At 43.2% G+C, this 576,716-nt stretch overlaps 7 protein-coding genes and 1 long non-coding RNA gene across 16 annotated transcripts in view; 4 read left to right on the forward strand and 4 right to left on the reverse strand.

The window, feature by feature from the left end:
- Positions 1 to 3,582: 3,582 nt before the first annotated feature.
- Positions 3,583 to 73,644, reverse strand: ITPKB (inositol-trisphosphate 3-kinase B). Its single transcript, XM_075147263.1, has 8 exons — positions 73,520 to 73,644; positions 70,969 to 72,058; positions 19,923 to 20,022; positions 19,108 to 19,321; positions 15,934 to 16,138; positions 10,460 to 10,561; positions 8,813 to 8,884; positions 3,583 to 6,123 (listed from the first exon to the last, which is right to left on the reverse strand). The coding sequence occupies exons 2-8, from the start codon at positions 71,893 to 71,895 to the stop codon at positions 5,908 to 5,910; spliced, it is 1,836 nt and encodes a 611-aa protein (XP_075003364.1). The 5' UTR covers positions 71,896 to 72,058; positions 73,520 to 73,644; the 3' UTR covers positions 3,583 to 5,907.
- Positions 73,645 to 100,896: 27,252 nt separating this feature from the next.
- Positions 100,897 to 119,936, forward strand: PSEN2 (presenilin 2). Of its 6 annotated transcripts, XM_075147274.1 has the most exons (14): positions 100,927 to 101,001; positions 101,640 to 101,710; positions 101,799 to 101,958; positions 103,068 to 103,110; positions 106,580 to 106,775; positions 107,460 to 107,689; positions 108,659 to 108,800; positions 109,688 to 109,755; positions 110,568 to 110,788; positions 111,639 to 111,737; positions 113,536 to 113,613; positions 115,241 to 115,360; positions 115,696 to 115,814; positions 117,395 to 119,936. In XM_075147274.1, exons 5-14 carry the CDS (start codon positions 106,632 to 106,634, stop codon positions 117,548 to 117,550), a joined length of 1,377 nt encoding a protein of 458 aa, XP_075003375.1. In that variant the 5' UTR covers positions 100,927 to 101,001; positions 101,640 to 101,710; positions 101,799 to 101,958; positions 103,068 to 103,110; positions 106,580 to 106,631; the 3' UTR covers positions 117,551 to 119,936. The 6 variants fall into 6 exon arrangements, with proteins under 6 accessions (XP_075003371.1, XP_075003376.1, XP_075003375.1 ...); XM_075147272.1 differs by lacking the exon at positions 103,068 to 103,110; XM_075147273.1 differs by lacking the exons at positions 100,927 to 101,001; positions 103,068 to 103,110 and adding an exon at positions 101,148 to 101,262.
- Positions 119,937 to 120,195: 259 nt separating this feature from the next.
- LOC142080958 (uncharacterized) lies at positions 120,196 to 132,297 on the reverse strand. The gene is made up of 4 exons (XR_012673182.1): positions 132,206 to 132,297; positions 131,475 to 131,557; positions 121,882 to 121,946; positions 120,196 to 120,715 (listed from the first exon to the last, which is right to left on the reverse strand). It is a non-coding gene; the product is annotated as an uncharacterized LOC142080958 (long non-coding RNA).
- A 135-nt stretch (positions 132,298 to 132,432) lies between these two features.
- Positions 132,433 to 183,252, forward strand: COQ8A (coenzyme Q8A). 4 transcript variants are annotated; one of them, XM_075147266.1, is made up of 16 exons: positions 132,459 to 132,542; positions 144,829 to 144,911; positions 145,904 to 146,098; positions 148,482 to 148,892; positions 150,134 to 150,200; positions 159,518 to 159,592; positions 168,568 to 168,690; positions 171,974 to 172,059; positions 173,752 to 173,892; positions 175,111 to 175,192; positions 176,603 to 176,696; positions 177,523 to 177,664; positions 179,534 to 179,641; positions 180,408 to 180,473; positions 181,249 to 181,335; positions 181,853 to 183,252. In XM_075147266.1, the coding sequence occupies exons 3-16, from the start codon at positions 145,922 to 145,924 to the stop codon at positions 182,144 to 182,146; spliced, it is 1,953 nt and encodes a 650-aa protein (XP_075003367.1). In that variant the 5' UTR covers positions 132,459 to 132,542; positions 144,829 to 144,911; positions 145,904 to 145,921; the 3' UTR covers positions 182,147 to 183,252. The 4 variants fall into 4 exon arrangements, with proteins under 4 accessions (XP_075003366.1, XP_075003367.1, XP_075003370.1 ...); XM_075147265.1 differs by lacking the exon at positions 144,829 to 144,911 and having other exon boundaries at positions 132,433 to 132,542; XM_075147269.1 differs by lacking the exon at positions 144,829 to 144,911 and having other exon boundaries at positions 132,459 to 132,593.
- A 2,877-nt stretch (positions 183,253 to 186,129) lies between these two features.
- On the reverse strand, positions 186,130 to 378,316 carry CDC42BPA (CDC42 binding protein kinase alpha). The gene is made up of 40 exons (XM_075147264.1): positions 377,865 to 378,316; positions 376,869 to 377,093; positions 316,761 to 316,852; positions 310,414 to 310,497; positions 305,776 to 305,871; positions 300,862 to 301,010; positions 269,288 to 269,381; positions 268,371 to 268,571; positions 267,531 to 267,779; positions 264,390 to 264,469; positions 263,147 to 263,313; positions 262,567 to 262,689; positions 257,247 to 257,380; positions 255,381 to 255,623; positions 255,015 to 255,125; positions 249,180 to 249,427; positions 244,152 to 244,257; positions 242,276 to 242,400; positions 235,064 to 235,169; positions 234,298 to 234,446; positions 232,944 to 233,035; positions 230,158 to 230,234; positions 221,196 to 221,315; positions 220,438 to 220,518; positions 218,178 to 218,283; positions 217,289 to 217,425; positions 216,479 to 216,618; positions 215,523 to 215,604; positions 214,125 to 214,341; positions 213,322 to 213,384; positions 211,803 to 212,396; positions 209,786 to 209,883; positions 208,079 to 208,163; positions 206,427 to 206,550; positions 205,001 to 205,122; positions 198,819 to 198,889; positions 198,493 to 198,678; positions 193,402 to 193,519; positions 192,264 to 192,421; positions 186,130 to 191,066 (listed from the first exon to the last, which is right to left on the reverse strand). Exons 2-40 carry the CDS (start codon positions 377,062 to 377,064, stop codon positions 190,935 to 190,937), a joined length of 5,556 nt encoding a protein of 1,851 aa, XP_075003365.1. The 5' UTR covers positions 377,065 to 377,093; positions 377,865 to 378,316; the 3' UTR covers positions 186,130 to 190,934.
- Positions 378,317 to 439,271: 60,955 nt separating this feature from the next.
- On the forward strand, positions 439,272 to 495,051 carry XDH (xanthine dehydrogenase). The gene is made up of 36 exons (XM_075147276.1): positions 439,272 to 439,401; positions 446,274 to 446,331; positions 448,719 to 448,815; positions 450,057 to 450,165; positions 451,268 to 451,394; positions 452,225 to 452,286; positions 455,452 to 455,520; positions 455,962 to 456,048; positions 457,348 to 457,489; positions 458,277 to 458,369; positions 459,168 to 459,319; positions 460,269 to 460,362; positions 461,363 to 461,472; positions 465,276 to 465,460; positions 465,988 to 466,162; positions 466,624 to 466,713; positions 467,367 to 467,536; positions 470,080 to 470,203; positions 470,616 to 470,735; positions 472,292 to 472,388; positions 474,372 to 474,496; positions 475,237 to 475,370; positions 476,830 to 476,917; positions 477,539 to 477,625; positions 479,047 to 479,238; positions 479,733 to 479,878; positions 480,475 to 480,556; positions 481,140 to 481,235; positions 481,965 to 482,093; positions 483,087 to 483,161; positions 484,219 to 484,271; positions 485,431 to 485,545; positions 486,210 to 486,275; positions 488,033 to 488,221; positions 489,504 to 489,671; positions 491,675 to 495,051. Exons 1-36 carry the CDS (start codon positions 439,348 to 439,350, stop codon positions 491,723 to 491,725), a joined length of 4,011 nt encoding a protein of 1,336 aa, XP_075003377.1. The 5' UTR covers positions 439,272 to 439,347; the 3' UTR covers positions 491,726 to 495,051.
- Positions 495,052 to 522,609: 27,558 nt separating this feature from the next.
- EHD3 (EH domain containing 3) lies at positions 522,610 to 553,615 on the reverse strand. Its single transcript, XM_075147278.1, has 6 exons — positions 553,034 to 553,615; positions 545,870 to 546,046; positions 540,786 to 540,883; positions 527,416 to 527,828; positions 526,199 to 526,363; positions 522,610 to 524,647 (listed from the first exon to the last, which is right to left on the reverse strand). Exons 1-6 carry the CDS (start codon positions 553,258 to 553,260, stop codon positions 524,120 to 524,122), a joined length of 1,608 nt encoding a protein of 535 aa, XP_075003379.1. The 5' UTR covers positions 553,261 to 553,615; the 3' UTR covers positions 522,610 to 524,119.
- Positions 553,616 to 562,526: 8,911 nt separating this feature from the next.
- CAPN14 (calpain 14) overlaps positions 562,527 to 576,716 on the forward strand; it is a 22,095-nt gene continuing 7,905 nt past the window's right edge. The window contains exons 1-11 of the mRNA XM_075148167.1: positions 562,527 to 562,757; positions 565,216 to 565,285; positions 566,247 to 566,365; positions 566,975 to 567,111; positions 568,250 to 568,424; positions 569,153 to 569,218; positions 570,610 to 570,695; positions 571,944 to 572,018; positions 572,685 to 572,848; positions 573,529 to 573,704; positions 576,420 to 576,625. Coding sequence (XP_075004268.1) covers positions 562,527 to 562,757; positions 565,216 to 565,285; positions 566,247 to 566,365; positions 566,975 to 567,111; positions 568,250 to 568,424; positions 569,153 to 569,218; positions 570,610 to 570,695; positions 571,944 to 572,018; positions 572,685 to 572,848; positions 573,529 to 573,704; positions 576,420 to 576,625 — 1,505 coding nt within the window. The remainder of the gene's footprint in view (positions 562,758 to 565,215; positions 565,286 to 566,246; positions 566,366 to 566,974; positions 567,112 to 568,249; positions 568,425 to 569,152; positions 569,219 to 570,609; positions 570,696 to 571,943; positions 572,019 to 572,684; positions 572,849 to 573,528; positions 573,705 to 576,419; positions 576,626 to 576,716) is intronic.

Here is a 576,716-nt window from a genome sequence, read left to right on the forward strand (position 1 = left end):
TGCTCAAAGCCCCATCCAACCTGGCCTTGAACACTTCCAGGGATGGGGCATCCACAGCTTCTCTGGGCAACCTCTTCCAGTGCCTCACCACCCTCAGAGGGAAGCATTTCTTCCTTACAGATAATATAAATCTATGTAAATATAGAGCCATTACGCTTTGTCCTATCACTACATGTCCTTGTAAAAAGTCCCTCTCCAGCTTTCTTGTAGGCCCCCTTCAGGTACCGGAAGGCTGCTATAAGGTCTCCCTGGAGCCTTCTCATCTCCAGGTTGAACGAACCCAACTCTCTCAGCCTGTCTTCATAGGAGAGGTGCTCCAGCTCTCTGATCATCGTCGTGGTCCTCCTCTGGACTTGCTCCAACAGGTCCGTGTCCTCTTATGTTGGGGGCCCCAGAGCTGGACACAGTACTCCAGGTGCGGTCTCAGGAGAGTGGAGTAGAGGGGGACAATCACCTCCCTTGACCTGCTGGTCACGCTTCTTTTGATGCAGCCCAGGATATGGTTGGCTTTCTGGGCTGCGAGCGCACATCGCTGAGTCATGTTGAGCTTCTCATCAACCAACACCTCCAAGTCCTTCTCCTCAGGGCTGCCCATTCTCTGCCCAGCCTGTATTTGTGCTTGGGATTGCCCTGACCTATGTGCAGGACCTTGCACTTGGTCTTGTTGAACTTCATCAGGTTCGCATAGGCCCACTTCTCAAGCCTGTCAAGGTCCCTCTGGCATCCCTTCCCCCGGCGTGTCAACCACACCACACAGCTTGGTGTCAAAGTTGCTGAGGGTGCGCTCAATCCCACTGTCCGTGTCACCAAGAAAGATGTTAAACAGCGCCAGTCCCAATACCGACCCCTGAGGAATGCCACTCATCACTGGTCTCCACTTGGACATTGAGCCGTTGACCACAACTCTTTGAGTGCCACCATCCAGCCAATTCCTCATCCACTGAGTGGTCCATCTGTCAAATCCATGTCTCTCCAATTTAAAGAGAAGGATGTTGTGCGGGACAGTATCAAATGCTTTGCACAAGTCCAGGTAGATTACATCAGTTGCTCTTCCCTTATCCACCAACGCTGTGTTGTAGAAGGCCACCAAATTTGTCAGGCATGATTTGCCCTTAGTGAAGCCATGTTGGCTGTCTTGAATCACCTCCTTATTTTCCATGTGCCTTAGCGTAGTTTCCAGGAGGATCTGCTTCATGATCTTGCCGGGCACAGAGGTGAGACTGACTGGCCTGTGGTCCCCTGGGGCTTCCTTTTTTCCCTTTTTAAAAATGGGGGTTATGTTTCCCCTTTTCCAGTCAGTGGGAACTTCACCGGCCTGCCACAACTTCTCAAATATGATGGATGGTGGCTTGTCAACTTCATCCGCCAGTTCTCTCAGGACCCACGGATGGATCTCATCAGGTCCTGTGGACTTGTGCACCTTCAGTTTCCTTAGATGGTCTTGAACCTGATCTTCTCCTACAGTGGGCGGCTCGTCATTCTCCCAGTCCCTGCTTTTGCCTTCTGCGAACTGGGTGGTGAGGCTTGAGCACTTGCCAGTGAAGACTGAGGCAAAAAAGTCATTGAGTACCTCAGCCTTCTCCATATCCCGGGTAACCAGGTCTTCCGCTTCCTTCCAGAGAGGGCCCACGTTTTCCCTAGTCTTCCTTTTATCCCTGACGTACCTATAGAAGGTTTTCTTGTTGCCCTTGATGTCCCTGGCCAGATTTAATTCTATCAGGGCTTTAAATCTCTTAACCTGATCCCTGGCTGCTCGGACAATTTCTCTGTATTCCTCCCAGGCTACCTGTCCTTGCTTCCACCCTCTGTAGGCTTCCTTTTTGTGTTTGAGTGTGTCCAGGAGCTCCTTGTTCATCCATGCGGGCCTCCTGGCATTTTTGCCTGACTTCCTCTTTGTTGGGATGCATCGCTCCTGAGCTTGGAGAAGGTGATCCTTGAATATTAACCAGCTTTCTTGGGCCCCTCTTCCCCCCAGGGCTTTATCCCATGGTACTCTACCACGCAGATCCCTGAAGAGGCCAAAGTCTGCTCTCCTCAAGTCCAGGGTAGTGAGCTTGCTGTGCGCCCTCCTCGGTGCCCTAAGGATCTTGAACTTCACCATTTCATGGTCACTGCAGTCAAGGCTGTCCCTGAGCTTCACATTCCCCGCCAGCTTCTCCTTGTTGGGGAGAACAAGGTCCAGCACAGCACCTCTCTTCATTGGCTCCCCTATCACTTGGGGAAGGAAGTTGTCATTGATGCATTCCAGGAACCTCCTGGATTGCTTATGCCTTGCCATGTTGTCCCTCCAACAGATATCGGGGTGGCTGAAGTCCCCCATGAGGGCCAGGATTGTGAACGTGAGGCTGCTCCTATCTGTCTATAGAGGGCCTCATCCACTCGGTCTTCCTGGTCGGGTGGCCTGTAGCAGACCCCCACCATAGTCACCTGTCCCTGCCCTCCCTTTAATCCTGACCCATAAGCTCTCGGTCGGTTCCTCATCCATCCCCAGGCAGAGCTCCATGCACTCCAGCTGGTCGTTGACATAGAGGGTGACACCCCCTCCTCATCTCCCCTGCCTGTTCTTCCTAAAGAGCCTGTATCCTTCCATTCCAACACTCCAGCCATAGGAGCCATCCCACCACGTCTCCGTGATGCCAATAAGATCATAGCCATATAATAAAATAATAACGATAAATAATATTCGTACCGGTAATACTACCAGTTCTTTCTCATAGCAAGAGGTTTCTAGTCTTTAAGTGAAGTCCACACTGGGCTTCTCTTGCAGTTTGTTTTAGAGTTGCCGTGGCGAGCAGCAGAGATGCTGCAGGGACCGGTCCCCAGGCCGGGCTGCTCCTGGGGGTCCGGGCACGGGGTGTTAAATCTGACTTTCCTTACGGGCAGCCCACCTGCCCCCCTCGGCCACGTCTGTCCCAGGACAGGCTCCTGCTGTCCTGTGCTTGCACAACCAGGAGGGACTGGAGCCGCCTTCAGGCTCCACAACCTGATCTCTCCTTCAGTGCAAAACCAATCCAGGTTTTCGTGGCCTTTGGTCCCAAGCGCTCCCTACGGCGCTGCCCGCGGTGCGGCTGCGAGGGCGAGGAGCCGGGGAAGCGCGTGGCTGCACCAGGCAGCTCTAACGCCCCTGGGTGCTTTGATATCCTTGAGAGCAGAAATGGCGGGGTGGCACTCAGAAACCACTCAGCGGGAGCCGCAACGTAGCGCTAGTGAAAAACAGAAAGACCGAAATAATTCCTGGTGTGGAGCTGCCTTTGGTGGGCTTCCCTGCAGAAGAGGGGTGGAGAAACTCAGGTCTCTCCCGGGGGTGCCCCTCACCCAGCCCGGAGCCCCCCAACGCCCCAGCTCTGCTCTCACCCTGCCCTGCCCTCTGCAAAGCCAGTTCCCGTTTGTCAGGATCTGTCCCCGGCGCAGGGTCCTTCCCTACTCTGGCTTTTATGCAGCACTGCTCCCAGCGTGTGCTGGGGTAACCGAAGCTGGAGCCTGATCCCCCCAAAATCTTCATGGACGCGAAAGCCGGCTCCTGGGTTGTTCCCAGGCTGCCGCAAGCTGCGCGGGGCAGACATGGACCATACACCAGGCAAATGCTTCCCATATGCCTTTATTTGCAAAGTTACAGGATTTCTTTACAGGCACTGTGCGTTGGTGTTTCAGACTGGTTCAGGTTTTTCTCTGTATTACCAATGACCGAGAGGGCAGGTGGGAGCGGGGAAAATCCCTCATAGCAACCATTCCAGCCTCCAGAAAGGCATAAGACATCTGAGAGGAACAATCTGCTTCTTCTGAAGCCACGAAGCGAGGAATCTGGTTTATAAACAGGCTTAAAAAATAATATACATATATAAGAGCAGCTTGAAGCTAAAGTACAGCGATAACTGGTACATACGTATGCATATCTGTTCACACCCTTTCTCCAAAGCTGGAAAAGGCATGGTTTAAAAACTAAAACACAGTTTTAAAAAAAAAAAGGATTCCATGCATTAAGTTTTAGTGTTTTGTGCAATTAAAATGGGATGAAAATAAATATAACTTAAAAAAACCCAACCTTTTCCATGACACTAATGGAACAGAGGCAAGTCTATAAGGCACTTCCACATGGGCTATTCTAGAAAGCCTGGCAAAGAGCTAAAACAGTGCAACCATTTACAATGGCATCAGATGAGCTAAAGACATCTGTCTGGTGAGATATGAACCGAGAAAAACCTTAGGAGGCTTCAATCCTCGGGAAAGAGGCTGGGGCATGGCTGCAGACGGCTCAATGGCCAACTCCTCCTCCTTATTGCTGCCAGGAGAAGACCTCCCCCACCGAGGACGCTGGACCCACCGAATGATGGCAGAGGGGCTCTGAAGCACCGCTCGTGGGCAGTGAGATGAGACGGCAGGTTTGGGGATGGAGCGGGTGAGGGATTTGCAGCTGTCGAGCTCCTGCACCACCTCCAGCGCTGCACGCTCCTTCTGTCCTCAAGGCGAGGGACTCCCCGGCTTGCCCTCCAGCCTCCCCTCCCCACCGTCCTCTTGATCGCTGACCTTTAGTGAGCCAGCTCTGCCGCAAGCAAGCTGCTGAGTTCAAATGTTCCAGGAAGTTAAAAAATAGCCTCCGCCCTAAATAGGGAACTGGGTGTTTTCGCAGGAGCGGGAGCGCAGAGGCCGTACATGCAGCCCGAGCAGGCGGGGAAGCCAGCGCCGAAGAGCAGCGGCAGAGTCAGCCAGCTCTGCGAGAAAAAAGGGAAGGCACGGGGATGCCTGACCTCAACTCTGCTTCGCCAAAGATGACTAACCTGGCCACCTCGAGAGCTGCTTTGCTGCTGTAACCCTTCACCGCCGCTGATAAAAATTACAGAGATGCTCCAGGTGGGAGAGTCGCCCTGGGCCAGGTGCAAGCATGGGTGGCACTACCCCTGCATGTGCTCGGCTGCTGCCGAAAAAGACTGATCAACCCGGATGGCTACTTTAGGTCTCATCATAGTCCCTTATAAGCTATTTTTCTCTCCCCTAGCCCTGCCCAAAGTCTTTATTCCCCGTGGAGGGCTGGAGACCCCAGCTAAGGAGGGTTGGAGACCCCAGCTAAGGAGGGCTGGAGACCCCAGCTAAGGAGGGCTGGAAGCAGCTCCTAGCAGGGGAGCTGGGTCTCTAGAGAGGAGCTCGAAGTGTTACCCACCATGCCAGTGCACTCAGCGTGGGGCACGTGGGTGGGAAGCACCTGGCCACGGTAAATACCTGTGCCTGACCACGTGGCCCCACAGCAGGAGGGAAACCCTCACCCTCCAGTGCCACCTGAAAATAACTGAGCAACCTCTACGGGATGTCTTGAACGCAAAGAAAAACCCAAATCTGCCCTTCTAGCATCTCTTAAGGACTCGGCACAGCCAGGTCCCTAGGCTGAAAGATGCTGGCAAAGACAACTAAAGGGCTCCCACCCCAGTATCCTTTGCTGTCTCCAGGCCTTGCTCACGCACCCTGGCTGCCAGAGGGTCCTAGGCACGGCCACTGAGTGTTTTCGGGATGAAGCTACCGATCGCAGCGCAGGGGGAGGCTCCTTCCTCTGCCAGCCCTCTTAAAGGCCCTCTTAAAATCAGGCTGCGCAAGAGACAAAAGCGTGATAGGCAAAGCACACGCCTGCCTAAGCAACCCCTCCGGGCTGCTCCCGGCCGGCACGGCCGCATGCTCCCACCGCATCTGCGAAGCCAAGGTTTCAAGTTCAGCTTTTGTTCTGGCAGGTTAGCTCTCTATTTACACGGAGAGGGAAAAAAAACCCCAAGACAACCTAAAAAACCACAACAAAAACACATTAAATAGGGAGAGTATAGCTTTCAAACGGGAAGGGCGAGGGCTGGAAAGTGTCTTGTAGTGCAGTTCAGAAGAGTCAGTCGGGGGCAGGTTGGGGGTAGTGGCAGAGTTGGACGCGCGGCTTTAATGCAAGTCTTCGCTCTGGGACAACTCTGTCAGGATCTGAATGAGGTTGTCCAGCCCCCAGAGGTAGCCGTCCTCCCTGTTCCCTTCCACCCAGGGCACGTTGTGCTGGAGAACTTGTCCCTCCGGCAGCGGGGTGGTTTTCCCAAAGTCAATCATCCAGACTTTGGCCTGTTCCTTCTTGTCGTGAATGAAGAGGAGGGAGCTCCCGATTACCTGCGGGGAGGAAAGCGAGTCAGTGGTGCTCCTATTGCTCCTTCTCAGCCAGCTTTGGGGCTTTCAGACACCTTATCTCAGGCTGCATTTGCAAGGGATGATGCTGAGATTTTGCATGAGCAAAAGCAAGCTCTGTGTGTTGCTGGCTGTGTTTGCACATGCAAATCGGGTATTCAGACAAGCTGATTTACTCATACAAATCCCAGCTCTTGGCAGGAGAGGATCAGAAAAACATGGGCATGAAAGATAGAGATGTCATTTTGGAAACTGAGTCAAGGTGCCTGGGGAAGGAATGAGATGAATTGTCTCAGCCTTCAGAGGGGGATTTTTTCCAAGGACAGTTCTTTGTGACCAGCTCGTGCTATTCACGCTCACCAGCCCTGCAGACATCACCACAGGGATGGGTACGCTCCAAGTACAAGTTACTTGCAATGTGCTGTCTCCTGCCTGAAACCCAGATTCCCCCTAGAATATCCTCCTGGCTTTCACAACGCTCTGGGAATGCAAGTTACAGAGGTGCATGTATATGAATTTCCTTTTCCATGAGTTCACTCAGCTGCATCTGCTTTGAAGGGCTCTTTCATATCCTGATCGGCCTTTGGGAAAATCCTGCAACAAGTATTGGCCCGGGGAAGCCCATGGGTGCATTTGGGAAGGTGAAGCACATCGCCTGTGACAGCAGAAGTCTCAAAGCCTGTCACAGCGGGACGAGACCCCACGAGCCCAATGCTCACCACCCACGGAGCAGAGAGATGCTCAGCAGGTGGGTGCCTCCAGCTCAGCCCCCTGGCCCATCCCGGCTCGCAGTCCCAGCCAGGCTGCCGCCCAGCAGCAGCTCCGCTGTGGCTTCCCAACACTTAGGGAACACGTATCGGTGTCAGGCCATTCACCATCGTGCTCTTCTGCTGAATCTGTTCCTCCAGTCAGAAGATTTTAGCAGGCAGTACTACAGAAAAGCACCAACGGGTGTGCTTCAGAGCTGTCCCAAATGAAGATTGCTTTCCAAATTATAGCCGATGTGCATGAATTGGTGGATTACAAATTCGCTTGCCCTTGTATCACAAATAGGGACCTTGGTGACCAGAGCGCAACGGCTGTTAGCAGACAGGACGCAGTGTGCTGAGAGCCAGGAGCGCCCCATAAGCTGTGCAGATACGTGGAGGAGCGCAGCTCTAGGGGCATCCAGCTGCTGTCAGCCCCCCAAAACAGCAGCACTGAATGTTACCGGGGACTCCCATGTCCGTGCTATCAGCAGGGTTTAGTTTGAGGTTTGCCTTTAGACGAGCGTTTTGAACGGGAAGCATGTACTGTTTGCAAAAGCTATTATGAATTTACATTTCTGAGGAGACTTCCTCCTCCAGCACATTGGGAAAACGTCCAAGGTCCAGAGATATCTATTATTTCCCAGAAATGCTTATCTTTAGCTTTTCTCCTTCTAAGCTCTTATAGCCCTCTCTTGGCCAGATCACAGCATTTTAACTTTCAGGAAAAGCCTTTTGCTGACATTCTTCGCTCGCCTGTCCTAGGTCGCCGAATTCTCCTGCAGCTCCTCGGAGGAGCCCTGCCCAGCGAGGGCCCCGTGGAGGGGGTGCTTCACCTCAAAGTGGGACGGAAAGTCAAAGCTGCTGCTTTTTAACTTTTAAGGAGTGGAAACTCCTTTCAAAACCTCCTTGAAAGGCTGTTTTGTTTCTGTGTTTTCGAACAAAACCCTGGCACTTGGTTTCAGGGAGCATTTTGTTTCCCGTGCTCAACTGACCTGAAACCTCGGTTTTGAGATTTCCCTTCCAATCGCCTTACAGGCGCTGCCGTAGGAGGCACGGCCCCATCTGCCTCCGGCTCCCGGCAGGATTCTCCGTGTGCGGCCAGGGCCGAGGTGGCTCACGCAGCTCCGGCTGAGGGACAGCGGGCTCTTGGAGCTGTGGCTCCTACTCCCTGTGAGTCAAGGGTTCCTATAGGGCTCTTTTGCCCATAGACAACACGTGCCAAGGACATGCGCGCTCATGTTTTGTTAAGTAGATGCAATAGCAAATACTCTTTGCCAATGCTAAATCAATAAAATGATGTAATTAAATTATGGAGTATTCCAATTCCTGTTGAAAAGGCCAAAAAATGTAGCGCTTCCTCTTTGTTTTCCCACCAGAACTGAATTTTCACTGTAGAAAATGTTGATTTCGTGGACACTCGTTCCTGGAGGAAAATCCTTCCAAGGGAAGAGTCCTTACCGTGGTGCCCCAACCAGCCCAGCAAAGGCAGTTTTGGGATATCTGCAATTTATGGCTACGCTGAAGCCTTGTTTGATCACATGGAGCAACTGGCAGCCAAATGATACCTGATCCGCATTCAGACAGGCATTTTTGTCCAGAAAACCCCTATACTTTTACACTAAGGATTTTTCCCAGTCATATAAACCCGTAAGCAGCCCAAATTCCTCCTAGATCACTTTTGATCTCTATGAACATTGGTTTTCAGTAGATTTGAGCACATGTCAGATGCATGAACATTATATCAGTCATCAGCTGTACTTCCACATAAGTATTAGATAAACAGGGGTATGAAAATATGGATATAAGAATAAATTCAAGATTGTAGAAATTTACAGCCTCTGACTTTGACTTCTTTTCTCTCCTTGGACAAGCTCAGATTAAACCATTTGCATTTCCAGGCAGATCTATCTAAACACGAGTATTACCTCATGGCACTTGAAGAACGGGGATGTCTCCAGGGTAGCGCGGATGCCCTTCAACCGGTTAAGGTAACTGTTCTGGAATTACAAAAAAAAACAAACCAAAACAAAACCCAAGCTGTCAGCACTGCGGGAAGCCCACATAAAAACTGCTGCATGGGGCAGACTGGGAAGTCACCCCTCCCAGCATCCTCTCCCTGATACCGTGTTTGCATGGAGAGATGCCGGGGGTGTCCCTCAGCCACCCTGCGCTAAGCATCCTCCCATGGACCTGTGCCCTGTGAGGGTGTCCCCTCTTTTTTTGGATCCACTTATCCTTTTGGCCTCTACGGCATTCTGTGAGCTCCTGTGGCTTCCAAAACTTAGTGAGAGCATTTGCTTTTGCTGAAACGGTGCTTTCTGCAGACTTTCCCCTCTGCATCCAAGGTGCTCCCGAGGAGGGAACAGCTAATTCAGCAGCCGCTGCTGCGTGTGCACAGCCAGGCTGCTTTTTTCTCTCACCTGCGCTCTTTTTAATAGGTCAACTCTTCACCTCATCTGTCATTTTATCACTCAGTCAGTCAAGCATCGTGAGACACTTCTGTAACTCCGTATCAGCACTTCTGCAAAGTTGGTACCATAGGTGGAAGGGCTTTTCACACTAGTCAACACCCAGTCACTACAACACTCAACACACGTGCCTGTTCGAGCATCCCTGCAAATTGCTGGAAGGCACTAAATGTTCTCAGGGGGCCCCTTTGACAATTTGATTTTGAGGTTTAGATAGAAGGACTAAGCACAGGAACATGCACAGCAGGTATCTGGGCACTGCAATACACCTAAATGTTCACACTGGCTGCGTGGGGAGATGTGGGGGTCGCTGTATTGCAATGGTTTGGCCAAGGAGCCCCATCCAGAGCCAGGGCATGATGGTGTGAGTGTGCCCCAAGCTCCTTGGGGATAAAATGCAGCCAGGCAACTTCTTTTTCAGGTCCAGGAATAATCCCTGGGTAACTCTTGTCAAAGCGAACATGCCGGTTTGAAGGAGGCAGTGCCAAGGGCCACTCCAGCTGGAGCCTTGCGTTTGTAGGCTTTATATAGCACAGCTTAAAATGGGAGCGCTTTGTCAAATAGGATATTTGACACAGTCAGTGTAAATTGTTTACAGCTACATCTCTTATTCTCCTGGCAACATAGAGAAACTTGGGAAATGCCAACCGCGACTTGCCCATGCGAAGGGAACCTGGCGCAGGCAGGGGGATGCCACCCATCCTGCAAGACCGAGGGCAGGACAGCCCGCTCTGCCAGGGTGGGAGCCCCCGCCATCGCATACTCAGGTAAAGAGCGGGTTCAGAGGCTGCCGTCAGCCACAGGGACGAGGCAGCAGAGCATGGCTGTGCCTCCACAGTGGGTTTTGGGGCCGACCCTTGAGCATCCTCAGCAGACTTGGACCCAGCTCAAGCAGTCCTGCTGCAGCAAACATGTCCCCTCCCAGCCCTCCACTGCTCTCCCCTCACCCCTGCGCCAGGATGGCGTTTCTCTTTGCCATTTTTCATGCTTTTTTAAGAGAGGTTGCTCGGGCTGCAGCCCCTCAGGGCAGGGAGCTGACGAGCCGAGGCCAGCCTCCGCAGGAGAAGCCCTCTCCAAGCAGCCCCCCCAGCATCCCCCACTCACCAAAACGTTGCGGTTTCCTCTGGTGAACTCCCTGAAGGCCTCTGTGACTTGTTCCTTTGTCCGTGTCTTCTTGAAGTCCCGATTCACAGTGCCATCCTCTTTCTTGAAAAGAAGGGAGAGCAGTGAGCAGGATGGGGAGGGAGGGAGCCGGGGCAGGACCGGAGTTTCAGCAGCCATGCATGTCCCTGAGTGGGATGCGACCAGCCTTTCCGGCAGCTGAAGGACCTGTCTATGGAGGAGGGGGGAGCAGAGGCAGCAGCTCTCTGCCTTGCACATTCCAAATCATCCCACAGCTCTGCCGCATTGCCCCCTAATGCAAATGGCAAGTCTCCACCACCACACGCTTGCCGAGGTCAGTGGCAATGTGGACAAGCTACCTCTCATGGACCTGGTGCTCGCTGCCAACAGAGGCTGAAGACCACCCGTTTCTGGCCACACTGTGCCCAAATGGCTTCCCACTGCTGCTGTGGCTGAGCACAGGCGCTGACACCAGCCTCGGGCTGCACCCCTGCTTGGGGAGGAAAGCAGAGCATGACCATGGCAGGTCAAAACTGAGTGTGGATGGAGACAACATCTCAGGAGCAGGCACAAAAACCCCTCCACGCAAAGTCCTCCATGAACCACTGCAGCAAGGAGATGAAGGCAAGGAGCAAGCCCTATGGCTGTCTTGCCTCATTAGTCCTTTGATAGTCCACGGATAGCAAACCCTCAAAGGCAGCAGCCCAGCACCAAGATGCAGTGAGCAGCCTTGTGCTCTCCTCCGCCTCTTCCCCAGAGGCACATCCGCGCTTGGCCCACCGCAGGGACGGCACGCAACCCTCACCCAGAGGCTCCTGGCCAAACCTCTGGGCAGCTTTGTAGGTCGCTCCCCGTTTCCCCGGTCCTGCTGGGGCTCCAATATTTAGATCAGCACGTTTCATTGTGCGGAGCGGCCACGGGTCGGGCAGGCAGAGCTCGCTTCCTGGATACAGGGGCTATTTTAAACCACACGTGCTTGTGCTCACAGCTCCGCTTGCAGAGCTCCATCCCACCGCTCCAGTCAGCTCGTTTGCACACAATAGAGTGAAGGGACAGAGGCCAAAAAGACATCCCGTGGGCTGGGGAAGATGAAGTAAGAATGAAGAAGCAGAGCAGAGGCTGGGGAAGGAAGACAGCACAACAAATCACCTGCCCTGGAGATTTATGTGCCCTGGCTGGACTTTGAGACCCTTCCAGGGAAGTGCCCCGGGATGGGGCCCTGTGCGTCCCCGAGGGCTGGCCATGGGCATGGTGGACAGTCCAGCCTGGGGGAAGGCCGAGTGCCCAGGCTGCAGAGAGCTGGGCAAGGTGAGCCCAGCACCAAACGTGCACACCTGACGTGCAGTTTGGGATGAATCACACAGCACACTTCCAACTTCCAGCTAGCATTTTGTGCAAGTGTTAACCAAGGCGATTACGAAAGCAACGTGTGAAAGGTCTTAGTCTCCAGGAAAAGCTTTGTTTGCATGGGGTGCAACCGATGCACCCAGCTTCAAATCACCCTGGACCCAACCTGACCACCTCTCGCCCCTGCACCGGTGCTGCCACAGAGTATAAAAGCAAGGCTAACAGCTGGCAGAGCCTGCACCAGCAAAGGCCAGGGACCACCGTCTCGCTGGAGACCTCCTTGCTGTAGCAGCCATCCTGCCGATGGACCAAGCAGAGCCGGGCCCTCTGCTTTCGGCTGTGTCTCACAAGGCATCAGGCTGCAGGAGTGCAGGCAGGTGGCCTCGCTGAGGATGCTCTGGTGGCATGTGCGTGACGTATAGGGGAAGGGCGCTACGCTGCTATATGTCCGTCACGTGAGCCCTGACGTGGCAGTTCAGAAATCAACACACCCTCTCCCTGGGGGATGATAGATATCAATTTGGAGAAGTGCCACAGCACTAATTCCACATGTAAAGAGCACAACTTTCCACAAAGCATCCAAGAAAGGAGATGGGCTTCTAAGGGCTCCTAAAAATAAATGAAAACCACAGATGGCCTTTCAGATAAAGCAATCTAGGCTTCAGGAAAGCCAAACAGCCTATCCGTAATGCTGCTCCCACAATTACCCCCCTCCCGCGGTTTCCTTGTCCACCCAGAAGCTGCTGCCATGGGGCTGACAACGGCCATGACATTTACAGGTGTCCGAGCCTCGAGGGGGCTGCCTTCCACACAGCAGAAGTGTGAGGGGGGCTGATAAGGGCTATCGCAACCTCCGCCCCACCAGCTATTCCAGTTTGCGCTGGCGTCACTGGGGCAGGCTTCGGGTCCGCCAGTTCCCCCTCTGGCACTGTGTCTGGCCTCAGATGGGGCTCAAGAGCCGCCTGTCTTGGGAAAGTCAGGTGAGGGTTTTCAGGGCTGGTTCTGGGACCCCACAAATGTCCCAGCACCAGGGAATACCGTCCCACCGAGACCTTGCTGCAGGCAATGGTGAGTGACTCTCAGACCAGAGCAGGCACTCGGGAGCGAAACTTCTTGCAATGAGCTCCAGTAAGCTCCAACTAGGTCACCAGGGATCGCTTGTATTACTTTTAGCAGGGTAATTTTATTAATAGCTACTGTTTCTAAGAGTTCAAGCTACTCCAGAAAGTTAGATGAGTGTCCTTATCTCCTTTTGCAGAGGAAAATTTCCATTTTAAAGAACCACCGGATCCTCGAGGCCACCTGGGAAAGCAAGAGCTCAGCCAGGAAAGGGTCCCCCATCCTCATTCCCAACCCTGAGCTGCCTGTTCACCTCACCTGCCCGCGCTGTCCCGAAGGCTACTGCTGCTCCCCTCCCTACCCTGTGCCCCCTTCCAGCCCACACACCCAGGGCCAAATCCTGCCCTTCCCTTGCACAGCAAGGTGCTCTCCTCTACCAGCCTCCGGCCACGAGCGAGGGGCAGGGCAGATTCACCCCTGCTGTTCCCAGGGAAGCATCCTCAGCAGGAAAGAAAACATGGGAAGACTTGTCATTAAATAATATTTTCCTGAAATTTCCTCAGAGGGCTCAGTAGCAGCTCAGGGCACCGAATGCGCTTTCCCTAATGTGGAGACTCGACCCCAGGAATAGGGCAAATACAGCGATAGGGCACAGCACGACCAGCTCTACAGCCCTGCTGGAAAAAAAGCCAGCCGGGAACCAGCGTGAACTGTTAATGCTTTAGCTTAGGGGAAAATAATCCAGAAGCTGAGGGATTTAGGGAGAATTACAGTAATTAGAGCCTTGATCAAATTAGTCAGCCCCTAGCAGCAGCAGCAGGATTACTCCTGGAGGCCAGCACTCCTAAACATTTTTCAATTAAAGGGCTGCCTCAACTCTTTGAAAAAAATCCACTGCTCACGTCGTGCAGCAGCTCACTTTAGGTGGGCTAAAACAGGGGTGCAACCCTCACCACTCCTTTATGGCTTTTATTTCCCTCTGCAGTGCTTTTTGGCCCGTGTGGGAATACGATTTGAGTTTTTTTTACATTTTTCATTTCAAGCGGTTCACATATGACCTGCTTTTGCCGTGAAGCCTCCTAAACGTCCCCAGATCACGGGCTGAGAAGCACTGCTGGAGGCCAAGGATATATTGTGTTGGCCTATAAATAGACAGATATTCCTGATTATAGCAAGAAAGCAGGGAGAAGAAACAGTGCATGGGAGCTTTGGTCCCAACTGGCCCACTCCTTTCTTTATACAGCCTCAGTTTTATAATAAGCACCAGCAAAACAACAGCAATAGGAATGCAAAACAGCAGCAATGGGAACTAGGCAAAGGGTTGTCCTGAGCCGGAGCAGCTCACAGCGTGCTTGCGGACGCCCACGGCAGAAAAGGGTTTTTGGGAGAGCTGGGGAGATCAGGGAAGAGCCGCAGGAGCGGGCAAGTGCCCTGACCCAGAAAGCTGGTGTGGGGGAACACGACCGGCAGCATCCCAGGCAGGGGCATGGGACGGGCAGGGGTGCTTCACGTTGCTTGCCACAAAACTCTTGAAGGGATTCAGCCCAAGGGCTGCTCCTTGGGTTTCTGAGAGTGGTTGAGTTAGAGATAAATGCACTGTCCTCTGCTGGCCATGAAACAGTTGAATGAAGAAGGTGCCCTCCTGCCTGTGTGCAACATGCTCTGCTGGGCTTCCCACAGCCCAGGGACTTTGTCCCGCACAGCAGGACGGACAAGTCCCTTCCCACCAGCGGTTTGGTATGTGGGTCATCAGAAGTAGCATCTCTGAGTGACCCGCTCCTGCTGATTGCCTTTTAAAGCTGTGGTCTAACATCTGCATTTGTTTGCTGTTTGACCGGTGAGGTGAAGGGGAACACTACTGGGAAAGTCTACAAGATCTGGTGTAAAGGCTTTTTCCAGGGAATGGCTTCATTTGTTTAAATTCTATCATTTCGACACCGCTACCTCCAGTCAGGAGAGGTGCAGGAGTTTAAGGCCACAGAGACCCAGACGGGCATTCTGGGAGAATTCCGCCTGACTCAGAGAGGAGAAAAACGATCTGTGATCAAGAGAAACTCCTCCAACCAAGATACATGTAGAAATGGAGCCATTGTTTCCGCTAAGAGCGAGCGGCTGCCCTGAGCTACTGCCTGGGCCCCCAGCAGTGCCCCAAGCCTGAATTACTGCAGGCACGACTTGACTGAGCTCCCTTCGGCTGCCAAGCCAATGCCATGCCAAGGCACGCGATGAAATCCTTAGCTTAAGCGCTATATTACCTTTAATTCATGTTGGCCAGCTATCAAACGGTATATGCCATTGCTAACGTTCACGCAAGTCTTCTATCACTAATACAACTGCTCTGCGGTTACACACCTCACCCTGTTCAAGTGCCACCCTGGACATCTGTCTCACCACAAAGTCTTCTTGCCAGGAGAAAAACTCCTGGGCTGGCTCATCTAACGGGGACACAAAAGCATCCCAGCAGGTATCTCCAGAAACCTGAGCGTGAGGTCTGAGCAAGCGCGGTCAGCAGGTTACACATGCGTGCAGGTGCCAGCAGAAAGTGCTGCTGCTTGTGTTCGCCCCATTTCATAGGGCTCAGTTGCTGAATTTTTCCAGCTAGGGATGTAAATACAGCCGCCTCACCGACTGCAGCTAAACTCACAGCTGCAACCACAGATCGGCACACGTTCAAGCTGGGATTTAGATTAATGGCCGAGCCTAGCGGTACACCAGTATCAAAAGCAAACAACTAACTTGAGTCTTCAAGTTGGAGGACGGCACTTTGCATTTCACAGTCGGGGAAATCAACCAAGCAGCTGATATAATGAGATTATGGCTAAACCTGTCCTCTTGCATTGATGCCCTGCGCTCAGCTGCGCTCTCAGCAGAGCAGCGCTGCCCCGGACCAGGTGCCTGACGAGGGTGGCTTGGCTGCAGGGACCGGGGATGTCCTGATGTGACACAGTCTTGCCACCAGCCTGCTGTGTGTGTGCCTCTGTGAGTGAGTTTGGTCACCGACCGCTCCCAGCAGCTGTTCCCCCTGCTCTGCACACCTGGAGCAGCCTCACCTTTATCCCCTCGATCCTGAAGCCCAGCGTGGCAGTCGAGCTGATGGTCTCCCTCCACTGCATGTAGCGGGGCTTGGTTACTGCCCGCAGCACGTTCTCCTCCTCGGTGGGGGCGTCGGGGTCCACTTCGATCATCTTCTGGTACATGTCCTTCCTCAGGCTCGGCTTCTTCCGGGCCTTTATCAGCTCCTCCTCCAAGTACGTCCTACAAGGAGGGAGCAGGGGATATTAGCAGGGCCATAGGGCCACCGCACGAGGTGCCACATACCCACAGACATGCCCCAGAAATCAGGCCTATCCAGGACAGCTGATCCCTATGGAGTAGGGCAGCATAGGAAATAATGGAGCAAGTCTCATTGCAGGTGAATTGATCCTGATTTAATTAGTGCCCCCATCATCAACACCTGATATCTTTTCAGTTCATCAAGGAACCTCAACCAGTTTGGCAATAACAAGGGGGGTTATTTCTCACAGGTGCCCCCTGCTGCCACCCCTTGGTCCTGGGGGCCTCTCCCCTGACCCTCAGCAAACCTGGGCAGCGACCTAGCGGCTCTCACAAACTAAACATGGCTTTCAAGATGTGAAACTGCCCACATGCTCTGGGACCCGGCTGAGCTGAAGGCAAGAGGGAGGTTGCCGAGCCCCAGCCCTCGGCGTTAGCGGCTGCTCCCTCTGAGGTTTGGCCGATGTGGGCGGCTGTTGCCAAAGCTGCTCCCGTGCCTCTCCCGCGCTTTCCCGTCCCCTCACCCTGTGCACCGCGAGGGTGTTTTCACACAGTGTGGTTTTGCTGATGATGATTTTGCCCAGTATAGTCTGTTTTAAATGGACTATCTAGTAAAAGCTTCCTGTACAGGACGGCGCAGAGAAGGGATGCAGCCTTGGCCAGGTGCTTACCATCACCCCTGGGACCACGGCATGCCACTGGGGTGGGGGAATGGGGGAACGAGGGTGTAGAGGAGCGTGCAAAGACCTTGGTTTTATTTATCCTTCAGAGGAGCACCACTCTGTGCCAGAGCACGCCAGTGAGAACTTCTGCACTCTGGCATGCAGAAAATCATCATCCACAAACCAATACTTCCTGCAGCAGTAATAAACCACTACGTATCTCCTCTTGCGGCTCCCAAACCTGCCCCAGCTCAGCCCGGCAAGCGCCCAGGCTCTCTCCAAACAACTCGCCACACTGGGTGAGATGTCCCAGCAAAATGACACAGGAATGACCCTATCTGTCATCTCCTTCCCCCCAAATCCAAACTGCTCTACACCTCCCACTAGCCATGCCCAGCTCTGCAGAGGGGCTCTGCCTTCTCCCCATGTCCCTTGTGCCAAAATCCCAGCACTGAGCATGCGGTTCACCTCATGCACGAGGAGGATGCTAGGCAGGCTACGTGGGATGGTGTTCTTGTGTTTCCCACAGGCTTAGCAAGGCAAACTGGTGTCTTTTCTCAGGGCAGGCACACGATCACTGAGCAGACATCCCCAGGGCATCAGCCCCTTTGAAAAACACTGCAGATAAAAGCGATGAAAGGCTTCACCTGAGATCACCAAACCCATGATTTTTGGGCAGATGGAATAAAATAGCAGAATAAAGCAGCCGCGTGCTCAGAAGTGCTGTTCATGCCACTCAGAAAGCTAGATTTCCTTTTGATGAGAATGACAGATCGTCTGTGTCTGCGGTTTGGTCCCCCCACACTGCTTCAGGCTTGAACCATCGCCAGGGCTTAAGAAAGACAAAGTTTTGTCTAGGGGCGACTGGAGGAGGCTGCTGCATCCCAAAGCCACATTAGCAGGAAAAACCCAAACCTGTATCTGCCTGCCAGCAAGCTGCTGGCTCAGAGGACAGGTTTTATAGCCCTGAGGTTTAATTTATCTGCTAGAGCCTCTCCTGCCCGGCCGCGGGGATGCCCCACTCCCCAGCATTAGCCCAATTCACCCTCCTACAGCACCATCTCATTTAACAATGATGATGCCCAGCACATTTGCCTGCTTGCCGCTCTGCCTGTCTTAGTTCCGAAAACGCAGGTGCACAAATCACCCAACCTGTGATTTGTGCGCGGGAGGCTTTCCTCCTCCCAGACACAGCCGCCGGAGCACCCGGGCAGCATGACCAGCAGGTCTTCTTCTGGTGGCTGTCATCCCTGGGTCCAGAGTGGGTCCCGTCTCCTTCCCGCAGCAGCATGGTGAGTGCCAGCCAGGGCCACGTGGCTGCGCCGGGGCCCCCTGCCCTTCTCTCCACCCCTCCGGTGGAAAGTATTCCTCGCCTCTTCCCTGCTGACAGCCCGACACGCCAGTTCAAGTTTCACATCGGGAGTTCAGGAGGGGAAAAAAAAGATTCCTCCCTCCCACAGAAACCATCAGCTTTTCCAGTAGCGCAAGCGTCTCCACCACATCTGGGCTGTGCCTTAGCCAGCGAGGGGGGTCTCAACCCAACCCTGCCGCCAGCCTGCCGCAGACGCAGAGCCGAGCGGTGGCCCGAGGCTGCTCCAAAACTGGCAGCCGCCTGGGGCTGTGCTCACATTTGCTCTGGGACACCCTCGTCAGCTGTGGTGTTGCTGCTGGCCAAGCGGCTGCAGCCGGGGATCTTGGCGTATCTCTAGATGGTTCTCAAGGAGGACACGGGTAATGTTGCTCATCTGTCAGGAAATGTTTCAAGAACTTTGCATGAAAGGCACTAAACTACTTAGCACACACATTTTATCCCTCAAGTGTGCATGGGAACAAAGGGTGAGCAGAGGGAAAGTTTCTTGCTCACTGAAGCTGTGCCATTCAAGTGTCTTTATTTCACCCCTCTGGCACCTTGGGCTGGATCTCCCACATCTTTTGTTCCCTGCCCCTTGATTGTGTCCTCCTGCAGCAGAGAGAGGCAGGTTGCCATCCTCCTAAAAGCTACTGTGCCATTCTGGTGTACCCAAACCCGGAGTGCTGTCCCCTCCGCTGCACCAAACCACTTTCCCAGTGCACGGGACAGTCCACAAGCAGAGAAGGAAAGAGCCTGGTGTGTCCTTCCCCTACCCAGGCTTCCCCATGGCTCTCTCCTCACACTGTTGGCTTAGCTTTTCCTGAAGACAGCTGAGCCTGGTGTTCTCACTGGTGTGTTTCAGAAGGTTTTACCCAGGAGATGCATTTGCTTTGAGTATCCCATCTTAAAACTCAAACAACGTCCCCAAAGCCACTCACCTGACCCCCATTTTGCAGTCCATAACGCAGGGGGAGTCAAATTCAGCCAGCAGATCTTCCATCTGGTTGTATCGCTCCCCATCCTTCACAACATCGCCGTGGTAGGCAGGAACATAGGGCTTCAGGACATCGTTCATCAGGCGGTCGAGGCAGCGCTGCTCCGATTCACAGTGCTTCTTCAGTATCCTGCCGTTGGCCGCTGCCTTGAAACTACCTGAGGGTGACAACGTGGCACTTGTTTTGGATGGGGGATGATGCTGTGCCTTCCCAAAAGAAGGGCAGCCCAACACCTTGGAAGCATGTCCGTTTACACCTGCACCCGAAAGAGTCCCTGCAGGCTGGGACTTATAAGCTCGGGCTGCCAGATTCACGTGTAGTGACAGAGGTTTATGACCGGCAATGTCACACCTTAAACAGGGCAGAGACCTGCCCTGCAGCACCCAACACATTTGCTTCACGGTAGGTTCACACCCTTGTCTCTAGGCTCTGGGGCATCTTTGTGCTGGGCAGCATCACCTGCTTTGCTGTGGATCAGCAAGGGGACTTGGGTCTCACCCAAAGGACTCAGCTTTCTGCTGCTTGAGAAAAAAGCGGCAGGAATACCTGCTGGCCGTGGGAGACTGAAGGCACAGAGCACTGCACCTTCACGTCACCCTCCCCAGCATTTAGGTAAGTCACCCTCCTGGGCTAGAGACGTGGGAGCTGAAATCTGTGACATTCAAGCAGCAGTCAGAAGCAATTCTGGCCAACAAAGCCCATTAACCTGAGATAACGAAGAGCCTTTCCACTGCTCTGCCCCTGCCCATGCTCCGTACCTGCGTGTCCCGCTAGCTGAATCCAAGGGTACTTCTTCTTGAAAGACATCACAAATGGGGACCAGTGCACCATATTCTTGATCTTCCGCCATGATTTGCTCTAAGGGAAAAAAAAATCATGAAGGTGAATGCAATGTTTGAAGCTTTTACTGTCTGTAAAGTCACTTCAGGCAGCACGCAGCTGTTTTGGACAGGGGAGGAGGCACCGGAGCCAGCGCAGGATGGAAGCAAACAGAGAATCTGCTCTTTTCCCATTGCCCTGTGCCAAGCCGGAGCCGCTGGACCTCGACTCTACATTCAAAAATCACGAGTAACTTCACTAAAGTGGATGGCGTTACAGTGTTGTTCCAGTTGGCTGCTTCTGCCGCAGAGGGCTCAGCCATCCGCATTACCTTGTCTCCGCTCCCTGCATCCCTCTGCAGAAGCAGCAGGGACATTAACCCATCCTTGGGTACCGCATTAGATCACGGCAGACGGAGCGGGGAAGGCAGCCCAGGATTTCTACCCCACCACAAAACTCAACTCCAGCTCCCGCGGGGAAGAAGGGACGCTCGCACAAACGCGCATGGGCTCACCGCCTGGCTTTTGTTCCCCGCTGAAAAGCAGCTGCTTTGTCCATTAAGCTGGCAACCCGCGTGCGGCTGATCCGCCTGCTTTGGCCCATCCGTAACTACGTTTTAGAGAACAATTCCCTTCTGACATGTTGTGTTTCTCGCCAGATAGATTGCACAAAACTATTTACATGACTGTAACGAGGGCTGCATCGGACATACGAAAGCCTCCTTCGAAGGCTCTTTCCTGCGAGAGTTTTTCCCTGGATTGTTCTGGGGAACATGGTGCCAGTAAAAGGCAGGGGGACGACCTCTTATCTCGGCCCCAGAAGGCGACGGCGCAAACAAATCAGGCGAACAATATACAACGGTGACAATGGAAAAATGCCTTCTTGCAGGAGCTGGGACAAACAGACGGCATAGTCCTGGCTGCTCCGAGCTACTGGGTTCAGTCGGAAGCCCACAGATAAATTATCCTCATTTGCTCCGCTCTGAAGGCATGGGAGGGAGCCTTCCAGAAAGCCCAAGTAATCTCTTCCTCGTGTTTGGAGAACCGGCCCTTGTTCCAGCAACGCTTCGCAGACAGGCAGGGAAGAGCCAGCAGCCCCGACTTGCAGTTTGGATGCTTGTCGGGGGTGAACTCACGGCACAGGAATCCATGCTGGGAACTGCTGACATGTTTAAATGGCGAGGAAGAAGCCAGACAAAGGTGTTAGTGTCTAAAGCATGGAAATTACATCGGGTTCCCCCGCACCGTGCACCAGCCCCGCCGGGGAGCAGGGACGCATCGCATGGAGATGCAGGGGCTGCCTGCACGGTGGGGACCGGGGGTGGGAGAGGGGAAGAAGAAAGGTCCTTCCCCACCTCCCAGCTTGGGAGGAGCAGGGTGGCCCTTCCCTGGATGACTGCCCGTGGCCGGGAGCGTCCCGGCGCGCCCTGGCACCGGTACAGCAGCGCAGGAGTTTGGCAAGCAGCTGCCCAAGCGCGGGGTGACACCGGGCATCCCCTTCGCCCAGGTTCCTCTGCGCTGCTGCTCTGCCGCCCGGCTTGCTTGCTTTGGCAGCAGGGTCGGGCAGTTCCCTACCTGACATGAGGATGAATGTTTTTATTTCCAAACGGAGTGCCAGAACTTGTGTGCTTTAGCTGTTCTTTGTTCTCCTTTTGGCAGAAAGCGGGAGGGAAGGGGGGGGGGGTGTCCCCTCCTTTTGTTTTTAAAATAGTAACATCGAGTCCTGGCTGATGTCATGAAAAAAAGGGGCAAGAAGAAGTCTCCGAGGGAGTTTGGACTCCAGACGAGTGTGACCCACCTCCTCTAAAACAAGGAGAAGGAGTCCCCCCCTCACCGCACAGCATCGTAAGTCACTCAGTCCCAGGAAACACGCCAAGGCAACGCGCCTTCCCAAGCCAAGATTTTGTTTTTTCAGTGGTTAGAGCTTTATAGCTAAAACCTTGAGGCACTTCAAAGCGCAGGCAGAATGAAGGCAAGCAGCCCCTGGAGCAGGGCAAGCCATCCCGGCTTCCCCCTGCCGGTGCTTTCCCAGGAGCGATGCGCTCCGCTCCGGCACTGCTCCCAGCGCAGGGTAATGGCCCCCGAGTCCCCCGGGGAGAAAAAACACCACAAAAACCTATCTGCCGAGCGGAACGAGACAGAAAGCCGGTCACTGAGCACACTTGCATAGGTCGCAAGTCCCCATCCCTTTACACTGGTGGGAAATGTTTTCATCCAGACGCCACCAAGTTTCACACACACACCTTTGGCCAGGCATTTCCCACCCAAGTTTTAAGGACACGTATAAGGACGTGTTTTATGGAGAGGCTTCAGGCTGCTTCGCCCATCTGAAGCCACTCCTGGCTTGCGGGAAATAGGCTGCGAGGCAAGGCGTCGCCGCCCTGGGGGTCACCGGCAATTCTGCTTCACGAGGGCTGTTCCCCCCCGGCTTCACGGGGGCAACTGCGTGGGCACTTGCAGGAGAGAGGAGGGACTGGTTCCTCTGCAATTCCTTCAGGAGCTGTCGGATTTTTGTTTTACACCTGAGCCCCCTCCCAGTGTTATGAGGGAAAGTTCGCTTCATCAAAAGGAAGCTCTCCCGTGCCCCCAGCCCGTCGCACGTTACTGCCCAGCGTGCACAGCTTGTTTTAGCAGAGCAGCCTGCTGGGACCAATTTTTTGGGGGGGAGTACGTATCTATACAAAATATCCAGTTGCTCTGCCGTGGGAGTGCTCGAAAGGCGGTGAGTTTTGCAAGGGGCAGCTCCCCTAGTAAACCAGCAGCTGCCCGACTTCATCTGTCCGCTCTCTGGGGCTGCCGACCCACTGCAGAGGAGAGATGGAGGCTGGACCATGGAGGAACAATCCTGGCCAATGCCCCCAGCGATTCTGCCACCCCCTTTGTCTGAAGATAAATTCTCCCCAGATAAGGAGATGCTCTAAAAGTTCACCCTTCATACTTTCCCTACAGCTTCAAGAGAGATGTTACGTGGCTGTGAACCAGCGGCACGGTCCTTCACAGCCACTGGGGATGGCTGAGAGCTCCCAGCAAGAGGTCTGTATTTATTTGAATGCTGGCATGGGTTCAGACAGAGGTGAACATCTCAAAGCCGACGGCTTGGGATCCCAGTCGTGCCAACCCCCGTGTCGGGCTCCTGCGGCTGGCCATGGAAAATCAGAGCCATGAGGTTCACGCCACTCCAGTTTGACCCCACGGCCACGTGCAGGAAGCAGCCCCTCTGCGCTCGGCGGGCTGCTGCCTCCCGCCCTGCCTGGCGCTATTAAAATACAAAGGGAGTATTAAAGCTATTTACAGTAAAGAAATCTTCTTTAACCCGGCCTGTCGGGAAGCATAAGGGCATCGCCTCCAGGCTCTTCTGTAACTTTCGGTTTACATTTCAAGGAGTTATTCGTGCGTAGGTCCAGGAGCACAGGCGCAGCTGTACGTATGTGGAGGAGTTACCTGCAATAACTGCCCTGACTCAGATTTTTCACCATACTGGAAAAAATAGCTTTGCAGGTGGCGTTACCAAGTGCTGCTCGTGAAGGGCAGATACGTGCTCTTCTCGTCTGCCTGCAAGGAAGCGAGCACGCAGGTCGTCATGCCGAAAGCTGAGCACGCTTCCAACTCTTGTGCATGATCAAAGCCTGCGCCTGCTTGTGGCACCCTGGCACCCCACTCTCCCCCAAATCCAGCTCTGCGGTTGCTTTCCCTCCCAGAAAACTCCCGAGGCTGTGTTGACCGACTGCGCTTTTGCACACACAGCAACGGCATGTAGCCTGTATAAGCAGGGAATATGCACGAGGTGTCTGGTGCAATCTGACACTTTTTATTTAAAACCTGTTTCAGCATCAGCAAATGCTGACTGATTAGCTGTTAGGTAGCAAATTATTTAGTGACTCTGGAAATATATTTAGCGAGGAGCAGCACCGTTTTCCCCAATCATCTGTCACATGGAAATGAAGCTGAGCAACTGTCAGAACCAACTCTAAAAATGAACTTTCAAGGGTTTCTGCAGCCCTCTGCTCTCCTACAGCTGCCCGCTAGCTTGCTTTCGCTCGCTGCAGAGCGCGGTGCCCCGAGCTGGGGGTGGGATAGCGGCCAGAGGAATTAAGCCCTCCCGGCGAGCACCCACAATTGGTCAGTGGGAGAGGAGTGCTGGGAAAACAATTTTATCTGCTGCGTGTTTAACTTTACTTATCTGAAGCTTAAAGCAAACTAGGCTTTCCCCATCTGTCAATAGAGCTTCATATGGAAAGAACAACATAGGAGAATTTAGTGCCAACCCAGAAGGTCAGAGGATATACTGTGTTTAATTAGATTAAACAAAAAGTGACTGATGAGCTCAGTGCTCGCTGTACATTTTCCCTAATTCCTTTAATGTCTGCTTGAAGGAGACGTGCCTTTCTGGGACTGCCTGTTGCCTCCCTTTCCCAGTGTGGATGCTGGTGGAATTTGACTGATGTTACTCCCCGTGCATGGAGCCAGCCGGGTGCTCTTCCCTTTCCATGCGTTGAGCCAGAGAGATAGGCAATAACTGATTTAATTTGCTGAAATTATGGTTTCCTATGGTTTTACGGGACCAAACGTTCCTGGAAATAGCAGGAGCTGGACCTGTATTTCAGCACTTTTTATTAACTAGAACATGAACCGTTAGAGGCAAGATTACGCAGCTGGGGCAGGGGATGGGAAAGAGTGGGAGCAGCGTTAATTTAATGATTTTTCCCACTTCTGGAAAGAACTTTAGCCCCTTTCTCCCAGGAAGATCCCAAAATAGCCTAGGGTCAGAAGAGATGGAGAAAAACTGTGAGGAGACAGTGGTGGCACCAATGCCCACCACTTCCCCTGGCTTCAGTGGAGCTGCTGCAGCCCAGGGGCTTGCAAGAGTGAGACCTTGGCTTTCCCTCCGCTTTGGAGAAAGCCCCGCTCCCGCGGCACACTAACATCCAACCACCCCCGGCGTTCCTTGCAGAACTGAAACACCCGGGTGGCCAGGCAGCCCCCCCGGCACATTCCTGGCTGCCCACCCCTCACCAAGCGCAGCGGCTCAGGAGAGGCACCGCGCCAGCCTTGCCCCATGCCCAGCACCCTTGCTCGCTCCTTGGATGACTCCCCAAACACCCTCCCGTGGGGCTAGCGTGGGTGGGAGGCACGGCAGCCCTCTCCGCTCTTCGCTTTCACTTCCAGCTCTTCCAAAAGGAGAAGTGCAGCCGCGGTGCTGCGTGCCGGGGGCCCCCGCGGGAAGGGGCTTTCGGCACAGCTCAGGACTCCGACATGTTTCACTCACAAGTAGGAGGGTCGGCGAGTCGCTCCTCGTGTCCGGAGCCTTGCTGGTTTAAAAAACAACACGGCGAGCAGCTGAGAAGGGCAGACTTTGTGCCGGAGAGCCCTCTGCTTTAATAACTAAGTAAGTGGGGGGAGCGTTTGCCCACAGAGTTCACTCCGTGTCAGCCTGCTCGGCGGCCACGCACACGCAGCCAAGGAAAAAGAGGCCATTTAGTTTTCCATGTTTAAAAGAATGAATGTGTTTTCTTTTGGTCTTTAAAAAGTAGTTAAGGTTTCCCTAGTGATGATTGTTTCCCTTGACTGGGAAAAACCTTGTCACCCCAGCCGCGGCGAGGAGGCCAGCTTTGTTCATTGTGCTGGGCGCTGGGCGCGGAGGGCAGCGGGGCAGAGCTGGCAGGTACCGCGGGATGCCTCCTCCTGCGCGTCCTGGCACCCGGGCCACCAAAATGCAGGATCCCGGCCGAAAACCCTCCCGTGACTTGCTCTGGAGAGCTGGGGCTATGCTCTGCTCGGATTTGCCATCTCTCAGCCCCTCAAACCTCTCCGTCCGTCCAGGCAGCAATGGAAAGAGCCCAGTGACCGCTCCAGCGTGCACCGGGCTGTGACCGCTGCCCCTGATGCTGGCAGCAAGTGACAGCCCATGTTTTACACCGTTTTCCTCCTATGCAAACTCCCCTCATCCTTGCCAACACATTTGCTTCTGTACTGCACAACGGCGAAACAGCCTTGTTTTGGCCAGAGGAGCTGCTTGCAATGGGAGGGCTTTGGGCCAGTGGGCATTTCTCAGTTTAGTCACACAAGGCATTTAATAAAAATTTCAGCAGCTCCCCAAAACCTGGCAGAGGCAATGCCTGTCAGGCTCCCGTGGCAGTTGAACAACGATAAAGCGAGGCCCAAGAACAGATTTAACCCAAGTTAATAAAAGGGAATATAGTTTGATGACTGAAAGGTACTTCTGGGTGCCTAGCAATTCTAGTCCAAACCCACAAGCCCCATTAAATAAATTATTTTGATGGCTGGGGCATAGTAGCTTCTGCTGGGGCATAGTACCTTCTGCTTCTTTCGAAGGTCTCCATCTCACTTAGAGAGAGAAAAAATCCTAATACATGCATTATTTCCTTTACTTCAGATGCTTTGTTTTTCAGAATAGTCTCATTTTAGCCAGCAAGGATTTTGCCTCTCACAGGAGAGAAGCCACTCCCATCTGGCTTTGTGAGGAATGCTCTTTTCTCCAGTGGGACCAGGGAGCGGTCCCACCAAGACGAAAGATCTGGGGTAGAGGGTCATAGGGATAAAGCTACTGCCTTCTCTGCCGTCTGCAAGAGATCAGCGTGTGCGATAGAGGAGCTGCCGTAAAAACGCCCGAAAGCCAGGAACATCTGCTGGGATCATCAAAAAAATATTCCAGTGTATTGGAAAAAAACCAGGAGCTTGTTGCAGGCTCCCTCTTCCTGCTTGTGATGGAGGTGAGGAGAATTAGAAGCAGCAAAGGCAGATGGGTGAGCAGCAGTCCTTCGGTTTGACCTCCCCTATCACAATGGAAGGAAACGGAGCGGCTGTGGGAGCCGGCTGCACAGAAGCCACCCATCGCATATACGGACATTTGCAACCTCCTCACCCACAAAGCGCAAGCAGGGCGCAGCAGCAGCGTGGGATCCATGTCAGCCACGCTTAGGGTCAGTCGCCACAGAGAGGAGAGGCAGTGTTAGACCTCTCTGTCCAATTTGGCCGAGGAAAGAAGCTGAAAAAGCCTAAGTGAGAGCGAAGGCAAAGCCTGCGTTGGAGCTTAGAGTAACTGAGCCTCAAAGCTATGGTCGTCTCCACGAGGCATTTCCTCCTGATGGAAAGCCTTTACTTCAGTAAAGCTGAAAACCTCCTAATGCAGATCAGCCGTAACTGACTTTCCCGTAAAGCTGGTTGAACTATTAATTGCCAGCATTAGACATGTTCAGTCTACTTTCCTGAGTGGGAACTGATCCAGATCTCTGGAAATGTATTTGTTACTCATTAAGTATACGCAAATAAGGTTTGTTAAGCAATTTTCAGCTTGGAGAGGGTAAGTGAATAATTCAGAAACAGCTAATCACTTTTGGTGGACGACTACTTATGCCATACAGTGCTTCTTCCTCAGCAAGCAGCTAGCTTTTAAAAGCCAGCAGATTATAAAAATGCTTGCTGGTAGCCAAAAGCGGGCCTCGGTGACTGGATTTGCGAGAAGAGTCCCGAAGCGCCGCAGCCCATCTGTGCAACACGCTGGTGCACAGAGCTGTAGGCAGCCAGATCAGGCGTCCAGCTGAGAAACGTGATGTGCTGTCCAAAGATCTGACCTCCTATCAGGGAATTTGTCATCGGCTTTGATGGAAACTGCTCTGTTTCCATCTGGAGACTTGAGTTTGATCCCTTTCCCAGTTCCAGAGTATTCACCACTGTCTTCCTGGTTCAGAATGTCATTTCTGCTCATCGGCTCCTCTAGCAGCGCAGCAGAAGTTGGGGACGTTGGCTCCTGAGCCTGTGCTGGCTCTGGCGCTTCCCACTCTCATGTTGCCAGTGGGGAAGGACCCCCCCAGCCTTTCCAACCCTGCCACTGTAAATCCTCAACTGCTGCTAGCTTCCACCTGCCCTCCAAGACCAAAAGACATGCCCTTCTCGACACCATACAACTCCATCAGTCTCTGGTCGCTTGATTTGAAGTCCAGCTCAGCAACCTAAAAGCCAGAGCTGCACTTTAGGATATGGAAGAGGTTCAGCTCTGAAAAGTCACAACAGAGGGTCCCGGTGGGCAGTGGTTTGGTAGGGTACAGCCTTCTTGCAAGAAACAATCTTAACGCAAGGCGCTGAGGTGTGCTCTTACACGTCGGGGAGGTGGGACGGGAGCTGTAGGCTTTGCCAGGTCCTCCTGAGGGATGTCCTGGACCCCTGGGTCCTTTGGGAAGGGGGGGTCCCTGGCACAGGGCATGTTGGGAAGCAACACAGGTGCTTAGACCAGCAGGAGATGTTAAAGTCCCAGTTATTTCCAATCTGGCAATCTGGCTTATTTAGACTGGTAGATAGAGTTACTCACAGGGCGGCCTGCCGAACACCCTCTCCTACAACTTGAAGGCAAGTTTTTAGGGATTTAAACCAGGAGGCTACATTTACAGTCTGCTTAGAGGTATTTTGGGTCAGAGACACCAAACGCAGAAGTAACATCAATGAGTGGAACAAAGCAGCTGCTAATACTTGCTTTTTCAGTCTTGATTTCTTCCTGTCTGCTTCTGGAGGTGACCCAGAAGGGCTTGGGACTGGACTGGTCTGCTCTCTGACATGGGCCACGAGGTGAGCTGCAATGCCCAGAGCTCATACCCACAAAGAAGGAGATTGTAGACGGATTTCCTCCCAGCTCAATGCCCACACCAGGCACACACTGTGGTGTGATGCTACATCGCTCATCCGTGCAGCCTGATGTACTACCAGGCAGGGTGGACATGGGCCAGACAGCGCAGCCACTGACTTCCAGTGCTGTTGTAGCCACCTGAAGTATTTCCTCCGGCATCAACACGGAGGGCATTGGTACGGACACTGTAAATATAACAACCTAGGTCCATAAGCATTGATAATGCACAAGCAAGGTTATGCAAAACCAAGTCACGCAATGTTAGTGAAGCAATCTGCAGGAGAAGCTGGATGAGAAAGGTCTGGCTTGAGCTTTCCTGTGGCTGAAACCCCCAGCAGCTCGCGCTGGTCTTGGACGCAGAAAACATTTCCATCACTGTTCCCTCTCCCTGCCCGCTCACGGAGCTAGCTCGCTGCTCTTACGCTATTCAACCATAACTGAACTTCACTTTGTGGAATATGTGAGTGAGAAATGCATCTCTCTTCCATGAGCAAGTGAAATGTTCAGATGCGTTTTAAGTGCCTTCGGCTGGAGTGGGAAGGCAGAGAAAGAAGGGAAGAAAAAAAGGGCCAGGCAATGGCTGTGGTAATTTGTTTAGAATAAAAAATTTTTAAAATTAGTCACAAGCCCTGAACATACCCACATTTGCTGGGTATATGAAGTGTAAAAAGCTGATTTAGAAGAGCAGTTAGAAGTTTCATAAACATGACTAAACCCTAAAGCTGAATGTTCAACAGGCGTGACCTTTTAATTCCCCTTTAAATCAGTTTAGCACTTTCATTTGTGTTTGGAGTCCCTCATGTTTGGATAGCACTTTGATGGTTTAAAGTACTATTTAGAGTTTTATTGTCTCTCCTGCTTCAGAGCTGGGACCACAAATCCTTTGCTAAGTGGCTGGAGGAGTTTCTGCTTGCACAGGAGCTGCTGGGAGCACCAGCCTGCCTGAGCCGCAGCTCCCCGGCACCCCCAACACGCCGCCGTGGGATGAGCCCCTTTTCTTAGGCAGCTCCTAAATATAATCAGCAACCAGGAGAAACTCCTCCAGGAGCCGAAATGCAGTTTGATACTCCTTGGTTTCAGATCCTTACAGAAGGAGCATGTTAGAAAGAGAAAGATGGTGGCTTTGGGAAACCCAAGGCATTGCAAGCAGCCAGGATGCCGCAGGCGTGTGCCGGGGCAGCACACACCTCCCATGCCATGCAGCACCCTCCCCGCAGCTGCAGACCTGCTGTGTATGCACCGTCCAGTGCCCAAAGCATCTCCCTGGGTGATTACGCACAGCGGCCAAGGGGCCTCTCTTGAGCAGGAGGCCTGGCTCTGCATCCCACAGGCTCCGCTCTTAAAACAGCACCGACCCCAAGTGCTATTAAAAGAAAGTGGTCTAGACCTGAAGGCAGAGACAGGCACTGTGCACCCGCGGACCGGTCCCCCCTTCTGCTGCAAGGCGATGCGCAGGCAAGGGCAGTGCAGGTCAGCTTTCACAGCTCTCTGCACCCATTATGCCCAGCCCTGGGGCTTGTGGGCACACACAGGGCTTCTCTCCACCAGAATGAGACAGACGTAAGTTCGTTTGCCATGGATAGTTTCTGAGCCCACCTCGTGGGCCCTCCGGAGACAAGGGCTTTGTCCTCTACCAACTTTCCAGCTACACTGCCCCGAACGGGTACGGGAAGCACAAACCTTGCACTTTAGGAGAAGCTGCTCACAAGGACTCCTTCCTCGCCGGACACATCAACCAGAGGCTGTGCCAGAGCCAGGGGCTCCCAGGAGCACAGCAAGGCCAAGCCAATTACAGGGCTTCAAACACCTTCAAACACAGAGCATCTGACACGCTCAGCCGCTCGTTCCCGATTCCCCACACAGCAGCGTCAGGCTGCGAACAGGGAGTGTATCCCCATTGACTTCAGCCAGGCTACCCCGTTCCCCGTCCGGGCGGATCCAGACCCTGCTGCGCCCACGCTCTTCCAGGCAGGGTGCTCGTCACCGCCGCACCCGGGAGCAGGCTCACCCAGCCTGGCCAGGACAGCGGGTGGCACAAGCAGAGCGAGAGCACCGGCTGTGCGCGGTCGTTGCACCGTGCGGGTACGAGTGACCTTGGAGAACAGGACGGAGGGAGGAATTCATGTTAACAGCACGCTTCAGCTGCCCCCCGGCCCGTTGCAGCAGAAAGTCTGACAGCAAGCAGACCTCAGCACAGCAGCAGCAGTAATTTTATCCTCGGCTTCATTTTCAGCGTTAAAGCCCTCTGCACGCCCCTTAGCCATTTTAGTTATGAGTCACCGAAAAATGCCAGCTTTAGCAACGCGGCTCGACTTCTGCAGGGCTGGGTACATACCTCTGTCGCCAAAGCCAACGTCCTGCCACGTCTGCCTGGTGCGAGAGCATCCGAGGAGTGTGCCGGTGCCGGCTGGGCAGCCCTGTGCCGGGGAAAGGCCAGCGGGGTGGTGGGGGAAGAAGCCGTCACGGTATCAGGCGAGGAGGTTTCTTGCTAGCGATGCGCCATGGGGGTTTCCTATGCTGCTTCTTTTACTCTGCCTTTGAAGCTTGCGTGCAGAGCCGGCAAGCCCCACTGCACCCCGGCACACCCCTGAGCCCTCGGGGAAAGGGATGGGATCCTCGGAGACACAGAGAGGGTTACCCAACCCTACATCCCGGTGCGGCACGCGGGGTTGGATTTTCCAACCCAACCATGCACTGACACGCAGGGGTGGGGCAGGGGAAGAAAGAGAAGGTTCCAGCTGTTAACTCCTAAGAAATTGAGGAAAAACGTGCTGCTCCTATATACATGATGCCGATCAACAGAGGAGTCTCCCGTGAGCTGGTGCATGCGATGCCGCAGCGGTGCCAGCTGGGGGGATGCCGGGTTTTTGGTGGAAAGAGGAACGCAGGGGCTGGCAAGGGAATTTGCTGCTTTGGTGCATGTTTACAGCCTTCCGCGGGGTGCCGGGGAGGAAGCGGTTTCTCTAAACCAAAGGGGAAACGCTCGTCTGAAACAGGAAAATGGAACTTTCTTTTGAGCATTAATAATGGAAAATCGCCTCTGCAATGGCTGTCTGTTGAATCCCTGGGCGTGCAGCGGGGAGAGGATGCTCAAGGAGAAACACCCTGTCCCACTGTCGGCTCGCTTGGGACCCCAGGTAACCCCGGGGGGCTGATGCTGGCATAGGCGCATGGGGGAAGATGCTGCAGTTTTGGGGAGGGATCCACTCGGCGACTCTGCCGTTGCCCCGGCCGAGCAGATCCCCCCCCAAAACCCCAGCATCCCCCTCCCCGGATGCGGGAAGAGAGGGTCTGCGTACCACAGCGATGCTGGCAACACACCGGATGCACACAGCATCACCCAAGGGTGACCCGGGCAATTCAGGTTCATCATTTAAAAAGAGAAATCCCATTCCTTCTATTTCTTTTTTTTTTTTTAAGTGAAATTGTTTCTAAACTAAATATTTCTCTTGAAGGAGGCTATTTTTAAGGTGAGCGGCATGACATGGTGTTTATGGACATAGCTCCAGCGCCAGCCCCCAGGTACTGATTTAGCAAGCAGCGGCTTCTTGCTGATGAGCTGCAAATGACTGCGGCATCCTTTAAAGAAGTAGAGATCACGGGTTTCGTATTCAAATCCAGATAGCCTTTCTCAGAACAGCACTGTTATGGTTGAAGAGGATGCTCAAGCCATTTTCTGGTCCAAAAAAGGACAAGAAGATGAAAGGTAGTTATATCTAGCCATATAATCGCGAGGGCACTGGCGGAAGCGATACAATGAACCCATTATAAACATGGGTGTAGCAAAGCCAGAGTTTAGCTCATTGTGTCTTAGCGTTTCTAAATATATTTTGTCTTGGGGGAAGAGCAACGGAGAAGAGAAATGAATGTAGGGAAGACACCCGGTTCTCTGAACGACCGGGGTTTCGGCAAGGCGCAAGCCCACAATCTCTGAGGCTGCGTCTGTGGGCAGCAGCTGGTTGCTGAAGTCCTCCTGCTACAGGTGACTATGTTTAGCTCCTCTTAGAGGGTGAGGGAAGCAGAAGAGGAGGTAGAAAAACTTAGTCATCTTCTCCCCTCAGACATTTTGCTGTTCATTTACTTCAGCAGCACATGAAGCACTTAGTCACTTGGTCTCCGACAGGCTTTTTCTAATTTTATTTTTCCAAATCAAAATAAGAAGAGAAAAAAGAGGTTTCTTCCCAAATAAGCAACTAGTGGAGGAGGCTGGGGGGAGTGAGCAGCGAGTGGCCAGGACTTCACCCCATGGCTCAGCCGGCTGTGGCAGACACCCAGGAGAGCGTTTGCAGGGTGCAGGAGGAGAGAGGGCAGGCGCAGCCGCTTCCTCTCGCTCTTGCTCAGCGACAGCTCGATGAGCCACTTCAGCAAGCCAAGGTGCAAAGCATCCTCCGCTGCCTCCGGAGCTGAGATCTGCTTCATGCCCCCCTACAGGCAGTTGGTACCTGCCCTTGCAGTAAAATCATTTGCAGTATTGTAACACACCGCTCACGCTCCAAGTGTTTTCCTGCAGCAAGGCAAGGGGAACCTTGCCACCTAAACCACACGTCCAGCTTGGATGTCCTCCATTCTCCAACCCAGAAATACCAACTTCGGAGCAGCAATTCCTTTGGGGATGATTTTAATCAGCCAGCAACCATAGCTCTCGCATTAAAGGAGTCCTTAAGGTTAGAAACATTTTGCCAAAACTGGCTTGCTCCAACAGTGCCATAGGAAAACTCAGGACAGCCCTTCCAGACTCCTCTCGCCCTCGGGAGCGCAGAGGGCCCTTGGCGCTGTCCCTTCCTCCAGCAAGTGCTCGCCCTTCGCCTGCGAAATGCAGGCACCAGCACAGGCACCTGCACCGAGATGCACACTGGTGCCAAGACGCTGCCTCAAGAGGGAGAGCATGAACGACAGCAAGAAACAAAAAGTCTCTGAACGCAAGCGCAATCGAGAGCCGGGCATTTGGTTTCTCTCCTCCGCACAGCATCTCGAAGGGTCTGAGGACAGGAAGGCAATCCCCGAAACCCAGCTTCTTCCCCCATCAGAGAGCAAACCCGCTGGCGTGGCGGTAACCCAGTGCATTTTACAGCTGACTCGGGATGGGCCTTTTGGAGGGCTCAGAAGGCACCCAGATGGCTCACGGCTTCCTGCTGCTTCAGTTTTACTACAAAGCAACATAAATAGGTCTTCATTCTTTGTTGACGTTTGGTGCCGTACAGCAAAACATGCATTGTTAACCTAAAAATAGGAAACCCTGTGGCAGCTTTGAAGAAATTCAGCGTTTTTCCTGTACTGATACAAACGCAGCGGCTGAGTGCCAGATGCCTCTGTCCTGCTTTGAAGACCGATGAAATTCTTTGCAACACTCATAAATTACTGCTTTGTTAGCACCCGGCAAGCTCCAGCGACACCAGCAAACCCTGGTATTTCCTTCTTCTCCCTCGTAAGGGAGGGGGGATGCTTAATGCTACATTTCATCCCTGCGCAGAGACGGACAGCCCCGCGCGCCTATCGCCGAGCCGAGCGCAGGCGGAGGTTGCTAAGACACCCGCTGACGCACAGCCGGGCCCCACTTCTATATTTTTCCATTACATGGTGTTGAAGCTTGCAGAGCAGGAGGTAGCTTTCTTGAGCGAGCTATCGAGAGATCAGCGAGAGACGGCAGGATTCTGCAGGGCATGCTGTGCGCTACTCACACTATGTTTAAACGAAGGAGTGCACGACGGAGCCAGAAATCTGTCTTGTGCAGAATAAACGTGCGCATGTTTTCAGATCTGGCTTGAAAAAAGGGCACACCTACTACTACACTTCTCAGAGTGCAAGTATAGCAAAGCCGAGGTCCCAAGCATAATGAGGTGTGGGTGGAAAACCAAAAATTCCTGGTGGCTTTCCCTGGGGAGCACAGCGGTGACTCCTGGGGGAGGATGCGCTGGCACAGCCCTCACTCCAAAGTGTTACATGCGGTACCTGGACGTGCTGGGACCAGGGCAATGGGGCTGCACCAGCACGGGCACCGCTGCCAGTCCCTTTACTGGGGTCCCACCTGCAGGGATGCCCACCCCACCGCTGTGCCATCGCCACCACTGCAGTTTAATGGGGCTCAGCCAGCCCTGTGCACGCTTGGGGCAGACCTCTGCCTTGCAGCACAGACAGAGAGCAGCAAGCAGAGCCTAACTAGCCACAGCCTGAGCAGAAACATGACCCCATCCAAGAGCAGCCCCTTACCATAAGGTCTCTCCCAGTTCCATGCTTTGGTGGCTCTAGGGGTCAGGTCTCTCCAGGAGCTGTTCATCATAGTTCATGGACTGATTTTAACCCACCCCCAGCACCGAGGCTCGTCTCCCACTGTCGGGTGCCAGCAACCACGGGGATGGTCCCTCAAGCAGCAGCTCAGGGCAGCAGCTGCCCAGCTTCTGCAGAAAGCCAGCACTATGTGACACCTCTGGTCATGGCTTATCTATCTCCCACAGCAGCTCGAAGTTGCAGGCCAGACTCGTGAGCTATTAAAAGCCACCAGACACAGCAATTTACACAGTTTTTAACCTACCCAGAACCTCAGAGATGGGCAACTGGGGATCATCAAGCCAGTTTTTGGGCATACCCATTCCAAGTACAACTCAAACATTTTGGAGGATGGAGGATGCTCCCTAGAAGTCCAGCTAACTGTTGCACTGTTTCACACGTCTCTTCACGGTGTAACTTCATCGTGACAATTCAGGATTAACATTTTAGGGTTAGTGTTTCCTCTTCGGTTCAGTTATCGCACTATGTTCGCAATCCTATTTGTGCCTCCCTGGCGTAGGCAGAAATAGAAATCTCAGCATCTCATTCCCATGCAGGGATCTCCTGCCCTGCAGCGTTAATTCCCCCACCACTTTGGGGTACTGTGCAAGTACCGGGAGGCTGCAGATGCTATCACAAAGCCACCCCGCTTAGCAGCATGCTGGCTCGCAGCGTGGCAATCCTGTCCTCGGAGTCAGGGACCAGCAGAGAGGCGTAAAACTAAAGTAATTAGTTCAGTGGTACTGAATCACAGCTTAGGAAACCTCCCCTTCCTGAAGGAAAACAAGAAAAGGAAACTTCCGAGCTCTTGAGTTGCTCCTGTTGTTGGTTAGGAATGGAAGGAAGCTACAGAAAGGCAGTTTCACCTATGGGATGATCTCTAGAAGTTCCCCATATCTCCCTTGGAGATTTCCTACCTGGAAAACAAGTCCAGCTCTGTATAGAAAAGTGCTGAGACCTTCACAGTCTCAGACAGAATAGTACCAAGATCAACCAGAAATCACAAGTTATGTTTCAGTACTTCAGCTTGGAGTCAGTTGCTTTTCGGTGACTTTGCCGAGCTCCACTGCCTGGCTGGCTAGCACTGTTCGGAGCCACTGTTTGGCCTGTGGAGGATAAGACCTCATTTTTTTCACTGCAAACAAAGTCACAACTACGTGCAATAGCATATGGCTGCTGGGGCCTCTCAGAGATGTAATGTTAGAGGCTCCCCGGCCTTACAAGGAGAAGGAGAGATTTGCAGAAAATAAGCCATACTGCTTTGCAAATGTACTGTCCCTGTCGCATGGCAAGCTACTAATAAAACCGATATTTGCATTTTTTGCATAAGACCATTTTGGATTCACTGTTCCTTCACCTGCACAAACGCCAAAACTCTCTGCACGAAAAACAAGTCAGGAAGCTACTGATGAGAAAGTGGCATTCCTGGCGCTACAGCTACAGGAATTACCGAAAAGGCTTCATGTGCTCCCTCTTAGAGTACGCAAAGCTCTTCAAACCGTGACCACCACAAGACATCTGAGTCCCAGTGACAGCACCGTCAGTGGAGGAGGCTCACACCTCCGTGCCGATGCTGCACTGGCGCTTCCTGGCTAGGATGCGTGGCTAACTAGGGACACGTCTCCAGGCCACCGCCAGGGAGAAGGAATCATTTCTCCTGAGCCAGCACCTCTGAGATGGCTGAGCAAAACCTCTGCCCGCGCTCTTCCTGCGCACGGCTCCTGCGCCAAGAGCTTAATGGCCACCCCGGGGTTAGCTACCAACCACACACCGACACTCGCAGAGCTCTGCACAGGAGCTATGCAAATATCTTCTCTGTTCCTAATCACAAATGTAATTGCCTATGCAAAGATGGTGCACCTAGCTAGGGACTGCCTGGCCCGTTGCCGCAGCCCGCTCACCCCTGCGTCACGGGAAGGCAGGGACCCTCAGCACCCACCAGTGCCACCAGCCTCAGCTGAAGCTCCGGCTCACGAGGGCAGATGCAGACCTAAGTCTGTGAGTGTTGTTGCCCAGGCAGTGGTACGATGGACACAGCAGCAGAACCAAAAATCCTCAAATAAAAGTATTTAATCTTGGCCAATACATGGCTATGGAAACAGCAGCACTGGCCCATCCCTCTCACATGGTCGTGGGGGGACATGGCACAAGCAGATGGAAGGTGTCCTATTTTATTTAGCTTATAAACAACTGTAAGCTTTTTAGGGCGTTACATTCAGTCATCCTGGAATGGAAAAGTTTATATGCTGGAAAGAGTGTCTTGCTAATGAACTAAGGTAGTTTTAATAGCTAGGGTGTTAGAGGTACTAACAAAAAACCTGTTGATGAGGTGATTGTTTGTGACACCCGCTGACGTGCCAGACAAGAACAAAGTACTCACAAGTCAGCGACTATCACATCCTAGAGAGTGGCTAGATTTGGGGGGGTGGAAGGGGGGATTGTGGTTTTCTTAGAGACATGTAGTTAAAAAAAGGGTCATTGAAAGCATCTGGAAAAATGACAGCTACAGCAAGCAGCTAACAGAGTCTCATTTGGAAGATGCAGGTCCCTTTAAAGGGTTGTTAATTTGAGTTCAAGCAGCTTCAAAGGAAAGGAGCAGAAAGACTCGCAGAACCGAGGATCTGGACAAAATCAGGAGGGAAGCTGCAGCCGTGTTTCAGCTGCACAGCAGCCAGCGGTGGGATTTGGGATTAGCAGCAGAGCTCACCACGTGGGCTCTCGGTTTCAAGCAGAAAGCTTGAGATGTGGGGGGGACAGCTAATGCACACGTGAGGCACGCTCCTTCGCTCCACAGCACTGTCACTTCCTTAGCTCGGGAAGAGGACCATATAAAAAGTTACCTACTCCAAAGGACTGGTCTTGGGAGCTGGATTTAGCGAGCCAGTCCCGGGTCTTGTCGAGTCTCCCGGTCCCATTGGAAAACATGAAAAAAAAACCCTCTTTTCAGACAAGCCTGCCCTTTATACGCCGGAGATCCCGTTAAGGTCGCACGGGGCCCTTCACGGCTCCTGTGCTGCGCTTGGGCCGCGACGGGAGGGCTGCGATGCGGGGGAAGCACGCTGCCGCAGCGGGCACAGGAGAGCAGCCCACACACTGAAAGCATGGGATAAATTCGCCCCTGGATGAGTTTCCCTTTGCAGAGCCCTGTTTGAACCACTTTCAGGAGCTGTGTTACGTGTCTGCAATTCTTAAAGCACCAAGGTGCATTGTTTGGCTGTGATTTAACCTTGTAATAGTTTCACCCCACGTAAATGAAAGCCATAGGGGCAACTTGTGCCTTTCAGCCCTGCGAGAGAGCAGCCACACCAGTCAAGCATCCCATGCTCAGGAGCCATTAACACCGAACAAGGAGAAGGAGGACAGAAAAAAATGGAATAAAAAACTTGAACTGGAAGTGTGTCCCAAAGCTCAGGGTTTAAGGGATGGCTTTGCCCTTTGGGTAGCTGCAGACAACGGTAGCATGCAGCAAACGCATGCAGCAATCTCAGCTGCATGCAGTGTTTGCATGAGTTGATACCAGAGCTGTAATTATGGAAATTAAAATGGCATTTCAAAACCAAGCAGGGGCCCACCGTACACTGTGCTGCGTCCTCTGTGTATACATGGCCAAAGATATTTCCCTCCCTGACCCATTCCTATCCTGCACACACAGCACTTGCTTCTCCCCCTCTCAATTTCTGCTGGAGGGACGCCGGAGACTCACTCAGCACCTCGCTGAGGCCATCTCTCGCAACTGAGAGAGCCAAGAAAGAGCCAGGCACTTGCTGCATCCCCACACTAGAGCCCCGTGCCCTGTACCAGCCCCGTGCGGCCGGGATGCGATGCCGGCGGTGTGCCCGGCAGCCAGCTCTGACCCTGGTCCACCAACAGCCAGAATTCACTGTACTATCACTTTGGCACACTCCTTCCTTCCTTGGCAAGACAGGCCAGAACTAAACTTTTCCATTGAGACGGGTAAACAAAGACTTTGCTTTTTCCCCTGTAACAAAGTTTAGCCCAGGAAGTCACATGAGCACAGCTGCATCCAGCATGTATATCCAAAATGGCTCGAGCTGCTGGCGGCCTATGGATGTACAAAACCTGGTACAGGACAAAGCTCTGCCCTGGAAATGCACTTCCACCAGTGCGTGGAAGTACACCAGAAACATCCCGTCTTTCCGCATGAAGGCCAAATCTGACCCCTGGCTGACGCGGATTCCCCAGCACACACCACGTAGCAGGAAGGACACGCTGTCACTAAGACCGTCGGAGCCGACTGTGTGCCCTGGCTCTCCCCACCACTTCCTACAACCCCCAAATGCCTCCTCCTGAATTGCTGTCATGCATTCGCCCCGTGCACAAAAGTCACCTCAGCAGGACACTGAAACACGCGTACAGGCACAGTGCTGCTGGAGGAGTCTGGCCCCCACATCCAGCCTGCGTATGGAGGCTGGAAAAATCGCCCCGCAAAAGATCTGTGCTCCGGAGTACGGAGAAACAAGGAGCAGTTTGCCTTAGAGGCAGCAAAAACATAGGGATTTACTGATGGTCATTTTCTGCTATTAGAGCAATAAACCCATTCGACAGTCAGCCAAAATGCCAGAGAAAAAGAATGCGAGCTTAGGGAAAACAGGAAAAAAAAAGGTGTTATTGGACCAAAGTATTTTCCAGTGATGTTTAGAGGCAGTTCTGAGCCCAGCAGTGATCAGTCAGAAAATCTGCTACCTCTGAACTTGTGCAGGCTACCCCTGCAGCTATCGTGCTTCCCCTGGGCTTCCCCACCCTGCACAGAGCTTTGCAAGCTCCGAAACACTGGGAAATTAATCTGAAGCACTTGAAGAAGGTAGCAAATGCAGACTGTGCCCTTTCCCCTTCCCAGGGAGGAAGGCAGGGTAGGAGGTTCAAGGGTGGCAAGACAACAGCACAAGGTGCTGAGTCGGCAGTCTGCGGGGCTGGCGCTGTCCCGAGTCTGCATTTTGCTCGCTGAAAAATAATTTCCGTTGATGCCATTATTACTGCATCCCCACTGGTGTTCCTTCTCTTACCTCTCTTCCCTCTTTGCTAGGCTTTTCTGGATGTTTTCCAACGGAGGACATTGTCCCAGTAACCTCGGACCTACGCGTGGGGAAAATGCAATGTCAACTGGCCAGGTGAGCAGATCTGCGGTGGCTCTGCTTCTCCTAAACCAGGACCCTTGCTGCCGGCTGTGAAGGTGCCTCCAGCACGGGCTGCTGACAGCAGGCAGGATCCAACCCCTTGTGATCTTCTCACTGAGCAATGGGACATTTCCAGCCCCTATATTGGAGCTGCCCATGTACACGCAAAAAGCTCTGCCCCTATCTTATTCCTGGTAAAAGCGTAGACATGGAGGCGTTTTGCTGGAAAACCATTAATAATCCCATTTCCCGTGGATCTGGAGGCTGTTGCCTCAGCTGCATCCTCTGCTCTGGAGTCCCCTAACATGCCCTCATGTTGCAACACACCGCGGCTGCCTGGTGGGAGCTAACGACAGCCAACTCCGGCGTTCCCACTCGACGGCTCGCTCCCTACGGAAACGAGCTGTCAGGGCTGTGCGGCCGGGATGACAGCTTCCAGTTGTGCTGCACTCCGGGCGTGCAGCCCATTCCCAGTGGAGGGGCAGGATCTTCACACCAGGTACCTTCCCCAGGTCCAGCAGGCAAGCTCTTTTGTTCTGATCCCACCAGCCGATTTTGGCAGTGGAAAACGGAGCAGCTACCTCAGTAGGTCAGCGCTTGCTCTCAGTGACTGGGTAAGGCGAGTGGGCGTAGCTCAGGGCTATCAAACCGCTCCTTCACGCTAAGCATTCCCAGCTCGTGCTCAGAGATACGGAGGTCCCAGGCTGAAGCCCTGCCAGACCTGCGGAGCACTCGTATCACATGAAGGGCAATGGTCCCTCTCCCCGTGGGAGAGAGTGGCTTTCCAGGACCGGCAGTTGGCGCAGAGCTTTCCGAAACTGGGGGTATCCTGTCCCCAGCCTGGCAGCCAAACAACTGTGTGCTCCCTGTATACACCAGGCACCATCCCAGCCCTGCACAGGCTGTGCGTATGGCAGTCCTGGTTTCTAATACCCGTTCCTGCCTTGAGTAACCATTAAGCAGCGTACACAAGTTGTTCTCAGGCAGTCAGGCTACCTGGAAAACACCCCTCTAAAAAACCCAGGAACCAAACCTAAAGCAAGGAGCCCGCAGCGGACACGTGCTCCCAGCGCTGGGGCAGATCTCCCTGCTCGGGGCTGAGCAGAAACTCAATTGCAGAAGTGAGATTGAGAGGCAGGAGGAGGGCAGGAGCCCTGCTGCCCTGGCACTGCTGCCCGGAGCGTGAGATTGCCGTGGGGCGGGCAGCCTCGCTGGAGCAGGCGGCTCACCCCAGAGCTCATCTTGAAGAGGATGACACAAAAAGCTTTCGCAAGACACGTTCATGAAGAGTTTCTTGACGCGGGACTAGGTCGGACTACCACGATGCATCATCGCTTTCTGAATTCAAGGCCGGGCTGTGATGTGCACTCACATTCGTACTGCGGCAGGCTGGAAACTGAAAGCCACGGTGATGACCCAGCTGAGGGGAAAGGAGGAATCAGCCCGACGTGTCGCGATTTCCGCTCAGCCCTGTTGACTCCTGTAGTTACTGAAGTGGCACTGTTTGTTGATGTAACAGGGACTGACTCAGTGGGAACAAACCCCAAGGGAAAGGTCCTTCTGAAATATTTGTTCCTATTATTTACTCTGTGGTTTAATCAGACATCTCTGCACAAAAATCAGCAAGTACCTCCCCTCGCAATTTACTGAAAATGAGTTCACTGGCCCTGATTCATTTACAAAGAGCTTCTTAGGAACCAAAACGCTGCAGCAGAAGAAAGTGAGCCCTCATCTTTCGCATCGTGGGACTGTCACCACCTAAAGCACGTATTTTAAGTGCCTGAGCCTGAAAAAGCAAGTTAGTTTGTTTGGTTTTTTTTCCTGGGACATGCTTACTCCAGCTGCAGACGGCAAATGGGGAGACAGGAGAACAAACATTTTTCGCTACAGCTGCATGAAAAGTCAGGTGGTGATGAACTGCGTATCTACGCCACATGCATCATCAAGATTTACCATCAAACACAAAGCTCTGACAAGGAAATGACAAGATTTGGCTTCATCCTTCCAGTCTGATGCAAAGCTTCCTTTGAACTTTAAGCTTTTCTTTTCTCTGTTGAGCGTTAGCATCTGCTATTTCTATGGGATCCAGAGGAAACTTCGCAAGAGCAATCTAGCAGACAGCCATTTCGCACAACCACATTCTAAACTACGGGGCAACCATATTAAATTAAGCTCCTTTCAACACACACACAGAGAGAAGAAGAACAGGAAAGGCAGAGGCCCCAACACCTCAAGAGCTCTAGTTTGAGATTAATGTTTCACGTGAGCAACATTTTTTCAAAAAACAAGCAGTAGGTAGAAAGCCTAGCCCCTAGACTGGTTCAACTTTAAAAAAGCAATGCAAAACCACCCACCCTCAAATCGGTCATGAGCAAAAAGAAAGTCACTGGCTTGCTTAGAAAGCCCCCGTCTCCCCGTTCCCAACGTGCCCCCCAGCCAGTTATGGAACGCAGGCTTGCAGCGCCCGGGGTCTGGCAGCAAAGGATGTTTCCAAGGAAAGTGGTTCGGTTGACAGCTGAGCTATCAGCAGATAAATGCACAGAAAAGAAAGTTACGGCTTCCCAGAGAAGCAGCTCTTGAACGCCATTCCCACCTGAGGAGTTTTCCCTATTGCGCAGCTTCCTTGAGGTTTGCCTTAGATTTTTGATAAGGTATTGGGAGTTTACGTACTGAGGAATTGTCATCTGCGAGAAGAGCAACTACATGAGCATTAAAGCTTTTGTATCAGGTTTTTCAGAGGTACATAAGTGCTTCTCTCCACAGTTCATTACACACTGTTAGTAGCTTCAAAAGTTTATGAACCTATGCAGTGCCTTCATGCTGCTATGTTTGGCCATCAAGTGTCCACTGATCCTCTCTGGGCTGCGGGACACGAACAAGCGGGTACCTACAGAAACCCAAACCTCCACCCCAGCTCCTGGGTGTAGGGGAGGGCATGCAGTCGTGACTGCGAGCCAGCCGTGCGCGCTGCAGCCCACGTGGAAGGAGGCAATCCTGACTTGCCAGGCGGCTGCTGATCCCTGCCTCCTCCCTCTGCCCCCATTTTGCTCTGGCAGAGCAGCTTCACAGCCAAGACAGCTGCCACAGCCAGCCCAGAGACCCTGGACCTAAGGGACGGAGAGGTGCAACAGGGCCACACATCCAACGCAACCCCGAGGCAGATTTTCAATCTGTGTTTCTGGGTGGTGCCCCACAAGAAACTGGGAAGGCGTTGTAAAGTCGTTATAACCTGGCAAGCCTTATCCCTACCTGATCTCATTAATCAATCCCTCTCAGAGACAGGCAGTAATTTCCATGGTATGCTGCCAAACTCCTTCCTCCTCCGCTCTGCAAGCCATCCAGAGGTGCTTTACATACCACAGCACCTGCGCCCGGATCAACAGGCAGAGCATCTGCCTTCTGCTCTCCACAGTCATCCACCAGTAAATCCTGTATTTCACGCCCCACACACTCAGACTTGTAGGTCCAGGCAGTAAACTTTTCATTTTTAGCTTTGTTCGACCTTTCTGCATCATTTTCCCCCAAACGTGCCCATCAAAGCTGAGGCTCCTTGTGCAACAGGACACAGTGCTGCATCTCCAAAAAGAGCCCCCCCATTTCATGGGCTGTGGCAGCTGGGAGACATGCCATCCCTCCCAGCAGGTCACTCCTGTTTTCCTAGGAAACATGGCAAGCATTGATCCCTTTGTTTTCCTATTACCTCTGAAATGACTGCACTCAGTGTTTGTCAACCCTGGATCTCCCCGATGATGTGGGACGTCCCTTTCTCCACCCCCATGGGACAGTCACGCACCACCATCGAGGGCTACAGGTCTGCGGGCTCCGTCACCTCTGGAGCAGAGGGGAGGGCAGGGCGAACGCGGTCCTTCGCAGCGAGCGGCGGCATCGGCTCGCGAAAAGCGGCGGGGTGTTTCTGACAGGCTGTCCCGCAGGCGCGGACACCGAGCACTCGGGAGCTAAGAGCGGTGATCGAGATGAGGCGAATTTCCCTTGCCACTGCCGCCACTCCCGGGGAGGTGATGTGTGCCAAGCAGGCAGCGCACCCCCTCACAGCCACTTCTTTTGTACTGAGCTTCTTCCCCATCCGCTTAACCCCAAAAAGCCTCGCACTGGCAAAATAGCTTCTTGCAACATCGGGTCAGTGAATCTCGGCTGCCATTGAGAACAAAGATATCTTTGCAGCTCAAAGCCAGTAACACCTAAATTGCGGCGTGGTGGGGCTGTGGGATACCCTTCTGAGGATGCAAGTGGGTTAGGCAAAAAGAAAACCAAATCTGAAGTCTAATGGCAGCCCACAGAGACACCACAGCTCACGTTCAGAGACTGCACAAATATTCCCTTTTATGATGGATAGCCTTTTTATTATGAGAATAAGTCAAATCAAGTAAATGACTTTGCCTCCTTATTCATGACAGCATTCTCTACGTCTGCCTATAGCCACTAGCCCACAATTTGCCTGACACAAAACACTGCACTGCCACAGGAATGAGCATCCGCAAGTCCCACTCATTTCCAGGGAGCGCAGGCACTTGGCACCCCTGAAACCAGACCTCTGTCCTCCCGCATCGCCCTGCTCTGCGGCACTCCGGCACTTCATCCGCCCGAACCTCCTCTTTCTCCCATCTCTCTGCCACAGAGAACCAGCTGTGCCTCAACCTTTCCAAGTGCCTCTCACCCCCCCGTCCGCTCCGAAATCCTACCTGCGACAGGAATTCCCACAGCAGCTGCGGCAGCCCATCGTCACTGGCTCGCCTCGGGCCCCCCTGCATCGCAATCCTGCCAGGAAAGCTGCTCCCCTCGCCCGCTGGCAGCCCAAGACGCGACGAGCTCCGGGAGAAGCAGTGCCCCAAAAACTAGGTGCTCTCCTGCCTCATGTTTCGCTCCTCAGGCTCTGACGACAGGTCTCTGCTGTGCCCAGGAGGCTTTATAATTTGCAGGTGGCAATTCCTTAAGCAGTTTTCCCAGAGGTTTCCCGGATCTTCTGTGCAAGGCTATTGCCATAAATCAATTGGATTGCTTAGTCACCTCTGTTTGTCCAGCCAGTGCCAAGGCAGACCTGCTATTTCACAGCATGTACTGTACGAAGGAGCCAGTTCCTGTAAATTAGATGCACCACTGCAAACTGAATCGCGTATTGTTTTCTACATCGACTTGTTTTCTGCTGGACGGGAAGAAACATACTTTACAGTCATAAATAAAGCAAAGAACAAAAATGAGTTACCGAGTCATGTTAAAGGCTGCCTGACGGAGGGCCATGTGTGCCTGGGAGACTGCGGCGTAAGCCTAGAGAGGAGAGTGGAGAGGGGAGCTCTGAACCGTACCCCTACACTGATCAGGCAGGCCCTGGATACGCTCACTGAAGACAGCATTTTTCCCTCAGGGTTACTACACTGGAGCGTGGAGGGCTGAGACCCTTCAGGCAGCGTTTACGAGCATGAAGCACTGGCCAAATCAATAGCTGCTCCTCAGCGTCTCAAAATGGGCTACAAACCGGAGGCATCCAAAGTAAACGGGTGCTTAAGGAAACGCTGACCTCTCTGCCAAGCCTTCTTCATTTCTAAAATGGAGCGCACTTCAATTGCCCAACAGGGATGCCGTCAAGGATGCTCGGGACGTGATTATTCCCACACAGCTGTCAGCCCTGGAAGCGAGACGGTGTTCACCATCCATGGGGGGCTGCACCCCACAACTCCCAGCAAAGGGCTCCCACGCCGGCCCCAGACACTCGCCGCAGCCGCAAACGTGCACACAAACCTAAGTGCTGAGAGCCTGGTGGGTCTCGTTTAAACAAAAGTACAGAGAGGCCCAAATCAGCCGGGAGAAGATGCCGGGAAGTTCTACTTTCACCCCCCCTGTTCCTTGCTTCTCCCCAGGGGCTCCCAAAAAGCAGGACAGATTCTCCAGTGTTTGCAGTCATGGTGGGGCCATATCCACCTCCTCACTCATCTGGACTCACAGCTGGACAAAAAAATTATATCAAGCTCTTTTCTTTTGGAAAGGTTTGTATTTCGATTCTCCTTACCGTATTGATTATAAAATCTAACGTTTGGCTTGTGTGACGTATAAATAAGAAGCATTTAAAATCCTGGAAGCCTGTGGCAGAGGAGGAATAATCAGGAAAGCCTGTGTAGTAATGCTGCGATAGCGTTTAAGGTAAACAGGAATCGGGGCCTGTTTGTGGTACATCCTGTACAACAAAAAAAGATGAGATGATCTATTACCACAAAGACCTTATAGTATAAATGCGTAATATCTATTAAAATGTTCTGCATTTCAGAGGCAAAGAAATTGTCTGAATTCTGAGAGACAGAAGCCATCTCCGATGGCTGCAGGCAGAAGCCATTGACAAAAGCAATCCCCTTCCACTGAAGGACAGGAGTTTCATAAGGAGGTTGCAGAGCCCTCAGGAGCCTGCCCTGGAAATCAGCACTGCCAGCACCCCTCTGGATTTGGTGCCTGGATTTAATGGCATTGACTTGACGGGGAGAGAGGGCAATGAGAGTAATTAAGGAAGATTAGAGAAGGGAAGAGGACAGTCAGGACTAGCACAACGCTTGGGAAAAAATCCAAATCCAGGGAAGCAGTGCTAGATCCCTTGCTAGCAGCAGCCATACTCAACAGCCAAGACCTGACACATCTGCTCCCGGGGCAGGTTCCTTCTCCTCGGCATCACGGATGGGGCAGGGGCGCTGGGAGGGCGGTGTGCCCGACCCTTCTGGTGACGGCGCAGCAGGTGAAGCTGGGCTGGACCAGCTTCATGTTGTGGCTCATCTTAGCAGAGCCCCATCTCCAGCGCAGCTGCTGTGGGACCCCTGCGCCTGCCTACTCCCATCCCTAGCCGCCCACCGGCCAGGGCGCGGGGCTGTGTCTGATGCTTCCCCAGGGGTGACCGCTCCAACCAGCCCCTCCGTGAAAACAAGACCTCATCAGGTTGTAATCCCAGCATGGGAACAAAGCGTCCAGAGAGCCTAGATGGACAGCTCTTACTGATAACAGAGAAAGGCCAGGGCAGATGCTCACAGCGCGGGACGTCCCCTGCTAATGGAGGTACCGTAAGTCCCAGCCTGACAGCCTGAGCTCCCCCAGAAGGGTCCCTGTGACGGAGCATCCCTGTGCATCCAGCACGCCAGCCCCTCCAGGCCGCGGCGAGACATTAAGCAGAACTGGGTACCGGTCGGAAATGAAGTGACGATGCAGGACACACCGCCTAGCTCCGGGGTTTGTAAGGAACGCCACCCACGCCTCTGCGAGGCTGGTCCACAACTAGCCATCTTAACGAGCAGGCGTTCTGTGTCAGCTTTTGTTGGTGAGAGCCACAGAGGTGCTGTGGGTTGAAAGATTCACCAGCTCTTTCTCACTCCCCCTACCCCATAAACAAGCTTGTTTCTATTCTGACTTCAACTATTAGAGCAACTAGGGATGTTTGTCATTTCTGTGAAACTAAAAGCTAAAGCAACCTTCACACTGGACCAAATCCTGAAGTCCTTTTGCCTTTTTTTGTTTTTTTTAACTGTCCTTTTTTGGAAAAAACTTCACTTAAATTTCAGTGAGAGCTTTGCTTTCCAGTAAGGATGGAGGGAAAACTGAAAGAAGTTTTGGAATTAGGTCCACATGGTGTAAATACAACACAGGCACTGTTGATGCGTGGGTGGAAGCACTCACACCACAGAGCAGGAGCTGACAGGGGAGGACGTCCCTTCTGGTCGCTCGGATGCAAGAGCTCCTGTCCCCATCCACAGCCCGCACCACGGCACAAAGGACACGTAAATCCCTTCTGAAATCACGTTCTTCATCCCAAGACAAAAAGCTCACGTTTTTGGCTCTGAAGGTCCAAGCACTGGCAACAACGTGCATGTGCAGATGTGCTGCCCGTGTGTGCGTGTGTGCTGCGGCACGTGTGTGCCATACGTGTTGGGGAGCTATTCCTGCCACACGCTAGGCAGCTGAGTGGCGAGAGCAACACCACGCCAAGAAACACCGCTCATCTTCCGTAACAGAAGGTGAGGTTTCTGGGGTTTGTGTGTGTGTGCCTGGGTGCGTGCACTCACGCTCCTGCTCCTCCTCGAGTGATTTACAATTAACCTTGCAAGGGCTCTTCCACCTGCACGTTACTGCACCTCAGGCCAGCTGAAAGGGGCTGCAAGAGAAATGCAAATCTGAAGAGGAAACCCGTATGCCCCAGATTGAGGTTTGCAGAGAAAGATGTTTTTATTGGTGCTAACCTGCTCACCTTGGCAAGCTGCCACCAGAAGAAGGAAACATACTGCTTCTCTCTTCTTGCATGAGAGGTTAAGGACTCCCCTCAGCGCGAGGCAGTGTACATCTCTGCGGTCACACACCCCTGTAACATCTGCTTTTATGTCCGACTTCACCTGTCTGCTTCTTCAGCAGTTACTTTGGGGGGTGATCCTTGAAAGAGAAGACCCAGCACTAGCCAAATTATAGATTATTGTCATTCATAGAGCTAATCATCGCAAGGAGCTGTATAGACCCTTGACTGAAAGCGATGAAACTCCTGCAGGACTAGAAATGCTGCTACTCCCCCTGCACAGCCTGGGGCTGCCCCTCCCAGCAGCAAACAGCCAGGCATCGGAGACAACCTCTATTGTCTTGCTCTGGCTGTGTGCGGGCAGCGGAGCCTGATGGGATGCTGAAAAGATACAGTCCCACCGGCTGGAGAAGAAAATCCCAGTGCCCGAGGAGTGGGGAATTTCTGTGGAAATCTTGGCACAGAGAGAAACACCAGGACTGTCAGCTGGCAGGGTCAGAGAGCCCACCTGGGAGGAACACGTTTTGCTGGACCAAGGAAGCAAAAGACGACCGCTTGTCTGAACTCCGGGGTGTGCATCCCTTCCCACGGGGCCGCGCAGCCCAACGGCGTGCAACGCGTACCAGCATCCAACAGGGCTGCGGGGACTACCCAAATCAAGAGAAAAATAGTAAGGAACAACAGTGAACCACACAGGTCTCAGAAAGCAGGCGGTGCAGTCCCAGTAAAGCCTTCCCCTGGTAAATAATGACGCATGTCAGTCCCCAAGACTCCTTGGGGCTGCAAGCTGGCTGTGCCACCTGCTATCTCCAGCCCATCAGGTCCCTGTTCTGGTGCCGGTGCATCAGTTTCACTCTTCAAAATGTCTCCTGAGCCAACACGTACCCATCATCCAGCTGTACCTGCAAATCCTGCTTTTTCCAGGCCAGCCACATGAAGTGTGCAGGCCTGTGTATCGGAAGCTGGGGCACAGCTCCAGCACCTCAATTGCACAGCTCCCGTATGAGGGCATATGATGGACAAACTACTGCCTGCAAGCCCTGCTGATGTGCCTCACACCTATCCCATACAACGCTCTTATTCCAGTCCTGAGACGTTGCTGGCAGCCAGGTTCAACTGAACTGCTTTAAAGACTTCACAGCAATCTCTGGATCAGTTGGTGAAGCTCCAGCAGAGTTTCCCTCCTTACGCAGGGCAGGATTCAAGTCCCTGTGCTAAGAGGGCAACACACAGCCATGCACAAACCACCTGAGGGCCCAGGACTGGTGCTGCTCAGTCTCTGTGTGATACCCACATAGTATTCAGAAACCTGAGGGACCTTATGACTCTAAACACACTTTTAAAGGCTTTGCTGTCGCAGTGTTTGATGTAACTGCAGCAAGTACAGCAGCTCAAGAGCAGAACTAAATGGATTTAAAAGTTCAGACACATCTAAGAGGAGTGGTTGGACAGCCAGCCAACATGAACTTCCAAAGGGGATGGTCACCTGAGCCATCCTGCTGCACCGCTTCTGAAAGGAGTCCTGAGATCTCTTGGCCTCAGAAGGCACCGAGCGTGGCTGCTGCGTGGTTACCACGCGGGGTCCACAAGACCCCCAGAGCTCTTCTTGCTCCCTTACGACTCACCGCCTGGCCTCACCATGTCAGCCCAGCTGTGCTGCGCTCACTCTTTAGAAGCTGAATTATTCAATGACAGCCTCTGGATGCTGAAGAGCACACCTGGGCCAGGAGGGTGTGCGAGTATCAGCCCTGCCGAAATGTCAGGCTACCGGTTAGTCAGCTGCCATATGCATACAGAACTATTTTGATTTGAATATGCCATCCAGGAGTGAGGCAATATTCAGACAGCACACATATGATCTCTTCCAATTAAACTCTTCCTTAGATACAACCACAATTAAGTTTATGTATAATAATTACCGAGTCTACTTGACCCCTCCTTGCTTAAACAAATATAATCTAAAAACACCTACTGAAGAAAATGTACATTCTCCCCCTCCCTAGACAAAAAGCCCAGCTGCATACCTTAAAACAAATATCCTATTACCTTGTTTTTCCACGTTTCTCTTCATTTTCTGTTACGATAAAGCATCACAAGCAGCACGGCCCCTCTCACTGAAACTGCAGGAAAAGGGTGGGGCTTTCTAACGCAGCCCAAGCTGCACGTTATTTGTGTAACCGTTTGGTTTGAGACAGCGGCCAGATCCTCAGCTGGTGTAAACTGGAGAGCTGGGCTGCAGCTAAGGCAGCTCGGGGACTGCACACCAGTGGAAGACTTTGCACCCCAAGCCCATCGGTGCAGGATGCTCAGAGACGCCTCGCTGATAGCATCCTCCCAGGAGCAGCCACGCAGCATCGCTGCAAGCCCTGCACGGCATGTGCTGGCGCTCACACCAACTTTTTTGGGTCCTGCAGCGCCTGACACTGCCATAGGGCTAGTGCTAGTCTGTGTGATGCACCTGGGGCTCATCATTTGTGATGTTAGGTCTAACGAGTTACAAAATCTAAGGCTTTCACTTCTCAGGTGCTGTATTTAATAGAAAACTGGGCAAATGCTCTTACTTGGAGTTTCAGCTGTGAGAGCGGTACAGCCTATGTGGCCCAGGCTGGAACAAAAGTCATTCGGTGCATTTGCCCTCAGCCGTGTCCCTGTTTCACAGGACGATGAGGCAGCATGAACAGCTGCCTTCTCATTTGGACTAGAGCCTTTCACCACTGCAAAAAGCTGTGGGCTTTTGCCATGGGCCGCGTGGTGCCTCTGCAGCCCCCTCCCCATCGTCAGAGCACGGAGAGGAGCCTCAGCACAAGATGGCCCCGGCCCATCGGCCATGGAGGCTGTTGTGCAATGCCGCCCACGCAGCGCAGAAATCCCGTCCGGTTCCTTCCACATGATCAGCTTGTGGCTGCTGCTGAAATCCCACACGTGGCTGCGTATCTCAGCCTGCAAAGCTGGGAGCGGGTGGCTCGGGCGCTCCCCCAGCCCCTTCTCCCCTCGGCGCGGGTGGGCTCGGAGCATCCCGCGGCAGGGAGTTCCCCAGGGCGGCTCTGTGCAGAGCCGACAAGTAATTTCTTCTCCAAGTCTGTGTGCACATCCTTGCAATTTCATCATGCAAACTGTATGTCTTATGGCCGGACAGGGTAAGTAGAAAGGAAGGAATGGAAGAGTTTTCGCAATGATCTGAAATATTTCACTTGAAGCCCATTAGTTTGCAGGCTAAATAATCCCATGTATAAACTTTGTGTATCTCCTGACCTCAGTCGTCTTTACCAGGACCTTTTCACTTTCAGCCTGAGGGCTGACAGAGGAAGGCACGAAGTAATGTTTCACACAGGCTTCTAAACAAAATAATCTGGAAACTATTACAGTAATCAGAAACTGGCTTATTGGGTTTCTACTAATCCTCTCTGAACAGGTTTAAAGAATTCAGTGGGGTGATACCCTACAGCTCTTGTGAGACAATATGTTTCAACAGCTAACACGTATGTGGAAATCCAGGGCCGGCTGCCTCTGTGCTGCTCCTGCGAGCGCTGCCAGCAAGTGATCTCCAGATGGCCACTGGCCCTTAGAAGCCCCTGTCTTCTGAGACCCCAGCACGCAGAAGCAAATGAAAGCATAGAGAAGGGGGGAGGGAGCTCTTACAAAATTAATTGCACAAAAAGAAGGTTTTCTAATCCACCTGATGCCTGCGAATGAACTCCACATCTTGCTACTATTAGTTCTGACAAATATATGTCTTTTCTTGACTTGTGAGATTAAGAGCTTCCCTGGAAAATCATGCAGGGGGCATAAATATTGAGAATATGTGATTTGGGGATCCAAGCTTCTCTAAGTGCTTTTGCAGGCAGAGGAAATGCGCAGCATGAGAATGAGCAGCCTGCAGTAAAGGACTAAGTGAAAGAGGAGTCCAATTACCACTAATCAGACCCAAGCACTAAAAGCGTTTGCCCAACGTCACCCTCGCTAGATTAAAACTCCGTTCTCTTCCGTAGCGGAACCTGTTAAACAACCTCAGGTAGCACCAGAGGCTCACGACCTCCAGGAGCAACCTGCCACTTCTTGGTGCAGAGACACACTCACAGCTTTTCCTACAAATAACTGTGCGCCCCAGCTACAGTCAAACTGCGTGCATCCTCTCGTTGCCCATCCTTTGGGGGCATTTTCGGCCAAGGACATGCCTGTGCACGTTAATTGCACAGAGAGTTTTAAAGATGAGGCGAGGGACCTGCAGACCTAATTTTGGAGATCGGGACGAGCTCGGGGACTGGGATGGAGAAGAAGAGCAGGGCTGCAGAGAGCAGGCTGGGGCAGCCAGAGGACATCTCCAATGCAGACAGGCTCCAGCTCCGCGCCCTGCTCAGACCATCCACACCAGCCTAGCCCATGTGTGAGGGATCCCATGAAATAACTGCATGTGCCTCGGTTTCTCTTGGCATGTCCCATGGGTGTCCCTGTGGAGATGTGATGTTATTCTTTCCTAACCAGTTCTCTCACCGGGGAACAGAAATTGTCTCTCCTTCAGGACAGCCAGAGAGGTGGCACGGGGCAAACGGCACCATCAGGGACTGGGCACCTTTCTCCCCTGCCACGCTGGTGCCTCCTGGCACGAGTTAAAGCAAAGTAACCCCCACACCTCTGGGGGAGGCAGCCAGGAGCCCCGTGCCAGTGAAGGCAGCCTGCAGAGCTGAGCTAAAACCAGGCGAGGGTCTGGATTAACCCTGCAGCCCCTTCCGTAGTGAAGCAAAGAATGATGGGGTCAGCAGCAGCCCCCCCTGAAACTGCAGCACATCTCCCTGCTCTTCCTTGAGGCTCTTAGGAACAATTTACAATACAAACTGCAGACACCTGAGGAACTACAGCCCGCTCCAGCATCATGGCCCAATTTTTCAGGGTTTGAGGTGCACAGGACTTTTGCACAGAAGACATGAGACACGAACGTCCCAGCCAGGTACGTGCTGGTGTTCACATGTACACCTAATGTGCACAAGCCCTGCACCTGAGCGCACACCTCCAGCGTGCACATGCATGGAGGAGGCATGGATACACCCGGCCAGATAACGTGAGATCCTTTGTATTAATTTACTGTAACATTTTGTCCTCGGGACTGCAATTCACCTCACCTATTTTTAGACATGTTCAGTGTAGATGACTGCATCTATGTTAGTTAACTCCTTTTACAGCCACGGAGCTGCAGAGCCACAGCTCCTCTCGCGCTGTGCAGGCAGGTCACATACGCTGGGCTCTGCAGGGGCCTGTTTCTGCCCACAATGGGAAGCTGGCTCAGATCTAGCTATTTGCCACAAATCCCACCCCAGACATCATTAAGTGCTTTTAAAATCTTCTTTCCCCTGCCTTTCCACGTCAGCCTTCCACGATGCTTTTTCCCGCTACCTGCAACTTTTCACATGATTCTTCCCTTCAGTTTCCTCCTTTTCCAACCCCTGATCACTTCTGCACTCAGTTTCTCCCCGACTTCCCATTCCGCCTCCACCCCACAGCACACGTCTCTCCTCCCGCTCTGCCCCCGCCGTCGCCCACAAGCTGACACAGCAGTGGCTCCATCAACCTCCGCCCCCGTCCCTGCGGGACCCAGCTCTGCCCCAGCTCTGCCCCAGCTCTGCCCGCTCCCGCACTCTACCTCGGGGCACCCACTCACTTCCCCTCGCCCCCATGCCCGCCGCCGCCATGCCCCCACACCTGCACGGGGCTGTCCCCACACCTGCGCCGGGCCGGTCCCCGCGGCCGCCCCGGCCCCGCACCCACGCAGGCTCACCCCACGCAGCTGCACGCCGCCATCCCGGCTCTCCCCGGCCTCCTCTGGGCGCTGGTTTGCTCTGCGCAGAGGGGGAAGCCGCAAGGACGTGTGCGATTTACACGTGGCTAAAGCAGATTCCCAGATGGCTTCGCAGCTTCCCTTGTATTCTCTTTAGTCTTCCTGGCCTCCGCAGTCATTTCCCTTTTCCACCTGCCTTTCCCCTTCGCTCCCTTCCTGTCCGTCTTATCTCTTTCTCCTGGCCCTGCTCTCCCACGCCGCGCCGCTCCCTCCCCACAGCCGCCCCATCCCGCTCGCCACCGGCACCCGTGCAGTCCCTTGCTCTCCCCGCACTCACGGCATCGCCTCCACGTTGCAGCTTGAATCGGCCTTTGCCCGGCTGCAACGTGAGTGTCGCAAGCGGAGGACAGCTGAAAAGACAATCAGCGAAAAGCTGGGGAGCGTCTGCAGCTAAACTTGACAAAAGCCTGGAGAAAATACAGTCAGAAAAGAGTCGTGCTCTAGTTCCAGCTGGAGCATGTGACGGGATCGAAAACCCTTTGTATGCCTCTGTGAGAACAACTAATGGGAAAAAAGGAAATGGTGACATGATGAGACAGCAAAGACGCAAAATGTGGGACTAAGGGAGGAAAGAGAAAAAGGAAAAAAAGAAAACAGGAAAAAACAGGTAGATTCTTAGAGGCACTTCACGTGCTTTTTTAAAAGTTGCACTTCCTTTGAATTATCTGTGCTGGAGATATTTTCAACCCAGCTCCGCTTCCCTTGAAAGATTAATTTGGCATGCATTCAATTCTCGGATGAGCTTGCAAAACATGAAAGAAGCTGCAAGTGTCACTAAAATGTAGGACCAGCCTCAATTCTGAGATTGAGAGCTGTGCATCTCCTCCTCGACAGCAAAATGGTGTCTCTTATCCTCTCCCTCCCTCCTCACTTACCCTGACTTCCCCTTGCCCAACTCTCAATAAAAGCAAGTTTATTTTTCTTCTGAATGGCATGGTAGGCATTGCAAAATTAAGTAGGATCCTGTTCGTATTGAGAGATTAACTCATCTGGAATCCGATCCAAGGACACCAAGGGAAAGATTTCTGCTTCACCCCAGGGTGCACATCATGTACATCATCAAAAAGAAACGCTCTGTTTGCTTACAGGCACAGCAGTGGTAGACATAAGTCCCCTTGGCATGAACAACAGCCCTGATCTAGGAAGAGAAACTGCAGTAATTTCAAAATTGTTGGCTACACTTTCACAAAATGTACTCAAACCATTTTTTCCATTGATCTGACGACTCGGGTTACTCAAACAGCTCCTCAGCCTACTTCCTGTTCTGCTGGAGAGCTCAGCAGCCCCGCTAAGAAACAGAGAAAAAAAACCCAACAAATTCTAACTTTATTTGGAGGTCATCAGAAATAGCTCTGGTGGATGGTTCCTACTTTTGTTCCAAAAATGTATTTATAACTTTACTCCCATCGGAGGGCACGGCAATCTGGCCTGCCCTGCTCCCCGAGATGCCGGTTCAGCACGGTTGGTGAGCTGAGCCCGTGCACCACTGCCAACGTGGTCCTCAACTCTGAGCACAAGAGACCTGCTGTAGGAAGAGAGGGGAAATTCGGTCTTTGTGCCACATTTTGTTGCTGGTTCGCCTGTGCCGTGCTTTCCAAAGGATCCCTGACGGAGCCAGCTGTGGGTGGGATTTTGCAATGTGGGCAGCTCTCCATGGTCTAGCCATTTATATAAACAATGTACTAACCCAGCCCATCTGTGTTTCGTCTTATTCTTACTCTGGATCAGATTTATCCCTCGCGTAAGCCCACCAGCCTCAACGGAGCTACGACAGAGTCGATTTGGCCCGATCTCACTCCAGTCTTGCAACTGAAATGAAGCAACGTTCTAGAGCATCGATTCTTCTCCATAAAAACAAGAGGGAAGCGTAGTTCAAGGAGTCAGCGAGCTCTGTTCGCTGGCCCTGGTTCCTGCAGTAGCAAAAGAAGACAGCAAGGGACCAGCAGACAGCAGCAAATAAACACTTTCCAGTGAGATCAGCTGGAACTGCTGCTGCAAAATCAGCCACTGGAGTACACCTGGAGTCTCCCTCGCTTTTCCAAAAACCGCAGGATATTTTCGAGATTAGTGGTGAAATCTGTGGCTTTTCATTACCCAATATGAAAATTAATGTCTCTTAGGGGTTTAAAGGGATTAGCAGGTATTTTCCAAAGTATTTTATCTTTGAAGAATTTATTCCCAAAAATTCTAACGCTAGCTGTGCTGCTTTAGAGATTTTAAGCGCCATCACATTGTTAGTGTTTCCTGGGCCAAAGCTTGTTTCTCAAATCCCCACTCCGTTCAATAAACACTGACACCAAGCAATAACATTCAGTATGTGTGTTGTAACGTGTGTTATGTTACAGCTGGCCATGCTGTCTAAACTGACTTGCAATTTAATTCCCAAGCAAGTAACTTAATTGCATAGTATATGGAAAATGTTGCTGTTATGCAAGCCTCTGTTTTCTGACAATAGCCAGTGGAGCTGCTTTCCTCCCTTAATTTTGTATCTTGGAAATATTCTAATTCTGTTTGTTACGCCAACAGCAGTTTTTAGCTAGTTTTCCAAAGGCAGCTGCTCTCCAGAAGACCATCTGCATGTTGTATACAGTCTTCAAAGCTGCCCTCCTGGTGCGATTTCACTGAAGTTAACCCTGCAGATGGAGCACCTGAGAAAAGTGCGCAGCCCACAGATACACCCAATGTCCATGCCTTTGCTTTGGGGATTATTCCCTCTAAAAGTGTAATAGCTCTAAGGACAAGCTAAAAGGAAGAACATCCTTGCCTCCTTCCCCTTGGGGGAGCTAAGACACGTACCTATTAGCTGGAAAGGAGAAAAGTGAACACTGAAGCATCTTAATTCAAGAGGCAAACTGGAGAACATATCAGTGCATCCGATGAGAGTAAATTGAAATCCAAATACCCTTAGAGCCGCTAGAAAACACGTGGCGTCACTTCACACAGCACCTCTGCACCATTCCATGACAAGGTAGTTTAGGACGGTTCAACAATCCTGCTTGGTATTTTCCGAGCACTGTCAGAACCTAAGATTACTTGTCAAAAGACATGTACAACCTTCAATAGATCGTTGTCCAAATGCAATTGTTTAGTTGGAAAGACAAGATTTTTGCTAAAATCTTACAACCTGCACTGAAGTGTTGGCCAGCAAGCTCTGCCTCCCCACTTTAAGTTTAATAGTTAAGTCAGAGCTGTTTTCCCATCTCCTGGCAGTTGCTTGTGTCAAAGAACCCTGAATCAACTTTACCTGTAGAAAAAGTGATTATATCAAATAATCGACAGGGAAGCGGTGTGAGCCTCTGTGTGCAGTTTGTATGGTCCTTCGGTGACCGCTTGTATCTCTGTCCGCGCCCCTACCTCCAGATTTCGCCTGGGAGACGAGTTTGAATTTCGGCAGAGATGCGAGACTCGAACGCCACCTGCTATCCCAGGCCTCACAACTCCCGTACAAATAGGAAGGCAGATTTCGCTTTGGTTGTGTATGGGCTTTTTGTTTTGGCTGGGGCGGGGAGGGAGAGCTGCCATTCTCCATTTGTTACAGGAAGGCCGAATCGGCTTACATGCTCTGCCCTTCTGGCCTTTCTTTCCATTCAGCCCGTTTCTCGAGCGAGAGAAGCAGCTATTTCAATAGTCTGTTTGCCTGCTCTTGCAGTTTTTGCGTGAGCCCTGCCTTGTTCTCACAGTCCCCAGCTTTTGCAGTCAGGTGGCTGAGACTCCGAGCTTTCATTTTTAAAAAGAAAGTACATTTCTAGCCTTCTGGTTTGCAGAGGAGACTGAAAAATTGTCCCGAGTGCAAGTTAAAGGCATAGAAACCAGGAAAACAATCAAACAAACTCAGCACTTCCAAAAAAACCGCCAAAACATTTGCTGGTTTTTAAGGCAATCCTCATCGTTTTGGGAAGAACTTGGGTTGGCAGCATTTTAACAGTAAATGCATGGTCGAGAGAGCTGCAGAGCTGGTACAGGCACGCTGGCCTCAATTCCTCGTCCCGCTGCAGGCACTAATCACCCCCCACCGCGGGGGGACCCAGAGCCGCCGCAGCGAGCGGGCAGAGCCGTCCCAGCTCCCGCCTCTGCCAGGGCCAGCACAGGGAGCTCCTCCGCTCGGCCGCTGCCAGCCCCTCGCCTCCGCACGCCTCGGTGATAAAAATGTCCGTATCCTGTCCACACCATAAGATCCACCCTTCAGTAACGCTAAAATTACAGCGGGCCAGAAAAATGCTTACAAACCTTCCTACTGCAGGTAAAACCCAGGATCTTCCCACGAATGGAAAAGGTCTTTCCTACAGCCCCTGCTCAAGAGGGGCTGCTGCTAAAAAGTTTGCTGTCCCACACCGCAGCATCTTTTTTCTCCCTCTTTTGTGCCCGAACCCTCCCAAGGCACAGAGGGAAGGGGCTCAGAAGACAGTCAAGGTAAATCTCAGCAAAGGAGGATCTGCTCCAGACGCCAAGGGATGGACTTCAGCTGAGGAAACGGCACAGCATGTCCCAACCAGGCAGAAAACACAGCGGGGGACAGAAAACTCAACGACAGCTCATTGTATCGCAAAGGCGAGCGTTCCCTCCCCTCTGTCCGGGGAAACTCTGCGGCACGTTTTGGCTACGGCAAAGTAATTACTAGCTGTTTGCTCGTTTCCCTTTAATGAATCAGTTGAATGAGCCTAGTGTGAGTGTCGGGGGAGTGAAAGTCTGCCACTCAGCTGTCTGCAAACTCCGCTTCTCTGAAGATTTCTAGATCAGATTTCAGGGCCCCAGGAGTTTGGGTTATTTTTCTAAATCAGGTTCGACATTGCATCTTCCGGAGAAGCTGCCAGTTATCTACAAAACCTACAGCTCTTATTCATTCGATACCACAGGTTTCAGTTTGAATCACAGCGAAGTGTGGTTGACCTCAGATTAAACTAAAATACTTGCTCCATGGCATTAGACTTAAGCGTTGGCCAGCACGGGAGCTGGACGGAGCACGCATTTTTTTACATCAGAGCTCAACCAAAAAACTAGGGGAGAGGAGATGTGCAGGTTGGGCTGAACACAGCTGGAATCATGGGGCTGTGGAAGGAAAACTCCAAAATGTCTCATCTGGAGCCAAAGTAAAAGGAGGTGTTTCATTTCAGGTTATGTAAGTTCTAAAAAAGCTTTTCTCTTTTCTTCTTTCAATGTGTTTTAGCGGTGAGGTCAACTTTTAAGTGAAACATGCCATTCTGAATCAAATCTACATTTCAAATGCTTGCAAAACATAAACAAACCATTCCCAAAAAGAAACAGTTCATTCTGAAAGTGTCAAAATGACACGCATCGCTATTTTTAACATCCCTCCCTCTTCCCCCACCTCTGTATTTTTTTCTAGGCCAGAACTATTCAGAAAATGTGTTTGAATTTGTGAATCATTTTGACTCCCCCTCCCCCTTGACATTTGCTGGAAAATTTACTCTCTGCCAAAAAACCGTTCTTCCAGCTCCAGCCAGCTCCTACAATCTTCTGTCCTGCCAGGGTTTGTCTGGACGGGCTGGACGGGCCTTGGGGACACAGCACAGATGGTCCAGAGGAAGAGCGGCCCAGGAGGGCAAGCCCCAGCATCTCTCTGGGCAACGACGGGCTCTGTGGCACAGAGCAGCCCGACCCTCCACTGTGGCTGCCCTGAAAAAGCCCCCGCTCCTGAGAGCGAACGGGGAGTTGGGCTCCGACAGAAGCCACCATGCAGAGGGAGTTCCTCATCGGACTGTGGCTTCCAGATATTAGGGAAGTGTTTCGAGTTTTGGTTCTCTTGGAAAAATCTTGCATTCAACGCCAGGCCCCTGAAAGTTAAGAGGGTGTACCATGGGAGCTCAGAGCTGCCGCCTATCAAGTTTACGGAAATTTTGGCTTTGGCTCCAAGGCTTGCAATGCAATACAGAGGCTTGATTCTTTGCAGCCTGGCAATCCATAGGACAATTTATGCCTTTGCAATGAGAGCGTAAATGTTACCGCGCTCATTTGTGAGTGTTTTGCTCCTACCCTGAAACTTTTAGCAAGAGGGAAACTTGGATCTCTTTCTCTCAGTCCCCACATCCAATCTATCTGTAAGTCTTGCAGATCTATTCAGGATAACATCCCTAACAGAGTCTTGCCAACCTACCCACCCCACTAAAATTCACCTCCAGGGCTCATCACCTTGCATCTCAATTTCACATCTCAATAGCCTTTCCTCTGCCGGCTTGCTCTGCAAAGATTCACCAAACCCATTGCTGAAAGATAGCTTTTTGAATCTGTCATTTGGCCCCTCTGCAGCTCTCTCAGCCTCCCCACCTTGATTCCTTCTCTTGAGGTGCAAATCTAAGCTAACTTGGCTTTTCTTTCAAGGCTGTGATTTATTCTATTCCCATCACTTCTTATTTCAGTGCTGAAAGGTCAACTCCTGCGTATGCTCAAGCATGAGATCAGCTTATATTAAAGAGGCTCCTCTGAGCTTTCTCCCTTCTGGGAAGGGTTCCCATCCACAAGAACAAACCTGGGATATGGAACTGCCTTTAAGCTGCCCAAAAGCTCAAAGACCCAATATCAGAGCTGGTGGGGCTGTACAATACAGGGTCAGGCAAGAACAGACAAGGTGGCATCATGATAGCTCTGCATTTCCCTCTCATTACCTGCCCGGCGCCCGGTCAACGTTACAGTCACTTCCAACCACCTGGACTCTCACTCTGCCTTCCCTGGCTTGAAAAAGCCATTCCAGCAATGAAGGGTAACATGAGAAAACAGAGACCTGAGGACAGAGGCCAAGCCTTTTCTCCTTTTGATGAGAGGCTACTAATGGTGAAGGAGCTGAGCTGTATCCCTGGCTTCAGACCATTTGTTTTAACCTGCTGTGCAAGGGGGCTTCCACGGGAGCCGGATGACATTAGGTGCTCCCTCCTCCGAGAGAGCGTCTGCTTCAGTTCAGAGCTGCTTTTCCAAAAGTTCATCTTGAATGTATGAGCTTTACGCAGACTTTTTTTCAGCAGTGGTACATCTTGCTCAAAAACTGCGACACGCACTGTTTGTGTGTGAAGGTGGCAAGGTGACACCCGTCCAGGCAATTCTGTTGTCTTTGCAAAAAGATCAAGGTTAGTTCCCATTCTGCTAAAAGTACAGAAGGGAAATGCAGGATTTGTCAAGCAGAGAGAGATAAACTGGACTGGGAACATTTTATATACAAATTCCTAGGAGAACGTTAAAACAATGGAGCTGGGAGAGCACACTTGTCAGGGTTTTTTCAAACAATGGGTTTCACATATTCTTTTAAAATACAACAGTAATTCAGGTGGATAGAGGTAAGACACAGTTCTAAAATCTCTCTCCTTTGTTTCCTTTCTGGATGCCCTGGTCTCCACCCCAGTAAGACATTCCCACCACGAAACCCCAGGGTGAAGGGCTGTCAGCTCTAAGTAAATACAGCTCCGAGGAGATAATAATTAACACGTTCTTTCTGAAGCTGCTTGGCAATTGCATTTCTGAGTGTCTCCTACTTCTGTGACCACATGCCTTGCTTTCAAGGTGTACCTATTAACGGCAGCCCGAGACTGCCCTAAGCAGCAGGAATGGGGGTTGCTGCATGGGGGTGCAGCTGCGTGCAAGTCCCGGGCAGGAGCAGGATGAGGTGGTGGGACTCAGAGGTCAGCGCGGTGCCAGCAAGCGGTGCCCGGCTCTCCTCCTCCTCGTGTTGCCATGACAGGCACCTACCTGGGCAGCACGCTCTCGCTGCTGTCCCATGCTCCCATCTGCAACAGCACCCAGAGGTGGAGATACCACCCTGGGGCCTTTCACGGTCACTTTGTGTGGGTACCAAGGGCAGCATGAGGTACGATGTGATGCTGAACTGGCTTCAATGGAGCTAAGCTGATGCTATGCAGGCATAGATAAAAAAACCCTCCATTTCAGAGTTCAAAAAAATGTTTGAATCTGTGGGCACGGACTCATCTCTAATTATATCCCAAGCTCGGCCTTTTAAACTAGGTCTGTAGTCCTCAGTAAGGGCCACTTTGCAGTTGTTATTTGAGTTCCTTGCCAATCTGTTGTTGGATTTTCCACTTGACATTATTAAGGGATTAAGTTGTTTGTCTCATCATCTTTTATCTGTCCTGTTGAGTTTCCTGCAAACAGCCTTTAGCCAGACCAGAGAAGATAGGAGGAAAAAAAAACCCCGACACTTTCAAGATATAATCATGGTTCAGGATTTGTCGTTATTATTGTTTAAATTTATTACTTAGGATATGTAAACTTTGCTGACTCCTTTAATCTGGAATGTATTAAAGAAAGCATTAGGCATTACAACATGTCATTGGATTATACTGTCCTCATTCAGCTACAGCTGTGGAAGAAATATATAACAGGAGATCCTGAGGAGTTATACATTTTAGACTTAGATCATCAATTGCCATAGAGAAGATAAAAACAAATGTAGCTGAGCCTGGAAAGAATGTTGCTAAAATTGGAGAAACATTTAATGTGAGTAGCCTGGGGGTGCAATAACTTTGCCTGTAACTTAACAAAACCCACCCACATAAAACATACCAAGAGAGATTGCAGATTGGACTCTCTGATCTGCATTCTGCCAAAAAAGCAAACCTGACTTTTTTCCCCTTCCTACAGATGCAGGCTTGAATGGTCCCTGCAGAGCGTTAAATATATATTACCCGTAATAGCAACCATATTACATTTGGACACGTTGCTAATTCTCCCCCGGCTGTACCTTGCTGTACCTTGCTCGCAGTGGGAGGGTGCCCCTGGATATCTCACGGGGGCTTGCGGCTGCCGGCAGAGCAATTCCCACGGTCCAGGTGGTGAGGACTCACCTCCCCCTCGCCCCTGCCCCTCCTCGGCGCCCTGGTCGTCTCTCTTTTGAGGGGTACACACCGGCTCCCTCGACCATTGTATTTTTATTTAAGTACCCATTTAACGAAAATCTTTTGAAAGCATTTAGCTCAAGGGGATAAAAGCTATTCCTGTGCCTCTCCAAAACGCCTTGTCAAGGTACGGCTGCAATGAACACGGCTCAGGGCTGAGCGGAAGGCCAGGCTCCGCTCCTGCCCTTTTCCCAAGCTGCAGGGATCGGAGATTGCTTAGCGAGAAATGAGGAAAAAAACACCCAAACCTAAAACGCACCTTCCAAAAAGTCACCCTGCAGATCTTTCCATTTATAAAACTGCTGTCCCCAAAGGCTCTGAAGCACTCTACCTATCAACGGGCAAAACCCCCGTGGGGACCGCGTCTCTGCTTCATTAATTCAGTTTAACGCTGGATTTACCACAAGATGTAACTGGATACATGCAAAGGAGAGCGAGGCGAAAAATGATCAAGGACCAAATCTGCAGCATGCTCCTGCTGGCTTCAGCGGAGCTACAACAGCTTTTATCAGCATTTTATCTGACCCTAACAAAAGGAGCGAATTGTTTAGCAAAGGAAGAGGGTTCTTTGATTCTATCTTGCTGCAGACGAATTGCCCAAGCAAGGGCAAAGGGACAGGAAGCGAAGGGGGAGGAGGAGGAGGTGATGCCGAAGGTAGGTGCTGCCGTTGTTTAGCCCTCTGCTATCTTCCACTCGGTACCACGTTTCTGTCGGCCCCTTCTGCAAACGCTGACGGGGGGCAGAGGGTCGGGCCTGCTCCACAGCCATCCTACCAAGACGTTGTGCTGGTTGTTCCTGGTGTTGATATATTGGTCTTCATTCAGGCAAAGCCCAAAGCATTCAGGTTGAAGGGAGTTTTGTGACAGTGAAGTCTGCAGGCTGAGACCCCCCGCCCTGCTTCATACAGTCCAAGAGCCCTATTTTCCAAAACCCCAAGTACAAGACTTAAAGCCAAGGATGAAAGCCCCGAAGTCAAGGATGAATCCCTAGGCAAAACTCACATAAATTTCACGAGGTCCACACCATGGGAACTGCAGGTGCTGACCTCTGCAAATCAAATGCGTGAAGCAAACAGTGAAGAGACAATCTGATTCTGTCCTTTGAACCAAACTCATTAAAACGTCTGTCGGTATGTCATTCCAGAGCCCATATGTGTCTTTCAGGGAGACGAGGGATGCTTTACTATTACTTAAAACCGCAACAGTGCTGAATGCTAATGCAGTTCCTGTTGTGTAGTGCTGATCAGATAATACACTGTACTGCTTACAAGAAGCTGTAAGTGCTAAGCCCTTGTTGTTTTACCCCCTAGTTCTCCTTCCAAAAGCAATCCTTGTGTTTTGCCTAGCAATGAATCTTAGATCTGAAAGGAAGAATTGAATTCCTTCTACTAGGCTGTCTCTTTTTCCACGTCATTAATGAAAAGAACGTTCTTTACTATAAAAAACCCACTTCTTCCTTCTCATGGCTGAAATGTATGGTAACATTGAAATAAATACCGTGAGAGGGAAAAGGCTAACATGGGTCTTAGCAGCTTGCAGCGGCTTCAGACTCTGATATTGCCTATCTACGAGAAACTAAGGACAGAGAACGCCAGCACTCAGCAGTCAATGCAACCCGCGGCTGACTACGGCAGCGAGGATCTCCACAGGCACGCAGCCATGACAGCAGCTCTGTGGTGGTGAACTCCAGCCGTGCCTGGGAAAGAAGAAGCTGCAATCTACGTTTTCCAAAAGCTTCCACCAATTCTGAGCGCATTTGTTGCGCCTACACCCTGACTGAAACTTGCAGCTGGAGACCCTGAGCTTCTGAACATACCCACGCCAACTCATGCCGAAAGGCACTGCTGGGTGATCATCCCTGTTACAGAGCAAATCACACATTTTGCTGCCTAAACACTGATTTAAAAGCCAAATCAGAGGCACTTGCTTTTGAAGCTGGTAGACCTCAGACTGGAGGAGCTTCCTGAACTACTTGCAGCCGTTGTGCAGGCTATGCGTGACCTGGCTTTTTATGTAATAAGAATGAAATTCGGATAAATTTTATAGAAGACATTCATGAGTACTTTAGGAACAGATTCCTCTGTCTTAAGCAGACCCCTGGGCTAGTAGTCCTCAAGATCCCATCAGAGTCAACAGGGAAGAAAGGGACCTTCGGAGACTTATACCGGGGAGATATCCAATAAGGCTGAGCAAGATGAGTTCCAGAAAAGGGCCATTTCGAGTGACCCAGCAAGCGTGGAAGCCCACATTCCCTGAAAAGTCATATTCGAGAACAGGGATTACGCTGCTAAGTTACTCAGTGATTTGAAAATGTTAACATTTAGTTTTCACCGTCTGTTAAATATTAACATACCTTTCTTAGAAAGTTTGGCTGGGCTTCATTGGAAGAAAGCAGGTCAAATTTACTGCACAAATTTACCTACTGGTATAAACAAAAATAATCTCTAACAATTACAGAAGACTAATCTCAGCTGAAGCGACATTTAACATCGTACACAGATGCCATTACTTCTCTAGTGAGTTAGAGCAGACTTACATGTAAAGAAAACATTAGCTCAGCACTGGCTTTCAGTCATCGCATGGCATGCGAGAGCTTAGTGCTGTGCTAATATTTTCTTCACATGCAAATCTGTCCTAACACATTATAGAAATAATATGGAAAACATGAGGCAGGTGCTGACTACGGTTTGATTGTTTTTTGTCATTGCAAGGCTCTAAAAAGGTAAAGACAAAACTGTAAAGTTTCCGCTGATCCAGGAACGTCACACTGCGGACATTCAGCTTAACACCCGAAGGGTCCAACCAGCCAAGCTCCTGGCATCCTGCGGTTCCCATCAGAAGGGGAGGAAACCTAGCTGTTTCCAGAGCCGGGGACCCTAAGGATCATGACCCTAATGTTTGTTCTTCCTGCACCTCGGAAATGCTTTGGGCTTTTTTCCACTTTTTATGAATGCTTTCAGTGTGAAATTGTTTGAGAAACAAAATATGCAAGAGACAGCAGCTGTGCTAGCAAGTAAGCCCCTCTATGAAAAGGATCTGCTACGTGCCATGTAATTCCTGGGCTGTCAATCATGGAGAATCTGAGCAGAGAAGAAACCCTTCCCAATGAGCTTAAAAGTGCTGATGAAAATGGACTTGAAATAGCACCGTTCGTCTCCCATTGGGTTATGGCAGCATCTTCACTTAGCCTCCGTGGGTGGGAGCCCATCAAAAAGCTGCTTTTTCCCTGAGAAGGCCACGAGTAGGTAGAAGGTAAGCTGCGAATAGAGAGTGGTGCTTTGTGAACTCCCTGGAGTGCACAGCCTCTATCTACAACGAGCCTGAAGCTCTGCCCAGCCCGCCGGGCACCGGGGGTTCCTGATCTCGTCCCGGCAGACAAAACACGCCGTGCTGTCAGGTCTGCTGAGCGTGGTGCTCTGAGAGCGGAAACACAGAGGTGTCCACCTCATTCTCCTCTTCCTCCTAGTCTTCCCACAGCAGGGCTGAAGGAGGCTCCATCCTTTGGCAGCTTGTTCGGCGTGCTAAGCACCTTCCCTGGGCAATGATACACATTGCTAGAGTAACAGTCGCTCTTCAGAGCAAGCAAGCAGGGCCCTAATATGCTAGACATTATATTGATACTAAATTGGTGATACCACTCACAAGCTCGTAAGCTTAGGAGCTTTTAAGACAAACATGGTGGGAGGAAGGAGTAAAATACATAAACACAGTCAGCATAAAGATATACATTCACGGGGCTTGCATGCATTACCATAGCCATGTGGTCGTGGTTTCTGTTACACGGAGACTTCCTGATCACAGTGACAGCTAGGGAAGGGAATGAAAGCGTATTTAATTTGATTGATTTTTATAGGAACAAATCAGGAGTACTGTTGTCAGCTTATGCCTTGGAACATCTCAAAGAGTAATAAGCAAGGGTCCCACAGGCCCTTGGCTGACACTAACCCTATCTAAACTTGGCTCCTTTCAGAAATGCGTTACAGCCATTGTGAGTCAAACAAATAAATCAATTAAAAAATCGCCTGTCAGCAGCAATGCCATTAGCTTTTTCCAAAAGCTCTTGCCATTTTGCACAGGTTAATGGAAGTCTCTTATTCCGAGCAAGCTGCTCTGCCTGTTGAAAGGAGCAGAGGTTTCACAATGTACCGAGAGTCGCTTGATTACTGTTCTGCTGAATGTCCTTCTGTTTCCACAGCGGCTGTGGGAAAGCCAGGAAGAGGAACACTGCAGTGTCTTGCACTGTTTTTCCAGGAGAGTGGTTTTTTTCCCCTTGACATGTCATTTTTCTATAGTACATACTTGCACAATTTCTGCCTTTCCCCCCACTCGTCTGTTGCTTTGTCTCTAGTTGCCGAGGAATTGACAAACTAGGGGATTTAGGTCAATGACGACGACTCCCTGTAATGACCAGCACTGGAATATCTTTCGCTTAAGGGGCGCAGCCACCTTCCAAGACTGGGGCCAAGCCTCCTGCTGCTGAGTACACCTTGGTCTGTCTATCAGCTCTCCCTTGCGAAGAGCAAACAGGGTCCCCCAGGAACAGCAAAACTCATAGACTCATATTTTCTCATCGAAGTCAACAGGAGTCACAGCTAGAATGGGGCTTATTTTGGGTGTGAAATCCCCCTTAGGAGCTGGGCCACCATCTCGGGCTACCTGTGCCACTCGGAGCCTGGGACAGGGAGCACCTTCTCACTCCCCTACACACCCAACCTGCGATCAGCCAGGAGGGGAGAAATCCTCCCTCAGCACGAGACACACCGTGACGGAGACAGGCGCCTTCCAACAGCCGCTGCGTCCCCCTGGCTTGGGCGGTGGGTGTGCGGAGGCACCCGCTCCTTCCCCAAACTGCCTGCATCGCTGTCGCAGGGGGCGTGCAGCGAGCGCTGCCCCGCGGCGTTGTCAAACCGCAGTGTCCCCATCCCAACATGCTGCCTGGACAGGCCGTCCCTCCCACACAGCCTGAGAAGTGTAATCGCTCAAGTGTCTTTGAAACCTTGCAAGCATCAATAAACAAGCGTGGGGTTTCTCCGGCAGCAGCCCACAGTCGAGGGAAAGCCACAGCTGCTAAAGCCCTTACGTGGAGGTTTACTCAGCCCTTAAGTGGACTTGCAATTAGACAGCAATTAGCCAAATTGCTTTTACTGTCACTGCACTTCAGAAGTCTGCTATAATCATGGCAGGGTCACTGTATCCCAGTGCTGCACAGCCCACTGGGCACCAGAGCACCCCAGGGACAGGCAACGTACCGAGTAAACTTTTTCAATAAACAAAGGCAGAGCCCGTATCAGCCACCAAGCTGCTCCAGGTCACAGTGTCCAAAAAAGTGGCCACGCTCCCTCCCTCCCTTTCACTAGGCAACGTCGTTTTCTTACTGGCCAATTTGTGGGCCCGATGGCAAATGAAGTTTCCTACCTGAAGCACAAATGGAGGACGAGTCCGTGCCAGCCGGAGGGATCTGCCCGTTTCCCGGGGACGCCAGGAGGAACTACAATAGACAGCCGGACATCCCTAACAGATTTGCTAAGCCAGACAACCTCCAGAAAGGAAGGGCAGAAACAAGCCTGCTGTTTATCAAATCTGTAAACATGCTATGTGAGATGTGCGGCGCAGACCGTATCTGCAGCAAGAACTGCTTTCCTGTCGCTCGTCATTACCTCTCCTCCAGGTACAACAGCCCTCCCCTGCGCCAGCAGCACCCGCTGCAGACAGGCAGGGCTCTGCCTGCCCAGCGTTTACCTACTCAACTCAGAGGCACGATGTTGGTTTCTGTCGGCCGAGGTCTCCCAGGATTTATTTTGACGGAAAAGCACGAGTTGCGGAGAGAGCTTCTCACACATTCTCCCTCATTACACAACTCATTTCCAGACTGTGTGCGTTGTTAAAAGGAAATAGTGAGTTCATGAAAACAAATGAGTGTGCAACCTGAGACTGTTTCAGTAGCTGCCTTCTGCTGTCATTATGGATTTAAAAGATGTTGCCAACTGGTACACAAAGTTGGGTGTTATTTATATGAATCAGCTTTGAATTACTGGGCATTTGCGCACGATCCTGCTGAGAAATTGACTATAACCTGCCAAAGCCAGTGATCAGCCCTGCACGGGACCTGTGGAGTCCAGCGGAAAGTATCACTGTAAATTAGCCCAGTCGCTCCTGCTGAGACGACTCCAGCACCGAAACACAAAATCAAGTGCACCTCCTCAGGCTGCCTGACACATTTTGGACCAGATCTTCATCTCGTTTAGCTTAGAGTAGTCCCACTGAGCCCAGCAGAGTTACTCTGATCTTAGACCTGATCTGAGCTCACTCTGATCCAGGCCTTTTGGCGATACAAACGAGCCGTGCCTGCTCACTGCCGAGCCACCGGCCTGGCTGAGCTCGCTGGAGGCCACGGGAGGCTGCGCAGAGTCAGCTTGAGGCTCCAGGAAGCTTTCCACAAGAGCATCAGGCATGATTTTGCCCATCAGCAAACTGTTTTCAGCAGCAAATCAGTGGGATCTGGCACTAGGAACAGTCATTAGTATGGAGAACAGAGCCGAGATTTCTACAGCTCATGTACAAAAAACCAGCAGAATTTAATCAGCAGAGGGATTGTAGCAGCTCCCAAAGGGAGCAAGCTGATTCATCAGTCGAGAGCCCCAAAATACAAAACTGTCTGCAAACACAATGAGCCACAGACTCGTAACTTCATCAACTGTGTTTTTACTCAACTGCTTCTCCATCCTGAGCAGAACTGAGCCTGAGTTCTTGGAACAGAACGAAACAAGTAGAAAAGCAAAGATATTTATTTCAGCCTGCTGACTGTTTTACAAACCACTGTCTGTCAGTTCTTCATGAGTTTGATACCTTCGCTTTACTTAGATGTTTCCCTGCACCGGTCTTCCTCGTGTCATTGAGCTTAGCAAGAGTTTCACTATCATGTGCCTACGAAAAGTTAAACATATCGAACCACATCACTGGAACTTGATGGGCCTTTATCAAACTCTTTAAAACTAAGGAGCCACTGGGTTGCCCCGCATTTTTCAGGGTTTGTCAGTGTGAGGCTCCAGTGCTGAGCTCAAATCAATGTAATGTCTTACTGCCAGAGGATGGGAGAGCCCACGTGCTGGTCGGAGAACCTCGTGATGGGCACCCTGCACTGGGGAAAAGTGTTTCAAAGCCCTCTGGATAAACGGTGTGACAGCTCAGAGCAAAGCACGCTCTGTGTGGAGCATTCAGACATGGAACGAACTCCCCAAGTGACGCAAGAAATCCCACGAGTGTCTGCCTTTGGAGAGCGCCTCAAAGTCCTCCTCTCCGAGGAGACCTTTCTGCTCTAAGGGTAGTACACTGACGCTTTCTCTTGCCTGAAGCCTCCCAACCAGCCCCACCACAAACAAAGATCCAGAAACAAATTAACTTAATAGAAATATCTAATAAAAATATGCTTACCTAAAATATAAGATACCCCACAAGCAAAAAGTTTTATTCAAAAGGGGAATTACCAGAAATTCTAGAGATTTTTGCTTCCATGTGAAAGGCGCACAGACACTATGTGATGGGCATCAGTATAGATTTTAACAGACAGTTGGCCCACACAGTTTCGACTCCAAGGAGGAAATAAATTCTCCCGTAGGCTCATGTAAATCATGGGAAACCTCCAGCACCCAGGGAAGCTGTGCTGAGGAAAAGCTCGTAACCACATGTCAGCAGAAGGCTGCAGTCCGTGGGTGCAGGTTAAGCACGCCAGCGGGCAGCTTGCAGCGCCAGGGAAGCTCTGCAGAGACCTCCACAGTGGGACGGGTACCACTGCTCTCTCCTGTGAGCAGGGGATTTTCAGACTAGGAACAGGGATAAGCTTTTCATGTGAGGGAAAGCAAGCACCGCCGAGCAAATGGAAAGTTTCTCTGCAGACCTCTGCTGTGACAGACCTCTGCCCTCCCGCTGCAGCTCTGCCTCGGAGGGGGGATGCTGCCAGCCCTCACCCCACTTCCCCGGGGCTGGTGCAAGACTCACCACTCGGGGCTTCTGCTGGTCCAGGGTCTGCAGGAAGGCCGGTGTCTGGTCCATGGTGCGCTCGGGGTCGCTGGAGATGTCCTCCTCGGACTCCTCCCAGGATGAGGAGAAGCCAGTGGAAGAGGCTGAGGACGACGACAGCTTCCGGACGGGCAGGCTGCCGGGGGGCACGGCGCCTGCCTCCTCCTCCGGGCCCCCCAGGTCCGTGACGATGACGGCGGGAATGCTCCCACCGACGGCTGGGCACTGGCCCTCAAGTCCTGCGGGGGCCACCACCACCTCACCTCGCCATGGTCCAGGTCCTGACGGCTCCAGGGGGCTGCTGCCCTCTGCTAGCCCCACAGCTGGGACCACCATCACCACTGGCCTCCCCGAGGGCTCTGCAGTGCTCGGCCAGACCTGCACCCCGCCAAGATCAGGGGCCTCACTTTCTCCGTAGGCTCGTGGCCGGGGTCCAGTTCCAAGTCCCACCATCGGCGCCGTGGGGCTGGCAGGCCGGGGCCGGGGCGAGGATGGCCGTGGGCTCCGCGGCGGCTGGGTGGCGGAGCTGTGCGCCTGGATATGTGCCTCGAAGAGCCCCACTTTCTGGTTCACCTGGACATTGTGCAGCTCCCGCTGAAGTGGCCGAGCTGTGGGGGGTCCTGGCTGCTCCTCTTCGCCCCGGCTGCCCCGCCGACCCCCAGGGCTGCCCAGCTGCTGCAGGGCCTCCTCGAGCGGCGGGAAGAGGAAAGCAGGGCCACGGCGCGGGGAGCGGGGCGGCCTGGGGGCTGGGCTGAAGACGGGGAGTGGGCGGCAGCTCCCGGGTGTCTCCGGGCCCCTGGGCAGCACTTGTCTGGGAGGAGGCGGCGTCTTGCTCCCGCCGCTTGTCACCTCACTGTTGCTATTCATCATCACCAAGCTATTGAGTGCATAGCAGTACACGGCCATAGTAGTCAGCCGGGGCGCACAGAGGGGCCGCTGCCACTGCCGCCTCGGCGCTCAGGCTCCGCGGGGCTGCCGAGGGTCTCTCCACGCCAGGACCAGCAGCATCGCTGGGAGGCAGCAGGGGAGCTGGGCTGGCCCCGGCCCGCAGCTCCATAAAAAGGGACGGCTGGAGAGAGAGAGAGAGAGAAGCGGTGAGAGTAGCTCTGCGCCCCCCCTAAGCTTACCCTCCAGCTGTGCACACAGCTGGCTGGACTCTTCCCTTCCTGTGTGCCCCCTCCAGTCCCTGCACAGACCTGCATGCATCCCCAGTGTGCCACCCCTGGGGACACGGCCCAGCCTGGTCATCAGAATGGTCTGAGCCAAGAGGAAATCAGGTTTCGGGCTGTTTCCCCTCTTTCCTGCCCTCCCTGCCCCCTCTCCAGGTTGCCTGTTGACGCAGCCGCAGCAGCGGTGTCCGAGAAGACACGTAGTCAGCAGCCATTCCCGCAACAGAATTAGGGAGTTATGGTCAACTGGTGTGAGCTGAAAGTTGGCAGCTTTCAAGTTTTGGCCCCAAAAGCTGACATTTTCTGAAGGAAGGGAAAAACTCCAAACAGCTCAAATTTGTCACCTTCCGGTTTGTCACCTATGACCGAGATCAAGCCTCAGGCATGGATTTCTGTACAATGATACAGGTGAAGGCACCCTGCTTGCACAGTTTTGTATGGTATGGGACCACATCTCCACTAGTCCCCTAACTTACCACGTGCAACAACATGGCTTCGCACATCTTCACGCGTGCCCTGTCTAATGTGCCTCCCCTGTGCACGTCTGCCTTCTGGGCCATTGACCGCTGCAACCACCTCCAAGTCACAGCCTGGATCCCACGTACGGACATGTGTCGTGGTGTTTGCCCTGTTGTGTGTGTGAGCGTGTACGTGTGTGAGAGACTCTGCTTTTGCAGGTGGCTCCCTGTGCCTCTCTGTACTTCAGTATGCCTTTCTTCACATCCGTTTGCTCCACGTGCCACTGGAGTTGCAATGCCCATCCCATACTGGGGCATGGGAACCCATGAGATCTACACAACATGCTGCCTACATGAGTGTGTGGGCTTGTTTACGCATACGTGTGCTAACTCTGGCTATAGGTGTACATGTCTTTGGCAGCACTGGTGTGCAATGCTGTCAGTGGTACCCCCGAGCGTCCCTGTGAGGCTCCTGGCAGGTAAATGCCCACAGGTCTAAGCGCAGTCCCCAGTGACTGGGTGACCAAAAGGCTCCCCATCCCTCCAGGCACTGCTTGGAGGCAGTGTGAGGCTCACCAGAGTCCAGGGGGCGCGGGCACCCCCTTTTTGCAGGGATCCCCGGCACTGCCACGCTCCCAGCACTCTGGCTCGGGTGTGAAAACGAGCACCGGCACAAGGTGCTCGGTCAGATTTTGGGTGCGGGACAGCCTGCTTGGGGCCAGGGCAGGGTGCGGGACAACCCGCTCGGCCCCGGGACAGCACCCTGCCGGCCTCCACCTCGCCCCTTCCTCCCCGCGGGGCCCGGCCGGCACCGCGCACCGCCCGCGGCGGCCCCCGGCGCGGCTGCTCGGCGGGTACCCTGGCGCAGGGGGCAGCCGCGTCCCCCCACCCGCCGCCGCTTACCTGGGAGCAGGATCCGCGCCCGCGCTCAGTGCGCGCTGCCCGGCAGCGCCCGCCGGCGCCGGCGGCCGCAGGGCGCTGCAGAAACCATCTCCGCGGGCGCGGTGCACGGCCGGGAGTCCCGCTCTCTCCGCGGATTCAAACGGCTTTCCTCGCTCCGCGGGGGGACCGGGGGGCGCCGGGCTCTCCCCCTCCGCGCTTCGGCGGCGGAGGCTGCGCGGGCGCGGGCGGCTCCGCGCTCCGGCCAGGTCCGCGCCGCGGTCCCGGCGCCCGCTCCCGGTGTGGCTGGAAAGGCGGAGAGAAGAGGAGGAGAGGGAGAGGAGCGGCGAGGAGGAGGAGGAGGAGAGCGGAGGGAGGGGGTAGGAGAGCAGGAAGGAAGTTGTGAGCCTGTCTGGGGTTGAACTCAGCGGAACAAGTTTCTTTTTTTTTTTTGCTCGCTCGGCGCTGCTCGGCTGGAGGGAAACACTGAAAAAAAAAAGTTTCCATTGTTAACTGAGAAAAAAAAACACCCGCCACCGCCGCGTTTTGGCCGCTGTGGGTTAAAGATACACGAGCCATTTTCCACCCCGGCCGGAGCGTGCGGTGCAGGTCCCGCGGGGGCCCGGCGCCCCCGGCCCGCCCCGCGCCCAGCCGGGCACCGCCGGCAAAGCCCGCGGGCACCCGGGTCGGAGGGACAACCACATGCCGTCCTCCCTACGCCTGCTGGCCTTCGTATTCCTCCGCTGGGTACAGCGGTCAAGGCAAAACGTGGTGCCTGCACCCCCAGGAACGCGGAGCTTAAAGGCCACCCACGTCCCCACGCACCCAGCTCGAAGGCACGGACTAGCCCAGCCGTTTCGCGCAGCATCCCTTTTCCCCCCGGCACTGCGGCTCGGTCCTTTTCAGCACGATGGTCATCCACACCAGACCAAAGTTGGTGCAAAGCCCGCCCTGCCGGGCTGCGTGGCTTCGGGTGAGCGTGTCCTATGTGGGGAGGTGGCCCCCAGACGCCAAACGTGAGGGCTGTAAACTGTGACGGGCACGTCCACTCGCTGCGGCACTGCCCCGGGTTTAGGCAGGGCTGCAGGTAACCTGTCCAGGACAACGTCTGTCCTTTCTGATCCAGGGTAGGCCACAGACAGCACTTTCTCAGCTCCTGCTGCCCCCAGGCACGGGTCCCGCTTGGCAGAGGGAGCAGGCTCTTGGCTGTGATACAGCGTGATTTCTGTATCAAGATAACTCATTGGAAATAGTTGTCTGTATGTCAGCACTTCAGGAGAGCAGGCTCTGCGATTCGCTCTCAAAGTAGTAGTCAAGGTCAAACCCAGATGGCGGTTTTGGGGTTGGTCTGGACTGGCCAAGGGAAAAAAAAGGGAAAAAAAAAAAGAACAGCAATTTGTCTCTGCTAGGATTTCACAGCTAGGAATTTCCCCCTAGAGAGGGAAATTGATGTCACAGCGGATCAGCTTTTTGTAATTAAGGCATAACCTCTAGAGCGTAAACAGGGGCAGAGAGGTCTCCGAATCTGCAGAAGGCGTGGATTGCCAATCCCACAGCAGACAGACAGAGACACCCAAAATGAGCTTATGTTTGTTTTTCCAGTAAGAGAAATGCTATTTTGAATTCAGTGCAGGAAAAGAGATTTTTAGACTCTTTCCACTGCAATCGGTTTCCTTAGTGTCTGTGCTTGGTCAGGAACCGGTCTTTCATGAAATAAAGTGTGTGATCAATCTTTCTCAGAAAAGTGACCCCGCTGAGTATAATGGCACTATTCATGGGCAAAAGCTTCCCCCTGTCTGCAAATATCTGGAGATTCTGGTCATCTGTGGCTCCCGTGCCCTCATGTCTGCATACACACATCAAAAAGTAGGAACTTTTGAAAGAAATAATAAATCCAGGAATACATGCAGATAAACAGGTATCTTCTCTTTTTAAAACAGCTGCACTATGCTATGCTAATAGCATCTGCATGTACTTGCAAGCACTACTGCATATCCATGCATGTTTTGACTGTTCTTTGGGGTTTAAGAGTATTTACACAAGGGTGCTTAAAGCCCTTTCTTAAAGTCGCACAAATTCAAGCACCATCAGATATTCATCCTATCAGAACAGGACAAAGAAGCGGCGAATTCACTATGGCACGTTTACTGATACAAAACTCCCTAAGGGACACCTGGCCTTAAAACATGGCAGCATTTTTGTCATGTAACAGAAATATGTGACATCCAGAGCTAGAGCTCTTTGTGGGCATTATATACAATGAAAAGCTTTTATTTATGAAGGAAGCGGCTAATAAAAGTGGAAAGAGGGAAAAAAAGTCTAGGGATAAATCCCTTTTCAGAATGGGTACATACAGAAGGGAAATAATTGTTTCCAGATTGGAGCCAGGCAGCAGTCCACATTGTATAGTGAAGAAAGAGCAGACAGCTTTCAGCACACTTGTTTCCAATCAAGTGGAAACCGAGCGTCTGAGGTTAGCCTAAATGGAAAGCACAGACTGAAACAGGTTGCTAGTCCAATCCAGGGACAAGGATGGAAGCACGAAGGGAGACAAGTTTTTTCATAGACAGATGCATGTCTCCAGGCACCTGCACCACTATAGTTGCTTGATGCTGCCGAGGAGCCCTCTCCATGGCTTCGGCACTGTTGCGTTAGGTGCTGTACAAACCAAACAAAAAGATGGTCCCGCTCCAACTTGCTTGCAATCTCAGCGTACATTCTTCAAGTAAAAGTCCAATGTTGGGTCTTAAAAGATCTTGCTTCTGCTTAAGCCATGTTCTTCATTTGAATTTACACTTCCTTCTTCCAAAGAAACTCATTGCAGTGCTTGAGGATACTGAAGCAGGCTGGGTTGATCCGGCCAACTTTTGTGTGGGCAACTTGTCCTTATTCAAGAGAGTGGAGCCATTAAAATGAACAGGATCTTCCACTTAGGAAGGTCATATATCCACTGCAGGATCTATTTAGTCCTGAAATAATGTGAGGACAGACACTTACAGAAGGGCATGGAGTGTCCTAACTGCGTAACATCTCCGACTGACACACTGGCTATAAGCGTTTGGGGAAAGAAATATCACAGCTGTCAAAGTTAATGGCCTCCCAGCACCTCTGCGTACTTGAAGGGAGACACGTTAATTATCATGTCTTATTTAAAAATAGTTGTCTCAAACGTGCTCGCTGTGCCCCAAGAGCAGCGTGTATGGCTCAGCTGGGCTACGGCTGCTGCACCCCCGGGCCCGGGGCTGCTGAGCGCTGCGGGGTGGTGGCTGTTTGTATGGGCAGCAGGACGGGCCCTGCCATGTGTGCATGCGTGGGGGGAAGAGGGGGTTTGGTTGCTGGTGGGAGCAGTGGTTCTTGCAGCAGGAGCCCCACTGGAGCCGGATGAGAGAGCCGGTGGGGCAGGAGGAAGATCAGCTGCGCAGGAAGCGAATGCTGGATAGGAAAAGCGGACGGTACAGCCAAGGCTGTTTTACTCCTTTCAGCCTCTGCCGTGACCCTAGCTAATGTTTTGCTTTGACTGTTGCTAAAGCCTGCTCCTGGGCACAGCCCTCCAGGGCTAGGGGAGCCCTGGCAGACCAGTACGGTACTGGTGACCCTCGCACGCACAGGCGGGACTGTCCTTTGCTAATTTATACACACTCTTCCTCTGGAGTCGAGGTCCTGGTCCGCATGTCAAGGGTTGCCATGCTGAGCCCTTGGATAGTATCTAAAAGGTTGCCAGAGCATGAGGATGAAGATGGTGACCCTGGCCTCTGGCACAATGATGCTCACATCATTGCGAGGGCCTGAGGCTTGGCAGTAGACTCCCCAAAACTGAGATGTGTTGCAAGTCTCAGCACTTTCCATTCTGAGTGCATGGTATATTCCTTCCCCTGACCTGCTTTCCTTAGGGACAACCCAGAGAGATATGTACTGATTTGATGTAGAACCCCTTCCCCAATCCAAACCACAATAACAAGCAAAAACAAAAAAAACCAAAACACCTTACTGAAACAAGGTCCTGTACTGCAGAAATACCTCCTTCCATGGAGAGAGTTGCATGATAGTTATTGGTCATCCTATTCACTTAAATTCTTGGAGGCACTCAATTAATATGACATGAGCATTATAAAAGCTAGAACAGGACAGAATGGACCACAATCTACTTATTATCAATCCAATTGTAAAAACAAAACAGAAATAATCATAACAATTTAATCATAAAAAAACTATGATCCTAAAGTACCCTCCTCCTTCCATTCTTCCTTTATTATAAGATTCATTTTTAAAATTATTACTCTCTGTCATGTTTTGGACTGGTTGGACAAGACAGCCTTCACTGTGTTTCAAAGATGAGTTGTCCAAACTGTCACTGTTCATCCAGTCCACCACCAGAAGGACCGTCAGCATCCTTGCAGTGGAAGTCAGTATTTTACGGCATTTCCTCACCAGTGACTTGAATCTTACAATAATGTAAAATACAGAAACAAATGGATAAGCGCAGATTAATTCTACAGTCAGCAGACTTACTTTATGTTTATGCCAGTGTGATGGAGAATAAATCCAGCTAATATTCTACAAGAAAAAGAACGACAGAAGACTCAAGAGGAAACACAACACTGAATTATGTGCTGAGAATTGTCTATGTTCAGCCGGTGACTCTCACAGGCACGGCACACTTCTGCTCTGGCTGGGCTGGCAGGGGAAACGGAGGCCTGAGAAAAGGGCTCTGGATGTTTGTCTTGCACCAGTCCTTTTGCATTGCTTCAGTGGTAAAACAGGTCAGAAAGACACTGTTTTTTCCAGCTCTCAGCGACCTCTGAGCTGGGTTATCTGGTCATTTGCTCCCCTTCTGCTATCCCACGGGAACACATATAATGGCAGAATTAAGCAGTGACTGGTTAATATTTTTTGTGCCAGCCCCTGTTCAGGGAGCAAGAACACAAGGCTCTGCAGAGACACCTGTAGCAAGTCAATGTAATTTAGGGCAGTCTGTGCACTGCACCCACGTCTGCCTGAGCTCATACATCCACCTAAAGCACAAAGGAACCAGTTTTGTCCTCTGGGAGCCTCCTCCACACATTCCTGCCTGCACCTCACCCCGTGCTGCACCAAGTCATACGGCTCGGCGCAGCCAAGAAAGCCAGCCAAAGATCTCGGCGGTCTGTTCCTAGCTCTGCCCCTGCTGCGCTGTGGGGTGTTAGCAATGTGGCTTATTGCCTCTCCGCCTTGCTTCGCCCGCCTGTGAAACAGGCAGTATGTACTAAGACGTCCTGTGTCTCCCGGGGTGTTTGTGGCTGTGACCTGCCTGAAGTTTCATATGCACTTGGGGTCCTTGGAGGAAGGGATGCATACATCCTATACGTCGATGCACAGCACACATATGCAGAGCATTAGTGCTGGACTGAGAACATCAGTTTGGCTCACAGGCTCCAGGTTTTGCAGCAGGACTTTGGAGAACTGTCACAGAGCTCAAGAGATTAAAATGTGTGTACGGAAAATATCACACATAGCTAAGTACTCTGACAAGGAATTATATACACACACGATAGGCAAGAAAGTTTAGGAACCCTACAACAAGATGTTACATTTCTTCTTGATGCAATGCATATATGCCAATGGTACCTTTGTTTTTGCTTCAGCTAGTAAACTCCCCAAGATGAAGATGTGAAGGTCTGATGTGAATGCCCACTGGTTTTATGTCTGGATATGCCCAGCAGTTTCAGTGCCACTCTTCCTGCTTTTTCCTGGTGCCAGAGAAGAGCCCAGCTCTGCAGTTGGTGTGTGCCGTAGCTGTGGTCCCCTGCGCTGCAGCAGGGCTTTACATTGGCGTGTTGGCCCACGGTTGCTCTTTGCTGATAATAAGAATATAAACACATGTGCGTGTTTGGGGAGTCACCCATGATTCAGCGTTAATGTTTCCTTTTTTTGCACAGACCGAACTAGAGGCACTAGGAGCACATGAAATATGTATTGTTGAGTTTTACTGAGGTTCAGTAAAAATTATAAAGGGAAATCCTTCCCTGTTGGACCCTGAGGCTACTAAAAGTTGTACCTATGTCTGTGGTTGAGGGGATAAACCAATTAGAATTCAAATAGTGCTTCATTGTGTGAAGAGGTTTTTCCTATTCATGGGTCACAGTTATTCCACTAGACTGTGACCACATAACCATAATTGGGCAGCTTTGCATTTGTTTGAGATAGCCACGATCACAGCAGGAAAAAGACAAGCTATTTTTTAAGTGTGCAGTGTGTCCCATAGACTGTTTTGGGTTTGGTAGTATACGACGGGGATATTCAATCTCCAGTGAGATTCCACTGCACCTTTTAGGGATGACATGAATGTGGAATCACAAGAAATGCTGTCCAAGTTTCCACTCTGCAATGAGTGATATCTGTGTTTTGAAAAACTGGAAGAGAAAGGGCACTGAAGAGGACATGATTAATAATTTTAAAGCCAATACTGGGCTGTGGGCATTTAATTTAAAAGAAAGCATGTTGGCTCTCTCCAAGAATCTATTTTTGCCTGTGGTATAATAATATATTTTAAGGATTTACCATAATGTTTCTATGATGGACAGATGTTTACCTTTGTCTGTTCCTATGTCTGTGAAAGGTAAAAAGCTGAGCTTTGAATGAGTGCAGCACAGTTTAATAAACTGGCAGATCTAGGTTGATTCTTCATAATTTTGAATAGCTAAAGCAATAGAGCTATGAAAATATTCCTAAATGATGTTGCCAGACAACGGTGTATTATCTGTGCTGTTTTCTGTATGTAGCCCTGTTCATTGCCACGCAACAAATTGCAAAGGTCAGCAGACCCTGACCCTGAAAAGCAGCTGTATTATAGCAGTCACTGGAAAACAGCAATCCTTGCGCATAAAATTGTTTCAAGCAAGAACATCTTTCCCAAACAGACTGAGATCCGCACACTGGACCATGCTTTTCCTCTGAAGAACTAGAGGTAAGTAAAGCCCTTATGGAAAGAACAGCATACATGCCCACCTAGGAAAATTTTCAGCCCTATCACAAGTTTCTATACATACATACATGCATGCCCAGGCATAATAAGGGTGCATTTTAATAGTACCAAGAGCAGCTTCTCCATCGCCAACGAGTACTAGTCAGAGCCTTCGCCTCCCTGCTGCCCCCTGCCCTTGCTCTGAGACGTCCACTCTTGGAGCTGTGAGCTGCGCTCTGAACGGCCTCCCCAGGTCTGGATTTGAGCAGCAATTTCAGCAACGCAGCATAGTTTTCCCTGCTGTGCTCCCACCTCCTCCGGCTGGTGTGCCCAGGACAAGGCTCCCTCTTGTGCTGCCCTTCCTCCTCCCCCAAGTGTTTCCAGGTTGCTCCTGAATCAGCAGTTATTTATCCCTGAGAGGGCACTTGTCTAGAAAGACTTTTAAGCTACCACTGCAGACTACAGAGTTGACATTTCCCACTCTACTACCATGGGCTCTCTAACCCTGGGCAAGTTCCTATGACTGGAGTTTTCACCTCTGTGTAACTAAATTGAAGCATTTAAACCCACATTTAGGTGCCTGAGTAAAAGGCAGATTTCAAGAGCTGGGACAGTCCCTCACCTTGCCATTAAGTTTGCCACTCTTCACAACTCTCTGTGCTCCAAGGAAGGGGCTTCCCATCCTCCTTTTCTTTTGGAAAAGGTGAAAGATATTTCATGGTCTGGCAGGTACTAACAGCTGCTTGAAATCAGATCTCTAAAAAGCCATTATAGCTGGGGAAGGTGAAGATCTGGCCCAGAGAGGAGACATTAACCATCCATTTCCAAGCTTGCTGAATGAGAGCTGATGAGCTAGACTGCAGCTCTAATGGGTTCCTAAATGTTATGTATTTGCTCCCTGCTTCCTGCTGGATGGGGACGGATACCACAAAGTTCCAGCTGGCTGCTCTCTTTTTCCCAGGGGAATTCACCTAATTGCCTAAGTAACTTAATGAGATGCAAAAGTGAGGGCAGAAGAGAGGTGTGGAGCCTGCAGGTCCTCAGCAGAACCCCTGTGTTTACTTCCCACTCGTTCTTCAATCTTTTTCCATCCTTTGCTCTCCTCCTTTCTGGATACACCTATAGAGACCTGTAGCTCTCCTTGTCTGAACCAGATTCTCCCATGACCCCCGTCAGCAGCGTTCAGGACCGGGTTACTAGGACTTCAGGCTGGCCTGAGGCAGGCAGAGCTGGCAGAAGGTGGTGCCGCAGAGGGGCCTGGCAAAGAGGCTCAGCTGCTCCCTGGTGGGGAGCTCTCAGGTTTCCCTCCATCTGGGCCTTCACACACTCACGCTCCTGCCACTCTGCCCACAGGCTTCTGCTGTTTGAGAAGAGCAGGACTTGTCGGTGAGGGGGACAGAGAGACGCCTGCCCGGGCAAAAAGAGCACAGAGGAGGGAGAACCAGGAGAGTTGGTGAGGCTCTGCTGGCCCCAATGCCAGGTGGGCTGCTTTGCCCTCAGAGACTGTGGCTTCTTGAGGCTGGCAGAGATGTTGCCTCTTCACCCCTTGTGAACACAGCCTGCACCCCCTGCTGAAGGCACTGGAAAAACTGGCAGCCACTGTGGTCTTCTCTCCACCGAGAACAGACTGCAACTGTTTTTCTTCAGGGCTGTTTTATGAGGAGAGTCAGAGGGCACCCGGACAGAGCGCTAAGGATTAACTTTACAAGTGTGTCTCCCTTTGACAAAATGTTTGAGGTTTGCCAGTTCCCTTACGTTCTCTCCCGCTGGCTGAGGACAGCCTTGTCCTGAATAGGAGAACGGGAACGGAGCAAGAGCTCAGCCATCTGACACGTTCCTGTCTTCTGGCTCAGAGAGAGGGAGATTAATAAAAGCTGCCAGAGAAATGCCTTGGAATGACCCTTTCTGATAGCAGAGACAGTATCCTGGAAACACCCATCATTTGTTGGCAGAGATACTCGCTTCATTCCTTAGCTACACAACCAAATTTCTTTAACTCTCCACAGGCCATTTTTGGACTGGATTGCAAGTGTGTTTTATGTAAAAAAAAAAAAAAAACAAACAAACAGAAAACCAACCACTTTGTTTTCTTCTGTTTTACATTTCTGACATTTCCTAAAAGGGACCAGTGTTGAAACAATGAAATATTTTGTCTTTTTTACAGCCCTATCTATCATTAAGGGACAGTATGCTTAACATCTCTTCTTCCCTGTGAAGGTGATGGATGGGGCTGAACAAGACTTACAGGATCCAGTAAGTGAGGTGACATTTGCGTCATCAGGGAATCACCTACCATTTTTATTGTTTCAAAAAGAGAAGTGGAGGAAGAATGGAGCAGGCTGAGATTTATTACAGTTGGTGGAACAGACTTTAAAGTTAGACAAATGGAAATTTGGATTCTTTGCAGGAACAGACCCTATGTGAGGCTGTCGAGTTAGGCAGGACCCTGTTCTTGGAGGGAACATCGCATGAACATACTCAGATTTGAAACCTCCAAGAAAGACTGTTGGAGGCTGCCTTAGCAATCAAAAAAGTGGTAGCAATCAAGAAAGTGGTGCATCAGTGATGAACCAAAGAATGGAGTTCATCAGAGCTGTCCTGCTCAGCAAGCTGGGCTCAGTTCTCCCCTGGATGTCATCCCATTCAAGTTGCTGGAGAGACACTGGAAGGGACTTCAGAATAACAGGGGAAACTCTAGTCTTCTACAAATCAGCTTCCATTTTACTGCAGCAGGGTTTCCTTTGCACACTTAAGACCACTGGAGACTAGGAGATGAACTCTAACAACTAATAAAATGCCAGCCATCAGATTTACTGTCTAAAGAATGATCTCACCTGCAGAGTTTTTTAAGTGGCATCTTATGCTTCCCAACCCCTGACTCGAAAGCCCTGAAGTACCTGCACTGTCACATTCCCAGCCTCTTTCCTTTCCCAGGGAAATTGACCTGGATGGGAAGTGAGAAGTATAACAGGTTTTGTGAACTCTTAGGAATACTTCTGAAAGTTGAGATAAGGAGAATAAGAGAGCCAAAATGCCCATGTTACTGGAAGTGGTAAGTGCCCTGGGAAGCCTCCCCAAAGTTCTTGAGACCCATGCCAGGGACTCTTTCACTGCTCAGCCTCACTGAAATTCCTAAATTGTCAGTGGTTTTATTTTCCCTCCAGTCCATTTTCTCACCTCCTCTCCATCAAGCTGATGGCCAGTTCTGTGCATGGGGAAACCTGTAGTAATTCTGTGGAAGCCAAAAGACTGAATCATATAGGAGTGCAATCAGGCCGTGAGGATTTAGTAATGGATCTGACAGGGACAGAGAGAACCAGGGGTTGGGGCTGTTCTAAAATAAATTATTTAATTTGACCAAACACTTGATAAATTCTTGCCTCCTACTTCCTTTCTGAACGCAGTGATTTGTCCCAGTAGTTAGATTCACACTCTTCCATGTCCAAAACAATTTCTTTCACTTGATTAATCAGCGGCTGGAAGCAAGTGATGTCATGGACTCTGACATTAGATTGCCATCAAATACGACATTTCTCTTTTTTTTTTTTTTAACTAAACAACTGCAGTGATGGCTTTGCTGGCTGGTGGCCAGCTGAGTCTCTGCACAGAAATGTAACACTCCTTGCCTCTGTTTTCCCATATTCCCCAGCTTGCTTGGTCTTTGATGGAAAAATTAACCTCCATGGCAAGACTCTGAGTAGTTGCAGTGTATCCAAGAAAAACATACTGCAAGGACCAGAGGAGTCCTTACAGCCCTGACAAACAAGGGGTTCATCCCTTTTCCCTCAGAGGAAAAGTAGTGCCGGGGCAGCTTCAGTGTCCCAAGGTGATCGGACAAACAGATTTTCGTTTCAGACGAAAGGTGGATGAAGTAGGTTAGAGCTTGTCAATATGAACAAGCATTACAGTTGCATTTACATGGAAACAAAATGTGTCTCAGCTTTTGGCCACTTTGGAAAAAGAAGGATGACAATCTTTGCAGAAACGGTGCAGGACACTTTACTGTTGATGAAATTTGCTTGGCGGTTGTTAACAGATGATGTCTCCCACGTTTACCAGGAATGGGTAATGCCTGAAGTTAATATTGCACTTCATTTTCTGTTAAAAACCTGATTCATAACTCTCATCTTTTTCTCTGTCAAAACTATGCTCTCCCATTCTTAATGATTCTCAGAGGTTTCTTTTGCAAGTTTGGGGTGAATCGGAGGCATTTGCCTGGTACAGTAAGTTGTAAAAGGGGAAGGTGGGGCCTTGCATTCTCTAAAAACTACGTTTTTTTGTCAAGTTCTGTCTCCAACAATGTATCCATTTAAAAAGCCCACATCTGTTCTCAATGATAAATGCTGTCTTTGAGAAGGTAGTCTTAATGGGTTGGTTTTGGAATAACTCTGATGGTTTATTTTCCATTTTAATTTTCAAACATTTCGAAGTGTATATATAACACCTTGAGCATCAATGTAGATGAGTTTTGGTTGATTTTGTTTCATCGAGACATTAGCTGTATTGCAGGCAAATGGATTTAGAATTGATATTACAGCTCTCAATTTTCCAAATCATTACAGAAGGATGAGATTACAGTCAAATATTTTCTGTGAATACGCTTAAGCATTTACACTTATGGAAACGTTTTCATAAGTAAATGCAAAATTATTGTAGCAATTCTGAGTATCAGCAGGGTTTGAAAGCCTTTAATTAATTTTGATTACATTTGAAATAATCATAATCATTTGAGAATAATAAACCAGATCAGTCCCAGGGAAGATTCCCATAAAGTGGATTACATCACTTGAAATAACTTTCGGCTTTTTCTCTGGCATTTAGATAATCCATGAAAAATCCCCAAAAAGCTAACAGCTGTAGCAGGAAACACAAATTATAGTCTGCATATGTTACCCAGTTACATTCAAAGAAAAATACATACCGATTCAAATGGGCTATGGACCAGGTCTTATACTGTACTCCTAAATTAGAAATTCAGCTGTCTCTGGGATAGGAACTGGTCAAGTTCTCTCTTTCAGAATTCAGTTCAAAAGCCCTTCAAGCACTGTCTCCAAGGAAGTACTTTTTTCCACATTTCCTATTTTCACTTGTACTATTCAAAAATTGAAAGCAAGGATTTACATACAAGGGACTACCTAATCTACTGAATTCAAATCAGTTTCCACTGGGTAGATACATTTTTTCCATCAATATTTAAGGTATGCATACCGGACAGCCTTTCTTTTTAACAAGCTGGTGCGATGTAAACAGGATGAATGAATAGGTAACTCTCTGCAGCTACAAGTGGAAGAGCTCCGAGCATTGGCAGTGGTAAAGCCAGTCCCCCCCACAGCACAAGTCAGAAAACGGAGGGCAACAGCAGCGACAGTGCGATGCCCAAGGCAATGCAGGGAAGCAGTAGCAGAGAGAGCAATAAGGGCTCTCTTGCCCACCGGCCCACGCCAGAACCACCCTTGGGTCTCGGGACTGCACTGACAGCCGTGGTTCTGTATTTAGAGAGAGGGATGGAGCTAATTAGCTAGTAATAGCTAGAGCCTTTTTCCTCATGCCTGTTTTCATGTGGTCACGTTTGCATGATGAACTTCAGTAAAGCCAACACACCAGGTATGTTACTTGTACTAGTTCCTGCAAGTAGCTGTTACTTCGACACAGTTATTGTATTAGCTCTTGTAGTAGCTGTTACAAGCTTGTCTGCAGCTGTCTCTGCTTGACTTGGCCCAGCCCACATGGACAGCCCTTGTTTTCCATCGTATCCTCTCCCTGCAGGTGAATAGCAAAGTCTACCTTCAGTGGTGCTCAGGCAGCTCAAGGAGACCCTCTCGCTCTGCCCAAACTCCCAGCTTTTATTAGCTGTGCTCATACTATTCCAGTGCTTCTCGGGCTCACGCTTATTGTCCTCATGTTTATTGTCCTCACACTTCTGCCAGTGTTTCATAAAACTCCTAGGGCCAGATCCAAATGCTGAAGGGAATCACTGACTCCTACAGGCACTCAATCAAATCTTTCCTTTACTGAAAAACATGCAGTCCTGCAGAGAGGGTTGAATTCAAAAGCTTAGTAGAGCATCATTGGTTTTGCTGGTTTGGTTTCTGAAGGGTAAATATCAAATAAAAGCATAGGAAGCCAATCCAAGAAAGGGCTGGGATGCATACCTCCTGTTTATTTCATTTGCAAAATGTACTTAGGTAGTGTTTTACTTACAGTTTATCCCATGGAGCAGCCACTGAGACACTGTGGAAAGCTGAGAGCATCACCTCAGTACATGGACAGCCCATTACAGAAGCAGGGCTACTGAAACCACAGAGCATGGGTTATTCTACAGAAGAAATGGGGAGGCACTGGGAACAGACTTCTGTTTTCTTTTAGCAGCACTGCTCACCTGGAGAACCCACAGGTAAATAAAGGAGGCAGGAAGGAGCTAGTCAGGGCGCTGTATGGAGAAAGGGAAGCCATGCCTAGAGGAGGAGCAGCCCCACAAGCACAGCAGTCGGGCAATGGCTGCAGCCCCAGCCCTGCTGATCAAAACTCTTTGCCCAGGCGGTGAAGCAGGAGCAACACCATAAGAACAAAGAGGGTACAGACATTTCTACATGGGTGAGAGGTGCCCAACTGAAAAACTTCAGGTTTGGGGCATTGCTACTCCTAACACTGCAGCCTTCCCTCTTCCTCCTGGGGGACCAACTCCCAAAGGCAACTGGACGCAGCGCTGGCCTTTCAGGACTTACAAAATGCAAATACAGTTTTATTTACTTCCTGACCCTTGGCTCAAAACATCTGCAGCTCTATAAATGGAAAGCAACCACTGCTATTTAGCAGCTTCTTCTGTCCCCGCTTCATTTTGCCAGGAGATGGAGGCCATGCTGTGATGTGACCGTGACGTGCCACAGGTGTTGTGGTGACATTTGAGAACTTTCAGTTGGGCTCCCCAGGCAGCTGGCACCATTGCTCTTCATCTTGCATCTTGTCTAGCAGGACGAAGCCTGGCTGGTCAAGTAAACGGCTACAGCTTGGAAATTTTAGTCAAACTGAGAAAAAAAATTGAAAATGGAGCCGCCTTCTTCAGAAACATCTTGAGTTTCTGTTCTGGACGAGACAGTTGAGTCAGCATTCTCAACTTCTCCTGTCCCTCCAGTATGTGATAGAAGAGCCACTGATGATACTCCTTTTGCACCTCTACTAGAAGAAAAAGCTGATCAAGTTTTGCCTGATGAACCCTGGGCCATGAGCGTAGGTGCTAATTTTTTGGAGGAGAGTCTGGCAAAGCTTTTCATCCCCCTTCTTCCTGAAGAAACTCTGGAAAATTGTTGGAAGCAATTGGTTTCAGTCAATTTGGTGGGGTGATGCTGGAAACTGTGTAGTGGTTGCTGAAAGATTCTTCAAAAAGGAAGTACTGGGAAGGAGAGAATCTCTGCAAATTTTTTAAACCAACTCCATGAAAACGTTCATTTGTCAGTTTAATCTTCATGGATTCAGCAAAATGGAAGGGGATTCTCCAGTATCTGCCTCATCTGATGAACTTCAGGCACTAGCAGCAGCAGGTTCTACTTTGGCAAGGTACGTCAGTCCCTCTGCACGTCAAGTAACTCTCAGGATATTCTGGTGGGATAGATTTACGTTCATATGCAGTAAGCCTTTACAAGGAGGACATGAGGATGGTAGTGAATGTCCTGATTTTGTCTCTCCGGTCGTTCTCAGTAATTCTTGACACAGTATTTCTGAGGAGCAGAAATGCTGAAAAAATAGGTTTTGGTTATTTCCAGTTACTCTGAGCCCAGGAAACAGAAAGATAGTCTCATCATATTGTGCTTTTTTTGTACTTGCTCTGTATCTTGCCCTACCAAAAATTTAAATTTTCTTGTGGCATCTGCTGAATGCTGACAAGATACATGTCAGCATCATATGATTACCTACACATCCATTCCACATTGAAGTGGCTGAAAACCATTGATATTTGCATTTCTACATCAATTTTTATGCTTTGGAAAATTCTACACTTCTTTGCTCCCAAATTACAAAAACACAAGGGGGGGTTATGACTCAACAGAACTGTATTGTAACATTTTATTCAGCCTCAACTTTAGTTTTAAAACGCCCCTAAGAGGCCTTTTTAATATCCATCTTTGTCTTTTTTGAATCAAATGCTTAGTTATCGTAGCTTTGTCTTTTTCGGTCTGGAAATAATGGCAACTAACTCCTCTCCTTTGCATTTTTTAGTTACTCTTCTATTATAACCCCTATTTCAAGAGAGATTATCCCCACCTTCTATGAACCTCTAAGCAAAGTGCTGGTGTAAAAACCACAGCACCAGCTGCATTCTCACTGGACCTGGATTTGAAGGAAGGCCACCTGAGAAGCCCAGACATTCAGCCTGCGGTAGAAGCTGCTTCTGCAGAGGAGAATGATCCCTTTGCATCAGCTCCACAGGAGGAGACCCAGATATCTGCACCCAGCAACTCCACACCTACTGAGCCACATGCTGAAGCAACAACACAGATCGGAAGTGCCCGTACATCCCTATCACCACAACTCTGCAGCCACACCCTGGTTGATGTCCAGGATGCAGCTTCTGCTCCATCTGATACTTCACCATACCCTGTTCTACCTCCCATAACAAACAGTCCTTTTACACTAGGGCTGGGGATTCCTGCCTTTCCATTTGGGCATCCATATCCAGCAGCTAGCCTGCTTCCCTTCTGGGACCCATGGCTTTCAACGTCCACACTGGCAGCAGCCGCCACTGTTGCTATGCCAAGGCCAAGGCCACCTCCCAGCCAAGCTCCAGCATACCCTCATTGCCCTACTTGCACCCGCCATCCAAAGAGGGCAGCTGCAGGCAACGGGGTTGGACCCCAACACTAGAGACAGCACAGATGCTAGGTACCAAGCGAATAGAGTGTCATAGAGCTAGAAATAGACTACTATAGAAATAAATAATAATAAAGTGTTTGTGTTCTCAATAATAAATCTTTTCCAGTTGTCTTGTCCTGTCTCTACAGTGTCACAGTTACTGTCTCTACACCCCAGGGGGGTTGTCTGCAGGGAGATGAGCTGGTTTGCTGCAGCCCAGGGAAGACAAATGCTCCAGGCACTAGTGGTGCTCTCAGCAAAACCCAGCAAAAGGGCAGCACGTGGCTAATCCAGTAGCTGCACCAGCACCAAGGGCCTCTCACACAAAACCAATCATTCATGGGTCTTGGTGAGTCAATGCGCCTTTCTCCCCTCAGGTCAGACTAGGGGAGAGGGGCTGCAGGGGCTGCAGGGAACAGACTTGGGGTTCTCCTGCCCATCCCACATTACATCTAGGTATAACGACAGCATTGCAGCTGGCAAAGTTGCACAGCTGGCCTACAGGAGTCACACACTGTCTCCATCTTGAGTGGATATGCTTTTATAGTACACTGGAAATGACACAGTAGAGCCCAGCGCTCAGTGACTACTGGATGCTCAGCACTGGCATCGATCGGTGACCCTGGGATTCACAAGAATGAGTACTGTCAGTAAGCAACTCCCTTTCCCTTCCTTCCCTCCCTCCGCCCCCTTCCCTCCCTCCCTCCCTCCCTCCCTCCCTTCCTTCCTCCTTTCCTTCCTCCCTCCTTTCCTTCCCTCCTTCCTTCTTTCCTCCCTCCCTCCCTTCGCTCTCTCCTTCCCTCTCTTCCTTCCTTCCTTCCTTCCTTCCCTCCCTCCTTCCTTTCTTCCTTCCTTCCTTCCTTCCTTCCCTCCTTCCCTCCCTCTCCTTTTGAAGAACAGCTCATATTATGGTTTATCGCCATATAACATCGCTGACCATCAGGACACCTTCGGAAACCAAGGAAAACAGAGACCCTGTGACAAAACTCAAGCCTCCAATGGCTTCAAAGGCAGTCAGCACTCGGCAGCATGAGCACCACAGTGAGCTCAGTATCTGGCAGGACAGACCCTGAGTTACGATGACAAGGAGAGGTGGAAGCACAGAAGAACATTAGAAAAAGATGAAGAAAGATGCATTACTTTCTGGGATGAGATGGGCAACGTAACCATGTAGGTATTTGTTTAGAGCTCCATCTTGCAATATGATCCCTATTCAGAAGTCTGATGTGTTTTATCAGGACTTCTGGCACAAATTGGACTGCAGATCTCGAAAAAAGTTTTGGTTTTGAAGGAGGCAGAGTTAAAGGGTTTTGGATTATCCACTCTTTGTTCCATCTGCTGTTCTTTCTTTCGCTTTTTAGCTCTTCTTTCTCCTTTGGTGGCGATTGGTCAGCTCATGTGGTGTTTAGAGTCAATTTTACAATTTGCAGACACTAATGGAGGTGTTTGGGTTCATTGCTGTGTATGTTCAAGTAGCTATTCTTTATGATTCAGTTTTTCTTCCATGAGTCAACTTATGCTTGTTTCAGACTTCACGAGAAATAGTTTACAGCAAAAAGCCTCCCAACACTATAAGCTAAAATTTAGATCAAAGTATTTGGTACATCCTTTGAGCATAAGTTTTATTTCATATTTCTTTATAATAAAGAAAGCGTAAGTCCTTCTAGAAAAGTCCCTAGGAGGCTGGTATCATTTGTATGCTTTTTCCACTCTCTTATAGATTTCAATAAAAGATTATATCCTATTTATAGGAGTATTTATTGGATAGTTCAAATAAACCAACAAAGAACAATAAGAGATGTTGACAATTGGCCTCTTTCAGCACGTGCTTAGAATGATTAACCGTCCATCAAATTTGCACTATAGTTTGGCTGAACCAAACATTACGTTAATGTTGTTAACATCGAAAGGAACTATTTCAGCATGTCAGAAATGTATTGGCTTTACAACAAGATCAAAGCACAAGAAAAACAGATCACAACATCTGGCAAGGTTCCTCCCTTTGACTAAATCTGGTGGATGTAGAACAGCTTTGAGAAGACGCTTCTGTGAGAAATGGGAGATGTGGATCAGATCCTCTCGGGTGGAGAGGATATTCAGATCTGGGTTTCATACTGCCTACACGAGTGCTTGCATTTGCAGAAGAGGTGGCCACTATCATCAGCAATTTTATAATGTTAGTGTGCTATTTAACTTTTTTCCACTATAAGTATTTTAAGAAGGAAAGATTTCATTTTAGGTTGAATAAAGTACAACCACAACTCAGGGCAACCTTTTACAGTTTTTCTTGTGAATGCAAATAAAACCCAGATATCTTTACTATGGATCAGTTCAAACGGATTTCAGCCCAACTCTGATTTATTTGGCTCAGCCACCAAACTGAAAATTTACTCAAATGACCTTAAGGGTCAGAACCTCATTGACATAAGTGAAAAACACATGTATATAATAAGCAGAGGTCTCTCTGTCCAAGAGTTTTCTCCCTAAGGAACAAGTCAGGCCTTGGAAAGGTTCCTATCTCTGTATTGTATGAACATTTAGGAAGTTTGTGCAGGAACTGGGAAGCCAGCCTGGACTACCAGTACCCTAAATCAGTGCCCAAGCCACAAGCTCTTCTCTCCTTGCTGCTCAAATCTCCCACTTCCTTTCTGCAGCAAAACTACTCTGGTTCTAGTGGTTAAAGGCTCTCCTCACTATCAGAAGGGCTAGCTTCCTTATCCCCTTAGTGTGCACAAGGTAGCTATTCGGAGACCATTAGACACATTAGCTCAGCACTGAGATTAGAATCAAACAGAGGTTCTGTGTTCAGATACAACCTTTACAGTGCGAACAAGTTCATCTTTTCAAGGTCTAGGAAAACTCATCTACCATCACCTGCTGAGTGCATCTGCTGTGGCATTGACTGTTTTAATCACAAATCGGGATCTGAAGGCTAGACTTGATTCAGCATTCACAAGGAATCTTCCCTGAATAAGCAGAGTAGGCTTTGAGCTTATAAAAAGTGTCACACAGGCCTTCTGAGACAAGAAATTACTTTAAGAGGTGAAATGATTTAAGATAGCTGCACTGGGTGGAAGAATGAAATGAATCTGATGTTGTTATGGAACCTCCTGTATAAATGTTGAAATAAACAGAAGTGTGAAAAGCTCTGAGAAAGACACGGGAGACAGAAATGCAGTTTAGGGAGGAAAGCAGAGGTGGGTGAGAAATGATCTAAGTGTTGGCATTGTGTGCAGTACAGTGGGCACTGCTCATCTTCATTAACAACACAGCACTTTGCTACCCCATCCCTGGAGGAGGTGCCTCAAGGCACTTCTCACTCAGGGTAATTATCATCTTTCCCATGCAGACAGAAAAACTAAGGCAGGGAGGGGTAAAGACCAACATTTTCAAAACTGGCCAGTGATTTTTGGTGTCTCTGTTTCTGCGTGTCTAAAAGGAACCCAGTCTGGACTGAGCCATGACTTTCATGAGGTTTCGTGAACCTCATGACTTTCATGAAGTGCAGAATATTGTCTTCTCAGCATGTATACAAATGAGGCCCAAAGTGTCTCAACTGCAGCATTTGAAATGAGTACATGGGAAATGTTGGTCTCTTATATACTACTCTTGCTCATACAGGAAGCCACCACCATTACTGTTTCCTTATCTAAACTACAGTGAAGGCATCTTTCTTCTTTTTAAACAATATATCGGATTTTGAAATTACTTATCACAGCTTTTGTATTCGCATTTGTATATAAGCTGTAAGTCGTCCACAAATAACATGGAGGTATCTGTGGAGTTGCATTTGCTTTTTCCTGACATTTGTATGAGTAAACTCATCTAACTTGATAGGAAAACTGCATCTTCCCTACATGTCATGAAGAACTGTAAATTTTTCTTTTGGATATGGGTATTGCAGCTTTTCTGACAGCACTACACCCACCCTCCGTCTTGCCGAGTTTTATGCTGCCTTCAGTGACAGCACAGATGCTGGAATTGAACTGCTTGGTGACTGTCAGGCAATGTGTCCACAGGGCAGCGGTATTCTTTTACCAAGGATTTCAAGCACGGAGAAGCTCCTGAGTGAACCAAGCAGAAACCAAGCAGAAACCAAGCAGATTGCCTGTCTCAGGTCTAGATTTTCACAGAGCTGCTTTGCAGACAGCCAATGTCAGGGAATTCAGACTGCATCACTGAGCACTGACCCAAATTCTGGTGCAACACCTCCCTTTGCTCAGGTGCTCACATCGGCTCTGTCACAGTATATTGTCTTTTCTGCTATTTTCCCCTCCTTCTTATATTAGGACCACACTGTTTCTATTTGTGCAAATATCTAGTTCCTCATGTGGATTTAGGAAAAAGCAAATATACCTCCACAGATACCACAGACATTTTGGAAAACCTGTAGCTTGTATTCAAATGAATGTCTGTGATTTTTATTTATTTGCAGTGTCCTCTCCTCTGTAATTATCTATTGGGTAATGACTTTCTGCCAGGCTAACTTCACCTTGACAACGTCAGATCTATGTGTTGTTCTGTTTTACTTCTCTTTCCTTGACTATTGTATATTGTTATGTGAGCTGTTAAATAGCTGCTGTACTTCAATCTAGCCCTGGCTGAAATGATCTCCAGACTCTACCTGGGCTGTGGGAGACAAATACAGACTCAAAGGGATAGAGCTCATCCACCACCAACAGTCAACTCTGGCCCGTCTGTGAGAGTTGCAGTATGACTGTGTTTCATGAAGACCGTTTTTGACCAAGGATGAGTGTCACCCATAATGCCTGCAAAGTTTTGCTGCTCTGGAAACACTGCTCTGAAAACCATTATATGAAAACATGTGTGAGATGTATGGGAACACCAAGGTGATTTGGGTGAAATATGGCAATGGAATGGAAAAAGGCAAGCTTATCTGTGTTTATGAAAAATTACAGTTGAGGAGTATGATTCATTAGCAAAGTGCAAGACCTTGCAGAATTTAAAAATAATTAACTTCTGAAGTTCTTCTTGAAGCAATTGATGCTTGCCAGATGGGGAAGAGAGGAGGGAAGTTATAAAGAAGAAGATGAGGAGGTACTAGTTACTGTTATTTCCTTAATCTGAGATCTATGCTTGAACCTCCCTGCTACATAAAAGAAATCTTTTGGTTTTTTTTCTTCAATTTACTTACAGTTTCATTGTACAAGAGGAAAAATAAAGCCTCAAGGTTTTGAAAAGCCACAGTGGTTTAACTGTGGATTTGCCTTAAAACTGCTTTGTTTGATCAGTAGAAAATTCCTGTATGAACTCTCTTATTTCATTGATCTTAAAATGTAATAAACTCTTCAGTTACTGCATAAGTGAAAATCAAACTGGCTTGAACCAGTTTAACTAAGCTGGTTCAAAACCTAATTTAAGGCTTGATTAAATGGTGTTAATGCAAAGTTAAATAAACTAAATGCCAGTAAAGGCTATTTTAGGAATGGCCGCTCCTGATGAAGGGGAAGGGGTTTAAAACAAACTTATTTAATTTACTTTAAAAGTTAGTAAGATAAACTATTCTAAGTGCTTCTGTGCAGAGAGGCTTGCAGAAATACGACAATGGATTCTTTGGAAAACTGCTGCTTAACATGAGTACATGAGTGAAGTTCAGAAACAGAAAGCGATTAAGCCTTCCTTTTTTTTTTTTAACAAAAATCAAAATAGGACACTTTGCACCTTACCCTTCAGAGGAGTGAAAAATATATCTTTGCCTACATTCTCTCAGATTGCTTGCCATTGCTGCTACAGTTGTAGCTCCAGCAATGGGAACACTGGTCATGATACAACTGTGCCAGCAGAGACAAGCCGGGCTGAATCCGAGTGCCTGAACAGCGTGGTGGCATCCAGCAAACAACGCGGCTTCGAAACAATTGCTCTGGTAGTGTCAGGAATTTTGCAACACAAGACATTTCACAGATAAATTCTCCACAGAGGGCTGTAGCAGCACCTAATGTATTTTGCAGGAATCTGATTACAATAAACCCCCCTCAAAGGATTATCACACAGTGTAACCGAGTTGAGACTGCAGATTATCTGTATCAAACAGCTAATCCAGCTACCAAGGAGATGTCCGTGCATAGAAGGCCTCTGCCCCCTAGTGTGCAGAGTAAGACTCTCTTCTACAGGTTGTGGAGCGGGGAACCTCCTTGAAACACAGCCGGGGAAGGACTTCTTTTAATATTAACGTATAATTGACATTCCTTACCCACGTCCTCCCCACGATGACTACCAGCAGAGGGCCCAAGTAAATTATACAGGTTCATCTGCATAATTATGGGGAATGTCTTGTTTTGTCTGACATGTGCATTTTAAAAAGATGTTAGACATGCATTTTCCTTTTTCCCAGGACTGATCTCATTTCACTTAACGTCGTTATTGATTTATCATTGACTTCAGGCAGAGCAGAGCAGAACAGTGTTAACTCACAGTTTTCCAAGTCACATGAACAGGTCTGCTGACTTCTCAGAGCCTGGGATTGTCTGAAGGATTTGTCTCAAGATCTGGAAAGCCAAAGAGATACCAACAACTTTAAAGGCATAATAATGCTTTTCAGGTTGGTGCATTTGTCTCCTAAAGAGATATTTGGTTCTTTAGCAAAACTGTACAAAACATGTACATAAGAAGGCAGGAGAAACTGTCTGAATGAGACAGTGCTCCAGAGGGCACCATGGCAGCAGGAGCTTTGCTCCTGCTCCTGCTCCTAGACAGGCATAGGGCACTCCCATTGGAGCAGTCCTGCTCCTGCTTGATGGGCCTGCAAAGGACCTGTGCTTAGAAGCAAGACTTTGGTGGTATTGCATTGATTTGGATACATCACTGTTTGCTTTCTGACTGCACAGTTAACCAGATGTGATTCCTGTTCCCCTCCCACCACCTTGGCCTTGTCTGCTTGATTCGGGTCTCATGTTTAGCTCATTTCTACACACATTAGAAAGCAGTCATCTACACAGCTTCTGTGGTGCTATACACCCTGGAATGAATGGACCATGAGATGATCTCAGGTCTACGCAATGCCATGGGAGACACGTACTGAATGAACATTCACGGCATAACTGGTTAGTATCCCCTTGCGATAGAGATGTGTTTCCAAGAATCAGACCAATAGTCTACAGTCTAGGGGACTTTGGATCCGTATTTTATCTCTGTTTTAGGCAGAAGGATATACCATGCTCTTTGGTACTGGAGTGTAAGTCTAAACTGTCTCTTGGATTTGAGGCTTCATGGATACGCCAATGTGGGATCTTTAAAAATCAACACAGAAGCGTGACACAAATATATGATACCAATCCACAGGTCATTATGATACCAATATGTATGATACCAATAGGTATATGATACCAATCTCAGGTCATTACATGGCTGCATGCTAAGTAATTTTATGAATGAGCAGATCTCCTTCAGTTACGAGAAAAATGTTTACTTTGGTATTCAGTAATGACCTTTCCTTGAGGGACTGCAGATTTACAGAGTGAAATAAACTGAGCAAGACACTTGGAAAGTACTGTCTATTCTAGCATAAAACCTCAGATACGCTGGGCCTGACACTATTCATATCTTCTGTGTAAGCATAAGAGCTTTTAATGTTATTTTTACAAATGGTGTTGTGCCTGTTCCCATTCGAAAGCCAAGGGAGCATCTCAGTGTTTGAATTTGTGTCAGTAGTCCTATTTCTGGGTATTATTTATACCTTCTGAAATAAAACAGTCCTTGGATATATTTGGAGGATTGTAACAGTTTATGACCAAAAACTCCCTGAGATCTCCTACTGTAAATGTCTAAGTACTAAAATGGAACACATTAGGGCAATCCCACAGAATGTCCCTATGTTCTTCAGAACCACCACTAGCCTGGCGACAATTGCTTCTGGCGAGAGACACTGATCTCCCGAGTCAAAAAGCTGTGATGCGGCTTGTCACATGATTTTCCTAGGAACTGGCATACTTTATATTATCTGTGAGAGATCCTACAAGGAAATGACTTCACAGATCTGTTTAAAGGACAGAAAAAAAGCAGAAATATTTTTGATGGTCATATGAATACAGTGCGGGGCTTTGCTCAAAGAGTCTTTTAACTTGCTCTCAGGTCAGATGCTTCTCATGTGATGCAGCTAGGAAAAAACCATGTGAAGGGACATTCTGACTGAAAGCTATGTGGTAGTAGCTCTCAAGGAAGGAGAGACTGAAACAACTCTTTGTCTTCCTATTACCCACTTTAGGGTACAGAAGAGGGACACTGAGTTAAGCTAGATTTTTGCCTCCAAAAACTACAAAGGGAGACAGGCAGAATATGCATTCTCAGAAAGACGTCTGGGTTTCACATACCCATAGCCCCAGTACCGTCAGTTTTTGCGCTTTCATGAAGGTTGCAGTACATGTAATTTTTCCGAAAACCCTTTGTTAGGTTGCAGAAGACTCGTCCAACAGGGTGAGAGCAAAAGGAAGGATCCCGTGAGAATGTGGAAAGAAGCAAGGAATTTGTTTGTCCCTAAACTCCAGGCCAGAGACCTGACTAGACGCCTGTGTAATTCATGTTTATTTTCTCTTCTCCCAGAGCCCTTTATACTCAAGAGCAGCATTTTTAAGAGAGAAAAAAAGCTGCAAGTTTAGCTGCTAAAGCTGCTGAGAAAGGCCAACTGGGCTTGTAAAACCAGTTCCCATCCCTTCAGCCCCTAGAAGAAGGAGACAAAGCCCACCCAGCAGTTAAGGAAGAAGGCTGTTAGTAAGGATGGGAGAAAGCCTGACTCTCTCATCTCTGTTGTCTTGCAGCCTGATTATGAGCATGGCTTTTAGTAAACCTTTAGGTATTTACAGCCTCTGAAATCCACATGGCTATGCTGAATGGGGTATCTGCTACCCACTGTTTAATCAAAGAGAGCTTGCTTCCTAAGAGGCTGCCCAACTCAGGTGAACATCCACATGCCTTCATTTCAGGGGGCTTGGGACTGCATGGAAGGCTCAGCTTTCATTTGAAAAAGGTAGTGGGGAAAAAACTCCACTTCTCTCTCTGTGAAAATTGAGGGGAAAAATAGCATAACAGGTGTTAGCAATAAAAATTTCCTGAGAGATTAAAAAAGCAGAAGGCAAATGAAAACCACTCAGTATTACTATTTAAAATGTCAGGATTTGGAGGAAAAGGGGAACCTGCATCAGAATTCTGGGGCACGTGGCCTTGAGAATACAACCAAATTATTTGCAAGTCCTGGGCATCTACCGAGATAAAGGTAAACACAGATGTACCGCTGACTGGAACTGGCCAGAGGAAGGGCAGTAAAATGAACCTAGAATTCAGAAAAACAGCATAAAAAGGGAAGGGGAAGAGGGGGCAAGAAAAAGCATTAATTACCAAAGATTGCTGTGTCCATTCTGTGGCAGAATCGGAGTGAGATGAGAGAGAAAAGACTAAGGGAGACACTGATGAGGTGTTAGTGAAAAATGAAGAAAGTTTACCCGTAAGAAAACGCATTTGCTCCTAACTCAGCAAATCACTCTATATGGATGAAATCTGCAGACAGCTCCAGTGACTTTAATGGGCCTAAGATCAACTTACCTATTGCCTGCACGGATTTATGGCAGGCCAGGAGTTTCACTGGAACGTGCTTGTTGCTGGCTCAGTGATGCCTCTGGGCAGGCTCAGATGGACTGGCCAGCTGCCAGCGAGGTGAAGAGCAGCGCAGTTCAGACTGTCAATGCTTTGGCTTTGAAGACGTAAAATGTTTTAAACCAGCTAAATATTTTTACTATTATCCCAAATTTGCATCAGATATGTAAGCTCCACATAAAAGTAAAGGGGTATAAAACTACTGTCAATTGTGGAAAATCTGAGCGTCAAAATCTTTTCTTCTCCTAATATTAAACAAACTTGATGCAGCTGAGCGTACAATGTGCGAAGGATTCAATTCATCAGAGAAATTCCCATTTAAAAAAAACTCCAGCTGGATCAAGTGCCCAGTGAAAAGGAACTCAGTGAAAAACAGCTCAGCACGAAGACCAAGGATAGACACAGCCTTTGAGAGAAACCTGTTACAAAGAGCTCTGATACTCTGCTACTGAAGAATGCAGCCAAGCACACAGTTTATCAATTTTCCTAAACTGACTTTACCTTGGCAAAGGACAGCTGGTCATGCTTTGATAGGCAGCTCTCTGGGGCTCTGAAGAATTTTACATGTAACTTATTTCTGTGTGCAAAGTGGCTCAAAGTAAGGATTACAAGTATAAGGAAGGTGTATCACTTGTGACCAATATTGTACAGGAAATTCAGGGAAAAGAACGTAATGGCCAACATAGATTTGGAATACGCAAAAAATTCCATTTTGTCCAATCATATATAGTGGGGCAGTTCAGTTATTGTACCTCATGTATCCTTCATTGCCATCTTCCTCTTCATTCTTTTTGTATGCAAGATCATCATGGACGGCACAAAGCAAAGAGGAAGGTGAAGCTCTGCTGCAAATACTCCCTGTCTGTGTCTGAGGTTCCTCCTAAGCAACAACAGCAGTGGAGGGAATTTACCATGATTCTAGTTTGTGTCTCTGGCCCCACAGATATTGAGCAAGTGCTACAGAGCTGCCAGAATCTTAATTTCACTTAACTGTTGCTTGATAAAACAATGGGAACAACAGAGGCACAGGAGTGGTTTGAACGCTGATTGAAAAACAGTTTCATCTGTCTACAGGATTATCTTGCATACTGTCATGCTAATTTTTTTTTTTAAATTTTAAACAAAAAGGCTTATACTCTGAAAATACAAACTTCTCGGACCCATAGCAAATAATGTGAAAATGTTTGTAATTTTCTTTTATTAATCCCTCTGATCTACAAACTTAGCAGAGGTCAGACACAACTCCAGAAGAACCATTCTTCGGCCATTTCCTCTGGTTTCTCTATTTACTCCTCCATGCTTCCCCCTTATCTTTTTATTTCAATCAGAATCTGCACAGTCGCATAGCTTTCCTATTTACTGAAGGCCGTTAATAAGCATTTAAATGCCTCAAAAACGCCAGTGGCTCAGTTAGCTACAGGGTCTGTAAAAACCTAAGTTATGGGTGTAAAGCCAGGCATTTTCAAGCAATTCACCTGAAATTGCCGTTCACCGGCATTACAATTTCACACGTCCAGCTGTGAGGAGGCAGTCATTAAGCCTGAGGGGAAGCTGACGGTGCTTTACCAGGCAGCTCACTCCTATTACCTACACACTTCGTGTCTCCACAGAGCCACTTCTCGCAGTGCCTGGCCACTTAACGGCAGCCGGGAGGAGAGGGCCCCGGCCGAGCTGAGCCATCGGTTTCCCTCGCTACCGCCGAGGAGAGAAGCGCTGATATCAGCGTCCGGTTGCGGGAGCCACGGCTCCTTACTGGGCGCTGCCGCTCCCCGCCAGCAGGCCCACCTACCCCCCAGTCCAGCCGCGGCCCCCAGTGACCCCTCGCAGCCGAGGACACCCCAGCACCGCCCACAACCGCCCCACTATGGCGGCGCACCCACTGGCCGCCGCCTCACGGCCGCAGGGAGAGGGCGCGAAGAGTCGCCTGCCTATTGGCCATCCGTTTTCCCACCCTTCTTTCCCATTGGAGGAGAGTGGCTAGTGGGTGGGGGCACTCGCCGAGCGACAGCCGCTGCGGCGAATCGGCGGGCGCGCTCGTCCCACCGGCCAGCGTTGGGGGCCAGAGTGCGCCGGAGCCAATGGGAGCGGAGAGGAGCCCGTGCCGTGCCGGGAGCAGGTAAACAGCGGCGGCTGCTCGGGGGGCCCCGGCGGGGTCGGCCGCGGGGCCTGGCCCCGCCGGGCCGCCGCGGGCTCCGGCTGCCCTCTCGCCGGGGCGGGGCGGCGCCTGAGGGCCGGCCGGCGTTCGCGCGGGGGCTCGGGGTCGCCGCGCTGCTGGAGCCGTGCGAGGCCCCTCCTCTCCACGCCAGGGCCCGGCACAGAGGTTGGGGGGAAGGAGGTCCGGCAGCCTTGCTGGCTCCTTCTGGTGAAAGTTATGTGTGTGCGTGTGTATACACATGTATGTATATTTTTATATATGTGCATGTTATAGATATGTGTATATATAAAATATATATTTTTATATATGTGTTTGTGTATATATATGTGTAAAATACAACAATATATGTATATATATTTCTCCTGGGCGGTGGCATTCCTGCCCGCAGTCCAGGGTTTCGTTTGGAAGCGCTGCCGGCACACCTGGAATGGCAGCCAGATTTTTAGGCATTAGAAAGGGGAGCTGGGGAAAACGCCTGCATGGGTGCAAGGTCTCCTTCTGGCCTCCCGCGCAGCCTCTGCCTGGCAGGGTTTTTCTGTCGTTTTCGGTTTTTTTTTTTTTTTTCTTTAGAGTGTTTGTTGTCTCCTTCTCTCCGCCAGCCGCTGCGTGCGTGGCCGGGCTGGCCATGCGCTTGGACGGACACGGAAGCTGACCCGGCCCCGCAGCCCCGGTGCGTACGCTGTGCCTGCCGGCGGCTGGGGGGGAGCGGGGGCACCTGGGGCTCCATGTCCTCATGGCTGGCTGTCCCGGGTGCTCAGGTAGGACATGGGAACCCAGCCCCAACACAGGTGTCCTTGGGTGTCCCCGGTGAGTCGCCTCCAGCACCTGCTGGGTCAGATGCCCCCGGCAGTGTTAGGACCAATGCGAGTAGCTGCTCCTGCGCGCGAAGTCTGACCCAGGCTTCGAGGTTTTACTGGTGTAAGTGGGTCTGCGGGGCTGTGGCGCCTTTATGCTGTGACGAGAAGCTGGCTGCTAGTGTATTTGGGCTTAATGCTGGCAAAATAATCCTGATGCTCTTGGGGAGGGTCTGATTTCACCTCTGCCGGCAAAATAACCCTTTGGGGCTATGTGGTGCCTTTCTTGTGGGGCAAAAGAAAGTAGTACTAGTTCAGCTATGTTGGTGTGCCCTGAGAAAGAGAGAGAGGGCTACAAATCTGTACAACTTCCCGTAGTATCTCATGTGGTGTTATTTTTGCATTCTGGGGCTGAAAGTGAATGGCATTTGCAAGTTCTTTTCTGACCACTGAGACGGTGTGTTCCAAGGCCCCTGCCATTTTAGCAGCATGCACGTTCTAGCTTTATTTATTGGCAAGAACCTGGAAATCTTTCCTTCTAATTTTGGCCCCACCACTTAGGATTTCTTCAAAGTTTTTTCCTCTTCTTTGTATTTACCAACAGCAGTGATTACTACAGCTGAAACTTAGGAGAACATCAGGCTGTCAGCATCAGCCCAAAGCTTTCCCTTGATCTAAATATAGCAAAGGAAAACTACTTCTCTTCATCTAATTGCCATTGAAGAGAACAATACATATAAGCAGGAATTTTAACTCTCAAGTGGATTATTAACTATTCTGCCAGCCTATAGCAGCTGTTTTGTGCTGTATATTGTACTGGTATTATTTGTGATGGTTGAAATGCAAAGCAAAGGACTGAGGTTTGTTTGCAGCACAGTGATGTTGCAGCATGAAATTAAAAGGCAAACCGAGGCTAGATCCTAATGTTAGTGTGAATTGGCCCAGTTTCATCAAAATCCATAAAGCTGATTTATTGCAGTTGAGGAAAGAGGTCCCTTGCACGAAGGACATCTGGAACGAGAGAAATGGTGTCTCCGTCAGGCTTCACGAGACTGCTATAAAGCAGGAGTCATTGTATTCCCACTTCAGCTGCCCCATTATAAGAAGTACTTATTACTGACCTAGTTTTTGTCCCCTTTTATTTTTGCTATACGGTTTTGAGAGTTTGGTCTTTTGGCTCTTAAACATCGTATGATTTTTGAGTGGGACCTAATGGTTTGAATCCATCCACAGAGGAAAAGAGCAAAACCTTGCCTGATACCCTGCAACCTACTGGGTCAGTTTGATGATGGTCTGGCACGTGTTGTTAATCATCTTCGTTTACTCTATTTGGTAGACCATGCTCTGTAGCTTTCTGTGAATATAGATACAGCTTGCATTTCCACCCCACCCCGAAAGCTCCTCCTGTTGCTGTAGCCAGAAAGGAAGCATGCTTGTCTCAGCCCTCCATGCTTTCCTTTCCTGAACTGTCCCTGCCCCTTTTCAGCTCAACCTAGGAAAACACAGTCAGTATGCAACAATATATTTGGTGTCATGCGCACGAGGAGGAAAGAAGGTTCCCATGCTTTCCATTATGGGATACACAGCGTCCTTGGGAGGCAGAAATCATCTCTGCAAGGCCCCTTCCCTTAGTTTAACCAGTGAAATGATATCAGAAAACAGTGTGGCTTTGTAACACCCTTCTCTTGGTTGCCTGGTGCTCTGTGGCTCCCTTTCTGTTTGGCAAGCAAACCCCAGGGCAGAGGCTTTCTCTTCTTTCGCTCTGCTCAGCCCAAAGGGTGCTGTCGTGCTGGGTAGGTGGGTGTGAGAGTGACCAGGGTGGTCCTTCGTCCCCTGAAAGACACACTGCTTAAACCAAAGCTCTCTCTGGCAGGCAGCACAGCATTGGTGCCAGTTCAAAATGCAGCTCTGATGAATAAATAGGGGCATTAGACAAACTCGCTGCTGGGTCTGTGGTGGGGCAGAGGGGGAGGGCCCGTGTTCCTGCCTCTGCAAACCGTATGTCAAAGACCCCTGCTTGGCTAAGAGCCTTGCTACCATAGGTGTTGCAGACCTGAGGTGAGGGTGGGCTGGTTGTCTGGGAGTGAGCAGGGGGCTTGCCACTGTAAGGCTCAACCCTACTGGAAGGGGGATGGCCCAGTGCTCCCTTTTGCTCCCATGGGCACTGGCACTGGGGCTGCTCGCATAGCCAGCCGGGGAGCCGGTCCTGCTGGAACCTGGCTCTGTGAGAGCAAAGGAAAACAAGTGCCCATTGTCTTTTCAAAAGAGCTAGACAGCTGATGACCACCTGGTGTTGGCACCAGAGAGACTGAGGGTGGTGGGACAACCCCTTTGGCAGGACCACATATTTAGGTCAGTTTAAGGCAGCTGTGAGTACAGCATCTGAGGATTTGTTGAGGGCTGGTTGCCACAGGAGCTCCTGTAAAATTCCAGATGTGTTGGGGTCTGTTTGTGTCAGCCCTCACTGAAACCAAAGCCTTGTAAACAAGGGACAGTAAAGCTGTGTTCAGGCCTGAGTCTGCCGGCTGACCAGAAGTATTGTTGCATCTTTGCATTTGTCCCTATCTTTGTTGAGGGAGAATAACAGAAAATGTCCAGCTTAAAAACAGTTGTATTACAACATAAGATTCTTTTTCCATGTAATCGTAGAGGTTAGTAATTAGTACTGTGTTTCTGCTATTGGTTTAACTCCTCCCGTCGCACAATTAGGGTGTTGAAAGTAGGCTAATTGGCCGTCCCTTCTAAATCCTCTGCAGAATTGCTCTCTTCATATAGCAAAAATTGTGTTGCAGTTTCTTAAATAGTGGGAGAAAAAGTTCTTTAATATTTTCATTGGGCTGTTAAAACCTAATATTGGTCTCGAACTATCAGAGAGTAGATCTTTATTTCTTCCCTGGTCTCTGACATGGGCAGAAGGTTTTGAGAGTTATTTAAATTCTGTGGGTCACAGATCTGATGGCATGCATAACTTAACCTGTTCACAGATCCAGAAGTATGTCATGATCGAATGACTTCATGTACCCAACTTCTTTAAAGAAGGCCTAAATCCTATAACTGAACCAGAATCTAGGCTCTCAATTATAAATTATGAGCCCCCACATACTCAGTTGGAAGAGCGTGTTAAGCACCCCAAGTGGAGATTTCGGGCTCTGTAAGAAATAACCAGACAAATGCAGGTCGCAGGCATCTCACTCAGTAAGAACACAGTATTACTGTGAAGCTGACAGGCCTGGCTCGAGGGCTACCCCTTTGCTTCCCCTAACCGTACCACTTTTATCACTAAAACAGGAACAAAATTATATGCAAAGGCTTGAAAAGAAGGCAGGGGAGGAGCAGATGTCTGAAAACTGTTTCACTTGGGCAGACTGAGTTGACATTCTGAAACTTCTTGAAAGTGCCAGATGTGTTGAGGAGGTTGTGAAAGAAAGGGGAATCTCCTACTCCTCCCTCTTTTCTTCCTCCAAAGTGAATTTCAATTTCTTTAGTGAGAAGCAAGAATATCTCACAGATCTTCAAAGTATCCACTCTGACCTCTCAAGTTGGCTGATAGACAGCATAGTGTACTGGTTGGACTGTGAATGTGATTCAGATATAAGTGACTGCGTCCAAGTCACTTGGCTTCTTCAGCTTCCTCTTCTGAGTTGGATATATTTCCTGAGACACACAGACTTCTTGCAAGATACTTGGATAAAATACTGCAGAGGAGAGGAGGTGTCCTTGTAGATATTATAGCTTAACAGTGCATTAGAGGTCTGGTTTTGCTTACGGACAGGTGGTTGAGAATCAAAAGGTGACTGAATTACCCTTATTTACTCCAGTTGCTTTGTTAAGCTGACTTAATAAAGGTTAAAAGGAATTTTCCTACCACTTGCCTTTAGAGCTTCCTGAAATCCTGGCTTTAAGGCTGTTCTGCAGTATCCAGGGCTGTGCACCTCTTCTCTCTGGTGTCTAGAAGGAAGAGCTGTTCCTCTCCTCTCTGCACTGTGCCACCGCTTTGCTTGTTTTTCTGCACAGTAGTAGGTGGAAAGAGGCCAAACGTTTCTAGCCCCGCTTTTATACTCCAAGTTGTTGCCCATCCAAGTGGTTTTGCTTTTAATCACAAGGCAACATAAGGGGAGGAAAAAAAAGTGGCTCACCTAAGCAGACAGGTCTTCTCCCTTCTATACAAATCTCTCCTTGTCCACAGGCAAAGAGAAGAACTGCTTATGAAATTCATCTGGTTAATAAACAGTCACAACAGAGAAGACGGCGTGTAACTCCTGCTTAGTGGCGTACGTAAAGCTGAGGCTCCAGGTTACTAAGAAACTTCTGCTACCTGCCGATGCTTGCAGGAGTGTTGTGTAAGAGCCGAGCTCTCTTAGCTTTCTAGCGGGCAGCCAACATTTGAGGTGAAGCTTTGTTTGGCCCGTGCAAAAGACACACTAAGCACTGAGAAACCTCTTTGTGAAAGTCAAGGTGTGCTAATGGGAGGGGGAAAATAGAGGCAGCAACTGTGAAAGTTGTGGCAAAGGAAAAGTATTAAATTGCTTCAGTACTGCATTTTGCTGTTTTCCCTGACTGCAAAAGTCACCATGACTTTAACATGCCTGGGGTGACAGCAGGCTAAATCAGCTGTTAGAAGGAGATGGAGTTCCATAGCGTGCTGTAGCCTCCCTGCTGAAATTGTGTCTCCTTTTCAGCCTTCCAGTTGTTTGCACTGCGGTGTTCACTGTTTCTCATTCCTTCTGCTCTGCTTGTCCCCTTAGCCTTGAATAGTGCTTGGCCGTGCTCCTCCTGAGTGCTCCCTGGAAAGCGATAATGATCACATTCATGAACAACTCGGACAGTGAGGAGGAGCCCTGCAATGAAAGAACATCCCTGATGTCTGCAGAGAGCCCTCCAGTACCCTCCTACCAGGATGGCCTGCCAGCCTCAGAAGCAGGGGAACCGCAGGCACATCGGGTAGGTGTGCGCCCTTCCCGGGGAGTGAAGAGATGGGGTATGATGATAGATGTAGTCCTGCTACCCCTCAATCCGTCCCAGGAGACTGGCTTGTAGGATTGGCTTTGGCCAGTGTTGTTTCTGTGGTGTCACTCTCAGCCAGCAGCAGCAGTGCCTGTTCCTATTTCTTCCACTGTCACTTTCCTCCCCTTTTTATTTCCATATATAGTCCTCCCTTTTCCTTCCTTTTGGTAAAGATATAGGCTTTTAATCAGGACCTGATGCACGTATGACTCTTGCAGGATATCCTTTTCAGCCTTCTTGTTTTGCCAGGAACCCTTTGTCTGGTCAAATGCAGCAAATGTTTGAACAGAATCTAGTCCTGCTGCCAGCAAAGCAAGCACAACATTGCTGTGGGAGGAGGAACTGATCAAGCTTATGCCACCTCAGATGACATTTTTTCTATCTCAGTTCTGTGCATCTTGCCCTTCATGTGCATGTGTCCATCTATATATTTGGACTTGAAGAGGCCCTTAGATATTAATGGTTTTGGTTTAAAAACTCCATTGCAGCCTGTTTCTAATGGAATTTCTAATTGTATTGTTCAGTTGGTACCTTCCTATTAGGAACAAGTTGAAATATGATGGAATGAAGCTTTGAAAACTAAGAAAAGAAAGTCATATATTTGCTAATATTTCTTTTCAGAAGAGGCGAACAGGTAGCAGCCGTAGCCCTAACAATATTGCTGATGGGGATATGTCTGACTCGGGTGTTCCAGTGAGAGAAAGCACCTTGGAAAATGAAGAGGAGGAACTGACTCTGAAATATGGAGCAAAGCATGTAATCATGCTCTTTGTGCCTGTCACCCTTTGTATGATTGTTGTCGTCGCCACCATAAAGTCAGTGCGCTTCTATACGGAGAAAAACGGGCAGCTGTAAGTGGGGCCTTCAAAACAGCCTCTGAGTACATGGGATCCCTAGCTTTACACATATGTTCCACGCACACACAGAGTGCTTCCTTGGCAGGTTGGGAGAACCTTTACACAGCTAAAGGTGGCTGTGTAAACATACAAAGATCTTACTAAAGTATGCCATGTTCATCTGTGTAAGTCTTTCCATACCTGCATTATACTGATTCGTTAGCACTGTCATTAGGGCACCTTAAGCGAAGCCTGTGAGCAGCGTAATAATGAATTTGCTTCGTACTGCAGCATAAAAGGCCCAGGCTGAACTTCTAGTCTGTTCACCCACTAGCTGGCAGCAATCAGGGAATAGCATGTTCATTTGGATGAGTGTCTCATTTCCTGATGACATTTCTGGTTCCTAAAGACTCATGGTGTGGATAAGTAATTCCATCCAGCTCTTGCTGACTGTGCCTGAGAACACTCCTGGGGCTCTAACTGCGTTTCACATGGCGGGTGGAGAAACGGGGACTCTGGTCCCTTGAACTGAACCAAAGGAAACAAAATGGAGGGGGGTGCAGGGTGATGAGAAGGGACAAAAGGGTCCAAGACTCTCCTACCAAGTGTGGAAAGAAAGAGTCCCCTGCCCTTTCAGGACAGCACCTTATTTCAGTTATCATGGAGAGGGTCCAGAGCATGCAGTAAAAATTCATGGTCTGGAGAGAAGTTACTAAAATTAAGTCATTTATACTCCAGGTCTTTTTGTTTAGAGCTCTGCCAGCCACAGCATCTCTGTAGGAATGTGATTTTGATAGAGACCACTAATCTTTAGTTGATAATTAACTGGAGCCCAGCCCCTTCAGAGGCTACATCTCATGTTTGCTGTCCTTGGCACTCATACCTCCCTTTCTTTCCCACACACGGAGAAGTCTGGTTTTATCTTGGGGCAGTTAGTTAGAATAGAATAGATGTACTTTATATGGCTTTTGCTTTATACTGCAGGATCTACACCCCTTTCAGTGAGGATACCCCATCTGTGGGCCAGCGTCTCTTGAACTCCGTGTTGAACACCATCATAATGATCAGTGTTATCGTTGTAATGACCGTGTTCCTAGTTCTACTCTATAAATATCGCTGCTACAAGGTAAAGCATTCATGCCACAGCCTTTTCCACCTATATGCTGTGAACTTGAGTTCAAGTGGGGCTTGCGTTCAGTGAAAAATACAGGCACTGCACTGGCTAGTCCACATGTTAGTCTTAGCAAGAATCATGTTGTACAAAAGCCTTTGTCAGCGGTGGTAGAGCTGTGCCCCCGAATATGCTTTGCTGTTATTTTGTCACTAATGGTAGGCTCTTAAAAACAAGGCCTGCTACTTTGTGTTAGTCAGGTCTGAGTCTTCTCCATCTGATCAAAAAGTTTTGTACTTTGTACTTATGGACTAAGTTGTACCATTTACTGTGAATGCCTTCTCTTAAGAAGTTTCAGACAAGCTTTATGGGAACTGGTATTCTTCCTGCCTGTGGAGGCTCTGGTGGAAGGGGACAAGGCTTGGAGGGAAAGGCACATTCAGGTTTTGTGGTGCCCAGGGAGTTGTTATATGTGCTACCAGCCCAGCATTTGAGCACTGGCCACTGCTGCTTTTTAAACTTGGCCCTGAGATGGATTTATTGTACAGCCTTGGGCAAACCTCTCCTCCTAGCAGAGAGAATGTGCTTACCTGTCTGAGCTAGGAGCCAGTATGGATACCCATGGAAATGGATAGGAAAGAGACTCAAAAAACCGAACCAAACCAACAAAAACAAACACCAAGAGATAGAATATAAAATGTGAGAGTTTGGAAAACTGGGAGCAACTGGCTGTCCCTCCTCCCTCACTGGCAGTGGGGAAGGCAGAGTCTTTGGAAACTGGAGGAGGGGTGAAGGAGGAGACTGTTGGACAATAGGAAGCTCTGTCAACAGCGCATGCAGCACTGTGATCTGTGTGAGGGGTAACAGCCCCTTCAATCGCTGTCTCTTCTTGTCCTTGATAGTTCATCCATGGCTGGCTCATCCTGTCGTCTTTGATGCTGCTCTTCCTCTTTACCTACATATATCTTGGGTAAGTGGGAATGGTGCAGGTAATCTGGCATTTCGGGGCTCCTTCACCTCTTTGCAGAAAATCCCCAACTTGAACAAGGAAAGGAATGCCTTCTTCAAATGGAGGTTTAAAAATTGTTAGAATGAGATAGCTTTCTTTTTTAAAAACTAGAGAATGAGGTCTTTCATAGGCAATACTGATTTTACAGGGCCTACTCTACAAAAATCACCGGGAGGTGATACCATGAGCATGAAATGAATGGGCTGAACCTTGTGGTAACAGAGGCCCTGAATTATGTATTGAGAAGCAAGTGGAAAGGAACTTTGTGTGCCGAGTTGGTTCTCTGATTTGTCTTGCCTTTTTCTCAGACTACGTTGTTTCAAGCTCATTCCCTTAGCTCCCAGCTCAGGTAGAACCAAGCTTTTAAATTGCTGGTGACACTTGCTAAAGCTTTTAATCTTTAACTGTGAGCATCATGCATCTGATGGGATGACTCTTACATGACTTCTTCGCTGCAGGCGGTCATGTAGCTGCAGGCCTATGTTCAGTTAAGACTTGAAATCCTGCCTGCTCAAACCCTTGGAATCACGGTTGACCTCAGGACTAAGGCACTGTGGTGCTTGTCTGCGCACACAGCACGTCCATCTCCTGCAGGAGGAACAGAGAGCTAAGAGCAGCAATTGGCCGCAAGGCAGGTTCCCCCTTCATGATGAGAGCTGCTTCTATCCTGCTTCCTCCTGGTGGAGTAGGAGGCTTGTTGAACTACAGCTAGTAGGATGCTTTGCTTGTCAGTTGCTTTTATTGCTTAGCTAAATTTTCTTGTTGTATTCCAGTGAAGTATTGAAGACATACAACGTGGCCATGGATTACCCCACTTTGTTCTTAGTCATCTGGAATTTTGGAGCTGTTGGAATGATTTGTATACACTGGAAAGGTCCCTTGCAGCTCCAGCAAGCATATCTCATTATGATCAGTGCTCTCATGGCACTGGTTTTCATTAAATATCTACCTGAGTGGTCAGCATGGGTGATTCTAGGTGCAATCTCCATCTATGGTAAGTCTGAGTTGTGACTCTCAAGGTGTGGCTCATGGAGAGGTTACTCTGAGGCAATCTCAGGACCATGTCTGTCATTCAGAAAACAACTTTATGGTGCTAACAGCTTTAGAAAGAGGCAGATGGGCAACTAAGTTGACTCCCTGGCTTGTCTCTTGATAACTTGTTCACGTAAGTACTGTAGCCCTACCATGTCTTTCGAAGTGGAACACCAAGTCAGGGAAGTACTGAACCACATCTGACTGCATGGTAGGGGTGGTTGGATTTTTATCAGTAGCAACCTGATAGTCTTGCAGGTTTTGTTTACGGTTATCAAGAGATCATGCATTTTGGTATGAGTTAAAAGTTTCAAGGGAACCTGCAGAACAAGAGGCAGCCGGGAGGTAACATTCACATTGGTGAGGAGCTCTGATGGAGTAGAGAGGTAGGCAAAGAGGAACTGGACCAAAGGCCTTCATTGATGTGAAACACAAGAGTCGGTGGACGTAGCTACGGATTGTGGAACGTGAACAAAGTACACCCAGTCCTCCTCTAATTAAATTTAACACCTTGATGTAATGCTGTCATCTATTTTCAAAAAAATAATGTGGTATTCTCAAGAGGCTTTTTATAGGATTAGCACAATGAAAACTCTTATTATTACATTAAGTGTGGGTGATGGTATTTTAAGTGAACAACATCTTCAAGGACTAGAACAGCTAGAGTTATACAAAGTGGCAGAAGCTGCCATTCAGGAGATCATGCAGTTAATATCGATAGATGTAATTTTGAGGGGAGAATAGCTTTTTAAAGAATGTAAAATATGCATGATAGTTTGAGACGAGATTGTCTGGTCCTTCTCTCTTTGCAGATCTGATGGCTGTTCTCTGTCCCAAGGGGCCACTGAGAATGCTGGTAGAAACTGCACAGGAGAGAAATGAGCCCATTTTTCCTGCATTAATTTACTCCTGTGAGTAAGATTAGAATGTTAATGTTTTTAACCAAATTAAACTCGCAACCTATTTCTGTGTCAAACCAGAGAGCACTATTTTAGTTACTTCCTTGCCCTAATACTGGTGCACATTTATGCTCTGGAACAGACCATTTGTAGGCGGCCTTGTTTATCAGTTACAATGGTGCTAACTCTAATTACCCAAAGCGAGACCACATTTGCCTTGTGAAGCTGAAATGTTTCAAAAGTAGATTTATCGTTTCATGAATACAGTGCGGAACATGCCCCTTTGTTCTGCATACAAAAACCTGTGTTAGATGGACAGTAGTGTTTGCAAAGTTCTGTGATTAGGTGATGCTCACTCAATACACTTATTCCCTGTGCATACGCTTTATAGACACACTTTAAATGTGTGATGAGGTTCCATTCTTCCTGCAGCCCCCCCCTTGCTCTGTGCACTGTACAGATGACCGTGCTTAGAATATATTTGCTTTATTGTTCATTGTATGGCTGCTCACTTTGTAACGTGCTCTATTCAAGTACTGCTCTGCAAATGAAATCAGTTGTCTCTTCCCTGGCTTTCTTGGGCTGTTTAACTATGATAGTGTCCAGTGTCCTTATCCACACAGGTATATATGTGCTTAAGATTAAGATAGTTGGAAGGCAGGTGACCTCAACACTCACGGGACCTGGACTCAAGTTCTTCATGGAGCTCAGTGACTTTTTCATTACATCGTTTGTAAGATGAATGGGTATTTCCAAATATTGGGTGCTAAGCTGAGGATGCCTACAACATGATTGATCTTTTTTTTCAAGTATTTAATGTTATATAAATGCTTTTATATGTTCCAAACAGAGCTTCTGTTGACTTCAGCTGACCTCCCTTTTACTGGAGATTCTGTTATACCGACCCGAGACAATCTAGATGAAGTCTCTCACATGTTTTAGTTAACAAGAGTTTCTCTAAAGGAGAATGCAATTCAACAAATAATAAATACTGAACAAAAAGTTCTTGTGCAGAACGTCAGTGTCTCCATTGCAAGACACATTCTGTGGCTCTCTCTAGATGCAAAAACATCACCTTGGCTGAGCTTGTAGTGGAAAAGCAGGCACTGTGTTTGCCTTGGCTTATTTTCTTTATTTAGCTTCTATAAAAACAGGAAGACCGATGCACACTTAAATAAACAGCTGATTTGAGTTCCATTCCAGTGATTTCAGAATGGTTTGTATTCCCTTTTAATTTAGGGATCCATCTCAAGAATAAACCCCCAAACATCCTTCAGTTGTTCTTGGAACCAAAACAGAACTAGCCAATATTTTGACAGGAAAGAACCAAAACAAACAGGCAGAGAGAAAACTGGCACTCTGACAGCTCCTGCATATCCCTTGATTGTGTGCTTTACCTTTAGCAGAACATGAGGAGTAAGCTGTGTAAGTTAACCTCTGGTTACTTTTTGTACTACCATCATTTCCTGGGCAATTGTTTTCTTTGAAGAGACAAGTCAGAAGCCAGGAAGAAAACAAAGAAGATGAGAACCCTAGTTCTGGATTTTTGCTTTCATTAGCTTCCAGAGAAGACTACACTGACTCTTAGCTATTTGTGCTCTGGGACTTTCTTAAAAACTGAATGGATGCACTGCCTTAATTTTCTCCCACTCTGCCACCTTAGTGCCTAGGAAACCAACTAAGAGTGAGTGTTTTAAAAGCATTTACAGGGACAACAGTTTATATTTTTAGGGACAGCTAAGTACTTACCTCTTCTGAGCTATAGTGACTGATGTTTTATGCAGCTGATTACTTTCTGTCTTTCTTTTAGCTGCTATGATGTGGACAGTTGGAATGGCAAAGCCAGACACAGCAGCAAGAGGACCAAGTCAGCAGACGTGGGATACAGGTTTGCTCGCGTGTCACTCTTCTATACAGAGCACTGTCTTATGGAAATAATGTGTGTGTTTGAGACTGCAAGTAAGTGTAAGCCCCTGAACCCTGACGGATACTTTTTTTTTTCAGCGTTGTTACATCAGTTGCAGAACTCGGTGATGTTCTGAAACCTGCTGTTTGGACTGGCAGCAAAGATGACCAGACGATGTAGGAAGCTCCAGTATTCAGGCTGCCTTTATTTAAAAAACAAACAAACAAAAAACCAAACAAAAGTGTTGTCCAACAACACTTCAGGTGTATGTCAAAGCTGAAAGCGAGCTAGTGGGGGTTTATATTTTCACTAGCTGGGGATGGTGAATTACAACATAGGCTCATAAATATAATGCCAATGAGCTGGTCAACTTAGTGCATTGCAGTGTGTTGCATTCAGGCCACTGCCACGGAACAGACATGCTTTCACCTAGCTGTAAGTGCAATATGGCTTACCCTGCCAAAAAAAATGAACGTCGCTACATTTACCCTTGGGTAAAGGCTTATGTTTGGGCAGTTACCCAACAGTAGCTGATGTGTTCCAAGTTTACATTCTTGCTGGTCCTGTGGTAATTTTTGTGCCTTTGCTTTTATCTTCTTGAAATGCAAGTTAAACTGCAGTTCTGAAGGTGATTGGATAAAATCTTGTGGTGTTGGGAGGACTTCCCATCCGGTCCTGTTGCATTTCAGAGATGACAGTACCTTTTTTATGTTAAAGCAATAAATATATGCTAAGGCTTGATAATTGAACGTGCTGCTTATTTTAGGATAAAGCAGCTGACATACTAACAAACCACAGGGACACAATCCTGCTTTGAAACTGGGCACAGAGCAGGAGGAAACTACATGCTGAGGCATACAGAATGCCACTGTGGAAGCTCTGTGTTTCCCAGATCACAGTCTGCTCACATCTGCAGCGGCAGCATCCCGTCAGACTGACGTGGACTGGAAAGTTTGTATGAGTGCTTCTGAAAAATAGGAACTGTCAGATAGAGTACTATATCACAGACTGGCTGCTTCCAAAAGCACTACCCAGGGCTCTGTTAGATGTGTTTAACAGGACAAAAAAAAAATTAAATCTGTGAACAATGAAATGTGTCCACTTACTACATGTGAACACCCAACCCCAATGTCAATGTGATTCAGGGCAGAACTTTTCTCATAAATGGCAGTCCTCTTAGTCATCCATTTTTGTCATACTACCAGTTAAGAATACCTGAGCACCTCCACCCCAAAGATATAACAATGTGGGAGTGCATATTAAGTTTACTTGGTTTTACTTGTCATTCTAGCCTGTGCAGAGCATTGCTTAGTTCTGTGTATGTACTCACTTGTTAAAGCCATTGAACTCCTGGGTAGCTGCCAAAGAAGCTGTGAACATGTACCCTTCCGACTGTTTCAAATAATAACACACGTTTTCCTCAAAGCCACTAAATGTCTCTACTTTACTGGTCCTGATGATCACACCTCCGAGAAACAAAGGGCTTACGCATTCCAGAGAAGCTTCACAGAAGTGTGGATTTCATGCATCAAAGCAAGTTATAAATATAGCTGCCTTTTGTGTTTCTTTTTTTTGTCCACTCTTCTTGGCCTATTTTTATGGAACCAAGCTGAGGATGGGAGAGAGAACCACAGGAGCCCTTCACACGCAGACTCTCAGATGCCGGAGACGAGGAGTCCTATTCCAACCCGCCCCATCACTTCTTTTGAGGAGCTCGAGGAGGAGGAAAGTAAGGGAAGCTTCATAACTTGTTTTCAGTGTAGTCGGAGTCAGCGCCTGACATTTTTACTTACTGTGGTTAACACTCTGTTACCCAGTTTGGTCTAATCGCAGTTAATTTGAAGAGTTGTGACTTGTTGAGCAACAAAGATCTTGAGTCTGACTGTATTACTTCTTGCTTCTGCAGTATCTGTTCTGGGATTATAGTTCCAGTGACATCTCTTGGCTATGCAGACAATTTAAGCAGGAACCTTCACCTGCTCCCCAGGGAACAAGAATTGTTCAGGAGGAGGCAGAACAGGAGGAGCAGAAGTAACACTTACTTTCTTTTTCCACTTCTCTCAGGGGGTGTGAAGCTGGGCCTTGGAGACTTCATATTTTACAGTGTGCTTGTTGGGAAAGCAGCTGCCACAGCTAGTGGAGACTGGAATACTACGCTGGCCTGCTTTGTAGCCATTCTCATAGTAAGTGAGCAAGCTTTTAAAAACTCGGTTACAGCCTGTTTAGCACAGCAGTGTTGCCAGAAGTACCAGCAGCTGGGCACTGCTAAATCTCTGCAGGTAACATGCTGGGTGTTTAGGAGAAACCACCAGTGGATTTCCCAGCCCAGTGCTCTTTCTATAAAGACAGGCTTTAAACAGCCGCTGGGAGAAGCTGAATGATATGGGCTGGGAGGGAGGACCCCTTGGAGCAGAGCCAAGTGTGGAGATGGTGGGGGTGAAACAGCCCCAGGGAAAATGGTTACAGCTGAACTGTTAGTGTATTTGCTTCAGTGTTAAAGATTGGGGACTTCCGCCAGCCACAAGAGTCAATATTATGAGTATTGATTGGCAAGTGTAGTTGAAAAGGTTAACTCCCTTTTGCTAAGGAGAACGGCTAAAAAGGAGGATGAAGACCTATCTTGTTCTTGTGTTCACGCTGGAAAAAACAGGAAGGAAGGAGACTTAAAACCATGGAAATTGTCAGTAAAAGCAGATGACAATCATACTGTAACTGCTAAAGGACGTGGTCCTGCCAGGTCTAATGACCACACACTGTTCCTAATTACTAGGAACTTGCTGTTTACAGCAGCATCCTCATGGAAGAGATCCCAAAGATAGTGCAAGACAGTGACTTTCACTTGTGAAGATCATGGATCAAAAACCATGAGAACTAGAAATGAGCTAACTTAAATAAAGTGTGTTGAGAGTAGCTTTCCTACCTCACACGTCAGAGAAACCTATAGGATCACCTAGCTCCATATCCTGGGGTCCAGCACAGGGCCCCTTCGCTGGGGGGAATGCTCTGTCTTGTCTGTCCATGAGGCCAAATGCCCCATTCTGTTTCTTTTATGGTGCTGTTAAAATTTTCAGAGCCTAGTGTCTCTGAAGTTTTGTCATCACGGAGGAAGAAAAAAAGGGCTCAGATGAGAGAATGCTAAATGTACTTAGCCATACTGTCTACCCAAAATGTACAAAAGCTTTCACGCATGCTCAGAAAACCAGATCTTGGCCTGCTATCCAGATAAAACCAGAATTCACCTACCATAGTAAGCAATCCAGTCAAAAGAACAGCAGTGGATATTTTGTTTTGGTTTTTTTGTTCTTTTTTTACCCCAAGAGACCTTGAAAACCAGGAAGGTGTTAGACGTACCTGCTGCTGTGTATTAGTCCTCCAGTGAAACTCCTTATCTGTGCAGTTCACTAGGATTTAAGTGCTTTTATCTGCTGGATCAGTACTTCATACGTAATGGCGTAGAACAAAATGTAAAATAATCTGTAAGTAAATTAACCTCTCGGGGTCAGCTGTATGTCAGCACTAGCTGTTTATACCACTTTCTCAGCAGAGAGCTGCGCTCAAGATTGCTGAAGGAAATATCTGGCCAGCTTGTGTGAAAGGTGAAGGTGTGGGCAAATGTACCTCATGCCACTGGTAGCTCCGGCAGGCTTCAATTGCTGTACAGTGTATATAGCTTATTATTTGTATATTAGTTTGTTGATGACAGATACGTTTCTGGGCTTCTTACTATATCTCCTTGTGTTTTTTATTCTCTTCTCTCTGGCAGGGTTTATGCTTAACTCTTTTATTACTGGCTGTTTTTAAGAAAGCACTGCCTGCTCTTCCCATCTCCATCACCTTCGGCTTGGTCTTTTACTTCTCGACGGACAACCTTGTGCGACCGTTCATGGACACCCTGGCCTCCCACCAGCTGTATATTTAGAAGAAGTGGGAGTTAGAGGATTCTTTTTAAAGCTTTGCTGTGAAGTATGGTACACTGTTTGGAATAAGTCATAAAGTTTTACACTTAGTGCCATATATTTGTAACACTAACTGTGACATGATGTGTACTAAAAATCTAATGGTTACATGTTGAACTGAGATTTTTCACAGGACTCTTGGACTCCAGTGAAAAGTCTGGCTCACTGCTGATGTCAGAGCATTACTTTTACGTCATTTGATGTGCACACTGGCTGTTGTGAGCACAGAAACCTGTACGTAGCATGAGACACTGGAGAGGTGAAGGGTTTGATCTGTGCTTCCAGAAGCTGAAGTGTTTTAGCCCTGGAATTGCAGTCAAGTTTAACTGTACTCTAGAATTGCTAATGCTTCACACTTTCAAAATGTGTAAACATGCGGTGCAAGTAAGTTGTACTTGTAATCAGAAAAACATAGTAGTCAGCATGCACAGAAGAGAGCAGTGCGTTACACCTGCTCGTGAATGTTGCAGAAGTGAGACTGAACTTCATAAGCTGGCCTCTGTGCACACAACTTCTGTAGAAATTGCCCCGAATGCCTATTTATTCTGACCTCAGTGAGACACAGTGAGCCGTGACAGATCTAGGCAGGATGTCACTGGTGGGACATTTAGGCATCAGGCTTCTGGTTCCGAGTGCATCCACTGCTGCAGCTAACAAGTGAAGGCAGGGCTGCCCCTTCCAACGCATCGGATCCTCAGCGTGGAAGACAGATACTGTCTCCTCCCAGCATTTTATCTTTTTGGAAGTCTTCTTCTAGGTCCATACTACAATCCTCAAATTACCATAAGGTGGAAATTACTGCACAACTCCAGTAAATCAGTTGACCTGTAACAACTTGTGTGTATTTCTGGTCTCATTTCTGTGCATTGTTGTAACCACTCCAAAGGAGGATTTACCTTTCCTTTATGAAGAGGTCCTCTTACAATGATTGAGACTTAATTTACCTAGTTTTTGGTACTGTTTAAAGATTATTTTTTTTAATTACAAATTTTAAAATAGCTATTTAATGTCAAAGGGACTCTTTTGGAAATACCCTGTCATAGTTTGTATCAAAATATGGGGATGCAAACTTTAATCTGCTGTTACATTACTCTACTTAATCATCATTAATGCTAGGAATATTTACACAGCCTCAAGTGAGTTCATTGGAAAAAAAAAAAAAATCACAGTGCTTGTTGCCAGTAAAAAATACAGGTCTGACTGAACCTTACTGTTTTCTCCACCTTTTAAAATCATTTTATTTCTACTCTGAGAGTCAGTTTTTTAGAAATAGCCAAGTTCTGTGATTTTTTTTCTTTTCTTTTTACTTGAGTGTCTGTTACGCAAACAAGCTCTGTTTTCTTTGACAGCTGATCAATGTCAGTGTTTCAAAATGTAACATTATGCAAGGTTTTGTGAATCATGCAATGTCATTGAGAGATGCAGAATTTAACCTCTGAAAATACTTTTTAGATAAGGCTTTGAACTACGCATTTTTAAGGTAGTGCTTTTTCCAATAGACTTGTTCAAGCTAATCTACTTTGATATTTAACAAGAACATCACACAGGTGATTCAAACAAATTTTTAAAAAGTGTGTAAGAGTTTTTACGAGTTGTGTGTGTCTCAGTTTGGACAAGTAAGTAATTCTTGCTCTTTGTTTAGTTTTCTGTCCTCATTTCTTACATTTGCAAGGTTTGGACTTAACAGCTGCGGAGTTAATTATTACTAAAAGGTATTTCCTTTGGAAACCTAAATCACTAGAGATCTGTCTGCTGATTTTTAAGGTTTATGTGAGAGTTGTTTTTTCTTTTTGTTTTTTTTTGTTTGTTTGGGTTTTTGTTGTTGTTGTTGGTTTTTTTTTAAACTAAAAGAGATATGGGGCCAAATCAGAATACAATCACTTGCAAACATGATTTTACTTTTTGCATTGCATAGTGTAGACAGGATGTGAAATACTTATATGTACTAAAAGAAAAATCCTGCTTGGCTTAACAGGGTTGTAGCATATTGTTAGAAACAATTTATTTCTAAGAAAGCAGAGTTGATATTTGAAGGAAACTGGAGGGGTACCTTCAAATATTGAAGGATCACTATTGGAGCTGGTGGTTTTCTGCAGATTTGTGCTTGCCAAAGATTGGCCTTCCACTGAGCAATTCTGCATAACTTATAAGAATTGTAATTTAAAAGGTAACAACAGATTCTGTCAGTGCAACAAAATGTATTGTCCTGGTAAGTGATAGGAGTATATCATGTATATACTGGAGTGGTTTTAATTGTGTAAAAGTTCATATGTATTTACTACAAATATATATATTCACTGTGTGTGTTTATGTGTGTATATACACACATACACACAAGTTTTAAAACGATATTGAGTGATTTCTCATCTCATTTGCCATTTTCACCTGTGCTTAAAGTGAAGTTTTGTTTGTGATGTTACCATTGTGCAGCGTGGCCTAAGATGTGAAAATGGAGAGGGCAGGATTTACTCTACTCCCTAGTTGGCTTCTACATGAGATACCGACTCAGTGACCTGGCAACTTGAATGAGCAAAGCATGTTCATTCACTGTTTTCAACTTGCTGCATGCTCTGCTGAACTGCAGTCTCTTTCACCCTGAAGAAATCCTAATACTCCCACTGATGCGCATCCCTGAAAAAGCACAGCTGTCAGGTAGGCTGGGGTGATACCTGTCTTGATGCAGGTGTCACTCAACAGCCTGAAGTCCTCTAGGAGGTGCCATGTGTTGGCATTTTCCTACATGATCCCTGTCGCACCCACTCTTCCTCTCCGGTCTAAAATGAGCATCTAATTGCATCTAGTCTCAAATGTGGCTTGGGCATCCACCAATCTCTAACATGTGAGACTGAAGCTAAGTCCACGAACAAAAATGTATTGGTAAGCCTGCCTAATACAAACACAAGCTTTTCATTGGTGGGAGGTATGTGGCCTCCTTGAAGCATTTAGTGCCTTTGTTAGAAGCATGTGCAATTCAACCAGTTTGGCATTGTTACCTTCTGACCATGCAGTTGCTGCTTGTGCTTATGGCTGTGTTTCCTCTTGCCGCTTCATTGTTGCTTTTGGTTTCGATCGCTTCGGGGTGGTTTTGTTTAAGGTGTCTACTGTGCATCAAAGACTGGAGATGCATTCTGCCCGCAGAGAGTACACACGAAGCAGCACAGTCATAAAGAAAGTACAAGAAACAGGACACTCCTTGTAGAACCATGCAGTGCTTCCACAGCAGCTCCCATCGGATACTCAAGGTCTCATTCATAAAACCTGACTTCAGGCTCTTACGGGAGCTCCCTCAGAAAGGAGTCAACCTGTGCTAGAAATGTCATCTCCTTCTGGTTCACAGAGAGAAAAGGACACATTTGCAATATGAGGTGTCTCAGCAAGAGCTTTATAAACACTGCTGAAGCTGGGCCAATGAGTGTTAGTAAATACAGCAAGGTCACAGCACATGTCTACCACAGTCAGGAAAAGGAGCAGTGGTCTGCTCTCTCATACCTTCTTTGCACCAGTTGCTAGTGAAGTCTCCTCCATGGGGCAATTGGATGAAGTTAAATGGACCATCTCTCTGAGTAAATGGCACTCGCTTACAGAACTCTGGTGAAGAATAGCTCAAGGCCCACTGTCCTTGCAAAACGAAGTATTTGGAGGTCTCCCTGCTACTCCCAAACCAGTAAATTTCCCTGCTTTCTTCTTCTCTTCCTAGGTACTTCCAGTTAATCACACAGTGTGTTTGCCTTCCTCTTCCTTGTAACTCAAATTGTGTTTTGGTTTAAATTGAATATATAGTTATTTTTCTTTATTGTTTCCCTCAGTCCCCGGTCTCCCTGTTTCTGCATTAGAGACGCTCCTTGGCAGCCACGGGAGGGCAGTAAGTCTATATGGAAGAAGTACCAGCCATTTTAAAGTACTCTGCTGTGTGCCCCTTGTTTTTCAGCGAGGCTGAAGGCGTTGGAGTCTCCCTCATGGCAGGGAGAAAGCAGGCACCCCGCACCGCAGCACAGCTGCAGTTTTGGCACGGCAAAGGAGAGGCTTTGAGTGAGAGTGAGCTCATACTGTACCAGAATCCATTTTAAACCAGCTGGTTTCAATGTGATGCCATGTTCAGCACTGCAGCTCTGGGTGAGGTGCTGCTGTTACATTGCACACTCCATTTTGTTTGGGGCTCCCCCTATTTTTTTTTAAAAGCATTCAGCCCTAGTTTCAGTCCTGCAAACCCCAAGCATAAGTCAGGAGCTTCTCCAGACATCGCTAAATTAGATTTTCTTCTGAGCATCTTCAAGAAGCAAAGGAATAATTATACTTACTGCTTTGTCATTCTTCCTCTCGCTTGCAGTCTCCTGTTCCGTCCCAGCAGGTCTTGCTAATCTGGGGGGAAGGAAAAAAAGCACACTGCTGTCGTTCCAGCTCTCAGCACTGGGGAATCTAGGGTCTAGCTAGATCATGTTGTCTGTGCCATCAGGAGGACCAGGGGCTATCTAGTTTTCTTGAACTCAGTTGCTTTATAAGAAAGCAGCCTGGACAAATGTGGTATCTTTGCCAGAACTTCTCCTACCACACTATTCATATGCCCCCTAACACACTGTTGCATCCCTCGTTGAATTTATCCTTGCTTCCCCTGCCCCCAGTAAGGTAAAGTGACGTGAGCTGTTCCCATTCTACAAATGGGAACCAGAGCAAGAGTAAGAGAGTAAATGCTGGGTTTAAGCTTGGTTACAAAAGAAAGATCTGCCCGCATCAGATCAGGGCATCAAACATGATCACACAAGTCACCATCCTTCCTTTTACATCTTCCTTTTGCTGCAGGTTTGCTGTCACCTATCTTTTTCCACTCTAAATTCAAGACATTTGCCCTGGGCACTCAAGGAGTTAAGTAAATACGAACTGTTATCTTCTCCTTCGTGCGACACATTTGTTTGACAGGTGCCCAAGAGCACAATTTGGGAGGTGACAGTGCTCAGCACTATTTATGGCTCAGTATTAAAAAGATATAAATAAATAGAGACTTTGAAGTGGAACTAGCTAAACTCCTTGATATAGAAACCTGAGACAGGTACAGGGCCAAGTAGTTGGAATGGAAGTTTTCCAAAACTGCGAACTGTTCGAGTCCTATCAAATGCAGCCTGAACTAAGTGACGGCTCCCAAGGCCAACTCAGGTTAGGTCTGTGCAGAAATAAACAGTGTGAAGCCTGGCACTCCCGAACTGCCTTGTAGGGCCTGAAGAATCAGAAGGGGGCGGAGTAGGAAAAGCATTAGGCCTATTTTCTCCTACATCATTGGGAGACCTTGCTCACCCCAGTATAAAATGTGAGTAACTCCACAGCTAGCTTGCATTTAAGCAGAGTAGGAACAATGTAAAAAGGGTGTGAGAGCAAGTGTGGAAAACTGATCCAACCTTTTAACTTACGCCATGCCATCCTCAATCTTTACAAAGCTAAATATAAGCAATTACAGTTCTCCCTGACTTGGTAGAGCTGCATCTATTTATGAAAGAACCTGAGTCTTCCTTCAAAACTGGTGTAAGGCAAGCAAGATCTCTGGAGCTGAAGGTAGGCATTCAGGATTATTTTTAAAGCTACCTATCCACAGCTTTGATATACCAACAGTCAGTAGCAATAAAATGCCAGTAGCGTTAACAATTATTCCAACAGGAACTTCTTACCCCATCATCATGCCAGACAACATATGCCCTCTCCAAATATGGCCTTTGTAATATTCCGGGAAGTTCAAATTTGAGCTATTTTTGTTCTCCAAATATTGTGCTAAAAGTTAGTCTTCCAGCACTGTTATGTGCAGTTTCCAAGAGGCATGAAAACCGTTTGACTTTATTCTTTAATAAGGAAAAAAAAAAGAAAACTGATTTCTGTCCCTATGTGATTTGGGTGGGCAAGCTAAGAACTGAAATGGCAAACACACTGAATGATTTCAGACAACTCATCATGCTGCCAATTCAAACTCTGGGTTGTGCAGAAAACTAACGGGGAATAGAAATCCAGCAAATGCATTTGGCTCTAGAGGCTGTGGCCGGTCAGCCTAGAGAAGAATACAAAGTTAGAAAAACCAAAACAGAACTGAGGCATGGCTTAGATTTACAAAAGAGGAGTGGGGTGCTGCCTGTTATGGCAGTGCAGCTATAGCTTTAAAGACTTAAATAGGATGGGAAAATGAGGCTAACAGGGGACATAAAGCAATACCAAAGGCACTTAGCATGTAAAGTGTTAGGTCACCTTCCTTGCTACCACTGCATGTGTGTGCATGCTTTTCAGTGCCATCGTGGAATAGGAGTGCTGCTGCAGAGAACAGGGAGAACATCCATCTTCCAGGGAAGGAACCATGTTTCCTGTGCTTTGAAAGCAGGCCACCAGTTAAACTGAAGCGACAGTTGTCAAAGTCCATGGAGTGGATGGCACAGGATGTAGTCACTGCCCAGGCTTCATCATCAGATACCGTATCTAGTGGAATTGGTGTAGGAAAGGGACATCTCTGTGCTCCCACCTTGGGCTCCTCCAGGCTAGAAATCTTCTCGGAAGCGTCTGGGAGTTGATGGGAGAGTGAACCTGCACTGCTGGTTCTTGGCACCGCTGTGCCTGAAGGCGAGCTCTTTTCCCTGTGCACAGCTACAGAGCATGTTGAAATTACTCTGCTCTGCTTCCACTGAGGCTTTCCAAGCACTTCTTTAGGAGTCAGGCTTCAACAGCACAACAGAGCAGAAGAATGCCATTAGCCCTATTTTACAGACAGGAGTTGAATAATTTGCTCAGGGTCAAATAAAGGGCTTAACCTGGATGTCTGGACCATCTCTTGATCAGTCATTCCTTCCAAAGGCTTGTATTAACTGCTGGCGTCTCCCTCTTAGCTGCACTCAGATACATGTCAGTTGGAATATTCTGCTGCCAATCGATCTCCGTCTTCAGGTATGCAGACACAGATGTAGGTAGATGCTAGAGGTCAGATTACGCATCCTTCTTAACTAACCTCAGGAATTGGATCGATAGTCACAGCAAAGCAGAAAAAGGGTCAGTCAGCATCCAAAGGTAGCAATGATTCTGCTTTCCCCCTAGACTGACTGCTAGAAGTAAATTGAGACTATCTGCGAATCACCTTCAGGCAAGTGGATGGAGCTTATGAGTTTGTCCGTTTGCCACACAGGCACTCGGAAAAAACCCACAGCTTTCCCTGTCTCACTCCCACACCTTGCTGCGTGTTGGAACAGTGAAGCAAGACGCCAGGAAGCCAGAACAAGGACCGGCTCTCAGGGCAGTGAAAGAAAACACGTTGTCTTGGGGACGATTCCAGGCTGAGGCAAAGTGGCTCACTGCTCTCCAGCTATGTGACACATGGCAATGCCGTGCCAAAAGCTGAGGGCAATGGCTGAGTTTGGCAACACACTTTACCAGTAGCCGGCAGAGCAATCTCTGATGACTAGTGTTAATTCTTAGTTCCAGTAAAGTGTTCAGAAATAGCCCTGTTTCTCCCATATTCTCTGGCTCCAGCTTGCCTTCCCGTTTAGCACAACTCTGTGCAAACTGTTCCAGATAACCCTTCTGTCCATCGTAAAAGGCTCTTTAGAGTGGCTAAATGCAGGCAAAGGACTGGCTTCTGTTTGCCTAGCTTCAAAATTAATTTGCCATGTTTACCCAGGGGGTGAACGGCTTCGCTAGTTATCATCTGTAAAGTGAATCCTGGCTGGAAGCTACAAAGAACCGAGCCTTTCTGCTATGCCTGTGCAGGATCGATTGAGGTACATGTAATCAATCAAGTGGCAAGAGGAGAGGGCAAAGCACTCACCAAACTATGCAAGCAAATGCAATTTACAATGAGCAGAAACAACTGATCTGTCTAGCCTAGAGATAAAGAAGAATTACAAACTGAATAATGTTTAACCGAGTCTCACAGATTTGGGGAGAAACAGAAATTCTTGAGGCATACAGCTACTAATCACGCTGCTGCACACTTTTCAACTTCATCTCATCCAAAAATGGCTTTGCTTGATACCTGTAAAAAGCACTGTTGTGCAACAGAATTTGAACAGGCAAGCATGATATTGTGAATGTTTTACCACATTAATTGCTTAGGTGGCAGGGACAAGGTGCCTGTCCTTGTCCTGCACTGTCCCACACGCTACCCAAAGACAAGGACTGCTATCACTTTCTTCTATTTAGTGCTTCTATCTGCAGCCTCCCCACCTGGCCCTGTCCTTCTCTCGAGGTACTCCACCCCCATGGGCTTGTCTCCAATTTTACCAAGCACCCAGTACCCGCTTGGCACCCATGTGGCAAAGTTTGGAGGGAGCGGTGGGTGACATGAGCCGCAGCCAAGCGTGGCGTGGTGGCGTATGCGTGCTGTGCTGCACAACTTTTTATGGCAATCCTCTGTCAGTGATGAACATGTTTGTAGCTTGGGCTTGTTGTGGCTTGTTACCACCTCATCCAGAGAATAACACCTAGTTTTGTTTTCTTTCATAACCTAAAGAGAGAAAAAAATCCATGTACCTATATGTAAATTTCCAGTTTGTGATAACATGTTTGCAATGCTTCTTTTCCCCCAATGGGAGAGAAAACCATGTTTTCCAGCCTGCTGAGCACGTGTGTGTGTGGAGGGCAGGGGCAAACCCTGGTGAAAAATAATGAGGCCGTGATCTGCCTCACATCCCTGAGAAGAGCAATCCAGGCGGGTACCCTCTGAAATGCCTTAAGAGTAGACTTGCTACTTTTTCCCCAAATAATTATTAGAGATAACCCCAGCATTGGTGGGCCTGTGCCCACCTCCTATTAAGAGTTCAGTACTGTATGGTTAATGCCCTGGAGCTATATAGCATGAGCCACAAATACCCTGTCAAGAGCCACTGCAGTCTGTTCTGGATAGATAATAGCAGGAGACAAGAAATGCTCGAGTCTTAAGCTTTGCTACCAACGTTGGCCTCCTAGGCCTGTGTTGGTCTCTTCCCTGCAGACTCATGGAGATAATAAATCACCTCCATGGTTTGACGCCCTTCACCTTTCCTTCCCCAAAGCGGCCCCTCTCTGGGTGACACAGAATGGGTGAACGGTCCGAGCAGGGGCACGGAGAGGCAAAAGGTAGCTTTCTCAGCGAGGCCAAAACTAGGTGGCAAAGGGAAGGTTTTTGTGTCTTCTTCCCCCTCCTTTTTTTCAACTAGGGGACAAGGCAGCCCTTCAGCAGTCCTCCCCCCTCCACAGAACATGATGGCCACCCCTGCCCACCTCCTTCCAGCCAGGGGGCTCGGGGCCCTCCAGCAGCCCTGCTGGTGTTCCCTGCCCTCTCCAGCTGTGCGGAGCAAGGCTGCTCGCTGAGAGCCCCCAGAAGGAAAATGGGAGGGGAACCGTGAAATACCCATCCTGCTTCCTGCACTGTGTCTTCCTCTTGGACAGAAAACATTTGTCTCAAGAACTGACACGCTGGCTCCTTCTGACAGCACTAAATCATCTTAAAAATAAAGTGCTCACTGACTAAATGAAATTGAGCCTTGTCTCCTCCCCTTTGCAGCGAGGGGAGAGAGAAAGAGAGGAGAAGTGCAAAGAATGCCTGAGTGCTTTGGGATGAAAATACATAGTTCAGGAATCAGAGAAGTCCTAAGTGTTACAAAAATAGCTCATCATTTGGACTATGATGATACTGGACGTGCATCTACCACTGACTGAGTCAGAGAGATCTCATTTCTTTACAAGGCTGTTGCTCTCATTCTTGGCCATAAAGCCATGTAAATAACATATGGTACAAACAGCGTCACTGAAACCTGCCAAAGTTTTGAAATACCTACAAGTTAACTACTAAAACCAAGCCACCTGTCCAGTGACTTCTCCTTGAGCTGTTCCAGTTCATCATCCCTTTATTATTATAATATGTTGATGGAACACCATAAATCTACGTAGACAGATAAGACATTCCTCCTGCCCTGAAGAAATTACCCTCTAAAGAACACGAGTGAACACAAGGCAAAATTCCTCAAGAGGTAGTTTATCTGAGCCTCAGTGGTTGCTGGAAGAACAGAGGGAAGCATTTCCAGAGCAGCTTTTGCTTTGTGGTTAGCTGTGTGAACACGGGAGAAGGATGGTGACGTATATTTTATTGTGGTTGGAGAAACAGCTTGGGCCTGTCCTATGCAAGAGGATTTCTGAGTGTTCTCTGAATAGCCTGGATACTTGTCAACCTAATGACATGACCAATAGCTGCTTAATTGAGACTCCATTAACTCTTTTTTTCTGCAGGTTAGTTGTCTGCCTACTAATTTCCTGTTGCAATGGAGCTCTTCTTACTGCAGGGCCCAAAGATCCTTCCAGGCTCTGGTTCTCTAACTTTTTGTGTTTGTAGAAGTTTAGCCACTCTGGCCCGTTCCTCTCCGCGTGCCTCTCTGGGAACTTGGCTCACTTTGTACGAGGCTTTAAAGAAGCCAGCTTTCACCGGGTTCTTCAGAGCAGCCAGCAGCAGAATTGCCAGAGCTTTTCTTGGGTGTTCCCTGGCACCCAGTAAGCGGCGAGCTGCTAGGTGGTGAGCAAACAGCCGCCTCTCAGAAAACAGCAAACATGAGGAGGAAAGCAACCCCACCCAAAGGCTGACAGCGACCCTGCTGGAAGTCACAGTCAAAGAGCCCTGGACTCGCTCTTCCCGCTGCCCTTCTTGCTGCTTCTACCCCAGACCCGCAGCTGTTTATGCACCTCATGAAATTGCATCATTAAGCCTTTCTTTATATAAGTATCAACAGGCAATACGAGGTGAAGATATGATGGCATGGCTAAAGTATCAAGATATGATGGCATGGCTAAAGTATCTGCTACAGAGTCAGGACTTCAGCTGCTACATCAAGCTTTCCCACACATCTTGGGTAAGGTACCGACCTCTCTCTGACTTGCAAAATCAGGATATTTGGAGAATTAAATAATCTTCAACAAACCATTTTAACATCGGTAGAGAGAAGGCTCTGGGGAAGTGTGACTCATTATTAGTTATAATTTAAATTTATTATAATTTCCATTATATTTATATATTATATATATTATGAGGATAGATATATCATTATATCTATCTGTACTGTCATTTATATTATTGTAATCAAATTTATCATACTTTTATTATAATTTAATAAAAGATTGATTTATATAATCCTCATAGGTGTAAGATTCTTGCCAGAAATGCTCACGTTTCTGGATAAGGCAGCAAGTATGTTGAAATTTGACTGAATATAACACTACTGAACAAGATGTGAGAAGCAAATGACAGTTATAGTGCCAAAGGTGTGTTGTGGCTGATTTCTTAATAATGTTCACCTCTTATTCTTATAGGTAATCAAGAGACTCCTCAAAATCTAGGAACTTGCTTTTTCACAGGACTGCTCTGGCTTGCTCTGTAAATTCAGATCTGCATTGCACAGATCTGCAAAAGAAGGCAGGCATATAGCACAAAAATTACATGAGATTTAGACACTGAAGTAAAAACTTTTAACCTGCAACAACCTCATTCTGCTGTCACATGATACCGGAGGCACTAAGGCATCAATGGATGCCAAAGTTTAGGTTCTTACATAGAAGTTTCCTAAGTTTCTTCCCTCTGTCCCGCTCGGAAGGGCTTTATCTGGCAAGTGTTTGCGTAGCACATTTAGCAGATCAGCTCCTGCACAAACTCTGACAGTTGATTCAAAGCATGGATGAAGCAGGTGTCACCGCTGTTTTACCTACAATCCTTTGGTGGAGGGCACAAAACCAGAATGGGGTGGCCAGGGCTGATCCCCACAGGATTCACATCCACATCTCCTGCCCCTGAACAAGGCACAGTTTGCACAAGGCCAGACTGTAAATTGGTCTGGGATTTAGAAGGGATGGAGGAGTGCTCCATTCTCATTTCCTCTTGCTGAGCTTTCCCGTCGTGTAGAGCATAACAATAAATAATAAGAATATGAATAACGGTGGAGAGAGGAGAAGGCAAGAGCATGCATAACGGTTAGGGTCCCGATGTGAGGGTGGAGTGCTGCAAGTCTTCACAAGCAGAGCAGGAACCTGAATTTGGACCTCCCAAAGCCCATGGGAACTGCCAACCATGAGGCTCTTACATAAACCACTGACAGCCTTTCTGAAGAAAAGGATGACTCCCTGGTCTATTTTTGAAGTACAGCACTCTGCCCCTTCTTTTTTCCAGGGTTCAGGGCTGTAAATCTCATAATTGGTAGCACTAAACCAATGCCAAATATTGACAGTATTTTTTCTCTTTTACCATTTTTCTCCAGTTTACAGGGAGATCTTGCACGGCTTCTGCCGTGGAACAATTCTCCCAGTGCTTTACATACACCATGTTCAACTTTTTATTTAGGATTGTGGACACAGTTAGGCAACCATTCCCACAAAAGTTAACCTCTGGATTCTGGATTGTGAGGCCTGGGTGTCCTGCCCCTATTCCCCTCAAGCATAGAAAGAGCTAGCCTTGCACTCAAGTTCAAGGGGTCCGTTAAGGCTGCAGAAAGCCTGGCAACAGAAGGTGTGATGCAAATTGAACAGCAGCGGCAGAAATACCCAATGGTTTACCACGTGGGAATAAAGGGAACCAGCCAGGCCTGTCTTTGAAAGATGGGGAGAGCTATATCCTGTGCTTGTTCTGCCTACATCTCAAACTATGACAGCGTGCTCATGCAGAAACCCATGCAGTTCTCCGTGCTCAGCACAGTGAGTAAGACATATTTCACAATTAATGCCGAGCTGACACAAGCAAAGTGATGTTACACAGAAACTTAGAACTGACATCCAAATTCAGTACAGGAGTAGATAAAAGAGTGTCCTTAGAAAAGACATCTGAAACATACGTCTGTTGAGGGTAAAGATGATCTTTCCTTTAGAAAAAATAGTATGGAATTAATCACAAGTAGAACAGTTAATTCGTATGCATTTCTGCAAGTGTCAGTATTGAAATTAAGAAAACTAGGCATTTTTCTGACAAAACTTTTCAAGGCTGGTATCTTATTGCAGTCATGTTTTTGCATCATCTAACACATCCAATCTCCATCCCATTCTCAAACATGAAAGTGTCATGGTTGGCCTTTCCATTTCAGATATATTGTGTCTACGCACAGCCTGTGTGTAGAGCAATTAAGTCAATAATGTGTCTTCCCCAGGGATTTTTTTTTTAATCTTTCAAGTTCAAATCTAGCCTTTCTACTACTGACTGAGGCTTGCTTCCAATCCAGATAATATCTGGGTGATGAGGTTTGCTAAATTTATTTGTAGCTGTCTGTTCAGTGCCTAGCAGAGACCTCCTCATGGCTTACCTGGGAAGCTGAGTGGGGCTTGGGTGGGAAGCGTATCTTTTTATTTAAAAAAAAAGACATGAAGGAATATATGTAATATTTGAACAATATTTTGTGTGTTCATAAATACCAGCCAAACAACCTTTGGTATGAGCAGCTGGAGATAAGGGATATAATTAACCCCCTCTACAGAGGGGGGAAGTTTGGCACTAGCAGGCTGGCAGTAATATTCACCAATGGGCTGTGCAGAGTTAAACCCCTATACACACTTAGAGCAGACCATTTATCCAGTTTCCTTTTTCACAAATCCACAGCACCCGCAACTCCTACTAGCTTTGATATAGGTCCTTCAGCGTGGATTTAAGTGTTCAATTCAAGCCTCTAGTTAGTTGAAAAGGTTGGCCAAAGCAAGCAATTGACAATGCTGAAATTAAAGCTCGGGGCTGTTTGTTGGTCACTCCTGTAAGTTATGCTATGACTAGAGGAGAATTATGAATCTTGTTTGTTTTAAGAAGAAATGAACTATTTAATCTCCAAACCTCATCCAAATATACTGCTGCGCTGCCATGCAGCCATGTGGCAAATGCACCATAAGGAATGTATTGTTATTTTTCAGACAGGAAAGTTGCTGACAGAGATAGGCGCTTACCAGAACATCCAGAAAAGCTCAGAGCTAGCTGTTACTATTAGCCCCTTGCAGCATCTGTGAGACACCACATAGCTGTAATCAACCTGTAGGAAACAACACGCTATTTTTACTTCCAACACGTATATGAGGGTGCAATTTCCAACACATGCGTGAGCAGCATCAACCGCAATTTTAAGCCAACGCTTTGAAAAATCACACTGGCATCCACGTATAAAGGTTTCTCGGACACGGAGCACCACAAAATGGAGTTGCTCCCTTCGCTTAGCATTCGCTTGCAGCCTGCTAGGCATAGGGCTCCTGTGCATCTCTTCGTATACACTAACGTCCCCGGAGGGCCGGCGGGACTGCCTGAGCCCCCCATCCCCCGGGCCCTCCTCAGGCGCGGGGTACGAGCGCTGCCTGCCCGCGTCCTTTCCCGCCGAGGGACCAACCTCCCCCGCCGGGTCCGAGGCCGCCCGGCCAGCCGGGACCGCGCCCAGACACCGCTACCTCTGACTGACACCCCCAACCCCGGGCCGGTCCCCATTCATTACAGGAGCCCCCCGGCCCGCAGGGGGCCGCCCGCGGCTTTCAGGAGGTGGCAGTGGCGGGGCTGCCGGGCGCCCCTGCGATGCCGGCGGGTCCCCGAGCGCCGCCCGCCCGGCCTCCCCGCCCGCAGCACACGCACCTCACGCCTCGCCTCGCCTCACCGCCCCCCGCCCCGCCCGCCCAACGGCCGCCGCCGCACGGACCTCACGGGCCTCACGTCCCCCTGCAGCCGCCACGCGCGCCGCTCCGGCCCCCTCCCCGCCCCACATCGGCCGGCGCCCCGCCCGAGCCCTCCTGCCATTGGCGGGGACGCGGGGCGCACGGGCTCGGCACACTCCTCGGCAGCTGTTGCGCCGCGGTACGGGGCGGGGTTCGCGGAGGAGCCAATGGGAGCGCCGCGGGGGCGGGGCGCGAGGCCGGGCTTCGGCTGGGGGCGGCCGGGGCGGTAAACAAGCGCGCGGGCCCGGGCGGCGGGCGTGGAGCGGAGCGGAGGAACGACGGTGGCGGCTGGGCTGTGCCGGTCTGGGCGCGCAGGCCGGGGTACGGCCGCAGCGGCGGAGGGGAAGGGGCTGCGGGGCACCCGGTAGTGCGGTGCGGGAAGGGAAGGGAAGTGGGCGGGCGGGCGGTGGTGGTGGTGGCGGCGGCGGCGCTGCCGTGGGGAGGACGCCGGTGCACGGCGCGGAGAGGGGGCGCGGCCGCCGCCCGGCCCCTCAGCGCGGGGGTCGCTCCGCCGGGGCGCCGGTCCCCGGCGGCGGGACGTGTGCGGGGTCCGGCGTGCAATGGCGGCGGTGTGCCAGCGGCTGCCCGAGCCCCGCGGGGCTGGCCCCGGCCAGAAGCCAGTCGGTGCCGCGGCCTTCTCCGTGTCCTTGCCGGGGCCGTGAATGGGGGGGGCCGCGCCGCCCGGAGCCGTCGCCGCGGGCGGTGAGCAGCGGGGCCGCGCCGACGTGCCGCCGGGACAGGCCTGGCGGGGCCGGGAGCCGGTCAGGAGGGCCTTCGGCTGCCCTGGCGACTGACCGAGCGGTACGGGGTGCGCTCGGGCGCTTGTAACTGTGCCCGGTTGCCCAGCGCCGGTGGTGCGCCATCCAGGCCTTGTGCAGCGGCCGGGTCTGGCCGCGCTGCGGCCGCCTGCTGCAGCCTGCCCGCTCGGGCTGACAACGGGGACCCGCCTGTGTCCCTCCTCCTGTGCCGCAGGGGGGCCCCGCGCCTGGCAGCCCGTCCTTCGGGAGGGGATGGCGGCTCTCTGCTCAGCCGAGCAGGTGCGCAGGGAATTCTGTATATTCAGCCTAAAATTGGTTAGGACGAAGGGTGGAATCTACTTTTCCGCTCTGCAGGGTGTACGTCTTGCCAGGGACATCGGAGGAGAAAACGCAGAGGCTCGTCCCGTGCTGTGTGCGGGCTCCCCAGGCTGCACCGGGTTAGAGCCGTGCTCCTCTCTCTCGTGGGGACCGTTCTGTGCGTCTGGTTGAAGATGGACGTAAAATACATCTGTTGGCTGTTTAGAGCTTGCTTGTAGCTAAAATGGGGGGAAAGAAGCTGTGAGGCCCTTCTTTGGTAAGGCGCCCAAGGAAATAATCTTACTTTTCCCAAGCTAATAGGCTTGTAGAGTCTCTGTAATGAAGTGAACAGGAATTAATGGGGAGGTACTTAGTTTTAAACAGGCACTGAACAAACTACCTATAAATAACTACAGATATAAAACTTCGGCTTCTATAATGTTGCTTTACTGACCATCGTAATTTCTGCAGAACGGTAGTTGTTATGAAATAACACTATTTCTGATACCCTGGTGTACTCATGTCCCACCCAGCAGGAATGTAGGTGGGGAACTTCTCTGCATTTCTGCCATGCAATGAAAATCCAAACTTTTTGTTCAGCTTTATGAAGAAGTTGGAAAGCTGCTCTTAATAGAAATGCAGCAGACTCTTTTACTTAGTGTTTAGGTAAAAAAATGTGAGAGGATATAAAAGATTCTTCTTTCAATAACCTAAAGTATTGTTTTTCTAAAAAGAATTAACCTAAGGACTTCTAAACTTTATTTCCTGAGTTGCTTGTCTTTAAATCAGATTGCTTCACTGAACTGTGGTGTATTCTTTGAGCATATGCAAAATAATTCTTAGCACCGGGTGCAGAAGGGTACTGGTCAAAGTCAGCAGTAGCTCAGGAGCAACTTCTGAAAGGATTCAGAAGTTGCTCCGAGTTAAAGGCTGAAAGCAAGTCAGCATTTAAACAGAATTTTCTGGCATTTCTCTGCCATGTAATAAGAACTTCTTTTCCTTCTGGTGATATATGAAAGATTTAGCTGCAGTTCATGTGCTCACCAGTCTGCTTTGCTCTTAGACCAGGAGACTTTTTTCTGTATTTTGTAAATGCATTTTCTTTGCTGTGCTTAGCCATGACCTTGGTAACCTTGAATAAGATATGCTTAGAATAAACAGTTGTATGTTATCCAGTCTTACTTAAGAGGGGAGGAAAAATAGGTGACCTGCTGTGCTTTGACAGTGTCTCCCTTTTAAAAATAAAGTGGTGTGATAAGTAGAAGAAAAGGTCAGAAGATGTGGAGAATTCTCTTACGTGTTTACTGTCTGAGTGTTGATCACCTTGTTTTGTTGATGACAAGGAGAATTCTGTGCTATGCAATGCAGCTTGGTTATTTCATTTGTGATATTTAGAGCAGGTTAATAATAGCTCATATTGCATCCATGCAGCAAGAACAGAACTTTTTTTGGCTTTTAGTCCTCTAGTAGTCCTTTTACAGGCAAGTGGTGGTCTGTTGTTTCACGCCCTGTTTCTCAGGCTGTATTATTTTTCTAGAAACTGAGAGGGATGAGAGACAGCAGCTGAGTTCCTGCTTTTTAATTTCCCTCACGTTAAACTGGTTGGTTGGTTACAGAGCTTTTTTTTGTAGGTAAAGATTGATTTGTTTTGCTTGTGTGTGTGGGTTTTTTTTAATTGTTTTTATCAAGGATGCTAGGGATGGCGTGTGTCTCGTGGTCGTATCTTGTGTGTCAGATATAGCTTGCTTGGTCTAGCTGGCTTGTTGAACACATCTCAGGACTCAGCTTGATGCATGAATAAGCATTGATCTTATTCCTTAAATCTGTCTGTACCGATGGGTGAACAGTCCAGCTTAGGATGGAGGTAGTGAGTCTGAAGCAGTATTTGGGTATCCTGTCTCCTGTGTGTATGTAGGTCTCCTGGTTTTCTCCCTCTAAAACGGTTTAAGAAAGGAGTCTGGAAGAGAAGGCTTTTTGGCTTACTGAGCTGTGTATTCTGGGATGGAGCATCTCTAGGGGAAGAGTAGCTTCTCTCTCAACTTGTTTTATAAAAGTGCTTAAAGTGCTGCCTGTTCTGTGAGTGCGTGCTTTCCTTCAGTACCTGAAGAAGAAAATAAGTTATTCGCATACAGAGCCAAAATGCAAGCTAACAGTAAAACACAGTAGTTTGAGGGAGGGGGTTCAGTCAGTGTCAGCATTCCCACCCAGCAGTGGAAGCTCATTTTATTGACACGTGCCTATCTTTAGATTCGAAGATGCTCCCAATTTTTTAGATGCCACTTGTTTTTAGATGTTTTTAGATTTTTTAGATGCTACTTGCAATGCTACAGGCTTGGGGAAGAGTGACTGAAAAGCTTCCCGGAGGAAAAGGACCTGGGGGTGCTGGTTGACAGCCGGCTGAACATGAGCCGGCAGTGTGCCCAGGTGGCCAAGAAGGCCAACGGCATCCTGGCCTGTATCGGAAATAGTGTGGCCAGCAGGAGGAGGGAGGTGATCGTGCCCCTGTACTCAGCACTGGTGAGGCCCCACCTCGAATCCTGTGTTCAGTTTTGGGCCCCTCACTACAAGAAGGACATGGAGGTGCTGGAGCGTGTCCAGAGGAGGGCAACGAAGCTGGTGAAGGGCCTGGAGCACAAGTCTTATGAGGAGCGGCTGAGGGAACTGGGGTTGTTTAGCCTGGAGAAGAGGAGGCTGAGGGGAGACCTCATCGCGCTCTACAACTACCTGAAGGGAGGTTGTAGCGAGGTGGGGGTTGGTCTCTTCTGCCAAGTAACAAGCGATAGGACGAGATGAAATGGCCTCAAGCTGCGCCAAGGGAGGTTTAGATTGGACATTAGGAGAAATTTCTTTACTGCAAGAGTGGTCAAGCCTTGGAACAGGCTGCCCAGGGAAGTGGTTGAGTCACCATCCCTGGAAATATTTAAAAGACGTGTAGATGAGGCGCTTAGGGACATGGTGTAGTGGGCATGGTGGTGTTGGGTTGACGGTTGGACTCGATGATCTTAGAGGTCTTTTCCAACCTTAATGATTCTATGATTTTGTTCCCCCCCTTTTCTTCCTACCCTCCTCACCCCCCTTACAGTAGATGGCAAAATTAAACCAATCTGAGCTGGTGACAAAGACCAAGAAATAATAGGATACGCAAGTTTTGCCCTTTCTTTGCACAGTTGTGTTTCTGCACTTTATTTTAATTGCTTTTGTGTTTTGTCAGTCAGTAGAGGTGTAGAGCTAAATGAAGCATGTTAAATTTCCAGTTATTCAGTATCTGAAGTGTTCTATGTGCTTCTCGCAGCATAGGAAATAACACTAGTTGCTCTGAAAAATGTAGCTGTCAATCCATGGAGTTGGCTTCTAGAAACTTTGCAAATTCATATGTCTGCTTAAACAAGTCTGCACACATATATAGAGTTAAAACATAGGTGGTGGGTTTTTTTCTGGAAACTGCATAAGGCTATGTCTTTTTCTTAAAGACTATGTAGATTCTGTATGTAGAGTCACCATGAAAGATGATCTGCTTGTGCTCTAGGTGGTCCTAGAGCTGTTTTGTGTTGTGCAGTCGTAGCTTCCACTGACAAAGTTCTCTTACTGTGATTGTTTTGCCTCTGCGGTTTGTCCCGGTTTTCTGTGTAGATTGGATCTTTATGTAGTCCCTTTCATTGCTATTCATGTCTGCTTTTTAACCAGTTGCACACCTTGGTTTTTCTGGATATGTTGAACAAATGTACTATAAAAGGGCTTGACGTAATATTCTGAAATGTCACAGTTCTGCTGCTGTCTGAATTGTGCTGTTTGGGAGTATTAAATCCTCGTAATAGTTTGATACGGTCAAAGTGCTCATCAAGAGAATAAGCAGGACTAGGAAAGAGATGGAAGGGAGAATGACTGGGCGGTAAGCTGCAAGTGGATCGAGTGTTTCTTTTAGAAAACTCTTCTAAAATCGGTAAGCTTAGAATTTTATGTTGCATAGCAAAGCTTTGTGGAGCGTGGTCAATCAGAAGTCACTTTGGGATTTTCAAAGGCACCTATATAAGTTGCTTAAAACTTTGGCTCTTCTAGTTTGGAAAAGCAATATGTTTATTCTATGTTATATAAAATATGATTTCATAAAATCTGTACAGAGACAGCATAAATAATGTAGATTACAGATTCTGTATCAGATATGAGAGCTTGCAGATTACTTTATTTACCCTAGTGTCAAAAATACTGATGTGTAGCGAGCAGGAACTGACACAAATAACTTGTCTGAGGACTGTGGCAGAGCTGTAATGCAGGAGCTGTAGGTTCTGATAGACCATGTTCCCCTTCAGCAGAGAGTTCAATTTATGTCTTCCTGAAGTAGTCTTTTTTGCCTGTGGTCCTCTTCTTGCATTCTATTTTTCCTCTTCCTACAGGGAGGTTTTGGCACAGTCAGAAAAAAGAAAGCTCCTACCGCTAGGACGCTGGTATGTAAGGGGGCTATGAATAGACTAGGATGTGTTGTAAGTTACTAAATTTGAACTTAACCCTAGCTTCCAGGGCAAAGTTGAAAGTCATCTATATAGACATGTACGCCTTGCAGGATCAATAGTGGGATGCTGTGGTGTTTGACCTGCTGTTCACAGTGATAACAGAAGGGTTATGCTCACCATGTGGAGCAGAGGATTTGAATATGCCACCTGGAGAGACATGCATGGGGTACCTCTTACTGACTTTGTAATGTAGTGACTTAAGACATAGCGTGCATGGTTCTGTCCTGGTGTACAAAAAGGATAATAAGCAAAATATCTTCTTACACCTGAGGAAGACAGATGTACAGTACAGTTACAGGGTGTGTCTAGTTTTCCAGAAGCTTATAATTAGAAAGGTTCGGACTAGAAACCGTTGCTGGTGTGGCATTTAATTATTTAGATATGACTGTTAACAATATACTGTTAAGATGGTCAGCAAACTGGCTATAAATCCTTGTTTCTTTTTGCTCTGGAGGGGTGGATATTTAAAGGACACTTAGGTATAGGCTGTGTGCTGTAAGGATCAGTGTACTCTGGAGAGAGCTGTGATTCTGTTCCCAACCCCATTGCTGACATGTGGTGTAACTTTGGGTAGATTACTTGTTCTCTTCCCTCTAAAGTAGAGAACTTTGATATCTGTCCCCTTTCTTTAGCTTTTTGAGATCTATGAGTGCAGAGTGATGTGTGTTTAAATGCAAGAGGAAGAGCTGCTATTTTTCTCAAGAATTTTGTCTTAAGTAATGGTGTATTTGAGTCAAAAGGAATCTGTACTTGTTTGCGAGGCATAGCTTTTTATCGGTTTCCAATTCCTAAATTGGACTCGGTGTGCTTTCAGAAAGTTAAAACTTCCAATAAAAACAATTACAACATAACACTGTATGCCAAAAAAAAATTAACTGCAAACTGATAACCTCCCTCATTTATACTTTGTATTCTAGTTCAGAGCTTGAGACCAGTGGGGAGCTCTGTTGGTTACCTGTGCAGAGCTTGATGCTGCGGAGCTGTGCATCAGACGGGGACTGACTCCGGGTGCCTCGTTCAGGGAGCTGAGCTGTAGTGGTCTCTTCTGCCCTAACCGGTGAAGTGACTCTGCGAGAGCGTAGAGCTGCTCTGCAGACCTGGGAGGAGATGTTTGTAATGTTTAGTTTTCGTTTGAAGCGCAATGTTTGGATTTGATCAGCGCAGAGCTTTAGTGTAACCTTTTTATAAATACCACTGGTTAGAGTTGTTCCATATGGATGTGGGGGATTTGTCTTTTAAAGTGATGCTGCATGCTAACACTGACAGAGGGATAACTTGGAACTAGTGAACTGTGCTTCGTGTAAGCTTGCCATAAAACCAAATAAAGGTGTAAATTCAGCTTGTAGTAGTCCTGTTTCTTAAGTATATGCTTCAAATATGGCATCTGCCTGAATCTCATATTAATCTGTGTGTTTTGTGGTCATGCTCCATTTTCATGTTAATAGTCTGTTGTCCTTGTTGCTGAATGAAAGACCCACATGCATAGGAAGTAACTTTAGTCACAGAATTTATCAGAATTATTCATGGCTTTTGAGCCGCATAGAGGATGCAGTGAAATGGCTTGTTCTAAGCACTGCCCGATGCATAAACAGAAGAAAACTCCTGGGTTTTCCTTGTCTTCTTTTGTTCTTCCTCCCTTTCTTCTTGGTAACATATATTATACCTAACATCCTATCTTTGTATTAATACAACTCTGGATTGGCCCAGTGGCCCAAATCTTTGTTGCCCAAATAGTACATTTTAAAGGCCTGCAAATGAGGTAAATGGAACATGTTTTGTCCCCCGACTGCAAATACTTATTTCCCAGGAGAAGGCACAGAATTAATTCTCAGGAGGGGGAAAGGCGAGTGAGCGGTAGCCTTAAAATCACAGCGATTGAGTTGGATCTACCTCAGTGTAATGGGAAATAACATGCGCCTGGGACAGAATTTATTAGTGTATTATGTCAAGGCGTATCAGCAGAGGAAGTGGCCTGTAATGAGGGAACGCGCTCTCCCACTAGGATCTTAATTGTGAGTGAATTATTTCTAGATCCGTGGCCAGGGTAGAAAGAGGCTCTGTTAATTCCAGGCATGTGGGCTGTGACTACGCTTTTGCATGTCCCCAGACGTTGTCCAGAAAGAAGTAAATAGAGCTGTCAGTCCAGAGCATTCACTTTGCATTGATGTATCTGTGCCTAAAATAAAGCAGACTGTGCTTACTTTTAAAGTGTCCAAGCATTCTTTTCACTCTTATGTTGTGTGTGTCAAGCCATTTATGGGGAAAATTGTTCGTAGTGGGTTTTGAACTAGCTGTCATTCGCCAAAAATGACTGCGAAGCCTTCTGAATTTTGGTGGAAAGATGCATTTGTCTGCCAAGCAGCCCACTTTTATCGTGCGTGTACTGCTATTATAACTATTAGAGAGTAAACAAGTTCCGCCTGCCCTTCAAAGGTGTTTGTTTTAAATGGCATTGGCAAACAGCTTTGTGCAAGGGTAGTTTTAAAGCAGCTTTCAGAGACTTGATGAATTCTGTTTAAGGAGGCTTGAGTCAAAGTCATGGGGCAGGACTCAAATATAGGAGTCCTTAGTTCTGTGGTAGGTTGTAGGTCAGATCTTTAAAGGCATTTCTTTTGGAGCTGCAGTGTGTGGGAGATGTGGGGAGGGGGAAGAATGAAGGATAAGCAAGGTAGATCTTCAGTTCGATTTAAAGGATGATAGCAACTTTCTCCTTTAAAAATGCAGTTTGCTCTGTGTCCTGCATGGTTAAAATTTGGGTCAGCTGCAACCCAAGGAATCCAGCTAATGAAAGTATGTCTAGGCAGGGGCCTGGAGATCTGGTATCAAAGGAACTGGTGGGGAGGTGTGTGATGGAACTGAAAAAGGCCATGAGTGAAAGGATCACATGAAAGGGTTGGTATGGCAACACACGTAAAAAGAAATGGAAAAATCTGTAAAAGATCAGTTACAGAACAGCTTAATGAATAATACTTATTTTGAAGTTAGTCTACTGCTGATTTATGGCCACAGAACAAATGTGCTGAGTACCTGGTCATCTGTATCTTGTTTGTGGTGTTTATTATTTTTTATTTCATACTGTTGTCACACTCACTCTGATGGTGTGGGTGGCTATAACACTGACTCCAGGGTTATAGTCCTTGATTAGATACAACTAAGATAACAGTGATTGTGATAGTGGATAATAGGAAGGAGGAGGAGGCATAGAGACTGTTTCCTTTGGAAATGTGGTATTTAATTATCTGCCTTACTACCTGTCCAGCCTAATGTTTTTCATTTTTGTCTCATTTATTTAAAAGAAAAGTTGGAGATAAAGAAGGCAGTTAAAACTTCTGCAGACCTGAGAGGGGGAATATGGGCTACTGTAAAACTGCTGGGGTTTTGGTGGGGTTTTTTTTGGTTGGCGGTTTGTTTTTTTCAGTTGTGTGTTCTGTTTTTTTGTTTGTTTGTTTTTTTGGTGGTTTTTTTTTGTGTTTTGTTTTGTTTTTTAATTATTCAACAGTAGATGAGTGTTTTTCTTAGGTGGATAACAAACTGTTGATGGTAGAAGTAATTCCCTTACATTGAAAGAGGCTGCGTTGTCATGCACGGAAAACTTTCAGAAATATTTCTCGTATATTTCTGTATGATTAGAAGTCTCCTTGTGTTTAAACTTGGTCTGTCCTATATATATGTGTGTATACGCATGTGTATGTGTGTATATGAGTAAGGTTTTTGACTGTACAAGTGTCTGGGAAAAAAGCACGTGGAGTCAGAAGCTGGTGTGTGTGTCTGTAGGAGCACATGTCAACATGTGGAAAAGAAGGGGAATGAATGGAGGGATATGTTTTGAAAACAGCACAAATATGAGAATTTATCTGTTGCCTGTTGTGAGGTTTTGTGTTTCTGTTACTGGCCTCTGATGCGCTGAGTGTCTCGCTATACTTGCTTAAACCTTCAGTCCAGTAGTCTGGCGTGTTGAAGAAGGGAGGAGATGCGCTGCAGTTAGTCACTGGAGGACAGTGCCTTGTGAGGCAGGTGGTCGTTGCACATAGGAGCATCCCAGGCATTGATTTAGTTTTGTCTTTACAACAGGGTTTAAAATCTGGTGCAATGTCAGGAGATGGTTTGCCTGCCGATGTGGCGTCTAACTTATACAAGCCTCTCTACCTGCTGTGTGGACCTTGTCTGGTGCCTGAGGATGACTTGGCTCTAGCCTCCTCGTGCTAGAAGGTGTGGGTGTTTTCCAGAGATTCCTTCAACTGTGAGAAGTTTACTGAGCAAAAACTGTGACCCTGCCTATTCTTGGAAAATAGCTAATGATTGACATTTGTCAGCCCTCGTCAATCCAGGTTAGCAGGCACTCTGGCAGCTTGTGTAGACATGACTGACTTGTCCATACGCCATGCCGGCAGTGCCCTACTTTGTTAGTGCTAGATAATGAGTACTCAGAAGACAAGTCAAGTGTGATATAGACTTCATACACTTGGACCAGTTCTGTTTGAAACCACTCCTTAAATCTGTTTTAGATAGAGCTTGCTTACACTGTTTATTTATTGATTTAGTAGTGGTATGAATAGAACTTGCCGTAGGGGGAAAAAAAAAATCCCTTGCCTGCTGTCTGCAGTGGGTAATAACACAAATGTTATTGTTGGGGATAAGTTGCAGTCGTCTTGGAAGTGCGTGCTTCCTCTCTCTTTCAATTTTCATGTCTCTTCTTCATGCTTATTGCTTTTTCATTGAAGAAAAAAGGTAAAAAGGCAATTTTCCTAATTCTTGGTTATTTTTTATATGTAGTCTTTTCCCTTCTTGATTATCTAGCATGTATTTTCTTTCATGCTTTCCCCTTCTGGTTGTGATAACCTCATTAGTCTCTGCTTTCTGTGTCCTTCGCAGGATAGTTAACCAGTGTGTCCTGCTAAATGTAAGGTCCACAAAACTAGATAACCTGGGATTTTTTTCCACTTGAGGAAAATGCTTCCAGTGTCAGTTCAGTTCTCATTGCAGTTGTTAGCTCCCACCTTCATATTGCTTGATGATGGGTACAGACATTACCTGAATGTTTTCTTGCTCCTGATGCCTATTGCCAAAGGATTAATCATTGCAGTATAGTCATTTTTGTTTCCTCTGCTTTTTCCTGACTGTGCTTTGTTAAAGGTGTACAAAAGATGAGGAACTGGAAGGAGATGGCTTACAGACACAGTTCTGTTGCAGGAGTATGGTCTTGCTTCTGAAAATATGTTCCTCCTTCTCAACCTTTATCTGTTGGTGACTCTCCTTGGGTTTGACCTCTGAAGTCCTTATTGAGCCATGCCTTGCCTTTGGGTCTGTGAGCTACCTGCAGAGAACCTGAAAGATCATTGAAAACAGCCTGTCAGTTGCCTGTAGGCTTGTATTTCCTACGCAGAGGCCGGTGTTTCAGTAAGGTGCTAGGATAAATGGCCCGTTATAGTAGCCTGTCCTTTGGCAGCACTGCATAGGAGCATGTTGCTGATGCTTCTGAGCTAACAAACCACTTGCATGGTACCTGGGTGGTTATAACTGCTGTGCAGAGGAAAGCGGGGGTGACAGCATGGAAGTCAGAAGGATTTTGGTAGCAGTGTGCCCAGTGCTGTCTTTTATAGCCAAAGCTGTAAAGGGCAATTGGTCTCCTTTGCTTGTTGTTATATTTAGCAATGGAGGATTGAGCCCGCATTGTGCAATGTATGTTTTCCATTTGTGGTTGCATTAGCTTCCCTGAAATTTTGTTGGAAGATTTATTTTTTTTTTAAAATGCACATTTAGCCTATCAACTGTCACTTCAAGATAAGTCCTTCAGCTGGTTTTGGGTGAAAGGAGGATATGATTTTTAGTATCGTTGGTTAGAAAGAATCCATGTTAAATGTGGATGTTTTCGTGTGGGTTGTCCAAGTATACACCAATCTGTATTGCATTACCTTTTGTTGCCCTTCTTGGGAGGGCGGGAATGAACTTTTCACATTCAAGTTTTCCTACGCTTCTAATACTTGCGATTACAAAAGCACTTTATTCTTAGTAGTGGCAACTTTTGAATGGTCTCATTTCAGCTAGGACAGTACTGTGTTGTTGGCTGGTTTCTTTGCCTGACTCTGAATTGCAGGGACCTTCTGCAAATCCTTTGAGTGAGATCCATGTGGAAATTTCCAATGTGAAGATGTGGGGGGAAAAAAACACCTCCTGTTGACAGAACACATTTCCTTAGACGACAGGCAGCTTTCAAGTTTAAAAGTGCATTATACAACGTTAAAACCAACCCTAGTGATTAAACTCTGGAGAGATTCAGGAGTAACACTTCTTACAGGTCTGGAGCATGTGGATAGGTCTTGTAAAGATAACCACAGAATAATGACCTGGGTAGGCTTCATTTTTTATTTTTACAGCTAACCCATTAAGCCCCAATTCGTTGTGAACACTTGACTGTCCTTCTAACAACTGTACTTAAAGCATGTAACATATAATATGCAATTCCTGGCTACAGCGATTGTTCCTGATTTTGATCACTGATTAACAGTTGTTGAACAAATATTCCAGTAATTGGGGTTTACCTTGCATTTGCATAATAATGTGTTTCTGAAACTCAGCTGCAGTCCATGCATCTCCTGTGTGATTGCAGCAAAATTGTGTACTTACCCAGAAATTCAGCTATAGCAGTCCATACTTCTCCTGCATGACTGGTAGAGCAGACATGTTTGGGAGACAGGCTTTGTGTTTCCCAAGGAGGTAACTGGATCCAGTTGCTTGTGATCTGCAGCAGGGTGTAATGCCGTGTGTACTTTTGACTCAGGATCACTTGTACCACTTCAGTGTATTAATGTTTATAGTTGTAGTGCATATGTGGGTGTTGACAGGTTATCTTCTAAAAATGAATTGGTACCTGTGTACCTACCTAGGAAATAACTTAAATATGTGGCCTTAGACTCGTGCTCGGTACCTATCGCAGCCAGAACATTTTTTTTCTCCAAGTCATTACAGGAATGCTGTATGAGTAAGGTTGAACCTCAGTCAGCATCTTGTACCAACTGCATGCCTCTTTCTTCTGTGTCAGTAAAGGTGGGAGGACGTGCAACTGAGCCGCCCTGGAACTGTGACCCTGACTGTGCTTTAAAGATGTGGGAGATGAGTGAAATAAGCAGGTGAAAATCTCCCTTGCAAAATGGTTTTGGCACCCCAGCCACTCCTGATTTTCTTTTACGTGAACCACAGTGATGTAGGAGAGCCGGTGTCCTGACCTTGGTTCTAGGCTGAGATAAAGGAGTTAGTTGGACTCGATGATCTTGGAGGTCTTTTCCAACCTTAATGATTCTATGATTTTACGAGTCGGTGGAACTTGGTTCTTCTCAGACACACTCCGTCCTGCATCCTTCCTGTATGTGAAGACACTGAAATTGCACAGACTGTTATGAATCTGAGATGGAGTGCCTCTGGAACAGGAAGGGGGACTGGGTCAAAAATTTAACACAGTAGTGCAGTACTTTGCAAATGCTGTGGTAGGTGGGTGTTCTGAGCGTACTTAAGTTTCCAATTAAAAGTAGCAAGAGTGAGCTACAAGTTGGGGACTGAGCAGACTACTCTTGGAGGACAGACAAAGCTTACTGATTGGTGTGGGGGTGAAGAAATTTGGCTATGTAAAATAAGCTGGCATAGCTCCAGGGCAGGAATGGGATGTGACAGTTGTCAGTGCACTTCATGTGCTATCAGGCACTGAGAATATGTTCCAGGGCCTGATAATAATTAAAGGTCAAATGCTAATGCTTTTAATCCTTTCAAACATCTGGAAGGAATTAAGACCATCTTTGCAGTGTTACTGACATTTACCTGTCTTTGCTTCCCCTGGTCAATAGTAACTTGAATATTTGTGAGGAATCCTGGAATGTTATCCTAACTCATGAACAGTCATAAGGAGAGTTCTCGCTTTGCCTAGTAAGGTCCGCTAACTAGCTGTCATTCAAGCTGGCCTGTGTGCTGTCTGAGCTGCAAACAAGTTCCCATGGTGGCTGGTTGCCAAAGCGGAAGGAGATTGTCTGGGATATACTACTGGCTCTTAGGTGGCTTGAAACTGGTTGCAAACTTGTTCCTTGACCTCTTGCTTTTTTCTTCCCTCCCCCCTTTCTTTTTCATCTTTCAGCACGGAAAGACATCAGTCATGGCGGGTGATGTCATCATGGTCATGAGAGGCTTGACAAAGCTTAGTAAAGCAATCCTAGAAACCCAAGCAGGACAGCTTCAGCAGGTGCTCCTTGGGGGCGATGCAGTTACCATTGCAAGGACTCTCCAGGCCACTGCTGAAGAACAGTTCAGTTCTGCCTTGGGGAAAATGCAGGTAAGCAAAGCTCTTTGTGCACAGTTTAGTCTGATGTTTTGCTTTTCTCCAGGTACTTCGTGGGTTTGTGAGAGTGGCTAGGAATTTGCATCGTGAACTAGAACCTAGCTCTGAAATGCTGGATCGATAATATAGATGTTGCAATGCTCTGGGAATTCTCCAGGATTTCTGTGGTGTGCAGTAGGTGCTTGGACAGGAATGGGAGGGGAATGTGAATGCAGAGTATTTCTGTTTCTGTTACTGAGTGTTTAAGACATGCTTAAAATGAAAAGTGTGGCGTTCACCTCATCTTGTCAAAGATCAAGCTCTTGCTAAGATTGGCCAGCAGCTTTGTTATTTAAAGTGTCCTTTAATCTCCAGTCATTGATCTACCTCTCCTTTGACTAAGTGAACGAGCTCTTCTAGAGTGAATTGGATTTATCTCAGTGGTGCTTCCTTTCTTGACAGAATTGGTGCATGGGATGTTTTTTCAGAATGGCTCAGGGTCAGGTGTTTGCATGTTCATCACTTACAGCCCAGGCTGGATTTTCAGAACTGATTTTCAAATGAGGAATGTAAGGAAAGCCAAACTTTTTTTTTTTTAAGCAGCAGCTTTTGTTGCCAGACATGGGGATGGATTTATAAGAGCTTCACATTTGCTGTGTTGCCATCTCTTGAAAACATGGGGCTTGTCTGAGGAAAAGAACTTCTCTTAATGAAAAATGATCGTCCTTTATCATCCTTTGGAAGGACAGCATAGCTCAGATCATCATTTTTGAAGCAGAAACTAATGAGTGAGGTTTTGGTGTTTTTTTTAATGCAACGAGCTTAGACCATCATGGCAGTCTGTAGCTTCAGTCCTAGAATCTGGGCCTGTGTTTCCTTGGTTCTATTGAAGGTTGCAGTAGAAATACCCTAAGTGTGCTTGTTTGAGGATAGTGTGTCTTGCCTTTGTCCTCCTTTTGCATCCAAGAAGAGAGAGAGAGATGATGTTCTCTTGTTTCTGTGCACGTTTGCACAAGAGAGGCCCCACAAGCACACCTGCAGAACACTTGCCCTGCGTTCTGTGAGTGAGTTGCATGAGAAGCTGCTGCCAAAGCAGGGCTCGGTGAAAAACCCGTAGTGTGAAGCTACAACATTTTCTGTTTTGAAGAGAGGAAAGCTTTTATGTTAAGTGACTATATTTCAGTTCTCTAGATTTGTGGCAGGGTTTTGGCTGTCTGACATGCTTTTTAAAATTTAAGTATGGAAGTAGATAGGCCTTCTTGCTTGAAATCATCAGTCAGTGTTGTGGCCACAGTCCTCATGTGTAAACAGATTTCTCCTCTCCCCCCCCGCTGTGATGATGAGGTTCAGAATAGCATGAGACCTGCTGAATAACAGGAAAGACCATGTTCTGTTTTTTGCTGTAAGGAAGGGAAATGTAATTAGTGTTTAGGAAAAAGTCTAAAATATGCTGCCTGCTTGCCTGACCACAGCAGGATTTAAAATCGTGTTGATTGGCTGTAATAGTCATCAGTTCTTCCACGGTATTGCTGCTGCTGCGATGGGTAACTAGAATATGCCAAGTAACAAGTAAATAGAGGAGATAATGCTCTGCTACTGACTTTATATATTTGGTTTTTTTCTACATTGAAAAGTGGTGAGAAATATCTGGCCTTAGTGGGGCAGCTCTTGCAGGTCAGGACAGAACAGAAAAGACTGTCAGGAGAAGCTTGCCTTGAGTCTTCCTGTGCCTGATGCTGCTATCCTTGCTTCAAGCACAGAATTTTATTTGTTTGTTTTGGGATGACAACAAACCATGCCATAGTTTGTGGTTGAATAATGAAATGTGTTTTGCAGTTCATGATGTCATGGCCATGGAAGGCTGAGCTTACTTTGCCTATAAGTAGGTATCTGGTATTTCTTTGGGTAGCTTTGGACTTGAAACTGCTGACATTGCATGATTAGGGACAGGATGAGAGGAGGGAGCATGGTAGGGCTAAGAAATGAATATTACGAGGTTTAGCTTTTTGTTATCCCTCCTAAGTGTATCTTATGTGATATTGCAGTTCCCATCACTTGTTGTTTCTGAGCAGCGTATTGCTTCTAGTGAACTCCACAATTAGTGACCTTTCCTGGCAGTGTATGTAGAACAAGGTGTCTCCAGTTATGGGTATTTGAGAAGCTGTTAACAAATTTGTCCCATCAGTGGGGTTGAAAGACTGCCAGTGATCCCAGGTGTCCTCAGTGTCTCTTCCTTTTTCCTGTCTCTTACTGTGAATGTCTGCAGTGCCAGAGTCTCTACAAATTACTTACTATGGAGACATGACAGCCTAGCTGCATGCCTATCTCTGAGGACCACAGATGGGTAGGGAGTGGGTTTTAAGTTCTTTTCTTAAAGTATTTCTATTATTGTTCGCAGGAACTAGGAAAACAGCAGGAGAACTTAACTGATCTCAGTGAGGATTTTGGGAAAGACTATGACTTCTCAGCCCGAGAGCCATCAGATGCTCAAATGGACTTCTCCACTGCCCCCGGCAAGCCTCACGAACACAGCGGTGAAGGCCCTGCTTACTCTTACACTATGAATGGACCTTATAGAAGTGTTGGTGAGACTGGAGATTCTGGCATGGGTCAGAAGCCTTTCCCTCCCAAAATGGATGCAAGGTTATTTGGAGGCTTTAGGGACCCTGGAAATCCTTTTGCTGCTGCCTTTGGACAAAATAGGGCTTTTCACCAAGACCATTCCTCTGTTAGTGGATTAACAGCTGAAGATATTGATAAAGCCAGACAGGCCAAAACAGGTTCAGAGCAGAAACCCTACAAACAGATGGTATGTTATTTTTAAAATTAAGGATTCTCAGTACTATGGTTTCTAGACTGGGTTGTCCTTACTCACCTTCTCCTGTGTTTCTCTTGTTTCTTCCTCTTCTGCTGTTCCCTTTTGTGGAGGCAAAAGAGGGAAGTGTCAGTGCTCACTAACTCTGATCTCTGTGATATTTATTCTGTCAATAGCTTTTCAGGCTCTCCTTTCACACCTGCCCCCTCTATATTGGATATTCTGATGTGAGAAGATGTTTAAAAAGCATACATAGGGTTAGACTTCAGTTTTATATTAACAGGAGCTCTCCTTTCATTCACTAGACTATGAGGATTTGATGTATTTATTGATGCATGTTACAGTAATGAAGGGTCTGTATTTCATCCCAGTTTTTGGGGTGAAATGTTGAGCAGGTGAGGACAGCTGTAGGCTACAAAGGTTTGAAGACTGACCTAAAGAGTCTGTCTTCTCCTTGAAGGGCCCTTTTCCCTTTAGCTAGTTGTTTTTTTATGGCTGTGAAGAATGAATTGGACCTAAGCTCCTCTCGGTGAAGGCTGTGGCTTCCTGTACTGTGTCTTGCAGTCCTTCTAGAGGTGGAGGGAATGTTGCCCTGAGCATTAGTGGATTGGAGAGTAGCATAGCAGTTGTTGCTTTAGTGCTTCATGCCCTTGTGTGAGACAGCGCAGAAAGCCCACAGCAGAATTCATAGTGGAGATACTTGCCTTCTGCCTCCTTCCCCAAACCCAGTATCAGATGCTACTGTGGGTTCACTCACTCAGGATATTGCTTTGATGAAACTGTATGCTTTTGCTGCTCCAGCTGTTGTGCGTGGGGGAATTATCTACAATACTGTGAACCTGATAACCTTCCATGAGTTTTAATTCCATGTGTGCAAGGGAGTGTGGGTTGGCAATTACGCTGCTTCTCCAAGTTCAAAATATAAGGGTTGCTGAGGTGAAAGTGAAAATGGGGTTTTTAAACATGGTTGTCATCTCGTCTACCTTTCCCACCCTCTTGTCCACTCCTCCGCTTAGTGTGTGTTTCAGTTCATGGTGTGTCTGTTCTGCAGTGTGTTCACTTGAAACTCTCTCAACATATATAAGGCTCAGTGTTCAAGAAAAGCTTTCTGTAGCACAGAGTTGTTCAAGTGCTTTCAAAGTTGCACTCTGAATTTGCAGGTATCTGACCATATGCCCAGTTCATTTGTGGATTTCTTTTTGTTTTGTTTTCCTTTCCCCGTCTTTCTGCTGCAGCTCAGTGAGCGGGCCCGGGAGAGGAAGGTTCCTGTCACAAGGATCGGACGGCTCGCCAACTTTGGAGGTCAGTTTGCACACCCACATTTGCGAAGTCACTACGCTTGCACGTACTGATTAATGGCTGGCTATGATAGTGCTCCTGCTGAAGCATTAGTTGGTTCTATTTTCTAGTTAAGCTTGCTAATAGCAAAGTGCTTTCCGACAAACAGCTAGTTAGCTCAGAGCTTGATTTGGGCTTTTTCATTACAATTATGGATTTAGTCAGAAGGAAGTTATGCTTTGAATCCTGTCTTCTGTCACTCTTCTATCATATCTAACAGCTACTGTGATAGTATGGCAAAGAAAAAATCTCCCCACCTAAACAGACCTTTCAGACGCATTCAGCAAGCTACCTGTAAGCAAGAACTACAGAGTTGGCATGGGTTTTCATTTGTCTTAAGATGGCAGGCTGATATATTCCTGGAGCTTAGTTTTTGTATATCTGTTCTGAAATGGAAAAAAAAAGTCACTCAAGAGTGTAGGGCAAATGATTTGGGAGTCCATAGTAGAACTGCACATCTTCATGGTAACATGTATTGGGCTGTTGCTGTTCTAATGAGAGGGGGAGAGTGAGGTGCTGGTTGTTCTCCAGCCTATACAGATACCCTGGTCCTGCATATGTGATTTCACTTTATTGAGGAAACTCTCTTTCTAGTCATTACAGTATGCTGTTACTGTCAAGCATAGACAGCTGGAGCAGCTGTTGCTTTAAATAATTTTTTTTCCCGAACTTATCCTTGCTACTTCTCTGAACAGTGGTTAAATATAAAACATATCCTTTTGGTATTGATTTTTGGGGGTGGGGAGATGATAATAGTCAAGGTTTGATTTACTTGGCCATTGCTTATAAACCATTTTCTCCCAGGAAGGATGTAAAGTCTGAGCTGTAAGATCAAGCTAGCTGAAACCTATGTGAATTTTATTTGCAGAAGGGGACTTACTATATTAAAAAGCAGGTAAATATCTTCAGTAATATTAACAGATGGTGCTTATCTAATGTCTTATATCCAAAGTTGTCAAAGGACTTAACGTGTTCCTGAGAAAAAGGGAACTATCACAGTATTGCAGGTGGAAAAGATGATCACAGCTAGTCTTACTTAGCTAATTATTAGATGAGTAGTCTCTCTGTTGTTTTTTGGTTTTTTTTTTTTTTTGACTGTAGTGCTTTGAGATGATAGTAGCCTATCTAGGTTGTGAACAGTGTCTCCCAAGTAGCATGTTAGGTCCTTGTGGCTCTTGTGATTCTTTTCCACAAAATTTGACAGAGCACATGTGCAAAGTAGACACCCTTGTCTACAGATCCCAGAAGAAAGAAAAATAGCCTCTTGAATGTAATTCAGATCAACTCTTATATAAAAAAACAATTATTCGTCCTCTGTGTGTCTCTTTGTCAGAGTAGTATGCACACTAGGAGGAGTTGGGGGCAGGGACTGATTCTATGCAGTGCAGGAATTAACAGCAAGTGAATTTTGTGGTAACATAAGGTTTTAATGCTGGTCAGATCTCTTTAATGCTGTAGTTCATTGCAGGCGCTCTGGCTTCTCAGCATGCTTAGTGTTCCTTAAAGAGAAGCGGGATTCATGATCTGCTTTTTGGAGTAACAAGGCATCACTTTACAACTCACTTGACTTCTTTGTTTTTAAGCTCTAGTAGCATACGGGTCTCCGTGCTAATCTAGCCTTGATTTTTATGGAAGGTGTCACAGCACTTTTAACTGTCATCTTCTGAATTTATCTGTGGCTGCTTGCTGACAGCTGGTGGATGTGAAGTGGCATATGATCAAATTTGCTGTGAACTTTGAGTTCCAGCGCTGTTGCTGTACGCTCCAGCTCTTGGCACCCAAGGCTGTTGCATGAGGAAAGGCTGACTCATGCTTCAAGGGGAAATATAACTAACTACCTGTCTTCTCCTAACCTCAGGTTAAAAAACAAAACAAAAAACCCCCACCAAACCAAAACCACAAAGGGAGAGTAAGAAAGAGATTGTTTATAAGCAGCATCCCCAGTCATATCTCTGTGTGTCATCTATTTTTTTGGCTTTGCCCTTCCAGTTCTCTGTTTTGTGTGATTGAAATTGCTGGCAAGACAGAGCTCTTGCTTTTAGGCTGCTTTTGGGGGGACATTGTGTTGCAAAAACGGCATTCAGATTCTCCAGTCTCTGCAATCTCTTGTTAGCATTCATTGCTTATCTTTCCCTCTGAATTTTTCCTTGCAACAGCAAGGAGAAATAGTACTGTCAGTACACTGGCTAACAAACAACAGATGTGGCCTATAGGTAGTTTTTTTCCAGTTTAAGAAATACCTTGGTAATATTTTGGTAGGCTGGATATGCTTGAAGGAGGCTTCTGAGGGTGTGGTGAGTCTGAAGTAGTATGGGCAGCCCCACGTGGGAAGGACTACCTGTAAGGAACACTTCTTAACGCTCAGATCTTGATCCAGGCTGATACGAGCTTTTAAACAGCCTCTAGAACTGCATAGAAAGAGGGACTCCATTGGTAGTGAGGAGCAGCTCCTGCTTGCTATTTGCTCCAAGTTTAGAGTGTTTTTTCTGACCTGCACATGGCCTTGAGAGAGCCCGTGCAATTGTGAAACCCCATCACCTAATTCTAATGTGGCTTTTCCTGACTAGCTCTTATCTGATGAGAAATGTTCTTCTCAAATTGCATCTTTATGAAGCATTTTAAATGCTTAAACCAGGAAACATTAGCTGATGGCAAGAGCTGTGGTATACCATTCACTTTTACCTGTTTTTGGTTCTTCTGAAGTTGTTGGTGAGCTTTGGCTTACGATTGACTGTTTTCCTCCTAGATTGTGAGCAGGGGAAAGTAGTACTTGTGTGCCTCTCCTAGCTACCTGCTGTCCTCACTGGCAGTCCTTTCTGGGTATTATTCTCAGGAGTGATGCAAGAGGTAACGTGTACAATTTTTAAAAATGTCTGCAAGCTGAAGAGCGAGGCTGATTTAAGGGAGTCTCAGAGGGCAGAGGAGGCAGTTTCCAACTGAGGTGAGAATTGATTTTACTTTCCTCAGATCCAACCCAATTTAATGGTGGTTTTTTTTTTTTTAGAGAAGGCAAGATAAGCTTGAAGTAAACTAAGTGTTTCAAAGCTCAGTGGTAGGTGAGTTGGAAGTTCCCTGTGCCTGCACAGTGCGTGTTCTCTCTTGTGCACTTTCTCTTGTCTTGCCTTTTCAATGGAGGTCAGAAACAAGGTGTAGGATGATTTAATGAGTCTCCAGTTATGTTATTGAGTTTTGGGAGCACCTGCTGCAGCTGAGGGATGACGGTTAACAGCTGGAAGGAGCCCTTTTGCAGGGGATGTCACTGTTCACCTGTGGAATAGTAATGACCCAGCTCTGTCCTTGCTTCCTAGGACATTGAAATGATCAGAATTAAATAGGGGATAGCAGGGTTGGAGAGGGTGATTATTTCCTGCTCTACCAGCTGCCCTCTTCACATTGCCTTGAAAATAATTAAGGGCAGGAGGCTGCTGCATATGAGGGAGTGTAGCTTAGAGCAAGTAAGCTTTTCGTGGGCAATTTGTTTCTTGTGGGCTTCATTTGAAGACCCCAGGAAATCATTGTGGGAAATAAAATGGTTGAGGTGGATTCTTCCCCTACCACCTCCACAGCAGTCAAACTAGCATTTGACTCTGACTTTTCTTGGTAGGATAAACCCCACTTTTTTCTTTTTTTCCATATTAGAAGAATATCATTTCATACTTGGACGAGATGCAAGGATGTTGAGTAGGTCAAAAGCAGAGTTCATGTAACTATGCCTGGGGTTCAGATAGCTGAATTCCCATGCTGTTGGCATGATCCCATTCACGCTTGAATCATTCCTCCTCCTGTCTTTGCATGTTTTTTGTTGTCCCCCTAATGTTACAGGCAATGTTGATCTCTCAGCTGTGGTGTCAGGACACTCTGGTGGGTGATGGACAAATTAGTAACAGGAGGCAGAAATACTTGGACTGCAGAGTTTGCCTGGCTTGTCACCTCTTTTGGGAGCAAAGAACATTTTGCTGGGAAGATTGAAGATCATTTTCTCCAACGCTTACATGTAATGCTGAGCTAATGTTTCTCTGTAATCAGCACAAGATCCTCTACTGAATTTCTTTGTCCTTTATATGTATTTTTGTATGCTTCTTGCAGCAGCTGGAGTGACTGCTGGTAGCTGTATTTATAGTACTAAATATCATCCTTGATTTTTATTTGTGGGGTTTTTTTTATATTTTTCTTCACAGGATTGGAATTGGTAAAACAGATTTTTCTGCAGTTTTTTGTTCCATGCTTGTTTTGTAGCCTGATGGGTCATCAGTTCCACCCACACAGTTTTTGATCTTTTCTTTATTTCCATTCTCCCTTCCTTGCATCATTTGACTTTTCTAAACAGTTTCTGTCTCCCTTAATCATATTCCTGGTTTGTGAGTTTATTATTTTAATGATATAATAAGATCCTTTTGCAGTAAAAAGAAAATTCAGGAAGCTTGCAGTGCATTCTAGATCTAATGTGATTGTAGCAATTTTGGAAAAAAAAAAAGCACTAGCCTCTTGAGATAGGTTATTAAAGTATATACAGGACTGACAACTACAGGATTCAGATTGTCACGTGAGTGACAAGTGAATGTGGCTTTCTTCTGGTGAGCATTTAATGCTCAGAAAGCTAGTGGAAATCGATGCACAACTGTCCGCAGCTTGCAACGTGTTCTGTGTGGTGCTTGCAGTGTTGACGTGACTGAAACCAGGGCACAGGCTGCTCCAGGGGAGAGTCTCGCCCACCCCTGTGCTTAGCAGGCTGAGCAGAGTGATAACAGCCCATTCAGTCTCCTGTTTGTTTTGTTGTGTCAGTTGCTGAGCAAGAGGATTCTTCCTGAACAAAACTGATTCCAGATCATCTCTTGATGGGCTTGGTTTGAAGTGTAACGGGTGCTGGAGATGCCTGGAAAATGTCTGAAGAGTCACTCTGCTGGTATAACACCAAGTGGCATTTTCCAGGCCTGTAATAATCTGTCTGCATAAAGTGCAAAATGCAGGAGCGTGACTTTCTAGAGGTGCTTGAGGATGTTATTTTCCAAGGTGCTGAACCATGGCTGTTCAGTGATGCTGAAAATTATCCCAAAATGATTAATCTTGGAGGAAGTACTCATCTTGCAGACAAGGAAAATGAAGGGTGTCAGGAGTGACTTGTGCAAGGTCAGTAGACTGGTGCCCCAGAGGAAGAGAGTGCTTTTCTGCAGCTGTGCAGGTTCTTTGGAGGGATGACTTGTTCCTGGTAACAGGTGAACGGCTGGCAGCATGTGGTGGGTTGATGTGGGCTGGCAGGTAAGCCCCATGCAGCCGCTCACTTGGTCCTTCCACAGCAGGATGGAATAGAAAGAGCAAAAGCAAGAAAACTTGGGAGTTGAGATAAAGACAGTTTAATAGGTGAAGCAAAGCTCCATGTGCAAGCAAAGCAGCAAGAGGAATTCCTTCACTACTCCCTATCGGCAGGCAGATGTCCAGCCACTTCCTGGGAAGCAGGGCCTCAGCATCTTTTGCAGTTACTTGGGAAGGCAAACACCATAACCCCAAACGTCCCCCCCCTTCATCCTCCTTTCTCCAAGCTTTTACTGCTGAGCATGATGTTACATGGTATGGATATCCCTTTGATTGATTTGAATCAGCTGTCCTGGCTGTGTCCCCTCCCAGCCTCTTGCCCACCCCCAGCCTACTCACTGCAGGGGCAGAGTGGGAAAAAGAAAAAGCCTTGATGCTGTGCAAACACTGTCCAGCAACAGCTGAAACATTGGTGTGTTATCAACATTTGTGGTCACAAATCCAACACACAGCATGACACAGGCTGCTATGAAGAAAATTAACTCCTATCTCAGCCAGACCCAATACACAGGCATTATTTGTGTTCAAATAACACGAGCCTAGACCGCAGCCTTTCAGATGGGTGGGTGTGCAGAAGAGGTCTGGAAAACAAATTTGAGTGGCATTTCAGGAAATGAGTGGTGTGGCTTTGAGCCCTCCTGTCTAGTACTTGCTTTCTGAACCCTAGAGCGTTAGTCTGGTTTGTAAGATGACGAAAGGTGAAGTTTTCCACACTGGTTTTTGTTATGTGAGCTGTTTGTGCTCCAAATGCCACAGTGAATGACATTCAAGTTGGTAAAAGAGAAGGTAATACGTTCCTGAAGTTCAGGGTCAGAGTGATCCCTAGCACTGGTGTTAGTGGATGGAGTTAGAGCCATGAGGAATTTAGCCCATTATTTAATTCCCTAATTTCATAGTTCTTCTGATAATAACTTGGTAAGAACAAAGGTATGACGTGAGCAACTGAGACTTCTGAAAAGTGGCAGCTTTTTCTAAGCCCTGGACATTCAGGGAAAGGGCCAAGTTTTGGCGTTGCTTTGGTGAGAAATAAAACTTTGAATTGTCACCTGTTTCTTGGTGATAGAAGGTTACGTATACAGCTGACTTCAATTTTGCAGGCTTGATTGCTAAGAAGCAGCAGACACCCAAGGTGGACGTGATCCTGCATAGTCCCAAGAGTATTATCTACCCTTCTGCTACCATATGTAGAGCAGGGCTGCATATGCCCTGAGATGTTTCCAGGTAGTTATTGAACATTTGAGGTAGGAATGCTGCATTGCATTTTCATGTAATGCCCTGAGCTAAATATCCTGCTGTGCACTGTGATTGTAGTGTGAAGATGCTTGAAGCCTTTGTTTAAACTTCAGATCTTTAAACTTTAGCAGCTGTTTAACAGTGGACTTGCTTATGCCTGGTTTTAGTTTATTTGAAACCGTTGTTGACTAATGATTGGAGTTCATTTTCTAGCAAATTGGACAGAATGGAGCAGTAAGCAAATTCTAAGAGGAGCTATTATAACAGAAGCCCTTTTTCTAGCATAGTCTATAATATGGTTTAGTTCAGATGCTCAACTGTGTATGGCCGTGAGAGGGGAGGTGTGACACACACTTGTTTGGAGTCTGAACTTGCCTGCACTGATGTAAAACACAAGCTGCTTTGGAGCATGCTAGAACTTCTCCAACTTTACTCTGGAAGGCAGGGTAGAATCTGGTTCCTAGTCTTTCGTTTGCCTTTGAAGTGGTTTATATCTTAATGATGAAGAGAGATTAGAAACCTCCAGTATGTTCTATTTTAGGTACAGGCAGTAAGTCTCAGTAGTGAATGTAGAGCCTTTAGAAGGAGATGCAACGTATTTAATTCGGAACCAATTACTGCCAGCCCAGTTCAGCCTAGTTCTGATAATGACCAAGCTGATTTCTGATGGGGAGCATTGCTTTGGAGGTGGTGAAAGTGGGATCAAGGCCAACAGAAGTGCTCCGTGAGTGGTATTCAGTCTAGAAAATGACATTTTGTTGATGACATATCTGTCTTCGTTGGCTTCCTGTCTGACTCTCAGTACTTTCTGCTCCAAGTTACTGTCTCTCCTGTGGAATCTGTTTGGAGATGACTGTGTATCAGCATTTTAATAGATACTATTTATGCAAAGAGACTTTTCAAGAGCTTCTTTCCTGTGGAGTCTAGGGATATTTTTCTCATTTTATTCAGCTAATAAAATCTCTGAAATTCTGGTGCAAAAGACTTGCTCAGTGGTCATCAGAGGCGCTATTGAAGGATCTGCACAAGTTAGCTAGTAACAGCAGACTTCCTTAGGCTTAAATTTGGCATTTCAGTGCTGTACCTCTATAGGAAAAGCTGCAGAAAATACGGAAAACTTACAAAAAACCCCCCAAAATTATTTCAGGGTTTTTTAATCTAAGTATTATGCTGTTAAAATCATGGCATCCTGTGAAAGGTTATTTTTTCTGAATGTGGATTTCTGTATTGTGTCATATGTTCTTAAACATTCATGTGCAATGGAGGATGAAAGGTTGTCTAACAGCTGAATGGCATGGGAGCGGCCCTGGAAGCAGTCCTCGCGAAGGCCTTGTAATGTCACTGTGGCCTCCTGTGCCCCATGCTTCACTGTATGCTGGATTCTTTGACCCAGTGCACGTAGTCTGCAAGATTGCAAGATGGAGCTGTTTCTGAAGCAGACATACTGTGCAAGTTTGAAATTTTATTGGTAGAGGTGAGGTGGTAATTACCTGATGGGAGAGAGTAAAAACTCACTGTGCAAGATGAGGTTCAACTTGTTGTGCCCAGGCTTCCTCACCTGAGACTACAAAACGTGTGCACGCGTTTCCTCCTGCACACATGCACAAAATGCCACGTGCTGGTCAGCCATGCTTCCTTCGTTGTACTCGGCATCCCCTGGTTGTTTTACCTGGGAAGCTGTCCCGTAGTGCCTCAGGGAGGGCTTGGGGTGCTTGGAAAACATGCACACCCAGTACTGCTAGCAGTGTGGGAGTAAGGCATGGCGGGATGCACCATTGCTGAGGAGATGTGAAGGAGCACCAGCTGTTCTGGTTGCCCATGTCATTTATTGTCCAGAAAAATAAGTATTTTGAAATTGGGAAGGCAGTGAGACCTTTGGTAGCACGGATTACTGCATGATTAGATCTGTGTCTCATTTAATCTGCCGGTGGCTTTGGTCAGGTTAGTGGAGGCAGATAACGCTTCTTTTGTAGTTGCAGCTTAATCTGTGGCTGTGAGACAACACCCTAGAATTCACTGCTTGCAAGGGTGATAGTGCATGTGGAGTGTGGTGTTTGATCTCATGGTCTTACTGGTGCTGTGCGGGGTTACTCCCCAGCACAGCTCCTTGGAATTGCAGGTTACAATACTGCTTGTGTAAGGTGGGCCTCAGAAAAAACATGTTTCTGTTCATCATAGTCAACGAGCATGTGGAAGTCAGACAGCTAATGCACACGAATAAACCTGAATGCTTAGACAATAGGGTCACAGAGCCCTAAACTCTACTGGCAGTGGCTTCATCTAAATACAGTTTTGCTTGCCCCTACTGTGGTGGCATGGTGGGGGATGAGGGGGATTCTATTCTTTCCTGAGAATTGCACTTTGAGAACCACGTTTGTGAGATTTTTTTTTTTTTCTTCCCTTCTTCTAAACTCCGTGATTTGAGTCTACAGCAGGGCCTTAGCCAGAGCACAGAGCTCTGAGTAGCGCTTGTTGACATGCTTTATAAAAGACGGACATCCCAGACTGGCCTAGCCTATGGTACCTGGCTGGCATGCTGGGCTGAAGAAGTACAGGAGAAAACTGTTCTGTGTCAAACTTGAAGATGACTCCATTGCAAAAGCCAGGATGTTCTGATCAAGCTGTTTTGCCGCTGTGCATTTGACCGTGTGGCTTAAGGTTAATTACAAAAAATGCCTCTGTATGTGGCTCAGAAGGTTTTTTCATTCTGACTCTGTCTTTTTCTTCTTATTTTAAAGGACTAGCTGTTGGTCTTGGCATTGGGGCATTGGCAGAAGTTGCAAAGAAGAGTCTTAGACCTGAGGAACGCAATGGTAAGCCCTTTCTACATCCTCATTCTTTTTTTTTTTTTTCTCCTCCTTTTTTTTTTTCTTCTTTTTTTCCCTAGACACAGTTTACCTGCATTTGCAAGATTTTATTCTTTTGAAAGCTGGGATGGTGAGGCAGTCAGAATAACAGGAGGATGTGGGTAATTCTTTTATTTTTAACATAATCCTTCTCCACCTCCAAACTCTTCTCACATCTAAATACACCACAGCCTCACTACATAAACAGAGGTCAGAGGTATATGCAAGAGAATGAGTTTATGCCAGCACAATTTGTACAGCTTTCCCACAGCCACCCCTGAGTTTGAATACTATCCCTGTGCTCATTCTTGGATTGTCCTGGCCTAACAATTTGTTTTTTAAACTGTTCAGTGAAACCATGTAGTTCTATCAGTACAGAAACTGTAGATGTATGTATGTCTGAAAACTTTATTAGTGGTTGCAGTCTGTTTAAAATTTAAGGATGATCTGCCTAGGAGGAACTTGGAGGATGGCTGCTCTCTAAGAGAGACAAAAAGCTTTATGTACATGTTAAATGGCAATTATCTACTTCCAGTATCTATATTTTGCCGCCTTCTAAAGGATTCTCTTAACAGGTCAAAAGGCTGTGCTGTGCAAATTGAGCTGTTTTCTTCCCAGCTTGTTTGAAGTTGGAGGTAAAATGTTCCTAAGTTGTACCTGGCCATGTCATGGTGGCTTTCTTCTAAGCTTATGTGTTGGTAAAATATGGTGGTACCAAATGGTTGTGTGTGGCCGATTGTTTAGGGCATAGAAGGTACATGGTGTTCTTTCCTAGAAAACAGAGATTATTCTAAAGCTTATGGCTCCATTCACTTGTTTCTTATCTAGGAAAAGCTTTGGTAGGATACTGCAAAATGTGAAGTTCTTTGTTACAGTTACTGCAGGCCGTTTGGTCTTCAGATAGTCTGTCTGGTTTGGCTAGCATGTTTGTGTGTTTGGATTATTTCCAGTGACTGGAGGGAACTGATGAAAGGGCTAAGCACTTGCAGCTAGAAGTAAAAATGAAGTCAAATCGTTCCTGGTTCAGAAGCATTGCTTTGAGATAATGACAACTGCTGGGTCCTTGTAATTTTACTCTGTGGCCAGTTGTATTCTACTACAAGGCCAGTTTGTGTCTTCCCCCTGGTCGTCATGGGCTGGGGGGAAGGATGGAGACAGAGATAGCGTGAACCTCTATTCCAGGAGGTACTAGAGTGGCTGAAAATTGAAGAAATTTGGAGGGGGGAGAACCCTAAAAAAACCAACCAACCAAACAAAAAAACCCCAACCAAAAAACAACACCCCAGCAGATGAAACACATTCCCTGTGGTGGGGGGACAGGGGTAAGGCAGGGGTTGTGTCCACCCAGGACACTACTTGTTAATACTTGCATCTTTGTATTCCCTGTACAACTAGGCAATGCAGAGCAGCCCAGCAAAGAAAAAGGATCCTTGGCAAAGAGTTGTTGTTTCTCTCCGTGACCTGAGGTGTTTGAGGCTGGGTGGGTTTCTTTGCTTTGATTTAAAAGCATGCATTCAGGCAAACATGGCCCATCCTCTAGAGAATCCTTGAAGGCTTTTGCTTTCAGTGCTTGTAATGTTTGACAGGTTGTTCATACCTGTTGGAAATTGATGATTTGCTTTGCTTCTGACAGAGGAGGAATTGCACAACTGTTGGTATTTCTCTGCTTGCCAGATTATTTTCTAATTGGGCACACCCCAAAGTGAAAACATGAGCTTGCAAAGCTCATGAAATTTGAGGGAATAACATGAGCTTTGTTTCTCTTCCTTGCAGCATAGGAAAGGATTTTTTTTTTTTCTTTAGAGAGCAACAGACACTTTTTCCTTGCAATAAAGCAACTGCACCTTTTTATTTCTTGCTAGGGAAGCTATTATTTTCCCATGTAACTATAACTTGGTGCCAGAAGTCTGCTCTACAGGCTGAGTCATGCTTTGGGAACAGCAATTTTCTTGAACAAACCTTGATTAAAGAATAAGGCAATGAGAACTGCTGACTTCAATGCTAGACAAGGGAGTTAGCAAATAACCTGGCTTTTATTTTTAGCTGTCTTGCTTTTGTTCTTGCTTCCCCTCTTGCTGCCATGTCTGCTTAGATAAGAGCTTGGAGCAGTGGTTACACTGTAAAGGAGAAGGGTAGTGGGACCGAGAATGGGCCAAGAGCAGCAAGTATTGAGGTGAGGCAGATCATAGAATCATTAAGGTTGGAAAAGACCTCTAAGATCATCGAGTCCAACCGTCAACCCAACACCACCATGCCCACTAAACCATGTCCCTAAGGGCCTCATCTACACGTCTTTTAAATACTTCCAGGGATGGTGACTCCACCACTTCCCTGGGCAGCCTGTTCCAAGGCCTGACCACTCTTGCAGTAAAGAAATTTCTCCTAATGTCCAGTCTAAACCTCCCTTGGCGCAACTTGAGGCCATTTTCCTCTCGTCCTATTGCTGGTTACTTGGCAGAAGAGACCAACCCCCACCTCGCTACAGCCTCCTTTCAGGTAGTTGTAGAGCGCGATGAGGTCTCCCCTCAGCCTCCTCTTCTCCAGACTAAACAACCCCAGTTCCCTCAGCCGCTCCTCACAAGACTTGTGCTCCAGGCCCTTCACCAGCTTCGTTGCCCTCCTCTGGACACGCTCCAGCACCTCCATGTCCTTCTTGTAGTGAGGGGCCCAAAACTGAACACAGTATTCGAGGTGCGGCCTCACCAGTGCCGAGTACAGGGGCACGATCACCTCCCTGCTCCTGCTGGCCACACTATTTCTGATACAGGCCAGGATGCCGTTGGCCTTCTTGGCCACCTGAGCACACTGCCGGCTCATGTTCAGCCGGCTGTCAACCAGCACCCCCAGGTCCTTTTCCTCTGGGCAGCTTTCCAGCCACTCTTCCCCAAGCCTGTAGCGTTGCCTGGGGTTGTTGTGGCCGAAGTGCAGGACCCGGCACTTGGCCTTGTTGAACCTCATACAGTTGGCCTCGGCCCATCGATCCAGCCTGTCCAGGTCCCTCTGCAGAGCCTTCCTACCCTCCAGCAGATCAACACTCCCGCCCAACTTGGTGTCGTCTGCAAACTTACTGAGGGAGCACTCGATCCCCTCGTCCAGATCATTGATAAAGATATTGAACAGGACCAGCCCCAGTACTGAGCCCTGGGGAACACCGCTCGTGACCAGCCGCCAACTGGATTTAACTCCATTGACCACAACTCTCTGGGCTCGGCCGTCCAGCCAGTTTTTTACCCAGCGAAGAGTGCACCTGTCTAGGCCGTGAGCCGCCAGCTTCTCTAGGAGAATGCTGTGGGAGACAGTGTCAAAGGCCTTACTGAAGTCCAGGTAGACCACATCCACTGCCCTTCCTCATCCACTAGGCGGGTCATCTGGTCATAGAAGGAGATCAGGTTGGTCAAGCAGGACCTGCCTTCCATGAACCCGTGCTGGCTGGGCCTGATCCCCTGGTTGTCCCGGACATGGCTCGTGAGCACCCTCAAAACGAACCGCTCCATGATCTTCCCCGGCACTGAGGTCAGGCTGACCGGCCTGTAGTTCCCTGGATCCTCCTTCCGGCCCTTCTTATAGATGGGCGTCACATTGGCGAGCCTCCAGTCGTCCGGGACCTCCCCAGTTAACCAGGACTGCTGGTAAATGATGGAGAGAGGCTTGGCAAGCTCCTCCGCCAGCTCCCTCAGCACCCTCGGGTGGATCCCACCTGGCCCCATAGACTTGTGAGTGTCCAGGTGGCGTAGCAAGTTGTTAACTGCTTCCTCTTGGATTATGGGGGGTTTATCCTGCTTGCCGTCCATGTCTTCCAGCTCAGGGGGCTGAGTATCCTGAGGATAACTGCTCTGACTATTAAAGACTGAGGCAAAGAAGGCGTAAGTACCTCAGCCTTATCCTCGTCCTTGGTGGCAACATTCCTCCCCCACATCCACTGAAGGATGGAGAAAAGACTATGTAAAAGACTGTTTCAGCCCTCATACTCTCTTGGAGCTTCTCAGGCCTAGGACTCAGGAAAGTCTCCAGGTGACCCAGCTACAGCCTCTAGCTAGTGTCCTTGGATGTGTTTTCCACAGGATTTCACAGTGGTGGGTAAGGCTCCATGGATGAGAACTCCTTCCATGGGCCCTGCTCCTGCAGAAATGCATGGCAGAGGATGTGTACACAGTTTTGAGTCCAAGATCCCATTTTCTTACTGCTCTTCTGGCAGTACCAGCCTTAGCTGTTCTTGGGGGAAATTTCTTGACATAGGTACCTCTACATTTCTTTAAAAATGCCTATGCACCCCTTTCATGATTTCAGTTCGAGGCATTTGTGTCCAAGTTTTCTGGCTACCAGCACCATAAGCTCAGGCTAAGACTTGTCTCTGTTGAGAATGACATATCGTCCTGTACTCTGGAAGCTGGTAGAGGATGTCTTTTCTCTCCCCGCTGCTGCAATATTAATAGTAACTTCTTGGCACTTCAAACTTAAACAAGTGGGATGTGTATATGCCCAAAGGCATGCCTAAGAATTTCATGCTTTCACTGGCATCCAGAAGTGATGGGAAAGAGCCTTCTCTTGGTTACCCTCCTCTTGTCCAGTCAGTACAAATGAAAGCATCTTCATGCCTTTAAAATGGATCTAGAAACACTGGTCCTTCAGTCACAAAACCACAAGCCAGAAACTCCTGAGCTGCAAGTGATCCTAGTAGCATGGCTTGTACTTCTTTCCATTGCTGTCATCAAATGGAGGGACCCCAAATGCCTACTCTCCTGCACGTTCTCTAGCAACTGTGCTAGTGCTCATCTATTTTTTTCCTGTGCAATTTCCCCATCCTTGTTTAGTAGCCACAGGGCCCTGCTCTTCTCTCTGCCTCGCATTGTCTCTGTTTCCATAAACAATTCACTTCTTAAGGGATTTATCCTAAAACAAAAGAGTCCGGTGCAAGAGTTTGTGAATTTTTCCCTTCTCCATCCCAGCCTGATGTCCTGGGCATAAATTCTTTCCACTGCCAAATTCCTGTGAGTAGGTCCAGGGGTTTCTTTGTGTTTTTTTTCTTTTTCTTTTTAAGGGCTTGAGGGCCTAATGCCGCCCTTTTTAGGTTCTTTAATAAGTGGTTTGGTTCATCTTATTTTTTTAAAAAGAGGATGGCTCTACTTGATTTCCAGTGGGAATTTTCTTGGTAGGCTGATGTAGCTAATTAAAAATAACCTCCTTGGTCACTGGTGACCTTGATGGCAGTCTCAGTATTTAGAGTGTGTATCTAAAGTGCAAGGCTGACACGGGGTGGGAGTGGGAGGGTAGGATACATTTCCAGGAATAAAAATGAAAGATAAATAGCTGCCATTACTAGTAAAGAGACTCTGGGTTCAAGGTCAACTTTGTAACTTATTAATGACCTGTACCAGGCCGTTCCACTAGACACTGTGCAAATGCCAGGCTGGGCAGAGCCCCAAAAGGCTGGCAGCTGGCCTAGGTTTGAATGTAGAGTTGTTTTCTTATGAAAAGGAATAATGCAATCTTGGGTTTTCAGTCCTAAGTGCTTAGGCTATGTTCTTGACTCTTCCCTTGCCCCCAAGTTTGTGTGGCGGATGGTTCTGAAAACAAATATACGCAAAGTCCAGTGGCTGGTTCTCCATTTGACAGTAGCAAAGGAGGTGGAAAAGCAGTGATACAGCTGTGAGATGCACACAGATTTGGAAGGGCTCACACCGATTCTGGATTTGGAAAGGAAGGCGTGGGTCAAGCACTCCTGAGGGCATCTGCCTGCTGCCTCTGCTGTGGAAGAGCTGACAGGTTCCAGGCACCGTGGCTGCAGGGGCCTTCATTTCCGAAGTCTCCTTGTTGCCACAGCTTGTTTAGATGTGACTTCTATTTGCCTTTTTTTCTTTCCCTGATGAAGTAGGTAAAAAAAACCCAACTTCGTGATCTTAAGATGGGGAGGAAATCGTTTGTAGCATCAAAAGGTACCTGCAGTCTTTGGGAAAAACATTAATGCTGAAAATTGCCATATTTTTTCATGAACTTGTGCTGGATTTTATCCCCACTTCCTTTCCACCTAGTCTTGGAAGCCTATGTCCGTTTTTTCTCTGTTTTTTCCTCTTCACTTGCCATTTACATAATCCCGCTTTTGACTCTCGCTTTCAAGTCACCTTCTTGTTCATGCCCACTTTTAGCAAAGTACATAAACAAGCAACGGCTGATCACGTGCTGTTGGGCTGCCTGGTGATCAGATAGTGCCCCTGTGGCTTGACTTCAGTGAGAAGCACACCAGGAGAAGAGGATGGGGAGTGCCTGTGTTTGGCTCTTTCTCTGATAAGAGTCTCTTAAAATTGTCAGGGTTCATTGCCTTCTGGAGGTGACTTTAATCATTAACTAACTCCTTTATCCTGCTGCAGACTCAAAGGAGGGTGTTTGTGTGTGCAGGTGGTGTGAAGGAGGGTAAGGTTTTGACTCGGTAGTTTCCCTAGCTCCCGTGTGTCTGTATGTCAGAGCTCATACAAGGGTTCATTTGCCTCATCATTGCTAAGGAGACAGAATTTTCCTGGTGGGACAGTGGAGAGCCAGAGCTCTGTTAGATGGCTCCAAGCATGCCACTTTCCAGAGCCAGCTTTTCAAGTGGGCAAAGCCACATCCTTTTTCCCTAGGCAGCTTTACCTATTCAGCCTCTCAGACTCCATACATTCAAGATCCAGAGCAAAATGTGCTCTGAGGATTGCTGTGTGTGATGCAAATGGTGACTTCTGGGCCCCTCCTGCTTCTCTGCATCTTGCTCTCAAGAGCAGGGTAGTTGTCCTGTGTACTCCCTCCTAGTGTTTTTCTTCCTCTCTCCTTTTCATGTACATTCTTTACTTGGCACAGGGATTTGGACAGATAGATGATGTCCCACGATGTCCCACATGCAGTGCCATCTTGCCGCTCTCCCACAAAACAGGTAAAGGAAAGGAGGGCTGAAAGACAGGGAAAGGTAGTACTTGGCATCCTCTGTGCACTGCCGGTGGAAAGTTCAGTGGCATCACTTCTCTAGGGAAAGCTTTGTAAGCAAGCCAGCTGCTTGCTGGGGCTGAAGGGTGTCTGTCAGATCAGTAACATGCTTAGTGCCTCACGAAGGTTGTACCAAGTTGTGTGAGCCACCAGAGTTTAGAGAGCAGCTACTTCAGTCTGACTCTTGGTTCTTTCTCCTGTCCCCTGGCCAGTCTGAGCTCCCTCTGTATACCTTCCTGAGAGCTAGCTGGAGATGGAGAGGATCTCTTGCTGTTGTAGGCACTACATGACACACCAGTAACTTCCGTCTGCCTGATATCTTCAGGGCTGTCGCAGCTGCCATGCCTTTTTGGGCCCTGCTTGTTGTATATGTGGGCTTCAGCTGTTCTGTCCTTTCTACCCTTTCCTCTGAGGTGTTGGAAAAAAAAATCACAGATGTTGCCCCAAGATCAGCATACCAGCTGTGGGCCCTGCAGCCTGGCTGTAAGACCTGACCTTCTTCCTGCTTGGCATCAGCAGGAGCTGAGCTGCAGCCCCAAGAGAAGTGGTTGACGGGTGCCTGCCTGCCCCTTGTGTCCCTGCTCTACTGGGCAGCGCCTGGAGAAAGAGTTTTGGGTTGCTTCTCCCAAAGGGACGACTAAATTGAGTCAGAGTCTCCTTCCCTCCTCCTTCCTTCTTCCTTTAAAAAAAAAAAAAAGTGAAGCGGAAGTGCTGCTTACGCTACATAAAAACCACATTGCGTACTTAGGGCCAGGGCACTGGTGTGTAGATGGCTGCAGTGATTACTTAGTGAGCCTGTCAGACATCAGGCTTTACCCTTTCTGGGGGACAGGAATGTCTGTGTTTGAGTATGTGTATTTTGGGCCTTGTTCTGTGCAAGCTGATGCTTGCATGACTGTTGATAGAGTAAGGACAGAAGGGTTTGGCCTCCTCTCTGCACGGCCTCTACGTGCAGTCAGAACAAGTGACTAACTACATTGAGATGTTCTTCTGTCTAAAGGCAGCGTCTTTCTCGGTAGCAAACTGCCCCTAAGAACATGGCGAGGAATGGCATGCATGGGTAAGGATGTAAAAGGGAAAAGGGTTGGCAATCTTGACAACAGGAATTAATTTCCCTCCCAGCACAAACGTCCAAGAAGAGCGTGGTATCACAGATGAGAGCTTCTGCTGGGCTTCCCCTGTGAGGATTATCCTCCAGCCTCCCTGGATTTGACTAGCTTGACTAACCTCATCCCAGATTTACAATCTGCTGCTTTTTCAAAATGCAGCCATGGTGTTTTGGGGTTATGGTGTTGGGGAGTTTGTTTTGCCTGTGTATCAGGAGACAGTAAATTTCAGTTTGATTAGAAAAGAATGTTATTGTGGACTTGGAGATGTGGAAGTTGTGTCTGCTCTCTACAGATGCCTAGTGCACACTCGGGATGTGCAATTGCACAGCAATATGTTTATGTATGAATCTATGTGTTTTGGGCAAGAGTTATTGGGTATGAGAAAGGAGGTTTGGTGCTGGTGTGAATCCCTGCTCCCACCCTAAGAAGTGCCAGCGCATTCTCAGTCTATCCCAGTGTGCTGTCAAAGCTTTTGACGGTTCCTCCTTGCTGTGGCTCAGCCCTACTGCTCTTCGGAGGCTATGCTGCAGCCTATGGCATGGGACTTGGGAGACCTTTACATAGTGTTTTAGGCTGAGCTAGCTGACACAGTGAGTTCAAGCACCAACATCTGCCCAGGATCCTGGACGGTTTGCGTAGCCTCCATGAATGTCTGTGCTGCTGTGACTTGCTGCTGTTGGCCCTCAAGCCAGCAATATCAAAGTCAGCACAAGACACGTGTGTCCAAGTGCAGTCCATGCCCCTGGGTTGCAGTGAAGGCACTGAGTGTAGTCCTAGTTTGATTTCTCTGGGGAAGGACAAATCTGTTGAAAATGGGCTAACACAATGGATTGAGCTTACCGAGGTAAGGGTGCTCTTCATCCATACACTTTCTCTTCTCAGGAAAGAAAGCGGTGATGGATTCCAGCCCATTCCTGTCAGAGGCCAATGCAGAAAGAATCGTGAGAACCTTGTGCAAGGTCCGGGGAGCGGCACTGAAGCTGGGACAGATGTTAAGCATTCAGGGTAAGTGGTAGCATAGGTCCTCAGCTATCCTCCTTAGCAGTGCTGCCAGGTAGGGCAATTGATTTCTTGTGATGCACAGTCAGCTGTCTGGAATCAGCGTCAAGTGAATGTGGAGGGACTAGACAAGTGGCTTTCTCATGTGAGAGCAGTGATGGAGATATGCTTGATTCAGTTCAGTCTAATCCCAGGGTGAAATAACTGGATGTGTGCATTATATACCACCACTTTCCCAATGCCCCTGTGTGGCAGGCGCACAAGTAAAATTGGTTGAAAATAAGGTGATGCTCTCTGTGAATTTTAATGCCTGTATTGAAAGCAACTGTTGAGAAGCAGAGCTATATCACACTCTGTACACAGGTATCCCGCCAGAAAGGAGGAGTATGATGACAAGAACATGATCCTGTTCTTTGTTCATCGAAAGTGGTCAAGGTTATATCCACAGCCCTCTCCCATTACAGCATGTTTATGGTTTATATGCTTTGTTGGCAGAGAAGCTTTGCTGGAAAGGCCAGTACAGCTGATAATCTTATCAGGTAATAATCTTATCAGGTATAAAACACTTGTTTTCATCTTGAGGAGACTTCAAACTGGTACTTAGTCCATTGGGCTCTGAAGTCAGTGATCACAGGTGAAGGCATGAGTGACATCAGTGTCTGCGCTGAACTGTTAGGTTACTCCTGGAAGATAGCAGATGTGCTGAATTCAAACCTTATCTGGACCTGTCCGCTTTGCCTTCCTGCCCAACTTGATAGGGAAGGAAAGAACCAGACAAAAATAGCTGTTACACTTGTCTGGAAATACCTTTCAAGATGTTACTGAAACTGAGTCAGTGTCTGAGTGTTTGAAGTACTCAGCTTGCTTGGCTTGTGCTTCTACTTGAATTTTTGTAGGTATAGACTGATGAGGCTGGATCTAGTATTGTATTAAATAACTTGGGCTAGCCAATAAAGCAAGACCAGCTCCCTGTTCCAGAGAGTCCTGATTGTGGCATTCCATCGTTCTCCATTTGCTAATGACTTGTTTTAGGTGCATGCCAGGCTGATGGCAACATGAACAAAGCTAAGTGGGAGGCAGCAGCTGCTATATCGAAGGCTGCCACCTATATGCTGTTTTCTCACCCTCTAAGAACGGCCAGGTTCACAGTGCAGATCCAGGAGGAGCTCCTGTGCTCCTGGCTTTCTGTGGCCAGTGCCTCTGGTATGTGGGGTGAATGAGCCATGCCTGGAAATCAGCTCTGAAGTTAATTTGTCTACCGTAGGTGGGGATTAATTTAAAATTCTTAAGACACTATTGAGTTGCACCTGATGTGTGCCCAGAGCCTGGTCAGAGCTGCCTGAGGCTTGGATGTGAGTGAAGAGGGAATAGCTGTGAAAGGCCAGCTCTGAGGAGCAGAAATGCTCTGGATTTTTGTCACTTGCCGGCTGTCTCCTAATGTTACTGAGCTCTGGCAGGAGTGTCAAACACTTGCCGATTGACTTCACTTGGGTGTCAAGAGCATACAGGCCTTTAGCAACCTCGGTGGCGCTGCCCTGCCCTCATTTGACTCTTGTGACGAGTGCGTGTAGTGCTGCCATGCCTGGCGAGAACATAGGCCCCTGGTAACCTTGCTGAGGGATAGCTGTGGTGAAACAGGTTAGACACTTCCAATGGTGCGGAGCATCAGGTTCTTGAGCTGGCTGTTTGGGCAGGAGGGGCTTCACAGAGTTCCTGCCACTTCATGGGCCTCTCTGTGGCCTGGTGAGTTTCAATTGGCTTCTTCTTTCAACAGGGATGTGTGCTAATTGAGCACAGGGGCTCTGTGTTGCCTTGTCCGGGTGCAGCTGAGCACCTGTGAGCTAAACCACCCAGAAGTTACAAAGCAGTGTCCTTAAAAAGCAGTGTCCTGATGTCTGCTTCTGGGAGGTAGTGGGTTTGTTAGGGACTCACATCCCTGAAGGTCAGGCACAGAAAGGATGCCAAGGGCCCAAAATCATCCTGTATACTGGTGCGTGTGCTCTGGAAGATGCTGGAAAGGCAGCTGCATTTGCCAGTTGAGAGTGCTCTGCCTTGACTCTTGCTTCGTGTTTCATTCCGGTAAGGCCTCATCAGTTTACCACAAAGACGTATAACCTTGTTCAGCAGCATGTTGTAAGCCTCGTTTGTGTCAGAGTTGCCTCCGCAGCATGACTGATTTTTAACGTTGCTGCTGAGTTTCTGTACAGTCCATCTGGACTGGCAGGTTTCTTGGCTATTTGATGTTGTGCATGATGAACAAAGCAGTGGTGGTCAAGCAGCCCCAGTTAAGAATGCCCTCTCAGGCTAAACGTTGAAATAACTTTGTGAGTTTTTTTGAACGTCAGCAATAACCAAAACAACAGAAGTTGATCTTAATTGCCTGTGGCAGACCCTGATACCTTGATACAAATGGTTTCTAGGAGCAGGAGTCATTTTTAGTGAGGTCCATTCTTGTTCTGCACAGTCATCCTAGGAGGTGCAGGTTATCATGTTACAACATGATGGCTAATACTTTCACATACCCCTGAGAATAGTTTTTATAATGTTCAGAGGCTTGGCAGTGATACACCATCGATGATAGAGCAGGAGTTTCTTTCGGTGTTTGGAATGCACACGCAAATGCAATGTCTAGCCTTCTTGCACGGTTATAACGTCACAACAGGAGTTTTACTCACTGTTCCTGCAAAGCCTGTTAATCTCTGACTTGCAGTGACAGAATGGGAGCTCCTGTTGATTCCACAGTGGGGTTTTGTTAGTACTTTTAAATGCTGCTCATGGCTTCGGTGGTAATTTTTAAACAACGCTGAGTGTTAATGCCATGTCTCTGCATTTTTCTTGCTATTCCTTTCCACCCCTCTTCCCAGGACAGTGCTCTTAAGGTAGCTGTTTGTTTCTTGGTGCGTGGGATAGACTTACAGTTGCACGTGCATCTGTAAATGCAGAGGAATGATAGATTTTTATTTGAATGTCACAAGTGCATGTGCAGGTTGAGTTCTCAAGATAAAGGGTGGTAGCCTGGACTTTTTTCCAGTGTTGGGAGAGCAACAGATAAATCTAATTCCTCCATAAGCCTTTATGAAATGAAAAGTTTCGCAGAACTGATGGCTTTTCTCTGGGCTGTTGCAGAAGCATACTTCTGGGTATGGAGAGTTTCTGAACTAGAATTATTTCCAAAACCTTCACTGGGGTGTGCTTGGGGGCAGGATAACCTGGTGCACGATTCTTTGTGTGCTGAAGAACTGGAGAATGCAGTGCCTGCACTGACTGCCGTGTGCTTTTCCCTTGGCAGATGATGCCTTCATCAACCCCCATCTCCAGAGGATTTTTGAGCGTGTACGTCAGAGCGCCGACTTCATGCCGATAAAGCAGATGATGGTGAGAAATACTCCTTCCTGCTTAGGGGAGGAGGGACAATAACAGAATTGTGGTGGTTTAACCCCAGTTGGCAACTAAGCACCACACAGCTGCTCACTCACCCCTCCCATGGGATGGGGGAGAGAATTCGAAGAGTAAAAGTAAGAAAACTCATGGGTTGAGATAAGAACAGTTTAATACTTGAAATAAAATAATAAGAAGAAATTGTAATGAAAAGTAAAACAATGAGAGAGAGAGAGGAACAAAACCCAAGAAAAACAAGTGATGCAACCGCTCACCACCCACTTATTGATGCTCAGCCAGTCCCCGAGCAGCACTTGCTGCCCACCCCCCCGGCCAACTCCCCTCAGTTTATATACTGAGCAGGACGTCGTATGGTATATAATATCCCTTTAGCCAGTTTAGGTCAGCTGTCCTGGCTATGCTCCCTTCCAGCTTCTTGTGCACCTCCTTGCTGGCAGAGCATGGGAAGCTGAAAAGTCCTTGACTTCGTGTAAACACTACTTAGCAACAACTAAAACATCAGTGCGTTATCACATTATTCTCATCCTAAATCCAAAACACAGCACTATACCAGCTCCTAGGAAGAAAATTAACTCTATCCCAGCCGAAACAAGACAAAAATAAATGTCACCTGTGACATACCCCAGTAGGGGAGGTGGATGGGGATTTTTAAGAGCATTCTTTCAACAAATGTTGCATATTTTCAATTGTGGGTAACATCTGATTCCTTATCTCAATTATGTGCTGCCTTTTCTCTGGAAAGCATTGAAGCTTAGCTTTAGACAGAGGGAAAAACATGGGCTTTTTTATATCCCGAGACTATGCGGATGGAACAGGATGTTGCAAACAAATATGATTATAGGGTCTTGTTGAATGTAGCCTCCTCTTCTGTTTCCCCTCTCTCGTCTTTCTCATGGATGTTAAGCCAGTGTCTAGAAGTGTCTACATCCCATTTTAGAAACAGACTTACAAGTCTTAGTCTGATGGAAAATTAACAGCAACTTTGTCCTTACTTTTTTGGTTAAATGTAACCCACCATCGAGAAGAGCCAGAGTGAAGCAAACTAAGTTTGCTTTCTCCTGTGTACATGTTCTCGCTTTGTCTCTACTTCCCTCTGTAAATTAAGATGTGAAGGGTGATGCAAAAGGAATTGCTGGCACTACTTATCTTCTGAAAGACACTGAGCAGAACCAGAACTTAAATATGGCAGTCTGGCAATGTAGCAAAAAAGCTGTTAAAGCAGGCTGTGGTTTTAATTGTCAATATTGCTTTAAAGAGAGTCACTCTTGCATGCCTGGATTGCTTCTGTTCAGCTTGGCAGCATGACGAAAGGAGAAATATCCACTTCTTTGCTCACTTTCTGGAAGATAACAAGTGGCACCAAAAAGGGGACTTTTGTATTGCTAAGGCAGCAGTGTTTGTGCTCAAGATCTGTGTCCTTTAGGCCAGAGCAACAGAGCCTCACACAGATCTGATCAGCATCTGTTTAGTGCTGGGGGAGCACTGCTGGCTGCACCACTCCTTGCAATGGTGTGCAATGATGAGGAAGGGAGGACAATCTAGAAAGCAGGGTATAGGTGCTCAGAACTACTATACGCTGTGTGAGTTGACTTAGAGGAACATGATTTCCAATAGCAAAAATCTTAAATCTTTGCTTCCCATACCCTGATGCTTTCTTTTTATTTGTAGAAAACTCTGAACAACGATCTTGGCCCCAACTGGAGGGATAAACTGGAGTCCTTTGAAGAACGCCCCTTTGCTGCTGCTTCAATTGGTCAGGTTCACCTGGCACGTTTGAAAAACGGGAAGGAAGTTGCCATGAAAATCCAGGTGGGCTTTACAGACCAGCCTTGTCTCTTGTCTGTCCCCCATAGAAGGGCAGGGGAACTGCATAGTATGTTTACTGCTGGACAAATAAGAAACATTTTAATGCAAGTGAAAATTTGGGTCCAGCAAGCAGAAGGGAGGGACAGAAAAGGTTCCGCAGCTTGAGCCAGTCTCTGACTCCAGATGAGCAGGAGAGGTCTCATAGGTGTATCACTGCAGCGTGGGGATAATGGTGGTGAGGGACTGCTTGTACTTTTACAAGTGTGTGCAAGGGTCCTACCTACTCCATAGGTCAGTCTCCTCTCTGGTATGTGCATATGCCACATGCCCCTTTCAGGCCACAGCCCAAAGGTTAAAGAAGTTTTAAGTGACAAGCAGGCACTGACTTGAGCAGTGACAGTCTGATGATGCAGGAGGGTATTCACCAATTCACATTAAAGCTGTCAGCAACTTGAAGCAGGGATTTCTAACAGAATTGAGTTATGGAGCTGAAACCCCTTGTAGAACACAGCTTATAATCCAAAGGAGTGAGATCCCTTGCTGACTGAGCAGGGTCCAAGGCAAAGTTGGTCATCTGGTTGGTGTTTTTTTGTAAAGTGGGGAGACTTTAGAAACAGTATGGGTGGGTACTGGTGTCTTCTCAAGCCACTTGTGTCCAAAGTACTCTCTGAAGTTAGGCCGAGGTAAAAGCAACGGAAGGTTAACCCTGTGGTATCAATGCACGTTCTGCTCCAGCAGTGTAGGCTGGTCCCCTTCTTGACAGGCAAGGTGAGAAAGAACAGAAGGAGACACCTTTGTCAGGACTAGTCTGGGGTCTCACTGCTTGCCCTGCTGCTGTGGATGAAACACTCAGGGGCTGTCAGTGGCACGTGCTTTCAGCTGTGGTAGGGAAATGACCAGCTGCCAGCTCTGTTGCGAGATTCGTGTGTCCGAGAACCTTTCACGTGTTGGAAGAGTCCCTGTCAGAGGACCTGAACAGGCCATTCTGGTTGCAAGGAGCTGCATCTTAGCCTGTCTCTCTGTTCCCCATTTTAGATGCTGGGCTTTAAATAAGCTTTTAGAGGAGGGGTGTGTGGCTCAGGTATGCCCTGGTTCATTGCCAGGCTGTAGGTGGCTGTGTTGTGGGGGTCAGTGGGTGTTGAGCTGGAAGGCGTTTTTATCTTACTCTGTACAACTGGGTCATCTAGTCTCAACACTGCCCTCTCCCATTCTGTCCTGCAGTACCCTGGAGTCGCCCAGAGCATCAACAGTGATGTTAACAACCTGATGACTGTCCTGAGCATGAGCAATATTCTCCCTGAAGGTAAAAAGACCCTTAGCAGGCCCTGTGTTCCCGCTGGCGCGTGTTGAGTTCTGCCAACCCCTTTCAAGAAGCACATTGCATGCTTCTCTCCGTAGACTGGAGGGAGAAAACAGCCTCAAGGAAACAGTGAAAAGGACTTAAGAATTGATAAGTCTGCCCAGGAGCAGATCTCCTGCAGAAAGCAGGAGAGGTAGTGGATGTGGGCAGTGGGTGCAGGGCCAACTTGGGGAGCCATGCTCTGCTCCCCTCTCCTGCTGCAGAGCTGCCACTGCCTTTGCTGGGCAGGTGCCTGCTCCAATGTCCATTCAGTGGGGTGGTAAGTGCACCTGTGTTGGTTTTTCCGGGCCATGTATATGCATGCGCCTGCCAGAGTAAGGTGCACTTGTCTCTGTGTGCTCTTTATAGTGAAGGACCCATAGGGACTCTTGGCAAAGTATAACGTGTCTGGGTATACTCACTTTTGAGGGCTTTCTAGGCATGAAGTGTGGGCAGTGTTCAGGTTTAGGTAGTCTTGCTTTGTCCCTGTTATTTTCTGGTACCTCTGGCAGAACTCATTCTTCTCCATGTTTCCTGTAGCCCTCTATGCCTGCCATTCTGTGCTCTTCCCAGTCGTTCTCTGTTCTTCCCAGTCAGAGTTGTGGAGAGGTGGAGAACTGTCAGACTTGGAGCTTGCTCAGTGTCCCAGCACACGGATAAGTCCCTTTTTCCACAGGGAATGCAGGACTTACTACTCCTTTTTTCCAAATACCTGCCTGCAGCAGCTGTAAATCTTAGTGGGACTGTACAAATACTGCTTTAAAATCAGGCTGGGTGCTGACAAAACCTGGGGCTGTTCTCTGTGGTGGCTGAGCAGGATCCTGCAGAGGCTGCTGCACTCCCAGCCGTGCCTGGCCCAAGTAGTGGATTGGTTTTGCAGCTCCAAGACTGAGAAGATGTGACTTGGCAGCTCAGGCCCTGGCTATGTGCTGCTGCAGTTCACTGTCTTAGTCATGCTGACTGTTTCTGCCTAGCAGTGCCTGCTCCCAGTTGTAGGCAGGTATGGTTTGGAGCCTTTTTTGCTGCTTTTGCCCAGGCTAGCGTTTGTGTGCTTCTACTCCTTGGTGTGTGTCTCTGCACAGCCATGCCAATACCAGGAACAGACAGTGTGGGTTGTGAGGTGGGAGCTGGGGGAGGAGGACAGAGCCCTGCTGTATGAGAACGGTGTGGGTGTACCTTGCTTTAGGAGCGGCTGTGTAGCCTTGGCCTGGGATTACCTGCAGAACCTGTATCTAGTTGGAAATACACTTTGGCTTTTTGCGGCCTCTTATGCTCTTCAGCTCAAAGTTGCTCCTCAGCTGCAGCTCTGGAAAGCTTAGCCTGAGGGGCTCCTTTTTTCTACGCCTACTCTCTTCTCTGCTGTTTGACTTGCAGGTTTGTTCCCTGAGCATTTGATTGAAGTCCTGAGCAGAGAGTTGGCCCTGGAGTGTGACTACGAGAGAGAAGCTGCCTGCGCAAGGAAATTCCAGTATGTTCACACCATTGCGTTCAACCCCTCCCATCTCTTTATGTGTGTGTGAAACGGAGGAGAGGTTGCTTAACTTCAGGGACAGTGGGGAGATGAATGCCATGCCTTGGGATGTAGCACAGGGGAAGGGTGTGTTTGTGGCCTGAGCTGTCCCCTAGAATTACCACCTTGTCTCAGCCAGGCATATTTTCAGTCAGCTGAAACGTAGTAACATGTCCTACCTCCTGTGAAGGTACTGCAGTAACTCTTCAGGCCAGGTTGCAGTGCTGTTCTGTGCACTCTTCTGTCAGCCTGTTAGGAGCTTCTCCCATCATTTAATCTAGGAGGTTTTTCAGTTCTCTTACAGCAATTAACACCACCAGCACTGCCTGCTCCCTTGGCTTGCTGTGGCAGTGGGGTCCACATCGTTTTTACATGAAGGCTGGATGAGGGAGAGCTGCCAGAGGCTGGATGCCTCTCCTGTCCCTCTGCAGAACTGCCCCTGTGGCATTGCTCCCCTTGGAAAAGGCCTGTTTCTTCCATGTGTGTAGTGTGGCCCTGAAGCAAAGTGGGGCGAGCAAAAGAGCCCAGTGCCCCTTGAGGTAACAGCCTGGAGCCCTCCTAATATCCCTGCTCTGCTCTCACCGCAGGAGCCAGCAGCAGCTGTAAGTCACTGGCGTGGTTTCTGGTGACTTGATCCCTACTGTAACTGCTGAGAAAAAGGTCTCCCGGCAGCCTCAGCCAGGGTGTGGGGAGGGGTTGCGTGAAGGGGCTTGTGTGCTGTTGTGGAGGGGCCCAGCTGCTCTCAGGGCTCCTAAGCTTTTCTTCTCCTTTCTCTATCCCCTAGGGAGCTGCTGAAAGACCACCCCTTCTTTTACATCCCAAGAGTAGTGGATGAGCTGTGCAGCAAGCATGTCCTGACCACGGAGCTGGTGTCTGGCTTCCCCTTGGATCAAGGTGTAGGGCTGAGCCAGGAGATTCGAAATGAGGTACTGTGAGGTGGTCTTCCTTCTCCCCTCGCTCAGAGCAGCGTGCTCAGCCTGCCTGGTGACTGGTAGATCAGGGGATGCTTTGTGGAAGGGCAAACCCTGAGCAGCGCATAGCAGGGCTGGAGTTGGGAACTGTCTGGAGCCCCTCAGAAGATTTCTGTGTAAGGAATTTGGCAGTGATGTTGGAGTCTTCTCAGGCTGGTCTAGGCCTTGCAGGTGCCAGCATTCAGCAGAGAGGGGTTGGAGGGGTGAGTTGCAAGGGCAGCTGAAGGGGAGGTAGCCTAGCTGTGTAACTCCTAGGTGCCCTGTTTCTCTCTCAGATGACCTTAAGATTGGGAGGGATTGTCAGCTAGGGGAGAGGGGTTTTGTTTTGCAGCTGTTCTTCTGAGCAGGAGTGCAGAATCATCTCCTGCCCTTGTGCAAGCGTTTGGGTGTCATCCCCTCCTTGTGGGACTGACCTGGGCTGCACAGGGCTGCTGGAAAAGTACCTCTCGGTAAACAGGAGGGGGGATGTGGGGATGGGTAGGCGGCGGTGCTGAATATAGCAAGGGATTGGAGTGCTGTGGTGGGACAAGCAGCTGCTCTAGAAGCAGAAATAACTGTCCTGGTATTTGGGTGTTTTTTTTTTTCCTTGGTGTGAGCTGTCAGCTGTTAGCAGGTCACTGGAGAAGAGGGCAGAATATGTTCCTCTAGATAAACAGATCTCAGCACCATATGGGACCTGAAGCTATGCCAGGGCTGGCTGCCTGTGACCCCTGAGCTGTCTGTTCTTAGGGCTTGTCCCCTCCAATGAGCTGCTGTATCATCGGGGCTGCTTTTAAAAGGCTGTGAGGTGGGGTGTTGCTGCGGGAGCAACCCTTATTTCCTATAAGCGACTGGCCTGGCTGACCCACAGCCTTCTGACCCAAATGGCAGTGTCCTGTAGCAAGGTCTGGCTTGCATTTGGTGCTCTCCTCCCTCCCTCTTGGATCTGATGTTTCACTCGCAGAAGCTGAAGAGGGGCAGAATGAGGCTGGCAGTTTTACTGCAGAACAGGCTCCAGCTTAAATACCCTCACAGAAAAGCTCTGCTGTAGCACGTAATTCAGCAGTGGGTCCTTCAGGGACTGCTACTCTTGCTTCCCCCAGGCCTGTCAGTCCCAAGGTCTGGGTCTGCTGGGTCAGTGCTGAGCCCAGCAGAAGACTTGGCTGAGGACTACATGGTGGGTATGTGTATCTAGTGAAGACCCCTTTCAGAAATGGTTTGGACCTAGCTCTGTATGTTGTTTGGCAGCTTTACAGAGACTCTCCTCTTTAGCTTCTTTGGGCCTTTAACTTAAAATGCTCTGGAACAGCATCTCATTTCCCCTGAGTTGCATTGGCTTCATTTTGGCCAGGATCCTGCAGGACTTTCCACCTGCGTAGGCTGTAATGCTCCGCTAGCCTCCCCCACCTCTGCTTCTGGATCCCTCTTTGCACTGTGAAGATGTTCCTTTGCTCTCAAAGCAACAACCAAGTGCATAGTCAAAGCTGGGAAGGTAAAAGGCAGGACCAGGACACAAGCAACACGTTGGACAACCCCTTAGCTGCCAGATACAGGGTAGCAGCCTCTCTGGAGGCACATCCAGGGGCTGATATGAACTACAGCTCAGGCTGATGTAAAAGTTGCATGGCATCTGTGCTGTCTGCTAAGGATGTCCCATGGCAGGTTTGGGCTGGGAGTTGCTGCAGAGGCGCTCTCTCACCTCGTCAGGAGTTTTGCAGCATGGAACAGATAGTACCTGCCAGTGTGGTGACATGTTCCCTGTTTGCTAGTGCCTGCTGTAAATTACGTGTGTGAGTAGGGCTTGCTGCCCTCCTGACTTGCTTCTTTCTCTCCTTGCTTTTCAAGATCTGTCACAACATCCTGGTCCTGTGTCTGCGGGAGCTGTTTGAGTTCAGGTACATGCAGACTGACCCAAACTGGTCAAACTTCTTCTATGACCCGCAGTTGCACAAGGTAAGTCCAAGCAGCCGCTGTTCTGCCTGTACAAGAGCTGGTTTTCACCAGCTTTTGATTATTCCCCACTCCCAGAATTTAACGAGCCCTTACTGAGATCCTCTCAGATACCTGTCCTTGAGCCTTGGGCAGGTAGGACAGCTGAAACCTGTCCCTCTGCCACTTGTCCTCACGTGGCCTGGGTGGGAGAGCAGGGCTCCTGTAATCCTGGCTGGCTGCCTATCTTTGGCCTTGGATCCAGTCACAGCTACTTCCTTAGCCTAAGGGTCTGTTTTGAAGCTGGTCAGTGGAAGCTGCAGCTGGCAGTGCTCTACCAGAGCACTCTTGACTCTTTAGTTCAATGCTCTTGTCTTGTGCTGTGCTGAAGGTAAGGGTGCCTGGGGAAGCAATTGCCGATGTCCTGCTTGTTGGTTTGGCTGCTTGCTTGTGCCCTGCAGGTCAGATGGAATTGCTTGTTCATCCCTGAGGTCTGTGTTGGGACGTGCTGGGAAAAGGTTCTGTGCTGCTCTGTCCTCACACAGAAAGCCTGAGTGGAGTTACCAGCTGAGCAGGTGTGACAGTGTGAGCACAGGCCATACCTCCTCTGCCATGTACTAGTGCAACTGTTTGTGCTGCTGTAGGAAATGAAGGAGTTAGGGGGAAGCTGAGCTGCAGTGGAAAGGCTCTCCAGCCAGCTGAGCTTCCTGAAGACATGGGGAGTCGTCTTAAGGTCTGGCTTTACTTGACTGGTTGACACTGTAATACAGATGGGTTTGTCCATTTCCAGGTAGCCCTGCTGGACTTCGGAGCAACTCGAGGGTTTGATGAGAAGTTCACAGATGTCTACATAGAGGTGAGGACTTGCACTGTGTCCTAGAGTGCTGCACTGGGGGTCTTAGAGAATTTGTGAAATTCTGCTTATCTATTAGCTGTATCACTTTGTACTTGAATCCAGTCTGGGTGTGGAGGGAAGCAGGGCTGGAGGCAAGAGAGAGATCTCTGTTCCTGTTTCATCCCTTACCATAGCCTTCTGCATGTCTGCTGCAAGCCTCTGGCTATCTGAGTTTGGATGTTAAAATTGCATGACAGAAGTGGAGAACTGTAATGTTGCTTATTGGGAGACTCGGGCAGCAGAGCCTATCAGAGCACTCAGAATTCAGTGATTTTTATATGAGGGTATGCAGGAATTGCTTGTCCTGTTCGCTGTCTCTTCCTGTGATTTCTAGCTTGCTTACAGACTTACAAATTTATGTGAAGTCATTATGTGCTTCCTTTGTGATCACCATGTTCTGCACTTGATAAATTGAGCTGCCAGGGGCCAACAGATGTCACCTAAAGCTTCTCACAGTTGGCTCTGCTGTTTTGTTGGGGGAGGGGCTGATTGATTAGTGAAGCTTTTTTGATGGTCCCTTACATTCTCTGGGCTATGTGCAGCCCTACTGGGAAGAGCTTTGGAGAGCCAGCAGCTGTATCTTTTGCCAGTAGCTCTTGAACTGGCCAACATGCAGACCCCTGAAGATGAGGGCAGAGGCAAGGAAGCGAGCGGGCAGGTTGTGTACCTGTAGTCCTGTACTCAAAACATTTTTCAGTCATCCCCTAGCTCTCCTGAAAGTGTTCCTCCTATTCAGGTAATCAAGGCAGCTGCTGACATGGACAGAGAGAGAGTACTGAAGAAGTCCATTGAAATGAAATTCCTCACTGGCTATGAAGTCAAGGTATGGAGCAGAAGGGTCTGCTTTTAGTGGTGGCTCGTGATAAATTTGTTGTGGGTCTCTGGACTTCCCCAGATTTCTTGATTGGTAAAAGCCAATGTCAGTCTGAAAGCCCTGTTGATAAGGATGAGGGAGGAGGGCAAAAAAGGGGGTTGGCTTTTGTTCTCTCAAAAGAACTTTGTTTTCTCAAAAGAGCCGCTTCTTGGGAGCGGGAGCAGTAACGATGATACAGCTAGCCCCAAAACCACTGTCCTTCCTTCTGTCCCCCAGCAAGACCCTGCAGGTGGTGATGACTGCTGAAATTTCATGACTGGGCAGATGGCCTTCTGGAAGGTTTAGTTGTTTGAAACTGTATTAACCAAATGTTCATCAGTCTTGCTGGGGGCTGGAGGTGACCTTTGTTGTCGGTATAGCTAGGTATTTTCCTGAGCTGCTGCTGTTAGCGCTAGCATTTCTCCTTTTCCTCCCTGGTGGTTAAAATGGCTAGTGATGTTATTTATGACTCTTTCCTTTTGGGCAGGAAATGGAAGATGCCCACTTAAATGCTGTCCTCATCTTGGGAGAGGCTTTTGCGTCTGAGGAACCTTTTGATTTTGGCAGCCAAAGCACCACTGAAAAGATCCATGGTTTAATCCCAGTCATGCTGAAGCATCGGCTTGTCCCTCCGCCAGAGGAGACCTACTCTCTTCATCGGAAGATGGGGGGTTCTTTCCTTATCTGCACCAAACTGAAGGCCAAAATTCCCTGCAAAAACATGTTCCAGGAGGCATATAGCAAATATTGGAGCAGTAGGGGCAAGAAGCCAGAGGAGTAGTGTGAATGAACTAACATGTCTTGTTCTGAGGGCACAGTTCATCTGAGCCTTGCAGAGAGCGTTCTAGCCTCCCATGCGTTGCACCCCAGCTCTCCATCCTCTTGAGATGCAGCAGCCTGTGCCCTGGAAGCCAAGTGTGCGTTTCACAAGGACAAAGCTGTTCTTTCATGCCGTGTCTGTCCTACACTGATGCCAGTACAGTCCGCAGCTTGCAGGAAACTATCTTCTTCAGCACGTCTGTACTGTTTCAAGGTACCAGCCAACTACCTTGAATGCATTTTTAACATTGTGATGGTGGCTGCATATTGATTGGGTTTTGTAACAAGTAGGGGAAGGATGACAAGAGCAGAATTTAATATTGAAACCTGTTTGTAATTCCCCAAAAATCATTTTTTAAAAACCTTCCCTCTTTCATGCTAAGGTGGAATTCAAGTAGTTTTCATACTGTGAATTATAGAATGAAATACCAAGGTGTACCCTACCACAGACACGTTCAGCACCCCCTCCCTCCCCCCCATTTTTGTAAGTCAAATGGTGGCAGTCTAAGAACCCTCCTGGATTTTACTGACACTGATTCAATGCAAGGGGGGTGTGTGTGTACATAGGATGAAGTTTTATGCTTTCTGCCTCTTTTTGGCTTGCAAGCTAAACATAGGAAGTATTTTAAAAATCTGAGAATTGAGTGTCAATCTTTTAAACACACATGTACACTCACACAACCCATCTCAGTTCTGGGAGTCAAACATGTAATCAGCAGAGCTATATCTGAGCACAAATAGTGGGATTCTTCACTGTCTGATAGGTATCAGCTTTCCTGAGGGCGAATTAGATAAGCTACAACTCTGACACCAATTGCTTGCTGGACTCCTAACCAAGAACCTAGTCTGTCTCTCTGTTTCCCTGTAATGCAGATCTTACGGCAAGGCAGACAAACATGTAATGTCTCGTGAGCATTTCAAGCTTTTGCTGAAATGTCCCACGTTTAAAACCAGATGCAGAGTTTTAAACTATTGGAGTCAAGCTAGGAAATTTACTTCCTTAGATTTTTGTACAAAGCCTGTACCTGTACAACTTCCTGATTTCAATAAAAAAGTGCTTGTGCGGTGGGCCTTCTGCCTGCAGTTTTTTCATCTTCTGGTGGAGTAATGAACAGTCAAGTGAACCATGTCCTGTTCTGTGGGATAAACAGGAGTTGAGCAGAAGGAGAAGCTTCCAAGTCTCCTCTTGTTGCAGTTGTTTGCTCAAAGAATTGCTACTACCCTTGTAAAGCCATCTATCTATGGCCTGTTTATTCCTTCATCTTCCCATTGCAGCTGTGTCACTAGTGCTAACAGTGATGGTGACAAGTTTACCAGGAGCCAGACGGACATCAGCCATTGGTCTGGCCATGAAAATCCCTGGTAATTGACTTGTTTTCTTGTTTTCCTTTGTTTGAATCACTCTGTTACCAGTCTCCTGGACACAGGTCTTTTTGCCTTTCCTCTACGTGTGAAGAAAGAGTGGCTGTTGGAGTTCATGCTGACCTGGTGCTAGTAAGGCAGATGTCCTTATCTGGCAAGTGCCAGATACTTAGCAGCAGCTCAGCTGGTCCTACTCAGTTAACACAGCCCAGGAATGCAGAGGTTGTATGATCTTAAACTTCAGTACATAAGAAATCCTGACTACTGACACTTCCAGAGGTAAAGAACAGGTAAGCGAATAAATGGCCTCTCTCAGGAGGGACCTTTGAAAAATAGGAGAACAGGTTATTGTATGACCTTTATTCCCAGATCCTAAACATATAAACTGCTTCATTTAAGACTTGGTTGAGAAAGATCCAGTACTGTTTAATTCAACTAAAAGTACTCGTCAGGTTATTCCTAACCCTTTGAGAAGAGTGAACTCTGCTGTTCAGTGAAGTAATAGTTTTGCATTAAACTGTTTAACTTTGCACACTGATAGAGGAACCTTTCCTTGTTGTTTTGGGTCCTGATAGACATTGTTTAGTTTTTTTTCTTTTGGATCTAGACCTTGCAGCTGTAAAAACAGTGGAATTGTTTGAGATGTTAAATGCTTATGTTAAAGGTTAAAAAGCAAAGTATAAAAAGCTGACAAGGAAATAGGATTAGGTGAGCTTCAGAGCAAAATTTCTGAAACTGAAGATTCAGAGCCAGTATGTTCAGAGAACTTGCAAAGAAGGCAAAGTAACTTGAAGAGTTCACTTTCCCAGTAAGCACAACTAGGTGAGATTGGTATGCACTTGTTCATGTGACCACAGATCTTTTGTATACCGTGCTGGGGAGTGATTGTTTAACTCTCAGCAAACATTTCCCTTCCCTTGAGAGAGAGCGTGTTTAAAAATAATATCAAGCTGAACAATGGAGGAGTTTTCCATTTGCCTGAAGGGTAGCAACTAGCAGAAGGTAAGATGTTTATTAGGAGAGCTAATTAGAGCTCTCAGTCCCTAATTCTCCTGGCCTTCTGTGTATGTTCTAAAAGCGTTAATAATTCCTGTAGATTTATCCAGAGAGATTTGTGACATGAGGAACTGCATGTCAGTGTAACAGCTGTGGAGAAAAGGTGAGCCAGAAAGACACTGCTCTGGCTTCAAGTCAAAGTAGTCATGGCTTTTTACAGTGAGCAAGAACACTTGAACACTGCTGCTTGCTCTGTACCAGCCAGTGCATTTGCTTGAACTACACATGTAGGTGAAAGATATGAACATTTCTCAGAAGCTTGCTGCAGCAAAGTTCTAGAAGGATCCTCTTGCAGAAAACTGTTTGACAGGGCAAGCGGGAGGTTAAATCTGAAGACAGGGCTTTTTCCATCTAAAGAATCAAGATTCAGGCTACATGTGGTAGCAGTGATTTTTCCTCCCTTCTTTAGTCAGTCTGGCTGCTGCATCAAAACAGAAAATGAATGCTGAGGAGCAGAACAGGACGCTTAACATGCAGTTCACTTTCTGCTTTTCTAATGTCCAAATCCCTTGACAATAGAAGGCCCATTTCACAAGACCTTCACAGTTGTGGTGGTGCAACTGGAACCCTGGGAAATCAAAAATACAGCACTGATTGTAAAAGTCAGAGCACAGGAAACAGATGATATTTCACAGAGCTACAGCAGCTAGGAGAGACCTGCAGTGGCCTAAATGGGATGAGCCCACAGGCTTAAATCCACCTAAGCTAGAGGCGGGGGGCTGAGAAAGTAATAATTTTGACTGAAGGAGAGGCACAGGATCAGAAGTTTCTGTGGCGTAAGGTAGCCTGTGGCCATGTAAGAAGTGGGAAGCATGCTGACTGTTCCTGGAGGGGACTGCTGGTGGTCTTTGGTAATGGGAGAATGCTCAGGCTGGCACCTGCTGGCGACACAGGATCAGTAACAGGATAGTCCTCTATTCCTGCTGCGGGTTGAGGGGGTGATTGAAGCATGGAATCGAAGCTAGGACTTTTACCAACAGGGTAATGAATGAAGAGGAAGATGTCCCAACAGACAGACTCTGGTATGGAGAAAATCCCAGGCTGACTTGTGAGGAGCTGGTGGATGATGTGAAAGGGTCAGGGCACATGCAAACTTCACAGGTATTTTGAGATGCATGAAAGTCAGTTCGATGCTGGTAGCTCAGAAATAAGAAAGAACCCAGCCTCTAAGGCTGAAACATTTGATGTGTAACTAAATGAAGAGGAACATCAGAAACAATGACTACAAATACTGACACAGAAATATTGACCTAAGGAAAAGGTCAGGAAATCTGTAGCTGGTGAAGTTCAATATACCAAAGTATAAGGTGGCTTGACTTTGAATTTTCAAAAAGGTCCTAGTAATTTTTTCTGAAAGCTGTTAGAACTAAATTGATTTTCTCATATACCCCTCTTCTTCCCACTGTGTACTTGTACAGATGTGTTACAACATGTTGATTTTATCTTCAAGAACACCATTATTCCCCTTTCCATTTCCTCCTCAAAGCGTAACATGGGGAGGTAGGAAAAAAAGACAAAACATCTGCATTTCTAACAGTTCCCTGTTTTATTGCAGTACATCAAAGTAGGTTAATATTAAGTGTGTTACCAACATAAAATATTGGTGGTAAGTCATTTTTACATTGTTGACTTTTCCACCTTAAATATTTCTGTGCAAAAGAATCTACATCATTGTTCTGTAGCAGAGAATCTCTTACAATGTCCCCTAAAACATTGAGGGCATTAAACAAAATAGTGAGAAGAGGCAAAAAGCAGAATCTTTCCCCCACACGCACACTTGTCAGCTTTTATACTCTAAAACAAAAAAAGTGATTACATCTATGCCATGCAAAACTGTACAATAATATTACAATGAAAAACCTAAAAAACATATTTTAAAAATAAATGATATGAAACTGTCATACATAAAAAGGCAGGTATAATTGCTCTGAAATACCAACACTGGTTTGTTTGTGGATTTCTTCCCTGTGGATGAGACTTTCTTAAATGCAGAATGAAAATAGGTTGTACTGAGCTGCAGCTAGAATGAAAGACAAAGTAGAGTTGGAATTTAGACTGGAAAGCCTGCAGCAGAGTGGTTTCTGGGGCTGTTTATCAAATACAGTGTGAACACAATGCACGCAGAAGGGTGCAGTTTGTGTTAGTGCAGAAAGTTGTCCCATTTCCTCCATGGAACTGACTCCTATTAACAAAAAAAAACCACAGCAGAAGCTACTATGTGCCACTTTGATTCTCAGACTAATGCTCAGGAGGTGTGGGTACTTGTACTGCAATAAATTTTATCCTTAATGTACTCATTTAAAATTAAACAGTGTGCATAAAATGGAAAAAAAAACCTTCTTCCACCCAAGAGCATGTTTGTCCTGTCATTCAGAGTCTGGCCATGCAAGACGATATGGTGTCAGAATCTGTTTCTGTGTTAATACTCCAACTGTTTTGTTCTGAAAGGCTGACACACTCTGTGAACCAGTTAGATGCGGTTAAACTACCTTTCTATAAATACACTATGCTTTTTGGTATGACAAGACCCTTAACTTCCCTCTGCGGTATACCTGAGAATAACACACCTGGCTTGTAATTTTGTCAGAATTAAATCAAAGAGATAACATTCCTGACTCAGTTTTGAAACTTGTTAAAATGGGCAAAATGCACCTTCCTAACCAGCCACAGCAACTGAGAGGAAAAGAAGCAACTACTTTGCCACAGCCTCAGGAGTGTTTTTTTGAAACCACCAGCTGTCTTCTACAGATCAAAGGCAATAGAGAAGAGTACTATAACCCTGCTTTTGGGTTTATGAAATGTGGAAGGAAGCCACATACTGTGTGCGCACACGTGCAGGGGAAAACTATTTACCAAACCTTTTTCATTCTATAACCTGGAATCCTTAGTAGCTGCCTGAATCTGTTCAGATCCTTTGTTGCCATCAAAAGAGAGGGAAAAAAGCAAAAAAACCAAACAACCCATGTGTTTAAGCAGTGTCAAAAATGCAAACACCTTCAGTCTCAGCCAAAAGGAAAAAATCAGCTCGATACATACTGTGTACAGAGAACATATGCTACAGTCAAAAATTCAATGGGAGATTTTAAGCTCCCTGAACAAAATGCAGCCCTCTAACTGTGAAGTTGAAGCAATGCTACAGTGCAAAGTAGCAAACATCAAACCTTAAGAGACAACTGTCTTCGAGATACCAGTCAAGAGTCTTACAGTTCAAATGACCAAGTTACTTTTCCTAGCCCGATGAGTATTTATAAAGCTCAGCTACAGTATGCATATGTTTTCAGTGTTCATACCAACAAAAAAAGATGAGTGTGGTTTAAAATTGAGTGTATAATCAAATGGTCCCCAAATATATAAAACTATTCAAGTCCTAGGACAATTTTTCTCTTTTCAAATAAGTGATGTGGTCATTTGCTTTTCAACTGAGAGAACAGTTGCTGTTTCTCTTTTGAACAGATGTGTATAAAAATGCACAGTACCAAACTAATGATTAAATATAGTAATCCTAAAGGAGACTGCCAAGACTTAGAAACTGTGGTGTACAAACAGTGTAGGCCTGTGGAGCTCTCATCCTCTAGAGCTTAGTTTTGTAACACAGCAGACCTACGCTCTGCCTGAAAATGTCAGGTTTTGATATCAATAAATTGCAGGCACCTGGTATTAATAGATTGCAGGCACCGTAATGGAGTAAACATAGGGGTTTACTTGATTTAATTGTTTGCTGTGTCATGGCTCTTTGGGTTCCATTTTCAGATAGAGCATTAGCTCAACTGCAAAAAAAAAAAGCACGAAAAAGATCCTGTGACCCTCTCTCAGGGGGACTGTCACGCAGGCTGCTCTGTCTTAAATGACTGCTGTTTAAATGCCTTCTCTCAACATCAAAATAAGATTAATGTTTAAATACAACATACAGTAAATACAAAACTAAGTCTGCAAAGGCTTTGAAAAGTGTGTGGACATGCTTCACCAAAAGGAGGGAATTGTGGGGAAAAAGCAGTGGCTATACTTGAAGCAATATGCAGCCTTTAAAAGAAGCTGATGTGGAATTTTAATAATGCCAATAACGCCCTGCCTATCTGTCCCTCAGAAAGACTGAAAACTATTCTGGGAGGAATTAATTTCAAGTGCTTAGCTGTTCGCTAAAGCTTTTAATATTAAATGCCAGGCTTGCAAAAGTAGTAGCTTTGAAGTGAAAACAAACACAACCAGCTTGCTACTCTGAAAAACCCAAACAGGAGAGAGACAGGCTTTTGATATGATGGTTTATAAAAAATTTCTTGAATTCCTGTCCCAAAATAACATTGAATGAGCTTAAACTTGGACAAGCCTCTTGATTCAGAATGAAAGAGAAATCTTAGCTAGGAGACCCAGCATGATTAAATGGATTAAACGATCTGTGTCTCACTCCCTATTTCACATTTAGATCATACCTGGAAATTACTGTACATGGTTTGAACTTACCTATAACTTCCATTAGGGAAGACAGAAACTGGAAAACTCCAAACGTCTCTGTGTGGGTGAAACACTATATACTGCTGACTGCAAGAATATGGAATGGTTTAATAAGAGCCATAATGAGTTTCCGAAACCCACAAAAACCAGTATTCTAAATACAAAAAGCCCTTGTATGTTTGAGTATGGTCATAGTATAAAGCCAGCAACAATACTACTGAGAAGAGGCTCATTTGAACACACTCCCAAATGAAAAACCATCTGCCTTGCTAAGTAAAGAGAAGAGACATCTTCCTCTTACCATCCATTTGTACATCAGTCTCTCACTTTATTCTGTTGACTGCATGACCAGCTTCAGCTTTTTATTTATTTTTGCAACTTCAGTGGGCTCTGTCTTCTACCACAATACTTTCTGCCCTCCAAGCTGACCTGCTATTGGAACCAAACAGCAGGTGAGCACACAGAAACAACTGCAAATTGCACAAACCCACAGCACGGATGGGGAGGGAGAGGAAAACCAACCTTGCCAGCGCGGCAGTTGTGGGTGACTAGGCATCTTCTACTACCACAGTGTGAACAGTGTGAGGTCAGTCTTCAAGGTTCTTCGTTGCTACAGTGACAGCATAGCCAGCCACGGCTAGCTTCGGGCTAAGGGCACTCATTTGGCTGATGTGTATTAGCAACTAGTATTTGGTAACAACAGTAACGGTTTTCTGGTTAGGGATGGTCAGGGAGATGTGGAAGACTGCTCCCTTCCGAGTTACACCTGCACAAAGGCTGACCCAGGGAAACAGTTTTCCTGCTGAATCCTGCTGCAATGAACTCCCTTGCTGCCTTAAGGACCTCTACTGTAGCATGCTGTAAGGTTCCTCAGCTGCGCAGCTAGCACACAAGAAACCAGGGCAGCCACCTGGCTGACTGGTGCCCTTGGTTGTCGGGGCAGGGGGTTGCTTTCCAATTGCTGTCATTTTTGCAAAGGATGGGGATTAACATGAAAGTAGGAATTATAGCTTTAGTTATGCTACCGCCAGAAGTAAAGAAATGTTGTGAAAGCACTGCAGGGACCTCTCCCGCCAGTGCAGCGAGTGCTACGCAAAAGGAATATGTCCTGCGAAAGGTTTTAGGCCAGGCCTCCAAGTCTGTATATTACCGAGCATGAAAACAGGGACAACACAAATCTTAAATTAAAGGCTCTCTTAAATAAGCATCCATCTTCTGCTGCATACACAATGCTTTTTTTTCTTTGAATATATACATACGTATTTTACTCTAACATCTGTGTATTTATTTAAACTCTGTACTGTAGTAAAATATGCATCATTTTAATCAATAAGGATTTGCTGGCGACAATCAGATTGACATTCAAACGTGGTGGCTGAAAGCTTTTATGTGCCTCTGACATACTGATCATTCCCCACGTAGGGGAGGGGGTCTGTGCTACTTTTGTACAGTACAATGAGCTATTGTAATGGAAAAAAAAATCCCTCTGAATTTTCTCTTGTTGATACTGGTCTGGTCTACTTATGCTACTTTTTGGGAAGTGGAAGGGGGGTGGGATAAATATGTCTTTTAAAGCAGCTGTAACCACAAAAATTAAACCAATACTAATACAAATCTACAGCATCTGATATTTACCAACACCCTAGCTTTGCTTGTTTGCTGCTGTCAAATCTGGGGAAGGGAGGGTGAGGCAGTGCCAAACGGTGCTGAAGACGACCAGCTTTTACCTTCCTCTGTACCCCACTCCCAGATCACTTTCAGACAGGGAATGGGGAGGGTTAGGATGATGAAGGTGAGAACTGGAATAAGTGAAGGGGACAGCCATGGGGACAGCCATGGGGACAGCAAGCTGCTGTGATGTCAAATCTGAATGCTGAAGCAGTTCATGAGTCCCAACTCACGTGGTCAGAGCTCTCCAGGGAGAGGCTCTTGGTCTTGTGAGGAGAAACCGGGCTGGGAGGGCTGCTGAGGTTGGAGCTGTTCGATGCAGTAGAGTGTCTCGGAGAGTCAGAGTCCTGCAGCCCACAGACACAGAAGAACACCAGTAAGTAACAGGATAGCAAGTTTGAGAGTGACTGAGGGTGTCTGAGCAACAGGTGACTGGATTCAAAGGCCACCACATCTTTTGCTTGTGTCCAAAAAAAACGAGGAAATTCTTTTGCTCAGAATTTCCCGGTCCAGGGAGACTTAAGAGTAAGCGGTCAGATAACTCTGCTTTCAGCAGGCATAACTGACACTGACATAAGGACACAGCACCTGTGGGATTCTTGCAGTCTGCATGTTGCCAAGGGCCTTTTGGTCAGCAGAGTGTGCAACTTCAGGTTGCTTGTGAAGCTACAATGGCTCCTGCCTTTTCACAGATTATGATCTGAGATGCTCTTGCACTAAACTGAGAAATCTTTGTGGTATGGGCTTCATCACAGCTACCTCTTCTGTGTCACTCCCAGGATATTAATTCAAAGCATCCTATCAAGTTACTCCAGCTGGATCTTCCAGAGTACAGCAGAATGCAACTATGTCTGAGCTTGAGTTTGGGTTGATAGTTGCCTTCCAGCTTCAAATGGAAAGATATATTCAGTACCACAAAAAGCCTGTGTGATCTCTAACTTTCTCACTGGGCTGGGGAAGTTTTACTGGCCAACTTCACATTGAACCCTCTCATGTAAAACTTTCTTGTTTGGAGGGACTGAGTTGAGCACTGGGCAGGATTGCAGTGCTATCATAATGATTGTCTTGTTCTGCCCAGAATATGAATTATTAAATCCAGTTTCTGCTCTAAATGAAATTATTATATAATAATTCTTAAATTACCTTGTTAACTTCAGGCACTCTTGAGTACAAAATGTCTCCCATGAAATGGTTGCTAAAATAGCTTAAGAGTCTTTGCAAATAAAGGGCAGAAGGAATATCACCACTTCAAGCTGTGACAGATCACTATCAAGCTGTTACTCTACTGGGCCAGTATTTTTGGGAGCCTCGCTGCCCACGTATCTCCAGGTAAGGAGCGCAGAGAGCGTTTTCTGCATGTTAAATACCAGGACCAGAGTTGACACAGTTTGACCAAAGTCTTTTGTCAGGATAGCTTGAAATACAGGAAATCCAAGTCTTCGTTGTCAAGGACTCCCAAACTTGTAGCCAAACCCATGACAGAATTTAACCTCCTCATCTTTATCAACACACTTAAATTTTCTCCTCTTTCTCCTATCACTCACCTCTCGCTCATAGTCCCTTGTTGGTGCATCACTGCCTTGGTCCAGGCCACCAGAGGATATGGAACCATCTGAGGGCGATGCCATAGGCTGACGCTTTGCTCCGTAGCTACCTCCTGAGAATTCCCTCCGCAAAGCACTGCCATTTTGTGCAGACGATCCTAAAATGGGCGGAGGAATTAAACTGTGTTACAGATACCCACTCAAGGTACTAGAAATTTGTTAGCGGTTTCTCTGGTTAGCTCTGCTTTTCTCCAGCATGTCCCAAGATGCTCAGCTCATGGCTTGCAGGCTGTGGGGGCTTTTATCTCATCTGCTGCCAGCTGCAGCTTTTCCTAGGGATCCTTTGGTCCCTCCCTTGGCACATCAGCATTAGCACACTTTACCCAGCACAGACACCGTCACGATGTTCCCGACAAAACCAGCAGTTGTAGAAACTGCTGTGGTGGCAGCCTCGTTCCAGTGGCCTCTTTCCCAGGGAGTAGGTGGGTTGTACCAGCAGGTACAGACTACAGCAGACACACATGCTTTCTGCAAGCAGCTGGCAGTGTGCAACAAATGCAGCATGTGCCACAGGAAAGGAAAAAACCTAGAGAAGTCTTGCCTCTATTTTCACATGGTCCATTTGCCTGGTCTCAGCACAGGTCACTGAGATGACTCTGGCACACAAAGGCAGCATGGCAGCACTAGAAGAGGCGTTTCCAATGCAATGTGACTCTTCCATGCCAGCAGCAAGTTTTCTATTGCTTTCTCTTTGCACTAGCAGCAAGAGAGGCATCAAGAGCTCTACACAGTTCAGCAACGAAGCTAATAACCACGGAGCTTGTGAACAACTTGCCCCTGATTTAAAACACTTCAGCAGCAGCAAAGTAGTCCCAAGGGTAAGAATGTAGTTTCAATTCTAATGTCAGTTTTAAAAATTTGACAAATTACAAATGTGGGACTGTCAAAAGTGCTAGCTGCTTATTCATGTGCTCCTTTGAAAGCAAGATTAAAGTACTGTGCTTGCCCTCAATGGGAATACAGTTAGCGATCACTTCTGAAAATCCTGTCTAGTAGTGGTATGGATAGAAGCAAATGCAGGTAGCCGTTTCCCTAAAATAGTTGTACATCCCAAATCAACACAGTTCTGTTTGCTTACGTGCTGCTAACCCGCTGCTTGCGCTCATCGATCGTCCTGGTTCTGTGCGGGATTTTGTGATCGATGGGATACTGACAGAGCCACTGAATACAGTCCGACTTTCCTGAGGCCGAAGATTCTGCAATGCGGACACACATAACGACATGTTTACTTATTGACTGCTGGCTCAACTTGGATGTTATGAAGGAAGGCCCCAAAATACATTAAAACCCCAACCTTACCAGAGCTGAATTATCTGGGCAGCAAGTCAGCAAAATTTGCAAAATAATATTCTGCAGTTTAGGGCAGAGACTGGAAGCACACGCAACGCGATAGTGAAGTGCTGAATTACATGGACCTATGCAGACAACTGAAAGAGTATGTCTAATAATTCAAGAATTTCCTTGAAAGGATGGTTTGCAAGCCTAATTAAGCTGCTATAGATACATTCAAGTTATATCACATAATGCATTCTTTCTGAACACAAGCTTCCAAGGATCTTATTAAAATTTCTCTCTTTGATGCCATCATTTGTGCCATGCATGTGTAACTTTATACAATAACCATGTTAATCCCTAATGCCTGCAGAGTTATGAACACATAGTGGATCAATCTGTATTTCAATTACTTATGTAATTCCAAAGGTATTAACAGCATTACTCCAGACCTACACCAGTTGAGCCAAAGTGAGAATCAGCCTCCTGTTTTCAGCCTGTTCAAAGAGGATGACCACAGCAGATGCCACTGTTTTTCTATGTATTTTGATCATTGCTCCTGTTCTGCATCCTGAGAGTTCCAGTGTGATTTTCTAAATTGGTAAGTTACTGGACTGAAGTGGTCCTTTACTGAGGGAAGAGATAAACCACAATTTCTCTACTTGATAAGGTAGTTCCTTAAACATAAGTTGTCTTTAAAAGAAGGGAAAAGAGTACTTTGAAGTGAGTTCTGGGAGATTTTATTTCTGCTTCTGTTAACTTACCGCTGACCTTAGAGGAAAAGGCTTCTCAGCTTACTTAGCCCATCTCTCTGCATATGAGCTGGCTTCTTAGCCCAGAGGGACTTTCTAATGCCCATGCATATAATTTCATCTCTGGCTAAATATGAGACTTCATCCTGCTCCTAACACGATTTGCACTATTAAGTCATTAGCATTAACTAGAATTAGGTTTAGGGAACCTTTACAGATGCAGAATGTGAAAAGAACTGCAGGTAGCTCTGAGCATTACTTTATTTACACTTTACAAAACACCCCCTGCAATCACTGTTAATTTCTTCCTGTTTATATTTAATTATTTCCCCATCCTCACTCTGAGATAAAGTAGCCACACAGAAAACAACAGTTCCAATTGCAATGTCTTTTTAAGCTAGGATGTTATAGAAATTTCAGACCAGAACAAAGATTCCACCCCCCATAACAGTATTCTCAGAGACCTTCAGGTACTACCCATTTCTCCATCTGTATTTTAAAATGGATAATTAAATAGAGGCTTTGTAATGAACAGATTTTATACAGTTCAGACTTTATCAGGTAATTGTTACCAACCTGCTGTCAATCCAGTCTTATAATGATCCTTAGAGTTATTGCTATAACAGACCCCTTTGGTCTTACAGTCAACCCTTTGCTCATTCTCCCAGTGGGCTAGAAATGGCTGATTTTTAACATGCAACAAACAACAAAGAATTAAAATCTCTCCTCCTGTTCCCAGATGTCTCTCAAACACCAACAAAAGAGAATTAGAGACCTTACAAATGAAAAACCCTGTTTAATTCTCGTCTCATCCATTGCTGCACTATTCTCAATGAGGATATATACCCGAAGGCTTAAAAAAGTCTCTTAAATCATTTGTGGGATCATACTGCTGTCTCTTTTTTACCTCCCCCCCCCCTTTTTTTTAATTGTGAACAACCAACCTGCTTTGTAGTACAAAATACTAAATTTCTGCTCCTGTGTCCTTCCCCACGCAACAAATAATCTGAGTTACAGATAAGAGCATGAGCATCCTGGCTATACATAAACAATGGAGGCTCCCCTGATAATACACAAAGGAACTAATGGGCTAAAGGAATAAGTTACTGCTGTGTTTTGAGAAAGAAAGGAAAGCCAAGTGCGGCACCATGCAAACGGGTGCATTGAGGTTAGTACACTGGAGTTGCAAGGAAGGTCTTTTGTACTGGTATAAACCTACAATGGTTCATTTTGCAAAGAGAACAATTATGTTTAATAAGGCAATTAACCTCCTTAACAGTGACTGAGCAGACAACATCCAGGCATCAGGGGAAGGAGGGAACAGGTGGGTACGTGAGAAAGACTCATTTATTTTAATAGTGTATTCTAATGATGATTATTTTTCATGACCTCAGTTTGCAAAGTCCATGTAATTCCTCGTAGAAAGTTTCTCCACAAAGAAAATCTTTCATTGTTCTTTGTTCTAAAAATAAAATAAGCACATGCCAGAGACCCTGGCATTTTGGACCAAAACCCCTGGAAGTGATATGCACATGATGCAGAAAGGGGATTCAAAGAAAAATAAACGGTGGTTATTAGCAGTAGTTATAAAGCAGCAAAATGCAGCAAGTTAAAAACAAAGGAAAAAAAAAAAAGAAACCTGAGCTTGCTTTACTTACAGAGACAAAAACCCCTCATTTAGAGCAACAATTCAAATCCTAGCAGGAAAATTCATCTCCACTGCTGAACGAAATGGAGAAAGGTGAGAGAAGAGAAAAAAAATCAGCAGCAGAGAAGCTGCTTGCTGAGCAAAGTTAATCACTGTGAAATAGGGTGAAAGACCCCAATTAGTTCAGTGCATCCCATTCCCAGCCAGCTGGAGCTGCTGTGGAGCTGTGGGTTATGTATGTGCAATCGCTGCTACGCTCGCGGCTCTGCAGTGTTACCGAGCCTCAGCTCTCGCACCCACACTAACTGCTCCCGCGCTGCCTTCTCAGGCAGTCGGGCGAGAACATACATATAAGGTCTAACTAAACCGTTACAACACCCACAGGAAATTGTTTGCCTATGTTTCCCTGTTCATCATGCGGCTTGTTGTTGTTTTGGGATTTTTGTTTTTCGACAGTTTTTAAATAGTGTTCTGTTCATTACATCATAAACCCGAGCTTTTAATTCTTCCATGAAATAATATGACATAATCTAAAATCCTACTTTAACGGGTCATTTTTCAACTCCTCTATGGATTCCATGCTGTTCTGGTTTCAATATCCCATCCGTACCTGGCACCACGGTCCCCTAGAGGGAGTGCCACCCTTCTTACATTGAAATCTCCAAACACAAAGGGGGGATGGACAGACATGAAACCAAAACTCACAGCCTTGCTTTCCATACAGCTTACAGCATCTCTGCCCTCACGCCACAAAGGAGACAAATGCTTTTCTTCATACAAGACTAAACCTCTACCGCTCTAAGGAGCTAACAGGAACAAGATCTCGACACTCCAGGTTGCCCACTCCACTTTTTTTCTCTCCAATTTATGCTAGTAGACTGCAACGTTAGGATGAAGGATGCTCCTAAAGCAAAAATTAAGAGTTATTGTCTGAAACACCAGGGGTCATTCCTTACTGATCCCAGGGAGATTACTCATATGAAAAAGGGAAGGTAGAGGGTGGATCACAGTCTGGCGATACATCACTGCATATTAAACACAGAAAATCTTATAGTACAGTTGGATTAAAAAAACCCTGTTAAAACTAGAACTGAAATACAGCTTCAGCAACCCTCTGAGAAACAAATTTCAATTTGGCTTAACAATATTTTTCTTTTGCATTTCAATAGAGCATTCCTCTTGCGTATTTGCATCTCTCCTCCTACCAGAAAAGCCAGGATGAATGCAGACTGTCATCACAGGGCACGTTTTCCAAAATGCTACAACTTAATTTTTGAATATTAATGGTTGCAACAATTGGACTTCACAACAGTGACACATGACCATGCACGTGACCAGTCAAAGCTTAGCTGTGCAAATTTGTTTTGGAGCCATATGGAAGAGATTAATTTTCCTTCTGCATTTTTAAATTCTTTCTAGCGTTATATGCAGGTATGTATCTGAAAACCTTCCCAGTGATAGGGATCTAGAACAGCAACAAAAGGCACTCAAAGCAGCCTGGCGGTGAAGGTTTGCCATGCGTGTCTGAAGGGTGTCCAAAGGCCACAGAAACCAACAGCAGTGTTTCCATTACAGCAATGGGCATGGCTCAGACCCATACAAACCCTGAGCAACCAACCATCATCACATATATCTACCTCACAGATTATTCCTGATTTATCTGCAAATCTGTCCCAAGCAGAACCGCAGGCCACAGCACGGTACACAATTACGACGCACAGCATGTACTTGTGTGTCTGTTTTAGTACGGCTTGTATTTCTGTGGGACCTAGCGACCCCCATGTAGTCAGACCAGGATGCACAATACAAGAAAAAAAGAAAAGACCACTTCCATCCCCCCGATTTACATTCTGACTGGAAGGATATCTACAGAACAGTACCTTACCTCAGCCTCTGCTTAAAACTTAAGAGGATCTACATCAGCAAGTTGCCATTATCTTTAATTTTTGATCTTGCTTGTACATGTTCTAACTTCACTTATTTACTTTAACCCAGAAACTGTCGGAGGCACAACCTGTGTCTGTTTCTCTCTCAATCTATGTACAGTACTGTGAAAGAATTCTTGCACTCCACATGATTTCATCATAAACAAATGGTTTGAAACACAGACAGATCCAGAACCTTCTCCTAATCCAACCTGATACACAGCATCCTGCCACTGACTGCCGGAGGATGCACACCGTGGAACAGAGAACTTATCATTCAAAATTCCCACATCCTTCCTAGTGATTAAAAACGCTATTCTCATAGCAAAACAGTCAGCCCAGTTGTTATACACCTTTTTTTTTTTTTTAAAAAGCCATGAAGTATCTGTTTCTTGGCATGTCAGAGCTGTGGAAAGACCACAGCTGACAGCAGAAAAGAAATCAGCTGGGACAGAAGGAAGTTAAGGGGTGAAGGAAACAGCTTACAAGGGTTTTTCTCCCATGTTAATAGCCAGGCAAAAGGAAAACCACACAGTGTTAGTAGAGTGAACACCTGACTCAGCTGTTCATACCCTCAGAGTCATAAAGTCTGGAGTACCGAGGACAGAGCGTGGAGGCGGGGAAAATGCAGGGTTTATGGAATCGTAAGAGAGGAATTTTTCGGCTGAATTAACAGTCATGTGGTAGATGTGCTCAAAGTTGCTCGGAGAGGAGATCAGACGGGAGTGATGATGAGGGAATTGATAAGGGGAACGCTGCTATCAAAGACAACAGAGAGAGAAAGCAATGAAGGATGGTTGTACAGGTTACATCGGCAACAGCAGTCTGCAAGAGCAGTCAAACACTGAAGGACAGCCAGACAGCAACCCTGCTCGCCCGTCAACACACAGGTTCTTACATTGTCACCCCCAGTCCTCTGAGCACCTTCCTTACATGGTGTCATACGGGCCTGCCACCCTTGCAGGGTTGCTAAAACATTAAAAACAAATAAAACTTTTAACTCATTGGGAATCGATTCTATTTATTATTATTTGATATTTCAAAGAGCACCACAGTTGTAAAAGGTGCTTTACAGACAGTTGAGAAGCATCAGTTCCCTGCCTTGAGGAGCTTACAATCTAAAATAGACATAACACAAACAAAGGAAGGTGAACACAGGTGAGGTGGTGTGGGGAGAAGAAAAGATGAGAATACACAACAATTAAAGATCATAAGAGATTTCCTTCTGGTATTCATGCATTTTAGCGATTCCATTAAAATTAAGTATCACCTGTACAACAAACACAGTATTTCTAACGGGAGGGAACAGTGTTTTGACAGGATAGGGACACAGGTCAGGTGGGAAGGTGAACTGGTTAGTGTCAAGACAACTGGGACACTTTACTCTGCTGTAGACAGAAGACACAAGGCCTATGTCCTTCTGCACACTCACTTAATCCTCACAGCGCTTTAGTGATGAAGAGACTTCGCACTGCCGTCTCCGCGCTGCAGAAGACTAGGCCCTTAGCAGATAAGGCGAAAAAGTATTGAGAAATTCAAATGTTTTTAATAGGTCAACTGAGCAATGTGCTCCCAAAGTGTGACGTAAAGAAAGAGAGGGGAGAAATAATCCTGCAAATTAAACAGAAACAATTTCTAATTCATCTCTACAGAATGTGCTGACCCAAGTGCTCCTGTAATTTAAAATCATCTAAATCCAGATTTACTGGAAGAAGGTTTCAAGGCTCCGTCTCCTTCCCTGTGCTATCTGTACATGTTCAGCAGGTCAGCCTGCAAGGGGATGGTTTGCCCAATGGCCACCAGCAGATCAGAAAGCCTTTTCTAATTTCTAACTTCTAATTTTCTCTTCCCCTTGTCCAACTGATTTCATCACCTTAAAACAAACAGATCTGAGTAACATTAGAAATGTCAGGACTTAAAAAAATAAAATATGGTAAAAATACAGCTTACCCCTCCGCTAAACCTAAGGCACTACTTTTTGTATGTGGAACGTATTAAAGTCTGGAAGAACATTAAGTCACATCCCAATACATATTATCAAATGTTATTGTTACTGTTCTCTTCATTTCAGCTGGTAAAATCCAACTTTTTTTTTTTTTAAAACACATGGTTATTATGAGGCTTTGCATGTTAACCAAAACATCAATTACCACATTATGGCATATAAGACATAATATAAGTTAAATTATTAGTAAGTTTAGCAGCATCTAAATATCAGTACAAGAAGCCACCATTCCAAGAATGGTCCAGGAAAGCAGACTTTGCTGAGTTATCTGCTCACAACAGAGAACTGGCAGCAAAGCCAGCTACGTTCCTAAAAGCCAATACAGGAGAAAAGGGAGTGTCTTAAATCACAAGCTAAAAAGCAGAGGGTAGGCCAGCTGCAACCATGAAAATATTTAGCCAGCATTCATGAATGTGAGAAAGCCATGATATGGCAACATTTTTAAAACGATCCTCCATGGAACTTTCTCCATGGACTCCAGCATTAGATGCATGCATAGGGTTCCCACTTTCTTTAAAGAGTACCACATATGGATAAGTACTCATTTACTCTGAAAGTTTCTCATTTGAAACAAGCAAAGCTTCACACATCATCTAGAATGGAGGTATAATGGCTCATGTATAATGAGGTCAAACTGAAGCATAATGTTCAAATATAATGGCAGTCAAGACTAGCTTTTGTATGTGAAATACTTAGGCATGCAGAATACGAAAGCAAAATCAATCCTGTACATCTGATGTACACAGAGAGGTGGTCTGTGCTGCAGTAAGTGCAGTTCCAGATTTCAGATCTTCACTACAAAGGAGCATCCACGATAAAGTGGCTTCAAGGGACAAGAGGGCAGAAGGGAGGCCAGACTGTACGGCCAGTTAATTGGTGACAGGCTGCTAGGGAAGAAAAACATGTAAATAAATAAGTTCGGGGATATACTAACAGGAATGATTCTAAATTGTACAAAACAAGACAATGACCCAGATCTAGTATCCACATCAATAAAATACAAATATATACCAATTACGGCTCTGTTAATAGCAAACAAGAACTTCTGGTTTCTGTTGTGTTGTAGCCCACAAACTTGCTTGTCAAAGCCAGACCCCTAAATAGCTGCTCGCCATGAAGAAAGGAAGGATGCAAATTTACAATTGCCTGATAACCTCTAATTTTTCTCTCTTAAATCTGATCTCACTCTGAGCCTTGGGCATGTTTATTTCTGCCCAAACATAGGGCTATGCTGAGGTCAAGGGTGTCCATTCATGGAGAGAACAACATGGGACTAGGTTAATAGACTGCAATTTGCTATGAACATATCTCACTATTCATGTCATGTGCCTATTGCATACCAAGACCTTGGAAACAATGCACAGAGAAAGCACCTTTCCCCCTTGTGTGGCTGCATCAGCAAGGGCAATCACATGCAGACAGATATGTTGCACATATGTAGGCATTTGTTTTGTATACAACATATCAAATAGCCTGAAAAAGTTTAAAACATTCCATTTATCCAATTTTCATTTTGGACATTTACAATACAAATTAAACTCTCTGAAGTTGGTCTTTTAAAAGACATCATTAAGAACAGTAGTGGGCAGAGAGCAAGCAAGCTCCTGTTGGCTCTGCATCCACCAGGCAGTTACGCCATGGGTTAGGGCAGCATAGGTGTATGTCCCCTCCTGCCCACCGACATATCACAGCCCAGCCACGCAATGGCCATCGCTACCAGTTCTAATCCTGTGCTTCGTTCAATTTTTGGCATTTCCCCTGAAAAAGGCAGCAGAGGCAGGTTAGTGGGACTGCAGAGGTAAGTTTTGATTGGATTCACATTGCATATATAAAGTGAATATGTATATATTCATAAATAAATATAAATATAAACACATACATATATATAAAAATTGTCATTTGCTTTATAAAGTTCATCCATGGATGCTAGATAAAAGCTAGGCTGAGCTGGCTATTTAGTTTGTGACAATCTCATCCAACACAGAGATTAAAATATCTACTCTCTATTAAAACCTATTTATTACTAAGGACCCTTCTGCCTACATAGCACCATACTCGCTTCAGTGAAAGGTCATGCTGGATGAACAAATTTGTATCAGTAGATCCAGCCAAATTTGAAATTGCTCAAATAAGTTGGAAGAAACTGCAAATAAAAAGGCCCACTCCATTCTTTCATACACTTTCTGCGTTCCAGTATCTCATAAAAAAAGAAGCTGTATCTCATAAAAAAAGAAGCTATATCACCTAAAATAGTTGGATGAAGAGAGTGTGAGAAAACTATTAGCCTTGCACTACTTGTTCCCCCTAGTGGCAGCCCTCCTTAAATGCAAAAATGTATTTTATCATCCACTTTCATAAACAGAAACCGGCAAAGTAAAATGCTGCAATCTTTCCCACAGTTCTTTAAAAATAAATACTTTTTCCTCTGAAACACACTAATCTATTTAAAAATACAAAGAAGATGTTCCAGCTGCAAAATCATCACACATACTAAGAAGCACACAAAAAAAAGCGCTATTCACCTTTTTGGAACAAAGTATGAATCTAGTGAAATAATTCTACGTCTTTGTAAAGAAACCACCACACAAATGAACTGTACACAGGGTTGGATGAGTGTTCTTTACCTTGTGTACTGATTCTCTAGGAAATGTCCTCTATATCCATCCTCTCTTTTAATTCTAAATTTATGTTTCAAATAAAACATTAGACTCAATACATAACATCATATGCATGCACAACTCCTTTTCTTCTATTTTTGTGCCTGAGAAACAAAGTAGGTAGTTTGGAACAGACTAAATGACAACTTAGTCCAACCAAATACCTTACAGGAAGCTGTTGGAAAAGAAAAAGCTGCCTGGACTGTAGTGGCTCTTGACAAAACATTTATTTCCTAATCTCAAGTTACACGTTCAAACTCACACACTTTCAAGTCCCATGACTGATGCAATTCTGTATCCATTAAGTTAGGAATACAAATACAATATGACATTGCAAGGAGCTGCTGGAAAAATACACGTCAAATTTGCTTTATCTGCAGTGGTATCTCCCAGCATTAAGACTGATAGCTACTTCCAAAAAGGAGTTTTTAATAGTAACTTTAAAAAGAAGCTGCAGCAGTGGGACAAGTGCTGAAGTCAATTCTATATTGTACACATTTTCTAGTGTCTTCTCATCACCTTTAAGTGTGGAAAGTGACTCATGAATTTCTTTCAAAACATCATATTGATTAGTAAGAAGCAAAGTACCAGTCCTAACTTCAAATATGACCTTTGAGCTAATACAAGGCTTGTGCAATTAGAATGAATTCAAAGCTAAAAGCCATTTAGAAATGACATAGCTGAAGAAATATTAATCCATGTAAGTCTAGAAAATTACCTTCTGTAGATAAAGTCATTCCTCATTTTATACTTGCCAGATTTGGAGCTTGATTAAGAGTCCTTGCAGCTTTTGATTCCTATGAACTTTAAACTACCAATGGTTGTGAAACGGGATGTCTTTTGCTCTACCTTTAGCAGTAGCAGATTATTTTCTGTGCTTGAGAAGAGCCAGAAATATTTTAAAGAACCCACTAGAAATGGAAAAGTGAATAAAGGTTCTGATCTACATCCTGCCCTGAAGCAAATAATCATTCTTTTGTAACATTAGACATATGTATACTCACATCCAGGTAAGATAAATACTACCTGCCAACTTCCCTTGGATTTGTCATATGTTTTCTAGAAGCAGCTCCTTCATTATTTATTCATTTATAAACATACATACACACACACACACAATGTTGTTTTTTGCTCTATTGCACTGAATATATTTGTTATTGAGAGGTTTCTCAGAGTGTTGCTAGTACGAGATTTAAAGTACCTTTCCTTGCATATTCTCATCTAAGGAAAACACAGTGCCAGGGCTCAGAAAACACAGAAGGGCTCATGTACAATGTGCAGACTTTACGGTAAAGCGTAACATAAAAGTACCATTTCCCGCAAAAGTGAAGTTAAATGAGTATCTGGAGACTAGAGGTTATGCTCCTAAGCTCCTAAACTAGTGCAATTGCATGGCCCACACTATTTTCCAGTCTTATTGTTGTTTCCTTTGGGCTTTTCAGCATCTGAAAATCCCAATTTCAGCATCTACTTCCTGCTTTCTGCACAAACTCCAAGTAATAATGATGATCATTTTAGACAGCACTTCTGTATTAATGCCTATGTCTTATGGTGGTACTCATATAATCTGTTTGATATCGTACCATCTGATCTTTCTTACAGTGCTAATTAGCATCTTCTGAATCACATCTGTGTCATCGTGGATGAGTTTAGAAAACAATACGGAATACACAAACAAGATGCTCAAGGTAGCTTGAAGCAAGCAGTATGATGCTGTCCTATGAACAAAATATTAATTGGTCATCAAAAATTTCAGTAACTTCCAGGTGAGTATTTCCTACATAAGGTTTCGTGCAAACGAACATGTGTGTGTGCTATTACATTTTCTTTTTCCATTTTTCAACTTAAAAGGTTAGTTTTTATGTAAGAAGTTCTGTTTCATTGAGACTAGTTAATTTCGAAAGAAAATGAAAAATAGCACCTTTGGAAAGAAATTTGGGCACTACACACTGTTGAATTGCTACAGTTCCACTGTCTGAGGAAAAGAGGCTGTAAAGAGAGAGGCTAAGTTGGAGCTAAAGATGGGAAGAGAAGAAAGGAATTGAACTTACAGTAATACAGTTCACAGAGAAAGGAATTCCTCTCTCCATTTCCACAAAGAACACAGGCCCAAATCCTCTTAATTTTGCCCTTTCATATGGGTCATAAAAATTATCATCAACACTGAGAGGCCAACCTGCCTTAAAACCCGGGAGGCATTAGCCACTCTTCCTCCTACCCTCAATGCTTAAGTGTCATCCTCTTTGTTTAAATTTTATCACATAGAGCAGAGCATGTTTAGCTCCATTTCCCTAGTTACACTGCTCCTGATATGAAATACATCAACATTCTGAATACACATTTAAAATTGTACTTGTCTTTCTCTCACTTATTTGCAGCCTCTGTTGCAGTCAGTCACTCTCACGTGTACTTCTGTACTTACCATTGGAAGGTCTTTGAGAATCTGTATACCATCTCCAGGACCCATATGTGCTATGTGGTTAAAATTAGTTGGGTTAGAAATTAATTTATTTCTCATTTCCGGATCACGTAGCATCTCTCTGGAAGAGAAAATACTTTGTTTAGATATTTCATTTGAGGTGAGGATGGACATTTATGAAACAAGTACAGCTTTGATTATCAGCTACTTTTAAATGGAAATTAACTATTTAATCATGTTAACAGTGATAAACCCTTGCTATCAGCACTGGCATGGACAAGCTTCCAGCTTGAAGAGAGGGCAAGGGGCCAGAACAAAAGAATGCGGTTTGCAGGCTAACAGCCCATGCCCAGTAGTTACTAATATTCAAAGAACATACAAACACTATGAGCTGATAAAAAGCTCTGTAAGATGAGTAAAAGCATAACTCATTTGTGATGTATTACAAAGTGGAGATGAAAATGAAGTACAAATATGAAAATAGAATTAAAATAATACTGCAGTACCTTTCTCAGTCTGTGGTCAGAATTAAAAGCTCTTCAAAATGGCAAGGATGCATTTCAGAACTCAGAATAAATAAAATTTTAAAACACCAAACTGCGATCAGCTCAGAAATGCAAGGACAAGAACTGGAATTTTATCTCCACTGTACACAGCTGTTACTTTTCTTAGAGCCAAAAAGGAAGGAAAGCTGGGAGCCAACCATCGGTGGAAGACGTTGGAAGTTAGAAAACTGAAATACTCAGTTCTTGGAGTGTAGCTTAGCACAGGAGCAGGTCATCTTTAGTGAGTGATAGTAAATGGTCAGTAACATCCTCTGTGAACACTGTGAGTAGTGCAGACCTATTTTTATTGCCATTTAGGAAAGTATTTGTGACCTGTTAAAGACTTGTATTAGAAACACATCCTGAAGTCCTATGTCCTCTGAAGAGGTGAGTTTTCTGAGATTTATAGAATGTTTATGTAGTTAAATCTATAAATCAAAAAAGCAGATGCCTTGGAATACTGCTGAGAGTAGAATTGCCTTCAGAAAGAAAAGCAGAACCAGAGTCTGGAAGTAAGTAATCCATATGCATAGTTAGCAATGTAATCTTCTTTTGCAAAGTGTTTATTACAGATCTTTATATATACAGTATATGTGCACGCCTATGTACCTATATACAGTATGTGGAGACATGCATTCCAAATTACAGCTGTTTCACATAATTAATTTGAACTAATGAATACTTGTGTATCCAGTGCATATCCATATCCAAACTGGTATTAACACAAATTAAACATTGAGGATTAAGGCGGTAGTGAAGAGACAGAAACATCTGAATGGGCACTCCAGAAAGCAACAAATGAAGTACTACATTGGCATCACTCACTGTCCTTCAGGGCCTACAGGCATGTACAGAAGACAAGTACATGTTGAATACCGACCTCCTCTGCTGCATCCTCTCCTCCTCTGGTACTCTGAATGAATAGCGGCGCTTGTTGTTGATGTTTCGAACCATTTGCTTCCGGCTGTTATCTGATGTCTCAGGAACTACCAGTTCATCACCCTCTGAAATCAATATAAATATGATGATCCACTGGGACAATTCATTAGGTATTCACGGAATTTGAATTCAAAGACATTTTTTCCCTCTGCTCTTGCTAGTGTTGGACACCACCCATTTCCCATCAAACCTGAACAAATGCTCCTTGGTTCATGGATTTTCTTGGTCACTATCTACTCTGTTATATAGCAACAGACTTAATCCTTCTTCACACACAAGCTGCCACAACTGTGTTCTCAAAATACCACTGATTAATTCTTTCAAACAAAACATTTAGATGGGCAGGAAAGGATCTCAGTCCTCTACCTCAAACTTTCTTTGGCAGTTCTCACTGAAAATCACTAGAGCAGTCTTGTTCTGCCAATCGTCTGGAAACTCAATGTAAAATTCTTTTTCATTCATTCCCTGCTCCAGAGAGACCACTCCTTTTGAAATGTTTGAACACTGATGTATTTTGGTGCAACTGTGGGAAAAGGGAAGATTTTTTCCACATGTGTATGTCTGGCCAAGGCGTCTTTAATAAAGACATGAAATATATAGTGGTGATAATCATGCAATAGGAGCGTTACTTTGAATGAACACTGCAACTGCTCTGTCTTGTTTTATATATATGGAGACTGAAGTTACACTTAACAAGCTTGAACATATCCAACACCTACTGCTCACTGCCAAAACAGTTTTTGTATGGAACTGAAATCTCTTCTTTCCTTAAGATTAACTGGAGATTTCATGAAGTGTGGGATCTACTAGGTAAGTAGCTTCAGGAAAAAAACTTCCACCATATCGCTCCTCTCTACCACTGTCATTCCTTTTGTACTAATTTGCTAGCAATTTAAATAAACACTGAAAGATTGCCAACAGCAGTATATGTTTTCTAGAGTGCTTATTTCCACTATTTGCAGAATAGTTGTTAAAAAAAAAGATAGCTTTTGGTTGTTAAAACAAAGCATATCCCCTCTCCACCTAAGAGGTTAAAAAAAAAGTTAAGGAAATTACTCAGGAGCATGCTTATGAAATGGGCTCTAAAAAGAAAAAAAAAGTCAAAAAGACTCATAACAAAAATAGAATTCCGAAGCTAAAACTTTGGTACACAATCCTATGTAGCCTTAATAACAAGTTATGAATACATAATATTATATTACTTTCTGATCCTTGGGAAAGGTTTGTTTAGGTTAAGTATAATATTAATTTTAATATAGTACTGCCGAGATCACTATTAAAGCCTTTAATTGTGCAGGCGTTTTTAGATAGTGTTCTGGCAGGTGATCCCAGATTTGGAGGGAGTGTCTAGTCATTCTATTTTCTATTTCCAGTCTTCACTGAATATTCAAAAGGGAAAAAAATGTTCAGAGTAGCTGCCTAGCAGACATGATTGCAATCACTGTGGAATCTATAAGCTTTCGCTTTCTCCCAAGTTAACAAGCACCCATACGTTTGAGAGATCACTTTCTACAATGCACAGATCCAGGCCAAAGAATAACGCACTTTCTAAACAAAAATTTGCATGACGAAAATTGGCTTCTCTTTACTTACCTGCCATTTTGTTTTTGAAATATATTAATCTAACTGTCTCCAGGCCTAAAAGGTTTAGTGATCCTTCTGTATTCAAGGGTCGTACCTGAAAAAGAAAAATCAGTCCTTGTCATAGTAATAACTCACATCTATAGAGTGCATCTTATTCTGAAAGCTCCAAGGTGCATTATAAACTATGAAAGGAGCACTGTTATAAGGCCAACCAGGGAGCAGAACACCGTAACTGGCCAGAGCAAACCCGCTCCACAGAAGAACTGCAGGCTGGAGGGAGCAGTGTCTCCTACCTCCAGTAACACATGCCTGCTCGCAAGAATAACAATTGTGAGTCATTAAAGCCACGAAACAGGGTTAAAAACAGTTTTAGATTTTTAAACTTCTGTTTGGAGAGCAAGTACAGAGGGAGTTGCCTAAAATTCCACTTAAAGACATAGGCTTAACACCATTCCTCCCAGCATTTAAATAAATAGTTCTGTTAGAAGTCTATTTCATATAAGAATTCAATTTTGTCTATTAAATGCACAAAGCAATAAGCTGTGCTTTTATTTTGTGTTAGTATCATGTCACAATTACGCTTTGCAACTTGATAAGAGTTGCTAAATGTGGTTTTGCTATAACCTACTGGTATTTGTGATTTCCAACTTCAAAATGAAAGAAGCATTCTACTCTTCGAGTCTGCAAATTGTGTTAGAAACAAACTCCTCATAATGAATTGCCATTTTTTAGTCTCCTAGATGTAGCAATTCTTGTTTGTTAAACGGGCAGTCTTGAGCCAAATATTAATCAAAGTACTAAATCACATTCTGCTGTGTAGGAAAAAAAATGCTCCAACTGCTTAATAACTCAAAGTTTGGACATCAGAAAGAGTAGAGGAAATTTCCTCTAAAAGGCCAGATTCTTCTTCCCTCCTTAAGATGGTTAATAGCTGAGCACCTTGATCTTTGCATTATTTATCCTTACAGCACTGCCATAATATCCGGGTCTGCATCTGACATGTGGGAAATTGATATGCAGAGAGACTGAATAACTAACACAAGACCACAAGGACAATTTCTTGTAGTTTCATGCCACTGGAATGCCAGTTAAAGGAATTATGTTGACACTAATACAAAGTTGAAGTCAGTCTAAACTATGGGAAAAAAAACGCTTTTCTTTTTTCTTTCCAAATACAGCTGAGCAAACACCTCCTAAATACCAAGGAAGTGTCAGTTTTCAACAACTTCTTCCCTTTAATAAGTGATCCAAACCTGACATCATCCTGGTGTTTTCATATTTGTACTGGTTGAACCAAAATGTTCTAACCTTATCTATCTACAATGTTCTCAAGCAGCAGAAGATAGATTTTTGAAGGTCTGTTTAATTATCCACCTGTTTAACATCCACCATCTTCTGGCAATAACATAGATGCAATCAGTCCCAATGAAGCCACATGCAATTAACACAAAGAAGCTGCTCTCTACAATAGTATCAGTAAGTCTAACATACGCTCCAGATTGACCACTCCTCTAAAATACTGAAACTACATTGCAAAATACATTTCATATCTTGTACTTCGAACAAAAAGCACTGATTTGTTTGCAGTAGCTCTTCTTTAGGTGCAATTGTTTTTAAACAAGTGGTTTTAATGTGCTTAAAAAAGCCGGTATGACTGTAGCAAAGCAATACTGACTCTAGACATATTATTTAACTGATACTGAAACAGCAAGTTACCTTTTTGAGCGGAATAGTCTGAATCCACTCCATGGAGTTCACATCGAAGATATCAATTGCATTTTCACTGTATACAGAGAGGTATGGTGCATTGTAACCTGAGAGGTAAGGATTAGGTATAGTGTCATGTCAGGGCTATGACATGTCATGTCATAGACAGGCTCAAAACATAAAATTTCTTATGGTTTAACCATATTTATTACAAAAAAACCCACCCCACAATCCAACAACAATCTTTACAAAATGTGTTTTAACCCAAAAATTACCAAGAAATTTATTCTGAAGGCAAACCATCACCAAAAAACCTAAAACCTCCATGACTTTTCTTCTAACTTTGCAGAACCAAACTACTTTTTGAACTACAAGGGATTACAGTTTACTCTGCCAAACACTGATGTGGTTCAAAGTTTTTTTTCTTCTAAAAGCCCTATTTTTAAGAGCTTGTATTTTGTAAATGATGTGGTAGGAAAATATATTGTTGTTATTTAATAACTGTCATTTGAATGAACTGAACTCTTAGTCTTTGGACTTTGTACTAAACGAACATAAGTTGGAACTAAGCACCATGACACAGTCACAAAAATCTTCATGTTTCCTTCTAGCTTTAATTCTCTTTTCTTATTTTCTGGATTGTAAAGAGAATTCTTGTGCTACTCATCTGGCACATTTCCCCAGGATGAAATTTGTTCCACTGGGACCACTTCTAAAGGAGAAGTCAGGATTTCCATGTCGGCCACAAGACTGCCATGGTCTGCCAAGACTAACAAGAGCATCCAATTTGTGTTTAAATGTAACAGTTTTTGCTATAAAATATACCTCCATTCTGAATTGGAATAACATCAAGTCACTTCATTTAAGGCAATCAAATAACTTTCAAATATCAATGACCAGTATAGATGAACGGCATGTGAAAATACCTGTTTTTCAATCTATCACAAAATCTTTTATTTTGATTCATTCATTCTCTGAGTCCATTGTAATAATCACACTCTTGCTTGAAAACCAGAAGTGACATACAGCCTGTAAAAGTTGCTCCTTCCACATTCCACATTCAAACAAGGTGAAACATTCCTCTCCTCTGCAGTGTGACAGGCAGACTATTTTAAAAATCAACATAAGACTGGGCTCATTCACAGATACTCTGAGGGCAAATTTGGCTAATCTTTATCTGCATTCAGAAAGACATTAAAAAGAAGAAGATGGGCATTGCAGACTTTTTTTCCCCCTCCAACTGTCACAAAGATAAAGCCCCAGCTTTGAAAAAACGCGCAATAAATGTTTAACACAGTTCTTGCTGGAAACCGCAATCTTGAAAAAGTATTTTTCCCTTAAGGTTATGAAATATATTCTCTATACTGCCTGCCATACATTGTATTTTGGAAGGGAAGTGGGAGACAGAGGGGGAAAAAATTAAAAAATGATTTTTTAAAAAAGCAAAGAGAGGAGATGAATGAGAAGAGTGTCAGCAAAAACTGCCGAGGAAGAGAGAATGAAGGAGTAAGGAAAGAAAAGAAAAAAAAACCTATTAAGTAGGAATAAACACCGTTAGAGAAAAACAAGTCAAACTACCAGATCCTGATGACTCTGAACATCAAGAAAGCTTGAATCACAATGCTGAGCCAAAGTACAATCAGATTTTAAGACTTTAAATAACAACGGTCCAGTATCAGTGGTAGCGAATGCATAAAGATCCCATTAGCCTCTGTAGCACCTGAGGCTTTTGGCTGTTTTAGAGATCAGGCCATGTGTTTAGAAATTGGACATCAGAGTTGGAAATCCTGACCCTTGATTCCTCTTTGTGCTACAGCAACATAGGTCAGTGACAGGGTTGTCAAAACTCGCATAAATGAGATCAGGATTAAACCCTCTGACTAGATTAAAAATGCTGACAGAAGCTGAGAGCGTTCATTTATCTGTCAGGTAATTACCCTTGAACTTCACTTCCCGTGGATAGTAATACAAGCAGTGATCACTTCAATGTATAATAGCAAGTACACTGACACACACGGCAACTTACAGCAAGAAGATGGAGTTGCGGGCCACATCAATTCTTGTTGTCTGGATCGTCGGCCCTGGCAGTCAACGTAAACCCCTACGCTGCTAAAACACAGCAGGTATTCTTTATTTGAGATTTCGACTGCACAGATGGCATCAGTTGGCTGCTGTGAGATAAATGATAGTGTGTGGTCATCTGGATGGAGCAGACTGTACGGGCTGCCTTCTCCGTGAAGAGGGTATTTTAAGAAACCTGACTGGTAGCCCACACAAAGACGGTCACTGAAGACTGACATCCACTGGACATTCCCCTGGACTTGGATCTCCTTGATCTTTTTGTGACGTGTCTTACTTTGATTTAGTTCATAACAGAGGACCTGCCTTTTCATAGCTACACACAGGCATGTAAGAGCTCCGTGGCGCACATGTCCAGAAACTATTGACTGACAGCCTTTTGTCTCTGCCAGCTTATAAAACTCAGTCTCCCTTCCATCCAGGGCAGCCATAGGGAAAAGTCGCACATGACGGTTTCGTCCTGAGATTACTGCAATGAGCTGTTCATTTGGGATAAGCTCAATCTGATGAACCTTCTTATTGTCACCAACACGGATAATCTCTAAAAAAAAGGCAAAACAAAACAAAACCCACCAAATCTAAGTAAATAATGTTGAAGTGTGAATTGATTATAACATATGTATTTGTAAAGATAAACTATGAAGGAAACCCAAAAAATCCCCTTGATTGCTTCCCTGCAATGTTAAAAAGTACAGAAACAAAACTTTTATTTTAGTAATACCAGATGTGGCAATGCTGGATAGACCTTTGGTTTTTCCTCATCAGAAAAAGGGAGGAGCAGATCCGATGCAATAACAACCGCTGTATTATCTCACTTCATTTCAAAAACAGTTTATAACCACAAAACTACTGAATAAAGTTTCAAAGAACTGAAACACACAATTAAACATGTTACTTGTTGAATTAGCTTGGGCATCTGTCATTACACCTCTTTACAATACTAGAACATAAGTTTTCATTTCCAGTACCAAGGAGTAGGTTACAGAAAGTATCAAGCCAGGCTCCTTACTGAGGTGCACAGCTGGAGAGGAGGATACAATAGTCACAGATTGAAATAAGGGAGGTTCCTAATGCATATACAAAGAAAATGTTTTATTGTGAGAATAATTTGCAACAGGCAGCCCAGAGAGATTGTGGAACCTCCGTCCTTGGGGATTTTCAAGACCCGACTGGATAAAATCCTGAGCAACCCGGTCTGAATTCAGTATTGAGCCTGCTTCAAACAAGGGAAGAAAACCTTCAACTGCATTCCAGGTGCTGGATCTTTGTTACTGGAAAGGATACCCAAAACAGAAAGCACACAGAACAGCTTCTTGATTATCAGCTCTCACATGGGGTTGTCCAGCTGATAACGTAGTAAATCAAGAAAAACAACACCAGAGGATATCGAAAGAGAAAAAAGGTTACAAAGTCACTTTCTGATTATTTAATATTAGGGAAATTATTACCAGTTCCTAATCTCTTACCGTCTTTGGTGACATGCACAACGAATAACCCTTCTTCATTCCCCAGAGCTATTCTTTCATGGTCTATGATATTAAGAAAAAAAAAAAGGTTATTTCTCTTTGGAAATACTTCTTCAACAATAGTGATAATTCTGATTAACAGAGACAGTTTTTTAATATTTTGAAATAAACAAACATAAAGCCAAACCCAACACATCCATGTAACAAAAAACCATTGTTAACCTTCCAATCTTTCAAATTTTTGGAAAAAAAGTCTTTTCCCATTTCTCCTGTTAGTCGATGTAACAGCAAGAAACATAACAAACCATTCAGAGCACTTAAGTGTACTACTGACTTTGAAATAACGATAATATCCTATTTAAATAATTTAAATAATCAGAGTTTAACATAGTTTACGCCGTAGCATTTAAAATGACTAAATTCATACTCTGCTTTTATGTTTTCTCTCTGGTCCCACAAGCAGATTTTGTAGTCAGTGATTTACGTCTATTCTATAGTGCTAATTTTGCCCAGTTAAGGAATTATGTTTACAGAATAACAAAAGAGTAATGTCCAATTCTCAGTCAAAATTATTCATAATTATGAATACATGTGAATAGGGGAATACTCTTAAATACCTGACAAAAGTACTGGGTAGTAAATTGCACTTCTCTCTTAAACCCATACACATTTCCATATGGGATAAAACAACTACATATTACTCTCCATTCAGTAGATAACGCCATTTAACACGTCTTTTGCAAAAAAAGCATGCTTTTAGCATACCCATTTTTCTTAGAGCTTTCTTCTTATTCGTTTCATACCTATGATTGCTGCTGACTGTGTTGTTTTGATGAGGGGTAAGGTGCTGTCATAAGCTTCTTTGGGAACATAGACTGAGCGGTCTTTGAGTTTGTTCTTCTTCAAGATCCTATGCAATTCATTCAGCACTCCTACCCACTTGCTTTTTTCATTCTCACCGTCTGCTAGAATCAGGATTGAACACTTATTACTGGATGCAGAGAGCTGGGAAGCTGTAACCTGGAAAATTTTAAAATATATATTTTAAGTCATAAGCGATAAAAAATGTCATCATGATAATGTTTACAAGGGTATCAGATGCCTGTAAGTGCCCTTTTAATTAGCTGTCTGAGCTAAGAATGCAAAAATCTAGCCTTAGTTAACAGAAAGCACTTGTATCTCAATCAAGAACCCACAGCAGAAAAACCTGTAGATGTGAACAACTCAGCAAACAACTCAGAGAAAACTTTGGCTTTATTCTAAATGCATTTGTATTTATTCTATAATTTGGAAATGTCTGCCCTAAATAAGCTAGTCAATTGTTTTTCACAGCAATTTTATAATGAAAAGCATTTCTTACAAAGTATTCTGTATTTTTTTTAAGGCCAATAGTTTTCATTAATAATTTAATGCGATAGGAATGGTCTTTATGGAAGAATGATCTGTGATCCTTTTCATGTATTTGGTACAGCTACTATAGACAAAAATGAAAGCCCCTTTTGTAGGTTTATCTCCTCTCAGCATGCAGAGTGATGATCAGTCTAAAAGCCGGAAAAACAAGGAGTGAAATACAATGGTATAGTAAAAAAATGATAGGGGAATTAGTAAGACACCAAAGATACTTCACTGAGGACAAAGCTTCAATAGAATATCTAGTAAAAATAAGAATAATATCAGAAAAAGCTAATGATGGCAAAATCCTGATACCAAATAATAGACATAAATTTTGATGAGCATTTTACACTAGATTTCTATACTGACTACCTGATGAATGGGAGTTTTCAGAGATCCAGTGCATATATACAAAGAAAATACATAAAATAAAGGCTTCAGGAAAAACACAACAAATTGAGAAGCAGCAGGCAACTGTAGGAAGTGAAAATGTAGAAGATCATGAAGAACAGAATAATTCCAAATGACTAACAGGAGGCTGAGAAAAGTACGTCCTATTGTGAAGGTTAAAAAAATAAAACCCACATAAAGGGGAGATGAGAGCTTGTCTAAATGTACCAGTGCTATTTTTAACCACGAAAATGATATATGTACAGATCCTTATGCATTGCTGCTGCTGCCATGGATACCACATGGCCAGAACTTGCAAAGGAAATAAAATACTAGCAAGCCGTCAGTGAATGCGCACTGTACATCATACTGTGAAACCCTGTACTTCTGGGTTACTAGGTTCAAGATGTAATACTCACCCTAAAGATACAGGGGATATCTTTTCGATTTGCATGGATGACATCTGAGGCCAAGACAGAACTCACTGAGAATTCTTCATCCCTTATGGAGACCACAAACATAATTGGAAAAGAGTTAAAGAGTAAAATCTGTATGTTTGTTTTTTCCTTATATTTCCATACTACCAATAACCTTGTTTTGTGAAGGACACAAGACGACAGTACTGAGACCTAATTTTAAAAATTATCTTTTCCTCTTTATCTGCAGATGAAACTCACAAATGCAGTGTTGCATAATTAATTCCTGGTAAATGTTGATGGAGATAAATCTATTCAGAGTATCTGGTTTTTGTCTGTTTAAATTAAAGCCTTTTTGAAAAAAAATAAAAATAATCAGACTTAAAGAATAAGCCTGGACCAAGAACACCTCTCCAACTCTTTCATAAAAATCCAAACTCACTAGAAGCTATAAGCTCTCTGAGACTTCCTGGATAAACTAACCTAGTTCAGAGATGAGCTTTACTTAGTTGGTATGTTAAATGTTCTCAACCTTCAGTGAAGTTGGTAGTATTTCAGTAATACTGAAGACAGTGGGAACAAACTATTTAGCCCTTCTGAATCAGAAATTGTATTAGCTTTATGCTATAACAAAGTTTTATCCGTCTTTCAAAACTCTATTCAACCCCAAAAGGATGTATTTTTCTTCTTTATTCATTCCAGATCTTCTACACAGCTGAACAGATGCATTTTGGCACATGATGTAGTAATGGAAGTTTAAATTGCCACATATGAACACACAAGTGTAGTTCAGGCTAACTGCAAATACTGCTTTTTTCTGGAAAATTAAAGGCGCTCAACATGGATTACAGTGTTTCATAAAAGCTCTGGAGATTGCTTACTGATTTCAGAAAAAGGAAAAGCATAAAAAAACCTCCCAGTGCCTCTGAAAAGCTCCCACTCAGCACCGAACAGCTTACCTCATGTCTATGACCTGACTCACTATCACGCTGGGCTGGGATGCTTTTCCTTCTGCTACATCATACAGGAAGAGTTTAAAATCACAGATCACTGCCAGCGCTCTCTGCCAACCTTTCTTTACACCAGCTGGTTTTGGTACCTTTAGCAAAACAAATTCTGATCAACTCTCTGTAAGTTTGCATGCAATCAAAAATCAAACACACAGTACAAAAATCAATTCTCTCATCTGGGCTGACAGGCTTTTAATCAGTGATAACGTTAAGCAACATAAGCAATAGCACAGGTGCAGTAAGAGCATCAAACACAGCCACACAGACACCACAACATATTATTTAAAAAATTCATAGCAGAACAGATTGTTTCTTCTTATTTCACAAACTCATTCAAAGCTATAATAACAAATACAGAAAAAGAAACCCATCTCTAGTTCGTCAACAGGAATATGGCCAAAATTATGTCAAGTAATTTTTTTAGTATTTATGTAGAAGTATCCGCACCAATGAACCTAGACAGTATTAACACCAACAAAAAGACTCAAAAACTCACAGACCCTGGAAGATGATCTGATCTCTAGAGATGGACTATTCAAGGCCAACTCAAAGCACAATGGCCGACAGAGATGGAGAGAGAATTACTGTTGAAAATGCTAAGAGTTGCTTTGTGAAAATTTAGGTCTTAGTTTCCAAACCGTTACCGTAAGGTATAATTGAATCCATCTGCCCCCTGATGCCCCAGTTAGAGTTTAATTCCAGCTCTGGAAAACAACAGATTTAATATAAGTGCCCCAAATGCAGCTATCTGATACTTACTCGGACATGTCCTTCATAAGCTGTTCCTATGCCTTTCTGTGGATCTATTCCCAAAGGTCCCTTAGTCTGTTCGGGAGGGATTGGACATACTGCAGGAGCCTTGTCTGCACAGGTCACGTGGCAAGAGAATCCACATACTTGTGAGAAGGAGAAGGAACAAAAAGATTTGATGGTTATTTCTTGCGCAATTCAAAAGCTATGATAATGACGATGACATTCATAAAGGAATCCTCTCTTTTTTTGACCAACAGCTGAATAGTTTCACTGAACTTCGCTACAGCGAGACAGAAATGTAAGTCTGCGCACAGCAGCAATTCATGCTTTTATCTGCTCTAAATTCTGATTTTCTCATTTTCAGAGAAAATCTCATTTCAACACAGCCTGGTTTCATCCAGGTAAGAAAGAGCCTAATCAGAAGCTCATACTGAGATAATCTCTAAGACTTCCTGTAGGCCCAACTCTACCAGTAAACAAAAAGCTGGAAGCTCCTCTAAATAATGAGTGTCGTTCTGTGTACAAACGTACAAACCTAGAATAAATTAGTCCTGGAAAGAAGCAAAATTGGTACTGAATGGCAAAGGTGTCTTACATTTTGACCTGAGTCAGAAGCAAAGCTGGACTGACTGTGGCCCCTTATTGCTATTTTAAGTAAACTGAACTAAGATCATCTACCACCAACTGGAATAAGTATGTTCCCAGATAACTAGGTAATCTGTTACATAAGATGTTCAAAGTGTTTGGCTTCTATTGTTAAAAGACTGAAGCATGAGAATACATTCTGTTATTCAAAATATAAACAGAAGACTCCTGCATTATCACACCACATTTACTGTGCAATTTGCATCTATAAGAACTTCAGTTCACATTTCCTGCTTTCGCAAGTGCTTACCTTCACAAGTACAGCCCTGTCGTATTAACCCGACCATCAGAGACGTGCACTGATTGCATTTTGTTGGTGTATTAAATGATTTCACTACAAACTGGTGGGCTTTAGGCTGCAAATCAAGCAGACAAGGATGGTTAATACCTGTAACACTTCTGAAGAACAGTTATTTTTTTCACAGACATAAGCGTGCACAGGTGCATTTAAAAAGGTAGCTTATTTGTGTTTGCTGAAATGAGATCTAAGCTCCTAACACATGGGCTGAAAAAAATTCCTCATCATTATTGATAATTTATTGATTATGATTATTGATAATTTAAACCATTTCTGTAAATGAAACCATGGAAACTGGACCTTGTCTCAGAATACGAGTTTGCCTCCATTGCAGATAGGAAAGTTGCCAAAATTATTCCATTACATTCTAGAAGTTGAATGTGTGTATGTTTGTGCTTGGTGGGCACCTGGCGGCCAGCCAAGGTCAACCCACCACAGTATTTTTTAAGCTGCAAATTCAATGCTCCTCTGTAAGAAGTGTTGCCTTAGTTCAAAGAAAAATATCAGGCTTTTTCAAAATTCTAATTTTTATGCCAGAAAGCATGACAGAGTTCAGTTTTATGGTGTCAGGCACAGGCAATTTCAGAACACCCAATTTAAAAGCAAGAGTATAGATGAAGTTGATTTTGAAAGAGCTTATCTTCTTGCTAGTTCTTGGGAACACAGACTAGATGAGTAAGTGTTTTAATTCTCTCTCTCCCCTCAAGGATGGCAGTGCTGATGCTATGATATCAAGGCTAAATGACTACATAATGTGATAGCATGATTCATAAAAGGCCTTAGATAAAATCCAGGAAGCTGCTTTGGTTTTCTAAAAAACCTCCCAGAAAAGTAACAACTGGTAGGTGGAGAAAGGGTACAGCATAGGGTGTACGCAAAAGCTGTCCAAACAACCTGGATAATGTATGTGATCTGAAGTAAGACAATTTTGCAGACTACTTTAATGAGTAGGTATATTAAAATTGTACTCACTTTCCTGTTTTTCACAGCATAAGATATCACAGCTAAAGGCTCAAACTTCATCCATATTTAATGACAGTTTTACAGTTACAATGGAAGCTTTCTGTCTACAGATGGATGTCTTGTTTTGAAACTTGCAGGGAAACAATACTTAGCTTTAAAAACTGATGCAATCATAAAGTAAGAAGGTTCTTTAGGGAACATAATAAATTAGAAAGCCAATCATTCATTACTAAGAAAAATATTTGCAAAAATGAAATGATGTGCACAGTAAAATCTCTTTCACATGATTCCAAGTGCACTTACAGTATTTTAATTGATCTACTAAGATGTTGCCAAGAGAACACTGACTGCTCAAACTTTTCAGCTTTCCTTTATACAGATGAAGTCTTTTGCTATTTTGCAATTTATCAAAGCAGAGAAACAGATCTATTAGAAAGACTTACTTACTTCATGGATTAGTTGCAGAAAAACTGTCATTTTTTAAAATATATAGAAGATTCCTAAACCATCGAGGCACTTCTGAAACTTTTATGAGAAAACTTTTCCTTTAATAGCTTGTATCTTGTTCCTCATTTGCTTGAATAGACACAATTCACTGTGAATTAGCATACACTGATGGCTTATTTGGCCAACAGCAAAATAATTTCAACAACTGACGTAAAATCAGTATTTATGCAAGTAAAAAGCCAGAAGGCAGAAAAACTGGAATTCCTTCTCCCAGCCCAGTGCTGCAATGCTGGCTGTAGTGCTCACTCTACATTGCTTATAAAAAATGCAAATCTACGTTTTCATTTTAGACTTACTCTTTGCCTTTTCTCAAAAATAAGCATCTAATTAGCACACAGATGTGCTAATCCGACAGCGGCCCACAGTGACATCAGTTTTATTGTATACAGAGGATAGAGGCAGGTTGGTCAGACACATGTCAGAAAACAGTCTCTTTCTAGGAAGTCTTTTTTCCTTTCTTCATGTTCTGGTTCATTTATCTCTTTCTAATGCCCAAACTACTGTTTTTCCTATAATCAAATGCCTGTGTGCTGCTACAGTGGAATGCCTAGTACAACTTGTCACACTACATAATGTAAGAATGAAGGGTTTTAAATTTTAGAAAGCAACCAGCTTGCATATAAATAACCTTTCTAGGCAGTTCTGGTAAGATTACTGTGATAAACAGTTCTCCTGAAGCTGTTGCCCAGGAGTGATATTTTCCCCCGTACTATGTAAAAAGTGCGAACGCTTGACTGAATACCTTTGGTGCAGAGAGTCCCGATCCAATATATGCTGTCCTCATGGTTGGTGTGTGAATTGAACGGGGAGGATGATCTGTAACCTGAACATAGTTCCCAAAGGATCAATAAGACATGCTATCAAAGATAGCTTGAATAAAGTAAAAAGACTACAACATCCCACCCACCCCATCCCCAAACATACAGGCAGTGAAACCAAACTGATTAACACAGGAAAGGACTCAGAAAACCAAATCTTATTTCTCAGTAAAATTATGTGTAAGATTCATCTTGTAAATGTCAAAAATAACTTTCAAACATTTGACTGAATCTTTTCTAATGTACAATAATCAGAGTGTTAAATTTTTTAACAGGGAAAGGGAACATTATTATAGTTGCAAAGCCTGGCTAATATTTCGTATTGACAAGACTTTCAGGAGAACACCAAAGCGTGTTCTTACAAACTACAGTATAACATTAACTTTGTGCCAACATTTCTTAAATATTCATGACTGAGGCATATGTTATGAAAAGAGACTGTATCTAATAATCGATTCAACATAGTTCCCATCCCTAATCAATTAGCCATATGTGAAAGGAAATGCAACATTCCTCAAAATACAATTCACCACCAGTGAAGAAGGCTTTTACAAGGTTCTAAACAGTCTCGCTGCAGAGGAGTGAGCTTCATTCTAAACAAAAGGATTTGCAATAACAATTTTTTTATGAGTGAAACTGTTACTCCTTAAAAAAAGACAAAAATTTGTCAACACTGAAGTACCTCGATTGGTTCAATCTCACTAGCTGTAGAAGGAGACCTTGACCTTGAATGGAGATGAGACTTGCTATCTTCATCCCGTGATGGAGTATTAGACAATGTAAAATTCTCAACTGAATCAATCTAGGAGAACAATTCAAGAGAAAAAAAACAACCGAAAAAATAAATCAAAGACCTCATTAAAAAAGAATTCTCAACTCTTACCAAAATAAGATATGGGAGCGGTAGAATTCCTAAAAGAGAACTGAGAGGATAAAAATTCAGTTTTAAGCAACTTCCTAATTAAAGTACAAAAATGCAATGAAAATTATTGAATATGAACACGCCAAGGCTTCTGCTGAGAGGTGAGCACATGCATAAGAGCTGCTAGTTCAGGGGCCTAATAAACACTTGAAGAGACTTGTAATTCAGCATCTTAGAAGGGTGAGTATTTTCTAAACACTACTGCGTTTTGTCCACTGGTAGTAGAGATTTGTTAGAAGTGAATTCCCATATAGCCCATGTAAATCACTGCAAACATATTCAGGAAAAAATAAGGAGAAAAGGCAGAGCAAACAACGAATTTCCTGAGGTTAGTGTTAATTATATTCGCAGAGAATTGAGGGTTTTTTTGTACGCCATTTGAACTACAAACACCTCCTTACCAGGAACACAGTTTCTTCAGGGCAGTATTTTCCTAGTCCTTCATACACAATGAAACTAAGCCCAACACAGAACTACACTGAACAACAAAGCACATAGGTACAACCAGGTATCTTGGAAAACAAGTCATCTTTTGTCAGTGCAACTGAAAAATCAGAGAATGCAAGATTCTTCTTTGAAAACAAGACATCTCCATATCAAAGTTTTCTATGTAAACTTATATTTTTTTAAAAAAGTTATAGTGAGATGAGGATGCTTTTCTCCACTAATAATAAAACTAAAAGCTGGAGGCCTACAGAAGGCTTCACTGCATGTCTGGCTTTTCTGGAGCAATGCTAGCATCAGTTCCCCATTGCTAAGGATTTGGCTAGCTTGCACACAACCTAAAATATGCAGCAACGTTTACAGAAAGCATTGGAACATTCCAGTGTTTTTTATCTCATTTGCCATTGACATCATACGAAGAATTCTGCAAACTTTACTGCTTTTTGGGAATAAAATACACTGCCAAGACAATCTTATACATGCATATACAGTCCTGTTCTCCAGAAACTCAGTCATGGTAGCGAACAGGTGCAGTTGCTGTTTTTCCTTTTTCTTTCTTTCTTTTTTTTTTTTTTTTAAAAATAGTAGTGAGTTAAGTTTGATGGCTTCTAGTTTTGTCATAGCCTTCAAAAAAAAAATTATCTGGTGGAGAATGCTCATAATGCTTATCAGCTTAATCAACTTAGGCATATTAAGGTGCCTGCAAGTATTTCTTTAATGAAAACGGGAAATTCTCACACAGGGATACACCTGTTTTCTACACATCGATCATGTGTTTCAAGCATTGAGGCAAAAATTAGCAGTAAAGCAAACATTTTGTGCTCAGATTTATCAGAAGCAAATAATAATTGGAAGCTTTATCCAGTATTAGAAACATTGATGCCTTTAAGTAGTAAATCCCCAGACATGTAACATTGTTTCAATTATTTTAAACTTTTTTTATTGAGTCTAAACGTGATAATTTGGAGTCCAGTCAAAGACTGTTTAACCTCGAACAATCCTACTTTCTTCTTAAAAGTGTTATTAAAAATTAAGCCCAATGAGTAACTACAGGTGAATTTTTCATAGCAAGACATTCCTTTTCTTCTGCGAGTTAAACTCAGAGATCTAATCTATCATTTCTTAAATGTTTCCAGATACTCTAAAGGCTTTCCCTTTCAAAGTAGCATCTGCATACCAAAGAATTTTCATGGTATCTCTTAAAAAATTTAGTACAAGCATGATATGAATGATGGAACTTTTCTGGAATGTGCTACAAAGCCTTTGTGGTTGAAGACAACTGCTGAACCAGTAACAAATGTATTTTTACTTTACTTACGAACATAAAAAGCCTGCAAAACACACAGAACCTGATCTACCATTACAGAATTTGAAGGGAATTTAACCACCACCTTTACTGCAGAAACAGGGCCTTAAGCTGTATTGCTGCAGTAATCTCCAGGTTCCTTGCTTTAATGAGAAGAACTAAGTACAAAAGCAACCTGACTCAACTACGGCCAAAAGCTTACGTGGACCATATTAACACCATTAAAATTAGTTTTAAACTAATCCACTGGATTATCAAAAACATATTTCAATACTTCCTACCAAATTGTAATCTTCCACAGGACTGTGCTTAGTTGTCTACATGGTGTGACCTGTGTAGGTTTGAGCCAAAGCTGGCCTGTGTATACACATCTTGTGGAGAGATGAACTTCTGAATTGGAGCCACAGCCAACAAAAACAAGCAGTTACTGTAAGCTTGCCTGAGACACTGAGTGGTGTGCTTTGAACTGCATAGGTAAGGTCATTAGTAGAACTGTTGAGCATTATCGCTTACGTATTGAATATTCAATATAAATGCTTTGTATGCTTTCCTATTCCTATCATCATCGTATGCGTGTAAAAGAAACAAAAGTGGCAGTATGAGTTTAAAATGGACACAGCATACCTGGTACGAATTCAGTCTGACAAAGCTTTGAACACCGTGTTTAAAAATCCACCTTGATTTTTGAAACACCATAGAGCTTTCCAGCTTAACAGACTACAACACATCCAACTGTTTTCCTTGTATGAATTTTTCCTGCCCTCCTTGATGCTCCAATTTACTCAGTTCTCCACTTCCCATTTATTTATCTCTGTACTGTGATATTTTCTATCACTTCCTATGACACGCCTCCCAAATGCCAAACTTCTACCTTCTATAGGCAATTCCCATAACTAAACACATGCCCTCTGCTAAGGGCAAGGAAAGAAACAGGCCCTCATTTGAGATTTGCTCATCTTCCCAACCTGCATCTACCTGATCGATCAGCTTTCACAAAGAACTTTCATATTGAAATGAGAAAGTACCCAAAGCATCTTCTCCAGTTACGGTGATATTCTGCTCATAGGATTACCAAATGAAATACTCCAAAAGCTTTTAGCCCACAGCTGTAAAACAACAAAAAGCACAGCAGCAGCAGCAGCAAACGGTAGCAGCAGCACAAGACATGCAGTGAGGTAAATACACAATCCATACGTTAAACAAAGGCATGTACATAACAGGCAAAAAATAAAGGGCCACATAGAGTAAGACAGCCTCTTACACGTCTGCCTTTGTTAGCTGGAATACAGGAAGGAGAGCGCTTTAACAAAGAAAGGAGGAGAATATGTTACAAAACCAAACAGTGACACATATTATCACAGTGACACATATATCAGAATTCGTCGCTCTATATCTCCAGAGGTAGTGTTTAGACACACACAAACATGTTCATTTTTACAAGTATTTTGAAAACAAGATATTCTGGGGCAACAAGAGGGAAGAAACATCAAAAAAAAGGAACAGTTATTTTAAAGTCTGTAGTTTTATGCTGGACCATAGCAGTGAAACTGCAGGCTACGTTACACTAATAACTTGTAGTTAGCATCTCTGTACTTTGAACAAGATGAATAAAGCAATCTCTTGGAGGCGCAATGTGTCCAACTTAAAGTATCATTAAGAACCAGAATTATTCTAAACTTAATTATTAATGTGCAGGTAGAGCCAGGGCTCTCACCACACACTACTATGGCTTATTCTGTTTAATAATGAGAATTTAGAGCATGATTTATTCTGTGGTTATTTACAAAGTTCAGATTTGTTTACTCTAACCAAAGCCCATGGGGACTGCATGTGAGGACAGATTGCAGGAGGATTTAAGATATCTATTTTTAACTCGTAATGTGTTGATAACAGGGGAAAAATAATATTTTCTACCAAGTGGAGAAAATAATTTTGTCAAGGGAAAATGGGATTCCATTTTATTGTTATTAAATAATCAAAAATTCATCTTTAAATAAAACAAGTTGATTGCTTCTAGTACCTAATGAGATACACAAAGATCCACCTGGCAAAAAAACAGAACCCAACACTTCCATTATCAGACACTTCTAGTGAACACAGGAGACTTAACACCTAGACGACATTACTGAGAGACAGCCTGCAACACACAGGAGAAACAGCGGCAAAATATAGAAATTAGTGTATTAGAGCCACTGGGAGTGACTTCCCTCCCCACCAAAATCAGAAACCAGGGACAGCAAAACCCATTCCTACTCCCTTTTGCACCCTCCCATGTGCACAGGAGATGCAAGGATCATTTCTGAACGCGTGGGCTTTCACAGCTATGAGGATTTAGGCACCGGTTCTGCCAACCTGACCGAGTATCTTTTCAAGGAGGGACAGCTGGAACCAACAATGACTGCTACTCATCCGAATAGTGAGCTACCGCTTTTCTTGCTCAGCATCTGCAGGCTACAGAGGCAGCGGGATATCTATTTTTACTTCTCTCCAGTAGAAAATGCAAAACTATTGCTTTCTTCATTGAAAAAATTAGCATTAACTCCAATCATTAACAGAATGCTATAAACAATTATGTAATTTGGATGGCAGACACACAAGACATACCCACCCTAGTAAACTCCAAATGTAATCAGTGGGCCAAACTCAGTGCTGCTTACACATCTATATGTTAAATAGACTTCAGAGATCTTGCAAAGAACTTCTATGTAACTGCAACTGCATATTATTTTACACTCCCTCTGTCATTTCTTAAGGAAGCACAGAGGCTGAAGAAACGATAAGGGCCATTAGTAATATTTACTTTGGGTGCTTGATTACAGTAGAGGCTTTCCTGAAACCCATGCAATATTGCAGCACTGCATGAGTCTGACCTGAGGACTTCTAATTCTTCCTTGGTCTTAATATAAAGAACCCTCACACTTCTCAGGTTTGACTGAGCACAGACTAATTCTTCTTGAGATGCTGCAAGAAACACTGCCCTTCAAGGTAACTACTGTCAAAAAGAGATATTGGAAAGGGAAGGGAGGTCACATTCAGTGGGGAGGGATTTTTAATACCCTTATTTTCATTTAAGTCTGCCTACTACATTGATATTGTAGCAACTCAATGAGCTAAAACATAAATAACCATTCATTTCAATAATTCAGAAGCTATATATTATGAATTTCTCTATGAATGAATCAAGTAATTGTCCAATAAATGTGTCCTGGTTTCAGCTAGGATAGAGTTAATTTTCTTCCTAGTAGCTGGCATGGTGCTGTATTTTGGATTTAGTAAGAGAATAACGTTGGTAACACACTGATGTTCTAGTTGTTGCTAAGAAGTGCTTATGCTAAATCAAGGACTTTTCAGCTTCCCATGCTCTACCAGGTGCACAAGAAGCTGGGAGGGAGGATAGCCAGGACAGCTAAACCAACTGGCCAAAGGATATTCCATACCATATGACGTCATGCTCAATATATAAACTGGGGGGAGTTGGCCGGGGGGGCAGCAATCGCTGTGCAGGGACTGGCTGGGCACTGGTCAGCAGGTGGTGAGCAATTGCATTGTGCATCACTTGTTTTGTATATTCTTTTATCATTGTTATTATTATTATTTTCTCTTCCTTTGTTGTCCTATTAAACTCTCTTTACCTCAACCCACAGGTTTTAATTTTTTTTCCAATTCTCTACCCCAGCCCACTGCGTGAGCGAGCAGCTGTGTGGTACTTAGTTAAGGACTGGGGTTAAACCACGACAAAACGAAAGATGCAGAACTGACTTTAAGCACAACTTAATTATACCACCTTTCACCTAACACAGTCATCAGCTTTATTTCTCTTTCTAATAAAGACAGGTAGCTCAACAAGTCTTGTATTTGTCTGCAAGGTACTCTTTGCATCTTTGAACAGTTAACTCTCTTCTTTTGCAGTTTTGCCAGATGAGAAAGAATTCTGCCCTGGTGTTAGAGACATTAGGCCCAGTCCAGTCTAGTCCAGAAATGTACCCTTGCCCAATGCAACTGAAGAAAAAAATGCTCCTGTTGGCCTCAGATTGAAGATGTAACAGGGAAAGTTTGATTCGGCGTGTAGCAAGTCATCCACATGCAACAATCTACACATTAATACCTGGCGTTTTACGTAAAACTAAAAGATGGGCATCTGAAAAGATTTGATCTGGGTGCACCAATCAAGAAGAATGTCTCAAAGGACGTACACCCACAGTTGAAAATTCTTCACTTGCATAGATTAAAAAATGTGATTTTGTCAAAATGCTTGTGAAAAAAATATGCTGCCTTCTTTAAAAAAAAAAAACAACCAACAATAAATACAGAATAAAGTACTGATGTCCTTCAAAACCAACTAGATAGCAACCAGGAAAACTTTCTTGTCCTAAGTTTCTCTTTGCAAAACAGAACATTATCAGCTACTCTGCCACATATGCACTTCAAATCCCTTTTAACAGGTTTTAGGAGAGAGTATGAGATATTTTTAAAGGTAACTTTCTATGAAAGAACCTGCTGATACAAACTAAGTGTTCCTAATACTCAGGCAACATAGAGAACACTTCTTTAATCCAGATAAAGGATATAAATGTTACTCCTTTATTGTAGATTTAACATGACAGGAAACTGTACTCTCATTTTTTTTAATGTAAGAAAATTCCAAGAAAATTCCAAAATATCAGCAAGACAAAGTTTTCTATACGCTATACAAAAATGTGGGCAAGTACCTTCTACTACAGTACCACAGATGTACCTTCACATTTTGTCTAAGGTATATATACCTGATTTACAGAAAAAAAACATCTAGAAGAAAAGCATTCTTTCAGAGTTTGTCAAAAGAAATGCAATCAGTAGAACAGGCCTGTATACTATACCCTCTTTGTTACACTCTTCACAGCAGACATTTCTAGAATAAAATTAATTGTATCACATTTTAATGCAAATAAGATTATACTATTTTAAATACATATGTATAAATATGTGTGTATGTGTATACACATACATACAAGCACACACAGACGTACACACACGATATACCTACAGAGTTGTAATGGATGGGCCTCTACCACGGATGCACAGTATATACTTCAATTTTAAAAAGCTTATTATTATTTCCTTTCATGTGCCTACTACTTCAGTATGGAAGAAATATAATGCAGTCAATTTTCAGCTTTTAACTTAATTCCCTTAGTATGCAATTAACTAAGGTAAATATTGCAACACTGTCCTGACAGAAAACTAGCATCTCAAATGGCAATAAAAAATAGTAGGTTCATTTCAGTTATAATGAAAATTGCTTCTTACAATACAGGCTAAAAAAGAGACAACATTTTATTTGAGCAAACAGAAATTAACTGTATGCAAAGAAAACACTTTCACTGAAGTGATCAGAAAACTTCTGGAAACAACTAATGATAAAGTAATAATATGAAGCAATAGAACTAAATGAAATTAAGGTGCCAGTGATTTTGGAACCATTTTCCACAGGCCATATCAGCAGATAAGGCCCAAAGCAGCTTCTCCCCATTAGAAAAACTGTTTGCAGTTAAAAATTCTTCACCTGCACCTAAAGAAAAACATTTACTTTAAAATTGAACATCCATCTATATAAATAGGTGTAAGTATGCTATTATAGAAATATTCTGTTCTCCACTGCACTTGCAGATTTTTTAAGTTGACTGCATTAATGTTTGAATATTCCAAATCAATCAACTCATCTCTGTTATTGAGGGATTTACTGGTTTGAAAGTCAAAGACTTACGTCATCCATAAAATCAATCAATGAGGATGAAGAGGAGGAAAAGGAATCCTATTTTAATGAAAACAGCAGTAAAAAAAAAGAGAGAGAGAGAGAAAGAGAAAGAGATGGATGAAGAAAACTGTTCAGTATAAATAAAAGTGCAAAAATAAAGAACTGTAAATAATTAGTGCCAGTAACAGTTACCTCAGTAAGTTTTCATTAATTGCCTTTCATAGACAATTAATCAATAAACTACCTGTATAAAACCCAATGTTCTTCCAGCATTCACTCACTAAAATAATATTCCTACACTCCAACAGGAGTTTTATACTGAAAGTAACTTATAAGATAAATAATTAAAAAGCAAATTAAAAAATGGTATTAATTGTGAGGACTTCAAGAGAGAATAATGAATTAATGAATACACAATGAAAAGAAAGTAAATTTTGGAACATCAGTAACATAAGGGATTATGCTCTTTCATAGCTAAATGTGATGACCTTGTACACCCATCAGGAAAAAAAAAGGGGGCAAATTTTAGACCAATGTGTAACTGTAAAGGTGCTGCCTTGTCCCTTCTGAATTCAGTTTGACCAATATTTCACCCCAGCTGTTCTTTTAAAAGAAAAATGATGCATTGCTTACTGTTGATTAAAAAAAGAAGATATTAAATGTATAGTATCGTTTCAATTTTTTTCTTCCAGGTTTTCTACCTACACTGGTCTTTTGTCTGAAAGTGACAAAGGAATTAAACAGATTTTTTTTTTAAGTATATAGGATCTGTGGAGAGGAGATGAATAGTAGTTATCTGGATTTTACAGATTGTGTAAAATGAAATGAACATGAAAACAACCTAATAAATATACAGTACCAATGACTTCATGGAATACATTCAAGAATTATTTACATATTTTCTCTCATTTTTACCAAACCAGTATCCACATTACTTAGCATTTTTCTGAATACAAAGAAAGGCCATTTGAACAACTATGCTTTTCATGTTCACTACAAAATCAGGAAAATTTCCGCATTCAAAGTTTGAGAGAGAATTCACTATGATCACTAGTGTTCCAGAGAAGACAGCCAGCACTGTAAATGACAAACAATTCTCACATAATATTATACACAAATATAAATGGGGCAATATGATTAAAATACAGTAGCAAACTCTCAGCAAATATGCATATAACCTGCACATAACAGCAGTAGTTCCACTGACCAACAGAAAGTTAGAATAGCTGTACACTTACTTCAAATTGATCCAGAGCAGAGGTAGGCGCATTCAAAAATGCCAAGAAAGAATTCTGTGAGTCTTGGTGCTTTACACCTAAAAAACAGCAGCAGGTTTTTAAGCTACAGAAAAATGACCTTTTCATGGAGGACCTTTGCCTTGCTGAATCAGGGTTTGAGTATCCACCTGAACCACCTACATTTTTTGAAATGAGTTGTCACATTTGGTCTGTTTTCCAGAGTAAAAGATTTTTTTAATAGACATACAGCCACTAAACAAGGAGCGTATGTTTAACTAACCTTTTCCAAGCTAGGATGTGTGAGCAGTGAATTCAACATGAAAACATACTGTATGTATGTGTCTATTATGCAGAAGGCACAGGTTTCTAATGTGCTTATGTCCATTTGCAACATGCACGGCATGACATACAGGCATACACACTAACGCAGCAGGTGTCATCCCTGCTCTAGTCACACGCTGGATAGCCTTCCGTGACAAGACAGCTTCAGCAAACAGTGAGGTTCCACAAAAACGTACGGAACAGGCTGTTTGAGGAACACACTGCATTTCCAAATAATACGAGTTCCTTGACTCATGCTCTATGCCTGTCTGCCACCTCTCACTTTTGAATGTCCAGGAGTAACACAATCCTGGGTAAAGCTTCAAATGTCTCTGTCATGCTACACCTTTTACAAGGTTTTCAGCCAGTAAGCAGAGCAGGAACGCTGCATCCTCTGGAGCCACAGAGGCTGCCACATCTTGACTGTTATTTTAACTTGCTTCAACTCTTTTTTTTTTTTCTTTCTTCTTTTCTTTGGGAAATAATTCAAGTTGCTGTGTGGGTGTTTATAAATCACAGATGTGTACAAACTCTAGCTTCCTGAACACTATAAATACATTTTATATCTATATATACACTTATTATGACCAGAGCCTGCAGGACCGTGTGCATCTCAAAAAATGATGCTATCAAAGGCCACTTATTTCTTTTAAAAAATGTCAGTGTCTTGCTCTAACTGCTCTAAATATAACCCACAGTGAACAAAGAAGTTACAAAGAACCCTTTCCTCTTCAAAATATAAATACACTGAAACCCCAATAAAAGAGTAAAAACAATTCTCAAATTACCTGCTATTTTATAGAATAATTTTCAGTAATCTTTTTCCCCACCCTCCTCAGTTTCTGGAACACATTTATAAAGAGCAAAGGATTCAAGTGCTAATCTAAGTAATCCCTTCCTAGATATCAGTTTCCACACACAGGAAGTTACTCTACCACTGTACATTGACTACATTTGAATCCTCTATACAGTTCATGATTCAAACTTCAATATATTTCTACTTCAATATATTTCTTCTTATAAGAGAAAACCAAGTCCAAAGATAATAAGGATTTTGGATTAAGGTGTATTTCTATCAAAATATTTGAATAGTTGCAGTAGAATCTTATTAATTTACTTCTGGCAAAAGGCATAATAACTAACTTTTCCTTGAACAGTACATTCGTCCTTTTTTTTTTTTTTTTTTTTTTAAGAAAAGAGTAAACGTTTATGTCTATTTTCACAAAAACAATAAGATTTTAAACACTGGAAAAAATACAGGGTAAAATAGTAATTATAAATTCTTAACAGATTGTTTGACGCAAAGGAAGATTTCAGAAGCCAAGTAACTACACATAATATTTAAGACAGTTCAAGGATCTATAAGTGAAAGCTAAACATGACAAAGCATTATTGTCTCCAGGGAGATGCTATCAAGAGTTCCCCTCCAAGCACTTGGAAAAAGCATAATCCTGGTATCAGTGCCAAGCATCAAGATGAACAAGTATCAATTCCCTAAGTCTTATTTGCTAATCAGCAACAATCATTTTTTAATGTTCTGTATAGGTTTGCATTATTTTTACCAGTCAACCGGCACTTGGAGGCCTATATATAGGAGATGAATGTTAACTACAATACATTATTGATTGACATGCGTCAGGTTGCAAAGGCTGAGCAATATTTGACATCCCTATGCAGCAATTGTTGTCAGGATTTTGAAACTCTGGAGTTCAAACAGTTCCCTACAGAAATTAGGTAATTCCATTTGGTCTGAAAAATCACTTCTTCCCATGGGACTCAGAAGATACAAATATCAGAGCTACTACGGGAACTGCAAAGAATCAGCCATTAATCATCTCTCAATGAAAATTTTTTTCATTTCAGAATTACCAAAAAGTCTCTTCTCCCAGCAACAATGCGAAGGACTGTTAGACAGATGCACTAGAAATCCCAGAACATGTTCTTAATACCACAGCAAAGCAAACATGACCACACTGCTCACTACGTGGTTACAAAGCCAATCAACAAAGTCATCCCAGAAACACATGAATGCTATGAATGCCCCTGCAGTTGTTTACTCTCTGCGTAGACAGGGCCAAAACATTCATAGATGAAGAACACTATGATCAGTATTGAAGTCTAAATACCTTCACCCATCATAAAGGGGAAAAAAATTATAAATATATCTATACTTCTAACAGTTTTTTGGCAGTAAATCACCATACACATGCCAAATAAAAATGCAGTTCCAACTCCAGTAATACCTTACTGGTCAAGTATACAACAAAACTGAAGCGTACTACAAGTATGTATTAGAAGTGCAAACGCAACTGCTGTGGGTACATCTTAACATGCAATTGTTGTGCTCAACATCTTGTATGCCAAAGTCTGTTGGTATCATATTTTAGTTGCAAGGTGACACTTAATTGATAAGATGTACCCACCAATGTGAAACATGTTATTTACTTGGATATCAGTTGCCATACCCTTTTCTGATCTAAGCTCTTCTGTCTCCTTTTTCAGCCTTTCAATATCTGTCAACAGTTCCATGTTCTTCTTCTCCGATTCTTGCAATTTACTTGAAAAGAATACAAGCAAAAAATCTACGTAAATACTGAGAACCCTTGATACAAGTCACTTTTTTTTGTCCATGTTTGCATGCTATTTAAAAATCAATGCCCAGCAAACTTCATGATGTCATCAAATGCCAGAATGAATTCAGAAATCTACTGGGACCCGTTTAGTACGGTATCTTAAAAAAAAAAACAGAACAAGCAATTAATTGCCCCTATTTACCCATTAAATAGGCTCGTGTTTCTAATTTGTAAGTAATTGTGTGAGCTTGTATCCTGTGAATGAGAAAAAAGACCACATGTATTTTTATGCTTAAAAATTGGGTGATTTTTTATTTGTTAATTCACGGTGCCTGTGATACTAATAGATTACGTTGAACTATTTTTCTTCTCAGTGAGTTGTTTCGGTGCTTTCCAATTCACAGCTGATAGGTAACACTACTACGCATTTCTACCACTCTTCTCATCCTGGCCTATCAAAGCAAACACTGGTTCTCCTGTTCTTAGAGGCTCTACAATTCTGCCTATCGACATGTTACCTGGCCTGAAAAACACCCAAGTCAGGCAGACAAGGTATTCCCACTTTATAGATAAGGTACTTGAATCTCAGCTCTGTCCAACTGCTTTCCTAAAGCTGCAGAACAAGTCAGTGCTCTGAGCTAGACTGAAGCTGGAGACCTAAAAATGGGATGTCTTCCTACCAATCCCCTGCTTCAGGCATTCACCCAACTCAGAATAAATTTTGTAATTTGGGGGGTGGGGTGGGAGGACTGGGGGAGAGGTCTGAGGAAGGAATAAAAGAATTCATAATCTTCCATAAGCGCATGTTATTGCTGTGCAAATCAGTATGCAATAATTGATTTTCATCAGCTAACCCAATGCATTCAATAGAATGGAAAAGAGTATGTTCTAAGATAAAACCCAAAATCTGCTTGCATTTGAACTTGTTATCACAACTAGGAGAGGTTATATTACTAAAGAGAAAGTGTCTCCTTTGAAAGTCTTCAAGATTTCAAATTTTCCCAGTTAAGTGTTCAGCTGCTTACACAATGAAGAGAGATATGGTCTTTTTTCATATTAAGATACAAGAATACAAGGTATATAAGGATATACCTTATATATAAGGTATATAAGATATAAGGATATAAGAAACTGGCATATCATTCATTATCAAATTTTGACAGACAAGATGATAGTTAAAATCATGATTTGATGACACTCCCTGGGAGGTATCAAAGTAAATTTCCATCAGAAAATTCAGTCTTACCACTCTGTAGAGATACAGGAAGCTTTGACTTTATTCAACTCATCTTGAATAGCCTGTTTGGCTCGGATTTCAGCATCAAGAGCAGACTGTAGTTCCAACCTTGCAGACATATCTAGTTTTGCAAAGCGGCGCATCTTCCAGGGCATGTCCTAGTAAAGAATAAAAAAGGGAGAAGAAAGAGTAAGAGAAAAGAAGGCAGGAAATGCGGAACGTAACTAACTTCAACAATTACGTTTCTCAGTCTATTATGTTCTTAACATAAGAATTCATTAATTCCAAAGTAATCTAAAATTTAAAAATTAAAAGAGTATTGTTATTAGTGTTATTATTTTTAAACTCAAGTACTAAACAGGCAAGATGAATGTCTTATGCTGTCATGATCTCAAAAGCACAGAGATTTTGTGAATTCAAGTTTTGATGTGCCTTAATTCAAATGACAGCTATGAAGGACATTGACATTTCAGAAGTGAAAGATTCTAAGGCTTTCATGACCGAAAGTGTAAATTTCCTTCAACAAATTCATGTATGAGTATAAAGTAGTTACTTGAACAATATAATAGATAAAGTCACATTATAAAGATATTGGTGTTTAATTAATTGATAAACAATAAATTTGCTACTCAGTTATTCAGAAGGGAAGCTCTAGGAAAGTCTAACTTTTGACTAACACAGGCTCTACAGACAGGTTATTACTGCAGCTGAAACTATCAAATTAGTGTTTTTTCAAACAAAAAAAAAAATCTGACATATGGAAGTAGAGTCTTACTGTAGCTCTTGCACCCAAACTGGAGTTCCTCAGGGCCTCTAGTTCTTCTGTCATTTTAGAGGCTAAGGCTTGAAGATAACCTCGAGCATCTTTTTCATCACTTACCCTAAACAATTACATTAGAAGAAAAAGGTGTTTTAACCAAAGAATCTAAAGAAAAAAACAAAAGTCCCTTCAACAAAATAGCAACCAGAAACAGAAAAAAGCAGAATACAAAACAAAAATCATAAAACATAAGGAAACAAAAAAAACCCACAATACAGAAAACCACACAGAACTAAGCTTTTGCTGCTTTGCAGAGTTCCATTAAACTATATGCATCACTAAGACAAGGAATAAAGATTGAAGAACTACATATTTAAGTAAGTAATATATGTCTCAGTATAAATGTCAGCTACCTGAAATTAAGACTGTGGGAAAGAAACATTTCAGGATTCAACCTATTTTTAGGGAGTAAATTAAGATAAAATTTATAACCAATAATTAGCAATTCAACCATCCATATAACATTGCAACTAGTGGTTGACTTTACTGTATCAATTGGCTATGAGAACTAGTAGTTAGAATCAAACAGTGATGTTATTTCAGAAATGCTAATTAAATAGGGAGAGTCTAATTCTAATGTTATTAAACAGCATAAACCAGAAAAGGTGCTCTCATTCCCTGAGATTTCTTTCTATTGAGACATGTTTTCTGGGTGTAAACTCATCAAGGAGGAGACGTGTCTGTTCTTCAGATTCTTTGATCATCAGTTACGAAGAAAAAAAACTTTCTGTGATTAATCACAGCAGAAGGTTCTTTTTTCACTTTGCCTCAGGTATTAACATAGAAAAGAAAGTTGCTAAAAAATTACCTCACTGAAACTAAGTAGCTTATGAAAAACCTAAAACAAACAAACAGAAAAAAAAAAAAGAAAAAGAAAAACCCCCACCATTTCCTTTCACCTTACATGCCTGGCTCTGAACCTACTCATCTTGCCCACAGAAGAACAAACTCAGTTCTGCAAAACCAGGGCATACCCAAATCTCTGAGCTGGTCTCAGAGACCAGCAGTCTAATACCACAGCTTGATCACAGTTAGATCTATCAACACTAACCACAGAAATGTTTAGGATGTGCTCTAAGTAACAATCCTCAAATAGTTTTAAATAACTTTTAGGAAAGTGGGAAAATATTTTTTCTACTTCATGGAAATTAACTTATCCTTGCTTCCTGATTGTTCCTTAATAACTGTAATCCTGAGTATGTTGGACTGGAGATGAGAGTTCTCCAGATGGTTGAATTTGTCTCTTAGTGACCTCTCTGCAGAAAGGGATCCCCCCTCCGTGACTACAAAGCAAGGCAAGTTTCTCTGGTTGATACTATGGGGTTCATACACACAGTGAATATGGAAAAGGTGCTACTTGCAAGCTTACCATTAATGAATAAAAATAATATAATGTTTCAACAAAGATTTATAGATAGTCACCAGGAGGCAAGAAAGACAGAGAGCACATACTTTGAACTGCCACGGGCAAGGGAGGAACAGAAGAGCTTTCACATAGCAGCCTTAGGGCAAGATCACAATGCAAAAGCTATGTGCTAAACATCTACAGGTTGCATTGACTTCTGGGTGTGCAGTTTAAGATTTATATAAAGAAGATTGCTTTAATACAGAGGAAGCTAATGCAAAAACAGTGACAGTTTGCCACAAAATTCCCACCCAGCATGAAAAAGTAAGCACTTAGTCATGCTTTGGGCTTTATCTTCTTTGTCTCCTGGCCAGAATTTAGTTCAAGAGGTGGGAGGAGCCTAGGAAAAAAAGAAAAACAAAACGCATGTCCTGACTCTATTAAAAGCCAGTGAGAGTTTTGATATTAATGAGTCAGTATTTTTCCCAATGTATACCAGAACTCAATGGAAGCAGCATGCCACCTTTTTTTACCCCATAAGATTCTGGATGAAACACATTTTGATGACCAGATACAGATAATCTTGGCCTATACAAACCACTTAGGGTAGAAGAGTGGGCAAAAGATGTGAGAAATAGCGTAAGATGTTCTTGGGGGAGGTAGGGGGTGGGGTGGGGGGCATAATGAAATGCATAGCAAAAAGAAAAGTGTGTAATTAGGAATAAAAAGAGTACGAGGTTCTTAAGGTGAGAAAGTAAGTTTTCCTAATGTAGATGGGAAAAGAAATTTAGAAATCGGTGTTTGATCTTCTCTATTTTTAATGACATGTAAACTCTTTGCACAAAAAAAGGGACAATGTCAGATTAAAAATAAAATTGAATTGGTGCCTTAATTTTTAAGTTCTCTAATTAAAGATGAAAAACTTTAAATGTCCAATTTCTTTGTCAATATTTATCATGCCATATAGATCCTTACTCATGGAAGGTGGGAAACACTTCAGTTATCTGGTTTATGATGCACAGAACCTTCAGGCTCTAAATTCTGAAAAGCTGCACATGCAATAACCTCAGAGAGATGTTCCACAGAACATGCAGAAATCTAGAAAATGAAAATATACCTATAAAGTCAATTTTTGCAAAAATCTATACTGAGTAAGATAGTAAATACAAGCAGTACAATTTAGAGCTGCGATACGGTTTTGTTGTCCACTAGATGGCAACATTCTCTCGATAATGAGATTGATTAAACGTGAACCCAAGAGTTCTTGCCTTTTTTTGATTTGTTACTGTTTTGCTGGTTTTTTTTTGCTTGGCTGGCTTTTTATTTAGAAGATAAAGCAAGAATGGTAAAGTTAATCTTATTAATGTTTTCCTCCTTGCCCCCCCTTCTTGCAGAGAGCCCTAACAAGCACAGCAGAAGACCTAAGGAAGAAAAGTTCTTTAGGTTCCACCAGAGTAATTTCTTTCTTTACTAAAAATCTAGATTAGATGAACTGGTTCTGTTTTCATATAGAACGTAAGCGCCCTTGCAAGCTTAGTTCGTTAACTATAAAGAACCTAGAACAGTGATAGAGTACAAATTGCTCTAAAATTTAATTTCACGTTTTAGTTGGAACCAAGATCATGACAACCTTCAAATAACCATTGACCAATATCTAGTATGTTATTTGTCAGGCTGCTAGGAACCTCAGACTCTCTGGGTCTCTCCATCTGGGATACTTTACAATACAAAATAGACCCAGAGGACTGGAGATTTTTTGCTGCACAGGAGTGATCTTGAAGCCCTGGGATCTTACGCCAAGCTGCATCTTACCTGTTTTAAAAACCCCAAGGAAGTCTGTGGGCCATGACTCCCATTTCTCCTGTACTTTCTCAATGCTTTTAAATTTCTGTCTTCATATCAATATGCTCAAAGCCTCCAATGTAATTATTTTCTTTTCCCCTGCTGTCTCCAACAAAACTTGTTTTTTAAAACTACTTCTCTAAAAATTTTCAACATTTCACTCTGCTCCCAAACCCTGACATTTCCCCCTCCCCTCCAGAATTTCTATTTTATAGATAATTAACCTCTGATTATTCTTACCTCAAACAATGCATCTCAGAATTTTTCGTATTTTTAGTTTCTTTACAGTTGAATTTGCCCAGGATTTTTGCTAAACCTTTTCCACAATTTGTGTGTGCTTTCTTCTGAGAGCAACCAGATTTCAAAGAAAAAAAACAACTTTGGGGCTTTTTTATATTTCATTTAATGCAGAAGTGTTTGGGTTTGGTTTTTTTGGGGGTTAGGGTTTTTGGTTTTTTTTTTTCCTTTGTTTGTTTGTTTGTTTGGCTGTTTTTTCTAATGAAATCAATAATTAAGATAAAATCAATCATAATACAGTTGATTGGGAAGATATCTAGTCAACAAGGAGAATATTAACTGAATCTTTAGTAAAAACAACAGTCACAGCTTCCGGCCAGCTGAACCTAAGCCTAACATCCACTCCATAGGTAAATCAGGTAGGATTCAGCTCATCCATATAAACATACGCAACAATACAGAATTCTTCATTTGAACTAGTTGTCTACACTTCCTTTTCAATCAGTGGGGAGAAAGAGAGACTTCTACAGTACCAGTCATGGGATTTATTTTAGTTATCTACCTTAGGACTTCTAAAACTATGTTACATGAATCCCTCCCAGAGAGACTAATAAGTTAAGATGCTTGCCAAGTACTCTGGGAATCACCACCAAGATTTCCATCGACCTTCTTTCTGCAGCAGAACAGAAATACTGTACCATGGCTATTTAAAAAATTCCTTTTTAAAGTGAATTAACCTCCTATGCAATGAATCTCCCACAGGAAAATTTATAGCTGACTATAAAAGCCTCAATATTTCTTGTCAAGGAATGATGAGTGATTTGGCAAATATAAACTTGTCAATATAATAGCTCCATTCCGGCTGAATGATCTGTGAGGGTCTATTGCTACCACATTAGAATTTGCAATGAAAGTTTGATTCAAGTGTTTATATTAAGATTTTGACTATATTTATGGTTTCTTGGGATAGTAATAGCAAAAATAAGAAGGCTTTTGTACATTTGCCCTAAACAAGATGCAAGAGAGCACAGTAAGAAAGAAGGGAAAGGCTAAAGGGAACATGATAGGCCATTAAAATTACTCACAAGTTATAAAATCTGAAAGAAATAATGATTTAGAAGGGCCCAAGGAGTCATAAAGAAAGTGACAATCTTAACCACCCAAAACCAGACTTGAATAGTGGGGCAGATTTCCTGAGAGAGATATCTGTTAGATGTCAAAGCACTCAAAGTAAGTAAAGGACTCCTTGGGCTTGTGTTACTTAAAACAAGGCTACAACAAATCCCTTGAACTACCACAGGCAGCTGAGCAAACTGTTTACAAAACTAATTAATTCCATCTTCTGCCTCCTATCCTTCATGAATCATGGTACAAAAAGAAGATGGTAGGCAAAACTCATTTTTAAGAAGTGGAAAGTATGCACCCGAAATACGTATTTTAAAGTAGTATTATGTGAAAAATCTGTTAGTTTTGAAGAGGGAGCTAACAAGCTCTACCCTACTTTGTTCGATCCAAGGCATTCTGTTGTCATACTGAAGAGGTGGACAGGTATGGATTTAAATTGCATGTTCTTCTGAGGAAAACATAGGCTTGTGACCGATTTAGTAAGATTAGTTTTCTTCAAAATTAGGTTGTTTTTTTTTTTTTTCTTTTAAAATGTTTATTATTATTATAGATGTCTAAATACTTCAAATAGCACCCCATGTTCCGCAGCAAAAATTCCCCAGAGAAGGACCTAGTGTCAGTATGCAGTGCTGAATTCTAAGGACAGCAGATGGACATGACCAGATTATCTGGGTAACACATGGAAAACCTAAACATAATAACAAAAAAATGTGACCCAAGATATGGCCTCACATAGCTGAAAAAAAATTAACGTAAGCAGAGAGAAGTATGGAGGGAAAATTGAGATGTGTACAGTGATTAAATACTGGAACCAAGCCAGATTTTTTTAATCTCCTTAATGTTTGCCCACGGTACTTCTGTTTTTTTTTTTTTCTTTTCACATAATTCTTTTATTTTTAGTTCGAAGTTTTTTAAAAGACACTATATTATCATAAGGGATCAGTAAAATGGTATCTTTCATTCAGAAAGTTAGTCATGCATGTTCCTGATCTTTTTTCATTAAGTATCTTTAGAGATAACAAAAAACTCAATCCCAAACCTCTTTCACCCCCCAGTGACATCTCTAATACGTGCAAGATGCTTTATCATATACCTGAGCGCATCAGTAGTACATCTTAAAATATTAAACACTCTCATAAATTGGAGAAGGGACATTCTTAATGGCTTTTGGGACATTTTTACATAGTGTTAAGTAAAACAATCCACAACTAATTCTGACTTGTCTTTTTCCAGAACTGCTAAGTTTTATGAGTGCTTTCACACGTAAATCTGAAAAACAGGGTTACCTTGGTGCATTAAGACAGAGAAGCATTACCTTAAAACAATATGGAATGTGAAATAATAGACTTGTCTCTCTTGTTACCTTTTTTCTGAATAAACATTTCTGATTGGCTAGAAATTATCTGTTCATTTAAACAACTTCTATGTTTTGGGTTTTTTTTTTTTATTTCTGTGACGCAGGCTGTCTACACTTACAGTTATGAGAGACAAGATTTAAAAGGAACACGCACAAAGTGGACCCTTTAGATTTTTTTAACCTCTGCTACAAATACAATGCCTTGAGACACTATGGACTTCATAACACAGATCGGCGTTACATAATTTTATGTAACAAACACTGTTTAAAACACTTCCAGAAACCCAGAGGACAGCCCTTCTTTCGTGTTACGTATTCACATGGCTATATTCAAAAACCAAACTTCTCTGTATTTGGACAACAAGATTATACAGACATTACAACAATAACAAACCAGGTTTCATTAAAACAAATGTTTCCCATTTTTGCTTTGACACAACAAATTAGTTTTTTTCACTAAAATGAGATGGGAAAAATGAGGGAAAAAAATAATCAAGTAGTAAACCAAAAAAAGATTAGTATATGATGATGAAATCTTCCCAGAAGTGAATGATCTGTAAAAAAAAAGTCTGGATGCAAACTGTTTTTGTAGATGCTAAACACTGCAATGGACCATAAAAGGGGAGGGGAAAGAAGCAGGCATGGAGACGAAAAATTAGATAAAACACCTAGGTAAAACAATCTTTTTCTCTTAACAGTTTCAACTGGGGTTTTTTTTTTCCTTAATTTTTTAGAACTGAATGGAAGACTTAGAAACATAACATCATTATTTAGCAAAAGTATTATTAGAAACATCACTTGACTGGCTTTGTGGTAGTCTCAAATGCCCTCCTTGTAAAAAAATCACATAAAAGTTGCACTGTATTTGTTTCATTCTGCCACATGCCAAGCAGATGAAGGAAATTAAAGCCGAGACACAAATACTCTCAGCCACTGCTTTTCCCAGGGTTGTTCCCTCTCGGAGGCGTGAGCTCAGCACATGACTCCTTCCAGCATTCTTCCAAAGCCACAAGTCACACCCAATGGCCATGATTCTTCTGCACTTAAAGTATTTGGTGAGACACTTTCGCTCTTAAGGAGGAACACAATTTTCTGGATTTGGATATTATTAAAATCTCAAGCAAAAATACAACAGAATCCCAGACGGGTGTGAGATTGCACCTAAGCAACTTGCAAGTGCCATGGACAAAGGCAAAAACTCAGTAACAGCCCTACCACATACTGAGGGGATTCTGCAATGACATTAGAGCAGAGTATTCACCATTGGATGATCTCAGTAATTTGGGCTTCCCAGTGGGCCACGGACTCCTTTTTATCAGCCAGGTCTCTCATCTCTTCTTCCAGTTGCCGATTATTCATACTCAGCCTCTCAAACATGGTGGTGAGCTGAATGAGAATTTAAACAACTTGTTAAAGTTGCTGTGACTCCACCTCTGTGCAGACTCAAAGCCATGTGTTCCCCTCTCCCACATCGTGCATCTGCTCTAAAAACTGGTACTACCCTTCACAATAAACACCATGTAACAATAAAAGCCAGAGTCTCTTCTCATGTATGACCTTAGTTGTACTGAAAGGCCATTTTTAAGGACTAGAACTACATTTTTACTCTAAGAAATTAATTAGTTTTGTGAGAATTAGTCTCCAAATACCTCTACAACTCTTAGAAGGTTTCTGCTGTGCACTATATAGGTGTGGAATGTTCTACATAGAAAAAACTACATTAAAAGAGCAAAGCAAGGGCATAAAAATTGTTGTAGCTTAGATAAAACTGCCAAACCTCTGTCTTGTTTAGTAACCATGGAGAATGAGAGGCTTAACAGATACAGGCGTGAGTCAGTCCTGAGATTCTCCAGGTGTCTCACATTCCCCTGTTTTTCATTGTACGTACTTGCAGACAGGGAAATTGAAATTAAATGCACATCTGTAAGTACAATATGTTATACCTAGCAATTAACCTCACTCACATTCACATAGCTGTCATTCATACATGCACATTCTGCAAGACAAACGCCACAGCTAAGCTGAATTGGTACTGGGAACTAAATCTTCATTACATTAAATAATTATTCAGAAAGACAAACTGGAATCAGAGATCGGATAGACTTTATAGGAAGGCCTGCTTAGGAGAATGAATCTCATATGAAAGGCTTCTTTTAGTACTGAAATATATTAACAAATCAAAATGATGAAAAAAATATCAGTTTTAAATCTATTCTGCTTTTTACTCCTGAGTACTCCACTCCATATTTATCATTTAAATGGGCTTATGATTTAAATATGCCTATTTATTAAATGTTATTTGACAAGAAAAAACCAAAGCTAACCAAATAAAAAAAAAAAAAGAAACAAAAAAGAGAAACCGAGCAGAAAAACTATCAAAGTGACTAGTCTCTTACTGTTCTTGGACTAAGCCTACTATATAGGCATATATAGTATGTGTCTTACACTGGTATGAAAATATACTTTAATTTGAACACTGCCAGGCAAACATGCTTACTTTGAAGAACACTGTACTTTCATCATATTTTTATAAAATTTAATGCATTACAAAAAGAACAGACAAGTTTAGCAAGACTTGGCCAATCCACAATGAACTTGAATAACCTGTCAAAATGAACAATAAAGAGATAATCTAAATGCGCGAAACAATTATTCCTTGTTCAACACACTTCAGTTAATATGCCTTATCATTTGTATTTTTTTAATATCTCAAAGTAACACTTAATCTCAATGGGTGGAAGGGGCCCTGCTGTTTGACAGTAATTGACATGCAAATATACTCTAAGTAATCACATCATTAAATATGTATTTTTATATTTGGGTCATACAATGAAATAATCTTTTTTTTTTTGGCTTAAGATATTGTCTAAAATTAATCTTACCAAACTGTAAAACCATCTAACTCAATTCCTACACAGAAATACACATACATGCATATATACATATGTGCACACATTCTCAAGTTCAGATACATGCAGATACTCTCTATTCAAATCAAATATTAATCATGACTTTTTTTAAATATTAATTTCTGCTATCAATTAAGAGTTAACAACAACCAATACAGTTCTATACTGTCCAATTTGTACATAGTATACAATAGTTGTAAACTCAGGACTCAATTAATCAGCACTTACCTTATCAAGTTCATTTGAAAGTTTTTTGTTTTCCTCTGTTAGCAGAATCTTTTCTCGTTCGTACTTCTGTTTGAACTCTGTTTCAAATTCCTCTCTTTCACTTTGGCTAAGAAATAAAATGAAGTAGAATTAGAAAGTTTCCTATTCTAAAAATCATCACACTATTCACTTAAATGCATAAAGATCAATGCACACACTAGCTGAAAGGAAAGTACGGCATTGGTAATATCACAGCCTACTAAAAATAAGCAAGTAATGTACTATACTACCATCCTAGGACTATAAGACAGTCTGTTGAATTTTATCATTAGACAATGATCTTTCCTTCAGTACGGAATTAATAGAGCTCCACTGAGCTAACATTTATCAATCCTTTTATACATATTTTATTCTTTAGACAAATCCTCCAAACATTGAACAGCTGTAATTCTGCAGACTGAAGTGTGTGTCAATATTCTAAGACACTCAGGGTAAATTCTCAGCTCACAAAAACATTATTTTAACTTAGACATTTCTATAATTCCAAGTTTCACACAGAATGACAGGCAAAAATGACCACATATGAAACCAGAACATACAGAAGCCTAAACCAGAGCACTTAGGCCTGGGTCTCTTATGAGAAAAGCTTATATGGGCTAGTCTTTGGACAATTTAGAACAGCCAGAGGACACATTCGAACTGTTAATTCAGGTACTGTATACTTACTATCAGCAAAAAGTGGATGGATAACCTATACACTCCTAATATCACCAGATTCTAGGGCAGGTTTGGACCATTCTTTCTGAGAAAGAGTTTCAAAGTAGCAGTTTCCCCCAACCCTTCCCTTCTCCTGTGGATGTCACTCAGTAGAGGAGAATCCCTGGTTGATTTTGCTTAACATCAACTTTGATCTTGCACAATGAATATGAGAACCTGAAAATAAATGAAGCTGCAGGTCCTCTGTTTGCCAAAAAACATGGTAATTGTTTTAGATGTATAATGCCCACCTCACATCCACTCTTTTGAGACTCACTACATTTGCATCTTGTATTCACCATTTCACCAATTATTCAGGTAACTGGCACAAGGTTCATCAGTAGGTTGATGGAACTATACTATAAATGCCACAGATACAGTAAATATCCATTCAGCAAATACCACTGTCCAGCCTTAAAAGGTTTGAAAAAGTGCCCAGTATAAAAGGTTAACTCTGTAAAAATAAAATCCAGGGGAAACATTATCCTGAGCATTGCAATTTTTCTTCTGGATACCTATCATAATTTTACATTGTGCAACGGAGAAATTACATCCTCGCCTCTTTTTCTGAGATGCAGAAATACAACTCCTCTGCCAAACTGAGAGAACACCCTTAAAAGATGAGAAGTGTCAGTGGTTACAGTGAACCCAGTTAAGAGTAATGCTGGTTTGAATTTCCTATTCCTAATTTGAAATTCATTTAGTGCTTCAACCACTCTTTGAAATCTAGTACAGCATGTTAGCCTCATCGTGAAATTCTATGTTGCTAGGCATCCTTTGAAACATAACACTACATCCTAGCAAAGTAACATACTATCGTTACTGTTTAAACGCCAAGTTCGAAATTCACCACCACTCCTTTTCTGTATCAACAGATTCCATGCATATGATGAGCAGTCTAGGGAAAAGGCAGGAAGAGATTAAAGCATTGGCTGTAAGGGGAATTAATAACAGGTCCTGCTTCTGTTTGCAAGGCATAAATTCAAAGCTAATTTCTCAGACAACAGACCAAACTAATTTTTAATTAATTTATTTCTTTTATTTAGCTTTTATGGTTTTATGGTTTTGTTTAGGGGTTTTTATTCTGTATTTGTCTAAAATTTGCTCTTTTAAGGCTTTAAGGCTCAAAGCAGCCATAAATGGTGGTGGATTAAGGAAGCTTTGGGCTGGTAAAAGAGCCCAACATATTTGTAGTTTTCTGTATTTTACGTTCTTTATTCAACTGGTGATTGTCACTAACCCAGTAAGTCAGACTGCTATAGTATAATACAGAAACAAAGAAGATAAATTTTAAACAGAGGAGAATGTGGGTATAATCTATCATACCCAAATACCAACTCAGCAAACCACAGAACCGTGACAGATTCCATAAGCATACCTTGGACAGCCAGGAAGATCAAAATAACACTTTTGCTTTGAAGCCTGGCATCCTCCTCTCCCATCAAGCTTTTTCTCTCATCTAAAATTTAGCTATGTATCTGCTCTTCAAGTTTAAGAAATCATACACGATCCAGCTTTCTTTTTATCAGTAAAATAACTGAAGCAAACCACATGCAAGCAATGTGAAATACAGCTTTATGGTATCACTTTGTCATTCCAGCTCTTTATTGCGGCTGTACAAAGTGGAGAAATATTTTATCTTACTGCTTTGAAACCAAGAAAAGTAGACCTGAAACAAACACCAGCCCCCAGGCTTCTTCATATCACACAATTTAAAAACAGCAAACGCTGTTTTATAAAGCGCTCTGCTTTATAAATCTGTCATTAAATGACAGGCTTAAAAGAAACTTCTACAAACATGATTTATTTTACAGAGTTTCTTGGACCTTCTTCTGAAATATTTCATAATGACAATTCTAAGAAATGGAATATCGTGCTACACAGATCACTGGCCTGATACTGTGTTCCTATGTTCCCAATTTTAATAACATGCCAGTTTATCAGACTTCAGCAAAGGTCAATCGTTTTGTACAGAAGGGTAGTTTCTCTCCCTTGAAGACTTATGCTGTTGAAATAGCAAAAGTAAGAAAGCTTAAATTTGAAGGAAACAAAGAAAAAAATACCTATTTTAAAAAATGAAACAGAAACCCCCAGCATGTAAGTTACATAAAAAAGTACACACAGATTTTGACCAAGCTCTTATTCACTCTATACTATAACCCTTACGAAGTAATGCAACCGCATCCTCCTATCAAAGCCTTTTTTTTTTAATATGCACTAAAGATTATTTTTAGACTACTAAAATTTTCTTCCCAGCTGCATACACACATTTCAACCGCACGCCCACCCCAAGCCTATTGTTAAAATAATTCCATTTATTTCAGCATAAAGCCTCCAGGTGCTTCCTTTTCAACACTTACATTGAACACCTCTGTACTGGCAGACTCACAAAAAGCTTTGCATGCCCGATTACAAAAGCTAAAACCAGTATCTGTAAGCAGAAACAAAAAAAATCCATGTTCTCTTAAGAAAAACTACCAAATACTGAGAATCGAGCAGAAACAGCAATTCTTCCATTCCTAACATTTAAGCTTCCTTTCTAAATCCCTCAACTACTACAGAAGTCAATCTGTAGCACACCTTGAACAGTGCACTTCTGCATTTCCGTGGAGTCCTAATAATTGCGTGAGATTCTGCAGATCTGTTTAACAAAACCCAGTTAAGATCAGGTCTCCATTAATCACTCATCATGTGGCTGGATACCTGACTTCGCATGATGCTGAAGCCCTTCCCATTAAGAAACAAATGTTGGATTCTGGTTATGTGACACACTTTCGTTCATGCTTTAAAATGTTCTCTTACACCAACACTTGAAATGCATACAGGTTACATCAGCACTCATTTTAGATCTGCATCCAGTTCTTTTTTTATTTATAGAGAGAAACTAGATTGAAAGAAGGTTTATGAACTAGCTAGCGTGAAGCAGATCAGCATTATTAGGCCATTTTTTATTTCACTAGATGGACATCTAGTTAGAACTTTTGCAGCTGTACATCATCAGAATTGTTCTGATAAAACTCCAAGGAGCTTTTGGTCTGGTCAGTGTTTGGATGCAAGATCTTTAGCAAAAGTTTAGCCTGCAGAAAGAGGTATTAATGATTCTTCATTGAATATTCCTCCTTCTGAGACACTAATGGACTGACACGGAATTAAAGGAGTATCATACTATCCCCTGTATATATTACAAGACAGCATAGCCTTTTGTGCATTTATAACTCATAGGTCAGCAAGACCATTAAGTTGTAGTACAATGAAAACACGCTGTTGATGCAAGTTTTACCTCTCAACCTAGAACAAAGCAGCAAACTACTGTGTTAATATGTCCAACCCGTGAATAGCTATATTCTAGGAAGAAACAGTTCACCCACTGCATTCTAGGCTGTATGATCTACTTCCTCTGCTGGAAACAATTTACCAGAGAAGCAGTGTTTCCACCTCTATTTGCATAAGCTTTTCTGAAAAATTCTCTATTTTATTTACTACTTATATTTAAGGACTCACTACAGTTTGGCTAAGCTTTCAGCAGGAACTTCTTCATGGTTTTTCTAATATGCCATCTTACTACAGCAGCAAAAAGAAGCATCTATGTTAGTGTCTATAAAACATTCTGAATTTTTTATGAATGAAAATGAACACATTCAATTTATGACTATTTCCATTACTACACTACCCAACAGAAAAACTTGTTTTTATTGATGAATGCCTCAAGGAACATTCTCAAGGCTAGTTATAAGCTCCACCATGTGGGAGAGAAAAAAACAGGCTTCTGACAAATTACTATGTCAGAAGAGATAAAGCAGCTTATGCCTACAGTAGTCTGATGACTGATGTTAACACTGGACGGAACCCAGCATGGATTAGCCTTAGTCCGCATTAAGTGACTGTTCCTGTGCTGGCAGAAATGTAAGCAATAGTTGATCTCTAACACATTCGTTTTGCATCAACAGACGAAAATATCAAACAGAAAAAAATGTCAAAAAACCTATTTTAAACTGCAACTTAAGCTTCAGGGGTTGACTTACCCCGAGCTGCAAGTCTGCAACTCAAGTTACATACCTTGGAATGGTCAGCCAGTGCAAGAATTTTGGTGCAAAATTAACTGTTTCAGTACAGGGTTGTGGATTTTTTTGTTCTGTTGTATTTTTAAAGGTGGCTATTTTCAACCCTGGCATTAGCTTAGCCAAAATGCACCTGTCTGCACTACAGTTAAGGAAGCGATAGTGTGTTTGGAAACATACTAGGAGACTTCAAAAGATATTTTGAGCTTAAAGGTAAATTCCATACAATACTCACTTTTCTCTTCTGGTTTTCTCTAACTTGTCTTTCAAAATCATGATCTCCTTCTTGAGGGCAAGCTGCTGGCTCTCTGCATCCCGTAGTTCTTTCTTCAGACTTTTTATTTCATTAGCATGCATTATTTCACGTTTAGATAGTTCCTCTTCATAGAAAACACTTTTCTTTTCCAGGTCTGCCTTTAATTTAGTGATCTCTTGCTGGTGTTCTATACTGCTTACCCCAGGTGAGCGACCAACCTGTTTTTGCTAAAATAAACAGCCCCAAGTTAGCGCTCAAGACTGCGGAAAATTATGCTTAATAACAACTCAATATTCATAAGTTTATGTTTAGAAAATATCCCATTACAGACTTGAGTTAAACACATCTATCTCAACTTTTTTGAAAATTTGTTAGAGCATAAACCTGAACTGTACTGTTTATCATTTTGTGATTTAAATGCAGTAATAGTTTTCAGGCCATTGAAAATTTGATCATCGCACTAAACACCTCTTGCCACATTCTGACGCCCCTTACACGCAGTCAGAAAGTGACAACACAAGATTTTTATGCTCCCATTCACATGGTTGACAGCAACAAGTTCAAGTGACTTTCAGGAATGGAGAATAAGGACTATGATATACAGTCAATATATTTTAAAGCACAAATAATTTGTGGAAAGCTATATTAAGACAAGCAGAGGCTTAACTGAAGGCTAAAATCTAGCTACAGAAACACTATATGGATTGCATCAACCAGGAGGGAAACCTGAGCTATTTTACTCAAACTGACCATTTACATCATAGTGGATTAATAGGAAAAACAAGCTTTAAACAATAAGAGTAATTACTTCATTTTTCGCAGCTGCATAGCTCTCTTAGTGAGGTCTTCTGGCATTTCAATAGTCTTTACACATTGCTTCAGGATACATACACATTTGCACCAAATGCTGCACTCACTAAACTCAATGTCCTGCCATAACATAGAGGAGTCAAGATCAGGTTCAAAATGAGATAGTGGCATGACATGCACTGAAATCCAAGTAAGGAAATACTTTTTAATGTAAACACATGTATAACTTGGTTTGGAATTTTTTCTATTTTTTTAAATATGTAATTAAAGGTAGTCTAAGGAAAGGCAATTACTTAGTAAAAACACTGTGTTTTGAGAAAGTGCAGGTACCTGGAAAACCTACTTCCTTACGGTGACTGTCTCACACCTTCAGGAGGATTGAAGATATTTTGTTAATTATACCTCCATTCTTACCACGAGATGTCATGGCAGAACATTCAGATGAGCTGAATTTCTACCACGACGAATTCTATGAGAAAGCTGGGCCTTGCTGTTAGTGTCAGCAGAACACTGCAAAACCCCCAAATGCATGAGCCAGATACGTGCTGCTACCGCATTGTTTTCTCTAACTCATCAAAACGACCATCTGTTTTATCTAAGAGTAAAATCCTGCCTTTAGAATGCAGAATGGTAAATTGGAGAAAGAAGATGCCATCCTAACAGGAGACAGTCTGGAGAAAGAAAGATTAAAAAAGAAAAAAAAGAAAGAAAGTACAGGAATTTTCTTTCACGCACAGGCACTTAACTACTGAACTTGTTTGTTACTGCCCAACATGCCGAATTACCTACACATATAGGGCAAGAGAGTACATAAAAAACTTAGGCTTTGCAACATTAGCTATCAGGTACGTAAGATGTTTTAATGGTATTTCATATTTTTTTCCACAATGAAAAGATACTATTAAGACCATAAGACAGATGGTGTGGTAAAAGAGAGAGCTGGATGCTACTGTACAGTGGCTTATAGAACTAGAGTAATATAGTAGACAGAGAATATATTTTGAATTGATGTAAGCACAAATTCCAAATAGATGTTTTCATACATGCCTGTTTCAAATGGACAAATGGTGCAACTGAGACATAATGCATCTCCTGGCACACAAATAGTTAGATGCCATAACTCTGCATTGGAAGTCTTCCCTCTCTCTCCCTCTCACGCACACACACAGACACGCACAAATCCCAAACAAAAAAATACTTCCACACAGCAGCTCTTTCATTAGGCAGTTATGAAGCTGAATAGTCCAAACTGACAGCAGTGTTGTAAATATTACTATATATGTATTGACATGTACATCACGTACTATGGTTACCATAATTGCAACATTAACAGACATCAAGTTTTGCACTTGAAGAATAAAGAATAACCACCATTAAATACTGCAATAATAGAGCAGGTGGCATGGGGAACTTACTATTTAAGTAATGTAATCCTAAATGAACGTACCATTAAAAATCTTGGAAGGCTTCTGGCTTGTCTTTAATGAGATTAGCCTTTTGTTACAAGTGCTATTTTGTATTGCTTCAAGGCTTGTATCTTGCCCTTTGCAGATGGTAATAGCTTGGTTAAGAATATGAAGAATCTTACTTCGGATTGTGATGCTAATAGCCCCAAGTTTTAGGGTATAAATATTTGCCAAATGCAACGTATTAAGATGCAATCTTCCTTATTACAATCCTATTAATTATCACTTATGTGGATTACTATATTATTCCTCTCAATTTAATAATTTGCTGTTGCTCAGGTAGGAAGGAAAGAGATGAGAATTTCATTTTCAATGTGCTACCTAAATATTTAACATGCAGAACTTAGTCTAAATTTGCTTGAAAATAAATTACAAAAGAATAAACAAACAAAAAAAATCAGCTGTACAAATTAGCACAAAACATTGCCTAGTTGGCCCACCTAATTCAATCCAGAAACAGAATTTTGGCTATCTGAATACACACCTAAGGCTTTATAACTAAGTTTACTGAAGTAAACAGCAAGCGTAAGATCTTCTAGCACAGCTATGAAATGCCCAAAAAACTAACAATAAATACGTCTGTCTACTGGTGAAGAATGGAAAGAGATTTGTAGGTATTATAATATTGCTCTGATGAAAATGAAAGCCCTCCACTTCTGTTGTTACATAGAGCTCTATTTTTCAATGTTAATGGAAGCTTGATCAGAATCAAATTCATTGCAAATGGTAACTGGTTTCTTTTGGAACCTTCCTCCAACATGTGGTCCAAGTCATTAACTTCTTCACTTACTCATACAGTGTGCTTTCACTACTCTTACCATTCCAGTATTGCATTCAGCTTCACTGTGAAGAACAATGTTGAGAGATGCCTTACACGGTCAGACCCGTATCTTCCCTAATGCAGTGGCTATGTGGGGACAGCACCCAAGCCTGCCTTTTTTATGAGTCCATTCCCCTTGAATACAACTGTTGGACTAAAGTATTAGAGGGTATCTCTCTGCACAGTCAGGGGACCTGGTGTTCCTCAAATTTGTCTAATTCCTTTATGAACGTGCTGATACTGTCACAACCACAAACTACTGTAGCAACAAGTTCCAGGAGCTCACTCCCCATTCTGTGAGGAAGTACTATATTAAATGCATGTCCTGTTTGCTTCATCGGTGCCCCTCTGTTGTAGTACTGTAGGGTTTGGTAAACAGCCATTTCCATTCACCTCATCCACTACCTTTGTGATTTTGTAAACCTTAAACATAATTTCCCCTCAGCTTCTTCCTGCCCAAATTTAAGAGTGACATCCAAATAGATGTTTTCATACATGACTGTTTCAAGTGAGACATAAGGCATCTCCTAGCACATAGACAGTTAGATGCTGTTTAACGCACCCCAGGATGCGATTTGCCCTCTTGGCTGCCAGGGCACACTGCTGACTCATATTGAGCCTCCTTTTTTTGAAAATCCAAATATATGACATCCACTCGATCTCCTTTATCCACACACTTACTGACAACTTCGCAGAACCCCAGCAGATGAGTGTTGCAGGACTTGGCTGGACAGAAGGCACACTGCCTCCTTCCCAATAGGCTCTGCTTCGTCCATGAGCTCACTGACCTTATTCTTTACTACAGCCTCTACCCCTTTCCTAAGGAAGTCACAGCCACTCCTCTGCAGTTCCCTGGATCTTCTGGATGGCAGAGCGTCTATAGTAAGACGGTGCACATCTGGGCCAGCAGTTCCCTTACTTCTCACCTGAGTTCCTTCAGAACCTCCTCGGCAAGGCCACCGCTCCGGGTGACTTCACATCTGACTCACCTGCCAGCTGTAACGCTTCCTGCACACCATCCTCAGACTGATCCAGCTCATCTGACCAACCTGCTGCAAAGAATGCACTCTGTCTGGCAACCTCCCCTGCTTCCGCAGTAAAGTCTGGCAAACCAAAAACTCATTGAGCATTTCTGCCACAGCCCTATCAACTCAGAGATTAACTTTTTCATCCCTGCCAACAAGTAGCCCCAGGAATTTCCTAAGGTGGCTTTCTGCTTTTGATTTAAAGAATTTCCCACAATCACTCTGAGCATCCTTTGCAAAGTGCTCTCTAAATTTTCTTTATTTAGCCCTCAACATCCTGTTTACACACACAAATAACCAGTCATTTATGGACTTTTCTGTTCTCCTCATTTGCACCAACCTTCCTTTTGTCCTTTCCTTAAATATTGACTCTTTCTCTATGATAGCCTCCTGAACTTAACTAAGGAGCCATGCAGAGCTTTTACTGAATGGATAATGCAGTATCACAACAACTACACGTGATACAAAGTGCGCTTACTGTACTGTGAAATATTACTAAGAAAGCTACAAGTCCCCTTTCCTCTTCTGATAAACTTGCCCTGTTGTTATAAATCAGCATATCGTTTATTCTCAATAGATCTCCAATAAATTCCTCTTGCCTCTTAAACTGTCATACAAACTCTTTGCTGATGGTGAAGATTCATGAAACCAGAAGAAACACATCTTAATTTTCAGATAATCTGAATTCATAGCAGCAGAAGCTTTATAAATCCAAATTTCATATTGAATGGATTTCCTTATTTTCATTTAACAAAGCAAGGCAAAATAGAAGAATGTTTGCAAAAAAACCCCAAATTTTCTGTGCAGTGACTTAATATTGACAAATGTCCCACAGAATTCTAATTAACACCCCCCCCCCCCCAATTATTCATGTAAATTAAGACCAGAATAGGCCTAATCTGACATTTTGCACAAAACGTTTAGAATTATCCTACTGGACAAAACATTGGGAACAGGATTTTGCTGTAAATGAACAGCAATCCTCATGTGGAAATGAAAAAACTTTCTCATTCAATTTTTGAGGAAGTCTAATTTCTTCAGAGCACTGTATAAAATGCTAAATCATAGAAAGAAGTAACAGTTAACATTCTTGGCTTACTTAAATTTCTGCTCCTACAAACACATACATGTGTGAGCAATCTCATTGATATAAACAAAACTCTTCATGCTCAATGCTGCTCTTGTGCAAAAATGTCTCAACTTCTGGCTGAGAGGCAGAATACACTAAAATTTTTCCTTAACAGTTACATTGGTTGACATCTATTCTGGAGTAAACCATCTTTCTTTTAACTTACATGCTGAGGAATAACACAGTACACAAAACACCTACACAGAAACCTGCATTGGCTGCAGGTTTATCTTCAAATACTCAACCATCCTACACTAAAAAAAAAAAAACCAAACATTTTTAACAGGTAAAGTTAAACAAAGTAACAATGGAAGCAATTTGGTAAGAAATCATCGAGTATTAAGAAATACTTCAGTGAGCAGTGAACACACTGGCCTGAAAAGTGCATTAGGCAAATGTTCATTTTTCTGGACAATAATGCAATGCATGCTTGCATAAATATTCAGCATCAACTGAAGTGATAAACTGACAATACCCTTTTGTCCTACATCTGAAAGCAATCAAACAGATCCAAGTCCTAGTTGAGTAGTAAGTTTGCAGGTGTTAATATCAAAACAGACTAACCTTTAGCCCTTCTACTTCGCTTTCCAACTGTTTAGAGTACTGTTCACTCCTCTCTCGCAATTTCCTGTCTTTGGATGCCTCAGCAGCTGCGGCTTCAGCTTGGACTTCCAGCTACAAAAGTACATACGTTTTTAATAGTAGGATTCTTATACTTTTTTTCAAAATCTATTGATGGTTTTCAATGTAAGAGATAAATCTTCAGCACTAAACTGGACACTTCAAATTCTTAGAAAACAAAATTGGTACTGTTTGAAACAACAATCAAAGAGTTAAAGATTTACAGATAACATAAAAAAATTACTTTGTCAGAAAACCTTACATATAACTACTATTTCATAGATTCTAAACAGTCTTCTCACCACTTACTTCTTTTTTAAGTCTCTCTGTTCTGCGTAACTCTTGCCTTAAACTTTCTACTTTTTGCATCACCACTTCCATTTCTTCCTCCTTATCTCGGAGCTGGCGGGCAAGCTTTTGTTTTTGAGAGTGCAAGTCTGTCAGCCGCTCGTTCATCTCTGAGAACTCCTGCATTGCCAATTTCCGCTGGCTGTGTGCATCTTTCAGCTCTTTGGCTTGGGATTTTAATCTGTCACTAGACTCTGCCAGTTCCTACAGTTTAAAAAAAGAATTAAGTAATAAACCTAGAAAGCTGCAAGGCCAATTCTGTCTTTGGATGCACATCTAACACCTTCTCCAGAGTGAATAGAAACTACATATTCATTTCTTTTCATGAATGCATCTACGATACAGATTGTACGTCTCTATAAATAAGGAAAGAGGCCAGGTTTTACACTACTAAAGTTAGTAAAACTGCATACATTTACTCCATTATTATAGGTTCAACACAAAGGCTTTCAAGCACTTGCATTAAAACATAAAAATACCTCGCTTTCTTAATTAAAAATGTCATTAGCATAGTTTTTCAAGAACTACTTAAATGAATAAAAAGAATAGTACTTATCTCTACTGCTAAATGATTAAAAAAAGGTTTTGCATTAATTGAATGGAAAACTCCACTCTATGAGAATTTCTACTTCAGTAGCTTTTGAAAACTGACCTGCAATGGCAAGTATGATTTCCATACACTGTACCATACTATCAAATATTACAGAAAGTTTCAGGCAACCAAACACTGTAGTGATGAACAGCAATATATGATAATTATTACTTTAAAAGAACCCACATGAAATAACACTGCTAGTGCTGTGATAACTCTACAGCACAATACCTTCAAAAAGCTTGCTGTGTCCTACATCTGTGCTACTACACTACGATTATGGGACCACAACAGTTTAAATGGTTTAATGATGTTCAGCCAAACTCGAGCAGAACAAAGAAGCAAGGAAAAGCGAGTCTGAGGATGAAAAGAAGAGCGGCAGGAAGAATTAATATTTGGCACTATTGACATCTATGCAAACTTAAAAGCATTTTCTAAGGTTGTTAAAAAGAGGTCCTAATCACTACAAGTTGTTTTAGAAGACAGATGGTCTTTCTGGGACAAACTGGCAGCTTTCAAGGTTTTAAGAGCCTTAAGGGTTAAAAGAAACAGTGTTAAATACCGCTGGCTCATTGAGTGTGGAGTCTAAAATACTGGGCCAATATAATCATGATGAGAAACAGTATTTCACACCTGATTACATTTTCAAGTTGATTTAACCATGAATACAAAAAAGAGCCATGAAAGACAGTATGTTACAAATAAGAAAACAAGGAATCGGGGAGACAGAGAAGATGACGTAAAACCCAGTATTCTTTAACTGTAGTTATTTCAAATTACTTTTCAATCTTCATATTTGGGCAATTTTTCACATCTTTCTTCTGGAAACACTTCTGTGACATAGCCCTAATATTGTATTCTTAACATTTTTTCCCTGCTACAGTCTCAGCAATACTTCAGATTAAATTAGTTGTCTGGAATAGTTCTTCTCTATTCTGTCTTCTCACCACTATCGTTATCACCTTAATCTGATGCTATAAAACCTTCTTTGGATCAATTTGGATCATGGAGTTGTTCACTACCTAGAAGCAGTCGCCTAGGACCACCCAGCAGTCATACATACAATGCGATAAATAATGTCCTTGTCTTCAAAAAAGAGGCAGAAAGCAAAATAGGTCACGCTACACATTTGTTGTTTGCTTATTAATTTTACACTTGAAAGTTATTTCAAGCAAAATGAACAGAAATAAAATAGTCTTTAGGGTTTAGAAGAGTTGCTGACAAAATGCTTTTACCTTATTAAGATCTTCCCTCTCTTGCTTCAGCGTTCTGACCTGTTTCTCGAAAGCCTTTATTTGTCTGGAAGCATCATCCAACTCCCGCCTCGCAGTGCTGGCCTCCTCAAGTTGCTGTTCTAGCTGACCAGAATCTAGAAAAAGCAGCACACTTCTGAACACGTTAAGGAAAAAATCATTATTCTAGAATAGCATAGTCTAGCTGCTTGAGGACCCTTCACTATTTCTTCTGGTTTCCGTTTAATCACAAAATAATGCCATTTTTATCGGTTTAGAAGAGAGAGTAGGTTGTTTCAACTGCCATTATCTGCTTTTAACACAACAGAATAAAAGGTCACAGCTTGCTGCAAAACAACTAGAAAATGATAACAACTTGTCTTTTCACATTATAATAATCATGCACTATACAAATTCTGTAATGTATGCTCTAACATGACCTATACATTTGACTTTTATGCACTGTGATGTAATATATAATGCATCTTTTATTATACTGTAACTATAAACAGTCTCCCTCCTCCCCCCAAATTCCCCCAGAAAGAAACAGTAAAAGTAGCGGGTCACTCAAGAGCTGGCAACTGTTCTCCTGTTGATACGCTTAAAATTAACTTCAGATGATTTTACTTATTTCTAGTGTGAAAACCACTTGTGTTTATGTGATCTGCTTTATTACTACTATAAATACAGGAAAACTATTACAGCCAGTTTCTTACCATCAGTTACACAGCGAAAGTACATTTCTAAGCCACAGCTAAATAATGTCATATCAATACGCTCAAGTGCTACAACATGAAAAGCTGAAATCCATAAAATATGACAACTGAAAATTTCTAGCTAGTGGGTGGTTTTTTTTCCCCTCCTAGTCCTTCACTTAAAAACACAAATTTAAAGCAAGATATATATATATATATGAAGGTAGGTTAATTCCAGGTTCTATGAAATCACTGGACATTTTGCCTTTGATTTCAGTTGTGGCAGGTCTTCAGACCATATGTATTTACCCACAGAACAGGAACCCATCTATACTCTTAATAAGAGCCTTTCACTACATTTTGATAAATGCAACCCTAAGAAACTGGCTCTTGGAGAAATCAAACATAAAACCGCATACATTTCTAAGAGCTGTAATTTCTGAAACACAAGAATTTTATAAGCAAATGATACCATTAGCTTATACCCAGACAAATAGTCACTATTGTTTTAATTCATTGACTCTTGTTTAAAAATTTAAAAGAATGCATTTAAATAAGAGGTGTAGCTCAAAGCCAGAAATTATTAACTGCCTCTCTTATGTAGTCTACTCTGAAGTCACCAGCAAAAAGAAAGTTTGTATATCGCTCTGCTGAGCCAAGATAAATCTCTCTTCTGTGCATGAACTACTTTGTTCCATAGCTCTGTTTTCTTCTTCCATCGCTGCCCTTTACATATTTGGCAATATGAAAGATTCCTCAAAGTTTTCTCCTATGTAACTTACCGAACAAAAATTATAACTTTGACCTCAAAAATTGAAAGCATATGCTAGCTTGTCATTTCCTGGAAAACTAGATAGACAAGAAGAACGTATTTTTCTAACGTCCCCCCCCAATGACTCCTGAATTTGACACAATTTCATGTTAATTTTTTATTACCTTTTTAAGCAGGTGTTTACTCTTACAGCTCCAGAAGAGGCAGTAAAACAGGTTAAAGAATATAACTAAAAGCTAGTTGTGACATATGTGTAGTCAATGGTAATTTTCCATCTAATCACCCTAGTTGTTGCTAACATTTTAGCTAATATATGCAAACACTCACTATAGGATGTTATTACGTTATGCTTAATTGCCCAAGAGATGAGCCCAAAGCATAAAGTTCAGCTCTGCACCTGAATTGAACCTTCTTTAAAGTTTATCAGATCTAGATTTGGAAATTTAGATATTTTAAAGGCCACCCAGAAAACTTGGAACCAGCTCCCCTAAATTTGGAAGCATTCAGACATGACCATTATTTTGTTTGTGCCTGTATTCAGTCATTAATTTAGTTTTAAAATCTATTTCACAAAAAAACCCCATAAAATCAAGCAAAATACAACATTCTCTTTTCCCAATTTTATCAAATTAGCTTGTATTAGTTACAACTCAAGGCACAAATGAGTGCCTTCTAATTAATGGCTGTATTGACCGGACCAGACAAGGCATTAAAGTACATACTGGGAAAGTTATGTGGTGACTGGGGATGGATTAGACAACTGTACATCTTCCTCATTTGATCACACTATTCACTTCCAACCCAAAAAACAAAAGCATGTACTGTATCAAGGAATAAATATACAAATATATATGTAGCATGAAGCAGAAAATTCTTAATGGATAATTAAGGGAAAACCTTCTCAATATTAACCGACTTCTTTTAAATGTGAAAAGGGATATCAGTTGTGTTGGGGAATGCTCCCACACCTTTTTTTTTCTTTTTTTTTCCCCCATTACCAAAGGAAGAGAGTAATACCTTCACCAATGAACTAAAATCTAAGTTGTAGCTCAATAGTCAAAATAAAATATAATTTAAAGCTGATCCTGACGCTTTTCTATGAAGGGCTGGTCCCATCCGAAAGCTGTTCTTGTAGATGTTGCTTTTCAGTGGTCCCAAAGAGCCAAAAACAGAGCTGAGGATTGCTGCAGAACAGAGGTTTCTGATCGTGTTGTCTTCTTCCTTGTTACAGCAGCAAGGGGGGAACATTTGGCTGGAGAGAAACTTCACAAAAACCTTTGACCTGACACAGTGCCAAAATGGCATCACTCAAACCAGAGTGATCCTCCCTGAGCTAGTTAAGCCATGCTGACATCCAAAAATAATGCTTATGGTACAACACAAAACTGCTGCATCATACCAGAGCAGCTGTCCAACTGTATATCTGTAACAGACTTTTTTCAGACTACACAATTTTAATAGCATATAATCTATGTGCTGCAGTCTGCAGTTCATACATAGCGTGCTTCTGCCCCATAACGTAGCAGCAGAGTCTAAACACACCAACTAAACTGTCTGGAAGTTAAGTTCAAGTTATGCTTTCTGTGGGTGTTGCTGCTGGCATTCCTGACACTTTCAGGAACTGAATGAAGTCTTTTCACAAATACAAACCAGAACAAATCTTTTTTGTAGTTTCCTCCAACTTTTCTCACTGGGTTTTTTCCCTTGCCACAGGTAAGATGTGGACATATAACAGAGATCCATCTACCACTACTGGTGTCTGATTTTTCTCACACATAAAATGCAGATATTTTCCTATTTAGATTGACAAAAGGAATCAGATTTGTCCTCCCCGTTTCTATGGTTCTACTCCTGATACCTAAAAGTCTCTATCAATCTTATTAATTTTCCTATATAAAAACCATCTTACTGTACTTCCTTTCTTTCTCTCTGAAGATGTCTCTGTTCTCAAGATCCTATTTTGAAGAAACCGCTATGGAGCAGGATAGGAGAAATCCTATGTTATGAATCACTACAGGAGAAAATTCCCTTTGACTTAATTCAGAGCGTCAAATCCAGAATACTGAATATTAGTATTAGTAGCTAGCCTTTAAAGTAGGCTGAAAAGATATTAGCTAAACAGACTGCAAATTGGTTCACTAACAGCTATATACAACATGGTGGTGCAATAGAAGCTCTCCCTCTGGAAGTTCTTAAAACGTGATTTGCCAGAATCTGGGAGAGTAAGGCTGGAAAAAGATGGATTTGGATATATCGAATTTCTTTGACTCTTTCCCTAAACGTCTCCAGTAGCCTCTGTAAAGACACAGGATACTGGGCTAAGTAGATCTTTGCTTTTTGACTAGTTTGGGAGTTCTAAAGAAAGGCAGTATGACATTAATTAAAGAAATTCAGCTCTTTATCTGCACAGATTTCAAAAACACTTTCCAAACTTAAAGGGCTGAGATACTTGATAGCCAAATTTTTAGTTATCATAAAATCTTCATGAACTCTCAGAAACAAAGGAATTAAATGGAAATGAAATAAATGTTCAGTTTTGTAAGAAATGATAGCTCATTGATAGCAGAGCTGAGAGGTGGTTCCCTCCCCCTCTCATCTCCCTTTTCTTGTATGCTCCTATTGCCCACCTTGTGCTGATTTATTAGATCATGAATTGATTAAATTCTCTATATGTAGATATTCTTTCCTTGTTTAATTGAGTGAATTAAACTCAAGAGAAAGTCCGGGGCATGCACAGAGAGAGGAAGAGCCACATAGCTGTGAGCAGGACCTGTTTTGAGGGCAGAGTTTTGTTTGATCAGTTCTGCTGCTCGTGGAACTGCAGCCTTATAGCCCATAGTGTCCTCTCTCATGGAAAACACCCTTCACTACTCCCTGCTACTTGGAAAACTCAGTATCACTGTAGTTTCATGCACACAGCCCACCTCCCAGATAACCCACACTTTTCTATAAGTACTGTTCCAAGAAAACAGGCAGAAAACCACATCTCCCGTTTGAATTAGCTTTTACTCCACATCCAGTTACAATGCACTAAGCAACAGCACACTATAAGCCTCTGTGGTTTCAAAGAAAATACAAAAATAATCAAAATTGTGGTCACATCTCACAAATTTGGCCCTTGCAAGGAAAATTCAACAGAAAATGAGATAATGAAAAATATCAATTGATGCTTAAATCATAACAGATCACCCTTCCATCAAATATTTTTAAGACTATTAAAACTGCTAGGCTAAAGTCTTCACCCCTCATGTTTACTCATGTAAACAAGAAACAACACCTTCCTTGCTTCGAGTTTACTACCTATGTACCTTCATACCAGAGTGCAGAGGTGTACAAAGCAAGGAATGCTAAGGTGTGCTACAGTGAGTATGACTGCTAAAAGGACTGCAGTGACTTTTGATACTGCCAAAAATAAGCAAACAAGTGCTCCATCTGCTCTTGCAGTACACATTGCAGGATGAAGGAAAAAGAAAAGGAGAAGAGAAAAAAAAAAACGGTAGTACTAAGGAAACTGGTCACGGTTTCACAGATTCTCAGGTAGTACCTGATTCACATCCATGTTAATTAGCAAGACCATAATTTAGAACTAATGGAACTTTACTACTAATAGTAATAGCAGAAGTCACTGAAATCTTCCTTCCTCCTTGCAACTGGAATTACTGAAGTACTGAATATTAAGTTGAATTTGTAGAAAATGTTGTGCTACCAATGAAGAGCGAAGGGTAAAATGAGAAGTAAAAATAGACTGGAAGACTCTTTTAGAAAGCAAAGTAAAACTAACATTACATTATGAGAAAAAAATCTTGTCAAAATATTGTTTCCTGTTACAGTTTTTACATTAATATTTATAACATACCTGTTACCTGTTTCTTCAACTTTTCAATTTCTTCTTTCAAACTTTTAATTTCTAAATCTTTGCTTGCTGTTATTGGGCCATCCACTGTTGAATACTGCAGAGCCTGGACTGTCTGGGTGGACTCTAGAAAAACATGGAAAAGCAAGGGACAAATTACACTTCTGACAACTGAGGAGGTCAAAAAGATATCACTGATAAATTAAGACATGCCAAAAAGCCTCTCCACTGAAGATTCTACAATTTATAATTTCCAACTACTAAGTGCCAATTTTTCAGTAATTGTCAGCTTGTCAAACTAAGTTCTTAGAGGTTTTAAGAATGAAATCGTTATGCCATAGTAACCATGGCACAGTGCGAACAAAGTTAGCATGTTATAAGAAGTTGCATACATAGGATATTACAGGCCTAAAGAGTAACAGAAGTTTAATTTGTCAACGGAAAAAATGAAGATAATTCTTTTCTGCTAGAAAGCATTCTAGGAGGTGTATTTTTTTTTTCCCACGGTATAAAACATACCTTACAAAGCTGCAAGCTAATCTAAGTCAAAAAGTGATTGAATGACCTTTTTTCATGACTATACCTTGCAGTTTCCTACTAAGTTCAAGTTTTTCCTGTTCTAGACGTCTTATTCTCCTCTCATAAGCTTCTGTGGCTAAACTATCCTCCAAAGTTCTTTGAATGCTGGCATCAAGATCCATGGAGGGTGGTCCAGCTGTCAGTCTTAGACAGCTGCGGTCTGAAAGCACACTGGGGGAAAAAAATTAAACAGTATTGAGTTTTACAACAGGCTGTGTTTAAAATAAATTTAAAAAAATTATATCAACCAATAAATAGTTGTTTAAATTGTTAATTACTATGTAATTTATTTATACAGTCAAATAATACCTTCTTAGTATGTGCTCATTAAAAATTGAATTCATTTTTACCTAGCATGACTGATCTCCTCAATGCATTTTTGTTACACAAAAGTGAATGAACTCCTGATTAAAAATTATCATTATGGACAGTCTACATTAGCCAGATAGCAAAAAGCAACAATCTAGATAGTTAGTAAGATTACAGTAACAGTTTCTTTTAAAATAGTTAATCAAGTTTCCCAAATACTTTAAAGACAACAATCACAACAAATGCTGTGAAATTATCACATGACAACTAGAGCAGGTACGTATCAGAAATGCTGTGGCCCTGATTCTGTGGATACTCATGTACGCATACTAGTGCTTATGCAAAAAATCCTTTTGAAGTCTACAGGACATGTCACATAACCAGCATTAAGCACATGTGTTTGCAAAAACATAGGCCTGGTTTTTCAATGGTTGTAAACGTTCTTTATGTATTTAATTTCATAAACGATCAAGGAGCATACATGGACTTCCTTGTTACTGTTCAATTTAGCAGTAGAGACGAACATGACAAATATTACATTAATACCAAGTATCAATAAGAGTAATTTTTTAAAAATTTCCATTCAGACTTACACGAGTGTCAAAGGACTAGTAATAAAACTGTTTTTAAAGTCTAATAAGCTAAGTTCTCTCTGGGTCCACATATCTGGTCTTAACTTTGTTATAGGCAGTTAACTTCACACATTGTCTGAAAACCACCCTTCTCAACAAAACTCCTCTGAACACAGGTGCTGACCTTCAAAATTCATGTAAATTTTACCTGCAGAGAGCTCATTCTTTTGGACAGACAGCATTTTAGATTATGGCCTAGTAATTTCCTCAATAAACCACATTCTTTGGTATCTGTTTGGTTTCAGAGACAGAAACTTAAGACATTATGTAACTATCCTACAGACAATTTTGGAACTCTTAACTTACCAGCTACTTGTATATGTGAAACCCACAAATGGTAAATGATGGCCAGAAAATGCAGTGTGTGATGGTGGAGGCATTGTTTCCTAGAAAAATAATAGGACAGTTGAGTAAGTAATATCCTACTGGACTTAAAAGAAAAATACTTTTGAGTTTAACCATATGTGAAGTGTTAGTGATAATATCATACAACTATATTTGTAGTCATCCTTATCTATAGCCCAAATATGAAACGGCATCACCTAAATCTATTTATAATAGTATGCAATATACAAAAATATAGCATGCTGGCATAAAAATGCTTTTCTAATTAAATAGGCTATCGTTGGAGGAAAGCAGAATATTACACATATTAGAAGCCAATTTATTCCTTCTTTTTTCCAAGAAACTCTTAGCACAGAGAGTATCACCTTTTATTCCTTCCTATACTCCTCTCTGCTATCTAGTCAGCAGGGCTTCCTGCCTGTAGATTTACCAACCCCACTTCTGAGCGGGCCATCTCTATTTGGAGAGAACAATAGTCAGACATTTACTAGAAAGAAGTAATACAATCCGGTTTTCTAATCCCATTAGTGCTTTTACCATTTCTTCCCTCATTGCTCCTTTTTCCTGCCAGACAAAGAACTACAAACCAAGACAAATCTTTGAGCTTCTCCTCAGGCTAAAATAACCCTGTTGCTATACTATTTGAACCATTATAAGTTCTAATATTCTTAAATATCCTGTTAAAAGTTTCCTGTTTAACCCCAAAATGCAAGGTTTATGTCACTATACTAGAGGTGACCTTAGGGAGTTTCTTTTGATGACAATTAAGATTATCACACTGAAAGTGCTAAAAGGTCCTAAATTTTAAGAAAAAGGGTAACATAAAGATTTTTTTCAAACAAAAAAAAAGGAAGAAAGGAACCAGTTGTACATTTTTACATGTAAAACTCAGCAGGAGAGAACAACCCTGTATTCAAAAGAAATCTAAAATTACCTTTTCAGTGGTGGCGTCAGCTATATTGCATCACAACCTTGACCTTTTAGCAGACAAAAATCTTCACATCAAAAAAGAGTTCCCAGAATAAAAAGCAACACCAATGACATGGCTAGATTATGTAAATACATCAAGTCTACATTGCTGGGCTCAATTATTACACATTATGGTTAGGAAAAGTAGAATTCTTTACTTCTCCTTCATATTTTATTTTCATAGTTCATAGATTCGAGTTTCAAAACCGTTTTTATGAATAACTTTAAAAAAGACCAAATGCATAATTCTGTGATTTTAACAGCCCATATGACAGTTTTCAGTTACCACACAGGTAACAATGTTGGTTCTAAAATATCCTATCTATTGATAACAATGTAGGATTCTGTAAAAGAATTTCTTTGCTGATTCTTTGGCAGAGATCAAAACACCTATTTCCTGCTACTTGTGTGAATTCAACTGTATTATCATACTGACAAAATTATAACTGAATCCACATCTATCATGCCTATCAGTAAGACTACTAAATCAAACATTTAAAAGCTCAAAACCTGCAGAAAGGTGCAAAAAGAAATGGTAAAAATATAACCTTAAATTAAACAAAACAAAAAACTACCTTCACATGTTTCAAATGAGGAAACTGAAAATGAAGCTCCAGAAATGAGTGTTCACCTCAAACAGTTCAATAGCATTGCTTTTCACCCCCAAAAGTCTAAAGCAAATTAAGAATCGGACTCTGTTTTCACATCTGAGTCCAATAACTCATCACAGGAGCATTCTTTCTTCACCTGCAGCTCCTTGCTTCTTTACAATGGGAAAATATTCACACCGCACAGGCACCTTTTGAGTGCCTCAGTTGCGAGATTACGCTCTAAAAAGGAAGACCCCTGGACTGGCCAACATTAGAATGTGTGAATAACCCCCAACAGCTATTTCAGCTTCACAAACATGGCATCACAGAGACTTGTTACACACAGCATCCATTCCTGCCACCCAACCCTGATAGCTGTTCCTGGACAAAATAATGTGCAAACAGATATCTGAAGACTGTATAAAAAAGTTTTAAGACAAAAATACTTCAGTTGTGAAGGCAGATGGGCAATACCAGATGCAAGTGAGGAAAAACTGAGGAAAAAATGAAAAAAATGCAAGATGTCCTATGCAGCTAGACTGACTTTCTTAATTTGCCTATATGAAAGGACTCTGAGACCTAATGCTCCATGCCACATATGTCCACCACTGGATTTCTTTCAGACAAAGTGTTTTCCGTGTTTTACTGTGCCATTGGAGGAAAGTGAATGCAAATAATGATCATCCTGCCTATATCAATTCATGTTGCCTATCGCTTATCTGCAGGTCCAGGAAGCTCAGTGGAATTGAGATGCACAGGCAGTTCAGAAAACAAAAGCAAAAATGGTGAAAATGCTTCACCTCACATGTAAACAGCAGGTTTCTGCATCTTTCAACAAACACACCAAAAAAAAAGTATTTCCAAGGAGACAACACAAGGCATTCCTCTGATGCTAAGACCTCTATCATCTGCCAATGTTCCTGTTCAAAAGCACAGTAACACTAAGGTTGTTAAATATCAATAGTTGCAAAGCTTTTTAAGCAAAGGCAAAATCATTTGTTTATTACTAAGATTGTTCCTGAAAAAATGGCTGTAATATTCCTCCTAAATTTCCCAAAACTCAACTCAAGTCAGAAAACAAGCTGGAAAAATTTTAGTGGGAATGAACTGAATGGAATATGAAAGATATGAGCAATTAGACTAGAGCACTACAGTAAAATGCATTATGCAAACTTAGTACGAGTCTCAACAGTGCTCTGCTAGAAATACTGTGTCTTGCAGACTATATACATGTAAATGTATTATTCTTTATAAGACTGGACACTAAGAACTTGTTACTGCAAACAACAGATGTATGTGTTAGTTAAACATGTATAAAGTTACAATGAATTTACAAAATTGAACTGAAGTTATCTTTACACATATATGTTTGGAGGACCAGCCTCCAAACTATGAATGTATTCCCCCTACAGTTCTTCAAAGCAGCACTTTACTGTTTATGCAGAACATAGTGAACACACTGAAATAAACTGCTATTTACATATATTTCGTTGTAAGGTATACTACAAAAGCAGGTTTGTCAAAATGTTAATTGTATACTTACAGAATTTTTTAAGCAATCATCATCCACATCAAAGTTCGATGTATCAGTGGGGCTGCTGACTTCTGGGATGTAAGGTGCCTCACAGTTTCTAATGTTGTCCCAATCAATCCCAGCAAAAAATGGATGGTTCTTAAAGTCTTCTATCCCATTTTGTCCAAGTCGATGCTCTCTGCTACAAATGAGCCTTCGGATGAGGTCCTTTGCACTTTCAGAGACATCTGTCACTTGAGCAGGAAACTGAAACCTCTCCTTAAAGATTAAAATAAGAGAAAATAAGTTTATTACCAAGAAAAAGTTGGAAAAATCACCCTTCTTAGTGGAAATTATTATGTAGAAAAAGAAATGTGCAAATACTCCAGTTCTTAAATATATGCAGTAAGGTTTCTAGGAAAAAGACTTCCCCAAAGGATAGAAACTACTGAAATTTTTTTGTCTCCTAGTTTTATTTCTTTATTTAAATTTCTGTCACACTGTTGAATTCTACAGCTACCTCCATGGGGAAGAATGTTTAAGAATCTTCTGCATAAGCCAACCAATGGATCCCGCCAGAAGAAAGTAATGCAAAAGGAGTGATGTAATGTAGCCAAGATTTACTTCACAGAGTGAACTAACAGCCATGTTTCCAAATCCAGATTTTTAGTTTTGAACTGCTTTATCCTAAAGCAAAGTCATCTGCAATCCATAACCATAAACTTACTATATGGAAACATTTTTTGTTCTACGTTTATGAACATTAACATAATTAGGACATAAAAACTCATTTTTAACTAAGCCTCAAAGTTACCCTATTACTTATTAAAAATTAGCTTACAGAGAGACAGAAAGAGAAAGTGCACTAACTTTGTGGTTCATTATTTTCCCATAGGTCTCCACCAAGGACTCAGCATAAAAGGGCGTTTCTCCATAAAGCATTTCATACATGCAAACGCCTAGGGACCACCAGTCACACTCGGGCCCATACTTCCCTTTTCCATCTTCCATGGCCTGCAAGATTTCTGGAGAGATGTAGTCTGGTGTTCCAACTGCCACTGAAGATTGGACCTGTGGAAGTTACATTTCCAGGACTAAAATCAACTTTCATCATTACAGACACTGTGCTGTTTGTGGCACTGTGCACATATATATAAATTTAGCCTAGTGTTCTCGTTATAACAGTAACAACTAAACACAACAAAAACGCTTCTAAATTAATGAAGAAATACCTAAGAAATTAAGGCACTACATTAATAGGCATCCTAATAACATACTTTTGCTCAACTCTTACAATTCTTAGGCTTAGAGTTGTTATTAAGTAATTATAGATTAGGTAATCACATATATTAACTCAAATACTTTGTAACACTGTGGCATATGATTAACACACTGGAATTACATTCTAGTCACACCTACTATATACTGTGCAAGTTTAAATATGCTACTAAAATATGATTATATAACTAATTGTATCTTATCCTTATACTAAAGCTTTCGTTTTCGATATAGAGCTCAGAGTCAAAACTGAGAGATTCATAGTTCATCAACAAATACCTACTCAGTACTGATAATGCAGCTAGCTTCTCTTTATTTATTATTTATTACACAGTGAATCTAAGCAAAGTGCAGTCATATTTTGAACCAAGGTTAGTTACATACCAACACCATTACAATTCCATTTTGTTTCACATAAGGCACCTTTTCTCTTTATTAGCACACATTTTAGCAGCTAGCAAAGGACTGAAGAAAAGGTGTTTAGGAATATATTATTCTTTCTAATTTACCGTTCCATCTTCCATCAGTTTCAGACAAGAACCAAAATCTGCTAATCGAATATGTCCGTTCATATCCATCAAAATGTTGTCTGGTTTAATATCCCTGCAAATAAAACACATTTCAGAATTAGTACAAAAATGTATTGCATAACATATAGTCTAAGCATTAAGTCTGCAACACCCTTCTCATTCAAAACCAGCAACAAATCAGTAGATAAAACACAATCACTCATCATATGATGAAATTTGCACCAAGGACATTTCATGACAGGGGCTGTGGATCAAATCATATAATGCCTGTTAATTTTAGTAAGAATTGTGTGGTCAAATTCCTCTCACCTCTCACAGGTAGATAGCAGAATCTTACTTGCCCTGAGCTTTTGTAAGTAAAACTTTTAAATCATCTAAAGAATTTTAGTGAAGAACTCTCAAGTGAAAGACACATGCTTATATTGGAGCTGTAAAACAATCTCTAAGTTCTACTATAGAACAAAGGTCAATGAAACCCTAAAATAATTAATGCATTTTTAAATTTAGTGTCCAACATTTTTCTCTTACGTACATCTCAGGTCACTATGTACATCTGTCATACTTCTGCTGAAATGACCAACAAAGCCATTGTACACACTGTGCAGCTCTGCTTGGCCAAATTCTGCAGCTGCCTCATTCAGGTCATGATATACATGGAAAAATCTTTCTAAGCAGCCAACATAATAAATACTCCTTATTTTGCAAATTTGACTCTTTTTTTTGATCTCATGTTTTACAGATCTCATGTTTTATCTAAGTATACTGAAATACAGATAAAGTATATGCCCCCAGTATGCAACTGCCTAGGACGAAAGCATGTGTGCTCTCTAAGTTACCAGAGGGGCATTTATTGTTCAACTTGCAAACTAGGTTCAAATGTTGAAATTCCTTTTCATTAAAGTACAGTTATTAGAAATATTCATTAAGCTACATTTTTTAAATATATGACATTATTACATTCTTACTCTAACCTCATCTACTATATTCAAAAGGTAAATTACGACTGTATGAATAAAGTACTACGAATACTTTCTCAGTGAACAGTCATTTATAAGACGTAAGATCAAATCCCCTAAAACAAACGAAAAAAACAAGTGAAGCCCTGACTTTGCTTCATTCCCTAACAACTTATAAATAAATGTCATCAATTGCTTTGCAGACAAATTTCAAAATATTCACAAGCTAAGATATTCACATTGCACGAGAGCAAGATTTTATTGGTTTTTTTGTGTTTTTTAATAAAAACTGAGTTATAAACAATGTTTACTGAGAATTTATAATGGCAAAAAAATCAGAACCACACCTTGAACAATATTATAGAAGCAATGGCATGGAGGTGTCGCACTATTATACACTCAGTATGGTAACAGTATGCTGTTTTGAAGCAAAGTACATTCTGAATTTGTGTTAGCCAAAGACAAGTAGGCAGTGGCCCACGCTGAAAACAAATTTTAGTTGCCTTCCAAACGTGCAGAAACATTTACAAAGTAAAAAGCAAACACCACTTAAGAAATCATACTTCCGCATCTCGCAACTGAGCATAAAGACAATTCTTTACAAAGTAAATCATAAAAATTAACCAAGTCCATTCACTAAATAACATTCTTCCACTTGATTTTTGCTGACACTGAATATGCCAAAGAATTGCAACCTCCAGACTGAGATAGTTTTATGTATTTTACATTCACCCACCAAAAACATTGCTTAAACATGTTCCTAAATAAAAACAAACACATGCTATGGAGACCTCTGGAATTGTAACCTCAGTTTAGAACACTTTGCAAAAACATGCACCTAAAAACCAAGTTCCTCTTAGAAGCTGGACCTAGTTCAAGCTAAACAAAAACATGAGTCACCCTTGAGGCTCCATTTATCCATGTTCTATCTTTTAATATATTCCCAAGAGAAATAATAATAATAATCATCATCATACCAACCTCCCTCATTCGATCTCACAAACCAGCAGAAAACATGAAAAATCTCACTCTGTTGTCAACACTGCAAAAACAAACGTGCAAACAACACTGAAAGCACTCAGAGGAACAAGTATTTCTTGCAAAGCGAAGTTTGTAAGGCTCAGTAATAACTTCATGAGAACAATTTTTATAGTTAAGGAAAAAAAGAGACCAACTTAATGCATACAAATTCTTTTCAGCTCTTGTAACAGAAGGTATGGGTTATGAACAACTGTTCTGAATTCAACTGAACTACGTTAATAAAAGACAGTTTGAAAGACAAGAATTGCTGGCACCTGCACAGCAGAGTAGGCTATAAGCAAAGGGAAAGGTAAGAAAATTATGAGCCCCAGAGGGGAACAATGGAAGGGGAGTAATTATTGCCGGTGTAACTGAAGAGTTCAAAGGTGGCGATTATGGGGAAAAATAATGTCATAAAACCCGCATCTCTGCTGAGCCTGCAATTGTTAAATTCCATTAGAATTAGAGTTTTGTTCCACGTTTTTGTTTTGAACGACATTTGATGACTCTCCTTTAGTGATTAAAACTGAGTCTTCTCCTGTTCTAAGCAGAACATGGTCTTCCCTCTTCACACCCACTCCACATTCCCTGGCTTATCCCAGTTTCTTCACTGTATGAACTTGTTCCCTCTTCCCACGCTTCCATCTCATCTGCAGTTTTATTCCTATCATCCTCTGCCTCCTAGACTCACCTCAAAAGTTGAGATGTCCAATCCTCCATGGCCTATCAACCCCAAATCTCCTCCCCTTTTATCTCCTTTGTTCACTCTCAATTTCTTCACTCCCAAGTCCTAGTCTCCCTGCATGTACACATTTAACTAATGTTTTTTCCTCCCATCTCAGTCCTCAGCAGTCAGTATTTCCCCACAGTCACTTCTCAGATTCCCTTCCCATTCCCACTGGCTTCCTATTCCTCTAATCCTTACTATCCTCTTTCCTCATGTCCAATTTTTGTTCTGTTGCACAGGAATCTTCTTTGGCATCAAAAGAGCGAGGACTATTAACAACAAAGAGCCTCCACACTGTCTCTAGTGACTATTTACCAACATCTCCCAAAACTGCAGGGCAAGTCCCTTCATTCTTACAGCTCTGAAACTGCAAACCTACAGCAGAAGGAAACTGAAGAGCATTTAGGGACCAAACTCTGCATATGGTTGTTTGAAACTCATATCAACTGGCATTTGGGGGGGAAATTATAACCTGAACATATCTAGGTGGGGGGCAGAAGAATGAAAATATATCCATGACTCAAGGAAGATTCTCTCTTGGATTTCAATGGTGCTTCCACATCCCAGAGCAGAAGAATTTCTCACAGGGCTTGTAAGAATTATTTTATTCATTTAAAATCTATATAGGAAAAGCATGCATGTTTCTTGATCTTGTTCCTGGAAAGAGATGACACTTACTGCTTCAGGCAGATACTAAGGAAGGAAAATTCCAGACCAAGTAGCTAAAATCTGGCAAAAGTAATGAGCAAATAATGAAGTTACATGGTTTAGTGAATAGACCACTGGGTTGAATCTCCGTAGATAAGAGTTACTGGGCGATTGTGGGCAAACCATTTCAGCATCACTCAACAATAACACTGGTGCTCAGTCAAGCAACTAGTATCATCTGGCTAGAAGGCTATAGAGCACTAATACTCTAATAACCCTATAATTAGTTCACGATAATAAAAGAAAAAGATCTGCTCACTTGAAATATGAAATAATAATTCAGTTTCAAGAAGCATAAGCATTCGGAAGCCATTTTATGAACCAGATTTATAGTGGGAACAAGTACTGAATTAGGGGAAGTGCTCTGACACCACTGTACCCTCTGGAGACCCTGAGTTCTACCAAGTCCCAGACAGTTCAGCCCTACTCTTGAGAGCAGCTTCTGTGGGAAGTCCAATGTGCAAAGGGTTTGGGTTGCCAGAGCTAGACCTGGTACAAATCAAGCTAGTACAAGTTCTTCAAATGTACTCCACAGTGAATTAAGGGGACACGGGTACGCAGCATACCCAAAGAAATACAAACCTTCCTTAAATCAACCTTTTTGTAGCATTGCCACCTGAGGATGTGAACTGAGCAAAGACTGCTGTTCTGCTTTTCTTTGAATGAGTGATATACCAGCACCAAAGGAGCTAGAAGTCTGGACCAAATAAACTTCTTTAAAAACAGGTATTTCCATTTAAACCATGACTCCAGCACAGAGTACAGGAGTGCCTTCTGTTTTTCTGAGCTGCATTGGCCTTGCCTGTAGGAGAAAATCAGCACTGCATAGCAGCTTGGATAAAGGGATGCTCTTTGTATTTGTTTTGCAGACTTTCATTATTTGCTTCTGTTCATCTGGAGAATGTTACAGGAATAAACAGTCTGTGTGATACTGGAAACATCACTTGCACAGAAAATGAGTGGGGAAGCTTATGAAAAAATTTTGAAAAATCTTTAATGAATCATTTTTCATAATGCTTCTTGGTTTAATTTGTGGAGCTGTTCTTCAGATTGGCATGTTTACCCAGATGACTTCACTCACCTCTCTTTAAAACAGTTTACTTTCTTAAGCCATAATTAAAACCCAAACATTTTACATACTAACTGTGTTAATATAAACAACATTTTGAAATGGCACTACAGCAGACATCTGGATTATTGCTATTCATTTTGATTTTTCTGTTAATGAGCCAGAGTAGAATTTCATTTGTTCAGTAAGACTCGAGAAAAAGTACTCCCTCTGAGACGTGCTAAATCCATAGCACATTCCAGCTGTAAAACAAACTAAAAAGAATTTTTAATACATGTGAATGTGTTTTTTTCCTGGATTCATTTCTGATACTAAACGAAACTTCAGGAATCGTGAGGTCTTGCATATTGAAATTTGGACTAGACAACCTCCTTACGTTCCTTCCAACTTGAATTATCTGATCATCTTATGGTTTCAAAGTACACCTAAGGTTCATCTATGTCATTCTTTGAATCATTGAATCAATGTTATTCACTTATTTGCAAGACCACATGGAGTTCCTCAGGTCTACAGCACAGGAAGCAGCAGATTCCAGAAGAATCTTAAGTTAATTTTGTTTCATGGGCAGCCTCATGGAGGCAGGGGACTAGACAAACAGAAAGGAAGATACATCAAAAACAGAGTGACATTTAATGCAAGAACTGTAACACAATGATTAAGCAGCAGTCGTGTCAGACATTACCAAAGATTATGCCAACGGACCAACTCACAGGCCCACATATTTAAGTTTACACAATAAAAACCCTTCTGGCATTGAAGAGTTCGTGACCAAGAGAAGGGATCCCTCTTCTTGGTAACTGTACAGTTATGACACAGAGTGTGCTCACTTTGGTTATTAATTTGTAGTGTATTTTTTCTTTTTTTCAAAACAAAAATGATCAGGCAGAAAGGGAGGAAAAGGTGAGTCCTTCTCTGTAACTAATATCAACAAAAGGTGGCCAGATGGTGCAAGGGGACACCTCTCAATATGTCCTCATTGGAATAAACATTTCAGATGGTAATGCACTGTCCTCATGTACACAGCTGAGCTCTTAAAAAAGCAGCAGAACTGGAATGACAATAAAGGGGCTGATGTGGTTCTAAATTCAACAACTGCAATGTGAGCTGAGCCTGAGAAAGAAAGGGACCTGTCTGAAATCAAAGGAGCAATTTGATAGCTGAGCTACCAGTTTATTTTAGCCCACTGGATAAGAAAGGGATAATTTGGAGAACAAATTTTTATTTCTAATGTTAATATTAGAAAAGCATGGAAATCAATTAATTTTCCTGAACAGGTCACATGCCCCAAGACATGCTGTTCTTGAATAGTAAAGAACAAAGGGAATAGCTTACATTAAATTATTTTTCAGTGAAATCTTCACATGAACAGTATTTTTTAATGCTACCAATGCAAATTAAAATACCAGCAGATGAGAAATATAAATTTGTTTCAGGTATAACTGCTGGCACAGAGAAACTGATCCAGACAACTTATTACTAATTGAGAATTTCACAGCACATTATTTTCTCATTATACATGCAAGAGCATTCCCCAAAAGTATAAATCAAACGGTTAAAAGCAGACATCAATGGTTATAATTATCCACTCTTACAACAAGAAATGTTATCCTTTGCCAAGTTACCTACTCTAAAAAAACATAACCAAAATCTTACTGCCAGAATGCCTGGACTTTTCATTCAAAGTTCCTTCAGAACACAGGATTATCCTTAGTCAGGACAGAAGTTTGGCAAACTGTTTATTTTACTCCCTTCTGTTGTTTCAGACAGACTTTTCTTCCACACTCCTTCTCACACAGAAATGCTACATCCATAATAAAAAAATGAAGACATTTGGTTTTGGCAGTGTTCCAATGAAAGGAGAAAATCTGGTGTCTGTGAAGTTTTTATTAAGCTATTCAGTGATGCCATATTGACAGCCCGCTTAAGATATGTCGAGTGAAACAGCTGGTGAACTTCGATCAAGAATGCTAGTCAATTGATGCATTTTTTTCAGTCAAACCTACAGGCATTAATGTCCAGGAGCTTATTTGTATTTTCCATTACACTGTACTGGGTTATATCAAAGTCAAAATTGCCATATTCTGCCAGCTAAAGTTTATCTGAATTCTAGTGAGGAAAAACTAGAAATAGGCTCCATCTGGCAGAAAGACCGATGTGCAATGAGCCAAATTAGATTTGGACAGTCGGCAGTTATTCTTTAGTAATCCCAATAAGATAGGCTGCACAAGATAGCAGCATGAGAAAACTGGAATATGTTGTACCTCATTAACTGCGCCTCTTATCAAGACTCTACGGTGCCTTCTCCTAAACAGACACTCCTCCGCTTTTGGGTGGAATCCAAAAGGCGCATATTTCAATTGAATTCAAAATCATTTAAATAACTTTGATCACAACCTTATTATTTACATAGCACCCAAACAGTTGCATCATGTTTGTATATTAAACAAAACCTGCTTCATATAAAGCTGACAAACTAAAGCTTGCAACTGAAAAATATGTAGTAGCCTTGCATATAGCCTTGAAGTCAATAGGAATAGGTAAAGACTAAACACTTCAGGATTTGAGCCTTAATAAGCAAAGCAACTACATGGAAAAAATAAATGTTATAAACAATCTTATTTTAAAATTACAATGAGGAGGTTCAACTTTTTTTTTTCTTAAACAGTGTCTTAATACTGCAAAACTCCCTTGTTTTCTCATTAACTCTTGATAATAAATCATTATGTATGTGTTGTTCCAGGAACACCCAGTAATTCACCTCTACTAAAAGAATCTCGCTACTCTCAGCAGCAGGAGATTCATCTAAATCTCATTAAAGTCAGTGGACAGACTCCCATCAATTACTAAGAAACATCAACCAAACCAAGATAATAAAGGTTCTAGATCTGTGATATAGCCATTATTTATTGATCGGTGTGTGCAATTTTATATTTATACTGTTACACATCCTAACCAAGTTTTATTCCTAGTAATATTACAAAACCAAATGAAAGACAACACAGAAATCAAGGTTTCATGTACTAAAAGCAGTACATGTGCTACATCACATACAGAATCAAGTATTGAATCCAAACTTACTTAGTTTCAGACTATACATTCTGTCAAAGTGTACTTTTTTAATCCCTAATGCAGCTTGAGAGAAATAACTTCTCTGTCCACTAAAAAGAAGGTAATCACATTCTTCTTCTACGACAAAGAACTTGCACCACAGACGTGAAGTATACAACGCAAAAAAGACTAAGGCGAATTGTTATCCACATTGAGCGTGGGCAACACAAGAAGTAATGAATTTAAATCCCAATGAAAGATACTTAGATGAGACATTAGAAAACACTTTTGTAATAACGACAGTAGGCCACTGGTACAAATTGTTTAGGGAAATTTCACCATCTCCATCACTGTATTTTTTTAAGGACTGGTTAGACAAACATCTGCCAAGAGTGGTTTAGCTATAGTTTGATCTTGCCTTGCAGCAGAAGAAAAGTATTAGCTGACCTCTCCAAGTCCTCTCCCAGTCCTTTTCTTTACAGTTCCATACTGCTCTTTAATTTCTGCCACTCAGACAAGTATTCTGGACACAACACAGTATTTACCTTATGGTATCCGATGTTCTTTATGAATTTCAAATGCTAATAAAGGAAATAATAACAAACAACAGGGAATAAGTACATCAGCCAACACATATATATCTTGAGTTTGTTCAGGCACTGGTATTCATTCCTGAACACTTGAACTGACTGCAGTTATTGGCTTATAAATATATGCTCCACCACATCATATTATAATGTCCTAGAATTAATTTACCTTAGAAAAATGTCCCCCTGTGGCCTTTGTGCATATGTATTTGCTTTCAAATAATGGCTCTCTCAAATATGATAACACTTCTAAAACAAGGATAATTATTTTTAAAAGCTACTTATATCCAATTTTTTTCCCTTCTTTTAAAAAAAATAAGTACAAGGAGTGATTTGAAAAATTCTTTTTGATAAGTGCTTGGCAGCTACATACTCCCTGTAGCTATTGTCTTTCATCTAAAATGCTAATCAACTGACAGAACCAGATATCTTATGGAGAAAACCCTCACATCCAGGCTAGTCCCCTCATGCAGTATTTTGAAGAGATGTCAGGGCAAAGTCACTTGTGATATCTAAGGATTATTTCTATTGTCTTGTCAGTTTTACAGTCTGAAACCAGGAACACACTGTGTCATTTTATAACCATTTTAAATTTAGTACCTTACAATGCTGATTTACAGATGTCATTTTAAACACCTACGAAATAAAAATAAAAGAGTTAGAATCATAGAATCATACAGGTTGGAAAAGACCTCTAAGATCATCGTGTCCAACCATCAACCCAACACACCATGCCCACTAAACCATGCCCCTAAGGGCCTCATCTACACGTCTTTTAAATACTTCCAGGGATGGTGACTCCACCACTTCCCTGGGCAGCCTGTTCCAAGGCCTGACCACTCTTGCAGTAAAGAAATTTCTCCTAATGTCCAGTCTAAACCTCCCTTGGCGCAACTTGAGGCCATTTCCTCCCGTCCTATCGCTGGTTACTTGGGAGAAGAGACCAACCCCCACCTCGCTACAGCCTCCTGTCAGGCAGTTGTAGAGCGCGATGAGGTCTCCCCTCAGCCTCCTCTTCTCCAGGCTAAACGACCCCAGTTCCCTCAGCCGCTCCTCATAAGGCTTGTGCTCCAGGCCCTTCACCAGCTTCATTGCCCTTCTCTGGACACGCTCCAGCACCTCCATGTCCTTCTTGTAGTGAGGGGTCCAAAACTGAACACAGTATTCGAGGTGCGGCCTCACTAGTGCTGAGTACAGGGGCACGATCACCTCCCTACTCCTGCTGGCCACACTATTCCTAATACAGGCCAGGATGCCGTTGGCCTTCTTGGCCACCTGAGCACACTGCCGGCTCATGTTCAGCCGGCTGTCAATCAGCACCCCCAGGTCCTTTTCCTCCAGGCAGCTTTCCAGCCACTCTTCCCCAAGCCTGTAGCGTTGCCTGGGGTTGTTGTGGCCGAAGTGCAGGACCCGGCATTAGTTGTAGACATTATCAGAAAGACAATTCCTTATGGCAAACAATCATGGACATATCGGAAAGTCTGATATCCAACACATCCTGAAATTGGTAAAAGTTGCAAAAAATAAAATAAAGGAAGTTAATTGAAATAGTCTGACTACCAAACATTGGAACCATCAAAAAACAAATGAAAAACCCAAAAAATAAACTGGCCTCTTACAGTAGAACAAGAATATAAAAGCTGGTAACTTTCCTCAGGGTTGTCTCATACCTGAGTTATTCACATTAGACCAAAAAACTTGTAGAGACTCAAATATAAAATTGGGCACACATAAAGAATTGAATATTTGAGTGTTTAATAATGCATTGATCTTGAACAGAATAGTACTGTTTAGTAAAAATTCATGCATAAAAACATGAGAGCCTTGTACTGTATTTCTTTTCAGGTAATTTTAATCGTTTCAGATAGCTATTTATGATGGTCTCTCAGGATGCAAAATATTGGAGGTACAAGCATTAAAGTTTTGAAGGATGTGCAAACAAAAGATGGGAGAAACAAAACAGGAATGTTTTTTATTTTTTTTAGAAACAAAAGCCAATTTGAAAAACAAGCATTTGGTTTGAGAAGTCCAAACATCAGCATAGGAAATCAGTAAAAATTGCTACTAACTGAATGCAATTTGTAAAACTCAAGAGGGAGACAATGCTCAGAAAATGAGGTAAATATTCTTACATGAAACAAGACAAGTTGTACCATAACTACAGAACAATACTCTAAAGGTGTGGAGGTACTATGCCATTCATTGATCAAAGTCAAACCAGAATTATGGTTAATTTGAAAGGACTACTCAAAATCCAACTGGACATGGCGCTTGGCAATCTGCTCTTATTGACCCGGCTCTGAGCAGGAGGGTTGGACTAGTTGATATCAAGAGGTCCCTTCCAACCTCAACCATCCTGTGATTCTGGAATTATGATTAGAGCTGCCTTTTCAATTTTCTTTCAATAATAACATTCTGGTTATATTGTATCAAAGCTCCCCAACTCTAATTCTGAAATGCAGTAACACCAAGATACTACCCATTCAGTTGTAGCAGCATATATACTTCTGAGTTCCTGTGGCTCAAGACAGAATGCGTCTTTAGCCTTAGTGTTAATAATGTGCCTGTTTTTGCACTGGAAATTGCAGTTCATAAAACAAAAATTGGCAAAGTCTCTCAACTCTACAAGGATATGACAAGTAAAATCACAAAATTGCCATGATCATTTCTTGACATTTAGTAGTAGTTAGGCTTACAAAATTTGGTAAAATGAAAAACTTCCTTTCCTGCTCTAAAGCCCAACGAATAGAAAGCCCCTATTTATCCCAAAACGCTTGGCAATCAAGGTTAGTCTTTGACGTTGCTGACACTGTTAAGATAATAAATGCTGACAAGATTGGCCTCAAGCCATTAGAGGAGTCGCCATCCACACCACTGCTCCTTCACACAGGTTTTTTCTGCGTAAGAAATCCTGGCTATCAGAGGAGACTCATCTCCTCATAAGAACGGCTTCAGCACACGAGTCTGCGGCTACGGCAGAGCACAGCGTACAAGTCTGCTCCTTGTGTCTCAGAAGCATGGTAACCACCATAGCTCTGTTGCCCCAAAGCAGCGTCTTTCTTTCACATACCAATTTCAAGAAGAGTTTACACTTACTGCCAGATAACGTTAAAGGATCAGCTAGCTGGTTTATTCTGTTGAAATATAACTTCATCATATAGTTTACCTCTCACATCAGGAGCCTCAGCTACAGTCACAGCTTCCCTTAATGTCTCTTGCTTTTCTTAACTGAGGACTCCATGCTCATCCTTACTCTCTAGTTAATCATACTGAAACTGACTGTACAACAATTTTGAACTTAACAAGCAAAGGAAGACAAGGATTTTTTTTTTTTCTTTTTTAAACCAACAGCAGCAAGGCAAGGTTTACAGTAAGACTTTTAGGTGGTAAAATATATATGGAATTTGCTGAAGATGCAAACTAGGCACTATTCTGGCCTGGACTATTTATCTGAACTTCATATTCCAGTGCACGGATTACTTTTCTCACTATATTTTCCTTAGCTAAATTGTTTGTTAATTTGCAGTAACTATATGGGTGCTTCTTTATTATTATGAAAGAATATTCTCAGGAATACACAGGCACTAGAACAGAGTACGTAAATATATGCAAAAGAAAAGGATTTATGTCAGGACTGTTTGCTTATTGATGGTTCTTCAGAACCCAACTACTTGCAGGCAGGAGGGTTCAAAACAGGTGTTTAAATTATACCTTTATATGACCAATTAACTGTGCCTACATTGAAAATACAACAATAACTTGAAATGAAGGAGCCTCTGGGAAAGAAGTGATGGCAGGGTGTGGATTGCTCCCCTAGCCAGCAGCCTACACTAGAGGGACCCTGAAGAAAAACAAACAGTTGAAAATGGACTGTGAACCAGAAGTTTTGCCACGGTGGGCTATGTACTATTTGTGAAGGAAGAGTTGGGAACCTTTAATTTACACAGCATTCAGAAAACAAAACAAAAAAAAATTATTTCATTTATCTACCTCCATCTGGTGTTCTTCTAATTTTCTAACAAGCTACGAATACATGCAGTGGAGGACCTGGCTGAGGGCACTCACTATTTTCGCCTCTCTAACCTGCCCAGCTGTCACAATGCTTTTTTTGGATCTGATCATTCTGCTTATAGTTTCACATTCCTCAACAGAAACTCCACACCAACAACATTCATCAGTGAAAACGGCCATTTGAGTCAACACTTGAGAGAATAATGGCCTTCAGTTTCAAGCCCAAAGTTGCATGAGTATTGAGAAACACCACTAAGTACGTGGCAGACAAATTTAACTATCATAGAAGTGTATTCAAGTATCTTGAACACAGTTTGCTCTTTTCTGTGGCAGTCTATTAGACGATACTTTAAAATACTTACTAAAAAACAAACTAATTTAAGCTGATGGTGGTAGAAACAAGTTTCATTGACCACCCAACTTTAAATACTAGGTTTATTCACTTAAGATTTCAATGTAATTACAACGAAATACCAAGCAGCTTGTTTGAACTCTGTGAACTCCAGTTGGCAGAGCTATTTCTGGGTTGCTGAACTGTACTCTTTTGTATCATTCTACACTCTTCCTCCAAAAGATAGGAATAAAAATATTATCATGACAATGTAAAAAAAAAAAAAAAAAAAAAGACTGTATATTTGCCATGTTTTGCTATGTCAACTTTATTGGAATTCCATTTTGGCTTCTAAGAACTTAAGTAAACAGATTAAGAACTCCACAACCACTACCCTGCAGCATATTCTAAAGATTAAAAAATTAAAGTCTGCTAAGTAAGGCTAATTCATGTCAAAGCTTTTAGATTTCTAATAGTATCATGAGTTACTGGCGGGTAAAGGAGTAGAAAAAGTAAGCTCCTTAAGACTGTTATGTCCATCTGTGAGTGCCATCTGTCAAAGAAATCCTGAGAGAAGAGGCTAAAGAGGAATCCAGAATATGCCCAGCTGTTGTACTGTAAATTACTACCTATACTAGAAAACTTTAACACATATTTCTAGGCAGATAACTGCTTTCTTTCCTTTTGATTCTCATTTTAGATATGCAATCTCTGCTCTCTGCATTTCAGTACAACCATACATAGTCTCTGAAACAGCTGATTGCATTGAATAATTCTGACAGTACATTAGACAACATAAACTGAGGACTTGATTGGTTTTGATGATGATAGTCAAAAAACCATTTTTCATATGCATTTTTTTTAAATGCACTGATGATACTAAGAGAGCAATTCACAGAAGAATGTTCACTCAGAAGCTGTCTGGACAATTTAACAAGTATTAATATATATTCTTATATATGTGTTTGTATGTGTATCTGTATAAGACACACATATTTTTTAATTATCAGCGATATTTATAAGTGCCCTGAGCTGAAGCAAGCTGTTAGTTGCAAATCACTAGAAAATTCTGGGACTGATGAAACAAACTAACCTGCTGGGTCCATACTGCATCCCACAGCAACTCTTCCCTAGTCCTTTTCTATTTTCCTCTGGGAATAAACACAGAGATATAAACACACCAAGAATTATGGGAGGTGAGGGAAAGGGAGGTATGTACAGAAATGAGTTCTGAGATCACTGGATGCTTTTCATTTTGCCAAAGGAAGGATATACAGTCTTAATATGAGGTTGATCTTATCCCTCTCCCATCCATGTACTCAATCAGCAATAAAAAATCATCATGAAGCTATAAAAATATATTAAAGGGGGGGAAAAAAAAACACACAGAAGAATGTAGAACATATTTTAAAGACACATAAAACACAAAGGAATAGAGAGCACGTTACAAAAATTTAAATAAATTGTTTCTTGTTCCTTAGTTATGTGGGAAACAGAACAAAGATAAGATGCAAAGGCTGCAAAGTAAACCCTGGAGGCTAAAAAAAATGGTTTACAATGAGAAGAAAACCAATGTCATCCCAAGAGAACAAATATATACATCAAATACTTGCCATAGCTGTTGCAAGCATGTGAAGAAGCACTGTTATATCCTATATACTTTACTGTTCTTCCCCCAGGCTAGTATGGCTTTAGATTTCACATGTTTTTTAAAAGACCTTCCTGCCCAGCAGGAAGAAGAATGTTTCAGAAAACAACACTACTATACAGCCATTTTAATGTGCTGCACAGATCCATTGCTTTCTTCTTCCTTCATCCTACAAAGGTTTACTCAGCACTTACACAGATACTTGTGATTCCTCTTTTTTTAATGGAAGTCAGTGTTGTTAAGAATATCTACGCCCCTCCAAAAAAAGGGGCGGGGGAGAGGGGGCTACTGAAGAACAACAGACAAAGCATGGCTTTTCCAAATATGTCTTCTACTTAGCTGTGTCCTAAATTAACAATATATAGGTTAAATGCTAATAGGAAAGAAGATTCCTTCCCAGTGAGTAAGTAAAAAGTAGAACAGCGGAGAGCAAAGAACCTACGACTCCTGAAATAATAAAACTAAATTTAGGATAATCTCTCTTGCTTCCCCTCAGCTTGATCATGTTCTTTACTGTACTGCAAATATGTCACTGTATTTATTACCTTTTGGTTATTTGCAAAAAATTAAATGCGCTAATGAATAACTGTGTTGAAGGAATTCTATACACAAGTTGTTAAAATACAACAGAAGATACTGCCATCAAATACAAGAAATGCAAACAGACTGATTTTTAGTGCAGAGAAAAAGAGAGAGCGAGCACGTGTGAAAGCACATTTATATATGTGCACAAGGGAAGAAAGAAAAACTGTATTTCCCTGGAAATTTAGATTATTTCATGTTAATATTCATTCCATGTCAACCGCATGAATAGCTGCTAGTTCAACCTGACCGATGTTGATACAGGCTGAATCAAAGCCTTGCTGGAGGCAGCAAGAAAAAGAATGAGTGCCTTACAGGAGTGTACACTTGCAAGGCTATATACTGAAAAGAAAGAAGGATTGAAAAGAAAGAAGGACAGATCAGAGGACCGTATTGTTTCCTGTGTGCTATTCTATAGCTAGATGAAGAATCATATCACGACCCTCCCATGAAATTCTCAATCAAGTCCTCCACAGGGAGAACAGCACACAAGGTGGAAGAACCCACCAGTAGAAGGAGCTGAAGAGGGACACAAATGGCTCTAAATCGATGAGGAAAACACAAATGAAGAAATGTACAAATCCTCCCACCTCTGTCATGATGTAATTTTTTTTTTCTTTTTCTTTACTTTATCACTCAGGACTCCAAAATAATTTTTAAAGGATGAAAAGTAAACATCGTGCCTAATTGCTCAGCTTCAGAGTCCTGACTGGGAAGGTAGCGCTTGCCTGCTGAAACACCTAATGCACTCCACCACAGCAGCCACACCTGGCACGTCAGTCTCGCCCGCACGACTGGCCTTCCCCAAACCTGAATACAAGAGAAGCTGGTAATGAATCTTTTGAGTCAGAAGTCCTACCCTGACAAGTAAAACAAGATACATTTTACATTATTATTTGGCATTAACTTTTCAGTTGTGTTACTGTTTAGTTGTGTACAGGTTTTTTTCTGACTGCGTCCAGGGGGATCACAAGGTAGGAATAGAAGACTCTCTAGAAATCACCTGTGCCCATCTGAAAAACAGTTTTACTACTTCTTGATTTTTTTTTCCTCTTATTTTGCTATTTTGAGACAGAAGGGTGCTTTCCCTTTTGACACTAAAATTATATTCAAAGTAACAGATTTCTGTCCTATATAATGAAGTTTTGGATTTTCATTTTAACTCCTTATACTCAGGGATTCTTCTACCCTGTCTACTTTTCAGGCTGCAGAGGATTTGGGTGAGACTTTTATAAGAGACTGAGGCTATGATCCTTCATCTGACCATCGGATACCAAGCAAGATGGGATACAGTTTGGGGATTTTTCCTCCTCAGAAAGACCATCTCCTTGACCCTTCTTTGTTGTACAGCACAAACATATGGAAGCAGAATGGAAAGGGCAGAAAACAGTGAACAGGAGGATGTGGCCCATGTGAGGATGTGCTTCAAGTTCCTAGCCAGATGGCCGATTATTTCAATAACAGTCAATTTTATTAATTTTTTTTTCTATTGTGCTTTTTCACATTCAGTGTTCATACAGAAGTCATTAACTGCAGAAGGGAGGAGTTTGTCAGAGAGAGAATTTTCGAGTCTTCAAAATGGTGAAAAGCAGCACCCTGTGCAGACAGCTGAAGGGGAAGGTGATAAGAGTCAGGTTGTATCGAGTTTGCTGAAGCACCCAGGTGAACCAGAAGCCTGCATCTCAGTGAAAGCTATGGAAAGCTATTCAAGCTCTGTCATTTTTAGATCCTATGACAGAATACAACAGAATTCATACTGAGAAGTTACAATGAGAAAACACATAGTAGGAAATGATGCAATTCATAGCACTGCTAATTTTTTTTAATTAGAGATTAAGACATGATTGATTTGATATGCCTAAATTACAAGTGTTTTATTAAAGACAGATTCAAATAAAGAACTGCAACTACTGAGGGAAAGCTGGGATTGAACTCACATTTTTAAAAGGAAGTCAGAGAATACTATCTTCAAACAACCAGTTATTTAGGAACACTCAAAAAACCAAAAAATGCCCCCGCCGCCCTCAGAAGTCACTCATGTATTCCCCCCCTTCTTGTTTCCCTCGCTCCCATGCTTGTTTTCCATGTAGTATCCTCCTCCTCCATTTAAATAGCTGGTCACTTGGAGGATCAAAGCTGCTATTTTCAGTCACTTAACCTATGGTTAATCTCATTGTTGCTTGCCTGTTTAAGTAGAATTAGTCGTCTACTGCGCATCTAATGGCTAACAAGGAGACTGACAGTAAGTCCTTGGCTACATGTAATGTTACAGAGGGGTATTTCAGAACTCACGTAATAAGCAGTTTTAGCTAGTTTTGATGCTTGTTTATTATAGAGTTGATTGATATTTGAACTTATGTGACTTGACTGATGTCTATATTAATCACTATTGTCTGGCTGAGACTCAAGCATTGCTTTCCTCTCACTGGAAACAAAACTGAAGAACAAATTCTTTAGAGCAGGAAACAGCAGTTCAAAACTTAAATTAGCAAACAGACCAGTTACACCTATAAATTATTTATTAACGTGACACATAAACAGAGTTAATAAAAAACTTTCCTTGGACACGTGTTATATCTGATCTGCTTAGGAAAAGTCTGAGTAAAAAACAAAGTAAAAATTTCACTCATTTCAAATTAAACATCCTGTAAGACTGTCCTCATTTTCAAAAGTGTGGAGTCAAAGATCATTCCTAATTGGTGCCTGTGCCTCAGCTCCAACCAGGATAGACTTTTCTGAACTCACCACCAGCCAAATGGCTTCCTGCAGGGTGTTTATTTTAAAAAATGCAAAAGTTTTTCCACAGTTCTTGACATTATCAACACCATTTCCAAAGTATTCTGAGAAAACAATGCTTCACAAGTAAGCAAAGTTACCTACATGGCTAACACTGTTTTTGTTTTCACAGATCTAAAGAAAAACGCCTATTGTGTTTTAAAACATCGGAAAGCAATGGACGGTGTTCAAATACTGAATTTTTAGTACTCAACTTGAGACAACCTGTTACAAATAGATAGACAACTCAATACTTGGTTCCTTTAATAAATAAAAACATTCCTTAAAATGTCTATGTAAATTACCTTCTTTATTCTTATGGATCTGGAGTTGAGGAGCATGCAAACTATGTAATAGTGGGAAAGTACTGTCTGACTTACTTTGCTTTAATGTAACAAATAAAACAAAAACCCAGCATTGAGACTTGAATGTCATAAACACATACTCACTGATATAAAATCATGGTTCAAAAGGATCAGTTAGACTAGAGGTTTACAAAAAAAGCCTCTGCCACTTCCCTGAAAATTGCATCTACTGATGCAATATTTTATTGACATAAAATCCTCCACTCTGGCATCAGGCAAATCAGCTGGCCTGCAAGCCCAGACTGGGCAAGTAACTCAGCTACCTGCTTCAAGATACACTTTTTATAAAATAAGTCACATGTGTCTCGCTAGATAAATTCTGAGTGTTTTGTGGCTTTTTTCCCTACAGTTCAGTTGTATTAGAATCTTAAAGACTTTGTTGCAAGACCCTAAAAAATTATAACGCTAAAAGACAACCATCGTTATTGACATTTTTTATAAAGTATGCAATACTGAAAGAAGATCAGTTATTTAGGAACAATAACAAGGATTTACCAGTTGAATTCTGTTTGAGCTAATCATGTTTCTCCTCTTAGCTAGACCAAATTTTCCCATTTTCTGTTATCTGTCTATGGTCAGCTTTCAAGCCTATTGAAGGGACCAGCTCTGACCTCCTGTGAAGTAGCACACAGCAGATAAGGTATTCAGAGTTCTTCTGCTTAATATATTATGCAAATGTAATTACAAATCTCAATAAGATTATTACTTTCAGCCAAGAATTCTCATTACCATAAAATACAAATGAAGTCGAAGCCTGCAGTATGAATCCCACACAAGCATGTGTATCTCAACTATTTCACACACTAGCTGCATTTTTACCATAAATGTACATTTGGTCTTCAGTAACTGCTGCACTGTGTTCAAGCAGACCAGATCGAGAATTTCAATCATAACAGAACACAAGAACTAAATCAGGATTGTGTCAAAATTTCTAACAGGATACCAGAAACATCTTCATCCCAGTTCAAGATACTCTGTTTTCACGTGGCAATAGGAATTTCCCAATTTTTCAGAACAACTTTACTATTTCATCACTCTCTCTAGAACAGAGGGATTAGAATATTTTTGATGCTGCTAATAATATTATAGACACATGTTAAATTGCATCAATCTGGTACTAGGGAATTGGGAAGTAATAATAGAGCCAAAACATGTTTGTGAAATGCTTATTGATCTGAGTCGCACAAGCACAGCCAAAACATCATACACTTTCTAACCCACAGAAATTAGTACCTGCAACAGGAAGACACACACTCGTGAGTGAAAATCTACGTTTTTTTACATGATATTCTCCAAAATATTTCAGCGTCTTAGAGGTTTCATGTTAGTTTCATCAAGACACTGTAAGATACGCACATTCAGTTAGTGTAAACTGGTAAACTGGGAGGAAGAAAGACACATTGAGACGGGCACAGTTTTGGCAGGCAGCAACATAGAAAGATTATAGCAACACATTTAAAAGGTAAGTAGGGAAATCAGCATGCTATTTTACATTCATGTAGATAATGGCATAGTATAGAGGTGACTAACTCATTTAAAAACTATGGGACAGAAATTTTGGGTGTTGGTATATTCATAGAAAAAGCAGGAAAATGACAGAACAAGCAAAACAGGATAACATAACTCTTATCTCCCCAGGGAAACTGCACTAAGCAGCTTCTATGTTCATGTTTCTAATGGAGCTGGCATAATTGACACATATTTTGACACATTTTTTTTTTTTTTAATATATCTTAGGCATGTTAAGGTCAGACATCATTGTTTATTAGAAATCAGTTTTCCTTAAATGGAATTAAGTCTGTGAGAAGGGCTGCAAAGGTCTAGTTTGAAGTCAGATACTACAATACACAAATGCTGCATTTCTTGCCCATGACATCCTCAGAACCCTTCTGATTTTTTGATAAGAGACAAGTTAATCCCACGTACGAGTGGGAGTCACGATGTTTTACATTTCAGCATTCACAACTCTCCTAAGCATCTGACTGTCAAAAGCAATCATAACATTAGTAATACAGAATCTCAGACAAGTATTTTCCAGGAACTATGGTTTAAAGCAACAAGGTAAGCAAAGACTGAATGAATGTTTATGAAAGAATTGCAACTTGACAATAATTTCTTTTTTGGCTACATTGGACAAAAGCCATCACTGTAAATCATGCTTTTGTTACTTAATTTCCTATACCTTCTCGGGTTTTATGTTCTTAAAAAGGAAAACCAGCTTTGAGAGGCAAGTGAATAGCAAGAGAATGTTATTTGGAGCTATTGCAATTAATTGGGCAGAAAACATCTAGACTATTTTAACATTACACAACTTTCACTTCCTCAAACATAATGCGTAATATTTAGAATTATGATGATGAATACCATGTTAGACCATGCAAACACTGGGAGCAAAATCTGAATTCCTTTGCATGCTAAGTCATCAGGATCAGGTAAGTTTTGTCACAGTATTATGAATTGACACAGAATCACATATGAAAATGTTTTAATAGATTTTTTTTTTTTCCAGATGAGTAACAGCGCCACAGAGAGAACAAATGCCAGGACTAGTAATGGTATTGGTAAGGAATTGGCTAAAAGAGAGATGACAATGGGTAGGTACAGAAAGAGAAAATAAAATCGGAGTAAGATTATTAGTGGAAATCCTCCAGGGTCAGTTTTGAAACTGATTTAACATTTTAGTTAATACCCTCGGCACAAAAATAAATGCATGCTAATAAAACCTGAGATATCACAAAGCTGGAAAGCAGCAGTAACAACAGGAAGACTGGAATATCAGACATACAGAAATGGCTAAACTGAAGACTATAACAACAGAAATCAGATTAAATTAACAGTGTAAAATGTAAATACCTGCCTAGTGATAGTAACAGCAGAAACTTCACCTATACACTAAGACCTTATCAACTGTAAATGACAGAGGAGAAGGAATGGGTACACCAAATAATTATAATATACCTGTACCCTTTCAGTGTGATGGGACCAAGGCTCTTGGTTTCTCTGGGAGAAATATCCTAGCAGAGAGAGAAAAATACTGCAGCTAGAACACAAATTCTTTCTAAAAATGTCATCTGGAATATTGTGTACAATCCTTGTCATCAACGCTTCAGAAAGTTGAAAGCTGTCTGCCAACTTTAAGAGCAAACGACAATGTTAGGAATGACCATACTCAAAATTGGCATGAAACACTACTTCAAAAGTTGTGATCTGTAAAAGAAATCCCTAAAATTTTACCTTACACACAAGAAACTTCAATCAGGCTGCCAAACATGTGCCAAAACCTAACTGTAGCTCCAATAGTATGAAACAGACCAAAATGAAGTAGTCATTGTGGTACAGAAATATAGTTCTTTTTCATCACTACTAAACTCTTTAGAATTAGACCCACATTTAAATAAAGAAACATTATCTTTTCCAATTCTTCTTTCTATTTTGCAACGCTTTCCCATCATCAAAACCAGTCTTTGAAATACAGCACATGTGGATTTCTTATCTTGCCTTATTTATTGCAGTCCCAAAACCCACCAGCCTTTTTGGAAGTATTCATAATCTAAATGTTCTTCTTACTCTCGGCTGTAGCTCGGCTGTTGTTACATCTACCCAGTCAGAGATAAAATTAACCTGGACTCAAACACTGTAGCTCTATTGCTCTGCTATAAAAAAGAAAATATGTCCATCACATGAAATTACACACTGTGTTTATTTTTCACTACACCTGTACTCCACTTTCTTCATATATTAAATGAGGATATGATTAGTTATCTTTGTATTCCCAGATAGAGCATGTAAAACTCCCATACACCTCAATGGGATGTCATCTGATGCCCAGTTGACTCTATTCACCACTGAGTTGTCAAGAATCATTATTAGACAATTTCAAGCTCTTGCCTTTTTGGTTTTTGAAAAGCTTCTCTGCTTATCATTGTGTCATCCGTGTGGCACTCTATAAAGTTACCTCTTGTCAGACACTAGGACAGCCCTTTACATGCTTAGCATGCAGCTGCAGACTGTAGAGAAATTTTGGTGTACCAGATTAGTCAGTATGGAAGTAGTTCTAGTAACAATTTATCTTTTGCTAAATAAAAATACTGCAGCATATACACAAGAAAGCATATTAAAATGAAGTGTGCTTGCATAAACATAACATACCAATACATTTATATGTAAAATTAGCATTAAATTAGTCTATGATATCTCTGGCATCTGAGGAGGATTGCAAGAATACGCTTTTTCTAGAAGATCACTGCACTAGAAATCAAAACTGCACTTCGTACAGGAATATTTTATAGCTTTCTAAAGCAACTCTTCAGAAAAAACAACAGCTCTATTTAATAGATAGGCCCCTATCATGTTCAAATCACAGGAAAAAGATAATAATTTGATGGAAAGAGTATGAAAACAATACATTATTCTTACAAACAGAAATGAAGGAAAAGAATAAAAATGTATCCTAAAGACTCTCATTGCATAAACCATTCAGAATGTGTTTGGGTTGGTTCAACCTAAGTTGAATAAAGTTGAATAAAGTAAGACAATCTTTATTCCAACCAAAAGCCAAGGAAACACGCAGGAATAAGCTAGACCATGTTTGAAGCATATGTCTACAGATCTACTAATCTGCCATGTAATAACAGAGATAAAACATAAATAGTTTGATGTATGCTTTGCTTTCATTGTTGTTAGGAAACAAACAAGCAAAACATACTGTCAAGCATGATCCATATACAATAAACACTGTAACATCTGCCTAAAACTCTTGACAGCAATAGACTGGGGAAGGAACTGTAGCCAGAGGCTATAAAGGAAGAAATGCATTTGATCTAAATGCATCCCAGTATCTCCAGTACCTGCAGTAGCTTGACAGAAAAACATGTCAGACCTTTAAAAATAATAAGAAAAAATAAAAAGTGCACTGTTTGCTCAAACACACTAAAATTACACTTATTAAGAATAAAGGACAGTATTACTGAAAAAGTCTTTGTATTCAAGTTGCATATGTAGTACACTTTTTTCTTTTAACATAGCATAAGGCACAATGCTTGCTTAAAAATCAAACAAATTAATAACTTTTTTTAGTATCTCAGACAGGAACTGAAGGCCTGAATTTCAGCCCTTAAACTTAAGCAGAATCCTAAAAGAGCTGTACCTGCGTAAAAGTAAATTCCTTTCTGTATTAAAAGTTCAATTTCCTATATGAGGAAGACACAACTTTGCTACCGTTATACCAGACGAGATTTTAGCCCCCCCGCCCCTTTTTTTTCTTCTCTTCTAGCCAGTATTTTCTCTTTTGTACCTTTCTAATGCCCTTTTCCTAGATTTTACACGCTATATCTGATTAAAAGTTACAGTGGCAGTAATATCACTGCTTCCTCCTGCACGAGGAAATGCTAAAGGCTGCCCCCCAATAGCTAATAAAGAAAAACTGAACAGCATAAACATCACAGCACCTGAGTCAATAAAGATTTTAATACAACTTTTCAGATAAAGCTCCACAAGGTCTTGCTTCCCTGACCCCAGCCACAAAGCCTTCCATAACTGAACGAAGCATGACCTTACACAAGCATCTGCTTTGTAAGCAGTATTCTAATTTGCAGGATGTTGGTTGACCTATTTTTTCTCATATAAGAAGTTAAAAATCTAGTAATATTTTGCTGTTATTAAAAAGGAACACGGGGTAGGCTCTTCTAACAATACAACAGCTCTTCTGGAAATGTAACAGGGAAATGCTTACTGTAGAACAGCTTCAATGCAGACAAGGTTATTTGGACTGATGCTTCCTTAATTGCCCTTTTAGGAATCACATTCTTGTGCTGATATCTTATTATAATTAAGATATCTTACAAGGATACCTTAATGTACTATGAAGAAAAGGAATTATTACATTTAGTGGCTGGGGCAACAGCAATTGAATTCAGAAATTCAAACCCCGAATTTCTACTTGTCAGATCTGGCAGTTCAGATAGTGAAGACATTCTCACCCCAAATCCGTCAAATACTCACTGGGGAGAATGTTCTAGAAAGAAACTAGGTGAAAGACAATGGTTTAAAACACTTCTTATAAGGTATTCAAGCATCTCAATGTTACGGTTTTATACTAACACTGCAGGAATATCAAACAATAAAGCCAAGTTATTATTGCTTATTTATGCAATGACAAATCTACATGACACTCAAATTCAGAAGATGATAATTAATTTGCCCTGTGCAGCTTCTAATCTAATGTAATCTAATGTAATCTAACAACATAAACCCAACTGTATTTCAAATAAAAAGAAAGAAGCAAAGGGCCCATAATCGTAAATAAAATAAAGGCATTCTAAGGAGGAACTTGAGGAGCACATAGGGTATTAATAAATGAAAATTTGAGACGCTATGAAAGGAGGCAGTTATGAAATAAATACTATGTTCACAAAAAGAGATAATGAAATGGTAAGTCCACTGAAGACAAACATGAGGCAGTTAGTCTCCTAATATAACAAAAAACTTGAGAATAATGAAGACTCCCATCACACAACTGCCATTCTCATTTCTGCCTGCATCGTTCTGAGCTTTATATACAAGAACAAAATCACTGAAAGTGTCAATTACCAACTCTATCCTCAGCCACCAAATAATAAGCTAATTACACCCTCAGAACCACAGTCACTAGGACTAAAAATTCAGAAATAAGGAAAATGTTTTTGTCCTACTTTCCTGCTGTTGATTTTGGATATCAAAGAAAGCAGTAGAAGAAAATATTTCCAGGTCTGAAATAATCAGAAAGAATGAGTGTAAAATTACAGCTTAACTCACAAAAAAATAGCTTACAAATGGGAATGTTTTGTCTTCAAAAGAAGTTCTGAAATTTTGAAAATACCTCCAACTTCATAAGACACTGAAACAGATCTCACATCAGAGCTATGACAGTTCTAACGTGGACTTTCTTTTCTGCAAACACCACAGAAGTGAAATGAATCTTTATGCTAAAGGCAGCAGTTATCTCCTGGAAAGTTCCATCACATTTAGCATCCACTGAGCCTTGCTACAAACATTATTACTCAGAAGACATGACCAGGGTTTTTTTATGTAAGACTTCTGGCATTAAGAATTTTCCCATTAAGTAGAAGGTTAAAAAGGATCCTTTTCAGTGAAACTTAATTTCTTGTCTCTCTCATTTTCACTTTTAGGAGGGTTGATATACTTCTGTTTTACGACAGTTCCAGTTCCACATCCAGTTCCTACCTAACCAGGATTACATACCATCTGACAGAGTGCTCACATCCATCTGCTTTCAAGGAACTGCACCCAGAAGACATACCAATCTACATAAAAAAGAAAAAATCTTCATCTATACATTCCTCCTTTTCCTATGAGTCTTCTTCCTAATAAAGGTGTAATTGTCTAGCTAAAGGACTGGTGGGGACCCACCAGAAAGAATGGAGGGGTATGCTCCTTGTCTTGCTGGCCTTCCTCAACTGACAATAATCAAGAATTTCCTTCCTTAGGAGGTAGGTATCAGACATGAAAGGGGAAGGGTTTATGTCTGAGGGTTTTATGGCTAACTACATTTAACATACCCCAGCTCTAACAGCTTCTTGTGTCCCTTTTTCTTTAAAATCATAGAGTTGAATAAATAGCCAGATATCTCAAGTACCACTCAGTGGATGTAGGGAAAAAATGGGCACAATGTGACGCACATAGATTTTATTGGAAAGACCAGCTTAAAGTGATTTCCTCCTATTCTCCTTCTTCATCAAACAGATTGGAGAATTGTCCCAGGTTAGTTAAAATGTAAAGTTACTTCTAACTTGGACTGATGTCCTCATTCAGTTCACTGCACAGCCTCACAAACCTTTGTTTCAGCAGAGCAGTAGGGAGGTTTGGAGCCTGGGTCTTGGGGAGAGAGGAACAATGGGAGAAAAAAGGCTGAAGGATACATTTGTAAAAGCACCTCTGCTGAAAGGACTACTCAAGGCTACTATCGCTTAAGGCACTGGAGTCAGGGTTTCTAAATTCCTTCTGCTCGACTAACACAGAATATAGGTCTATGCTAGCTCAGGCACCCATTACACAGCTTTCACTTAAATTAACACTTGCACTAGACACAATACCATAAGAAACCATTTGTCTTCTACATGAGAGCACAGCCAGTCTGATCCACTAGCTCTTGGCACTCCAAATATATATGGGTCTCCTATTTCAAAATACTTGTAGTTTGTCACAGGCTCCTTTGGAAATCCTACCAAAAAATTCTAGTCAAATAGCATTAACCTCCTACAGTCCTCACTGCAAATCAAATGCCACCCTGAGAGGGTACTATGGGAGCAGCTGCCAGCGTTTATAGCATATAGGGTCACAGGGCAAAATGAAAGCGCAGAGTCTGTAAAGATGACCTTTGTTTCCAGCCCTTCCTGAGTGGAAAAATGGAGAGGAAACACAGAGCCTAGACTCATGGAGCTCTCCTACCTCTGTAAAGGAATACCTTGTAAGGAAGCACTAGCTTACCAAATACTCACTAAAATAACTTTCTGTCCTGCAGTTTTCCATGTAAAACTAAACCATGCAACATTTCAAAGCAATATATTTTCAGTAGACTATCAAAATAATCTTATGTTATTTTTTCCTTATTTTTCTAGCCCTGTTTCCTTCACTCTCAGCACTTTGTAAGGACATCTTCATGTGTGCGTTCGACGTTATGTCTGTTGCAAAGTTTGGTAAACACTTAAAATATGTTGTTGCTTTCTTTCAAACCCACAATTACGGTTCACTTTACCAAAGGCCAGAGCACTTGGCTCATCCTTGTGCCAACTCAATTCAGACATACCGTGCAATGCAGCTAACTCCGTAGGATGTGCCTTCCACCCCCAAATTTTCCACTTAAGCAAATTAATGATCAGGAAAGATGGGATACACCCAGAAGACAGAAAACCACTTATTCAGCAAGTCAAAAATGGATATGCTGGCACTGAAACTTATAGTTGAAAGTGAAATGCATCCTACTAAGAATCCCAGATTTCAGTTGCCTGCTAACTACAGTAAATATTTCAGGCACGTCCCTAAGATGAGTTTTACTGAGAACAAATAGTACCTTCTTGTTAAAAGCAAAGAAGAGGCTGGCTTGACAGGGAATAGACAGTTCTTTTATCCCTCTAATGCATTTATTCCCTTATGTTCAATATTTCTCAGAAAGGATGTCACTTCCATAGAGAATTCTGCTGCTCTACATTTTAAGAACTCAAATGTTCCAGTGAAGCCCAACTTAAACTTCAGAAGTTGATAAAGAAAATGGAAAGAAGAAAAAAAATGCATCTGGTAGTTTAGAATGCTAAGATCCTTCAGACTAAAAGACAGCAGCAACTAGAAATCCAGAAACACACTAATCAAGCTAACTGTAATCTCGCATACCTTATGGAAGTAGGTGTGTTTATGCTTTGCATGCCTATCTTTTCACATGCAAAACATGACATCCGAAATGTATGTAACTTGAGAGCTTGCCCTGTAGTCTTAACTATCCTCCCATAAACTTAACCAAAATAATAATTAACATAGGTGTTTCATAATCCTTCCAAAATATTTTCTTAGTAAGAAGGTAAGTGAGGATTGTTTTACCATTCAATAGAAAAAGAAGACTGTTTAACGTGGGTGTGTGCCAATATATGAAAACTATTTTAAATGAATATTTTTGCAGTGGTCTGGAGGATCACGAGCCTAAACGTTTAACACTCCCTAGCTGCAAATTCCCTCTGCACTGAATCACTGTGCAACCCTGCACAGAACAAATAGATAGAGGAAAGAAAGTCAAGATGAAAATTACTTAACCACATTAACACTTCTGTACTATTCAAGAAGCTAGAATGTCCCAAATGAAATTTAGGACAGAGACAGACTTAGAAGCACCCTTAGTAAAGTAAGGGCTGTCTCGGAAAACAGCACGAAAGGCAGCAGCACAGACACACTGAAGGGGCACACAAAGCCACCAGTGGCACACTCACCATGCCTAGGACTAGTACGTGCCCAGAGGGTATCTTCTGCAAGGTTCGGAGGAAATTTCTTCCAGTGGCAACCAGGCCTTCTAAAGTCATTTTTACTTAAAAGGATTTAGACAAAACCAAGCATTTTACACCTCAATTTCCCCCTTACATAAAATAGAGAGAAAACCTGGCTCATCAATAAAATAATTAAGGAGTTAAAATCTCAGTTGTAGGAAAAACAAATTTTACATGTTTGAGGTAACGCAACATGCCTAATAAATAAAGTGTAGCTACCTAGGTTAAGCCGATTAGTTTTACTCCAGCCCACACCTGGATATTTGATAATGCATGCAAGTGTAAGCTTTTAACAGGTACCATGAGGAATTAAGTAACAACACAACTTTGAAACTGAAATTAATATTAATGCACGTAGAGGCTTTTTTCAGCCAAAAACCAAAAAAAGGTGCTACAAATCTATAAAAAACAAATTGATGCTGATTCTTAATAAACGTAAAATCTTACCCTGTATGACACCACAGTTTGCAGAAAACTGGCACAAGACAGTATTTAACCTTGGCCTACAAGCAAGCATCACTTCATTAGTACAAATTAGTAATCTAAGGTATCAGGGGTAAGTATAAGCTTTACACGAACTCGCAAGGAATTCGTGCATTTGTGAGAGATATACATACACACTTTCTTCCTCATTGTGAACACCTGCACATATACTTAACTTAGATGAAGTTTTCTTTCTAAAGCTAGTCTTGGAGCTATCAATGTTATTTGGTAATGCGAGCACTGGTGCATTTATAACAATAGCAAAAGCTAAGATACACATGAAAGAAAAGGCCGTTTTATTAACATTCTGAGCCATCATTTAACTATCAGCTAAAATACCACATGATTTGTTCACAGAAATTAATTGATCAGAAATTAAAAATTATCGAAGTTTTATGTTCTGATTGATGTTATCTCAAAAAAATTCTACCACATATTTATTTAAACTAAAAAGTAGATAAAAACAGGAAAAAAAATTAAGAATATCCTAAACACGGTAGTACTCGTTATTTTCAGCTAGCAACTTTTCTCCTTCTTCAGTTCAGTAGGTATCAGGAGACAGCTTTGAAAACATCATGCAATTTCTCTGCACAATTCTACTAATACCTAGGTTTTGATCTCCTTCACACTATAAATTCATCCCACAATGCTAGTGCAGAAATGGCATTCAAATTTGGAAATCCAAAACCTGAAACACAGTCGTAGCAATTTCATTTAAGTAATGCTGAGGTTGCTTGTACTTGATGTTTGAGAACCTTGGCCAATGTACTTTAGAAAAGAAAAGTGACTTGCTTTTGACGTTGGAGTGGTCTGCACACCAACTACCACTGCAATCAGTATCACTCCCAAACAAAACTGACAACAGAAAAGTGATTAACGATACAAAAGGATAAGAGGAGTGGCACACTGAGAATAAAAACAGAAATACAATTTTTAAAAGGTACAAAAAACATTCAGAGAAGAAGAAAATTATCATCAAAGTACAACACTATGTATGATGTATGCTTAATGTGAAAATCTACCCTGAAAGAACTGGGGCACTAAAAGGAAACAATCCAAAACAATCTGCTATCTCATTGTATGAAAAAACCCTGGAATGAAACATGCCTAAAGCATGATTTCTAGTTCACCAGCCACAACTCAGATCAAATCCTGATGCATATTGGCTATTCATCTGAAATACTGCTATTACAGCTGTTACATTATCCATCTTTTAGTAGTATTTTCCTCCTTCTCCTATGTCCTTTCCTGTGTGCAACACACTCCCAAAAAGGATGTGGCCACCACAATTAAACTTTCAGGAAAAGCGCATTAGTGGCATTTAAATGATGTGTTTTCTTTTCCTTTCTTTTGCTTTACCAGTTGCAAACATCCTAATAAAACTAACAGCGGAATGGTTCTCATTTCAAAGGCTGATCATTTAACATATACTCAAGTGCATTTTTAATCTTTGCAAAACATCTCCTTATAAACAGGCATTGTATTACAGCAGTATTAATGATAAAATGCCAAAATGGCATTTAGAACTTTATAACCATAGGAACCTCACTGGCAAAGCCACAAATCAAACAACAAAGGACTGGGAATGTATAGGGGCTTTTTTTTTGTTAAACATTCATAGTAATAAATATGCAAACATAATAATTAGCATGTTGTTTTGAACTGCAATGGTACTGCATTTTCTATCAAAATTTTACATCAACACCTATTTCATCTTGGGGACACTGACTATTTGACGATTGAAACATCACATCTGCTGCGTATTACGTACTAACAGTGCTGAATTACAAAGGTTTTGATCTGTTTGGAGGAAAAGGTAGAGATGGTGGGCATCTGTTCTTCTGGAAAGAGTTACTACCACATACGCAGACTTACTGGGTAAAATACAGCAGTTCATGCATAACATGAAGTACTCTCCACCTGGTAACAGGAGATAGCATCCACAAACACATTTTAAAAGTTAGATCCAAATTAAACTGAATACAAAAACTTTTCACATAAGGTCCTAAGTGAACAAGCAGTTTCTCAGAACTAACACAGTTGAAATCTTCAAAATTCAAGAAAACTGCTTAAGAAAAATACTCTGCTTGGGTCTTCCCACAAAGCACTATCACAAAGAGCTCTTTTTAGCAGCTAGACACAGTTCTTCAACAAAACTAGCAGACTTCAAAATATTCCAGAAGAACAATTTGCAGCTTAGCACCGCCACACCTTAAAGCACTCCTACCTACAGCTCTTTCATGAAAAGCCACAATCTCAAAGGAAATAAAACACAACCCAGTAACAAACCGAACCCAACCGCAATACACCTTTTGGACAAAAAAAAACCCTTTTCTGGAGCGAAGCAGCCAAGTGGGAACAGTAAAAGAAGGAATGGACAGTATAGACTCTCATTAAGGGCAACAGATGGACGTATCAAATGAGCTCATTCTGCCAACTTAATGATTCAGCTTAAACAATTGGAAGTTTTCTTCCTGATATCTGTTAAAGCAATGTATATGTATTGAGTGCATTTGAAAATTCTGTCTCTTGTAAGGTAATCTTTTGCTCTGCATACAAGAACTACCATGGAATTCAGTAGAGAATGATACATTAAAGAAAAGATGACGTTAGCTTTGTGGAAAAATCAGTCGTGATCTCCAAAAAAGCTAGACACAAATGACCTAATATTTTCCTTTCAACAGAATATGTAATTTTTGTATATACCAAGGTAAAGATAAGTACCACAATTTAAGTACTTCCACTTATTTAGCAAAATGCTCTCACTTCATTTGAAAGATAATTTCATTAAGTCCAAAAGAAAATGGTGAAAAAAATCTAAAGCAGACCACACAACGCTGTGTTTTTAACTTCCGTGTACATTGAACAAATTAATTAAGAAAAAGAATCTGACCCTTCAATAAATCTGTTCAAAGTTGATCATATTTCACAAACAGGTTTCCAGGTTTGCTTTTATAAATTACGGATCATTAACTTGGAAACATGCCAGTGTGCAAGATTCATCACATGCATTCAGATATTCATTCACGTCTCTGCCTGTATGGCACAAGGTTAGCAACAGTTCTCAATAATCACAGGATGTAGGCAGGTCAGTTCTATCGTGCTTACTATTACAGCAAATACTTGTTACTAGCTTAAACTCTTTAATGGGAATTATTTTCACTCCATCAAGTAATTCCCTATAATTCCAACAGGAATTTGGAGCTCAAATTACTCACCTGTGAACATAATGCAACTGATGAACTGAATCAATAGCTATCACCATTTCAGCCAAATAAAAACGAGCCATATCTTCAGGTAGTCTGTCCTCAAACTTGCTGAGCAATGTAAGCAGGTCTCCTCCAACATAGTAATCCATAACCAGGTACTATGGAGTGGGAACGATAAGAAAACACAGGGGGGGAAAAACAACTTATTGAGCGAATCAGAGACTAAAAACTAATTTAAGCATAAAAATTCATTTACTGCAAAAATTATTATGGCATTAAAAAAGCTAACCAAGATGCTTAGATGTTCTCAAAAAAAGTAGCTGGTTCAGTCTCATTTTAATATTTAACCTCCTTGAATATGTTTCATATTTATACCTCTCAAAATACAGTAAGCCTCATGACAAATAGTAACAGCTTCATCCACTGTCCCATCACTAAACATAAAATATTTAAATACTCTGGATTCCCTTATAAAAACAATACCCTTTGATAGAATGCAAAAGGAATAAAGGATTAAAGCACAGACCTATAAAAACGAAACCAATTGTGTTAACTTGGGATCTCATTTAATGGCTCTAATTTCCCAGGCTTCCCTTCCCCTTTTTTCCTACCATCTTCTTTTCCCGTAAAACAAATGATTTTGGAGAATAAAGTTTTTAGACTAACTCATATTCAGGCAAAGATTAAGAGACTTCCAGTGGCTCTCAGTACAATTCCAGATATTGTTGACATTGCACACAATACTGGATCTGCCAACGTACAGTGGCAGGTGTCACCTACTCTAATTGAACTGATAGGGAAAAATACACCTGATTTCTGATTTATTAATCAAACATAAAACCTGCTTGCCATTGAATCAGGTGCAAAGACTTTAAAGAGATCAGAACCTTTCTGCATTTTACTATATTATGACAGAACAAAATGCCACTTCCTTTAGAGACATGGTCAAAATGACTGGACAAAGTAAACTTAAGAAAAGTGGGAAATTCACAATTAATATCTTTTTATCTTAGTTTAGTTTATTTTAATTGTGGAACAGCAAGTGGAAGGGCAAATGGGAAGAAGAAAAAAAAAATCAAACTAATTATAATTAACAAACTAATTATAAACAATCTAATTTAACACCCACTGCTACGACATTACTTTCACTAGAATAGTTTCCCACTAAAGTATACACTATCTGAAAGCTTTTGCCTAGAGTTCCAACCTCTGCTTCCAGGAAGGCAGCATATAGTCACATTTCAAGCAGTGACTCTTCACAATAGTGGATAATGAATCACAAATAATAAAAAAAATGTTAAAAATGCAATAATGTATATCCCAATTTGATTCTTTAAAAGTTTGGTACAGCAACTTAAAGGGACTTTTTATAATTAGTTCTCCTCATTTGTTCAAGTCTTTCCCGCCTTCACAAAAAGAAGTTAAAATATGTGGAAAAAATTCTGCAAAATTATACCAGCTACAAGGAAGATGTGGGACAGGCAGAAATTTTATGCCTGTTTCTTTTCCCTCATACTTTCCATAACAATAAAGGTGATGAACAAAGATTTTAGCAATTTGATATAGAATAACCTGGGCATACTCATTGATTCCAAGTGCATGAAGAAAGTACAGAATGCATTTCCACAAAATTCTAAATGTGCTGACAACCAAAATTTCATCTGTTGCTTTGTGACATGAATAGTAAATTATGCTCACAAGCCTTACACAAGATAAATATCTTCTATTCAGTGGTGCTCCTACGCTTCCTCTGAAACAAGATCTACAGTATTAGCTTCTCATGTTTTACAGTTTTAGAAAATACATTAAGCCTTTAGAACTTAGTATAATTATTATTAACTGATACACTATATAGTGAGATCTGCAAGAGCTTAACTTACTGCTTTTAAAGTATATTGGAAAAAACCTCTTAAGATTCTTATAACTGATGTGGGATCTCTGCACTCGTTCTTCAGCATTTTTCAAAGCAGTGCAACTCAGTAACTGGATATACCAAAATAAAGGAATTTTGGCTCTTACAACACAGGATGCTGCACCTCCCATTTTGCAAGAGCAACATGCTAGCCCAACCACAAGGAAACCCTCAAGTCTTCAAATATGCCAACATTTAAACCGTAACTCACAGTATTAAGTCGTACACTTGAAGTTAAACACATGCATAGGAATCAAAGCTAAGTTTAACAACTAAATTTTCAATAAAACAATTCAATCAATGCATAGCGTCCCATCCAATGTCAAAGATCCATGTCCTTAAAAAAAGTTGTTGGTTTTTTTAAAAAAAGCTTTAAAAATACTTTCTAAATGCACACAATCATCCAGATCTATTCAAGTCTCAAATACTTCTCAAAACACTACTGTACAACAGCACCATCCTTCCAAGAGAAACAAAAAGCACAGATTTAAGGACATTAAATTCTAGTAACTAGTGGAAGTTTAACATGGGCATTTAATCCTAAATCACACACTCATTTAGATTGGAAGAAACTTCTTGAGATCATCTACTCCAACCTCATCTGCTCAAGTAGAGTCAGCTAGAGCAGGCTGATGAGGACTGTGTCCAGTTGGGTTTTCAGTATCTCTAAGGATGGAGACTCCACAACTCCCCAGGTAACATGTTCCAGTGTTTGACCACCCTCACATTAAAAAAGTGGTTTTTTGTGTTCAGATGAAATTCCACATGCTTCAGTTTGTGTCTATTGTCTCCTGTCCTATCACCAGGCACTACTGAGAGGAATCTGGCTCCTCTGTCTTCATTTCCTCCCATCAGGTATTTATACATATTGACGATAGCCCCCCCAACCCTTCACTTATCTGAGCTGAAGAATCCCAGCTCTCTCAGTCTCTCCTTACATGAAAGATGCTCCAGTACCTTAATCATCTTCCTGGCCTTGCACTGGACTTGCTCCAGTAGCTCCATCTCTCTTCTGCACTGGGGAGCCCAGAGCTGGACACAATACTTCAAATGCAGCTGCACTAAGGCTGAGCACAGAGGAAGGACCTCCACTAACCTGCTGGAAACACTTTTCCTTGCAGCCCAGAATACTCTTGGCCTTTTTTGCTGCGAGGGTGCATTGCTAGCTTATGGTCAGCTTGTTATCCACCGGGACCTCAAGCAAAGCTGCATTCCAGCCAGTTGGCTGCCAGCACGTACTGGGTTTTTTTTATTCCACCCCAGATGCAGGACATCGTATTTCCCTTTATTGAACTTCATGAGATTTCTCTCTGCCCAGTTCTCCAGTCTGTCGAGGTCCATCTGAATGACAGCACAGCCATCTGGCTTATCAGGCACTTCTCCCTGTTTTTTATCATCTGTGAACTTGCCAAGGGTGCACTCCATCCCATTCTCCAGGTCATTAATGAAGATGTCGGCCCCAATATTGAGCCCTGGGGTACACCACCATTGACTGGCCCCCAGCTAGACTTTGTGTCACTGATCACAATCCCCTGGTCCCAGTTAGTTCAGCCAGTTTTCAATCCACCTCACTATTGCTTATCTAATGCATACTTTGTCAGCTTGTCTATGATGATTACAGCAGACGGTGTCAAAGGCATTACTAAAGTCAAGGTAAACAACATCCACTGCTCAATCTGCAAAGATTTTTTTTTAAAGGCCACTTCTGTTATGTTTTATTTTAATAAAAAGCACATAGAGAACTAGTGATATTTTCCCACCAAAATGATGAAAAACAGTATTACTGATATTTTCCCCAGCAAAACTAGCTCCTGTTAGCAGACTACCAAAGATAAAAGAACAGAAGCTGCTATGTGCTTAATGAAAATAAGGAAACTGGCAAGATTAAAACAAATTCTAGCAGGCTGTTGCGGAATATATAATATTTTCTTTGAAATACTGTTAATAGTAAGATCAGAATTACATAAAACATGAGCTTATTTTTACTGTCCTCATTAACAAAGCATGAAGCTGGCTGGGACATATTTAAGCCAACAGTTAGATTCACAAATGCAGAGCCCTGTTTCTATATAAACTCCACCAAAATCCATGGATGTCCAAGTATCCGAGCTGACAGAACAGAAAGCAATATAATGGCGAAAAGCATTGCAATTCTGCAAGAATTCCATATATAGCATTCTTTTATTGGACACATTGGGGGCAAAAAAGATTATGACTGCATATTAGATTTTTAAGAAAACATTACAATTTACTAATGATACAGAAACCAAAGCACAGGGCAATAAAACCCAAATAAGCAAAATCTATCGATGTGTAGTTGTTTACTTTTTCAGACATAAATATTACCAAAACCGTATCACAATCAAAACATATTTTAAGTGGGAAAGATTTCACAGAAAATTGGCACTTTTTCCTCATACCAGCTTCTTTTTGCAAGTCTTTCAAAATACTTAAAAACTAAATAACATTAAATATTAAAGAGACACTTTAATCCACAATTACAGCTTCCAACTCTTATTTATGAACAGTTAGTGCCATTCTTCCATGCTGCAAGAACATTTTATTGCTTTATGACATCTTAGTGGGTTTAAGTCCTCAAAAAAGCAAAGACCAATCAAAATGAACTCTTTTTCAAAATAGGGCTAATCCCTATTTCCAGCTGTAAAACAGTAATCAGCAATGTTAATCACAAACATTAAAGTCAAATAGAAAATTTATATTACTAAATGCACTTTTATTTTTATAAATCCAATTAAACTGGAGTGACGAGTTATAAGAAAGAAGATGCAGATAGACCAAGGTTTATCAACAAATGCAAAGTTTAGAAAACAAAGCTGCATTCCTGAGATACTTACAGCAAAACTTTAAAAGTTTCTGACCACTCTCCACCCTTCAGAATCTTACGCACAAAATCACATAACCTCACATGGTCTGTACGGTCCAGAACACAAAATTAACAAATAAATAAACTATATTTCTGTCTCAAACCACACCATAAAAGCAACACTTACTAAATAGTTTTCATCCTGGAATGCATAATGTAATGTTGTGATCCACTGGTTATCTCCATTCACTAACACATCTCTCTCTTCTCGAAAACATGCTGTCTGAAGGAGAGAAAAATAATTATAGGCTTTAAGTAAAATATATAAAGAAACACATTTTGCAAGTTGACTATGTTTTAACATTGTATCTTGGGGAAAAAAATTCAAAACTGCCTCTCAGTCAAAAAGTCATTTATGACACTCTCCAAACGTGCCAAAATCTATGAAAAACTAGGTTATCAGAAAATTCCACGTTCTTTAAATTTAAACAGTTGTACTTCTCTATATTGTTAAGTGATGCAAAGAGCGAAATAAGCTGCTGCTTCCCATTGTCTCAAAATCCCAAGTCAAAATCTTATCTTTTTTGTACATACAGATGTGGAAATCAAGTATCAATAATGACAGAATAGCAATATAAGACTGAAGAAAACAATCAATAATGGCATTATATAACTACAATAGGAGTTAAAGAACTAGAATCTGGAGTCTTGTGTCATTGTTTTATCTCATCATGCTGTTAGGTTAGTTTTACACTTGAATTTTCACATAAGCAAGGTTCTTCTTTTCATTTGAAAGTTGCTGCCAATAAGCCCCATGTAGCCATAATTTGATAATCATTAACCAGTTGGGGTTTTCTCCACACTTTTTGTTCAGGAAATTAGGACAGAATTGAATATTGCTCTTGCCAGATATAAGCTATTGATAAGACATCCAGGACCACCTCCCCTCAATATACTGGAAAGAAACACAGGAGGCAAAAGGTGCCTTCATAGCAAGTGGAACAGAGGAGGAACAAGAACTGCCAAGAAATGCTAAGGAATACCTAAGAGAAGGAGGAGAACACAGGTTTGTATGAAACAACAGAAGATAAAATGCGAAGAAAATAACCAACTGGAAGGCAGCAAGGCACTTAATTCAATGGAGGTCTTGTAACCTGCCCCAAGAAGTGAATAAAATACCTCAGCAAAAGCAGCTTTGCAGAATGACAGAGGAAAATGACCAAACAGATGAGAAGCCAAGAAGAAACTATAGCAAAGAAATACAATAAACATTTTGAAGGGACTGAGTTCTGAAGTGAGTATCACAAGAAAACAAAAGATACTAAATAGCAAAACCAACATACAATTTTGTTCAGAAAAATGTCTAAAGGATAGTGTAAAAGAAAGAATAAAAATTTTTATGGGCTCTATTTAGAAAGCAGATGAAGAGTTAGAGAAAAACACAGATCATGACCTCTTCCAGCACACTCTGCTACTTCACCAAGATGTTTCATCGATTTGAACCATGCTCTGTCTCTTCCATCTTAGGAAACAGCTAAATTTAAAGGAAAATCAAGCCTTTTCTTTTTACTTTTCCAACTTCATTTCCAAAAACAATAGGCAAATACCAGAACTCTGACATGGTTATTGTTGGCTGTAAGATTTGGAGAGTGAAGAATGAAAAGCAAAATATCATTTTGGATTGAGCTATGCACAAGAATACATGCAGTAAAAACAAAGCAGAAAATAACTCCTCCAAGCAAATAAACCATACCAAGTCTTGTTTTGGTGAATAGTGAGTAAGAATAATGCAGAAGAAAAAGAAACATGGTATACTTTCATCATAGCACAATGCATGAGATAAATCAGTGACATTTGAGAAAATAATAAAACACACTTTAAACAAATACCCTCGAAGGTTACTAAATGAAAAATGGACTTGAGGGAGGAAGAAGGAGAAAAGATGATTTTCAGAGTGAAGAAAAGCCGTTCTATGCTTCAGCTTGATTTTTTTCCTTCCTTGTTTGTAAACTCTTGACACATTTCAGAGAGAGATACTATGAAGTCTTGTTTTCACAAGGATAAATGACATGTAGTTTCTCTATTTGTTACGACACAATTCACAGGATTAGTTACTACAGAGAGTTTATATAACTCCACTTGTTTTTGCCATGATTTAACAAAAGACCATGCGTTCCTTGAGTACTCTAGACACCCACCTCTGGGCAGCATGCCTAGAGCTGACAGCAACAACTATTACCACGGTATATCATAGCTGAGACAGTAACAGCCAAAGAGTCTAAGTGGCTCATGGGGTTTACATTAATTCATGGCAAAAAAAAAAAAGATGGTAGCAGTGGTTCTTGTAATTACTGAAACATAGCTCAATTAAGTTTTTTTTTAAATGAAGCCTTTTTTTGTGCCTTTCATTATTTCAACATTACACTTCATCTTCCCTAGGCACAGTCTCCTTGAATTGTTGGCAGAGACCTCCAGAGGTCATCTAATCCAACTCTCTGTCACAGCAAAGCCAGCTTAGTGCTTTGGTTACACCTATACTGTTATCATGGCCTTCAATCAGCAAAGAATTCAGGCTGCTCAGCTCTTTGGTGCTCATGTCCTTACAGCTCGGAGTTAGCACCTTCCGGGAGTGCTCACTGCTTCCATGCTGTATAATATTTGTCCTGGTCTCTCCTGAGCCTCATCTGGCACCACTGTGGCACACACGTAACTAAGTGATTGTCAACACTCACAGTAACAGGTCTGGGAGTGTAACAGCAAGCTGTCACACACTTTCAGGTACTCCTCCTATCAGTAATGTCCCCCGTTCTATATCACATCTCTGAGTTTTCAACAGTGGCAAGTATTTGGAAAACTTAATGATCTTTGTAATACAAAAGAGAACACTGACCTTGCAACCTGTATAATTTCACTGTAACAAAGTTTTTGCATACAATTACTCTCAGAGCTTGCAGTCATCAACCTTGATCTGGCAATCGCAAGCCTCTTTGAGTACATACTCCCTTTCTGTTTTTACAAATGACTCCCACTTCCCACAGAATTGATACAAGGATACATGAACAACTTATTTCTGCCGTTTATGTATACACCTACCTATATGCTTGTCTTGCATTTTTGGACTGTATGATTTTCCTGTGTATTTCAGTTAGTGCAGCACATGGCTAACAGAGCCAAAATGGGTCATTTTCCCTAGCAGTAGTAGCAAGTGAGATGTGTTCATCAATAAAAACGACAGGTTACAGTTGTTGAAGGTCATGCTTTGTAATGCATTTTCACTCCAGATGGTTCTCTTTCCACTGTATACCCATGGGTTACAAATACATGGAAAAACATCGCTGTAATTCTTTTTAGGCTAACGGTTCAGACTTTCAGAAATTCAGCGGGACCCATGGGAAGAGTATTTTTAATACCTTGCATAGAGAAAAATCTTTCAAACCTATTTATAACTGTATTTTAATGGAAAGAAATAGCTTTTAAACTGACTTTAAAAGGGTACATTTAAAAATAGAGTGGAACTTTATTTCTGGTCTTTTCTTTTTCACTGAAATAATAAAACTTACAGTAATGACATCTGTCTTGGAGAGAAATACCTCTTTGTATCGAGACTAATGCCAGATTGTTCAGTATCTGAATAATTTCTGGATAAAGGAGAAAACACATTGTGTACGCCTAACCACAATCTGCATGCCATTTATACTTCTTAATGTGACAACTTTTTCATTAAAAGAGACAGGATGTGCACAGATCAGAAATTGGCTTTAATTCATCTGGAAACTTTTTTTTTTAAAAGTGTGATGGTTTCCCATTGATCTCATTTCCTAACAAGATATAATTAAAGCATAAATGCGGAAATCAGAATAAACTTGGAAGCAATTGAACAGCAAGGCAGTCTGAGAGCAGCAAAGAGAAGTCTCAGATAAAACTGAAGTCAGAGATAATTCAATCAGACAAGTTGGAAGAGACACCAAGATAGTGCTTGCACTGTCCAAACTAAAGAAAACCCAATGGCCAAAGCAACTTTCTATGTGTAAAACACTAGTTATATGTTTATGAGTCTATTTTTTGGGCAGTTTATTTTTAGTATGCATAGACGAAGAATTTCAAAGCAATTTTAAAAGTTAGATACATGTTCTGTTTAAAATTAATACACAAGTCTTCAGGCGTAGACTGCACTTCATAAGTTTCTTTCCAAAGGAATCCAGGGAAATGTATCGAGGATTCTATGAAGAGTGGGGTTGTATAATGAAAGTAGGAACCCAAGGCAAAGCAGGGCTCGTGAAAAAGCTGTTCCGCCTTTTTCAGTACACAAAATGGACTCAAGCTTTAACGAGGAACTTTTCATCACGAATTTTTGCAGATGGACATTGTTACGAAACATGCACTCCAATTAATTTGAAACTTTTATCTTTCTGATTTTTCAGTCTGCAAATTGGACCTTGACTAAGTTTAACTACTGATAAAATAATAAGCTTGGTGAGTTCTAGCTCAGTAATTACCTTTCTCCATGGAAAATACTTGCTAAAGACTATTCCTAACTGGAATAAATGCATTAAAAGATTGCTTGTATAGTCAATAACTCTTGGGCAATTACAGAAAAGGTATAATGTCTAAAACATCCAACTCCATCTAAAGTCAAGATTCCATGCCATTTTAACCCTTCTGATGAACTGCTTTAAGCTTATTTTAATATTAATCTTCATATTGTCAGTAAGTAATGAAGCACATACTCAATCCCTCTATACACACAGAGTCTTATGGAAAGAGAATTAACAATTCAGCGGAGTAAGAGGGTGCATGATTATAGAAAACACTACTGTAATCTTACTTCAGCTCTCTTCAGCATCTCCCACTTATTAAGTATCTTCATGGCAAAAACCTTATCTGCATTCTTCAATTTTACTACTGCAACCTGAAAAAGATAAAGGAAAGATAAATAAGTTAAAACATGAAAACGCATATTGTTTTCATTTTTACGAAACCTTGCAATTTTGGAGGTTTTTTCTTCAGTATTCTGGACATTTAGCTTTACTATCCACACAATACTATACCATTGCCATCAAGAAAGAGTAACATCACAACAGTACAGGATATTTATTCTACAAACGTTCCAAGCTTATTTTAAGCTTTCATTATGTATCACACTTTCATCATGTATCATTTCTTCTAGGTGACTGTAGAAAAACAATGGTATTTCTCACCATCATGCTTCTTGCTCTATCATACTATCATGAAGCTATCACCAGCTGTATGCTTTATGCTCTTGGACTTCAGTCCTACACAATAATTTAAATTACAGAACCGCCAAGAAAAGACAACAGTATAGTAGTTTCTAAAACAAAAGAAACAGTATCTTTTAGGTTTCAGACACAAGTTAGACTGTAGGTTTGCCATAAAACAACTTCCACTCTCATTTCAAATAATGCACTAGACTTTCTTCAAAGATATTGTAAGGTATTACTTCACGTTTTTCCACCCGAAGTTCAATGAGCTCTTTATCATGTCTGTTGTCAATGGCAAGGAAACAGTGAAATCCACATTTTCTAGAGAAAGAAAATTTAGGAAACACAAGCCCGCCTCCCTCTCACTGCTTCTGAAACATTAGATACCATAGGCCTATGTAATAATATATTAACAAAGCCAACCGACACAGTCCTTTTCTGAGAATATTATGGTTTTGTTTAGCTATAATAAAAGCTAACACAGAATATTTTTAGGAAAGAGGGAGGGAAGACGTTTACACAAACATGTTTTCACAGTTCAGGCTTCCCTGGGTATGGAAAGCTAAGTGTCTTACCCAAAATGGCCATGAATCTGCCACAGACTCAGAGTTGCTGATCAGAACTAGACCAGACCACTACACTACCATCCCAATTATAGAAAAGTTCAACAATCAATACATTTCAACAACCATTCTCCAACTATCCCATTCTGCCTCTTCCCTTTCAAATAAATCTTAAGGCTTAAGGGATAAAAGTTTATTTTTGTGTGCATCTGGTTACAAACCGACATGCTGTCACACAGACTATCATCATCATCCTGCAGGCCAGTGACAAAAAAACACTAAGGTTGAATCCTACATTCCTTCCTCCTCTTTCATAACCAGTAAACAAGCTATGTGTGAAGACAGTGATAACAGAAAAGAAAATACAGGATCAGACAGTTTGAAGAAAGTGTCATGCAAACCTCTTTCAAGCATCTTCAAATGTGTCATCAGCTGCAGCAGCTTCATGAAAATGGCAAAAGCGCAGGTTGAAGGACTGCAATACTCAGATGTCTAAACTAAAGCATATCTAAAAGTGTACCTCTTGCTTAGCTATAGATTCATAGACGAAGCAGCGGTCACTTCCCATATATGCAGCAATGCATTATCAGCCCTGCTCTTGACACTGCTGCCTCCTGGGGTTGCGGGGGAGTGGGAGTGGAAGGGAGATTAAAAAAAAAGAAAGAAGACAGAAAGGTACTACATCTACTTAATTAAACTAGTTTATGAACTGAAATTTTTCAAGGTTACTTCATGCATAAAAATTGAGGTTCAAGTCTAGACTTGGGATCCCTCAAGGTACTTTCAGATTTGAAACACAAAAACAGATTGTTACTTTAGACTGTAATCTAATCTTAATTCATAAAGAATATCTACTCTTCTGTGCATGGTACCCCACGTCCGAGCATCACAATTTTCCTTAGGAGGGAAAGATGAATCCTCTGCAGTGATACATAACCCACAATGCGGATTTGAATCTTGAGTCTCCTTTTCCTTTACTAGCTAAAGCTAGCTTGAAACTCTGATAAGCCATATCTGTAGCAATTTCTAATGAGAAATGGCAGGAGGAGAAAGCCTTAACATTGAAACTAGTCAGCGTTCAAACTGTATCATGTCTTGGATGACAGGGACCCTCTCTGCATGACGCAGTCCGTGGTATGAAGCTACAATGTAATTCTGCCCTAAAGACCTTTAAGGGTTTTGCGACTGTTGTAGGGAAAAATTAAAAGTTTGGTCCTAGAGCTGACTAGACTGCTGCTGCTACTGCCCAGCGTGAAAAGTAAGTTTTTCCCCACCATTAACCGTCGTAGTATAGGCAGCCAGAGGCGTAAGATAATACATGTATTTCAAGTCCAACTCCAGGATTTCATTTCTTGCCTGTAGCGTGCTCAGTGAAAGGCTGTGTTATTCTGCAAAAGACTTGGTTATTGAAAGACATACGCTAATCGCACAGCTGCCTAAATCTGTAGTCTCCTATAAAACATTCACTTTGACACAACCAAAAGAGCTACAGCACTGCCTTCGGTTAACAGCTGGAGCGCGGGGCTTCAATGACAAGATCGAGGGCTTGGCACCTTCTGTGAATGTGTAACAATATTGAAGAGTGACTGAAGAACAAAAATAGACTCATGTTTACCAGCTGTGTTTACAATCAGTCAGAAGCAGCATTTTAGTCTGTGAGAGCCAATAATGTTATTCCATATCAATAACCACCACACACGCGCAAAAAAAAAGATCACAAACATCATCATTTTTCTGCAATCACAGCATCTTTTGGGGGGTGTCTCAGTGCTTTATGAAAGTAAATTCTAAAATGCTTATTTTGGGACTGTGAATTACACACACACACGGAGGTATATACTACGTATACAAAGGCCTAAATACACACAGAGTGCTGTTTTGATCTTCTTCCTTCTCCAACAAAGCTGTCAACACAGAAGAAAGGGTAATCACTCCTGTCTAGTTGTCCTGAAGTGTCTTCCTACTGGAATTTCTTAAAATTGGACTTCTAAAGATTGGGGTTTTTTTAAATTTATATTTTCCTGTGAGTAGACCAACAAAAAATGATTGGTATGTGCTGATGTAAACATCTTGGTTAGGTCAGATAGTTTTTTTCCCCCATTCTTCCAACAGTTTTCCATATTTCCCACAAACAGCACTACAGTCTGGCATGCTGTCAGACACCTTCTGCCCCAAACTTGGCTACTTGCCTCTAAGGTACATGTCTGCACACTTCCTTTGCTTAAAAAGCAACAGCCTTCTACAGAAAAAAGCTAAAACAGAAGCTATTCAAATTGAAATGAAAAAAAAAAAGAAAGAAAAAAGGAAGAAATTTTTTTCAGATTCAGCATTGGTTTTCTTGTGAAGAGTAGGCAGCCCTCCAGAAACAGGAAGAGAGGATGTTACTGTTCATAACTGGATGCCAAAATTTAGGAGTAACTAACTAGTTTGCAGAACCACAAAATTCATCATCTTTGAAATATCAACAACATAATGACATAATATTTGCTTGCATAAGCAAGCACTGAATTTTTTTTTTTTTTTTTAAGCAATAGCAGAATCAACTGAAAATTCTGGTATTAGCTAGAACCTTCAATAAGCTTTATAATGCTGAAAGACACTGCTAAGAGCTGTTGCCCAGTTACTTCACCTTTCCTAATAGCATTCTTCAACTCCCAAGTTTAAAGTCTTCTTGTTTAGAGTTGTTTGTTAAGTTTTTCAAATCACGCTGCCCAAAGCCAGCACAATGAAAAACTTGATGCCCACATTACTAATTTTACCAGGATAATTCTCCTCCTCCTCCAAGCAAAATATCTGTGTTTTCTAAAGACAGCACTGTCTTACATAAAATTTTAAATAAGTAAATGTATGCATGCAGAGGGAAGGGGCATGTCATTAATTTGACAAAAAGGAAGCATTCTCAGACTAGCAGCAAGGAGGGTACGGGGAAAAAGAAAACTAGGAACAATGAACTCTTACAGTTATAAGCAATAACTAGTTTAAACTACTTTTTGTCTACACCAAACTTGTAAAAACAAAAAGGGAAATATTTCTTGACTATGCAAATTGAAGAAATTGAGTAGCATAAAATCAAAATAAGAACAAGTCCGAGACTGTGCCAAAGAAAACTTGCACTAACTTTGTAGTCTACAGAATTTCAGAATTATGTTGATTCAGGAGACAAAAATTACTCCTCCCAGTAACCTAGAGCAACCTTGGTCTCATTTATAGTTTGCTGGAAAGAAAATACATTCTTCCAGATTTCTTAATCTGTCTCAGTAAACTACTGTAGTCTACTGAATCATACAAGTATTTTGCAATTTAATATTAATATAGTTTTTGGTGGCTTAAGTAGCAGTAAAATTTGGTGGTCCTTTTTTCAACCTTGCTCAGATATTAACTGGTTATTTTAAAGGAAAATTAGCAATTTCATACAGAACTTGTTTTCTTAGACAGATGTCCATGTAGGACTTGAAACTTCTCTTCTTTAAGCTAGTAAGAAAATTTAACATATATCCTTGCAAATATTTAGTAAGTCCTACTTTAAGAACACACAAACCCAAACATTTTCACTGAAAGAACTTCAGTTTTCCCCTTACTGAAGATTTTGACAATTAAGTAGAGTCATGCTATCTTTCTCAGATAAGAAATCAGAAAGAAACAAACACTGTTCCTAAAAGAGGAGAACTAACCGATTACACAGACTGTCCCCAGAAGAGGATGGGGAAAGTTACACTCTCACTATTCATGGGATGATTCACCACAAAGAAGCTTCCTGAGAAAGAACTAGATTTTTTGTGGTTTAGCTGCTGTGGAGTTTGATGCTGATTTAGTGGATAAAAACGACTTCTCTTAAAAACTGAATGCAAGGCCGGTTTCACATATGATTCTTCTGACAAGAAAGCACCCACATCAGTGATTTTTCTTACATCTTATACAATCTGTACATGAACTCAGCTGCAACTACTATGGCAGCACTGAGAAAAGGTAACGTTTTAAGCAGAAGCGTTTACATCAAACGGAGAATGCAACATTCTCTTTGTGGCAGAGGTTCAGACTAAAGATAAATTATCCATGAGTAACTTCAGCCTTCAGTCTCCTTTGCAAAGAAGAATTACTCCAGATGGAGCAAAACCAACCAAAAGTCGGTTGGATATCCAACCAAAAGTTTGGATAAAGTAGCTAATTAAATACTACTCCTTTATTGTTATTTTTACAGTTGCCCAATGATGATATTTGCATGTAGGCATCATCAGAGTATGTAGTGACAAACACTACAGTAAAAATTCCTGTTCCTTACATACTACCTGCAGAAGTCTATTCTTCCATAACCACAGATTAGTAAAGACTAATTTTCACACATGATGCAAACATGTAAGTAAACCTGAAACCAACTCTTCTCTGTCACATGTCATAGAGCCTCCAGAGATGCTCTCATACCAAAGAGAACTGAAAAAAAAATTTCCAGTTCCAAAAGCAATGAAAACATTGCTCAAAAAATCTTTTTCTTATACTTGGGGTTTCAGCTCACATGTATTTTCAGGCAGTACGGAGTACCTTCTGCAGAAGCTTTACATACTATCCCCATCTGTACTATATTTGGCTATGAAAAATTCAAGGCACTGTTATACATTAAGTTGCTCTTTCTACATACCTAGTGTCCTGCATGAAGAACAAAGCACATGCACCTAATATAATTAAGAAGGGGCAGAAAATGAACGTTTATTTATTCAAGTTTCCTCAACCTATGTAATCTGACATGCCTAATGTAAAACATAGTGATCAACAGCTGTGTTTGACAACTTCAAATAAGAGATGGCTTAATCAGAAGCAGCAAAAAAATGTATAGTTCGATAGCAGTAGGTGACAACTGAAAAAACCCTAACATTTACTAAACTCTTTAAAAGAAATACAGGAAAAATATTCAAACATTCATTAAAAATAGGAAACAAAGTGACAGGAATAGAGAGATTTCTCTGTGTTCTTAGAATGTCAATATCAATATTTGGCTATTTAAGTTGCTGAAAAATACTTTCAGACTATTTAGTTATTAGGATGATTAGAAATGGCTAGATCTTTATACCATCAGTAACTCACTGGCCTCCACCTGCTGACTAGAAAGAATTACAGTCAAGCAAATGATTTATCATCAGACAGTTGAAACATGGTCTTTTAATCCATGTGAACTTGCCTTCTCTCAAAATTTAAAAGACTTAAAAAGAGCTGTCAAAGAATGTATAAATCAAAATGTACTTGCATCAAACATTAGATGGGCCTACAATATCCATTATGCCTAAAAGATGTAAAACCCCTACATCAGTATATGATTAACTATTAACTGTCTCTCCTCAGTGCTGCAGATTTGCAAGAGCATATTCAAACCCTTCCTTCCACCTCCTTCACATACATACCTCCCCAAAGGCTCCTCGACCAATCACCTTCAGGATTTCAAAATCTTCTTTATGTAGTCGCATCTGTTTCACTTTAGATGTAAAAGGTTTGGCTGAAACAAAGGAAAATACCAATCATTAAAAAAAAAAAACCAACTCCCCACACCAAAAACAAACAAAACAAAAACCAAACAACAAAATAGATGTAATCAGAGCCCTGAAAACAACAGACCATTTTGCTTATATACACCTATATTCCCTAATGTAATATAATTAAGTTTAAAGCTGGAAATAATGACCAGTAAGAACTAAGCCAAAACTGCTGTGAGAGAAAGTTTATGAAGTAAGCCTGCTTTTTTAATTTTAAGGGGGGCTGGGGGGGGGGGGGGGGGGGGGGAGGGGGAGGAAGAAAAAAGAAAAAAAAGTCAAGCTGACTATATTTTTCTACAGTCTTTTGAGTTCATAGACCTCCACTGCATCTGTGCTACATGTTGTTAATCTGGTTGCAAAAGCGAAGTATAATACAATGAGGAGGTCACTTTGGACAATATTAATTTCTCTGCCAAACAGCAAAATAATATTGTATTCAATTAAAAATTAAAATGCTGATGTAATGATGACTGGAAGGGCAATATTGGCCTAGACAATGTATCATGCAGTATTTTTGGAGACCGCTTCTTCAAGATAGAGGACACTTAACAGTTAATTCTTGGCTTCTGGAAGCGAGAACAGTTGTACTCAAGACATTATTAACACATTCAATGGAAAAACCCCACATATATAAAGTTAAGCTTCATTTCCCTCTCCTTTTTTCCCTCTTTTATAATATCTTTGAAAGCAGTAAGCAAAATAAGGTATTGTACTCCAGCCAGGTAACCCCACTGTTCTTTGCAATGAAACGGTTTCAGGAAGACTGTTCCCCTCTTTCAGCCCCATTTAGCACTACAACTAACCAGTCCACGTTCATCAATACATGCTCTCTGCATGCACGCAAAACATCCAAGTTACTGATAACTCTACCTCAAAAAGCACATAACAAACTTTGGGGAAAAAAAGAAAACAAAAACCAACCCAACTTTAAATAATTAAGGAGGAAAAGGAGTTCTTTTAAAAATAATTATCTTAAAATCACCTTTAATACTTTACCCAAATGAAATCTATTACTAAACCAGAAGCTTCAGTAAATATGGTTCATAAAAACTGCTCATGAAAGAAGATTGTATAACCCAGTGTACACAGGACTAGAATGCATCTCAGAAGATGTAAGTTCAATTTCTGGCCCAAAGGCAGTCTTCCTCAATGATCCTAAACAAGTAACTTCAGACACTTCACTCACAGTTTCACATCTGTAAAACAGGGACAGTATTTTTGTAACAGACAAGGCATTGTCCATCACATACTTGGATCAAGAAACCAAAAAAAAGAACCCAATTTGGGTTCTCCTAGAATTCAGTATTTTGGCTTCCTAATGTTATGAACTAAAAAAACCCAAACCCTAATACTGATATATGTAATCCATCATACAATTTAGAATTTTGATATTAACACACACCCCTCCAAGGCACTACAAAATCCTTGTCCAAAAGCCTACTGCCTACTATTCAGCAAAGCAATTTTATAAACTGAGTCAAGACGCAAGCTACCTGTATTTCTAATACCCAAAAAAACCCACAAAACTTCTTTATCCCAGTCCTTAAATTAGCATCGCAAATCACATCTGAAAAATAACAATGCAAAAATGCAAGGTCTTATGTTTCTCCTGTTAAACAGTACAGCACACCTCCATTGATGTTAGTGGTACAATGGATGAAATCCTTTTAAAAAATCGCAGAGGTTGTAAAGTCTGAACTTAGTCAATTTTTCTAAAATTCCTCAGATGTCAGGAATCAATTCTCTACCAGGAGTTACAACTACAAGAACATCAGCTTATGCCTAAAAAAATTGTGGTTTAGGTCCAAATAGTAAAGATACAGCCATATGACACTGAGATTTTCACTTATTTTGGTGGTATTTTTACTTTAAATTTATAATAATTTTATTCAAAATATTTAATTATACAATTAAAATACAGATATACTTCTAAAATGTAATTTAAAAAGAAGTATTTTACTCAAGTGCCCAGAGATTCCCCAAACTTTCAATTAATCTTTTATATTTTAAAACAAAGGTCTTGCAATTGGAAAAATAAGTGACAACAAAAAGTACTGCCTTTCTGGGACAGCCTCAGCTGTATCGCACCAAGTGATTTAATACAAATATTAATACTACTGACGAATACTACTGAACAAATTAAAACAAGCCATTAAAGCCTTTTAACTTGAAAAACAACTGATTGAAAACAAACGCGTAGTTCTCGACTTGAACATTTTTTGACCATTATAGGCCTGGCTAGAGTACAAGGCAAAATATCTTGTTAACAAGCAACAGCATAGCTGTTTAAACCACAAAACTCTTCCTCACTTTATATTGTAAGGAAAGGCCTGTCATTCTTTAATTATTACATTTTTGAATCTTCCAGGGTTCCCATAGGGACACTGGAAAAATAAACATCATTATAACTACTTCAGTAAAATACAGCCGACAAAAATAGGTTTGGATTAGGTTAAATGATTTGTAGTATCAGTGTTAGTGGAAAAGTGTGTAAAACCTTCTCTTTAATTTTTTTATCACCTCTAGCAACAGACATGTCAACATAAAGCCAAGCAGTTCTATGAAGAAAGATACAATCCAAGAAAAGAAAGAAAAAAGAAAAAGAAAAAAAAAAAATTGCCCTAGGAATGTGCTCCAAATAGCTTGTTCTAAAAAAGGTCAATTTGCTTTATCATCAATGTTGTTTGTCTGCTGTGCAAACATCTGCTGTTCTTGCGGCAACAGCAATCTTAAGTACAGAAAACTTGGCCTGGCCAAGGCTTGGAAGGCATATCTTCAGACAGCCGTTTCATACATCCAGCGTTCCAGACTATGAGGTTAACAGGCAGACTTTTTGCAACTAGTTTGGCAATGTCAAATGAGCTGTTATGAAGACAGCAAACTGTAAGGTCAGGGAATGGTTTTCAAAATGCAATGTGCTCAAAGGGGTCCCTGCAATGCAGCTCTGTTAAAACACTCCCCTGTTTACATCCCCGTGCTCCTACACAGAATCATCATGAAATTAACAGAAAACACCACCCTCTTTTTCAGAAGAAGCTGCAGTTTCCTTGATCCTCGATATCAGTGACACAGCCTTTGCAGCTTTTTGAGAGCAAAAGGCGGTATGGGCATTTCCTTCGGTACTTCATTCAACCTACAGAAATACACAGAGGGATAGCTGATTTCTTCCACACAGTCGTCCCTTTTCAAGGTTGCTAGCCATGTGGGATACCGATTAGGGACCAGCCGTTTGCTGTGCCAAATCGAATTCTTCCTCCTCCAAACCAGAGGGTGAGTGTGGGCAGCATGTCCCCTGGCTCCTCCTGGATTTTCAACTCAGCAGGAACTGAACTTCATTATATAAAACTTTCAAATTTGCCAGTATGTTATTTATGGCCACAAGCTCAGAAGTCATACATAGAGTCTGTGGAGGAGGTTACTCTGAAAAATATCCTATGTTGCCATCAATCGCCATGGAGGAGATGGATAGATAAGACTTTACCCATAAAAACTGTTCTACAGAAACATTAGCCATCCCACCTAGCCAATGCTTCCAATCTCACCCTGCCTGGGAAAACTGCACCACCCCCCTCTCGGCAAGATTTCTTGCACTTACTCAATCAGTTACACATGGCAAGAAAAAACAATCTCCCAATTCATCCTTAGGGTAACCAATGTACTGAAGTAGTAAGCTAAGCTGTTTTTTCAAACAAGGTGAACCTTTCATGACTATTCCTTCAAGTTATTTAAGTCTCTGTGGGTCTTTCCCCACATTTTATGTTCTAGCCATTCATTCCATTTATGCTTACAATGCATTCAAACAATAAAAATCAGTAAAAGGAGAATTCGAGTGTTTGAAATTTAGATTTTTTTCCAGTTGAAATTTGACTAGAACTTCAACTGAAGTAACATGTTAAGCACATAGAAGAACAGTCAGCAGGACTCCAGCTGCCAAGTCAGGCATAGAGAGGAGCATATGTTCTACCCTTTGGCCCTGAAAAGGGAGGATTTTATTACAATTACAACTGTCCAGCAGAAGAGAGGCAAAACAATGGGTTCTGTAATAGTGATGTTGAGCTTCAACAGTCTATTGATTATATTTTTGGGGCAGAAGCAGTTACTAGCATTACTTACAGCATGTTTAATACCAGGCAGTTTAATTTTTAAACTCTTGGAGATAAAAGTCCATCTCCTGAAGAGCTGACGTAAGGAGGACAGCAACATGTTAATAACCCAATACAGTTTAGTACTGTGATTATACCCGTGATACCAAACAACATCAAAATAATAAAAACAGCAGTATTGGATGCTTTATTTGCAAAGTTAGTCTCATGCTCCCGCCGTGCTCTCTCTCCCTCCGGCTCCCAGTTTCTGTCTGGAGAGCTTGGGCAGGACTAGCCCTGAAATTCAGATTTTTCAGGGCTAATCCGCTGGCTGGGGGGGGGAAGAGTTAGTGGTGAGCTCCTTCCCCCTTGTTCACCTGCTAGTGCCCCTTTGCCTCCCCAGCAGAGCACTGCAGCGAACCAGAGCTGGGTTGAAATTAAACCCAAGTGAGATGAAGATCCTGTTGACTGTTTAAAGAAAGTGCTGCAGACTTGGAGCAGCAATTGAAAATGGGTCCCCAAAACTGATTTAAATAGAAAACAAAACAGAACAGGACAGTGTTTAGGAATTCCCCTTGGTGCCTCACTGATGCCATAGTTCCTTTTTGGACAAACAGGCTGTCTAACTCTGCTCGGATAGAAGACACTATCCTCGACTGGCAGGTCTCAGTAAGATACCCATTTCTTAATTCCCAAAGGAATTACAAAACGTGCTTCCTTAGTGATCCAGGTATCACACAGAAAATCCAGCCTTCTGCCCACTGCATTGTTCAATGTAAAATACCATGTCAAGCCAAAGATACAGAAATTAAAAGCTGTATCCACCAGAATTGTCAACAGCCATGGTGAAAGTTCATTATAAAGGAAATAGATTGGAAAAGAAAACCACCACCATGGGAAACTAGCTGCTTGCCATTTCAGACAAAGCCCCTTTTCCTTCACTAGTTAAAAATTATTATAAAAATACATACAGAGCTTTCCCATGCAAAGGAGAAAAACCACATAACCTAAGAGATTGTCACTTAACTGAACACCAGAAGGCTCTCTGATTCTTCCTAACACAGTCCTTGAATAAATAAAATTTTTTTTTTAAAAAAAGAACAAAGCAGAATAATATATTGATAGCTTTGTTTTTAAAAGCATTCTGCAGTTTTGAAATTTCTGCTAAATTCCTGGAAGGAATTTAACGAGTGTTTTTATTTTACAGGCTCAATCCAAACCCAAAGTATTTATTTTCCACTGGCTTTTATCAGCTGTGATTATGAAATGTGTAAATAGCATTTCTGAGGTAAGACAGACCATAACTGGAGGTTTCAAAAAACTCCAGAAAGGAGGTGTGGGAGAATACTCCTCCCAAACTAAACAGCATTTCTCAAAACAAAGGAGAAATAATTGACAATCAGCAAGGCAGAGCTGCTTAAAGCCTAATTCAGAGAGGAGACGGAAAAGAAATCTCCCCTCTCCACCCACCTAAGATTGGCAAAACAGCACAAGAAAGCTTTGTGGCAGCTTCTGCCAACTCTCTGGAGGAAAGCAGGGGCAAAACACTGTAGTCGACAGCGATAGCAGCTGAACCACAGAACATTAGTTAAGGCAATGTAAAAAATATAAGCCACAAATTCCCTTCTCAGTTTTAACAGTTAAGATTCAGTTTTCACTCCCTTGGAACATTTTTAAACATGTTTTTCCTAATGAACAGTTAAGTGCCAACATCTGTAAGTACAAGTTAAGAATCTGGCATTTTCCAAGAATGAGAAGCATGTCCACAAATTCCTGTACAATGGTATAGACAGACACAATATTCTGGATCCAATTCATCTTGGAAAAAAAAAGTAATCTGCTCTCATCTAGGTCAAGTGGAGATCATCCAGCCATCTTTGGCTACAGCTACCACAAAAGATTCTTCAACAGGAACTTTAAAATCAGAGAGAGAAATAAAATATCTTTCCCAAACATACAAGAGTAGTTCTGTTTTTTCCTTCCCCAGGCTCAGATGAAAAATAATCCCTGCATTCATGAAACACCCACTGCAGTTCTGGGCAACACTTCCATACCACATCAAGATATGACCATTATTTTTTTATATTACCATTCTTTCTCATCACAAGAATTTCAGTAAACCACCCTATGTTTAAATATTATTATACTAGCAGCAAAGTGAAATATTGAACTTTAATTCATCCTGCTGTGCATTGGAATTCTGATGCAATTCTTGTAGCATGGTCAGTAAAATCTTTACTATAGGACTCCTGTTCCACCTAGTAAAGAGGGTGGAAATGCTCTGGGAGCAAATCAAAAGCAGACAGGAAAAAATTTTGTGATTTTTAAAAAACCTGAAAGGCTAACAAAGGGGAAGGAGAAAGGTGGTCTTACGCTTATAAAGTGGAACGCTGCTGAGACCCCATCCCTCATGCTGTCAAGAATGCTGGAGACAAGTCAATTAAAAACACACTTCTGACAGTCAAGCTTAAACTTCGCATTCCTCAATATTTGACATGTAACTCAATAAGCTGGTCTTTGCCAAAAAATGCTGGATGTTTAAGCTGTAAATAAAATCAATCAGACCTGTGTTTAGAATTACTAAATGTTATGAAAAATCAAAATAAACCAGGCATCAAAAATGAATACTTTAAGTAAAATTCTTAGTCCCTCAATGCATTACTTTTTATTATGTAAAATAGAGATATCACCACCTAATCTGACTAAGCTCCTGAAAAATCCTAGTTTACTGTTTGTGAAAGATTATGTGTTGATGAATATCAGAGAAAAAATCATGTATTATGCAATAAACAAAGAGTATGCAACCACACAGCAAATTTCAACGGGGGGGTGGTGGTGGGGGGGGGAGATGAATGACTGCCTGTCAAGTAACAGCTCTCCACCCTAAAGAACAGGTATTTTGTGACCACAATGGAAGCCTGTAATATGTACTCTCTCAAGGTAGTTGTCGAGGCATCGTTAATTCTGTCACTTCCTTTGTTCTGCATTTATGGGTTTGCATCCTTAACTACAGAATTGTTCAATATATGTTTTATTTATAATCCAAATAATCCTCTCATTTAAAAAATAAAAATTAATCCTCTTTAGAAATTCTGCAATAATATAGAAGTGTTTTACCAGAAGAAACCTAGCGACTTTGGTCCACAGAACACAGGCATCTAGTACATGATCTCACTGACTAAAGGACCAGTGCTGCAGCTTTTTGCTTGGACCAGCCCTAGTGAAGCGCCCTGCTCAGTTTCCCAGTTATTTCACAGCACTTTAGGAATCTCCTGTTCCATTTCCGAAACTGGAGAAAGAAGAATTTTAAGGGATACTCAGACATCTGTCTAATATTGCAGCCTGCCTTATACTCCCTCTCTTGCCTCTCACAAATACATGATCCCGTTTCACCTGCTGTGACTCCTCATCCCAATGCTTTCCTTCTCCACTATTCAGTCGTAACCTCTCCCACAAGACTCGTCATCCAGTATCACTCTGCCCTGTCCCCACACAGCTTTGCCACTACACCTGATGGCTCCTGCCCACAGCTTCCTCAGTTTTCTCCACATCTGTATCTCGCCTGCTTCTTATATTGGTCTGCTCATGTCTGTTTCTCCTTACCTCCAGGCCCCCATCCCGTTGCCCTGCTGGTCACACAAGCCACCATCTAAGCAAAGTTCTGCTAGTTCTCTGATTTCTTACTTTTCCTTTAAAACTGTGGTCTACCCAGCTGGAGTCTCTCTTCCAAAGTCCCAGTCTTGGTGATGATGCCCTGCCACCATCCTTCCTCAAATTCCCTGATGCATACCCTTTCTCCTTTTACCACATCTTGAGTGCCTTTACTTTTCATTAAATTGCTACTAACAAACAAGGACTTGAGCTACACAACATCAGCCTGCCTTCCTTTTCCTTTAGAATTTTAATTAAAAGGAAACCTGTTTTTACAGTCATCTGTATAAAGCAAATATACTGAGGTCAGACATTTGATTTTTTGCTGATACTGAGAGTTTCATTACATCTTACGTGAGCAACTAACATTATTCATTTTCATTTTTGAGGGAAAAAAGCTGTAAAAGCTCTGTAAAACTGAAAGCACATTTAATCTCTTCTAATTAGTTAAAGGATATGCACTAAACCTTGTGAGAAGGGGGGTGAGCAGACTCTCCACAAACTCTCCTCCTCTAAAATGACTCGTTTGTGTAGCCATGTATTCTTAGCATATACTTACACTCAGAAGTTGTCAAAATGCACACCTGTCAAGTCTCACGCAGCACATGAATCATTTGAGTCCTGTCTCTCACTCCTCCATCATGGTGTTTTTACCCCCAAATTCACTGCAAATCATTGCAGACGCTTCCCAGCAAGCCTCACAGGCCTCAGAGCACAAGGCTAGTAATGCAGCCGAGCTCTAACAGCAGGCAAATTCTTCTGCAGGATATCGCAGGCAAGCACCCACCATATGAACTGACATACCATGTAACAGTACACTTTGTTTCCTCTTTAAAAGCATGGCATAACCCTGCTCATAAGCACTTCATATACAGCAGGTTTCACAGACACTATTGTTTATATTTGCATTGCAACAGATCTCAAAAGTCCCAGTCAGGACTGGAGAACTCTGGGTAGTAAACATTGCAGGAATGCACACAATTACACTCCTAATTCTGCCTTTACAGACAACATGTTTGAAATGAAAGATGTTATATGAAGTCCTGCATTAATGATGTATACCTGACATTAAATTGAAGTTCAAACATTAAAATAAAGTTCAAAATTCATAAAAGCAAGAATTACTTTGATATAACGTATGTCAAATGGAAATATTAAAAACTAGTAAGAACTTGATATCCTGAGAAGTAATTTTGCTAGGTTAAAATAATACGTTTTCCAGTCATATTTTTGATTTTCTTTAGAAGTAACCACTCATTGTCAATAGATATATTTTTAAAATAGCATTTGTGATCCAAATAAAGAAACAAGTGACTTCTGAACACTGCCTGCATTAGTTTTACACTGTCTGATATATCCTATGGGTTACTCTGAAATTAGTAAAAATAAGAAAATAGATCCTATTGCACTTCATTAATACATCACAGTAAAATTCTGCTTCTGAGTGTTAAGCCACTATAAGTGCAATGAAAAACAAAGATACACTACTGCAGTCTCTGCAACTGCTTTTTACTCAAATTTCAAGTTCCCAGGCACAAAAGAAGAAAACAAAACACCCTTCCTATGGCCAGAGAAATCTTTCCACCTCCACAGCTTAAGCTTCCACTCCACACACACCTCATACCATTTTAATGCCATCACCCTATATTATTTCTGCTGCAAGAACTGCAAACTACTCATTTGCTTGCTCCTTGTATTCAAGCTGGGCAATGCAATTGAACATGTTCTTCATTGTCTGTTTTTTTTTGCATTGACAAAATGATGAAAAGACAGGAATTCTAAAAAATGTGATGTTAAGTCATGTTTCAAGAACTCTTCTCAGTTTCACTACATTTTAGGAAATTATGACTACAACAATATTCCTTTATTAAACTAACAGCACTCCTTAAAGATCTTAAAAGATCTTAGAACTTCAGCACTCTTTCAGAGTTACCTTAAAGATAACATAATTAAAATTAAAAAAATAATTAATCATTTGAAAGTTCAGTGCCATTAGAATGTAAATTGCCTATAATAAACTTGATTTGGCCCACTTGAGAATAAAGACCATATCATAATGCTTAAGTACCTAACCGTGCACCAGATCCGGCACTCTATTTCTCAACTACAATCATCTTCACTTTCTTCCTGATTAAGTGATCACTGTAAAATAATGCTGATTAAGATATTTTTATTTTGACCGCATTTCACCTCATGGCAATTTTAATCATTCAATCTTCAGTACAGTTGAATCACTAAAATCTACTACTACTTCAAAAAAGATCAATGATCCCCATTAATATAAATAAAACTTTCAACAGAATCTTGACTTTGAATATGACAAACATATTTCCCAACACCTGTAACTACCCTACAGCATACATTTTCTGTAAGTAGTAAGTTCCCACATAAACGACATACATCTGTGCGCGTGTGTGCACACGCGTAAGAGATTCTTGCACCACAGCCCTTTTTGCTTTGATCCATAATAATTCTGCAACCCAGATCACCGATGGATCAAATTCTTTATGAAACCAAAGAGAAACTTTACATTATTTTTTATTCAGTTTCTCTGTTCAGTTTTTAGGCCCCCTTATGCTTATATTGCCTGAACATAAAAAGGTTTTTGAACCACCCTTTAAGGGCTTATTGTTTCAAATTAAGCCTTCAGAGTTCCTAATGAATCAAGTGAAGGGATTCGCCAAGCGGTACATCCAAACTGACTTTTGTGCTACTGAGCACATCATCTATTTCAGTATTTCCGTCGATGTCAAGTCAGAAATAAGAGAGACCTCAAAACCGCGAACTCTTGCATGCATGTATTTGCCGGGCTGAGCCTAAATTAAGAGTCTTTTGAATCTTATTCCCTATGGTAACACAGAGTTGTATTGCTCTAGGCCTGTTATGATAGGCCACACAGATTAAAGCATTTGTTTGTTACTACATTGATTAAAAGCAATTTTTCTACGACAATACAATAATTTTATAACAAGATACGATTATTTGGTTTTATTTATCAGCTTAAAGATAAAAAGAGGAGGCAGCAAGTGAAACTAGCATTCTTCCTGTAAACCAAGGATTAAGTGTTTCAGTTTCAAACTACAAACTAATCAAAGAGAAGAATTAGTATCAGTACAAACTGTTCTTAATCTTCAAATTCTAGACATTTTTACAAAATTTTGTATGTGTTTTTCCCCCAAATGTGGACAGGAGAGGTGGTATTGTATGCATCCGATGCACTGGAGAAGACATGTTTCGCAAGTTGTGATACTAAACGCATAAAATATTCACTGAGTTCTGAAAATTCTTTGAATGCTTTTGCCCAAGTTTTATCTCAAAAGTTTTGTTTACTAGAAACTTGAAAGGAAAAGCCATGGCAAGACATAGCACACACAAACAAGTTTGAGATAAGTAATGGGATAATAAGGAAGTTGGACACATTTTCAGAAGAGCACAGAACACAAATTCATTAATTTATACACAAACGCAGCAGTTTTCAGGGGAGAGAGTACTCATTTAGCTACCTCAATAAAGCCACCACACTTCAGAAGTAGGAACATACACAAATTTTAGTTAGTGCTTATAATTTTAAAATATTATCAATCTAGCTACTTCATATAAATATTTAAATGGAAACTGCACTCTAATAAAAATGGATTTCAGTTACAGGTAATAAAACATTTTGAAAATATAAGTCATAAGCTAAATGAATGCTAGGAATTCATGACTTTTCACTCTGGAATTAGTTTACAGAAGGTTTGTTCTACGAAAAAAGTACTTGTAGGGAGGTGAATTCACTCACTTTTCCAAACGGCACTTTGTTCCACAGATCACAAAAGAGCAAGTTAAGTAGTTCACAGTAAAATACAAGCAAACATAAACATTTCTTTTTAGTATGGATAATTTATGTTCCACATTATATGACTGAATCCATTTTGCTAATTATTTCATCATCTTTCCCTGTTCAGCAAGAGTCCCCAGTTCAAACACCTGGTCATGACACCTCTTCTTCCTCCAGACTTTAGTCTGTGTTCTTGAGTAACATATTAAATTAGTGCAAGCTTAACAACAATGTGAAAGATGGTCAAAACTTTCTGAAATCTGAATCCTACAAATTCTTAACACTTATCCATATGAAAACAGTACCAAAATGCTATTACTGAAAATTAAGATTAGTCATAATGAAGCATCAAATATGTGTTTGGAATTAGTTATATTTGAAGGTGTGGGTCATGAGTGTTCCCATCCATATAATTGCCCAACAGAGCTTGTTATTTTTAAACCATTCTTGACAAATGGGTCAAGTCCCAGGTCAAACACAGATTACTTCCATAATAACACACTCCCTAACTATTACGAAAAACATGAGAACTGTAACTTTTCCCCTCCCACACTCTGAACATTGTTTTTTTCTGATCTCAAATCCTTAGGAAAGTGTGGCAGCTCCTGCCCTTATTAACACCTATTTTTAGATTGTTACTCTATATTTACTCAAAACTTACCACAGAACATTCCTATTCGTTTTAGCTTGGCTTCACAGCATTGCTCATCAAAAAAAAACCACCAACCTTAATTTGTTGTTCTTTTTCAAATTCTCTAGTTATATCTTAGCAAATAAAACTGATTACCGAAACTAAATGTAATATTCTTAAGCCTATATTAGGTCAAACATATGGGAAAATTTAGCATTCATATGCAATACATGCAAGAATTCAAAATGCATTTCCCCCCAAGAACTCAGATTCAACTCATCCACTATTCATACCTTTTCATACCCATCTATACCTTGACAACTTTCTACTCTATACTGATACTTCATTCCACCCAAATCTTTCTCTATTTATCATAAAAATATAATATTCAACTGATTGTTTAAATATTGTCAGTTTATCTTAAAGTGCATTCAAAAAACATCTGTACAATAAGAAACACACACCTGGAAAACCTGAATTCAGTCCAGATATAGTAACTACTGTAAGCAACTTTAGCAATATTCATTCAGAGGAAACGGGCTGCTTATCTAACTGCCTAAAGGGAAAGGACTCTTTCATACAATAAGGTATTTTGAGATTACTTTCTTGCTATTTTTTCAAATAACGATGGCACATAAATTACAAATTTTACATACAGCAGCAAACGGAAGGCTGGTATTTACAATAGCCATTGTGTACATTTTTTACAGCTAATACATAAAAAGCAAACAATCCAGAAGGGCAGAATACAGTCCTTATAAAGAATTGTAACAGAGGAGGTATTCAGAAACATTTGGTTTTCATCCTTTAGATTTACAATTGCTCTCAGACAGACCTGGATTTATTTTTAAATTAATAATTTTGACTAAGCATCATCACCACCAACAAAACCTTTTACACTTAAATGTACTTGAATTACTGTCAGGAGAGCGACACAGAGATGAAGGAAGCAACACTCCCGCTATCACAGCGCATGTCTGAATCCAGGTCTCCTCATAACTTCTACCCATGACCTGAGTTGAACCAGACATGACTAAGCAGAAGATGTTTCAAAGACAATTCACTTTTTGCATGCTCCGCAAAAGTAAGTGGATGGCAGGAGAGACTTCTAAGCCCACGCAGCCTACAACAGCATCCCCTTGTTTCTTAATCCCAGCGAAACACCCTGGGAACCAGACGGAGGGGTGGGAGCAGACATCTTCCCATACAGGTGCTCTAATTGCAACAAAATCTTTAACTCAGGGACTCCAATCAACCACAAGGCACAATTAACAGGAAATCAAGCTTTATTAGTCCATTCTGCTCAAGAAACTACTTCTGGGGGTTTGTTGTTTTTCTGTTTTCTGAGTTTTTTTAATCAAGAGTCTGTGTCCAAACTCCTAGCGTAACCAGCAGATACAACTGCTTGAGGACTGATTACTCCCTCCAGCTCTTTTAGCAAACAGATTTATTTTTAAAAAATAAAAATTAAAAAAAAAAAAAAAAAGACTAGACAAATATTTTGTATAAAGTTTGGGCAACTCCAAGGGTAACAACTTATCTGATTTACTACTTCTTTTGACACACAAATATGGAAAAGATGATTAACAGGAAAGTGAGATCTCAATTTATGAAGCTGAGAAGCCTTTCTCTAGAAACCTGACATCCACAGAATATTTCTCCTAGGAAAATAATTTAACACACATTAATTCAGGAAATGACTGCAATGGGTTTTCAAGATGTCTTGGGCTCAAATCCTTAGAAGAATGCAAACACTTAACTTCTATTGAAATCAAGAGGACATCTGTGACTACATAACTCTGTCAACCCTGATGCAAACTGCCAACTTCAGACAAGACAGAATTACAGAGTTGTGAAATTTATTTGTGTACACAAGAGTTCATTACAAAAGATAGGAAAAGAAAGGACACTTCAGAGAATGAGAATTAAGTATTCATTCGTGTATTAGAAAGATGTCCAAGTCCATAAAAAGGGAGCAATGAATATACACAACCCTCAATTTCCTCACCCCTCATTTTGTTTGTATTTCATTGTAATTTTTATTTACTTACACAGAGGGCTAAACAAAACTTTAACGATAAGGAGCACCTTGATGAGACTTACCATCAGAAATGTTCAAAACATATATATTCTTGCTTTTAATTGCAATTGTTTCCTGATCTAATAAAACAGGTATTTATATACATTTAACTACAAAGGGCTCACCTTCCAATGATAATGCAATTTTAACTTTATAAATAAAATAGATCATATTTGAGAGAGTGAGTTTAGTGGTGTATGTTAACAATTACTACTTCTTCATATCCTGCTTCTATAAAGTTACTCTGAGGGCAGTTTAAAATCAAATTACTTTCCTACAGTTTCTTCGGAGTATTTCCAAGTAAATCTCTCATCATCTTTTCATCAAACATCAACTTACCCACCTAACTTACAATGAGTTGTTGGGATCTTTAATATCAAAATTCATCCAACATCAAACTTTCTCAGATTACTTACACAACCCTTCCAAAAAGTTCTTTCTACTGGAGTTAGTTACTGCATGTTCTCCTAGTCATTATGAGTTTTCCCTAGTTGGGATTTTTTTTTCCCCTGTGTTTTCTGCATAAGCCACAGTGCAGTGCCTCCCCTCTATGTACCAACCTACAAAGGACCAATATCCACTGCAGAGATAAATCTTACTGCTTGCTCCTTTATAAATTCCAAATAATGAACCACTCAGTACTACCTCAAGTGTCAAAGAATCTCTAGCTCGACACAACTGTTGATTTAAATCAACTTCTGCTGGGTGTGAGAAAGAATGGAAAGTGCATTTGTTTTAACCCAACATTAATACTTGATTTAATTTAATTCATGCTCAAAGATGGTAGCACCAATATTAATCACAGTCAAGTATACAAGCTGCACAGACAAACTTTTCAGCCATATTGTGTTAAAGTACTTCTTTACAAACCTCAGGATAAATGGATGCCTTCATCTTAAAATCCTTCTGAATCTCAAGACGAATTCAACTTGAACTCAAGAAACAGTGACTGTCAGTAACTTGGGCTGCTAGTCATCAAAAAAGACAACACTCGCTTTAGCTTTTCCTCACTGTTACCAGCTGGCAGTACAGCTTGCCTAGGCTCCATCTGTTAAGCTAAGAACCACTCACGCTGTAGTATTTTCCCCGTTTACGCTTATTTTAATACATTCTAGAACAAATGTGACTTAGTATTTGTGAAAGTTACTGGACTAATGATGAGTACTGGCTGTCTGAAATAAGGGCAGGGCAGGTTTCTCCACAATGTACTGACCAACGTGCCTTATCTGAGTAACTTTTCTACAGATAAAGGCATTTCAACTTTTTTGGCTCAATCAAATCACATATATCTCTGCTGATACTAATACAAAGATTAAATAAACAAGAAAATGCATTAGATACACTTCAATCAGCAAGACCTAATGAAATTTACTCCCAAGGGATCAAGGAAGTAGGCAAATTGATTTCTGATTCATTAGAGATTCTATTCAAGAACATACAGAGAATGAACACAGCTCCAGAAGATCCAAGATGGGCAAAAAAAGGAGTTTTCATTTTTGTAAAATCTAAATTCCACATCCACATCTACCTCCTGAAAAAAAATCTGTCCTGCAGCCTAAAAGCACAGTGGCAGAATTCAAGCTTGACATACGAGTGCCACTGCAGGAGATCAACAAGTTACTTAAATTAGCAGTCTGAATCACTAGGGGACTAAAAAATACACACTCTCCAGCTGAAAGCCAATCTATTAATTTCCAACCATGTATTGTAAAGAATAGTGGGTGGGCTGAACTTTGATTATAGTTAGCTGAAATCTCAGTAAGCAAACAGGCCGCTGCACTCAAAAGGAACTAACAGTGATAACAAAATTATGATATAGATCAGTGAAGGAGTTACAACAACCAAGCCTCATCTATCATTTCTCCATGACTGTCAAGAGACAATAGGGAATAGTCTGTGTTAACTGAGCTACCAAAAAATTTTATTTTTATATATATGGGGTGGGGGGGGGTGGGGGGGTGTACCCACACATATATGTATATTCCACTAAATGGAAATTTCCACAGGAAGGGCATGCATGTAGGTAATGCCGAGTTTCTTAGACCAACTTACTATCTCCAAACAAATCTCAATCAAAAGGACCACAAAGGGCCATGGGCACAAGAGAGTACCATAATGCCATTATGCTCAGGAGTGTCAAACAAAACTCTGCAATATATTAGAAGTGTAACAACGTTCACAGGGGGGAGCGATCAAAATAACAGTGGAGGCCCTTGTGCTACATCCAACTTTTGGAAGAAAATAGACAAATAACTCAGACTCCATCCTTTTGGCTGTAAAAGAACAACAGACATTCCCAAGTTTGAATGACTGTACAACTGGAAACAATCTTACTACATCTGAAAGAAATAATTTTAGTATCTACTCTTATCACCTTTTCTAGATTTAAAACAATGAGTCTGTAAGTCACCTGTTTTCTTGAAAGATTCTGAACTATTTTTGAAAATTTGATCCATTTAAATACCAAAGATTGCACAGATTTTAAAAAAATGTAAATATAATTGCCCAGACATCACATACAACCATTTCGTAATTACTAGCAGTAAGTTTTAATTCATTCCAAAAACTGACCAGTAAATTAGAGAATCCTAACTAGTAAATTAATCTAAACAAACTCACTGTACAAACAGAAAATCATATTCTTCTATGTGATGGCTAGAATCTATGAAGCTGTGTACATAAAGCCATTAGAGGAACAAGGACCACCTTTTCATGCATGAAGTCTCATATGTTCTACTCGAACTCAAAGAAAAAAGTACGCCATGGAAGGAACACTGTGAAAATTATCTTATGAACAATATCTTCTCAGAGACCATAAAAGGTTTTTTGGGTTTGTTTTGTTTTGTTTTTTTTTAAAGAACTAAACTGTATCTTCCATCTTCGAAACACTACGGTGGTTTGGAGCTTTAATAAAGCGTGAAAGAGATTTAAGGAAGCATTCATGACGGATTTCACCAGGATGCATCTGAGAGCATTACAGCATATAATCTGCATGATCCGTCATTTCTCCCACGACCTAAAGTCAGGTACAGAGGAGGAAAAATTACCGTGACTAACTGGGGTTATGCGGGTTTATAGTGTGATTTGTTTAGCTCTTTCCCCAATTCTTTCCTTATCAAATATAGGCAGTAGATAAAAATCTACTCTGTGTCCTGCTTCTGTGCCTCCAGGAAAAGGAAATTTTGCTTTGTTCTCCATTCCATAAGCCCTAAAATACACGTGACAGAGTAAACAAATTTTTGCCCCATGAGTAGTAATTTCTCTCACTGATCCAAGAAACAAACATTTTATACTTATTCAAAACAGCAAAGAACCCTTTATAGTTTTGCACAGGGGGAAAATAATTATTTCCTGACCAGTTTTATTTGAGAAATACTTCAAATACCATATATATGTGTGTACACACACACAAATTTCTTGTCAAGATTACAGGCCTGAATTTTACAAAAGCAGAGAGCAAGGCAGCAGCCAACATTCAGTTCGCACCCTGATATTCTCAACCCAATGCATGTAGTTCAGTGCAGCCTGTCCACAAATTTTAAACTGTCCTTTTGAGATCACATTTTGACTTATGAAAATAACACACTGGAATACATAAATGGATGAAAACATTTAAGCAAATAGATAACGGAGCAATTTTAATAGAAAAACCTGGATGTTTTGCATTTTAAAAAGACCTTACCACACCAAACAGCAAACGTATGTTGCAAGAGATATCTTACCTATTTCTGCCTCATTTGGGGGAGAGATCTTAAAATATACATATACTGTTGAGTAACAATAGAAATATATATTATTCTCCTGAAATAAAAAGTATATTCACCCAACTGAATTGTTCATTGGAACAAAATCACAAGATAAAAGCCAAAGATACCATAAATGGGAAGGAAAAACACTTTTTCCCCATTGCAAAAAGTAAGCCATCTCTGACAAGAAGCATGAGGTCTTGTTGAGTAGATTATGTAAAAAACCAGGATTTCTACTTGAAATCTTCTGATATAATACATATGCCAGTATAAACATTTCCTTTCTTTCATAAGACAAGAACATTCCTCTCCATTTTTGAAAACTAAATAGTTAAAGACACCATAAAAACAAGACAGCTGTTATTTAATCAATTATATTAGGGGACCGTTATTGACATGACTGGCCTTATTTCCTCCCAGAGGAAATAAGTAAGTCATCTAAAAGAAAATTTGATTTCTTCATTCCTTTTCTTTCTTCTTCCCTTCTAGTCAGTGGCTTCTGCTACTCTCTCCTTTTCAAAGTCACCTTTTTTTTCCATTTAAAAGTGAAAGAGTACCTGACAGGAAACATAACTATGCTAGATAGCAACCAAGGTGGCAACATCTGTGACCGCACTATTCTCCTGCCTTCCAGTCTTGCACAGGACTGCTGTTGCTATTTATATGATTGTGTGCACACATGGAGAGTAAACACAGCTTTCACATTCTGCTGTGTAAAAGCTTACAGCCACTTTCCTTACTTCTAGCTCAACTTCTTAAATAGCAGCATCTTCTTAATACAAATAATTAAAACAAAAGCAACTGCTACTTGTCACAACAACATTTGTTCTAATGATATGCATTTAAAAAACCACTAGTCTAAGATCAGTCTCAAATGAAACATGTATTAACGATTTCTAGTGGCTCTTTAAGCATATTACCAAACATTCAGGATAGACAATCCATCAATTAAGATTTTATTTATTTAAATCTTGATTTTTTTTTATATGATGTTTTAATCTGTAACTCATTGCAGGGATCACACAAGATAAACTTAGGCAAAATAATCAAGTATCAATTTAACCTTTAAAGATATAAAAGCAAATGATATATCCATTTATTTTTATTATATGTTGTCACTCTAAGAGATATAATATGTGAAGTTATGTACAAATATAAATAAAGTGCTACCAGTCCTGTTAGTACACTAGAGAAACATATAAATGCTTTTAGTATTGGCTGTAAACAAAAGTTACAAAAAGGTGAAGATGAAACACTGTATTTTCAATTACTTTTTTTAAAAATTAGTTTATCTCCTTTAATCTCAAAGAAAATTACACCTAAAATTCCCAAATTCATATGCTATAGATATTTTGCCTCAGCAAAACAATTCTCCCATAGCTCTCCCTGGCTATGACCTTGACACTAAGAAGCCCCTCTGCTACATGGTTGAAATAAAGCAAGTGCCACCTGTAAAATATTTTGCAAAAAATAGCCTTCACAGCACTAGCTCTATGAACAATTTTTTCCCCTTTCTCTCTCAAATTTTCAAACCAACCTTGACAACGGAGAGATTGCCCTTAAAAGAATACTTAGATATAATGTAAATCAGCTTTTCCCAGTCCTGCTTGTATGCAACACTATGGAGTAGCTTGAGACCAGAAAAAAGAAAGAAAAAGTCTCCACTAAGGAGTTAACTATTCTTCTATGAGAATGTGAAAAACAGCTTTGTCTGGTCTATTTAAATTCTGCTATTCTGACCTAGGGAAAAATTTAAATATAATACAAATAAAACATTTTCCTTGATCTAGAGGCAGCAAAAAGGCAATAGGCTTTTCTGCCCAGTGTCACTCTTAACTAAAGGTGGCAGAACTTCCATACAGCTTCAGAAGCAGCTCGTGCCATATCTTTTTCACTTCCTTTTATAAAATTAGTTTTCATCAAGTGAAATTTTATTTGGAAGAAATGTTGCATACTGTACAGTTCTCTAGAATAACCTTTTTTGCCCCAAAGGAAGTTGATGACAATCAACCCAGACTTCATAACTGTTGCAATAGTCATGCAAAATAATCATTTGCGAACACACAAAATATTACATGAGACAAAAATTGAAAAATAATCTTTAGCTAAGAAGTTCTTATCAGTCTAAGCTAGCTTACAACTCATACCTGCAAGAACACAACTACTTATGGCGAAGTTTTTCAGAACTCTACATATCCGAACAATCAAATGAGCACCAAATCACTGATACACATGGAGACACCATTAAGTTTGGTAAATAAACAAAATTACTAACTACTTAATAAAAATCATCAAGATCAGCTGGCTATTAGACTGTGCTATACTGATGAACCAGAACAAATGCATATACATACTTCTGCCCCATATTAGAGGATATCTGCCACAAAATTGCTATAGCAGTGTACAAACTAGAGCCCTCTATATTTGGATTTCCCACCACTGCACTACAGCATCAGACAAACCCTAGCCATGGAGGTACACTGTCATGCAAGAAAACCAAGGAACTGCTAGAAATTCAACTTGATGGTCTACATTGACCTCTCTGTATAATCCAGGCATTCAAAAGTCAGCATATAAATAAAAGAGAATTTAGCTTTCTGTACCCATGTGTCTAAACTAAGAGTCTGTCTACACTGCAGGCAATGACATAGTAATACATAAGGAAAACAGAGTACCAGAAGTGATCTAGCCATGGCAGCACAGAGCTGTTCCCCACCCTAACATTAGTAAGGATGTACTGCTAGGACAAATCTGGTAGCACAGGATCCTCTGTTTCGTATTGTAGCATAGATACGCTATTTTCTTCTGCCATGATCTCTTCTGCCTTTGTAGCTTTTTTCCCTGATTTTTAAAACTAGGCAGTTCCTCCACAAATCTCTGCACACTTCTCACTCTTACTTAATATAAGCGATTGACCACTGTGCAAACATAGCTTCATTTTGCCCCACTTCTATCCTCATATTATTTTCATTTGGCAATCATATTAGCTGGATTTGGACAAAAGAATTTAAACACTCATTTGTTAAAACAGCCTGATTGAGTTAGGAGAAATAGCTATTTACTTTTGTCAACAACAGGTCAGCCTGAGGCAAATGCAAAGTTTACCCAAACAGTTAACGTTTGCAATGTAACCTGCAAAAATACGATTTAGGGCTCCCTCTGAAAGCAGTAATTTGACCTTCTTACAGTGATCTGAAGTATATGTTTAGAACTGAGCCACATTTAAAAGGACTGGGGAAAAGCTCCTGTTATACCTCAAGACCACAGAAAACTCATTTTGAATACGGATACATCAAGGACTTAAACTACTCAAAAAGTTGCTCAAGATTGAAGTCCAAATGCTTTAACTATGTGTTTTTCGGGGTTTCTTAATTATAATGTGAATGGCCCCATGAAAGAACACTTCCAATAGGATGTTATTCCTTGGTTATTGTGAGGACTTCTCAGCTTCCTTCCTGCACTCTACAAGATTCATGATTAAAGTTGGGTGGTTGACCTGGAAAATTCTGCCTCATGTGATAAGACATTAAATTTCAAAAAAGACACAATAGCTAAGCACACAAGCCTTCTTTCAAAATAACACAAAGAACACAGAACTCTTTGAATAGGCTTTATTGCTGTATTAATAGTTGAAATGCAGAGCAGCCGAGGGAGCAAAGCTCTCTTTTCCTCATTTGAACTCACTCAACTGGCACAGGATCCCTTTCCCACTCTCCCAATCCCTTGGGTCCCTACAAATGAAGACCAAAACAGGACCCAGCTGTCTCAGCTTGTTGTTCAAGCCCATTCATTTACAGCTGGAAGGACGAATATTTCCTGGCAAAACTTTCCTCTGGGATATTTACTCATGTGAACAAAACACACAGACTGATCAGGTACATTCAGCCACAACAGAGTATTGGGCTTGTTAAATATACTACCTAAACTCTGAAGAAAGTGCTTGGGTAGATACAGCTTTAATTAAGCACTAGCAAATGAACTAACATAAAAGACATTAACAGAAAAGAAATCATAAAGATGTAGTTGTCCTGACCACCAATTAGGATGAGAGGATCTTTCTGCCAGTCAAAGGCCTGCAAGTCAGATTCTATAATCAACATATTGATTATAGATATTCCACTTGACTATGCTAAGGCTTGTGATTGCATGCGCAAGATCAACAGCTATTACAGAACATACACACACAAAGCAGTTGTGTTAAATTTGGGGATTTCAGTGAGAAATATTTCTTTGAACTTCAAAAATGTTGCCACTTCTATGTTTGCTAGCCTTTTGTCACAGAATTTAAAAACATCTACAATGGTCCAGAGCCACACATGCTCCAGAGTAAAGCTGTCAGAATGTCATCTCTGTTTGTCTGTGAATATACAAGAGAATATTATCCAAAACCACAAGCTAAGCAATAGCAACATTTGAAAAAAATATTTCCAACTACAGAGTAACTCCAGTTATTTGAGCCAAAATGAAGGGGGAAAATTCAGTCCTTACTGCTTTACGCCTATCTACAGACTGCTCTGAGTACTCGGAAACAGAGTCGGAGGCTCCTACAAACATTCTTCAATTTAGTTTTATTTTATTCATGAAAAAAATTCCTGAAGGAGAGAACAGACGGATACACAATTTCTTTTCCCTCTCTTCCTTCCATCAGCAGGTCAGATAAGTCTTCTAACTTACTAGTCTTTTACCTCCGGATTTTGAGCACTTTGGGGCCTGCAAAAATTCACAAGTAACTGAAACAAACACACGGATATCACAAACTTAAACGTTCTGTACAGAAGTCCACATTTCCAGTGGAAATTTTTTTTAAATCAGAAAGGTAGAAAGCTAGTGTTAGGGGATTCCAAATACTGTTTATATTACTCCTACAACTGAAACTTTTTCAAAACTCTGATCAGACACTCAATTTACTGTCATTACTTCAATATTTATGATATTAAAGCCCCTGTTAAAAGACATGGCTTTGCAAAAGACTACAGCTTTCCGCTGCACTCATTCAAATTTTAACCTCGTAATATGCTTTGTTAATGCATATTGATAACAATCGTAGCATAGCAGAAAACAATGCCAATTCTGAGAACAGCATAGTAAATATTTAGTAGAAAGTCTTCAGGGGTCAGAACCGATTCTCCTACGGAAGTTCGTAACAGACATCCACCAACTATCTTTCTGAAGTGCTCAGAATCATAAGAAAACCACCTCCTCCCCCTCCGCCCAAAAAAGAAAACACCCAAAAAAGCCAAACAGGTCAGGAAATCCAAATAATGACAGCAGTAAAAAACTTTCAGCCACAATTTTGTTTAAACTGTCTACAGCCTATTTATAATAATTGATACCAGACAAATCCTATAATTATGCTGTAACACACTACTACATACAACATTTTGTCCTAAAAATGAAAACAAACCAAGAACATTTGAAATGGGTATGTTCAGAAATATGTCCATTCCAGATGCACACTGACATTATAGCTCAATTATAGTTTAAAACATCATCTGTATTAACCAAAATGTCCCATGCTTTCTTTGTCTGTAGTATCCATTTTCCTTTATACTATCCTCTTTGAATACTGATTAGCTTCGTTAGCTTTTATGCTAATGAAGATATGTGAACAAATAAAAGCTGCACAACACAAGGAATCAAGCTCAGAAGATTCAGTTTTGCATTGATCTGCCAGTATTACTTTGCCAGCTCTAGTAAAGAGTAGTTACCTCTGCCAAAGAGTTGTTCCACACTTTCTCAGAAGATCACCAATACAGAACCCCATAACTCACAATTTGCACCGATTCCCATGCTGAAATCTCTCCTACTGCAATCTACTCTGTAATACAACTCTCCAATGTTCCTGGTATGATGCCTAAATGAGCTTCAAGGGATATGAGTTGTGCACAGTTGCCATATTATTTGCTTGCTTTACAAATATGATTTTTTAATAAACTGAGAAAAAATATGATTATTAATAAAGGAAAAGAAATCAGAACTGATTAAGCGCATTACATTTGGTACCTCATTTACATTACACTTAGTACCTCAACAACATACCCCTTTAAAAGGCCTCAGAATAATGTAATATTTGAAATAATAATTTATGTATGTATACACCCAGTAAGGAGCAAAAATGATTCATTAGCTCTGCAGCAGACAGAAAAAAAATCAAATTAGTTACACTGCTCTGAGTAAATAACAGCTGCAGTCTTTTAAGAAATGGTCAGCTGGTGTTAAAATTAGAGATGAACGCTGCTTCTGCAGACCATAAAGGGCATTACTCTTCAAAGGCTCCACACACGAGCCATTTGATCAACAGTGAAACAGATTTCAAGAAAGCAAAGCAGCTTTCATTTCAGTGGCAGCTCCTGTAAGACTCGACACATTCTTCTTGTTTACTGTTGAACAGCTCTTTTTAACCATCTCCCAGCTTTCATTTTTATCTGTAAAGTTGAAAAGGGTATGACGACAACTTGTTTACTACAACTGCAGAAGTGTTACTGCCCAGTTATATATCTAACAACGTAATTTCCCGTAAAATGTGTTAAATTACTCCAACCATGTTGTTATATCTTTAAAACATTTTAACAAGCCTTTAACAAATAGTTTCGTGAATGGCAGGACTTTCTTCTGCTGTCAATGAGGACCTTAATCTGTAGTCCACATATTACAGTTTCTTCTACGTTAACATACTGAACATGCCCACAACTGGATCCTCAGTTCTTTGACAAGGGCAGCAAAAGCTCATGAAAATCGTTCGCATTAGAAATTCAACTAACATCCATACTGTGTATTCTAGATAAGAAAGACATGAAGTTTAGCAACTAGGTCATACTCCATCATCAACACATCTGTTTTTAAGTCAGACAATAGTATGTATCCATGTTCCAACCATCTATCTGATCATGAAATCCAGTTATAACTGAATGGGCTATACAAGTTCATCTAGCGCTTGGCCCTTAAGATTTTATAGCTATAGCAGAAGTCTTAAGATTTCACTTGTTTAAAAATCTTTTATGTTTATAGTCATACATAAGGGAAGGCCTTTCAGTAAAATTTGGGATAGCCATAGAAAGTCATGTTTTAACTGAAAAGTCTGCTCTCTTGCAATTACTATTTTACATAACTAAATAACCCCAATATCTGGAGACAGCTGAATTTCTCTTAAGTTAGATCACACACAAATTAAGTAACACTAATACAGCACAGAACAAAACAGTCTTAATGTCAAATAAAGGGCCAAGGCACAAGAATGACGAGTTTCACTCGTTTCCTTCCCAAAATGCAGCACCTTTCCCACAAAGCAGAGGAACAAGAAAAAAAACTTATAAAAAAATGGCACAAGGCTATTAAACACAAAGGAACCATTCCCTGCCTCAGTTAAGTGCCTGAGCGGCAGTGCTATGCAAGAACAACCAGGAGAGGATCTTTTGATTATCCCTCACCACTCTTCCCAAGGCTGTTCTCCTGACCTCCAAAATTCGTACCTCAGCAATGCCAATGGGACAAACTACCTCCCACGAGAGCCAGCAGCACAGCTCATACTACCTTTACCTTTCTTGTAGCTATCATAGTACTTTAATAGGAACCCACATATAATCCACAGTTGCACTGGAGGAATCAAGGACTGAAACGGCACAACGTGATATTTTCAGTAGTTCTGGGTAACCACCACGTTACTATCCAGTGCAACAGCTTAGAGCTTCTTCTAGGAAGCAAAAAACTGCACAACTTCCAACCACCTTCAACTTGTATTTTAAACTCTGATTCAACTGATGATTGAAAGAAATCCTTCCTCCCCCTGCAAATATCAAACACAACTCATCTGCGACTGGAACATTTATATGGAGAGCTGACATGTTTTATTAGAGTAAAATCAAGTATAAAGTTTGTGTGATAACACATTTATTTGCAGACTAGACTGATACGAGCAAACAAAAACAAATAAAAGGCTATTCCTAGAGGAAAGAGGTCTCATTACCTTTGCCAACAAAGAGCTAGTGGAGGGGAAATGGAATCGTTCCAAAGTGAAGAACAAAAAGGAAAACTTACTTCAATATCTCCCTACACAAGGGCTTGGAAATGAATTATTTTTATAATAAGAAAAATGTTCAAATGTACGGAACAGTTGCAAGCCTTAAAATACTGTTATCTCAGACAAACTTAAATATGAAACAAGATAACATTATGTAGATTTGTCAACAGTTCACAAATACTACTCTTTTTACCTTCAAAGTAGTTAATATCTATTATAACTTAGTGTAGAAAACTGCCATACAAAACCCTATACTTTAAAATTTTTTAAATGGTCAAAACTTCAGTTAAGAATATTCTAAAATAACAGATTATAATATATTCTGAATGGTACACATATTTCTATCAATACATTATTTTATTTCAGGCAGTGACACTTTTTTTAAATGAAAAATTTCCAGTAGTTCTCAGTAACAAAAAATTATGTGTACATTACACATGTTTCCCCCCTAATGTCCCCCCCTTCCCTGTGATAGCTTTTTCATCTTACTTGGTGTGCACAGAGTCTGGAACATTAAAATACAAGTTCTGTTTTATATTGGTATTAAAATAATTCAATATAATTTCTGTCAAGCATGTGCATCTGTGTAAGAGCTTCTTTAATACTTACCTGTATACTGTTTTTCTACTAAATACTATGGCAACTTTATTTATTCGTTTTAAAATTCAGGCATTAAAATATGTATGTATTACAATATCAATGATGTATACCAAAAAGGAATTGACTTCACAATTAAAATGTCTGATCTACTATTTTTATGCATATGCAGAAAGGTAGACAACAAAAAACCCTAAGCACCCGGAACATCACAGGTTCATGTGTTCATTACCATCTGATAATGTCATTTTTTCCATAAAATATTATTCTGAGTTTAGTAACAGCCTGATTTTGAAAGCCTTCTGAAGTCAGAGTCTTTCCACATTTTCCAGTGGCCTTTACACCAGACATCAAAATAATAATAATAATAATAATAATAATAATAATAATAATAATAATAATAATAATAATAATAATAATAAATTTAAAAAACCTTAACATGCACAACATACTCAACAGCTAATCCGGTATTAAATCACAGAGACAATTATTTGATTCCTCCACATACTGAGCAGAGAACAATCTTAATCCTCCCTGGGAACTAAGAGTTTAAAACATTTCTGGAGGGTATCAGAAATTTATGGAACTGTGCCTTAAAATTCTAGCCAAGATCAAGTACCAAAGCATGCAGATTTTTTTTTTTAAATATACAAATATATATATATATGTATCTGTGTGTATGTTTGTGTCTATAGACACACCTACACACACATACATAAATGTATGACTATAGCATACATATAATTACATAGAATTATATGAATAATTGAATAAAATGAATTAAAATCAAATACAACCTACAGATTCTGCAGGTCCTAGTCATATGATTTCATTAAGAGCTGCGTGTTGCATAATCAGGTACAACTTTACGGCACAAGTTCTGGCTCTATATACAGATTTTCACCAGTTAGAAAGAATGTTTGCAGTATGAACATGTCCTTCACTTAATTGGTGAATCTGATTTTTTGTATTTAGTTTCCCAGGAATTTAATTTAAAAAAAAAAAAAAAAAAAAAAAGAAGAAAAAAAAGTATTAAAACATTACCACCACTAAATAGTGTCTAATATTGGGAACGTGCTTGGTTCAAAGTAATCTTACATACCCTACTCCTTACCATAATACAAATAGAAAATATTTACTCCTGGAAATTAAGATCCTGAAGCCTTAGTTGATGCTGGTAGATCAGCTGAAGCTATACTTTCAACAGAGTGAAATCCATTCACCTGAAGAAAGCAAGTGGCTTTCTCATTAAGAAGTAGAAATATACTAATTTCCTTACCAACCATATATAGCTTACTATGTATACTGTATAGCAGAGATTTACTAATTACTTGTGTCGCTGCATTCTACACCACCAACAGGCTTACCCTCAATGCTAAGCCAAGAAGGAAAATTATCTACTTTCTTCAAAAACACTTATTCATGCTGAATGCCTTAAAGCAAACTATCTCCAAAAAATTACTTAACATATTTGGTCACCTACTTTTTTAAGCTAATCACAAGAGAAAAATAAGCTTCTTTGAACAGAATGTTAGGCTACACGTAGTATTTACAGCAGCCAGGAATTAACTTTTATTGACAATCTTACACTTCTATAAATTGCTACTGTGCAAATGTTGCTGTCAGGAAAACTGCTCACACTGCTATAGTTTCACATTTTCCATGGGTATGCACTATAAAGAAGTACTTTTAAACTAGCATTATTTTCAAACTGAGGTGCTTGTACTACTTTAACTTGATCAGGGGTGTTAAGGTTCTATAATGCATGCATGAATAATCAAAGCCAAAGGCAATTTCTCAAACCTAGTTTGAAAAAGAAATTTTCTTTTATCTTTCACTATTGCACAAATGCAACACTCCCTTTGAATTTAGGATAAAACTTAGCTTAAAAACAAAAATGAAATGCTTCTCTAAAGCTAGAGAGGTATTGTAAGTCTTCAGCCCACTTAAGGCAGTATATAAAGATCACACGATGAACTGAAAATATAAAGGTGCATTTAACAGCTTTATTAACATATGAAGTCAACATGCCCTCAGTCTCTTGATCCAAAATATTTTGCTGTACTAAACACTCTCAAAACATTTTATCCTAAAAAGTGCTGCATAAAGTTTCTCTTGATTTTAGGTATCTCCTGTTTATGCTTTTTTCCCCTCTCAACTCAACTGTTACTTGAGTACAGACAGGAATAAATATTTATTTTCAGATTGTTTGGATGTAATCTTCAAAACACTCACTCACTCACTTAGTATATTGGAACAGATTAGTAAATCTGTTTTAGGAATTTATCACAAGTCTCATCCCATGTATAGTCAAGAACTCTTTGTTGTTTGTTCTGCCTGTTCTCCACGCCCACATCTACGGTTTATGAACATCTTCCACAACATTGCTACAGATACTCACTCTGTCTTTCCAAGGTACGATTTCTCTTCCCTCCACCAGAGTTTTCATCACTTTTACTTCTTCCATCCACTTTCACTCAACCTGCAATTCCTATGAGGAAAAAGGTGTTTCCTCTTTGACTACACATTAAGTGTTTTGACATAATCCAATTTTAGTTATATCTTTATTTCTGATATAAATGCAAGGAAAAGAAGTGCAACACTTCACATTTTCTCATCCTGCTATGGGTTCTTAAAGCTGTAAAATTTTGGAGTGGGTCACAGCAATGAAAAGGCATGGGAAATACAGTGTAGATAACAATTCTAGCTGCCCCAGGAGGCCATTTCAAGAGGACGGTATGGATTAGAAGGAAGTGTTCTTATATAACTTTTTCCTCACTACTTACTTAAATAACCTTGAAGGAGATGGGAAAGAAAGAGATTGGGAGGAGAGAAAGGTACTGTTCTGGAGTTTGGGTATTGCCCCCCAATACTTGTACAGTATTATTGCTTCTATATTTATGTACTGTGCATTAATAACTCCTTAGAGGAAAAAACAAAATAAAACAATAAATTGCTTCAGTTTAAGCACTGGGCCAGATGTCCAGCTGACATAAACGTATGCTAAGGTTTCATCCATTTCCAGGTCTCACACAGCTCATGCTCAGTGATCTCCCTTAAAGGTCACTGTCCTGGTTTCGGCTGGGATAGAGTTAATTTTCTTCTTAGTAGCTGGTATAGTGCTGTGTTTTGGATTTAGGATGAGAATAGTGTTGATAACACACTGATGTTTTAGTTGTTGCTGAGCAGTGCTTACACTAAGTCAAGGACTTTTCAGCTTCTCATGCTGCCCTGCCAGCGAGCAGGCTCGGGGTGCACAAGATGCTGCTAGGGGACATAGTCAGGACAGCTGAGCCCAACTGGCCAAAGGGATATTCCATACCATATGACATCATGCTGAACAAAAAAAACGGGGGAGTTGGCTGAGGGGGCGCAGCCACTGCTCAGGAACTGGCTGGGCATCAGTCAGCGAGTGGCAAGCAATTACATTGTGCATCACTTGTTTTGCATATTCTTTTATCATTATTATTATTTTCCCTTTCTTTTCTGTCCTGTTAAATTGCCTTTATCTCAACCCATGAGTTCTACCTTTTTTTCTGGTTCTCCCCCATCCCACTCGGAGGGAGTGAGCGAACGACTGTGTGGTGTTTAGCTGCGTGCTGGGTTAAACCACAACAGTCGCTATGGTCAGGGTGGAGTTTTTTTGCTGGGTTATGTTTAAGTCCTCATACGACCACACAGTATATTTTATGATTAAATTAGGATAGTCTTAAAACTTCTCTGATATACTTACACAAAGAGGAGCTAACTCTGCAAAGCTTTAAGCTATGCTGGATGACAGGAATTCATTTAGCTATTTTGTCACTTAGAACTGCATATAATCAAACATCAATTTCTGCATTTACCCACCCAACCTTTAGATTTTGCACAGATGACAGCATAAAAACATAGCTCAAGTAAGATGTTATGAAAACATCCCTACACTTTGCTGTGAAGCAAGTTCAAAGAAGAAATTTTCTCAAAAAACAAATCTAGACTACTCTTCTAGATAAATTTCATGGGCACTCTCTGATGACCCAAGCAGGCTAGCAGAGCCACCCACATTCCCACCTCTGGCCCAGACTTCTGAACCAGATCATCAGTCATCATAAATCCATTCGCAAACAGCATGCTTCTTCCTCAAATTTATTACTGATGACAACAAAAAATTATTACATCACAGAATGTTCTTGATGCTTCAAGCAGGGAAGGAAGTGAACTGAATTAGGTCCAGATTCTGCAAAGTCATTTTCAATCATCTTTCAACTACTTTTTTTAAATCCTACTGCTACTCGTTCCAAAAGACCACTTTCCACAAGTTATTCCAGACAATCTTCAGATATTATCAACTTTAGTTAATGTCCATTATTTCTGGGCTTTAAGCTTCATTTTAAGATCCGAAGAGAAATGTATTTAAGATACATATGCTTAGCTCAGCAGAGGAAGTGCACACTAATATTGTTAGTATCAGTTTGAATAAACAGATAATTTGTCATTCATGCTGGTACAGCACTTCCACCACATAAGTTTCTGAGGTCAACAGTTCTACCGATAATATTTCTGTTGGATCTACTGAACACTCTCTGTACTAGTCTCTAATAGAGAGAGAAAGAATTACTGGAACAGAATTTAAATAAAAAAGAAACAGAAATTCCTATTAAATCAACATTCCGCGAACTACTGTGCTTAGTATTGCTACCCCAATTTGTCTCTACCATTACTGCCTCCTTCCCTTCTTTTTTCAAGTCTCCATATAACTTCCCAGAGGGCACATGTCCTTAGGGGGCTTTGGAGGTATATTCTAACAACCCAAACTGAGGAACACTGCTATAGCTATCCACATCTTGCTCAACAGCTAGGGATCAATATCTACTCCTGCACTAGTTCAGGACATATGACAGTGACACAGAAGCATGGGTTCCTGGCCAGGCTCAGCAACCCTAGCACCATACAGCTCCAAGGCTGTACACATCCAGTGAGTACTCAGCCACAAGCAATACCAGATGGTTGTTGCCCAGAGCGCAAGAGTTAGGGACTACAAACTTCAAGGATATCGGTACTTTGGGGGCGTGCATTTCAGCACTTCCTGCCCCTTCTTCCCCACCCTGGTTGGTTTTCAAGCCATCTTCCCTTCTTGCCAGTAAGGCATGCCTCAGTTTGGAAACACTAGCAGCCTGCCTTCTTTAGCATTCTGGTCACCACAGTAATCCCCTTTCATAAGAGCTGTCAAGCCAGTGTAACACCACACACACTCTCTACAAGGCCAGGAGATACGTTCTTAAAACATTTTATCCTTCCTTTGCCCTTTTATCTTAGGGATACATTTATTTCCCAAATTTATAAATGAAAAAAGGCCTACGGTAACAGCACATGCAAGGAAGAAAGCAATTCCATTCTGATGAATTGTGTCTTTCCCTAGTTTTACTTAGCACGGTAATAAATTCCTTTAAATTACTTTAAAATGGAAAGGATAAAAAATCTGCAGCTGTATCTAAAAGCTCATCTTCCCATTCCTTCAGAAAATTTTTAAAAAGAGACTGACAACGCTATTACTGTGCCTCAAAAGTCACAGAAGAGCAGGTCCCAACCAAAAATTAAAATAATGAGAAACTTGCATACTGCTATATCCTGAAAGTAAGGGCTTCAAGACAAGATATAAACTGTTCTTGATAAAGAATGAGAGTGCAGACCTGTTTAAATCAATTTAAATGTGTTGTGTTCTCAGAAAGGAAGGTGTCACTCTCCTGCCATATCCTTTCTTTCTACAAGCACTAGGGCTTGTGTAGCTGAATCAGCTCACTGCTCCAGCTCAAGGAACAATGAGCAAGAAGTCCTACATGCCTCCATGCACCTCTTACCTTTCAAAACCTCCAAATGTAGCATGCACACACTGCATTTATTTTTTTCTTGGGGTGTGTTTGCATTTGACACTATTGGCTTTCGTTTTGTTTAAAGTGACCCACATTGCCAAGTTTTCATCCACAAATTCTCATCAGAAATACTTCTATTTACTTTTCGATCTTTTGTAAAAAAGATTCCCCATCTCAAAAACTGTTAGCCATTCTGTGTGTACATTGCAAAAAGCACCACCTTTTTAAAGTCAAGTACAACGCAGTCCTAAATCAAAGATAGTATTCTGCAAATACAAAATTATTACCAAAAGTAAGTAGAGAACAAAACTGGTTTCAGCCACAGGATTTCCTGTGGTTGTATCATTACTCTTCAGTCACATAATCAATTAAATGTGACTTCCTATGACAAAGTGGGAGGAAACCAAGAGGAACTTACTCATCTGTCAACCAGTATTACATGAAAAAAGTACAGCAAGTCTCAGTGATATCATAGACCACAAATAATCTACGAGTTTCTACAAAGAATGCTTAGATTTAGTGAAAGCAGAAAACCAAAGAGATTAGAAGAACAATTGCAGATGAGCAATGACTATGCATTAACACAGCAGTTGTGATTTATTTCTACCAAAACTAACTTTTGCAAGCCATGAGTTTCTACCAAAACTAACTTTTGCAAGTAACATAAGGCATCTTTCAGTTTAGGTGATTTGATAAATATACTTAAAATAAACAGAAATTACATAATCTGTACACTTGTAACCTGAAGATCTGATTTGATCTATACAAATAGTAAAATAATACTAACTAGTATCAAATTAGCAGCGTGCATAAATTAGCCATAAAAATATGCACTTTATGGATTCACTGAATAATCATGAAATCCCAGATTTCAAACTGAAGAAAAATCAAGACACATACATTGCAGGTATCTTTGCCCTGTTCTCAATTATTACATACGGTATAATGCAAATATATGAAGTGGGAGGGAGAAGAGGAGGAAACAAAGGGTATGGAAATGCTTTCCAGTAAGCATGTATATTAGTATACAAACTGCATAGGGCTGCAAATAGGTATCTAAAAAGACCAAAAGTTGAAGACACTGCAAGTAGCTACAAATATCTTAAACATGGCATAAAAGTGGCATTTACACAGATACACAACTGTTGCACTGCTTAGGCATGATTTTAACAAAAATCAATAAACAAGCACCTACTAGAAATGTCCTTGCATTGGCTCCTTCCATCTTCTCCATAAAACACACACTACTAGTCACCCAAATAAACATCAGCACCATAATTGTTGTAACAATATTCCTACTCTTGGACACACAGCACTTACTGTCTTTCAGAAACAAGTACCTTGAAATAAACAGCAAACAAGCCATACAAATGTCAAGCTATTTTGCATACAGTAAATGAAGAGTTAAAGAGAATTATGCATCTGCAAACCATGGAGTATAATCAGCCTATACAGTCCCATTCAATTTCACAGCTCATTACCTGGAATAGACAGTTAAAACCTGTACCAGATGGATTTTGTACAAGACAGCACTTCAAACTGTATTTAAAAATCCCCACTCAATTTCAACATGACATATGTGGTGTCTATGTATTGTCTTTTTTTTCTTAGCATGGAGACTATCTTTAGATTCATTTACTTTTTGCTGTATTAGTTTTCACACAGAGAAAACTTACTAGTACAGATACGTGTGGTTTTCAGATGACACATACTGACTACAGAAAAACGGTTAAGGGAAGATAACCATGATTTCTGGACAGGGATTTATTTATGTTAACTATGTAATGACAATACTTAAACATAACCTGCAGCATCACCCTTAACAACCATTCTTTTGAAAGAACATAAAACTTCTAATGCAAGGTATTTTGTCTAAACCAAGGCTAGATTACGTTGATCTAGTATGATGTCACAGTGCTCTGATCCACTAAAATTCTTTAACAGACTCCAAAAGAAGCCCTTATCCAGTTTTCCTTTGGCAAAAACCTTGATGGATACAATAAGGAACTTCATAAAACAAAAGGCAGAATGAAACTGCTGAAAATCCCTCACTGGCAACGGAATGTGCTGGATGATCTAATCCTAACAGGGTTTTGCCATTTCTAATTTCTGCAATTCAAGGAAAATGAAAAGGCTTTGTCAGGGATGAGCAAAATCACCATAGTGACCAAGAGGAAGCAAGAATTAAATATTAACTACCTACTGGTAAAGATTCTTTTATACACTTTAAGTAAAGAATGCATGCAAGACTTTGTGTCCTTTACTGGAATATAACTACCCTGCCAAACTCAAGTCCCTGAGAGGAATCCATATACTTATCCAAACTATTAAGTTCTCTTATCAACTTAGCATTCGATGGGATGTCATCTAGCTACCATGAAAAATCAGTTTTGTAAACTGAATTCTGCCAACTGGAGTACATACAGCCTTATCCAAAGTGAAATCAGTATGTAAAGAAAGACATGTCAGTGCCTTGGATCGACTTCCCTTTCTGCCCCCCTCCAAAATGTCTTCTTCCTGAGTTCTCTACTATAGTCATTTTCCTATTTATCTCAAACCTCAAATTTATCGTTTGCATTGTCTTTTTGGATCATCAAAAAGAGAAAGCATCTGGAAATTACTTATTTTTAATATACTTTCTGGATAATATCTAATAACTTAGTTATAATTACAATTGCACAGCTTATCTTAGCCCGAAGTCAAACAGCGGTATGAGCTTTGACCCAGATTCAGGAAAGCATGTGGTTAAGTACATCCTTACACAAAGCATTTCATGATGTGAAAAAAGGCAGCCACTGGTTAAGGCTCATTTACACCTTTCTTGAACAAATTTCTTTTCATTTATAACTCAGGACCTTTTCTTCCTCTTCTCGCTGACCACAAATCTAACCAATCCGGAAGAAAGTGATCTCTTCATTTTCTGTATTAACAGGATACAACAATATCTAAAGATGGCTTTGTGCCAGAAACTACATTGACAGCTGTTTCAGACCACGGCATAGCTAGCACATTTTCAATGCCTAGTGTTGACAGGGATTACTTAAAAACAACTGTACTAGAAGAAATTGTTCTGCAGGCTATTCCTCAGCAGGGTTTTCATGAACACAGTAGTTGTCAGAGCAAGTGCTAATTTGTATTTCAAAACAATGATTCCAGTAAATACAGCAAATTCTTTTTTATAATTCACAATTTCAGAATATTATTTATCTACTATTATTTATCTACTAAGACCAATAGTAGAAAGGTAATTCCAGCTTTCTGAGCACATGAATTTCACATCCATGGTAAAGTGAAGATTGATCACTAACTAGCGTACAAGACCACAAGCTTTTCACATCTATTTTTAGTAATTCCTCATTTAAAATAGATAAATTTTAAAAGTCAATTACTGAGCAGAGAAAGGGTTTTGTGGTTGTTGTTTTTTTATATTCTATGTACTTTGCTCCTAATCAAAAAAGATTGACTTCTACCACAGCCACTGCGAGCTAATTTTGCCTAATTTGTGGGCAAACCAGTAACCGAGTTCACATGCCAAAAATTGTCCCTAAAGGGATTTAAATACAAAACACACTTCACAGAAAAACAGGAAATGGTCTAGTAGTTACTTAACACCTGTCAGAGATATTCTTTGGTCTCAAATTGGTCAAATGAAAAGCTCCCTTATAGGTCTGAAAAATAGAAAGCTAATGAAAAATCCACAAATACAGTGCTAAATTTTAAGTTACTCCTGTACCATTAATACCCAGATGTAATTTTTTTTTCTTATCTAGTTACAGAGTCAGGAAAAAAGTCTGAGAAACATGGAAATGGTCTTAAAATTAGTATAGTTGCTTAACATTTCATCAGCTGTTGCTGTTTACCAGCAGGATATCGCGTAATGCAAAAGGGACATACCAGAGAATGAAAATGGCTCTGTATTTAATGACTGCTCAGATTCACAATAATCAGGTGCTGCTTGCGCTACACAGTTTCTCAAGACTATCAGTTATATTGCTTGACACATGACCAATGTGTAGCAAACGAGCCCTACCAACACCGACTCCACCATCAGCAGGAATCAGACAGGTGCATTTGAGAGCATAACTGGATATAAGAAGCCGATTCAAGTGTCGGTAGCTGGGGAAGCCTCATTCCCGGGACTGCTCTGTGGCTGCAGAAATGGAGACAACAGTGGTGGCAGCTCCTGACGCTCTGTGTTTGAACATGCAGGTGGACGATAGGCAATGTTTGGTGATTACCACCACTGGTTAAATTGCACCCGAAGAATGGTTGCTTACCTCCTCCGAGAAAAGGACAGAAAATGGACGGAAACGCACAACGGTCCAGACCCAACATAAAAACTTTGCACCATACGGATTTCAGTTCAGTGTGGGAAAGTGAAGCCCCTCACAGTCCTATAAGTTAACTTTCAAACTCTCTTGCTTCACAAGGTTGAAAGCAACACTGATAAACTTTAATCTTAATATATAATGACCTAAAGCCTGCAGATCCGACGTCGATTCCACAACAGGCAAGTAATTTTCAACTAGAATTGGAAAGCATCATATGGAAAAAAAAAAAAGAAACAAAAAGAATCTTTCATTTGTTTGAATTAAGAAGATAAATTTTTGTTATAATTCTACATCCAATTACAATTCTACAGTTTTGTTGCACGGTGGGATAGAAAACACGGCTGTGCAGCAACGCGGATAATTTAACATCATCCAATTTCAGCGCTAGTCGTCTTGACCTATACTCTTTTACCTGCCTAATTACAAATTTATGAAGGGATCACTAATCCAATGTAGCAAAAACAACTTCAACCCTGATTCTTGGCTACTTCTTTCCATTTCCACCTGTTAAGGTGCACTGGGTGCCCGTGGGGAAGTGTTGGGAGCGGGGGGCTGCGGGGCGGCCCCTGTGAGGAGAGGCCGGGGTGGCCCCGCGCCGGTCAGAGCCGGTTCTGGCCGGTCCCGCAGCAGCCCCGCCACAGGGCCCACCCAGCCCCTCAGCCAGGGTGGTGGCACCCCGGGGAAAACATGCTTCAGGAAGGGTGAAACACCACAAAGACAGAGAGGTGTGAGGAAAAAAGTGAGAGGAACGGTCCTGCAGAAAACGATGGGAGAAGGAGGAGGGGAGGAGGTGCTGCAGGCGTCGGAGCAGGGATTGCCCTGCAGACCCCGGTGGGTCCTTTCTAATCTATACAATAAATATAAGAAAACTGCTAAAATGGCTTTCCTATACTGCAAGGTAAAATATGCATCTATCACAACACGCAAAAACTATTTCTTAAGTCTAAAAGAAAGCCCAGCCATCTGATGTCTTTATTGGCCGGACTAGTGTTAGCTTTGATTTAGCAAATAAGGTCAGTGGGAAAGCACTTCAGTTTCCTTTACATTAGGCTCTTCAAATATAAAAATAACATGAAAACACCGTTTTCACTCTTTGGTCACTCATTTGATAGAACCTATCGATGCTGTGGGCCAGGCTTCCAAAACCAAAGACATCCATTAAGGTACTTAAAATGAACCCAAGTAAACCAAACCTCAAACATTTAATTACTTCCTACCTGGACCCCCACAATCAAAATCCACTTAGCTGCAATCCATTTATGGGAAGCTATATGCCTGTAGCATCCCATTCGAAATGCAAGAACAAATTCAGAAACAAAATTAAGCATGGTCATGCCTTCCTGAAAAGGAAAGCGCTCGGAGAAACATGGAGCATTTCGAGTTACGTTTCACCACTACAGAACAGCTTTTCTGAATTATATATAAATATAAATAATTATATATAAATATAAAAATAATACATATTTTTAATCTTTAACATCCTCCTTCAGCTTTTACCCCCAATTTAATTTCCAAAACTAAAATGAACCAGATTTTAATTCACAAAAATTCTTTACAATATTTTTTATTTTAAGCCTTCAGAAATACTAAACCAAAAAAACACACAAGAAAACCCAGCTGACAGTCTGCCTTGCAAAATAAAAAAGTTACACACCAAAATACTTAGACATTCATATAGCTCTAATTTTCTTTATATATTGCAGACTTTCTGTGTATGAAAACACGTATTTTGGTTTATTTCTATTTTTTTAAAATGTGTATAAATATATATTTTAAAAGTCTGTAATTCCTATTTTACCTGAATGGACAGCAGATCAGCAGCAGTTATTAAATAAACTCACACTTACTTTTTCACATTTTAACATTGGACCGTGCTTTGTTCTCACACAACTACCCATATATCTGTAAATGCCCACAAGATTTCTAAATAAAAAGTATTAGAAAATCAGTATGTACAACTGTTTCATTAAAAAGTGGCTACACGTAACAGAAAAGCCATTTATCTTTTGTTAGAGCAGCTAGAAAACAGAAATTTATCTCAAAAGCAATTAAAAACATTATTGAATTTACAAGCTTTGCATGATACCGCAGTCATATCTGAGCACACAGAGTGACTTTTTGTAAATATTATGAATTGGGCAATGACACAGTCTTTGCCTAAACTCAGAAGTTTTGTACAAGTCTATTAAAGTAACTGACTTTTGCATGTAGACATGGGAGCTGGAGTAAATTGCATCAAAAAACCACACACCTTCTCTTCTGTATCACATGCCAATTGAGCTGTTTCCATTATTTTACAAAAATTTCATTTGAGTTTGAAATAAACAAATTTCATAGGTGCTCCTTAAAACAACATTTTGCTTATAAAATATCAACACTGACATGATTAACGTATCACTTTGTTCAATTGCATGAGATCAACAGTGAAGATAGGACAAGCTGCAGCATCTCTTCTTTGGTGCTTACTTTAGGAGCAGTCAAAATGTGGATGAATAGCTCAGGTAGCTCTTTGGTAACACCAAAATACAATCACGAGGATTTTGCTTTAGTTCTTAAGAACAGAAATGTTCAACTTAAAGGATTATTTTCAGTACAAGCTTTACTGTTTCCCCACAAACAAAAATCACTTAAGAAGTTGACAATAGTTAAAAACATTGACTAGATCTGAATACATCAACAGATGATACAGACCGTCTTCTAAAAGAAATGTCAAGACATTTGAACCATTTTAGATCTCTTTTGGATTCTGTAACTGTGCCACTTCTCACATTTTCACCTGAAATGGTCTTGTAGCCCGAAAAAAAAAACAAAACCCACAACCAAAATATACATAGTTTAAATACCTTCACTCGAGGTGGTAAGCATGGGTGTATTTGAAGATTAAATCCTTCTCACAGAACTAAGCAGGCAGCAACACTGCACAACCCTTCATATAAACCTCTGATTAAAAGGCGAGTATTGTGCAGCTAAAAATAAATGAAACAGCCCTGGACAGCTCTGAAGTGCAATTTAGCCTTCCATATGCATAGAGTTTAGTTCCCCCATGAATACAGAGTACACAGGCCATGACCTGGCCTCTCACAGTGTTCTCTCTGAGCATCACTCACTGGAAACTCCAAAAGATTCACTTCAATTAGTTCTAAGAACCCTTTGTTCCCCTGAGACTATCAACAGAGAAGGGTATGACAGAGATCCAGATTAAATTATTAGTTTATGGCTTTCAATACTAAACATTATATTTCACATCAATTCTCCAAAGTGTATCACATACTTCAGCTAAGGAAGTCTCAAGACTCCCGAGAAGCACATATCAACTGTTGCCCACATTTTGCAACTAAAGAACAGAGAAATCAAGTATCAGGAATTTGATTAGAATCAAACACGAGGACTGATACTGCCATAAAACACTGCAGAAAATAAAATACAAGACTGTGCCAATTCTTTTCTCTTTTAGGTAAACTTGATATGGTAAACCTATACCATGAAAATTCACTCTTTAAAAGAATACCATTAAGAAGGTCCTGCAGACAATTTCCCCATACCCTGCAAATTTACTGTCAGGCTGAACAGAAGTATTGGTCTTCCAGGTTCTGGACTACTTCTATGGGAGTAGTCAGAAAATACTATCAGAAAAATCACATTAATTCGCCAGTAAAATCTGTCTTGAATTTCCCTAGCTAGATCTGCATCATTCTGCACAAATTAGCAAGGTTCAGCAACCTTTTTGCCTCCTATATAATTGCACCATTACCACCTGTATCTCTCCAGGTACAGCACTACCTCTACACTGAATACGGACAGGCTGCCAGGAACTCTATGGATTGAGTATCCAATACTGGTATTAATGTACTATCTTTTTAAGTATGCCTAAATGAAAGATTTAACCCAAAGAGAGCTCAAGCCTAGTGCAAAGTGCATGGTGCCCAACCTTCCAAGCTTAGGGTCTGAAAAAGATGACAGTAATGAATCGCCAGGGGCAAGGAAAACTTTAAAAGAGAGGCTGCTGATGAAATAGTAACATGGAAGCAGTTTAAAGCATAACCTGTATACTGTTCATTTCCTTTCTCCAAACAGCATGGAAGTAGCTGTATGGATGTAAGGATGAAGGATTTGGCCATTATTGAAGGTTTTCTCTCTGTTGCCTCTGTTGAAGGCTTTCTTCCTCTGTTCTGCACTCTGAATCTGAGCAAGAGTACCAGGGCTAGAAGTGTTCCTACCAAGGCAGAGAAGATAGGCTCAAGATGCCCACATTTCCATCAAACGGAAGGTTTTTCCTATACCAGATACGCAGCACAATGGCAGCAGTGCAGCTTTAAATATTCTTGTGCTTAACCGAGACAAGCTTGCTTTGTTTTTGTTCTGTAGCAGTGAGATTTTAAAAGAGGAAAGTACAAAAAGCAATACTTTCAATTTTGGAAAGACAATCGGTGTTATGCTGCTTCTTAATTTAAGGTTTGGAAAAGTATGTCCCTACTACAAAGCCTACCACTAGAGAAGGAAAACATAGTACTCTTTTCCCAAAAATGGTGAAGCAGAAGAGATACAGAATGTCCTTTATCTTTGGGCCTGGATGCTGTCTTCTAGCCACAAGTGACTGGAGCTGGAATTGAAACACTGGCTTCCTTCCCTACTGGCTAAGGCACTTACTTTAAACAGTGAAATATCTTGCAGCTGTAGCTTCCCTAGGATGACCCCTCCCTCAAATGAACAAGAAAAAAAAATACTTTGGACTATGGCTTTAGAGTTACCTTTGGGTGTTCAAAGATACAACAGCATCAACTGCAAAGTGTTGATAAGGCAAACTGACAGATGCAAAAGCTGAACTATGCTCTCCGAAAGGTTGAGAGAAGTACATGACAGAAAGCCTCTAATTTAGGCAGACAGGATTCCTCTCTGAAAGCCTTTAAATACAATTACATACTCTCACTGAATCTACAGGAATTTTAAACACGCCCTCTAAAATGCGCCTACTTCTCTAACACACAGACTATTTTATTTTAGGCACAGTACACCCTCTCCTTAGTTATCTACAAAACATAGTGACATTGAGACTAAGCCAAACGAAACTTGTCACCACTTCTTTTATAGAGATTTTTCCCTTTCCTCATCTATCAGTAGCTCCATCACACCTCATTTTAATTCAGAAAAATCCTACTCATCTCTTCCAAAACAGAAGTTGTTTTCAAAAATTATATAAGCTATGTTCAAAGAAACTGGCTGTTCTAATCAACAACAGCTGCAACAATAAAGTAGGTAGAATAAATATATTATAATTTCCATGCATGCCTTATAATGTGCAATTTGTAAAGTGAATACCCTGTTTAAAAAAAAAAAAAAAAAAACACACCACAAACAAAAGACAATTCATTGGAACAAAATTGTGACCAGACAAAGATGAGTCAAAGGGGAAAAAAAAAAAAAAACAAAACAAAACCAAGAATGGGCTAAGACATCAATGCTGAAGAAGATTAAAGTTTGGGATGGTGACAAACTAGAGGGCATGGACGTAAGAATGATGACAGTCTACGACCTTTTCAATGCTCAGATAAGATATATGTGGGTGGTTCCTGAAAAGAGTACATCTTATTTATTCTGCAGTAAGATTTGTTAATTCTCACAAGATTTTTTAAATGGACTCTTTACGGCAGGATTCTAAATACATTACCTTTCAAAATACTGTTCCAAGAGCCAGTGATATTATCACTTTTATGACAAAAGGAATCAGGACATAATAAATTAAGGGAAAAAGTAGTCATCCAATATTAACCAATAATTTTAGAATTCCAAATACGAACTTTTCAGAGCACGTAGCATCGTATAGAGCTTTACAGTTTAAAGCAGAGCTCCAACTGATTTCAGTGACAGCTGAGAGTTCTCAGTATCTCTTCTCATCAAACCACAGGAAGTCATCTAACTGATCCATGTGGTGATGAACACACAATTAGTGGCTACATACAGAATACGTGGTTAATATCCAGCATCACATAAAAAAAAACCCTCTGTAAGAGTCAGCAAGAGAATCAAATTCTCCACAGCATCATTCAATTCCCCCATAAAAAACATTTTCCTTTTCAGCAAACCACAACTTCATTCACTACATAACTGCTAAATTTGACAGTTTACTCCCCAACAAAATCTGAATTTCCAGAGCCCTACTGTCCTACAGGATACGCAAAACAGGTACTGGGCGGGGCAGGGAAAACACCACAGATAGGATGCACACAGATAGATTGTTAATACTGTAGGTTTGCGTTCATACAATTTTCATTATTTCTTTCGGTATTTCTATCATAGATACATATTAGCAACAAAACGAATTTTCAGAAATTTTTACTTAATTACTTAAATGATGTCAAAGCTTTCATGCAAAATCCATCTACATTCAGGATACAGCTACACAAAAATCACCTTCAAGTTTCTCCTAAACCCGGATTTCTACCAGTCCTCTGAAGTGGACATCCCCGGGCCTGACACCTGGCAGAGCCCCTGGAAGGTGCGTTGAACATCCCTCCCTCTCTTCTCTGCCACATGCTTAGAACAACACGTGTTCAGGGGCTCTGCAGAGACTGGCTGCCTGCAGCTCCTTCTTCCTGGCTTCCAATGCTTCATATTCTACGCTCAAATGCCCTCAAATAGAGAAAGGTATAGAAAGGAACACCATTAACCTGCAAAGCAATTCCCAGAAAGACTCCCCTTTGCAATTTGGAATGCATCTTACCTTCCCATTTGAGAATAAAGTACAACGTGGACTATTTTGGCTAAAGCTAGAAGTGATACTCACATTTCCTTCCTTTCAGACTAGAAGGAATTCCTTGACCTTTAATGCAAGACCAGAATTAGCTCAAGCTTTTACGCAGCCAAATTACTTCATAGATGCACAAAGAACACCATGTAAATTTCTTTGTAACACCAATGTTGCCCTTCTTTACTCCATTCTTACACTATTAGGATCTGGTGGTGTATTTCTGGAAAAGAGATAAATAAAAATCTCCTGACCACTCAACAAGGTACAGTTACACAATTCATCTTCTTCAACTTCTTAAGCTAGTCTTGCTGCTATCGTAGATACATTTTGCCCTACAATCAGTTCACTGCCCTCAGGTGTGCAGATGTCAAACTGTGCAGCTGAGCTGTAAATCTTTATGAAACTGAAACAGCAACCAAAAGGCTGGGCAAAAATGCTCAACATCCAGTGAGTGTGAAAGGATTCTACTTCCACAAGTGCTTTCAAAATATCAGTTGATATCAAGCAAAAAAGCAGTAACATATTCATTAACTAGCCCTTGCATTTCTAAATGACAGGTAGGACTGGCTCCTGGTCTTATTAGAGACTGCTTGAGATGAAGAAATTTGCCAGGCAGTGGGCACGCTCTCACATATAATACAAAATCCTCAAATTCAGGAGAAACAGCATCCCAGGCCAAACAGCTCAAGGGCAATCACTCCTACACTTGGAATAATTCTGAGAATTAGATAAGCAAGACTTGGTCCTACATTTCCTGTCATTGATTTGAAACCATTCAAAAGCAAGGTACTTATACTGCGGGAGGAGAGGCACATTTCGGTCACATCAAAATGCCAAGGTTTAAGAATGACTCATAACTCTTAGCAAACATGGAAGAATGGTTCTGAACCACCATCTGTATGTTCTGCACTTGTGCAGAGGCTAAGCAGAGGGCAGCGCCCTGAAGACAACCAGGACGCCAGTGTTCTGCAATACCACTGAAATGGTGATGGATCAAATTCTCTTTTCATGGTAAGGTTTCCTTCCTGAGCTATCAGGCTTGAAAGAAAAAGGAAAGAAAAATTATCACATTGACTTTTCTTGTGTTTGTCTTTCTCTTAACACTGTGAACATCATCAAAAAGAAAAATATTAATGGATTATTTAAAGCATTTAAGTTTTGAATCCTAACTACTCTTCTCAGCTAATAAGTCCCCAAAATGATGCACAGTATGCAGTTAATGAAATCACAAGAGGGAAACATGTCTCTTCTTTTCCAGTGCAACCGTCTGCAGTACATTTTTGAGGAATTAAATCGACACACAAGAAAAGTATTGTTGTGCTTGGTGCAGAAAGGTACCTTAAAACAAAGATTATTTTGACTGCGCTAACAAAGCCTAGGAGATTCCTGAGCACAGCAATACAGTCTCAGCTACCAGTTAAAGGCACACGAAGCAAGAGGGAAAAAAGCATTCAAAGAGGTGAGTAAAGGAATTGCTCTCCATTTAATCTGCAGCTCACATACTACACTACTGAGCTTACAAAATGGAAGGGACTTACTATATTAATATTATATATAAGAAAGCTTCCTCTGTTACATGGGATTGAGAAGAGAAGGGGGAAAGGACCCAAGAACCTCCAGGAGAACATGAAGTTCTTCTGTGCAAATTGGGATTTAGCTCAAGAAATCAGCAAGTAACTGGCTCTATACCCTTCCTTAATATAGCTCAGAGACACAGATACATTCAGCAGCAGAAAATACAAGTAATAAAAACATTCAGCAGGAGATGGGATAACTGCATTATTTACAAGCAGGAAAACCACAAATGAGCTATTGAGGCTCTCCAAAACAAATACTGATGCAGGATCTGGTTTTGCACTAGTTTGCACTTCATTCAGATGTTACTGTTCCATACCAAAGAAAAAAATTTTAAAACCCACTACTGTTCTGACTGCGTTTGATTTTACACCGGTGTGAATGACTATCCATTACTTCAGATGTCATGTGGTCAGACTGAAGTCTAATACTTCATTAATACTTTTTCTTCAAGAAAGAGCACTTTAAACAATCAAAACATTCATTAGAAGTTACTCTTTTCTCTATCCATCTGCTAATAAAGTCAAGACTGGACTACAACCCCAAATTCTACTCTCCACAGACTAGCAAGAAAACAAACTCATTTTAGTAAAGCCTATCACCTCAGAGCACAGATTAATTCATGACCTTCCACACCTGACTGCAAAAGAAAGAACAGGGGGAAAATTTCTAAAGTCTTACTGTGTTGAAACAAGAATGAGAACCCTAAATCACTGTCATTTTACAAATATTAAATGTGCAACAGTAGAGGAACAGCTATTGCTTCCTCACATCCAGAAAGTATGCACAAGGACTGGCTATGGCAGTAGGCCATGGAAGGCAAATTCCAACCCTCACCATACTTTCACTGAAGAACTCGGAGAAACTCAATACCTGCTCTCCAATTCCTCTATTCCAGGTATATCATAAATAACTACCTTGGGACACTTCAAGAACTTTTGCCATTTGAACCTGGCAGAGCAAAAAGACAAATTACAGCAATTTGTACAAAATGTTTCTGCACAAACAAAACACGAAGTAAAGGCAAATTATAATGAGACAGTGAAATCTCTCAGAAATATCCTTATTAAACAAATTCTCCCATAAATAAATTATGATAACTTCCGATGCAAAGCATTATGTATTACATAAATTACACTGTGCCTGGGAGGTAGTTGCTATCTGCGAAGTAATATCTCATGAATAGTTCTTGAATTTTTCTTTCGATTTAAAAAAGAAAAAATTCATCATTTTCATGACTAAGTTGCTGTAAAAACAGACTGACCAACCTCAGGGCACCCTACAGAACGTGTTCAGAAGTCCTTAAACACAAACCACCAAAACAAAATTAACTAAGAATGTAGAGCATCCATTCTTAATGGAAAGTTGAGTTTTACTTAGCAGAATTGCTTTAAAATCAATTCCTCACAGGGTGGTTCAGAGTGCAGTGGGAACAGGCAGGAAGCAGATACTCAGGAGGACCAGGCAGAAAAAAGGAGGGGGGGAGGGGCAGGGAGGAGGAATTTCCTGATCCACAGAAGTAACCATACTGTGAAATTGTCTACCTATACTGTCTTTTTTACCTCAACTGATGACTAAATACGAGGTTATAAGAGGACTTGCCTCAACCTTCAGTTAAAACTTTTTTGAGCGATACCTATGCACATACAGCTTTCCAGGAGATAATTTCCGGTGTTAGCTGGAGATTATAATCAAGAGTTTCTGGTTATCTCTCTTGTCATCATATTTAACTTCCTGAAAGCATACGAAGTTTTATGGGAAAAGTTTCTAGTGTAGCAATGTTATATACAAATTCCCTTTCTCCTCTCTGAATGAATTTTTCAGCCTAACAGTTACTTGCTCCAACATCACCACCAACAGTCTTCCCCAAAGTCCACTCAAGCTAAGCAAGCCCTACACACAGTAGGAGTCGATACAGACCCATCTCCTAAATTGTAAGTATGAGATGAGATTTAAATGTACACATGACACTTTTTTTGAGATACTTAGACACTCTGGGAAAACTTTTCTGAAATACCAGTGGCATGCATGTACTTCGTGGAGCTGCAGGAGAGAATTTGAAAGGTGAGGTACAAACTGCTGTATGAGTTAGAAGAAGTTTAATTTTTGTGGAGGTCCAAGTTGAACATACGTAAACAGTTGCTCAAAACACAATTCTGGCAAGCATCCACCTGACCACTGCAGAAAAGAGCACTTCCCTTTTGAGAAATAAAACAATTGCCACTGCTTGGAATTGTACAATGCTAAAGTTACAGGAGAGGGAGGAAAGAGGACATCACAGCAACAAGATCACAGAAACAAGATTCCAAGCTTTCTCGAGTAACGACACCAAGAAAAAGCATACGCAAATAGTACGCTGAAAATTTAAGCAAATAAATATAACACTTAGACACACAGAAGTTACAAACCACCCACACCTTCAGGAATTTCCACAGCAAACATTTCAAAAACCTTGAAAAAAAAATTTGGAAGGAACATACACATAAACCTGGATCCTAGAAACTCCTTTTCCACTGAAGTTTTGAATGGCCTTCAACAAATCACAGCTCTGCCTCCATTTCTTTGCAGAGGTATTTAAGATGCTAATAGCCACCCACTTTTCTCAAACAGATTTTCAAGGCAATATACACAAGTGCCCAGTATCGCTGTAAATTACTTTCTCGCCAGGAATCAGACTATTGAAAGACAAGAACATTTAGAACCCTCCCAACTTGGAAAGAAATACACATTTTTAAAGTATACTTCAAAAAATTAAAGCAAAATAAAGGAAATATTCTCTCTGGACATCTAGAAAAAGCTACAGTACTTGCCCTCTAGTTTTAAATACTTAACCAGTTAATGCCCTCAAGTAAGTGGCTTGGCTTTCTTTAAAAGCTCAGCAGCAAATATGAACTGCTTTAATATCGCACAGGAATCAGTGAATTAACTTCACGTTTATCTCCATTAAATGAGAGCAGAATTTGGCTTACAAATGCTTTCTTCTTCCTACCAGACAGACATCACAGTTTTGGCTCATGGCTCTAAGTCAACGCCTACCACTTAAAGTCTGTATAAGTTCAGCGTAAAAAAAAAAAAAAAAAAGTTTTCCTATACATATAATCTATATCTATGTATACACACAGTCTTCTAAATATGCCATGTGAGTTGATACTTAATGATTTTATACATACTCATCTTGATAGACAGTCCTCCTTCCTAAAGATCCACTAGTGAATCCTTCCCCATTGAGATGTCTTAACTTTCTGAAGTCCTGACACACCACCTATGGCTGGGAAACGTGCCTTTCATTGGAGAGCCTGTTCTTCTCTAAAAGAGAAGAAAGCAGCAGGGAAAAAAAGCACCTAAGTCCTCAAGTGCGAGGCACAGAACAATATGATATGAGACGGACACTAAGGCAGAGACAAAAAAGAGAATCTGGGTTTATTCATAGAGTCCTAGGTTGAAATTGTGGGGCTCAAAATGTCTGCAAATAGCACACTCACAGACTTCAAATATTTCTGTCTTAGAAAGGACATTCAAATATTTCTGTCTGAGAAAGGACATCAGGTATGACACAATGCAGAAGAGCAACATTGCTTTTATAAACACACACAAAGGACCCCAAACCCCTGTGATATGCGTTTATGCTTAACTCAACGTGCAGTTTGACATGCTTGACCTGGCTTCTCTTGAAGCTAACGAAAATTCTGCCACAAGCTTTTAGGGGGATGGTGGTGGGGGTGTTATTGAAAACAACGATCAGCATACCAAGAAGAAATCCTTGTAGCTTTGCCAAAGTTACTTCATTTACCATCTTCCATCTCCTGCAAGTTTCCTCTGCCGCTTTCCCATAGGAAATGGTTTTGTACCCCTGATGCTGGAACGGTGCTAAGAATGACCTTCGCACCCTGTCACTGTAAGAGCGTATGATTTCACATGCTGGGGCGGGGGGGTGGGCGGAATTCAGAAAGAACTGGAGAACATGTGCCTGAGAGAAACTGAAAATCTAAAGTAAAAGCAAAAACAAATGGTAGCCTAACATTAGCAAACGTGCCACGAAAATCTATCGGTCACACAGTTTTCTTTATTGCTTTAGAATCAGTGGGATAACATCAAAACTACTTTATTTTACTAAAGAAAATACTTGCCCCAAACAAGTGAATTAATTTGATCTAACCAGATCTGACAGTGACTTATTAGAGAAAATGGTTTCCTTAAACTGGAAAAGAAAAAAAGAAAAAGGAAACAAAAAAAAGAAAAGGAAATCCCCAAAAGATGGAACCCCTCTCTGAAGTGAAAGACACAACGCAAGAAACTGTTGTTCTTTTAGATATAGAATAACATTTGCTCAACTCCTAGGTTTTAAATGTAAAATATAATTTTGCTAAACATGAGCTAGTCATCACTAAGAATTGTCAGTTAACATTCTACTTCTTAATTAAGGCAGGTGGGGAAAAAAAAAATCACAAGATCACATGGAACAAAATTAGACAAGTTTTGAATAATCATGTACAGTTTGATGTCATTGAAAGGTTTTAGTGCCACAAATTCAGCATGTTTTAGAACTGAATGTATCGAGGCTTTAGAAACACGCAGCAACATATCATGTAGATTTTGGGGTGTTTAAAGCTTTAGTAATTATAACTATGATCATATACATGGTTAAATACATTTATTGACAACATAAACTACACAACAAAGATAAAGCAAAAATCCTTGAGACTGGATTGTTCCCTTATGAAGGAAACTTAATGGTGAAATTAAAGCAAATTTTTAAGTACTAATGTCAAGAATTTCTTGGAAGAGATTCCCTTCTATTGGTAGTGCCAAGGATCACAAGATGAAAGTAATATTGTCAATAAGTAATACTAATTCCATTAAATAATCTTCGTTTTGGAGAAAAGGAATGTAAAAATCCAAGAAGAGTGTAGCTAGACAGCAAATCAGCAACTCCTTGCTCCCACTGCACCCTTTTTTTTCCCCCAGACAGTTAAAGCGCTAGGCTAATACCAATAAGATCAGATGACATTTCTGCTAAGTTACCCAGGAAGAGACTTTTCAGGGGTTAACATGAGCTCAGGCAGCACATACTCAACGGCGTATTTGTACAGATATTCACTGAAGTAGCCAAGAAACTATGTCACTAGAAGCAACCGGTTTCCAGATCATCTTCTCTCAAGTCAGTGTGTTACTCGAGGATCAAGGTAACCAAGAAATACCAAGTTAACGAAGTAATACACACCAGCTGTGGTAATACGCATCATATACCATTTTCTCTTAGCAACCTTAACTCTCTTCAGTTTGCTTTTTGAGAGTCTGGATTATTATTAGTGGAGACATTAAGTCACTCCTTACTTTCAGAAGAATAGGTAACACACAAGAGTATAAAGAAAACAAGAAAGCCAGCCTACCAAATACTTAGATCCAGAAAAACCAATTTGCCTAAATTTATTTCAAGAGTTAAATTATGACTTTTGCAAAGATACACAAGTTTAGAAATACATCTTTTGTTAGTCAAAGGTGGTTGCTATCTATGAAGGTAAAAATAGTCAATATTGGGAGTGGAGTGACACAACAAAATAAAGCGTCTTAGGACAGAAACAGTACAGATAAACGATAAAGATTTTCTCTGCAAATTTCTATTTGCGTAGGAAGCGGCTTCTGTAATTTCCCTCTAACATATCAGATCACAGCAAAAACAAGTCTCTTTGTGTCAGTTCGTACCAAAATTATAAAAGGATCCTTTTAAATTATCACAAAATAGAATGACGTCAAGTGTTTTCTAAAAGTTGGGCGAAATAGAACAAAACTATTCCAAGTGTGCTAATATAAGAATCCTTGTCTTTCAATTAAAAAACATACAAGGAAAATTGTTTAAAGACACTGAGTAATACTATGCCAAATACCACAAAAGACACAAAAACACAAACACTTTCTTTTTCCAAGGAATTGCCATCATCAAAATCAGACAGCTATTTTGAAGACCCCTATTCATGATTAGAAATTTTCTCATTGCAAGAAGAGAAGTTTTGGTAACTGTTACAGAAACAAAAAGGCTTACTGAACTTCTACACCGAATATCTATCGGGAAAAAGCTGGTAACATCAAAATTTAGTTCAAAATTGTAGCTTCCTTGTATGTTAAAGGGAATCTGAGAGGCAGCCTCTAAACTTGGAGCACAGAAGCTACAGTAGGTGAAGCCACTGAAGTCTGGGCTGTCACAGTCCTAGCCCCCTCCTTTGTACAAACACCAGTACAATCTCTTCACACAACCGGATCAACAGATTTCAACATGTTTTTGCAGCGTTAGTTTTCACCTGGATTACGTCCCTCTGCCCACGTAAGCACCAGCAAAACAGAGATCAGTGGATGTAGCCAGCCTTAAGACACCATCAAGTCAGCTCCCACCCAAGATAAAACCAGCCAGTTACAATTAAAACACCAACTTCTGTCTCCTCCTCCTCTTGTTACTATGTGTCCTGCAAAACATTCAAACAACATAGTGCTTTATTTACAAAAGGCAGAGTGGTAAAGGTAAAAGAGCTTTAATGAGCAAGAGCAGGAAATACCGTGGGACTATGGTGTCCCTGCAGCGCGAATGACATTTTCTTAAATCACTTTGCAGCCGTGTAACAAAAGTTGTTGCCACCCTTCCTACCACTTCTTTATTTTAGTTAGGGATATGATAAAGCCATACTCTCACTTAAGTCTCTTCGTATTTAGACTACAGGAGTAAAACAGATCACAACTTCTTACTCACAGCCAGAACAAACAGCCCAAGGCCCCAGCTCTACCAGGGCTTACAAGGAATTATTCGTGTTAGTAAATCAATTGATACATACTGGATCTAGTAAGAAATATACAGGGTGTTTATGGAAAATGCTGTGTGGATGCACCTGTAGGTAAAATCTGTGTGTATTTCTCACACAGATGACGACATTGTTATCATTCTCCACACACAATCTCTATATTATGAACCTGACCAACAGAATTATGAAAGCTTGGGGATGGCTGGCGAGAAACAAAGAAAAAAAACCAATCCAAATCCAGAAACCAAGATTTTGGCCATGGGAAGATCGGACTGACACATGGATATCCTGACACATGGATATCCATATCGTATCAGAAAGACAAACTGAGACCTTGCTCAGATGAAAAGCAACAGAATGGAAGTGGGAAAGAAGAGAAGGAGGCCTCAGCTTAGAGAAGGTAAGTACGTTAAAGCTTTGCTTTGGAATAACGTTACCCGTGAAAAACACACAGGAAGGAAAGGAGGAAGAACTCGGAAATGGAGACCTGCGGGCCCTTCACCGCAGGTGATGACACCTCACAAGCAGGACAGTCTCACAAGCCTAAAATAAGGTAGGATTTTAAGATTAAAAGGATGAAACAAGGGCAACAGCGAGAGGGAATACTTAAGAAAAAAAAGAAAAAGGAAAATCACTTTACACAGAAAAACTGCTCATGTACCCTCCACTCTGAGAGCGAAGTACTTCCATGCTCCCGAGCTAAGACAACAGAGTCCTCCTGCAAGCCCAGACTTCTGAGACTGAAAAGAAACCGAGCAAAAGAGCAACAAAGTGTTGCTGGCCTAATCCCACAACGTTTGAAGGAAATGTAATTACTGTTATTAACATCTACGAATGCTTTTTCCCTCTCCTTTGGAATGCCACTCTAAACTCACCTAGTCTTTCTACAAAAAGAATTACCGTTCATTTCTACTAAATTGCTGAACAAAATATGTTTAAATGGTTGGGCTTTTTTCCTCAAAATGGCCTACAAAATACTGCAGTTCACAAAATCTACAAGCTCCAGATCAAAAACTTTTCAAAAGATGCAGCGAGAAGGTGCACTAAGAAGCTGATCCCTAAGAATAAAAGAAACCTACAATATCATGTAACAAAACTAAATCAAACTGGAAGTCTGGATACGGATAAGGAAGAATTATGAAACACAAAGTCTTAGAAGTCTGGATACACCTCATGTGGATTTTATCCATGGTGACCGCTAGTAAACCTAATTAGGCTGTATTACTAGAAATAAAGCAAACTGACCTGTCTGAATAGAAGATTTTTGCAGTTACTATTAAGCCAAATGTCATGTTTAAACTATTTGAAATAAAAATCTTGTAGTTAACAAAAGATTGCACATGACTGACCTAAATCACTTGCATTTTTTGAAGATTTTAGCCCATATTAGTGGCATTCCCAAGCTTAATGAGGATTTTAGAAAAATAATGTGTTGAGGTAAGTTAGACCAGAGTAGAACAAAATATTCTAGTTGTTCAGCCAGAAAAAGAAAATCAAATTAAACAAGTACAAATGCTTATGGAAGGAATGCCTGCTTTGCCAAAAGACAAAACTTAAGAGTCTAGGAGTCGGCCTTTTCTTTTAATTCTGTCTCAGCTATCCGCGGTACCATTTTTAGTCAGGTTTTTACAGCTTGGCAACAGGATCTAATTGCTTCTGGAAGTTTTCTATGCAAACGGGGAATGGAGATGGTAAATTTTTTGCAGTATAAAAGTAATTAGGGATGCTATGAATGGGTTAATATTTTGCAAAGACACATCCAAGATAACTTACAGTGTCCACTTTCAGAAAATAATATGGGAAAAACAATTTCCAAGGTAGTAGCCTGCATCCACTTTGTATCTGGAAATTCTGTATTTGCAATTTATTCGCAATAAAATTTCAAAACAACAATTACTTTTATTTGCTGCTGCTATTCAGAATTCAAGCATTGATCTATGCGCTTAAGATAGAGCTTCAAAAAGAAAGGTAGTTTCTCTCGATCTTTGTTAAAAAAAAAAAAAAATTAAACTATATTGGGCCAAATAAGCTCATTGTTCTTATAGCATAATATTCTTCTTTCAGTCAACTGTGAACAAATAATATGCTACAGGTTATAAAAGAGTACATCAGTAAAGTTCAGGAAAGAAGGGCCAAAAGACAAGGAAGGAGTTTAATCAGGTACACACACGCACAGCGTCATACGCTACACAGAGGTTAAGAATTCAAACACACCTTCAGCAGTACATTTTACAGTTATGATGGTCCCATAAATAAACTACTGGATTAACCCTTTAACATGAAATGTCTTAGTAACAGGGAATTTATTGTGTTGTCATGAGGTTTATAATGCCCACTGAGCAGACTAACTCATATAATTGTATTTCTCCATTTGTCCCCATTAGACCAAAGCATGCTAGGAATTTCTGTACAGAATAAAGGCATTCCTAAAATTCCTGAAAATTAAGTGTTAGCTTTCTAAGCAAGCCATACTCCTTTGCAATAAAAAGGACACTACTGCAGAAGTCAGTCAACATAAATACACATGCCCCAAAGCCTGTCAGGCAGCCTCTGAATACCTCCAAACGTCCCCAGCCCAAAAGAAGAAAACTAACCAAAAGGAACACCCTTACGAAACTTAATTTTAAGTAAAAATAAGTTTAAAAAAATTGGTGTACTGTAAATGTGTTAAGAAACAAATGTGTTACAATGGGTTAATGCCTCACTCTACTGGAAACTGGCTTTAACCCTAATACAAAACAAGTAGAATTAACTGGATGGTCTCACAGCTCATTTGATCACATCATAAGTGTTGATCAATCTACAGTAATTAGTTTCCTCTGTTCAAGACAAGAATCAAAACTGAAATAAATGTAGGAGAGGTCACAATTCAAAAGGTATAGAGGTTAAATACAGAGTTACCTAACAGCAAGGTCTTCACAGGCAACCATTCTACTTACTTTCCTGCAATTTATTTTTCTTTTCAAGTAATTTGGTATAAAACCGCATCTCTATAAAAGCTGTTTACACAGTATTCTGAAGCACGGAGATTTGAAGGTTGTTTCTATTTGTCAGCATTGAAGAACCTCCTTCTCTCACCCTAATCAATAAAAAGCATTTAATTGCTAGCTGCAAGTATGTAACAGAAACAACAGTTTACGTAAAAAAGCAGTAAAGTGTTACCATAAACAAAGACAGAAATTTATGTGTCAATAATGCCACAATGACTTCAACACAGATAGATCCCCGTACCTCCATATACCTCAGCTGCAGGCAATGAAACAACTCGTATTTAAAATTATATATATGCTTAAGCACATTAAGTGGCCTTGTCAAGCAGGATGCTCATTCCTTCCCAAAACAAATTTAATAACTGTTTTTGCTTATGTCAATCAGAACGAAGAGGTGTTCCCAGCTGTATGACTATAATAAGAAAAAAACAATTATAATTCCTAAAATTTTTTTTTAAAAAATGTATTTCTAATGGGTTGGTTAGTCCTAAGCGCCAAAGTCTACTCTCAAAAAAATAAGGAACACTTAAAGAAGTTGAGTGCTAACTCTTTTGCTGTGTCTCTGCTAAGAATAGGACCTAAATGAAGGATTTTTTTAACAGTCTGTTTTAAAAACAAAATATAAGCAACTCATAGCTGAAAATGCCCATGATTTCCTTCATGACCTACAAACAGATGAATAACACGGAAGAGATGCAGGAGTGTAGAGGCAAGATTCTGTTTTCTTTTGTTACTAATATTTAAAAACAAACCTAGCTCGAAAATGGGCACACCATTTCTTTTTAAGAAAAAACGCGAGAGAGACCACCAGAAAGAAAACACACACGGCCTCTCCACAATTCTGTTCTGAAAAAATGGTTTTATGATGACAGAACCATTTTTAATGGCCAGAAGAGATGCTGCACATCTGAATGACAGAAGTATGAGACCAATGATGACAGTCTAGTCTATGACCATATCAGCACTGCATAAACACCACAACATTTCAGTTCTACTAGAGATTAAATGAGAACAATTTAATCCATCTTCCAAAGGCTCCTTTAGTAGGGGAAAAAAAAAAAACCAACATAAAAACCACTAAAGGACAGTTTACATTTTTCCTACAAGAGAACAGATTCAATCAAGTCACTGACCTCACCATGCTTTTGGTAGTGCGCTCCATCTTCCCTCCCTTGTATCTCCACACATTTTTAAATTTATTCTAGTTTACTTTCAATGCATCCTAAATAACATTGTTCTAGTATCTTTTTAAAACCAATTCAAATCGGTGCCATTGTAAAGGAAGTGTTCCCAGAACAAAAACATCTCTAAAAGCTTCTTTCTATCACTATATTTTTCTTTCAAGTTCAGCTTATCAGCCTTCATTACCTCCCTCACAGTCTTGAGTCATTGTGGCAACTCATACACATGTAGAAAAGAAAAAGCAAAATGTTTGGAATTCTGAATAGCTTTCTCTGGTAAGCTCCAGTTGCTATAATTAGACAATCCCTTTTCTAAATCACAAATACAACTATCAATAGAGATAAAAATGAAAACTAGCATCAAATACATAAAACAAATCAAATCTAAATGTTTCATTTCCTTCTCGTCATCTCAAAATGCGCCCTGATTTAAGTCTCAGAACTCAAACACACTGGTTGTTTCCACAGTTGTCTTTACATATAAAATACCTATATAAAATAAACAACAAAATCAAATCGTCTCATTCACATGTCACAAAGTTAATAATGTATAAAAATAGGCAAAGTAATTATGTTTTTACTTTAAGCAAAAAAAAAAAAAAAATTTTAGAAGTAATGCAGATTCTAAATCACAAATTAACCTGACCTTTTAAACCAGTCTAACATCATTTCCAGCACCTCAAAACATCTGAAAACCTACAAAAATGTAAAACTCAACTTCACATTGCAGAGACCTTATTTTCTCCATTTGCTGAGTTAAACTTGTAACATCAATCCAAAACAAAAGATGAACAACCAGTTCAGGTGCTCATCTGTTTTACCCTGCTTAAGTTCTCAATAAATTATAGAACTAGGTAACAAGTTCATAAAATAGTCCTAAAAGGTCCAAGGACTAGAACATGAAGCTTCTTAGTTCCCCTAAATATAGCAGCAGTCACATGGCTATCACTAAGACCACATTAGCTTTTCTATGCTAGAATACTTCCTAACCCTTTCCCCCAAAAAAATTTAGATTGTGCTATAAATACTCAGTCTTACATGAAATACGGCATGTAACATCTCAGACCTAGAACAGCTTAAATAAAAATACACATCCACGTACACCCCCCACAAAAAAACCCACACCAAAAGCCCCACAAAACCAAACAGTAGCACCTCAAAACCACACCACTGAAAAGCAAGAAAAAAATTATTTGTTGTTGTGCAACAGGATTCTATGATCACCAAATAGCTATTTATTAGCCTTTTCTTAAAAATAACTATATAAATAAATCTTATTTACTACTAGAAAGAATAATTTTAAAATCAGTTTAAGCTTAAGATGATGAACAGTTGTCAGGAGTAAATTTGTATTTTGCGATTTATAAATGCACAAACATACCAGTTCACACTATTCCAAGACCAGTTCCAATAATTTCAGATTGCACTCCTCATAATAATAAAGCAAATTTGTGGATGCTTGGCGTAAACCTACAAAACATCTTTCCAAGACGGCAACCCACCGACATCCACCAGTAGATACATCACGCACCAAGTTTTATTTCACTGATGGGAAAAATAAATTAATACACGCTATTTTATATGGTACATTCAAAACTAAGAGTACTTCACATACAGCAGCTTTCAGAACTCCCTGGTGTATTTTCCCTACTGTTCAAATAGGAAAGCTGAAAAAAACTGAGCTGAAAGCACTTCAACATTGAGTCACTGACAGAGGCAGGGGCAGAGCCTACGATTTCTGGCTGCCAGCCTTCCGCTTCTGCCACTACTCGGCACGTCTCCGACTTTAAAACCACACCGAACCGCTTTCTAATCAACCACTTGCATTGTTTCCCCTTTTGGGGAGACAGATATGCGACGTCACCATTATATCAAAGAACAGGGTACCCTCAGTAACTTCACTGCACCCGAGCGCTGCAGGGTAGGCTACCTCGATAAGAACCTGATTTTGCCAGCCCCCTGATCTCAACAGAAATGCCAGAGACCGCTGGTTTCGCTAGGAGGGCTGGCTTTCAGAAGGGACAACTCATGTGAGTGTTTGCACGATAAAGACATCATTCACATAGACACTTCCAACGGCAGGTAGGAGAAACTGTTGCTCTTGCATTTCACCTCACAAACGCTCTTAGAAAAAACTCTCAGGGTAGAAGTCCGGGTAGCAGAGTCGGGAGCAGACGGACGACTCGGGCAACTCAGCCTTGAACATGGGAGGAACTGGTCTCATCTGAAGCTCAAGAGTCCTGCTAAGGCACAGTTGGAGCATGAGAGCGGAAAAGTAGCAGGAAAAACAGGCCAGCAAGAGACCTTATTCCAGCCTGTTCAAAACAAGTGTATTACTTCCATTAGCAGCCTGTAAAATTTATTACAGAAATCTTCGGGTACTGTCAGAGGCTTGGAATGATGCATTTATCCATCAAACTGCCACTGAATTCATCAGCACCCAATACGATGGGTCCTGAACACACCATTACTCTGATCACTGTGATACGGTTAACTTTTTGTATTATTATTATTTACAGGATATCAGCTGGCTAGATCCGCTGTAGACTACACTAAGTTCTTGCATGCAAAATACCCTTGGAGCCACCATATTTTCCCAGTCTTTCACAGCTTCTGTATGCCACAGTCACCGTTTTAGACTGAAGATTCTTCAGAAGTACTTTTAATTACTATTTCCTGCTTAGCTAGAATGCATTAATTATAGCCTGTTCCGCCAGATAATAAGAAAACAAAGACCAGTGCAATATGAACAGTACAAGAAACTTAATTACTGAGTCAGATGTCCTTTAGATGTCAGTATGACCACAGTGAGGAGCAGGAAAATAAAACACACACATATCAGCCTCAAGTTGTTAGATCAGTTATCAAAACAATGTCTTTCCTCAGTGACTTCATCATGAAGAGCTCAACCAGCTAATTAATCAAATGCCTGTTACGCATTTCGATAATGTGCTTTTTTTTTTAATAAAGGAGGCCTGCTGATGTATTTATTACAAAGCAAATGTGGTAAATCGTTCTGCATGTAAATGCAGAAGTGCAGCATGACTTTGAAGTTTGAAGGTCAGATACAATAACCGTTCTCATCAAGGTTCTTATGTCAGACTGCATCTTCTGTTTTGCATCCATGTTTAGGAGGAGGAAGAAAACAAATTAAAAAGAAAAACACAGAGACAACCAGTTCTGTGACAACTTAAGAAGAACTGGAACGCTATCATTCACCTGGTTTCATTTAAAAATCTGCAAATACCCCATCTCCCCAAAACGAAGAAAGAAAATGGAAACGGTGCTGGGGGGACACACAATTTCATTCTGCTTTTCAATTTTGTTTTCCTCGTCAGGAAAATCAATCTAATTAAGACAGCAATGATTTTATGTTAAAAAAGAGAATGTAATTTTCTCCATTTTCACAGACATTTCAAACCCCTATCGTTTAAGAGAGATGGAGAATTTTCTTGTTGATCAACACCTTTTATTTTAAAGCAGTATAGATTTGACTGCAGATACAAATCAAAGGATTGTGTACTGATCTTTTTTCCAGGCATCAAAGAATTTATCTCTCACCCTTCTATATTCCCAGCAACTTTAGGATACAAAACTCAACAGCTGGGCCTGAAGGCAAACAAATATGCCTCATGTACCAGAGTCTGATCCATGTCAAAAAAGAAAAAAAAAAAAATTAAAAATGTATGTTTTACATGCATACCTCAAAGACAAATAACCAATATGGATTTCTTTTTAGCACCACCACCATGTTTAAATACAGCAAAACTGATAACACTTCCCAGTAAAACACGGAGTTATAAACAATCCCCTCTTACACATAAATAACAGAGACATTATACAAAGCAGACAGGAACATGGACGGATGTACACAAAATAAACACATTCAAACTTACCCCACTCTAGATACTCAAGGATGTTCTTCTCTCTTCTCAGAGGAGAATTATTACATTCATCATAAAGGCAGATGAGTATATCCAGCAAGGTTTCCACACTGAAGCACTGCCCATTAGTCTGAGTTGGCCCATCCAAAATAAACTGCTCCAACTGCTTCAAACGCACTTCTCCAGACATGGTTGTTTCAGTTTGCATTGGGGTTTCTTTTTTAATGATTATTATTACTTTGCCAAAAAAACAACAACAAAAAAAATCTTTTGAGGGTTTTGTTGTTTAAAAAGGAGACAACAGTATTTTTAACAAGTGTCAAACTGTGGCGGTGCTTAATTTCCAGCCTACCTCAGTGTTCCCAGCCTGAAACTAAACCCTCGCGAGTTTCAGACACACGCATATAGTGTGTATATCTGAGTATGCATAATTTTTAAGCGAAGAAAAGGGTTATCCTAAAAAAAAAATTCTTTTAATATGCTTAATAAGGAGGAAGAAAAAATATATGGCCACTCCTGATGCTTTAATAATAATAATTGGACTCAAATTCAACCGAGACTGACTGACACCGATTTCACCGTGCGTGCACAGGCATACGCACTTATATATTTAAAAAGGTCGTCTCCTTCATTCAAAATGTAGATCATGCAACACGATCCTGAGAGGAGCCCCACCGCATCATTGAAGTCTAACAGCCCCCTTCGGCTCGCACCGGCGTTTCACTCCCCAGAACGGATGGGAAGGGAAAAATACATGTATTTATATATTTATATACACGAAAGGAAGGAGAAAACAGGGCGCACACCGGCGGGGAGGGAGGGGGCCGCGCAGCCCTGCCGCCGCCCCCGCCGCCGCCTCCCGGCCCCGGCCCCGGCCCGGCGGGCAGCGCCTCCGCGGCCACCGCGCCCGCCGTGGGGGTGGGGCGCAGGTCCCCCCGGCCGCCCCTCCTCAGGGCGCAGCCACGTCCTGCCCCGGGCAGCCTTTCCCTTCCTCCTCCTCCTCCTTACCGAGTCTCCTTTTAAGGCTTTTCAGTGATTCAAAAAAACTAAAGTCTTCATCGTCGCCCCCTTCTCCTCCGCTGCGCCAAGGGGCGGCGGGCGGGACGCGCGCCCCTACACACCGGCACCGCCGCGGGGCGGCTGGGAAGCGCTCCGAGCCCTGTCAAATCCTTCCCATGGCTGCTGCTGCGGCGACGGCGCCCTCCTTCTCCTTCTCCTCCTCCTCCGGGCGCGCGTCCTGGGGCGGAGGGAAAGCGCCGGCGTCCCCGCTCCGGCCGCACGCTGCGGGCCGGGAGGCCCCGGCGGCGGCTTCACTCCCGCCGGCGAGATGCTCTCCCGGCTTCGCCCCCCCGGGCAAAGGGCATCCTCCCGCGGTGCCTGTGTGTGGGGTGTGTGCGTGTGCGTGCGCGGGGCGGCAGGGAGGGGTAACGGCGGCGCCCTCCCTCCCTCCCCTCCGCTTCCGCGCCCTCCTCTCCCCCGCCGCTCCCTCCTTCCCTCCCTCCCTCCCGCGGTCACACGCAGCAGCAGCCGCCGCCGCCGCCGCCGAGCTCGCAGCAGCCCAACATGGCGGCCGCGGCGGGGGGGAGCCGCCGCCGAGCGCCGCCGCAGCGCGGGGAGCCGAGCCCGGGGCCGCCGCTACTGATGGGATTGAGGGGAGGAGGGGGATGCTGCAGCAGGGAATGCAGGGATACGGGCGGACCGAGGCGGAGGGGAGGAGAGGGAGAGAGAGAGAGGGCGGGAGAGGGGAGGCCGCTGCGCAACGCCCCGCGGGCTGCGGGCGCGCGGACGCCGGCGGGCTGGGCTGCTCCAAGGCGACCCTCCCGCCAGGCCGGGGGTCCCGCCGGGGCCTTCCCCCCTCGCCGAGGGGAGCCGCCGCCCCGCCTCAGCCGCCAGCCGCCGCCGTTCCCCCGCCGCGGGCCGCCCCCGGCCCGGTTCCCCTCAGCCACCCCCGCCGCCCTGGCGGCTCGTCTCCGCAGCAATTACGCTTTTCGTTAAAAAACAGTCTCATTAAGGCCGGCGGGCCGAAGGGCAGGGGAAGCAGTGCCCTGCCTGGAGTTTCATTTCCATGGCTGTCTCTGCCGAGCCTTTTAGCACCGAGCTCCAGGTGTGAACACAGACCCTGTCCGCCTCACACTTGGACGACTGAAAACGTGATGGAAAACGTGGTGGTTCATGGTGGTTGCATCCCTGCTTGTGTAGTGCCTTCCCTCCCCGAGGAGCCCGCTGTGCCACCCCGGCACGCGTGGGGGAAACAAGCTTGTTGGGCGCTGAGACGAGGCGGCCACCGGGGTGGAAAATGGCAGCCGCCTGGCAGCACGTGGTGGCAATTCTCTCAAAAGGGATGCGGTGGTGCGCTCAGCTACCGTGAGGGATTAAATGTCGCTTGTAAGTCAACCCATAACTTCAGTTCATCCTTCCTCAGAAGCCAGGTGAAAGGGGAGGAGGGCAGCGCGGCTCCCAAGGGTCACCAGCCATAGGTGAAGTTCAGCGTTCTCTGAAAGCCGGCTAAGTCCTGCATCTGCTGGAGATCCAGGGAGGGAAATGACTCAGGCATCTGCTTCCTCAGTTCAATAACCAACAGAAGACCCTCAGCTGGGTTTTGCCAGAACAAGCATCTATATAATACTTCTTTTTAAACTGGTCTTTTTACCAGCTGATATAAAATACCAATAGTCTTATATACCTATGAAGATGAAATACACCACGCAATTAAACGGAAGTCCCATATGTTTGCTCAGAGTCGCTCAACTATATATCAACTCACTGGTGCAAAGCTAGAAAGGACAGTGACGCCCGCCCCTGCGAGTGAAAAGGCAGAGCAGACGGGCTGTGGGGCTGGGAAGAGTCGGCTTTCTGTGGCTGAGCCTGGGAAGGGGATCCACCAGCTTGGGCAATGGCCTTTCAAAGGAAGAAACTCTCCTGCCAACTCTTGGCAAATGAAGAAACGTGCGGAGAATTTAATTCTAAAAGCTTTTTACGCAGAAACCCTCCAAGAAATATTGTTAGGAGCTGCTAAAAGTATAAGTGAGCTTGCGATGGGTAGAAGATAGGATTAAACTGAGAAGACAGGGACAAGGAAAGGGCTCCCTTCCCGTGCTGGGGTACACCCTTGGTATGACAAGAGCTCTGTGCAAGGATCTGGGGTGCTGCTGGTCCTCGTCTACTAAAGCTTTCGTTGAACAAGTTGCCACAGTGCCTCCGTGGTAGGAGCCCGCTCCGAAGCTGTGGCACACAGGCGGTTTTACAGTGAGAGTAAGGTATTTCCTGCTGGCTCTCTGCTGAACTTGTGGAAATCAGGATTGAAGCTGGGGGTGGGGGACGCCTGATGACGGCAATAAAAATAAATTGCGATTGCCGGGGTAGGTGGACCAGATCAGATAGCGCTTCCTATATGGGTTGGAGACACGTCAGCCAAGTTCATCCTGAACGTACATTAACCATTAATAGTGTTGTAGAGAGAAAAGGGAGAAGACAAAGAGTTAAAGGGATGTTAGCTCCTTGGACTTTGGCACCACTTGGTAGGAAGTGAAGTAAAGAACCACTGCCAGAGATATGATGGGTGTGGATATTTCACTTATTTACTTATGTTACTGCGTTTTTCTCAGCCAATAATAAAGTCTTTCCTTGTTTTAATTGCAGACCAAGCGTTTGCAAACAAGGAAGGATACCCAGCAAAGGCACTCACTTTCCCTATATTTCTGGTTTTAAAGCTGAAGCCTTGTTTCTGTCAGCACCACTTGACAGAAGTTGCACATCAAGCCAGTTCTTTTCAGCATGCTTTCAGCTCGAGTGAGGCTACGAGAGGCACATGACACATTTTTCTATTAAAACCGTGCTATGTAAGCTGCAGTTGAACACAAAAAGCGGGAATTATTTGTTCTCTGCTCATTTGTTAGCCTGTCCAAAAATATATACACGGTCCCCACGACAACTGGTGATACGCCCACTGGGCGGTAGTCAGCCGTCCTGTCACAGAAGCTGTGAGGAACAGGTAATACCAACAATGACTAGCGGCATTTTTATTTGCTGGGAATTATCTATGTACCAGATGAGTAATACCCCCATGGGATGGAAAAATATTTTCTGTTTTATAAGACAGACTGCAAGGGAGACTTTAGTCCAGAATATTTAGAAAACCAACAAAAGAACTTAGCGTAACACTCAGAAATTCCTTCACTCTTATATGTTCTGTCACTAAGACAGTGTCCTAAAAGTACACCCAAGTTGTGCAAACATACCCCAGTATCTTTCATAATTATCATGCATTTGTTTCACCCCATTCTTATTTTAATAATATCACAATAATATTTGCTTCTTATTGCTTAGCTTTACAAATGTTTATGGTATCTAGATAGTAACTAATGATAATAAGGAGTTTATATCTTACAATAAATTAAGCAAGCTGATAGCAACACAAAATAGTGGGGAATGAGGAGGATACAGTTGAAACAATATATATTAACAACGTGTATGTTAAGTGTTGCAATACTTACTGTTAGTATAATAAACAGCCTTTTCTCTCCAGGGACATGAGATTTGATTTGGGTGAAATATTGCAGATATTTGCTTTTGGCACACGAAGCAATTCACAAACTGAAGTCGTAGAGTCATAGAATCATTTAAGTTGAAAAAGACCCTTAAGATTATCAAGTCCAACTGTTAACCTAGCTCTACCAAGACCACCACTACACCATGTCCCTAAGCACCACATCTACACGTCTTCTAAATACCTCCAGGGATGGTGACTCAACCACTTCCCTGGGCAGCCTGTTCCAATGCTTGACAATCCTTTCGGTGAAGAAATTTTTCCTAATGTCCAATCTAAACCTCCCCTGGTGCAACTTGAGGCCATTTCCTCTTATCCTATCACTTGTTACTTGGGAAAAGAGACTGACACCCAAGTCGAGGGGGATCCCATACACTTCCCCTACAGATGAATAAACGCTTGCAACTGGTAGATCTGTTACATGCTTAGGGACAAGTACTCAAGAGTGGCCTTTTTATGTTGACAAAATTTTGCACCCAGGCTTTTCTGTTCTCCAGAACTTCACTTTGTAGACATACATTGTTTTTACTGATATAGCAGTTCATCACCTGAGGAAAATTTGGGCAGTACTCCATGCAAGAACAGCACCGGCACCCAATTTAGAGAACGTGTGTTTAGACATGTTGTCATGGTTTAATCCCAGCCGGCAACTAAGAACCACACAGCCACTCGCTCACTCCCCCCCCGGTGGGATGGAGAAGAGAATCGGAAGAGTAAAAGTGAGAAAACTCGTGGATTGAGATAAAGACAGTTTCATAGGTAAAGCAAAAGCCCCACACGCGAGCAAAGCAAAACAAGGAATTCATTCACTGCTTCCCATGGCAGGCAGGTGTTCAGCCATCTCCAGGAAAGCAGGGCTCCATCACGTGTAATGGTTACTTGGGAAGACAAACGCCATCACTCTGAACGTCCCCCCCTTCCTTCTTCTTCCCCCAGCTTTATATACTGAGCATGACGTCATATGGTATGGAATATCCCATTGGCCAGTTGGGTTAACTGTCCTGGCTGTGCTCCCTCCCAGCTTCTTGTGCACCTGGCAGAGCATGGGAAGCCGAAAAGTGCTTGACTATTAAGCACTACTTAGCAACAACTGAAAAATCAGTGTGTTATCAACATTATTCTCATACTAAATCTAAAACACAGCACTAGGAAGAAATTTAACCCTATCCCAGCCAAAACCAGGACACGTGTGATGGTACCATTTGGAAAGGGGTCCTACAGCTGTCGTCTGAAATATAGTAATAACTTAGGTTATTATAAGAGATTGCAGATAACCACAGACAGAGCACACGTTGGTTGCATTCTAGGATGACACTGAAGACTGACACTTCACTTGTGTGAAGTGAGCAGAACTTGTTCTGTTATCTGTAGCATTGTAGTTTCACATAAATCTTACTAGTGGGGCAAACTTAATCCCAGTGGACAGAGAGGTCTCTTCTCTGAAACTAATGACTATGGCAGAACTACATCGGTACCTATAATAATGCATTTAGTAACGTGCTTTAATGTTTTTGAAGACTTGTAAATCTATTATTCTTTTCCGCTCTGTCTTGCCAAGACCTATTTCTCGTGTGAGGTCTACAGAAAAGTCCAAGTACAAGCACTAAATGGTACCTGGCAAAATTGATGCTTATTATCTACCTAATCCCAAAACAAAGATCATAAATGTGTATGCATATATAGATATTGTAAATATGGAATTATCTTTCTCTTCCCTCATGCTTCTTTTATTGGTCTTTGGAGTCTTATTTATACTCTTAACGATTTTCTGTGAATGGCTGAACTGACTAATTTTACCTCAGAGACAAATTGCATCATACTGATCTCACTTCACTGGTTCTGTATCAGCCTCACTCCCCTGGTTTTGATCTTCATTTAAAACTAATGAGAACGTGGCCACCACCAGGATACAATTTTCTGTGAAGACATGAAGTGCTTTTGGCCCTGCTGAAGTGTCCAGGGGTGCTGTGCTTTGAATAGAAACAAGATAGCCTCTCTGTTTAAGGAAGAGGAGAGGAAGCAATGAAATTACATTTATAACTAAGTGAAATTGCTATTATTTTGAATCCTGCTTTTACGATGCAAGCTAGGAATTGACCAAAATCACGTCTCATGCTGGCCTCCAAACAGGACCCTGTTTGCACTCTGACAGTGCTGTTTCATCTCTCGATATGTTGTTTTTTCCTGTAAAAGTGGGACCAAGTCTGCCAAAGCTCCTAGGAATGCTGTAAAGCTTAATTAGCATCTGTGTAGCAATCTGAGATTCTTTTTACTTTCCTTTCTTAAGTAACATAAATCTAAGACTGTTCTTTTACTTTTCTTTTCTCTCTTGTTTTTGTAGTCTATAACGTCTGCAACTTTTCAAGCCTTTAGTCCCTCCATAGTCCAGTTCTCTCCTGTGGATTCCTCTATCTATGCTGAAGTTTTCTTCCACTGTCTCCTGAATCTGTTACCCATGTTATGCCACCTTCGAAAGTATCCTCAAGATACTTCAGTCCCTTAAATGAAGCTATTTAATGAGCTAGAACTCTTCCTCAGGTTAAGTGGCTTTTCAAACTGAAGAGTTCTCAGGAAGACCACGTATTTATTTGTGAAACTGGATGGATGCAAATTTCTGTCACCGCCACACAAGGCACAACAAGAAAATCCATTGATTCAAAAGAGAAGTGGATACATTTACATTATTTGGCTGTGCCTATACAAAACTAGTGTTGCTCATCTTACAACTGCAATAACTCGGCATGAGAGCTGCTTCTAAACCTACTGTCTTTGCCATGTTTCATAGTTTCTACTGGTCGTAATCAAGGCTTTTGATCTCTCTTCCTCTAAAACTAGTACCTCTTCTTCTGGTGAACACTCAATACTGTATTATGGATTTTTTTTAAAAAAGGGTGTACTTAGAGATGAATGCAGTAAGAACCTAACTGGGAAAGTGATTTAAAAAAAATGCAATGAGCTGTAACTGTCATACAAGTAACAATGATGGAAGAGACGAGGAATGAGGAAATTTGTGACTAAGAGATCTTTGATGGGGGAAGGAAACAGGATGAGGTGAGGAAAATGGGATAGAGTGGAGAGAGGCAGGGAGAGCGATAATTAATTTGGAGATCATATGGGAAGGAAGAGTGATTTAGAAAGGGGAAGGCAAGGGCAGGGAGTTTGGCAAGAGAGTGGGAGGGAAGCTTGTGAAGAGGGAGAGGGGAAAAAAAACCCTTATTTGTAAAAAACAGCAAATTCTGCAATTAGATGAAAACAGGCCCAGCAAGAAGCATGATCTGGAATGTGAGCGCAGGGTGGATTGAGCGGGATTAGCTTTACGTCAGAGAATGGCTCACAGTGCCCAGCGCGTTACAAAAGGGAGTGCCAGAGATCACACACTGATCTCCGTTTCCCCAAGGTTGTGGAGTTTTCAGATTACAAGTCTGACCAATTCAGTTTTTGTTTTAAAGTAGTATTTTGTTTTATTTGATATATTGAAAACAGCAGTGCCTCTATTTTGTGTGTTATTTATTTTTAACTTAAAAATTGCGAAACAGCAACAAGGCTCTAAAATATGTATTTCATTGGGAAGATGGATACGGACAATGATGACAGTTGCAATTCAGGCAGAAGTCAGTGTTTTAATCAGAGATAGGACACTTAATGTAAAGGGACACCTCCATCACAGTCTGCAGATTGAAATCACAATACTGTGGCTTATCAATAATTGGCATTTTCAGTTTGTTTGCTAAATTTTATTTAGATGGGGAGGCAGCAAGCCCCACCTCTCTCTTCATGGATTAAATTTGCGATCGGTCGTCAAATTTTAAGCAGGCAATGGTGCAGCTAACAATGACTAGAAACCAGCACCTTTATTATTTGCCAGTACTACATTCTGTGGATTGATTCCTTCTGCAGTGAAAACTAATAGAAAAATGAAGTGCTCTGTAAAGCTTTAGAGACTTGTGGAAAGCATTTGTTGTAAATGAAGACCTCTTGCCACTCAGCAGGTAACTTTAGGTCACCTCCCAAAGAGAAGAAAATCTTGAAGAGAAATGGGCAATGGAAGATGATTTCAAAATGTTATGTAGTGTTCAGTCCTGATCCCACTCAAGCCAATGCCAAAAAAGCCTCCTTGATCTCAGCAAGAACATAAGTGAACTCATAATTCCTTCTGAAACAAACATAACTGTTTGGACTCAGATTTATGAATGATGAGAGTGGTTTATGTCTTTGCACAATGTCAACCATTTTTCTTTGTAAACTGTCAGTGCACAAATTAAGACGATTTAATTATATGGAAAGGCTAGAAGTGTGATTCCAAGTATTTTCTGAGGTAGAGAAAGACAAATATTTGTACTAGTTTAATCAAAAGTGTGAACATAATGCTGGCTCGGATCCTCCTGTGTGGATAGCAAGGCCTGTGCACTGGAAATAATGGTACTGGTGGAAGGAGCTGCTGGCCAGTGGTACAGCTTCATTTTGTTAATAGTGCTCCCTTGGTGAAGGTAACCTTTCGTATAGAAGTGAGAGCAGATCTGCTAGCATGAGTGCTCCCTACCTGCATCAGCGCAAGAGAGCGAGGTTGGCAATGGATCACTATGTAATTGTTTAAAGCAACCCAGTTCACCTGAAGTAAGTTGGGGCTCACTTAGTCCTCCCAAGACATTGAAAGGAGAGAGAGTCTCCAGCAGATGGGCAAAGACAAGCATCAGAGACGGGGTTGGGGACAATAACCTCTCCTAATGGGGCGCACATGGGTCAGGACATTGCTCTACAGTCACAGGCATTTAGCTGGGGAGAACTAGAGAGTTAAGGTGAAATTTTCTTAAGGCCGGAGTGTTGCTATGGACTGCATTAATTCAACTCAATCAATCAAACTGAAGACAAGGACTAAAAATACTAATTAAAAGTAAATATTTCCAATCAGAGTAAGTTTTAACAACCCGTAACTTGAAAGTAATTTGGCTGATTTTCCTCAGTTTTTGCAAAAGTGACTAAAATACACCTGGCAAGCTTCAGACTCAAGCAGCTTTCCAAGCCAAAGCTATGATGAAGGGATGGAAATGGGGTGCTATAACGGAAGCTAGCTTCAGCCTTAACCACAGAGATGTTGCTGCCTCCTGTTAACATCCCCAAGCTATGCCAAAGCACACAGTAAGTGAATTAAAATCATCACATAAAATGGAATGTTTGTAAAACTTTAGTCAAGTAATGTATTTATCTGACATAGAAACATTAATCATAACACAGCTATATCTCAAACCTTTTCTTCCCCAGACATGGAGACCAGCACAGTTTGCCCAGAAGACTGACAAATTCTATGTGTGGTGCGTCAGGAGGAAGCAAGGTCCAGCTGCATTCATCACCTGGAGTCCAGCGTTTGCTGCGATCGATTTCTTGGCTCTCTCCTGAAGAGGAGGGTTTCATTTCAGAGGCTGTGAAAATTGGGTTTCCATGCAGGTAATGAAAAAAGATTTTTTGAAGATTTTATAAAGAAAAGATTCGTATTTTTACAACGAAGAGTGGTAGCCATACTTGTGCGTTCTCAAAAAAAGACATCAGCAGTTATTAGCTGTTCTTTTGGCTTTTCCAACAAAGTGAACATTTTCTTATTTGACCGAATAATGAGGAAAGTGGCTAGTGGATGTATAATTAGCTAATTATAGTGCTAGTGTAGAGACTAGCACAGCTCTACACGGCAGAATCGTACAGCCGCTAATCTCACTGTTATCTCCTACAGGAGGAGGAAATGAGCTGGGCCGCGGTCTCTGAACCTCATCCTCCCTCTGGCCGGGGACTCTGACAGACCCAGGGCGCAGAGCCTCAGGATGTTGAATTTATTGTTCCCGTTTGCTTCAGGGCCTTTCCTAAGACTTAAGTCCCTCGCCCTGCAGTAAAAGTGATAATAATAAAAAGGTCTATGATTCACAGTAAAGCACTGTATCTCAAGTTAAACAAGTACCTAAGTGCTCTGCTGAATTGGGGCCAAGGGTGGATTACTGAGAGAGCTGGGCAGTCTTCCCATCTCCAGCCAGTTCACCAAGTGGTCTCAGGCTAATCATGGCGTTGTTCTGGGGCTTAGTTTCCTGCACATGTTTATCGCAGGGTAATCTATTCTGACTGGTAAAGATAGAGAGATAACGAGGGAACATGAAAAAACTCTTCAGAACATCACAGAAGGGAAAAAGTGCTGTAGAGAAAACAGGCTTCTGCATTGGGTATATATTGCGTGTTACGTTCTCCTTATGATTTTTGTTTTGTCTCTGGAGTCTATTCAGTATTCGTGAAAAACATCGGGTAGCTTATTAGCAGAGTCCACTTGCACTTTAAATGGCAAGAGTGTAGTCCGAATCCCACAGAAACCAATGGAAGAAGATCCAGCGCTGCACGAAACCAGCAGCCCAGAACGGCTCAGGCTGTGTTGCCTTCAAGCAGCCTCATCATCCTCTCAGCACTGGCCTGCTGTAGGAGGTGAATCCAGCAGGTTTTGTCCAGGCTGTTGCCTTCCTGCCATACAGCAGCCTGAAAAATTAACTCAGACCCCTTTGCAATGGCTTATTAAAAGGGAACTGGAACAAAGCCTTTGGCAGCTTCTGCCTAGCCTGCGCTGGGAGAATTTCCTCTAATCAGATATGGGGCTTTTAAGGCTGTTTTGCATTTCTCTGACTCCTACCTGGCAGAAAGTGGCTAGAGAAAGGGCAGGAGTGTCACTGTGGACACCATTTTATGGATATGAGAGGGGCCTGGTTACCATGTAACAGTTTGCAAGAACAGACTTTTAACACTTTTTCTACTTGAAAATTTATATTACATTTTGCAAAGTTAAAGCAAAATAGCTTAGTGTATTGAATTGCAAGAGAGCTATCCTGAGTACATATGTTCACTCTATCTTTTGATACAGAGGAAGTTAGCATAAAAAATCTTTACTAAGAATAGATTGTGCCAGAATATTAGTTTTGTAGCATAACAAACAGACAGGAAAATATAAATATGCTAATCCATCCTATGCAAGATAAGAGCTGAGGTAAGGTACTCTCCTGATTAACAGCTGCTAGCTGATGTTGTAAGCACAATAGTGGAGATCTTTATACTACATTAGAGCATTGTTTGTGAGAGCAGAAAATGCCCATGTTACTTTTGTGGACTTTGAGCTACAGTTCTGAAAGAGAATACATTTTTTTCTTTATAATGAGCGGCCATATTTTGTTTATCCATAGATAAAGCAGCACTGTAGCATACTTCTATTTCTGTGACCTCCTCAAAACCTTTCTGCAGGCATTTCCTGATTCCTGAGTTCTGCAGATTTAGAATCAAGACTGAAGAGCAGTGAGCATCAGCGATATTTCCTTTTTCTATTGCACACTCACGAGTCAGTCCAGCAGGAATTAGCACAGACCAAAATAACTATTTTTGCTCAGGCTCCCCTTTCTGCAAGGATAGAATTCCCAAATTCTAATCTCGCCCCCAATTCCGGCTCACTTTCTGTGCGTACAAGGCGTGAGGTAGCTGGGGCCAACGTGCAGACAAAGGATTAGCACCCGTGGGGAATGAGCTGTTTTCAGCTCCCCCTGCATAACTGTGGATTTGAAGGCTTATTTCCTTACCTCTTTTGCGGTAAGTGAAGGGGAAAATCCAGTCGACCAATAAAAGAAATGGAAATACAGTCAATGGGAAGGGGTTGTGGAAAAGGGGTTTGTGGAAAGGGAGTTGTAACTAGGCTGTATCCCATGTGAGTAGCTTTCAAGGCCCACCATCCCATCTTTGCCGGGGATGCACAGGAGACAGCAAGTGGTACAAGCCCATTCTGGTCATTTCCAACCATGGGAAAGATCTCCTGAGCTGTTTGCCAGCTGATATGACAGACCATCTTTACCTGGCCCTAGGCTGCAGGCGAGCAGGCAAAGAATTGGGTAATTAGAAACTGGCCCTTGTCATCTCCTCCAGGGTATGATGTGTGGGAAGATCTTAATCCTGACAGACAGTGAGTCCAAGACAGGATTTGCCAGTCCTTAGCTGGAAACAAACTGTTTAGAGAAGACAATGCAGGGGCAAATCTTGTGACAGAAAGAGCAAATTCAAAAGGTAAGCGTGATATTTAAAACATAACAATTCAGTTGCAGAAAAAAACGCTACAATGCAGGCGGCGTCCACTAAATGCATTGTTCAGCTAGGATGGAGATCGGTCCTGGAGCTACTGAAAAAGGATGTGATTCATCCCTTACTGAAACTACACTAAAATTTCTCACGAAATGATAAAAAACATTAATACGTGCATTACATCAAAGTGTATACTCTGTTAACAATGTAAAGTCTGTTGCTTGGAGAGAGAGAATACATAGTGTGTAATTACAATACCACCGAAGAATACAGCTTATGTGTTTAGGTATGTCAGCTGTCCAGCTGCACTTAAGTATCTTTCAGCATATCCATTACATTTGCATACGATACATGTAAATTAATATGTCCTTAACTCATACCTATTTCTGCATGCATAGATGTAGTATGCATGTATACATGTATACATATATAGGTATGATATAAGCACATATTCATTCAGAGCATTTTAATATAGTTAAAACACGGTGCCAAAAATGTACACCATCTGTTTTCAATCAAAATAGCCTATTTCAGAGGAAGGGAGTGTTGTCTGGTGATCAGAGCAGGGGAACTAAAGAGTCAGGACTCATGGATTCCATTCCTGAATCTGCCAGGACTTGGCTGCATGGTTTTGACAAGGTCTGCGACTCCTGTGTACCCTGCTTTCCCCATTTGCAAAATGGGGCAGCATCTACTCATAGGATGTTGCAATGGAAAACATAATTAGTATGTGCTTGGAAAAATATGGAAGTTCTTGTTATATCATCATGGTATGTTTGAAGAGGGGAATTTAATTGAGAAATACAGTACAGGATTTGTTTCAGAAGACATACGTAGCAGCTGGGTGTGTAATTACAGCTATTTGTACACATGTGGGTAGCCTAATTTTTGAATGATAGCACCCTTAATAAAGTTAATGGGGAAAAAATGGTGCTCAACACTCTATGAACCCAGCCAATACTGTAAAATTTTTCACACTCTATTGAACAGGGTTTCCACGGTGACAGCCGTACACCAGTGGGTGAAATACGTGCTGTACCTAATTTTCATCCTGAAATAGGAAAATACAAGTGGGTATTGGGATTTTCTGGCAGGTTCCCTGCAGAGAAAGCCTAGCTCCACTGAAGACAATGACAATGCTCCTATTAACATAATCAGGACAAGATTTCACCCTATCCGCTTCTTTAGCTTCAGTGCGTCCCTTTCAGGAATACAGCAGGGACGGATCAGCCCATCCCGCTGTGCTTCCTCTTGGGCACGTTGGCCACGTGTGCACCGTGGCACACAGCAATGTGTCTTCCTGCGCATGGTGGGCTGCGCGGGGTGGCCCGACCTGCGTTTGGTGGGAGTGCTCCAGGTGTCGTAGTGGGCAGAACGGTAGGGGTGCTACATGCTCCTGGTCTCCTGCCATCCTCACATGCCAATTCCCAAACTCCTTTGGTTCCCTCGTAGTGCGCACATCTGTGGGGTGTTACGGCTGTGCCTTGCCTCTGGAGAGAGAGATCAGAGGTGCTTTCCATTGGGATGAGAAATACCATATAGCAAATTGCATAAATGCAGCAGCTGCGGAGTGTTGGAGAGGAAAAGAAACAGTGTTTGTACGTTGGGGTTTGCCTGGCTGCCAGTAGGAAAGTGGCAGTGAGAGAAATCATGTGTGCTGAATGCTGCTTATGTATTCTGCAAACTGAGGCATTCTAGTATGTGATAAATATTTGATCTAAGTATGAATGCATTTCAACATCTATGTCTTTGTCACCAAGAAAAATGGGCTGAGCTTGTTTGGTTTTCATGTTTTTGACAGCTGCTGTTCCCCAGGTTGCACCTCGTATCTCATTAGTGCACTGTTGCTTAAGTACAGCTTCAAAAGTACACTTAGGATCTTACAACGTACACACCTAAAATGAGCCAGTTGCTCATCCAAGTGGGCTGGTATGGTGACACATGTGATAAAGCAAGGAAAAGGCAAGGCAATATGGATCTGACGGCTATTAAGTGGATTTACAGGTTTGTCACTCAAAGAAATGCTTTTATGCAAATGAGTGAGGACAATATGCAATATAAGGTTACGTCGAAGAAACAAAACAGTTGATTCAAACACCAGTTTGTGAGAATTATATCTCCACATCTGAGATCTTAACAAAAGTTATCATCTTCTGTCTTTGTATGTGTAAACGTATCTGCTCTTTGGATCCCACCTGCTATATTTTAAAGAAAGGGTGTGTTCACATAGTGCCTAGGATATGCTTTGTAAATACAGCTTTCAAGCCTACGGAGAGCTTCCATCATACATATGACAGTTTCCATCATATATATGTACCATATTCATTTTTAACTGCCTTGAGTCAGAGCGTTGAAGATAACAAACTTGCTAACTAGGATAAACTTTTCTTCAGTTCTTGAACTTTTGTAAAATGAGATTCCTCTTTAAAGGAGGTATAATTACCAGCCAAACGAGACAACAGCTTCTAATGTCAGGCTATCGGTAACACAAAGAAGCAACTAGCGAGACTGAAGCAGGGAAGGAGGGTACGGCTCAGTGGGAGGGGACCAAGGATCTAAATCCTGCTTTCTGCTTATGATAATCTGTACCTGGAGGGGAGAGGAGAAGATGCACCTAGGAGATGCATCTCTTGTGTGCAGTAAATGAGAGCTGTTCATTCAATCGATTCCTGCAGTGAGCTCGTACAAATGCATCGGAGGCTCTTACGCACAGATTTACGTTTTGGGAAGAGAGAGGTTTTGCTGTTATGGTGCATTTGTTTTTCTGTCTCTCTACTGTGACTTCTAGCAGGGAGGCATGAAATCAGGGTGTATTGCCAAATGAGTGTCAGCCAGTTCTGGGGCTGGGGCCAAGAGGCAGCGATAGGGAGCTGGTGAAGATCGCTGCCTCTCAGCATGGAGGGCACTGGACTCCTGGGTCTGACCTTGAGCAGTCAGGAAGAGGATGAGGAGGCTGAGCCAGGCAACCCAGCTCCCTGCAGAGGCCACAGCCCCGGTGCAGAGCAGGGCTTGCTCTAGGTTGTCTTTAACAGTCACTTCCACCGAACCAGAGCAGACAGAGTCCGGCACAGCCGGAAGGTCTTGGAAGGTCTGCAGGGTTGCCTTGTTTTTGAGGACACTTGTCTGACCCAAATAGCCAGGGTTTCGCACGTTGCCAACAAATCATAAAAATGTTCAGTTTACCACCAGACTGAAAAAAAATTAAGAATCTGGAAGGCAATAAACCGCAGATTTTTTCCCCTGTAATCCCAAAGAGCATGACTTTTAAATTATGTATCACTCCCTAAACCCAAAAATTGTTCTGCAGTCTGTTGGTGATGGTGTTCCCGGGAATTTGTAACTGAAACATACTTTGTTCTGTTTTGTAATACCCTTCCACTATATTCAGGGATTATTTCTGACAGTGTCAAGAAAGGCCTCGTGACTTCAGTTCATGCAAACTCCTCCTCAGAAGAGGAGGAAAATTGACAAGAGAAAATTGCTGAAATTCTTTATTCACATAAGATAGATGCAGTTTCTCAATGACTTTTAACTACGGAAATCTGCAGGTGTTCCAAGCAGTAAGGCAGCATTACCGGCACTCGCATTGAGATGGATCACAAAAGGGGAGATGCTCTTTAATGTTTTATACACAAATACATCGCACTGGCCTTGCTGTTCTTAGGTGGATGCTACACGGTGCGATGGTCTGACATAACTAACAGCTGTTGTGTCAGCGTTTGGAACATGAAGTCATCACAATACACCACAACATTTTCTGCTCAGGGATTGAATTGAGCTAGTATGTACTGATCTTGTTTTCCAGTTTCTGCTGCTATTTGCACACATGAAGTGCAAAAGCAGAGCTTGAGGCAAGCAATGCCTGATGCTACAGCAAATCTTCAAAAGTAGCATGTGTGCCGCGTGTGATTTGAGTCTCATGTTGGGATCAATATCCAGCTTCTGCTTTTGCTTTGTTACAGTTCCTCAGTGTCTGGACTGTGGCGAGGAACATCTCAGGTGAGACAGAGGAGGGGAGACTCACTATGTCAGACATGAAACTTCTGCCATTATTACAAAGAAAATGGAACAATATGCAATGAGAGCGCCGGCGCACTCCAAACCACAGCCCTCCTAGACTTCTCCTTCTTCCAAGTCTGATGGGGATCCAGATGCAAAGGAACTTTTCCAAAAAAACAGACCTTGGCTCTCAGTGCTTCATGCTGCAGAGAATTATGCAGTTTCTGAAATTTTTCTTTGAGAACATTTGTTTTCCCGATGGTGTTACTTCATGGACTGTATTTACTTTTTCCATTTTGTTCATAGTTACCAGTGTGTCTATTTTCATAGTCATGCTCTAGAAACAGAAGTTCCTTTCCCTCTCTCCACTCTAATCCTTGTAACCCTCACCCAAGGTGGAGGCAGAAGCCAAAGCTTAACACCTAATTTGGATAATAACTCCTGCCCACCTTCTCCCTCCTCCCACTTCACTTGTCCCTTTATTAGATTAGCTATACAGAATGAAGTGCTAACGGGTGCTTTCTAACAGCTTTGAAAAACACCATAATGAAAGGAGCCAAGTAAGAAAACAGAATGTTTGGCGCCAGTAATGGAACACAAAACTTTTTACCTTCGTCCATGGATTTGAATCTAACCCAGCTCAGTAACAGCCCAAGTTGTTAACATGGCAGGGTTATGTGGTAGCCTGAAATAGTTCAAGTTCTTAGTCCATTTTGTCAGGTATGGGACGCAGAACCCTGGACTCCGTGCACGGTCTTGAACATAATCCAGCTCCGTTCTCACTGTCAGGGCAATGTGGTTGCCTGGGTAGAAATAGTCCATGCTGTTAGCCAGCTTTCTAGAAGAAAAGCTTCCCCATCAAAGAAACAGTCAGGTCAAGTAGCGCTGCCCCATCATGTTGGCCATTGTGGTGGTAGGGAATGGTGAGGAGTCGGTGGACTGTAAGAAGACAGTTCCATCTCTTAGAGGCACAGGAGCTATGCTGCGTCCAACACATGGGAGCATAGCAGCACCCCTGGAGTTAGTAAAGAAATGAGGACCTTTGTAGAAATGAACAGCACTTCCAGGAGATCCTGGCGTTTGAAAGCTAGCTCCCTTGATGCTTTTTCTGTGGAAGATACAAGTGGAATTTTTTTAAGACCCTTGTCTTCTCTAAAGAAGCTGGCTTTCAGAGACTGTGTTGGAGTTGTTACCCAATAGGCTGCTGTCTTCATATATGGCTAATGCATGCTGTGCAGCATATGTGTACCCTTTGGACAAAGCTTCTCTAGTGTGTCTTTGCATCTGGCTTGCTGGGAACTCCTGCAGAGATGCAGAGATTCAGGCATGTGCCTAGGCACAGAGGAGTCACAGGGCAGGGCAGAGAGGCAAGCCCAATTTTGCGTCGTGCTTTGGGCTCGTCAAAGTGGTCTGGGAGCCCTCCAGCCCAAACAACACTGGTGCTGAGGATGCTCAAGGTCTCACAAAAACAAGCTCCAAACCAATGTGAAACAGGTCTCAGGCTTGGCTTTCACAGTGTTAGGTTCACTTTATACTGTGTTTCCAGCAAGAACTATCTGTCAATAATAGATCTTTGTAATCTAAGGATGTTCCAGTTATGTGTCAGCTTTACACAGCTTTTCTTTTTCATATCCATCTTCATTGCCAACATAGCACAGGACTTCTCCAAAGAGTTTTGTTGGAGAAAGAGTGCATACCAGCATTTTTGCCCTATTGCGGCTACTTTATCTTTGGATAGAGCCAGGACCAAGGGAAGGAAAGGTTAAAATGACTTAACAGGTGCCTTTTAGCAGCCTTGGATGATATGCTTCTCTTTCAAGGAAGCAGCTGCATAAAGATGTTCCCGAACGTCCTGCATCCTGCACGAAGAGGCCTCGTCCCTTACAGACCGAACCTGAGTCTCCTGCAGATTCTGTGGTATCCCATGAAGTGTCTCTTTTCATGATGGGAGAGCCCTAGTAAAGTCTTTATTTTGGCCAGATTTGCCAAAACTTAATCTCTGTGAACGCTCTGTCCAGTTTGGTTGGAATTGTCTGCTGGCTAAAAAACTGACATCCAAGCAAGGCACCTAGTCTGATCTGATGTCCCTTACTCCCTTTACAATAGATGCTAAAACCAGGATGGGACTGTAGTTTTTTCTTCAAAAGGGCAGAACTTGCTTTCAGCTTCTTGCAGCATATAATGTATGTAGAGTGGCTCAGGAACAACGCCAATTAAACTAAATGTTTCCTCTACATAATGATCCATTCGCAACAGTAATTTATCAGTATTAACATTTAGAATTTATTTCCAGAACCAATATTTTAAAGTATGATTAATCTGCAACAAGATTAAAATAATTGCTTGTAACATTTTAACAAACTTTGCCAGGTGACAAGAAATTTGTGAATGTCAAATTACCGTCAGAGTTTCAAAATGCACTCACTTACTGTTTCTACAAGTGCAAAACAATCTTAAATAATAAATACAAAATGTCAGCGCTACCATCAATCAGCACAAAAATCATCTTTAAAAATGTCATTAGCTATGCCCTTAAACTTTTTCAGGAGATCTGGAAGCAGGGTTATTTGTCACATGTGGAGTCCACATTTGTGAAAAGATCTCACAATATTAGAACCCTAGAAAGTGAGTTTCTCTGTTGTATTTAAGGTTATGGCTCGCAGAGTTCAATCTTCCCTTATTCTGCAAACCCTTTTGACTTTTACACGTCGCTTTCCATCTTGCCTCGTGCACTGCATCCCTGAGCAAGTAGTTGTTATTCATGTCTCCCAAAGCAGGACGTTCACATTGGGCTGATTTGGAAACCATATTTAGAGCATATTATCCTAATGCTTTATCTATCAGCTTGCATGGGCAAGAAGAGGTTGAGACATTTTTCTCTATGAGTTCTTTGAAAGCACAAATCTTGCTGGTTCTGAATTCTTATTATCATTGGTGCAATTGTAGCTTTCAACCCTTATGCTATCAGTGAAGTGAGATTTTCCTTCCACCCTCTTGAGCTACACAGCAGATAAAAACCCAGTCCTTTCTACATCAAGCCCTTGTACTGTCGTATTCTTAGGACTAGGGGCAGAGGATCTAGGGTTGCAGATCTTCCATGGTCACCTCTGACTTCACTGAGTCAACATAATCCACAGTGTCTGCTGCTCTGTCTTGGGCAGAACTTTGATCAGCACATTTGCAGAGATAGCTGAATTTCAGTTTGACATCTTGCTGATCTCTGCTGGACTTCCAAAACAGGGTATGAGTCATGAACTATTCCCTGTAAGGTAAGCCTCACTGGTTTGCGAGCTATAAAGGAAGCCTGTGTTATTTTTAAAAGACAGAATTTTTCTTTCATTCCCTCCTCCCCTCCAGACACTCTCTCTGTTTATTTTTCATTCTGCCCCAAACCTTCTTTGTTTATATCCCACATTTTGGAAATTTCTTTCTTCTCCTTCATCTAACTGCTCTTTTATTCCACATGGTTTCTCTGAAGAGGCAAGCAAGATCTGGAAAGAATCAGACATTTACATTGATAATGTTCCAGCCGGATTAGCAAATGTTTGGAAAAGACCTCATGCTTTGGGCACCAACTTCTCTCTGATTGGGGTAAAACACTTTAATGACTGGGGTTATTGCTCGGTAGAGGCTTTTTTCCTTTACGGTATCTGGTGCTAGTTATTATCAAAGACAGATTGCTGGACTATGTGGACTGACACTGGGCTACTCCAGTCTGGCAATTCTCATCTCTCTATGAATGTGAATCCAGACACATTTCAGTCTAAGCTGGGTGTTCTTTTTGATGCATACAGGATAAATAATGAGTTATACTCAGTAAAATTAATTTGCCACAAGAAGAAACTGGTGACCTTTGTATCCATCAGCCCGTATACTTGCTGAACTGAATCCCCAGTTCCATTGGAAGAGAAGGAGCCACAGAGCTTTCCACATATTTTAAAATATATGTAATCGCAAGCAACAAAGACTTAGCAGAATGCTTCAGTCATCTGGGTTTAGACATAAGGCAAGGTTAAATTTAAAGCCCAGACAATACACTCGCAGCTAACTTTTTGACCTCATTCTATATGTGGGTTTTCTTCGTTGCAGAATCTGTGTCACGAGGCTGAGAATGCCAATACACTTTTTAGACGGGGAGTTGATCCCTTAGGCACTTATCTAGCTGAACTGGAATAATTGCTTCCTTTCCTCGTGTATTTCTTCAACGCATTTTTATATGTCATAGTCTTAGAGTTTCTGTTGACCAGAGCAGGAAGCCATACAGCAAGTTGCAGCCAGATTTCAGGGACAAAGCTGATTAACTCTGGCGAAGCTCTAATGCAGATCCCATCCCATTTAATTCCTTAGCTCGCCTCCGCACTGCGTGGTATTCCCTCCACAGACACAGTCCTACATTACCAAGTGACACAACACCACCAGCAGCCTCACATAAATCTTGCAGAGCTTGGGGCTGCCAGTTCATGCCGCACAGTTTTGAGGTGAAATTCCCATCTCGGTACAAGGGCTAAACAAATGTGACACGTGATGTTCAAGTCACTCAGAGCTCTGCAAAGCAATGAGGGCTCATGCTTTGCAAAAGGGAACTTACTGTGGGTGGTTTCTGTGACCTGCTGAAGTGCACTTACTTATTCTATTGCCTGGATAATGAATTAATAAGTTTTGTACTATCAGTTGTGTGCATGTGTATTTATGTTTGTAAGTACACACCTGTACCTACAAAAGTATGCTCCATTATATAAAATCATAGAATCATAGAATCATAGAATAGTTTGGATTGGAGGGGACCTTTAAAGGTCATCTAGTCCAACCCCCCTGCTGTGGGCAGGGACATCTTCAACTCAATCAGGTTGCTCAGAGCCCCGTCCAACCTGACCTTGAATGTTTCCAGGGATGGGGCATCTACCACCTCTCTGGGCAACCTGTTCCAGGGTTTCACCACCCTCATCGTAAAAAATTTCTTCCTTGTATCTAGTCAGGAGCATTCTAGTCAGAGCATATATCTAGTCAGAGCATCTGCTCTGATGACACCAGTTGGAATAAAATTGAACTGCTACAAAAGCAGAAATCACGGAGTTTCTACTGTTTTCAGGGATGATAATCTTTTTCCTGCAAAGAGGTTTATGGTGGCAGTGAGCTGCTAATACAGTAAGGAAGACAATGTAAAAGCAAAAAAACCCTCTGCTGACATCTCTACATCCATATCAGCTTAAATTAAATGAGAATTTAACTTTAAATTGTCAAAAGGTTATTAGGCCTGTGTTTAATAGAAAGACTGAGGTTTTAGTCTGATTTTGACAAGGTTCAGGTTAATACTGGCTAGCTGAATTCCACAGACATTGCCACACCTCTGGGAGCTGCATATTCACAGACAGAGAGAGACAGTTTGACCTCATCCAATTTATACATTTGATCTAATGCACTGGAGGTCATCTAAAAATAGAGATCTGGAGAGGAAGACGACTAATGCTCTTGAGCCACAGACGAACAAAAGCAGCTCTCCTTCTTCCAGTCTCTTTTCTCTGTCTGTACTAGGCTTCAGCTCAAACTTCCCTATGGTAAAAAAATTGCTTTTATCACAGATCCCCTCAGAATAGATAACTTCACGCTTAATAAGTCTAAAAGAAGATTTGTCAGCCCTTCATGAATAACCAGATGTTGGGAAAAGGATGGTGTGTCATTTCCCTGAACAAACATTCTTGGCATTTATGCATTTCCTCCCGTATCTCCTTAAAAAATGATTGTGTGTAAATTTAGTGCTGACAAAACTGAGGGCCTGGGAGAAAATGGATTACTCATTCATTTGGTAATTATAGTTGGTCAAGGCATGCAATTTCTGTTTTCTGGGAAATTTGACACTGAGATATTACTTTTCATTCTGATTCAGAATATTTAAAGCAAAAATATTACCATAAAGCAAAAAATCCAAGATAGCATTGTTTCAGACCCCTTTTTGTTTGAAAATTTCAAGGCTTAGTGTTCCTTCAACAATATTTTTAGTTTCCATTATATGATGAGACTACTGATGGAAACTTGCTTTTAAATCATCAAATGCCACTCCTACGTACTGGGCTAGAAAAGATAAGATGTTTCATTCAGTACTAAAGAGCATCTGGCAGTATTATTTTGAAAATGTGTTAAAATAGCATATTTGAGTTATCCTCAATCATATGCAATCCTTCAGTTATATGATAACGTGCCAGTAATAATGGTTCATTTACTCTAGCACAGCTACTGAAACTAAATAATGAAAAGAAAAAAGCTATTTTTGAGATAAAATTTTAAAAACTGCCAAAACACCACCACTTCCATTTCAACATTTCCCTGAAAGTCTTAAGCGTAATCAATACAACTTCACATGTAACAAAACAGTGGATAAAAAATACTTGTACAATTAGAAAATGTTACTTGAAATGTCTGTTTTGATAAAAAGGTCAGGCAGTCATTTATCTCTGTATTTCTAGAATTCTGTCCATGTCCAAACAGGTGTTTGGTGGTTTATGTAGGTTTATGTGTAACTGGTGTTCTCATTCGCAGACTTCCCACACAGTCATCTCCAAGGTTACTTCTTTCAGTATCAGTATTTTATTGATAATTTCCACAGAGAGATCAAACAATTAATTTACATGGATGGTGAAATACTAACCATCAAACTTCAGTAAATGAAAACCCAGTTTTCTCATTCTATACCTCGGGAATAGAACAAAGATATTAAAACATTGTCTACGATGAAAAAGATTTCTGTGATTCACCTATATTGCAAAATGATTGAACAAAATGACTCCCTTGGAACCAATGTACCATTACCCTCTTTCAAAATGGCACTCGTCTTCCTCTCTGGATTGTGAGTCTGGTTTGAAAAGGGTGCAGTGCAGCAAATCCTGTACAGCTCTGCAGATTTAGTAATGTACTAGCAGAACCATCAATCGTAAAGAGAATTACTTTCTCTTCACTGAAGCAGGCATAACATAGCGGCAGAAAGGAAAGAGAGCCAAGATTGCAACTGATAGGTATGGCTATTTTTTACGTGTGTGGGAATTTCTCTGCCATGTGATTTTGCACACTGCGTAACTTTAAAGTCATATGTCAGAGAGAACCCCTGCCCAGAGCAGTTCAATAATCCACAACTGCCTCTAATAACTGCTGTCAGAGAAGAAAAATAAAAGTTAATGGACCAAATTTTGTCTTCTGTTAAAAGTCAATACACTGGAGTTTCCACTGATGTAACCAAGGCTACTGTATCTTTGCCAGGGTTTAAGATGTTCTCATATATTTATATAACAAAATAAATTGATTTGAAACAACACACTAGAGCAGAGCATTGATCCTTCAACTGAAGCTGAATCAGCAATTCTGGTCTGCTGATTACATCTCAGAAATCCGTCGTGTCATTAAAACAGCGCCCTGCACTCGTGCAATGGACATGCTTGATGCGGTTCCATGGTTAGCAGGGGAGCGTGGCCATCCAGGTGCTGTCCTGATGCCATGTGGCACACTGGGCAGGGTGCTTACCATCCTTTGTGTATCATTTGTGCATCTTTGAAATAAGTTTTCTTATCTTGTAAGAGTACAATGATCTTTGGATGAGATATAATGTAATTGAATGAACTGCTAGAACTCTCTGTTGTTAGGAATATGCTGCCTAACACTGAGCTTTGGATTCTTTACTCAGCAATTGAACTGAGCCAAGCCAAAAGCACTGCTGAAATACCACATTCACATTGCTTTCTACTCTGCACTTAAAAAACCCTTTTTCTTCCATCCTCTTCCCATGCAGACACTTCTTCCATTGCTTGCCGGCAAACTCCCTTCATCAGTCTGCTGCCTGGGGACCCGCAATGATCTGTCCGTCCATGTGCAGTTTCCCAAACACTTCAGTAGTAGCTCTCACCATAAGTTTAAAGCGATGCTGCCCTCTCCTGTTCACTCTTGACCTGAAAGATCCGCTTCTAAGCAAAGCCTGCAGGACCAACCGTGCACCCGTTTGTGACCACCTCCAGCTAAATCGTAGCCAGAGGAAAGGGTCCGCGTTTTTCCTCTATTTTTATCAGTCTTTTAAGGTCTGCATAAAGAGTACACCATGGAAATGTTCTTGCAAATTCTACTTCTTGAAACGTTTCCCTTCCCAACATTCCTTCTCTCTCTCTTTTCCCATCCCGCCTTATATTCTTTGTTTACAGTTTATTTTCTTTTTTTTTTTTTTATCCATCTGCTTCTTACTAGTCTCTTCTTCCCTCTGAGAGCTTTCTAAACACACTCCTCCACCAGACCCAGCTAAAAGAACATGGGTGCTAATTGCAATAAACAGTTCATTAACAATCAGAGGAGACAGTCAGTCAAAGCCTGGTTCCATTATTCGGTCCCTGAGATAAGAGTTTGACACAATAATTGTGTTAGCTCAGACAGCTCCTCAGAAGAGCCCATCAAAGAGACAAATCCCGCTTCAGGGGAAAGGGCAAATGTATGACAGCATTGAGGTCTAGAAGAGACAAAATAACAATAATTTAGTTCTTCTATTGTTCTTGTTACCACCCCTCCTACTCAATAACTTAAAATATTCACACAGCTCTTTTTAGGAACAATGCCCCTCACCCCCATTCAAGCCGTTATTGAATGCATGTATAGTTCACTCATTCTGAAACCAAATTTTCCAAACCATGGGTTGTGGGGAAAATTCAAAAGGAGCACTGGAGGGCTAGAAAAAATCTTATTGTTAATGTAATTGTTTAAATTATGATTGATTTAATATCAAAAGAAAACAGATAATTTGATTTCTGTTGTTCTTTTTCTTCAGTTTTATGCTGACAGCATCTCATTTTTCCCAGGGTAAGGGCAATTGAGAAGTAGCTGTAAATACTGACTGCAAGCAGTTATACTAATCAGCCTTTAAATGCTGGCTGCAGCTCAGTCCTTCCACTACCAGGGAGAGAGTGTTCTGTGTGCTCCTCCTGTAATTACTGCCAATTCTCACTCCTCTGCCCTGGAGGAGCTGAACTGCTCCTGCCATGGAAAGGTAATTAGCAATTTCCTGCCTAGGGAGAGTCGAACGGAGACGGGTGAGCTCAAAAGCCTTAAATACCCACAGCACTAAATACCGTTTTACTTCTTGAATATCCACAGCACTAAACGCTGCTGGTTTAATCCTTGCCCAGGGTCTGTTTGTCACCGCCTCTCTGGCACTGAGCATTTCTAGAGAGGTGTTCTCCAGCCAGCCTCCTGATATCCTCAGATGGAGAACTTAGCGCTGCGAAGTGTTGAACGTCTCTGCACGAGAGCTGAGGAGTATCAGCTCACCAGGACGAGAGTGTCACTCCTGTGGAAGCACTGTAGAGCTGGAGCCTTAGTTAATGTGTCCTGATGTCTATGATCATGCCGTTTCCCTGGTAGCACATGCTGATTTGAACGAGGAGGATGGTGTTGTCTCTTATTGAGCTCTTTTGAGGAACGCAATCATCAATGTATTGTTCCTCTCCAACAGCTACTGGATTTTGTTCCTTTAAAACTGGGCAGGGACTGGTGTGTGTTTTGATAAAATTTCTTCAGAATATCCCTGTTTCCTTTTCCTCTGTGTTCACAAGTACCCCCAAAATCCCACACGCCTCTGCCTGTTTCACAAGGAACTCGGATTTGCTTCCTGAGCTATGCCCAGGCACATCTCAAAATCTCTTACCAACTAATCTTTCATTCACCTGGAGGCCATATAACAAGGCAGACTGCCTTGAGCATTCACTTTCATCCGCCAGCGTTGCTCTCAAGGTGTTCAGCAGTCTAACAGCATCCACTTCATTTGCAATCTTCATTCAAGGCGTGCCTGCAGGTCCTGTAACACGCTGTGACGGAAAAATTTTTGCTTACATCTGGAATCACTGTTCTTGGCATCTCGGATGGGGGTGAGGGGAAACCTTCATAAAGAGAAAAGGACAATGAAGCAAGATGTTAAGACAGCTAGTCGGTCAATGAGTCACAGCTACTAAACATTTGGCACCAGCCACAAAGCAGCTAAATGTAACCAGCTCTAAAAGGCCCACAGGATGTCTCTTGCTCATTCACTCACACACACAGACACACAGGCACAGACACACACACAGACTTTAGACAAGCAATTCCCCCCTCCGCATGCTCTTAAGACTAACTTTGTAAGCAGCTTGGGCATAGGGTTTAATTTCCACAGGAAAATTTATTTTGCTTTCCTTCAGCTGGTTTTCTAACACCCTGATGGGGATTTCTGATGGTGTCTTAGGGTCTGATTCGCAGCCTGCTGAACCCAGCGTGAGTCTCTCTTTGATGTTCAGTCAAGAGACCACAGATCAAGCCCTTAGCAATCAGTCTGGGCCACATGTCCTGATGGCTTACAAGGTAGATGCTGACAGTGTAAAACAATAGCAGAGGAGGCATAAAAGGGGACTGACTATCTGTGTCTGATGCTGTATGACGGCTTCTAATGTCAGTTGTGGCCTATAGGTACATCATATAGTCACTACTGACGTGGCAACAGCTTGGAAGGGGAGAAGATAAGAACTTGTATTTCCTGGAGAAGGAAGACAAGAGAGATGAGAGGGTGTTGAAAACGAATGGTCAGGAGGACCAAAGATCAGCACTTGTGAAGGAAAGTGAAGAGGAATGTGAGGAAGCTGCAAAGGAAAAAATGACTAGAAATGGAAACCAGGTTTTCCCAGCCACTCCCAGGCGTAAAATGCTAATAACAACAACAACAACAACAATTTTAAAAAAAAAAGAATACAGCATGGTGCATAAATAAAAACCAGGCTTCTAAAAATTCTTGCAGTGGTACTGTAATAATTATACGGTGTTGGTAGACACCTCCAACCGGAGCAAAAATGTTTCTATAAGCCCCAGATCACTTACTCAAATGGGGGAGTGCCCACTTGTGCCAGCTGTGAATTTGGTCTCTGGTTTTTGTAAAATTTCGGATCCTTTGAAGGGTCTTTTAAAGAGGAAGTTCCTCAGTCTCCTTTCTGTAAAATAAGAAAGTATCATCGAGGAATTATTATTTCAAAACTAGATGAATAATACACTATCTAATTCAAGTGTTCTTTATTGTGATCCTGAGAGCTTTTTGTTTGAAACGTGCTGCAGGTCGGAGAACAGGTTTTAAAAGTCTAAATCTATTCCAAAACAACCATGAATGGTTTTCTGGGAAGGAAAGATTATATATTACACTTGGTTCCTCTCCAAGATTTGTATGTCTTACATGAATACTCCTCTGTCTCCTTCTGTGGTGACATATCTGAGATCAATTATGCCAACAGTAAAGTCTGGAATTTTTATAGTCCAGCTCTTTACGAGCATTTTCATAGAAGAACTTATGAAGGCTGAGGCATAGGAAAAGTCCAATAATACTGGCCTGTTATCTTCATCATCTCCAGCCCTGTGTCTTTTCCTCTCTACCCTCTCCAAGTGAAAACACTGGCTCACGTAATACACATACTCCATTGTGGTGATTTAAATGGCCATCTGTATGTTTATCTGAGGCCTCCGTGAATGGGCAGCCTCATTAGTGCTTGTGTCATGGACGGATGGGCCAACACAAATTCTGTTTGTGTAAGATAAATTCTCCTCTCCTGCCTTTATCTCTTTTGTTAATTCCTTTTGCGCTCTCTCGTTTTTCTTTCCTCTCTGGGAGTTTATTCTTGCTAGAACTCACTTTCCTCATTTCTGAGGTTGGATCCCGACACCTTTACTTTCCTTTTACTCTGCACATGCTTGGGAGAAATCTATCTGAAAAGACATGCATTTTTAACCTGACTGTGGCTTTTCCTGCAGGAGTGGTATTACTGAAATTAGTGGGACTACTTGGAGAAAAAATTGTTATTCAGGATGAGAGAGGGCATTGGGAGTAGTTCCTAAGCAATAACCTTAAGCTGTGACTAAGGACCTGAAAGTTTTGGATGTTGCCCTTAGGTTTATTTACTTTTTGCAATAGTAAGAAGTGGTGAATCTGTTTTATTTGTCAATAATCAAGATCTGCTTCATGTCATCTCCCAAAACTACAGTGTCTGGATTATAAACAGGGAGGGAAGGCTTACGAATTATAAGCAAAATGTTTTCATTGGATTGATCTTCTTTCATTTGGCTTTAGATTTTGAAAAACTTGTTTACAGGCAGGATGCTGAATCTGTCATGCTTAGTCGCACTGAGTAGCACTTGAGTGCACAAATACTCCTACTGGGTGAACTAAGTATTTAATAAATTCTGAGAAGCAGCGTTGTGCTTCACTGGCTGGGAAACTGGGAAGTGGAGAGGTAATTGTATTAGTCAATATGAAGGGAGGTCACCATCAGTGTTTTAAATCAAGGCTTAGAGAGAGCAAACATTAGCCTTAATTCAGACAAGCGGTGGTTCAACTGCAGGTAGGGTTTTGTCTCTGCAAAGAAATTGCAAGAGTGGAATGTTGGGTTTCCAACATGATGTTGCAGAATTTTCTGTATGATATCTGCTGCATTTAGTTCACTGCCTATTCTCAGCGCTGTCTTCAACCTGAACGCCCTACTGGACCCTTTCTGGCTTACTCCTCAACATTAATATCAGCTTCAATGGGAATTTTGAATGCTGGTGAGGACATTAAAGAGATACATGAGTGATGGCTGAAAATCACTCAGGGTCAAATGATTACTTACTCCTAAGTACTTTTGAAAGCCATCTGCAGAAATTGAGATAACAGAATCCAGTTTTCTCTTTTATCAAAGAGCATGTTCAGGAAGGGTAATGGGGCTAAGGAGGGATACATTTGCTTTCAACAATAAGTAATTATCTATGACTGAATATACACATGCAGCACATATGTGGAAGGAGGCGCAAGTGTAACAGTCTTTTCCTAGGTAAAAATGCATTTGTAAAATTTAAAAAGGATTCCCCAGACTCACAGAAGGCATTGTACCCTATTGATAGCTTTTTACAACTGAACTTAGGTTTCAGTGTTCAGATTGCTTCAGCATAGCTATGGGAAAATATAGCCCTGGTCCTAGGAATAGGAAGGAATGTCTATTTTTCATCCTCATGTAATTGAAAACTGACTGAAAACAATTGGCAGGAATCTAAATATTCACATTTGGGCAGAGACCAAACATGGGAAATTTCAGGCCAAGGGAATTTTTTTGGGAAGATTATGAGGAAGTGCATAAGAATAGCTTTTTTTTTTTAAATCATAAGTGTTTTATTAGAGGTGACTCAATGTATAAATTGTCCAACCATTTTTTCTTAGTGCTTGTTCTTAAAATCCCGCGTTTATTACTTAGTATAAAAGTAACAGACAGTGTATCTTTAAATAGAAATCACATTCCTGTCAGCTTACCCAAAGCCCAAATATGGGACAGAGTGTCAGAGAAAAACACTAACGAGGGATTCAGGGACTTGACAACGGTACAGGCTCTGCTTCTGCCTGATAAACAACTTACCCTGACTTGTGCTCCCTGAACTTGTATCTCAGGACATAAAAGTAAGGGAGAAGTAACCCCTTGCTTGAGCAACAGCAGAGAGAGAGAAGTAAATCTAATGTAGGGTGAAGTGTAGGATATCTGGAAAGTGTAGGGCAACAAGGTATTAATATCCCATTTATTTTGGTATATTGCCACCTTGTGCTGAGGTTGATAAAGAGGCACATGGCTTCGCTTGCAGAAAGATTTGGCCATACGCTGTAAACTATTATAAATATTACATGGTGTAGCTGAGGAGCTTACACTCCAAATGTAATCTAGTGTGGTTCAAACATTGAAGAACCACTCCATAAAAATGGCACTTCTCTGTTCTGCACATCTGTTTCTTGCATGTATCTTAAGAGTCAGATCTGCTTAAATAACATTTAAATGAAGGTTTTACTGTGATTTTTTTTTAAGAAAAAAACATCTGTGAGCCCTGCAGAGCCAATTCGACTGTAGGAAAGGGAGCTTCCTCTTCTTCAGCGTGACTTTTAACTGCAAGATCATTTTTGCTTTCCTTCATTTCTCTCTGCGCGTGCAGTGAAGACGTAGAGTCAGGAGTATATGCCTTGCATTGTGCAGGACTGGAGAAAAGGGCAAAGGTTGCAGCTGGGATCCTGGAGGCTCGCGTGAGCTGGTCTGGGCCCAGTTTGTTTCAGAGTAGTCCTAAAGATCCTTCCTTCCCTACTAAAATCCTGCCATCTTCTGCTACTCAGCGGTGCCATAGACTATACCCTACATAGGACTGTCCCTCTGAGCATGTGCTGCTGGCAGGGAGAGCTTGCGTTACACCAGTGCCACCCTTGTGTTGACACTTCCTGCAGGGAGACGGCAGCAGCCCAGCTAGTGCAATGCTGGGGTCCTCCTGCAGTGATAAAGATTAAACTAAAAGCCTCCAGGGAAGCGTAGCGGTGCACTGGAGTGCCATCGGGACCCTGCGCCAACCTTCTCTTTGTTAGCAATCCCAGCTGGGCCCACCTCTCTTCTCCCCTACCTCTGGGGAATTCCTTCCTCACCTTCTTCCTTCCTCTCCCTTTGGGATTGGGATGCTTCCCGGCTTGCTCCGTTCTTGTTGAGGGGAGCCTTGGCTACTCCTGCTGGTGGGAGATACTGTCACACCCTTCAAAGTCCTCTAGCTGGAAACCAGCTGTTCGAGTGACTCCCAGTGACCTTCCTTTCCCTTCCCTCTCGGTGGCCTGTCTGTTTTTACCGAGAGGCTCACACCACAACCACCTTCCAATGTGCTGCTGCGATTTGAACTCTGGCAGCAGGAAAAAACTGACCATCCTGCGCCTGGTGGCTCACTGTGCTGAGCCACCACATCAGCTAGAGTCTAGCTCCTTATTACATCCAGATGCACAAACAGTTTGCCTGCCAAGAGTATGCTTGGTGCTTCATGAAACCCTATCACTGAAACGGATTAGTGTCGGGACTGCCAGGAGCAGCGTTCGGGAAACGCATCGGGAGGAAGGAAGCCTCTGTACGTATGGCACATCCACCTCGTGAGATGGGCTTGATTCTGAAAACTGTCTTTCTACTCAGAGGTAATTAAAAGCACAGAAGGAGTAAAACAAAGGAATACAGGAAGGTTTGCCAAGTGACCCCGGATTATAAATCCAAGCTCCACAAATCCATGCCCTCTCCGTAGTCTCACATCCAGGTCCCTTCATTTCTGTTCTTGGTGTGCTACTGCGCAACTCCTTTCGCTCTGGCTCCTCAGCTCTGGGCAGTTTCCTTCTCTGCTGGGGCAGTATGAGTCTTCTCCTGCAGCTCCCATTTTACAGTCCACGGTGCCTCCCACCCATGCATCCTTCTGTGCTTCTCACTTCACTGAGGAAGGCCTCATTCTTACCAAACCTTCATGCTTAGTGTTATCTGTTGTTATAGTTGCTGCTCAACTTAAAATTTAGAAAATGTTAATTGAATTTGCAGTGTTAACTACCTGAAGAAAAGACTTAATTGCACTTGTCTGAGCAAAACTGATAGGCATTTCAGCTTGGGGCTTAAAGACTTTGGGACAGAATCTGAGGTTATTTTCTGTTCCCCACATAAAAGGTAATTACTATCATTCGTGCAAAGCTTTGTACATATGTAGCCCCAGACTTTGTGTGTGTTTCACTGTGAAGAGAATCTGTGAAACAGAACCGTTATTTCTGAATTTGCTCATGCCTTTGTAGTGATTCAACCACCAAAGTTATTTGAAATCCAAGCCTGGATCCAGATTTTGCTTGCAAACGGATAATAGCAGAACCCAGAGTTCAGATGTGAATGTGACCAGTTTTCAGGATATTCAAAAAGGGAATCTGAATTTTGGAGATGAAAATTACTTCCATAATAGTTAAACCTAAAGCTTTCTAGGGACTAGTATGCTATGCAAGAGCTTCCTTCTTTAGCAAAATAAGCTGTTCCTTCTTACTCAAGGCAAATGATCTGTTTAAATCTGTAGGCTGAGTTCAGTCTGGTTTCTGGCCACAAGGGGACAGACAGTAACAGTCAAATAAGACGACACTGAGTTCTAGGTGGAATAAGTTCATCGAAGACAGTGCCACAGTATTAACTGTTTCTGGAAAGTCTATGAGAAAAGTGTATCCTAGTCAGTACAAATCAGATACAAAAATATATCTGCTGAAGTGGCACAGCAGAGATCAGAGAAATAAAGTACATATATATATTCCAGATGCAGCGTAGGAGAAAATGCTATAAATTTTTAAGTGTTTATAATTAAAAAATCTATTTTAAGTTAGGAGAGATTGAAGCAACATAGCAAGTGGCATAAGGTGCCTGCCAGGGGCTTTAGCCCTGTAAAATATTTGGAGGAGAAGGCATGAAAGGGAAGACTTGACAGATCATAGGTAAATAACGTGCTTTAGGGTTTCTTGTCTCATATTCATAGATTCAGGTCCATGCAGACTTAATGGCAGTCAGGTACTACCCTCTGGGCATAAACATTTTCTTTTTAACATTATCTCTTGTAGCACCGTTGCTTGCAGCACTGCGTCACGAGAAACAGTGGGCCTCTCCCTCAGCACTGCAGGACCAACGTCCCCATCACGCTGCCTGGCTGGCACCTCTGCAGGCAGAGATTCATCCAGCCTGAAATACAGGTGGTCACGTCAGGTCAGGGCTCAATCTCCTTCGTCAGTCGAACTGGGTTGTTTTGACCTCTGAATCGTTACTTGGTGCAGTCATAGGAAAACTCACTGAGGTAGCTGAATTCGGGGTGATTAAAAGCATTTGGGGATTTCCTCTCTTCCTTCTGAAGGTGATCACACAAAGACGGTCTTCAGTGCTTCCTGCATCAAAAATGTCCCTATAGATACTTCATTTAATTTTTAGTGACCTTTTCTTTGCATTTTTTTCGTGAAGTATCAGGCTCATTCACAGGGCTATTAATTAGTACCGAATTCAGTCATTTTGGATCATTTTGATTATTATTATCCTAAGGGTGGCATATGATCTAGTGCAGGAACTTGCTTTTAATTAGATCCTTGGAAAAAAAAAAGTGCTTAATAGAGGGAGAAGTCAGCTGTAAACTAAAGGGAATAAAAATTGACCTTTCTTGACAAACTGTCTGAATTTTCCTGGCTTTCTCATGTCTTCATGCTGTGAGTAATGCAAGGAATGCTGCAGGCAGAGTGTCTGCAGGCTCTGATATTAAAAATAAAAACTTTATACGAGCCAGTTGCAGTTTCCTCTGTCCACTTTTAGTTTGCTCATTCTCTTTTTTTTTTTCTCCTTGCAAGAAAGCAAATTCTGGAGATTGTTCCCACATGAAACACTCCCCCACATGGGTCTGTCAGTGCCGCCGAGTCACTGACATAACATCCCACTGCTCCTAAGAGATCCATGAACACTCACTGATATGCCTTTGCCAGGCTTCTCCTGTCTTATTAAAAAATATGGTTTCGTTTAACTCCTCACAGAGCAAGGGCTTGTCAGAGGAGAACTACAAAAGCCTGCAAAGCCCTTCCAGTTGACCAAGGGTGAATTTTTAAGCGTCTCCTGCCATCTTGTGGGATTGAGGAGAACATTCTCTTTGCTTATTCATACCTGAGATGTCAAAGCTTTCCTTGTGGCCCCACTGACTAGCGACCAAATGAGACACTGAGCATGGCAGTACACCCTCTTCTGCAGGAACCGTTTGGGGGGAACCTGCTGACTTTAATGGGACTGCCTCAAACCTCTCCCAGTATCCCTGTGGCCAGGCTGGCCAACTGTAGATTCGTTATCTAGTCATCGTTAGAGGAAGAGATCAAAGTGTGTGGGGACTTCTCTTGCTGTTGGTCATCTTGGGGGATGCCCATGGTGCCAGCTGAGGAAAATCTGCAACAGTATCGCCTCTGTATCAAGCAGAGTTGCCAAAGAGGCCGAGTAACTGAGTGTGGGGTTGGAAGCCAAGGACTCCTGTGTGCCATCCCAGCTAACCCCTGCTAACCCCAGCCATGGCTGTGTGGGTGGCCTCGGACAAGGCTCTGAGCACAGAGAAAGAAGCTAATAATTTCTGAGTGATAATCCCGTGTTTGTCCTTTCTTAAAACTTCCCACTGCAAAGAGCAACAGATTTGCTCTGTGTAAATAAAGCAAGAGCAACTGCCAGTACATGAACCACACTGTCTGACAGAGCTGGTTGGTTGTGCAATAATAGTTAGATCACCCAAGGTTCGAATACCAGGGGCTGACCCATGAATGCTCCCATGCTGTAACAGTGGGAGACTGAAAAAAGCCGATGTGGCTTGGTGTGACTCCTGAGTGAGCGGCAACAATATCTTCAATGTGACAAGTTTGTTTTCACACCCATACATACCATCAGCCAGCCTGTTGGCTTTTTTTTTTTTGGTCTCACTAGGTAAAGCCAGTTGAAATCAGTGTGCGTCTTTGTTTGCTTCGGGCTGCTTTGGTTGAGCTCTTTGCAGATTTTGGAATCACTTTGGGGTGATTGATTCTGCAACGTGAAAAATGCTTCTTTCATATTTTCAGCTTGTTCTTAAATTTGCTCTGTTTGAAACCACAGTGAGGCTGAAGAGACAGAGATTTCCTGAGGATGTTGGTGAGACCTCACCAGGAAGAGGCTGTCATGGCTTTAGCAGATCAGTACTAGGAGGAGTCAGGACTCTTCAAGCAGGTTTCATGGGTGCTCTCCAACAGTGGGGAAGCCATGAGGTCTGGCCTGCTGTTCCAGGCTTTGGAGGGGAATATTCTGGTGGACATAGATTTATCCATTCATTCTCCAGCCTTTTACCTTCCATGCCTGTTGTTCCCAGACATAATATCTTTAACTCTGTTAGTTCCTCTCTTGCTCTGTGTCCTTAACCTACATTCCTCCCTACCCTTAGCCCTTTGCTTGCCCTCCAATTCCCATTATTCGTCATGGACCTCAAAGAGTCCTCGAAGAGTCTTTGCCACCTCCATCCCAGGCTATGTTGCTCAGACACTTTTTCCCAATTTACTTCCCAGACTTTATTTCCCACGTTCTTGATTCGGGTCCTGCTGTAGAGTAAGAGACATTCCTTCCCCATACTGACTGAGTATCAGCAGGAGGGACAGACAAACTGCCTCCTTGCTTTCCCTTGCCCTTGCGCCACTCTGGCCCCGAGACGCTGCAAACAGGTAGCTAGCACACGGAAAACACAGAAAACTTAGTTCTGCCACATGTAGGCCTGGGCTGTGTGTTTATGAAGATGGCATATAAACATACAGTACAGTAACACAAAGGATCTGTGAGATTTAGACATGAACAGTTGCTCTGCGGGGGTGATGCATGCACAACCTCGGCACGCAGAGGAGTTGTGTGAATGCACGTTCGGGATGAAATTCCAGCCATTAGATGAAGCCATTAAACAACTGTACTGAAGATGAACGGACTGCTATCATTTGAAGGCTTTGTATTTTGTGCAAACGTGGGCAGATTTTCTGGGGAACGCTAGGTCTAGGTCAAATTTAAACTCCCTTCTTCACAGAAAATGCTTCTCTAGCTTTTCTCTGGTAAAAATAAAAAACAACACCCTCTGCCCCCCCGAAGAAAACAGCTGTCAACACTGTCATTTTTTAACATCAAAACCAACCCTTAGCCTTGTTCTTAGAAATGGATGGATAGTTTTGATTGAACATTGCCAAATAATGGGCTACTAAGGCTAATAGTTTTTCACCTAGTATGGAAAGTTGCAGCCCAGCAGGTTTGGCTGACAAATGCATAAGCAACTGAAACAGGGGCTCTGCAATGGGAAGCTCTAGGCAGGTTTAAAAATGAGGAGTTCTACTAACCTCGCTTATTCAAAAAAAAGTCTAACTCTCTCAGAGCACACATTCATTGCCCTGATGAAATAACTCTGTAACTCCTTTTCACCTAACCTAGATGAAATCTTTTCCTTTACCCAGGATTGCCAAACATTAGGACCTGCCTGTGGACTGGCTTATTTACAAATAGTCTGTATTAGATGGTGATATTAGCATGAAGTTTAGGGAAAATACACTGAGGGGCTAGTGTCACTCTCCTGCAGTAGCCAAAGATGTCTGTTCCTTATTGGAGTATCTCCCACTACAGGGGACTTGTGGCATATGTTGCCATGTTTTCACTCATGGAAGCTGACAGCAACTAGAAATAGTTATGAGTTGGGTGGTGCATAGGCAGTGTCTTTCTCTGAGCTTGATGTAAATTTAATCCTCACTTTTCTTACATTGCATATTGCCTGACAATGCCATCACTTTGTAGCTTTGGACAGCACAAGACATACTCTGGAATCAGTTTGGCAGCATCTGTCATTCTAATGACTTACCTCTCCTCTGCGCATATATATTGGGGGAGACTTAGGTGACATAAGTAATACTGAAAATAGTCCTAAAAGTTATGATGTCTCTGAGTGCAGCATAGGAGAGAATTGAAGTAAAAGGGAATCTAATCCCAAAGCTGCATGAATTCTCTGAATTCTATTAAGACTTTTATCACATAATTTGCTCTATGCTGAGAAACTGAAAAGCATCCCAGGAAAAAAAAAAATCACAGTATTTTAACAGATCAAGATAATTAATTGATTCCATGGGCCTAGATATATGCAGAACTCTTTCCTGTCACCTCATGGTAAGCAGTGGCTCGTCTTTTTGCTTCTTTTAGGAGAAGCTGCCAATGTGACATATTAAACTGTTGTAGCTTTGCAGAAAGAAATTCAAGCCTGAAATGTTTGCCTAATATAACGAAGACCTATGAATATGTTGATGGTATTGAATCTTTACAGAATAGATGCTAAAGGGTCAGTTATTTTTGTGGCAAGTCTTGAGCAAGAACCAGTTATAAGCGTAATGACTTAATTTTGCTTACATGCCTGTAACATAGGTGTTTTATGGACAATTTGATAACAAATGCATAGTTCAGTGATGGAGAGGCTTTGAACCGACATGCACACACTAAGGGAGAAAAAAAAGTCCTGATTTTAACTGTCATTGATTAAAATAAATGTTCTTTCACTTCCTTGGTTAGTTAGAAAATACCAAGGCTATCTCTGGAATGAATATGAAATATACAAGGCTTGTTGAGAAAGACAGGTAAGTGAAGGAAAGGAATTTTATCTATCAAGATCCCCTCACATGTTAATTAATAGCCTGTATGTGTATAAGGAAAAGATTCACAATAGTTCAGATGTGATGAGGGAAAGGTGTTTTGAGAATTTACCGATACATTGGTGCCAATACATTATACTTTTTTTTCCCTTTCATTTCTTCACCTGTATACCTTTTGTAAGTATTTGTCTCTATATTGTCTTTTTTGCATGTTACAAATAATACATTTGTTTGCAGTTTACATTAACCTGACTTGAATCTCGAGGTGGCTACCTAGTGGCAAAACATTTCCTTATACCAGAGCGCGGTGAAGCTATAAACTAGGTTACTGAGGCCTAAGTGTTAACAAACACCTTCTGTCCCCAAAGAGGCTGTGTGAGCTGGTTTGTGAGCTGGTGTCTTCAGCTCACTCGGGGATCAGAGAGAATCCCTGAATCCCAGCGTTCCTCTGGAATTTTCATGAGTTTGATGTGTAGAAACTGCCCTCTTACTCAGAAGGGCCCATCCAGTGATGTTGTTTGAAAAAAACAAAGAGATGATGATTTTGTAAATAGGAATGTTTCAAATGCATGAGCTTTGTAGCAGCCATACTGAAGAAAGTAAAAGATGTTTCACTGGACCCTATCAAATCTGAACTGGATCTGAAAATCAAACATGTACATTGCTTAACATTTTAGCACTGGAGGATAGCAACCAATAAAAACTGTCACCGTCTGTATCTCTGATTCATAAAGAGTGTTTAAAGGTTACTCCAAGGCTGGACAGGACATAGTCATTTCCCATTTTATAGCTCATTCTGCTATTACAGTCTAGTGAAGAAACTCTTACAGTTTCAAAAGTAGTAGGTCTGGGAAACTCTGATATTACTTACTCTGGACTTCACAGTTTTTTTAAGGAGACTTTTTTTGTGTGGTGGCAGATGAGGGCACATCTGTGATGCAGCACTATCGTGCTTGCTTCATCCAACCCCCAGTACCTGTATATCAGGCCCTGGGTTTGAACAGGATTCCAACTTCTAAAAACAATTCAGAAACACCAGGTGGAGAACATGTCAAGGCAAAACAGGGAAGACAGAGACGCGCACCAGTATTAAAATGGACAACTATAATAACATAACAGCTCCTAGGGCTGTGACGTGTAGGCAGTGTCTGCCAAATGTGGCATGGGCCAGGAGGTAAACCTCAGAAATGAAGTAACATTAAGGAGGAGGAAGGCAGGAGGCAAAAAGTGTTTCACATGTACTGACTGGGAGATGAGGGAACGAGGCCTCTGTGGTTAACAACTAGATGCAGACTCAGGTTTTGTTCTTCAGCTTGCCACAGATCTCTTGAGCAACCTTGGGAAAATAATTTAATTTCTTATACCTCATTTCCACACTCCTTGCCTGTCATGGCTACTTAAGTTTCAAGCATTTAGGGCTGGGTCTATGTACTTACAGAATGGAGGAGCTTATGACTTTATTGGAACTTACTGATGCCACTATGATATGAATAATGCATTGCAATGATGCACCGTCCTAATGACAGTTTACATAGGTTCCCTTCTTTCTGCAGGGAAGGGTTAATAACCTCTGTGGCAGTGATGGCTCTTTTCAACTACCGTACTTTGCCTAAAGCTGCTCACCCGGTTTATGACAGGAGTGCGGTATCTACCCAGAAGCTTGTAAGGTCAGATGAGTGCTTCCCAAATTAAGTGAGCTGTCAGGTGGAGAGGAGTAAATAACTCACTGGAAACATGTGTGTTTAAATGCAAGGTGTAGTGATGCGATTCTTCATAGGGGAAAATAGAGGACTGATAAATTTCTACCATAGGAGAAGTTTTTTCTTTGGCTACAACTCCCATCAGAATTCAGTGCCTCTTGGGGCTTATGGGGTAGTTGGGGTTTAATGCCTGCCCTTTCCCTGCCTCCCGATCCAGCACGCGCAATGACCGTCTTCACACGTCTTAGCATAGACATTTATTTCCTTTAACCCAAGGAGAAGGTAAGAAAGGATCAGAGATCCTTTTGCTGACCCTTTGACAGGGGGCTGCTGAGCAAGGACGAGGACAGCAGAGCATAACGAAGCAAGCGCTTTAGTGCGTGCCCGACTGAAAAACTGCTGGAATCGCAGCTGAGGCAAAATACTCATGTTGATATTAAAAATAAAAAATAGAAGAGAATGACAGGGAAAGAGGAGGCTAAATAAGGCTTTTTATTTTCAGTGGTACTCTGGGGCAGCACATGGGCCCTGCCGCAGGTGGGCTGTGACAAATTGAGTGCACCTGTATATAGTCAATAAATGCAGAGGAAAGGGAGAAAGAAGGTTGGCTGGGGGTTGGGTGCTGCTATGGTGGCTCCTCTGGTACCTCAGTGTTTTGGCGGGAAGAGCTGTGGCCCCTCCAGGGCGGGCGGTGCTGGGAGGACCCGCGAGTAACCTCAGTGGCGATGGCCCCTGCTGGCGGTCCGGGCAGCCGACAGCCCTGCGCTCAGGCTGTGCTCCGGCGTTTGCTTTCTGGCAGCCTCTTAAGCTCGTCGGCTGGTTGAGTCTGCGGGCGGCCATATGTCCTGGGTGTGTGTCTGACGGTCTCCTCCTGCTGGTGGGTAAGCAAAATGGCTGCCTAGAGTCCCCCTCCTGCGCTGGGGAGGCTTTTGATGTCTGATTGTGTCTGTGCATGAGTGTGAATGTCCTTGTCCTTTCTCATTTAAAAACAAACAAAACACTGCAGTATATTTTGGGTGGTGCACCAGTAGATCAGTGCTGACTCCTGCCTTGGGCTTGGTCCCCTGTGTTTTAGGGTGGAGGTAGGCCACTCAGTAGCACTATGGGCAATGTGTCCCCTCTCCAAGCAGGGCCGGAGTCTGTGGCTGTCGGTGCTGGGAGCAGAGTGAGGGTGACAGCCCTGCAGTCAAGGTGTGTGTCACCTGGAGCTCTGTAGCCCTCTGGAGCTGTCTGTGAGCATGGCTCCAAGGAGCCAGTTCAGTGGTTCCTACTGGCTTTTTCCCAATGTGAGCCACCTCCCTGCTGCTGGGATGAGGTGTGTCCATGGGCTCCTTCTCGGGAGTCCTCCCAGCTTGGGCTCCTGCTCATGATTAGGGGCTGGCCCTGCCAGTGGGGTCTGTGTATTCCCTCTGCCTAGAGCAGCCCCCTGTAAGGAGGTGGGTATCTCATGTCCCAGCCTTTCAGAGGTGTTGGGCAGAGCAGTGTGAGGTGGGATGTGCCCTCCCAGTACCCAGGGTGCAGGTCCTGAGGGCTTTCTGTCCTGCTGGCAGCCTGCTTGGTGTGAGCTCCCCATAAATGGAGTTCAGGTTCAAGTGCTTGACTCTACACAAAGGGGTCTGGGACAGATGAGGGAGACTGATGTGTTCTGTAACTCCAGAGCTGGCTGGTGCCCTGGTGTCCCTCAGCGAGTCGGGCCTGGGCTGCTGCGCCTGTGGCTTGAGCCCCCTGTAAGCAGGAGCAAAGCCTCTTCCTCTGTGGCTGGTTATGCCCTGCCCTGGATGCCCAGACTATTTGCCACAGCGCTGTCAGAAATTTGGCAGCCCTGGCTTCAGTCAAGACTGCTGGCCCCCTCCTGCCTGGTGGGCAAGCAGCTCTGTGGCAGCTGCTGGTGAGTGCAGGAAGTTTGGAAAAACAGGCATACTGGACCACAAAGATACTGACTTAGGCTAGCATATCAGGACTGATTTGCTAATGCAAGTTGATTTTTGCTGTCTGCAAAAAGCACTTCTGGATTCATTGAATTAATCTGTCTGCAGTGTAACTTTTCTGTTCTTAATCAGCATATGTTTTTCACTGCTATCAAAGGACAGTTAGAAGGTAGGTGCCTTCTTTAGGAGCTGAGAGTACAATAGGCTATTAGTTTCCCTTTGAAAAAGGGAACAACTGCAGTTGTACTGTCTGAATCAAAAGTTTCCATGAAAGATAAAAAGCCCAGTCTGCAACTTATAAAGATCATTAGTAAAGTTTTTCTTGATTTCTGCGGGAATAGAAGAGTGTCTGGGGGGATTAGCAGTATTGTAAAGAAGCAGATTGCTCAGTGAGTAAAGAGGAGCCCTGATAGTTATGCTCCTTTGTAAGGCTAGATGAAAAACTTTTTTAACCTTTGCTTGCTAAGTTCAGCCTACTTCTCCTGGGTTGGGGGAAACCTGCCTGATACATTGCACAGGCATAACTTCGGTGGATGCTCTGCAAAGCTCAGTATTGCTCATTAAAATCTGAGCTAGTGACTTTAATATTAATATCATACTCCAGCTGCCTATAGAAATGCAGTTATAAGATACATCTTTATGATAGGCTGGTGTGAGTAACAGTGCAAACAGATCCCCAAGGTTCAATATGTGTGCAGCTAGAGCAAAGCAGTTAGGAAATGAAATGGTTAGTTAAGAAAAATCCCCTATGCCTAATTGCTTCAAACTACATCCTACTGATAGACTGGTCCTGGAGGAAGTTACTTAGCAGGTCTTCTGACAATCTGCTCCGTTTTATTCTTTTTCTATATTCTTCTAGATCAAAGTAACCACTACTATTGCTACTAATTGTCTTCTAAAAACGCTGGCATGTCTGAGGAGCTGCATGTGCGTGAATGAATGGTTTACACCTTCACTGCAGATATTTTTTACATATTACCTGATCAGATTTCACTGTTAGAGACTCAGCTGGACTTACCTGCCTGGAAAAGTAGTGAGTGGGCTGAACTAATGTTGGGAAATATAAGGAACAACCTTTCTTGGCTGGCTTACTTAAAAAAAACCCAAACAGCAACAAGCCCACAACATGGTTAGCAATTCTGTTGTCTGACTTGCCTGAGCTTCTTAAACTGAAGCGGGCAAGAGGTGTCTGCAACAGCAGAGTATCCTGGAACTTCAGGACATGACTAAGATCTTTGATCTTAGATTTATGGGGCAAACCTACTATCTTAACAAGTTGAAAGGGTGACTTTTTAGGGCTAGTGGAGAGTGCAGTCTGTACACTCTACATATACATTCTTTGGGACAGCTAGCAAGAGTACCTGAAAGAGGTGTGACCAGTGTAGTGCAAATCCAAGGTATGATCTTGGTTTTGTGATATAGTCTGAAAAAAGGGCACAGTAGCTCCCTCTCCCTTGGCTCTGCTGATGCGGCAACATGTGGGGTAGAAACCAGACTGCCTCTGTTAGCTGCACACAGCAGTTTTTGTCAGGAAAGTTTTTCATGGAAGTGATCTGCTGATTTCCAGTGGCTAAAAAGCATTAGCACTGTCACTGCAGTGGGTACAGGCCGGGAAGTTCACTGCATCACGTAGATAAACATCAGAGATATGTCCTTGCCTTGGGCTTAGCTGAATGCTTAGTTCATGGCAAAAGTAACTTGGAATTCAGGAGAACTTGGGTTTGGAGGGAATTGGCAGGGTATTGCAAGTAGTCATCTTTGCAGGGGGTGCAACCTGCATAATCAACACGGGTGGGTGACAGACTGCAGCGAAGTGCTTTCCTGGTGTGCTATGGCTGGGAGGGCTGCGGGGTCTAGGTGCCTTAGGGGAGAAGACTCTAGGTCTGACACTTGAACTTGCAAGAAGGTGTGACTAGAAGATTGGAAAAGCTCTGCATGGTTTAATACATTTCCTTCATGAAACAACCAAAGGCAACCTGAACTAGGAAAATATTCAATATCAGTTTCAGCCTCTCTTGAAAGGCATTGTGTGGCTTTCCCCCCCCCCCGTTCCCCTGTCACTGACAGGAGAAACATATATAATGCTTTGCAAAAAAGGAAAGCATATGCATATTTCCCCAGACGTGGTTAAATTAAGTGTTGTAAGGAATACTGAACTATGGAGGGGCTAGATGATAGCACTGTTCCTAACAAACTCTTCCCCTGAAGGCATAAGATAGGGCAACCGTGACTGCTGTAACTGTAGGTAAAGTCACTTTGTGTCATCAGAATATGCTTTGTAGGCTCTCGCTGTGTTTGGACAAAATCTTGACCTTTGGGAGCATTTTTAAAAAGCTTCAGTTCCAGCATTTGCTATTTCTACCATTTGCCAAGAGGATTAATGACATGGGTGTTCCTGTCGTGAGTAATCCTTAAGCCAGTCGTGCGCTGTGGGAACAGTAAAATACTTGGTGAATGTTCCAAAGTGCATTGGCTCTGCTCAGGGTTGCGCCATTCACCCTAAGTGGGGAAGAGCCTGGAAAAGGTGTTGCAAGCTGCAACTGATAGGTCATCTAGACATTTGCTACACAAGGATGGATCAAGGTCATGGTAATTCTTCACATACTCATCTCAAAACAACAGGTTACTTAAATCAGTCAATGTTTGTTCTTTTGTGATTGCGATGGGAAAGCATACACACATCTATAAAAATGACCTCCTAACAGTGACGTTAGGCTTTCTGAGGTGTGTTTGTCTATTGGAGGCCATGGGAGTAATTTGCTTCTACTGTGGTTAAGCACAAGCGGAAGCTAGTCAGGTAGTAATGAGTGCTTTCAGGTGACTTATTAAAGAGTTAGTATCAATTATTTATTGCAAGTGATGGATTGGTAATCTAAAAAGATGTCATGATAATGGACATCTCATGACATTCTTTATTAATGGAAGTGGGGAAAAAGCATAACTAGTTTTTATTGCTTCAGTTTACTGTGGTCTCACCAAGTGGTTGTAAACACATCTTTGTAGGATATTTCATTATTTGAACTGGAAATAGACTGGACACCGTTACCTGTAAAATCATCATTATTGGCTACTTGTAATTGTCTTCATTATACCTAGGGAATCAAGTGTTATCTGTAGACTGCACTTCAGGCACAAAGTCTCATGGTACTAGTTCTAGAATAAACACAAGTGCCTTATTGATTATATCATTACCAGGATTAGCGAACTTTAGGGTGTTTAACTTGTTACAGCCATATGGAGAATGAATTCTGAGCCTAACTGCTAAGACCAAAGTTGTATTAATGGTCCAACCCAGCAGCATAAAGCTTTATGTAGAACTTCTGAATGTTAAAATTTAATCAAAATCTTAGTGTCTTGCTAATTGCATAATCTTGCTGATTTTATCAGCATTAAACTGAATACATAGGAAAACTCCATCATTGGTAACCATGGATATTAATCTAGAAGAAGCAGTAAGAATAAGTACACATGTCTTTCAGACAGTAGCAAACCTTTTCAGATTCTTAATTGGCATAAATCAATGAAGATCACTTTGGGTTGGATATGTTTCCTATTTAAAAGGAACAAACTTCAAGAGGCAGAATTGCTAAGGACTAGAGAAACAAAAGGTAAGATTTAACTGCAGTAGAGTCAGTGTAACTGTTAAGGGCTCTGGTTACCTTAGAGGAATTGATAAGATACCAACTAGGTAATAGTTAAAGTTAAATGTAAATTAAAGAGAAACATTAGCAGCTTAATTAAGCACAAGATACTGATTTTTACAAATGCTTTAGTTTTCACTTTATTCTATGTTTTGGCTTTGAACCAGAGCAAGTTAGCACTGGCCCATCAAGCTGCAGGAGAAATTTAATCAGCACCACTTTCCAACTATTATGCAAACAAATTGGCAAGGTAAAATGACAAATAAGGTTCCATGAAGCTTGTGCAATTGGTAGTCCCTGGAGCAATCTGCATAACTGCTCAGTTTCATGTCCCGTGGTGAAGGACACCAAGCTTTTGCCATTTTTTGATTGAATGGGCTTTTAACAGTCCAAAATTAAACTTTCAAAAGAGGTGTAAACACATCTGGAAGTGATCCTTACACATGATGGGAGTGTTTGAACTGATGTGTGGACTGGATTTGTCTCTGCAGGACAACTCTTCCTGGATGGCCGTGTTTATTTCAGGAGAGTATTCATTATGTCTCGAAAGCATGTGGGGTAGGGTGAGACGGGGGACTCGCTTTTGGGGACACGCAGATGGTTGTGCGTGCTGGATGCTCCTCTGAGGAGGGCTCTAAAAATGCTAGAGCAAATGAACTTACTAATAGGTGGGAAGGTAGAGCTGTAAACAAAAGCACTAGATGATCTTGGGTAACATCTGGACAATGTAATTATTGGGAGAGAGGAGGAATTTGCAGGCAAAAGGAGAGTGAAGTTCTAGCTATACTCAGTGACTTCTCCTGTGGTCTGTTGCTGGTTCAGCTGGGAGAGTCTGGTGGAAATTTCTGTGTATGTAGACCTGTGAATGCTATAGGTGGACCTGGAACACTCTTCTTCCCTGCCCACTCTGCCACAGAAGCAGGTGGGAGCTGGAAGTGAAATAATGGGAACTTTCTTAATTCAGCTTTGCAGTATTGCAGTTGCTGCTTTCTAATCATTTAAGAAGGAACCTTGATTTTTCTTATAGGAATCTAGAGTAAATGAAAATCAAACCCATCAGTATTGAGTGGAAAGCTGTAATATCAATTTCAACAAATTAATTTGAAGCAGTATTTTGAAGTAATAGAATTAGTTGGATGATGGTTTAGTCACTTAAAAAGAGCTTAGCCCAGACATTATAGAAATGGGAGTGTGGATTTGTTGTCTCTGTTCCTGTGCTACTACTAATTCACTATATGATCTAAGAGTTCCTCTTACGTGTCAGCTTTTCCTGTCTGTAAAACTGTGAATAACCACATTACAGGGTGTTGTGCAAATGTTAATTAATGTTCATTAGATTGTTTTACTTCTTGGTAACATAGCAACATAAAGTTATTACATGGAAAAATGATAGTACGTGGCCCAATACTAGCAATGTGCAAAAATGAATTAATATACCTGTTAAAGTTGGTAAAGCATAGATCCAATTAAATCAACCTTAAACATTGCGTAAAGTAGACTTAAAGGAATTCTGGTATTTCCTGCAGGCTATTCTCAAATCATTAATATGCACGCTGAAGATGTAAAATTTCAGATTTAAATTGTAACTTTAATTCCAAGTCTTTAATAATTGGCTTTGGGAGCTTAATGGGAAAGATATGGGATACATAGGGTCAAGTTTATAATTCTTCTGGGGAGAATTATAAAAACCTAAATAAAAATAACAATTGATGGTTTGTAGAAAAGAGTTTCTGAATATGGAGTTTTAGGATTTTTTAATAAGCAGTTCAGTTGACCAAAACTATCCTTTGTAGTGCTCTGATAAGATGCTTCCTCTGCGATGATACCATTCTACAACTTTGTACGGGTATAGCTTTGAAGTAACTGCTGTAGTTGGCTTATGTGCATCAGCAACATCTTGAGTGTAACACTATGAATAAATACATAGAAACATTTTCATTCTCTGTTATTTTGCTGTTCTTTTTGGCAACTTTTGTGCCCTATTATTTTTTCTTGCAAGGTTTTCTTTGGCAAAATGTCAATATTTTTGTATGTGCTCTTTCATCTGTAAAGTGTAATTTTTGGTCTATACCTGATAGGTAAATTGTGTTCCAGTCAGATGGTTTTAAGTTTACTGTTCATATTCTATTAATTTCAGAGCCACACTAGGAGGATAAAACGGGTTTATGTTGTGAATGGGATAGCTGCTTTGGTTTGCCAATTTATAAACAGTTCCTGGGTAATTATAAACACTTGTATAAACTTTCCAGAATGACATCATTGACAGTGTAGCATTGAGTCATTTAAGGCATCCTATAAAATGAATGAGTCAGAGCAGAAATCTTATTTGCTTTGTTTCTGGTATACTTTTTGAAGGATCAGTCTGTGGCACGTGTAGTATCCCATGTTTGACTTCACAGTTCCTCTGCCATATCTGTTTCCCAGCTAGGTTTTGTCATTGTGGGATTGCATAATTTACTTTGGAAGAGGAATGTGGTATTTCCAAATGTTAATTTCTCCTTGCATCTCCAGTTAGGCTCTGGACCATTTCTCACTCCATTCCAGTGGATGGTGAGGTGACCTGCTTTCAGTCCCCTGCTTTCCAGCAGCAACGTAGCTAGCTTGGTTCATTGAGACTCTAGCTCTCCGTCAATATTGGACTTGGGCCCTCCTGGCAATCCACATACTTCATGCACAGTCATTACAACAAAGTGTAGTTGCTTGTGGTGGGTTTGCCATGAGTCAAGCATAGCTTTAATTTCAGGATTCAGTCAATACTAATATTTGCTTGACTAGTAAATAGCTGGGCATTCTTTAATGTGCCTGAAGATTTTGGGTACAAAGTACTACTAATCAAGGAATGGGGCAGGTCCCGCCCCCTTGCTCTATCCTATTGTTCTGGTATCACTTAGATGGTTTAAACAAGGTCAGTGCCTTTCTATAGGTGCTGCTTTCTTCTTCAACAGGATGGGGCCCTTGTGTGAAGGAGCTGGAAATAGGTGTGGCAGACTAAATGATGCCCAAGTAGAGAGAGACAGAAGGCAGGTGTTCAAGAATTCTAGCAAGAAGAGATTGCTATGCTCTTTGGACTTCCACTGCGCTGGTTTAACTGATGCATCATGTGATATGGGATGGGACAAAACAGGGAGCTGTAACTGGCAAAGAAGTTCTTTACTAGAAGAAATTGTCTAGGGCTAGAGAAATCACAGCTAGGTCTAAATTGCTCCTCTCCAAGAATTGCATGCATATTGGAAAAGTTACTGAGGCTGGGCAAAGCAGGTATGGATGCTTCATTTCAGAGTCTCCTGTCTAGCGGAGCAGGGACCTCAGACACGGAGTTCATGAAGCCAAAGCTGTGTGAAAAGGAAGAAGCTTATTTAGGGTCTGCTGCTGTTTTATGCCTGAAAAGCTTGCTGTCATCAAGCTGTTTACTGCCAACAAATAGAGAAATAGTTTACTATGCTGGACTGCAGGCTTTTTTTTTTTAGGCTACTAAGAGGGTCTAGGGTGGCAAGGAAACAAAAGTTAACCATTGTTTGCTTGGCAGAGACCATCTGACTTCCTCAGGTGAGAAAGGACAGCAGATGCCTATTTTCTATCTCTCAAGGGGGGAAAACAAGGTACTATACTGTCTCTATCGCTGTTCCTGCTTCTGTCTTTGTCTCTGGAGCTCTTCACCTTGGTTCTGGTCCTGACTTGTTGGGAATGTAGTTCTGATACTTTTGTTAAAGGATGCCAGGTAAGAGGTACCACCCAAGGTGAAACATGCCAGTTGCCAAATGAGCTACAACAACTACTGGAGGTGGTGACTGAATTGCAAAAGTGGGAGTACATGGTTTTCATCTGCAGGACACTCAGCTGGAGGAAGCCAGTTGGCTTGATCCTGGAATGCACCAACACTGCTGCAAGGAGGAGAACCCACTGCTCCACACCAAGGAGCCAGACACTGACCATACCACTTGGCAGATGGTGGTCTTTTCTGCAACCAAGTCTCCTCTCCATTGAGGTCAGAAATAAGAAGGGAGATGCAGAGGAGCACTACATAGCCAAGGATGGAGGTCCACTGCCTTCACCCTCAAGGAAGCCAAGGGGGGTAATGATTCAGACTTTGCCCTAATGGGGCCTGGGATGTTATTCTGCTAGATGGACATAACTGTGGATTCTTCACCCTGATGATTGTGTTCTCAGCCAGTTTCCTGGGTTCCTAAGCTGCTTAGGAACAGGCTCAGAAAATTAGGGTGGAAGTGTTCAGGTAAATCTTCCAAGCTGAGCATAGAAGTCTTGATGGGGAATGCTTAGCTGTGTCAGAGAAGCTGACTGGGGGTATAACTTGTTGAGTTATGGGGAAAAGTACTGTGAAGGTGGCAACAGAAAGACTTTAACTGTTTGGGGAGAAAAGCACAGATACAAAGGAGGGTTTAAACCAGTTTTTCTGGATGCTGAAGATGAATAACCACAGGAGGAAAACAGTAAATTAATCAGAAGATGGGAAATGGGGAAGTGGTGAATAGATTAACATGGTACAGGTCTATGTTGCACTAAATGGAAGAGGCTGGTTATGCTTTCTTGGAATTAGGAAGTTATTGGGACTGAAGTTACCAGCTGGAGGAAAAAAGTGCAGAGTCCATCAAAATTCTGCATGTGTTAGGAGCACTTTTTTGTTCCAAAAGAGGGTGAAACTTATGGAATATGTACTTAGGTTTTATTTCTTCCATGGAGGAGGAACCAGCTGACGATAAAAGAACGGAAAGTAATTCTAATGAAACATTCACTGAAGGGAGCTCAGTGTCATAGGAACAGGAGGGAGAGAAAACAGCAGAATCAGATGTCTGGGTAAGATACTAAATGTATATATCTGATTAGCCAGATGTTGATACTCAAGTTTCTAAGTACATGTTATTTAAATGTGTTGATCAAAGACCTGCTTCTGCAGTCATCTTGTTTTTAGAACAATGTATACTTTCTGTCTGGCCAGAACAGACCTGAATGCCTGAGTTACACTTGCTCGCAATGTGTTTTTAGCTTATCTGGGCAGGTTCTAGCTTCTTTTAAACTGCCTTAAGGATCCCTGACAGTTTTCAAAAGGGGAAAGAAATTTCTGTTGAAGTGTGAATAATGAGATGCACCAGCAAAAAAAAAAAAGCCCCACCACACCTTAGTGAGCACAAGTTTTGAAAAAGCCAGATAGAAGACATTGCTTTTTTTTAGCATGGTCCTTATGAAACACAGCCCAGGAGAAGGAAATAAAATGAAACACATTCAAGCAATATATTAGGAAAGCTGTATGAAGGGAGCAGTAAGCCAGCCTTGTGTCAGTAAGTTGCAGAGCAGAAGTAGACAACTGAGTAGGAGTCAAATGTAAGGAAGGGAAATATGTCATCACCTTTCCAGACAAACAACCTGGATCAGAAAGGTAATCAACCCTCTCCTGACAGCATGCTTGGAACTTGAAGCAGCAGTGATCTGCTGAGGAGTGTGATTCTGCAGGCTAGCAAGTAGCAGACATGGTCTGGAGAGACTGAACCACGTGGCATGTGTCCTGAATCAACCTGGATTTTCAGGAATTCATGATAATCAGTGGAGATCCACAAGATTTAGGGATAGATATTGTAGTGGGATCCATTCAAGAAACTTCTCTAGGGGAATCACTGTCAAAGCATATTTATGATTATTCTGTTTGGAAACTTTGAAGGAACTTTTGAAGACACAGTTGTGGATGAATCAAAGATAAAGTAGATTCTGAGTAAAAACTCTCAGCTGAAAGGGCTAAGGGTCGTGGTCTTAAGGCAGTGATTATGGAGGAGTAAGACTAAAAGCTGAAGGAAATGAGGAATGACAAGAAGAAAACATTAAGATCCATCTGTTCCAGCCTTTTCTTTTTTGCACCTGGAAGTTCTGTGGAGCTGGATGGGAAACTCCAAATATCTAGTCATAATCATAGATGAGATCTTGGACTGTGACCCCTGCTGGACTTCGTATGTGGATGTATTTGTAAAGACAATCCTCTGTTGAACTTGAGTCCATTCAACTCTGAGTGCAAGACTGCCTGGCTCCAAGAGCCCTGCAAGATCAGTTTCCTTCTTGTGGAACTGCTTGGCCCAGGCTGAATGCCATGCTACCTGAGAGCTGGCAGAAGACTCTTAAAATACAAAATGACATCAGTGTTCTCTGACATCTCAGTGGAAAAAAGTTCTAGACCTCTTTTTACATCACAACTCACTTGGTACCTCTTCATCAGAGCATTGTCATATTTTCTGAGAATGTTGCCTGCTTGTGCTTTTCCAAGTGTGGGTTTTGCCCTATTAAAGACGGTGTCATCTGGAGTGACTTCTTCCCCTTGAGGAAAGGGAGTTCTGTAACTTGGCAACCAGCTTTTCGTTCTGATGACTCTCACTCTTGTAACTCAAAGATGCTTATTTAAAATAGTGTGTGAGAAGTGGGATAAACAGATCGGCAGTTTAATAATTCTGGAGTGTGCAGTGATCTTAAGACATCCTTGGAAAGGCTAGAATAAAAAATGCTGAACTTGGTCTTGATTTTTTTCATTGGGCGTCAGTGAAGAGGGTTATAAAGTCTCACCAAGCAATAGTGACAAGAGTTTGCCTTCTCCAGGCAAGAAAATGAATACTATCAATTCTATGATGATATTTAAATGATTGAATAGTATACATAACTGTAATTAGTCAGTCACAATTGTTTGGAAACTTTTTGCATTGTGAAGAACACTTGCAGAAGTTTGCATTATCAATACATCAAGAATGATTTGCTGGAATGATTTGTGAAGGCTTTTTATTTTTAAAAAACCTATGGCACAACTGTCATCTTCTTGCCAGAACATAAATTGAAAGGGGAAAAAAAGGAAAAAAAAAGTTACATGGAGTATTTATCCTGGTTTATCTTGATTGCCAGATTTCGGATCCCTTTCAGCTTTTACAATGGAATAAATAGAATAAACAACTATTTTTGTGTTGGTTTTTTTTTGTTGAAGTTCAACATTAGTAATACTGCATGACAGAATCTCAATGAGTATTTTTAAAAATGTTTTTCTTTTCTTCCAGCATAGGAGTTGCATATTTTAAATCAAATTTAGCTTATGCTATGTCTGTTTTTCCTGATGTTTTCTATCTTATGTATAAAAACTAGAAGAGGGCAATCAGCTTGCTGAGGTGTATTCTGGGTGTCCCAATGTAATACGTCTCAATTACATAAATGGATTTTGTAATCTTTTGCCCTGCTGCTTGCACAATGTGGATTAAGTTAATTATTTATAGTTTGTCAGGGCAGCTGTTGAAGTGTCCTATGCAATGCAGGAGAAGTTGAATCTGATAGGAAGCCATCCTACTGTGCCTTGTGAGTCTGGGTAGGGCCAGGAGACTTTTTAACTGATAGATGAAATTTAGAGCTCTTTTTTCCAGGGAAACAACTGTATCATGTTTGTCCACTCAATTTTCCTGTGCTTGTAATTTTTTAAAAATTGCTTTAAAAGTGTCTCTCTTCTTCCCTTTCTCTAGCTATTGGCTTTTGGTGGTTATGTTACCTACAGGTCTGTCTTCTGGCCCTTCTAGAAATAGCGGGTACACCCGGGCTGTTAAGAGACCATCTCCAGTTGTAAAGGACAGCCACTAGATGGCATGCCACAGGCTGAGAGCAGCGCAGGGAGATCCACTAAGGCTCAATATAGTGTGTATATACTTGCTCACCGTTATCATTTATATAAGCTGGGGATGGCTGATTTTTCCAGGTCCTCTTTCTTCTTTTAATGTCTGCTTGTGAGAGGGCTTGCTGCATTTAAGCTGGTCTCCACAAAGTCTTGAGATGGAGGTGCTGCCATCAGTGGACGGTAAACCATATCCCACAGCAGGAGTCTTGCTGCGGGCTGTGGCGTGATCAAAGCAGGGCAGGCAAGAGAGTTACCCTGCTGGCCATCCCTGCCTGCCTTTGCTGGGCACAGGGCCCAGGCACTTTCTACCAGGCCCTTGACCTTCCCTGCAGTCCCGCCGCTGACCTCTCCAGCTGACCAGCTCTGGGATCCGCTCCCTCTTCTCGCCCAATAGGGGCCTGCTTTTTGCTAAGTCGCTGCTGAGTCAGGCTTTCACAGATCAGCAGACCCTGACCATGAAAGTTCTTAATTTTTTTTTTTCCTTTAGTTTATCCTGAACATTGTGTCACCTTTCTGCATCCAAACTTCCTCTGACGTCAGTATAGGTAAGGGATCAGGGACAGTTATGTTTTTTCTTACAAGAAATGCTGACGTGAACACTGGTCAGGTTAGGAGACCTGAGAAAATTGAAGCGTGGGAAAAATATCTCGTAAAATCAGAGATGTCATCAACGGTGCCCCAAAACTGGTGGGTACTCAATTTTATCTATATGGTTTTTTTATTAGTGGTTTTAATGTAAAAAACATTTCTTGTGCTAAAGAGATTTTCCTGAGATACAAGGAAGAGATGTGAATAACTGTATATTAAACCATTCAGTTTATATCTTGGGATACTGCAACATTACTTGAGTGGCTGTACTCACTACAAATCTTCATGCAAATAAGATATAATGGACACTTAGGAGTTGTGATAACAGAATATGCCTTGAACTTTCTAAACTCTTCTCTCTTGGAAATTCACTGGATTATGCATTGTGGAATAAGCTACTCTATAGTTGTTTCTTATTCCAGAAAACAAAACAAAGCCCTTCCAGGAAAATGGGTAGTACTTTGTTGTTCTTCAAGCTTATGTTGCTTTCATGCCTTTCAGGTCAGTGTGGGAAAAGTGTCTAGTGTGTTTACTTCTGTTTTAATTGATCTTTCTTTGACTTTGCATCCTTTTGCTGGGGCATCAGTGCCCCAGGGAACTGTAAACAAAGTAAAGATACGTACATGTTATGTTTCAGTCAACAGGGTATAGGTTCTGGGTTCAGATTCTGGTCTCAGTGAAAACAGTGGGTGGCTTCTCACTAGGTGGAATTGTTCAGAAAGCGTTTGATGTTTATTTAACTTCTCTCCCACTGGGTGTAGTGAGAAAGGAGCTCAGCACTGAGTACTCCTGAAAACTTCACGCTTGGTGTCATCACTGTTTGTCCTGCTATTTTGTCAGGTTGTCTAACTTTTCTGTACTGCAATAACTTCTGTAAGATGAGAAACTCAAACTAGCTTTTTTTATCCATCATTTAGATTTTTTTATCATTTAGAAATGAGAAGTGTGATGTGTAAAAAGGATGGTTTTCTAAGAATGTTCCTTTTAAAAGGATGGTTTTGTGCACTTTAAATAATCTAAAAGGTAGATATAAAATAACTGAATATCTTTTTTTGTCTAAATATTGGTTCTAGTCATAGAAAAGTGGAGACTACTCAATGCATGACTCCAATAGATGGATCAAAGTCGGGGTTTGATGGCCACCTTCGTTAAGGTCTGCATCTCATAAAGGAAGAGGCAAGTATAAGAAATGGACCCTGCCTTCAAAGAATAAAATGTAGCTTCCAGAACAGAGTTTAGTAAAAGCCTGTCTACCATCACTTTTTTGCTGTTAATGAAGTACTAATCATCATATATCTAATTGGCTGCCACTCCTTGATCTTACGGGTGTTCTGTCAGATTGTGGTTCTTCCCCTAGTCTGTAGCTGCTTTGTCTAAAATGGAAGTGGTGGAGCAGAGACTGACTCTGTGCTCTGAACTAGCAAAGAGACTAACAGACTGGAGCCTTGTTCTTGATGTTTGTTCACTGTCACGATAAAAGTGGCTGACAATAATAAACTTCCAGACTAGGGGGATTAAATGTAAAAAGTAAGATCTATGAACACATGCAAATATTAGCTGACCTAGTGCAACAGATAAATTCAGTAAAATAAAGATCAGATAAAAAAATTGCTTCTGCCATGCACAGCTGTGATACGGGATGATGTGGTGATGGAAAAAAGAGGTTAATTCAGATGACCATTGAAGTTCCTTAGGATCTGGGTGTTTGATATCAATGGCTTGGTGTCAATCATGTTATAATCCTGTCAGTTCTTCTTGTGTTATTTCAGCTGTCAGTGCAGGTTACTGTTTGTATTTTTGTGCTTAATATTCTGTAAGACATGGAATATGCAGCAGGCTGCATGTTACAGGCTCCACGCTAGTCCCTCCTAAAAGCTATTATCTGCTGCAGTAATCACCGTCATAAAAATAATAAACAAACTAGGTCTTTCCTCTGGGCTCTCTTAGCCTATTTTTTTTGTTCAGAGGCTTTTGTTTTAGATTGCAAGCTTTGTGGCACAGAAACTGAAACTTCTCCCTCTTACTGGAAATATTCTAATTGTGGTAATAAACCCAATAAAGTTATAGGACCACTGCTGCAACTCCGCTGGGACAGAAATGTCAAAGCTTTTATGTATGGAATCCAATTTAGGATTGGAACCATCGTAGTCTTCAAGGGAGATGGATTTGAAATTCTGGATTCAACTCCACTGTGTTTTTATTTATATAGAATAGCTTATACTTTGTTCAAGGGAATAAAAGCTTTTTGTGTCATCTTTATTAAAGTGAGTAATGTTGACTACTCTGACCACTTAAACTTGATGCTTTGTTTAGATCTAATTTATCTCCTGGAAGGATCACTGAAAAATCATTGCAAAGAAACTGTGGGTTTACTCAGCAGAAACCAGACAGAGGTGTGATTGGACATTCCTGTATTGCTAGTAATAGAGATAACAGAGAGCAGAAAACAACTAGCAGTCTTATCAATTTCTACAGTCCCAACCTCGTTAACCATTAGGGCACACTTACTTTGTCCTGGGAAAAGCAGCTTTGAGGATTCCTATATACACACATCTTTATACCTTATTTTACTGTTTCATCATTTTTCTCAAGTATTCTTCTAAGCTGTTTGCTTAAAGCCCATCTTATCTTAATTTAACAAGGTTGCTAATCATGTTTACATCAAGATACATCAGCAGCATTCTCCTGAAAATACAGGTATATCTGTACTCTAATTAGGTGTCTGCATTAGTCATGCTGATATTTTATTGCAACAGCCCTGTAGTTCATTTGTTGGTAAATATCTCAACCTCATTTTGCCTGCTTGAATTCTGCAAAGTTACCTCCTGCCAACCTATGAAAACTATCAGCTCTATCTTTTGTATTCAGATATAAAATAATACAGGATACAGAATAATAGTGGGGGGAAATGAGTTTTATTAAAAAAGGAAGCCACTCCAATTCAAAAGAGAGATGAAAACTTTTTGTTGTATTTGTCATCAGGTGGTACAAAGGGCAATCATACAAAATGATCAGAAATACTTGGGATCTGTAAGTTCATCATGCAAATGTAGGAAGAAGTGTAAAGGAAGGAATATGTTAATCTCTCTTTTAACTGGTTTCGAAGTGAATTCTTGAAAAGTGGAGGTAGCTTATTCTTCATGAATTGTAAAGCTTCAGGAGTGATGGAGGTGTAAGATTTCTGTTCAGTGCATTTAAATCTCCATCCTTGGGCGTAAAGTCTATCACTGAAAGCAGCGAATCTGACTCTGAGGTACTTACGTTTGAAAATAATCCAGGTAATTAAGAGTATCTCTTCTGAGTAGTCAGGGATTCATAGACATGTTTAAGATGTGCATCATTCCAGGCTTTCTATGTACAGTCAGCTTTCTTCTCTGTCCAATCTTAATAAAATAACTTTAGGAATATGAAGACTTTTTTATTTTAGGTTGAGACTGTACGATATCAGGAACATGACTTAAGAAAATCTGTCTTTTGGAACTTGAATAGGATTGGAGGGGAAACACAGGACTTGAAGTAATTTAAGTTTCAACTTCTGTAATATATGCGTAACAGTTTGTAGGCTGTTCAAGGTTCATTTTGAAAGCAGTTAATCTTTCTTTCATGCACTGCTTCTCTTGGAAGGGTGTTCTTCAGTGTTACTGCTATAATGTTTATAGCTTTTCTAATTTTCACTTTAAATGATTCATGCTGAGTTTATAGTAATTGCCCTTGAGCCAGCACTGTCCGTGATTTTCCAGTGCAGCTTTTTTTTCCTGCTGATGTTTGTCTGTTACTATTACTTAGTGGCAAATTATTTAGAATGAGTTTGTTTTGAAGAGAAATCAAGACAGTCTGGGGGATACAAGCTGGCCATGGTGGCTGTAATTTGAGACAACTAGCCAGTTCCAACGATGATGATGGCATCTGCTCTCCTGCATTATACTGATAACAAAGCTCTTCAGAAAATCTCTGGGGGACTGACTTGCCATACTTGTCCAGTTTAGATAAGTCTACTTTTGACAACTGTCAGCCCTCTTAATGGTAGAGACTAGTTGGGAGCTAGGAGGAAATCGTAGCACAAGGTACTAAGATGTACAAGTCTCTGTTTAGGCAGGGTCTGTGAAGAGAGGTGGTCTTTTTCTTAGACAAACTTAAGTGGTTGGAGAATGCTCACAAGCTTTTGGCATACAAATCCTTCCTAGACAGAACAGTCAAATGTTAGGTTGATTCAGGAAGCCTTTTTTGTTAGCAGAAGCAGCTGTGGAGAATTTCTTGTCTTTTGAACAAACTGCCCACCAAAATACTGCATTCTAAAGTGAGAAAGTGATTAGCAGTGAGATACACAGGGCAGCCAGAGGACTTGTGCAGATGCCCAGACAGGTTTAGGACAGTACATTAAATATAAATTTACATCATATAGCTGGTGTCAGATTTTTGACAAGGAGCCATATGCTAGACTGTATCTGGTGTCTAGACAAGGGAAAACTAGATTTAACATATCCTGAGGAAAATTTATCCATACCTTCACTGGGGAAGAAGAAAACAAGTGAGGCAGACCTCTGTGTAGAGACTGTCTCCTGTGAAGAAAAGCACTGGAAAATTAGCCATTAGGTATGGGAACGAGCTTTTACTTATTTAGACTAGTCCAGAAGCTCCTACTTGCCTGCTTACAGATCTTGGCATATCAGGGTATTATTTGATGCCAGAGAGGAGGTGCTTTAGTAGCTGTTTAGAAGAATGAAGAGCTCTACATGGTTGTGGCAGCTGCCCCCCACCCTGACTTTCCTCCTTGAAATACCCGCTGAAGACAATGCTTCCACCTGCAACAAAGCAGCCAGTCTCTGCAAGGGGACCCTGCTTTCTTCTGGTGCATCCTGGGACAGAGTTATAATGGCTAAATACAAAAGATACTCCTAGATTATCAGCAGATGAAGAGAAAGAAAGGCCAGGAAGAAAGATTAAAATACCTTACTGATTTTATTGAGTTAGATTATCAGGACAGGTATCTGAAGTTTCTCTCTCCTGATACCCTGGAAGCAAGTAAAATATAACGGATAGGTGTCAAGTTAGCTGCTGCTGGAGACAATGCTGATGAAGACAAGGAACACATATTAAAGAGCCTGCTTGAAAAGAAGTTGCTTTTCAGGTCGGATATCTGAAACATCCTTTGTTTGGTCCACTGGAACTAGATTGTGGGGAAAAAAAACAACTGCAAATGAATTGAAACAGAAGTCTTGCTTTGCTAATTGTTCTGAAGATTAGGGACAACCAGTACTTCTCAACAGAAGGCAGAATTAACTAACTTTCTTCATTTCTTCTTGCTGTCAGAGGAAGCCAGGTGGTAGGACTAGCAAAAGAACTGTAATTAAACTCCACCCATCTTCCAATGCAGGTGAAGAGATCATAATTCATTAAATGAATCCATAAATTAGACAATATTCATGCAATTATAAGCCAAACACTGAATAATTAGTGATTCATGAATAATGAGCTAGTATCCACTCACAAACCTGAATGAGGATATCCAATTTATATTTGCTTTGTGACCATGATCTTTTTCAAACCTGTATCTGTAACCAGAATGGAATTTAGACACCTCATAAGAAAGTGCATGAAACTTATATTATTTTTTTTTACCCTGAGAAATGTCTTTGAAAAAATAAGAAATACCTTACTTTTGTACTCATGTGGCAATTTTATGGGATTTTTTTTTTTGTTATTGCAGAGTAATAAGTTTACTGCCTGTATTAGGATCCTGAAAAGATTGCTGTTCTTTAAGGTCTTGTGGGAGACTTTGCCAATAAAGTATGAACGTCCTTATCCAGTCAGATAAAAAGTCCACTTATTTCAGGTGCCTGTCTTCAGGAGTGGTCAACAGGTGATGCCAAGGGAGAACAAACATCCTCAGGCAATACTCTGCCTTCACATTCACAGTCTGTCATCAATGCAGTGTGATTTATTTTTTCTTAAACTTGTACAGAGAACACTCACAACAAAGCAACACAACCACTGATAGTTTATGCTCTGAAAAGGAATCTTTAAGAAGTAAGAGATACTGTGTGTAAAGCTCTAACTAACCTGGTATGCCCTCATGGCTTTCAGCAGGTGGAGACCTCTTGAGATCCCTGAAAAGAGTGCTGATGCATGCTCCCGGAAAGGGTATCTGTGCCAGCTGAAGAGGGATCCTCAGATGTAAAGCAAACAAGTCATTTCCACTTCAGCTGAAAGATGCTGTCCATGTTTGAGCAACACTGGATACTTTATGAATTTCTAGAAGTAGTCCAGCTATTAGAGAGGCGCAGCAGGCACACATGTTAATGTGAAAACACTGGGAGCTTGATACATGGAGTACTGCATTAAAGCACTGGCTTGGGAGTTTGTTCCTTTACTACCTGCTTTACCAAACTGCTCCTCATAAATCCATCCACAGAATCCTCTTCGGAGCTGCCTGTACTTTCTTTCCTCCCATTTCCCGCAATAGGAACACGAGAACAAAGCAACAAACCTTCTCACCTTTGTTTTAAACCTTTTCCTTTATTACCTCTGGCATTGGTTTGTTGTTGTACTTTCATGCATTTACCTAATTCTGGCGGTAAACTCCTTAGGCAGGAATGGTGTTTCCGTAAATTTCACTGTATTAAGCTACTCATATAATCATCTGCAGAACGGATTATCATTATGATTGCAACAGCCAGATCTGCAGGACTAACCAGTCAGAATGAGAAAAGCCAGCTGCTTTTTTTTTTTTATTCTTGACTAATGTCAACTGCTTTCAGTGCCCTTTAATAAGTGAGAGAGACTGCAGGGAATTTTGAACTTCGAAAACATACCCATGTCTGAGTTATGAATGGGCAAAGGAATGATTTCTAAAATGGGTAACCTGCTAGACTTTAACTCACTGGTCAGTCAGAATACCTTGTTTCTTAACCAATTTTTGTTTGATTGACAAAGTTTTTATTTTTAGCTCACTTAAGGGAGTCTATGCTAATGGAGATGTTCTTATGTTATAGAAGTTTACTGAGGGTTTGGTGGTTCCCCCCCTCCCCCCCCCTTTCTTCTCTGTCATTTCTGGTAATCCTCTGTTCTGTTCAGGATGGGATTTCCAAAAATGCTTAAGAGACTTCAATAGCACAAGCTTTCATGCTCCAGAGTTATTTAGAGGATTTGGAAAATTCCTGTTCTAGGTGTCTTGGTTCTCTGCCTGTGAAATGGGTATAGTAATAGACTATCCCATCAGGATGGTGAGAGAACGAATGAATTTGGTATTGTGTGGTCAGTGACTGTTGAGATGAGGTCTGAAATTTTATATTAATGTGTAATCTACATATAGAGGTCACTATCATGGATGTATTTATCTTTATTTTTATATTATACATACAGTAGATTGATGTGTCAAAAATAAACATTATGATGGAATATCATAAGATGCTATTTACTGGTTTAGCAGAAAGGGATGGTTTAGCTATAGGGCTATCACCAAGGCTAGGCAAAAATTTGCACATGGGATCCTTAAACACGAGATGACATGATTACAAGTGTACTTTAAACCCAAGAACATTGTGCATTATGGAAAACACAGATTAGGAAACTAAGCATGTTTGATTTTGGTGTTAATGCTGTAATGGCTAGTTGCTTTAAGATTACTGTAACATGTTACCTGTGGTTATGAGTAATAATTGTTATTTAAAATATTACAAAACTATTTACGAGTACTAAGCTTGTGTACACTAATTTTGAGATTGATGCTTGCTACGTGAGGGTAGAGCTCATGTAAATTTGCACATAGTTATAAAGCAACAGAGCTGAAGATTTCTTGGAGAAAAGTGTCATTTTTCTGATACTCTTATACTAGAAAGTGGGAGGTGCCAGACAATAGGTGTCAGCACTGGTTCAGCTATGCACTGCAAATGTAGATTAAGGCAGCTGGTGTTAAGTGCAAGGTTGCTGTGAACTATACTTTCAGCAAACTGAACGCCTGTAAAGAAGTGCTGAGACAACGTTTGACACTTGTTATAAAATAGCTTTTCTAGGGGATAGGCTGGGCAATAGAATACATGAGTCCGAAGATGAAAGCTGGTAAAAATAATATATGTATTGTATTCGCTCTGACATATTTCCAAAATACTAAAGGAAAGACTGTTTCTGAAAATGGTAATTTAATTAGGTTTTGTTGTTTTATGAATTGTTCAGAGAGGTTCTTGGGAGGGAGATTTTGATGTAGTGCTTTCCCAGGGATTTTAAGAAAATAAAAAAAACTAATTGAAACTATTAAGGTTGGTATGCTGAAGAAGGAAAGCAAAGTCACAAAAATCAGAATGGAGCTGACAGGATTAACTACAGTGCTAGGAAACTTCCACAAGACTTTGGAATCATGCTGTTTTGTGAAGGAATTTTAAACTGGAAGTAGGGCTTTAGGTATTTTTGTGAAACCAACGCATGTCCTATCTAGGGGTTTGTGGACAATTCTGCGACAACTTTGGAAGACTTAAACAATGCAAAACGTATGGTTGTGTAATGGAAAAACCAGAAGAAACCACCACCAAGGAAATGGAAGACAAAAAATTGTTCAAAGAATTGGCTTTCCTCTGTTTCACTGGCAACATGCACCTAAAATCCAGGATGTGAGGATTAAGCCAAAAAAGGTAAGTCCAAAAGCTTTAAGAGCCCAGTGAAAACATTATGATCTTAGCTCAGCACCTCCTTTGAGGTGCTGAATCAGGGTTTCAGTTCTCTAGAATTGCTTTTATCTGGACAAATACATATCTGTTTAAGTTATGTCCTTGCAGGTGGAGGACACTGTAGCTTTAAAAATACTGAAATAGTCTTGCAGTCAGTCTACTAGCTGATATGCATGTATCGAGGAGTTTTTAAATAAGCAGGTGCTCTCATGAGAGACCTCTGCGTGGTGAGTGCCAGGTGGATGGCTATGCACAGAGCGAGGGAAACGGAGCTTTTTCTTGTCAATATTCAGAGAGGGATAGTTGGGAGAACCCCCCCCTCCCCGCCCCCCTGGAGTTTGCGTTGTATTGCAAAATGCAGTGAATTCCTGGCAGCCGTTGCAGTGGCATACTCGAGTGCCCCAAGCCTGGCAGTATAATCTAAAGGGAATGCAGCTGAATTGTGATCTATTGCTATATAAAAGGGGGCGGGTCACTCTGCTCATTCCAGCTCCTTTTCTGTCATTACTGCTGCAGAAGCACCAACCAAAGGCAGCTGGCACGCCTCTTCGTTGGCTCTTATATAATATGGGGTTTCACAGGGCACTGATATAGAAATAAAGTCAAACATTCTTGAGGCAGACTCATATTACTTGTATCGCTGGTGCTCACTTCGCTGTGGGGTGTAGGGCTGCTCTCGGAAGGGTGATCTGTGGCCCAATTTGAGTGAATTTTGGAAGGTGTGCAGGATGGCTCCAAACGATACAGGGGATGAACTTGTTTTCTTTGTGAATGGTAAAAAGGTAAGGAAGGTTCCAGCTTTCTGTCCAGCTTACTCCTGGATTGTGGCTTGATTACTTATTTTTCTAGTCATCTTTTTCCTCCTCTGAAGTTTTCTAATACCAGCACAATTGCCATGACTTGTAAATATTAAATTGTGAAGACTATGCTTTGCTTTGCTAAGTGGCTTTTTCTCTTCTTTGACTTTACCTTGTGAATTCTTCTGAGAGTAATACAAGTATATAATGTTCCTTTTACATTTTAGATTTGTTGGCAAAAATTTACTGCAATTCTGAGGTAACTACTTTTAAATAAAGGTGCACTGTCTTGATACAGGCATTTCTACTAGAAATAATTTCAGTAATTACAACAGATCTGGAAAATGTAACTCAAATGTAAGCATCATATATAATTCATATGTTCAGTAAGTAATTCTGACATTTGATTTTTAAAAGGGATTTAAATAAAATGTTCATTCCATTTCCATTTAAGAAGCTAGAAAACTGTTTAAAATCAAAGTCCATTAACTGAAACTATTTACTAGATCAACTGCTGACAATTGCCTAAGAAGTGACTGTGTCTCACACGAGGGTGGGGTGGTCCTTGCACACTCTGGACACCTTTGAACAGTTTGTCCCAGAGCCCCCTTTCTCAGTTTGGACTTCCCCTGATTAGCATTGCAGCCTTGACTTTTCAAAAGCTTGTAACAAGTCAAGGCTGTGCCTCTTTTTTGAACTATGAGTACCAAGTTAGTTCTGTTTCTGAGCTCAGCTCAATGCTAATCTTGCCCTGCCACCTTCCCCTTGCCTAGATACTTAGGCAGGGAAACTTGTGCCAAAGCAGCTTCCAGCTGGGAAGCTTGGGGAAGGGAGAGAGTTGCATATCCACTGTGTACTGTGGAGCTGAGAGTTTGTGGACCCTCCCTGTGCACTGCTTAGGGGTAAATCACATGCCGCACTAAGTTTGGGCTAGAGAATTAATTTTTCAATCCCTTGAGGGATCGCACAATATTCTTAGTTGGTTAAAAAGCTCTGTACCCTGCCCTACAGACTGGCACAGGATTACTATCAATTTTGCTTTTGTTGATCTTTCATGCTAATTTAATCAAGTGTAAATGTGGATAACATTGTTGCTACAGTAAGGGTGTCTTAGTTGTGAATTTGGATCCCAAACTGGATTGGAATTTGAACTTTGCAAGGTACTAGAGCATTTGATATCAAAGTTTTGTTTTATCTAAGTATCAATAGTTAGGTGAAGAATGAAGTTTATCTAGTATGGATTATATGTTAGTCAAAGAGCTCTTGAATATAATGCTGATGTAGAACCAGGCTATGGTTCTGAGGTTTTATAAAGAAGGATGACAACTGAAGCTTTGCTCACACAGATCAGTAATGGTTCATATGTCAAAGTTAATTGACATATCAGCTGTTCATTGTTTCTAGAGGGTGGTGAAAACTTGAAGCTCCAAGTTAATCATGACTAGCTAATTGAGTCTGCTAATCAAGATCGTGAAGCAGTGGCACAGGATTATCTGTGAATTTCCTCTGATGAATTTTCTGCTATGATGGGCACAGGTGGTATACCATTAACTTGTCTTCTTGCTCTGTGAAGGTTTTAGTGACTTCAGATCCCTCTGTGAACCCCAAATTTTAGAGGGTGAACTGGGAGCTTTTTGTGTCTTGCAGTAGGAGGTTGCCACAAACATGTTGGGCAATCCAAACCCTGACACAGGCCAAGTGTACTGTCTTGTTTTCTTTTTCTGGTATGCTCTAATGAAAGAGAATTGTAATTCTGGTGCCAGACCAGCTAAGGTTCAAAACCAATATGCCACTCATGGTAGGTATGAAGAGTTTATAAACAAATTCCTATATACATTTGCAGCTGGTGCTTCAGCATTTGTTGGTGCTTAGATAATTACAGGAGCATTGTTCTGTGTAAATCGGCAGAAAAGCCCTTCTTCCTGGAGGAGACTCTTGGCTAACATATGAAAATGTGTATTAGTCAAAGCAAAAGAGAAGAGACTGAGCTACACAGAACTGTTTCTGTGGGACTCTTTTATGCACGTGGGGTGTGGCAGAGAAGGGGAGAAAGAGCAGCCTAGACCCTGAAGGCTAGCAGCGGAAGACAACCAGTTCCTTTTGTATCTGCTGTCTGTTCTTGCTATGTCCTGGAACCAATGAACATGCTGTGAATGGCATTGCCCTTGGTGCGTTTCAGCAATTTTTGTGTAGCTGCAGTTCCTGTTTACAAAAGCCACATCTTGGAGCTGACCTTGTGCATGTGTAAAGGGGTTTATCACAGTGTGATCTTAGGAGTTGTTGGCTAAAAAAAAAAAGCCACCAGGAAACGATTAATACTACCAACGGTACCAACTCATTCCACATGTCAGGGCTGTCTTGGCATCCTTCCCTGCTGGCTCATGGAACTGGCAGTGCTAGCAAAGGAGCAGGTTCCACTTGATCAGAGAGGAGAGGGCTTTCTGGGTTCTACCCAGAGCCTCCAGTGACTTTTTTTTTCCTATTCCCTTTTTGGGTGTGCTGCCAAAGTGGCTTGAGTTACACTCCCACCAAATGCAGGTTTAAGAGAGAGAATTGGACTGATGGGGCAATCCGATCTGTGGCAAGAAATGTGGAGTTTGTTGGGACATTTCTGCACATGAGAGGTTGTGTGATGGAAAGAGTGGTGGGAGGTGCCTGGGCAACACTGCTGAAACTGCAAGTTAGAATATGGCTTCATCCATCTGGAGTCCTGACTAAATATTCCAGTCGATTCTCTGCAAAAAATGTGATAGCATGGCCAGTGGGAAAGGTTACTGCTGTGTGAATTCGTGACAGCTTGACATTGCTAATGGGCTGCTGATATTCTCTCATAGTACAAAACTGCGTGATAAGAGGTGGTTGATAAGATAGGGACTTTCATGGCAGCAAATCCTTCTCTCTTGCATTAGCCCAGTCTGCAATGTTGTCAGGAAAAAGTCTCCTCAGAACAGCTGAGCATACTTCACATTCATGATTGTTTATTTTAAGCACCTGTTTACTTCACTAGGCATAAAGCTTGGCACACAACTAACACAAAGTTATCTTGATAGTCTGCCTATGCTAGAATGGAAAACAACACATGCAATTTAAAGCTAATAGTGGCAGTTTTGTTTTCCTCGGCTGGCAAATCTGTCTCATGCATATGTAGCATGTAATTTTAGTTCAAACACGTGGAGTCAATATTTCTATCCTGAATGTTAAGAGGGGATCTATGCTGGAAGCCACATTAGACCTCTTCCAAAGCCTGTGGATGTTTGATTGCGGATGGGACCAGCCAAAATACAGGATTTTTTTGAGCTTTGGGACCTTGGGTCCTACATAAAGAGTGAATTACAAGTTTTCAGTGTGCTGGTTTAAAGCAGAACAAAATGTTCTCATGACCAATAGCAGATTTGCATTGTGTGGTTATATTCAGTTTGTTCATCTGTGTTCTAATCCTTTTCCCTAGTAAATGAATTTGAAATCTCTCATTGACTTCAGGAATACACATTCACAGATTTTAAGGTCCTAGGGGACCTTTACCGTTGACTAATCTGATTTGCTGCGTGGCAGTCTGGTTAAAACCTTTCACCTTCTCTTCTTACAACTAATTGAGTGACTAGCGACTAGTGATTGAATGGGAGCTTGTGGTTCAGGAAAGCATTTGTTTCTCATTTAAATACCCTAGCTGATGGAAAGCTTAGCATGTTGTTTGGTAAACTGGGAAAATTTCTGTTTTCTTTTCCTTTTTGTTCCTCTATTTACTTTGCTCAACTACTGTTCTTTTAAATTGAAAAATCCTTTCTTTGACTTTATATATACTGGTTTAAATATGATGAATATTGGGAATACTGGTTTAAATATGATGCTTTATGTTGTAAAGGCAAAGTTATCTGAGTTAGTGGAAGTCAGGTAGAGAAGACAGCAAACAAAATATTTATTGAGATCCAAGTTTTGTACATGAAATCATGGGGAAGTGAGCTCAGTACCTCTCCAGACCAGGCTGCGGGCTCTAAGAGTATAGAGGACTGCTTAGGAACTTGTTCCGTGTGGTACTTAAAGCTTGAAGAACTGTAGGGCCAGGCTGGGCTCCCTGCTGAGGTGATCTGAGTATTTAAGATTCCTAGAATCAGTAGACAAATACATGTGTAGTACAAACAGAGCAGTACAAAGCAAATTTGTTGGGAGTCATTTGACTGTCAGTGCCATTCTAACATTTCCAACAAAGTTTATTTCTGCATTTGATTAATATTTACGCTACCGCATGCAGTAAAATCCACAGTTTTGAATCTGTCAAAATGTAGCCATCAATCCGATTTATCTGGCAATATGGCATTTAGTTTAAAAAAACTAAAAACCAGTAACTGAGCAAAAAGGAAATATTTCTTTAATTGCAATGTCTAAGTAGGCTGATCCTACTCCCACTGAAGGCAATGGATATAATTCAGTTTCCATCTGTACAAGGACACCGGGGGAGGTGAGCAAGAATTGTTTTGATGGGTAAGATACTGAGCTGTGAATCATATTGTTCTGGGCATCAAACAGGAGAAGATGTTATCCCCACCCACAGGGTTTTAAAATATTTTAAGAACAGATCACAGCAGGTGATTGTAACAAACCACTAGAGGAATGACATGTTGGAGGACAAAACCAGCATCAATGACAATGAACAAAAGGCAGGAACAGTAAAAGTTCTTACTCTGCAGCCGGCGAGAGAGACTCATAAACAAGCATCCCCCCACCAGGAATCTGAATAGAAAGAAGTGACTCCTTGCTCTCCGATGTGTGAGATGTGGTTTAATCCAGAATGTCCTCCAAACTCTTACTCCTTATCTCCCTCGGATCACAAGTCTGCCAGCATTGCGGATATACAGCTACAGTGGAGTAGTTTGAAGTGACTGAAGGTAGGAATCCTGGGGTATCGGTTTGAACAGGGTAAGAGTGTGGATTGTTCAGGACATGTTCTACTGCATAGTGGGAGCCACTTTCTGATAAAGTTGAGCAAAGGTTTGACTTTGGGACTTAACACATGCTTAAATACTTCACTAAAAGTGTGTGGATCTGAGTGGCTGAATGCTTTGCTGAATGAAGGCTTAGGCCTGTGTTTTATTTCTTTCTTAACTTCCTGAAAAGGAGCCATTGGGCCAAACTTCTAATTGCGTGGTTTGAGTACATAATGGAGTGCTTCTTGGATTCTTTCAAGAAAACTTCCTGAGACATTTTCTTTGATCTAAGCATAGAATAATCTCAAGAGTCTTCAACCATCTGAAAAACTATTCTGAAACTTTTTCTCTGTGCCTGGCTATCTTGGAAGCTGCTTTGGAAGGGTTTGCAATGGCCATTGGCACAGCCCTGAGGAAGAAACTCAGCTTGACAGTGAGGGTATGAGTTGCTGGGGAAGACTCTGCCTGTGAAATAGCTGTGAAAGGCCTTTTGTCCATGGGACACTCGTAGTCATAGGCATTTTTGGAATTACCTGCTCATGTCTGTCTGTTTACCAAACTACTGCAGAGGGATATATGTGCTTACTCTGAACCACCTGATCATGAGAGCATCACTGTATGTTCTTACTTGTTTCTATGCATCCAGAAGGTGAGGGAACAGGAGCCCTCTGCTCTGAATAGCAGCAATATGAGTGCTGCATGATTTACAGTAAGACATCCCCAAGCTAGAAGAATGAACTCTTGTTTCCCTGTAAATTATCCCCAATGCAGGAATGAGATGTGCAAAAAATGACCAGTTGTGTTTTGTAGCAGCAACTTTATCAGATAGTTCTAAAAACATAGGAAGTATTAACCTTGTCTCTTTAGAAGAATCCTGTCACGTGTCAAAGGCATAAAACTGAAGCAGTACAGAGGTTGTGAAGGTTTCTTATCAGTAAGAAAAAAGGCTTACACAAACGACCTCTGTTTCAATTTGCCCTTCAAACCGGGAGTGTTTAATTTAAATAAACTGTAACTATTGTACTTAGGACTTGCACAATGTAAGAGCCAAGAACACATGATTACATTTTGGCACAGTGAATTTGGAAAAGTTTCTTGACATTCTATTAATAACAGAAAAAGGGGAAGACAAGCTCTGCGGCCATTTGGAGGCAAGGGCAGAACTTTGGTTTCTGACCATCGGGCAGAGGTTGAAGTAAAATCTAATTTTATGACTAATAGATAACTGATAATCGTGTTGTTCACTAATAGGATGGAGCTGACTCAAAATGTGCAAAGAAAATTTCTCCTTGGTTGGAATTTCACATTCCCACATTCAGGATGGCTACTAATGTAACAGTGTTTGATTTAACGTTAGCAGGGAAGTAAGAGAAACTTCAAGATGATTGGTACTTACTGTCTGTCCTGCAGCACCTGTATTGGTCGTGTTAGGGTTTCCACTGTTGTTTTTTTTCTCTGCAAAGTCTGTTACTGATGCTGTTTCTGTCATTCTGTTTATCTGCTCATTTTCTCTGTCTCTTCTAATAGTAAGAAGGAGAAGGGGCAGAGGCCAATTTTACATGGTTAATAAAGATGAAACGCAATTTGGGGAGATGTCAGGAATTCAAAACTCGAGTACAAAAGACTTCTTTCTCTCTCTGCTCACTACTAATTCTGTTTGCCATTTTTGGTGAAGAGTTTTTTAAGATTTGCCTCAGTGTGCTGTGGCTGAAAAACTCTGATGTATATAATGCATACACTTTGCGCAATAAATTCAAGGAAACGTCGTGTCTGGGTATGTGACTAACATTGCTGAACCTAGTAAGAGGAGTTAATCAGTGGTTCTGCTTCCTGCTTTGGAAAAGAAGTTGCAGAAGGACCAAACTTTCTCCTTCAAACTAACATATCTGTGTTGTAAAGCATTCTGTGTATAACAATACCTTTCCCTTCTTGCAGGTGGTGGAAAAAGATGTGGACCCAGAAACAACTCTGCTAACCTATCTACGAAGAAAATGTATCCAGTGTCAGAAGAAACTGCAGAAGGCTTTAAATGCCTACAGCATTTCATAATTGTTTACTGTTCTGCCTGTCACTTGAGTGCTAGGCAGAGCTTGTGCACAGAGTATAAGAGGGAGTGTTCTGCGTGGTCTGGTATTTCTTGCTGGCAAAGATTACAGCTGGTATTCCAAGCTTAAACAATAACAAATTTTAAATAATATTCTTTAAATAAACTTTAAAGAATTTATTAATACTTTAAAGGGAAATCTCTCAGAATTGCTAGGAATTAGAATATGATGAAACAAAGCAATATTGAGATGACAATAAAATTGAAGGAAATTTAGGTTTGTTCCACACAAACTGTAAAGAATTTTCTGGCCAAAACATTACAGCCACTTGAGCTGCGTGCTGTATCATCCAATACTTTGGATGTTACTGGATAGTTAATATCCAATAACTTGATTATCCTATGGCCTGTTTATCAGATGACCCAGGGATGCAAACTCAGAGGCAGTGGTTCCCACCACGTACTGTGGGCATGTTTACATAAGCAGATGCAAGCAGTCACGTTTCACTCCTGTTTGAAACTGGTCAACACATGAGTCAGATAAGCTTCAGGAGCTGGGTAGCTATTACTGTGATGACCAGGCTGGCTATACTGGGTCTGGTTCAGTAGTTGTGTCATTCCATCTTTTCTGAGTTTTTGTCTGACCAGTTGGGTGTGTACATATGCCAAACTGTTCGCATCTGTGGTGGTGTATTCCTTAAAAAGAATCATGCATACTTATTTCACCATCCTGCCATGTTCTATTTGTCTGGGATCTGAATAAGTACGGGGATATAACTCACACTCCTCTTTGGGGTTTTCAGCAGAACTATCAACAGCCCTATTTTGTCTGACTGTACCTTGGGTGGATAAAGCTCAAGAGGAAAAATAAGTGGCATGACTCTTGTGCCTGTGTGTACTTCTTACCGCTAGACCTTTTATGTCTAAGCTTGTTAATATCTAATGCAAATAGCTTTGTAAAGAGATAATCGGAGCTCTTCAAAACCTTCTGATCTTCTACATGAACATTCTAGTGAACTTATTTTGTAGATGTCTGGTTAGGGTCGGACAAATACTTTGACAAACATGTTTTATTGAGGCAGATTAGCACTGTTCTCAAGAGAAACATTGGATGGCAGAGGAAAGCTGTATTTCTGCTGAAGCAGGCACATGTTTGTATGAAAAGTAGATGTCATGCTTAGGGACGTGGTTTAGTGGTGGACTTGGCAGTGTTAGGTTTACGGTTGGACTCGATGATCTTAAAGGTCTTTTCCAGCCTAAATGATTCTGTGAAAATAGCCAGTTCCAGAATCTTTGCAGTGAAGGCAAAGATGATTTGAATTCCCTATATCATGATGCCTGTTGCTTTTCCATAGGTCTGAGCTGATTATCTCAGCACAGGCATGTATCCATTGCCAATGAAAGCAGCTGTTTCTTTTCCCACCAAAAGTCTCTCAGCATTGGCCAATCCTCTTCACAATAAATAAGTGTCTAATTACGTTCTAATGAGTGAAGGAACCCAAAGCAGAAGTGACTCAAGGAATTCTCTTCTGAAATCCCTTTGCAGAACATTTGATGCCTGATTGTAAAATACAGACATGCGTTCTGCAGCCTGGGGAGGCCAGTCCATACACTTTGTGAGTTTCCACGTGTCTGTGCAGTAGTTCTATGCATCTCCACTAGTTCTGGCTCTCAGTGTCTCCCTCCTGCGGTTTGATAGGAACCAGGCTACTGGGTAGTGTGCTTGGCTGGTTTTGTCTCTAGCAATGGGGAAGCCATCATGGGGCCAAGAGAGAAACTAGGGTGACCAGACCATGACTCTTGAGATGCAGGTAGTTTGTGAGCAGTTCAAGTGCAGCTCCCATGTCAGTGCTAAACTGTGTGACTTGTAGCACTGCGTGCCGGCCCTGCCTAGGCACCTTTAGGCAGTAGGAATCACCAGGTGTAGGAAGAAGTCAACCACCGCTGGTGAGAGGTGCTGAAGGAGATGTCACCATGTGTCTCAGGGATGGCGCTGCATGCCTGAACAGCTCCTGCCCAGCAATTACTGAATGCTTTGTCTCCCTTAAGTCATTTCTGAGTCTTATGGAAAGAGGGAACTGTTGAAGTTCAGAAATTTTTTGTTTATTCTAAGAGTCTATTGGAACATGGACTGCCTCCTTCTTAGGGCTTTGGGTGTTGATCTCAAAGCTCACATGTCAGCATCTGAAACTTTGCTTATGTTAAATTAAGTTATTAAGCAGAAAAAAGGAGTGCTTGGTTTCCAGCAAGAACTTGTTGCTAAGCCTTGATTGACAACTGTTTGAGCAGGCTTCTGCCAACACTCTTCATGTTTTCCTTGATTCCTGTTCTCTCAGTGGGCCTATGTGGAACCAAACTAGGCTGTGGAGAAGGTGGATGTGGTGCTTGCACTGTTATGATATCCAAGTATGATCCCTTTCGGAAGAAAATCCTGTATCCTTTGCGATGTGAACTCTTCAACAGAGAAATGAAATGGGGACAGATCCAGATTCTTGACATTCCGATGTGGTACTATTTTAAAAAAAAAGTTATATAAAGTGTGTTTCTGCCAAAACATAATTTTTCACTTTTGGAACATAAACGCAGAAGGCTAAGACAAGAAGGTATTTTTTCCTACAGCATTGCACAGTGCTGATAGGGAACTATTTCATTGTGCCCTGAAATATCTGCACTGACTCTAGCATGCAGGCTATCTGCCTTTTCCCAATTCAGAAAACCTTTATATTCCTTTCTTGCAATGTAACATAACTTTTTGCTGTGATGACCCAAGTGATGATTATTGTGATAAAATCTTTATTACTATTGTATTACTACAATAATCTGGTTTCTGTATGCCAGCAGATATTCACTTTTTCTCTACTGCTATTGTAACCTTCAGAATGACTCTTATTTCCTGAGACATAAACTTTCCTCCTATTCTCTCTTTAATTGAAGAGTGAAGCAATGGAATCAAACAAAGAGGGGAATGGAGAGAGAGGATGAGGCAGAGGGAGAGGCCCCAGTTTATTTTTACTGTGGGGAATGGAAAGCATTGAAATCTTGGATATATTTGGAATAATGCTTGGAGATACTTCAACTTGGGATCATCTAACTTAGTGGTTCTGCTTAGTAATGTGGCCTTGAATAGGATATCTTTATGGTCATTATGATGTCTTGATAGAAATGAAATAAAGTAGCTACTTCCTATAAGAGCTTTGGCAACATCATTCTATTTTACCTTCAGCCTGGACTTTTTCCCTATGTGTACCATCTAGAAACGGTTTCCTAGGTAAAAGGCCAAGAGCTCCGTGCTCTTATGCAAGTTTGCGAGTGGGCCAGGACAGCTGTGTAACATCTTGGTATTTGTAGTCTGCCCCTATAAATTACTTACATGCATTCTGTAGCTTAACATGCAATGAGAATGTTTAAAGTTGTTATTTCTAGGTCAAATCTATGGTGCATACTCAGTTTAAACTTAAGTAAAGGTGATGAGTAGGTGCTGTAGGATTTGGCTTGTAACTTTGGCTGAGTAGGTGCTGTAGGATTTGGCTTGTAACAAATCCTGTATCACATCTATTTAAGTTCTCCTGTTGTGTCCACTGCTACAGTTTCTGAGTACTCTTCAGTTCTCCTGTTCCCTTTTTCCTTTGTTGTGCAGCATCGTCAAATGAAATGACCTTAATTTATTATTTTAGCCACCATACTGCCAATGCTTGCCTCTTCCCTGTCTGTGCCCTGCATCATGTAGCTGTAACTACTGTTGAAGGCATAGGAAACACAAAATCCAGGCTGCACCCAGCCCAGGTAAGCTATTAATACTGGTAACTTTAAAACCCTCTATCCGTGTTTTCTTCTTATGTTAATTAATCCTGTTCCAGGGTGTTGGGACCTCCATCATAATGTTAAAGCCGTGAGTTTGACTTTCCACATGAGTAGTCTTTACTTGCAGGAATGACTAAGTGACGAAATCAAACTCCCGGGTTAATGCTGCTGCTCTGTTATGCCCTAACAAATTAACTGGTGCTATGCTGGCTGAATTGCTAACGCTTTTGTTCTAGGCCTATGTGGCTGTATTTGGTCCACATCCTGGACCAAATCCCAGGAACTGGGAAGACTGATGTTGTGGTGAAAGCCTATCTAATGACTTGGAGCCAGGAAATCTCAGTTAGGTTTTGGCTCTTCTATGGCCTTCCATGAATGATCTTGATTTCTCATCCTGCATAGTTAGGAACCTTCCCTGCAGTGGTGCAGTAAGGTTTGGTTCAGCAATGTTTCTGGAGTCCCAAAATATTCTTGGTGGGGAGGAGTGACAGGAATGTGAAGCCTTGCTCTTCTAGCAAGGTATTATAATGCACTTTTTATGGAAGCAGACTTGCTTCAGCTTTGTCAGAGATGCTGCTCCTTTAAGGGAAACTGTGATTCATCTCAGTTTGTACAGTGGGTAGGACTTGTGCCAATATCTATCTGAGACAGTAAACAACAAAGTGAAAAATAAGTTAGACACGCATGAATGGATGGCAGCTAGTCTGACCTTTGTTTGCTCGTCTTCTTTCCCTACCTCCCCTGAAGACTCTAACAGCTAAGCTTTGAAATTCAAACTCAGTCTATACAGTTAGCCCCAACCTTTCTAGCATGGTAAATCTGAAGAACTCCTGATCTCATTGGAGGCTTCTAGTTGCCTTCAGATACATTGGGAGTTCAAAGCCTAAGTGCAAACTTTTCAGAGTGTTCTCTTCTTTGAAATCTGCTTCTCCAATTAATTGACCGTCTCATCAGAGAACAACTGATGATAGTCTTAGCTCCTCTGGTGACATTGTTTTTTTTTAACAGAGATGTTACAGAAACAAGCACAACAATGAACTCACCTTGGTATTATGAGCTGATGGTTGTTGTTACTTTTTCTCAGGAGAGAATAGCAAAAAGTCATGGGTCCCAATGTGGGTTTTGCACTCCAGGCATTGTCATGTCCATGTATACATTGCTTCGCAACAAACCCGAGCCCAAAATGGAGGATATAGAAGATGCTTTCCAAGGTAATACTCATAGCCCTGCAGAGATGCAACCTGTTCTGCTTTCATTACATCTGCTTCACCAAATGGGATAGAGGTGCACCTTTGTTTAATGTATTTCGTTAAAGATAGCCGATTGTTATGAGGTTAAGAACTAGCTTTTCCACTAGGAGACTGGCCAGGTGCTATGAAGGAAACAAAAATGGCCTGTGGAAAATCTCACAGAAGCTCATTGTTTGTCCTGAAGCAGGGGCAAGTGGCCTCAGTCTTGGTTTAGGACCCCACTAAGCTTAACACAGAACAAAAGATGGCCTGTCCTGGGGGAGGCTTATAAGAGCCTCCACATCTCCTTGTTTGTTCATTGCTGTCACAAGAGCCTGCAGAGGTGACAGAGAGCATCTGGGCCAGCCAGCCTCAAGTAAAGGACCAAGACAGCAATGTACATGGTGGAGGGGGGGCAGAATCCAACTGTGTAAATCATCTGAGAGGCTGCTGTTACTGCTGGGGTTAGAGCTGTTACCGTGCTTCCGGCAGTGACCCGAGAAGAAATCAGACGCAGGAGAAAGCAACCTCTTTGTAATTCAGGAGATAGTTGGTACACTGATTAGACTCACACAATTGAGGTAAATGAATACTGAATAAGGTAGATTAAATTGAAATTAATTTAGAAAAAATTCAAAATTTCAACAAAAAGGGATTGCAAGATTACTAATGAAAATTTCCTCCTCCCAGTTTTTTCATTAGCTTTATCTAGATTTGACAAGGTTTTGTGAGAAACAATAAGATGTTCTAAAAGAAGAGAAGTTCTCAGCCAAATGACACTAAATCTTTATCCTTTTGCTCTGGCAATGCAGGGAACTTGTGTCGGTGTACAGGGTACAGACCCATTCTGGAAGGATACAGGACATTTGCTAAAGTAAGTGGCTTCAGATAATGTTTAAAAAAATCTGGAAGGCAGTCTGTCTTTCCCTCTGTTACTAAAATTCACCATAAGCTGGAATGGCGAGGAAGGAAATACACATGCTACAAGAACCCAGCTCCAACTCTTGACCCCTTTGTATGTGCTTCATGCATTAATAATGCAGGAAGACCAACTCCTTTACTCACTCCAGTTGCTGGAAGTGGAGCACTTTAATAAGATCCACCTGATGGTCCCTTTTTGGATCACAGGTAATCAGACTCTGTAATTCTTTTCTGTAAGTCTCTGAAAAACTCAGCATCTCTGCATTATACAGATTGCAGATGATCCCTGATACGGAAAAATTGTAAAGGTATGGTGCCCAAGTAGGGACGTACTGTGGGGGAATCTGATGAGAAAGTTGCTTTCTTGAAAGATCAGCTGCAGAGCTGAAATAGCTCTGGAAAGAAGTTGAAGTCACTGCAGTATAGCTCTTGCCCAGAACTCATCTGCTGGTTTGGGTGAGGTACGAAGCTCTGCCATAAGTTTTCTCTAGTCCCTTTGTTCCTGAAAGACTGCTGGAGGCTGTGAAGAAAAGTAGATCATTAGGTACTTCGGTGATTACTCGCCACTTATGGGGCTACACTGATATTAAACATCAAAAGTAAAGAATTTAGAATGCTGCCCATTAATTTCATTTTATTATCCAGAATTACGATCAACAAAAGAGAATACAAGCAGGAGTGAGATCCATTACAAATGGTTGATAAACCCAGTCGATATAGTCTACTTGGATTTCCAACAGGCTTTCAACAGTGTCTCTCCAAAGGCTTTTAAAGACAATAAACAGCCATGGGGTAAGAGGGAAGATCTCTGTATGGATGAAAGATTGGTTAAAAGGCAGGAAATGGCAGGTAGGAGAAAATGGTGTATTTTTGCAACGGAGGGAGGTCACTGGTGGAGTTCTACTGGGACCTGTGGTGGGAGCAAGGCTGTTCAAGATGTCCCTAAATGAGGTGGAAAAGAGAGTGAGCAGTGATGTGAGAAAATAAGTTAACTGATATCAAGTTAGTCTGGGTAGCGAAAACAGGAACAGACTTTGAGGATTTTCAGAAGGTCTTTATGAACCTGAGAGACTGGAGAATTGAATGGGATACAAAATTCAGGGCAAATAAATGCAAAGCAATTTACAGAGTGAAAGGCAGTCCTCCTTTCATGTATAAAATGATAGGCTGTGAGCAGACACAAGATCATCTTCCTGTTACCATGCAGGAAGATGATCTTGGAGGTGTGGTAGACAGTTCCATGGAAGCATCAGCTCAGTGCTCACTGGCAGTCAAAACAACACTTCAAAGGGTATAGAATAAAACAGAAAACACTGCCATGCCACTTTCTGCATCATGGCTCTTCCTACACTTGAGTACTCTGTGCAGTTCTGGTCCTCTCGTCTCTAACAGGGTATAGCAGAACAGGAAAAGATTCAGAGAAGTGGAATAAGGATCACATCTGTGGTAATCTGGCTTCCATACAAGAAGCACTGGGTAGGTTGGGACACTTCAGCCTGGAAAAAAGATGTCAGGGAGGGGAAGGGGCTCTACGTAGCCCATATAGTGGTTTGTGTTAACCTCTGATAGAGATCTACAAAATTGTGACTGGCAGGTGGAATGTAGACAGGCATCTGCTGTTTGCTGCCTCTTCCAATACAAGAGCAAGGTGTCAAGAAATGAAACTAGTAGGAGTCACGCTGAAAACAAACAAAGGCAGATGGTCTGCCACGTACCAGGTAGTTGACCTGCAGAACTCGCCAAAGGGTGTTGTGAGCACCAAAAACTTACACAGGCTCCAGGGGAGACTGAGCAGGTACTTGGACAGAGAGCTACTGAGGGTTACTAAAGAGACAGAAGCCACACTGAGCTAAGGTAGTCCCCTGAGCTGAATGCAGTTGGATGCTGGTGGAGTACTAAGTATTGTATTGTACGTACTTGTCCCTTTTACTCTTCTCTGGGTATCTCCTCACAGCTCCAGCTGGACCAGAGATACTGGCTGAATGGTCAGAGTAGTTCTAAACCTGAACAAGAGGTCTATCAGTAGACTGGACATGACCTAGCCATCACACTGCAGGGTACTGCCTTCCATTGGCAAGGGAAACACCTACTTGCTTGGCACCTTCCATCTCCCGTTTCTGCTTTGGATATTACAAATGTGGGATCAATTTCTCTTAAAAGGGAATCAAGTCTACTAATTTCCTTGGAATATGCACATTTTTCTCAGAACAGTTTTTGTCCCCACAGGACTTGAATTGCTGTGGCAGAGTAGCCAATGGCACTGGATGCTGTCGTAGTGAGAGGGAAAATAGCATGGTAAGCTGAATTTTAAAAGCCATAACATCAATTTGCAATATAGCATTAGAGTTTTGATGTTTTAGTCACCTCTCTGGCTCTACTGTGGTGCAGATATTCAGAGCTATCTGAGCTGGTTTGAATGTCTGTCTTTTGGAAAACACTGCAACTGCATATGTCCTGGTTAGCATGACTAGCCATCGTGACACAGGTTTTACAATAGTGAGCTAGATACGTTCCTTCTGAATCTGTGAGGTGCAACACTTCTGTGAAATAGCATGGTGACAACCGTAAGCAATGTGTTACCAGCTTCTGGTATATTGAAGCAATCCATCTTTCTGTGAAAACAGATCTAAAAACCAGTTAATTACCCAGTATGATCTTTCCCAAACTTTGCAGTCCAATGATGAATGAAGTAATTTAATCACCATTCCAATAAATTGTACAATTGGAACCTTTTGGAATCTTTGGAGGAAAAAAGTTAATTGCATTTTATGTACCAGTTGAGGTACAAACAATGGAGGGATGAAAACAAGGAATTAGGGCATGAGGTAGTGTGAGTATAAAATGAATTTAGGAAAGAGAGAATATAATGAAATTCTTTGCCAGGAAATTCCAGTGAATTCCTGTGGATTCTTTGTTAGGAAGCATCCAGTGTTGCGTGGAATACTCCAGCAGTTAAGACCCCTTGGAGTTCTTTCGTCCAAGTAGTTTATTAATGAAAAATGTTACTGCAAATTTCTGCGATCCAGGGATTGATAAAAGGGAAGGAACATATCCTGTAAAAGTGTGGAGTGTTCTGACTTTGTGTAGAATAGCTGAAGTGTGCTTGTTTCCTCTTCAGAATGGGGGCTGCTGTGGAGGAAAAGCCAATGGTCCAGGCTGCTGCATGAACGGAAAAGAAGACAATGTGGTAAGGTGCCTCTCAACTATTAGTTTTTTCTCTTTCTGATGTTTTGAAGCCTTAGCTCTGGCTTGTTCTCTGCCAAAGCCCAATGCTTTTAATTTAGTTGTATTTATGCAAAGCAGTTTAGACTAATTTATATTTTATGCTGGTCTTAATTCAGAAAAGGTAGCTTTGATGTAATTTAACATGCCAATGAAAGTGATGTCACTTTTGATTGGCAAAAACCTGTTAGTGTGTTCAGGGTTCAGGTTTCTGACGAGACATGCATTGTGATCAGAAAAATATGACTAAAGAACCTGAAATGCTGGATCAAGTGGCATCTTTTTGCTGTATTTGCCATTCTTTGCTCCATGAAATACTAATTGACTGGAAAGGGGAATGAGTTAGGGTTGTATGTGGATAGCTTTCTCCTCTGACGCCCAGCTATTTGCATTTGTTCTGTTATAGGCAATGATGTCCTCCAGCCTGTTCAATTCTTCTGAGTTCCAGCCATTGGACCCTACACAGGAGCCAATCTTCCCACCAGAGTTAATGGTGGGTTCATTCAAAAAGAAATAGTATGTGGTTCGTTGGTTTTGTTGTTCTGCATGGGGTTTGAGTGTCTGCAGTGTCTCTGCCCTGAGGAAATGGCAGTGCAAAAGATGGCTGCTGATAAAAGAAGATGCATGGGCATGAACGCTTCCCTGTTTTATAAAAGGGAAGGCTTTTAAGCCAGGGTGGCTTAAAAGATATGCAGGCCAAGTGCCTGCCCCAGCTGGCTGGCTTTCCTCTCTGTTTCTCATCATACATGCCTGCTCTTTGGTTCACTGCCTATCCAGGGGTGTAAGAGTTGCTGACATCTAGATTTAAATTTACTAGGTCAGATGTGAACTTCTACATTAAATACAGCCATATCTGAGCTAATTGCCCTGTGCTCCCTTTATAGTGTAGGAAGAGAAGTAGGAGCTATGGGATGTAGCTGAATATATGTTTCAATCAGATGACTTCCTGAAAACACCAATTTCTCTCCACTCAGTGTAGCAGGAGTAGAAGTTGCCTGGCTCACACTGACATCAATAGTTAGGTGAGATTAGTTTCTCTCCATGTTTCATTCCTGTCTTTTTTGGGGTAGTTTCCCCCCTAAGCAAATGTGTCCCATCCAGGAATCTAGTCCAGCACATGGCATATTTACAGCTTCCTTCACGTTTAACAAACAACTGAAATTCAATCGTTACTTCTGCTGCTGCACCCAGCCTAAATCTGTCATGAGCTACAGCATGAGTAGGTTCTCATAGATTGTAGCATAATATATATTTAGCTTGAGATAGGTCCCCTCTGTTCCTTCTCTAAGACGTTCTCCTGCCTAAGGGTTGATCTGATGTTGCTTGGAGGCAGCCATGTTAGTCTCTTTTCTTCAGTCACTGGATGAAGGAATTAAAAAGGGAACCAGAATCTGGCCTTACAGCTGATAACTAAGCTTCAGCAGTGCTAAAGACTGACATTTTTGCAGTGAGATGAGAATGGAAAACCCTTACTTCTAAGATGGCTGAAGCCAGAGGCATCTGCCAGAACTTTGGTCACATGGAGCTTGCTGGCAGAGATCTTGCTAGGGAGATGTGGCAGCAGGGTGCACCTGGCAATATCAGGAAGGGAAAACTTTTGTCAGCATGAAAAAGACTCTCGTCACTGCTAGCAGAAGGATGGGGAATGGCTAACTGCCAACAACAGTGTGGATATCACAGCCACCTGTCAGTAACTTGACTGAGATGGAGTCTGGCCTGGCATAGGCAGTATAGGAGCAGGGATTCTTGGCTTGATGTAGGGTCTGAGCTCTATCTGAATTCACTTTTACAGACTCGGAGTAACGAACAGCAGAAACAGCTGTGTTTCAAAGGCGAGCGTGTGATGTGGATCCAGCCTACAAGTCTCAAGGAATTGGTGGCTCTCAAATCCCAGTACCCCAATGCCAAGCTCGTTGTGGGGAACACGGAAGTGGGTAAGAGGAAGAGCTGATGCTCATTATGAGCAGCTGGAAAACTTTCCATGGAGTATTTTATAAGAACAGTGCAAATGTAAACCTCCTTCATGCCATTGCTATTAAACAGCTGTTTAATCTTCAGGTTGTATGTAGGAACAAATTTTCTCAGGTAGATTAATCTCACAGGGAATTTTTTTCCTTGTTCTTTGTTGTGTCGGGCGAAAAGACGACCTCTGAGCTTTTGGGCTAGTTTTGTGGAATTTTGAGAAGAGGGGAGTGGCACAGCATAAAATGTCCTCATAATCAAATGAATTCAGTTGTGAAACCTGCATTTTGAAAGATTTTTCAGTGAGTAAACTCTCAAGACTTGAAATCTTACTGTTTTTCCCCCAAAAATATATACTTCTGCGAACATAAGTGCTGAGGAGGACAGTTCAGCCGTATTTAGTAATTCTGTTATCCTGAGCAATTGGTTCAGGAGACAATGCCCAAACTTTGTATGGTTCATTGTATTCATTGTTCTTTCCTGAAGGATTATGTACAATAGCCAGGTTGCACAAATACTAAACAGTGTATTTAAGGTTATTGTAAGCCTAGAAAAGAGTCTCTAAAACTTCCCTGTGAGAATTCTGGTATTAGTGGAAAACAGCTTTTAGTTTGGTATCGCTGTGACCTTATATAATCTGTGTAACAGGCGGTCAATGAACTGACTCTTTAATAGACCTGCTCCCATTTCATTGGGAAATAGTTAACTGAGGCTCTCTGTCACCTGTGTGTAACTGAAGGAGTCTTACTTTTCCTTAAGGTATTGAGATGAGGTTAAAGAACATGTTGTATCCAGTGATAATAGCACCAGCATGGATCTCTGAAATGAACGCTGTTCAGCACACTGAAACAGGTGAGCAAAAAAGAGACAGAATGCCTGTGAAGAGAGTGGGGACTCCACGGAATAATAAAGAGGATATGAAGGAAAATCCTCAAATTAAAAACTGCTTTCTATATGCATTAATGCCTCTCCCGTGCAGGGAATCAAGTGAGTGATATGTAAAAATAATTTGAGAATCAAAGAGGGCTTTCACTAGAAGATATATTAGACATATTATCTGTTTGATACATGGTGTTTTATGTATATTATCTGGGTTAATAATGGGTTTCGGTGGGCAATCTTTTTGTTTAGAAAGATTTTAAAATTAGTAACTGGGGGAAAGATGCTAGATTTGACAGTCTAAGTGACTAAGCGAAGTATTGCGTTTATCTTCGTGGTGGAAACAGGTCAACTTTACAAATAGTTAGAAGTAATTAGGACAATGTAGTGCATGCGGCTCAATGCCTGGTAGCAAAAAAGGTTTAAGGTGTGGAAACTGGAGAGGAGTTGGAGTTCACTTCTCAAAGGACAAACTAATACCTATAGGAGGGCAATATCGTTCATAATACACTGAGGCAAAAGGGCGGTGTGTTACTGTCGTGTGAGAGGCAGTACCACCATGAGTTGTGATTTAAAGGTGAATTTTCTTCTGAGGATGTGATGTTTACATTCAGTGCATACAAAATAGTCTAGTATGACTGAATGTCTTCTCTAAACCCTGCTGTCTAATTAAACTCAGTGGCATCTAAGCTTTGTAGACACAATTATAACCACCCTTCTGTACCTTGATGTTTGGGAGAACAACAGTTCTTTTCATTTGTTTGTATACAGGGGTCACCTTTGGCGCTGCCTGTACCCTGAGCTCAGTAGAGGAGGTGCTGAGAAAAGCAGTGGCAGATCTTCCTCCTTACAAAACAGAGGTCTTCCAGGCTGTCCTTGAACAGCTGCGGTGGTTTGCAGGGCCACAGATCAGGAATGTTGCCGTAAGTGACTCAGGAGCATCAGGGACTTCAACTGAAAGCTCAGTCTGAGGAGTTGGCCTGCCTCATGCAATGTTGGTGTGCCTTGTGCTTCTCACGCGAGAACATTTGGCAAATCTAGGCAAAGAAGCTAGTACACATAAACCAACCCCAGGAACTGATAGCAACGTGGGTCTCAACTGGTGTCTGTGCTACACTGATACCACAGATTTAGCAAGCAAGGGAAACGTGGCAGTTGTCCAGGTCTTCCATTGCTGTTATCAGGATAAGTGGGGCAAACTGTAGTGAGATTTGACTAATTTAACAAAAATGTATTTAAAATGCTGGACAAACTTTAGAGAAGCGGGTGTATAGATTTTTGCCAGCCCAAGTGTGGTAGTCATAGTGTTAATGCATCAGATCTGGCAAATTTTCCTCTAGTTTTAAAGGGAAAGAGGAAATGGGTTCGGTGTTCAAACTCGGTATACTAAAAGAAAAAAACATCAAGCAAGCAGATGAACCAACCTACCAAACACAAAATTTTGTTCCACAAGATACTGTGCCATACATTTGTATTGCAGCCAAAAAACTTGAGTTCCTGAATGTTACTGAAAAGATGCTCTATACTTTCATGGATCTTCCCTTGCAGCTACAGTGATTGAATTTTGGCATTGTTGGGCATATGTGGTTTGAGCATAAGGTAGTTTTGATGCATTACCCAAAGACTGTTCCTAAAGCTGTTTCAGGTAAACATTAGTATTAACTGGGACAGCAACTGATTTCATGGGTTTTACATTTTCCCACTTCATTAAAGGCCTAAAATTGCTGAGTGAGCAAAAAGAATTTATCAAAGCGAACTCAAGCAGAGCTAACCTCTAGTGCACTGTGTATGGAGTAATGCAGGATTACAAGATGCTATGGCTGTATCTTCAGGTTTTTTAATATTTATCCGATGAATATATTATCACTCTAGGCTCTTGGTGGGAACATAATGACAGCAAGCCCAATTTCTGACTTAAATCCCGTGTTAATGGCAAGTGGAAGCAAACTGACTCTGGTATCAAATGGTAAGTTACTTACATTTCCTTGTGGCACTGAGGGGAGTGGGATAGTCAACAGTCCTCTGTCATGAATTGTTAGGTCAGGTCAGAACTTGAAAGTGGAAGTTAACATTATGTAAAATAGGCTTAGTCTGAGTCTTCAGGGGTTTTGCCCTTTTTGAGGCTGAAGTTCTAAGGCTAGGCCTAAGGTTGGCTTCCTAAAGAATTTTGAACTTCTGTGCCGGAATGGATCTCTGTTACTGTGTATGTACTTACAGACATGTCCTTGAGCTGGTTGAAGATGTCTGTTCATGAAAAACAATAGGCATTAAGTTGTTTCTGTCACTATCATACTTCGATCTTTGTGGATTTTTCAGTTAAAGATTGAAACTTGTTTTGTTTTGTTTTTCTATGAAGAAAGCTGTGTATGTACTTACAGACATGTCCTTGAGCTGGTTGAAGATGTCTGTTCATGAAAAACAATAGGCATTAAGTTGTTTCTGTCACTATCATACTTCGATCTTTGTGGATTTTTCAGTTAAAGATTGAAACTTGTTTTGTTTTGTTTTTCTATGAAGAAAGCCAAATGTCTCAATTTCTATTTGCTCTTAGGAAGAATTTTTTTGAAATAGGATCCTTGAAGTAAGCGGACTGTCTGATCAGTAACTTTCTCTTGTACTGGTTTGTGTGCAGGCTAAGGAAAGGGGAAAGAGGGAATTACATTGGGATGTTGGAAACTGCTTCACCTGGAGGCTCACCTTAATTACATAAAGAAGGAGGGAGGTCTCTTTGACCAGTTCCTGTGCAAATAAAACCTCGTGTGTAGGCAGAAGCTGTCATAGATTCCATAAAGACCAAAGTAAATCTGAGAAAATCCTTCCTGATTTGGTGAAAGAGGGTGGAAAACTGAAAATTGATACCATATCAAGAGAGATTTGTGTAGGTTGAAGGCTCTTCCACACATACTATTGCCATTCTTCATTTAAGTTATTCATTCATCTGCCATTGATCTCTCCTTGCTCTACAGAGGGTAAAAGGACTATCACCATGGATGAGAAGTTTTTCACTGGATACAGAAAGACAATAGTTAAGCCTGAAGAAATACTTCTCTCTGTTGAAATACCCTACAGCAAGAAGGTAAGCTTGTGGGATAAGACTTCAATGTCCGTGGAGCTAAAATGCTGTTATTTGAGTGTTATTTTCAATGTTAGGCACTTTTTTCCCTTGGAGACTGTCCTCCAAATGCTTATGTAGTCCCAAGTGGACCAGGAAGCAAGTAAATTACTTGGTGAAAATCTAACAACATACTCTTTTTGACAAGCAAGGGAAGCTAGGCTCTATGATAAAGTACAGTAAGCCCAAGAAGTTTTCTAGTGCAAGAAATATAAATTTCACTTTATTGTCTGGAGCTTTCTGAGTGCATTCAGTAATGATGAAAGTGGTGTTGGCAAAGTGATGTTCCCAGAGGTCTAAGTTCTGTTTGCAAAATAGTACAGCAAAGATGCTAGCAGTTCCTGAAGTACAGTGAAGTTAAGGTTCCCAAGGTTCCTGCTTCATTTTTGTGAACTGAAATGGGAAAAGAAAGGGGAAAAGAGGAAAGGGGATAAGAGGGAAGTTCAGTTCCTGCATCCTTGCCTTGCAAGACTGAAACCACAAGGACTGATTATTAGGGCATTTTGGCAATGTGGACTTGCAACTTCAAATGAACCTGCAAAACTTCCTTCGAATAGAACAATGAACACTTCTCTTCTGTAGCAGCATGGACCATAACTGATTCAGAGTGTCTAAGAGGTAAAATTTACTTTTTTTCCCTTTAGGGCTGAGAACATCAGCTGTGAAGGTATTTACCTTTTTAGGGCTTGACACTACAAGTTATAAGATGCAAGGATTCACAGTCATGACACATTTTCTTTATAAATGGGAAACACTGATTTACTTGAAATGCCATCATATTATGGGATAGAACCAATAAATCCTTTGTCTATCCTCTCTAATTTTTGTATCTAACTGTTAGGGGAACATAACTATTTTATTTATGGTGGTTTTCCATCTATTTCTGAGTGATTCTTCTTTGATCTTATCATAATTGCAGGAAGCATCGCTTTTTGCCAAAATGAGAAACATGCTTGAGGGAGTCAATGGAAAACACCATATTCCTCCATCCATACAACAGTCATATGGCAATTTCAAAAACAAACAAATGTTTACCAACAGGGCAATGGCTTCATGCCTAGGTTATATGCAGCTCATTGATCTGAAAAACTAAAACAACTTCTGAACTCTACTTCAAGGTTTCTTGGCTGATCTTTGCTCACAAACATGAATTCAGGGAGACCAAAGTTCTTCAGCGGATGTCTGAAGGTGCTGGCATGTGGCAGGCAAAGTCTTCTGGAACTGTGATTTCCTTACAACTGGAAGCAGGGCTGTGTCAGCACACAACTAGATCGAATTTTTTGGTTTATGTTTGTTTAAAACTGATGTTACCTCTTGCATTGATGTGACTTGTCACACCAAGGGTAAGACTGGCCAAACAACAGAAAGAATTAGACTAAAGAAGTTTAGCAGTTTACATGATTCAATGTTACTGTAGGGGGACTGAGCTCAGGGTAGGCTTTATCACAGAGAGGCTGTTAGGGGAGGGGAGGTAACACCTTTTTCTCCTGCTAGTTTGTGTGTCAGGTATTTAAGATATTCAAGGAGTAAAGATTTTTGAGTCTCTACTTGTAAGGGGATTGCAGCTGAGCAAAGACAGTATTTAGAAAAGGAAACAGCTCACTGGGTTAAAGATAAAATATAAACAGATTCCAGAAAAGAAAGCTGCTTAGCTTTTTGTATATTATAAGGCATTCCTAGAACAGGACATCTCCGTTATTTAACAACCCTCTTTCTCTTCTGGACTATAAAAACATTCCTTGTGTTCCAGATAATGTTCACAAATGTTATGCACCACTTGCGTTATTACTCACTTAGTGACCATCAGTTTTTTGTGTGCTTTCCATTGAATACATCTTTCTCTATCACATTTGTCACTGTTACTTAATTTTTATGATAGTAGTATTTTTTGTATCACATAGACATTTACTGGTTTTCAAATAGAAAAAGACTGACAACACAGTGCCTATATATTTCTATCTTTGGAAAACAATCTTAACCTACTGTTTGCTCAGTATTGCCATCATAGGCTCATAGCATCACAATTTTTGCCCTGCTGAAGAGACAGAAAGCGGTCATGAAGTCTTACTTCCTCCTTTAAATTAGTATCTTCCAACCTTCATCCATTATTGATCTCTATATTCCACGGTGCTGGGCTGAAAAAAGTGACATGGAAACAATGTTTTTGCAATTGTCAATATTGCCTATGAATCTTTTAGAGTCTGTGGATTTCTTAATATGCTCCTACCTGGTGTTGCAGCTTGTCCAAAAGGGGAGAGGGGAGACTAATCTAGGTCCCTAATATGCAGGCCTTAAGAGTAAGGGTTGCTTGGTTTTTCTGTGAGAATAACTAACACCAGGAAACTTTCACTGTGATAGTTTGGAGGGGACATGCTCTGTTGTTTACCAAGACGTAGGGCAGACATGGGCAGCTGATGTGATGGTTACCTTACCTACACTCCTAATGAGGAAAAATAGCGAGTGCCTTTTCTCCCACAGGACTCTCTACCAAAAAAAACTAAGGTGTCTTGTGAGGAGTGAAGGCAAATATTGCCCTCTTGTTGCAGTCGCATTATTGGAAATGTTCTCTGAAGTGTGCAGTAAGAGAAGAGGCTGCTTTTCCTCCTCTTTGGAAGCTAATTGGTTTAACAAGCAGGGTGGTAGAATGTCCGTATTGGGAGGATGCTATTGATGCTCCTCTGCTATTATCTGCTGGCTGCCTACTAATTACTTGAATTCAGGAAATGAAACACACCCTTCAGTTATATCTCCAGTAACAAGTTCTTGATGCACAAAAGGTGCCTCTTGTGAAACTGTTCTCATTGCCAACAATAGAAGAATTGTTCTTTATGATAATGAAAGAATTGCTGTCCACTTCTGATTAGAAATAATTAATGGAACAGACTGCTGTGCTCTACAGAGTCACTTGGCTAAGCTATTAGAGAAGAAACTTGGCAGAAAACTCTCCAGAAGGGCTGTGCAAAGACATCAGATCTGATTTCCTGTCTTAGTCTGCAGGATACCTGAACAGCAATTTGTCATAATCTGCAAGACAGGCAAGGGGAAAAACTGACTGTACTGTGACTCCAGGGTGACACCATGACTCAGTGTATGCTGGTAGAGTGTTAATCTCATATTTACTGCCACTCTTCATAGGAGAGCTGCTGAGTTTTGTGAGTTGTAGTTGCTGGTGCATTTAAAAGAATTTCCTCGCTCTGTGGAAACCAGCAGAGGATTCAGGATAGATGAGATGAGAATTGTATTTGCAGTAACAGATTGAAATTGTCTTGAAATATATTAATTAATCTGGTCTATTTTAGAACTGAGACATTTGTGATTATTGATTTCAGTTTTTGCAGAGTTCAAAGACTTCCGAAGGGAAGGGGTTTAGGAGATGAGTTTTACTGATTAGGCTTCCAGCTTAGCAGCCTGGGAGAAATAAAAAGTTGCTGAGGAACTGTACGCTTGTTTATGTACAAACAATCTGTCCTGGTTCTTCCTCTCAAGATTCGGAAAAACTGTGACAGTTACGAGCAGATCTCTGTCAAAGCTCATTTCCCACACAGTCCTAGGTTGGCTAATAACCACTGATCTAATATATTAGAATCATGTGAAAATATAGAACGCTGCCTGAACAAACATGTCCTGCTTAGCCCTGCAAGATGAATCAACCAGATACAGTTCCCTGGAATAGCTCATCCATGTAGAGATAGGTTAACAGCTTGTCCATATTTATACTCCAAAGCATGCCAAGGTAGAGAATAAAGAAATATTTTTCTGTCTTCTAGGGTGAATACTTCTCAGCTTTCAAGCAGGCTTCCCGTCGGGAGGATGACATTGCTATTGTGACCTGTGGGATGAGAGTCCTGTTCCAAGATGGCACTAGCCGAGTGGAGGAGATAAAACTAAGCTACGGCGGAATGGCTCCTACAACCGTCCTGGCGCTAAAAACTTGCCAGGAGCTCACTGGCAGGTAGGAATTTTTCTGTGATAGAAAGGCTGTCTAATGGAACGGTGCTGATTTTTACAGGAGCAGTTCAAATACCCTAAATCCTCTCTGACAGTACACAGAAGGAGAAAGGGGAAGAAGTGTAGCTACACTTTTGCAGCAGTCTGCATTTTGTGTGATGCCTTGCTTCCTCCAGTCTCCTTACCCTCAAAGATCCATGTCAGTCCTTATTCAGAGAGCCATTTCCTTGCTAAATTCACGGATCTGTTGAAGTAGGCAGAAGCTAGATGTGGGCACGACCTATGAAACTGATTTTCTTTAAAACTGGACTGAGAAATCTGTGCTTTTATCATTTAATAGCTTTGCCACATCTTTCGAAAAGATGACATGAGGCCAAGATGAGAGCAAAGCTGATACATATACTATAAACAGAGATAGAACAGGTGGCTGTTGCTTGAGAGCTTGTGAGGCTGCCATGTCAGAAGAGTTAGTCTGCCCTGGTGATATTTAGGGCTGAGCAAGGGCTCTGTGTCACCTTTGTTCCCTTGCAGAGACTGGAATGAGAAGCTGCTGCAGGATGCCTGCCGCTTACTGGCGAGTGAGATGGATCTGTCTCCTTCTGCGCCTGGTGGGATGGTGGATTTCCGACGCACGCTCACGCTCAGCTTCTTCTTCAAGTTCTACCTGACGGTCCTTCAGAAACTGAGCAAGAACCACAACGGCACTGTGAGTGCTGCTAGGGAAGGCAGATTTGGGGAGGGAGGACCTGTATGTGCTGTCTTGGTGGGGAAGGCATGGGGAGGGTTCAGATTCAACCAGAGTTGTACCTGATAACAAACTCCATGTTGCAATAGCTGCCAGAGCTACTCTTACTCCTTACCTGCATGACAGTGACTAGTGTGTCTTCCCACTTGCTTCCTTGTGGCATCCCCACCTTGTTGTGGAAGGATGCTGATCTGTGGGTTCACAGGAGGATTCCTGGACTTCTCCCCTTCGTTGCATTACAATTGCTCTTGTGGGTCTGTGGCTGTTCTTTGCACAGAGCCTGAGCCCTGTTTGCCTTTCACCCAGTAAAAGATGAATTATCTTCACTGGAGGATGGAGAATGGAGAATATCCTGGGCTACTGGGGAACATGAAAAAGTGACTGACAGGGAAGATGATTGTTCTTTAATATGTCTTTGGCAGAACAATCTGTGTGAGCCCGTCCCCTTGAATTACATCAGTGCTACAGAGCTGTTTCACAAAGATCCCATTGCAAATGCCCAGCTCTTCCAAGTAAGTAGCAGTACCTGCATGACGTAGACCCGGGCTTTTCTGTAGCTGAAACTGTGCTTCTTACCTTGGTGTATCCCTGAGTATGGCCAATAATGGCCATTCCTGAGGCTTGTATTTGGGTCTCAGTCCCTTCCTTGCTTTAGGATACAATGTTTTTTCCTGTCATTGCCCAAGACTGTTGCTGACATGTACAGTTTCTTAAAAATCGCTGTGGGTAGCACTTTCCTCCTGCAACCAGTTCCATATCCAAACTGAAATTGCCATTCTGCTTTCCCCAGTTACAGCCTGCCTTTCTTTGCATCTCTCAGGCTTCAGATTCAGGATATATCTTCTTCCTTATTTCTCCGTTAATGACCTGTTCTCTTCAGCTTTGAGAGTAGAAGCTAGCTTCAGAACTTGAACCTTTTATGCAAGCTGTCACATCAAACCCTTCTTTTCCATAGCAGTTTCAAAAACCGAATCCCTTTCACTTCATTCTCTACAGCCCCCTCTGTGTAGCCACTCCATCTTGTTTACCTTCCTTTCCCACAGGACTGAGCCCCCATCCCATTCCCCACCTCACTAGAATGTCTCACGGTTCCTTTTGCTCTCCCATCAATGCTTCTGTCCCCTGCAATATGAGCAGTGGTAGTCAGTCATGTGTTTTACTCCAGGAAGTGCCCAGGGGGCAGGCAGTTGAAGATATGGTGGGCCGGCCTTTGATGCATGTTTCAGCAGCCAAACAAGCATGTGGAGAAGCTGTTTACTGCGATGACATCCCTCACTATGAGAATGAGCTGTATCTAACGCTGGTGACCAGCACCAAAGCCCATGCTAAGATCCTGTAAGTGTTGCTTCTGAGTTTCAGTTGTTGGAAGCATCCAGTGCTTGGTGGCTCAGAAAACATTGACCTGTCAAGTTGCGTGTGAGTGAAAGGTTTTTGCATTAGTGGGAACTCCAGTTCATTGCACATTGTTACATGGAGACGAGCTGTATGTGTTACAGCTGCCTTGCAAGTCTGCGTCAGTGGGAATATGAGGGAATTGACACCAAACTCGGAGCTTTGCTGAAGCACAAAGTCCGCAGCCTTAGGCAACCCTCTTGCATGTCCCATCTCTTATACTCAAGCATGCAGGATTAAAAAGGAACAGGGTGGAAGAGCACCACAATGTCTGAGGAGATGTCATTTCAATCACTAACCAGAGCATGCAGCTTGAACATGCTCTTTCCTATCTGCCTGAAAATTTAAGTCGTAACAGGCAGTTCCGCCACAGCACTCCTGCTGGTGAGTCAGCTGCGTGTGTACTGTCTTCTGGGTTTGCCTTGCACTGGCTATGATCAAGCCCCCTGCAAAACAGTCGTATGCGAGTTAGCTTCAGCTATTACATGTAGACCTGTTTGTGCTTGGCTGTAGTAAGGTGGATAGGTCAGTATTTGGACGTGCAGCTGTCTCTGAAAACATCTTGTCCATGCAGGGCATGACTGATGCATAATTTATAACAATAGTGAATAAACAACTAAAAAGCCTATCCTGGCAGGTAATGCCATCTACATTCTTCTATGAGTTCTAATGCTGTTATACTGCGGGACTGACTGCCCCCCACAATCCCTAAGTGTGCTTATAGTGTGGTGGCTCTGCAGGCTCTCATCTGCCCTCAACTGCTTTGATGTGGGACACTCTGCGTTACATTGCCTTGTGTCATCCACAATAGCCTTGCGATATGCTGTTTGTTCTTTAGGCAACACTTCCTGCCTATTCAGGCTTCCTGTCCGGAGGTTTCCCACAGTGGTCTAACATGGGACGGGCAGCATGGTAGTCATGGATGCACAGATCTAGTAGTCGACTCCCGGGTTATGAAAGAAATTGCTTTGTCGTCATAGTTAAATGTTAGGTATTGCAACGTGATCATTGATGAGTGCTGCAAACGCGTAAGCATTGTTACTACTACCAGTGTAGATGGGACAATAGAGAAAGCATCAGATCTATGCCTGTGACCACAATATGCAGCATTTTCTAGAGATTGCTGTACACATTCTCTTGCATTTGCGTTATGCACTCACATTTCAAGCTGTGAACCTGTATTGTTTTGTAAAGGAAGTAGTAGAATATTTCATCAGGTTACAGAAGTATCTCAGCCTATGATTTTGTTGGTTAAAATATTGGCCCTGAAAATCTCCACTTCACGCGAGTCCGATTTTTACCACCGAGTGTAAATTAGAAATCATCTGCCTGTGTATTTCTAACTAAGCGAAACTGTCAGGGGATTGTTTCTGAGGCATTGCTGCAGAAGCACGGGAAAGTGAACTTTCCAAAGAAAAATAGCATTGTCTTCGGTTCCTGCTGTCTAACAGTTCATGTGGGAAAGTTCATTCATACATTTAATGTCTTTTTAAAAAAGTCTGTAGCTCACTGGGATGCATAAACAGCTACTTTCAGGCACAGTTTGTATCAGAGTCTTGGGAATCTAAACAAGCATGCTGAAAAAATTGCAGCAATTTACAGAAGACAATAAATCATTCAGTTAGAAACAAAGCCACAGCTTTTCTATTCGCAACAGTTCCCTTGTAAAGCAAGCCAATTACATAGCCAATGTACAAAATATTGCAAAAGGAGCTTGAAAGTCTTTTGTAATACATTTTTTATGAAGTGCTCCATATAAAAATTAAATTATATTGCATTTTTCTACTTACTTCCTGTCCTGCTTGTCACTTATTTTAAATCTGTATATCATTCAAGCAGACAAGCATTTTGGTTAGATACCTCTTTTGCTGATTACCAAAGAATACCTTTCATGAAGCTTTTTGTCTTTTGGAGCGTCATTTCTTTTGCATCCTTTTAAATAACCCTGCAGCTTCCTTGTGATTGATACTCAACAACTTCTCCCTGACTCACAGCCACGTTTTTCTCTCTAGAGACCATAGTAGATGATATGTGTCTGCAGTAAAATTTCACGTTTATCAATAGACAGGGAGGAATCTTGCCCTCACAGAAACATGGCAGCTAAGAAGACAGTGGAGGCATACCATCACTAACACCAATCTGTCTTTGGTAAAGGGTGTCAAGGGATCTTTAGAACACATGGCGATTGGATCAAGTCCAGATATGTCTTAGGGAAAAGATGTATGATACAGTATAGTCCAAAGAAGCAGACTGGTGATCAGAGTCACAGTCAGGATTCAGATTATCATATAGATCCCAAATGATTTTGGTCTAATATGTTGCCCTTTCTGCCTTGGTCTCACATGATATTCACGTGACAAACTCCTTCTCTTTTGCATAGCCAAACTTCAGGGAATCAGGCCTGAAAATGTATTGGTATCTCATAAGCGCTGACAAAAAGAAGAATGAGAAATAATAACGCTGCCCCTCCTCCTTTCTTTCTTTAGTTCTGTAGATGCATCTGAAGCCCAGAGTGTTCCTGGGTTTGTGTGTTTTGTCTCCGCCAAGGATGTTCCTGGCAGTAACATCACTGGTGTCGCTAATGATGAGACTGTCTTTGCTGAGGATGTGGTATGTGATTAAAAATAGCCTTTTTCAATCACACTGCTCAGGAGATAAGATTTCTCATATTGTCCACTGAAGTCCTCTACCTTGTACAGAAATAAATCCTAACTGCACTGGAGTCAATAGAAATCTTGGTGCGAAATTCAATAGGGCCTGAGGCCCTTTGCCCTGTGCCCCTCTCCGCTGTGTTATCTGCACTATTCTCCTCTAAGCTGCAGGCCGCTGGGACAGGTTCACTCAGTCAGTTACTGTCCAAAGTTGTTTGTGGTCATTTTCCCTTGACTGGTTTTAAATAGACTGGTCTGAACAAACAGATGAAAAACTGCACAAAAGGAATAGATGAAGAAAATTATCATGAGCCTCTCAGTTACCGCATATATACACACCAAATGATGGTGGGTCCTAATCTTGCCTGTAGGTCACTTGTGTTGGTCATATCATCGGTGCAGTTCTTGCAGACACACAAGAACATTCCAGAAGAGCGGCTAAAGCTGTGAAGATCAAGTATGAAGAGCTCAAACCTATTGTCACAATTCAGGTAAGATGGCTCAGATCTGCTTCTGCAGTTAGCTTGGGACCCCCTGATATCTAGTTAACTTCTATTCTCACATGTGGATATTTGGCCACACGTTTTGTTAGTCTTTGTGGGTGCAGCAGGGTATGGATAGAAGGAATAATTTGTATATTTAAATATAAAGAGGGCACACCTTTGATATGGTATTGATTTGGAGTACATTAACTTGTTCTGTATTATTTAAAGCTAAAACAAACCAAACTCTGGTAGATATATTGTGTTCAGCACAAACCTGCTTAAATTAACAAGGTTACTGTCAGTTACATTCTTACCCACAGGTGCTTGCTTTCAATGTTCTCTGGTATGACCCTGCTGGCTTCATTGGTATTCATTCATTCTTCATTCTCTGATTTATAACACTCAATAATAGAGTGTGAAAACATCTCTTCTAGCTCTGTCACTGCACTGCTTCTCTGAGATTTCTGCAGACCGCTTGTCTAGTTTCTACGCTGATGAAAGTAATTTTCAGGAGTTCACTCTCCACTGTGAACATTTCCACTGACTGTATGGACATCGCCCTTAAGTGGCTTTTCTCAAAGCTGAAGAAATTAATGTCAACAATTTGTGATCATTTAATGCTTTTTTTTTTTTTTTAAACTAGAAGGCTTGTAGGCAAGATTTCCTTATGTGACAGTAAAAGCAAATGATAATATCTAATACAGCATTCACATCTAGAAATGAGAAAAATGTATAAAGCCTTATTGGGGAGAAATTAGAAACATGGGATTCTAATTAATTTTTTTTAATGGTCAGTATTTCATACCATGTGTTTCGTAATGTGAATTGTGTTCATGCAAATACAAAAAGTCTGTGCATTGTCTATTACAGACGTTGGTACTGTCATCTGTGGACAGAGGTTTTGGTTGTTTGTATGATTTGTGGGTTTCACAAACAACGTGTGAGAACTTTTCCTTTTCTGAGGCTTCTAGTTGTTTATTCAACCAGGGAAGATGAGAGTGGAGCCAAAAATGTACTGATTTTTTGTTGTTGTTTGATCATTCTGTGTGGGTTTTTTTTTTTCATTATGGAAAACTTCAGTTTTGGCAAAAGTGAAATGCGTTTGTAAAACTTCCCCAAGAAAGATTATTGTATATTAGCTCAGAAATGAACTATTTCTGCAGAAGTTCTCATCCCGTCTGAGAGAATTAGTTTTCTCCTTCTGTCTCTTTACTTTTTCTTCCCCCCCCCCCCCCCCCCCCCCCCCCCCCCCTTCTGGGCCACAGACTATAGTTAACATAAGTTGTAAATCATAGCTCTGGTGGCTACAGACCTTGAGGTTCTGGGTCCATAATGTAAAATAGGTCACAAGGAGCAATCTAAGATTGTCCAATTATGGTGTTTATTGTGAAATTGCTGTGTTGCCAAAAATTATTTTGTACTGCTTTAAGTCAACTCACTTGGCTATTACCATAGTTAATGTCTGATAAGTTCTTGTCCTTTTTATCTTGGATATTTTTTCTTCAGTCAGAGGAAGCTTTGTTTTCACTCTGCTTCTACAAAAATTTCATTGTGTTTCCTAGGAAGCTATTGAGAAACAATCCTTTCTTAAGACTAAAAAGAGGATTAATAAGGGAGATGTGAAGAAAGGATTTGAAGAATCTGATCACATTTTGGAAGGTGAGAATAAGCATTAATACTTCTTTTAAAATAGGATAGTTTGTGACAAAAGAAGTCAAGCTATCAGCCTCCTTTTTATGCATATGATACTGAACTCATGAAAGTAAGGCTTGCGGGGCTAAATTAGTTTCATATTAAGTTTCAACTAACTGTTTATATACAAATAGCTTGTGAAAGGTTTAATTTCAGTTTCAAACAGACTTGGATGCTCCCAGCTGTGCCCCTGTAAACACTCTCTTCCAATGTGAAGGACACATTTTTCTTAAGCAAATATTCTACAAAGTGATTTTTTTTTTTTTCCTGAAACGTATCCATATAGGAGCTTTTCCCTGTCCAGACATAGTCTGGTCTGAATCTTATAGGCAGCCAATTTCTTTTAACCTGGTAGTTTATGAAAATACGTGCGTCTGAAAACCTGATTCACCAACATTGGTGGCTGTAGGTATCACGAAGAACATGCCACTGCCCTGTAACATTTTCTCAACATTGATTGTTGGTCTGTCTTTGAGGATGGTGTTTTTTTGGTGTGCTTCTTGGTTTCATTCAGTTGGAGTCTGCCAAGCAGGTTGTAGAGACATGGGTAAACATAGCTATTATCAACAACTGTTTAAAACCTCTATGAGTTGGGAAGGGAGAGTGCCAGAGCTGTGAACTGGAATACTCTGTCAGACCTATGTCATTGCTTGGGGTATGTATCACTGATTGATAGCTCCTGAGAGGAAGACTCTCAAACATCAGACCTTTGGAGAACTATGTGTTTATTGATAAGTGGGTGTTGTATCCCCCTTACACATCTGAAAGGGAAGTTAAATCAGTTAAATCACACACAAAGCCTGGTGTGAAGGGATTATTCTCAAAGATCACAGAGAAGCATGCCCCCCTTACCTCCCTGTGGGGGAAGGAGGGAGTTATTTAACTGAAACACCCGTTTCCAGGTCTGTCATTTGTTGTATTTTGGTATGCATTGCTGAGACTTTCCTCTGCAGTCAGCGATTGGCGCTGGCACTTCAAAGGTGTCATAAGCTGTTGTTAACTGTTTCTTATAGCGTACCGTACTACACAAAATGAAAACACTGCGCCAAGCAAGGCAGAAATTGTTCTGAGCTAGAAGAATAGGTTATTTAAAAGGCTGCAGTACTGTGTGAATGCCAGGCCAACCCCCTCGAGGAGACAAGAGAAAGGCCCCTGCTACGTACCAGAGTAGGCGTTGTCTCATGCAGATGTGCATTTCTCACTGATGTACATAATGAAGGCAGCTATTTTGTTGTTGCTGAATTGAATAAAAGGAAGAGAGGAACAGGATTTTGAGAACTGCTCTGAATATTAATTTTCGTGGCAGCTGAATAGACCAGGGCCATGACTGAGAAAGGAGGTTGATTCTGACATTTAATAGTGTGTAGCATGACTGGAAATTGTACCCCCAGCACTGCCAGGTAAGATGTCTTGGGAAGGAGCCACATGCAGTGACAGAGAGTTGATTCCCAGTTAGATCTTCTTAAGGCATTTTGGGTTTATATTTTTGTTCCCGTGTTCCAAAGTCTGTAACCTTGTATTTGATCTGCTCAGCTAGACTATACTTGATTTATTTTTATCCTTCATCTCAGTGGTGTTGTCAGGGCAGTCTAAAAGGCACCAAACACTGCATCTTAAGGGATGCTGCGTCAATGGCATGGTCTGCAGGCTTATTTTTGAAATGCCAGCCACTTGTGTTTTGGACTGAAGATTTCTAGAAAGTGGAGGGGAGCGGCGTGTCTGGTGTTTTTGTGTTTTGTTTGTTTGGGGTTTTCTGGTGTTTTTTTTTTTTTTTAACCATCAAACCAGAAGTGTTAGTTTTAGAGCTAGGGATATCCAGTGCTGGGCAGTGCAAAGGGTTGTCATTTAACACATGTCAAAAGGGCAGTAGCTTGCAGGCAACACATGATGGGAGACACCTTATAACACCAGGGACACCCTGTCTTTGGGGCATTTCTTTCAATTTTCTAGGAGAGATGTACCTTGGTGGGCAGGAGCATTTCTACCTGGAAACTCAGTGTACGCTGGCTGTGCCAAAGGGGGAGGATGGTGAGATGGAACTCTTTGTGTCGACCCAAAACCTAATGAAGACACAGGTAATGTCTCATTGACCTGCTACCTAAAAGGCATTTGTTTCTCAGTTTCAGAGTAGATAAACGGTTGATTTATAGTTGGTCCTATCTTGTCTTGAATAAAAAAAAAACCACATAGGCTTAGAGTTGGGTATGAGATCTAAAGTCCATATCCATCCTACTGGTGTCCTGAATCCGTTTCCAGGTGACAGAGGTTTTTCTGTTGGCAGCACATCTTTGTCACTAGGGATTACATGCTTAACCCTTTCTGGAGAAGGTGCCAGCTGGTCAGTAGGCATGGCTGTTGAATGACATGTCAGAAAGAGAGGTAGTGTAAACACTGACTATATATACCAAATCTGTCATCTTGTGAGATAGGCTACTGGCACTATGCGGTGTCTTTGGCCTGTTTACTGACTCACCAAGACTGTCCAAAGGTCTCATAATAGAGTGAGGAGAATGGACAGAGTGGTACGGATGTCAAACCCTGTGCTAAATGAGACCTCTGTCTTGGTAACCTCATCTCATATCAGTCTCTTCCTGAATCTGGTGCTGTCTGCTGAAGCATTGTGTGCCTTCCCACCTCAGAGATGAAATACTGGGCTTATTGGTTCCAATTGCATCAAATCCAATTGCAGGACCAATAGGACCTGCAACGTAACTATTTGCACTGTTGCAATGGTTGCAGAAAGACAATGTGTTGGTATCTAGTTCTTAACACCAGCTCAGCTCTGTACATGTGCTGCTGTTCTGTTTTTCTTTAGGAGTTTGCTGCTAATGCATTGGGAGTCCCTTCAAATCGGGTTGTGGTTCGAGTGAAAAGAATGGGAGGAGGATTTGGAGGAAAAGAGACTAGGAATACTATTTTGACAACTGCAGTGGCTGTCGCAGCCTTCAAGTAAGTTTGGGTGTGGGGAACAGGGCTTCTTCCCTTCAGACGGTCCCAGCCTGCCTCTTTCTGGAGCACCATTTGCACTGGAGCGCTTTCAAGACTCTTCATGTCTTGTTACTGTACAGCTTATAGCAAGCCTGGGATTTCCCAAAGAAGGTGTCTGATGGGCTCTTAGCTGGTAGGAGGAATTGAATCTGCTCAGACGGGCTAAGTTTATGCAGGAATGTCAGCTTTTAATAGGAAACGGGGAAAAGCCCCTTACTCTGCTGTTCCTTTGGTGCTCTCTGAAAACTCTTGTATCTCAAATTATCTGCTTCTCCCCTTCACTTCACCCCAAACCCTTTCAAAATCCAGCATTAGCCATGCTTGTTGTTTTGTATAAGAGGTATGAGAGTCTCTTCCTTGCTCAAAACTCTACTATACCAGCCTTGCACCACTGTTTCTCTGCTCTTCTGCAAACTCTCTCTTTGGATTTTTCCCTAGGAAGGGTGGCAGGCCAGTGAACAGAAACCCACACTTTTCAAACCCCTAAAAGCTCAGGGAATGAACCTAGACTGTAACCATTTGTGAAGCGTAGGTTGGAAATGTGCTTCTGGTTTCTAGAGTTTTGATATGGACTCATCTTTAACTGTGCAAGTTTCTGTGGTTGTGAGTGAACACGGCCTCTGAGATGACATTTGTGCATGGGGTGTAACACTGCCCTTCCCAATACTGCCCTTGTAGGTGAGGATGCACCCTGCTGGCAATGCTAGATGGATCTTTGGAAGAGAGCAGCCAAAATGAAGCTTCTGTACTTAAATCAGCTTTATTTTTCCTGTTCTGAGCAAACCACCTGTTTGCTTTAATTAATCAGTAATACATGTGCATTTTTTTCTTTCCTTTATCTCTGCCAGCCAAACCACTGTTTTATATCCCAGAGGTTATGACATAACATCTATGGCATTCCCTAGATATTTTTACAACCTGAAGAGAGGCACTGGGAAGGCAGAATTGTTAGAATATGAAGAGCAACTCCTTCTCTCCTCCTTGTTTTCCTCCTTGGATAATAAATAAGCAAATAAAAAACAAGGTCAAATTGAAGGCTAGTTAGTATTTTACTTAGCATCATTATATAATTCATGTGGCATTCTCTCTTGCAAAGCCAAGAGAGTGCTTTGAGAAATAATCTGGAAAACAGTGATTGCTCAGTTATTAGCATCTGTCTCTGTAAGAAACTATCCTTCCTTTTAATATAAAAGTCTCTGCAAGAGTTTTCACGAACAGGTCCCAGCTTCTAAGATCTTAATTTTTTTTTTACGCAATCTTGCCATTTTCTGAAGAGAAAGATATATAAACCAAGCAGTTTACCTCTAACTCCCCATTGCCACTCTGGAAAGACAATGCTCACCAAAAAAAGGAGAGTCTTGCCCTGTAGGAACTGTATTGTGTGTTTCAGGCTTTGCCTGATAAATGTATCCTTTAACAGAACTGGCCGCCCAGTAAGGTGCATGCTGGATCGAGATGAGGACATGCTGATAAGTGGTGGGAGGCATCCCTTCCTGGGGAGGTACAAGGTATGCACGCATATGAAATGAATGCATGTTGTCTCAGTGTTGTCACCTGAAACATTGGAGTAGTAAGATACTGTGAAAAAATTGCTGCTCTGGTTATTTCACTGCTGATCTTCCTTGCTGCAAATGGATCAGGTCAGCTGGGTTATAGCATTTTTCCTGTTGAGGTCCTGCAGAAGTTCTTTTGGCTTGGATGGTTCCCTTCTTGTGACCTCAGCATAAATACTTCCTTGCAACCAAGACTTTGCCCTTGTTGACAATCTCATTGCTCTTAGATGCTTCCCCATTTGTTTACATTATTTTACTACTGTTTGTTTCGTTAACTTCCGTTCCTCTTCAATCCCCATCCAACAGCTTTTGCTTTTCAAAGCAAAAACCTGTTAAGGAAGGTGTGGCTGTGACAAACAGCCAGCACTTATTTTAGAGGAGTTCTCTGGAGCAAGATTAAGATGCGTATATGGACCCTTTACTGGGAAGCTTCCTCAGTTGCTGCCTGTGCTTGTCCTATGCTGCAGCAGAGGACAGTCAGCCTTTTGCCTGTATGAGGTCCATTCAGTTTTCGGAGGGAAGCACGAAACAGACCATTTTGTAGAAAACCGATTACTGAGGAGACTCTCTTGACAGGTTGGTTTCATGAAGAATGGGAAAGTCAAGAGTCTGGAGGTGTCATACTACTGCAATGGGGGCAACTCTATAGACCTCTCTTACGGTGTAAGTAAAATTTTCTGATGGCTAACTAGGCGGAAGACGTTTCCTTGCGCAACCTTTTGCTCTGACTTCAGAGGGTTGTTGTCTACAGCATTGCTTGCACATCCTGCTCTCTGACATGACTGAAAACAGACCTTGATGGGGTTTTTCTACAACTGCTCTCTGAGCCAACTGACCTGCCTTGGCATGTGCCACATAATTCTTATTGATGCTGTAATAACTTGGATTAGGCAAAAGGGTCAAGAAAGTTTGCTTTGCATTACAGAGGGCTGTGATGGGAAACTTGTTGCACAATGCAAGATGACTGATAGTTCCCCAGCTCGGGGGAAAGCTAAAGCCTTGGAGTAAGAAACATCCAAGTCAATAGGCAGATCAGGGCAGAATGCCTAAATCAACAAGCTTGTTAAGGACTGCTAAAGCTAACAGTGGGTTCACAAGCACTAAGGACAAGAATGGGCCTGAGTTCTGAGTTTGTCTCTAAGAATTTTTGTGCTGATGGGTAAAAAACTCTCCCTTTCTGTTGTGTGAGTGACCAACCCAATAGCCTAGTGTCAGTCATGTTTATTCTAGCTCCCTTTCTCTAGTCCACTGAGTCTTTGATAATTTTCTGCAAAAATGAATCCATTTCACTAGGAGAGAACTGCAAGAGCTCTCTACCAGAGCCACATTTGATGCTAACAATGTGGTTGGTGCTGTACAGAGCTGAATGGCAGGCAAGTGTCTTTGCATAAACTAAGGGCCTGGTTGAGAGTACATCAATGTGAATTGTCTTTTTGACTGTGTCTGAATCAGGGACTAGAAAGCGCTCTATGTTGAAATAAGGTTGGGATGTGCATAATCTCCTCTCTGTGCTGCTGCTGGAAGGGGAATCTGGGAACGCAAGCCAGAAAGAAGCTCTGGCCCTTTCCCAGTTTGGACAATTAGTGGACAAAGATCTCAAATCTTGCAGTTTAGGTTGTAGCTATTGAAAAGCTTTATTTCATATAGTTGCCTTTACTGCCATAGCCCAGCTGCTTGATATCAGCAAGACTTCTTTTCCAGTAACACATTACTTGGTATAATTAAAAGAAGATTCTGGTTCTTCCAGGTGTGTGATGGCATTTAGTAGCAGTTTGGCTCAGCATGAGCCCAGAACCAACAAAGGACTTTGAAGCTCAATCTGTCCCAGGGTCATAAGTGTCAACAGAGAAGTGTGCTTATTGTCCTGTCCTTCAGCAGGATACTGCTTGACACTCCATTGCAAATGGGAGGGAGTACTGGCTGCACCTCAGTGCTCATGCAGCTGTTGACTGCAGGGTGCAAGAGAAAGTGCTGGTTGTTGTCAATTAGCTTCAGAGCTTTCCAGTCTGGCTTTGGCAGCTAGTGAGAAGTCTGACATGTGATTCATGTAAAAAATGTCCACCCCCATTCCTTCTCTTCACCAGGTTATTGACAGAGCCCTGTTACATTTGGATAACTCCTACAACATCCCCAATGTCAGCAGCTTGGGCATTGTTTGCAAGACCAACTTGCCTTCCAACACAGCCTTCCGTGGCTTTGGAGGGCCCCAAGGAATGATGATTGCTGAGTGCTGGATGAGCAACCTTGCTCGGAAGTGTGGCCTGCCACCTGAGGAGGTATGGATCCACTTTTCATTTCTGCATTTCAGGGCAGTGCTGCCTTTGAACAAGCTCTGAGAACTGGACACGATCATGGAAAATTATTAAGCATAAGAACTTTGGCTTCATTTTTGCTAAGCTCTTAGCAGGATCTCAAACTTTCTGTATGACAGCCACATTATAGTGTGGATTATCTTCTGTTTTATTAAATTCTGTAGCCTCAATTGTGTAACACCTGCTTTAAGGATAGATATTAAAGAAAAAGGCACTAGGTACCTTAATCTTACTAACAATGCTTAAGTGCTTAAGTCCCAATCTCTCTTGAAAATTCCCAGCCTTAATATCTTAGTCCCCATTTTCCCATAAACAGATATATGTCTGTTAATTCTATTGTTCTGTAGAGTGAGTAGAGGAGTAAAATTAGGAACCAACGTGCTTTTGATGTCATCCATTAAAACAACCTAGCCTGAAGCATTAAACTTGGCATGTCCTTTATATGTCTCTTCGGGAAGGTGCGGAAGCTCAATCTTTATAATGAAGGAGACCTGACTCATTTTAACCAAAAGCTGGAGGGATTTACTCTACGAAGATGCTGGGATGAATGTTTATCAAGTTCTAGCTATCATGCCAGGAAGAAACTAATTGAAGAATTCAACAAGTAGGTGTTCTGGAGCTGTGTTGTTACTGGGTGCACCTGTTGCCTACTAACTTCTTAAGTTCTCTTAGCAACTTGAGTGATGTGAAGTCAGACCTTACATTTGCTGAGTGACTTCTAAAAATCTCTCTTTTTTAAATTCCTTCATGATCACTGTGGGAAGAAACCTCTGTCAGTGAGCTGGTACCTTAAATAAGGCAGGAATCAGACCTAGCATGACATGATTTTGTAAGGGAAATGTAGCAAAGGAGAGGGGGTCTGTTGAGTCCAGCTAGGCTTTTCAAATGGCTATCAAGGCAATTTGTTTAGGCTTTCCACTGCCTTATAGTCTTTTTTTAGTTGGCTTGTATATACAACTGAATAGTTAATAGTCCAGACAATTGCTTCTATAATGCTTGGGGGAGCATCTTCAGTTTGGATTTCTTCTTGTTGGGAACCATAAACAAAGCCAATCTTTCATAAAAATTACTGATTAACTCAGTCTATATTGCATTCAGGTATTTCATTTCTGCTTTGATACCCAAGCTGTTGGAGGGAAGCATAGTATTGACTTGCGATGAATGCCTCATGAGTATATGAATAATGTTCTTTCCTTGCAGGCAGAATCGCTGGAAGAAGAGAGGGATATGCATCATTCCTACCAAATTTGGCATCAGTTTCACTATCCCATTTCTGAACCAGGTCCGTAAGTGTCATTCATCTTTTCAGTAGAGAAGCTAGATTTATGCTGCTTCCTCCAGACCCTCCTCCATTTGTACCAAACTGGAGCTTTTCAGAGAAGTAGTCAATTAGTTAATTTAAAACCAAAATGAGCAACACAACACTTATCAGTTTATACTGTCCAAAAGACACCACAATGCAGCTGTTTCCATGGTATAGTGTTATGTTAATTTCCCTGCCTATTCCCTCTTCCTGAATAGTCAAAACGCTGTTCCTATGTTTGACCTGACTTGATGGAGTGTCAGTGGTGTTAGCAAGTTCAGGTGAAGGGTGCATCTCTGTTTCACAGGGGCAGGTTTGAGTTAATTCACCTGCTTTCTGAGCTGAAAATACTGACTGAGGTTTGTTATGTCATTGGAACTTCTAGTGAGTTGATGAGACTAAACCAAACTCACCTGAAGTGTAAACTAGTGGCTTTAATTACACCGAGGAACAACATTATTCTAGTTCCAAATTAATTTTCTGTCAAGTTTGTAACTGAAATCTGCTAAGTACTTCACTAGTTCATTTATGACGACTCTTGGATTAATGTTCGCTTTTGTAGGCTGGAGCTCTGGTCCATGTGTATACAGATGGCTCTGTGTTACTTACACATGGGGGGACTGAGATGGGTCAAGGACTTCACACCAAAATGATTCAGGTAATAATGAGTTTGGACTTAACCGAATGAGACGTCTTTTCAGTAAAATTACACTCGCTCTATAGTATTGCCTCAGACAGCTTGACGCTTCCTCTGTGTGCATGCGTAGGGTAACAAATCATGACTAATTCCTCTTAATCGTTTCAGCAGCAGTGCTAGATTTCCAGACTATTATTACAATTGAGTATGAGAATTAGATTCATCATCTTAACTCTTATTATGTAGATAATGCAGGTTATGCTTACAATCTAACTTCTCTGGCAATTTCATATCATCCCATAAAACTACAGTTTACATATATTTTATGCAAAAATTAGTCGTATTGCAAACATATTTATCTGCATATGCTAACGCCTTTGTAGTTAAAAAGGCCTAAGGGAGAAACATTGCTTTGGCAGGGAAATGAAAGGGAAATCTAATAGGGCTCTTTATCCTCTGATTCTTAGAATTGTTGAGAGAAGAATTTAGTCTCACAATAGTGAAGTGAATGTCTGTCATTGTGGCAGAAGTGTACGTGTATGTGCTTGCACACATTCAGTCTGTGAAGGGCAAACTTAACAATGTTCTGACTAGCTCTCAGTCACCAAATCAACTGAGTTCTCAAGAAAAATGAAATTTAGGATGGGAGAGGATAGAGATTGCAGTGTGGATCCTAGCAGTGTAAGCAATGAATAATAATGCTCATGTATAAGATGAGCTGCTTACTAATTGTTTACCTTTGCTCTGCAGGTTGCTAGCAGGTCACTGGGAATCCCCACCTCCAAAATTTATATCAGTGAGACCAGCACAAACACTGTCCCAAATACCTCCCCGACAGCTGCATCTGTCAGTGCGGACATCAATGGGATGGCTGTCCATGTAAGGAAACGGAGTTATTTAAACTAGTGGGTTATAAGCTAGGACTCCAAAACATGAAAATGTATATTTGATGTGTATTTATCTATTGCTTAAGGAAAACAGAACCATCAAAAGGCAATTCCAGGCTAAGGACACCTCATAACTTCTTTACGTGCTGTAACTACCAGTGGTGTTAGATGATGAATGACTGTTTTATTTTTCCAAGTTGTTTGAAATGAACATTTAAATAGCTAACTTCTTAGTAATTAATGCGGCCTTATCTATTACAAATATATTGTGCTGCAAGTATTAAAATATATTGTGCTGCAAGTATTAATAGCAGATGGTTTGTGGACTGTGCTCCAGAACCAAAGACCTTTAAGTGTTGATACATTCAGAGCAAACATCCTTCTGTAGCAATGGCGTGTCATGACTGTCTCTGACATGGTGGAGTTACTAATGCATATATTTGCAGGGTATGTGACTTTTCCATTGGAAAAAAGGAATTTAGTATTGGTCATTCGGTCATTCTCAGGTTTAAAGAAAAAGGGAAGTGTAACCTGTAAATTAAAACCATCAGGCTGTTTTTGGCTCTGCACAGCTTGTCTGAGTAGGTTGAATTTTGGCAAGAATATTTTTTTTTCCCCAGTGTTATATGATCATCTTGCTAGATATGCTAAGATGTCTTGCTAAGACTTGGTACAGATAAAGTTACTGTATAAATTGGTGGACTTTTGATATTTTGTGTCATGATCCAGAAAGTTCTGTGCTGTATTTGGGATTCCCTTCTGCTATCAGCACCGCCAATCTGCTTTAAAATCCTTTTCAGTCAACATTTCTTCCTATATAGCAAGACATCTGTTAGTGAACTTTGTTCCTTTTTATGATATGCCAAAGTCCTAAAGGCAATATTGATTTAAACTGAAGGTTCTTTGAAACTCTTATAGGACTCTTAATACTATAAGCTGACTTTTCAAATCTTTAAATATTGGTTCTCTCTCTCTTTGTTTCTAGAATGCGTGTCAGACTATCTTAAAAAGACTTGAGCCGATCAAACAGTCTAATCCCAAAGGATCCTGGGAAGACTGGGTAAGTTGTTTGTATCTGTTGCGAGGCAAGTGGGCATTGTCAGAGATTGTTTTAATTGGCAAACCCTGTAGGCAGGTATATCGTCCAGGCCTTCTGCATCTGAAAAGATCTTTCTTTACTGAAAGAGTGGTCAGGCCTTGGAACAGGCTGCCCAGGGAAGTGGTGGAGTCACCATCCCTGGAAGTATTTAAAAGACGTGTAGATGAGGCCCTTAGGGACATGGTGTAGAGGGCATGGTGTGTTGGGTTGACGGTTGGACACGATGATCTTAGAGGTCTTTTCCAACCTGTATGATTCTATGATTCTATCTCACTAGCAAAGATTTGAGCAAAGACAGTGAAACAGAAACCTGGCAAGGGAAGTAACCAAAGCTTGCAAGAGGTTACCCCCAAAACATCAATTATGACTTTAATACTGAGATTTCTCCAAATCCTGGGGCCTGCCTATGGCAAACTTGACCAAATAAAAGTCTTGAGTGGTTACATATATCTTTCTAGTCAGGCTACAGTCTTGGACAGGAAGAAACCTGATTTTGTAGTGAAGGGATTCTGTGACAAAGATGACTCTCTGTTGAGCTGCCTGTAGTGCTCCTTGGCTGCAACATCTCTGTACTCTCAGTAATAAGAGATAGTTGTGCTGTAAGGCTCTCAGGCCATTTTCAGATCCAAGCTCTTCTCTTAATGGGAGGAGCTTTGACTTTGTGATTTGGAAGTCAGGATAGGATTTCTCCTGGCCTCACTGAAGTCAAGATGACTGTCAGTTTAACCTTTGTCTCTGAGGTTGAAAGTCTAATCTGTAGCTGAGAGCTGAACAAACAAGAGCAAGTCTTATCCCTCTGCCAATGGGCAAGTTCTGCCCTTGGTAGCTGCTGACGGGGCTATTTGGGGAAGCAGCTTCATCGTGATGTTTCCCTTGGTACTGCTGGTGCTGGGTAGCATGACAGCTGTCTGTCACTGGACACCTTCTATTTATGCTCTCCTGGAATGTGGTTGGGATAGCTATTTTGCAGGGACTGATTGGACAATTACTGTTTTCAAACTCTTGTTCACTTTGCCAGATTAAAGCTGCCTATGAGAACTGTATTAGCCTGTCGACCACGGGGTTTTACAGGTGAGTGAATATTCACACTGCAGAGGCACAGCTCTTACTCAATTGCATGGATTGCCTCCAGGGAAATTCTGGGAAGATTTACAGCCCTTATCCCCCTGTCACTGCTCTAACTTAGGGCTGCATTCCCTTTGCTAATTAGAAATGTTAAGCTGAGGTTAACACTCTCCTGACTGGGGAGAATGGGTTCATGATGGAGCTCAGGTCATGGGGCCAAGTTCAGATCTCATGTAAATCTGAAGTAGATCTAACTTCACTCTAGCTGACCTAGGTCTGAGGAGGCATAAATGAAATCAGAGCTTTGCCTGGGGCTCTGCTCTGTATCAACCTCATGACTTAGTGTTGCACTAGAACTGTCATGCAGGGAAAAAGGGGGCAGGGGTTGTCCTTGAGGACAAAGCTACTTACGGCAATTGGCTGGAGCGGTATCCTGTCTGTTGTGGCATGAGCAGATACCAGTGTTGCAATTTCGTTCTCCCACTTTAAACTCTTGCTGGTTCCTGTGCAGTTCTCAAATGAGGCACTTTTCTTAGTCAGCTTTACTGCTGGAAGAAAACAGAGATCCATCATCTTTGAGGCAGAGGGGTTGACATAAAAAACTAAACACAGTGTTGAGAAGAGCCTATTTAGGACTAAAATACAATATGAGCTCATTTCTGTTGCATCTCTGAAATGTGTTTTTCTCTTAACCAAGTGACTGTCAGTATTTTAATAAACCAGTTTTTAGATAAGATGTAAGTAGCCAGATACAAAGTTTACCATGAACTGTGCTTAAAATCAGTTCTTAGCTTAATCCAGTTTTTGGTTCAACTTGATTATGCTCTGAAATTTAATGACCTCCAACAAATGTTCAACTGCACTCTAAAAGCAAAAGATTTGCTACTGGATTGGTGGAAATGAGTTCATAATAGTCATCACAAGCCCTGAGATTCATGGGAAAATAAAGATGGCTAAATTAGTTTGTTAGTTTCAGTCAGGTTTTGGAATACAGAGCAGCTTTAGCAGATTTCTATTTATAGTTGTTTACGCTTTTCATTTCTGCATGGGCTTGACGGAAGGGACGAAATAAAAGTGAATAAGGATTTTGATAAGTTGCAATGTGTTTTTACTCATTTTGACTGTTCATGGAATGAAATGTGGTTTTATTTTTCTTTGTATCAAGAATTCCTGACCTTGGCTACAACTTTGAAAAGAATGAAGGGAAACCATTCTGCTACTTCAGTTATGGCGTTGCTTGCTCCGAGGTTGAGATAGATTGCCTGACAGGTGACCACAAGGTGAGGGGGTCAGCAGTGAAATAGCCCTCTGTGTTTAGGTGAAGGAAACATTCACAGGGAGTTAGAACAAATACTGGGTGTCAGCTTGTTCCTAGCTCTGTCATTGGTCTGGTGTGACCTTCAGTAAATTTCTTAGCTCCTCCATTCCACAGTGCAACAATCCATAAAATATAATAAAATGATAATTATCTACCCTGCAGGGATATTAGGAGGCTTAATGAATGATTGCAAAAGTTATTGGATTTGCTTAAGTAAGAGATAGCAGCACTGTGTTAGCACAAAAGAACAGAAACATACTGGAACTGAGTTAATAATTAAAAATAGCACTGAAGACTTTTAGAAAGCAAGAAAAAAAGAAAAAATAATTTCATCAGTATCTGACCTCTAGTTGGTTATGCTCAGGTACAGAGCACTGACACTAGCAGCTTGGAACTCATATAAATTGGGTCCGTTGCGTCTCTGGGGAAAACTGCAGTGAGTTCCTTTGATTTGCTTTAGGGACAAACTCAGATTAAAAGTCAGTATGAAGAGTTGAGCTGAGATAGATTGTTGAACACTGGGCAAGTGCGGGTAGTGGTTGGATACATTACTCCTCCTCGTACAAGACCATAGTGTACTACTTTCAATATTCTGTGCTGATTTATTCTTTATTTCTGCCTTCTAGAACATTCGCACAGACATTGTTATGGATGTTGGTACCAGTCTGAACCCAGCCATAGATATAGGACAGGTAAGTGAAATAGTTTTGCTATTTCCACCATGTTAAAGCGATCACACTACCCTCAGGCTTTTCTAGATGAGCCATTATCCCTCTCCAGGTTGTGTCTTTGCAAACAGAGCATTTTAAACGTGGGTATCCAGGGAGGCATTTTAGGCTAGCTATGAAAACCAGTTTGACATACACTTAGCTGTGCAATAGGCACAGAATTATGTAGGGAAATACCCTGTTGGGTTTTTTTTTGCCTTGGATATTAAGACTACAGGACTTGGATATTAAGACTCCAGTTACCACCACATTGATGCTTTTCAGCATCTGTCTTGCCTAAGGAATGAATCCAGGTAGTACTAATATGATGGAATAACCTCATCCCAGGCTTAGTTTCTACAATGTGGCGTGTGAGACTAAATCCCACACCTGATTTTTATACTCCTATCTGTCAATATCAAGTCCCATTTAATTCAGTGAAAATTCTTCTTTCAATAAAGAGTTAGGGTGGTAGATTCTGTCCTCCAGCTACTGTTGTGTAGGGATCTCAATAGCAGGTTGGATCAGTCACTTAGCTTGCAAATTCCTTGGGCAGGGACAAGCTTACTTCCATATTTTGTGCAGTAATAATCACAATGATACCTCTCAGCAAATAAAGGTAATAAACACAGGGTTGTTTGATATACCAAGAGATGAATCATTCGACATTTGCACATGCTCATCTAGCCATCTTAAGTTCCCTTGCTAATTCTAGATGTTGATATAGTGTAACTATGAAACTGCTGCAGGATTCGGGGTTTACAGGAGAGCACGAGTTGCAGAGTTCTGCTGTAGTTTAAATGAAACTTCTTTGAAAGTGACATTTTTTTCTGAGAGACATTTTTTGGAAGTGGCCAAGGGGAGAAGGAGCCTTTCTGTTTTTGCAGCCTGTCAGTTTGGGTCTGGGAGTAAAGAGATGGGCTGTACAGAGAGATCTCAATTTCCTGTGTCCTTCCATGAATTGCTGCAGAGGATCTGGGGGCAGAGGAGAGAAAGGATGTTGTGTGACTGCAGGAACACAAGCACACAGAGCTGGGTTAATGAATGTCTGTGCCAAATCTTCAGACTGGTCTGCCTGTCAGATCTCTCTGTGGGCACAGAGAGCAGAGCTTCTTCACGTAGGGTTGTTCAAGCACATCGTCCTCTCATAGCTGCTCCCCTTCTTTTTTAAAATTTTTTTTCTCCTAAAAATTACAGTAGAAAAATTATGCAAAGAAGTCTTTAGTACTTGAATGGGAATGTTTTTGCAGGTGTCTATGCTGGTGACCTGAGAATATGCAGTGCTTAGGAAAGCATTTATACTGAAATAGAAAGCGTAAAATAGTTTGTCTTCAGATATAGTCGTCTTGTCCTTTGAATTATCAGCAACAACTGAATTATCAACAACTCATTCAGTGTTAATCTGCCTGTAAAGGAATCAATATTTTGGCATTGATTTTTTTTTTTTTTCCTTGCTTCATCAGAAAATTCCTGTCCTGGGTTTACAGCATATCTGTTTGCGTCTATTTGTAAATTGCTTCACCTGCCAGGGAAATGCAGCCACATCTATATGGGAACACAGGAATTGTGCAAAGGTGCCAAGCTGTACTCAGCAGAAGAGACAAGGGTTTAGAGATGAAAAGTGGGAAATTAGTCAGGAGGGGAGGGCTGAAAACTCTGTTGGAAATCATCGCTGTTTGTTCTTGTGCAGGGAAGAAAAACAACGAAAAAAAGAATGTAACCTTGTTTGGATGTGTTTGTAGATAGAAGGAGCATTTGTCCAAGGCCTTGGGCTCTTCACCATGGAGGAGCTGCGCTATTCTCCCGAAGGGAACTTGTACACTCGAGGGCCTGGGATGTACAAAATCCCAGCGTTTGGAGACATCCCAACAGAATTCTATGTGTCTCTTCTCCGTGACTGTCCAAACAGCAAGGCGGTTTATTCATCCAAGGTATACCTGTGAGATCTGCAGGCCTCTTACTGCTCTATAATTCTGTGAAGCTGAGTGTGATAAAGTAATGATGCACGTGTCTAAATAGTTAATCTTGTTATGCTGGCTTTATTCTGGGGTCAGGATGTTTTCCCATTCCTTACCAGAAATACGTATACTATCCTTTATAGTTAGGAAGAACTGAAATAACCTGCATATTGCTGCCCTGATTGTCCATTAGAGAGAATTGAACTGGCTTTTCTGTGCCAGTTCTGCTATAACAGAGGCTGCCAGCCTCTCCCTGAATGTCAGCTCCCTGGTTGCTCTTCCCTGGCACCAGAGCCACCACTGCAGATAACATTTCCAGCAGCGTCATTTCCCCAGATCTGATATACCAAGATCTTGCATCTGAGTTTTCATGTTTTGCTTTCTTTACTGTTTCACAGTGCTCATGTCACCCTTAAAGGTCCATTATTAATCCACGTGTCCTTCAGCTGTTTCTACTGCAGTCAGTGCTGTTCTCTGCAGTTAGTAAGGGCTGCACAGAGCAGGGCTGGATGTACAGCTCAGTGAATTTGCTTTATTTATGATTCAGCAGAGCATTTGGAGGGGCCACCCAGCACCCTTATCTGTATATGCCTGGCCTGCCTCCTTACAGTGTCCCATTTCCCTCCATCCACAGGAACATCTTCATCAACAAGGAGAACTTTTTGGGTGATTAGTGCTGATGACAGAATTAAGAAAAGAGGGGCTGGCAGGGACGTCAGTACTAGATAATACTGTGTAATACCCGAGGGAGGCATTCCTGCTGGTTTGCAAAGATGTCCAGTGGTGGAGCGTCATGCGCTTGGCCCAGACAACGCACCACTGCCTTATCTGAATTCCCTTTGCTGCAGTTTTAGCACCATGCAAAAGGTTGTGGGAATGGGTTAGTCCCTTTTCCTTTCATAACAGCCTTGCTGTGTCAGAAAGCTTGTGTTTTCCTACTGTCTCTTCTTTAAATGGACTGGGGGTTGTTTTAGCTCAGTCTTTCCTCACTGTTCACACCTGGCAAACTGGAGGCCGGTTTAGCTTAATGTAGACACATCTGGTAGACTGAGGTTCACATCTGGAAGGCAAGGGGCTTGGCCTTTCCTTTCTGATCACATCTGGGAGACTGAGAAGTTACAAAGAAGGAATGAGGAATGCGAACAATTCCTGATCGTCACATAGGGCTTGCTCATCTTTCTGTTAGCCTCATTAGTCTTTCCAGGGACAGGACTGTTTTGGGCTGCAGCCTCACTCTTGCTTGTGCTCTGCCTAGGCTGTGGGAGAGCCGCCTCTGTTCCTGTCTGCTTCAGTGTTTTATGCCATTGAAGATGCCATTTACTCAGCAAGGAAGGACTCTGGCCTGACTGAACCGTTCAGGCTGGACAGCCCTGCCACCCCAGAGAGGATCCGCAACGCTTGTGTGGACATCTTCACCAAAATGGTAACCGCTTCTGGTTTCGTAGTCTGCTCCCTAGCCAGCCTACCCCACATGGAGTGTCTGTGCTGGTCACAGTGGCCCAGGTCTGGAATTAGGGCAGGATGGGGAGGTTGTGGCCCTGCTTAAGCAGATTTTTTTTATTTCATGGGTGTTATCCTTCATGTAACATGCCACCAAGTGAGAAACAAATCCACAAACCAGCATTGCTAGGGCTCCCGTTGCAGGAGGTGCTGCCATACAGTATCAATGAAGTTGCAGTTCATCCCTCCATCCCCCAAGTGCTGTCTGTAGAACAAAGGCACTGACTTGTTGTCCTGATGCTCCTGACTATCATCTCTTAGGGGATTACCACCACTAGCATATCTTGCAGGTCCACTCTGTGATTTAGTGGTGTCCCTCAGGGAGGGAGGGAGAGGAAAGTTACTGAAAATGCACACTTCTCCTGAATGTTATGACCACAGGAGTCTCCTTAGAGGCTGTGGGCTTGATCTGAAGGAGTGCAGGAATTAACCTCTGTCACTGTCTCTTCATGGGCTCTTCCTCTGCTACAGTGTTGTGACAGGGCTGCGTAGGAGTGGGTCATAGAATCATACAGGTTGGAAAAGACCTCTAAGATCATCGTGTCCAACCGTCAACCCAACACACCATGCCCACTACACCATGTCCCTAAGGGCCTCATCTACACATCTTTTAAATACCTCCAGGGATGGTGACTCCACCACTTCCCTGGGCAGCCTGTTCCAAGGCCTGACCACTCTTTCAGTAAAGAAATTTCTCCTAATGTCCAGTCTAAACCTCCCTTGGCGCAACTTGAGGCCATTTCCTCTTGTCCTATCGCTAGTGACTTGGGAGAAGAGACCAACACCCACCTCGCTACAACCTCCTTTCAGGTAGTTGTAGAGCGCGATGAGGTCTCCCCTCAGCCTCCTCTTCTCCAGGCTAAACAACCCCTGTTCCTTCAGCCGCTCCTCACAAGACTTGTGCTCCAGGCCCTTCACCAGCTTGGTTGCCCTTCTCTGGACACGCCCCAGCACCTCCATGTCCTTCTTGTAGTGAGGGGCCCAAAACTGAACACAGGATTCGAGGTGCGGCCTCACCAGCGCCGAGTACAGGGGCACGATCACCTCCCTGCTCCTGCTGGCCACACTATTTCTGATACAGGCCAGGATGCCGTTGGCCTTCTTGGCCACCTGGGCACACTGCCGGCTCATGTTCAGCCGGCTGTCAACCAGCACCCCCAGGTCCTTTTCCTCCGGGCAGCTTTCCAGCCACTCTTCCCCAAGCCTGTAGCGTTGCCTGGGGTTGTTGTGGCCCAGGTGCAGGACCCGGCACTTGGACTTGTTGAACCTCATACAGTTGGCCTCGGCCCATCGATCCAGCCTGTCCAGGTCCCTCTGCAGAGCCTTCCTACCCTCCAGCAGATCAACGCTCCCGCCCAACTTGGTGTCGTCTGCAAACTTACTGAGGGAGCACTCGATCCCCTCGTCCAGATCATTGATAAAGATATTGAACAAGACCGGCCCCAAAGAAAAAATAAATCGTCGGGGAATCGAACCCCTGTCTCCCGCGTGACAGGCGGGGATACTCACCACTTGGGTCCTTGCACAGAGTCCTGCTGATTCCTGTGTGACTCAGAAAACACAGCTGTCTGTACATGTGGGCATCCTCCAGGCTTTCGTCAGCTTGAACCCCACTTGGTTAACAGCAAAACCTGGATATCTTAGTCCTTCTCACCTAACACCTGCATCACTGTCTGGGGAGAAGGACTCGGAAATGGTTGTGAGAATTTGCGCAAACTGTTGACCATCAGGCCTTCAGCTAGAGCCAGGCACATCTTCTAACAGAAGTGCCATGACACAGACCTCTCTCTGTTTTGAAAGACTAGGATATGAGCTCAGATCTTCAATGGTACAAAGTCACCCACCTCAAAGGGAACATGGTGGGACGTGCCAAACCCATGCTGGGACCCTTATGTGTTGCTAACTTAATTTTTTTTCTCTTTACAGTGCCCTTCTGCTGAGCCAGGGACCTTTAAGCCATGGTCTGTGCGTGTGTAAAAGGGAAGTTTTGAGGAGCAAACTCTTCTCATGAAACTGAGCTTACACCAGAGGTACCACAAGGCAGTAGGACTATAATGGAAAAAAAAAAAAAAATATCTGTGTTCATGTGGCTCATCCACTGATTCATGGAGCTTTCAAATTTAATTGTCCAATCATTGTTTTCTCTAGGAGAGGGAATTGCTGCCAGATTATAGCTGTGATGTAAAATTAAATGAAGAGTAAGTGGAAGGTGATGTTATCCAGGTGTAATTGAAAAATCTTTCATTTAAAATTGCTGCAAGGATGAGAGACATGCTTATTTACCAGCCAATGTGAAATGGCAGGGTGGTTGTTTCTTTTTTTTCTACTATGGGGAAAAGATGGATCACCTTCTGATGCTATGCCAGGAAGGACTTAAATGCATTGAACCCAGACAGTCCTCTAGCTGAGATGGGGGAAGGCATGAGAGGCACTGAGGGCTGGACCCTGCTGTGTCCCCTCTGCACACAAAGCCAGATATACGCTAGAGGAAGATGAGGAGGAGTTTTGATGTTAGCTAACGAAGATGATCTTACCTATGTAACAAAAGTGGTTCAGAGGAAAACCCTAAAATGTGACCAATAGCTGATTTATCCTAAGTTAAATGACAATTGCTTTGTCTGCACCGTGGCTTTCATGAATTCTTAGTTCACGTGCTACCTTGTCTTCTCTGATTAAAGATCAAAACTAGAGATACCAAGAGGGCTTCCAGCAAGATGCTGCTTCGTTTGACACAGCCTTTTCCCGCCCCACACCTCCACATCTTTCCCCATCTTTTAAATAGGAAAGGACGTCAGAGACCTTGGAGTAACAGAGAAAGTTACTCGACGTTGTTCCCAAGGCAATTTATACCACCCCAGGCAAGGGACAGGAGGAAGATGGACACAGGTGGGGATTAGTTGGCTCTGAGTGCCCTCTAGGGTCAATCCCTTGCTGTCATGCTATGGCCTTGCCTTCTTTTCAAGACAACTCTTAGTTTTGCCAAATGTAAGAGAATGGGTGCGTTTTGCTACAGGGACTGCTTGTCTGAAAAATGTGCTGACTATGTGATGACCTCATGCCTTCTGGGTTGAATGCATTTTTCATGTTGGATTTAATGCTGGGCATCCCTCTTGACAGGTTTTGTCGCTGTCGATTTAACACTGTAGCATCATGTTATCTCTAGATGATGTCAGCTATGTACTGTACCTGCTCATCATGTGCAAACTTTTATCCGTTTCTCTGGCCCACAGCTTTATGAAAATGTCCTTTTTCTATTTTTGCACTCCTAGGGCCATAAAAAAATACGGTGCAAGAGGATGTAACTCCATTGCCTTATATAAAATTTTGCTCACATACAAACTGCTTAAAATTGGCCTCCATCTTAGGACTTAACAATGTATGCACAGTTTGAAATATTTTCTGAAGCACTCCAGCGTATATAGCTTGGAAATGTGTAGATTTATTTCTCAGCTTAAAATATTATGGTTCTACCATCTAGAAGAAGGGCATTTGTATATGTGAGTTGCAGAAACCATTTTGTGCCTGCTGGGCTTCCTATGTAATTGTTTTATTAATTGAAATATGATATTGGTGTTTCTTAAGCTCTGAGGTGTTGGGCAAGAACACATTTTTGTTTCCTCCTGAAAGTTGGCAATATGTAAAAAACCTCTTAGAGAAAAAAATGTGATCGTTTGTGCGCAAGAACAGATATCGAAGCCTGTGTATTCATGTTCTTGGATGTCCAGGAAGGGATGCAAAATACAAAGTCTGTAAGGTAGATTGGTATCGGCTCTGTTTCTGCAGCATCCACCTCATGGGATTGCTGGACATGCTCATTCAGACCAGGCCGAGAAGTACAAAGGGAACGTAATGTGTGTTAATGCAGCTACAGGCAAAGAGGGTGATATCCAGGAGCTTCCAGCGTCGTCTCAGGGGAAAGCCGCCAGCGTTCACGAGAGGCCTGCTCCCTGGGAGGGTCCTGGGACGTGGCGGGATATCACCAGCAGGATGAGTCAGGCTTTTTATCCCCTGTGGGTCTGGGAGCACCTTTTTCATTTCAGAATGGGTTCGCGGTGTCCCACATAGCCATAGTGACTGCCTGGTCAGGTGAAATATTTCAAATTAGATGTATCAAGTCTCTCTTTTGTTATTTGCTTTGTGGATTAATTTGAAGTGTATTTGCCAAGTTATGTGTACATGCAATCGTTGGAGCAGGCTAGTTCAGTGCAGACCTTAGCCTGTGGAGCCATTTTTGCTGCAGCATCAGTGAGCCACTGTGTTCCGGGCACCAGTCCTTGCCCACCCCAGCTCAGGTCCCTCTTATTACCCTTCCACAGCCACTAGCTGATGGAAGGAGGAAACACCTTCCTTTTGGGGTGCACTGGAATTGAATGTAAATGATATCAAACACCCGAGGGGGGGCGATGGTATAAAACCAGGATTGCAAAGTAATTACAGAAACTGGTTTTGAGGGTGTAGGAAAAAGGGAAGCTTGGAGACTAATAGGAATTTACAGAGAGATCAGTGTAATACCTGGCTGGGCTGTGGGTGAGACAGGGACCCCAAGGAACATGAAGCTGAGATTTTCCTTTCACCTCTCAGTGTCTTAACATTTCATACGCAGTTCCATGCTTTCCCATGGAACTAAGTGCCAGGCACCTTAGGGAAGGACTGGGACCCGCTGTGGAGAGCTGGCAGGAAGAGATGATACTGCTATAGGATAGCCTGATTTAAAATGTGGACTGCACTACAAACCTGTCCAAGAACAGCTCTCCTGTTGTGAGTGCACAGCACTGTCCTCTGCTGCATCAGACCTCGTCATGCACATCTGGCTCCGTGGGATTTCAACTTGCAATCGCTGAAGGGAAAGCTACTTACGAAGAGAAAGATGTTCCTTTACTAGTACTTTTCAGTGAAATACAGCATGGATGCATGACTCTAATGTTACGTATAGTTGGAAATTTGCTGCTTCTTTCCTTCCAGAACTGTATCCTCAGAAGAGGAACTACGCCATCTTGCTAGACTGTAAAGTATTACGCACAATAACAGCACTTAAGTAATAATTGCTGTAGCTGGATAGTTTGTGGGAGGGTGAAAGGAGGCCATCTGATCTGATGTCTTAATGCTATTAATAGCATGTCCCTTGATGAGAGAGGGAGGCCAAGTTTTCGGTAATTGTTTTAGGTCAGTTCTAATCAACAGCTTTCGCTGTCATTCTTTAATGAGCATTGTCAAATCGGTGTCTTTGTCACATGAATGTATGCGGAATTCTCTGTGAATATCACAACATTGCAAAATAAAGCTAAAAAATATTCTGGAAACTACTGTGCTATGGTAAAAGTGTCATGATTTGAAAGCTGGACAACTTCAGCTCATCCTTGGTGTTTGGCAAAGATGGACCCTTCCCAGAGGCTGCAAGGCGGATCAGCTCAGTGGCCAAGGCTAGGAGAGGGTGGGGGTTGCTCCAGGCTACCCAGCCAGGTGCCGCAGGTGAGCCAGCTGGAGAGCCTGGGCCTCCACCCAGCTGTGCTGGAAGCCAAGTCCGAAAGAAAGCAGTCAGTCCTCACACTTCTCTGCCAGAAGGAGCTTATAGTAGCCGCATCGTGTTTTCCACAGCAGCACAGTGATGCATCCTGATGCTTCTAGCCACCTCCCCCGGGCCCACCAGCCGCTGAGACAAGGTGGAAGGCTGGCTGGCTGCATGGCGTGTCTGGTGCCTGGTCCAGACTGCCATATCCCTGTCTCATTGCTAGTGAGTAGAGGTGAAGGCTAGGCTTGGCCCATTTGAGTCAGCCCTGAAAAGGGGGAACCTCACTCAAAACTTGTGAATGGAGCAAGTTGAATCATGTCGCATCCCTGGGGCCCTCTTGAACCTAAACATGCAGGAGATGTGAGGTTGTAAAACAGGAACAGTTCACACAGAAAAGATAAGACCAAATGATGGGTCAGGCTGGGCTGAGTCTGGCCTTCCCTGAGCATGAAAGGATTGGGAACATCACCAGTGGTTCCCCAGGAGGGTGTGCCACCCTCTGTCGTATCTCACCTACTTGTGCAGAGTAGACAGACTCCAGGTGACATGCTCCTTTGGGAGCACTTCTTGTATCTGCATGGGGAGATTTGTCAGGAAGAAGCCATTGCCAAACCTCTTTGCCCAAAAGGGAGCCCAGAATATGAAAAGGCAGAGCATGTGTGGATGCTGCTGTGGTTTGCAGCGGGTCCAACCCACCCTACGCTAAAACACTTGGTTTGCTGAGAGCCGTTCACCCCATCACAGTTCAGTTCATGCAGTTTTCCAAGCTCCAATGCCACGCGTTTCCCTAGTGCCTGCTCTTGCTGTAATTAAACGCCATTCAGCCGCATGAAGAACCTTGATACCCTCTCCCTGGCAGTGGTCCATCTCAGCTCTCTGACGTGCCTTTTGGAGCTGTGACGTGGACAAGCGTGCTGCGTGCAGCTGTGGAGCGAGGGTCTGTCTATGACCCAGGTATCTTGAAGCACTTGCATTTGGATTAACGCCCTCTGAAACAGTCCCTCCAGCTGGGGTATTTCTACCAGGTCTCTGGGGTGCTGAGGAGATCTGACAGAAAACTGCTAGAAAAGGGGAAAGCAGCAAGGTCCCGGTGGTAGAAATGAGACAGTTGCTTCTTCTGTTGGAGGGACAGCTCGCTGAACATCTGCTCTGATAACCACCTGTAGGTCCACCGCACTTGGGTGTCGGTGAACTCGGGCAGGAGGCTGTCCACGGGCAGCCCGGCCCGCCGCAGCAGATGACCCAGCTCCTGCCTGAGGAAGCCAAACATCACCACATAGTCATACTGGATGAGACAGGGCCGGCAGAGGCTGACAAGCGGTTTCCAAGCCACACTGGCGTTGTGCTGTCCGCTGGCTAAAATGTCCTGAACAAAGCTGCTGAAGGAAGGGCTGCTGCCCATGCCTTGCATGAACGTGGAGATGAGCCTCTGGAAAGGGTCCCTGACAAACAGCACTTTGGTGTAAGACCCTAACATGGCCTCTATCTCTGTCAGGTTGAACTCACTCAGCTGTGTCTCCGGGGTGTGCCGCCAAGGGTAGGGAAGTGGCACCGGGAGCGTCACGTTTTCCTTCTCTTCTAGCTTCTCCAAAAGCTGCTGCCATTCCTCCATCCCTGTTGATGGCACTTGGCAGTAGAGGAGGTCCAGCTTGGTGCTTACCCTCAAACTCGAGAGCAGGCGGGCTCTCTCCTCCCGGCTCCTCGGCAGCGTGGTGACTTTGCCTGATTGTCTGCAGAAAGCTCTCAGTCTCTTCTTCCTGAGCTGCTGAACATGAAGGAAGGTGTCCAGTGTCAAAGTGAAGCCCTCCTCCGCCTTGGGGACCAGGTCACCTGCAAAACACCATTTGAAGATGGGGATGAGGAAAGCCCATAGTGGACCTCTGCCCCGAGCCAGTACCCCAGTGCAGGATGCTGTGGCAGGCTCTTTTCCAGTTATTCCAGTGTGGAAAGGATATAGCATGAACAAAGAAGATGGGTAGGAGGGGGGAGACCGGCCCTGCCCGGCAAAGAGCTCGGTTTTGCCGGGAAATGGGTTTCTGTCCCGTGAACGTGTGAGCTCATGGACACCCAGGCCCCGCTTTCCCCAAACTGCTGTGTCTGAGCACTGATCTTGACCGTAGCTTTGTGCCACGGACCCTGTTCTCCACTAAATCGTAATTTTTGCTTTTAACTCCTCACTTTTGACTGAGCTTAACTGAGGTGAGTTTACCAAAGAGAGGCAGAAATATTCTGAGAGACTGAGGAGTAGTAAATTGGTTTGTAGCTACAAATACACAACTCCCTGCAAATCCTTTTGCGTCTGTTAATTGGTTAACATCAGCTATCAAATATATGCGAAAACAAGAGATTATTCATAATGGCTCGGGGCGATTTAGGGATCCAGATGATGTAACTTCTTGCATCACTTCCATATGTAAATTTTTTCTCCTGTAGATAAAAAGGCAAAAGCAAATAGAAAGCACAAACCAAACAGAAGCAAGAAGGCAACAAAGCAAATATAAAAGGCAAAAGCAAATAAAAAGACTCTATGGCAGTCGGTTTAATTTCTCAAATTTCAGCTTTGCTTTTTACTCTTTATCTTCTTATTTTTGATGTGAAGAGGCCATAGTGGGTTTGAAGGAAGAGGATGAATGCCTGTCTTGCTGCTCTATTTTTTTTTCAGCAGCAGCACGTCCACCTCATCTGCTCGGTGTAGGCATTTGGCAGCCCTGGGGAGACAGTCAGTTTGATCATTTCTCCCGGGCCCTTGGGAAGTTAAATATTTCCCACTGATTCGAGGAGGCTGTCGCACAGGGAGGAGAAGCACAGTTAAAATTAGGAAAAGGACACTGGGAACGCAGGAAGAAACAGAGCGGTGCCTAAAGCTATCCTGGGCTGCTCTTCCACTCGCCCAGCCCCAGCCTGCAAAACCTAGCGGTAACTTTGCCCTGGATTGACTGGGACGGGAGGGGAGGGATGCATTTTTTAGGCAAGAGAGGCATTAATCACTGATCCCCCCTCCTGCCTCCCCAACAGCATTTCAGCTTTCCCAGAAAAGGTTTTGGGAGCTACCTCCAGCAGTGTGACACCTGGTTTCCCCACCACACCTGAGATCAATGACCCCACTAAGGACATAAAGCTGCAGGGCTCTACAGCAAGGCTTTCTCCCCAGGCTATCCTGGCCCCGGGGCTGAGCAAACAGTATTTTCCGTACCATAGGTATTTACCCACCAAGAACCTCCAAAAAAAAGCTCCAGGTCATTTCCCCCATGGTACAGAAATGCTGCCAGCCATATGGAACCACCACGGTGCCCAGGTGTTACCTCCTTGGCCGGCGGCCGGGCTCCAGAGAAGCAGCCTCCAGGTCAGGAAGGTGGCAATGCCCAGGGCAGCTGAGATGATGAGGCGGGGAAAGAAACGCATTTCTTGGGTGCCGCTGCAGCGCTGGGAGCCGAATGCCACGCTGGCGAGCAGGTAGGGACCTGGAAAAAGGGTGTTGGGGAACCTCCTGTGTTTATTTAAGAAGAAACACACCCAGAGCTGGGTTAAAGTACTGTTTGGGCAGCAGCTCGGCTAGGGGCAGGGAAATGGCCTGAGGCACAAAAGGTACCTCCTGCCCTATGTTTACAACATGAGCTTTTGGGGCAGAATCTGCCTTTTTATTCAACATCCTCGGCACTCGGCCACCCCAGATGACTGCGGTCCCTGTGCGAAACGACCCCTGCACCCGCAGCCCCGCGCAGGGTCCTGCAGAGCCAGGTGGGGCAGGATGTCCGCGGTCCCCTGAGACACCTTGTTCTCCGCTGGCTTTGCCACTCGGTGAAGCACTGCTTAGGGGAACGCTGCTGCGGGGAGCGGCGTGCCCCGGGACTGGGGCTGAACAAGCGAGTACTGGGCCATGGGTCCTGCCTCTGTGGTGCTGGTGGGTCTCTTAAGGTAGAAGCTGGGGCAGGGGAGGTGACGTGATGGGGCACATCCAGTGTCATGTGGCAGGTCCACCACTAACCAGGGACTGGAAGTGCTGAACTGCTGCCTGTGCTCTTTTTGCTGGGAGCTGCTTAAAATTTGTGACTGCTGCTTGTTTTGTGAGAGCACCGGAGACCCCAGGCAGAGTAGAGGCCCCATTATACCGAAAAGGGGTGCACATGAATGCAGGCAAGTGCACATGCTGCTCTTCCCCTTCCCCAAGGAGCCGTGGCCTGACCGGGGAGCGTGACAACCATGAAGACCAAGGCAAAGGGGACTGCAGGAGCCTGGGGAGCATAACCTGCTCCCGTCCAGCCCCATGGTTATCATGGCTACAAAGACTTCAAAATCGGGGAGTGATTATTTACAAATTGGCTTTTCATGGCGAGAGTCGCTGCCTGCCGCCAGCAGCGTCCCTCCAGCAGCCAGGCCATAGGCACGTGGCAGGGACGCAGTCCGGCTGAAAGACCCTGCAGCTGCGAGGAGTTATAGTGGCCAAAGGAGAAGGGATCGCTGCCTCGAAGCTCGGGGAGAGCAAGCGGGCACGCAGACCAGACCAGGGCAGGGTACGGTACTGAGCCAGGCGGTGCCCAGCAGGCACGGGCACAAGGGCTGTGTTGCATGGGGGCCTGCCAGTGAAGCAACCCTGTGTGGTGGAAACCCACCTCCCAGGAGGTCTTGGCGGAGCCCAGTCTTGTGCCACGGGTGGATTTGCTCTCGTTTGGACAAGCGTGATTTTCCCACCAGAGGGTGCTCCGCGCCCGAGGAACCCCTGCCCACCTCCGGGCCGGTGGTGGAGTTGGGCTATATGCAACGTTTCCGCACTGCAGTTTAAAGAACGAACTTCACGGCAGTCATGGCCACATTTGTGATTTTAAAGTCTGCTGGGTCTCCTTCGAGCCTTGGGAAAGCTGCTGGGACTCTAGGAAAGGCTGTGAAATGCTTTTCATCTCTCAGCGAGGAGGATATGTTTCCTCTAGGTGATGGGATCCCCATGTTGGGAGGTCAGGTCTTGCGGCCGGACCCCGCTGCATGTGTCCCTGCAACGTGTCCCCCCAAATCCAGGAGAAGCAGGGTGCAGCCCAAGGTCAGGGTGCAGGGGGGCAGGACTGAATGGCCACCCTTTGCTTCCTTTCCCAGCAGAAGACACGCATTTTACTTCGAGCTGCAATGCCATGCTTACTCCTCCCAGCCGGATGGGTCTTAGGGCAGGAGGGTGCCTGGGTGAAGGATAAATATTAACTGAAAGTGTTTCGTGTGTTACTGTAGTGCTGACCACCCCGCAAGGGCTGTATGATCGTCGGGAAATGACCGCATACCCTGCTTTTTCCCCAGCCCAGGTTAGCTGGTGCGGAGAGCAGCGCCGTGTGCCTTCCCTGCTCCGGGGGACCAAACTGGTGCTCAGCAGCTTCTCCTCTGCAGCCCCCAAAGCTGCTCGTAGGCAGCTGGGCAGCAGCACCCGTGGCCTGGCCGCACACCCGAGCAGCAGAGCCCTGCAGGGGCTGCTGCAGGAGCTCGTCCAGCAGCTAGCGGACCTGGCTTGGGTGCAAGGAGGTCCTTTTTATTAATGGTCTGAAGTTAATAAGGTTAATAAAGGGCAGAAAGAACTCCGCAAGTTCTCTTAGTTAAGCAGGTGGCAGCAGCACGTGCCTTCCTGCATTAAAATATAACATTTCAGCAGGGACTGTTCCAACCGCAGCCCTGCTGAGCAAAAGTGCAGCTGAATCTGGTAGGGAGAAATGCAGTTTATTTTTATTTTACAGTCATAAGGCGAAAGCAAAGAGATGTTCTCTGTCTGAGGGGCAGAAAAAAATAGCGAAAAACCCCCTTTGCTTTGCATTGCAAGGAAAGAGCGCTTACAAAATCTTATCAGTATGGGTCTCTTCAGAGGAGCATGAGATACAGTGTCTGCTGTGCCTTCGTGCCCTGCAAACAGGAGGAAACTGCTCCTGAGCTGCCTGGGGCTGGTTTTGGGGAGCAGCTGCTTTGTCGTGGCTGCTTCAGCTCAGGGGCTGCCCGGGAGCTTGTGCCCCAAACGCAGATTTCCCTTCGTTAACAGAGCGTAACTGTGGTTAAGTTCGCCTCGTGGGTGTTAGTACCCAAACCCTGCTCAGATGCCCGTGTGAAACCCGTGTGGTGGTATCCGTCTTCCTCCTAATCAACAGCAGTGCTAACGGGCCGGGGCGGGGGGCGAAGACCTCGTACAGCTGGCATTACCGTGTGGCAGCAGAGCCGCCTCCCAAATATGCCTGAGACCGCTGTGGAGATGGGTACGGGTGGTGGGAGGTGGGAAGAGAAGCAGGGAACCTCTCCTCTTGCTAACTTGTATCTGCCATTTAAATGGTTAATGCAGTGATTTTTTTTTTCCCCCCAGCTTTTCTTTTTTTTTTTGGTGCTGAAAAGTTTTCTCAAGTGTCTGTAGACACTTGAAATTTAAACTTACTGCTGGGCTTTCCCTGCTCGTCTTCACTGACCGCTTAGAAGTGGTCAACAAGGCTGAGACTGCAATTCCTGCACTGAAAGGCTTCCTGCCCTATGCTGTAAGGAGGCAGCACCCTTTTTGGGCACAGAGGCTGAGCCAGGCGTGGAAACACACTCGCATCCTACTGTTTAATGCAATAACACAAGGGAATTAATTAGGGAATTCATTTGAAGCTTCACCTTATTTAGGAAAACTCTTACTGCCGTGAACGTGAGGAAAAGCTATTCTCTTTTTCTTTACACCAGCAATAGTATTGTCTGAATAAGGATTTCCACATTTAGCCCCACCGATGGCTCGAACTGGATTGCCTTGGGCTTCCTTTTTTTTCCTCATAGGACGCAAACCCTTTGGAGATATTCTTATATGTTAATAAACATCCTCGTCTTCAGCCTTCCCACGTTCCTCCCACACTTCCAAATTTTGCAAAGTATTGTCTTGTGTGACCGTGACCTGCGGGCACTGGTGTGCCGGTCCCCCGCCTTGTTCCTTGTTCCTCCTCGTGCCCGCCTGCGCTTGTGGGAATGTGAACTTTGCAAAGTGACGGCAAACGCCGCCTCATTCGGAGAGGGATGTTTTTACATTGCAATTAAAGGAAGAGCACATAGGAAACCACCTTCTTCTCCCTTTTCTTGTTTGGAAACTCAGATATGACATCTACGTTTTGCATGCGAAATTGGGCCCATCGCTTGGCACAAACGTGGGAGCAGGCGGAGGAGGAATGAGCTGCCCCGCTCCCAGAGCATCATTTAATGTGGAAAAAGTCTTTTGCCTTCAGGAAGGAGGGTCCCGAGAGGCGGGCTGCTGGCTGGGGATGCATTGCACCGAGTGGAGGGGGATTCCTCGAAATCAAACCAAAAAGTCGAGGGGGGGAAGTGGGTATTTGTGGATAAACTGGGAGTGCTGCAAGCTGAGTGGGTGACCTCTTCTCCATCCCATCTCCTGATTCCCCGAGCTCTTCTCTGTGTGCTCGTGGAGAAGCTTGGCTGCCCAGCTTGCTTCGACACCGGGGCACAGACTAACCCCGTCGCCCACCCGCAGGGCTGCCTTAGTCGCAGGGGCTGCCCGGGATGAGGTTTAGCGCTTAATGCATGAACCAGAGCACATCTGTAAACATCGGCTGCTTTAGTCTTGTGGTCATTTAAGAGATTTGGCCAAAAGCGTCCATTCTTGGCGGCTTTTGGAGTTTCCCGATGGGGAGGATTTGGGATTTTCTTTTATCTAGCTCCTGCCAGATGTGGGCAGCTGTGGGGTGAGCCAATCTGCCCTGGGCCCGTCTCCATCTTCTCCAGCGCTTGCATTCAGTGCTGCTGCCGAGCTGCCAGTGTTAGCAGTGGGTTAGAAAGGTGGATGTTTGTCCTTCTGCGTTGGACAGAGAGCACCAGGCTGGCTTTAGGCAGGCGGTGAGAAGCCGGAGGCCGCGGGGACTGTCCCATGCAGCAGCATCCCCGGACTGGCCAGCGCTGGACCAGAAATAGTTAGGCAAGGCGGAAAGGAAAGGAAAGCAAGTTCACATTGCACCCAAGGAGAGGAGCAGGTAGGACAATGTTTGGAGTGGTTGTACAACTCCGGCGCTTCCTGTTTTCCTGCGGGCGGGAGCTGTGATTGTCACTTCTTATTCAGCTCCTCATCCTGGGAGGAAGACGGTATCGGGCTGTACAGGGGCAGCAGGATGTTTATGTGGTAGGCTGAGTCAAGGTGCTGCTTTTAATACTCCCCGGAGCAGAGTCATTGGGGGAAATGTACATTTTAGATTTTTTTTTTTTTTTTTAAAAAAAAAAAGGCTCATAAACATCCAAAGCGCTTCACAGTTGCCATGCGGGCTGCGTGGCTTACTGTCAGTGCGGAGTGACATTTTTTTCTAAGGCTATTACATGAGGATTTTACAAGGTGCCATGAACTATTGGTAATTTAGCGAGCATTTGTGTAATTAGTGACGCTATATTGAGAGGCTTTGCTTAATTACTAGGTAAGCTGTTAAACTTCGCATTGACTCAGATGAGCCCGCAGGAACACCTAACCGTGGAGGAGAGAGGCAGCCGTGCAACCTCCGCTGCGTGTCCGCCCGGAGGGACCCCTCTCTCCCCGCTTTATTAGGGACAAGTGTATTTTCCTGGGAGAGGGGGACCAGGGTACTCAATGAGCCTGAACTTCATAAAAACTAAGGAAATTACAGCCCTCTCTCTCCAGTAGCAGATGGGAATCCCATGGAAAAAAAATATAGCGTGTGTTTGGATCCACGCGCGCAGGGGAAGGATGCTCATGGGAGCAGCAGCCATCACCTCCATCCCAGCAGCTCCTCATGGAGCTTCACGGTGCTGCCCAAACAGCACAGGACCTTTTACCGCCGAGCATTTCTCTAAGCAGATCCCAGTCTCGCTCTGCGTCCCGAGCACCTCCCAGCTCCTCCTGGCCTTCCTCCCTCTTCCTCTGACTGTTAAAATGCGGTGGCACCGCAGGGGCCGGGGAGAAACCCACAGCGCTCACAGACGAACCAGGCAGCGTGGTGGTATGCGTGTGTGATAATTTGGAAAATCTAGTCCTTCACCTTTTCCTTCTCATTTATTTTTAATATGAAGCAAGACTTGTCCTGGCTGTTACGTTCCTTAACAACGTGTGCTTTAGGGTGCGACTCTCGGCTGCCCTTTACGTTTTAGGGCCCTGACTGCAAGCAAATAGCATAGGCAGATGCTCATTTTTTCCACCCATATGCTTCTGCTCTTTGGACCACTGTTCCCTTTGGGACCAGAGTAAGAGGGGGATCCATAAAGCACCCTTGGGAGCCACTTCTCCACCCCACCGACGTGGGGGCAAACCATGGGCTTGACCCCCAGCTTCATGGAGATCGCCCTTTTTTTTTTTTTGTGGGTGGCCACAGCTGGGGGCTGCGCAGAGGAGATTTGGGTCTGAAATGTCTCAGGACCTCCTGCAAAAGAAGTGGTAGGGGTGGAAAATGATGGCATGACGGGAAGGAAATCTTGGTTGTTTCCATTGTTCGTGTAGCAACTCCTCAACTGCTCAGAGATCTCTGATTTTTTCTGAGCGACTTTCAGAGGGGGCGGCAGCACGGCTTGCTTGGGCTGCCTCCACACCTGGCTTTGCGGGATGTTATTTCTGATGAGCGACGTTTTTGGGAACTCGGGAGTCTCTGGTCCTGACCGTTTTACTGTACCAGAAGTGGCAGGGGGAAAAGGGTTTAAGGTCTGTTTGTTTTACTTTTTTGTCCAGACAATAAGCCAGCAAATACTCCCAGGTTGTTTATATTTGGATAAGGCTGCTCCGCGTCCTGTGAAAGGAAAATGACACATCTACTTCTCCTGTGGAGAGACGGTGAGGGACAAATGGACCTGGCCGCAGGCAGGCATGGCTGCCAGAAGCCTCTTGATGCCACTGGTGTGATGCACTGGGCGGCCTGGGCGCTTCGGTCCAGCCGCGGAGGGCACGGCAGGGGCACGAATGCCTGGTTTGTTCCCCACTGGTGGCATTAAAGTCGGGGGGCAGATGCACAGGAAAGGCAGAGCTTGGCCCCCAGCGACACCCCACATTGCCTCCTCCTCTCCCACCGGCTCCTGCGGGATGCGGGGCTGTGGGGCTGTGGACACCGGGAGGTGGCCTCCTCAGTCTTCCCATCCAACAAATTGTTTTTGGAGTCTGTGGCACGTGAACCACAAACCGAAATTCTGCTTTCCCGCGTTTTTCCCAAAAGCGTGGCACCTCCCGGCGTGACGCCGCACAGGGAAAGGGCAGGAGGCATCACGGGGAGTTTGGCTGCAGGGCTTTGGGCTGGCTCTGCTTGGCTCCCACCATGCCCTCCCTGGGCACCGGGCACCTGACCCCACCTGGGGACACCCCACCCCACCTGGGGACACCCAGCTCGTCGTGCCTGCATGTCCCCACCCCTCACCGGCCCTGAGCCTCGCGCCTTCCCACAGCTCACGGGGTTTAGCTGCTGCAAACAGGACCGGCCGCAAAGCTGGGGCTGAGCTGGCAAGGGTGGATGCCCGGCCCCATCCAGCCGGCTGGCAGAGCCCCTTGCCTGGAGAGGAGTCTTGTCCGAGCATGGGCAACTGCAGGATTCGTTTGGGGGTACACCACATACAGCACCCCTGCTCGGTGACACCCACCCAGGGCCGGGACTCGTGGATGTGGGAGCCTCTCACCCCTCGTCTGGCTGCGCAGAGCTGAGGGATGCTCTGCCCTCCTCTCTATGCTGACACGCTCCCGCAAACAAAACGCACACCTGAGATGTTTCTGCAGGAGCTGGGCAGCCCTTCATGGCTAGCCACAACCAGGAAGGTTATAAAAGCAATACCAAATCTTTTTTTCTTTTTTTTTAAATTTTTTAAATAACTCGCTTGCAGAGAGCACTAGCTGACAGGGAAAGGTCGGGCAGGGGAAAAAAAGCGCGACCCTGAGGCCTCACAGCACCACTGGCGCTGAGACACGTCAGGGGAGAGGAATTTTCTTGGCCGGGGGATCGAGTGCCTGTTTTACCACCGTGGAGCCTCGGCAGCTCCCGGGGCAGCTCTGCCGGCTTCACCCTGGGGCAGGCGCTTTGAGAAAGCGCCAGGAGCTCGCAGCTCCAATGCAGTCTGTAGCTCCAGCTCAATCCAACATCCTCCTTCTTGATGTCAAAATTGGCCAGAAATATTCTTTTTTTTTTTTTTTTTTTTTAAATTTCCTCAGGGTTATTTTTATCTAAAAGTGAAGAAAAGAGAAACTTCTCTTCCTATTGTTTTTTTTCCCAGCGTTTTTGGATTTGGGAAGGAGGAAGAGGGGAAATGACTTTCCTCCCTCATTCAAAGCTGGCAAATGCAGCCAAAAATTGCCTCCTCCTCCCATTTTTTTTTACTTTTATTAGTAAACCTCATCTAACTGTCTGTAAATTGGGCATTTCTGCAGATATTTTCATTCTGTGAAAAAAATCCTTTCCCCTTCTTCTCTCTGAGGAGCCTACATGGCAGGTATAGGTCGAGGGAACTGCTTTCCACGAGTTCAGGGCTTTGATGAATCTGGAGGTATTTGAGGAGACAGGGAGCTCAGGGCTTTGATGGACCCATCTGGGGATACCTGGAGAAATGGAATACCCCTGCACTTCTGTCTCTCCTGTTTATCCCGGTCTTCATCCATACATCTTGGTTGACAAGAAGAGTTGCTTCATTGCAAAATCTTCCATCACCCTGCTACCTACCACCCTCCTAGCCACCTCCACCACTCCGTGGAGGGCATCGCTTTTGGTGACCAGCCTTGTTACTGACAATGGCACATGATCTCCTCCTTGGTGGTGTCCACTCCATTTTGGGGTGCAGCAATTGCAGCGTGGCAATGTAATATGTTAAATTACATTGATTTAAATATGATTCCCCCCCCCCCCAAATGGTTGTTCTCAAACAGTTGTGACAATGTTATTCAGCAGGATCGCATTTGTCTCCCTGGAGGTGCAGAGGCACATTTGATTTCAATGTCTCCAAACAGGCTGGATACAAGGGAAGCGGCTGCTCGTCACCCGCAGCACCACGTGTCCACAGAACAAAACCGCGATGTTATGAATGAAAGAGCCTGGAAACAATGAAAAATCACTTGAGAAGAAAAATTACACCAATGAGCAAATCGTCCCACAATTAAAGAAGCAGCAGATCCTGGAGTCGAGGCAGTTTCAGTCTGAAAAAGCCCAGAAGATTTCAGCTGTGCTTCCTAGTGAAGGGCATAAAATGCATCAGCTGTTAAAAGTCACGCTCTGGTGCTCCACCTGCCCTCTCTGCTGAATTCAAAAACAAGCGATGAAAAAACTCTTAACTAACAGGGCAAGAAAGGTGTAAGACGGAGAACCAGAGAACTCTGTGCCTGAAGAAAAGCTCCAGGAGGGGCGAATGGCTGCTTCACCCCAGCAGCCGCCTGAATCTTTGAGCCTTTGTCTTCCCCTACACCTATTTCCACTGAATGGGTGGGTGGGAACAAATCACATTTTGGGAGCTCTTTGGGAGCAGAGATTTCAGACGCACCGTTGCTAACTCTTACCTAAGACCTTGCGGCAGGTTTTGCCTCTGGGAGCTCGTGACCCCAACTGGTCGCTGCACCCCGGTTGAGCTGATTCTCCTGGCGAAGAGGAAGAAGGAGGCAAAGAAGAAAATGGGTGATGGAGAGGCGGCACCAGGTTCTCCCCCGTGCGAGCACCTGCACAGGCCTTGGGAAAGGCACCCGCAAGCAGGCACCTATCGCTCGCTTCAGCCCCTGAGGGAGGGCAAGCCAGCAGGGAAGGGGTGGGAAGATGCTGTAGACCCCATGCCAAAACAGCGCTTTCAACATCCCCTGAGTGGTGAGAACTGGCATTGCTGCTGGGATTGATGTGGGAGTGCTGCCCCAGCCCCGGCCCTTGGGGTTTAACTGGAGTAGAGCACTGAAATGTCCCTGAGGACCTGGCTCTTGGGTCCTCCTGAGGCTTTTTTAGACCCTTGGCTGGTGGTTTGGTGTTCTTGCAGCACATTCCCACTCCCTTACTCCTTCCCTGGCAGTCCCTTTGCAGAAGACCATGCTGGTGTCCCAGGAGAGCTGCCGGTGCCAGCTGCCTCTATAAATACTCCTGCTATAAATTCAGAGAGCTCGGTCCCTGGCGGGCACAGCCCTGCCTCCATCACCGCGTCGTAGGGTGCCGGGCTGGAAACTTGCAGGCTGTGAGCACTGCCACAAGAGAAACAGCTATTAACGTCTTCCATTTCGATTTTCAATTGATTAATAAAAGCAGTACAATGGTGGCTCTCTGGTACTGCAACATTTCCATTCCCTTGGTCTTATTTAAATCAAATATTTTAATTTTTGTACTGGGATAAATCGTTTTTTGAAAGCAAACTAAACCATGCGTGCACGCAAAAGCACTGCAGGCTCCGTGGCCATGAGCCCGGGAGCTGGGGTTAGATGTCGGTGTGTTGGGGTCTTTGCTTCGCCGTTTCATGGAGGAGTCAGCATGAAGCTTCCCATGGTTGCAGGACGCGTCCTTGCATTTCAAAGGCTCGAGCTCCCCCGGCAGCAGTGGGCTGAAGGCAGCTCTCGCCCCTCTCGCTCTCCCCAGCCTGGGGAATAGCGGCAGCGGTATTTCTCCGGTTGACCTAAAGGGACATTTTTTTACCCTGTCCTTGCCCAGATTGACTTTCTGAGCCTTTTCACGCGGTGAGGCCAAGTCCCCTGGAACGGCCCCGTCGTTTTCAAACCCATGGGAGGAGGAGGAAAGCCTTGCCCGCCCGCGCGTCTCCGACAGCCCCCTGCAATGTTAAAGGATGTCTCGGGGATGGGCTGCAGCGGGAGCTGCTTTCAGTCCTGAGTGCCACGTCGTCTACATCCACACCTCCAGTGAGAGAATCAAGATTTATTCTTAAAAGGGAAAAAATATGCACTTTTCCTCTTCCCAGGGAAAACTCTCACTCCCTTTTACTCTCTTGCCAGGAGGAACGGCTTGCTGGGGGTTGAGGGAAGCTTCTGCTCGAGACCCAGGGAACGCGTGAATTCCTCTTCATGTTCCTCTTGGCGAATCTTCTTTTAGCACTTGAGGATTTCTTCCCCAGTCACAGAGAAAAGCAGGCAAGCGAGAGTAGGAGCCGGTGGGCAGCAGAGCCCTTGCCAGCATTTTTCTTTCATAAATGATGCTCGTGACCTCGGTGGCTTTGAAATAAGGTTTTGGTGTGTGAGTACCTGCCCAGTGCAGACACAGCTAAAAAGAATGATGCTTTTGCATTACAGGAGACTGAGAAAATCATTGGCATTCAGGCTTGAAACAGCCTGTCCTGAAATTGCGGTACTCCTCTTTCCTGCAGAGTGCGGGCAGAGGTGGGGAGCAGCCCCCCGCGACAGCCCCATACGTACTGCTCCTCCCCGGAGCTCCGGGAGCTGGGCTGGGGACCACGGGTACACGTGTGTTGGGGACCCTGGGTACACGTGTGTTGGGGAGTGTGGGCGCCATGTCACGGGGGAGTGGGAAGGGTGGGAGGAATGACTGTTCTCCCGCACTTGTATTTATCTCCCGGTTGATGACCAGGCTCAAAAGGCAGGATACGCCTTCCTGGAGCCTGACAAACTCACAAACATCTACCTGGGAAGGATGCAAACCCGAACCCTGCTACTAAAAATATAGTAAGCAAAGTATAGCAAGCAGAGATTTTCCAAAACAGAGTTCCGGAAATGCTAAATTTGGTGGCAATTTGTTGAGGGAGGGGGGCACAACTGCTTTATTTTTTTCCCCTAAGGCAAGCAGGAACAATATAAGTCCCGAACGCCGTTCGTCCTACCCAAGAAGGTGGACCTGCCGCAAAAACAGGAATCCCTTATCGGGCGGCAGGAAATTCTATTTTTACATGAAGTTCAGATTAAAAATAAAAGGGAAAGATATTCACCGGGGGTGCGGGCTAAAATTAAACCTTGAGCTTCTCCCCTGATGGCTGGCTCCTGCTGCTTGCCTGGTTGAGAAACCAACGGTGAACACCAAGAAGGAGCCCGCTGTTGCTGACTGCTCTCGGTGGGTTTGGCTCTGCTGCGGTGCTTTTCTCTTCGCAGCGAGCTGCATGAGGGTGGCTTAAACAAACCACCTTGGAGCACTGCTGTGGCCGAGCCCTGTGTCCTGGGCAAGCGGGAAGAGGCTCTTTCACAGCTTCTTCACGCAGCTCCTTGACATATTTCTGAGCCAAAGGGTTCGGTTTCTGACTGCCCCGCGAGCTGCCCTGTCCTACGCCCAACCCAAGCCTTTCTCTGGCCAAGTATTTCTGCATCCAGATGTCACGATGTACTTGGGCATCTTGAGGGTCTGTCTTGCCCAAGTGACTGCCTTGCCCCCTGCAAGGGATGGACCAGCACATCTGGTCTGGATTTTGAGCATCGCCTTACAAAGTTTTGCCAGATCCATAGTAATGAAACAAGCTCTGAGCCACAATCCCCAAATCTCTTCCTTTCCTGCAGTCCAACACTGAAAAGCAACTGCCAAAACAGTGCTGTGGCTGTGTATTTTCAGTACCACTGTGATTTGTACAGCAAATGCAACCCATTTGCAGGCACGCTTTTGTTTTTTGGCATCTCAGGGCTCTGCCAGCTGAAGCCGTGCTCGCGGCTTTCCTCTGAGCTGCACCAGCTTTACCAGCTCTGTGGGCAGGGTGGCACTGCGGCAAGTCCCGCAGGGACCGTCGGTCACAAAGGTGGCCCTGATGGCGCCTTGTCAGCAGTTCTGTCAGGCGGCTCATTTCAGGCTTATCTGTATTGGACCTTGGACCAAAAGGCTTTTTGCTTGGCTTGCAAAAAGCCATTAAAATGTATCCAGAAAAGTCACCTGGTAAAACGAATGCACAAGGTGCACATCTCCTGACTGACCACACTGACATTTTTTTTCATGTGTGTGTGTATATATATATATATGTATAGGCACAATCTGCCTCCTGCCTGGGAAAAGTCCCTTTCAAGTGTAAATGGAAAGCAAGAGGGCTTTCGAGCTCAGGTGGGGGCTCTTTGCACCACGACAGGGTTTTCAGCTGGGTGAGAGATGCCCTAACGCCGCAGAGGGCTATAACCAGCTGCTGGGGGGTTGCAGAGGGACACCCACAGCTCGCTTTATTGGTGCACAGCCAGGGATGGGGGTTTTACGGCTCAGAGGATGAGCAGCGTAGGAGCACAGCCTGTTAACATTGATGCAGCTCAGAAAAGCAGCGAGTCTCCAAAAGGCGGCAAGAGGAATGTAAATGGCGGCCAGAGATGACAAACCGCATGGGCGAGTTGAATGTTTTGAAGCTCAACAGGAGCAACGGAGCAAGTGTGCTGAGCCTGGGGGGGCTCAGCCCTCGCTTGCCCTGGGGGTGCCACGGCCGGCTCTGCCCAGGCTGAGCCCACGCAGACTTTACCCAGTTGAGTTGCTTATTCTGAGAGGGGATAAAGCAAAAGCATGTGATGACCTTTTTCTGCAGCAAAGCTTCGCTCTCAGCCTTTGGCTGCAAAACCTACCCTGGAATGTTATTTGCTTGGAAGAAGAGCCTGAGAGCATTTGCAGCCTTCATCAGGAGAGGGAAGCCCAGAAAAACGGAGCGGAGCAGCCTGAGTTAGCCAGAGCCCTGCAAATGCTCAGCAGAGGCCTGGCTCGCCAGGTGAACAGGAGTTTGAGAGCAGAATTGCTTCCACCTGAGCGGGTCTCCTCCTACTTAATGCAGTTTAGGCCGGGTTGAAAGGCTGTTGAGAGAATGGTTGTGCTGGTCTGCTGCTGCCGTTGCTTGGAAAGTTGTTGTGGGAAGGGAACAGCCTTTGGAGTCACAGGTAGGAAGGGTGGGGAAGGGGAGGGAGGATGAACGATGAGAAGCATTTGGTGCTGGTTTTGGATACTCTTGAACGCCTAGGGCTGGAGGGAGCTGCCTGGGTTGTTGGTTCAGCCATGCTATTGTTCTTAGAAGATTTTTTTTTTTGGTTTTGGGAGATGGTGAGGTTGCATCTATCGCTGCTCCTCTTTGTGGCTGGCCTGGTCAGCTGCATGTATTGAAATTTAACATTTGTTTTGCCTATCTTCTTGAGCACTGAAGCGGGTATGTGGGAAGAGCCACCGTCAGCCTTGCTAGCTAATATGGGCAAGAAATTAAATAGTGTTGGGCAACCCCATGTGTGAATGACTGCACATGGCTCTCATGCAGTTAGAAACGAATGCCTGAAAGCCCACAAAAATGCAAGTCTGTGATCTCCGCTATGTTGTGTAAGTACTTCTCACTTCTGTCGTTTACTGTAAGATGAAGTGGCGAAATTTGGCTTGAAGGAGAAGTGATGTGAAAGGGTGCCTAGTCTGATTTGCAAAAAAAGCACTGGTCGGAGGGCTGCTCTTCCTCCATGGGGTGCAATCTACTTTGAATGAAAAAATTATCTTGCTTATGCATAAAAGGTTTTGCTTTGCGAAACATCGCTTTGCTGTTTTGCCCCCTTGAAATCATGGTTATGACTGTCCAGGCTGCTCCTGTGCTGGAGAAGCCGGGGGACTCTGCCTCTGCCTTCGCCCTTCCCAGGCGCAGGGACTACGTACCAGAGGACAAACGGAGCATGTAAAGTTATTTTTACTTCACTTTCTGTGAATTTCTGACCGAATTTCCAGCTGGTTACTCCCCTTTTAATGAGAGGTGATTTTAGGGCTTTAAATGTTAAAATCCTGTGTGGGAATCTGGTGCTCCTGAGGGATATCTTGTATCCATATTTGATGTTGAATCAAGTGCGTGCAATGATTTTTTTCTTGTCTCCGAAGAAGAGAGGCTCGTGGGGCTGGTGAAATCGGAGGTGTGTGGGAATGCCTTCCGGCTGGGACTGGGGAGGGGCGGCAGCGAATCCTCCACCACAAGCCCCTTGGGCAGAGTAGCGCTTACAGGGAAGGGGCAACTGAGGGGTACTCCTTTCTCTGCTACAGCCTGTTTGGCCCAGGACCTATGGTTTGACCCCAGTAATCGGGAACAGCGGGTCCAGGAGGTGCACTGAGGTGATGGAAAGGAGACGGCTTCCCATGGAGGCCACTGGGATCCCCGGGCTGCAGCGAACACGGGGCAATCTGCGCAGGAGTGCTCAGTGGTGGCTTTGGGGTTTCGGATGAAAACCTGTGTCCCAGATGCCCCACGTGAATATAGGGCAGGTCGGCAGTAAGCACAAATAGCCGCTTATCTGGTGGCTCTCCTCAAGCGTGCATACGTGCCCAGATGTAATGGGGGGTCATGCCACCCCCAATAAGACAGGTAAATGCAGAGCTAAAACTTGAGAGGAGAGAGCGCAGGGTAGGACCAAAGGTGTGTGCCGAAGCCAGATCCATCATCCCTAAGTGGCGATGGACTCAACGTGCTCCTCTCGCCTCAGCTGACGTGCTCGGGTTTCTTGGGCCTGGTCCCCATTTCACATGCAGCACAACAGAACATATTTTGCAGCACAACATGTTTGGGGGAGGAAAAAGAAAAAATATCTGTCGGTCCTTCCTCTTCTGAGATGTTCGAGAGAGTCAATTTTTATCAGAAAAAAACCCCAAACCAACCCAAAACTCAAAACAGGAAACTCTTATCAGCTTGCCAGGAAGCTCTATTGCTTTGTGGAAGTGTTACCCTACGGTCATTGCTACTTTCAGTAGCTGTTTGTGAGTAATTTATGGCTTTAAGATGGGCGTCAAATCTTCCATGCAAGCAGGGGAGAGGCCCTAAAGCTGGAAGGGGTAGTGGTAGGAGTGGAGGGTGGAGGGGAAATACCAAGGAACAGGATTTGTATTATCTTACTACATATATTTACAACGATAAGATTTTCATTGTCTTCTATGGTAAATTATGATCCTGTTTTTGTTCTGTATTTGGATCAGGAAACAACAAACCTATGTCTTCAAAAAATGCACAAGATTAGTCTTCAGTGACTGTTATTCAGCAGAAGTAATCAAGGGACTTGAGATGATATGTAATTTATTGGCAGGAGAATTTCTAAATTATTACCTTATGAAATTCTGTGTGCTTGTATTCCGAATTTGTGCATGTGTCTCTGTGTATAAAACTACATAGATATATAAAGCTATTAAAACTTGTCACATGGGTTTTTTGTGCCCCAGTGTTGATGTGCCCATCTCCAACATAGAGGGCTTGTTCATGTCCAGAAGTAATTTCTTTAAAAACACCATTCGTCCAAAGTGTCTTTGGATTTAAAAAAAAAAAAAAGTGGTATGCAATGTAGTAAAATGTAGCTGAAAACTCAGTGTTTGTGTGTGCGCGCGCGCTTTATGTACTGAGATCGGGAGTTTACAATTCAAACCTGCCAGGTAGTTGTGTTGAACAGCGCTGGCTCCTTGCCTGGTATTTCCTTTTATTTTGCTTTTTTGTCCCCTGGTGTATCTGTCTGAGAGCTCTGGGGGTTGCTGTCACCCCTGTAGTGGCCTGACATTACAGCAATCTTTCCAACACAGATATCTGGTGTCCTGTGAGCTGTGCTGGGCATGCACAATGCGAAGAAGGAAACGCAACGCTGCTGCCAGGTTATCGTGTTCGTTGCGTTGGCTGCTGACTAAAGTGCTTGTTTATCTTTTAATTTGTGCTGGCAAATCTCTTTCACTTAAAAATAAGGATTGAACTTTTGTCTGGAAAGCTGAGCTTCTGGACCATGAAGGAAAAAGAGACTTTCTGAGTGTGTAACCCATGACCAGCTCTCTTAAAGGCAGTTTGGCATCTGGGCTGCTGGGATGATGCCCCTGGTCAGCATGCCGAGTGCCACCGGCGACCCAGAGCACATTTCCGTGGGCTCCTGGGCTCTGGCCTGGCATTTAGAAATACACCATGGTGCGACCAGGCTTTGGGAGTGCAGGGAGTGATGCTTTTTTGGGAGCAATGCTTTTCTCAGCATGGCTTGGGGTCCCTCTTGGCTGGAGGAGTCCCTGTGAAACCAGCATCAGAGAGGTTAAAGATCTCCGTCCTTGCATCTCATAATAGATAACAAGTCCACTTTGAAACCTGGCTGTGCTTATCGGCTTCTGGTCTGAGATCCCTCTCGGAAACACATCTTTAAATACAAAGACCAACTTTTTTTTTCAGTCCCCAGTTTTTAAATGATGGTCTTAAACCCAGAGCACCCTGTGCAAAGAGGTTCAGCGTGCCCGTGTTCAGTGCTTCTGGGAAATGGGGCTGTTTCACGATTGCTTGAAGTCTTTGGCCAAGCATAGCTGGTACAGAGAGGTACAGCATAATAACTGCACTTGTGTGTGAACTCATTTTTCTCTTTTAATATGTACTTATCTTTCTAACAGGGCGTTTGAAAACATTTATCTGAAACCCAGTAAACAATGGCCTTTTTCTCTCCTTGGATTACATTCAGTGTTTGCACTTGCACTTCGTTAGGAAGTAAATAGCTCTTTGCTGGGGCTGTACAAATCACTCTTCCTCTCCTTGTACCTTATCTCATCTTCCCGGGCAGAAGTCAAGAGCCTCTTTCTTCCCCCCACCCCTTCCCTCTTGGCTATACAATTGAATACAAATGATCCAAAGGGTATAATATGTCAGGTATTTTGCACACTCATCTCTGGGAGCTGATAGCAGCAGCCTGCCTCTCTTGGAAACAGCCTCTTGGCCCGCTCTCTCTTGCTGGAGTCAGCAGTTGCTTGCGGGGCCGGGAGGTGCTCGTCTCCCCCGCCCCTCCGGTGAAGGACTTTGGGGCAGGCAATGAGGTTGCATCTGATGCTTTGAGGTGCCTCAAGAATAATTAATGCTATAAGCTCATTGCCAGGTCCGGTGGCTTAATTGCAAACCTCCAGCCAGGGTGGTGGGGTCCTTGAAAGTCATTTTCTCAGCTAGAGGTGGGAAAAGTGGGCTGTGAACAGGTCTGACCAGCCCTGGAGATGGTGGGAAGCCAGGTCTGAGCATCCTCTTTCCCCAGGGGTCTACAAATGGCTAAAGTGAGCCCCCCAGCCCTGTGTCATCCTGACTTTGGTGGCCTTTCCATGTAAATCACAGCTCTGACATTGACATCTGCAGCAAGAAGCTGGAAGAGTAAATACCCTTCTGGGGAAAGGGGAAGGGCTGCAGCCGGCGCGTGCCTCTCGGGCTGTGACGGTGGCCCGCCGCGCTCGGCAGGACCGCGCCAGCTCTTGCTTGTAACTGTCCTCCTGAAAGGAAGCAGTGAAAGGCCGCCAGTCCGCCTTTATTTCTGTGAAATGAAGTGAAATGAGTGAGGCGACCCATCGGAAGCAGATCGCTAGAAATATTTGTGACCTTGTGTGATCCCTACAGGGCTGGGATAGAGGCAGCCGGAAAGGGCAACGTGTCCTCCTTTGTCACATTAGCAGTTTATCATCTCTCGCTCTGCAGGGCTTGTTTCTCTCCCCCGTGAAGGAGACATCCATGTTTCCTGCTGGGTGGAGAGTAGCTGCTCTGGGATGGCTGAACAGACCTTCCATGGAGGCACGACCTGCTTTCAACACGTTCTACTTGCACCAGCCTGTCCCGGCTGCATGTAAGTCGCACCTCGGCCAACTTCCAGCAGCTTCTCTCCATCCCCTGGTCCCACCTTTGAGCCCCTGGGGTTCCCTTTGTGCCTTTGGCAGCTTCTCCTGAGGGCTGGCTGGGAAGCCCCCTCTGCCATGTTGCTTTGGGACCTGACATGGACTGGCTTTCTCCAGGGGGCTGCAGAACAAGGGCCATCAGCCTTGCCCATCTCAGAGGGTCTTTGGGGTGTCAGGATAAGCACTTTTCTTTCCCCCTCCCACTGTGCAGGTTGGATGGAGATCTATACTTCCCCAAAGCCCTAAAGGGAGGGGAAGAAGGACGGAGTGTGGCCTCAAGAAGAGGAATTGCTATGAAAAACCACAAACAAAGCTCGTAAACGTTCTTTCCAGGTTCTCACAAGAGATGTAAAACTCTGACCTTGGGTCTGTACTGAAATGCTGCCAAGGCTGAGATGATGTGGTGCTTCTGGGGTTTGACTGAGCTGTGTAGAGGACTGAGGGGGAGGCAAAAGCTGTTCAAGCCCAGACTTTGCCACTTCATAGGTAGCACGTGGTCTCCTTGTGCCGTTCTGCCTAAGGGTTGTGCCTGAGCCCTGGCGGAGCCTCCTCCACAGCATACCCTCCTCACAGGCATGGGGAACGTAGCTTGCAAGGTTGGGAAAGTACTGCAGGCAAAGGGCTGGAGCAATTGAATCAGCAGAGCTTAAAGGAAAGTACTGCTGCCAAACCTCACTGTCTCGTCAGTCACCATTCCTGCAAAGTGTTTACAGAGGGGGGGAAAAACTAAAACCACCAAAAAACCCACCACCATAAAGGTCGCATGGCTGCACAGACAGTTTTAGGCCAAGTACCATGGTCTTTGAGAACATCAATGATCCATGGACTATGGTTTGCTTACTGTGGGCCTGGATGTTTATGAGGCATTCAACCACTTTTGTTGCATAGCATTGCTATACTTGATGCCTGCAGCTGGCAAGGCAAAGTCCGTATGTAGCTCTGTCAAGAACTAATTGCTGGTTATAGCATGTACTGCCCGCCTCGGGCTGAGGCAGGTTTGAAGCAGAGCTTAAAAACTAGGTCCCAATGTATCATCAGTACTTGACCATAGTGGGGTTTTTGATTAAGGCTCCCTGGGGTTGACATTTACTGCTTGCATAACTCTTGTTCTGTAAATATCTCTGTCCACTCCTGTACACGCGAGACATCTCTGGGCAGTAAAACTTCTGTCTCAATTGCCCTTCCTATTGCTGGATTATCTATTGCCCCTGAGCAGCCTACAAAGCTCCAGCCTAGCACTAAATGGCAACTACTAGATCATCCCCTTTCCGCATTTTCCCTTTCAAGGCTGCTCAATTTCAGAAGGAAGAGTCAGGTCTTGCATTGCTCAGAAGGAAGAAGGGATTTAGGTTGGTAATGTATGTTGGTGACTGCTGGTGGGACCTCGGGAAGCATGCCACCATTTCTTTTTATGATTTACATTGCAAGCTGTAGTTTCTTGGCAGAGAGGATGGTCATCGGTCTGCTTTTATCCTTTGGCAAGATGAGTCATCAAAGATGATGCTAATTATTAGAGAACTAATCTTCCTTGTGGCAAATGGTGCAAGTTCTCTAGTTTGCCAAAGGTTTGCTCCATGGTCCAACTGGATTGATGGGTGCTAGTTAGCTATTATGGATGCTTAAGCTGCTTATGACCTTTCTGTGTATATAAAGCAATTAAAACTCCTGACCGGCATATGAAGGAACTCTTTACTGACGGATTGGATCCTTCCATCCTAATCAGGGAGCAACTCTGCTTTTGAGAATGTAACATACTTGCTAGCTGCCACCAGTTACATAGTTATGGTACAAACTGGAGACACCTGCGCTGTGTGACACGTAAACTTTAAAGATGGTTAGATGCAGATAATTCCCCCGTGTCCTCTTTGTGAATGGCTTAAACATGGTAGGCAGACAGGCAGTGAGCTCTTATTTTGATTCCTTTCCACTGTCTTTTAAAAAAAAAAAAAAAAAAGCTGCTGAAATCCTGCCTTGAAAGCCATTGGTCGAAGGAGGCAAGAGAAGGGCTGGAGAGCTTTCCCTGGGAGCTGCGCTTCCTTCTGGCCCCTGTGCTGCCGTCGCCTTATAAGGAGCTTCTGTGGTTCTCATCTTGCTGATAAATGCGTCGGGTGGTAAACTGAGTGGTGGGCAGGAGCTATTTAGAGAGAGGTTTTAGTTGGCATTTGCTTGCAGTGATCTTGTGAGGTGTAAGGAGAGGAATTCCACACGTACACCCTTCGTTTGTCTGCGCAACGGCACAGGCGAGGAGGACAATATAATCCAAGGCCTATAAATATCTCCCACGTTCACGTCTTCAGAAGACATTAATGGAGCCCTTGCTGACGCTCATTTACACAACACGTAACTAGCTGGAGGAGAGCCCATTTTAAACCCTAGCAACTCGTACAGTGTTTGCCGTGCTCCTGACCAGCCAAGGGATTAGTGGAATGGCCACGCTGCGGAGGACGCCTGCCGTACTCGCCGGGGATTTCGTTCCCTTTGGGCAGAGAGGAATTGTTTCAAAGTGCGTTCATCGTGCTTTAAATACTGGCTTTGCTCTAGCCGCGCTGCCTGAAGGAGTTGGAAAGCTACACAGTGATTGACTTGCCTGCACTAGCCTTGAACTTCTTGGCATGTCAGGTTTCCAAACTAAGCCTTGTTTTCCCCCTCCCTTGCAGAGACTGGGAAGAGGAGGGAAAGGCTCATAAGCACAAGGAAGGAAAGGGAAAGACCAGAAAATAATAGATGCTGTATTGTGAAAACTCCACAAAAATAACTTGGATGTTATAGTCAAGCTGCTCCTCTGGAATAATTCAATGCTGTTCTCCATGAGCGTTTCCAAACACTCATCTGTCAAGCTGTGAAGGACTTGAGGACTTCTGAGCCTAGGAAGGGGTTAAAGAGTCTATCATGTCCCTTGATTTGCCAAAGCCTAAATGTGGAGTCACCTAATTCCTCTTCCCACAGCTTGTCCCTGTAATAAAAGAAACATTGAAATAAACAATAGCAGAGGAGGAAGCTACCAATGAAGCAAGAGGTGTAGCATGTTCCAAGGTAAATTCTGGAGAAGCTCGTCCCCAGTTCCTGCTGGGCTTGTAGGAACACTGCTGCTTTATGTGAGGTCAAATCGCCCGTAACTCTGTGTTCCCCAACCAAAGGTTGCCGTCATACGGACAAAGCATTAAGGCGTAATATGGAGAGCAAGTTAGAAGAATAGTTTCCAGACCTGAATCTGAATTTCATTGTTGTATGAAGTTTATGTTGGAACCTAAGATGATGGAAAAACTGATTCTAACCTTTTCTGTTTGATTAAAAATCCCTCTGAACTCCAGCACGCTGGATAAATTCCAGCTCACAGAAGTAATTGCCTTTTGCTAAAGTACACACCTCCCGTGAAATCTTATTCAGGGAACTTAGAGTAATTACTATCCTTCCCTTCAAATAAATGGTTGTACAGCGCTGTTGATCCAATCTGCCTGTCATGTTCCACAGTAGAGAGAACTTAGTTTTCAAGCCCACATAGCATGTATGTACAGATTTTTCTTCTCTAAATCCTTCCCAGAAAGGAACAGAAAGAGAGAAGACCAAATGCAGTTCCTATTTGGAGAAAGAGAAAGGACCTTTTTGTTCTTCTGACCTCGTGGAAGCTCTTCCGTCTGAGGACGGGCAGAGAGAGGCATGAGAGGATCAGAGGAGCGAGTGATGCTGGTATGTTCATGTGATGTAACCCCCTCCCCCCCCACGGACATGAGCAAATGAATAGGTTCCTCTGTGTAACTTCCTGGGGAAACCTTCTTCAGTAATTGAGAACCACTCTCAGAAAAAGGAAGCACTGTTGGACACAGATAATCACCTTTGAGAGGTGGCTCCGTGAACCGGCAAGGACACGCACAGGCTGGAGGGCTGCGTGCACAGCCTGAGGTCCTGGTGGATGGGGAAATCGCATCCTTGCCGCAGATGTGGGACACAATAGAGATGACTGGGATTGCCCAAATAGTCATAACTCTGAAGGGGGGGGAAAGAAAGGGGAGAAGTGCAGCTGCTGTCTGTGAGAAGAGGATAGAGAAATACATGCATCTTTTCATGGCCATACTGGAGAGACAAGATGGCATGTATTTTTGTATAGAGAACCTCAGGGTGCTTGAGGTTCGGTGTGGGTTTTTTGTTGGTGTGTTTGTGTTGTGGATTTTTTTTTTTTTAATTTCCTGAAAAGCTTAGTAAGAGTGAAACGTGCTGGATAAACTTAACATGGAGGTCTAGTTGTAAACTGCCTCTCTGGAAACACAGACTCTCAAGTTGCTGTCCTGTTCCCTCTCTGTAACAGGGTTGCTTCGTCTCCTGCCTTGTTGCTGAACCACAGCGCCATCACATTAAGTAACTGCATGTTTGTCACTAAAATGCTTGTGTTGGTTTTTCCCCTCCAACGCAACTGGGGAAGTTGCGCTCTGACAGCGCAAGTGGTTTCTGAGCGAGTGTTGAAAGAAAACCCCTACGCCGCAGCACTGCGGTGCTGTTCCGCGCACTTGACCTGTGCTGCTGTCCCGCTGGCGCTTCTGAGTGAATCCTGCTGAAACATCCCGGAGAGGCTGGCGTGGGGACGTAAAGAGCAGGAGCCTCTGCGCGGCGCAGAGGCATGAGCTGTTGAGCTGTGGCGTGTGCTGTAGTGCTGGCATGCCCTCGCCGCGGTGTGGGGGGTGACCGCTGCAACTAGCGACAAGAAAATGTCTTGCTGTTTCCTATTTAACAGCAAGCCTTTTTTTGAGATGGCTAAAGCACAGCCACAGTCCATGCAATGAAAACTAATCGACTACACGTGTTTTAACAGGCGAGCGGTTTGGTTTGTGAACTCTCATGCCCAAACAATCAAGCACAAAAGGCTTTGTGCCCTGAAAGCCATCTGATACCTATTACAATGAATTTTTGGCCTACCTGAACACCTTGCTGGTGTATACTGGAACAAGACTAATAGACCTCACCTTCTCCCATTCCCTTGGAGAACCAGTAATCTTCTGCTTTTTAAGAAAGTGTTAAATTTCAGCATGACACAAGTGGCACAAGCAATGCGCTCTAAGAGCGGCCATCAGAAAATCATGCCTGCATAGAGGTAGGGCTGATTCGGGGTGCCCTGTTCAGCCCCAACCCTGTCCCTCAACCTGGAGTGAGATGGATGCAGATTCCACAGAAAGACCTGGACAGCATTAGCAGATGTGCACGCTGTAATGACGGTTAAACTGGGGGTTACTGGGTAGTTGAACTGCAGTGACATACAGTCTGCTGACTTCTCTCTAAATTTGCATTTATTGCTTCTTGCTTTCCACCCTGTGATTTCCTCTCCCCTCTCTCTCTGCCATCCTGTACAAACGTGAAATGGAAGCTCTGCCAACCGTTACCCCCCACACTCTCTTTCCGAGTGCTTCCCCAGCACCATCCTAAGCGCTCTCACTGTCTTATTCAGTGCATTTCACTGTCCCATTCTGGGATAATGATCACTGTAATGAATGTATAAAGAAAGGGCAATGAAGACAGAAGTAAAATTAGAGCCAGCAAGATTTAGGACTAAGGTTTTTTGTGTCCTTTCCAGATCTTGATAAGTCTGTAGCATTCTCATCTGTGACTGGCAGGAGGAAACTCTTTCAATATATTCCTTTTCCTAATGAAGTATTTATTTGGTTGTTACCTCTCCTCTATGTTGAATAAGGTGAATCGTGGGTACAATTCCACATGCTTCAGCAAGTATCGAGGTTGTGATTAGACTGACAGAAGAGAAAGGAGACGTTGCAGATGTTAACCAGCCATTCAGCAGCGCACTCCTGAGACTGGCAGGGTTGATCTGTACATGCACGTTTGGGAATGCGCTAAGGATGATTTCCTCAGTCTGCTGCATGTAGAAATAAGCTTTTTTTTTCTTTTCAGCTGCATTTCATTTTGCTATGTAAAGAAATAGACAGATCTGGCCTTCCTTTTTTAATAATGTTTTAGGACCAGGGTACAAAAAAGGTTAATGCATTGATTTTTAAGACAAGTGATAAATGTACTGCAATAAGCACATCCTACATACACAGAATATATTTCTCTATATAATATGAACACAGAGATATAAAATAAGTTATACTTGTCTTGTTTTTTCATCACAGTAGGAGCTCAGCTTATATAAAGTGACAACAGGAATTGGAACAACGCGCTGCTCCAAAGCAACAACAAAAACCAGAAGAGTGCCTGCGTGTGTGTGTGTTTGGGAAGCAAAAGAGGAAATAGAGGGATTTCTGCCAAAACCAGGTCTTGAAAACAAAAATTTCATAGAGCATGAAAGAGGGGGGGAAGGTCTCTTGGCTCAGGGTAGAGGTTCTGGAGGGAATCAAGCGTTACTGTGTGGTGAGAAGGAGGGTGGGTGAAGGCTGTCAATGTCTTGGCTGTATTTGTGGGGGCACAGGCAGTAAAGTGAGCTCTGCCCACTGCCCCACTGTGTTCTCTGCTCTTATGATGGACCATCTACCTGACAGTGTGGGGTTCTTATCTTTACAGCAAGAATGGGACCTAGTAGCTTTCACTGTGCACGATGAGAGTAGACATATCACTTCACAGGAATGATAAACACCACCATTGTTCAAAGAGAAAACACTATCCACTGGTTGGGAAATGTTCGGTGAGCCTGGGAGCGGTGTTCCTCCCTTCCAACCCACCTGATGTCTGCCTCCAGTGCCCCCTCCTTCTGTTTCCCCTGGGGGGCGGTTCTCTTGGCCATGCCTGCAGAACAAATCTCCCCCCGGGACTGAATGGGAGGTAGAGGCGACTGGGAATTCTTAGTGCCTGTCCCACAGCGAACAATGAGGAACTCCAGCTGCCCAGTTCAGAGCTGTTTCAGATTTTATTTATATTTTTTTCTTTAAGGACAGGGAAATGCTTGTAGCAGTGAATCAAGGTTCCTAAAATTCTTAACTCTAGGGTTTAGTATCTAGTATTTTAGTGTGGGCTTATGCTAACTAGGAAGTGCTCTTTAGTTTGGCCAATAGCTCGGAAACCTTGTGGTTTCCTCTTTGCTATCAAGATCTCGGTCTCCCAAAGTTTGCAAGACCCATTGAACAGCAGGCGGTACAGCCAAAGCTCAGGAGTGATACTTAGCAGTTTTCTATTAGTGCCTATTCCACTCTCACAAAATGCAGCCCAGGTCAGTTTTTCTTCTACTCCCGCTTATCAGATTCTCCTAGTCTCAACATCCTTTCTTCACCTTCATATTTACAGACTACACATTAGAAAGCAGGGACATTACACTGGAAGAGTTAATTGCATATTATCATGAAGAAGGATTGGACTTTTTTGTTTTGCTTTAGTTTTTTTTCTTCATACAGCAAAATAGGTATAAATCCAAAGGTGATCTCACATCTAAAGGTATAATTTAAGTAAACATGTTTTTCTAGATCTTTCGTTCCCCTTCCCTTTCCCTCTCCCCTGTTAACCTTCCTTTCACTCTGTTATTTTCCTTTTGGATGGAGGGAGGAGATGGGAAGGGAGCTCATTTGGCAGCTCATGACCCTCCAGCTTGACTTTAATGAGATGATTCGCCAAGGCAAACTCCTCATCATCCAGCATGCCATCTTTGTCGATGTCAGCCAGTTTCCATATCTTGCCCAGCACCGTGTTGGGTAGCTTAGACCTTACCATCTCCTTCTTTGCATTGGCACCAGTTATTTTACCATCGACAGGCGAGAGTGTGTAGAAGATCTCATCATACATGGGCTTGTCCCTGGCCACCACCCACTCGGCATCATCGATCCCTTCGCCAGCGCCTTCGCCATAGCCATGGCCAAATGGACCATGCAAGGTGCCCTCGAAGGCTCCTCCCTTCACCATCTGGGTTGGCCGCTGCGACTCTTCCTGGCGTACGAGCACCATGAGCTGGGCGATGTCACTGGCCAGCATGTCTTCCACGGTCTCCAGCAGCTTGCTCTTCAGAGGCTGGAACTTGCTAAAATCCTGGGCTTGCAACTGATCCTGAAAATGGGACAACATAGCCAGAGGTGAGCAACACGGCCGTGCGCAGTGCAGTAACAGTGTAGGTGGGATGCCTGTCTGCTGTTTGGCTCCAAAACCAGCTATTGCAGAGGAGGAGTGGGGAGCGCAGCATTCCCTCCTCTGATAGCCCTGCTCCTCAGCATGTGATGGGGTCTCCCTGGCTGGCCTTGCTCTTACCTAAATCCTCTTTAAGCCCTATGGAAAATGATCTTTTCAGCTTACAAAGGGGGGCTGACATGGTACAGAGAGGGGAAGTGGTTTAGTCAAAGGCCCGGATGATGCCCATATGCATATACGACGACTCCTTTCCAAGCCACATAGAAGCAAGCTCCTTGAAGACCAAATTGTTCAAGGCAAACTGGTTGTGCAGGTCTTGCTACATCCTCCAGCCAATGCTCTGCATTCCCTTCCCCTCTGCACTCTGGGAAGGAGATGCCACCCTGGCAAAAGACTATTTTACTCATCATCATGCAGTGCATCTTTCAGATGCCATAAAGACAGTAGCATGTCTGTAAAGAGGCAAGCATGTCTTTACAGCATGTCTTTACAGCATGGCTCAGTTTCTGTAATTTTCACAGCTAAGCAAAAGCGCTTTGAGCAGGGCCTGCAGATAACTCTCTTCTAAAAACTGCAGAATGACCTACAGCTTTATCCTTCACGCTCCACTCGTTAAATCCACACTATTTACTTTTATTGGATTGGTATAGTTATTTTTAAACAGTTAAGCACACATTTTAACAAGCAGTGAATGGGATCTTCTATTGGATACACTCCATAGATCTCATTCCCCAGAACTTAGGGAAAATATACTTTAAAAAAAAAAAAAAAAGAGCAGATGCTGTGTTTTCCATAGGGAGCTAGTAATGATTTCAGCAGCTAGCAATCTCAGAACAGGTTTCTGCTTGGGCTGAAGCCACGCAGCAATGTAGCAGTGTCCAGCATTGTTTGAATAAACAATACAAGGCTCTGATCCAAGGTCCTTTGAAGTCTTTGACTTACATGAACACTGGGTCAGGTCTCAGCTCTGCAGAACAGAAAACCTGCTTCTCTGCTTAAAATGGAAAAGAGGCTTTAAGTTTTCACGGCCTCCTTTCTCTCTTTCTAGAAATAAAGAGTGAAGTAGAAGACAAAAAAAATACAGCTCTTGAGGAGAGGGGCATATGTAGGCTTTTCAGAAAACAGCTTTCCTTTTAATATAAATTAGCAGTATTCTTAGATCTGAAAAATCTACAAATGGAACCTGGAATTAAAAATAAAGAAAAATAGAAGAAATAATTTGCTGTAAAGTGCTATTCAGGCAAAGATTTGAGAAATGAAGGCAGCTGTAGCTTCACATGAGCTCTATGTGCAAGAACCGTTCATGCCCAAATATAGCCTGCACATATTTCAAGGCCCATTTCAACATGACAACAGGCCTTTCCCACAAGCAACAACAATCAATGTCTGTGTGGCTTCTACCATATAACCTGCGGTTATTCTAACGCTCTTTCCTTGGATGTTTGGTGCCCTGGCCACGATGCCACTGCTTACCTGCATTTTTCTCAGATTAGGGAAGTCTCCTGGTGAGATCTGATGCTCCCGTTCAATCCGGGCATAAATCTCTCCCAAGTTGTTAACAAGCTCTTTCTTTTTATTGTCTTTCCCAAACATTGAGGGCATTTCCTTCTTTAGGGAACTGATGATGTAGGCATGGACCTGAAGGGCATTAAATGATATGGAATGAAGACGACAAGTGTTAAAGAGCACATCGGAAAATTCTTCCCAGCAGAGAATATCTGAGCCTAGGACTCAAACCCATCTTGTTCCATCCTGAAGAACAGGCTCCGCTCCTCAGCCTGCCTGTACCTACTGATTATTGCTCTGGTGCTAAGTGCCGCTCAGCTGTGCGCTCTGGCTGTGCTGAGACAAGGTGAAGACAGCGTATGAGTACTGGGCATACAGGGAGTAACATGCATACGCACTTCCTGGAGCGAGTGGTGGTGGTGTGTTGTTTGTTTTTTTTTTTTTTCCCTTCCACTGGGCATGGCTTTCCAGGGAATAGTCGCTTTCCAGTCCAAACTAAACATACAGGTTTTGGAGCTCTCTAGACTTTAATGTTTTAGTACGAATACCAGTCCTTAACTTATGTGACATTCTGGCGCTGTTTTTTTTTTTTTTTTTAAATGGTGGACCCAAGCGTTTTCTCTTAGAAATGAAGACCCTTGCACAGAAAGCTTTTTAGGGATCTTTTGATCTCTTTTCTCAATTGATATGGGGTTCTTCCCTGTATTCTGAGGGGCTCCATTCAACTCATTTCAAATATTTAAAGATACGGCAGGCTTATTTGCCATTCTTGTGAGTCTCCACCTCCTCCACATCCATCTAAGCCAGGTATCTCTCGTGGCTAAGAAAGTTTAAGGCAAACGACCTAGAGCTTACCAATTCCCTTTGTGTGTGATTCTGACATACTGAATTGGTCCTAATTCTCAAGTTGCTACCACAGAGCAATTGCTTTCCAGATCCCTTCAAATGCTACCCGCTTTGATCTGTGGCTATCTTCCTCACTCTGGACTGCCGTGCCAAGCAAAGGAGGTGCCTTCTTCCTTGAAGTGCATAGGACTAATATGCTGGGCCTGAGTGAAATGGGATGGAAAAAGAGTAGGATCCACCAGCTCTGCAAGCCAAACTGGCCAAAACCACTTCCCCATAGGCTGCATACTGCCGACAGCCCAAACTGAACGCTTGGGTGGTTCTATGCCAACACCCACCTTGGCCAGCCGTGCTCGCTTGATGAGATCATTCAGCTTCCTCAGGGCTGCATTGCGCGGCAGGCTCTGGATATCCCTGAACAGGTCCTGCTCCTCTGCCTCAAACAACTTGCGGTTGTCAGGGATGAGCAACGGATGGGACCAGAAGGAGCCAATGTAGACCCTGATGACCTCAGGAGTGTTGACGATCTTTCCCAGGGACCACATGAGGGCACCGTACACCCGCATCAGCTGTTGAGTCTCTATCTGGTCAGCCTTGTTGAGAACAACCCTCATCTTGTCCTCATGGTTCTTCAGGGCCTTGATGACCTCGGAGAATTCATCAGAGATGTCCAGCTTATGCGCATCAAAAAGGAGAATGATGCGGTCAACCCGCTCTGCAAACCACTCCAGCACAGCAGCAAAGTCATAACCTGCGAAGGATGGAGGAAAAGCAGAGATGCACATGCATGGGAGTAGAAAAGCCTGCTTGCTGTACCTGAACTATGCCATCTGAGGGTAAGCTGGCAAAGAGGAAGCTTCCACAGTAGATCAGGTAGCTTGATAAAGGAAACGCAAAAGATTGTGCCTTGTCCCAGAGAAGATGGAGATGAGGTGCTGTCCTTCACACTGAAACGCCCAAGATGCGCCCAGTTAAGGATAGCTCTCATCTTCTCCACATTAAGAGATCACCCAAAGAAGTCTTGAACTTGTGCTACAGACACTTCATTCAAATGCATATCAGGGGGAAACTGCTATATTCAAACAGCTACTGCAGAAGTCTTGCATGTGGCAACAAGGGAGGTCTAGTTTCTGAATTACTGGTCATCAGCATAGCCTACAAAGGCTGTAGAAAGCTGGATAATTGCAGTACTTGCACCCAGACTGGTTTGAAATGCGTATCTCTACCGCTTAGTAACTCTCAGGTCTTGTCTAGTTGTGCGAGACTAACTTTGTCCCATCCAATTCAAAACCTAGGATGCAAATAACCTGCCTTACCTAAATAATCATCCTGTCATACCTGCTGCATGTGCACAAAGCAAAATGATTTGTGTTTACTTTGCTAAGTACTTGATGCTTAGAAGACAGCACTGCTGTGAACAGCAGACGTGAACTCAAGCTACGAACAGTGGGTTCAAATTTCACATGCCTCAGAACTAAGGATAATGGATGCACAGTGTTAGACTTGGGTCCATCTCTATGCAATACAGGGCATGATAAATAGTGTGTGTGGAGATGTTTTTAAAACAACAGCAATGACAGCAACAAAATGACCTTCTTTCCTAGCTTTGTGGTGTTTTTTTCACCTTCTTTAAAGCCTCACTGAGAGACTAGTGCTCTCCCTCTGCTCTGTCAGGCTCTCCCATGCTGTGCAATGTTTGGGGTTATTTGTGTTGCCAGAGTGCTGCACTCTGTTAGGAGAGATCAGGATGGAGCATATGCTATTTGCATTCAAATCCTGTAACATACTATTTTAATCTCGGCTCTCATGAACAAATATATGATAATTAGTTCAGTGATTTCCCCCCCCGCCTTTTTTTTTTCTTTTCTTTTTTTTTTCTGCCCTCTCCAAAACCTAGAGGGCAACCAGTGCATCCTAGTCTTTAGATCAGAACTACAGAAGGGAGCACTGCTGAGCTCTGATCTTGATTTTTGCCATTGGCCTTTTCTCCCTTGTGACTGAGCAAACTGGAGTGAAATCCTGGCTCTCAAGTCAGGAGTAAAGCCTGTGTGAACTTTCTCTTCAGCTGGATAAATTGGTATTAACTGTTTACCACTGAGAACTTTTATACAACTGCAAAGTATTACTGGGCAGGTTTTGCTTCAATTATAGTTTGCTCCTTACAAGAATCGGTGGGGCAGGGAGGGAAGTGCTCTTGGAGGCAGATGGCTTGCCCTGCTCTCTCCCACGGGATCTACAGAAATCACAGATGGAAGAGAGAGATGTTTGTCCTACCAGTGGCTTTCTGCTCACTCAGAAACCAGCAGCAGCAAGCGATGCTGGGCCCTGGCTCTTTGCTCAGCTATGTTTGACGCTGAGAACTTCAGAGAATTCAGAACTGGTATTACCTTTGACAGACACCTGCTGAGTATTCAATATATTATATTGATATCTGTGTATCTTGCCCAGTCCATGTGTCTGACCTCAGTAACAATCACGAGTCAGACCCTCTTACAATTGAAATAAACTTGGTCTGGCTTGCTTTCAGATATTAACAGCCTTTTAACCTTAGATGTTCTCACTGTAGGGAGCTCACCTTCACGGGTCTAATTGCGTATCTGCTGTAAAGCTATGCATGCTGTGACTCCTTCCCAAATTGCACTAGGAGGCATGGCAGCAGGACAGAGTCAATGCCGATACCTCATTTCACTTGGACTGGATTCAGCCTGTAAGCTGTCCCCCTGAAAGCAGATAAATGTATTTGCAAATGGGGACACCCCGCCCCCCCCAACTTTGCTAAACATGGCATGCACACCTGCACCTAATGTTCAGTTCTGCCTGGGCTGTACTGGAAGTCATCTAGCATGGCAGGATAGTTTATTCTTCATATGCAGAGCTACACAGCTTGCTTTTTCACCATGGAAGCAATGAGTCAGGGTGACTTTGTTTGGAGATGTTTGTGCACTTAAGCTTGTCAAATCCCATTGACTGGGATGCTTTCTTGTCAAGCTGGCACGCGTTTGAACTGCAACATGACTACGTGTTGCAGCCTCTTTCTTGTGGGGATCACGGGGGAAATGGAGTCATGCTCTCTAGGGCATCTTGTAATGCTACAGTGATGTCCTGTCATAGATCGTGTGGATGGTTTCCCTCTGATAGTAGAGGAACAGCCACTGTTAGGCTCCCTGTGTTAATAGGGGCTGGGATGAGGTGGGGAAAGTGTCTGCACCTGACACTGAGCCCTCCTTTTAGTGATTTAGTAAAAGGGGGATTGATTCTTCAAAAAAAAAAAAAAGGCAAGAAAGAAAAAAAAGGTGGTAGTGTAGTTTTGGTATTAGCTGACTGATCTTAGCTCTTTGATCTGCCTGGTTTCAGGGTTTGTCCAAAAGTATCTTAAGTGCTTAGCTCTGTTGATTTTATCATGTGTTGAGCCTGGATCCACAGTAGCACTTAGAGGGTATCTGCTCTGTGAGCCTCTCTTTCCTATTCAAGAACAAAAATGTTGTTCTACCCAACAAGAAGAGGGAATTAATATCTGCTCAGACCTTTTGTATGTTCCCAGCTGCTACAGTAACACACAGCGAGTCTTGAATATCCCTGTGGACTTCATTAAATGTCTAGATTGATTAGCAGACTTTCTTTCCCAGCTTCTTTGCTTGTTCTGAGATACTCTCCTGACAGCTGTCCTGCATATCTCCATTCATGTGCATCCCATGCTGGGACAAAAGCCCAACCCACATATTCCTCTTCTACGTCCCGCTTGCTTTAGCGCTTAAGGGAACATGTGAGACCTCTCCTGTTGGTGCCCAGCTAAGCAAGAAACATCTCTCTGTGTGCAGCTCTTAACAGTGCCGATCACACGTGCATCCTCCTGTACGGAGGTAGTTGGCAGGAAAACCAAGGTGTATGTGTAAATTTTTTGTTCTTAAGTGACAGAATACTTTAGAAGAGGAAAGAGAGGAAAATTATTGTGTGCTGTATTGTTGCTTAATGCATAGCATGACATGGGGAAAGGGCAGGTGGGACAGACCTCTATTTACAACTATCTACTTGGAGTCACTGACTGTGAGGGTGTTTTCTCACACAGACAGGTGCCTGGAGAATTGCCACACAGGTGATTCACAGGGTTGACTTTTTAGTTTTGCTTTTAGCATATAAAAGAGTAGATTGCTACTAAAGCATTTGGATAGCAGGGTGAGAGTGTAAAACTCTAAGGACAAGCTACTAATAAAGATGTTTAAAAATAAGGTCTTAAATTTGTATTTTAATGTTTAGTTCAGAGCTTTCATTTTCAGAAGAGTTTCCAAGAGCACAGAGAACTTGAGATATTTTGCCTGACTCCAGCCAGAGCTGGAGGTGCTCAACACCCGAAAACAGATAAAGCTCATTCTGTAACTAAATCTAAGCATTATAGCTCACTTCAATTCTTCTCCCGCCCCTTTTTTATTTCACAGGTGCATAGGGCCTGACTCTACTTTCTTCTGGCAGTTTATTACAGCATGAGCTTAGACCAAGAACCGATCTTGATCTACATTCAAATTAGGAGTTTTCGAAGTGTTCCCTTGCTTATTCCACCGCAAATGCGTTATGTCTCTTTACACCCTCTCTTAGTGCTGTGGAGTGTTGCTAAGGCCTCTCTCAAAAGCAGCCAGTTACTATCTCTGACTTGGCAGCATTTCAGCGATGGGCGAAGCTATCCACATGAAGCAGAGTTTTATTGTGAAGTTACAGGGCATTTGGGAAGCCATTTGCTTGCCAAAGCTGCATAAATGCAGAACTATTATTACAGGGATGTTCAGACAGAAACGTAAAGGGGATAATTTTCTGTTCAATAATTCCTGGCTGTTTGTGGTTGCATTGGCATTTCTGTTGAAAAGTATGATGTGTATTTAAACATTCTCTAATGTCACTGATGCAGCTTCTTTCACAACTTTTAGATAAGGTGAACATGAATAGAAAATGAATCCCAACCATACAGTACTAGGAGGACAAGATGAACACGATAATAATTTTCTTCTATCACATGTTTTTTCATGGGACAGATTTCCTTCTGACAGCATGAAAAGGACTCAACAGATGTAATACAAAGCTGACAAGTCAGCAGGACTGTCAGTGGATTCAGCCTACAGAGAAAAAATGATCTTCTTGCAGACACCCCGCCACCTAGACTCCATAAGGCAGACTGGCTTAATGAATACTTGTCTGTGCGCTATTGGAATACCTGGCAGCATGCATTTCACTAAGATCTGGCAGGATTATGCAATTACATTTCTGTCAAGTCAGACCAGGCATGACACAGTCTTTATGCTGACTGTGGGAAGATGGATGATACCTGACCCAGCATAAAATCTGCCTGGCTGTAACATTTTTAAGCCAATTTAAACCAGCAATGAGTCTGCATGTATTGGTTCAGCATTTCTCACCATGTAGTTACACTGCTGGTTGTTTTTTGTTTGTTTGTTTTCTGTCTGATATTAAGCTCACTACTGGATTTCCTGTCTTGTGGAACTGTGGCCACAGCCCCTGTGGTGGTAGAGTTCGGGTGGGATGGAAGGGGCATAATAAGATCAAGAAATGCTGAAAGACCCAAAGCTGCTGCTTCATACCAGGTATCTCACAGTTTGCTGTCAGTACTGCTTTAAATCGCACTGCTGCTTTTAGGAATTTACCTCTTTCTTGCTGAATTTTAGTCACTAGAAACTCCCTTCTTGTCCTTTTAAAGCTGGTATTATCCAGAGACTGAAAATTCACTAGATTGCGGCCCTCTGTAGGGCAGAGTTTTATGACTGCGTCCCTATTTGTCAACTGATAGATTGGCTCTGTGTGTCTGAAGACAACATCAGAAGAAGATGGGGTAGTTGGCATAGCAAACACCGACTACTTAGAAAGGGAGCAGCTCTTGGAGATGAAATGAGTGCCTATTCCAGGGAGCTAATGACTTGATCTGAATTTTTAAATTGAATCAGAGGGTTTGGAGGCTTAGTCTAACTGGTCACAGTGATGTCCTGCCTGAAAGCCCTTCAAAGTCTAGGAAAGAAGACTATGTTATGGCAAAACAAGCAGGCAGCCCACACTGGAGGGGAGAATGTGCCAGCAAGGGCAGGTGTTACCCGAGTGTGACAGATGGCTGTAAGCAAAGGAGAAGGAAGGTGACATGATGGTCAGGGGAAGAAAACGAGGAGAGGAAGGGAGGGGAAGTGACACATCTCTTTGAGGACACACAGAATGAGTGGGAAGCAGGGTGGGCAGCTGTTGTGAGACCCAGGGAGGGATGGCGCAGCGGAGAGAAGAGGGTGCTGGGGAAGAGTATGAGAGATGAAACAGCTGGCACTGGATGGAAGAACAGTGATTTGGGCACGTTTCTCTCAAGGTGAGGAGCTGGTGGTGCCAGCAAGGAGAGGACAGAAGGGAAGATGAAAAGCGAGGGATGGGTATTGGATATACCTCACTGCAGCTTATCCTAAACCATCTTTGTAAAAAGCTGCCATACTCCTCTCTGGAAGTGGCTGCCTTCCAAGGGGATATAAAGAGATTCCTGTAATGTATATCTGTGGGTGTGTTGGGAAGTAGACAGAAGTCCTTCAGGATGAAAAGATTTCTATGAATGTTACATGTCATAATTTCTAGAGCAGGTCTCAGCTTGTTAATCACTTCTGCCTTTGCCTATACTTAAAGAAATAATCTGTCCTGGAGCTGCTGATTCACAGCATGAAGAGCTACATCTTCTAGCCAGTGCCCTGCATTTCTTCCCCCTCGGTACCATAGAACTAATGGAAATATTACGTATGTTTTGGAGACTTAAAGGTTTCCAAAGCAAAGGCAAAAGGACTCAATAAAGCACAGCAAATCTGCCTATGTTCTCAGCTAGGGAAGATGGGCTGATGTCAGATTTCTAATGCTAACATTTGCATTAACCAGTACCTGGAGCGGCAGACTGTGGCCTTTTGCTTTCATGTTGAAGGGTTTCAGGGTTGGGAAGAGACCGGGAGCCTGACAGGGCTCTTGCTTTATGCCAGTGGAAATTGAGTGAAACCTCACTAGACACGTTCAAGTCGGGTGGAGTACAACAGATGACAGCATTGTCCAGAGCAAAGTTTCTTTATGACAGCCCGTTTAGCTTTCATGTGCATACAGCAGAACTTGTCCCCTCCACTCATTTGTATTTTCGTAATTTGTGACAGATGGACTGAGTGTTTCCTGGTACTTGGGCCAACCCTCAAAACAATTCCTAGCCAGATTTTGAGACCTCAGAAGGCATATGAATATAGGCCAAGTTTTCCAGAGAGGTCAGTGCAGAGCAGCGCTGACGCATAGCTGGAATTCCAAGGAAGTTTTTGTCCTGGTTCCGGCTGGGACAGAGTTAACTTTCTTCCCAGTAGCTTGGGGGGTGTGCTGTGTTTTGGGTTTGGTATGAGAGGAGCACTGATGGCCCGATGATGCTTTGGTTGTTGTTGGGTGGTGCTTGCAGCGGGGACTTTTTTCTTCAGCCTCCCATGCTCTGCTAAATGCAGGGGAAGCTGGCGGGGGGAGCACAGCCAGGGCGGTTGACCCAGCTGGCCAATGGGGTATTCTATACCATGTGATGTCATGCTCAGCATAAAAAACGGGGGGAGGAGGGGGCACTCGCCCCCCATTCGCGACACGCGGCCAGCGGTTGGTAAGCAGTTGCATTGTGTATCACCTGCTTTGTATATTCTGTTGTTGCTATCGTTGTTATTATTACTGTTCTACTTTGTTTTATTTCCATTATTAAACTGTTTTTATCTCAACCCATGAGTTTTTCTACTTGTGCCCTCCCAATTCTCTCCCCCATCCTACCGGAGCAGGGGGGTGAGAGAGCGGCTGCATGGTGTTTAGTTGCCGGCTTGGGTTAAACCACGACAGTTTGTTTTTTTTTTTTACTCTAGTCCAAACACAAACTGAATTCTCCCAGTACACGTGGTTTAAATCTGGGGAGAAATCGTGTTTGAAAACCTGGCCTGAAATGGCCATCAGTAACTGATAGCTGCTACCAGTGACCAGGAAACACAGTCCTTCTCCATTGTTACTCAGGATGCTGAAAGAATACATGATGGGCATAGGTAATGCAAATTGAGATACTGATGGGCATGACTATCTTTCCTTGATGAAACAGATACTTAGGATATTTCTGGAGTGCACAGTGGACAGTAAAATGGACAAATTGAGCAGTTGTTCTAAAAATCAGACTTGTTAGATCAACTGTACAAAATCAGACAAAAATTAAGTACTTGGTATATATTAACGGGGGGGAGGGGGAAGCACAGCCCTTTCTATCTGTGCAACTATTTAATCTCAGTTCTTTTGCATTATTTTTTTCTCTTCCAGTTCTGGAAATGCAAAACATAGCAGTATTTCCAACCCAAATCATGAGGACAGCACCTCTCCCCTCTCTTCACCCTGAACAAAATCATGGTTTGGTCTTCCCAAAACCCAAATATAACCTGCGGTTTTTGTTTGCATCCTGCTTTCAGGTCAGAAGAGTTAGGCTTGGGGCTCCACATATTTCTATGAATAAAAAGGGCCAGAGCTGTGCAGATTTTATGCTCATTTTTGCGTTGCTCTTAGAGGAAGTGCAAAACTGTGTGACTGTAGGAACTGAGTTTTTCAGTGGAACAGTATGCGATTGTGAGACTGATAAAATCAGGCAAGTTGGCAGAGCAGCTACTGCACTGCAGTAATGGAGGTGAACTGGGAAGTCAAAACTAACCAGTGCACTTTCACCCTCCCAGGCAGAGTGAAATACAAAGTATAAGCAAACATCACCAGTGGGGAGTATTATAGCAAATGTTTGAAATGCCTTCCTTTTAGAGGCTTTCAGGGTGGATGCTTTCAGTTGTGTATCATGCTGTTGCTAGTACACGTAACAAAACTCTTTGGAAAAAATATTTTCTTGTTGCCATTGTACCCTAAACAACATTGCATGAAGTGGGAGTACATCAATTCCCTTGGTGTTTGCCTTTCCCTTCCAAGCGTGGCTATTTCTGACACAGTCAGACTGAGAGCTCTGCACTGCCTAAGACTGTTGCCCATCAGCTTTTTTCTCACTGTCAGGCTGGTGAGTGACTAAATATCCCTGATGCTGAAGCTGCTGGTCATTGGGAATTCTTCCTCCCCAGGAGAGACAGCAAGGCTACTGTGTGGTTTCCTTGGCTATGGGAAGCCCAGGCTGCACTGCAGCCAGCAGAATGGAACTGGGTGGAAGGCTGGAAAAAGGCTGGAATAGTTGTATTGGAAAGAAAGCTGACGGGGAATGACGCTGCCAGTCCTTACCTCCTGGCTAGGACCTTGTGCTCATGGCTACTGTGGGAAAGGGAGGTGACATATATAGGGTGAAGATGAAGTAAGCGTTCAGGATATATTCAGGAAGTACTACCCTGAAACAGGGATCAAATACAACTTGGCCAGGGCATCGCTGAACTTGGCAGACTTGGATCTGCTTAGCTCAGGGCATGTGTAGGTCAAGACTGATGGTTAGCAGAGCACGTAAGGCTCTGCCCCCCAGGGATGGCACTGCTACTGAAACGCATGAATTGCTGTTGCCAGGTGGCTCAATTAGCATGGCAAACCGCTTAAGATGATGAATTATGAGGAAGTCCTAACTCCTGCCTTGGCTCTGTTGTACGGTATGACCTGACCTGTGGCCCTCCCCTTTGTTCTCATTTCTTTCAGTACAGCCACCCCTTTCTCATCTTCCCTCCCAGCAGGATGCCTGGGCTCGTTACGTGGCACCAGAACAGTGTTTTGCAAATGGATGGCATCCATATTATCAAATTGTCTAAGCAGCCAAAAGGGTGCTGCTTTGGTACAAATACCTCCCCTATGGGCATCTCTGCAGCCTGCTGTTGCCTCATGCTCAGCTGGAAACAATAAAAGAAAGGAGAAGAATACAGAGCGAGGGACAAGGCAGCAATGACTAGTTCTTTACATGTGGACATAGATCTATGCCCCAGTATATGAAAAAGACCAGAAGAGAAATGGCTGTTCTCCAGGCAAGGATAATACAGAAGCAGTGAAGGGCAGGATGCTTTGGGTGATGAGATCCTGGGAACACTTCCCACCAGGCCTGTAAATGAAACTTGTCTATCCTAGGGGGTCTAGCTACCACACCTGTGACACCACGGGTGCCCGCTGTGAAGAAGTGCATGAGTCACAGGAGCTCAGTAGGATGAATCACTGCAGGCAGCTCCTTGGCTACACTTTTTACCAGAGCCTGAGAGCAGCAGCAGCTGTGTCAGTGCTGGTGATCTCATTGCATGCCGAGGGGATGTGGACTTCAGCTATGACAGACTGCATCAACCACAACTGCTTGACAGGCCTAAACCTGCAGGTCTGCTACCAGGAAACTTCATGGGGCTTCTATGTGGAGGGAAGGTGGCTCTTATGATCACATAGTGGTGTCCTGGAAGAGAGCCAGCACAGAGCTCCGTTTCTCAGGATTATACAACATTCCTTGGAGGAAAGCTTGCTATCCATTTGCAAAGCCCTGCTGCTGGCTACATGAGGCTGACTGCTGCTAGCACTAACACTGGTGCGCTGGTGCTTCTGCATGCTGTCTGTCCATCGGGGAAGGGATTGCGTTATCTGTCATGTTAGTCTTTCCAACAGCAACGAGGCAGTGAATTTAATTCAGAGTTGAGTTCAGACAAATTAAAAGCTTCAGAACCTGGTCTTGGCCCCTGAATCATTCCTTTAAATCCAGTTTCCTCACTCCTGCTCTTTGAAACACAGATGCAATAACAGGAACAGCTATTGCTTTGAAATTCAGGGGTATAAGGTGGCCCCCATGGATTGCTAAGCTTTGATACCATGGTATTCTGCTAAGCTGGCACTGTATAGATTCGCTCATGCTCTTGATGTCTAATGGGAAAGGAGACAGACTTGTCATGTTCCCAGTGAGAGGAATTTCCTATTTTTAGAAATGCTGCTGGTTCTCATGGGATGGGCAGGCTGGGAAAGCCTGCTACATCTTTTGCATCTTTACTTTTCCCCTAAAATTTATGACAAAAAGCTGCTTTACTATCCACTCCCTTCCCTGAACCTGCATCATAGGTACCCCAATCTGAGAGTCTTAAAACTTACTACCAGCAAACATCAGGGGTAAGAAGAGCTCCCCTGTTCCCAGCAGTCAAGAAACTTCAAAGTGTCTCTTGGGAAACTTCTGTAAGACTCCCTCAGGTCTTGCTTCATTCCCAAGTGAAATCTGAGCAGGCTGGGAAGGTATAGAAGGGCAGGAGCATTTTGTTGTCAGCAGTTTTTAGCACTGTCTTGTTTTCTGCCTAGAAACCACATTATTGCTCTATCTGCCTCCAAAACCAACTCGCTAATGAGGGCAGCTGGCAGAGGTAAGCTTGGTGGCAAAGACACCAGCCTCACCACTTTTTCCTGTTCCTCTTCCATGGGAGCCGGGAGGTGAGCACTCCCTTTCAAACACCAGCTTCCTTGAGATAAGCTCAAGCCAATGCCTGGCAGCAGCCCTCCCTGAACATAAGTACCTCAGCGCTCTTTTGACTCTTTCTGCTCCCTGGGCTGGATCCCCTGCAGACAGAAATTGCTGCAGTTCTGCCAGCTTCAACAAAGCTATGTTGATCTAAAACAGACGAGGATCTTGTCCTGTAACTATTAAATGCCATCTGACGTGGCCCATGTGAGCAGTTTCAGCTATCCTGGATATAAATGGTGACGTAGTGAGATCCCACCTACCTGGTACTTTTAACTGGTTAGGTCACAGCCCCCTTGTCTGGTTGGAGTTGTAGCAGAGCAAATTCCTGGGATGGTAGGGTGAGCAGGAGATGGCTGTGCTCCATCTAGAGTTCTCACCTCCTGGCAAAAGGGTGGAGTGACCACAAACTGTAGTCACAGGGCCAATGCACAAGCACTTAATTGCACTAAGGGCAGAAAAGCTGTCCAGGAAGAACTTGCCCCACATGCTGAGACAGGTCTCCAGGTATAGCGTGAAAGCTTAGAGAATTGGGACTCCCTTTTAGCCTTCTCTGCTTATGAGGAACATTCCCTCAGCTGCTCCCTCAGTTTAGAGAGGCATTATTGGCTCGGGTCAAAGTGCACCAGTGACTTTCCTAACAGTGCACAGCTGTGCATCAGCATGTTCTGCATTGCTGGCATGTACTAGAGTAGCTGCAGGAATGGGATACCAAGGCCCACTGGGAGGCTGATAGAGAAATTCTGCAAAAGGAGGAGCAAGAAGTGCCAGTATGTTTTGCAGGAGGATATTTTTACTACTGGAAATAGCTGGAAAATAGGAAAAATCTTGCAATATATGTCAGGATTTGAACTGGTGAGGAGATTTGGGAAAGGGGCTATGGAAACTCTTTTTGGGACTTGAAATGGGTCTATTTTGACTCACATACAATGTCTTTTGTTCTTAAAGAAAAAAAAAAAATTCCTCCTAAGCGTTTTCTTCGTGGTGATAGTTCCACAAGAGAACTGGTTGCTTTCAGTGGCATTTTTTGACTGAAAAATCTCCACACTATGTAATATAAATTTTTGTTTATCTCCACTTTTAAACACTTTCTGCTGAAGGGAGGAATGCTTGCACGCGTGTTTTTCAACCTTCTGATGAAGGCTTGTGCATCTTGCTACCTTTTGTAAACTGCCTGGAAGGAATTTATGATCCCCTAGCAGTGCAGAGACCCATGAGAGAAAAGCTTAATGTGAGTTTTCAACTAACTCTAGCTGTCCTTTATAGCTTTACTGACACTTCTTTAGCTAAGTTCCCTGTGGTGGAAGATCCCAGTAAAACAAACAAGACCTGGCTCTGTGCAAGGTTGCTGCTCAATTAAAAGAGAAAAGGAAGTTTCCAAGAACAATTGCAATGCAAAGGAACGTTATAAAAGTGGGAAAGGCATGAGTCATCAGAAATCTTATGGGACACAACTCCGAAATATGGGAAAGCCCTCAGCACTTTGGGTAGAGCCTGTGCTGCTGAAACTTAATTGTGCATTGTTAATAGGCAGTGCAAATGAGAACTGATCTTCTCAAACCTGAATGCTGTGATTACTACTCTTGGCTTTCTTCCAATGAAATGATAGCTACCAGCTTTGGCTAAGGAACCTGCAAGAAATGCGAGCTATGCCACCACCACTTTACAGAGTAAGAAAATGCCCACAGGTGTTAGGTTTAAAGTATCAAGATGTTGCCCACTTCAGAGGATCAGCCTGAAACACTCAGAAGTTCACTAAGAGACTTTGTGCTATTCATCAGATCCGTTTAGTGTCCCCAGGATTTCCAGATTCCCCACTGCAATGAGGAACCTGGGTGCCAATGGCTCTTAAGCCCAATCCAGTCCTGTGCTAGATTTAGGAAGCCTGGACAGTGCAAGAAACCTGGTAGGTCAACTGGAAAAGCCAGGTTGATTGCCATGGGAGCCTTGCCTATGGCTCATCAATAAGTCACTGAAAGCAAGTGTTTCTGCAAAGCAGATAGGTATTAATGGACTCTTTCTGATAGAAATCTGTTCCACTGGGAAATATTGGGCTGTGACATAGGTACTGCTGACCTTGTCAACAACCTTCCCTGAAAGCATTTAAATTCTCTATAGCAGATTGCAAATCGAGTCCAAAGGGACATTGGTAAAGTCATGCTCTATCTCTGAGAGACTTCTACTAGTGCTTCTGCCTACAGCTTGTACAGCTTGAGGTGAAACTCATATAGAATCACTTTGGTTTTCACTACTGTCGTTTGGAAAACTTACCTCTGCTAATTCTCTGTTTTTCTCCAGAAAGGATTCCTGGTGTATCAATGACGCTGATGCTCTCTAACACGGGATTAGGTAGCTGGGCACAAACGAACCTGTGTGAAAATAAATGTGTTTAAAATAAAAGCAAAAGGTATTTATGACGTGCTAAACATCACAGGCAGCACTGGACAAGCCAGACTCTAATCTCACTTACAAGTCTTCAGTTCGAGCTTGGAGCTACTCTTGATTTAAAGAAATGAGAAAGAAGGCAGAACTGAGCACTTTCTCTATTTTGCTGCTTCTGGAACATGGGTCTCAGTCATGACCTATGACAGGTTGTTTTTTTTTTTTATGTGGCCCCCAGATTGTGAATTGTTAATGAAAATGTGGAAATCGAAATGTTTTCATTTGCTGTTTAGATTTTAGGAAGAAGTGGTATTTGTTTTTCTTCACTTAAGCGTTCCCCTGCAGAGTTCTGAACTCAAGTGAACTGAAATAACGTGTTTAAAAAAAAAAAAAAATCACCAATGTTGTAGGATTTTTGTTCTCTTTTAAATCTGGTCTTAAACAGAAAATGTGCTATTCTTGCACCACAGGCAGCATGAGATCTCAAGAGGTTGCTTAGTCTATGCTCCTGCCTCAAGGCAGGATCAATCAGATATTTGCCTAAGGTGTTCTTCAAATCCATAGCAATGCAGACTCACCAACATTTGCTGGGAGTCTCCTCCATTGCTTAATTATCCTTACAGCAAAACCTCTTTCTCTTAACGTCTAATCTAAACATCCCATGCTACAATGCCTTGCAGTCTCAAACACAGTAGACATAGAAAATGATTTCTTTTTCCCTTCTTGTCGCAATGTATACTGTTGTCATCCCATCCCCCCTCAGTCTTTCCTCTAAAGAAAACAGTTTGGTTTTTTTTTCCCCCCTATCTCCTTAGTTCTCTCTATCTGCCTTTCCAACTCATCTCTAAATCCCTGAAGACCCCTGCAGCTTTCCTTTTGGGTCCTCTCAAACTGCTCCATATATTTCTTCAGGCATGATGCCCCAAGCGGACGGGGTATTCCAGCTGTGACCTTGCCAGCGGTGAACAGAGTGGATGGATTCCTCCTTATCTCTCACATATGACAGTCCTGTTTACGTATCTCAGAAAGATGTTTGCTTTTTTAACAACAGTATGACATTGTTGACTTACATTCAGTTTGTAATTCACTCCTCCCCCCTCTGCAGCTCCACTCCTGTGGAATTGCTCTTTAGCTAGTTGTTCCCCATCTTGTATCCATGCAAATCACTGCCTAAGAAGAGTAACTTGTGCTTGTTCTTAGTGGGTTGCAGCTCATCTGTTTCAGTTGCTGATAACAGCAAAGGACAGTAAAAGCCTATCCACTTACATAGCTCCCGGTAGCATTTCATGGATAGCCTTTTTGTGATGGCATTCCAGGCAGCTATAAATATGTGTGTGTATATGTACGTATGCATATTAATAGGGTGGTGTGACATCCAGGCATAAAAAACATGTTACTGTGGGAGGAAGCAGAACCGCAGAAAGGATGGGGGTTGGCACAAGGGCCACTAGATGCAGTCAAGGCAGACAGAGCCCTGCAGTGCTCTGGTGAGTGGCTAGTTCTGCTGAAGTCCCCGCAGCTATGAACTCCTCCAGCCTATGCTACAACCTCACCCCAATTTTTCTACTTGTATGATTCCAAGATTCTGACAAGAGTGAATCCTTGTGGGTTAGATGAGTGTCTTCTCTCCTAAGCTGTCAGCTATTTCAGACCATATATTACAGCCTCTCTCTCCCACATCCACAGCTTGGCAGGTGGCAACAGGGACCATTTCTGAATGTGTAACACCTCATGTAGAAGAGGAGGGCTGGCTTGATTCTCCTGTTGAGTGCCAGGCACAGCAGCAGAGAACAAGGCTCAGGAGGTCATGTTATTCCCCTTTCCTGCCGGCCCAGGTTTGCTCTCCATTGTCATAGCCCTGAGCATTCCTTGTGGTCTAATATTAAATGGCTCAGGCAAGGGGATTTTCCACCAGTTTCTCTAGGGAAAGTACTCCACAGCACATTTCAGATATAAGGTCAGAGGCCAGCGTGAGTAAGTGCATTCTGGCTCCGTTGGCAAGGCTGTTAAGGCTGCTGCCTTTCTGCCATCCCAGCAGAACTGCAGGACCTCAGGGAGCATGACCTAATTCTATCTGGGGCCACATGAAGGGAAAAGCGTGGTGCCAAACTAGACTTTCGCTATCTTTACAGGCAGAGCATGGGGCTGAAGGAGGAACCTGTTACCCATGATGTCTCCTGCTGTTGACAACACAAAAGCAGGACTGACTCCACCTTAGCTTCCCAAGACAGAATTTGGGGGTGGGAGGAATCTTGCAACGAAGCCAATGCGATATGAAAGTAATGCCTGAGATTCCTGATTTTGCCCCAGGCCCTTGGTGCCAAACAAGTCCTCCTGATAATGAGGTGCAACCTGTAATCTTCTCTGCTGGGATTCCTCCAGAGCTGGGGTACTGCCAGAGTTGGAGTGAGGAAAACAAGCCTTTTTCTCAACACCCAGGAACCACTGGGCGCAAGGAGAGGAAGACAAGGGACATGGCCAGAGCATGCTACTGCAGAGCTGCTACCCTTTCATCCCCAGGCAGACTTGTCAGCCCTATCTCTGCCCTTAGCCAAGAAGGTATGGGCAGGCATTCCATCTCCTGGGAATGAAGGGAGGGAGGAGACAGGCTCTGAGCAGCACAATTAGCTGCTGTCTCCCAGCCAAATCCTGACCGTACCACTCTTCCTTTGCTTCCTGGAAGTCAGCAGATCCCAGTCTCTGCTCGGAAGGGAGTACCAGCTGAGGCTGGATGCTCACTCCTTCTGTTCCTCCACTTAGCTTCCCGGGAGCAGCAGGCTCTGCACCCCATAGGACACAGTGCTATCATCTCAGCTGAGATCATCATGGCCTGTGTGAATGGTACTGCCTTGTGCTGCTCTGTTCCTTTCCACTGGTGCCCATAGCCAATTGTTACCTTTAACCAGCTAAGGGTAAAGCGACCTTGCCCGTGGTCACTCTCTTATCTCGTCTGTGCTCCTTGAGATTACCTCCCTTCTTTAAATTTCCTGCTTACAGCCTCCTAGCTGAGGTTAGTGCCTTAGTAAACACATAGCAGCAGCAAGATCCGTGCAAGGCAGAGACGGCTCTGCATTGTCTCTTGCCAAAGAAGCCAGGCCCACAGCAGGGGTAAGCGTGGGTGGCTTGATCCAGTCCAGTAGGTGCACCCTGACTTACATCTGCTAAATTTCTGGCCCTCTGAGTCAATTCTTGCATGCACTTAATTTCCTAATTAGCTGGGTATTACCATCTGCATCTTCAGCACGGTGATGCTCACACTGCTGAGCTAATCTCCCTTAGCATGTCTTCCTCTGCCCGTTTAGAAATCATTACCCCTTTTTTTTTTTCTAATCTGTCAGCAGAAAAGGGGTTAAATAGCTGTTGTGGCTACTCTCTGCATTGCTAGCAGGACTCCATTTCTGCTGCTGCTGAATCACTGCTGTGCCCCTCTCCCCTGCTGTCCTCACAGGGACATACTTCTCACAGGAGAAGGAAGAGTAGCGGGAGAGTAACAAGAGCACAGCATGATACAGTGAACTAGGCTAGGACGCAGAGATCCCTGTATTAGGAACAAATTGCATTCAGGACGCATCAATCAGTCCAGTTCAGGAGTGTTTGCGTTTTTTGCCCTCCATGCCTGGCCTCCTTACTGCTGATGGTGCTTCTCCTCTGTAGTGAACTGTCCGCCAGCTGTAGCTGTTCTTGGCTACCAGCAGAGCTGCTCTGAATGATGTTTTCTTCATCTACTGTCTCTGCACTCCAGGCAGGAGGCCTGTTATTTTCTTAGGGCCTTTCTCCCCTGGTGTAGGGAGTGGGCAGTCACCTGACCTAACGGTTGGCCAGGTGCAAGCCCTATAATACTGAAAACATCTCAAAGGCTCTCTGGTGCAGGACCATGTTGATATATTTGAATGATGAGCCTGTATAGTGATCAGATATTGCTTCCAGAGTCACCCTGAGGCACTGTGAGGTTCTCTGCATAGTAGCAACTCCAGCTAGGACCTCCTTCTCTCATCAAGCTTCTCCCCATGCTTCTCTGCAGGCCCCTTCCCTCTCTCACTGCAGCCTACACCAGCACTCCTGTGGTCAGTGCTGGTAGGAGATGCTGCACTCTCTGGATAGACACTCTGTAAGTTCAGAAGTTAGAAAGGGAGCCAAAGCCCAGCTTTCCTGGTTGTTTGGCTGAGCAGCTGCCATGTTTGCAACGTCTCCCACACTGTGTTAGCAGGGAAGGCGCCGATGATGGGCGTAGTCAGACAGTTTGTTCCCATCTGCCTGGTGTAGCACAGTTCGTGCTCATCTAGGATATGGGTGTGTGCTGCTGGCTTCCTGCAAGGCCTAGATCCAAAACTCAGTATGGTTGGGCTAGGTCTAGGGGATGGAAAGGTTCCTCATGTCACAGAGCCACTGTCCAAGTCCCCTGCTACAGTTTTTTTATGGGAAAGACATTAGAGCTGTCATCAGTTTGCAGCTGAGGTTATATGTATAAGGCATCAGAATGGAGAGAGCCTGGTTTTATCACAAGGGGGACATTCAAGCAATGTTTAAAAATGTAAGAAAGAAAAGACGTGCATATTGTGCCAGTTCCACTTCTCTACTGACTTCAGTGGCTACATCTGGTTGGACTATTTAATTTCGGGGAACTGAATTGATGGCAGAACGGAAGAAGCTAGGAATATAAAAGCAAGAGAGAGCGAAGTGTAATAAAGAGATTTACCTCTAGACTCCTACAGGATGAGCATGACAGGCTATGCTGTGTTTTTTGTTTTGTTTGTTCAAGTAAAATGAAAGTTTGTCCCACTTGAATTTATTAATCTGCCCTTCAGTGAGTAACTGATGTGCACCTGGCAGGACTGGAATGGCTTTGCATCAGCCATGTGGATGGGGAAAAAAAGGAAGAATAGTGTAATGCCTCATCCCTTTAAATTGCTAGCTATGCTGCTCATTAGGTTCTAGCTTTATTCTCCAGAGCAACTAAGTTCTTGAGTACTGACCTATTCAAAAAGGCATTGCCAAAGGCGTTGAGTTTCCTGAACGGTTTTTTGGGATCCACCACCAACGCGTTTCCAGGAACGATTCCTTCCACATCTCCTTGCATAACTGCTATAAAGGAGTCAGTTGTAGGCTCTGGTCCAATCCTCATCCCTGGGAAATCCTGCTCCAGCAGGTACCTGTAGGCAAAAAAACAGGTTGTGGGCATGAGACGTGAGCTGCCTAAGTCCTAAATGAGTTGTACTGAAGATTGCAGTGTAATTATGAAGCTCAAGAGTATGGATCCTTCCAAGATCATTTTTAGCACTGTCACTGAATCATTTGATAAATGTTGTTGTAGCTTTTCTACTCAGGGTCTCCACATTTAAGGCTTTCTTATTTCCGGTAGATTAAGAAATTGAGAAGATTATAGCTGCTGGGAAGAGATTCTCATCACGTTTGATCACTTTGTGTATTTTAATCCTCAAGACATCTAGAACAGACTTAGCATAGCAAAGTAAAAACAGCAGTTCACTGCAATCACAGAGTTAATCCCAAAACCTTACTGGCCTTCGGTGCCAATATCAATTATTTCGCTGCTGCTCATTTCAGCAGACTCATCCAACTAATGTGCTTCGCTCCCAGTCCAAATCAGTCGCTCAATGCCAACTTCTCCTGTACTTGACTGTTGAAGTCTCAAGTCTCCCTTCTTGTGTGCTTCTGCAATGCAGCTACAGGTCTGCATTACAAACCGCTCAAGCATATTGAGCATTAAGCATGTGGGTGGCAGAGTATATCCTAGGATTTGTTATCAAGCTGAACAGCACAGTAAGCACAGCATCCCTTATTATTTCCTAAGCCTCTGGTAGCTTCTCTGAAAGTACAGTTTGGCGAATTTCAGGGAAAGACAGTCACCCATGGGGCTGCAGGACTTTGAATAGGACCCTGGCAGCACATCCTGACTTACTCTGCCAAACTCAGGGTGTGTCAATGATGTGCATGGGACAGTTCCCTTTGGCTCATGAAGAAGCCAAATGCCATCACTGAGGTCAGATCTGTGTGTGTGTGTGAGTGCAGAAAACATCCCACCTGCTGGTCCTGTGCTGAAAACTGAGACCATTGTGTCCATGTGGCTTGCAAAAGGGAGCTAGAACTGGTCTAGCCCTCAGTATGGGATGGTGTCGGACCACCTGACCTGGTGATAAGCTCTGGATTGTTACATGAGGAACATAATGACTGCCAGGTTATGGAAGTTAGTATAATACTGTGTTGCTTGTTGCCAGCAGATAGCTCACACTTCCTCTTCCATTGCTTTAACCTAATCTTTAGTAGGTAGAAAGTAGAAGTAGAAAGATAAATATAGAATTGCTGTGATGTTAAAAGTATATTCAGGGGATGGGGAAAAAGGAAATGGGAGAAGGGCTGAGGATTATTCATGATTGAGACCAGTTTGTTTAACAACCAGCATTGGTTCACTCAGGTGAGTCTTAACAGAGAAGGTAAGTTCCTACGTGAGGGACTACAGGACCACTAGCATGAAGGCTTGTGATAACTTTTTAGGGGATTCCTGCTTTCACCATCATTTTAACAGAGGCAATCACCATTCAGTGTTTGAGGAACAACAAAAAATTGTGTATGTTCAGCAGGGCTATTTATTGACACCATGTCAGCAAATGCATCTTCATTTCCCAACGGGCAAGGCCAAATCAACTGGATCTAAAGGTAAAACAAGCAAATGTACACCCAGGACATACTGCAAATCACTGCTACTTATCTGTCTTGGTACACATTGATGAAGAGAATGGCTGCAGCAAGAATAACTCCAGCAGTGATATCCATAATTCCCTTAGAGGCTGACCACCTCCTTTATTGGTATTTTATCATGTATTTTCTTGTATCTTTCATCCAAAGTGATTTCCAAGTCCTGTACTCACCAGAATGCCACCAGAAGTGACTTCTCTGAGCAACTCTGAGATGAAACAGCAGCTCTTTAGCAATTCTCAAAAATTTGAGATAATCCAGGAAGGATTCCACAAAGGGAACAGCCCTCTGACCTCCTATACTGGGGTGGATATGTCCTATCTACCTAAAGCCTATGCAGGGGTTCCTCAAACTTTCCTATAAAAGTGGGTCATTACTTAACAAAAGTAGATTGCAGCTAATGCTGGTGTGTGCCACCCCCCTGGCTGGTGATCACAATACACCTTCCTGGCAGCTACAGTAACTTATCTCTAGCTTGAAACAGCTGAGAACAAGGAGGAGCTACTTTTCTCCCACCAAGGGCTCTATGGACTACCATATGAACGTTCTTGGCTCCATTCCCTGGAAAGCTCTTTACACTGAAACAACCATTTGCTAGGTTAGAAGCCACTTGGCCAGACTCTGGAAAGTAAGCTCAGGCCTCCCGGATCGCAATTCAAAAATGTTAGCCCCTGACGGACATTGCTGCGATGCTAGTCACTGCTGTTGGCTTTCCTCTGCTCCTGCTTTGTACTTTTCTTTTGGTCTGACATAATATATTTAAGAGTGATATACAGATGGGCATTCACTGAATCCACAGAAATAAATCTTTGAGTTCTCCTCTTGCAAATACTAGAGAGAAAAGAAACAGGTAGTGATAACAATTGTCAAATGCAACACGTGAAGTGCTTTTGAGAAACACCCCTTACCCTTAATGCCTGGATACAGCCTTGCCATAACAATAACCTGCTTGTTTTTTACAGGTTTGAGATGCACATGTAATATGATAGCTTTCGAGCAACAGGAGAAAAAAAGCCCTGGGGGCTTTGTTTGTCATTTATAGACAAAGCTTTGAGACTGTCTAAGCAAAAGTCCTGCATATAATAGCAACATTCCTCCTCCAGCCAGGTTGCTTGAAAGAATTTTATCACAGCTCCACTCAGCTAGTATTTCAAAGCATTTCTGTATTTATTTCTTGTATAAGACTTTAAAAAAAAAAAAAATCCCAACGAAAGCACTTTCATATAGAAGTAGCTACAAGAGAACATTAATTGACTTAATGCACAACAAATGGTATGAAATCAGAGAGATGAAGATTTGCACTGCCTAGTATTGTTGCATCTATTTTAAGTAAGGCACCTCTGAAAGATTTGGGCATATTGTGCAGCAGGGTGTCTACAGCACAAGAATCTCATTGTACGCAGGACAAATACAAGGGTATTTATTGACACTGTCTGATGGGGGGAAGGCACTTCTACTAGGCAGTGACACAGGCTGCCTCTGCTAACAGAAGCAAGCTAGAGAACACATGCAATTGTCACATTTGTGGGGATTTCTGGGAGAGAAGAGCAAACAATAGCTGTGGAAAACACCAACCGACTGAGCAATTTCCCCTGACAGTGCAGCATGCCTTACTCTGAGCTGCTGAACACCTTCAAGGGCCTGGGGCAGTGACCTCCAGCCAGGCTGGGGAAGCCTGCAGAGAATGCCAGGCAAGAAGTGGATTTTTGTTTTTTTTTTTTTTTTTTTTTTTTTATGGCCAATCTGCTTTTTGGAGAAGTGTCTGGAGTTGGTATGTGGCTGGGAGCATCGAGCTGTTTGCCCCATTTCAGGCCTGTCCCCTGTGAGGGGGGATGTGAGGGACAAAGGTATTAGTGCCAGCCTGGCTTGGGGTAGCCTTTCCCAGGCAGGTCTGGAGCAGCCATAGGAGCCAGGGGAGGAGATCCCAGGCTCTCCGGGCAGGAGTGCCGCAGGATGTGGGGGAAGGGGCCGTTTGGTCGTGATGAGTCACGCAGGAGCCCTGCAGGATGCTGTGTGTGGCAGCAGAGGTGATGCAGAGTGGGAAAGGGAAGGAGGGCAGAGTGGGAGGAAATGGTGACAACTGCCTGGTGCAGGCAGAGATGAAAGGTTCTGGGCCACACGGGGAGGTCACACCAGAGCTCTGCGTGTAGCCTGTGACAAACAGTCTGGAGAGGCCAGGACGTGTAAATGATTAGCTGTAGGAGGAAGGGGTGGCTATACCAGAAAAGCAAGCCATGTTGACAGTTAGTAGGGCTCCAGCAGGCTTGTTTATTTTATTAGCAGGATGGCTGGACAGGAGCCAGGATTATTTTTAGAAAAGACCACAGAATCTAAGTTAATTAGGAGAGTAATGTTCTGTCCAGCACTCCCACCCTCTTACAGGAAACATAAAAAGCAATAACGTCGCAGAGGCAGGCTCCAGTAGCATCCTGCTGTGGCTGTCAGATATTCCCAGATAGAAGTGTTGCCTTGCCCTTGCCATCAGAGCCTTTCAGACCCCAGCCCTGCAGAAAAGCCTCAGCCAAATGTATGCTGAGGAGAGAAATGGGAGCGAGTGAGAAGAGAGATTACAGCAGGAAGCAGGAATGGAAGAGCTGCAGTTAGTGATGCTACCTATCTTTCACACAGCAAAATAAGGCATAGTTCCCTGGGTCCTTGAAAGCAGGGGAGAGAACAGCCTGGTTCCACTGAAAACAAGCCAGTGGTCTGGTCTCGCTACACTGGCTTTGACCCATGCGACTCACCTCCCTCCTCCCTGCCTCAGCCTCTAGGAATGTTTCTCACTGCTGACCTTGACTGCCTTCTTTCTGCCATCAGCTCCTGACAAGAGAGCAGCCTCACTGCAAGATGCTGCAGCTTAGGTGCTTCAGAGCCTTGCATTTCTTCCTTGTTTCACCTCAGATTCCCCAAGAACAAGGAAAGATGTTTGGGAGACAAACCCACCTCAGGTACGTGACTAAGGTCCTTTGTCCTTTTTTTAAATGGTGTACTGGGATCCAGGTAAACTGGGACAGAGTTCATTCCACATGAGTGTTTAGTGGCACTAAGTCATCTCCCTAAATTGCATGGCAGTACAAGCAGGATGCAATATAAGAGTGGAGTGGATACATAGGGATAACACTAATTATCCACCATCCTGACAAGATAATGGAAGAGACATCCAGAGGCTGTTTCTTGCTTCACTCTAATACCAAGACATAATGGTTGTTTCCCCTCCCACTTCCTCTCCCAGTCCCCTTTAACTCCTCCCTGCTCTCAGTTTTAGCTCCCACTCGCCTTCCCACAATAACTCTGGATGCTAATCTGGTGCTTATCCCAGCTCTCTAGTGACCAGTGCCTGCAAGCTCACACTGGAAGCCTATCACGAGCAACACTCAAGTTTTCTGGCACCTCCTGCCTTTGGTTGGGATCATACTCCAGACATACTACAGACCCTCACACTCCTCCTACTGTAAGAGGCCCTGGGTCCTCCAATGGTTCTCAACTTTCACTTTCTTATGCACTATTTTACACAAAGAGAACTCTGCCTTCCCGAAAGGCCTTCTCAGGTCTGTTTTGCACTCCTATGAAGCAGAAGCTCCTGGTCACTTCTGCTTGACCATAATCCCTGGGTAGGCTCATCCCAGCCCTGTGCACAGAGAAGAGGCTGGGAGACGAGGACACAGGCAGGAATGAAATGCACTGGTTGAAGAGAGGCTCAGATCAGCTTGCTGACAGCACAGCAAAGGAGTTGCTGCCATCCCACAGAAGTGAAGTTTCAATCTTCTCCTTTTGCCTGGAACATGCTTTAGGCACCCAAACTTCTTGCAAAAGGAGCTCAGGCTTACAGAAAAAGGACTTTACTGAACAGAGATGGGCAAAGGCAGGAAATCTCTGCTACCAACAGCATGCAGGTGAGACTGCAAGGAAAAGCTGATGCTGGCAATCCAGAGAGAAGCATTAGGAAGAGATACTCTAGTTACACAGCCAGCAACCTCAGGAATAGATATTCAGCAACCTCCTCATGTTCAGGGGAAGTTCTGCTTTGAGGTGTCAGTAACCCAAAGGACAGAAAAAGCCTTTCAAATAGGTTTGGTACCAGGTCACAGAACAAAGATCTGAGGTGGAACAGGACAACTATGTTATCCAAGCTAGCCTCTCTAATTTTCAGAGGAGCAAATCCATTTCCAACAATGTGCCAAATGCTTCTTAGTGTCATTCATGTCCCTTCACCATCTACTTGACATGCTCACGTGAGAAAAGCCGTTTCACTCAAACTTTGTTTGCCAGGTGCATGACAAGGTAGCAGAAATGCATTCTGTTCTTGCCTCCTGGCCAGGGCATTAAGTAGCAGGAATATTACAGCACACAAAACCCCCCCCTGCATTCTCAAGGTCACTCCTGAAGAGGTACAGTCAATTTGATTCACCTCTCTCTACTCTCCACAGCTCCCTCCTCCACCAAGAAATACTGGTAGAACAAAGGGCTGGCTGCTTGTGGCTTGCATCCAGATTTACACTGGGGTAATTCCACAGATTTCAACACAGCCACACCAGAAAAAGGCTGGAATTTAACGCTAAACTTATGAATCACATAGGAAACGCAGACAGCACAGCTTCAGCTATGATCCCAAGAGAAAGGCTGCTGCAAGTTGAACTAGCAGTGTGGCTGAACAGAGATCCCTGCAACCAAGTCCAGCTGGAAAAGCTTAACCCTCTCTTCCACAGCTTCACATCAAACCTGCTGCTGGCAGCTGCCCTTTCTTTACAGTTAGGAACAAACTTGCTGCTCCCAGCATCTCAGCACAGCAGGACACAGTTACATCAGGGCTTACTTTTGGAGCCCTGAAGATGGGCAGGTCTTTCTTGTGCACACACACTTCTCAAACTAGGCTCTGAGCGTTGCCTCTGGGCACAATGCAGAGAAAGACAGACACAAGCCTGAGATACAGACCATTACGAACCCAAGGACCCACTTTAAGGTTCCCTAGGCCATAGGTTGCTCCACCACCCAACAGCTACATCATGTTGAAAAGAATGGCTGTTAGAGGGGTTACCCCGACCCGAGCACTCACGGGGACACCCTGCGTGAGGCTTCCTGCACCCTTTGCACTTTGAACAGACAAGAGGGCCCCAAGTGACTCATGTCTCCACGCTAATGCCCTGCCTGCACTCCTCAGCCCTGCCCCGGGCTACTTTTTGCCACGTCGGTGTTTCATTTGGTATCTCACTCGCCCTGTCCTTGCAAAGGCACACTCTCAAGAGTTTGAGTGGAGGTGGCTTTTCAATTGAAAGCTGTTGATGGGCACTGGGGGCACGGAAGAGGGAACAGAAGAGAGATCCAGGTGTACCACGGCTAGCAGAGACCCTCTCTGCCCCACCACGGCCCACGGGTGTCGAGGGTGCGGGCACACCCGAGAGGGAGGGAGGCAGGCAGCCAGGTTTTACCTGATGAAGGTGGTTTTCCCAGTGGAGTACTGCCCCACGAGGAGCACCATGGGCTTGTTGTCGAAGTCGGCATCCTCCAGTGCCGGCGAGTGGAACTCGTGGAACTTGTAGTGCTCTTCCAGGGGGAGCAGCTTGGTTTTATAGAGCTTTTTCAGGCCCTCGCTGACCGTCTGAAATACCTCGGGGTCCTTCCTCCGGCGGTCGTCGGTGCCCAGCCAGCTGAACATCTTGGGGCCGCCTGAAGCCAGCTCCGCAGCGACCACCGAGGCTAGAGCGGGGGACGGCGGGCTGGGGAGGAGCCGCTGGCTGGCTGCCGGCGCGGGCTATCCCCGCATGCCCCCTCAGGCCGGGCGGGCGGGCGGCGGGGCCCGGGGGACGGCTTGGCAGGCCTCGCTCCCGTCCGGCGCCCACCCGCGAGGGCCGCCTTCCGTTACGCGACCCGCACCGGCGGTTTCAGTCAGAAAACGGTCCCCGCGGGAGGCTAAAAAAGCCGTTTTCTCCTCGCAGCCTCGGCTGAGCGGCGTCGGTGGACACCGCTTCCCTTCACGCCGCCGGCTCCCGGCGTGGGCATGCCGCGGAGGCAGGGCGGGAGGGGCGGGCGGTGGCGGCGGCAGCGCCCTCCGAGCGCGGCGGGCGGTGTTTAAGGGCGGCCCTCCAGGAAATGGGCCGGCGGCGGAAGTCGGCGGCTCCTGGCAGGCGCCGCCCGTTCTCCCCAGCGGGTGAAGCCGCGCAGGGCGGCGCCATGTTGACGCAGGGCGCGACGCGGAGGAAAGCGGGAGGGGGGCCGGGCCCGCCCAGCAGGGCGCGGCGGAGCACAGCGCCCCCTGGGGGCCGCTGCGGGGATTTGCAGCCCGGCCGCCATTTTATTCCCCTTCTCACCTCCCCTTGAAATAAACACCTGCATGTGCAAATCTGACAGGGAGTCCTCTGTTTCTGAACGCTACCACCCCGAGCTGGGTCCCCGATCCTTCCCCAAGCCAATGACTCGGCTGCACTGCTGCTGCCTCTCACTTCTTGGGGGCTCACGGAGACGAGGCTGGCTGTGCCCCTAAGAGTTCACCCTTTAAGCAGATGAGACAGGGAAATTAGCTGCTGTCTCCACTCCTTTATTCCTCCAGCAATTGAAGGCTGCAGCGCTCGGGCCGAAGCCTGCAAGGGTTTTCCGGTGGCAGCCCGTGGCTCGTCATGTCCCCAGGGCTGGCCATCAGCCATAACGTCCCGCTGCCGTGTTCTCCTCATCACCACTGAGCAGCTGGGACAGAGCAGGGGATTTTTCCTAAAATATCTCCAAACGCCTTTTTCACTTGAGTTGATCCAGCGGGTCGGAGAAATGTGGCAAGAGGCAGTTTTGGAAGCGGTCCTGCCGTGTGGCAGGCTCCTGCCCTTTCCCAGCGGACGGGAGGAGCCCAGGCCTTGCGTAAGCTGGGGTGGCGGTGCGTTAAAAGCAGTTGTTTTTCATGGGCCGGGGGGGGGACACCCAGAGACGCGTGTGGCCCCGTGTGCCTGGACAATGATCCAGGTCCCCTTTCCATTTTCCTGGCTGTTCCCGTTGTGTGATCCCATGCGCTCGTACGCTCTGCGACATGGCCTGACCCGTGAGGTGCGAGCGATGACTCCAGGGACCGGTTTTCTTTTTTGGGAAGAAAATAGCAAGCTGACTGTATTTTCTGAAGGTCAGGCTTCTCTGCTTTGCTGCCAATGCCTAAAGCTAGTCTGAAAGTGGAATTAGTGTTTTGAAACCTCCTCAAGACTGATTTCCCTCATTTCTCTAGTTTTATAAATAGAGACTTTTGGCTTTAAGCATTTGATGTCTCCTTTCCAGTGAATGCTCCTGAAAATGAAAGGCCTCATAGAAATCAACACGTTTTGGCAAGAATTCCTCATTTTGTAGGAAAAAAATGGCTTTCATCTTCTAGATGATTCTGCCATTTAAGGGCTGTGCTCCTCTGACGCCATTCTGGTATTTCTATAGCTATATATGGAGTCTCTTTGGTGCTTGCTTGTGATATCCTCAGAGCTGAGTAAAGGTCAGGCCAGGAAGCCTTTGATTGTAAATCTCCCCAGGCCACCTTGATGCCCTTCCTGAATGCAATGAATGGGGGAGGAAAGCAAGGTTTCTGTTGTGTAAACTGTGGGAGCTAACTGCTACAGGTACGGCAGAGGCATGCTTGTCCCACGTTTACAAGAAAAGGATATATATTAATTATTAAGTTGCGCTAATCATAAATATGTATACCTGATGGCCAAATGGCCAAAAAAATGTTTACTTGCCTTGTCTGAAAAGAGTCCCTTTCCTTTGGGTTCTTCATCACCGGGGCAGATCACAACCAAACTTGACAGTTTTTATAGACTTTCTTTAGGTGACTCACAATCATTGCACAATTTTGTTTTTCACTGTTTTCTTAGCCATTTCTCTCTGAAAGGCTGACTTCCTCAGGGACTCTCCTTACCTTGAAGTATAGAGCTTGTCAAAAACAAAGTAAAATTAGGAAAGGAAGTTTAGAGTATAATTAGGTTTTTCTTTTTGCCAGAATCTGAACTGAAAATTTTAATCTGTTTTCATTGTTTATTCCTTTTCATTTCTTAAACAGGGGTGTTTTTCTGGATGGTTTTCTGTTGGACAGACTGGTCTTACAGTGCAATCTTTAAGCCATTTAAAAAAAAAAATTACATTTTTAAAATTTTGAAAGCAGAAAAAGAACAAAAACAATTAAGTCTTTTTTCCCAAACCATGATTTTTCATTTAAAATGTCACGGCTGGAAGAAGGGCTGTTTTTCTTGAAAGTTTCTGAGCCATTAAAATGCAAAAGCTCTCAATTGAATGCCCTGCACAGAAACTACTGTACTGCAGTACTCAGGACATACCCATATCTGATACCGATGGGGGTCTGCTACTGCCCTCTACTATAGAATTTTTCTTTTTCTTTCAAGCCATGATGGATTGAACTTTTAGCTCTGTCATTTCTCAGTCGTGTCCTTGCTGTTGGTAACATGGCTGGCAGTCACTTAGCTGGATGATTGCCTTGACCGGGAGAGAGAGACTTTGCTAGAGAAGATTCACTTCCACCTTGCTGGAAGTGAACAGGGCTGGACTAAGTTACATAGTGTTTGCATTCAAAATGAAACCTAATTTTGGGGGGCAAAACACGACGTTGTATAACTGAAACTTGTTTCATGTGACATGAACTCATGGTGACATGTGTGTTTGCTTATCTCCTGCCTTAGGTTGGACGGGTTTACTTCCTACAAAAGATCATCTGAGGATGGGGACATTAGCAAGTCACCAAGTTTGAAAAGAGGTGATGACTCAGTCGGTACCGTAACGCTTTGATAGTTTGGAGAAGCTTGTGGGAGCAGCGTAGTTCAGTAAAATTCACTTCCTGCCAGTGCAGTTACTGTCACTGTTTGTTCATTACCAAGTAAGAAACCCAAATAGGCAGTGTCAAAAGTTCAGGTAGTGATGGGTTCAACAGGGAGTAGCAGTGTTTGTGGGAAAGGGAGAAGGGGAGAGGAAGGTGCAGCAGGCCCCCAGAATTAAACCAAATACACTCATTTGACAAGTAAGGGAAGGAGAGTTTCCTCTGGTTCAGCTAGATCAAACTTCTCGACTGCCTGCTGTTGCCATGTGGCCTAGGAATGAAATCGTCTATAGCGTGGTCTGTCCCTTTCCTCACTCATTGCTTTGCCTTTACAACTCAGAAAGCTGCTGCCTTCCTCTCCTGCCCTCACTGCTCATAGAATCATAGAATCATAGAATCATTAAGGTTGGAAAAGACCTCTAAGATCATCGAGTTCAACCGTCAACCCAACACCACCATGCCCACTAAACCATGTCCCTAAGCACCTCATCTACACGTCTTTTAAATACTTCCAGGGTTGGTGACTCCACCACTTCCCTGGGCAGCCTGTTCCAAGGCCTGACCACTCTTGCAGTAAAGAAATTTCTCCTAATGTCCAATCTAAACCTCCCTTGGCGCACCTTGAGGCCATTTCCTCTTGTCCTATCGCTTGTTACTTGGCAGAAGAGACCAACACCCACCTCACTACAACCTCCTTTCAGGTAGTTGTAGAGCGCGATGAGGTCTCCCCTCAGCCTCCTCTTCTCCAGGCTAAACAACCCCTGTTCCTTCAGCCGCTCCTCATAAGGCTTGTGCTCCAGGCCCTTCACCAGCTTCGTTGCCCTTCTCTGGACACGCTCCAGCACCTCCATGTCCTTCTTGTAGTGAGGGGCCCAAAACTGAACACAGTATTCGAGGTGCGGCCTCACTAGTGCTGAGTACAGGGGCACGATCACCTCCCTACTCCTGCTGGCCACACTATTTCTGATACAGGCCAGGATGCCGTTGGCCTTCTTGGCCACCTGGGCACACTGCTGGCTCATGTTCAGCCGGCTGTCAACCAGCACCCCCAGGTCCTTTTCCTCCGGGCAGCTTTCCAGCCACTCTTCCCCAAGCCTGTAGCGTTGCCTGGGGTTGTTGTGGCCCAAGTGCAGGACCCAGCACTTGGCCTTGTTAAACCTCATACAATTGGCCTCAGCCCATCGATCCAGTCTGTATGGATATCCTGAATATGCTCCTTCATATTCCTCTGAAATATTTCCCATTATGTTTCTCCTACCATTGTTCTCAGGTGGCTTGGTACGTGCACATTGTCCTTTTCCCTACCCTCTCCATGCTGCTCTTACCCCCTCCTTGCCTGGGGTGGAACAAGGTGCTGGCACCCACAAGCGCCACTAGAAATGGAGAATGTGGGGTTGGATAACGTGTATACTGTGAGTGGGAAGCATGCTTGCCTCCAGAGAGTTCACTCCTTAAATCTGTACAGCAAAGGAAGCATGTTGTATTGCACATAGGGGACCTGACCCATGTGATGTCTGTAATAGTGCCGGACAGAAAAATCCTCTGAGCCCTTAACCATTCTTGCAGTGTAGAAGCTTGGAGGTTTCTCCTATAACTCCTGGAAGGTTTTGACTGTCTCTGTCATAGGACGTATACTTCTCTCAAACTTACATAAATGTTTTTTTTAGAAATTGTTCTGATTTAGTGATTGACAAAGCGGAGAGATTCATAGCCCCGTTCTGAGAAAATGTGGGATTTTTGAGGGTATTTCCTTTCTGAACTTGTTCTTACCTGAAAGCAGAAATCCTGTTAAAATGTATTAAGACACAGTTGAACACTTCTTCCTGTTCTACCTTGTCAGTGATATATGGAGAGACATGGAGTTTTGTGCTTTGAATAATAAATGGCTAACTAAACAAGGAAGCTGCCGTCCACTGAAGCGATGGGTGAGTCAAACGGTAGTCTGCATGATGGGCTGACCTGTTCTTTCATGTCTTCTGTGGAATATTTTGCGTTGGGTTCTTCAGAAATTTTCTGGCATTACCCAATATGGTTTTTTTCCCCACCTCCTGCTTCTACCACAGTGCTTGATAGGTTAGAACTAACTCTCGGGGTTACGTAGGCAAGACATATATAAACGTGCATACACCTATGCACATAAATACACACATAGCAGGCATCACTGTCTGTGGAACAATTACCCTTCGCTGTGAGGATACTCCTGGAGAAGGTAGGACATCAAACGCCAAGTGCTATGTAGAGGGATTTGGTGGTGGCATTCAGCAGTCGTCTGTGGCCAGCACAGAGTTAGGATTTTCTAGGGGTTTGAAAGGCATATGATTCTGTCACCACTTCATGGAGGCACGGTGCTGAGATGAAGCTGTCCTCTAGGGTCAAATGGGTGCATTAGTTACACGACGCTGCTGGCTGTGCTGAATGCAGCAGCTGCTGCTGTACTTTTCTTTGGAAGTGTTGAAAGGAAAGGCACAAAGTTCGTATCAGCAAACAGGACAAGAACGGGCCTGAGGTAAAGCAACTAGATGAGGCGCGTCAGCTGCCCTGCATGTCATAGCTCCAGAGCTTTTGCCTGCCGATGGTTGGGAACGCAGGCTGGTATTTTAGCTAACCTAGATTTTGTCCATCCTTGTTCTCTCAGTTTTGCTGTTTAGGGGTGGTTTAGCTGATACTTCATCACAAAGTATTCTGCAGAGATCAAAAGTTTCATCTGACTTTAACGGGAGTTGTGGGCAGTCAGAATCTCTAATGATTAGGATGATTATGAATAGGATGTTGTAACCTTAAGTGCTGAAGGACAGATCTTGAATAAATAGGATTTTCATATTTCCACTGATTTCGATGTAGCTTGGACAATTTACACAGCAAAGAATATGTATTTTAAATTCTCAACCAGAGTATTTAAAAGTGAATCTTTGCTCAGAGAGGTGGTGTTTGAAGTTCTGAAAACCATGCAGGCGTTTTTGCTACAGACTCTTTGTTAACATCAGTGGGAGGCTCTGGGGCAGGTTCACTGCTTGGCCTTGAAAATCTCAGCAGCAGAAGGTGTTCATCAACTTTTGGGCCAATAATCTAAGCACAGGAAATTCAGGGCAAGGTCCTCCACCTGTCTGTACGTTTATTCATTTTATGAGAAAACACAGTTTAATGCTTCTTTTCAAGATATTTCTATTTGCTAAAAAGCCCACAGGAAGAGTGGGAGTCAGCTTTGAGATTTTATTTCTAAAATACACCACTATGTTTAATCAAAGACTTGAGGTTGTACCTGCAAGTGCTGTTTTCATACCGTGTGTTTAGAGACTAATAAAGATTAACAAAGCCTAATACAGTCACATTTCTATTTTGACTAATGACTGTTAATTTCTGTAGCTAATGTTCTGCTGTATTATGAGAATGGTTGTAAAAGATGGCCCTACATCGTTTGTTCTGCTCACCCTATAATTTATTATTTTGCATGCAAACATTTGCACTGTTCCACACAATCAGGAGCAGCTCCTCAGCCTAGATACAGATTGTCTTTGTTAAATCAGAGGAGCTGGGCTGAGCTCTGTCAGCTCCAGGTTTAGCCCTCAAATTTCCCACTGCCCCAGTGTTGCCTGAGATAAATCCTCTTGTAGAGAGAGTAAGAGGCTCTTGGAGAATTCTTTCATGGTCCAATCACTTTTAATAAAAGTGAAGGATTTTCTGTGGATTCTTCAGATTCTCATTTTAAGACTTAGGGACAAGGCCACTTCATGGCATCTAAGATGTTGAGAAAGATCAGGGGAGATCATAGGATGCTAATGTAGTGGAAGGACTTACATCAGATGGCAAACATATTAACTGGGGGAACGTGCAAAGAATAGAGAATCAAATCCATCCAACCTACTGGTTCACGGCTTCTATCTAAAGCTTTTAACCTCTGCCTGCTACACTTGGCTGCTTTCCCTTAGAAATTATAATTGCTGGAAGAGACATGCACACACTGTGCTCCACCCATGCCAGAGGACACAGTAGGACGCTCCAATTCAGTCTGATTCAGTAACGTTGCTGAGTGGAGTACAAGTGATTTCCAGGTATGCTTTGGCTAGTCGTATACAACTGTATCTGGCGCCTACTCGTACACATGACTGCGGCCAGACGGCAGGCAGAAGGTTAAAACTCGAGGTGGAACACCTTGTAGCTGTCTAGGCAGTGACTGTTCATGACAAATAAAATGCTTCATTGCATCTTTTGATCAAAGATTTCCAGGTAATTAGGAAACAATACACCTACAGGCAGGTTCAGTTGGGAGGTTTTCAAAACATATAAAGTGGCTGCATCGTTGACTCTCAACACAGTTACAGTCAGGGCTGCTGGCTCAGTTTCTTGAAAATAAGGCTACATATTCAGGTGATTTAAACCTCCATTTTTGAAAGCATTGTTTTTTTCATACTATCTCTGGGTTTCAAGGCCTATCTATAAAGTTTAGTTCTTCTTCAAATAAATGCCAGACTGAGGTGAGAACTGGTGAAGGGCTACAATGATTTTATGAGGCATTGTGGATGCTCTGCACATCCAAAATTCAAGTCTCAAGTATTTGCTCTTCAGTGTAGCTCAAAGTATGTCAATTGCTCACCACTTCTTTTCCTGGGGACCAGCAAAATGGGAAATTCTTCTTCATACATGTTTTGTCTGTCTATATAAAGTGCAGCCAGTCTCCAGACTGTTTTCTTCCACTTGTTTTTCTCTTAAATCTCTCTGTCTGTTGCTCACGTTGTTGCAGCCGTGAAGGTCAATGGCTGTAAAATGGTAAGGTTTGGAGGGAGAGACAGTATTTTTCATCTGGAGAAAAAGTAGGCAAGTTGTTAGGCACTTAAATGCTTTTTCAGGTCTGAAATGTCTACTGTACAATAGAAAGTTGAATTTTTGTTTCCAGGGGTTATATTTTGAAGATTTTCTCGTGGTTGCCCTTGAGTATCAAGCCTTGTGGATCAGTTGTAGAGTGGTTTTATAACAAATGAGGGCTCTGTGTGGGAGGACGGCGCAATCTGCGGTTGTATGCTTTCTCACAGGGAATGCCAGTGACCTTCAACTTTGATGAGAGTAACAATCAACTGGTTCCTAACTGAGACCAGTTTCCTGGGGTGCCTGGGGCAGTGGTTTTGAGTCTCAGAGAGCCTCCTCTGCAGGGAAGCCTTCCAAATACAGTATGATTACGGCATGTGAACCATGTCTTGAACTTTGTATCCCGATTCATTTTTTCAGTCCATACTGTAATGAGAAGGCTATGATTATGATCACCTTGTTACCACTGATGGGTGTGATTTGCCTGCTGAGATTTTAATTATGATTTCTCCCAGGAGCCCACCACTTGCAGCAAAAGGTGATGGCTGTTAATGTTTAGCATAGCTGCTAATATTAAAAAAGGGCTATGAAATCACTCTTTTCTGTTTTCAGTGGAGGGATGAGAAACATCTGTCTTGAATGTTACAAGAAAAAAAAATCTCAGCATGCAATTTCATGTGTGAATCTGTGGTAATCAGCAAGATGGAATGTGATCTCTTGGGGGAGATTGTATCATTCTCCAAAATGAGGCAAAAAGGGCAAAATAACCATTGGGGGGTTGTGAGTAATGGCTTTGTAACACCTAATGTATTCCATTTTTCTGTTAGCCTTTGGTTTATCTTGCTATTTTTCTTTTTTGGGGAGGGGAAATAACCACATGCCAGAATGTGATTGAATAAAGACTGTTATTCATGTTGCAGCATGTTATGGAAATATCCTGGAGAGCCTAAAATAGTCCAGAGAGAGACTGAGAATAGCCGTGTGTATGGCTTCAAAGCCCCAGTAAAAGTCAATGGGGTCACTCATTTTGATTTCACTCAAACCTACAGCAAATGTAAAGCCTTGAAAATGCAGTGATAGGCACTGGCTTAGAATCGGATGGGTCCCCCACTTCTCCTGGGAGTGCCACCCCCGCACAACCCCCACTAGCTAAAGAGAAAGTTTTAAAAGCTGTGATTAAATTGACTTTTTACACTTACTTTAATGATCAGGAATTCTGGAGAAGACACACCTCATCCCAAGAAACACGAAGTTTCCAGCAGGACTGTGCAGGGCGAGATCCCTGCAGAATCTTCAGTGGAAAAAATTATCCTGGTGTTACTGTGGACATTGACATGCCTTTTCTGCCATGCTTGAAAAAAAAGAAGTCACCTGTGCCTTTAGGCAGGAGTATCTTTCAAAAACACACCCTACCCATCCAGCAGAACTACCAGGCCTTGCTGGAGATGTGCTTGAAGAACAAATGCCTGTTCACAGATGACAACTTCCCTGCTCACATCAGCTCTATTGGAACGGGAGCCCTGCTAAAGAAATTACCCCAAAATTTACAGTGGAAGAGGCCACATGTAAGTGACTTTCAGTGAATAATCTCATGTAAGAGGATGATTACAGCTGATAGCCCGCAAATAGTGTTAGCACTGAGCAGACTACTCTTAGACTTTAATTTAGGTGTGCCTTAATGCTTCCAGAGATTACATTTACTGTATTAACAGCTGATACAGTAATCTCTGGAAGCTGGGGTACATGGAGTTTCATAATTGCCTTTGAAGCATTTGTTGTCCAAAATCATAACCAGCCTCGTTCAGTTTATATCCAGTAACGCTCAGAGCAGGCAGGGAGAACAGGCAAAGGGAGCGGGGGGAGCCGGTGTCCTTGGAACTCACAGCTTTGATGATCCCACCATGATTCTGTGATGACAATTCTCATGGTGAGAATTGATCCCTCTCCCCAGAATTCAAGATCTTGACCTTCTAGAAGATTTCTGAGTTTCTAGACAGTTCTCAGCCTTTGACCCCTCTCCCATGGACCACATACCGTTGTGATGCTGGAGGCTGCTACTTTCGCTGGCAGCGGCAGGTGCCTTATCCTCTTGCTGGGCTGTTTTTTTCCTGCTTAACTGTTTAGTCTATTCTTTATTGTACTTAGAGAATCTTTTCACAGCTGTCAAGGTTGAGCTTCTGCCACAATCAGTAATTGACCCTTAATCAGTGAGTTGTTTTTAGTTCTGGGACCTCTGTTTTCTCCTTGTGCCCATATTTCCAAGGCCTTTGCTGGTATCCCACGCTTAAACTGAACATCACAAGAGACACCTGGTACCGAGTGCTGGTCACAGAGCAAGTTCTCGTAACAGATGGATAACAATTCTAGGAGGCCAGGACAAGGGACTAGATAGGTTAGATAAGGCCTGTTAGCTCTGCCATGTTACTATCAATGGCAGTTCTGTTCTTACTGAGCCAGTGAGCAACATATTGACAATCAGATCTTACTTGAAAGCCATGTATAGAATTATCTGAGAATTTCAGTAGCACTGGTTCCTTATATTACCGTGTCTGTAAGGGAATTCTGCCAGGTAATAGCAGATAACATTTCCTAGCTAAGTTATTTTCTAGCTGTCATATTTTGTCAGATTTAACCAATTTCTTAGAAGGGCTGAGTTTCTGCAAAACTCATGAAAATCACTGGGAAAGTAAAGGCACTTTTGCAAATTGTGCAGGAGAGCTTGGGAGTAGCAGCCCTGGTTCTCAGAGTTTCATATGCAATTTGGTCTCACAGATGGTTTATGTCAAGTCAGGATCTGCAGAGGGAGGAAGAGTGCAGTCCTCAGGGGCCTGAGCGGGGTTGTGCCAGGCACTGCGTCTGAGGCAGCTATATCAGCGTAGAGGTATTTGGGAGAGAAAAGTCAACACGAGTCCTGGCCTCTACAAAGCCCTTCAGATGTGCCTCCACCCCAGAGATACTGGAATGGACTTGAAACCTCCTCTGTCTCTCAGTCCACCGTTCTGCTGCCCTAAAACTGCCTCGTGAAGAAGGCTGCCATTTGCTCTGAATGCCAAACTTAGCCCAGCAAAGGCTCTCTGAGGATGGATGCTGTGCATCCTTCAGTCCCTGTGCTGCAGAGAAAACTCTGAGATTCTGCCATTCAGCCTGCAGGCTTGTAGCTTGCTGCATCTATGACTGATGGCCTGCAAACTGAACACCCAAATTCACCAAGGATAGGGGGTTGTGTCTAATTACTGTAACTGCCTTCTGAGGGTTTGCTGTTTCTCTGCTACTGCCTGAAGGGGAAGCCAACAGCGTGAAAATTAGCTTGAGCAATTTGTGGGTTATTAGAGTGAAACATAAGTTTGACACTTAGGTTATTAATTTGACCCCAGAGGCACTTGTGAGAGGAAAAAAATAACGGCACAATTTCTTTCTCAACAATTATTCACAGACCCACTCTTGTCACAGCAACAGGAACTTCTCTAGCAGCCATCAGTTAGTCTGTAGCTTGATTGTCAGTCAAATCGTGGAGATGTCAGCCAGGTTAGCTGAAAGTTTGAACAGTTATGCTCTGCCTTTTTAGCCTCTAGCTGAAACTTGTCAGTAATTATGGAGAAGCAGGGCTGGCAGGCCTGAAGAGTTGTCTTCTCAGCGAGGTGTTTGTGGAGACCCATGGCGATGCATCTGAGCCCCTGTGGCTTATGTCAGAGACCAAACTCAATGTAGACCAAGCACAAATGTGTGCCCAGGCTTGCGTCAGGTTAGCCAGAGCACATGATAGCATTAGAGCTATACCTGAACCAGAACAATGCCTGCTGGGACAAAGGGACCCTAACTATTTTGAAAGCTTTGAACATGCAGAAGGAGTGTCTTGTGTCACATATCCATGAGATTTTTACATCCTAGACTAGTAACTCACTGGATTTCCCATCTTATGAAATTGCAGCTCCGCACACAGAAAGTCCTTGACTTCAAGCTAAACCAGCTTATGTTACTGACTTGACGTTCTCCCTCTTTTCTTTCTGGTTGTGTGTTTCCCAGGCTTTGCACAGAACTCCAGTATTTTATGCTGCAAACAGAAAGCAGCTTGATCTCTGCCAAGGATTGGTGGGTAAGGAAGCTCCTTTGTGTAAATATCTAAGTATTCTTATACAAGATAACATTTTGTGTGGAATTTTGACTGTATAAAGTTTGGCATAGAAATAGAAGGTGCGCATATCCTTATCTCTTCGCTTGGCATGGTGTGGATGAAGCAATCATTAAGATGGGGTAGGCTCAGTAAAAAACCTGGCAAGCTTCAAGGTGGGATTTGAGGGGTGAGAGGTGTCTCCACAGGCTGAAATCGCCATTCTCTGTGTTGCTTCTGTCCATGCTAGTACTGCAATAGGAAGTGATCCTGTGCTCTTACTGGTCTGTAATGTTGCTGCTTGACAACTGAACAGAGACCACACAAGCGGGAAAATCTGAGACTTTCATTATCTTTGTATCTAAGGCTTAGTGTGAATGCGTTCTCCTCCCAGCTTTGCAGTTAGAAAAATAATTTTTATGCCTGTGTTACCCAAAGTAAAAGGATATATTGTCATCTGCAGTACAGGTAGGGGCAGGATTAAATTAATTTTTAAGTGCTTTAAGCCCTTAAACACCAAGTCTGATAAGTATAGTCTTGCATGTGAGATCCATTGGAAATGATTTTTCTCTTCTGAAAGTTCATGTTTTCAAAGAAAAAGGGAAAAGTCTTTTTTTAATAGTATGCCTTTACAGAGAACAGAAAAAAACTACGCAATGTCAGTAAAAACCCAGAATGTTTCCATTGAGAGCTATTTCTTGCTAAATTTCTTATTTAACTAAACAGTATCCAAATGAAAAGATCATGAGAGAACAATTATAAGCCAATCATGGTTTGGTTAAATAAAGCACACGTCTGGATCGTCTCATTTTCTGTGTATGATTTGTTATGATTGTAAAGACATCAGCACAACAGCTCTTCTGCTAGGATCTTGGTGGTGTTTCTGAACTTGGCTGACAACTCTCGCTTTTCAGCCAACTGCATGTGTCCGTTTGTCTTGGCGCAGAGAACTGCTGGTTCCTGGCGGCCCTGGAAGCCCTGACGTTCCACCAGGACATCTTGGCTGCAGTCGTGCCACAAAACCAGAGCTTTGAGAGGAAATATGCCGGCATTTTCCACTTCCGGGTATATCTGCTCCCCCGGAGTGCGGGGAGGTCTTCAGGAATCCTCTGTCATGTTTTGTGTCGCACATTTAGATAATTTGTACAGGGGCAAGTGGCCGGAGGGTATCCCAGCCTGGAGGATAGCCCATCACCCCTCCCACGAAGCAGTGCAGGCAGTGGATCGACTGCAAGCCAGTCTGAGGATATACCTCCATTTGGCCTTCTCTCCAGCTGTGCCCTCCCAATATTTTAATCCAGACAAAAGTTTTCCTATACAGTAGCAACAGTCAGCAGGGATTGAACACATCTACTCCAGCTTTCTACTCCTTTGCCCAGCTCCTGCTGCAACTCTGCTACCCTGCAATTAGGAACTCCTTCCCCAGAAGCCCAGCTGTGCCTAATTTCCCTGCTTAATCCTTTTACACCTGATACAGGCTTTGTTTTCTCCTCTGGCAGGGTGGGGTTGAGGAGTTGGTTCTGTGGGTGAGTCAGCATATCCACTTGACCCAAAGCAGCCCTCCCCCCAAGGCAGCTCGTTCTGTGCCCACAGCTAAGCTATCTTGTCTTTCCTGTTGTTTCAAGGGGAGGTCTCTTTCAAAGGAAATATCAGCTCATTCCTTTCCTCTGACAGTTCTGGCACTTCGGTGAATGGGTTGATGTGGTTGTTGATGATCGCCTGCCGGTGAACCAGGCGGGGGAGCTGGTCTTTGTTTCTTCAGTCTATAAGAATGTGTTCTGGGGAGCCCTTCTGGAGAAGGCATATGCTAAGTAAGTGACTCATTCCAAGTTATGCAAATAGTCTCCCTAAAATATGTTGGTTGGTGCCTACGCAGTTTGTTCTTGTTTATAAATGTATCTCCTAGGCCTTGCCACATTTGGAGTGTAGTAAATAGTTCTCATCTTTCTATTATTACACAGTAAAAGCTGCCACTGCAGTAGCTGTTATCTATTCAGGCCCTTGAGTTCAAATCCAAGGGTTTAGGAGTAGGCGTGAAAACAGACTTATCCTGGGGGGTTGTCCTGAGTGTTGTCAGTGTTTGGAGTGTATTGGCTAGGATGATGCCTTCCTTGTAAATACTGCAGAGGAGCAGAAGGCCACAGGCAGGGATTTTCAAAGGTGAATGATTTCTGATGCCTCCTTTGATGTATTATCAGCTTGAGAAACCTCCAAGGAGTTTCATTTTGGGGGTCTGCTGAAGCATTGTACTTTGGTTTTGGTAGAAGTTCCTGCTCTGGGGTCCACCAAAGCTGAGGCATTCAACAAGTCACATGGCACGATGAGAATACTGGCTTCTCTCCAGGGTGTTTTGTCTAGAGTGGTTTATCAGGACTAAGAAGAAAGCAACAAGGCATAACTGATGGAGTTTGTTAATATTGGGCTGAAATAATCTCTGCAGAGCAGCAAAAAATTCTGGTTAACATTGAGAGAAAGATCACAGCAAAGGAGAGAAAGTTCAGTTATTTTCATTTGGTATTAGTGTTAGAACAAGAAAACCAGAGAAGGTTGCACTGCAATCATAAAGAAAATCAGATTGGAGACTAAGCTCTCAAGACAGCGTGCCTCTCAAGGCACTATATCTTAGATACAGCACAGTGTCGGTTGATAAATTCAGACAACATTCGCTAAGGCAGAGTTATCAAAGAAGTCGTGATGGGCATGTTCTCACTACTATGCGGTGAGGGATGACAGTGAGTGAAGAGTCCCTTTCAGACCATGGCCAATCTTGGAGGCAGTTTGCTAGATTCTCCTCTTCCTAAATGCCAAAGATTCCCCTAAAATTAAACGTGAGTTACAGCCTTCCTTTTGCTTTTGCAAACCTTTATTGTATGTTTTCATTGGCATGTTGTTCTCAACCTATCATCTGTGAGTATAACCCCATGAATATACTGATGTCTTTTTTGCTAGACTTTATGGCTCCTATGAAGATCTGCAGATTGGGCAAGTTTCAGAAGCCTTGGTGGATTTTACAGGTGGTGTTAATATAAGGATCGACCTTACAACAGCTCCTCATGATCTCTGGGATATCCTGACAAGAGCAACCTACAGCAGATCTCTCATGGGCTGTCAGACACATTTAGGGGTGAGACTTCGAGTGAGATCAAATGGATGACATCGCATTGAATGTGACATTTACAGCTAAGAGCCTTTCCAGACCTGTTTCCCTCTGCTCAGCTAGTCATTGTGACTCAAAAAGTATCAAAGCTGCCACATGTGACTTTCTGTAGAAATCACATTCTTAATATTAAACTTTGCACATGGATTGATTCCCTGCAGCTCTCAGCTCCCTGTTGTTACATTTAGGAACTGGTTTATCTATCAAAGAACCTCTATTAAATAAGGACCTACTGCAACTTTCCATTTTTGTTAAATAAATTTTCCATTTTTACAGATGGTGCAGTGAGGAATGGAATAAGCTTATAGCTATGGTAGAGGGGGGTGTAGTTCAGAACATGAATTCAGATCTTGGCTTCCAAGCCTTACGCTAACACTTCAGCTGTTGGGAAACCCTACTATTCTGAAAATCAAAACCTGACCTCCTGGACTTTTTGAAAGTGAGATGGTCTCTAGCCAAAGATTCACAATTTAGGAAGGGACCTTCCCAATCAACCTTCCAATTCCAAGCATACCGCAAAATATGGCTGTTAGGACCTTAGACTTAATTTTTTTTTCAGTTCAAACCATTCTCCATTTGCTTTGAGAGTCATTGCTTACATAAGTACAGGTCTCTGGTATTGGTATGAGTCTGCTGTGTAAGTAGGGGTAGAATAAAAGGTTTATTTTCCTTCTGTTTCTCTTCCTTGTACACAGGCAACAAAGATCCTGAAGAATGGGCTTGTTGCTGGCCATGCCTACACAGTAACTGGTATTAGAAAGGTAGGAATAGCCCTAATCTCCTGGGTCCAGGTTTGTTTGGATGTCAGCAATTTTTATTGCAGTCATAGGTTCAACCCTTAATCAGGGCAACTATGGCATTTTCTCCCCCAATGCTCTTCTCTTAGTCTAAGGCTAAAAGAGACTGTGTTGCTTTTTAAAGATTCACTTTCAAGTGTGTCCATTTTAGTATTGTGACCTTGATGTAAAGGACAATGGTTATAGATCAGCATATCTTTAAGAGTGGGAATGATTCATAGGGCTCTGCTGAGAGCATCACCTACAAATGCATCTTAGCTGTTAAGGACAAAAGGACTGGCCTTTGGGGATGCTGGGAGGATGTGCTGAAACCTACTTGGGGTAAAAAGCTTTCCTCTGAAGTCAGAGGAGAGGCCGTAGAGAAGTAAAGATAATGGCAAGTCACAAGGGCCAAAACATGAAAAACTGCAGATGGAAATGTGAGTCAAGGCTAAAGTCAGGGAACTGAACTGGACTCCTGTGCAAAGAGTGCAGGTGGACCCCACTGATCTGCAGAAGTGTCATTGGGAGTCTCCTGAAGATACTTGTCTAGAGGTAAGGGACAGTAAAATAGTAAGTCCCAAAGAGGGGAGAAAGCTCAAGCTTTCTCCTTCTGGACTGATGGATGACTATCTTGTCCAGCCTCAAAAGGAGGTTGACAAGGATAGCAAAGGACTTTGTGGGGCTTTGGACACGTGATATAGATATGGGTGAAAGCACGTTCAGTACCTCTAGCAAGAGATATTAGGAAAGCTGGAAGAGATATTATGAGCTGGATGATGCGCGCCTGTGTCTCACACACACAGTAGGAAGGTTTTAAGTATGGACTTTATCAGCGACATGTCTGTCAGTCTGGCTTCTCTGATGGGATGAAGAGCCAGGCAGGAGTAAGGGACTGACCGAGCATGTGGAGCTGATGTGAAGTCAGCTGTTCTGCTGCCAACAAAGCCCCTAGTCTCCCTCTTCTCCCACCATGGCCTCCCAGTTCAGGAGGCACTAATCTATGTGGTCACCCCATGGGCTGCGTTGTGCTGTGCCATTGCCACTGGCGTAGGACTTAGCTTTCACAGTAGTACAGTCCTGCCCCCACATAAGGACAAAATGAGCAAATGTTGGAAATGAAGAGGAATTTACAGTCAAGCCTCCAAATTAGGAATCTCTGAGGTCTCTGGTTTCAGTTATAGAAGGTAAGATAAAGCATCTTAATCTCTTTGTGCTGGCATTCAGAGTTACCTGTTCATAGATTTTTATCGTCATACTTGCTGGCTTCTATGAGAACAAACAAAATCTTTGTTAATATCTGATGTAGTACAGTGATATAAACCAGATGAGAACTGCTGAGACCTTGGTAAGCACAGTGTTACTGTTTTCTGCAGGTGACCTGTCAATATGGACCAGAAAACCTAGTAAGACTGAGAAATCCATGGGGAAAAATTGAGTGGAAAGGAGACTGGAGTGACAGGTGAGTTTAAAAAGGGAAGGTCTGATACTGAGTGGGAGGAAAGGTTTCTTGGAGGAAAGATGCTGCCATCTTCAGGCATGAATTAGTGCTGAGAGCAGCATGAAGATAAGTAACAATCGCTTGCACAGACCCTCTGGTGTCAAAGCAATGACTTGATAGATTTGTATTTCTCCAGCAGATAGTGCTCACATAGTTGGCTCACTTCACACATGCAGCTTCAACAAGCTCAGTTCTGCTTTTCCATTCACGGAATGCCAGAGGAAACGTAATATGAACATCAGATGCTGACCATGTTGCTATGATCTGAATGGCATGCAAAGTGACAGACAGCTGTGCAGGATGCTCTAAACAAACAGCATGTTTCGGGGCACACAGGAGGGACTGTGCGAACTCCATGGGCTGCAAAGTGTTGGAGTTGGGTGGCTGTGAAGGAATCCTCTGTCCTGACTGTTTGGGGAAATAAAATTGGGTATGAGATCAGAGAAAGCAACCAATGAGGCAAATCCCTATATGTTTGCATCTGCCTGAATTTTTTGATTGGGATCCATGAAAGACAGTGGTTTGCATTCTAGACCACAGGCAACTGTGTCCTATTCCTCTTTGAAGTGGAGCATGTTGCTTCCTTCCAAGCTTCACATCATTCCCTGCACAGACCCTGTTTGCTGAGGCTCCAGGGTAGGGAGGAGGGAAGAGCTCAGGGAGGTGTTAGGAATGTGAGTGACTTTCACCTTGTCTGCAGAGCAGTAACTTCTCTGATGTGTGTCTGTCCCATAATGACAACATACCAGCTGTTCCTGTTGAAGAGCATAATGAGCAACATACTGTAGGCCTGCCTTTTAAATGACTCCCAGCTGCCTCTTGTGCTGTCCTAGTCATTCATTCATTATGCCAAACACTCCTCCTATTATGTCTCCTTTGACAGAAAATTAACCAACAAAACAGGTCTAGATTTTTATATTTTAAGTACTTTGAAGCTGCGTGTGCAAGTGAATGGACTGGCTGATGGAAATGGAACATTTCTGGCTTCTGCTGGAGAAAATTGGAGCTGTTTAGCTACATCTCATGGGACCCAGAGTGCTTGTGGAGAGTCTCTTGTGGCTGAAGGCATAGGGGCCCTGTGTTTAGCAGGGGATAAATGTGGAGATATGTGGGGGCAGGGATTTGGCCTCTTTTTATAGAGGAAATCTATGTACTCTGTCTTGAATTTGAGGCCACATTTGGTTAGTCACCTCATGTTTTTGCCCTCAGCTCTTACAAATGGGAGCTGCTGAGCCCGAAGGAGAAGATTTTGCTGAGGAAAAAGAAGGAGGATGGAGAATTCTGGTAATGGTACAGTCTCACCTCTCCCCTCTCTGCCAGTAGCTCTGGGGCTGTGTCTGGAGATGAAGCAGCACATTGCCACTTAGGTCGAGGTGTATGTGATCTGCTTTGTAACAGCCCATGCTTGTTTTCTCGCCCTCCTCCTCTGCTTGACGGTGTGAGAAGCAGTAGCTGTGCTGACACAAAAGAGGTGCACTGTTCTTCAATGGCAGGAGTCGGGGAGAAGCAGGACACTGCCAGGTCTCCCAGGGCTGCTGGAGACATGGGCAGCTTTCAGGAGTTTTTGTCCTGCCTTTTATTTTTAAGATGGCTTTAGGAAGCTCTTGCTTGCCTTATGTTTGTTCGTGGTTTCTCCACAGCTTCTGCCACGAGGTGGCAATGTTGTCGCCCGTGTCATTTCACTGCGGTCCCTTTGGTGGCAATATTATTTTAATCTCTGTCCTGCTATCCTTTGCTGAAATTTGAGTGATGCATTTGCTGCTGCTGGATGCTGCTGTTGGAGCAGACGCTCTCTTCTTTACTGCCTAATAAAATATGAGCATTACCATATGTAACACAGAATGCTGCGGCTTCGAAGTTCCCTGCTCCCTTTCCTTTTCTTTTTATAAGCCATATGGACTAAACTAAACTAAACTACTGACAAGATTTGTCTTGGCACTCTTTTCCCAGGATGTCTCTGCGAGATTTTAAAATTCATTTTGTAGATCTGACGATCTGTAAATTAACTCCAGACCTGATGAGCCAGGAAGATGGGAAGAAGTGGATGTACTCCCTGAAGAGTGGGAGATGGGTTAAAGGAAGTACAGCGGGAGGAAGTCTGGGATTCTGTAATGGTGAGGGGTGCTCTTTTGGATGACTCTGGGGTGACATTGCTCTGCTGACTCAGTTACCAGCACCTTATACCTGTTAACACAAAATTGACAACAGAAACATGCTCTTCCCGCTTAACCCTCCACACAAACATAGGAAATAAGCAGCTGAAGGACTTTGACTAGCTTCTGCTATCACAGAAGCTGCATCACTTGCAAACATAGGGCAGTGGGCTGGTTATGGCATGAAGTGAGATGCAGGATCCTAGGATCGATTGCCAACACTGAGCTTCTTTGGGGCATTAAACTTGTCTGTTAAAATTTGTATCCTCAGCACCTCCCGGGATTGGTATTTTAAGTGAAGTGAATGGGAAATGCAGAGGCTCAGCCCTTCTGGAAGCAGAGCAGGTGGGGTCTGAAGTCAGCTAGCTCATACACCGGAGGTGATAGAGGAATACATTTATAAACAAAATGAACTCTTAGTTGCAGCTGAGTGGAAATGTAGTTCCTTGTTCCTGGGCCTTCCTCTTGTCTTACATAGTGGTTGCACTGCTAAACTTGTAAACTAAGATCAAATCCCTGTAGGGTCTGGAGGTCCAGACAACCTGTGACCTATTCAGAACAATGCCAGGCATCATGTGGGAAGCTGGCAACCAATTCTGTGATGGAAAATGATATCAAAAGGTTTTTCTTGTTTTGCTTAGTCACCTTTTGGATGAACCCTCAGTACTGGCTGAATGTTTTACCAGTTGAAGACAGTAAGAAAAGCCTGGGTTCCTGCAATGTGGTTATATCCCTGATGCAGAAACACAGCAGCAAACACCGGAACCGAGCTCCTCACCTCTTCATTGGATTTTCACTCTACAAGGTGCGAAGAATTGCTTTGCTTTTCTAGCTTTCACCAGATAGGAAAACTTCCAGCCCCTGTAAATTGTAGAGCTTTGCAGACCAAGAGTTTTGTTGTGTGCAGGGTGATCTGGGCTGTTTTCTCCTTGCCTGTGCCCCGTCTCCTCACACATCAGGGCTAGGCTCCCTCAGGCTCTGTGCCACACTTGCTGCCTCTCCGGCATGCTGTGTGTCAGCCTGCAGAGCAGCGTGCTTTTGCTTCAGAGCACACTGGGCTTTAATTTGCCCTCTCTGAGACTATGTGCAAGAGCTGGGAGAGAGTGCCAGGAGTCTCCCTTTGGGGCAGGGAGAGCACTGCCCTCAGATTATTTTCAACTAAATTTGTGCTTGCGAAGTGTTCCTAGTATGACGTGGCAGCTGCCCGTGTGTGAATACTGCTAGTTCCCTCTGTAACCAGGGGTAAGTGATATCACTAGGAGTGAGAGTTTCCCTGCCTCAATTCTCTGCTTATCTGAGTGCCTTGCAGAGCCACTCTCCTCCCTTGAACAGAGCCACAGCTCTTGTTGCTGCTGTGAGTTTGCACAGTTATGGAGAGATGACTGTGGGGAAGGGTTTTCAGGTAGAGGGGCTGAGATTTCTGAAGGCAAAGACCCCAGCTGAACATATGTAGCTGCTTCCCAGCAATGATATGGCTATGTTGTGTGAGACCCAGAGGTCCCTGTCTGACAGATGCTCTGTTTCTTTTCTTTCTGCAGGTGGACCTACAGGTGAGTCCCTTGTGACCGCTGCTGGCTGTTTGCTGGGGGACCTGGGCTGGTGCAGCTGTTATGACAACACTGAAGATGTTGGTTTTGCCTTTGTTCCTTGGCTGACAGCTAGTAACAGAGTATTTGAGTTCAGTAAGGCACCACAGTAAGTCACTATTAATGCAGAGCTATCTACTGACTCTTCTGAAGAGCAGCCGTATCAGGAGGGCTCAGTGGCCTTAAAAAGGGGCATTAGTTGTTCAGCCTCTGCACTGGGTCTTCAAAAGTATTAGAAGTGGCATCAGTGTTTACCTGATCAGCACTTTGTCCCTCCTGCAGTTGCAGGATGGTGCCCCAATTCTTGGCTGTGTCTCAGCTGGAATCGCTGCAGCTCTCAGGGGAGCCAGAACCACCTTTCTGCTGCTTCCCAGTCTTGGGATGAGGTAGGAACAGAGCCTGTGTCCCATGCAAGTCAGGGGTTTCCCAGGGAGCTCAGGTTCCTTCCTGGCTGGGGATGCTCTGGAGCTGATGCTACCGGTGTTTTTGGTTGCCTCAGGCCAGCTGTATTTCTAGCATTTTCTTTAGCTGGGAGCCTTTGGAACCTGAGGAAGGGCTCTGGAAGTTAAACCCTGATATATGTCCCAATTTTGGCCCTGGCCTTAGAAGGTTATTTAAAACAGGGAAAGGTTTAGCTCCTTTTATCTTGAAAGGGCATATCTTCCACTCTGTTACTACTCAGAACACCTCTTAAATGAGAGTCCCTTTGAATCTGGGCTGGCAAAGAACTAGTTTGGATGTACGGTCAGGGCAGCACAATTGTGTTCCTGGCTACTGTATTTCCAGCATGGTAACCATGAGGTAAGATGCCACTCCTTCCTGACTTAAATATTTTGGACACTATCAGGGTTACAAGTGAGTTAAATTTCCTGGCAGAGGGGGTCTGAGTGTGGCCCTAATACACTGCTGTGCCACACCCAAGGGGGAATGATGGCAGCCAGGACTTCAATTTCAGGTTTGTAGCGGTTGCCAAGATCAATACAGAAAGATGGCAAGCTAAGAGCATCTAAGGTATTGGAACTATGGTCAACAAAATATTGATTGGAATATAAAAACTTTAAATTTAAACATAAGGGGCATGAGGAGGAGTAACCCCGAACCCTTCAAAAGAAAGATTGCTCTATTAGTAAGAAAAATACTGGCAAAAGAAGAGGAATAGCATCTCCACTACGAGGCTGCGGAGTAAAATGGCTAAATGTTTTGAGGAACAGCCAAGATCAGAAGGTGACAGTGGTCTTAGCTAGCAGGATTATTTATTTGGCTTGTGTACTGGGCAGGGAGAGTGGCATTAAAAATGAGTTCAGTGTTGCCTGGATCAACACTTTATCCATCCTCCTATTGCAGAGAAGTGCCTGCAGAGCGAAACATCTGTAAGAGCCAAGAGTGTCAGGCAAATGAAGGACACATGCACGGAGTCAGGGCTAGGGATTAGGTTGCTCCTGCCGTATGCTTATATCACAGGTGCTATGAAAAATCCTCTGCTGCCAGATCCCGAGTGCAAGGGACAAGCTGGGAACAAAGTGCATGGTACCTATGGGATAGGGGGGGTGTTCTGACTAGTGAAGAGCAGTGTCTAGAGCAGTTCCTGCCTGCAGTCATTTCTGCCAGTATAGAAACGACTTTTGCAGTAGTTTGGGTTGACAGAAGCCACTTCTCCTCCTAGTCCTTGCTGCTGTTCCTTGCAAGTGCTATTATATTGTTGATAATGTTGCAGGAAGCCCTGTTCTTTGTCATTCTAGTATTGGGCAGGCACGGTGCATGGTGAGAACCACCATGTCCTGGGAGGAGATTGAGTCCTTTGGGCCCTGTTATCTGCTTGTGCTGTAAAAAAATCTGAGGTGTGAAGGCAGGCTGTCTATGCCATGCCCATGAATTCTCCACGGGCCTTTTGTCTGTTTGTTCAGCTGGTGCAGAACACATTTCTCTTCTGTTTCTTCCCTTAACAGTACCAGGAAAGCAACAGAAAACTGCCCCCAGCTTTCTTCACCCGACATCAGCCTGTGAACAAGCACCAGGTCTTCCTTGATGAGCGGGAAGTGACTCATGACTTCCATCTGCAGCCTGGTGTCTATGTGATTGTCCCATCTACCCTGGAGCCTCAGCAGGAGTCTGAATTCATCCTGCGGGTCTTCTCCAGGAAGCACGTTCTTCGGTGAGATGCTGCTGCCCCTCTGCTAGCACCTAATTCTCTGGTCTTTCTACTCTAATGAGGGCAGCATAAAGACTTTAGCGTGCAAAAGGCA

The sequence above is a fragment of the Calonectris borealis genome, chromosome 3, assembly GCF_964195595.1.
Source record: "Calonectris borealis chromosome 3, bCalBor7.hap1.2, whole genome shotgun sequence".
Taxonomy (NCBI): Eukaryota; Metazoa; Chordata; class Aves; order Procellariiformes; family Procellariidae; genus Calonectris; species Calonectris borealis.

Bases quoted from the DNA above. Each gene is read 5' to 3' on its own strand.
- EHD3 (XM_075147278.1), bottom strand. From the start codon at position 553,260: ATGTTCAGCTGGCTGGGCACCGACGACCGCCGGAGGAAGGACCCCGAG. The intron at 527,829-540,785 runs GTAAGTTTTCCA...CATCCTTCGCAG, and splicing joins AAAACAGAGAATTAGCAGAG to GTTATGACTTTGCTGCTGTG. The intron at 524,648-526,198 runs GTAAGCAGTGGC...TCCCATTTTCAG, and splicing joins CTAATCTGAGAAAAATGCAG to GATCAGTTGCAAGCCCAGGA.
- PSEN2 (XM_075147270.1), top strand. From the start codon at position 106,632: ATGATCACATTCATGAACAACTCGGACAGTGAGGAGGAGCCCTGCAAT. The intron at 108,801-109,687 runs GTAAAGCATTCA...TGTCCTTGATAG, and splicing joins ATAAATATCGCTGCTACAAG to TTCATCCATGGCTGGCTCAT. The intron at 115,361-115,695 runs GTAAGGGAAGCT...CACTTCTCTCAG, and splicing joins GGAGCTCGAGGAGGAGGAAA to GGGGTGTGAAGCTGGGCCTT.
- COQ8A (XM_075147265.1), top strand. From the start codon at position 145,922: ATGGCGGGTGATGTCATCATGGTCATGAGAGGCTTGACAAAGCTTAGT. The intron at 146,099-148,481 runs GTAAGCAAAGCT...TATTGTTCGCAG, and splicing joins CTGCCTTGGGGAAAATGCAG to GAACTAGGAAAACAGCAGGA. The intron at 168,691-171,973 runs GTAAGTGGTAGC...TTCCCTTGGCAG, and splicing joins ACAGATGTTAAGCATTCAGG to ATGATGCCTTCATCAACCCC.
- CDC42BPA (XM_075147264.1), bottom strand. From the start codon at position 377,064: ATGCAAACTGAAACAACCATGTCTGGAGAAGTGCGTTTGAAGCAGTTG. The intron at 244,258-249,179 runs GTGAGTATTGTA...TTTATTTCTTAG, and splicing joins GAGAAAACCAGAAGAGAAAA to CCAAAGTGAAAGAGAGGAAT. The intron at 212,397-213,321 runs GTAAGAGATTAG...CCTTTTTTTTAG, and splicing joins TGTGCATGTCACCAAAGACG to AGATTATCCGTGTTGGTGAC.
- ITPKB (XM_075147263.1), bottom strand. From the start codon at position 71,895: ATGGCCGTGTACTGCTATGCACTCAATAGCTTGGTGATGATGAATAGC. The intron at 16,139-19,107 runs GTGAGTGGCTTT...CCCTCCTTGTAG, and splicing joins GACTGCAAAATGGGGGTCAG to GACGTACTTGGAGGAGGAGC. The intron at 10,562-15,933 runs GTGAGGCTGCTC...CTTCTTTTCAAG, and splicing joins TCAGGATCGAGGGGATAAAG to AAAGAGGATGGCACTGTGAA.
- XDH (XM_075147276.1), top strand. From the start codon at position 439,348: ATGGCTCCAAACGATACAGGGGATGAACTTGTTTTCTTTGTGAATGGT. The intron at 450,166-451,267 runs GTAAGCTATTAA...ACTTTTTCTCAG, and splicing joins CCAGGCTGCACCCAGCCCAG to GAGAGAATAGCAAAAAGTCA. The intron at 475,371-476,829 runs GTAAGTTTGGGT...ATCCTTTAACAG, and splicing joins GTGGCTGTCGCAGCCTTCAA to AACTGGCCGCCCAGTAAGGT.